This window comes from Lepidochelys kempii, chromosome 3, assembly GCF_965140285.1.
Source record: "Lepidochelys kempii isolate rLepKem1 chromosome 3, rLepKem1.hap1, whole genome shotgun sequence".
Taxonomy (NCBI): domain Eukaryota; kingdom Metazoa; phylum Chordata; order Testudines; family Cheloniidae; genus Lepidochelys; species Lepidochelys kempii.
The window spans coordinates 173197556-173687586 of record NC_136382.1 but is presented as its reverse complement, the minus strand read 5'-3'; the positions used below and the strand labels follow the sequence as shown (position 1 = coordinate 173687586).

At 42.0% G+C, this 490031-nt stretch overlaps 2 protein-coding genes across 9 annotated transcripts; both read left to right on the top strand.

Annotated features, from left to right (window-relative positions):
• Nucleotides 1-3465: 3465 nt before the first annotated feature.
• Nucleotides 3466-292148, top strand: THADA (THADA armadillo repeat containing). Of its 8 annotated transcripts, none has more exons than XM_073339064.2 (38): nt 3466-3680; nt 10977-11074; nt 13653-13747; nt 14228-14358; nt 20293-20441; nt 20603-20635; nt 21795-21843; nt 23392-23582; nt 26616-26710; nt 26834-27054; nt 28261-28952; nt 29683-29834; nt 29996-30151; nt 32382-32504; nt 32974-33097; nt 34731-34879; nt 36286-36499; nt 39281-39416; nt 39953-40089; nt 41338-41496; nt 43043-43200; nt 48745-48854; nt 63761-63893; nt 68296-68409; nt 73901-74023; nt 75185-75276; nt 110628-110717; nt 117200-117331; nt 142380-142548; nt 188822-188937; nt 226135-226220; nt 239956-240368; nt 240934-241055; nt 247304-247376; nt 248923-249067; nt 255167-255298; nt 288909-289075; nt 290613-292148. In XM_073339064.2, exons 2-38 carry the CDS (start codon nt 10999-11001, stop codon nt 290955-290957), a joined length of 5802 nt encoding a protein of 1933 aa, XP_073195165.2. In that variant the 5' UTR covers nt 3466-3680; nt 10977-10998; the 3' UTR covers nt 290958-292148. The 8 variants fall into 8 exon arrangements, with proteins under 8 accessions (XP_073195165.2, XP_073195164.2, XP_073195167.2 ...); XM_073339063.2 differs by having other exon boundaries at nt 10974-11074; XM_073339066.2 differs by lacking the exon at nt 20603-20635 and having other exon boundaries at nt 10974-11074.
• A 3023-nt stretch (nt 292149-295171) lies between these two features.
• On the top strand, nt 295172-300959 carry ZFP36L2 (ZFP36 like 2 zinc finger CCCH-type). Its single transcript, XM_073339073.2, has 2 exons — nt 295172-296928; nt 297619-300959. The coding sequence occupies exons 1-2, from the start codon at nt 296878-296880 to the stop codon at nt 298981-298983; spliced, it is 1416 nt and encodes a 471-aa protein (XP_073195174.2). The 5' UTR covers nt 295172-296877; the 3' UTR covers nt 298984-300959.
• The last annotated feature ends 189072 nt before the right edge of the window (nt 300960-490031 follow it).

Here is a 490031-nt window from a genome sequence, read left to right as displayed (position 1 = left end):
CGAAGTGTCCATGGGACTCTTGGTGGCGGAGATGGGATTACCACTGAGGATAGTGTCCAACTCCTTATAGAATCGGCAGGCCTTCATTGCAGCACCGGGGCGATGGTTTGCCTCCCTTGCCTTCTGGTACACTTTCCTCAGCTCCTTTATCTTTGCTCTGCACTGCAGTGTGTCCCAGTTGTGCCCATTTTCACACAAACCACAAGAAATCTGCCCATAGGTATCAAAATTTCTACAGCTGGAGCACAGCTGGGACTGGACAGCCTCCTCTCCCCAAATACTAAGCAGATCCAACAGCTCTGCATTGGTCCAAGTGGGAGACCGCTTCCCATGGTCAGCTGGGAAGATGTGATGTAAGCTCTCCACTCCGAGCAAACAGAAAATGGAATTTCAAAAATTCACAGTGCTTTAAAGTGGGATGGGGAGGTGTTGTTTACTGGACTGCAGGGCAGCGGAGTTTGAACTGGTGACGATAGTGATCAGGATGGGTATTGTGGGACATCTCCTGGAGGCCATTTACAGTGTCAGAACTAAGCACAGTGTTTACACTGGCACTTCGTTGATAAAACATTGCCGCAAAAAAACCATATCTCTTGTAGAGATGGTTTTATTTTGTTGCCAAAACTTAAGAGTTTTGTTGCCGAAAGTGCCATTGCAGTATGTATACCTCCACCGTTTTGCTGCCAAAAGCTGCCTTTTGCTGACAAAACTCTGTAGTGTACAAAAGGTCTTAGAAGCAGGAGACAGAAGAGTCTTGTGTTGGAAGAGGGGAAACTGAAACACAGAGCATAAGGTACCAAGGTGATTGTGTCAATCTCCCAGATATGAATGTATAGATAAATTACAATTGGAGAAAAATATTATTTTTTCCTTCAGGCCATTCTGTTAGAGATCAGAAGACTCTATAGAAATTAAACTTCAATTTTAGAGCTTAATCCAAAGTTTGTTGAAGTCTAAGGGAAAGGGATTTCACTGGACTTTGAATTAGGCCCCTAGAGAAAATTACTGCCTTGTGATAAATACAGGTGAACCAATGTCTCTGACACAGAGTTCAAATATAATTAGTTTTCCTCACTGGGATGTTATTTTCATGAGGTTTCCAGAAAACAGGAATTATATTATATTACTCCATAGTCCTTCATGTTGACAGTGTCCAATGTCAAATGTCAATGATGCAGTTTTCAATGAGAATTTCACCTGTGTAAGGACTGCCACAAACATAAGGCTGCTTATCTCTATTTGGAGAAAGGACCCTCATCCACTGTAAATCACTGATTGGAAAGAGGAAAGATCATCCTAATTTGATGTTCTGTTTTTTGAAAATTATTTATTTGATACTTATAAAGGTGTTATAGGGTCACAGTTACTGTGTGGGTGTGGGAAATGGTGCAAGACACACTGTACAGGAGTTGCAATCTAACAAAATCCATCCCATTTGACACCTGAATGGGAAATGTTTGCACAGCAAAGTAACTTCTACTTAGCTAGCTAAAGCAGAATCAACTTTAGTTTTGTTTTATTATTTTTACAGTTTTATAAAGAGGTGTACAGGTGACAAGATGACAAGCAGAGTGCTATTAGTTTGGTGGTGAACACCTCAAATTTTGTGGGTCAGGAGACATAAAATAAACTTCTGTAATTGGAGGGCAGTTTTCAGACAAAGTGTTACTGTATTTTTATATGGCACTTCACAATGTACAAAACAGACTGAAAGTCCAATATGAGGAACTTTCAGTCTAAGGATCTATATGGCAAAAGTGCCAAGCACTGATTTTCTTCTGATGGAGATCACTTCATCATAGGGAAATGCAATCACCTCTGAGGCAAAACCTAAGTCACTGTTACATACAGCAATGCTACATGACAGCCTAAGGTTGGAAGTTATGAATGCCATATCCAATTGAAATTCAGGAGGGTGGTTCAATTACAGTAGGCTTCAGAACTACCCACAATGGAATTTGGCCTGGAGAAAGAGGTAACATTCTAACTTATATGATTTCTATTTAAGTACCAATCCACTGTTGTGCGTAATCTAACAATAGTTAAAAGCATCAGTCTAAAACATAGAAGTTTAGTCATCATGCATAGTGAAGACCCTTCAGAGAAAACATATTCTTAGTGGCCCTTCCAGTCTAAAGAGGGTGCTCTAACTCAGTGGTTCCCAACCAAGGGTTCACGTACCCCTGGGGATATGCAGAGGTCTTCCAGGGGGTACATTAACTCATCCAGATATTTGCCTAGTTTTACAACAGGCTACATAAAAAACACTAGTGAAGACAGTACAAACTAAAATTTCATACAGACAATGACTTGTTTATACTGCTCTATATACTATACATTGAAATGTAAGTACAATATTTATATTCCAAATGTTTTATTTTATAATTATATGGTAAAATGAGAAAGTAAGCAATGTTTCAATAATAGTGTACTGTGGCACTTTTTTATGTCTGATTTTGTAAGCAAGTAATTTTTAAGTGAGGTGAAATTTGGGGGTATGCAAAACAAATCAGACTCCAGAAAGGGGTACAATAGTCTGGAAAGATGGAGAGCCATTGCTCTAACTTGTGTCAGTGCTGATTGCAACTGCAGTGATATTTCAGTAGGGTCAAATATTCAAAACTGGCTGCCTAAATTGCACTAATTGAATTTACACTCACACTGCAATTGGAAAACCTCAACTTGTATGGAAAAACAATACAGGTAATTCTAATGGAAATGTCACATGGAGGATTTTCAAATGAAACCTAGGTTTTGGAACAAACCAACATCTACCGCTGCCTAGCGGATCTTGGGAAGACAGAGACCAGGAGGTGAATTCTAATAGATGTGTTCAAAGTCGGGGTCCACATGTCTGATGCAGGGATTCTGTGAATGAAATTCAGAGCCAATTTTGACTACTGCAGCAATCAGGAATGGATTTTTATATCAAACTCTAAAAATGACACCATCTGCCTGTAGCACAGTGCCCAGTACCACCACTGCAAGGCACTCCACACCATTGACCCCACTAAGCAGTGGGCCATACTAGAAAAGCTATGTAACTATTGGGGGTGATTTTTGTTTTTTTGTTAACGAACAGTCACAAGCTATGTGCTGCTGCAGGCACTTACACTTCTATATAGGTCCTAGCTTTCATCCACTGATTTTGAGACTGAGGAACTTTCAGTCTAAGGATCTATCAGTAAAAGATGTAAAGGGCAACTGCCCTCCAAGGACATACAGTTCTCAGATACCATGGTGATAAGTGCAGCATAAGTTTCCTGCGTAGACAAGCCCTCAGCACGCTTGATTGCCAGTTCTCCCATCCACGTACTGACCCTTAGCAGCACTGCTTAGCTTCGGAGCTCATCCTGCTAAGGGAAGGACTCTAAGCCCCGCCTCGCCTGGAGGCCAAAGGGCAGTGTCTGTGTCGTAATTGGCGGGCGAGATCTGTCAGTCAGTCACCGTTCCGAAAGCCAGAAGGCCCGCGTGCGCCACTCGCAGCTGCCGCAGTTTGGTTCCACGTCTCGGCTCCTCCCTCTCCCGCTCCGGCCCGGGAGCTCCCGCCCCTTCCTCAGCGGGGACGACACGTGGCCCGGCCGGAACCTGACCGAGCCCCGCCTGGGGACGGAGGCAGTGTGGGTGGGTGGCCAGGAGGCGGCAGCAGAGACTGGGTGCAGGGCCAGCGTCCCCATCGGGTAAGGGGGGGCGCGTCTTAGTGAAACCCCATATGCTGGGGGGCGCAGCTGATGGGGGGGGGTAAATGCGCCAGAGAGGTGGGGGGCGCAGGTGCAGCCCCTTTCCCTGGTGATGGGGGGTAAATGCCCCAGGGGTGTGGAGTCACAGGTCCTGCCTCTGTCCCTGGTGATGGGGAGAAAGTGGGAGTGGGGGCACGGGTCCTGCTCAGTTTCTTCTGGTGATGGGGAGAAGGAGAGTGTTAATTCCTTGGTGCTCTCGCATTTCATTTCCTTGCCTGCAGGGTGACTGGAAGGTGTATGTTGTAGGTGAAGAGCAAAGGACTGCAATGCTAGATTGCTGGGTGTTCCCTATTCCATGATGTTGTCATTTATTTATCTTGGCCTGTTTGTTTAGGGCCAGATCTTTATCTATGTGGTCTCTGAGGCATTTGGCTACATAAGAAGTAATCTCACTTTTGGTCACAACTGAGTGGGTATGCATGTCAGAGTACATTTTGAGGCCAGGTGGAAATTTAGCTTTTCGCTGTGTGTTTCAGTTTCCCTATCTCTAGAATTGGTATTGCAGAGAACTTCAAGATGCTTAAATGAAAGGTGCTGTGGAAGTATAGTACCTCTCATAACTCAAGCCTGACCCCAGATGTACAGTACCCTCTTTCTTAACTTGTGTAAAATTGATTTTAAACTTTAACTTTAATAATTTTTTAAAATATTACAGTAGTTTTGGGCTCTCATAGACTTTAAGGTCAGAAGGGACCATTCATGATCAACGAGTCTGATCTCTTGCACTTTCCAGGCCACAGAACCTCACCCATCCACTCCTGTAATAGACCTGTACCCTCTGGCTGAGTTACTGAAGCCTTCAGTCATGATCTTTTTCTCTTTCACATTCATAGATTTGCACTAATATTATGCATTTAATATAAATAAAATCAATCTCTTCTCTGGGAGCATACTCTTCCTGTCCCAAATCATGGTTTCTTTCTCCACAAATTATTCACCTCAAAAATTGCTAGGGTAGACTTGGCATAGGAGGTTGCATCTGGCTTATTAGTCCCTGCTGTCAGTGATTATGATGTGATAAGTAGGATACTATAGTTTTCCGCTGGTAGCATCAGTAGTATAGGCTGTGGACACCAGGCACTTTTGCCACTGTGTCTTCTAACCATTGTGATCACCTGAAATTGCACTGGTGGCAAATGATGGAGATTAAATTGCCTGCTGTAGATAAGGCATGAAAGTGGCTGCTGATCTGGAGAATAGAAACTGGTACAACCTGGGACTTGCATCTGGCCAGCTAGCAGCTGAAAAGTAAACGGGATACAAGAAACCTAACTTTGAAAGGAAAGAGTTTAATTTTTTTTTTTAATAATACTGAGCCCTTATGGCATTTTTCATCAGTAGCTCTCAAAGTGTTTTACAAACAGTAAGTCTTATTAACCCAGTTTTACTGATAACCTTTCTCTCAGCTCAGATTGCCAAAGGGTGCAATCCGCAAAACAACTTAGGTGCTTAAACTCCAGAGTTAGGCACCTAAGTCCCTGTGTATGGCACCAGTGCAGTCCATGAAGCTCCTAAATGGCTGCTGCATAACCCTGTAGGTGCCAAAACTCACTGTGAACCTAACTTTACACTGTAAAAATTCCAGAGACACCTAAGTTTTAGAGCCTGGGTCATGCCCTCTGCTGCCTCACTGCAGGCATCTGGATGTCTGTTTCCCATCTAAGCCCAGAGTGATTTTAGAAAATGGGAAGATAGACTTTCAGCCACCTAAGTTGTGTGTAGGGCCTGAGCCAGTAGGTGGCCTTCAGTGCCTACTGAATCAGGTCCCATCCTAAATCTTGCTGGAGGTGGTGGTGGTGCTGCCCACCTTCTAACATTTAGTCTTGTGGATAGAGCACTTGCCTAGGTTGTAGAAGACCCAGGTTCAATTCCCCTCTCTGCCAGAAGGGGAAAAAGGATTTGAACAGGGGTCTTCCATCCCTCAGGAGAGTGCTCTAACCATTGAGCTATGAGATATTTTTATATGGGGCTCTCTTGGTCTCTCCTTTTGAAGCTGTTCCACTGTGGATAAATAATGAGTGATTGGAGCAAGAGGTTTGAAGCGGGTCCCCTACCTCCCATGTGGGTGCCCTAACCACTAGATTATAGCCTTATTCCCATTCTCTTTTTTTATTCCCATTCTCGTTATTCCTATTCTCTCTTGTCCCATCACCACCTCCTCCTCTGGCCATTTTTTGTGTAATGAGGCAGGTACCTAACTCATTCCCACAAGAAGTGGTGTAGGTGCCTAAACTGACTGACTCCAGGTGACAGGTTCCAGTTCTCAAGCAAAGATAGGCAACTTCCTGCAGCCTGCACTCAGGCCAATCTCTGTGAGAGGGATGGCATTTAGCACACACCTCTCTCATCGGCATTTCCCATGGGCTAGCTTAGGCAGCTCCACACCCTGCATGCTGGCTTTTGTGGATCACATGCTAAGGTGCTTAGTTCTCCCTATTCATTGCATAGGGAGCCTAGGTGCCTTACTCAGCTTTGCTGGTGGCAATGTGGATCCTGTGACTTTTCTAGGCACCTTTAAAGTTAGGCGCTCTGACACTCAGTGTTTCAATGCCTGAGTCTCTTTGTGGAGCTCATCCCAAGTGATTTGGATAGTAAAGCCAAGAATGAGACTTAGTTGTCCTGTCCTCCCCTGTGCTGTGCCCTATCCATTGCCTCCCTTAACAGTAAATTCAAGTTTGTTTTGAAATGAAGAGATCAGTCAGATTATCCCTCAGTGTATGGAAGTGTTGTTTAAATTCTTGGGATTTCCAACGACAAGATTGGTTCATTCTTTTTCTATAGGCTCAAATGAGACAATTTGACCCTTCCTCTACACCTTCAATGACCAAGCCAGCTGAAAGATGGCATAACTATGTTTAAATTATTGGGTTCTTCTCAGACAGTCTCACTGGAAAAAATCACTGTAATCTACAAAAAGGAACACTCCTGTGTCATTGTTTTGTGAAAGTATTGCTGTTCACAGATACACACAATAGCATAGGTCAGGGATGGGCAGACTTTTTGGCCTGAGGGCCACATCTGGGTGGGGAAATTGAGGTGGAGGAGGGGTGTGGCATATATGAGGGGGCTCAGGGCAGGGGGTTGGAGTGCAGGAGAGGGTTCAGAGCAGGTGTGCAGGGTGCATAAAGAAGTATGGGCTGGATGAATGCACTATAAGGTGGGTAGAAAGTTGGCTAGATTGTCAGGCTCAACAGGTAGTGATCAATGGCTCCATGTCTAGTTGGCAGCCAGTATCAAGCGGAGTGCCCCAAGGGTCGGTCCTGGGGCTGGTTTTGTTCAATATCTTCATAAATGATCTGGAGGATGGTGTGGATTGCACCCTCAGCAAGTTTGCAGATGACACTAAACTGGGAGGAGTAGTAGGTACGCTGGAGGGTAGGGATAGGATACAGAGGGCCCTAGACAAATTGGAGGATTGGGCCAAAAGAAATCTGATGAGGTTCAACAAGGACAAGTGCAGAGTCCTGCACTTAGGACGGAAGAATCCAATGCACTGCTACAGACTAGGGACCGAATGGCTAGGCAGCAGTTCTGCAGAAAAGGACCTAGGGGTTACAGTGGACGAGAAGCTGGATATGAGTCAACAGTGTGCCCTTGTTGCCAAGAAGGCCAATGGCATTTTGGGATGTATAAGTAGGGGCATTGCCAGCAGATTGAGGGACGTGATTCGACATTGGTGAGGCCTCATCTGGAGTACTGTGTCCAGTTTTGGGCCCCACACTACAAGAAGGATGTGGAAAAATTGGAGAGAGTCCAGCGGAGGGCAACAAAAATGATTAGGGGACTGGAACACATGACTTATGAGGAGAGACTGAGGAAACTGGGATTGTTTAGTCTACAGAAGAGGAGAATGAGGGGGATTTGATAGCTGCTTTCAACTACCTGAAAGGTGGTTCCAAAGAGGATGGATCTAGACTATTCTCAGTGGTAGCGGATGACAGGACAAGGAGTAATGGTCCCAAGTTGCAGTGGGGGAGATTTAGGTTGGATATTAGGAAAAACTTTTTCACTAGGAGGGTGGTGAAGGACTGGAATGCGTTGCCTAGGGAGGTGGTGGAATCTCCTTCCTTAGAAGTTTTTACGGTCAGGCTTGACAAAGCCCTGGCTGGGATGATTTAGTTGGGGATTGGTCCTGCTTTGAGCAGGGGCTTGGACTAGATGACCTCCTGAGGTCCCTTCCAACCCTCATATTCTATGATTCTGTGACGGATGTGGAGTGTGGGAGGGGGTTCAGGGCAGGGGCTTGGGGCTCAGGGAAGGGGGTTGGGGTGCAGAAGGGGTGTGGCAAAGGTCTCCGGACAGGGGATTGGGGGCTCAGGGCAGGGGGCTCAGGGCAGGGGTTTGGGGTGCGGCAGGGGTTTGGGGTGCAGGAGGGGTTTGGGGTGCAGGAGGGGGCTCAGGGCAGTGGGGTTGGGGTGCAGGTAGGGCGTGGGGTGCGACAGGGGGCTCAGGGGGTTGTGGTGCAGGAGGGATTTGGCGTGCAGGCTCCCAGCCCAGCGCCACTTACCTTGAGCGGCTCCAGGGAGGCAGTGGGGCGCAGCTAGATTGAGAGAGACTCCCTGTCTTCCCTGGCCCTGCGCTGCTCCCAGAAGTGGCTGGCACCACGTCCCTGCGGCCCCTGGGGAAGCGGGGGACAGAGGTCTCCGTGGGCTACCCTCCCCTGCGGGTACCTCCCCTGAAGATCCCATTGGCTGCGGTTCCCCATTCCAGGCCAATGGGAGCTGTGGGGGGCAGTGCTTGCAGGTGAGGGCAGCGCACGGAGCCCTCTGCGCCCTCCCCTCCCCCAGGGGACGCAGGGACGTGGTGCCGGCTGCTTCCAGGAGTGGTGCTAGGCCCGCGGCGCCATGGGGGTGGCAATCCCGCAGGCTGGATCCAAAGCCCTGATGGGCCGGATCCGGCCTGCGGGCCGTAGTTTGCCCACCCCTGTCATAGGCAGTAGCAATACAATCTTCCCCACACTGCCTTGATAATCTGCCTCAATACTGATATGGAGGAACCAGAGTCCGGATCCACAAAGGGACTTAGATATTCTGATGCTGAGCATAGTAACATTTAACTTTTAGGTGCATTGAAAATCACTGGAATCCACAAAACCTGAGTTACTTGCCTAGCCTTCCTATGCAATGCGTGGGGAGAGGTAGGTACTAGAGAATGGGATCTGCAAAAGCCAGTAAGTTATATGGGGAGCTGCCTAGGCTAGCCAATAGAAAATGCTGATGTAAAGGGTATGTCCTAAGCCTTGCCCCTCTCACAGAATTAAGTGTGACATCTGGGCTGTGGGGAAATGCTCAGGTTGCGATCCACAGCTGGAAACCTCTCTGCGGCTAAGCCATTTCTTGTTAGCCAGGTGGCATTCTCACTCAATGCAGAACAGCTGGGTGGGGGAAGAAGAAGCCTACTTTATAAATCTTAGTCTGGTGGTTAGGGTACTCAACTGGGGTGTGCTAATTATCTAGCTAATGAGAGGGAAAAATTTGAACAGGGGTTTCCCGCTTTACAGGTGAATGCTCTAATCACTGGAATGTAGAGTGATTCTCACTCTCTGTGCCCCAATTAATATTTAAGGATTTAATTAAAATAGAATGAGGCACCCACATCAGAATATCCCTTAGTCCAGTGGTTGAAACAATCATCTAAGAGTTTGAAGATCCCTGTTCAACCCCCTTCTCATTGGGCAGAAGGGGAATTGAACTGGGGTCTCTCCTGCCAGGGTGGGTACCCTAACCAATGGGCTAAAGATTAGACAGAGGAGGAGGCAGCACTGCCTCCCTTTATATCTTATCCAGAGTTGAGGATCATGCTGGGGCTTAGGCATGTGATAGGCATCCAGATGGCTGCCTGAAGCAGCTGTAGAATGCCCAAAGGTAGCTACTTAGGCACATAGAGGATTTTTACGGTGAAAACATAGGTGTTGAGTGACTTTGTGCACCTACAGGATTAGGCAGCAACCAAGTGAGGGTTTTGTGAGGGATCACAGTGGTTCTTAAATCTGAGATTTAGGCACCTAAGTCCGTTTGTGGATCTGGTGGCAACACTATTGGTGAGAGAATAGTTTACTTTACTCACCAATTTTGTTTGCTTACATGTTATAATAGTTTTGGGGGTTAAAGTCTGGTAGTTGTTGTGAAGTGGGTGACTGTTCACCTTGAGCGAGGCTGAAACTACCATCTCATTTCACAGAAACTATAAAGCTGCCATTGGATGGTTCTGATTTCTGGTCATTACCAACCTAAACTAAACTTTGAATTGTTAACCTCGAACTGAGAGGCTCTGTGCCCCATTTACAATCACATGTACCTTCCAATTCTTAAAGTTTTGCATCAAATAACATGTAATTGGGCTTTAAAACATCTTTTTAGTGCCGGTGAAAAGTCACTTGTTTGCTACTTAACACTCTTTATTAGAAACCCAGACATCTCTACACTGGTAGATCTCTAAAAGACCTTGCCTGGTGGATTTCATATCCCATTTATACATGTCCAGCTGACCTTAAAAATTAGTGAGATAGGACCTTGGCCAGTTGAAATTTAGTTCTTTAATTCTTATTCTCCCAACAAAATCATTGTTTTCTGCCACTATTACATTGCCCAACTGCCCTCCAAGGGCTTACAGTTCTCAGGTACCAGGGTGATGAGTGCAGTATAAATTGCTATATAGTTGCCATCTTTCATCCACTCGTGTTGACTGTGGCTATATCTACACTAGAGACCTTACAGTGTCACAGCTGTACTGATGCGTCTGCGCCATTGTAAGATCTCTCACGTAGCTGCTCTATGCCATCGGGAGAGAGCTCTCCTGTCGAAATAATTAAACCACTTGTAAAGAGTGATGGTAGTTATGTCGGCGGGAGGAGCTCAGTATCACTTATCTCGGCAAAGTTTATTGTTGCTCGGGGGTGGGAGGGGGTTTCACATCCCTGAGCAACATAAGTTTTGCTGACATAAGTGGTAGTACAGACGGCCTGTGCTGTGTTTTATGTCTTCTATTTTGTGTCATGAATCCTCCCTGAATTTGGTTGAAAATCTTGAAGTGCTTAAAAGTGACAAAATGAAACAGCAGTGAATTTACCACATGTCCTGTAAAAATGATTGTGGAGATTACAATGGATCGGGACAAACTATTTTAGGGAAAATATGAAGATCAATGTTAATAGCTAAAAAGGAAACTGTGAATTAATTATACTTTGAAACCGTATTTTTAGCAGGTCCTAAAGTTTAAACTTTTTTTTTAAAGTAGGTTACATTTTAATCAAACAAAAATGGTTTTGAAGAAGAAGAAAGAAATTCAAGTTGATGCATTTGTTCTTGAGTGCCAAGAGCTTGAAACACTTCAGTGTAAGTATTATTTTTTCCCTAAATTAATTTGTGCAATTTGTCTGTTTGTAAAATTACCTGAATACCTACTAAAATTTATTTTTTTGTTTTTATTTTTTTAAATTATTTGTTCCTGAGAATAACTTTTTTTTTTTAAAAGGCTTTTTAGCTTGACAGGCTTCAAAGGAGTCCTAGTCCATCCTCCTTCTGAAGAATCTTGGCTATTACTCAAGGGTGTGAATGGATGATTTAAAGTATGAATGGACCTTTTAGGACTATGATAAAGATGCAGAGGGTTCCTAAAAAGAAAAACATACAGGAGACTTTAAATAACTGCAAAATAAGGCATTCATGTATTTCTTATGATTCTTGGATTTTCCAGGGCCAATTTGATTTGAAGAGGTAGTTCAGATACTTTTGAAATGTTGTACATTTGGTGATCAAATGTGATAGAAGTTTTCAGCAGTCTTTGTAAAAGGCATTAGTAATAAAGACAAATATGTTTATATTATTGAGTATTTTGACTTTGTAGCTTACAATTAGGAACACAGGAATTAACACATGGATCTGAGGTCCATGTAGTCTAATATCTTGGCAGTAGTGGCCAAAAGCAGATGCTTCTAAGGAAGGTTAAAAACAGCACAGTAATCAAATATGGGATGATCTGCTTCTGACATTAGATTCCACCCTGATCGTAGGGTATGTCTGTACTGTAGTTCAACATCTGCAGCTGACCTGTGTCAGCTGACTTGGGCTTGCAGGGCTCAGGCTGCGAGGCTGTAAAATTGCAGTGTAGATCTCCAGCTGGAGTCCAAATGACTACATTGTTAGAATGGCTTGAGCCCTGAAGCATGTGGTTTAATATCACTTCCAAAAATTTTATCTTATTACAATAACTCTGGATAGTCTTGTTGTCCATGTACATGTCCAGTCCCTTTTTGAATCTTGCCGAGTTTTTGGTCTTAATGACAGTTCTGTTTTTGGATCAATTAAAGTAGAGTGAGAGAAACTTGAACACCTCCCTCCTGCTGCTATATCACTCTTGTGTTCTGGAAAGGAAATCTGCTGCTAGCAGGTCCTTTAGTCCTTAGGTCTGGGCTGCTGCTTCTTGTCGTCTCCCCAAAACTCTTGTGTAAAACATGACACACTGTTGGCCTTAGGGACACGGGGAACAGGCAGCCCACCAAAATGAGTCCAAGATGAATGTTTTCTCCTGAATTTGGCACTGTGTCCCTGACCAGCACACAGAAGTGGCTAGGTGCTGTGGTCTACCTATGCAGTTCTCTTTATAGGATTGCTGCCTACATACTCTAATCTTAGAAGCTCTACAGTTGGCCCTTTTCTGAGTCACTCCAAGTGACTTTTTAAAAATGAGGTCTGAACTGGCTTTTCTGTTTCCTTTTGCTTTTTTTTTTGCATTAGGTTTTGTCTGGTTGAACTTCCCATTTAGCTTTTTCAGCATGGTTTTTAATTTTCTTACAAAAATTACATGAATATTGTGCGTAAGTGTGTGTTTTCAGGATCACTTCCTTATATTCTGTAAAAGTATGTGTAGGAGTACATTCTTATATCCCAGGGGTGGGCAAACATTTTGGCTCGAGGGCTACATCGGGGTTGCAAAACTGTGTGGAGGGCTGGGAATGGAAGGCTGTGCCTTCCCCAAACAGCCTGGCCTGTGCCCCCTCCCACTTCCCACCCCCTGACTGCCCCTCTCAGAACCTCCAAACCATCTAAACCCCCCCACTCCTTGTCCCCTGACTCCCCCCTCCCGGGACCCCTCTCCCATAACTGCCGCCGGGGACTCCACCCCATATCCAACCCCCCCTGTCCCCTGACAGCCCCGACCCCTATCCACACCCCCGGCAGGCCCCCTGGGACTCGCCCCCCTGACCAACCCCCCCCAACCTCTGCCCAATCCAACCACCCTCTGACCACTATCCCCACCCCCATCCAATCCCCCTGTCCCCTGACTACCCCCGGGACCGCCTGCCCCTTATCCAACCCCCCTGCTCCCTGCCCCTTTGCCATGCCGCTCAGAGTGGCAGGAGCTCTCAGCCATGCTGCCCGCGCCGCCTGGCAGGAGCGGCAGGCTAGAGCGCTGGTGGGCCAGAGCGCTGGTGGTGCGGCACACTGAGGCTGTGGGGGAGGGGCGACAGCAGGGGAGGGGCCTGACCGGGAGCGTCCCCAGCCAGGAGCTCAGGGGCCAGCCAGGATGATCCCGTGGGCCATAGTTTGCCCACCTCTGTTATATCCACACAGATTCTTTTGCAGAATAATAATGGGTTGATTTTAGCTTTAATGTTTATCTACTGTTTTCATATAAGTGCTGTCATTTTTGCTCTGTAAAGAACTTGGCTAAGGGTTAAGGTCTATACAATGTATTGAACATGTAATGTAATCTTATAAGTGTAAAGTATTGGTATGATGATGAAAGGCTTGAGAAAGAGACGGATTAAGTGTAGAGGGAAAAGTATAAAACAATAGTGATATGTTACAAATATGATATAATTATGAATTGTTTACTGGTTCAGAAAATCAATTTACTATTTATTATGTGGTTCCTGATTAAAAAGAGCTTCTTTTCCCAAATAAAATGTAGCATTTGCAGATGCTGAAGACCAAAATCTGGCTTCTCTGCTGTTGCACTGTGTACAGCTGTCTGATGGTATCCATCAAATCTACTGTATCAAACAGGTAAGACTTCGCTAATGTTAACTAATGGTAAATTGTAACTGCTAATTTATCATGATACCTGAGATAATTTTCTAGGCACCTAGTAGCAACAGCTATTTTTAATGTACACTTGTCTTGTACGTTTTAAACATTATTAGGATCAGTTTAAAAGAGCAGTCCGTATTTCTCTAAATGTATTAAAAGTTTAGTCTGTTTTTTCAGAAATGCTCATAGACTTCAGTGGGAGCTGGAGGTGCTCAGCGCCTCTGAAATCAGATTATGCGAGGTGTCTGCCAACAGAAAAAAAACACAGAACAGGAAAAAAAATTGAACCTTTATTCTGACAGTTGAAATTTAGTGGCAGAAACAGAAACTTGTAAAGTAAATTCTTTTAAATTTGGCAAAATGAAATTTTAGATAAAGGGGAATTTCATTTCTTTTATGTATGAGTACATAAACAAAAGTTTAACCTCTGTATGGTTTTTAATTTGTTGATCACAGATTGTGACATTATTGAAGAAGATGGATAGAAACTCTGCGTGTAGCCCCATGATTAAATGCTGTTTGGATATTGTTGGAGTGATGTATTTTTCACTGGGTGCAAAGAATCCCTTGAAAAAGGTGTTGGCAAGGTAACAAATTGGATAGTAAATAAAAGCCCCTTTTTTGTTTTTCAAAAATAGTACAATTTTAGCTAAGTAGGAATGTCCGCTGCCGCAGAATATTTCACTTAATTTTCAAGTACTTTATTGTATTATAGTTCCATTACTGACATTCATTATTATTGTAATAAGGACATGCGTTGTCGTTCTTTCTGCCTTAAAATTAGCTGGCTTCTGTAGAAATGATAGATTTATGCTGGTTGATGAATGAGTTATTTATTAAGTAAATTATTTGATTTATGGTCTGGAGGTATTCTCCATGACTAAAAATGATAGAATGTGAAACATAAAGAAGTAACATACATGTGACTTTATATTATTAAAATATAACTTAAAATAGACATTTGGGTAGAAAATAAAACTTATTTCCACAGTCAAAGATGAATCTTAGTATCTGTGTTCCATCTAGGTACGAAGAATTTTATTATGATAGCTGCTATGGTGGCACATGCTCTTGCTTTGATATTGTGGAGATACTATGGTTTTCATTAATTTTACACCTTTAATACGTTTGTGGTTTGGGATCCTGTATTTAAGTGTCTTAATTTCATACACCCCAAAACATAAGCAGTAAGAGGTTCTGTGCTCTAGCATACAATATAAAGCTTCAGTTATGCAGTGTATTCTGTGCTGGTGCCCCTCCTGTAGCTGCACAAAACTCCATTGATTTGAAATCATTGGGAGTCTGTGTGGCATGGGAACTTATATGCACGCAGCTAGTTGCAGGATTACAGCCTGAGGCCTTGATTTTGTGATGTAATGTGTGCTGGTGGACCCAGGATCATGCAAGCACAGAAGTCCAACTCCACACCTCTTTGTGCAGCATCTGATCCTAATTCTGTAGCTGCATGGACCTGATCCTTCGGTCTTTATACAGGCTAGACTCCTACCGGCCTCATTGCAAGGGGGGGTCTCGTTATTGCCGGTGATCTGTAGATTAAGGTGTGATGCTTGAGATTTGGAATTGGTGCAGCAGTGACTTAGTGAAAAAACCGTGGGTGAAATCCTGCCAAAACACCTATTGACTTAATTGAGATCAGAATTTCATTTTTGCGTCTACCGAAGGGATAGAAGGGAACAAGAAGCCCAAGGAGTCATGGGGAGTAAGAGTCTGCTGGGGGGGTTGAAATCTCAAGGAGTTCTGGGGTAGGTGGTCTGGGAGGGTGGGGAAGAATTTATACAGGGGCACCTCACTGTTTTTTAGAGGCCTGTTAAATTTTGAGATATCCATATCCAGGCTCTACTTAGTTTTAATCCACCCCTGGATTTTATTCATACTATCCTAGGAGATTGAACAAATACTGCAGAGTCTTGGTTTGGAGTAATTTTAAAAACATTAAGGAAAGGCAACTAAATACTATTTAAAAAAGGAATCCAAAGTAAGCAATATGGGAATTTAAGCTGATACGTGCTCCACTTATTTCCTTTAATATAACGGCTGTATTCAAAAGCAGCAGTTCAGATTAAAGAATTTAAGACTAGTTTTACCCTTTGTCTATATGTAATTCATTAAATGTTTTCCAAATGTCATTTTAAAATGACATTTTTGGTTTGGATACAGCAACAAATAGATTTTAATTTAAAAAAAAAAACCACTTTGTTTTCTACAAAAGCAATATCACTGAAAGTCATTTGGTTCATGTTGCTTTAAAAACCACTCCTTTTCCATTGTGAGGAACTATGTGCCAGATTTAAGATAGGAAGGAATTTTTTTGGCTATTCTAAACCCCAATAAATAAGGGTTGATAGTGGAAAAGCTGACAACCATATATGCTATACTTCCAAAATTAAATTAGAATGTGTCATATTAAATAAAATATTTTAATAGGTTTAAATTAATAAAGTTAAATAGGTCATTGTCATAGAAACAAAATATTATGCTGTGTGTTTAATTTGAATTCTGAGTTAGAAAAGGGGCGAGGCGCTAAATCTAATAGCTCTATATTTTAATGGAACCTTGTGCGATTAAACAAAATTAATATAAAAAAGCAAATTACAGAACAATCAGCTATTGTCCAGTCAGATGTGAAGTAGTAAAGCTGGCAGATATTAAATACATTTGTGTTTAGTACAGTATTCTGGATTCCAGTGTGTGACGGGGTGGGACTCCACACTGCGGCGCATCTTACTGGATGTCCTGGGGATCAGCTCTCTTAACTAGTGCGCACTCTTCTGGTGCTGTCTCGCCACCTTCACTTCTGCTCCAGTGGTGTTTGCTAGCTTTTCTAGACCTTTGTTACCTGTTTTCATTTTTTTTCTATGTTGTGGTTTAAGAGGTTGCTTGTTTTGTTTTGTTTGTTTTTGTTTTGGACATAAAATGTAAAGCAAAGGTAGAGATTAATCTTGCTGTCTTCTCTGCTTTCCAATTTACTTGAGACATACTTTGATTCTCCAGATATTTCTAATTTTTTAAAATCTGTATTGGGAGCTGGACCCTCTTTACTTCTATTTTTTTTTATTTCCCCCCCCTTCCCGAGAACAATATTATAGCAAGGAAAAACCTCAAATCGGATGAATGACACTGAATAAATAAGTTATTGTAATGAGCAGTCCAAATGCATTCTGTGGGAACAAATAAAACGTTCGGTTGTTCCATCCCATGGGAAAAGGACAGGGGGGTCAGGAACCTCCAAGAGTTTGACCTGGTGGAGAATCCAAGTAGTTGTCTCCTCGGATGGGAAGCAGGAAAGAAGATTGAGCAGGAGGTGTAGCATCCCAACTTCTCAAATCCTAGGGGAGCTGTAGGGATAATCCCTAGTGATGTGGATGCAGAGATATCTGAGTGGAGGGCTGATTTCCTGGTGCTTCAGTAAATTAAATCCCCATGCAGCATTGCAGTAACAGTGGTAGAGGGGACCCAGTACAAATAAATGCTGTTTAAGCAGCATTTACTTCTAGTCAGATATTCACAGCATAAGTGAACAGTGGAAGACCCTTGGGTCTACCTCCCTGCTGTCTGTTCTCAAAATACAGAAGGAAAAGACCACGTGGAAGCCCCTTTGCTGGAGCACTTCATAGTTACAGATGTTTCAGAATAGCATAGTTAGGTGATGTGTATTCATTGCTCCTTCTCTTTTGTTTCCCCTTTTCCAAGAGAGAGGTGGTGGATCAAAGTTCCTTTCCCTTAGCCCGAGGTTAATAGCTCTTCTGTTTTGTGTTGAGATTTGTTTTATGACTCTGAAGACTAAATGTCAAAAGAAATGCCCAGTGCTCTTAAGGAGCTTATTTGATGATGTCAAATTATCAATCTGACACAATGTAGAACTCTGTTATAGGTAAAGAAATGGGTATATAGGGAGATATCTCTAGATTTTTCTCCAGCTGGAATGAGCAACGGGGAGTGGATCACTGGATGATTACCTGTTCTGTTCATTCCCTCTGGGGCATCTGGCATTGGCAGGACAGGATATTGGGTTAGATTGGACCTTTGGTCTGACCAAGTATGGCTGTTCTTATGTTCTATGAATTCCCTCATTATCAGTGTGTTATCACATTGGTCAGTCTTGCAGTTAAACTATGGAAATGTGATAATGGGGTGGGAGAAACACTAATTCAGTGAAATATGATAAAAGATCTGATACTGCAGCCTTTAATCAGGGGAAATTGATATTTATTCCAATCAGGATTTTTCCCTGAGTAATGACTACAGGATCAGACTCTAAATACACTTTTTTAATCTAATCTAATTTAATCTAATGTAAATACACTTTTAAGATTAATACTGTGGATACTATTGTTTCCTTGTTTGTTTCACAGTCTGAGAGGTAAATTTTCTTAGTGTTCAAGGTGTATACACTAAATTAAATGTTTGGGGGAGAAATCCTGACTAGTTTGATTTCCTATGAGTTATCCAAATAGTTTGCAACCAGAAATACTGTCCCATCTTCTATGGTTTCTCTCCTTATGTATGAAAAGTAACTTTTATAGCCTACTAATTTAGGGGACAACTGAATATTGAAATAATGTTAGTTATATTTAAGTGTGAGTGAGTGCTTGGCGTCCTATATATAAGTAGCTCCCTGCCCTGAGGATGGTAGTCAACTTTAAACACATGATACATTGGGTGACAAGGAATCTGAATCTTGCAGTGATAATCCCTGAAGGATTTAATGTAATAAATGTTTGTGTGAGGATTCTCTACTTTTTTGGGGGGGGGGGGAAGGGGAAGGGGGTTACGGTGTTAGAAGAGATGAGGAGAGGGAGGCTGCTGAAAGTCAAAGGGGCAGCATGGGAGAAAATGAAAAGATGAGTGGTGAAAAAGATGAAGGAGCAGTTACCACAGAGTACTTCTGGGGGGATTCTGTGTGGCAGTGCGCCTGCAGAAAGTGGCCTCCTCGCAGAATTCCTGTGCTTGCCTGCTGAAAACAGCAGCATTGAAAGTGGCTCATTGAAGCCGCGGCAGGAGGGAAGTGCGGGGGGACGACCGTGGGCGCAGTTTGTGGGGGAGATTTTCCCCCCCTCCAAATAGAGGTGAGGCATGGGGGGACATACAGGGTTACATGCCACTGCCCCCCGCCCCTTATTTCTGCAAGCGCAGAGCTGCCCAGCTGAAGGATGCTGCTTCTGGGCTCTGCTGACTCTGCAGCTGAACGCTGCCTCTTGGGTCTTAGTGCCAATCGTGCTCCCCTTCTGTGTGCTGGGAGCCTTTCTGTTTTCTGAGTAAGGGGGGAGGAATGAGTGAAGGGGTTTAGGGGATGGGGGGAAAGAGGCAGTGGGGAAGTCATGGGGGTGGAACAGGGCAGGCGGAGGGGAATGTTGGAGTGAGGGGAGGGGGATGGAGAAGAAAAGGGGATAGGGCAATTGTGCGGGGGAACCGGGAGCCCGGCATGCGGTGTCCCCTCAACAGCAGCTGGGGCTCCCCTGTTAAGCAGGCCTATCGAACCCTTACCCTGACCAGCCCTACCGCTGTATACCTGGACCCCTCCGATGAGCCTCTCACACCCAGACCCCCCCACTGATCCCCAAGGAGCTACTCTTGGACCCCAACCCCATCAAGCCCCACTTCTCCAGCACGCGGAGCCCACTGAGCCCCTCACACCCAACTTTCCTCCCCCCGCCAAGCCCCATCTCCCCACACCTAGACACACACACACACACACACACCCCGCTGAGCCCCAACCACCTTCACCTGGATCCCCTGCGGAGTCCCATTGCCTCTGCACCTGGAACCCCCAACGAGCCCCTGTGCATCGAGGTCTCCCACTGAGCTGCCCGCATCCAGATTGCCCCACACAGAAACCTCTCACTCCACACCTGGATCCCTCCACACTTGGATCTTGCTCGGCTGAGCCTGACCTCACATACCTGGTGCAGGAGGGCAGGGCCCCGGGGTACTTTTGGGGCAGGCCCAGCCCTAGCACTGTTTCAGGGTCAGGTGGAGCCTCACTGCCTAGTCCCTGTACTGGGGAAGGTGGGGGCTTCAGGGTGATCTCCCGTCTCCATGCCGCCAGGGGCCTGTGTTCCCCACTGCCATGCTGGAGACGCATTTATTTATTGACAAATAAAATTTGCAGAATTTTTAATTTTTTGGCACAGAATTCCCTCAGGAGTAACGGAGGCTTGGGAGAAGCTAATTTTTTAAAAACAAACTTTGTACCTCTGGATGTAATTAAAAATGCCTCGTGTCTTAGAGTAATGTAACTGAGGCTTGTTTCTGCTGAATATCTTTATACTTGCATTCATTTGTGTTTATTTTTTTCAATGTTGTAAAATGCCTTAAACTCCGGTCCTGTAATCAGATCTGCATGGGTACAGCCTTGCACCTGCACAAAACCCCATTCAAGTCATGGGTACTCAGTACAGGCCTGCATGGACCCAGTGGCAGGACTCAGACCTAAGTTTTTCACCAATTTGGCAACTTTGATATTGTGGCTGCTTTTTAATATTGATCTCATTCTATTGTAGTTCACTAAATGGGCTTCCTGAACACATTACGACTGAAGCAGTGCACAGTTTTGTTCGTTGTCTTAAAGAAGAACTAAAAACTACAGACTTATCCTTGTACAGAAAAGTAATGGACAATCTTGCTTCCTGTATGGAAAATTTCAGCCTAGGTATGATGACATGCAATATTATCTTTCATATTTTTAACTTATTCAATTGTGATTTGGAACTGGGTATTGTTTATAATGGTCTTGGCCTCACCCTTATTGAGATAAAGTAAATGATTGCTTCCAACACATACTTATTGAAATATATATTTCCCCCCCCACAGGTAAAGCAAGTATTAACAATTTATTCAAAGAAGGTAAGGTTATGCTATTTCTGTAGCAGATACAATAAATGTAACTTTTTTGATTGCTTATGTTTTCTTGAGAATAGCTTAAGACAGGCATAACATTTTAAATATGCAAAAGCCCCACTCTTACTCCTTTATGAAAACTCACATTCAACAAAAACTAAATGTGAAGAAAATATAAACAATTTTTGAACAGCTCTTCTTAGTGGGCTTACCAGAAATGAAAAGATTGCATGAAGATCTTTTTCCCCATTACAGTTGGAACTTGGTAGATTCGTCTGTTTTCCATGGTTTTTTATCTTCCATCTTCAACTCCCTTAGTTGCATTTATTGCTGTTCTGAATGAACAGATCTCAGTGGAACTTTTTCAGAGCAGGAATTGCTATTAAGTGACATGAGCCATTCTTTCTCCCACTTCCCCACCCTGAGGTTGAATGTGATATCTGTGAACCGTTACCAGCCTCTGCTGACCAAAGAAAGAGAACCAAGAACTGGCAGTGATGAATAATTTGATCTACCAATAGCACAGTTAATTACTGTATCATTTATTAGAGTCCATTTCTAGACCATAGGGTAAGGGCAACTTGATATATTGGAAAACTAGGTCTTTGTCCAGATAAAATTAATGGCCTCCTGTGGAATTGCAGCCTTATCCTGTGGGGTGCTCCAGAGCCTTCAGCTATCTTTAACTTCAGTTCAGCATCTCAGTGGGAGCTGAGGGTACTCAGTATCTTGCAGGATTAGGCCTTCTCAGCAAGAGAAAATTCAGCCCAGTAGTCAAGGCCGCACGGATTTGAAGACCCCAGGCTGTTGCAAAGTTGCATGAGCAAAGCTTGTGTGAGTGAGTTCCTTTCCTCCAGCAAGCTGCCAATCCTTATTTTGGAACCGTCTCTATCGACTTTCTCAGCATAACTTAAGGTTGCACAGCCCAGGGGAATTGTACAATTTTTATTATGGATTTTTTCCACTTCCTTTGAAAACTACTCCTATGAGACTATACTGAAGTTCAAACTTGATTGATATGTAATGTTGTAATGTTGCTTCCATTTGGCAAATAATTTTTCTGTCCATGCACGAACCTGCACACACACATGTGGGACCAATTTATATTTGCAGTTCAGTCTGTTTTTAAACAAAATAATTTCTTACTATAATTTATTTTTAATAGTTCTTCAGTTTCTGCAGAAGTCTCTCGTTGAAATACAGGAGGAAAACAGGCAAGTGAAATTAAATGTGAAATGAATTTAGCTATTTTAAGTCCACTCTGTGCGGAAGATACAGTTGACTCTGAATATTCTTTCTGGTGACCATAAATCCATTAATGATGTAAATGCCATAGTGATAAAGTTGATATGTTCAGAACTATGCCATGTAAAACAAGAAGGGTAAGGAGTTTCTTATCCCATCCTGGTGCATGCTGGAATGTAGAGGAAGGCGGGAGACAGAAAACCAGGATGTGGCAGTATAAGAGGCATAGAGTGGGCTGTATTGTAGCTGCCAATCTTAAGGGAGACCTGTAAGTTGTGCATACTTTCTTCATTACAAAATTGGATTTGAACTGTGTAGTTCATGAATACCATTGAACCAAACTGTACAGAGAAATATGTATAATGTAGTCTTCCATTTCCCATGTGAGTTTTTTGTTTTAATTTAGTGTTTGTTATCAGATTAGTGAAGTGGTTGTCATTGGAATTTACCCAGGAACCTAAAAAGGACATAATAGAATTTGTCCGTTTTAAACACAGACTACCATTGAAACTGCTGGTTTCTCTGTAACCATGCATCTGGTAGATGCAACCCAATAAGTTGTTTGATAGTTGTACTTCGGGTTGGGGGATCATGCTTTCCTAGGGGCAGTGAAAGGGATTAAACACTGTGTCAACTCCCCTCTCTGTCACACCCATACTGAAATTGGAGTTCAGCTGACTAAGTTGGGCCTTATATGTGCTTTGTGCATCTACAGTTGAGTTGTGCATGTCATGGTGTATGTCTCTTATAACCAGTAGCACTGTGGAATTGAGAATACCCTAGACTCCATTGCATGCTATTGTGTACACAGCTCAATGGGAAGGTTGGTAGAAGGCCCACCTCACAGACATCTGAATGCTGTATTTTCATAATTAATAGTAGAAGAGGAAAAGATATTGGAAGAGTAGAGAGGAGTTTGTCCAGTTAACTTATCATGTAATACTGAAAAGGTGAAACCCAAGTTCCATCATAATGAATTGGGATTCTTTGGAAAGTTGGGACAGTACATCGCTCTTGTATGTTCCTTATGCACGCTTGCTAAACACTTATTGGTCCATTCTTTTCTTGATATTAATGAGAATGGAACCTTAGTTTACATAGCAAGGGCTGAATAAAATCTTTTCCATGTTGAGTTTTTAGTATTCCACTTGACTTTCCCTGTTCCGGGTTTGTTAAAAAATAATTACAGCACGAGTTATCTTGACTTAGATAAAATATCAAAAGAAATTGAAATGTCTGTGGCTGTTTTGTGATTAATCTTATTGATTGTAACAATATGAAGACTGATGAGATTTGTTCACAAAGTTTATGCGTCTGTTGAATCAGCATGCAAGGAGTTGTTTTTTAAAAGAAAAAAAAGAAAATGCCTTGGACTTAGCTTCCTGTTTTATTTTTATAATATTCTCAGTGGATAGAAAAAAGTAAGTAACTTTCTTTTCTGTAACTTTGGCAAAATATTTGCCTGGGGGAAATACAAATTTTAGTTAACTTTATTTGTATTTTTTTTCCCTTTTCAGAAAGCTTAGTGGAAATAGTATTGCTGAAACTCGACTGATGCATGATTTATTGATGGCCATTAAAGTTTCAATGATGCTACTACAGAAAGTACAAGAAAATTTTCAGGGAAGTCTTTGGAAGAAACCCAGTTCTCTTGTTTGGCAAAGTATGTGTGGTTTAGTGAAGAGCTTCACAAACTTTTTAATGGATGGTAAGTATCAGCAGTTTTTAAATACTATAAAGTTTGTTCTTAGTAAGAAACTGAAATAGTTCTTTGTTGCAAAACTTGTCTTTTGGACTTGTCCTCCTTCAGTTTAAGTCACTGAGTGTTGTATTGATTTTGGTAGCTTACTAAAATCCCAACCTTACTCCTATCATCAATCAGAATGAGCGGAATTTACAGAGGGAGAAATGAGACTTATCAATTATAGATATTTTTGATGAGTGAATGGCATTTCTGTTATCTTTCAAACTTTAAAAAATAGCTTCAGTGAGCATTGCCAGACCTTTTTATGTGTGCAAAAAATTTGTACCAAATAAATACAGGATTGTGCTATCAGAAGCACATATGGCAATGTTGCAGAAATACTAACTGTGGTATGTAATCTATCATTTAGTTCAGCTTCTATGCCAGATGACTGGAGGGTACCTAATGTGACATCAATTTTTTAAAAAGGCTCCCTAGGTGATCCTGGCAATTACAGGCCAGTAAGCCTAATTTCAGTATCAGGCAAATTGGCGGAAACTATAGTAAAGAATAGAATTATTGAACACATAGATGGACACGATTTGTTGGGGAAGAGTCAACATTGTTTTTGTAAAGGGAAATCATGCCTCCCCAATATATTAGAATTCTTTGAGAGAATTCATTGATTCTTTCTTTCAACAAACATGAGAACAAGGGTGATCCAGTGGATGTAGTGTACTTGAATTTTCAGGAAGGCTTTGAGAAAGTCCCTCACCAAAGGCTCTTAAGCAAAGTAAGCAATCATGGGGTAGGAGGGAAGGTTCTCTCATGGATCTGTAACTGATTAAAAGATCAGAAACAAAGGGTAGGAATAAATGGTCCATTCTGAAAATGGAGAGAGGTAAATAGTGGTGTCCCCCAGGAATCTGTAGTGGGACCAGTGCTGTTCAACATATTCATAAACGTTATGGAAAAAGGGTAAGTAGTGAGGTGGCAAAATTTTGCAGACGATACAAAACTATATAAGATAGTTATATCCAAAGCAGATTGAGAACAGTTACAAAGGGATCTCACAAAACTGAGTGATTGAATTTCATCTGCCATTTTGTTGCCCAGTGTTGATAAATGCGAAGTAGTGCACGTTGGAAAACATAATAGCAATTATGCATATAAAATGATGGGATCTAAATGAGCTGTTACCACTGAACTCCAAGATCTCTTTCTTATCATGGATAGGTCTCTGAAAACCTCTGCTCAATGTGCAGTGGCAGTCAAAAAAGCTAACACAATGTTAGAAACCATTAGGAAAAGGAGAGCTAATAAGACAGAAAATACCATAATTTCACCGTATTTAAATCCTAAATTAATTCACCCAAACCGTGAATACTGTGTGTAGTTCTGGTTACCCCATCTCAAAAATGATATATTGGAGTTGGAAAAGGTATAGTGAATGGCCACAAAAATTATGAAGGGTATGGAACAGCTTCCATATGAGGAGAGATTAAAAAGACTAGGACTTTTCAGTCTCAAAAAGAGTCGACTAAGAGGGGATATGGTAGACGTTTATAAAATTGTGAATGGTGTGAAATAAGAAAGTATTATTTACTCCTTCATATAACACAAGAAGCAGGAATTAATAGGCCTGAGGTTTAAAACAACTAAAAGATAGTACTTCTTTGCACAACACGTAGTCAACCTGTGGAACTCCTTGCCAGGGAATGTTGTGAAGGTCAAAAGTATAACTGGGTTCAAAAAAGAATTAAATAACTTATTGGAGGATAGGTCCATCAATGGTTATTAGCCAAGATGGTCAGAAATGCAACCTCATGCTCTGAGTGTCCCTAGTGTCTGATTGCCAGAAGCTGGGAGTGGATGACAGGGGATGGGTCACTCAATGATTGCCTGTTTTGTTCATTCCCTCTGGAGCACCTGGGATTGGCCACTGTCGGGAGACAGGATACTGGGCTAGATGGACCATTTGTCTGTGTAGTAAGAGGAGGCCCTGAAACATAAATTCTTGTATCAGAGGCCCAGTCTGAGGCCTGAAGCCTGAAACAAAGTAAAGCCTGAACCAAAGTACTTCCAGGCAGTGATAAGCAAAGCTGGGCTGTGAGCCAGAGGCAGGTCCCACTCACAGAAGTTGGCAAGAAAAGGTTGTTCGAAGTACGTGCATACACACACATAAGTGCTAATGAGAGGAACTTGTGCCAGGACAGCTGCAGAACACTCCACAGACATAACAAGGAACAGGCAGGTGCATCTTAAAGACAGAGTCAAAAGGACAACATGATGGATCGATTTGTTTGAACTATGATGAGTAATCTGTCTGGCAACGGTATAAAAATAGGTCCCGGAGCGCATATCTTTGTCCAGCCTAGGAGGCAGTGGAGTGTCCCGTCACTGATTGAGCTGTGTCCATTGCCAGGGAGCACAAATTCGTAGTATGCCCTGTAGAGTCTATAGGGAACTATTACTGTGCTTTGTTTGACAATAAACCTGGTTCGGCTTCCTTCGTACCTTACTAGAGTCTGTGGTCTTTGGGGGTTCTCTCGGGGTCTGCTGTGTTAGCTATCTGCGCAGAGCTGGGGCAGCACACAGAGGGAACACGCACGCAGCCAGCTGTTAGCATCATCGAAGAAGAGCAGAGTACCACACTGGTAGCAACCGACAGCACTCTGATCCAGTTTGGCCGTTTTTATGTTCTTTCTTATGTTCTTATAAATAATCATCTCTATTTCCTTTAGAAATTTTGCTTACATTATATTTTATTGTAAATGTATAATATGAGCATAGCAGACACTGCCAGAGACTTCCTTTGTGAATTTGGGCAAGTCACTTAATATCTGTTTTCCCCCATCTGTACTATGGGGATAATATTTTCCTACTTCATTTGAGTATTTTAAGTTTTTAATTTTTTTAATACTCACCAGGAGCTCAGATACAATTGTAAATTGTCCAGAAAAATTAAAATAGCATATTTACAGTTCTAATAGTTTCTATCAAATAGAGCAAGCACTGTACAATAAAGAATGTTTTCTTTTTTCTATCTATCACAAGGAGGTCTCTTACCAACTGTTCAGACTACCTCAGGATTGGCTGTCATTCTCTTTACTAAGACTATGTTTGAGCCTGTTGAAAAGTTACCTTGTTTGGTAAGTATGTTTCTTCTCTTAAAATAAAGCTATATATATTTACTGCTACCATTTATTAAGTACTTTAATGTTCTATTTTTAATTAATCAGTAACACTGGCATTAATTGCTTTTGCTTTTGCAGGTCAGTGACTTGCTCCTCCACTCAGTGAAATGTGCTAGTGTACCAGAGTGGTTTGTGAGCAGCTGTGGGAACCTCTGTACTGAAGAGCTCTCTGATTCAGTCCTCCTCTTCCTTTGTCATGGAGCGCTGGCCATGTTAGAGTGGAAGAATGGCAGTATGGGTGAAAATGGAGAGAAATTACTCTTAGATATTGCGTTGGTTTTGTTATCTTTGGCTTCACAGTAGGTCTATATTTTTTTTAATGCTGTTTTATTAACTTTTTTCTGACCTCTTACAAATTCATTTCTGTCATTGAAACCATACCACTAACAATGTCCTGCAGTCCATATCCTTTTCTAAAGTTGGAAATTTAAATTACTCTTGTCCAAGTTTTGCCACCTTTAATACCTTATTCTGAGTAATCCTAATGATATCAATTATAAAATAAATAAAATATTTGCATATTTCATTGACTAAACGTGTTCACAGTTTTCCACTGTTTCCTGAAATGCGGAAATATGTAATTTTTCTTTTGATTTCAGTAGGACTAGCGTTGGAGTAAGGGATTACTCCATATGAGAAAGTGTGGCAGACTCAGTGCTTACATCATAATGTAAATCTTATTTGCTAGATTTCATCTTTTCTGCCAAAGATTCTTATTCTCTTACAGAATAAAAGGAGTGGAACTCTTAAAATGTGATGAATTATGTGGATACAAGCTTTGAGTACTTGATGACCCTTAAAACTGTCATCCCTATTAAAATATATCCCATATCCAGCTCCATCCTCCCTACCTAAGGGGCCAAGGAGGTGGTTACTGTTTTTTACATTGCGTCATTACTAAACTTTGTTCAATTTTTAATTTTTTCTTGTAACAAAGAAAACATTTATCCTTTTATTTGTAAAGTAATTATATGAAAAATAGTAAAGCTGTTCAGATATCAACAAATACTCAATTTCTTATGGGCTTAGTCCAAATAGCCAGTCAATGCTATTTTTAAATTAAGACTATTTGTCAGGGAATTCTAGCAGTGATAATAATCCATGGTAAAGAAGAGAGGGTGGTTTATTGCAGTGTTTCTCAACAACTGATGCGGGGACCTGCACCGGTCCCTGAGATCTCCCTGACGCTATTTAGGAAGGCAGCAAACTGGTCCCTGGTATCAAAAAGGTTGAGAAACGCTGGTTAGTGGACTGAGCATGGAATTTGAGTTCTGATCCTGCTGCTGACTCAGTGTGACTTGTCACTTATCTTCTCAGTCTCAGTTTTCCCACCTACAGTGGGTGGTCACTGTTTCCTTACTTGCCTAAGGGGAAGGCAGAGGAGGGATATTATGAATTAATGTTTTTTAGTGCTTAAAAAATGTAAAACAATATTTAATAAGTAATACTGAGTGGATAATGACAAATGGGAACACTGCAGATTTTTTTTCTTTCTTCTTTTAAAGATTAAAAGAATCCAATATGGCAGTATCTTTATCTAGAATCTTAGCTATTTGGACTAATTCAGCATTGGATGTCCTTGAATCAAGCTCCCAAAATCTGAAGTGCAGTCTTAATGGAAACTCCAACACAACTGGGAAACTGCTGGAATATGTGTACACGCATTGGGAACATCCTTTGGATGCTGTTAGACACCAGGCCAAGTTGATATTCAAGAATATCCTGCGGATACACCAAGCCACTCTTAAAGGATCTGTTGTAAAATCAGACCCTTTCTTGTCAATGTTGACAGAGAGCTTGCTAAGTTTAGAATGGCATGTTAAAGGGAAATATGCTTCACTTGGCTGTCTTGTGGAGTGTGTGGGTGTCGAAAATATTTTAACAGTGGACAGAACAATCCCAGCGCAAATCTTGGATGTAATGAGTGATCAGACTCTTGCACCTTATGCAAGTGATCTTTTGGAAACCATGTTTATAAATCACAAGAGTCATCTAATATCTGCATTTCAAAAAACCATCTGGATTAATCACTGGCATGACACATGGGTATCTCCTCTTCTTTTAATATTGTGTGAAGGAAATCCTGACCAAACTACTTACGTAATAGATTACTATTTACCAAAACTACTGAAATGTAGCCCTGGCAGTCTGAGCTACATGATTAAAATTCTTCAGGCTTCAGCTGATGCTAATATTGGTAAGAAAATAAACTTAATATTTATAGTTCAGATGTTTAGATAAGCTGCAGCAATTGTAGAGATATGATTTCTGATTTGTTTTTTTTTCTTGGAATTAATAAGTGGGAGAGGCAGGGTGAGAAATTCCAGGCTTTCCTTAAATTGCTCTCAGCATAGCTGAGAGGAATTTACAGTGATGGCTGAGTGCATATATAAGAGCTTCTCCACTTTAAGTTATGTTTTTCACATCCTTACCATAAAACAAAATGTCACTCCAGCTTTACTTGTATTTTTTTAAATTAAGCCTGCCTAATAGTTTCCTTATTTATTAGTTTTTAGTAATAAAATGCATATAAATTTCTACAGTATTTATGTATATTTTGTTCATATTTCTTATAAACACTTGCACACAACAAGTGTAGAGGAAACAAATCAGTAAGCTTTGTAGTTCACTTTTCATAAAATATTTTTATTACAATGGGCAGTGATTAAAAGGTTTGTGGTGCTGTTGTAGCTACATGGCTTGGTGGTGGTTCTCAGAGTGGTTTAGTGAACTGCTGCTGTTGGTTCTCTGAGCCGTTTCTGACGGTACTTGGAATAAGGAATGGGGGACCTGATTGGATCCAGGAGAAGATCCTTCTCTTAGGATGTCACCCACAGACTAGAAAGGTGGGGGATCCCTGAAGTAGAGTATTGACATTCCAACCCGTAATGTGTCAATACAACAGAAATTATTTATTTTTTCTTTAGGCTCTTGCAATACCAGAGGTGCTCTTGGAGCCTTGATGGCATGCCTGAGAACAGCTAGAGCTCATGGACATTTACAATTTAGAGATATCATGAGGGATGGTCTCCTATCAACTGGATATGTAAAGCACGGTTTAGTTCATCAGCATAATCAGGTAGATGAAGAAAGTTATTTTTGTGCTTTAAAGTTTGAAGACTTGGTTAGCCTTACAATGTTTTGTTTTATTTCAGTATCATTGTACAAACTTTCTGTTTCAAGTATTTATTCTAGGTAAAAACAAAAAAAGTCTATACTTCACTTTGGGATGTTTTGTAGGTTCGCATTGATGCTTTAGGTTTGCTTTGTGAAACTCATCGGAGCACAGAAATCTTGACCATGGAAGAGATGCAGCTAATTCAGTTTTTTATTACCTACAATTTGAACAGCCAGTCTCCTGCAGTGAGGCAGCAGATTTGTTCCCTACTAAAAAAGGTAATCTTCAAGAATAAACAATGTAGTAAAGCCCATGTATTTATCATTTTTACACTGTTTAAAACCAAGTCTCTTAGCAAGTTATAAAATGGAGACTGTTCTTTCAACTGAAATATGTACTATTTGTGATCCGGTAATACTTAAAAGGTCTAGTTGTGGATCAGGCCCCATTGTATTAGGTACTGTACAAACCCAGAACAAAAAGATGACCCCTGCCCCATAGAGCTTGCAATCTAAATACAAGGTAACAGAGAGTTGGGAGAGTACAAGAAAACATTGAGACAAAATTCGTCAACATTTTAGTCAGTGGTATCAGTGCGTTATCGGTCTTCCTTTTGTACCATGATGCCTACAAAAAACTTGATGAAGAGTTTTGAGGAGGATAATGCGGTATATTTGAAGATGTTTATGGAGAGCTCCTCTCAAGCATGAGGGGCAGCATGGGAGAAACCAGCAAAGGTGCTTGTTTGAAAATTTAACAAGTGGATGATGGAGGCTGATATCCTTGTCCAATTGGAGACAGAAGTTGACATTTCGATTAGTGAATTGAGAAGTAGGTAGAGTGGCGATAGGCCGTGAAGGAACTGAAGAAAAGCAGCTTTTCCTCATGGTAAGGATAGGGGCACCAGTGGAAGGATTCAAAGAAGGGTGACGTGGTCAAAGCAATGGGCTAGAAGAATGATCTTTGTAGCAGTATTCTGAATGGATATGAGCAGGGGAAGACTGCATTTGTCCAGGGATGTTGTTGTAATCGAGACATGAGGTGAAGGAGAGTTTTATCTGAATGGTGGGTAGAAAAAGCCAAAACAGAGGGATTATGCAGAAATAATCTGCAAGATGTAGATATAATCGGCATGTGAAGAGCTAGAGAAAGAACTGAATTGAAGAGGACACCCAGGTTACAGCTGAACAGCCAGCATATTGGTAGTGGTGTGCACAATGGCTGACAAAATTGGGCATGAAGGAGAATGTAGGCTTCAGGACAAAGATTAAGAGCACTGTTTTTTGTCGTGTTCAGTTTGAGCTGATGGCTAGACATGCATGGGGAGATGTCAGAGACAGGCTGACATTTTAGTTTGGACAGAGAAGACGGATCTCGAATAGAAAAGTTTAATCTGCGAGTTGCCAGCATAGGGAAGAGAGTTTAATTTGTGCTTCTGGGTAGTCTTATCAGCAGATAAGCTGTTGTGGGAGAAGAGACGGGGAGCAAGGACAAAGCCCTGTGGAACCCACTGAGAAAGTTGGAGAGGGGATGAAGGAGCATCCTCTGAAAGGTGTGCTGGAGGAGTAATCAGAGAAGTAAGAGGAGAAACAGGAAAGGACAGAGTCATGAAATTCAAGAAAAGACCAGATTTTAAGAAGAGCATCGTTGACCGTGTTAAAGGTGGCTGACAGGTCAAGCCACTGTGTTGGGCGGCATGAGGATGAGGACAGAGTGCTGGTTCTGAGCTTTGCTAGGAAGAGGATAGTAGAGAATTTTGCAAGGGCAGTGTCAGAGGAGTGCAAGGGGCAGAAGCTTAATTGGAGTGGGTCTAGCATGGGATTGGAGGAGAGGAACTCCAGGTGATGATTGTAGATCACATGTTTAGTGAGTTTAACGTTGAAAGGGAGATGGAGTGGTAGTTGGAGAGGCAAGTGGGATTAAAGGTGGGAGAGACTAAAACATGCTAGTATTGTCATGGAAAGAGAGAACCAGAGGAGGGTGAGAGGTAAAGGAGAAGAGTAAGGTAGGGGATAAGAGTGGACTGGAGAGCAATCAGGAAATGGGATGAGGTCACTGGGGCAAGTGGAAAGGTTAGAGGAGGACAGGAAATATGAAACTTCTGCGTATATGATGTGGGAGAAAGAAGAGAGAGTTGTAAGGATTAAGGAGCTGAAGGGAATAAGATATAAAGAAGTGGCTGTGAACTTTTTAGAGTGGGCATTCCAGAGACAGCAAGAGAAGGGGAGGAGGGGAATGGGTGTGAGGTTAGGAGTGGGGGTAGGGATGGAGGAGGTGCATGTGGTATCTAAATTTGTGCTAGCAGGAGAAGGGGGCAGATCAGAGTGGAAAAGGGAGAATCAAGGAATGATGTCAGTAGTATGATTATTACATGGTGCATGAACTTGTACACTTTTTGAAACTATAAGCAACTAAACCTGAAAACTTTGCCCAAATGTTTGTTTAAATCTGCTGTTAATCATACTTCTGTGTGTGTGTGATCAACTACATTTTGCTTGTGTTTAAAAGTTGTTCTGCAGAATACAAGAAAGTTCCCAGGTACTTTATAAACTGGAGCAAAGTAAAACCAAACAAGAATTAATTAAAGAATCAGCTAAATGGGATCATTTTGCAACCTTACAGCAGTATAAAGTAAGTATAGGAGCTGTTACAAGAAGTCTAATAATAATAATAATACTTATCATTTTTATAGCACTTGAAAAGCATTAACTACTAATTCTCATAACACAGTCAGGAAAATCAAAATGAAGGATATCCAGCTGCCTGCCTGGAAGGCTCTTCTCAATTTCACTTTTTAAGCTGGGCAGCTGAGAAACCAAAAATTCCATTTTGGTTTTCCCACAATGGAATTTTTTATGAAATCTTTTCCTGGTTTGGGGCAAAAACACTTTTTGAAAGTGCTTCTGTTGCTGCTTTATTTTTGTTTTATTTTATTTTTGTAGAAAGAGTTTTCCATTTTCTGGCCAGCTCTGATTTTTTGCCCACTGTGTTGGGCGTCATAACTGTGTGGGTGTCATCTTGTCTCTGATTTCTCAATAAATTTTAATTAATGTGCATAGCATGCAAACTGTACTCAGCACATGCCTTTTGTAATCTTCAGGATTTCATTTCATCTATATGTGACAAACTTTTTGAAGCCCTGTTTCCTGGCTCATCCCATCCAACCAGATTTTCTTCATTAACTATTTTGGGATCAATAGCAGAAATATTTTCTGCTCCAGAAGGTGAGGTGTTTGACTTTCATGGTGGGGCATCGGTAGGGTTAAAAAATGGGCTTGCTTACAACAGTGCACTGATTAATTGGGTACTCAATTTTTGTGTCCGTTTTGCAAAAGTTACACTTCAGGTGCAGTTTGCTATATTATTTCTTCTTTAAATAAAATGAAGGTGTCAACAGAATAAGAAAATTCTGGTTTAGGAATGAGTGTAAATTAAGGGATGATAAATGCAGTTTTCAGAAACTATGGGAAATCGAACATACTGCAGTTAAAATACCAAGACCATAAAAACTGTTACATCTGAAAAGACTTAAATGATAGTGGGTTCTCAGAGTACTGCACACTAAAATGGGGAATGTTTTTAAATTAGGTGATTGCTCATGTTCTGTGCTGGTAACGGTTAAAGTGTTGAGACAATTGTTTCTTTCAGTGTCAGGATTATTCGAACATTCTAAAGTATTCATAATAGGAGCCTGTTTGAAGTGTTTATAATTAGTAAATTCTGTGTTTAGATTGTATGAACAACTTAAAAATAAATGGTTTGTAAAAATTATCTAGAAAAAGCTAAGTATTATTTGAGCAAGAGAGCAGAATGACTCATTAAATTCTTGCTACATTTTCCTCTTCCCCAAAACATCTGTATGAATGAATTAATCTTATTTTCCTAAAACACTCTTGTGAACATCAAGTCGTAGTGGGAGGTATTAGAGGCTTTCAGAAATCATAGAGACCAGACTGAAGATATACTAATGAATTCAGGAACTAGACAATATTTTTAGAGGGGACTATATTAAAAATTTAGCTAATCTTATGATCTTATATGTAGGAGTAAAAGTGTGCTTTTCAAAATAGTGTTCACTTTAGAGTCTGTTGCTTCATTCCTGTTAATCCCAAGTAGTCAGTCATGGATAGTCAGCCCCAAATATCATCTTGTTTTTTTTAAGAAAAAATATTTGTAATTTTTTTTAATTTAATTTTATTTTTTAGCTTTTATGGTTTTGAGCTTTTAGAGTTCAATGTGGTCACATTTTCAATCTTTTTTTCAAAGTCATAACAGCTAGAGGTTTTCATTTAAAAAAGAAATTTGATTTTCTCACCTAATTACATGGCTAGAGCTTTAAGGAAAGCTAACTTGGCGAGAGTTGGCAAGTCTGAGCTTTGAGAATATTAGAATTTGTTTTTAATGTGGTAAGTACCTTTTGTACTCTCTAGGGCTTACTTTCTAGATTACAAATATATTTTTTTAAACAACACAAATTGATTTGTAGGCAGTGATAGGAAAACTCTGCATGTTGAAATAATGCATTAGTCTGTTTAGCTCTAACACAGTCTTAGAACTTGTCTTCATTGTGGGATGGTGCACATTAATGTGTTGAGCATTAATCGATCCATGTAGATCCTGCTGGCTCATATTAAATGTTTAACTAGGGAACATTGAATGCCCACCAGCAGGGTCTACATAGCCCAATTAATGCTCAACAAATTCGTGTGCGTTAGAAATCAAACTCCCATAGCGTGCATTATCCGACTATGTAGACAAGCCCTTAGAGTTTGCAGTAGTTCCATTAAATAAAAGTGGAATACAAATTCTTGTTGTGTGATAACAAAGCATAATGGCAACATCGGTTTCTTTGAACAGGTCAGACGCAAGCAGTCTTTCAGTTGGCTCAAGAAATTGATTCTACCCGTGTTCAAACTCTAATCCAGTGTTTTGCCAGCACTTTTGAGGAAGTAAAAGTTTTAGCATTTGAACTTCTTATGAAACTACATGATATGTTAGATTTACAGGTATGACACAATTTTAGTTTAAAGATACGGATTCCCTAAAAATCATACTTCCCATTTTAATTGTTTTATCAAGAACACAGACCGCATATCAAATGGAGAAGATCAAAATGCGATGGTCATTTTCACAGTAGCATGTGGTTTTGGTCTGATATCCTTTTTTTGCTTCATTGGTTGGGAGAGTAGGAGTAAAATGTAGTTGGGAAGGGAAAGGAACCTTAAGGAAATGACTTGCGGCCGCATGACCTTGTACTGTGATTGTATCATATCTCATAAATTAAGAAGGGGTCAGTCCAAGTCACTACTTTTGAAAGTATTAGAGATATGCGTGGTTCAATAGGTGCCAGTTTTCAATCTCCAGCATGTTTGAGACACTGTGTTGTTGAAGGGGCTGTTTTCTTGAAGAGGCATAAAATCCGAGGACCAAACCAGGTCATTGAAGATCCTGTGGCGCGCGCTGATTAGAATGGGGTTAGTGACCCAGGTGTTTGGGCAAAGTTCCAAGTTGTGTGGTTATATGCTGTGTATCTAAATTCCCCCATTAATATCAGTTGAATAAAGGTACTTTCTGCGTTTAAATATTGTGTTGCTATGTGTTGTTAAGCTGCTTCTGCCTTGACCCCTGGGGTGTTTCAGTTTAGTGGTGAATGACGTGAACACAGTATGTGCTTTGCACTAAAGAGTGAAAAGTATTGCCTGTCCGTGCCTTCTATTCTCCTCTGCTGTGCCTGCCTTTTGAAGGATATTGTTGAGGCATTTGACTTGCTACTGTTGTACCTTAGAACATTCAGTTCTTGGTCTCTCTTCCTTACACTGGTTCTTTGTGGCTGGTTTTAAATTTATTTTTCAAGCTGCTGCCTTTATTGTCTGCAAATTGTCCCCTTAATTAATCAGATTCTGGTTTATTTAATTCTTGCCATTTGTTACCCTGAAAAAGCTTGATTTGGAATGTATAAGCAAATCAGTGGGCAGCTGCTCTTTGTTTTTTATTGTTTTTGTGTGTGTGCTGCACAGTATATGTTGTGCTCTTTTATAATAATCTGCATAGGGCTTTTTCTGTATAAAGTCTGTTACCAGTTAAAATGCAGAAGAACATGTTTTGTTTTCATAATGTTTTGAAGTGTCTGAGCACTACTTTATATATGAAGAGTCTTATTTTCAATAGATCTGTAGGTATGCATTTGCTAAATGTTAGCAAATGTGCTTGTGCAAATCCCTGTCTTGACATACTTAGTTATAAGGTAGTTGGTATACAAAACAGATAGCTGAGAGAAAATGCACTCCAGTGAAGTCACTGAAAATCAAACCCCAAAGGGTTTGAATTAAAATAATTAGCACCGTTGATATGCAAACTCAAGAAAAATGTATATTGAAAATTACTGAACCTGTATTTTTTTTTTTTATTTCAGGATTCTGAAAATCTACATCTCTTATTTCAAGCAGCCATGGATCTTAGCATAAGTACTAAACCCTATGACTGTGTTACTGCCTCCTATTTGCTGAACTTTTTAATACATCATAAAGGGCTACTGAATGTCTGCTTAAAATATCAACAGGTTGCACATACATTTCAGATAAATGAGGATATGTCTGCAAGCACCATGGAAAAGAACACTTTAGCTGGTTAGTTCTGAGGAATAGAAACTTTTTGGATTTGTTTGTTTAGAAGCCTCCATCTTATTTTCTTGCTGGCTATTGTTATGGGCATTCCGGAAAGAAGAAATGTACCTAAACTTTCTATGAAATTAGGTTAGATTTAAGCAGTATACTTAGTATAAATAGAACAGTTTGAGAGCTGATAGCCCTTGCAGATCAACTCAGGGATGGCAACCTGCCCTAACCCCTACCCCAGCCATGTACTGTAGGACAGAAAACTGGCCCCGCCCTCCTGCACTAGATGTAGCCCTATAATGCTCCACTGCCTATGCCTTATTCATACTGAAAGCTTGGGCTTTCTTGTTGACAAACTGCTCTCAGCCCCTCATAGTCTTTTTAAGTACTAAGATTGGGAAGTCATAAATGCTGTAGAACCTCCTAATGTCTCAGGCCAAATTTTTAAACCTGGTATCTCAAAAGCCCCTTAAGTAATGGTTTGACTCCTAAAGTAAGTGCCCTGATTTTTTTTCAGTGGTGCCAAGCACCAGAAGCTCCTGTTGAAGTCCTGCTGAATTCCTAATGGCCTGTGGTTGGCCCTGTAACTATAAAAGACAGGTACAAAACAAGGGCCTGATCTTTTTTTTGCTCTGTGCCTCACAATTTTTCTTACCCATCTTTTTAACTTGGAGCAGGGGTGTTAGACTCATTCTCTGGAGAGGGCTCAATTCCATTTGCATATGGGCTTGGGTTAAAATTTCAGAAGATGTTGACCCCACACCGTATTCCACACTGATACCAATGAGCAGTTTGCACAGAGGTCAATGGTAGAGTATATCCTTTATGCAGTAAATAAGCTTTTATTTATTTACTCGGTACTTTATCATTGCTTTCTGCATTGCTCAGTGTGAAAATATGTGTACTTTTTGGCCTCACTGCTATTTCTGCTGTTTTTTTTTCTCTTTCTTTTCATGGTCTCTTCTGCTGTTTTTCCTTTGTTTTCTTTCCTGCAGCAACTCTTAATTGCCTCCCCATGATCTGTGTCAGCTTAAATCTCAACCTCTTCAGCACTCCACTGCTAAAATAAGCAACAAAACAATATTTACATTTAAAATGCCTTTAGGCTTTAGAGTTAACACTCCCCCCCCCCCGCCCCCCAAGTAATTAGGCAGGGGAGTTTACTCCTCGGAATCATTGTTTCAAGTGATCTGCAACCTCAGACACACAGCACTGTGTTGGGTACATTCTATTCACATTTGGAAGGTTTTAATTGCAGCTATTAGGACTAGAAATTTTTTTAAACAAAAGCTTAGATTTTGCACGGTGAGCCTACATATGTTGTGTGGGCCCCACAAATGCATTCTGTAGGCTGGATCCAGCCAGAAACCCTATCCATCTGTCTGTCGTAGATTCTGAAGTATCTGTGTACCTCAGTCTTTTAAAGTATTTTTGACACCTGTGATTTAGGGCTTGTCTACACTACCAAGTTTTGTGGACAAAACTTATGTTGACACCCAAAAGTCGACAAAACAAAAATCGCCAAAGGGTGTTCACGCTTGCTCCCTCTGTCGACAGGTCATGTCCACACTGGGGACACCGTCATTGACAGAGTGAGCAATGCACCGTGGGTACGTATCCCCCAGCGCAGTGCTGCGGGAAGGAAGAGCCGATCGCTGCGCATCTTGGGATTCTCTCCCAGTTCTCCCACAGCCCCCTCAGCTGCCGAGAGCAGCAGCATGAGGAGCTCTGTGAGCTCTCCGTGCTGAGGAATGGCAAAGCAGCACAGCAGTCTGCCCCTCTCCCCCTGTAGCAGCAATCTGCCAGCTGCTGTGTTCCTGGTGCCGGGCAGAACAGGAGCATTGCAATGATTTGCTCTTTGTCCGTTCCCCACACGGAGCAGCACACCGATACTTCCCGGAGCTTTGAAAGGGGAGGGGCGCATGCCTGCAGGGCAGTGGAGATCAAAACTCTGAGCAGAGCAATCAGGGCAGGCATTGTGGGATTCTGGCGGAAGCCAGTTCTGTTGACAAAACAATCAGCAGTGTCTACACTGGCTCTTTGTCGACAATAAAGGGAGGGGAAAAGACAAAAGTCTCTCAGGGGGTGGAAGTTTTTTGTCTCCAAAACTGGGCATTTTTCGCTACAAAAGTCCCATTGTAGTGTGTACACTCTTGCTGTTTTGTCTCCAAAAGGAAGTTTTTGGCAACAAAACTTGGTAGTGTAGACAAAGCCTCTATGTAGATACCTTTGTCCTAAAGTATGGAGAGGGGTGATGATGCTCTCCAGTACAGTGTTTTGGGCCAACCTGGTGGTTGTCTTTCAGCGCCACCCCAATATAAATGTTGTAGTAAGGATGGGAAAGGGGCTGAGTAGAACTGAAAATCACTTGTCTTACGTGCCGGAATAAGGATTTATGTGGTTGATTGGAGGCATCCAAGTTTGAACGTTCTGCCAAAGAGGTTGTTATTTAACTAACCCTTCTTTAAGGGCAAATTCTGCCTTCTAATATGTGTATGTTCCTTCCATTGACTTCAATGTGAGCTGTGTGATTGTGTCTGAAGATAGTGTTTGATCATTAGTCTTTACAGACAATAGTCAACTCAGGCTAAGCTTGCAAATTGACAGCTTATTGTTGGACACTGAGTGAATGAAAAATGTGGATATTGTGTGGGGAGAAAAACTTGAAGGACAGTGACAAGTTTAAAGAGAACAATTACTGTGCATTTTACATTAATTGTCTTGCTGGCAAACTTAATCTGTATATGTATTTAAAACCATTTTCCTTTTCTGTGTAATGCTTTTTTATTCCAGTAATCAAATATTTGTTAGCAAACCTCGAGCGAGAAATATTCCAAGCTGAGAAGTCTCTGCTGCAAGCAGCAGCTTCATTCCCAATGTACGGGAGAGTACATTGTATAACTGGAGCTTTGCAGCAGTTACCTTTAAAGTAAGTAAAACATACTGCTGTGTGTAGTGATAAATCAGTACTGAAGTCAATTCAGCCATTCACAAGAACATGAAAGAATACCATCTAATTCACAATAAGATCAGCAGTGTATAATCCTAATGCAGTGGTTCTCAAACTTTTGTACCCCTTTCACATAGCAAGCTTCTTGGTGTGACCCCTCCCCCCGCACTTATAAATTAAAAACACTTTTTTATATATTTAACACCATTATAAATGCTGGAGGCAAAGCGGGGTCTGGGGTGGGGGCTGACAGCTCGTGACCCCCCATGTAATAACCTTGCGACCCCCTAGGGGGTCCTGACCCCCAGTTTGAGAACCCCTGCCCTAATGCCTGGATTCTTTACTGTTTAGGTTTTTTTTTTTTAATAGGAGCGGACTTCATAATTTTGATTTATGGAACGTCTTATTTAAAATTAATTGTATAATAAAGTGCAGATGTTAATTTTTATTTCAATTATTTCTTGACGTTTTGAATATATAATTACTTTAAATTCCTTGTTTGTATTTTCTTAAAGTAACTTGACCTTGATGACTGAATGGAGGCAGATGGTTGCAAAGCTTATTTTAATGTCATACAGACTTTCGTCTGTAGTATCTCCCATTGTCCAGAGTTCATCACCAGAGGGCCTTATTCCAATGGATACTGATTCGGGTAAATGAAATCCATTTTAGCAATAATTGAGGTTGCTAGAGTTTTATTTAACATAATTTGAATGCTTGTAAGTCCAAAGTTATGAATGGTTACAAACAGTTTTTAATCAAATGTCTGCAATATATTTGTAATTGACAAAAAGTACTTGAAAAAAATTGTACATTAGCATTTAAAATCCTCCTAGGAAGACACAGTATGTATTGGGACTGGTCCTACTAGACTACTCTGTCAGACTCTCTCAGCACGTACCTGCAGTCTACCCATTTGGAGCTCCCCTTATCCTTACCCCTAACCCTAGTGACCAGCATCCTGATTCAACTTTCCCACTAGCTACCATCCTTCTGAGTCCCACAGAGACAAGTGAAGGCAGTAAGTTTGTTACCACTTTAAGGGAGGCTGAGTTAGGACATAAATCCATTCCCCAGATGCCAGCAGTCGCATACCCCTGCCAGATATACAGAGCTATCGGTGGAAGCTTTGAGTTAGCATCTGCCTTTGCACATGGCCCCACAAAACTAATACTGGTCCTGGTAGGGAACTCTAAGCAATATAGACTGTAAAGTCTGGGCCAAATGTTGCTGAATTTATGTATGTGAAATACTCCTGTTGTCATCAGCCAGGTTACTTTTTTGCAGTGCTTAATTTGTGCCAGGGCTGAGTCCTGATACTTCTAGGAATGACAATTCATAGCCCCGGCAACTCTGGGCTTGCTGTACTAGTTATGAATGAACTTATTACTTGAGCCCCCGCATCTCTTTCATTACAAATTGTGCACTGCTTTGAGTAAGGTGAGCAGCACTACCTGCGTTCAATTTTTGTTCAAGTTGAGTTTAGTTATACATGTTTGATATTGTAAGATAACAGTAAACAGTAACTTCTTTTGTTTTAAAAGTTCTTAGATATGTACTAGACTTTTTCTTTTGAGTTGTTTTATTTTAAAATATCAGAATCTTAAACCATTAGCTAACTTGGATAAAGGACTTATTTTCTCACACTCTAGTGAGAAAGCATTAGTTTGAAGCATAAATATGACAAAGTGAGTAGAAGGAAGACTGTTTTCTTAACAAAGACAGAACTGATGATTAGGGAGGTATTAGCTTTTTATTACTAACCAGCTGTTTTCTAGTAATGTACCTAAAAAGGGTGTGTGTTTGTGTGGGGGCGGAGGGGAGGAGGGGTGGGGTTGTGAATGACAAATGTCAAAATGATGAATTATTAGCTTAAATATTCTCCTATTTTAAAACTTAGAAACTGCAGGTCGTTTGCAGATGATCCTGCATGAAATACAGCCACGAGATACAAATGATTATTTCACTGAAGCAAAAATATTGAAAGAACACCACAGAGTAGACTTTGAAAAACTGACTGACAACAAACCAGTTGAAAATGTTTGCCCAGAAATTAGAGGTAATTCAGAAGCTGCTTTTTAAAATTAAATCAGGATATTTTCCACAGAACAAGCAATTTTCTGTGGATGATCCAAGTTAGAAGTTATTTGGTATGTATAACATTTCACTTTTAACAATAAATATGTCAGAAGCTAGTTTATTTGTGGGCATGCTTTTAAAGGTTAATTCACTGTATTTCTAGAAGATTGTGGTTAATTATCTCTCTCTGGCTACAAGTGAAGATGAGTCGTTTGCTGTTGGCCTAGTATCTATTGCCCTGTCTACACTGGCCAGATAATCTTTAACACTTTTATATCAAGATAGGTTTTAAACACAGTTTTTGCTTTGGTCCTAGTGTAGTTTCCCTGCCCAGCATACATGAGGCCGGTAGGGAATTTATTAATGTAATAAAGCCCTTCTCATGAACTGACACAATAAAGATCCTCTGCTTTGAAGATTCCATTATTAAAATAATAGGGGATGTTGTGTAATTACAATAGACCCAGCCCCAGTGGGTTAAACTTTTGTTTTTCATACTTTTTTAAGTCTTTGTTCGAGGTGATACATAATAATCCCTAAAATATAAAAAAGTTATATTTTACAAAATTTTTAAAGTTAAAAACCTAAAAGGTCCAACTGTCTTGACTCATTTATTTTCATTAGTTTAAAATAATTATGGATGAACTGTGCTTTTTTATTTCATGGAAACAGTACTGTAAATATAGTGACAGGTTTCAGAGTATCAGCCATGTTAGTCTGTATTCGCAAAAAGAAAAGGAGTACTTGTGGCACCTTAGAGACTAACAAATTTATTTGAGCATAAGTTTTCGTGAGCTACAGCTCGGATGCTCCGATGAAGTGAGCTGTAGCTCACGAAAGCTTATGCTCAAATACATTTGTTAGTCTCTAAAATGCCACAAGTACTCCTTTTCTTTTTGTAAATATAGTGTTTTGGACTCCCTTTTTATTGTAGTTCATATGATGGACACTAGATGGGGCTGTTGAGTTATAAACATTTATGCTTATGAAAGATTTCAGAAAACTTTGAATCTAGCTTAAAAACAAATAAGATGTGGTGAATGATAAATTTCTGACTGGTATTGAAGCTTAATTCCAAAACAGAGTAAAACCTACATTTACTTTTCATCCTGAAGTTGTAGTTATATGTGTTTCAAAGTAGCAGCTGTATTAGTCTGTATCCGCAAAAAGAAAAGGAGGACTTGTGGCACCTTAGAGACTAACAAATTTATTTTGTTAGCCTCTAAGGTGCCACAAGTCCTCCTTTTCTTTTTAGTTATATGTGTGGTTTTATTGTCAATAGAATGGCTTCATTGACCAAAACAAAGGACTTGTACCCTTTAAAATATCACACTGATTTTTTGGTCAAATTGTATGCCAAGTGCAAGAGTGTAGTATAGGAATCTCAAGAGTGGAAAATTTTGTTCATATTAAAATGATTTTTGTAAGAAGGTTAAACTTAGGAGCACTAATGATGAAACAAATTTATATTAAAATGTATTTAACTGAGCTATGTGATATTGCACATATTTTATTTCATTTTTAAGGTAAAGAAAGGCAAATATGTGATGTAACAGCTCAAATGGTACTGGTATGTTGCTGGAGAAGTATGAAGGAGATATCCTTGCTTTTAGGGATGCTGTGTAAACTTCTGCCTTTACGGACTGTATCTGAATCTTCTGATGGGTTAATAACAGTAGAACAGGTATGAAAAGTACTTTCTACTATAAAATCTTGCATTTCTGGACGAGGTTTCTAACATTTCTGGAGAGGGAAAAAAAAGGATATATGGAAAAGTTACATTCACTATCTTGTTCTTTATTTTACATTGTTTATTTTTCAATAAATTGGCATGCAAAAGTAATCTAAACTGTAGTTGTAACATACGAGAAAAAATAGAGTAACAAGTTATTAAATTGTACACAATTGCTGGAATTAATATTCTGCAAACAAACTCATGAGATGTTTGTTCTTGTTCAGTCGTTTTAGGGCCTTTACCAGGTATAGGCTGCAGCCATTGACATTCTGTCCAGTGGCGGGGTGGGGTTGCACGCTAATTTGGAAATATGTCTTTCACTGTATTTTAATGAATTAAGGCTCAATGGAATGTCTTTGCTTCCATTTTGAAACATGGAAGTCCAGACTTAAGTTGAAAATGTTCTTTTCTTGGACTTCATACTCGGTAATTTTGGGGGGAGAATTATGTTGATTGTTTCTGAATATCATGTTCTCCATAATATGGTTGATTAAAATTATGGGCATTTTGTGGGTTGGTCCCTCTTTCAACCCTCCCCCCCACCATTTTTAAATTGAAAGACCACAAAAACTAGCACACTGCCTGGGAATGTTCAAGAGGCTTGAGTTCAGTGTTTACTAGAAATTAGGTTACCACAAGTATTTTATTTGGGAATATTTTGAATTTATTAGATTTCTGTTTTTAATTGATGATCTTTTTCCTTTCCATATGGTTTCAACAAAACCAGTTGCCAACATGGGAAACTGAAATATGCAGCACATACTTGATGTTTAATCTTTTTCAACTGAAAATAAATATTTAGTTTTTCCTAAGGTGTTAGCACATTCTAGAACAAAATAAATAACGGTATAGTATGCTGATGATCTGATTTCTTATGCTGTCTTGTGTGCAGTGCCTTGGAAATAATGCGAGTATTTTTTTATTCACACATTGTCTGTAGCTCATATGTTTGCATCTGGTTAGCAGCTGTACTTGTCCTGTTGCAAAGCTCTGGAGTTTAGATGAGAGAACAGCAATATGTCTCCACTGTTATGTTTCTTAATCTGTTCCAAGTCAAACAGGAATTGGTGTCTTGGAGTTCGTCAGCTCTGGAGTTGGCACCCCGATCTTCACTTGGAAATTCAGCTACAATTAGTGCTTGCTTCATTAGTATCTGTCAGGGTATTTAGACACATAACTCTGGTTTTCATAGGTGACTCTGCTTTCATGCCATATATAAACCAACATGTCTACATTTTTTTTTAAAAGAGTAATAAACTGACTTTTCAGTCAAATAGTTGAATAGTGGAATCTTCATTTCCCTAGGATTAGCAGGAAAATACATGTAGACTGATTGACTATATGCAGTATATAAAATTGTGTCTTTTAGCTAGAAAAATGAAACTGCTTTTTTAGTCTAAAAAAAATAAAGTTGTATAGTGCCATAGTAGTATTTGGGAATTTTAACTTCAGAACTAGTATTATCCTAATTAATAGGATTTTCTTCATGAAAATATCAAACTGCTGAAATCCTTTAGTGGATATTCTGTTTGTGTGCATTTTTAGTGCAATAATGTTTGACTTAATTACGTAATCTGTATAAACAACAGAAGAAAACATAACTCGAAGCTCTTTTTTGTGTAGCAGCACCAGATTGTGGCTTTAAACCACTGCCATCACTGATCCAAAGTAAATGAAAATATTCCTGCTGACTTTTATAGGTTTTGGAGGTTTTATAGGTTTTGCTGCAGTAGACACCCCAATGAGGAAATCTCACTCAGCATTCTCCCTGGTGCACTGGGGCAATGGGTGCTGTAGTAGCAGCTCCATTGTGCTTGGCATACACTTCTCCCCACATTGGGCCCAAAGCTGCTGGTTCATGCGGAGCAGGGATGATTAATGCTCCTGCAGCCACATGAACCTGGAGCAATGATACCTGCTCTTCCCTGTCTGGTTGTGGCTTGCTCTGCACTGTGGTACAAAGGGAAGGGGAAGTTTCCTTGCTCTGTCTGCCCCCATATTGAACTTCCGCTGCTTCTTAAACTGTATTTATTTCCTACATGTTAGTTGAAGAATTAAAAAGCTCTCTTCATATTAAAGAAAATATGTGTCTTTCAACAATATAAAATACAAATTAGCTTTTTCACTTGTTTTCATGGAAGATGCTGTGTGTGTTAATTTGTAAATGGATCTTAATATCCATTTCTAGTAAGTTTTTTATATTACTTGATACCAAGTTCACTCCGTCTTTTACCTGGTACATGGAAGTCCATTTAAAGACTCATGAAAGAGAATTTAATAGCATTGCTCTAAGCCGGGTGTGTAGGACATGCAGCTGATGGACAAACGACCTTGTACAGCACTACCAATCCTTTTCAGTTCTGATCTGTAATATTCCTTTTTTTCCAGTCCTGGGCCTTTCTTGAGTTTAGACTGCTAATTGTGTTGGATTGTACCAAATGATGTGGGTGGTTTTGTGATGTGGAGAAATAGCAGTGGCAAACTATGATGAGATCAGATTCCTCTCTTACGCAGGTCAGGACTTGAACTTGGAAAGTGGTGCTTGATGTAAGTACTAAAAGTACTCAGCACTTCAGTTGCTTAGCTTTTCAGTTTCTGTATGAAGAGGATTGGACTTTCACAGCCAGACCATAGGTCAGGGGAGGCCAACCTGTGGCTCTGGAGCCACATGCGGCTCTTCAGAAGTTAATATGTGGCTCGTTGTATAGGCACCGACTCCGGGGCTGGAGCTACAGGTGCCAAACTTTCCGATGTGCCGGGGGGTGCTCACTGGCTCTGCCACAGGCCCTACCCCCACTCACCCTTTCCCACCCCCTCCTCTGAGTCTGCCATGCCCTCGCTCCTCTCTCCCCTCCTCCCGAGCTTCCTGCACACCACGAAACAGGTGATCGGGAGGTGTGGGGAGGGAGGGGGAAGCACTGATTGGCGGGGCTGCCAGTGCGAGGGAGGTGCGGGGAGTGGCTGGGGGGCTGCTGACGTATTACTATGGCTCTTTGGCAATGTACCTTGGTAAATTCTGGCACCTTCTCAGGCTCAGGTTGGCCACCCCTGCCATAGGTCATGTGGGAGTCACATCCTTGGGTGAGCAACGGTCATTGGCAACCAGTTGTGGCTCTCCTGTGTAAGAGCATCTGCCACTGGCTAATTCCCTGAGCTTTTTTCAGGAGTTCTTTTTCAAGAGCTCGCTGACTGAGTGTCTGTCTATAAAGGGACAGTGTCAGGGAGAGGGAGCTCTTGACTGATCCATTCTCTGCAGCTGGCAGTTAGGGATAATGCTCTCTTTCTTCTATTCATTATTAACCCAGCTTCATTAGAGTAAGAAGTTAGATTCACATGGCATTCATGCAAGGCCCAGTGGCTGCTGCATACTGTGGCTGTCCTTGTCGCTATGGCTTTGGTCAGGGCTGGGAATGAAATGATCCTTGAAAGTTTAGGAAGTGTTAGGGTGCTCTGGATTGGAGAATCAAAAAGTGAGGAGGCTGACAGCCTGGAGTGGCTGTGGTCTTAATCCTCCTTTCCTCTGCTGCCAGAACAGGTTGCTTTTGGGACATATCTTCAGGGTCCATAAAATTGTCATCACTTGGCCAAAAAAAGGTAATTTTTGTCTTTGTGCTCCTTGGTGTTTACCATTCACCAAATTAAATTGAAATACTAAGGCTTTAATTTTGCATTTTTTTACTACTGGACTAGTGACTTCAATAGAATTCTGCTAGTAAGTACTGGTGGATTTTTTATTATATATATGTATATATATATATATATATATATATATATATATATTTATTTTAAAAAGTCAGTATCTGTATCTAGATAGCAGTGTTGCCAACTCTTTCAGTCTTTTCATGAGTCTCTGAATGTTTGGTATTAAAATCCTAGAACATGCAGTCAAGTTTCTAGTCCTCATGGCTGTAGAGAAAATCTTGAAAATGTGAACCCTACAGGTTGAAAAGCTAGAAAGCAAAGAAAAAGCACTCCAAGTGTATTTTTAAAATATCTTGATTTTTTTGGGGGGCTTGATTTATGACTTTTCAACACTTGGGATTTCCACTGCTGTGTGTGTGTAAAACATTTGAGAAGGGGAGAGATTTACACTTGCCTCTGCTTGTAAAGCTAAAATCTTACGTGTGCACTAAGATGATATTTGGATTAAAATCCGCTCCAGGAGATAATTTAGCTCAAATATCTGCAAGTATTGATGCTCTTTTCTTCCTGTATCTTGATATATGGATTTCATAATACATGATGAAAAAAATTTAGATTTCCTTTGACTGTAAAAGGGGAAATGTCTTTTTCCTGTTCGGTGCCAATTTTTGCTTCACCAGCATTTGGATAACATGCATTACGAAGCAGTAGGGTGGAAAAATATATGCACCTGGCTTAGGTCTTGTGATAGTATCCTCTACAGTTTATAAACTGTGTTACTTTTAGTTGTCTCTCAAAATGAGTGGGCATAATTTTGTCCCTGAGTTTTATTTGAGCCACTTGTCAGGTTGAACTTTTGTGAATCTGCACTAAAAATGTATAATCTTAGATTTGTTACATGATTCAGTTATCCATTTTTTGTGTGTCTTCAGTATATCGTCATCATGGAAACTTACGGAGAATAATAGGTAGTATTTGTTTTTTTGCAGAATTAAATCCTGGCATTTCTAAAGATGTACTGATGCTTACCCACTTGATTTATTAATAGAATTGTCGGACATGATGTCAGTGGCATTTATTCTCTTAAGACAACATTTTCGTATATTTCACATTTTAACTGTAGTTCTTGTTATACTAAGCAATTAAATGGACAGTGGAGACTCTTTTACAATCTGTGGTCAGTAGAACCCTTTTAGAAGCTTGAAAAATAAAGCATATTTTCTTACTAAATACAAAACTTGCTATTTGGCAAGCTGTTTTTCTTGTTCTGTGAACAAAGCTACCTAATTTAAGAAGTAATGTGTTTGGAAAGATATGAGATGTAAGGGGCCAGCTGCTTAAAATATTATAGGAATCCTTTCCCCTTGACAAATACCCTTCCAAATATTTATTTCCATTCATGTTCTTCAGTGGACATTTTGCCTCTGCCCTTTGCTAACATCCTGAGTAAAACAGCAGAAGAGAATCTTGTTTGTAGCTCAGGAAATCAGTGTCTCACATAGGTCACTACAGTCTTCTATAATTTGTCCTATAGGACAGTTAATGACACTGCACTGTTGAGTACAAGAATTGAGTCTAGCATGTTTTGTGCTAGTTTTCTTATGTTTAAAGTAAAATGCCTTTTACCTCTTGCGTTTTAGTTTGTATTTTCCTTTTATTTGTTGGTCACTATCTGTGACCATTTTAACCTGAGGAAATATTGTTGTGTCTCAAATGAGAGATGTAGAGGAATAAGGTGGTATGGACATTGTTGGGGAACACTTGTTTGAAATTTCAGTATTTTGTGTAAATAAATGTACTAGTTGTATCAACTCAAATCATGACTTGCATTTTTTGTTTAAAATTTTCTAGGTTAAAGATATAGGAGACTACTTTAAACACCATCTTTTGCAGTCCAGGCATAGAGGGGCATTTGAATTAGCTTACACTGGCTTTGTGATGCTCACTGAAATACTTTCCAGGTAAAACCCACATCTTCCTTATGTAAAAAAAAATATGTAACAGTTTTACAAACTATGGGCCTTGATTCTGCAACTGACTGTGCAAACAGCTCCTTGCACCTTGGTAGAGCTCCATTGAGTCCAATGAGGATTTATATGGCCACAGGTGTCCACTGTTTGGAATTAGTTGCATGATATATGACTGTATGGACTGTTTTATTTTAGTTGTATCTAGGCACTCGAATTGGAATGGTAAGAGTTAAATGGCTAGTTCTTAAAAGAAAAACAAAACAAACAACTCTCACCCTTTTCTTAATTTCTGTAGTGCTACCTACTGAAAAATTAATAGGAGCACATGGGAAAATTGGAGTTCAACCCATGGATCCTGCAGTTTTTTAAATCTGAGAATGAGTGGTAAACTTGCTATATTCAACAAGCGGCTTTATATTTTCGTGGAAATTCTCATTACTTTTCATTGGATAAACTGCGTATTCTGACATTTGGAAAATTACCCGAAAATGATTTTTCTTTGTAATTTTATTTTTATACTTTCCTATGAGAACTAAAATTATTAAACTGAACTGCCTTTGTGTCTAGGTAAGGATGGACTTTCCATTAAGTGCTTAGAGAATAATTTCACAAAATGGGTACTGAAGTGCTTGCAATACTGCTTTGAGACGTAGGGAAGGGGGTAAATAGGGACAGTATTAAGTTTTTAATGAGACAAACCAAAATGCAAAATCTCCCTTAATGGCTGTGCTTTTCTGAGCTGCTGATCTGGCAAAAGCCTAAAAAATTTGTTTATACTTACTGTATTAAATCCTGTCCCTCTTGAAGTGAAAGGGAGTTTTGCCATTGACTTCACTGGAGTCAGGAGTTCTTCCCTTGATTTCAGCAAAGGATCTAATTATGATGCTGATTCACAAGAGGAGCTGCTATTTACTTTCTTATATAACCGTTTGTATTAGATCTGTACCAATTTTAGCTGTGGCGGGGAGTGGTGGGGGATTTTTTCAGAAAGGAGACTAGTGTAGGCTCAGCCATTGGATGCTGAGGTAGCAGTTCATGGGACCTGCTAAGATGGCTGAAACTCAGGTTTTTCAACAGCATGAAGAGTGTCAACCTACTTGTAGTAATGTGGTTAGTTTTTTCTGCTTATAAGAGAATTGGCACCATTATGCCACCTTTGAGATACAAACCAGGTGATTTAAAGGTAACCAAATTTGATATATAGAGAAAACAATATGTTCAAATAGTTTAGTCTGTGAACGAACTAAATCCAGATTCAGCGTAGATACCTGTAAAACAAGATAAGAGACTAATCACTGTGGGACACTGAGGCCTCTGGGGCACTTTGGTGTCTCAGCAGGAGACCAATCTTTTATGGAATTCTCTTTTTGAAGATTATTATGGGCTAAGGTACAGGCAGGCCTCTGACACATCAGACAAATCTCCATGGTCTGTCTAAAGGTGTCCCTGTGATATAGCCAGCCTTAAACTTTGAATACTAATCCTCATGCAACCTTCCAGCTACATTCTTAGTTCAGAAAATATAAAGCCACCTTTTATTTTTGTTCTTCTGTGTTAAACAACATCTCATCTATATTATTCCATCAGCTAAGTAAATCCCATCTGGATGGTAATAGGCCTGCATGTTCGTACTTGATGTTTCTTATGATGTGCCAGGTTGGGATACAAAGAATTTTCTGCTTTCTGTTGGGTAACAGCTGCTACTTATTAAACCTATGGGAATAGATACTATCAATATTTACTATTACATCCAAGTTGTTATAAGTCTTCAGAATGAAATATGGGGCCTGGAACAACCTTTCTTTTTTAACTGAAATTAATTAATTACTTCTGATATCCTCTTTTGCAAGTCTATGGAGTAATCAAATGCCTTCTCTTTCCTAGCTAAATTTGTAACTTTAATTGTTCTTCAAACGAAGCTAACAGTAAAATCAAATTACTGTCCTTATCTTGAACTACAGGTATGCTAAAGAGGAAACGTTCTAAACGATTGCTGAACAAATAACTGAAATGCTAAATGCCATGTAGTTGTAGCCATGTCGGTCCCAGGATATTAGAGAGGAAAAGGTGGGTGAGGTAATATCTTTTTATTGGACCAACTTCTGTTGGTGAGAGAGATAAGCTTTCAGGCAGACCTGAAGAAGAGCTCTGTGTGGCTTTAAAGCTTGTCTCTCTCGCCAATGGAAGTTGGTCCAATAAAAGATATGACCTCGCCCACATTGTCTCTCTGAAATGTTAAACAGAGTCAGCATTTGTCTGAATTTTAATGATAAATTATTTGAAATTTCTTCAGATATAAAGGGAGTTCAGTATTAAACAGTTATACAATGAAACAAATACAAATAGTAGATCTGTATTGAGAAGATATCTTGTGTGTTGAATATAAGGGGAGATTTGCATAATTTGATTGATGAGTTCACAGCCATCACCATCACACCTTTCTTTTTTAAGGGCCTTTCCTGCTCCTGTGAAATTCAAGGGGGATTTGCCATGTGCTATTATTTTTATAATGCCAGGACTTTGTTAGGTGAATTTGAAAGGTAAAAAGACACAGACTATGCTCCAGAATATATATGGTAATAATAAACTTTAATAGTAATTCAGGAGTGGGCAAACTACGGCCCGGGAGCCACATCCGGCCCTCCAGCCTGTTTAATCTGGCCCTCGAGCTCCCACTGGGGAGCAGGGTGTGGGGCTTGCCCTACTCCCTCACTCCAGCTGGGGAGCAGGGTTGGAGGCTGCTCTAAACGCTCATGCCGAGGCTCCTGGAAGCAGCAGCATGTCCTCCCTCCGGCTCCTATGTTTAGGGGTAGCCAGGGGGCTCCGTGCGCTGCTTCTGCCCCAAGCTCCACCCCCACAGCTCCCATAGACTGGGAACTGTGGCTAATGGGAGCTGCAGGGGTGGTGCCTGTGGTCAGAGCAGTGTGCAGAGCTGCCTGGCTGCACCTCCGCGTAGGAGCCGGAGGGAGACATGCCGCTGCTTCCAAGAGCTGCTTGAGATAAGCGCCGCCCGGAGCCTGCACCCCTGACTCCCTCCCATGCCCCAATCTCCTGCCCCAGCCTGGAGCCCCCTCCCGCACCCTGAACTCCTCATTTCTGGCCCAACCCCAGAGCCCTCATCCCTCCTGCACCCCAACCCCAATTTCGTAAGCATTCATGGCCCATCATACAATTTCCATACCCAGATGTGGCCGGCAGGCCAAAAAGTTGGGCAAATTGTAGGGGATGGGATGAAACAAAAGGCGATTAATGAGGGATGTGTAGTGTGCATCTTTTTAGTTCCACTTTTTTCCTAATGCCTTATGTACTGTTAAACTGGGAGGTACTAATGACTGGATGAATCACAGATCTTTTTATGGCTGTGAACTCATTCTTCAGTTAACATCTAAAGATAAGGTAATTGCATGCCCTCTCCTAAAACAAAAGGAGTTTTGAACTGAGTGACTGAAGGTTGCTACAATTTGTAAGGCATGGATAGCAATTTCATTTTTTTTTTGAGGGGTGGGGGCAATAATCAAAGTATCTTTGGGGGAAAAATAGATGTGTGACTGTCGAGTGGGAGTTTAGGGAGAAGGGTTTGGACTGTAGCAAAGCGAGGCTGGTTAGGAGGAGGGGCATAAATTGGATTGGATGATAGCACCCAACCTCTCTTGGCTCCCTTCAGGTGAGGGAGGCATGGCATTCAACAAAACAGCTCTGCCAATGTACCCCAGCCTTCCTGCATCCCCACTACTCTGCACCCCACAGCTCTGCGAGTGAAGTTCAAACACCCTGGGTCCGACAGCTCTGCCAGTGCACCCCGATCAGCCTGCAGCCCCAGAGCTACCAATGCACCCCAACCTTTCTGCACCCTACCGTTTTGCCAATGCACTCCAACCATACCACAGCTATTGTGTTCCACAGCTCTGCCAGTGTACCCCAACGCTGCATGAAAACTATTAATGAATGCTGGAAGACCATTAACTGGGGAAATTGGGAAGGGTCACTGCTGATTGAAAAATTCATGCCTTATGGAACAGAAACATTACAAACTCTGACACCACAGTGTTTCTTGGAGATGGGGTCCATCTATTGGCCTGGGGTCAAAAGATCTTTCTCTCATACATAAAACTGTCAATATTTTAGAACAGGAATCCTGTCTGTAATTTTGTTTCTGCCCTCTTTCAGCAGTGCCCCAATGTGCCCTATTAACTCTCACCTTTACTCTGCCAACCCTGACGTTGATGAAATGTACAAGCTCTTCACATCCTTTTACAATCCAGGCATTAGTGGATTTTCTCCAAGCTACGGCTCCTTCAAAATTGGTGCTCCCTATTAAAAAGGCTATACTGGAGTCCGCTGAAGAATTTGGCACACACCTGCCACTTGTGCCCTGACTCCTGTTAATCTGAATTTTCTGCTTTCTCAGTCTACTTGTCAGTCAGTCTCTGTAAATCCTCCTTGGTCAATGCTGTGAAGTCAGTATGGTCTGCTAATCTAAGGTTATGCACAGTCCCACCATATAATGTGACTCCTCCCATTTCATCTCTCAAGGCTACAGTTATTACTGATTCCAGTACCAAGTTGAACAAATCTGGTGATAGCGTGCCTCCTTGTCTCACTCCTACAGTCATTCTGAACCATTCAGTCAGCTTTATATCAACTGTCACTGCATTCATCAACTTGCTGTGGATGCTTTCTATCCGCTTGATCAATTTTTTGGGGATGCCATACATTTTCATAACTTTTCATAATTCTTTCTGCTCAAAGCCATCAAAAACTTATTTGAAGTCTATAAAGTTGTAATAGGTTTGGTTGCGTTCTGTATACTTTTCCAATACCTGTCTTATCACAAATAACTGATCTATTGTACTTCGTCCCGATCAAAATTAGGGCTGTCAAGAAATTAATCACGATTAATTGCATTGTTAATAATAGAATACCATTTATTTAAATATTTTGGGTGTTTTCAATTATTTTGATTTCAGTTACCACACAGAATACAAAGTGTACAGTGCTCACTTTATATTTATTTTTATTACAAATATTTGCACTGTACAAAACAAAAGAAGTATTTTTCAATTCAGCTAATACAAGTACTGTAGTGCAATATCTTTATCATGAAAGTTAAACTTATAAATGTAGAATTATGTAGAAAAAATTGTGTTTTTTTTAATGCAATGGAAAACTTTAGAGGCTACAAGTCCACTCAGTCCTACTTCTTGTTCAGCCAATTGCTCAGACAAACAAGTTTGTTTACATTTGCAGGAGATAATGCTGCCCTTTACCCCTTCTTGTTTACCATGTCACCTGAAAGTGAGAACAGGCGTTCGCATGGCACTGTTGTAGCTGTCATCTCAAGATATTTATGTGCCAGATGCACTAAAGCTTCATATGCCCCTTCAAGTTTCAACCACCATTCCAGAGGATATGTGTCCTTGCTGATGATGGGTACTGCTCGATAATGATCCAAAGCAGTGTAGACTGATGCATGCTCATTTTCATCATCTGAGTCAAATGCCACCAACAGAAGGTTGATTTTCTTTTTTGATGATTCAGGTTCTGTAGTTTCCATATCAGAGCGTTGCTCTTTTAAGACTTCTGAAAGCATGCTCCACACTCCATCCCTCTCAGATTTGAAAGGTACCTCAGATTTTTAAACTTTGGGTCAAGTGCTGTGGCTATCTTCAGAAATTTCACATTGGTACCTTCTTTGCGTTTTGTCAAATCTGCAGTGAAAGTGTTCTTAAAACGAACAACATATGCTGGGTCGTCATCCAAGACTGCTATAACATGAAATATATGGCAGAATTCGGTTAAAAGCACAGAGCAGGAGACCTACAATTTTCCTCCTCAGAGTTCAGTTGCAAATTTAATTAATGCATTAATTTGTTAACAAGCGTCATCAGCATGGAAGCATGTCCTCTGGAATGGTGGACGAAACGTGAAGGGGCATATGAATGTTCAGCTTATCTGGCATGTAAATACCTTGCTGTGCCGGCTACCAAAGTGCCCTTGGAATGCCTGTTATCACTTTCAGGTGACATTGTAAATAAGAACAGGAGTACTTGTGGCACCTTAGAGGCTAACAAATTTATTAGAGCTTAAGCTTTTGTGGGCTACAGCCCACTTCATCGGATGCATAGAATGGAACATATAGTAAGAACACACACACACACACACACACACACTTGCCAAACAAACAATCATCTTAATTAACTAGCCTCTTACAGTTTGTATGGCATGGCAACTTCCACCTTCTCTGTGTGTGTGTGTGTGTATATATAGATTTCTTCTATTCTATGCATCCGATGAAGTGCGCTGTAGCCTACAAAAGCTTATGCTCTAATAAATTTGTTAGTCTCTAAGGTGCCACAAGTACTCCTTTTCTTTTTGCAGATACACACTAACACGGCTGCTACTCTGAAACCTGCCATTGTAAATAAGAAGCAGGCAGCACTATCTCCCGTAAATGTAAACAAACTTCTTTGTCTTAGCAATTGGCTGAAGAAGTAGGCCTGAGTGGACTTGTAGGCTCTGAAGTTTTACATTTTGTTTCTGAGTGCAGTTTTGTCACAAGAAGAAATCTAGCTTTGTGAGTTGCAGTTTAATGATAAAGAGATTGCACTACAGTACTTGTATGAGGTGAATTGAAAATACCATTTCTTTTGTTTATCATTTTACAGTCCAAATATTTGTAATAAAAATAATATAAAGAGCGCACAGTACACATTGCATGCTGTGTTGTAATTTGAAATCCATATATTTGAAATCAATACATTCGAAAATGTAGAAAAACAACCAAAATATTTAATACATTTCAGTTGGTATTTTATTGTTTAACAGTGTGATTAAAACTGCGATTAATCACAATTGATTTTTTTAAATCGCGATTAATTTTTTTGAGTTAATCGCGTGAGTTGACTGCAATTAATTGACAGCCCTTGTCAAAATCCAGCCTGTTTCTCTGCAAGTGCTGCTCCCGCATACCTCTTCATTCTCCTCTGAAATGTCTTGGTGAAATTTTTTCCTGGTACGCTCAATAAGCTGATTAATCTGTAGTTCTTGCACTTGCTCTTACTGCCTTTTTATATGGATTGGTACTATTACAACTCTTCCCCCATTTGCATGGCAGTTGCTATGATTTGTAAATCTCGTTGAGGAGCTGGTCTATTATCTTTGCTGTGTGTCTTCGCCTGCCTGCAGCAGCTCTGCAGTTATGTTGTCACTTCCTGGTGTCTTTCTTTTTCAAACTTCTGTCAAGATCTTTATTATTTCTTCTAAGAATTCTGGCCTCTGTTCTCCCTTGTTTGTGCTCTGAAGTTTGTCCAGAACTGTTCCATCTACTGTATTCTGCACATTGCACAATTCTTCAAAATATTATTTCCATTGTTTGTTCTTTACTTGTTTGCCCCCAATTATTTGTCCGTGTTTGCTTTTCACTGCGGACCTCTTCAGCTTGTGTATCTATCCCATTCATTTCTCTGACTTTGTGATACAACCCATATCACATTTCTCTTCGCATATTCTCCTTTATGTTGTTTGCTTGTCTGGTTGTTTGCTTTTTGTTTTATCTGTCTGGTCTGTCTGTTGCACTCCGCTCTTAGACTTTCGTCCTCCTTCTTGTTCTCTTTTGGCTTCCTACGCTTGTCACTCAGCGGCAGCTCTTTATCTGTTATCCACCTTGGTTTCTTCATTTTGGCCTTGTAGCCCAACATTTGTTCAACTGCTCCTGTAATCTCCCCTCCTTTTTTTTTTACAGTGTTCTGTATCTTTTCAGTGTTCATTTCCTCTTTCACTAGAGATATGAAGTTTCTTCTGCACGACTTATTTATGTTCATTCTGGATATCTGGCTCTTTCCATTTGTCCACTTCATAGATCTTTATTCCTGGCACTTTGTCGATTGCTCTCAGCCTTTAGCTCATTGATGCCAGCGCTAATTTATGATCTGATCCGAATGTGGCCACATATGATCTGCACTACCACCCACTTGATTTCCGTCTCTGATTCACGAGTATGTGTATCATGTTCTTTTTATGCCCATCAGGTATCCATGTCCATTTCCTCTATGGCTTTCTTTGTTGAAATAGCATGTTCCTTATCACCAGGTTGTTGCTTGGGCTACTGAATTTCTGCCTTTCTCCTCTCACTTTCTTCACTCAGTCCAAATCTGCCTGTTGTATGTTATACTACTGTTCAATGTACTGGGAGCTCTGTAACCCTCTCTGTTTCATAAATGCGATCGTTAATGTTTCAGAACATAATGGAATGTCCTTGCACAGTTAAATTTATAGGGCTTCATTCATTTGGGAGGAACAGGGTGGATTGATTTAAATCTGTGGTTTTCAAACGTCTTAGGCTGCATATCCCTTTCCAAATAATGTAGTCTACTGCCTGTCCCATCTCAGAGAAGATCATAATATATCCATGATCAGATTGCCAAATATTACTAAATAAAATGCATTGTCCGCCACTGCAGGCTTTTTCTTGCGTATCCCCTGACGAGAGCTCAGGTACCCCTACAGGTATGAGTACCCCAGCTTGAAAATCACTGACTTAAATCAGTGATTTAAATCACTGATTTTAATCTTGTTTTGCATTTGTATTTTTTAGTTCACTTTCTTTAAGTAAAGGTGATTCTCATTGGTTGGTAACCAATAAAACATATTGATTTTAAACTAAATATAGTTTTTACACTAAATTTGGTATTATTTTTTGCTAAGCAGGAAGATACAAGATACCTATACATGTTTTTTAGCAGTTATGCAGCTTACTGTACATTTATTCAGAGTCTTAATTTTTACATTTTTTTAACATGTTAGAAAGTGGTTAGTGATGCGTTTACAAAATGATCGATTTTTTTTTTCTTGTGATGTGTCAAGCCGTGTTTGGATGGAAACTGGCATTCAATGACAAAAGTGCAACATTAAGCAGCATTTACATTTTTTATTAGTTAAATAAAACTGCGTTTAAATGTGCTGGATACATAAGAAAAATGTTCATCTAAACATGTTTTTCATTTAAAATTGAGTTATACTGTCTTTCTTTAATAAGTAGTTAGTGAATTGAACTGATTGTTTCAGGTGACCACATTCAAGATTTTAGAACTAGTAGAGCTCATCCTCACTCCTAGTTTTTATTCATAGATTGGAAGAGGAAAACAAGCTTTCTTGCACTTTCGTCTCCCAATTGGTTTCACAACTTTGAATGAATTAGTCATTGAACAGAAATAGTTGAATAAACTGAAATGAAGAGAATATTTTCCTTGTATGAGCAGAAAAAGTGAAACTGATTCCATGTTGTTACCAATGACTTCTGCCAGTAGAGTGGTTTGACTTTCTTTAAAGCTTTGGTGGCAAGCATGCACTGTTTAATATTTTTTTATTTAATAGATTATGGTAAGTTAGGCCTTCACATAGGATGTCAGAATTTCAAATTTAATGTTTAATGTTTGTTTAAAAATGTATTGTAATTTAAATAAAATCTGATTTTAAATAAAAGCAAGTACAAAAAATCAATTTTATCCCCCCTGGGGAAGAATGGAGCAGAGAACTATGGTATAAAATATTTAGGGCTTAGTAGAATTCTTTTATTTAAGAAAAACGTATTTGGAAAGTGGTTAGTGATGCGTTTACAAAATGATCGATTTTTTTTCTTGTGATGTGTCAAGCAGTGTTGAGGAAATGAGGGAATAATTTTATACATTCTATATTGAATTCAGTTAATATCACACATTGCCACCAGGAAGCTATGGCATTTGGTCTCAAATAAAAATACTTAAAGAAGTCATTTTGGAGTCAGCTGGACTAATACATTTCGTCCAAACTCCTTGGAAATTATCCATCTATCATTCTAGTGGATTGCTGAACACCTGCAAGTGCAGTATATGAAGCTATATGGAGATTTCCAGTTGGGGACTGGGAGTAGACAGTCCTGTCTGCTGTTGACTGCTGTGACCCTTGAGAAGTCATATAACTTCCCTGTATCTTCCTGGTACAAAAAGAAAACTACATCAGGACTACTGGAGAGCAAAGTGATGAAATGAGTTTCCCCAGGATGAGCAGGATTACACTGATTTAAACTTTCAATTTAGATATACTCACATAGACAACACTTTTAATTGTATGAAGTTTAAGCTACAAGCCGCATAAATTCAGGAAATCCAAGGTTAACCCTTCAAGGTCCAAGGTTGACCCTTCATCCTTAATATACAATTTTTTATGGGGAGGAGAGTACAACCTTATGAGTTATGGGGAGAGGCTCAAGCTAAACTTTGTATTTCCTGGGTTTTGGCAGTTTGTGTCTCAGGTTTATTGGATTCAGTAAAACTGATCAGAATAGCTGTTATGGCCATGCATGAAATTGTTTTAACTAGAAGAAAGAAAAAAAAATCAGAAAAACAACTCACTGAACTGCAGTTGAAGTTATTTACATATCAAGTTACTGTGTGGTGTTTTAATTATAGACTTTAATTACTTGGTCTGGCAAAAATAATTAATACTTCAGTCTAATATGGATTAGGGTTCTTAACCTGAAAATAACACATTTGTGAACACAAATTTTACCTTGTAAAGTGTCTTTATTCTTAAATTTCAAGGCCACCTGCTCGTTATGACAATAATATGCCTGCCAGGCCATGAGAGATGCTGCTGCCAAGCATAAGGGACTGGTCTCCTCCATTTCAAAGTAAATAGTATCTAATGTTTTTTACTTTAGAGAAGTAACACTTTGCTTTCACAAAAAACTTGGGTTTGGGTGAGTGACTGAACAGGATAGAATTACTTGTGGCAACTTCAGCGTTCAAAATGTCTTAGATTGCATTTCAGTATATTTTTCTCTTTCTGCTAGCTCTTAAGGCAAAAAAATCTATTTAAAAATAAAATATGCAATATAATAATAATATAATACAAAAATGTGCAATATGCTTTTAGATATTCCCTAATGTTTTGCCTTGTTCTCTTTTGTACCACAATAAATGTTAGCGTAGGATGTTTGTTTTAATGCTGAGGTAACATACTGAAGTCTTAAGCACTATTCTTTGAACAGCTAAAATAAGAAATTTAAACCATGTTTGAATTAAGGAGATAAGACCAGTAGTGCTAGCATTTACAATTAAAACAGTAATATCTGTAGTAGTGTACTCTAGTTGAAATGGGATCACAAAGTCTGAGGTAACCACGAGAATTACTGGTTGATCAAAACCCTGGAAAGTTGTCACATTCATGTGTACAAAAGGATAGAAAGCCAACCCATGTCTTAAATCATCTGAGGAAGGCCAACAGTAGGCTATGTAAAACAAAGCTAGGACAGAGGTGACCATTATGTTGTAAAAGGGCCAGAGGAAGATGTCGCAACTGGTTGCCTTGCCTGTGGATCCTGTAATGTTGTGTGACCCACTCTCTTTGAAGCTATGTTTCTCTGACACTTTTGAGGTGGCTGTCAGGATGGTAGTTTAGAGGTGCACTGACTGCTTGAAACAGAGCTGTGAAAAGGGGAGAAGGAGGAGAAGCAATGTAGGGAATCCAGTGTGGTGCCCAGTCCTAGGGCAGGATTGGGTATCCAGGAGTCCTTCCTTTAACTGGCCCTTACAAAAGGTAGAGGACCTACTGTGACTGTTGCCTTTCGTTTTCTTTCTGTCTTTCTTTCCCTATTGTTGGTTTTCTATCTTTTTGCTGGGTAGGGAGGGAATAAGACAAAAAGATTGTGTTTTTAAATATTTAGGTGGTGGTCAGATACTGCAGTGATGGGGTCGATAAGAACCTGGCTAGTTGGAAATGGAGTGGGGGGTAGCAGTAGAAATTTGATGTATTTTTAACACTTAAACAGAGGAAATATGATGTGGGGGATGGGGAAGAAATAGGAGAAAAGTGGAAGCCTTTCTTCAGCCTTCACTTTCTTCTTCCTTCTTGCCCCTGCCCCCCCCCCCCATTTCCTGTCTTCTCTCTTAACTTTAGACTTCTTATTTCAACCACCCAGGTAGTCAAATGAGGCTAACAGGAGGCCACCCAGCTACTAAAATGGGAGAGTAATTAGGACTTGTGTTTTGGCAACAGCAAATCCTACAGGGTTAATATAATTGCAGTTGTATTAACCATAACTGATAATCATTTGTTACAGGCTGTGTCAAGGCAAATGTTTTAGTGCTTTTAATAATGATATAAAATGGCATTAATGGAAAAACTAATTTTAACTGTGAAAGCTACATTTGGAAAGGCTGTATAATGGTTAAGGAGTAGGTTTTATCCTGGCTGACCAAATTATATTTTGTTGAACTTTGTTTGGGCAGCACCTGGGACTGAAGTAGGCTTGAGGTTCTGCTTCTGCCCGAAAGTCCTTTGCTTAAGGCCGTTCCTGTAATTTTGACAAAGTATTTATTTTTAGGGCTGTTTGCCCTGTGAGAGCGTTTTATAGGGAATGCCAGATTGTATAACTGCAGAGGAAAAATACTTCATGGCAAGAGTGCAGTTTAGACACTTGACAAATAAGTCAAAGTACTGGTAATGAATTGTACCCTTGTTTTTTTGCTGTCTTCACTAGCTGCATATTTTTTTGTGTATTTTACGTTTAAAATTATTTGAATGTATTTTATCTTAAACTGTTTAAAGAGACCTAGCATTATAAAAGTTTTGCAATACTGCTGCTCAGGTTTGCAGAAGCATTTTATTTAATTCATTTGTACTGAATATACACTCATTGCATAAACTTTCAGGTGCATTGTGTATGACTAAACCACAGTTAAAATCAGCATTAGCCAGATAGTGCCACCTACAGTCTACATCCAATCCCCAAGATAATTTCATATTGCACAAAGGCACTATAATGAGGATAAACCAGCTACTTACCTAACCAATTCCTTTAAACGTTAGACTCCTCCATTAATGGCCTGCATCAGGCAGAGGCACAAGTAAACACATGGGCCTTATGCAATATTCTGAAGATCAGTAAAATCAGTCTGTGATGAATAGATTAGCGAAGTAAAGTTCCAGATGGCAGTATCCTCCATTAAGAACACTCTGACTAGGGCACCATTTCTCAAATGCGGCCACACTCTGAGGCCACCAAAAAATTTGTTGTGAGAACCCCTGGACTAGGGGCTGCCTAAAGTTCAAATCTAGGGACTGTTAGCAGAAGCATTTTGGCTGATCCCAGCTATTAGGAGAGAGCTGGTCTCTTAAGTAGCCAGGAACCAGCTCACCTAGTGTTTTCTAGATTAAACTTTCTTGTGTCCAGTTTTTGAGATATGGAAAAATCCATGGGCAGTATCCATGGGTAAGTGAAACAAACATGAACCCACATACTCCCCTGCCCCTTCTCTCCCCCCCTCTTCCCATGTTGGCTAGTGTCCACCACTGAGACCTAATAATTAAAAATACATTGGGTATGCAAGGGTTGCTGCATGCCATGTATGAGTATTAATGTTTCAAAGAAAAATATCCCCAACAAATGTATGTGTCCATGACAGTTCCACACTCCTATTCATGCAATCCAACAGGACCTTCACTGTGGCCTATTGGAGCATCATTGGTATGAGGAGTAATTGCTGCTGGTTGACAGTGATTACACTGGACACACTGAATTGCCTTTCCTCATTTCCAGCTGTACAATTACAATTAAAGACTGTAGCAAATGTAATGAGCTCTGTTTCCTAGTTTAAGCAAACACACCAAAAGAAGGATATACCAAAATGCCAGCTTTCCTATGGAGTCAATGTTAAGGTTGTGTTGTGTGTGAACCAGCTGTCTCACCCCCCGACACCAAAAGAAGGATATACCAAAATGCCAGCTTTCCTATGGAGTCAATGTTAAGGTTGTGTTGTGTGTGAACCAGCTGTCTCACCCCCCGCCCCCTTTTTTTTTTTTTTTTTTTTTTTGGTAAGCTTGAGGGTTTTTTTCTCTTGAAACACCAACATTTATTTCAGGCCAATGTGGGGAAATCTTAACTGAACATTTCCTAGATTTCTAGTGTTTGAATTTGGTGCTTTGAAGTCCCCCATACCAGAAGGTGTAGGAGAGTGGAAGGCACCATTCAGAGGGCAGCAATTTTAACGCCACCTTAGCAAAGTGTTGTGGTGGCTTTTGTGAGTGAATTAATATAAACATTGGTAGAAACTATTATCAAATGGCAGAGTCTGAAAAAAGGCTATTTGCCTAATTATGGCTGGCCCCACACATCTGTACAAGTTACAGGGTGAAGGCATGGGGAAACTTCATTCCCTTCCTCATGGATTTGCACAAGGGTTGGATACATTCCTGATAGGGGAGTGTATAGGACCTACTAGGTAGGGATGCTAGTAGAGTTAGCCACCTCAAAGTGGGAGAGGGCATGGCCATGGATTTGAGCCAGAGCAGATGACTGCATACTGCATCCTTTGAAATGCTGTGGGGAGCTCCTGATCCAGTCTTTGCTCCCCATAGGAAACTTGCTGAGTCAAACAAAATCCCTCTGGTGGCTACTACTTCTGTACAGCACCTCTGTTTCTGCTCTGCAAAAAAGTGTCCTGTGTCTTAAAATGATAATCTCTTCAAGATTTTAAAATATTGTAGTTATTTAATACAATATACCAGGCATTTAATACCAGACCTGTTTCAGTGTCTCTAATTTTGTTTTGATTAGTCTGGATACAACTCCCATGTTTCTCTCATCACATGTTCCCGCATATGTTAGTACCCCCAAATATGTAAGGCATATGTGTATTCCCATTTTTCAAAATGGGTTATATATTTGGCCCAACTGTGGTCAAGTCAAATCAATCCTACACATTAAGTGCATATCAATCCTACATTAAGAAAAAATGGTCTTAGTTAATAAAGGTAAATAGCACTCTGCAAAAGCAATAGGGCACAGTTTATTATCTTTTAATTTTGTTTTGAACTTGTTTATCCTAAATACTTATGTATGCTTATTTGTGTCTCTTTAGATGTACTAGTGAGAGTCTACGTACATTGCCACAGCAATGGTTGTACAATGTTTTAGAAGAAATTAAAACTTGTGATCCTTCTTCTAAACTATGTGCAACTAGACGCAGTGCTGGAATTCCATTCTACATACAGGTACCTACTAATGTTGCACCTGTAACTTCATATGACTGCATTTATGTTATTGCCAGATCATTGTGGGGTATATAAATCCCTGAGAAGTATCAGTGAGTACATTGTGAGATGGTTGCGTGTTTTACTGATTTCACCCATTTTTGGTCAAATTATGCCCCTTCTGGATACTTTGTGAACATAGATGCAGGCTGGAGTCCACATTTTGTCCCAGTTTACATTCATGCAATTGGGATTACAAAATGGGAGTATAATTCGCCCTGAGATGTGGATCTATTGACTGGCATTTCTGGAGGATGAGAGCTCATGAGATTTGTGGTTTCAGTGTGGTATCTGTCAAATGTGTAATAGTTCAGAGATTGTAAATATAGCTGCTTGTTTTATTTGATAAATAAAAATATGGATATTGCATTGTGAAGAATATGCCTGTTTTCATTTGAGTGCTCCATTATGCAGCTGAACTCTATTATAGTGACTGTAAGACTGTAGCAAACGGAAATTCTTCAGTATTTCATAGATTATATTTGTAATTGGGACATATGAGTCAAGAACCTTTGTTCTTATGTTTGTAATTTACACTGTACATTTCATTATGACTGGATTTTTTTGTTTCAAATAAAATATGATTAGTTGAGCAAAATGTCGAAATTTTGGCTTTCAGAAGAGGTGTAGAAGTTCTGAGACAGGAGAGGAAATGTTTTCTTTTCCTTTTTCTTTCTTTGTGTAAAATATTACAGATTGTGCAGTGATGGTAACTGATTTATGAATGAGAAATTGCTTTACTATTAATGCAGATTTTTTTGTGTAAAAAGAATATTTGAGGGAGACTGGATGGTGTTGGGAATTGTTTGTAAGCTCTTTTTCAAGTTTTTGTTTCAAATCCAGCTCCGATCGATAAAGATAAAAATTATTACCCTCTGATATTTGCAAGTGGTCTACATGAAATTAATTTGGTGGCTTCAGCCCTATTGTTGGGGACAAGTGTTCCCATCCATATCACAAAACTTCTATATGAGGTTGTTCCCTGTAAAAAAAAAAAAAAATGAGTTAGACATTGATTCTTCCTCCTCTGAATGTAATCTAGTATTGCTGTGTTTTGTTTTGTTTTTTTGATTATATGGTCTCTCTCTCTCTCTCTCTCTCTCCTGCCCCCTTCCTTAATATTGCATCACTTCTGAGCACCTGCATCGATAAGCATCTTGACTATTTTGTTGTTCTTGTAATAAAAATATAGTTTAAACTAAAATTTAACCAGTTCAGTGACCTTTGGACAGATGGTCCTCTTCCAAAATCAAGGTGCACATGTTGTCATAGTAATTATTAGGTCTGCCAAGCGATTTAAAAAATATTAATCGTGATAAAAAAATTAATCTCGATTAATTGTGCGATTAATCCCGACGTTAAACTATAATAGAATACCATTTACATAAATATTTTTGGATGTTTTCCACATTTTCAAATATATTGACTTAAATTACCACACAGAATACAAAATGTACAGTGCTCACTTTGTATTTGTTTTTATTATAAATATTTGCACTGTAAAAATAAAAGAAATATGATTTTTCAATTCACTTAATACAAGTACTGTAGTGCAATCTCTTTATCATGAAAGTTGAACTTACAAATATAGAGTTATGTACAAAAAATAACTGCATTCAAAAACAAAGCAATCTAAAACTTCAGAGCCTACAAGTCCACTCAGTCCTACTTCTTCAGCTAATTGCTCAAACAAGTTTGTCTACATTTGCAGGAGCTAATGCTGCTCGCTTCTTATTTACAATGTCACTTGAAAGTGAGAACAGGCATTCACATGGCACTGTTGTAGCCAGCATCTCAAGATATTTACATGCCAGATGTGCTAAAGGTTCATATGTCTCTTCATGCTTCAACCAGCATTCCAGAGGACATGCATCCATGCTGATGATGGGTTCTGCTTGATGGTGATCCAAAGCAGTGTAGACCGATGCATCTTCATTTTCATCATCTGAGTCAGATATCACCAGCAGAAGGTTGATTTTCTTTTTTGATGGTTTAGTTTCCGCATCAGAGTGTTGGTCTTTTAAGTGTTCTGAAAGCATGCTCCACACCCTGTCCCTCTCAGATTTTGGATGGCACTTCAGATTCTTAAATCTTGGTTCTAGTTCTGTAACTATCTTTAGATATCTCACATTGGTACCTTCTTTGTGTTTTGTCAAATCTGCAGTGGAAGTGTTCTTAAAACAAACAACATGTGCTGGGTCATCAGCTGAGACTGCTATAACATGAAATATATGGCAGAATGCGGTAAAACACAGAGGAGGAGACATACAATTCTCCCCCAAGGAATTCAGTCACAAATTTAATTAACACTTTTTTTTTTTAACGAGCGTTATCAGCATGGAAGCATGTCCCCTGGAATGGTGGCCAAAGGATAAAGGGGCATACAAAGGTTTAGCATATCTGGCATGTAAATACCTTGCAATGCTTGCTACAAAAGTGTCATGTGAATGTCTATTCTCACTTCCAGGTGACATTGTAAATAAGAAGGAGGCAGCATTATCTCCCGTAAATTTAAACAAATTTGTTTGTCTTAGCAATTGGCCGAAGAAGAAGTAGGACTGAATGGACTTGTAGGCTCTGAAGTTTTAGATTTTGTTTTTGAGTGCAGATATATAACCAAAAATGTATATTTGTAAGTTTAACTTTCATGGTAAAGATATTGCACTACAGTACTTGTATTAGCTGAATTGAAAAATACTTATTTCTTTTGTACAGTGCAAATATTTGTAATAAAAATAAATATAAAGTGAGCACTGCACACTTAGTATTCTGTGTTGTAATTGAAATCAATATATTTGAAAATGTAGAAAAACATCTAAAATGTTTAATAAATTTCAATTGGTATTCTATTCTTTAACAGTGCGATTAAAACTGCGATTAATGGCGATTAATTTTTTAATCGCTATTACTTTTTTTGAGTTAATCGCATGAGTTAACTGCGATTAATTGACAGCCCTAGTAATTATACTAACCTAGTATTTCCTCCTTTCATCTACGTATGAAATAACTGCATTCTTCTTAGTCTTCATCATTATTTTGAATAGATAAAATACACCAGGTGAACATCCAAAGTGAGAGTAGTGGATGCATATACAACTGTTAACAATGTCTTATGGATAAAAGTTACACTGTTGAAATGCAACAGTTAAGATAATATAAGATAATTCATCTACATTACACATGCTGTGTTTTACAATGTGAATTTTATGGTAAAAAGAGAAATATATTAAGCATATCTAAAAAGAAAAAAGTAATGACTCAACTTTAATATAGTCATAATTTATTTCTTGCATGAAACTTACAAGTTGGGGCAGAGCGTTTGTGTGCGTGTGTCTAGCTGGAGCTTACAAGCTACATATACTTCATGCAACTGTCTGGCTTGTTGAATTCACATTCTCTTACAGTCTTGCAGTGGTTTTAAGCACTTTGAATCAACAAAACTAATGGCATGCACACATTTGCTTAAATGCACCTCAGTACAATTGAAGAAATATTCTTTAGTACACACTCAAATGGTTGTATCTAGAGCTGGTTGAAAAATTTTCAACCAAACTTTTTTCTGTTGAAAAATGTCATTTTGACAGAAAATTCCTTGGGGGAGGTTTCCAGGACCCAGGAAATTGGGACGTGGAGGATGGAGCTGGGAAGTGGGGGGAGACTAAGACTGAGAGATTTGACCAACCAGGACACCCCCACCAAAGAATTGCTAGTAGCTTGGTGGATAGGGCAGTCATGTAGGATGGTGGGGATCACAGGTTCAAGTCTCTGCTCTGCCTTATTCAGAGCAGTGAGTTGAACGTGGGTCTCCTACATCCTATGCAAGTCTCTGGCCAATGAATACTTAATTATTTATACAAAGTGGAACAGCTCCAGCAGAAGATACCGACAGAGAGACTGACTGTATGGCCTGGTGTTTAATGTTGCTATTATAATCTTAACCGATGAATTTTCTGCCTTTTTTGGTTCTGTGTGTGTGTGTGTGTTTGTTTGTTTGTTTGTTTGTTTTGTGAGGCTGAGTGTTTGAAAACGAGACCTTTTGAAAAATGTTTCATGATAATTTTCAAAAAGGTCTCATTTTCATTTCACATTAGAATGAAACAGTTTTCAAAAAAGTAAATGTTTTTGCAGGATGGTATTGTTTTCCAACCAGCCCATGTCGTATCAAAACTATATATTTTCTTCAAACAAAACAAAAAAACAGGATAAAATCGAAACTATTGTGCAAGTTTCCCTGTGGTGCTGAAGAGTGATCAGACACTCTGCTGTAATATCTTATATATGTATGAGAGAGAGAGATGGTAACTGGGCAGTACTGTTAGTAGATAGAATAACTAATTACTTACGACTTTTTACCCTCCCTTAGGCTTTGTTGTCTTCGGAACCGAAGAAGAGTAAAACAAGCTTACTGAAAATGACAATGAATGAGTTAATATCTTTGGCTGTACCTGTGAATGAATCACCCAACATAATCCCTCAGGTGAGAAGTAAAACACATAATGATGTTAGGAAATAAAGTTCCCAAAACAGTCCTTTGTCAACCAGTTAAAACAAGTTATGTGTTTTTTAAAAGTAGATGTAATTCATTTTTTTTGATCCACAGACATGCTAAAGTTTAGTTTCTTGAAGCATCCAGAGGTTGTGGAGTTATTGGACTCTTCATGAAAATGAAAGAGACATGTTCTGAACAAAAATACTAAACATTCTATATTGACCCCTTCATGTGGTGAAAGTATACTAATTCCATTTTATTAGAATTTGCATAATCAGGTTATTGCCCTGTAATATTTCTGAACAAATGATGAGTAAATTTTAGTATTAAGCAAACTCCCATTTGGAGAAAATAAACAGTAGTTTGTGTTCAATACATAGTATGGAACAGTAATGAGAACACACACTGAAAAATGACTATTCATACGTAAATATATGATCATTAACTTATATTTGTAAATCTTAAAAGTAATTGGTCCAATTTAACGTCAAACATCTTTATGTTTCAACATTAAAGTAGCAGTACTTTAAAAACTTGATAGCTGAGCATGGTTTGTAGTTAGCTAACTTCAGTGTCTGTAGTATTTAGTTACTATGCCAGCTCGTCCGCTAGTGCAAATTTATGTAGCTCCATCAAAGTCCAACTTCAGTGATTACCATCAGCTGAAGATCTAGCCCAGTATGTGTAGGGAAGTACAAGAAAATACTATGTATGTTGAGAGAGCCCAAGTATTAATCTTAGCTTAAAATTGGCACTCTTTCGTAAACACCTGTTCCAGGTGGGGTTTTGTGTGTGTGTGTTTTATCTAATTTTTGAGGCCACATCTACACTATACATTTTATGTTGACTCATGGTACTTGGCATACAGCTGCCGTGGTTAGTACATTGCTTGTATGCATGCATACTTGGCTCCTTGTGTTGGTGGTGTACTTACTCATCAGGAGTGCTTGTATCAATGCAGAGAATGGTGCACCAAGGTAGGTATCCGACCATGCAACTCGCCATCATTCAGCACGTTGGCTTTTGAGACCTTTTGACATTGCATGATGGGGCCAAAATGAATCGTGCAGAGATGACTGGGTGCATGGGGTGAATTTCCCAGTATGCAACTGTCTCTCTCCCATAATGTTATCTATATCCCATAATTTTCTCACTTTTTTTCAAAATCCCACAAACTCATGTGGCCTTCCTCATTGTCTAACATCTCTGAGAGACACACGGTGGCTGCATACCTCTGTACTATTGTCATGAGTGTTGCAAGCACAGGGTGCACAATCCTGGGGTATTTGCAGAGCCGTAAGGGCCATGAAGAAAAGGAGTACTTGTGGCACCTTAGAGACTAACCAATTTATTTGAGCATAAGCTTTCGTGAGCTACAGCTCACTTCATCGGATGCATACCGTGGTAAGGGGCATGGTCATTCCTTGGAGGACTGATTGTTGTGGAACATAGAACCAATTCAAGGATTTTGGTGGCGTTCATGGAACAGCTGCAGATGATGGAGCACTGCTTCTGGGTCTGAGAAACAGTCACTGACTGGTGGGATCGCATCGTTATGCGAGTATGGGATCATAAGAAGTAACGGCAGAACTTTTGGATGCGCAAGGTCACATTCCTGGACCTGTGCGCTGAGTGTGCCCCAGCCCTCTAGCACAGTGATGCCAAAATGAGAGCTGAACTGACAGTGAAGAAGTGAGTAGTGATCGCACCGTGGAAACTTGCAATGCCAGATTGCTACTGGTCAGCTGGGAATCAATTTGACGTCCTCCACTGGGGATGTTGCGATGCAAGTGTGCAGGGCCATTAATCACCTCTTGCTGTGCAGAACTGTGACGCTCAGCAATGTGCAGGACATAGTGGATGGATTTGCAGCAGTGGGGTTTCTGAACTGTGGGTTTCTGAACCCAGCCTACTGCTTGCTCCCCTGGTTCATGAAGCTGCACACCAGCCATCTCAACAGCACCAAGGAACAGTTCAACTACCTGCTCAGCAGGTGCAGAGTAACGGTTGAATGTGCTTTTGGTCATTTGAAGGGATTCTGGCATTGTTTACTCATGAGGTTGGACCTTAATAAGAAAAATATCCCAATTGTTGTAGCTGCCTGCTGTGTCCTGCATAACGTCTGTGAAGCAAAGGGCGCAAAGTTTCCACAAGGGTGGAGGATGGAGCTGGAGAGGCTTTCTGCTGAGTTTGAACAGACAGATGCAAGGGCTATTGGAAGCGTGCAATGCAGAGTTATATGGTTCAGGGAGGCTTTGAAAGACCATTTTCACAGTGAGCCGGAGTAGTATGTGGTAGCGTTGTAGTGTGGTCTGTCTGGCCCTGATCTTTGTGGTCTGGTAGGAAATGTGTGGTCAATGCTGTACATGTAGGAATATAACATTGTCAATGCACCTATTAATGTTGTTTGTGAATGATTCTATGAGTTGCATAATGCATCCGATGAAGTGAGCTGTAGCTCACGAAAGCTTATGCTCAAATAAATTTTAGTCTAAGGTGCCACAAGTCCTCCTTTTCTTTCGATGAGTTGTGTGACACTTTGTAATTAGTTGCTTTCAGAGCTGCAGAGTGCTCGGCAGCATGTTCTGTGAGCTAATAAATATAAATTACTTTCCAAATAATAGACTTTTTTATTCTGTAACAATCAGTGAAAAACCCAATGCAGTTTTACAACAAATACTTTTAAAAACATAATAAATAAATTAAGAGAACAGAACTTATGAAGGGGAAGGATCATTCATGTCCATTTAAACTATACATACTCCAACTGTGGCTTTCACAGGTCAGTGTATGTGAAGATGTGACTGTTTTTAATGTCCCCCAGGATGGAGTAGTAGGGGTAGTGTAGCAATCTCTGATGCCAGGTGGAATGTTGTGAGGAGGGTGAGGGTTTAGGGACCTCCCAATGTTGAGTTCTCAGTGGGCTTCAAAGGAATGTGAGCCTGGGAGCTGCTTCAGAGTCTGCCTGAGAAGCCCCATTATGTCCTGGTGGATCTCCTTCTCCTTTTGGGACTCGTGCGCCTTTCTTCTCTCCATTCTTTCCTTCTCCATGGTATCTGTAACGTTCATCCTCCAGGCCCCCATGTTCATGGTCTGATACAGCACTGGCTTACAGATCTTATTGAACGTATCATCCCGAGTGCTCTTTCTCCACATCTGGCTCAGGCATTCTGTGAGTGTGGAGTGGTAGACCCTGAAACCTGCAATGGCAGCAGCTGAAGATAAAATGCACAGAGGTAACATTGTCAGTGCATTCACTACGGAAAGCAAAACTTGAGGTGCTGAACTCACTCCCCTTGCTCCTCTAAAGTTTTCAGTACAGCATTCTCACTTCTTCTTGGGAGCATGGCCTGCTGGGGGTTGGTGTTGCATGATTCTAGTAGTATAGGGCAATGGCAGTGAATACTGGCACCGTTTTCCACAGGCGCTGGTGACTTCAGCTTTTATCTCACTGCTGAGGATAACAAAGGCAGAGAGAGAGCACAGCTGCTTTGGGTGTCCTTAAATTGCCTGGGGCCATATGCTGCTAGCTTATGTACTGCAATGGTGCCTGCCAAGGTTATCGCTGAGTGGAGTGGGAAAGCATTCTACCACGGAGGAAGAAATAGGGCAGCCCTTCCTGGAAATCTTCGGCAGAGGATTGCAGAGTACCGCCATGAACGTTTCATTGAGATCTCTCAAGAGGATTCCAGGGACATCGCTGTGTACATTTAAAAAAACAAACAAACAACAACTCCTTATTGCTCCCCCTGCTTGACTCTGTAGGCGAATGAAAAGCAGATAGCAACTCTACTACCCTTGGTTGTACCACTACCTCTTCTAGCATGAGTAAACTAAATTATTGAAAAACCAAAAGATGTGTCTTGCTACTCTGGGAGCGCCATCTCTGTAAGTGAAAATGTATCTGCACACTTACCCAAGGTTCCTTCCCCTGCATTGGGCTCGCCTGTGCTTGACTGGTGGGACTGGGTGGACTGCAGTGGAGTCAAAAACAGGCTCAGTGTGCAGCTCGATCCCTTTGGCACCTATCCCCTATACTTCTCCTTGCTATTCATGGCAGGGGTCTGTGACTCAACCTCCTCAGAGATGTACACAATGCTGTGGACAGTGGTGGTGGTGTCTTTGCTGAGTATGGCATGTGGCTTTTTGTAAAAGTGGCAGGTCTGCGGCTTGGCCCTGGATTGATTGTTGGCTTCCCTGCACCCTTCTGGTATGCCTGCCACAGCTCCTTGGCTTTCATGCAGCATTGGTGCTGGTCCCTGTCAAATCCCTTCTCCTGCGTCCCATGAGCAATCTGAAGATGTTGATGTTTCTCTGGCTGCTTTGGAGCTGAGCTCTTCTTCCCACAGGCCAGGAGATCCAATATCTCCTGTCTGCACCAGGCAGGAGTGTGTCTGGAGCATGTAGCTGACATGGTCAGCTGGGCAGTTATACACAACAATGGAGAGCTGCTATGTGTGCTTGCCAAGCCAGGCAATCAGGAAAAGGAATTTCAAAAATTCTTGAGGCTTTGAAGGGGTGTGGGGGTGGAGGCTTCCGCTCTTTGTGACCTCTTGGCAGTAGTTCAGAATGCCTGACCAGAGTGGTCAGTCTGGGGCATTGTGGGACAGACAGCTGCTGGAGGACGGTTAGGGTTAACATAAGTACCTCTACCTCAGCATCTGCATTTGCATAGCATTAACCTAAGTACATCAACTGTGACTCTACATTGCTTGGGGAGATGGTGTTACTATGTTGGCATAACGAGGCGCTTACATCTGTGGAAGACAAATTTGAGTGTAGACACATGCACAATTAAGTCGACATAAGGTGCCTAACTTTGTAGTGTAGACCAGGCCTGAATCAAAGAGTATCTTTTTTTTTTTTTTTTCCTTCTTGGTTGACAAATTTCACCATCATGTACCTGAAGCTCAAAAAAGGATGATCAAATTGACTTTACTGACAAGGTTTGGTGCTTCAGATAATCCTGAGAAATTTTGAAAATCCTCTCCTCATGGAGAGGAAAAAGTGCAACTTTTATGGCTTGATTTTACTTGTAATACAGAAGGTTCAGCATTATTTGTCCAGGATAGATTGCTAAGCATTACAACTTTACTAGCTGTATTAAAGAATTTGACACTCATTTCGTCATATGTTTGCTGCTGTTAAAAATATAAATACATTTATATTGTTTAGTTTCTTTCATTCAAGAATCTCAGTGTTTCATAAATGTGGTGGTAGCTAGAAAAGTGAATCATTTCTTCATTATTTTTTTTTTTAACTATGACTGCTTTTCAAAGCACTTTGCATAGTGCCATTGTATTGCTTTGATTGTTAATAGTGATATGCTGAATGGAATTTAAAGTGGAAATTAAGTGGCATAAATGAGTAAATGCATGGATTTGTTCATCTCCATGGCTATGGTTAAAGTATGTAATTTGAGGACTTTTCCAATAAAGTAGCATATATTACAAAACAAATAATTATTTTTTTCCCCCAGGTTCATTCTCTAAATATCCTGAGGGCCTTGTTTAGGGATACCCGCTTTGGTGAAAACATCATACCTTACATAGCAGATGGAATACAAGCAGCAATTCTAGGTTTTACATCCCCTGTCTGGGCAGTAAGTTAATCCTTAATATGTTGTATTAGGTTGGAGAAGCATGTGGTGATGGTGCTTATCAAAGCATTTGTATGTTTGTCAATAATTATGCCACAGCTGATGGAATTTTTATGAACTGAATGTTCATACGTATTACAGAATGTGATATATCATGGCACAATACTGGAGACAAATCACAGGAAAGCTGCAGTTTGGGTCTCAGTATTGTTATATCAATGTATTTTTTGTGTTGGTTTGATGTAATGCAGAGTGTACTTCTGTCTAATTTCAAGAGTGACAAAAGTAAATTATCTTACCAATTAAAAAAAAATCTGATTGGCTGATAGTGAGTCAGTGGTCATGTTAGTGAGACTCAACTAACTTTTTTTCTGGTCATTGGATTGGGTCTCAGTGCAAGATGGTTATTAGTATGTTATTTTTAAGGTCCAATAGCTCATGACCTGCCATGGCTAAAAATAAATGCTTTAGGCTACTGGAAACCTGGGCTTACGGTTGTTCCTTGTCCTTGATATAGCCCAAGGATATGTCTGAACTTTGCAGTAGTTCCCAGACTGATTATTCCGGAAAGCCTCACTTTCTTAATAGTACTTGCATCTGATTGATTGATTGAATGAATTTGTGATGATCTTTGCGGGTAAGGGAGATGAGCTCTGGACTGAGGTCTCAGTGTTTTGTGATTTATGAAAGCTGTGATTCTCATTGAACTGGTCCCTGGGCTAAAGGAGTTGGAGCCACTAGTAGATGTTCTTTTCCTTGTTTTAAAGATAGGGAAATGGGGCAGAGGTTAGTGATTTACGCAAGGTTACACGGGAAGTTTGTGGCAGAGTCAGGGATGGATGCCAGATTGCTTGCTTTCCAACCTTGATCTTTTAACCATTAAGCCACACAATCTTCTCCATTAAACCATTTTAGGGCACTGGAGTTCATTAAACTATTTGTCTGCTCTACTTACATGTTAAGTATTGTATAACAAAGTACTTTCACCTTCCTGTGCCTTTAAGAAGGATGCTAGATTAAGGTCCGTTTGTCTGGTCTGGCATGTAAAATGTTCTGTTGCTGTTTTAAAAAATTCTAAATTAAATTACAACTAAATTTAAAATCCAGTTTACAGTGCGATTTGAAAGCTGCTTAATACCTATTCCACGTTTCTTTATACATTAGGTGAGAAATTCCTCCACTCTTCTGTTTAGTACCCTGATTACAAGAATTTTTGGAGTTAAAAGAGGGAAGGATGAAAATTCCAAAAAAAATAGGTAAGCTCCATCTGATGCTAACTTTACTTTTGCAAAGCATTGCCTCAGCCAAGAATAATTTGAAAATGTTGCATGCTTTTATGGATTTATGTGAAGAATAATGTTATGAAAACATCTCGAATCGTTTAAACTGTGTTGCCAAGATTAAGCTCTTGAGTCAAAAATATCTCCTGTAACACTGAACATTAATTTAAATTTAAAGTGTAATTTTACAGAAGGGGCCTGATCCTGAAAGATGCTGAGCATCTACCGCTCCCAAAAACTTCAATGGGAATTACAGTGGTCAGCACATCTTAGGATCAGACTCCAAAATGATCCTCCAGAAGTTGAGTAACTGGTCCATCATTTTCAGAGCATCAGGACTCCCAGGGAATTGCAATGTATTCATTTTTGAAATGTCTGCTATTTTTACTATACAGCGACTCATCTTGCTGGTCTTAGGAAACAATTTTATTTTTGTGTATAATTAACTGTGGATGTTCTGGCTCTAGTGGTGGCTCATAGGGAGTTCTGAAATATTTACTGATCGCAGACAGATGTATTGCTGTTGTTGACACTTCTTACTGCTCTGTAATTGCAGGAATTCCATGACAAATAGATGAAACATCATAATTACTACCCAAAAATTAGAGCAGTACCATACCCCCCAAATTAGTTACTATGATTGTATTAATGTTGGATGGTGAAAGGGGAGGCAACTTCCAAATACAGCTGGGAAAAAGGAGATCATGTGTTCAAATCTCACCTCTGCCGATTGTGACTTAATTGGTATCACAGAGACTTTATGGGGTAGGTCTCATGATTGGAATTTAGGTATGAGGGATATAGTTTGTTCAGGAAGGACAGGCAGGATAAAAGACGAGGAGGTGTATATATGGGTATAAACTATATATGTGCTTGTTTGGATGTCTGAAAAGAGGAGAGATGCAGACCAGTTGAAAGTCTCTGGGAAAATATAAAAGGGGTTAAAAAGGGAGGGGTGATTTCATTGTTGGAGGTCTATCGACCACCAAATCAGGAACAGGAGGTGGATGAGGCATTTCTAGAACAAATAACAGCAATATCCAAGACACAAAACCTGGTAGTAATGGAGGACTTTAAATACCCAGACAGCTGTTGCAAAAGTAATACAGCCGAACCCAGAATTTTCCATAAGTTCTTGGAGTGTATAGGGGACAACTTTTTGTTTCAGAAAATGGAAACATGGTTATTGGCCCAATGGTTTGGGGAGGGAAGCAGTAGGTGTGAGAGATCTTGATTTTAGTTAGGCTTTTGATGCAGTCCCACAGGATATTCTCATAAACAAGCTAGGGAAATACTGTCTAAGTGAAATTACTATAAAGTGGGTGCACATCTGGGTGAAAGACTGTTCTCACAGTAGTTATCAGTGGTGTGCTATCAAACTGGGAGGATGCATCTAGTGGGATCCTGTAGGGTCAATCCTGGCTCTGGTACTATTCAATACTTTTCATTAATGACTTGGATAGTAGAGTGGACAATATGCTTATAAAATTTGCAGGTGACATGAAGCTGGGAGATGTTGCAAGCACTTTGGAGGACAGGATTAGAATTCAAAGGACCTTGAAAAATTGGAGAATTTGTCTGAATTCAACAAGATGAAATTCAATAAAGACAAGTGCAAATTTTCACCTAGGAAGGAAAAATGAAATGGACTATTATAAAATAGGGAATAACTGATTACGTAGTAGTACTACTGAAAAGAATTTGGGAGTTATAGTGCATCACAAATTGATATGAGTCAACAATGTGATGCAGTTGCAAAAAAGGCTAATGTTATTCTGACTTGTGTGTAAGACATGGGAGGCAATTGTCCTGTTCTGCTCTGCACTAGTGAAGCCTAAGCTGGAATACTCATTCTGGGCACCACACTTTGGGAAAGAGGTGGACAAATTTTCTTTATAAAAACAAGTGGTTTGTTTAATTCACACGAAGAGAACATCCTGCCACACACACTTATTTCGTATTTGTAAATTATAGGGCACACCAAAGTATGGGTGTTTCATATTCAGTTACTTTGTCATTTTCTCCTTCTCCCCTGCCTAACAATGTGTACCTGTCCAGTGAGGTACAAACCCTGTATAAAAGACTAGGAAATAAATATAAAAAACTTTATTTAGTGACAGCTAAGACTACATCAGTATAGACCCTATCTATGCAAAACCTGAAAAGCATGGAAGTAACAAGTTAAGGGAAAAGTCTCCTGCATTTCTAGCCTTTTTCACATTGCCTACAATGCTATAGATAACGCTCTAATGCTCCATAAGGTTTTCACTTCCTCATCTGACTGATACCAAAAGGCAATATGTACCTCAGCTTCTTCATACTCGTATTCTAATGCAAAACCTTAACTGAGACCTCAGCAGTATTAAGGCAGCCTAGCTCCCCAGATGTATGGAGTCAATATGTGATAGACGTTCTGATCTGTTGTTACAAGAGTGTCTGAGGTCTGTTCAGGTTTTGCAACAGAGTGCAGCTTTCATGAAGTTGCATGTCTATATCTGTTGGAGGTAGTTTGCACAGGCAACCTTAATTCTGTCATTTCCCTACTTTTGAGTGCTTGACACTGCAACCTCAGTGTTCTTTTAATATAGGGTTTTTTAAATATATATGTTAAATGGATGTTGTCAACTTAAATTTTACTTCTCTCTGAAACTTCTTTGTTCACTGTTAAAGTAACACCCAGTGATTACTATAACTGAAAGATTAGAATAGAAAATATTTTTTCTGTCTTTTCGGATTGTTTACTTTTGTGCATTAGACAGGACTTCGGGTGTAGTCAGTTTTATTGTTTCTTCTTCGAGTGCGTATTCATGTCAATTCCAATTTTGTGTGCGTGCGGATGTGCACAGTAGCTGGAAGATTTTTCCCTTAGCAGCAGCCGTAGGGTCAGCCTGGGCTCTCCCTGGAGTCACACCTTCCTGACTCCCAATATAGTGCCCTGCCGACCCGCCACCCCCTCTGTTCCTTCTTACCTCCAGTGGCAGTAGCTGGAACTTCCCTGGCTCTTGCTCCGGTAAGTGGCTTAGCAGCTTGACTCTCATTGTATACTTCTTGTTTAGTCAGTTAGTATAGTTTGTTACCTAGTTAATTATTCGTAAGTTCTGTTGCGGGGTTTTCCCCCGTCCCCTGTCCTTGCTGCCCCCAGGGCATGCTGTGATCCCCAGGTTTCAAGACCTGCAAGGACTGCGTGAAGCGCATTCCAAAGAGTGATCCCCCACACCTCTTGTTTGTGGTGTCTGGGCGAAGGTTACCAAAAAGACCGCTGTAAAATATGTTGGGAATTCCAACCAAGAACCCTGAAAGAGAGAGAGCAGCGGCTTAAAATCCTCCTCATGGAGGCAGCTCTTTGACCACAGTAGGATCCCAGTGCCAGGGACCCTACCACCAGCACGTTGTCTTCGATGCGGAGCGTGTCGGTGCCCTCTTGGAGGGACCGGGTGCCAAAGAAAGACTCTCCCAAGGAGCCTTTGCACTGTCATGGAGCGTCTCAAGGACACTCCAGCCTTCGGCACTGGTCCCAGTCGTCGGTGTAGAAGAAGAAGAGGGTCAAAAGGGGTCAATCCCCAATACCTAGACCCAGAGACCAGCCATCAGTGGCACCACATTCGGATCACAGCTTTGAGACGCAAGGGGTGGCCACGTCGACTCCTGCCCAGGGGAGGCAGTCAAGTCCAGGCCAGTCGCATTCGCTGAACCCCTCTGAGAACCTGCTGCTTCCATCCACTCCTAAAGCATTTGGGGCAGCACAGGACCTGCTCAGACTCATGTCTTCATTCTCGCCCCCCAGGCACCGCAGGCTCCATCCCGTCTTGTGCAGTCTAAGGGAAAGCTGGCTATGGTGTTGTGCCGCTCCCTGTCACCTCGGCAACCACAGGCTCTGGCACCTCCGTCCAGAGAGCGAAGTTGGTCCCTGGACTCCTGACGCTCCACATCAAGAGGTGCAGCACCGCCTTGGTCCTCGTATTCCGAGGCTTCCGAATCAGAATCAGATTCGTACCGCTCCGACTATAGGAGGAGCAGAAGGTCATCCTCCAGGCACCATAGGAGGTCCTCACTGAGGCAGTCGGCCCCTCAGTGGCAGAACCTAGCTCAGTGGCCCTTCTGGACTCCATCAGCTTTCGACCAAGCCCAGGGTCCAAGCCAAGGCTCTCACTTGGATGCCACTTCAGTCATGTCCGCTACCTTTGTCCCAGCACGTCCAGCGGCCGAGCAGCTACCTGCGGCATCGATGTTGGCGTCTGCGTCAACATTGCTGACGTCGACACCAATGGTGGTGCGCCTTTTGGCAGTGCCTTCAGCACCAGAGCGGCCAGTGGCTCAGGTCACGATGCTGACAGTGCCCTCGGCACCGGCTCCTGCGACGGCACCGGCACTGATGGCATCCTCGACATTGCCTGCACTGATGTCGATGACCACCTGGGCGCAGACACACCGCATAACAGCGCCTCTGGCACCGACGTGGGGGGCGACGTTGACACCTGTGCTGGCACTCCTCTTGGCACCGAGGCCGGACCAGCCCATCCCTGTCCCCACTGGCTCACGTGATCCTTCTGGCGGAGATGGAAGTGAACAGCCACCTCCCTTAGACGCCTCCTCCTTATCTTCCCCAGATGAGGCGCTTGCAGGCGCTACCATTGCCCCAGCCCTGGAAGACTCCAAGGTGTTGCAGTAGTTGCTGTACCGGGTCGCACAGGGTCTGGGCGTTAACACAGAAGAAGTTACGGATGATGCAGACCCTATGGTAGACATCCTGGCCCCTTCGGGCCCTTCCCGTATGGCCTTACCACTAATTAAAACCATCCTGGATATGACCAGGACCCTGTGGCAGACCTCAGCCTCCCTTCTGCCTATTGCCAAGTGCAATAAACGGTGGTACTTTGTGCCCTCCAAGGGCTATGAACATTTATACACCCACCCACAGCCTGACTCTCTGGTGGTGGACGCTGCAAATCAGAGAGAGAGAGGCAGGGTTTCCAAGGACCTTCCCCCAAGACTAGGGACGCGAAAAAGCTTGACCCTGTTCGGGTGGAAGATCTATTCCGTGGGGGAACTACAACTCGGAATCTCCAACCAACAGGCCATCGTCAGCAGATACGCCTACAATACCTGCTCGGCGATGGCTAAGTTTACAGAGTTGCTCCCCTCAGACTGCCAGGCCGAGTTCTCGGCTTTGGTCGAGCAGGGGAGGTTGATCTCCAGGGCATCTCTGCAAGCAGCACTTGACTCAGCAGACGGTGCTACTAGAGTCATGACCACGGGTGTAGTCATGAGAAGGGGCTCATGGCTCCAGGGATCGGGTCTCCCCTTTGATACAGGACCTGCCTTTTGAGGATGAGACTCTATTTTCTGAGAAAACAAACAAAAGGCTAAATAGCCTGAAGGACTCCAGAGCCACCCTCAGGTCCCTGGGCCTCTATACATCCTCCAATCAGCGGAGACACTTCTGCCTGCAGCCTACCCAGAGGTTCGGTCAGCAGAACTGCTAAGATGGCTTCAGAAGACCGTAACAGAAGTTGCAGGGGAAGGCTGTGTCAACCTTCCGGTTAGAGCTTGGGACAACCAAAGCAGTCTTCCGGCCCCAAGCCTGCCTTTTTGAAGGTACAGTTGAGGACTGTGTACCACACCTGGCAATGGATCCTTACCTTCTCGTCCTGATTATCCCCTTTCTACTGTGCATGGTCCTGTATCACCTCGGACCGATGGGTGCGCCGCACGGTAGACGGGATACGCCATCCAATTCTGTGCCCTCCTACCCTTCCACCCCCTTCCTTGTCCCTCTTCAGGATCCTTCTCACGAGCAACTCCTTATTGAGAAAGTGCAATTGCTCCTATCTTTAGTGGCAGTGGAGGAGGTTTCTTGGGAGCACAGGAGCAAGGATTTTTATTCCCAGTATTTCCCAATACCGAAAGCCAAAGGCGGCCTCAGGCCCATCCTGGACCTGCGGAAGTTTATAAAGAACTCAGGTTCCTCGTGATCTCTCTGACCTCCATCATTCCCTCTTTGGATCCAACAGACTGGTATGCTGCCCTTGACTTGAAGGACGCATACTTTCATATCGTGATCACTCAGCCGCACAGGAAGTACCTCAGGTTCGTGACACCCACTAACAATTTGCAGTCCACCCATTCGGCCTGTCAGCAGCACCTTGGGTTTTCACCAAGTGCATGGCAGTTGTCTCTGCGTTTCTGCGCGGGCAACAGGTTCAGGTGTTTCCTTACCTCGATGACTGTCCGATCAAGGGCCGCTCCAAGACCCAAGTGGAGGTTCAGGTCAAGTTTATCAGAGCCACCTTTGTCAACCTGGGTCTCTTTTTAAACGAAGCAAAGTCCACTCTGTCCCCCGTCCAGAGGGTAGAGTTTATAAGGGCAGTATTGGACTCAATCCAGGCCAGGGCATACCTACCGCAAGCGAGGTTTCAGGCCCCGACTGATACCTTTTGAGGCCTCAGACAGTTTCCCACCGCCACAGCAAGAAACTACCTGAAGCTTCTGGAACATATGGCGGCTTGTACCTATGTGGTGCAGCATGCCAGGCGCAGGCTACAACCTCTTCAGTCGTGGCTGGTGTCAGTGTATTGCCTGGCCAGAGACCACCTGGACAGGATAGTGACCCTACCTCACCCAGTTCTGGACTGCCTCCTGTGGTGGCTCGACTCTCAGGAGATATACTCAGGAGTCCCCTTCACCAGTCCATGGCTGTCCATGTCTCTAGTGACAGATGCATCAGACGTGGGCTGGGGAGCACATCTAGGAGACTGCAGGACTCAAGGTCTTTGGTCTCAGGCGGATCTGGCTCTCCACATCAATGTCAGAGAGCTGAGAGCTGTGCACCTGACGTGCCAGGCTTCCAGGCATACTTAAAAGACAACGTGCATCAGTCATTATGGACAACACCACTGCAATGTTCTATATCAACAAACGGGGGTGCATGCTCCTCTCCCCTGTGCCAGGAAGCCCTCATACTGTGGGACTTCTGTGTAGAACATTCAATACACCTACAAGGGTCGTACCTCCCCAGGGTACAGAATGAGCTAGCGGACCACCTCAGCAGGTCGTTTCATGGCCACGAGTGGTCCCTTTGCCCAGACGTCATGATTTCAATCTTTCAGGGGTGGGGCTTTCACCATGCAACACAGCAGGAAGTGCCAGCAGTTCTGCTCCTTCCAGAATCTCAGCCTGGGCTCCAGAGCAAATGCATTCCTCCTCCACTGTGGAGGTCGTCTCCTATATGCCTTTCCGCCCATACCGCTCATTCACAAGGTGCTCCTCAAGATCTGGAGGGAACGAGCTCAGGTTATATTGATAGCTCCAACATGGCCCTGACAGCCCTGGTACACATCTCTCCTAGACATGTCTGTGGAAGCCCCAGTCATGCTGCCACTCTTCCTGGACCTTCTGACGCAAGATCATGGTTGTCTTCAACACCGAACCTCGTGTCGCTTCACCTCACGGCATGGAACCTCCATGGTTGAAACCGATGGAGCTTTCCTGTTCAGAACAGGTTAGACAAGTCCTCCTTGGCAGTAGAAAACTCTCCATGAGAGCTACCTACCTTGCCAAGTGGAAGAGATTTTCAATCTGGTCGGCGCAGTACCATTCATCCCCAACTCTGGCCCCAGTGCCACCTTTTCTGGACTACCTCCTCCATCTGAAGCAGCAGGGGCTTTCGTTGTCATCGATAAGGGTGCACGTAGCCACCATCTCCACCTTTCACTGGGGCAAGGAGGGCTGCTTGGTGTTTGCTACCCCTATGGTCAGCTGGTTTTTAAAAGGGCTCGACAGTCTATATCCTCACGTCCAACAGCCTGCCACAGCCTGGGACCTCAACCCAGCCCTTTGTAAACTAATGGGACCGCCCTTTGAGCCTTGGGCAACGTGCTCCCTCCTCTCTCTCTGTCTCTTACAAGGTGGCATTTCTGGTGGCGATAACCTCGGCCAGGAGGGTGTCTGAACTCAGGACCTTAACCTCAGAGCCCCCTTATACTGTGTTCTGTAAGGACAAGGTGCAGCCTAGACCTCACCCTGTTTTCCTTCCAAAGGTTGTATCACAGTTTCACATTAACCAGGACGTCTTTCTCCCGGTATTCTACCCTAAGCCGCATTCCAGTGGCAGGGAGCAGAGACTCCACACTCTTGATGTCCTCAGAGCACTAGCTTTTTACATTGAGAGAATGAAGCTGTTCAGAAAATTGGTCCAGATGTTCGTGGCAGTGGTGGACAGAACGAAAGGTCTGCCTGTGTCGTCACAATACATTTTGTCATGGATCACATCCTGCATCCGCGAGTGCTCCAACCTGACAGGGGTTCCTGCACCCCCGATTACTGTGTACTCCACCAGGGCGCAGGCTTAGTCAACAGCATTCCTGGTACAGGTCCCCACTTGGGAAATCTGCAGAGCAAGGATTTGGTCCTCTATCCGCACTTTCACCACTCACCATGCAATTACTCAGAAGGCCAGAGACGATGCGGCCTTTTGATGAGCAGTGCTCCAGTCAGTGGATGACTCTGACACCAACTCCTGAACTTGGGCTTGCGAGTTACCTGATTGGAATTGACATAAATAAGCATGTGAAGAAGAAAGAATGGTTAATCACCTTCTTGTAACTGTTGTTCTTCGAGATGTGTTGTTCATGTCCATTCCAATACCCACCCTCCTTCCCCTCTGTCGGAGTAGCCGGCAAGAAGAAACTGAGGGGGTGTAGGATCGACAGGGCACAGTACTGGGCACCATGAAGGCGTGACTCCAGGGGGTGCCCAGGCTGACCCTACGTCTGCTGCTCAGGGAAAAATCTTCCAGCTACTATGCACGTCTGCGCGTGCACACACCTGATTGGAATGGTCATGCACAACACATCTTGAAGAACAAGAGTTACAAGAAGGTGAGTAACCGTTCTTTCCCTTGTATAATCAGTGAGCTAATCTCGCACAAACGGGGCGAGACAGAAAAAAGCTTTTTAATAGAAGGGGAAAATGAGTGTAGAACTATGAAAATTGACAGGTCCTCAAGAAGGTGCGTGACCCGAAACTGCTTTCAGCTTTTTTTTTCTCCTTAAGTTGACTTGTTTTCAACTTCATGGCAATTAGTTTATAGGAAAATGGTTTATTTTGCTAGCTTAGTTATAATGTTTGTCATATACAGTAATGCATGAAGCTAAATTCACTTAATGTTTAAAACGATTTTTCTTCAGCAATTGCATCACTTTTGTAATTATAAGTGCCACTAGGTGTCGCTATTGTTGCATATCTTTTCATACAATATTCACTGTATAACTGCAATTACACAATAACATTAGGTTGACACAGAAAATTCTCCTGTCCTTCCATATATTTGTCCAGTATGTTTGCTGTTTTACTGGAACAAAATCCTTATATTAAAGCCTAATAATGTTTAGTTTAAATTTTTGGCAGTTTGTCATTTAAAACTTTAAAATTTCAATGTCATAAGTTAGGCACTAAATTAAAATTAGCCTGGTTTTCAGTGGTACTGAGCACCTGAAGTCCCATGACTTAATTGGGAACTGTGTGTGTTTAGTACTTCTGAAAATCAGGTGACTTCTTTAGGTGCCTAAATATGGATTTAGTGGCCTATATTGAGGTGCCTATGTATTACATTTGTGATCACAGTGCACACAGTGGTAAAACAAGATAACTGTATAGTTAGCAGGAAATGCTCTTCATTTTTTGGTAACTCCAATGGAACCAGTAGTGGTAACACAATGATGCTGCATTGTTGCTGGATAACTATGCCAATTTAATAAACTAAAAAACCCCACTGACAAAATAATCTTGTATTGTGTATATTGCAGTATGCACACTAAAATACATCAGAAATGCATTTTCAGAAATAATATTTGTGTTGAATCTTTAGAAATTTAACCTGGAACAAGAATGTCAGGTTATTTAGGTAACATTGAAATATTAGCTTATTTTCACTTTGCTTCTGTTACAAGGTTAGTATAGGAGCACTGTGTGTAGTCAAAATTACCTGACCTTCTCACTGTCGAATCTGAGACGGGGCCTTGCGTACTGCAGCTTTATTGCAGTATTGTTACTTATTCTGCTATCTGTACCAGGAAGACCAGGGACTTGAATCTGGGTTTACCCCCTCCCAGGGAGTACCCTAACCTTTGAGCTATTGACCGTTCTGGGTTGGTTGGTCTCTCTCTCTTGACCAAAAATTCCATCTGTGAAAAAAGTTTCTGTTTAGACAAATAGGCATTTTACAAACACACGAACAGCCAGCCTGAGTTGAAAAATTCCCGACTAGCTCTCCTCTACATCTGCCCCCTTCTCCACTTCTGTCTCCCTTACCCCCTTCCGTACAGTGCCCCTTCTCCCTTTATTTTCTTTCCATTTAGCTTATGCCCACCTAACTAAACTCACCTCTCCTCCTTCCCTCCCCCGAGGAAAAAATTGAGGAACGAATGTAACATTTGATGCCATCCTATTGTTCGCTCTGCTTGTGTTCTATCCCTGCCCCTACCCTTTGTCTGTCTTCTCTGTTTAGCTTGTAAGCTCTTCAGGGCAGGGAGAATTCTACTCTGTGTTTATACAGTGCCCAGTAAAACGGGCCCTGTTCGTGGTTGGTCCTTAGGCAGTAATCTAATAAACATGATGAATGATAATATGTGTATTGGACAGCATGCACACAGGGTTTATTTGTATTAGCATAAGTAAATAAAGGAAATTGATGACCTGAAAAATTAATGGTTGAAAAAGTAGAATATGACTGGTTCAGGAGACTTGGATCATGCTTGCTAATAAATGTTTACGATGGTGTATGAAGGGGGGGGTTGTACAGCTTGAAGTTGTAGTTTCTCCTTCCAGAGTTGTGATGAAAGGAAATCTTCTCTAGCTGCTTCTTATGTTAAGAAAAAAATGAATATCAAAATTCAAACACTCCTGATGTGCTTTACGGAGAGTAGTTTTGGGGATCTGGAATAACGATGGTTTGAATTCTAAATAATTTAACTTGAGCTATAATATTAAGAGTAAAATCACATAAAAATTCTGTTAACTAAAATGACGCCTTAAGTAAATGTTTTCATATACTTGAATTGGGAATATATGTCTGTAAACATTAGCATATTGGGGAAGAAGTAGATTTGGGAGAAAATTTGAGCGACATATTTGGGGCAAAATTTGGTCAACATGAGAATGAAGTGCTGTAATGGTGGAGGATGGCAGAAGAGTTTCTGAAGCAGAGTGGATAGTTGGTAAGTTACTCAGGTTGTGTACGGCAGGGTACTGTGCAGTGTGGGAAGGCTGGCTGTGCACTAAGGACAGCTGACCACTCCCTGTTGGAGCCCTGCTGGGTGTGTTAGTTTGACTGCCCACGCAGTCTCAAAGGACTGCTAGGCAGCATCCTCCCTCTCATGCGGGAGAGACTCCCTGCATTCAACCCTTACACCATGGACCCACACAAGAGAAGCAAGAGGTTTGCTGTTCACAATTAATTAAATGACCGAGGTTTTCCCTTATGCAATCAAAATACAGTTCAAATGTGCTGATTCCACAAATTTTCAAGCACTCTGGCGGAACGTGCATTTTTGTTATTAATTTCTGCATAAGTATGAATTCCTTTTTTTCCTTTTAGTATTGCTACAGATCACAATTTACATTAAGCAAATGTTTGCTCTTGTGGTGTTTAGGATTAAGATTTCATTATGTGAAAGGAGAAGATGGCTTGAAGTGAAGAGATTCTAAAAATATAGTGCAATATACATTGTGAAACTGAATGCAGATCTTTGCATAAAAGTCAGAATAACTTAATTACTGCAGTCAGTGGAGCAAAATAAAATTAACAATGAAATTTGAATTAAAGTCCTATCGTGTAAGCGGTTCTTCTTCCTGCTCAAATGAGAAACAATATAAAGGATAAGACCTAAATATATATAAATCCAATATAAAGGATTTTCACATACATTCTAGCATATATCTATTTCAAAGACCTGGGAAACTTCCATTCTTTGGCTCATGTCCAGTGCCCATGGACATCACTGGGAAGACTGCCACTTACTTCAGAGTGTGCTGGGTTAGGTCCTTTTTCTCATTAAACACACACTTGTTTTTAAAAAGTGTAAATTCGTGGCCCCTGCTTTAGGTCTGGTCTGGACCTAAAATTCAGGTTGACCTAGCTACGTCATTCAGGGCTGTGAAAAATTTCACCCTGTGCAATGTCGTTAGGTCAACCTAACCCCCAAAGTAGATGCAGCTACATTGACAGAAGAATTCTTCCATTTACCTAGCTATCACCTTTTGAGGGGGTATATTTGTTACAGAGATGGAAAAACCCCTTCTATCACACTGCAGTGGTATAGCTGTGCTGATATAGTGCTTGTAATATAGACATTCCCTTTTTTTCCCCAGGTTGGAACAATCTGAAACTTTCTTTGAAGCAGTGCCCTTAGGCCTGGGATGAGGATTTGTGCGAGTAAAGAGTGATCGTTCTCTCAGATTGGCAATTGAGGTATTAATGGGCTCTAAAGAGAGTTCTGCCAGAGTCTCTGAAGGAAGAATGATGTCCTCAAGGGTGCAGACTCGGGGAGAGTAAGGGCTAGTCTACACTGGCAAAGCTAAAGTGCTGACACGGCAGCGCTTTAACGTGCCTTGTGTGGTCACGGCGCAGCACTTGGAGAGAGCTCTCCCTGCGCTCTAAAAAAACCACCTCAACGAGGGCTGCAGCTCCCAGCACTGGGGCACTGTTTACACTGGCACTTTACAGCGCTGCAACTGGCTGCACTTGAGGGTATTTTTTCACACCTCTGAGCAAGAAAGTTGCAGTGCTGTTAATTGCCAGTGTAGACAAGCCCTAAGGAAATCTCCCTGAACTTCCCACAGAGATGAAGAGGAGGATATTTCCATGAAGAAAAGCAGGGTCAGCCCACAACATTTTAGCACCTGAGGCGGGGAGCTCAAATGACGCCCCGATGCCCCCTCGCTTGGACCAAAACTTTGTAAGGTCTCCATTATGCCTTCTTTCTGTTCTTCTGCTCTCGTGGTACTTCTCTGCTACCTACCTCAATAAAGGAGAACTAACAACTTAAAATGCCTTGTTCAAAATTTTTAAGTAACACTTAACTTTCAAACGCCTGAACAGCAAATGTAACTTTTCTTGTTTGCATAATAAACACTGGCATTTTTATGTTTGAATAATCAAAGTGGTGCTTTCCGTGCCTTCTTGGTTGCAAAGATTTGAACTGCTTCCTAAAGGTCCACAGTCTGGGCCAGCTCCTCCTCTATTGAGATGGTTGCAAGGCCGACCAACCTCCATTATGGAGTGTAGATGTGTTTTTATTAACTTCAGCTTGGAGAAGCTGTGTTCTCCACTGGCAACTGTTACAGGAAGTGTTAGAAGTATGCGCAGAGCAACAAAAGCATTTGGAAAGAGGGTGATCACCTTATTTGTGCACATATATTCCAGAACAGCCTTTGCAGTTGATCCTGCTGACATTTATCTTGAAAGTTCATCACCTAAATCACTCGCATCAATATTGCGCATGTCATCATGTGTCAACACTGTCTCTAGTGCCATGCATTGCTGGTGTAGGTCTTCTTCAGGTATAGTGAGGAGTTTTGGATATCATACAACATCCCAAATATACTGCTGTGTTCCTTGAGCTGCATGAAACATTCTTCAACTGACTGTATTGCACCATCTAGCACCTGGTTAAAGAATTCAACTTTGAATTGTTGTTTAGGGTCTCTTATGGGATTATCCCATGCCTTGTAATCAAAATGTCGTCTTCTTCAGTGACTCTTTTATTCTTGAATGTGTGGGAAAATAGCTTCAGTGTGAAGTTCCTCTGCCAACTTCTGTGCACGCTTCAGAACGTTTTGAAATGCCTCATCTGACCGGTAAGACTGTAGGTATGACTTTGCTTTGTCCAATTGTTCCATTGCTCCAGATATATCAAGGTCAACACCTTGGAGTCTCTTGCTTACAACATTTATTTCAAACAGTATGTCATGCCACAACACTAAGCCACACAGAAATTTGAAGTTACGTATGTTTCTGGTGATTCTGTTTCCCTCTGCCACTGTTCTCCCACGAACAGTTCCTGTCATAGCATTATCCTCCATAATGGCAACTGTGGCATCATCTGTCTTCCCAATTTGGTGTTTGATAGGCTTTATCGCCTCCACTCGACTTTCCCATTGTGTGACACTCAGTGGTTTCAGTGTCAGAGAGGATGTTCCCAGATGTGCTTCAAAATTTGCCATTGATGAGTTGATGCAGAGAAAAATACATAGATGCTTTGAATTACATTAAAAAAATCAGCAGCCTCACTAGAAGCTGATGCTGCATCACTGACCACCAAGTTCAATGAATGAGAACCACACGGGACAAAAAAGCTCGAGGGTTTAACTCTCAGATCCGTGTCTGCACTCCTCTGTTCTTTCCTCTCATGTTGGCACCATTATCATAGCCCTGACCTCTCATGCCAGCTATTGCAATTCCCGTATCTTCCAGCTTTTTAAGAAGCACATTTGACATACCAGCTCCTGTAGTATCATCAATGTCAATAGATTCTATAAAATGCTCTCTGACAGTCACCATTGCAGGGACATTTTCACTCGGTTCTGTTGTTGTTACAAAACGCACCATTAAAGTCATTTGTTCCGTATGGCTGATGTCAGGTGTGCAGTCCAGAATAACAGAGTAACATCTTGCGGACTTCAGATCTGCCACAATCTTCTGTTTGACTTTTGTTGCCAGTAACTGTATGATTTCATTTTGAATGGTTTTTCCAAGGTAGTGGTGTGTGTACATTTCTTGGGTGGTGACTCTTCTTAGATGCTCCTGGAGTACAGCATCAAACTCAGCCATCAGCTCCACAATTTTAAGGAAGTTTCCATTGTTTGGCACATACAGCTGATCTGAAGTGCCACGCAGTGCTAGGTTTTGGGTAGCAAGCAGTCTCACAATGGCAATGAGCATTTTCAGAACCTTTTGCCAGTAAAGAGAGACTGATGCAGTCTTCTCTTGATGCTGATCATCTATCGTGGCTTTTAACCTTAGTCTCATCTCAAGCTCTTTCCACCTATGGAATGCTCTCTGGTGATTTTCTGCCTCCTCATGGCAGATTTCTAGCCAGATTTTTCCAGTCCTTTGTTCCTCTAGAACCCAATGTGGCTGGAACACTAGACTGGAAGAGTTTGCAACAAAAACAGTATGCAGCATTGTGGGTTTTTGAGTACATAAGCCATGGCCTCTCCACTTTGTCACCATTAGGGATTTCATGCCAGTGATGTGTTGGATGGAAACTTCTATTTCATTGTCTTTGGGGAACATGAAGTTTTTCACTTGCTGTGGCCCATGCAGTACTAGGAAGTCCCTCAGGCTACTGCTCAAGTGGGTCCACAGTCCTGGATCATCTAGATTTAAGGAACTAAACTCAGCAGCAGCTGTTTCTTGCACCTCCACCACACTCTTCTCTGATCTGCACTTTTCTTCAGGAATATTCATGGTTACATCCATTTGAGATGGAGATATGGATGCTGCAGTAGCTGCCAGGTCACCTGCACTCTAACTGGAAGATCAGGCATCTCCTCACCACTCATATCCTCACTGGGGCCGGAAGGCTCACCGTGAACATTTGTATCTATGTATCTCAGGAGAGCTCCTTTCTGCTTAGGTAGAAAAGCTTCCTTTGCTTGCTTTCTTTTTCTGAATGCTGCCCCAGAGGGGCGTTTTCTTCTTTCACTCATGACTGCTGTTCTGTGCCAGCTATAGTAGCTCTCAACACTCAGTTGAGGGGGACAAATAAGCAGACTGGTAGCAGGGCCTTACTGAGGGAAGATATCAGCATGTTAAGGGCCTAACTGGCTCGTACTACTTCAGTGGACTGCCTGTTCTCCTCAAGTGAGTTCAGGGAAGCAGCAGGAAACAGGAAGCTCCCTGAGAAGCTGATGTTAATCAGTCCGGGCTCCTGGAGTTGCTAGAGAGGTACATAACAGGCTCCTCCTCCTCTCTCTCTCTGCAGCTCCTGCTGCTTTCTGTTATTCCCTCTCACCTTTTCTCCTGCCTGCCTGTTATGTCTCTTGTGCCCTCCTTCCTCCAGCACAGCACTCCACCCTCTCTGTGCATCTCAAGCAGAGAGAATACATATGCACCAGCAGCAGACACAATTTTCTACACTCTGGGTCCTAGTGACGCCCCTCCACAATCTGGCACCTGAGGCAGCTGCCTCAGTTCGCCTCGTGGTAAGGCCAGCCCTGAAGAAAAGTCTTGTTTTCTGAGTAAAAGGGTAAACAAGTTCTAAGTGATACTGTGCAACTCGTAACTTTTTATGCTAGAACATCTAGTATATTATTTCACAAAACAGAAGGAAAAGTACTTTTGGAAGGAAAAGTAATTCCTGTGCACTTAGAGCCCACTTAAGGAAAGCATCTGTATTCAAGAAAGCACTTAAGCATGTGTTTAAAATTTAAGTATGTGCTTAATTTTCCTGAATTGGGGTCTTGACCATAACATTACCATGTGAAATGGCTTTTAATTTCACACAAATACATGTTATATCGAACAAATATTTAGATAATTAGAACTGTTAGGAGAACATGACTATAAACACTGCTATGTACCCAAGAACTGTGTAGGTATCCTATATTTTGATCAACAAGGAAGGCAAGAAGTATGCCTTATGTCACTATTTAGAACACACACAAATCAGGGCTAATTTGCTGATTTAAATGTTTTTTCCTTTTAAACTGTATTTTAACTAGGACCTTTAGGTTGATGCTGACTCTTGTCAAGATAATTTTAAGTAGGCACTCAGAAAAGAAACAATTCAGGACATTCAAAATCCCATGAAGTTAGACCAATACCACTTAAACATAAGGTGAGATTTTTCAAAGGCACAAATAGCATTAGTTGCCTAATACCCATTAATTTTTGATAGTCATTAGGTAAGTAACTGCCTTTGAAAATTTTCCATGTAAACTTTAGAGTTGTTCTCTTTAAATGTAGGCACATCAAGGAGGAGCATAATTTTATGCTGCCCCTCAACAATTTAGGTTATGTTCTTTACATTATTTACTCCTCACCCTTCACCTTTACATTCAAAGAATAGCCACACTTGATCATTACATGCTAACAGGCAAATATTACAAAGTATGGAAGACCCTCAATCTACTTTGGTTCTGTTGTGATTATCAGTTTTCAGGAAGTGCCCTCTCCCCTTCATCCCACTCTGCCACCACAAATGAGCCAATAAGGAAAATCAAATTCACTTTTTAAAATACGGACATTTCAAAATAAGTGTTTTATAAGCCTTGGGATTTTGCACAAGTGCATAGGTTTTAAAAAGATTTTAAGTGGTCATGTAAGATACTCAGTGGGGCTCAGAGAAAAATATCACAAATCAAATACAGGATTTTTATTGTGTTAACCGACATGGCCATCTTTGAACACATTTATCTTAATGAGAGTATTATAAATACATTTCTTCATGAAAACGCTGTCGGTGAGAAAAAACGTGTATCAGATGTTGAAAGAAAGCAAGATTTTTTTTAAAATTTTTTTTTGACCAAATACGTTATAGACAACATTCAAGAATATTTCATTCGCGTAAATAGTCCCGCTGCAGTGATGTCAAAATCGGTGTTGTCATGTGCCATCTGCTGCTTATTGTAAATTTCAGTCACATTAGTTATAGTTGTTTGGACATACTTTAATCCAACCCCTTGGCTATTTCATAACATTTTTCCTCAAATTAAACTAATATCCTTTTGAAACTACAATAAGTAAAATATCTTTCATAAATACAGAGAGTACATGATAGCTGCCAGGTTTATACTTTTAGCACACTATTTTAAACAGTGGTTAAGATATGTAGTTTTATCCCCTGCAAAAGCCCACATTTTATCAGGGATGTTTGATCAGACTTGACATTCATCTTTCTTAGACATTTGCATCAAGTCAAAAGCAGTGATGGTAGGAAGAGGGACCTGCCATCAGAGATTCTTCTATAACATCCCCTGGTATCGGGACATCTGTCCTCAGATTAAGTTGGTCCAGAGCTCTGGTACACTTCATTGCTATTAAATGCCCAAATAGCAGTGGAGGCAAACACCTATTTCCAATTTTCATCTGTGACTGGCGAGAATATAGTGCTCCACCCTGTCATATTCAGGGCTGTTAGGCTTTTTTGTAGCCACATGAGCTAAAAAAACTCCAACTTCTGTGAAATCTAGCAGCACATCTACTTAGTAAAATGAGGTGTTTTGAACACACCACCTCATCCTCAACTCTCTAAACTGTCTCTCGATTAATACAAGAATCCAATTTATGATCTCTGTCCAGATATTCAAAGTCCTCCATGGGATTGGCCCTAACTGCTAGAGAAGTTACCCATTCCTCTGTGATCGTGACCACCTAGAACGTCTATTTTCTGTTGGGAAAATGTCAGCCAGTAGGGGGGGAAATTGTGAGGGCAAAGACGGAACTTTCACAGGTCTTGGGCATAAACTGTGGAATTCTCTGCTGCAAAAGCTAAGAATGAACCCTAACATTCTGCATTCAAAACTTAAGTGTAAAATGTATTTCTGTGACATAGCATTTCCTCCTGCATATGTCAAACCAGAGGATCATAATGGTCCCTTCTGCGCGTAAAATCTATGCTCGCTCACACTCTCACATAAACCAGGCAAATTAAAAACAACAAAAACCTTATGAACTGCTCAAGCTCTTTCTCCTGAAGCAAAAGAAAGGTATAGGAGAGATTTGTTGTTTCTATTTTTAAACACTGGAGGTGTCCAGATACTATGGTGATGGAGGCCAAATATGTAACTAGATAGGTAGATACTACCAATGGCCCCTGTACATATCCATGTCAGTTCTAGCACCATAATATTTTTTTTTTGTCTGTCAAGTAACTAACATAGAGAAACATGCATGAGAAGCAAGGAAAATAACCCAGTTTCTGTGGCTATTAGTAACTGGTTGGAGTGGATTGACAGTTCTCTCGTCACTGTGTCAGTTCATGTAAATGTTCATTTTTAGTATTCATGCTGAGTGAAAGATGTAATGACTTCAGCACAGATGCACTATGTTATAAACAATTTTAAAAATATTACAAATCAAAACCCAAAATATTTTATAGAGTTTTCTCCCAAACTCTATTAAAACTGCCTTTGCTTAAACTCCCCTCCCCTCTCCCTAAGCCCATTAGATATCTTTCAGTGTGAAATCTGTACAACGATCCAGCTCGGGTTGGCATCTTCATACAGGTATGCTTCATTAGCCTTCTGAAGTGCTCAAGTGGCTGTGCCATGGAAACTTGTGACCGTTTTGAAACGCTGGGCAAATCTCCCTTTCCGTCATCTGGAAGGGAAACTTAAAGATCAAAAGTGCTGTGGACTTCAGGTTACAGCAAATGTCATGAAGAGTCAGATCATGAGTACTTAGCCTATAACAAAGGGGCTCCCTTGCTCCATTGGAGAGGGGGCAGTTTTTCTGGAAACCAGCTGTTCATTGCAAGGCTTTTCTCTAGTAGCTTTTTATAACTCAGTTTTCCCCTTACTGCTAGGAGTTCAGTTGCCACCAATATAATTCTTTCCCCATTGTTACTTTCTGGCAGTGCTGTTACTATCCTTGCTGTGTATCCTTCTCAATGAGAGAAACCCTTTTTTTCTGTATTCTTTGTTCCTCTTTCCAGTTCTGTCTCCCCCAGCTATATAGACAGGGTGAGGATGGTTCAGTGGTTAATGAACTAGCCTGGAATTCAGGTGATGTGGGTTCAGTTCCCTGCCACAGTTCAGTTCAGTGCCACAGACTTCCTGTGTGACCTTGGGCAAGTCACTTTGTGTTTGCACAGCAGCTGGCAGGTATGATTCCCAGCATGGAGCTAGTGTGCTAAAAATAGCAGTTTGGCTGAGGTGGTACAGGCAGCAGCTCTGGCTGGCTGCCTGAGTACAATCTTACCCAGGCAGTTGGGCTTACCCAAGCCACTATGGTGGCACTGCTATTCTAGGCAGGAGAACTAGTGCATGTATGTCTGCCCAGGCTGGGAATCACACCTGTCAGCTGCTTTGTAGACATACCCTTAGACTCCCTATGTGAGACTTCCTATAATAGTTCCTTCTTCATAGGACCATTGTGAGCGTAAGCTCATTAAGAGAGTGAGATGCTCAGATGCTGTGGTAATGAGGGTCAGATAAATACCTAAGATAGATAGCTATTGAAGCCAAAAGGTCTTGTTGCTCACTGAATAACGTGTACTGTTACACAGTGACATCATATATTGTATATTACATAGAAAAAGTTTAGAGGCTTTTTTTGGTAAAGACTTTAAATGGGTTGATAGAAACTGATAGTAAAATAGGTGGATGAACTTTTTAAAATCATGTGGGAAAATGGAGTCTTTTAGAGATATGTTAAGTATGCATTTTAAATAGACTAATTGAGCATGTTTAAAACATTCTTCTCATGAATGGTACCTTAGAACATATACAACATGAATTAGAAAAATGAACATGGGATGTAGATCTAGCCTTGCTGGTTAAAAATTAATTACATCTCTGTTAGGTTTCAAAGATCATTTGTAAATTTTTCATCCATTAACAATTATTTAAACCCATAGATTTCTAAAAACCACAGGAATGGTAGTAAGAATATCTAAGAGTGGAGTGTGTGGTCAGAGGTATCTTGCCAAGTAATCTTTCTAAGATTTGATGAAGTAAACACTGTCAAGCTGTGTTTTATTTTGTTTTCTTTTAAAATAAAGTAGCCCATATTAATTTTGATTAACTATTAGTCCATGCTCTGTCTTTTAGTATATTGACTGCTTTAACAGACTTGCGGGTCTTCGTGAGACAATTCTGAGCTTAAGTGTTCAAAGCAAAGTTTGCAGCAGACACACTGTTGTTACGGTTTATATTGATTATCAGTCCAAAAATACTTGTTTAACAATATAAGAAAATACAGGCTACACAGCAATGAAACAGCCCCTCAGCCCGAGCCCCACGAGCCTGAGTTAGCTGGCATGGGCCATCTGCAGGTGTCCAGTTGCTATGTGAACATATCCTTAGTTTTTGTTCTTATTTCTAGTTATGGAACATTTTAATTTCTCCCAATTCTGACATAATTGTTTGATTTTGTATTATATATGAATATTGATATCAGGTCTGTCTGTTAACTCAGATTTAAGTGACCCTCCTCTCCTTTATTCTGGCACATCATATTTTAAGATCTCTTGCCATCATACCAACAAAGTTGCCTTGAGAAAGGTTCTTTAACAAGTTATTTTTGGTAAGCTGCTTGTTACATAATACTTTATTCCTCTCAGTTGCCGTTTTCCTGAAGTGTTTGTTGTGCACAGCTACTCTTCCCATACCTAATTACACAAAGGTATCATAAATAGCAAACCAACAGGTATAAAGAGACTTGTACATAAAACAGATCAAAGCAAACAGACCATGTAGTCCTTTGGAAATCTTGGCTACCCACTTTTGTAAATAAAAGTGCTTCTAAAGCAGAAAGTATTCAACTACTGTATTTATATAGCCCTTGATTGACAGTTCAGTTATTAACCTCATAAAACACAGGCAATGTAAACTGGTAAGAATGTTTATTCTAGCACTTCTATCTGAAGGAAAATGAAAACTAAGATATAATGGCTTGGTCTCTATTTCTTTTAAGTATTTATTTTAGAACTATGCAGTATAAAAGAATGTTTTCTCAAGTCAGTGAACTTAAGCTATTTTGCTTACTGTTCTGGAATTTAAGTATGTTGTTATAATTCCTTAGAAAACAAACCTAACATTTACTAAAGCTATAAATTCCACTGATGCATAGTGATTCTTCCATCCCTCTTCAAAAATTCCCCCTTCTGCCAATGTAGTAAATAAATCTAAGTTGTTCTTGCTAACTACATGATGATGTAATACAAAGGCTGGCACCCATTGCTCTAACTGAAGAGGTGTCCTAGAATTAAATTACTTACTGTAATAAATCTGTGAATGACAAAGATGAGATAATCCTTTTACATCCTTGTATAGTTACACAGGGCTTTTTATTAGCTAGTACATTATAACATTTATTTTAATTAATGACAAGGATATGCACAACATTGTTGATTACTTTTTCCTTTTTTCCCCCCTAAAAAGGTCAGTTATGTGGTCAGGATGTCTTCTTGTGAGTACTAACATTCTCTTTAGGCAGGTAGCAGTTTTCAACCTTGAAAGCGAATACAGTGAGCTCTCTAGAGACAGTGTTAAAGTAACTGAAATGGCATTCTCTGGCTGGGTCTAACAGACGAGTGTACTGATTGTCGTAGAGCAAGATTATCTAGAGAAGAACTCATAAAAATATTACTTCCTATCCATTGCTAACTGGATCTTTCCGGCAGGACTGTCCAATGTCCATTGCTATCTACTTAAATTTCTCACCCTTAGAATGCTACCTGGTCTGGTCAGTCTTTCTCTCTCACAAGTGCATCCTCTTGCCTGCATTAGCTGTAATACTTTCAAATGGTAAATTTTGTTTGACATCTGATGGACATTTTAAAGAGGAACATAAATTCATGCCAAGAAGATTGCTTCATACTGAAATAAAGACTACATTGCTTGTTTTTAGGAAAAGTTAGTAAATTCCAACTCGATCATCTTTCTTAGCTGGAGCCTATTGATTACTGAAGCTCTAATATATGATAGAGGCCTACAGATACAGTAGGAAATAACAAGAGTTCTTTTTGAAAATGGATGTTTTCAGTACTGTCATTTTAAGCTGTAGCATTTATTTTGACTGAACTCCGCTTTTTTTTAGCTTCCTGGGACCAGATTTTTCTTGAATCCTTAGCAGCTCCCAGCCTGAGGTGATTAAAGAAATAGCAACATTTATTGTGTTGGTGTGGAATACAGCTAAGAAAACCCTACACAAACCATCCGTCTTCTAACCTACCCTTAAAAGAAACATTTTAATGTATTAATAAACAATGTATTTAATTGTTTGATAACTAACTACCTTACAAAAAGTAATGTACTGATTCAGCGAGTAATTTCTAAAGGAAGAGAACTGTAAAAGTGGTTTAGCCATTATATTCAATGTAAATCTCATAAGCAATATAAGCAGTGATTTTATTTTTTTTTAAACTGTAGTGGAACCATTTGCAGAGTCAACTTGAGAAATGGGTGGCAGAATCTGTCACACAAATATGTCTGATTCAGATGCCTCTGAGAGTCATAGAACTTCCCATGATTAATTTTATGACATATCCTTAACTCTACCCTGTAGTCCGAAGAAAAATATAAAAAAAAGTGTATATGAAATAGTTCCTTCTAATCAGGGACCACAAACACTGTCATGCCTTAATCAAAATCATGTGGTTTTTGCAGTATGTCACTTTGGGGCAGAGTTCAGGTTGTAAGGTTGCCCTAACTGCATTTCCATACTTCTTCATGTCTTTGAATTTCTTTTAAGGTTAATCTTAACTCTGAATTTCATGGGTTTATGCTATTTGGTTTTGTAGGGCTGTCAATTTATCGCCGTTAACTCAAGTGGTTAACTCAAAACAAATTCACTCGATTAAAAAATTGATCATGATTAATTGCAGTTTTAATCACACTGTAAAACAATAATAGAATACCAACTGAAATGTCTTATAAATATTTTGGTGTTTTTCTACATTTTCAAGTATATTGATTTCAATTACAACACAGCATACAAACTGAACAGTGCCCATTTTATATTATTTTTGATTACAAATATTTGCATTATAAAAAAGATAAACAAAAGAAATAGTGTTTTTCAATTCACCTTTCATACAAGTACTGTAGCACAATCTCTTTATCGTGAAAGTACAATTTACAAATGTATATTTTTTTGTACGTAACTGCACTCAAAAACGAAACAATGTAAAACTTTGGAGCCTACAAGTTCACTCAGTCCTACTTCTTGTTCAGCCAATTGCTAAGACAAACAAGTTTGTTTACATTTATGGGCCATAATGTTGCCTGCTTCTTGTTCACAATGTCACCTGAAAGTGAGAACAGGCACTCGCATGGCACTGTTGTAGCTGACGGCGCAAGGTATTTACATGCCAGATATGCTAAACATTTGTATGCCCCTTTATGCTTTGGCCACCATTCCAGAGAACATGCTTCCATGCTGATGATGCTCGTTAAAAAATAATGTATTAATTAAATTTGTGACTAAATTCCTTGGAGGAGAATTGTATGTCTTCTGCTCTGTGGTTTTACCTGCATTCTGTCATCTATTTCATGTTATGGCAGTCTCAGATGATAACCCAGCACATGTTGTTCGATTTAACAACACTTCCACTGCAGATTTGACAAAACGCAAAGAAGGTACCAATGTGAGATTTCTAAAGATAGCTATAGCACTTGACCTAATGTTTAAGAATCTGAAGTGCCTTCCAAAATCTGAGAGGGGCAAGGCATGGAACATGCTGTCAGAAGTCTTAAAAGAGCAACACTCCCATGCAGAAACTGCAGAACCCAAACCACTAAAAAAGAAAATCAACTTAGACGATGAAAATGAATGTGCGTCAGTGTGCACTGCTTTGGATTGTTATCGAGCAGAACTCGTCAGCAGCATGGACGCATGTCGCCTGGAATGGTGGGACACTAAGGAGAGAGAACTGTTAAGAAAACCTAATGAGTAGGTAGGTCATGTGATTGCAGCACTCTACAGCATTTGAACACTAAGGAGGTCCTTATCTGGGAAACTATACAAAAAAGAAACATTAGACTAAGCTAATCTGTAGAGGCAGAAGCATGAGTTGTTATTTCAGATCATTTTGGTATCGATAATAGCTGTGGTCTGGAAATGTTTTGTAAGCCAGAGAATGATGGCCTTATCGCAGATGGTGATGCGGTGGAGAAAAAAATGAAAGCTGAGTCAGAACGCACACTCATATCCTTGACCATATCTGCTATATTATTGAGGTTTGGCTTGGTCAGTCACTTTGCTCTATTGTGATTCTTGCTGACATGTCACAAGCATTATTAACTGAGTTTCAACAGGTATTTATGCCTTTGAGCATCATGTACCTGATAAACTGATCCATTGTTTACAGTAGGGTTAGCATTGGGTTTTGCACTAGATCACTCAGCTGCGCACATTTTAACTGCAAATGTAGACCAGGACAAACTATGCTCTGTATTAGTTCAGAAAGCTGTGGTTAATACTTGCTCCAGGCATGAATTAACAGTGGTTTCTGAAATGTTGCTGAACACAGTTTGTCCTAATGCACTCTTGCAGTTAAACCATGTGTGCTTGAACTGGTGCTGAACTCATTGCTAACCCTTGTTATCACAGATCCATCAGCCCTCTGATCTCTGATGTGCTGTGGGTCACAAAGAGCTTATCAGAGCTGGGCTTTGCAGACATAGGGGTGCACATGCCCTCCATGAGGATCACTGAAACCTACCCAGCCCCCTGCACAGTGGAACATTATTGGTACTGCTGCAAGAGGGGTCTTAATTACCTAGAGCAAGAGATTGGATTTGTTCCAAATAGAAGTGTGAACTAATTTCAGTGGCTGTTAATTCTTTGAAGCCCCTTTGTTGTTCTGTGTCTTAATTTTATCTTGCAAAACTATAGTGGCTGCCCTTAAAACCTTTCCAATTTTACCTTTGCAATTCGGTAACATTATGGTGACAGTACTTAAGCTTCCCATTAATTAGTTTAGGAAACACTGCACAGACTGATGGCTCATGTTATTTAGTTGTCTCAGGCAACAGAAAAGTTTTTAAGGGTGACTACTATGTCTGGAACTTCTGGGAGGTTTCATCCACTCCAAACCTTGTGTGCATTCCAGACTGGTTACAAGTAGGATACTTTTGGCTAGTGACCTAGTGGATGATATGAATATTGAGGTTTGCACTTGATCTGTGGCCTGGTATGTAGTATAGAAATTATATGTTGCTGACAAGCGTGTCAACAACAGGTTCAGCCCCAGTAGAGGAGCACAAGATTTAAATGCAAATACAGATCAGGACATACCATGTTCAGCATCATTTCACAAATACATGGTTAAGGCTTGTTTCTGTGTTGGGATGGAGATGGATGATCTACTCCGTCTGTTTTAGTGATGTCTGTGATTCTGTATAGCGTAGAAAAAGTCGTGTATTTGGGGGTTGGGAGGACCTATCTGGTGAGAGATTTGGGAGAGAACGAAGAACAAAAAGTAAACAAGTCAACAAAAAAAATATTCTGAATAGTGGAATATTCTGTCCACTAAGCATGTGTGTGTTTTGTATGCTTGCTTTCATAATTTGCTAAAAGCAAAAGAGGCAAGTATATCAAGCTAGATTTGAAAACTTGTGTCCCTTCCATATGGCTATTTATATTTTCAGGTCCAAATTCAGCCTTGGCTTAAAATGCTTTCTGCAATAATTGTGTCTGCTGAGGCGAGGGCTGAATTTGGTTTCCAGTCTGTCTGTTTTATCTTTCCTCTGTGATATGCTAGATAATTCTTCAGGGTCCATTAATTTCAGTACAGTCATTGCCACAATAAGAGTAGATATTATTCTTGGCAGGAAAATATTAAAAAGAGGCCTCCACGAACTCATGAAAACTATGCCCTTTAATAAAAGCCTCTGTAAATGTCTCTTGGTTTTTGCTTTTTCCCTGTATATATTCTTTTATTCTCGTCTCTTCTTTTTTTCCTACTTTTGTTATATCCTTTATCTCCATCCCAATTTTGGTATTTGTGAGTGCCTATCAGCTGTCCAGGATTTTTCTTGTTGATATTTATGATTTAGAATGAGTATTAGAGCAGCCTTAAACCTCTTTTGCTGTGTTTTTTTTTTACTTTAGACTCACAATATGAGCAGATGATTCACAAATGTACTTTATAGTGTCAGTTATTAAAGCAGGATAGAAGGCTATGGAGCCTTTAATTTTTCTGAAAAATATGAAATCAGAGATATTATAGAAGGAGATAATCTGTGACACATGTCACGGTAAAATGCGGTATACACACAATGTATACACACATTGCTGTACTTACGAATTAAACTGATCCTCCACAGTATGTTCCAAGAATATACTGCAGCAGCATTTAGCAAAGAGTACCACAGCATCCAAGCTCTTTAGTTTATTTTTTATAAACAAATCTGTTAAACAATTTTAAATCCACAGATAGCATACAAACACAGTAATACAACAAAGACAACTACATGTACAAATACAGGTCTTGACCTACACATGAGATCACAGCACTTAATCAGAATTGATAAATACATGAAAGGAATAACTCTTGAGATATCATGTTGGCCTAGGAGGCACTCATGAGAGAAGTAGAATGAAAAAGATGGTGGAGGGGAACCAGCTGACCTGTGGTCATGCTATTGTCTAGTAGAAAACTGGAATCTATCTATAGATAGAATTTTAAGTCTGTTACATTATAAAATATTTTATCTATTTTGATTGAGAAAGTACAGTAATATTGAACAATCTTATCAGAGGAGTGGAAAGGAGATTAATAAGAATGAGGCCATTCCCTTGCTGTGAAGATTCTATTAGCAAACAAATAAAGCCATACAATCAAGTACAAATACATAGAGAAGTTACTGACCATCAAAAGTACAATAAAAGCTCCTTATGTTAGCTTTGTGTGGGAGAGGCAAACTACTTTTCCCATTCCTCCTTTTTTAAAAGAAACTTTAGTCATCCACATAGCAAATTGCTCTTTAGCTGCAGCTAAAATAGACTTTTCTAGAAGTTTATGTTGCTGGGTTTTATAGATCTACATCTGCCTTCAATTATGAATTTTAGCTGTAATAGTACAATGAAGGAAGGAAGTTATAACACTACATGTACATCTCCACTCTTTGCCTTCAAAGTAACTTCCGTTTCATAAGAACTCACTACATTTTACTAGAACAATTTTCTAGCTAGCATCATAAACCTTGTCCTTCAGTTTAATGAACTGTAGCGCAGATTCACACAGACAGAAAAGATTGGAAAGAGTAAATTTAGATGAACGGGACAGATGAAATGATTATGAGTGGCAGGTGCAATATGACCTAAAGTTAGAATGAAGGGCAGAATACTTCAGTTAAGAGTTGTAGTGGTGGTGTGTTTTGTTAGTACTTTTCTTTAGGGGGAAACATAAGTAGAAGGGTTCAGAGTGACAGCCGTGTTAGTCTGTATTCGCAAAAAGAAAAGGAGGACTTGTGGCACCTTAGAGACTAACCAATTTATTAGAGCATAAGCTTTCGTGAGCTACAGCTCACTTCCTCAGATGCATATCATATGCATCTGAGGAAGTGAGCTGTAGCTCACGAAAGCTTATGCTCTAATAAATTGGTTAGTCTCTAAGGTGCCACAAGTCCTCCTTTTCTTTTTATAAGTAGAAGGGGAAACTGTCCCTGATTTACTTCCACAACTCAAAAAAATTAGTACTCTTTTTCCTCCCATAACATCTCTGGATCCTGGTAAATCTTTCTTCTGAGGAGTGCTGAAATGAATTGTTCCCAGACTCTATTAACACTTCAGTGTAAATTAGCCTGAATGAGGTGCCTCCATTCACTGCAAGAATTCTAGAGAAAAAGGATTGTGCTCTAGACCACCAACTGTCAGATATAGAGAATTGGTGAACTGTGTTTAGTTTTTGTCACTGTTAAACTGTAAGATCTGTAGGGCAGAGACCCGCTCTTCTGTTTTATTTATTTACTTATACATCCTGAACATTTAATGGTATTATATAAATGAAGCAATTACAGGGGAAGAAATTTTTCAGAGTAGCAGCCGTGTTAGTCTGTATCTGCAAAAAGAAAAGGAGGACTTGTGGCACCTTAGAGACTAACAAATTTATTAGAGCATAAGCTTTTGTGAGCTACAGCTCACTTCATCGGAGGCATGCAGTGGAAAATACAGTAGGACAATTTTATATACAGAGAGAACATGAAACAATGGGTGTTATCATACACACTATAAGGAGAGTGATCAGTTAAGGTGAGCTATTACCAGCGGGGGGGGGGGGGGGTTTCCTCGATGCAGAAGCTTATCCCCTGCAGGGACCTCAACCTTGTCATCTACTTCCTCACTAGGGCGTCCTTTGAACCCCTGGAAACCTGCTCTCTTGCTCACTTCTCTGTGAAGGTGATTTTCTTTATCAGAGAACTGGTGGAAATGATGGTGGAACTGCCCTTTACGATCTTCCACCACGACCAGGTCTCCCTACGCCTTCACCCCAAATTTCTTCCCAAAGTGGTCTCCCTGTTCCACCTCAACCAGTGCATACACTTACCCACCTTCTAACCTAACGGTTCTCAAACTTTGGGTCGGGACCCCAAAGTGGGTCACGACCCCTTTTGAATGAGGTTGCCAGGGCTAGCTTAGACTTGCTGGGGCCTGGGGCTGAAGCCTGAGCCCCAAAGCCCAAGGGCTTCAGCCCTGGGTGGCCAGGCTCAGGTTGCAGGCCCCCTGCCTGGGGATGAAGCCCTGGAGCTTCAGCTTTGCCCCCCTGCTTAGAGCGGTGGGGCTCAGGCTTTGGTCCCCCCACCCAGGGCAATGAGGTATAGGTGGGTTCAGGCTTTGATCCCCCTCCTGGGGTTGTGAAGTAATTTTTGTTGTCAGAAGGAGGTCACGGTACAATGAAGTTAGAGAACCCCTGCCCTAAACTGCACGCCTTCTCCAGGGAGCGCATGCTACACTCCCTCAATGTCTGCCAAGTGCTAGCCTTTTACCTCCAGCGCACACGTGACTTTCACATCTCCCCACATCTCTTCCTCGCCATCACTGACTGCTTTGAGGATGTGCTTTCACCTCGCAATGTCTCTTCCACTGGATTTCCCACTGGATTGAGGACTGTTACCCTCTCTCTGGTGTTCCCCTCCCCCCCCACGGGCTCATGCCACCAGATCAGCTTTCCTTGCAGACATTCCATGGCAAGATATTTTCCGGGCAGCCACTTGGTCCTTCATCCATACCTTTCCTACTCACTATGCCCCTGCTGCGGCGGTGGATGCAGCTCTCGGCCACACCATCCTTTAGACTGTGACTCCTGGAGAGCCCTTGCACCTGCCACCACACTTGAGTTCTGCTTGCTACTCTCCCTCATTTGGAATCCACATAGGGACCATCGCTCAAAGAAGAAGAGAAGGTTACTTACTGTAACTGGATGTTCTTCAAGATGTGTGGTCCCTATCTGGATTCCAATCTTACCCTGCATCACCACCTCTGCTCGGGGCTCTGCAACTGCCTGATAAGAGGGAACTAGAGTGGCATCAACCCACATGGTGTCTTAAAGCCTCGGATGCACCAAACAGTCAATGCACAGCGCATGTGTGGGTCAGCGGACACTACTATGATCAGTTCTGGCTCCAGTGCATGGCGTGCATGTGCACCCACATTTGGAATCCAGATAGGAACCACACATCTTGAAGAACCTCCAGTTCCAGGTAAAAAGAAAAGGAGTACTTGTGGCACCTTAGAAACTAACCAGTTTATTTGAGCATCAAGTGAGCTGTAGCTCACGAAAGCTCATGCTCAAATAAATTGGTTAGTCTCTAAGGTGCCACAAGTCCTCCTTTTCTTTTTGCGAATACAGACTAACACGGCTGTTACTCTGAAACCTGCAGTTATGGTAAGTAACTCTCTCTTCTACTTGCACAGCCTCATCTTTGTACAATTCCCTTTTGTTCACAACATCTCCACTAGTGTGGTGTACTATGTTGTTTCCTCTATGCACTGGAACGGGAGGCAGCCAAAGTTGTTGCTTAGCAACTAGTCCTCTTAGGGTGTGTCTACATTGGAGCTGGAGGTGTAATTTCCACTTAGAGCAGATATGGCTACCTATCTCTCAAGCTACTTTGCTAAAAAGAGAAGTGTTGCCTTGACATGAGCAGCAGGAGGATTTAGTCACCAGAGTTCAATGCTGTCTGAAACGCTAGGCACATGCTCAGGCAGCTAGCTCCTCCTGCTGCTGCAGCTACGTTTCTAAGTCCAAATTAGCTCGGGTATATCTACCAGAGGTAGAAATTACAACTCCAGCTGTAGTGAAAATATACTTCCTCTCACTGTTTTTAGACATGTTTTCTGCAAATACCTGACAAGTAGGAAGTAGGTTTTGAGTAGATTCCTTTCCTCCCCTCATACAAGATCCGGGCAGCAAACTGAGAGACAGGTTATGTGACTTGCCCAATTCAGTGGCAATTATCTTTTGATTTTTTTTTTATCCTCTGAATATCAAGAAACTGCATAAAATTTACATACACTGTATACTGAGCACTTTAAGTTTAATGTTCTAGGAACTTTCACTCTTAGTGCTTAATTTTGAGTTCATATTTGGTCAATGAATTATTTTGTATGTTAAAATGGGCCTATAGTGACATGAACAAACTCTTGACTTAACTAGCTGCTTGTAAATTTTTTCTTTTGAAGGTGCTCAGCACCCAAAATGCCCCTTGAGGTCAATGAGAGCTGCAGGTAAAATCAAGACACTTCTTGCGGGTACCTAAAACAGATGCAGTTACCGTGATAATGCCAGTCACTATTGGGTGATGCTACATGTTTAGAGCCCCAGGGCTCCTACTTTTTTTTTTTAAAAAAAAGAATTACAAGTGTTCTTAAAAACAAGAACAAACAAAAAAACCCAGCAAAACTTTGAATATTTATGCCCCTTATTCATAAAAAATTATCTGTTTCACTTAAGTATTTTCAAGACTTCTGTCCTCTGCAGACACATTTGCAAACTATATTTTTATAGGGTTATAAATCCTTCTGGATATGAAGAAGGCACAGAGTTAAGAACTCTTATAAATTGCTGTCAGTTTAGTATTTCATCCTAGTTCAAGAACATTTACATCATTCTTTTTATGCAGTCGTCAGAAATCTAGAGAAGACATTTAATAGTTTTAATAGAATGTAGATACTGCATTTGAAGGTGTTTCCCATTAGATGTTTCAGGGGTTAACCCTTGATAACAGTAACCATACTACCCTCTCTTAGTAAAAAATTCCACTTTTTCTCAGAGAAAAATTATTTTTTATTTTTGAGAATAAATAGAATTTTTCACACACTAGAAGCATGGCCGTCCTGGTAACATCTGCTTGGGAATTCTGTCTATTATTCCTTGGTGCCTGAATTTTGGTATATTATAATGAAAATGCAACACGTTGTAAAAACTCTTACAGTACCACTATAATGTAAACAAGCCTCCAGGAACTGGTTACAGTGGTTTCAGTTTGTATTTGCTTGGTTTTCTAGCCATACCTCCAGTTTCTGATCATTCCAGATAATGTAATGCATGGCTGAAATAATACTTCAGAATCATCTTCTGTTTCCAAGAAGTCAGTTTTCAGAGAGAGATTTTTATTTGAGGGGGCAAAGGGAGGAAAATAAGAGTAGATTTGATGTTAAGACCTCTCTTGTTGACATTTTTGTTTCAAAATGTCAAACTTGCTATAAATATTCTCAAATGGATTCTATAATATGTTTATCTCCTCTGCAAGGAATTCAAAGTCCCTGAATTTGTACTGATGTACATCTACAGTGTGATAGGTTAGATCAGGGGTTCCTAAACTGGGTGTCATGACACCTCACGGGGTCGCATGGTTATTACATGGGGGGTCGCGAGCTGTCAGCCTCCACACCCAACCCCGCTTCGCTTCCAGCATTTATAATAGTGCTAAATATATTTTAAAAGTATTTTTAATTTATAAGGGGGGTCTCACTCAGAGGCTCACCAATATAAAAGTTTGAGAACCTCTGGTTTAAATGCTATTAAAATGGGGCGGCGGGGGGGTTTCTCTATAGATTTTAATTTATGTGGGCTGACTGGAGTTTAATCCAATTTATCTATTCTTTAATCCCAGACTGTTTTTTCCTACTGTTCCTTTTTTTTTTTAGTTTGTGTTTATAGGTATTAACATTTCTTTGGTTTTAGGGATTGCGTGCTTGTTATGAATCCATAAGAAGAGGGTATTAGTTCATTAGTTACTCCAAATCACCTTTTAAACCTATGCCCAAGGACTATATATGCCACAGCAAATTTGACCCAAATACTGCAGTTAGAGCAGCTAGATTCTGGGCATATCACTGTAGTAGTTTGGTATCGGGGGTAACCGTGTTAATCTGTATCCACAAAAAGAACAGGGAGTCCGGTGGCACCTTAAAGACTAACAGATTTATTTGGGCATAAACTTTCGTGGGTAAAAATCCCACTTCTTCAGATGCAAACTTTCACTCCATGCATCAAAAGAAGTGGGTTTTTTACCCACTCCATGCATCTGAAGAAGTGGGTTTTTTACCCATGAAAGCTTATGCCCAAATAAACCTGTTAGTGTTTAAGGTGCCATCGGACTCCTTGTTGTTTTTGTAGTAGTTTGGAGATTCTACATGGTATCTTCATAGTGGATTAAATTTTATTGATTTAAGAAAGGAAAAAGAATGATGTAATATGTCCCTTGCGTGTTTAATTTTATGTTAAATATTATGTGTTTTGCACGGCCCCTGTGTTTTAAAATGCCACTGTCTTGCACAGTTTGTCTAGAAAATATGTAACCGTGCTATTGAAATTGGAAGTTTTGGCAGCTTGGTAACGGGACATTTGGCGCTTTTGGCAACTGGGAAGCAGTTTGGGATTGTAGGATAAGCAATTAGTTGTATGTTTCTGCTAAAATAATTAGCAAAATAGTTAATGTTGACATTTGAATTATCATTCTTTCAGTTTACACTTGGTTCACATGTAGAAGATTTTCTTCACAACCATAAAGGCTAGAAGCTCAATTTTTAAAAAATGAAATCTTTGGAGCAAAATTCTGTGGCAAATCCCCTGCATATGCCTATAGTTATAAATAGTTCAGGATTTTGGTATAGTTTTTATGTGCCTACTGAAATTTTCCTGAACCTTTGCGTTTGAAAGTTTGTTTCCATCATTTTTACTGTGTTTACTCTGTGGCCTGTGACTAAGGCATGTTTTGTTAGCTGGGCACTGGATGAAGCTTTGCTGATGTTTGCCATGTGGTGATTTTACTCTTGTATGGTGTTTTTTTGCTTATTTTCACTAACATTCGTTTTTGCAATTCCTCCCTGTGATTTTGTAGATGCTAGCATGAATCTTTACAGTGAAGCTTTGCTAATGTGTGTTGACTTTTTTTTTCAGTAGATCATGTGGTAAACATGCTTTACAATTCTGCTGGTTAATTGTTTAAAAGAATTCAGAACTCCTTTTACCTGTCTAATGTATATTCTAATTAGGCTCTTTCCTACTATGAGATTTGAAATACAGTTTTTGCTACAGAGGTGCTAACACAGTTTCCTGGCCAGGGTAGACAGTGTCTGTGTTTATAACATGGTTTAAAAAGCTGTGTCAAAGCTTATGTTTAGTTTGATTTTATTTACTGCCATAACTTGAACTTTGCTGCTTTATTAAATCTGGTCAGTGGGTGAGCTTTGCTGATCATTGGTATAAACTGTATTTTATTTAATTTGTTGTGTGCTGGAAATCTGTTTTGAATCCCGTTGTTATGCAGGCTTATAAGGGTGCATCTACACTGGCAAAAATGGGACCTGGAATTTACCACCAGTGTCCAATGGTGCAGCTTTCAGTTTTATTGGTAATAGCTAAGGCTGCGATTTAGTCACTAAGGTCACGGAAGTCACGGATTCAGTGACTTCCAAAGATCTCTATGACTTGAGTCAGCTCCCTCAGGGAGCAGCTGGGTCCCCCTCTGCCTGTGGAGGCAGGGAGCTGTGGGGTACCCCCACAACCCCAGGTGAAGGGAGCCAGCAGTGGCAGGTTGACCCCCTGCAGCTCCCGGCCACCGCGGATGGCAGCAGAGACCCCTGCCACTCCCAGCTGCCCTGCGTGGCAGGGGGGACCCCCACTGCTCATGTCCACCGCAAGCTGCAGGGGTAACCCTGTCTCTGCGGGCGGCAGGGGGGACTCCTGGAGCTCCTGGCCACCGTGGACAGCGGGGGGGACCCCTGCAGCTCGGAACTGCCAGCAGAGGGGGACCCTGGAGGTTTGAGCCCCCACAGGTGGTGGGTGCTCCTGAAGCTCCCAGCTTCCCTGCAGCTGCCCAGTTTCCTCATTTTGTCAAGGATATTTTTAGTAAAAGTCAGGGACAGGTCATGGACTTCCGTGAATTTTTCATTGTTGCCCGTGACCTATCTAAAATATCTGTGACAAAATCTTAGCCTTAGTAATAGCATATGGTAGAAACTGTATTTTAGACAGGGTTGAAGTGGGCTTGGGCATTTTACGACCATGTCTTATAACCATGTTGTGAGCTACTACTTTGGGTTACACTCAGGTATTAATAAAAAAATGAACGCTTGTTGGCTAATTAAACATTTTGAGAAGAACAGGTTGTTATAGAACACTAACTCTCATTCTTTTTTGCCCCTTTTGCAGAATGACAGGGAGGGAGTTTTTCTCTCGGTTTCCAGCCCTTTATCCTTTCCTTCTCCAACAACTGGAAGTTGCAGCCAGGACTATGGACAGGTAAGAAGATAAGCATGTGGAATTCTACTGAATATAGTGCAGTTTAAGGGTGATCACTTTAGATAAGCTATTACCAGTAGGAGAATGGGGTGGGGGGAGAGAAAACCTTTTGTAGTTTTAAACACCCATTTTTTCATGCTTTGTGTGTATAAAAAGATCTTCTATACTTTCCACAGTGTGCATCCGATGAAGTGAGCTGTAGCTCACGAAAGCTTATGCTCAAATAAATTGGTTAGTCTCTAAGGTGCCACAAGTACTCCTTTTCTTTTTGAAATAAAAACGTTTACCAACCTGAAGATTCTGCATGTTCAGATGTGTTCCTTTTATCATCTTCAAGCAGCTTCTTCCTGAGAAGGAACACTTCTCATGATGTTTCATTCGGGCAACCAGGCCTTGCATTTCTTTGTTGCACTGTTTGCATTTTGCGCTCATGCCTGTCTTAACCACAGGTAGAGGAACTTCATTAAAATATTCACGAACTAGGTCTCTTTTACAGCCTGCTGCCATTATAGGTTTTCAGTTCTAGTGAGAGAATGGTATGGTAGATCTCAGATCAATGAAGGCTACACTCAGAAAGACCTCAAGACTTCTGGAATGTGCTGCTCAAACAGTTTCACTTTTGTTTCTACTGCCTGTCCCTCCCTTCTCACATTTATCTTCAGACTTCTTCTCCTTTTCCAGATCTATTTTGCCCCCAACAATCTTCTATTAATCGAACGTTTTGAAACTTTGCACTTTTTGAGAGAGGTAAGGGATTGACTCTGTGTACACAAATTTGCAGAGGGACAATAGGGTTGAGGTCTGTTATTTCTCACCTCTGTATACTATTTATTTATTTTAAAACATTTTTGTTGTTAACAAGCATGTTATCTCTTGAGACACAAAAATCCCCAGTTTGAGAACTGCAAAACTAAGCATCTCTGATGGTATCTTCTGGACTGAGCACTGCGTCCCATTGGATAGATAGAAAGATTAACCTAAATAATCTATACAGAAGCCTGTGGAACCCCATAAGATTGGGTCCCTAATCCATGAACTATTGGAACTCATTTACAAAACTTTTCTTAAACATTACATGAATATATTGTCTCATACTATAGAATTAGAATTTATAATCCCTATTTCATGATGAGATATCTTTGAGCTATAATGTATCTTAATTAAAACTATCTTTAGATCAGATTTTTTTTTTTATGAAAATGCTTTTTGAGGAAACAATTTATCTAAAAAAAATCCAATTTTTTTTTTTTTTAAATCATTGATTTTTATCCACCCTGGATGAGGGGAATTGAGTTAGAGGTACTGTTCTTTAGATGTATTGTTAGTAAGACTTGGTCCCTTTCTCTCCCTCAGTGGCTGTTCAAGGGGCACTGTTGTAAAAGAATCGTGTGTTAGAAGGGGAAAAGTTTAGAGGGATAATCAGGCAGGGCAAGAAGCAGATGGGGCCAGTTCAGGAGAAGGTCATTGCGTTATTCCTGACTGCAAGAATGAGGGATGGTATTTATATCCCATGCATGCCTGTAGATGCCCTCTTTACTAGGATTGGCTGGCTGCACTTACACGTCCACTTATGAACCTGGCAAAAGGACTGAGGGAACGAAGCTGTTTTCCAAAACGACAGATGGGTCTCACCACATGTTAAAGGATTCTTGGGCAACCCTTCATTCCCTAGGGATATACAGCCTACAAGAGAAATTACAGCCCTCAGCCGCTGTTTAATTCCCTGTCATCGCAGTACATGCTTCAGTACTTGTCACAGAGATCTTAAGGGCCACAGAGAAAGAAATCAAGGTTCCCCAAGCAAAAGCAATTGGAACCACAACCGACTTTGTCTCAGCCTTCAACCTTGAAGTGGTAGTTTTGATTGGTTGGTTGAGGCGCCTGTAGAACACTCTCTTTGCCACCTTGTGCTGGGAAACCCCATTCCTCCTTTCGGAGACGGTCTTACCCCATTATGCAGCACCTGGGAACCTATAACCTCTGACAAGTGGGTGTTGGAAATCATCCAGAACGGATATGCCATCCATTTCTCCTCTCTTCCCCCTCCCAAACACCCATCCCCATCCCTCTTCAGGGACCCTTCTCACAAGAGTCTGCTATGTCAAGAGGCAAACCATCTCCTCAGTGTAGGAGCTATAGAAAATGTGCTCGTACATCTCAGAGGCAAAGGATTCTACTCTCATTACTTCCAGATATAAAAGAAAAAGGAAGGTTGTAGACCCATACTGGATCTCAGAGCACTCAACAGATATGTCAAAGCGTAGAAATTCAAGATGGTCACCCTATCAGTTATCATCCCAGCATTGGAAGAAGGAGATTGGTTCTCGGCCCTCAACCTTCAAGACTCATACTTCCACATTTCTATCATAGTCAGTCACAGGTGTGCACTCAAAGTTATGCTGGGCCAAGACCAGTACAGATTACTCCCTTTGGGCCTCTCATCGGCCCTGGGGGTGTTTGGCCAAGGTTCTCTCAGTAGTAGCTGCCCACTTACGTTCTCAGAGCATAATGTTTTATCCCTACCTGGATGATTGCCTTCTCAGTGCATGGTCCTGCACAGAGGCCCAATGAGTCACTCAGACCACGTGGGACCTGTTTCTGAATATGGGCCTACAGATTAAAGAACAAAAATTGACCTTAACACCGGTTCAAAGGCTAGAATTCATAGGAGTCTACCTCAACTCCATTCAGGCAAGGGCACTCCTTTCACATCATAGATTTCCCAGTCTCTCCTTGTTGATAGAGACAGTACAATCCAGCCCCCAAATCTTGGCCAGATATTGCCTTCAGCTTCTGGGGCACATGGCCGCGGGCACATCAGTAATTGCTCAGGCTACTACACATGAGATGCCTCCAAGCATGATTTGGTTCAGTTTACAGGATGAACAGAGACAACACAGGCAAGCTTCTATCGACGCCCACCAGGGTCAAGCAATCCTTAGACTGGTGGAAGGACGCAGTAAACGTCTGTACAGGAATCCCGTTTGCTTAGTCTTCCTCATCCCATCTCCTGACCACCAATGCATCACTCATAGGCTGGGGAGTGCATCTCAATGGTGGCACAATACAGGACAAATGATCTCTAGCAGCGCTGTGCCTTCACATCAACCTGTTTGAGCGCAGAGTGGTCAGAAATGCATGAGCTCACTTCCTCCCGCTGATCAAGGACACGCAAAGAAAGGTCATGACTAAGGCTGCGATTTGGACCTCTGTTACTTCAGCCAGCGCCTGCTGGGAGCTACAGGGTCCCCTGCTGCCTGTGGAGGCCGGGAGCTGTGGGGTACCCCTGTGGCCCCAGGAGGCAGGAACAGCAGGCGGACTCCCCGCAGCTTCCAGCCACCGCGGGCTGCATGGGGGACCGCCACCGCTGTGAGTGGCACGTGGATCCCCACAGTTCTCATCCACTGTGGGCGGCGGGGGGACCCCCAGAGCTCCCGGCCGGTGCAGCTCGGAGCTGCCAATGGAAGGGGACCCTGGAGCTTTGAGCCCCCATGGGTGGTGGGAGCCCCCAGCTGCAGCTGCCCAGGCTCCTTATTTGGTCATGAATATTTTTGGTAAAAGTCAGGGACAGGTCACAGGCTTCTGTGAATTTTTCATTATTGCCTGTGACCTGTCCATGATTTTTATTTAAAAATATCCCTGACAAAATCTTAGCCTTAGTCATGATGTACAGGCTAGCTAACCAACAGGGAGGTGCCAGAGAAGGAGCTGAGGAAGAAATGCCACGCACGCTGGCTAGCCTGATAGCAGGTGGGGAGCTGCGTGTCCATGGGTGGAACGAACTGCTATTGAAATTCTCTGATCAGCAGCACAGGGGAGCACGCACACTTACAATGAAGCACCAATAGGGTGCATCTAAAAGAACCATCATTACTGCACCCGGTGAGTAAGTCTTCCTATCAAAGCACAGCTCCAGTGAACTTCAGTTGCAGCCATGAGTTCAGCAATTCTGCAGATGTGGCTACGGGTGTCTCATGTTGGGCACCCAAAAATGAGGAAAACACAGTTTGTGTCCAACTGTGAATATTTTGGTTTAGGTGGTTTGCCCAACATCACTTGGGAACTTTGGCACACATAGGGATAGAATCCAGTTATCCAGGGCAGCATTTAGCTGTCTTGATTATGAGAACATACCTTGTCTTGTTCACTACACACCTTCCAGCCTCTTCAACAGATGGGGCAGGGTTCTGACAGACAACAGTGCTCTTCATTACATGACCCTCATTCATCCCCTAGAGCAGGTTCCAGCCTGTGCAGAGAGAGGCATTGGTCCTCAGGAAAAAATAGAATGTGATCATGTAATTAAAGACTGTAATATTAGGCTTAGAAGGATTATTTTTACTGGTAAATGTCGGTAAACGTCAGTTTCACCGTAAACACACAAAGTGATGAAAAAAATTTCCATTGATAGTGATCAAAATGTACAGTCAGAACAGTTCTGCTTGAGAACTTACTAGATTTTGATTTGAGGATATTTAGTTTGTATATTTTGACAAACGATGTTGATGATATGTGTTTTAGTGAGGAGAAAGGTTTAACTTTTTGAATCTCAATGTCTATTGTCATGACACACAACTGAAAATTTAAATAGATAAAAAGAGGAACAAAATGCTTTAAAAAAAACAAAACAAAACACTTGAATTCTTCCAAGCCTAATCCTAGTGCATATGCAGACAAATTAAGTTTGCATGTACAACTTTAGTTCTGGCATTTCCTAACTTTTAATTATTTGAATTTGGAACATTTAATAATGCTTTTTAATGTGTTTTTGCATATAATTTTCTAATTAAAAAAACCTGAAGAAACAGAATTTCTGTTATGTGGAACAATATTGACCTCAGCTTGGATCATGAGCTAGATTTGGACCTTTAGATCTGTACCACAGACCTCGACCATTTGAACTAACAGAGTAACTTGTAGTATTTGTAGGCTGTTATCATTTATGAAGACCAGCCACTAGAAGTAAGTCTGACACATACTTTGCCAGTGGGTTTAACAGCTATTTGCTGACAGCAGAAAAATGTAGAGACTCGGTACTCCTAGGTTCAGTTCCATGTTCTGGAGGGGAATGTGTTCCACTCTGGTGGCCTTGGTCTTGCTCTCCACCCCCTGGAGCCTATTGCCTCAGCTCCTGCTTTCCTCCCCCTCTGCTCTTAGATACACACCTTCCTCCGTCTGCCATGCTTCCAACGCCCACAAATCTGGTTTTTAAATTTGTAAATCCTTAAATGTATTGAAATAAACTATGCCAATACGAGCACATTACATCATTATAACGGAATCTGTACTAGTTGATTGCACCAATTTAGTTGTATCAGTTTCTACATCAGTATGATTAAATTGGTATAAAAACTGATTACACCTGCCTTAAAGCCTTTCCACTAAACAATCTAACTGGTCTTTTGCATGTAATAGCTTGGTATGTTAGTTGTTTTGCCTGTCAGATTTAATATCAAAATATGCTTTATAGTTGTCTTTAGTTTTTAACTTGGGCTATATAGACACCAGCATGGGTAACTTAATCCATCCAAAGTAAAATCTGCATGACAGCACATGCTAGTTTTCCTGCCTATCTGAAGATAGGTTTATTTTGTTCTCATGCTTTCATATTGTATTGATCGAACTTTCTCAATTTCCCAGTTCATTGGGAACTGTTACCTGTTCAGTTTCTTAAGTCATGTTAGACCAGGGGTGGCCAACCAGAGCCTGAGAAGGAGCCAGAATTTACCAGTGTACATTGCCAAAGAGCCACAGTAATATGTCGGCAGCCCCCATCAGCTCCCCTGCCACCCCCAGCACCTCCTGCCCGCCGGCAGCCCTGCCAATCAGCAGCACCTCCTCCTCCCTCCCCATGCCTCCTGCCAGCTGTTTCGCAGTTTACAGGAGGCTCTGGGATGAGGGGGGTGGAGCAAGTGTGCAGCAGGCTTTGAGAAGGGGGCAGGAAGGGGTGGAGGCCTTTGGGTAAGGGGTGGAGTGGAGGCGGGGCCTGGGGTTGAGCAGTGGAAAGTTGGCACCTGTAGCTCCAGCCCCGGAGTCAGCACCTATGCAAGGAGCTGCATATTAACTTCTGAAGAGCCGCATGCGGCTCCGGAGCCACAGGTTGGCCACCCCTGTGTTAGACAATAAGTATGTAATGTAATGCACCAGCTCTTTTGCCAACCTCTTCTGTTTCTTTCTTGGACTTCATCTTATTTTCCTAGAGTTGGTATATATAGAAAGGGATTTGATTGATTCACTGAGTTATCTGGGTGTCTCATGCATGCATTTGAAATGAAATAACTCCTATCATGTCTAGGGCCCTATATTTAAAGATTGAAAGTTTTTGTTTGTTTGTTTTTAAGAGGAATAGTAGAAGGATGTGTAATTTACTTAAATTTCTACTTTGCAACATTTACTGATATACCAGGGGCAATTATTGGTGTTAGCAGACATGTTTAAAGATAATGTCTTTAACCAGATACCTCTTTTCATTTTTCATTTAGTGAAACTGGTGAGTTGAAGCTCCATCCAAGTTTGTTTCTTTTGCTTTTGATCCTGGGCAAGCTGTATCCTTCTCCAATGGATGGCACTTATTCAGCTCTCAGCATGGCACCTTTTGTTCCTTTTATTATGAGGTGAGGTACATATTTCAAAAGAATTTTATATGCTTACTAGAAAACATTCTCTGATGATTTTTTTTCATGTGAAAAGAATCATGGGTTTTTTATAGACTTTTCAGCATAATTCAAAATGCTTTGTAAATTGTGTGAGTTACCAGTTAGTTGAAATAACTCATGAAAAATACTGTTACTTTAATAGTTTGCAGTGTTGTTATAGTCATGTTTTGTCCCAGGATATTAGAGAGACAAGGTGTATGAGGCAATATCTTTTATTGGACTAACTTCTGTTGGTGAAAGAGACAAGCTTGTGAGCTACACAGCTGAAGAAGAGCTCTGTGTAGCTCACAAGCTTGTCTTTCACCAACAGAAGTTGGTCCAATAAAAGCTATTCTCTCACACACCTGATCTTTGTTACTCTAATACTATATTAGATCAAAGTTGTTGATTACATATTAATACCTATTTTATTTTCATTGGGTTAAGAAAAATATTAGGGTAAACAAATCTCATGCCAGTCACTGCAGGGATCAGAAACACTTTTCCCTCATGTACAGCATTGACAATTAATTGGTGAGCTGCATTGTGGGGTTTTTTAACTTTCATCTGAAGCATGATGTATGGTATGGTCACTACCAGAAACTGTACGCTAGAATTGATGGATGAACTTGATTGACTATGTTGTGATCGGGAGGGTAAATCTTATGCTGCTGAACTTTAAGAAGAATGTTTTCAACTCTTGCGGAATGGATTTAGATGTTCATTTCCCATAAAAAATGATGGGAGTTGTATATTTAATCCACTGTGCATGGTGTGGGAAACGTAATGCTAAAAAAATTAATTGCTTCCATGTGGAGAGAGAATTATGGTTTTCAAATAATTTTTTTGCTCTTGGGTAATATGGTGAAAGAAAACAGGACTGGAGGTTGGGAAAGAAATGGGAATAGTTCTTAAGTGCAGAGGAGGGCTTAAATGCCCTGCCAGCTGTGGTAAGATAGATTTTACAGTCCAAAATATTACTCCTTAAGATTGCAAAGTTCATTATTAAATCTATTCGAGCAGTAAAAGAAGCTAAACATGTTTCTGCCCCCAAGTCTTGTGATCATTATTTAAGCTGCTATTTATAGTGGAAAACAATAGTAGCTCTACCTGTTTGTCTCTCAGCAGATATGACATTAAAGCATAGTGTCTTGTATCCCACAGCGTTGCTCAGTGCTTGTAGGAATAAATTCAATTTACCATATACTGTTTCCAAAAACAAGAACTGAAATAACAGAAGTTTATCTAAAATATTTCTACCATTCCTGAATCTCAAACATTTATCTTTTGATCCATCTAGAGGTGCATTTATTAGTTAGGTCATTTAAGCTATATTCTGCCTTCATACTAAGGTGACCAGATGTCCCGTTTTTAAAGGGACAGTCCAGTTTTTTAGGACTTTTTCTTATATAGGTGTCTATTATCCCCCCACCCCCGTCCTTTTCTTTTCACAGTTGCTATCTGGTCACCCTACTTCATACCATATGCTACTTCACTGGAGTTTTATATGTTGTCTAGAGTAGAAAACAGAGCCTGTCAAACATTCATTTATGCTATTTTTTTCAGCTTACTTATTCTGTTTTTCATGTTCAGTCTGCATTCTGATTGGTTACTCTTAGCAAGAAACACATGTAAGCAACATAAAGCTTCAGCATTGCTGTCCTCCTTAACAACTGCTGTGAACATTTTTTTGGACCTGTCAGCATTATGACTTTTCACAGGGATGTTATGGAACAAATAAAATATATTTGAAGAGAAAACTCAAGACATTAAGAGATCTGTATCACCAGGGACTTGCCTTCCTTAACTCCTATTGACTGCAAGGATGTCCGTAATACCAGTAGTGAAGAGGGCAAAGATATTTGGTTTTAAGATTTTCTTTCTGTTGAACATGGGCAATAAATTAGTTACACTTTTAACAAATTGGTCTAAGGCTAGAGAAAACTTGTTGCATCTTTCAGAAAGCAAGTTTCATCAGACTTTGAGAGGTAAATTTCCTGTCTGATACTTAGCAAAGTGCTGACTTTTTACAGCCGTCTGGAGCTATACTGAAAACACTGCAGCCTTTTTTAACAATCACTTTGTGTTCAACCTTAAATTCTTGATTGCGTATCATTATATAATTTGTTGTTTTTTTAAAATGTTCATAAACACTTCTGTGGATAATTAGTTCCTTTCAACCTCTGTGTGCATTATCTGTGATTTACAGAGGTGAATCCCCATGGGAAGGATACTTTAATTTCTCCTTTACATTTTCCCCTTGCACAAGGGCAAATGAGCCAAAGTAAAAGTACCTCTTTCCTGAACATTTCTGATTCCTATTAAGATTGCAGGTGCCAGTGCAGATTGTTGTGAAGTAATTCTAAGTGAGGATCAAAGAGAAAGTATAGTATCAAAGGATGTTTATCAACAGTATACTAAACCAGCATACGTTAGTCATCCTTTGAATCTCCCAGTGTAGATATAGTCATCTATATATATGAATGTGTGTGTATATAATTACTTTGCAATCCAATATAATTATAAAATATAATTGCTATATTTTACACATCATATAGTTTTATATGATTTCAAGTCCTATAGAGCTCTCACATCATATTTTATAGAGGATAGATACTATATATGCAACAAGAGAAAGAGGGAATGAATGAACAGTATAACGTAGCTGACCTTTATCCCTACACACAATAAAGTGGCATTCATTTATTGATCTAAGAGAATGAACTGAGTACTTGGTGTGTTTGCAAGCAAACAGGCAGCTCCCTTAGCAATACTGTACTTGGAAGATTTCTAATTAGGCTTTTGAACAGTTTCAGTTAGCTAAAGTGGAATTTTCCATCTAGTGGGAGTAGAGTTAAGGTCGCTCTGACCGTGCTGAAGTGAATTGCGTAATAGGAATAGGATTAAATGCTGCAAGGACAAATCTCGGTCTCCCTTTAATACATATACTTTCCACGCCCTGCTAACCTAGGACATTTGATTGCCTATCTACAGTTCTATTAAAAGTACTTTTTTTTTTCTCCAGATGTTTTATTTGGAAGAGAACACATTGATTCACAACTTATCATCTCACTTTTTAAGATTTTTGAAAGAAGTTGTTTTAGAGCTAGATATGTCTAACATACTGATTACTTTTTAGCATGATGGAATGTACAGAATGTTTTTGATTAACGAGGGAGGTAATCTGGAGGTGACATTTTAACTATAAAATGAAAACACTTCAAAAAAAAAAATTCTTAGCTGTTAAAGTGATCCAAATTTGAATGATGCTTGTATCCATGCCCTCCTCAATGGAACGTTATTCATGAAGTGCTTAGTGCCGAATATTCTTGGCTGAATTCTCGATGGGTATAAATCAGTGTTCCTCCATTGACTTTGGAGTGGTGGTGAGAATCTAGCCCTCTACTCTTAAGGGCAGGTTTCAAAGCAGAGTCATGAGTAATAAAAATCATTAAAGTAAATGCATTCTGTGGAGAAAGTTTAATTAATAATACAGAAATCTTGCTAAGAATTTAATATTTTTAAAATGTTGGCATTATTACATCATGTGAAATCTGGTGATTGGATCTTTCTATCAAAGTGCATATTCTAACAGCTTGAAGGGTTGGAAAACCCCATAAAAGAAAATCACATGTGCCATTTTATTTTTGAAAGTGTGGTTTAATTCAGAGAACAGCTAGTCCTTGTTTCTGCTTTACCTTTGTCCAAGTATTGCTCTACTACATTTTGATTTTGAACATAAGGTATAGTAAGCTTGGAGAGAGTGTAGAGGAACAGGGTGCCTGACTCAAGTACAGAGGAGAGGAATGCTGCTCTGGGGATGGGGAGAAGTAGTGGTTTGCAACAAAGAGTCGGGGTGTGTGGGAGGGAGATGCAAGTGAGACTGGAGTCATGCGGCGGTGGAGGGGCGTAGGAGAGAGAGAAAAACAGGGACTGACAGTTATTGGACTGGTGGGGCAAGGAGACAGGGACTGGGAACCAGGGTGGGAAGCTGCAAGCCAGAGCGGGAGGAGGAAGGCTGAGTCCAAAAAGTGCTAGGTAGGGCATAAGAACCTAAACAGAGAGGTACTTGTAGGTGGGCCTGGGAAAATAGCTCCAAGATCTGTACATATGTGAATCCAAACCTTTACTAAGAGGGTGCTCAGGGTCTTCAGGATTAGTGACGGCACAGAGCCTACTTTGCAGGTTTGCAGCCTGCCTGGAGGACGGGGGTGGAGCCCTTCCACTATAGCTTGATTAATTGCGTTTTATGAAGTGTGTGTGAGAGATGGGCTATTTCACATTAAGGGTATGTCTGCTAAAGGTTGCTCTTTTCAACTTGAGATAACTAATTTCCAGTTGACACAGATTAACTATCAGGCTTGCATGCTGTTAGCTTGGATGCTCCACAAACATTTGTTGCAGGTTTGCGGCCTCAGTTAACTCAGGTTTTTAAAAAACTCAGGCAAAACCCTGTAATATAGATGTATGCTATGTGGTTTGAGCTACAGCTGTAGTATACTTACATAATTTAATATTCCAGAAGTTAACTACTTTCTGAACTGTACTTATCCAAATAATGACTGTAAGCAGGAAATAGCTAGCTGTTTTGAAACTAAATTAGACTAGCACAGAGTATTTTGTAGGTATATTGAACATTAATAATTTAGGAGTGAACTACAAGCTTGATACAAGAGATATGGTTCTTTCCAGTTAACAGTCTAAAAGGAGTTTCACTCCTAAGAGTCCTATCAAAAGCTATTCAGAGATTAATTAGCCTGTTGTGTGTGTCTGAGCCAATATTTGATAAACTATTTTAAGCAACATGACGGTATTACTGAAATATTGTCTTGTGTATTGAAATACGTATTTGTTCTAGTTCTTGTAGAAATACTAGCATGAATAGTAATGTATTATAGTTAATACTTTAATGTAATTGTTTATGGCTAGGACAAGTCAAAGCTTACCTTGACTGATGTTTACTTGAAGTTTAAATAGAATCACCTTTGGTTGTGCCTTGTTGATGGTTTGTATATAGAATGAATTTCCTCTTAATGGGCTTTCTGATCAGTAAAATATTTTTTCTGATGTTGAAGAACTTCACCATAAATATATGTAATCAATTTGTTCCCCAAACACAGTTTTTAAAATATTATAGGTATATTAAATACGTATGCTGTAATTATTATCTTAGCGCCTAGGACCAGCTATCTTGTACTGAGTGATGTTCTAACTGTATTAATTGTGCTGACTTGCAGTGAACGGATTTGTCTCACTAGTTGTTTTTCACTTCACTAACTCACAGTTGCCCTTCCAAAATATCTACTTTGTCTCACTATATCACCTGTATTTCTCTATCCTTCTCCAGGCATTTTTCTTCAACTGTCCTCAGCCCCACCAGTCATCTTCCCAAATTCCCTGTATCTTCTCTCCTGTCTTCATTGCTCTGTTCACCCCAATTCCATACATGTAAGGGGAAAGATATCATCACGATGATTAACAGCTATCACTTCTGAACAACAAATTAAATTACTTTTAAAAACCATGGAGCCTCCAAGATGCCCTGACAAAGCAGATAATCTCATTGTAACCATTGTGTTACCATCCCTGTAAACCATTGTTGTAAACCACTTATTTTGTTACATCTAAGCTTGGTGAGTAAGGGTTTGCAGGATTGGACACTTGAATTTTAAGCTTGTTGGAGGAGGGACCCTGGCCCAGTTTTCAGAAGTGTTGAGTATCCATAATGTATTTATCTAAAAGAACCATCAGGTCTCGCTAAATACTAATTTTTGTTATTTTCATAAACACTCTTTATTATTTTTAAAAGGAAATTATTATGAATCTTCATTAACAAGTGGTTCATTTTTTTTTTTTGTATTTAGAGAAACTTAACTTCCATAGCCAGCTTGTATTGCTGAGGTAGCATTATCACTCACATGCAATAGCATCAGTAACTTATGGTAAATTGTTTGTCAATAAGTGCCTGATACTGCTCCTGTTGAAGTTAGTGGCAAAACTCTCATTCACTCCATAGGGACCAGGTCTGGGCCCAGAATGAGTAACAGAGCAACAAACTCAAAATGAAAAGTGTTTGTAAGGCTATAAAGTACAGTTAACATTTTCAAATTTAGGTGCCTAAAGTTAGACTCCTAAATTTGTCTTTAGGTACCGAAATAGAAGTGCCCTGATTTTCAGATATGCTAAGTACTCACAGTTTGCTTTTGAACTCAATAGCTACCATTAAAAGGGAGAAGCTACATAATCTCACAAAGAGAAAAGTAAACTACTGCAGATCTTGTCCTGTCCTGAGATATCTACAGGACGTTTTTTGAGATTCTGTAATTTTATTGAAAACTTTGTTAGTAACTGTATTTAGGAAAAATATTTCTGCAAACATTTTTGGTGTCTCAGCTATTGTAATTGCTTATTACAACAAATAATATTCCTTTATTTGTTTGTTTGTTTGTTTTTTAAAAAAAGTAGATTCTCTGATTTTTTTCTTATGTGCAGTTGCTTATGTTGACTTAACTATTTTGTCCTGTATCTGACTGGTACAGCATTTAACTGACTTTCTCACCTCCAAACCCTAGTACCCTTTTGAGAAGTGGCCAATGTAGATTGCTACAGAGCTGTGTAACCATGTGGCTGTCCCTACCTTACAGCCATTTTCTTTTTGCTGTTTTTTATCATGTTGTGGTACCAACAGGAAACTTGATGCCAAAAACCTGCCTGATTGCAATTGCCAATGCTATGAGATAGGGATTTTATCAACAACCAACAGAAATTTCTGTTGGGATAAATGTTCAGCATGATATGAAGGGAAATACACTTGTTAAAGCCAGTCTTACATTAATACAACTGTTGTGAGTTACTATTGTTAATTTAAAGTCTGTCCCTGAGTCTCTGTGTTAAAATGTATACATCTTCCATTTTTGTTTTTCTTATATTATCTGGTCCACATGATTGGTTTAAGTTGTAGTTGGCTGGAATTATTTTTTTATTTGGAATCAGAATATTGCAAAATATTAGAAATATTCAGTTCTTGCTAAGGAAGCTTGCAGGGCCCATTTGTTATTTTACTACAACAGCAACTATCATCTTGAGTGCAGTTTGGGCTTCCAAAACCTATAACCTGATGTAAGTACAGAGAAAATATATAGATGTAGATACATAATATAAAAATCATGTATATCCAGTTGTAAAATGTGGATTTTTTACATTTGTATTATGTTTTTCTATGCTAAATCCTTATTGTGAGAGCACGTTTGTATGTATTTTTGTTTGGTGCAAAACCTTCTTAGACAATAGTATAAATATTTCCTTTGATGGGCCAAGGATGAGGAGTTCATTTGAGATGGAACAAAGTGACAAATACACTAAGACTATCAAAACAAAGCTAGTAAAAATATGCTACTCTTAAGTGTTATCTTTTGAGTATAGTAGCCAGTGTTTGAACAAGTGATCAGATCTACACATAACTCTCAAATGCATCTGAAAACACAATTTTTGGAAGCTAGTGGCAGCCATTGGCATGCCCATTTCTGGGTATCATCTTTCTCTGAGCAGTCCTGTTTGCAAAGAGTTGGTAATGAGGGTGAATATATTTCCAGAAGATTTCAATTTATTCTTTGCCCTCACCAAGCCTTTCTTCTACTGCACTAACTGTTAGTATATATTTCTCATATTTGTCACGAGCAGCTTTTCCTTTATTAATGTTATCACTGACATCCAGGCTTATTTCTTTTAGAAATAGACTTATAGAAGAAATTTGAACAACTCTCCATACAACAAACATAAAAACTGAACTGTGCTTTTAAATTGATTTGCATAGCGGCTGTGGTTGAGCAGACAGTGAAATGTTTACTTTCTGTTGATTTGTATATGGGAGAGATGCTTGCACTGCTCATCTAAAGTGGGCATGATTTTCTGACTTCTAAGAGAAATATATACTAAATGTCAGTGCAATAGGAGAAAGGCTTATTGGAAATGATAGGATAAATTAAAATCTTCTGGAAATATTTGCTTTAATCTTTAATATAGGTTTTCCTCTTAGATGTTGTAACTTGCTGTATTTAGTTTACACAATTAAGTCACAGTCCAGCAAAGCACTCAAGGACAAGCTTAACTTTAAGCACAGGAGTAGTCCAGTGAAATTAGTAGTCTACTCCTGTGCTTAAAGTTAACATTTGAGTAAGTGCTTTGCTGGACCAGAAACATTTAGTCACATAATCTTCCTTCACAACAGTATACACAGGAAAGGGCAGAAAAATAGAAGGGAATAAAAGCATGCCATGCGAATGATTATAACAAAATAAAAGAGAGACAAGGTGGGTGAGGCTAATATCTTTTAGTGGATCAATTTCTGTTTGACAACTGGAGCTACAGAGATCTCTTCTTCAGGTGTGGGAAAAGTACTCAGGGTGGCACAGCTAAATACAAGGTGGAACAGATTGTTTAGCATAAGTAGTTAGCACATATTGTAACAAAATAATTCATTAATCACAAGACTAAAATCAATAGTGATATTTTAAAAGTTTCATTATTATAAAAAGCAAAAAAAAAATCTGAGCTTCTGAGAAAAATCTGTATCAGTGGAGCTGTTCGGTAGGCACTCTTGAACTATTGTAGAGGGTGGGCCACATATATGGAATGGGGAAAAGTTTTGGAAGAATCTAACACCTCTGGCTGCTGACCTACTTTGCCATGGTTCTAATGGTACGTTAAAGTAAGAAAATTAATCTTGGCATGTCCTCAGCTGCAATCAGTTCAAGCACGTAAACTCTCTTCAGAGGAATGAGATTTAAGTTATTGTTTAACCTATATAGTTATTTTAAAAATAAATAAAAGATTACAGACATTACTGCAGAAAATTGTGTTTTGTTGTGGGTTTTGCTAACTAATTGTTACAGTAATAAGTGTTGTATAGTTCTTCCCATGATTCTGCATTTGTGAAACATAATAGTAGTTTGTTTTTACAGGTTATCAAAATTAAAATGCAGTTTTGAATAACAAGTGTTCTTTTATTTTCTCCATGTTTCCTTTTACACAAACTCAAGTTGGCAGAATTTTTGTTTCTCTGGCAGGGTATCAGCCAAATACTAAGAAAAGGAATCTATAGTTAACCCCATGTGACTTCAACAACTTGCTAAATAAATCTACTTGAAGTTATGGTTGTCATGGAGACATTGCTGGGGATTTCTTGACAGCAAAAGCAAAAAAAAAAGATTGAACTGAAATAGAGAATCCCAGCAGATGATGTAATAAATCTGAATTTGAAGAGAAAATACTTCTATGGAATATGAAACTTATTTACTTTCTTCCTAGGGTCCCTTAAGTGTGAGGGGTGCAGGTGGGAGAGACGCGGGCTTTTAGTATAACTTGTTGACCTATTTCACAAATAGAAAAAGCCTGTGTAGTTCGCCTACATGCTTTCTGTGCTACTAATGTATACTACAGAATAACTGATTTTAAGTGCTTATGAGAAGAGTATTGCCTAATGTTTTTTATCTTATTCATCTGTGCTTTTCCAAGCTGTGCTGTATTGGAAGAGTAAACTATTTATTACAGATACAGAGACTAGAAACTTATGCAACTATTAAAAAACCCAAACCCAGTCCTTTAAAAATCTTTTAACATAAATTCAAGGATATATTCGTGCCTAAGAACTGCGGAAAAACATTTATATTCCACCTAATCTGTTTCTACCTTTGGCTTTGATGTTGGGCCCCTTTTTTATTTGACCAAATTGATGTATTGTTGTAAAGTATGTAAATTGTTACTACTGTTGAGTCATTGAGTCCCTGCTTTTCTTTATTCTTTGTCAAGAAAAAAAATTGACAAAAATGGAAAGTAAATACTGCATTTTCAATCAACTTATTTCAGATTAAAGTACAAATGCGCTCAGACCAATTATAATGCATATGAATCCCAGCAATGAGCAACTGAAGATTAAAAATTTGAGACTTGATTTGTCTCCCTTTGGATACATTAGTTCTTGGGTGATATAAAATTCTATATGGAGCCCTTTAAAGTACAATTAATATTGCTGTTTACTCTAGGATGATTTCACAGCTATGATCATTTATGAAGATATGTTTTTATTCATAAATTAAGTAAAAATTGAGTCTCTGAGAAGACAAGAGAGAAAAGAATTATTTGCGAAATCTATAGTTGCATAATACATTGATCACAGCAAAAATTATTTTGTGACCCTAGCATATTATTTGTGGATACAAGAAATGCAGGAAAAGTCTCTCTAATATAAAATCAAAGATGTTGCGTGCCAAGCAGGTTGTAGCCATTTTTGGGCAGGTAAAGGACACCACTGAAGGATTGAAATACATGCACATAGACAGTAAACTGAAAATGAATCTCATTACTCTACTCTTTTAATAGCCATACACAAATACCAAGGGCTCCCACAGTCATAATTCAAAATTGTGTATAGTTTGCTTCAGCCAGGTTCCAGAGAGGAAGTGGAAGGGCTCTTTGGTTCTCTTTTCAGCTTTAGTCCCCTCTCTCCTCAACACTATACCCAGATGTTTATGGGCCTGATCCAAATCCAATTGAAGTCAATGGAGAGATCTCCATTGACTGTGAAACTTTGGCTCAGACTCTGTATATCTTATGCCTCAAGAAACCAGCAACTTGCTTCCCCAATAAGGATTAGATTCTGTATAGAATCACTGACTTTCAAAAGTCATTTGACAGCCTTCATAGGTATACATTGTGGAATATTCTTCAGTCCTACAGAATCCCAGTGAAAGTCTTCACCATCAAGGCCACATACAGAGATGTGAAGTGCTCTGTAAGGGTAAACAACCAGATAGCAGAGTGGTTCAGTGTGGACACTGGCATGAAAGAAGGCGGCATTTTATTTCTACTGTTAAGAGCTGGAGATTTACTAAAATGTTGGACAGAAAACTAGATGCCTTCTAGTTATTTATCCTCTTAAGGAAAGATATTTTCTCATTGATTTTCTCTAATATCAATGAGGAATCTAAGAGGAATCCTTAATCGTGTGGATGTACCACAAAAATAAATGCCGATTAAAGATTCTGGGCATTGGAAAGCTTCTGTCACCCGTGAAGAAATCTAAGAAGTTACCAACCAGCAGCTCATGTCTACCCAAAGCAGAAGGAAGCGCTGGACATCTGTGGGGCATGTATTCTAGATGCCAAAACACGGACTGCCATGTCAACAAAAACTGTAAGAAGAATGCTTAGCAAGAAGGGCAGAATAGACCATTTCAACACCAAGGACAAATGGAAGTGGCAGCAAATGACAGAGAAATGGAAGAGGCTGGTTTTCGCCCTGTGTGCCAACATCGGCATGGGAAAGATGTAACACAGTGTAAATAGAATCACATATATTATCTTTCACTTGTTTTGAAATGCTAAAAATATTTTCTAAAGCTAGTAGAGGAAAATGGAGAGCAGCTTGTAAACTTACACTGGGGAAATTGTGGTGGAGATTCAGGCTGTACCAGGGACAGAGAAGAATCAGTTCCCAGACATTCCAAGGAGGAGGAAACAATATAGTGCCTTCTTTGGGCAAAGAATCCCCTCTTTCCCAGTAGGATTACATCCTGAGATAATGCTATTGTGAATAGTGTTGGCTGTGTGGGTATAGCATTTAGCAACTGCCCAGGTTGTACGTAATATTAAGAGAAATGGCAAAATGGTAATATACCATTTCTCTTAATTTCTATAAACGTATGCATTTGTAAAGAAAAAATGCAAATAATTATTTAGATTCCAGGGGTCATTGCTTTCATATTGGGTCAAATGACAAAGGCAGAGTAGGCCAAGTTGAAGACCTCAAAGGTTTGATAATATCCCCTTAAGGAAAAATATTCTTTCATTGATTTTCTTTAATATGGGAATCAGAGGAATATCTAATAGTGGGGATGCACCACAAAAATATTTGTATAGTCAACTTACTATTCTTTTTACACCTAACTGCATAACATAGCTGTAGCATTGCTACCTTCAAAATGTGATTCAAATATTATGTCCCACAAGGGGCAATTTAGCAACTTAAAAATGAATTATATTGAAGATGTATGAATAGAGTCATTTGAGTCAAAATCATTTGATCCGATTTGAAAAGGAAAGATAACTAGAAGCTTTTACTTCATTTTTGTGAATGTCATTTTTGCAGGCGCTCTTTCACTCAGAACAGACAGTGCAGTGTAATTGGGCTAGTAGCTGAATTTTAACATGACTAATTTTTTTCTAATAAGAACTTAATCCACTGCAAATTGAACAGTATATAAAAATAACTTTGGGTTCCTGAACAATTATTTAAAAACCAAGTGAACTCTTTGGTTAACTTTGGGTAAGGCTGGCAAGTAGTTGACCCAAAGACTAAAGTTCAATGTTTGTTCTAATTGGCAAAGTTGGCTATGCTCTACTGTTGTATTGGTTAGCAGTAGAAGTGCTGGGTTTGATATTTTATAAGGGAACTGTTCATCAGTTAATCTAAAGAACAAAGAGTACTCTAGGAGTGAAAGGGTGGGTCCAAGACAGAAGTGTATGGTGAGCATAAAAAAATGATGGAAATACTTGTCTGCTGTGGCATCATTTTGGCCGGGTAATTTGTATACTGCTGAGTGAGAGTGGGAGAATAAGTATATATTTTTGTTCTATATATATGAAAATGATGATTTATTCTTAACGTAAGGTACACCATTTTACAATTATTTCATTTCTCCAGATTACTAGCAAGTGGTAAGCCGGAAATACATGGTAGTTCCTATTATTGCATCAGGCATTGTTATGAAAGGATTGCATATGTGCATAGTGGCTAAAGTGGTTATTAAATGTGTTACTCTTATTTGGTAGTTACAGCTCTTCATCTGTAATGGTGTAATTTTACTTTATTCACAAAGAAATGAAGCTTGTGTGTGACCTGTTGTTCCTCGTTTAGGTTTAAATAGTGTTGTTTGCTCACCACTTATAATAATGAATGATGTACACAGGGCTCTGTTGTTGCCAAGGGTAGGAGAGGGGGAAAAGGAAATAATATAAGACTCCCATTTATGGGCTGCAGCATTCAACCTTCCCATGTGTCACCAGGCTCCATCTAAACTCCTTTGTTCCCACTCCTCCTCAACTTTCTCCTAGGAACATTTCAGATGCAACCTACATTGTTTCCTGAGCTGCATGCGGATAGGCATGAATTGGGTTGGACCCCTACATGTCTGTATAGGGTCAGGATATAACATTACTTCTGTTGTTGTTGTTATTATTATTATTATTTTATTATTTGTATTAGCTTTCAGAGTTCCCTTTTTCCTCTGGTCATGCAGTATTTGATATGACTTAATGACAAATCTAGCATCAACATTAAAAGGATACTATTCACTTTTTAATGATTTTTTAAATGTTTAAAACCTTTTTCTAATCAAAATAAATCGATTCTGATAGAGTATGCTTTAAATAGCATGTACAGAATTTTGTTCTGTGTTTTTAAAAAGCCTGTTTTATAAAAACATTTATTAGAGGGCTTTTTCCTGCTCCCGCTGGGGTAAAGAAGGGACTTGGGTTGAATTTGAGATCAACATAGTGGTGTCCCTCCTTGATCTGCTCAAGTGCATGTTTGTTGTTTATTTGGTTCCAAACACCCTTTTTCATGGTTTGGTGAAAGTAGTACGCTTAAGATTACTCCAGACTAGTATATGAGAATGTGATACCACTATTCTAGTTCATGAGACAGGAAGCACAACTAACTTACTACTAAGCAAACAGTGAAATTGATTATACATAAAGTACTGTCAGACACCGGAAACAAACTAAAAATAGAGGGGATTTTTCCTGCTAATTTTTCTTGGTCTGCAGTTTTTGGGATTGTAACGATAACTGGTACAAAATTTTCATGTGGAAACATGATTTTTCAAGTTAACTCTGTTCCTTTATATTTCTGTGACATAGCTAATGTGCAAATAGTGAGAAAAGTGTTTTAAAAATGTTCGTTTTGTGGCTAATTTAGTAATCTGAGAATTGGTGAAAGTAAGAACTGCAGAAAAGGAACAGTTATAAATAGAAGTGAAGGAAACCATGCAGATAGGGAACACCTTAAATTCTTTTATAAAAATATATTTGAAGTACTTTTACTTTTCTTCTCGACTAATGTCCTGTCATTTTTACCATTAGAGTAATTAACTGAATGCTTTGAAGTGTGCTGGGGAGTATAAAACCTTTTCATATGTAGCCCAAGCTGCTGATAAAATTTATGGATCAAATCTTGCCAGTTTTAGCTGGTTTGTTCAGGATCTGAATATTTTCTAAGGTTGGCCAGTGCAGTGGAAATATGTTGAATCCATAATTAAACTTGCTGGAGTCTGTTCAGATTTATTGACTTTTTGTTCTTGATCATGAACTGTTTGAGGTAAATGTGTTACATTCAATAGTTCTTTATGTATGTAGATGAACAGTACTGGTTTTCGCATGAAGTACTTATTTTGATAACTGTGTCTAGGACTAAAATTTACTTTCAATAGATGGATACAGAATTGAGATTCTCCATAGGTAGAAATGGAGCAGTGTATCATTTGAGGATTTTGCAAACTTTTCCAGTTGACTAGCATTTTGAGGTGTAATAAAATGAGGGTGGATATACCAGCATGTTTGTTAGCAGTTTTATAGTTGGACTGAGACATGATTTCACAATTTCCCTGTGACTCTTTGTAACATGTGTCCATAAAGAATATCAGATCCTCAAGATACAGATTAACTATTTTTCAAATCTAAAGAAAATACCCATACTTCTTCCAAAACACTCCACTGCTCACACTTCTGGCCCATGAAGAAGATGGAAGAACCAAGCAGCCTGTGATAGGTTTCGGTCCCTTCACTTAATGTATTACTGGAAGGCACTCAAACTGCAGTGATAAGCACAGTCTGAGAAACGATAAATAACAGAATAGAATTTCAAATCTTAAAAATACCACAATTCAGTAGTTGTGTCCTGTTCAGAATGGTTGGTGTCAGTTGGCAATGCACTGTTTTCATAAACGACTCTTGAAAAATGGTTCCTTAACATGGCCCAAATATTACTGAGGACTGGTTTTACTGATTTTAGGTTTTACAACACAACAGTGCATTGTTTTGCATTGTCAGGGCCTTTTCAGCAGTTAGAAGGGCCAAGATTAATTCTAAAAATCTCAAAAAAGTTTGTATTCAGAGATTTCAATGTATTCAGCAGAGTACCACACAACTAGTGACACAACTAGTTTACAACATGATGAATTCTCTCAGTCCTGAGCCACATCCTTGGAAGAAGCAAACAGATTCCCTCCCTCCCCCCCCCCCCCCTTTATCAGCCAAAGGACTACAAAGTCACAGCACCTAAACTATTTTTGATTTGTTGTTCATTTTGTCAGAATGACTGCTTGCAGTCTAACCTCGAATCCAGCACACAAACCATTCTGAAGAGTAGTCAGCTTTCTTCTCAGAGAAGATCACATGTATACAGAATGGTCTATATGGGACCCAGGATGAGGTAAGCAATCACAAAATAAACAGCCTAGACTGCTCCTTTATGGAGATTGGTCAATTTGCACAAGTAGTGATCTGTAATATGCTGAAGAATGTTTGAGTTACTACCTGTGATGTAGATTGTGTCCTTCCTGGCTGATGAAGGACAACGGAACACTCAAGCCACCTACCAACACAAATTGTCAACATTTCCTTCCACAAAGGCTCCTAATGTGCTTCTGTCCAAGTAATACTTAAGAAACAGCTGCCCACCATCCTCACAACCTAGTAATTGGTATATTCACAGGGACTCTAAACTAGCATAACCTAGAGACTTATGTCCACAGATAACCTACTAAAAAGCATGAAAGCACAGTGTCAAATTCTAATTGTTCAGGGGAAACAGTATTAGTTGTCCATTGTTTGTCTGTACAACAATGCTGTTGCATGTTTTACAGTATACTCTGTATGGAAAAGAAAGTATTCAAAATGAGAAAAAGGCATTTAGCCTTCCGTAGAATGCCTCTCATCGACCCCTGTATAGTTTCCTGTTCTAACCATTACTTTGTTTTATAATTCTGCAACCATCTACTGTTGATATTGGAAGTGTTCTTCAAAAAGTTTGAGTTCATTTTTGGCTCTGTTGAATCACTTTGAGCTGGTAGATGTTTTTTCCAAACCACCTAAGTAATTTAGGAGCGCATGTCCTATTGAGTTGTCCTCCTTAGTCATGTAGACGCTTTTGAAAATCTCACACACTATCTTTCATTTGTCCCTTGAACATTCTCAGGTTTAGTGCTGCCTCTGTGGAAATGAGTGAAGGACAGGGACAGACAGGAAAATATATATCCACCAGTGAGAAAAGTCTGTAGCACTTTCTTCACTGGTGTCTACAATTTTCTGGTTTACCTCCATTGTGTTGCCAGGGTTTCAGGGAAACCTTCAGTATCTGTACCATGGATTTTTTTTTTTTAAATAGTCAGGAGTGCCACAGTTTTTAGGCTTACCTTCCAATACAAAGGTTAAATACTTAGAGCACAACCAGTGAGGAAGCTTATTTGACTAATAAAGCTCATGGTAACAAGCCAAAAAGATTTTCCAGCTGCTACTTGTATATTTGTCTTTGTTTATACAATGTCAGGAAGAAAATCCCCCAGATGAATTGAGCAGAAAGATCAAACTGAGATTAAAATGAAATCCCATTTGTTGAATCCAACTTCATTGCTAATGAACTGTATATGTTCTTTATTTATTTTTAATCTTAAAGTACTAGGTTTCACTACAGATGCAAATAGAGTTAAAATAATTGCCACTGTCATTTTTATCTTTAGAGAATGTTCCTGATTTGACTGGTCAGATCATTTCCCATGTTCATTATAAATTGCCAGGAGGAAGAAGTATTTGTATAGACAGGTGCTCCAGAGTCAGATATTGAGGGTCTCCTTTATGACTGATATAACAAGGAAGCAAGACTTGCCTCTCAAAGCTGGAATTTTATGATTTGTTTACATTTGCCTGACTCTTGTGTTTGAGGTCACTCCTCCCATTTTCCGATAATAAAACTCTTTTGAGTTAAGTTACTGATAACAAGTGATGGCTGAGTGAGAGACAATAGCAGTCAAAATGTCACATTCCCTAAGTCTAAGGTAGCCCTATTGGTTAAGGAATAAACTGTGAGGGTATACATTATGAAGTTCATTTGTAAACCTCTCGTGTGGTTAAGGCATGAAGCCAAGTACCTTCAAAACACCTGAGTTGTATAGATCAGGTGCCTTCAGGCAGTCAAGTTCATCGGCAGGTTACTAGTTGTCACCCTGTTGTGATATATTATGGTGTTTAAAAATGAGAGAGAGAGAGAGAGCTTTTGGCGTATTACCAATAGTATATATTTTGAAAAAATAAATATTTTTCTATGCATTCTTATGCGAGAAAAAGTAGCTCTTAGGAAAGAGAACAAATATAAGAGAAGTTATTTACTATACAGATGAACCTTCTTAGTACTGATTTTGCTTCTTTGAAAAGCAAATAATTGTAACAGAACTCTGTGACCTTATTCTGTTTCTAAGTAAGAATTTAATGTAGTGCTCTGAGGAGGTTTCGTATTATTAAGATTTCAGTACTTTTGCAAATATGTATATTACCATATATTTACTAATATACTGTTAGATGTTATCATAGTTTACATATGTCAAGGTAAACAAAGTGCTTTTTATTATGCAGTTTTCAGAGTAACAGCCGTGTTAGTCTGTATTCGCAAAAAGAAAAGGAGTACTTGTGGCACCTTAGAGACTAACCAATTTATTAGAGCATAAGCTTTTGTGAGCTACAGCTCACTTCCTCAGATGCATATCGTGGAAACTGCAGCAGGCTGGTGTGTATGGGGGTGGGGGGGATGTGAGAACCTGGATTTATGCAGGAAATAGCCCAGCTTGATTGTCATGCACATTGTGTAAAGAGTTGTCACTTTGGATGGGCTATCACCAGCAGGAGAGTGAATTTGTGTGGGGGGGTGGAGGGTGAGAAAACCTGGATTTGTGCTGGAAATCACTTTAGATAAGCTATTACCAGCAGGACAGTGGGGTGGGAATAGGTATTGTTTCATATTCTCTGTGTATATATAAAGCCTGCTGCAGTTTCCACGATATGCATCTGAGGAAGTGAGCTGTAGCTCACGAAAGCTTATGCTCTAATAAATTGGTTAGTCTCTAAGGTGCCACAAGTACTCCTTTTCTTTTTTATTATGCAGTATCCTTCATTTTTAAAGTTTTTTGATTATTTAAGTCCAAAAATTGAGCCTTCCCCAAGTGGGTCTTCAAGTCATCAGCGCATGTTAGCAAGGCTCTGTTGTACAGTAGATCACATCAGCAGGTTTAAGGGAAACACTGAGTGCCAGATCTAGTAGCGGATTTCCATTCCAGACCACTATGCCTGACCTCCTGCACATTGCAGGCCTCAAAACCTCACCCACCCACTCCTGTAATAGACCTGTGACCTCTGCATGAGTTACTTAGCTCCTCAAATCATGATTTAAAGGCTTCAAGTGACAAAGAAGCTACCATTTATTCTCATTTAAACCAGCAAGTGACTTATGCTTCAGAGGAAAGCAAAAAAACTCCCAGGGTCTCTGCCAATCTGATGTGGGGGCAAATTCCTTCCTGACCCTAAATATGGTGAGCAGTTAGACCCCTGAGCAAGTCAGCAAGTCCCGCCTGCTAGACACCTGGGAAAGAATTCTCTGTAGTGACTCAGAGCCCTCCCCATCTAGTGTCCCATCTCTGGCTGTTGGAGATATTTGTTACTCGCAGTTGAAAATGGGCCTCATTCCATTATAGGCAACCTTGCCATACCATCCCCTCCATGAACTTACCAAGCTCAGTCTTGAAAGCAGTTAGGTGTTTTGCCCCAACTGCTCCCCTAGGACAGCTGTTCCAGCACTTCTCTCCTATAATGATTCGAAACCTTTGTCTAATTTCAAGCCTAAACTTGTTGATGGGCAGTTTATATCTATTTGTTCTTGTGCCAACATTGGCGCTTAACTTAAATAACTCCTCTCCTTTCCTGGTGTTTATCACTCTGAGGTATTTATAGAGAGCAATCTTATCTCCCTATAACCTTCGTTTGGTTAGGCTAAACAAACCAAGCTCCCCAAGTATCCTCCCATTTAATCAGTTCCTTGCCCATCTTTTGATTCTCGTATTAATCCCCATCTTCTCCAATTTAACTAATAATTTCCCATGTGGAACTTTATCAAATGTCTTACTGAAATTCGGGTAGATTAGATCTACCATTTCCTTTGTCTAAAAAATCAGTTATATTCTCAAAGAGATCAGGTTGGTCTGGCATGATCTACCTTTTGTTGTATTTTATCCGAATTACTGTTTACCTCTATGTCCTTAACGATTTCCCCTTTCAAATTTGTTCCAAGATCTTCTAATTTAAACTAATGGGCCTTTAGTTTCCAGGATCACTTTTTTTCCCCTTTTCTTAAAAATAGCTACTGTATTAGCAGTTCTCCAGTCATATGGTATGGCCCCAAGTTTATGGATTCATTAAAAATCCTTGCTATTGGGCTTGGAATTTCATGTGCCAGTTCCTTTAATATTCTTGGATGGAGATTATCTAGGTCTTCCTATTTGCGCTCATTAAACTGTGTGAGTTTGACTTCCACCTCGAATGTGGTACTTTCTACTTCCATATCCTCATTTCCATTAGCCACCCTGCCACTACCCCTAAACTCCTCATTACACTTACTAAAAACTGAAGCAAAATATTTGTTTTAGTGGTCACACTTCTTTCCTTGTTTTCTTTTTACTTATATGACTAAAGAACCCTTTACTATTGGTTTTATCTGAGACTTTGTGGTGTGTACTGCCCAGGACTCGGGGCAGATTGTAATGTTACAATTTAAACCTTTATGTACAATAATGTGCATTTAAAATCTTTGTTTTCATACTGATTTTCTTTTGTAGACAGCATAAGGGGAAAAATAAGTACTGAACTAAGAGCTATATTTAAAAAAATAAATCTGTGTAGGCAAACAAATGACGATGTAGAATTTCTGGGTTATGTTAAGTAAATATCTCCTTTTTCCAGAACCTGTTTTGTAGCAAAAACCTGTTTACAAATTATTAGTTAGCAGTTGTAGTTCATATTTTGCCTCAATAATAGTAGATGAATGGTTAGTTGTCACAAAATATGAGATTGACTTTACTATCAGCTTGTTGTTAATAAGGTAGGATTGCTGGATTTTGTTAATTTTCTTCCTTTCTGAATAATAGTATTTGCTCTTGGGAGTCCGATGGCATTTGTATGAGTGTACTGGGGCGCGCCTATGCTGGGTAAAATCCTGGCCCCATTGAAGTGAATGTAAGTTTTGCCATTTGCTTCAAGGAGGAAATAATTTCATTCATTGAGTAGCTCCACTGAAATAAATGGGGCTACCTATGGAGTAAGGTACTACTCCATGTGAGTTTGTGTGGCAGAATCCGGCCCTAAAAAATGACATGTTGGTACACTTAGGAGTTACTCACTGTCAAAGTATTCAGGCATTACTGCATATATTTTACTGGAACCATAGTTTGCATTTCTGCTCTCCCCTCAACTGCAGAGGTTCCCCACAACCACTGTGGAAGAATTTTGGAAACTATCTAGGGAGTGTTGACCTACATCTACAGCGTACTTTGTAGCCCAGCTCTGGAAAGTGAAACCCCCAACAGCAGTGTTTAGGAGATGAGATGGCAGGGGCAGAGGATCTGCTGTTTCACAGATCCTCCAATCAATGCCCTTCACAACAGGGGCATGGCATGGAGCTACTACAGCCTTAGCAATTGTGGAGCAGCTTCCACTCAGTGGGTTAGAGGGTAGTGAGGATCCATTTTCCTCCAGCCCATGTGGAACCCACTGGCATCTCAGGTTGCATACTGAAGCCAAGATTGTGACCTTTTAAAATAATTAATGTATTATATTGGTTGTTTAAAAATAGTTTTATAAGTTTTGAAAATGTGTAGAATAAATAGTGTATAAATAGATTTTCATAGCAGAAGCCCCAGCTTTTATCCAGCAAATATCTGATAAAAATATATTATAGATGTCTATTTTAAATAGCTTTTTGTCACCATTCTCTCCGTTCCATTAATAATGTTCATTTAAGTAAGTGGGGTTTTTTGTGTGTAGGACTGGGTTGGGAAGTAATGATTTTGCCAGCTCTCACTGTACCTCACAGGGAGAGGAGGATTGGGACCATAATGTTCTAATATCTGCTTGTGTTAATAGTAAATTTATAAATATATCCAACTAGAATAAGTATTTATAAATATATAATTCTTGTATGTGTAAAGTTTTATATTTTGTTCAGCAGGTAGTGAAATATTATTGAGAAAATGACAGAAAATACTTACCTATTAATTAATAATTATCTATTTTTATTTTCAACTAGTGAAAAATGGTTGTATAGGTTTTCTGCATCTGACATTTCAGAGAAAATAGGAGAGATGAGCTGTGTAAGTGCCTAATCCAATAGGGCTACTCTCAATAGTGTTACTTGTGTGCCTAATTGTTTGCAGTATTGGATAAAGGGTATAATTTTCCAAAGCACCTCTATTGACTTTCAATGGGACTTAAGCTCTGAAGTGCCTAAGTCATTTTTGAAAATGGAATTCAGGCTCCTGAATTTCGGCACTTGGGAAATGTTATCCTTAACATGAATTTTTTTTTGGCAATAATAACATGTACTGTGGTTACTACTTGCGTTACCTTAACAAATAAACAATCTGGCAATAATTGTCATAGGGAAAAATTGTACAATTTTTTGTAAGACTGCTTAATGCAAATTGTTTTAAACAGAAGCATAGGACACAGTTTAAAATGAGGTTACTTAAAAATTGCCTGGAAATCTAAACTTGATTATATTACTAGGAAAAAAATATATAGAATTCCATTCCATTTTATTTAATTGCATTACATTTGGGGAGGGAGAGAACCCCAAACCCTCTGAATCATATTGTTTTGGAAAATACCTTTGCACAGGGTATCTGGCTGCAGCAGACTCTGGCTCTTTCCCCATTTTCCATTCTTTCTCCTGAATAGAGGCCAGATTCCTTTGGGAAATCATCATTTGTGAAAAGGTCATGAACAGAATGAGGGGCATTCTTTAGTATACGGTTACTGCTAATTAGAAACTAAACATCTGTAGCCATGTCAAAGTTATTTGTAGCTGAAAAGAAACATTTATATACAAGATTCCCTCTGCTAACATAAAACATAGTATAGCACGAATATAGGAACAGTTGTAGACAAATCACTTTCCGCTGTGCTGAGGTTATTCTCTAGTAGAACTGAAGCATTCTCATTTAAAAAACAGAAGTTCTTATTAGCACTAAACCAAATATTTCCCTACACTTGCCAATGCAGGATTAAAGGTTTTACCACATGTGGCCAAAAATACAATATGCAGAAAGGGTTAGACTATGACTAGGACTGATCCACCGTCCTTTTCACATGTGTATAGGACATCTATTGTCACACTCCTTGCATTTTCCTGGAGCGCCAGGACTATCCTCTCTTAGCACCTCTGTCAAGCAAGTCTCCTAAAGGAAATGTGGAAGAGATGGAGATGTGGAGAGGGAGCATGGTGCACCATCCAGAAGTTGTAACTGAGCTCCAGAGGAGAGAGTTGCAGCTCCTATGGCAGTATGGCTGCTCTGCACTTCCCCCAGTGCACGCTTGTATCTTCAAGGTATAATGTGGTCTAAAACGGAAACCTTCTCAGATACATTATGCTGTTAACTACGGCAATGCCTACACTGCAATGTTAAGTCGACATAATGTAAATTGACATCGAGCCTCCAATTTAAGCAAGTCGACCTTGCGTGTTCACACTACACTCGTGTCAGCAGAATGCATCCTCACTAGCAGGGCTTACATTGACACACGGAGCACTGCACAGTGGGGAGCTATCCCACAGTACACCTAGCAGAGTGGAGTTTTGGGTTGGGCTTGCGATGCCTTATGGGACCGAAACATTGGCAAGGGTGGTTATGGGAACATGACGTTAGCCTCCCATGATGCACTTACCTCCCTCCCTGAAATCAATGCCAAACAAACCAAGCCTTTTTTGCACCCCCCCTTTTTTTGTAAGCCTGGGTTACCCACATGGACACCATAGCATGATAAGCATGGACCCTGCTCAGCTGTACACTGTTGTTGTGATCATTACAAACACTTCGCGCCTTATCCTGCAGTATTTACACAGCCGATACAGGAGCCACGGCACAAAACAATGCATCCAGCTGCCTTTCTTGAACCTCAACCAGATGCCTCAACGTGTCTGATTGCTCCTTCATAATCTGCAGCATCTCTTCTTGCGTGGCATGCTCTTGTTCCCTGCATGATCTCCTGTCCTCCCTGTCCATGTCCAGGGTCTCAGTGTAAACCTCCATGCTCTCAGCTCCATCTTGTCACTCTCGGAGGAGCACATTAACTCACTGAACATGTCTTCCCGAGTCGTTTTCTTCCACCTTCTAATCTGGGAACATCTCTGTCCTGGTGTGGAGGATGTGCCAATGGACAAGATTTTAGCTGCAAGGAATGCAAAGCATAAGGGTAATATTGACAATGCATACATTGTTTCTGGTGCAAGGCTAATTATTTTTTATTTAAAAAAAAAACCACCTCTCAATACACTTCACTGCAAGTCACAACATAATCAAAACCGCTGGCCATTGAAAGGGTCGGTTTTCTGCTCCACCCATGGTGAGTAAGGTCATGAGGCATGGGCAAGAGGTCTTGTGCTGCTGCTTTTGCGAAGACAGCCTTGGGATCACAGGTTGGAAGTTGAGAAAAGCCCCCTTTCCCCTAGCTACCTGGATGGTGCTTGAGGGCTGGGTTGCTGCAGAGGGTCCCCACACCGCTCCCCATGGTTGGGCAGCTGTGGGGAGTCTCCCCATCTTGGCTGGGCAGCTGCAGGGTCCGCCAGCCCCCTGCCGCAACTGGGTAGCTATGGGGTCCCCCCACCAAGATGAGGGTTGGGAGCTGTGTGGGCAGGGCTGGCTGGCAGCTCCACCCCCTGGGGAGAAAATATCAGAGGTCAATGGAAGTCACAGATTCTGTGACCTCTGTGACATAATCATAGCCTTAGCCATGATGAGCTGTGCTGGTGAGCTCTCCACACTGATTAAACAGGAAATGAAAATTCAAAAGTTCCTGGGGCTTGAACAGGGGAGTGGTTGTTTCATGTGTACCTGGCTAACTTGCAGTGGAGTTGAAAGTGCTCTCCAGAGCGGTCACAGCGAAACACTGTGGGACACCTCCTTGAGGCCAATTCATTCAAATTACACAACGCAGTGTCTACGCTATCTCCATGTCAACCCCTGGATGTCTAATCAAGCGCTATGCCTCCCACTGAGGTGGAGTACAGAAGTCGACTTTACAGGCTACTTAAGTCAGTGGAAGGGACTTGGTAATGTAGACACTACATTATTAAATCGACCTACACGGCTTATGTCGACCTAACTTTTCAGTGTAGACCAGGCCTAAGTGTGTCTGCTGTGTACTAAGCCAGGCCTTTTTATGCATTTGTTTTAGGAACATATGTTTTATTGAAAGTTTGCCCTATATCTATTTATCTTGTTCATATAAATTGTGTATTAGGCATATTGAGAATCATAAATTTTAGTAAAATTAATAAATGATCACATTCAAATTTGTGGTTACTGTTTGTCATTAGTAACGTCAATGGCCAACATACATTGCTGCTACTGAACATCCGGGTCTATGGTCCCATTATATTTTTGTCTTAAAGAAGACAAGGACATTTTTGAAGAATAGAATCTTGTGTGGATGTATTTAGATATAGGTGGCTGGAATTACACCCTATCAGTAGCTAGAGGAAATACTATAAAAGTATGTTTTGTAAGGAATATGTTTTGGTTTAGTTTTCACTGTGTTTAGTCATTTAGTTTGCATTTTTATTTTGGAATACTTTAAAATAATCATATTTGGAATAAATGTGTAACTGTTACTTGTTAAGTAATAGCAATGCATGACAAATGTGTTTCTCCATTTTCTAGATGTGGCCACTCGCCTGTGTATCGTTCACGTGAGATGGCAGGCCGAGCCCTTGTTCCATTTGTTATGATAAACCAGATACCACATACAGTACAGTCTCTGCTTGCTGGGCTTCCAGAGTGCACCAATCCATGTATACGACAGAATTCTGTGCATGGACTGCTTCTACAAGTAAGTTCTCCTTTTGCATAATGCGATGTAGTCATAGTTCATGGTGAGTAGAGAAGCACTTAAGCAATGTATGAAAACACTTTACAAATCAGTTATCTAAGATGATAAATATAGAAAGCCAAATTCATAGATGATTTAAATGTTGATATAAATCAGAGTTTGGTAAATTAGTGTAAGTTGATTTAATATCCATGCAAGAAGAGCAGAAGGACAGAGTTGTAAGAAACAGCAATCTACAAGAAGGGTGCAAGACTATATATGACAGCAATGCCACTAATATAGAGTTTTTCATCTTTGAATCTCAGAATGCTTTTAAGAAGTGGAAAAATATCATAATTTCCATTTTACAGATGTGAACATTTATGTGCAGAGAGGTTAAGTGACTTGCCCAAGGTCATACACCAACTCTGTGGCAGGTCACAGTCTCCCATTCCCATATCCTGTCTGTTAATCCTTCTTACTTATCTGACACATTTTCCATGATCCTTTTGGTTGTCACTCTTGCCACAACCTCACCTTGTTGTCCTCTTGGCATGTATGCTACACCCACTTCCTCTTACACACTGACTTATATAACTTACATTACCAATTAAGAAATGTCAGAATTTGGCCCCATATGTAGAAATGCATAAATAACCTATAAATAAATATTTAATTGACTCCATAATTGAAAAGCAAAACTGAAAATAATGAAAAAGTGTAGTTAAAGAATATGAGATACAGATACTTGAATTAAATTTATAAATTTGTGAAACAGTATTATTCCAAAAAATTCTCTGAGCCAAAAAACACAGAGCAAAAACCTCCCAGGCAGAAATAATGATGTCTAAGGGTTTGTTAACATCTCTATTTCCATTCTGTTTTTAGAAATGCGTTCTTGATCCTCTTTTTGTTTTTGATTTTCTTTCTTTAACTATTAGGACATTGGACTGTAAAGAGACATTATTAGCTTCAAATTAACTTACTTACAAAGTTTTGGTTTCTTATACAGCATCCTTTTAAATAGTATATCATGAAATTCTTTATGAAAATTCCCTTCAAAATTGTTAATAAGTTTTTTTGTTTGTGTTTTTGCTGTTCTGTAAACATTTAAAAGGGTCTTTTTAGCACAAGAAAAACTGACTACCTAACTTTACTGGGAAACAGTAGAACTGACTGTGCACAAAAGTGCTATTAAATGCACAAAGTAAAGAAACTTAAAAATTAGAGAAACATTTGTTCCTCTAATGTTTTGGTAATAATAATCTTAGTAATATAGTAATCCTGTAACTATAGTAGATAAAAAAAAAAACTTTTATGCAGATATGCTTTCAAGATGATCATGTCCCTTTTTAAAATATGCAACTGTGACAAAGAGAGAACTTTTTATCTATGTTATTGGAGAAACTTCTTGGGACATGCAGGTATCACTACTACATGCTCAGTGAGTTTCACGTGCTTTCTTGTCTTTGATGTAGTGATTGTCTCTGAAGGAATGAGCTATCAGTTCAAGATAGGTGTGGCAAAAAATGAAATAGCAAAGGACACCCTCAATGCATTCTTTTCAATGGTAATGCATTTCCTTTCACATTTTCACTCAGAATTGTGCTGTTTCTTGTAAAATGGTAATATCTACCCACTTTATAATTTTTTCCCAAATTGCATTTTTGCAGGATTTCCAGAAGGAAGTCCATCTGATGCAAACAGACACCTTTTTCACACTAAAGACCAAATGAATTTAAATTATTTCATCAACTTTGAATGGGAAATACTTAGTAATCTGCTGACATTTACACGTGAGGTTTATTCCCATCCTTTTAGCAATGACCTTCGTCAGATTTTGACATCTATGTCTGAGAAATCATTTGCATAGGGAGATATGAGTTGCCATATTGGATCATATCAGTGGTCCGTATGCTTCCATGTCCTGTCTCTGGCAATGAACAGTACCAGTTGCTTCTGAGGAAAGTGTGAAATTCCCATAATGGACAATTATCTAGTAATTTGCCTACAGGGGAAATTTCTTAATCAGATGATAGTAGGAGTTGCTTTATGTCCTGAACCTTGAGAGCTGACATCTCTTGTAAATTTTAATCATAGCATATGATATCCTCTAATTTCTTTTGACTGAAGGGTATATTGATAGGGTACAGAGTGGCAGGCCAATTCTGTTTGTATAGGAGTGTTAATGCAGACCTGTCATATTTGGGGATGGGTATTTTAAAGTGCTTTATAGTTTAAGACATTATGGACAGTAGCTTTGCTTGTTTCCTTGTATGTTCTCTAAATCTTTTTCTTGTTCCAAACATTTCTTATAGTTCACTTTTAAATGGAGCAATTAAATCTTTTCTATGTGCTTCTTAATTCTGAACCCAGCTGTGATAAGCTTCATATTCTGTAACTGAAGGTCAAATTCTAGGAAACAGCCCACGATCAATTTGGAATCGTAAATTAACTCACCTGCTGTTCCTTTAATTTAGGGTAATCAGTTGTGTTTTGTGCTTGCTTTTAAATTTGTCATACTAGTAATTTAGCTGCTTTGTTGCCTTTTTTTCATGAGAATTCATCTGACAATGCCTTACTGTGTGTGTTCACTTCTGTTAGCCTGCAACTGTCCATGGCTCTCAACGTATCTTGGCACCCCTTCTTATTGTGAGCTCTCTTATGTCTTTTCCAGAGTGTTCTTTTCTCTTAAATTTCCTGTGTGGTCAGCAATTTTAGGACAGGGGAAACGGAAGGGAGTCCCTATACAGCTATAATCGTCAGCTGTACCTGTGCCCCGTGATATACCAGATTTAGTTTCTGGTTTATCATTAATTTACATAAAGTTAGGGGTTTTTTTTTGCTAATACAGACTAACATGGTTACCACTCTGAAACCTGTCATAAAGTTAGTTGTAGGTCTCCAATAATTCCCTCACTATTTTTAGACCCTGGAATGAAAATCTGCTGGCAAATCTATCTTCCCTTCCTGCTTTGTTTTATTTTATAGAAGAGAGTTCAGTGCTTGTAAAAGGAGCCAGATGGTCGGAGCTAAAAATTGAAGTCTTTTGTTTAAATTCACTTGTAGGAGCAGGGCCACTGGGCTGCAGTGATTGGGTTGTATATGCTGCAGGAGAGGAATATTTACCTCAAAACAAAACTGCTTTTAAAAATTAAAAAATCTGTTTTATTGGACTTTGTAAAATTTCTCCTTCCCCTTTTAAAAATATGTTTACAAAATATAAACGTTTGTGAAACAATTTGACATTGTCCCTTTAAAGTGAGTATATGCTTTCCCCCTTTGAATAATGACATGAAACAAAAAAAGCCCAGAATACATGGCTTTATGCCCTCTAATGATACCACTATACATAACATAAATAAAGAAAAAAGACACATTCAATTATGGTTCCTCTAGTTATACGCTAAATAAAACCACCATTGTTGGTAATTGAAAACAATAAAGAGACTGGTTTCATTTTAATTGCTGAAATCCCGGTTTAGGTATTCTCAGATAGAAAATATTTAGCTCTTATCTATATATGTAGAGCCATAAAAAAAAGGAGGGTAGGTCACAATTTTAAATGAAAATTAGAGTTGCATTTTTGAAGAGCTCTTCTGACTAGTTTTGAAAATTGAGTATAACTTTCAAAAATATTCAGAACCAATATTCAGAATTCCTTTTGTAGGCATGGCAGGCATGAGGACAGCAGAAAACCAGTTGATATAGGCAAGATGTAATTGGAGGAGGCAGCTTTAAGTAAATGTTGCATCATTTTTCTTGCACTGTTTATGGAATACCTCTGTGTGAGATCTGCCATTTTGGCAGGAGATGGCTGGTTGGAAAGAGAGTAGGGCATGGAGAGAGTCATTGTGTGTCACTATTCCTTGCAGTCCCTCTTGAAGCATGTCTGGGATGATTGCTGGCAATCTCCACTTTTTTCTTCTCTTATGCTTTTGACCACTGCATCTTTATTGTGTCTGGGTTATGCCTCTCAAGACTCCCCCTCCACTTTTTACTCAAACATCCAATTCATCTGATCATATGCCCCAGCCCTATGTCATACTCAGTCCTGGAACTGCACTCAAGAACACATCATGCCATCTTGATACCTCCATCTAGCTCATTTGTGGCTCTTCTGGTTGAACTGTGTTATTAATAATTTCTCTTAACTGCTTGTGACAAGCTGGGAATTTCTTGGAACACTTCTCCGAAAACAACTAATAGACTTGTGTGCTGTCATGATTTTTCTGTCTTTCTCCCAGAGTTTCTTCAAAGGATATTTTCCTTCTAAAAGAGTTTTCCTATCCTGGAGCTCAAACATGGTAAAACGTAGACTTGTCTGCCTGTTGGCTCCCAGTTTATATCAGCTGTGCCTTCTGTTTACAGGCACAGAACACATTCCTCCAAGTCCAGTTCTTTGCTAACTGCCTATCGCTCCTCAGAAGGGTTTTCTTACTGCATTTTAATTTTTCTGAGTTTTACCTCTCCCACCTCTTACAAGTGCAATGCAGATTTCTTCTCATTTTCTTGAAGATTTGACATTGCCTGTTCATTCTTTAAATTCAGCCCATAGCAATGCAATCTCAGTTAACACATCACAAAACCAGCACCGCTAGTACTTATTGACATCCTTGTTGGCATTCTGAGCAGAAAGGCCTAAGACTGGATGCATATGGAGACTGAACTATACTCTCTCTCACCTAGGCGTGGGATCCCTCCAGGAAACAGTTGAGGCACATTACCACTGCCTATGCCCCATACTCATTGTGTGGACAAATAGGACATTCGGTCTACAGTGTGGCCAATCTGTCTCTGGTTGCAAGTAGTAAAAATGCTTATACGCAGGAGAGATTAAAGAAGTGAAATCCCTTTATTTATTTGAATTAAATTCTGTGGAATGTTTCCCTCCCCTTGTTTGTTCCCTACTCTCTTTTTGTTAAGGTGAGGATTTTGTACTAAAAATGATCCAGAAGGTATAGGATAAATTCTCTTAAAATTGGTTTCTGTTTGTTGAGGCTACTTATCCCTCTTAAAACTGGAGTGAGTGTGTGTGTGTGTAGGGGGGGTATATATACACATCATGTAGTGTAACTTTTGATATCTTGATGCCCAGTTTAACTGAGCACAATGTATGTATTTACCATACTACTTCTAATTTACAAGTTGAGTCCACTTATCCGTTATCACAGTAAATTCAGTTGTTACACATGAGATTTGTAACAAGCTAAGCAAATAGAAATAGAGATGCCCATGCCTTTTATCGTATAGCACTGATTATATTTTTTCTCTTTACAATATCAAATGAATGAAGATTATTAAAAGAGGCAGTGTGGTTTCAGTTAACTTCTCTGTGCCTCAGTTTGCCAATCTGTAAAGTGTGAATAATACTACTTATCTACCTCACAGAGCTTTTGCGAGGATTAATGAGAATCAGATAGCTGGGTACCATGGAAAGAGATGGGGAAAGTATAATGAGCCTTACTCCCACTTCATCTTCCTTGCACCCCCTACACAAGGGCCAGTCACAGCAGTACTCCTTTCACTCTGGAGGGAATGCTTGCAATCCCCTTAGTACCTCTGGGTTACAAGTTAGCCTAAAGAGAGAGAGGCTGAGGTAGGGCTCCTTGCTGCCCCACTGTCTACAGCTGACATGGTACACAAAGGAAAGCAAGTTCATTATCCAAATGAGTGGTGGTGTGTGCGCACTCCCTCTGTGCACTGGGGAGCTGCAGGATATTTTTTTGTATCACCTGAGAAACAATTCTTCCCGGAGTTCCCCTGAGGGGTGCAGCTTCATGAGCAGCTTTGAGATCGCTGGCTTAAACTTGCTATAGACGTGCTGAGTATTTAGTTTTATTTAATTTTTCTATTTTATTTAGGTGTTTATTCCATTCAATATTGAGTGACTTTGTCTTAAATTAAAACTGCATAGGGCTGAAAATTTAAATATCATTCTTGAATGTTACTTTCATTAAGCATTAGCAGAACAACCCATTACATTTAAGAAGTTGTATAATTTTTCTAGTTTTGCCCAAAAATTAATAAGATTTTTACATTCCTAAATGACCTTCCATTGAAATACAAAATCTGATAATAGTTGTAAGTATTTCATAGGAATAATTTGGTGAAGGAAAGCTTTTCTTCTTTCTTGTAATACATAGCCTTTTTTAGTTCAAACTAGTCCCTTTAGTGCATGTGTTATAAATGCTTTGAAGAGAATGTGATTGTTGCTATTGAAATCAGTAGCCCTTATGCTGCTTTCACAGCCAGTGGTGGATTAGCCACTGGGCCAATGGGACCCATACCTAGGGGCCTTGCAAAAATGGGCGCTCCCATGCCCTGACCCACTCTGCCCGCCCACCTGGGGCTCCTGCCTGGTAGTGGGGTTGTGGTGCAGGGCCTTGCCCTGCTCCACCCACCCAGTGCTCCTGCTGGGGAGCGGGGGAAGCCCCCACGCCCCAACTCCGCTCCCGAGCAGGGGGACTGCAGGTGAAATGGGGGAGAGGGACCCCCACTTGCTCTGGCCCAGAGCCCCACAAAACCGTAATCCGCCTCTGTTCACAGGTGTAAACGGCGTAGGTCCGATGAAGTCAATAGAGTTCCTGTTGTGTTAACTTAGTGCATGTGATATGAGAATTGGGCCCAAAGAGAGACAAGGGCACTCAAGGTTTGACACTGTGTTACTGAACTGGTTGGTAAACTCATTTTGACTTCAGTGGGTCAGGAGCTCAGAGCTCAGTGCCTTGCAGGAAATCCTCAGCATCTTGCAGGTTTAGGTCTCATGTTCATGAAAATACTCCATATAATTAGCATTATGGTTCATGAGACTTTAATATTTAGTTGGGTTGGCTTGATACAGTGGTATAAAAATGTTGTCGTTTGTGAATTACTTTGTTTGGCTTGGCAGTAGCATTTAAAGCATCGCAGTTCACAGTTAAACTTCTAAAACCTAATATAGTGAGTGCATGTTATTAGCTGGAGATCAAAGAAGAAAAACGACTATAATTAAATGTTTTCAGTTGAAACTTCCTTGCAGCTGCTCTTCTTAAGAGCTCAGTTTTTAGTGTGCAAGATAAGCTTTACTTTTAAGATCAGAACAAAGAGAAAAGAAATATTAGTGTCAAGTGAAAAAACATGCACCTAAACATAAGTAACAGTAACAAAACAGCTGTCTTATTTCTTCATGCTGTAAATTCTTATTCACTATCTATGTATTGTCATAGATGTATATAGTGCTTTATAAGTATGTGAGCAGACAAAGGCCATGCACCAAGTAACTTTTCATTGTTCAACACAAATATAGCTAAATTGGCAAAATGGAAGCATCTTGGGAGAAGAGATGAAAAGCGGTGGCAAATTTGCCAAAAAATTCTCTTTCCAGCTCCTAGCTTTTTTTATCAACTCACATGGTACCAACAGTTAGAGATTTCATATCTAGACCAGACAGTACTTTGAAGAAGCCCTTACTTTAATTAATCAATAGCTCTCCCAAACATTGACGCTCTGACTGACTTCCTGAGTCACATCACCAGTTCTCAGGATGAAACAAAATTATAGTCTGATTTTACAACTCTCTTGGATCATTTGATCTAGCCTCTTCTAGTTTCATCAGTTCCTTACTTAGCCTAAATAGGTGAGCAATTAACTGGGGATATGTAGAAGAGCTATCCTCTTAGGCTTTGTCTTCACCGCTTTAAAAAAAAAAAAGGGTGTTTTTTTTTTTACAACAGGCGTTAGTTATCCTGTTGTAAAATTCCAGTGGAGACAAAGCATTGTAGTTTTACTGTGAGGTAAATTTGGGGAGGTCAATTATCAGCAGGTGTAATACTGGTCTCGCCTAAGTACCTCACGGTAAATACTACAGGGAAATTGTCTCCATTAGGATTTTATAGTGAGAACTCTTTTGCATTTATCTCATTTTAAAAAAGCAACAAAAAACCACCTCTTTAAGCAGTGAAGACAGTCTTGATCTACCTGATAATTTTCAGAAAGAGCTTTCTGTTTCAGTATTGTACAAGAACATAAGAATGGCCATACTGGGTCAGACCAGAGGTCCATCTAGCCCAGTATCCTGTCTTCCGACAGTGGCCAATGCCAGGTGTCCCAGAGGGAATGAATAGAACAGGCAATCATCAAATGATCCATCCCATTGCCAACCACATATGTTCAGAAATCATGAGTCAGGCCACTAAAATCATGAGATTAAAAAAATAAAATAAAATAAATGTTGGGATCTTTTTGTTTGTCCGTTTTTGAGGCATATTTTAAGCTTTTCTCTGCAACCATGAAGGCTAAAGTCTTCAAATGAAAGCTAACATTCTCATGTAGCCACCTGTCTTCAGAAGCTGGGGCTTAAAAAAACCCAACAACCCCCCAAAAGCACCAAGTATTGTGAAACTTATGATAAAAATGGTGAGAGTTTGTAACACTGCTGTTTCCAGTGTGACTTAAATGGATTCATATAAACAATAGATTCATATTAACAAAAATTATTAAAGGTCTAGAAAACATGACCTGTGAAGGAAGATTGAAAAAATTGGGTTTATTTAGTCTGGAGAAGAGAAGACTGAGAGGGGACATAACAGTTTTCAAGTACATAAAAGGTTGTTACAAGGGAGGAGAGAGAAAAAATATTCTTCTTAACCTCTGAGGATAGGACAAGAAGCAGTGGGCTTAAATTGCAGCAAGGGCGGTTTAGGTTGAACATTAGGAAAAACTTCCTAACTGTCAGAGTGGTTAAGCACTGGAATAAATTGTGGAATCTCCATTATTGGAGATTTTTAAGAGCAGGTTGGACAAACACCTGTCAGGGATGGTCTAGATCAGTGATTCCCAAACTGGAGTTCGTGAAATGTTACGGGGGGTTCTTGGGAAAAAATTCCCTAATGGTGGACAGAGCTGTCTCTAGGGACCCTGGGCAGCACGGGGCCATCAGCCCAGTGCCCCTGGACTTACAAGAGCTAAGCGGATCAAAGCAAGCATATCTATCAGACTGAGGAGATTTAAACGTCAAGACTCCTTATAAGAAATGGAAAGGGAGGTGAATATTTTTTGCTGTTTTTAAAATTAAATAGGCAGCTAGCATTGTTTTTAAAATTATTGTGAAGAACAAGTTTAAGCTTTGTTGTAACGTGCTTTGTTTGCCTGGACTGCTCAAGAACTGAATGCTTGTGTAAGAAGAACTCTTTGAGTTGGCTTCTAAAATGCCTTCATGCTGTTTCACATCTGATACTCCTTGATGAAACATAGGAGCCTTGTCATATAACAGGCTTATTCAAAGTGATACAAGCTACGAAAGTCAGATCTTGGAAGAGTGTTGCCATTTTCATAATGTAATAAAAATACTGTAATGATTAATAATAATAAATAGTGTGTAATAAGCGTGTCATAAAAACAAATTTTATATTTCCAAGGGTATGTCTACACTACAGAATAAGGTTGAATTTATAGAAGTCAGTTTTTTAGAAATCGGTTTTATATATTCGAGTGTGTGTGTCCCCACAGAAAATGCTCTAAGTGCATTAAGTGCATTAACTCGGCGGAGTGCTTCCACAGTACCGAGGCTAGAGTCGACTTCCGGAGTGTTGCACTGTGGGTAGCTATCCCACAGTTCCCGCAGTCTCTGCTGTCCATTGGAATTCTGGGTTGAGATCCCAATGTCTGATGGGGCTAAAACATTGTCGCGGGTGGTTCTGGGTACATATCGTCAGGCCCCCGTTCCCTCCCTCCCTCCCTCCGTGAAAGCAAGGGCAGACAATCGTTTCGCGCCTTTTTTCCTGAGTTACCTGTGCAGACGCCATACCACGGCAAGCATGGAGCCCGCTCAGGTAACCGTCACCGTATGTCTCCTGGGTGCTGGCAGACGCAGTACGGCATTGCTACACAGTAGCAGCAACCCATTGCCTTCTGGCAGCAGACGGTGCAGTACGACTGGTAGCCGTTCTCGTCGTGTCCGAGGTGCTCCTGGCCACGTCGGCTGGGAGCGCCTGGGCAGACATGGGCGAAGGGACTAAATTTGGAGTGACTTGACCAGGTCATTCTCTTTAGTCCTGCATCAGTCCTATTGAACTGTCTTATGGTGAGCAGGCAGGCGATACGGATTGCTACCAGTCCTATTGCATCATCTTCTGCCGGGCAGGCAAGAGATGAGGATGGCTAGCAGTCCTACTGCACCATCTTCTGCTGAGCAGCCATGAGATGTGGATGGCATGCAGTCCTTCTGCACCGTCTGCTGCCAGCCAAAGATGTAAAAGATAGATGGAGTGGATCAAAACAAGAAATAGATCAGATTTGTTTTGTACTCATTTGCCTCCTCCCCTGTCTAGGGGACTCATTCCTCTAGGTCACACTGCAGTCACTCACAGAGAAGGTGCAGCGAGGTAAATCTAGCCATGTATCAATCAGAGCCCAGGCTAACCTCCTTGTTCCAATAAGAACAATAACTTAGGTGCACCATTTCTTATTGGAACCCTCTGTGAAGTCCTGCCTGAAATACTCCTTGATGTAAAGCCACCCCCTTTGTTGATTTTAGCTCCCTGAAGCCAACCCTGTAAGCAGTGTCGTCAGTTGCCCCTCTCTCCGTCAGAGCAACGGCAGACAATCGTTCCGCGCCTTTTTTCTGTGCGGACGCCATACCAAGGCAAGCATGGAGGCCGCTCAGCTCACTTTGGCAATTAGGAGCACATTAAACACCACAAGCATTATCCAGCAGTACATGCAGCACCAGAACATGGCAAAGCGATACCGGGCGAGGAGGCGACGTCAGCGCGGTCACGTGAGTGATCAGGACATGGACACAGATTTCTCTGAAAGCATGGGCCCTGCCAATGCATGCATCATGGTGCTAATGGGGCAGGTTCATGCTGTGGAACGCCGATTCTGGGCTCGGGAAACAAGCACAGACTGGTGGGACCACATAATGTTGCAGGTTTGGGACGATTCCCAGTGGCTGCAAAACTTTCACATGCGTAAGGGCACTTTCATGACTTTCACTTTGTGACTTGCTTTCCCCTGCCCTGAAGCGCATGAATACCAAGATGAGAGCAGCCCTCACAGTTGAGAAGCGAGTGGCGATAGCCCTGTGGAAGCTTGCAACGCCAGACAACTACCGGTCAGTTGGGAATCAATTTGGAGTGGGCAAATCTACTGTTGGGGCTGCTGTGATGCAAGTAGCCCACGCAATCAAAGATCTGCTGATATCAAGGGTAGTGACCCTGGGAAATGTGCAGGACATAGTGGATGGCTTTGCTGCAATGGGATTCCCTAACTATGGTGGGGCCATAGACGGAACCCATATCCCTATCTTGGCACCGGAGCACCAAGCCGCCGAGTACATAAACCGCAAGGGGTACTTTTCAATAGTGCTGCAAGCTCTGGTGGATCACAAGGGACGTTTCACCAACGTCAACGTGGGATGGCCGGAAAAGGTACATGACGCTCGCATCTTCAGGAACTCTGGTCTGTTTCAAAAGCTGCAGGAAGGGACATTATTCCCAGACCAGAAAATAACCGTTGGGGATGTTGAAATGCCTATATGTATCCTTGGGGACCCAGCCGACCCCTTAATGCCATGGCTCATGAAGCCGTACACAGGCAGCCTGGACAGTAGTCAGCAGCTGTTCAATTACAGGCTGAGCAAGTGCAGAATGGTGGTAGAATGTGCATTTGGATGTTTAAAGGCGCGCTGACGCAGTTTACTGACTTGCTTAGACCTCAGCGAAACCAATATTCCCACTGTTATTACTGCTTGCTGTGCGCTCCACAATATCTGTGAGAGTAATGGGGAGACGTTTATGGCGGGGTGGGAGGTTGAGGCAAATCGCCTGGCTGCTGGTTACGCGCAGCCAGACACCGGGGCGGTTAGAAGAGCACAGGAGGGCGCGGTACGCATCAGAGAAGCTTTGAAAACCAGTTTCATGACTGGCCAGGCTACAGTGTGAAAGTTCTGTTTGTTTCTCCTTGATGAAACCTCCCGCCCCTTGGTTCACTCTACTTCCCTGTAAGATGAGCACCCTCCCTTCCTCCCTTCGATCACCGCTTGCAGAGGCAATAAAGTCATTGTTGCTTCACATTCATGCATTCTTTATTCATTCATCACACAAATAGGGGGATGACTACCAAGGTAGCCCAGGAGGGGTGGTGGAGGAGGGAAAGAAAATGCCACACAGCACTTTAAAAGTTTACAACTTTAAAATTTGTTGAATGCCAGCCTTCTTTTTTTGGGGCAATCCTCTGTGGTGGAGTGGCTGGTTGGCCGGTGGCCCCCCCACCGCGTTCTTGGGCGTCTGGGTGTGGAGGCTATGGAACTTGGGGAGGAGGGCGGTTGGTTACACAGGGGCTGTAGTGGCATTCTGTGCTCCAGCTGCCTTTGCTGCAGCTCAACTATACACTGGAGCATACTGGTTTGGTCCTCCAGCAGCCTCAGCATTGAATCCTGCCTCCTCTCATCACGCTGCTGCCACATTTGAGCTTCAGCCCTGTCTTCAGCCCGCCTCCTCTCCTCCCGGTCATTTTGTGCTTTCCTGCACTCTGACATTATTTGCCTCCACGCATTCGTCTGTGCTCTGTCAGTGTGGGAGGACAGCATGAGCTTGGAGAACATTTCATCTCGAGTGTGTTTTTTTTTTCTTTCTAAGCTTCAATAGCCTCTGGGAAGGAGAAGATCCTGTGATCATTGAAACACATTCAGCTGGTGGAGAAAAAAGAAGGGACAGCGGTATTTAAAAAGACACATTTTATAAAACAGTGGCTACACTCTTTCAGGGTAAACCTTGCTGTTAACATTACATACATAGCACATGTTCTTTCGTTACAAGGTCTCATTTTGCCTCCCCCTACCACGTGGCTACCCCCTCAACCTTCCCCCCTCCCTGTGGCTAACAGCGGGGAACATCTCTGTTTAGCCACAGGCAAACAGCCCAGCAGGAACGGGCACCTCTGAGTGTCCCCTGAAGAAAAGCACTCTATTTCAACCAGGTGACCATGAATGATATCTCACTCTCCTGAGGATAACACAGAGAGATAAAGAACGGATGTTGTTTGAACGCCAGCAAACATACACTGCAATACTTTGTTGTACAATGATTCCTGAGTACATGTTACTGGTCTGGAGTGGTAAAGTGTCCTACCATGAAGGACGCAATAAGGCTGCCCTCCCCAGAAACCTTTTGCAAAGGCTTTGGGAGTACATCCAGGAGAGCCGCGAATGCCAGGGCAAAGTAATCCTTTCACATGCTTGCTTTTAAACCATGTATAGTATTTTAAAAGGTATACTCACCGGAGGTCCCTTCTCCGCCTGCTGGGTCCAGGAGGCAGCCTTGGGTGTGTTCGGGGGGTACTGGCTCCAGGTCCAGGGTGAGAAACAGTTCCTGGCTGTTGGGAAAACCGGTTTCTCCGCTTGCTTGCTGTGAGCTATCTACAACCTCATCATCATCTTCGTCGTCCCCAAAACCTGCTTCCGTATTGCCTCCATCTCCATTGAAGGAGTCAGACAACACGGCTGGGGTAGTGGTGGCTGAACCCCCTAAAATGGCATGCAGCTCATCATAGAAGTGGCATGTTTGGGGCTCTGACCCGGAGCGGCCGTTCGCCTCTCTGGTTTTCTGGTAGGCTTGCCTCAGCTCCTTCAGTTTCACGCGGCACTGCTTTGGGTCCCTGTTATGGCCTCTGTCCTTCATGCCCTGGGAGATTCTGACAAAGGTTTTGGCATTTCGAAAACTGGAACGGAGTTCTGAAAGCACGGATTCCTCTCCCCATACAGCGATCAGATCCCGTACCTCCCGTTCGGTCCATGCTGGAGCTCTTTTGCGATTCTGGGACTCCATCATGGTCACCTCTGCTGATGAGCTCTGCATGGTCACCTGCAGCTTGCCACACTGGCCAAACAGGAAATGAGATTCAAAAGTTCGCGGTTCTTTTCTTGTCTACCTGGCCAGTGCATCTGAGTTGAGAGTGCTGTCCAGAGTGGTCACAATGGAGTACTCTGGGATAGCTCCCGGAGGCCAATACCGTTGAATTGTGTCCACAGTACCCCAAATTCGAGCCGGCAAGGCCAATTTAAGCGCTAATCCACTTGTCGGGGTGGAGTAAGGAAATCGATTTTAAGAGCCCTTTAAGTCGAAATAAAGGGCTTCATCGTGTGGACGGGTGCAGGTTTACATCGATTTAATGCTACTAAATTCGACCTAAAGTCCTAGTGTAGACCAGGGCTAAGATCATTGCTTTTATAATTTATACTCAGGTAAAGGAGAAAATCCTTGGAAATATTCATTTTTAGGAGGGGTTTTGCGAGACTTGACATTTTAGTGAAAGGGGTTCACAGTTTAGGGAACCACTGGTCTAGATAATACTTAGTCCTGCCTTGAGTGCAGGGGACTGGACTAGATGACCTCTCGAGGTCCCTTCCAGTTCTATGATTCTATGAAAATGCCTTCATATTGATTTATACGCAAATATGGATATACATCACAATACGATATTTCTCCTAATAATATATTGACTAGGTGCATATACCAAACAGGAATTCAAATTGTTGTTCATTTTATGTATTTAATTTTTTTTAAAGAAATCTGAAGATATAGTCCATACACTTACACACAAGTTCTCTAATAATATAAAATAATATATAGAACTGGAGAAAATAGATGACAATTACAGAATTTTAAAATATCTTCAAAATGAGAACTCTTCAAAATTTTTCTACGAGTGCTAAAAATATGAAAGAACATTTTTAAACCTTGTACTTATAAAAATGGTTCTTTATTATATATTTACAAAATATTTTCATTGGCACAGTGTTCCAGAATATTTTTATAGAAAGACTTTTTATAGAATCAATTCTTCTCTACATTTATTACAGTAATTTAGGGCCTGATTCAGAGCCTACTGAAATTAATAAAAAACGATCACTGAGTTCAGTGACCTTAGCTACTGACATGGGGCCTGATTTAGTGTACTATATCAGGGTAGTCAACAGGCTGACTGCGAGCCAAATCAAGATCACCAGATGCTTTTGAACAGACCCTGAAATTGTTTTATTTACTTATTATTGTTTTATTATTATTTTTATTGTTTTCTCTGGAATATTTTCTTGACCCAGAAATTTGGACCTTTACAAAAAATAAGTGACTGCCCCTGAACTATATGCTTTCTTTTCAGTCAGCAGCACAGCTTTCTTGAGATGCATTTCAGACTGAGATCTGTCAGTTGAGATGAGACCGCTAATTACAAAACTAACTCAGCTGCAGACTTCGGTGACCTATATCTGTCAGTCAATTTTCCACTATATTGTTACACTTAGGGCTTGTCTATACTTACAGCTAAATCGATTCTGCTGCGATCGATGCGGTGGTGTTGATTTAGCGGGTTTGGTGAAGACAAGCTAAGTTGATGGCAGAGCGCTGTCCTGTCGGTGTCTGTAGTCCACCTCCCCGGCAAGCAGAAGGCGAGCTGACGGAAGAGCGTCTCCCGTTCACACAGTACAGTGCAGACACCGCTGTAAGTTGACCTAAGTTACATCGACTTCAGTTACATAACTGATGTAGCATAACTTAGGTCGACTTACAGCTTCAGTATAGAGCAGCCCTTAATCTGTAATAAGTTTTATATAACGGTTTACTGTGTACTTTTATATAAAACAGTTCTTTAAAAGTGGAACACAGAGTAGTACATTGTTTTACAAGATGTTACATAATTTGCTTAACTTTACTACTAGAAGTTGCCGCATTGAAGTGAAGCGGTGGCACAGTGAAGCATGTACATGTTTGTAAGATTGGGGCATTAGTGTAACTTCATGAGTACAAACAGGCAGCTGAGTAGCTTTATTCATGTGTCAACTCTGGTGGCACTTTATTTTTCTACATTGCAAGATGCACAATGAGCAAGAAAAATGATCCTATTGAGTTTTTTTCACAGTACAGTTTTTCTGTATGTATGTATTTAGTTATTTTACTGTGTGGATGTGTTATGGAACCCATTTTTGCTCTGAATGCTGTTAAGAATTGCTGAACACCTTAAATGTAGCAGTGCTGGTTGCTCCCTATATATTGTACTGCTTTATTTGAAACAGTCAGTGAATTTGCAGTTGGCAAAATATTCATTTTGTGATGGGTTTTATAATCCTCAGTACTTGTAAGCGAAACAGATGTAGCTGGTTTGCGTACATATTTGATATAATATGACATAATATATTTGTCCTCTTAATGGTCTAAAACCAAAACCTGTAGAAAGCAGTACATTGTTCAGCGCCTAAAAGAGAGTCTGTTTAACTTATATACCATAGTATGTAACAAACAATACTGTTGCCTTTTTGTAAATTATCTTTAAAGCAGGAGCTATTTTATATAGAAATAGGCCGTGTTTTTCAATGTCTAAAGTTTTATTGAAACTAATTAATGTGGCTAAATGTATTAATTATTTTTATTAACGCCATTGTTAGCACCATGGTAAACTCTTAGTAGCTTAATGAAAGGGAAATTATTATATTTGTAATATCTTAATGTGGATGTTAGAAGCAAACTCTGTTGTCACAAGGTACTTCTTTTTCCATTTAGATCTTTACAAACGTGAAACTATTTTGAGCATTAGCCAGTTAATTTGATTTAGTCCTGACTGATTTAGGTTCCCTGAAGAGCAGGTTGAACTTGAGTGAAATCTTAAATTTTTCTCTTATTTTTAAGAGTTCAGTTATGCATCAAAGGACATATTTCTTGCACCTGTTTTATATTATGAATCCTTAATAAGTGTCCTCCATGATTAGTCAGAAAAGCAGTACTATCATTCTGTCACAGACAAAGGATGTTTTTACATTTGGGAAGGAAAAAGTTGAAACTTGTAAAGTGTATTGAAGATTTCGCCTACTAGGTGGTATGGTGGATTTAATCTGGCAATCTACAGAGTTCATTTTTCATCTGTGAAAATGTGTTTTGCATCCCACCCGCATAGGTATTTTTCTTCCTTTTGATCTGAAAACGATATCTTTAAAAGGTTCATCGCCAAAAGAAAGATAATCCTGGATACACATCCTGGATACACGTCTTAAAATACCAATCCATGATGTGTTGTAAAATGTTACAGTCAGGAAAAATATTTATGAACAATGAGGGCTTTTTATTATGCCCAGTATCTTTTAAAATTCATACTACATTCAGAAAACAAAGAAGGGTGTCAATGTTTGGTCTCTGGGGACTTTCTCAACCTATCTGAAAAAACAGAACATAATTTTACTTGAGACAAGGAATTGGAGTACCAGCATCTAAAGTGATGGATGAGAGAAGAAAAGGATGAGGGGCAAATAGATACCAAAAAGTGGGTAATTAATTGGCAAAGGATCAGCTTACATACAGCAAAGGCCAAATTTAAGAATCCCAAATACTAGAATGAAGATTATAAGCAAGATCGGAAAAAAGGAACAGCAAGTAATAAAATGGAGCCAAGTCAACAAAACAGAATGAAATAAAAGGACAATTGACTCGGGAGGGAAAATCTTTTTAATAAGAAACCAGTAGAATTAATTTAATACCTCTTTTCTTCCCTGAATCTACAGCTTTGTTATCACCTTACTGCTAGTCTCACTGTCTTTTCATCTGATACAAGTCACAGTCCTTCCTCGTGCTAGCCTTTTGGCTGTCCCTGTCCTTTCTGTGTTTTATTGATTGTTTAATTATTTTATATATCTCCATTTCTAAAGTAGCAACAATTGTATAAGGATTTTCTGGGAGCAGGTGGGATGCAGCTGTTTGATTCTTGACTCTGAATAAAGTTTTTTTAACTTTTTTACTTCTAAAAATCTAAACAGGCTAGGTGGAGTGTGAGAGTGGGCTGAGAGCAACCCTTAACGCATGTTTGGTAGTTCTTTTGTTTTATTTTTCTCTCCCAAATGAGGTTGCGAGTTTTCCTAAATGGGGTGAGTGAGTTTCTCCCCCCTCCCAACTAGTCACATTTAAATCCCTGTGTGCACCCCTGCCATTGTACATTACTTTGCATTTATCAGCATTGAATTCCATCTGCCACTTTGTTACCTGTCTTTGTTGTAACTCTTCTCAGTCTGCTTTAGACTTAATTGTCTTGAGTAGTTTTGTATCATCTGCAAACTTTCCTACCCCACTGTTGGTGGGGAGCTAACTGAGAGGGTGACAGGGGATGGAGGTTAGGGATATCCCTAACATACCTCTTTCTTACTCCCATAGCTAGAGGGGGATCTGAAGGCATGATAGACATGTTTCCCAGGCCTTCCCCATTGTCTTTCCTTCTTTTCACAGTATCTACTGTTTGCCAAAGGTCCCCCATGAATTCTGCTGTCAGAGGTTTTCCCCTGTCTCCACACAGTGCAGAATGTCCTCAGTCCTCCCACTCTGTTGTGTTGTCCCTGTTTCCTTGATGTCACCTGCTATCCTAGAACATTGTTGTTTTCATTAGTGGGTTTCCTTTCTGTTTTCATAATGTTTCTGATGTTCCCTTGCATCTGAGACCAGATGTTGATGTAATAAAACCCAGGCATTGAGCACAACGCAGGGGTTACTAATTGAAATTTCAGGGCCAGAATTATGCAGGAGGGTGACAGATTAGATGATCATAATGATCCTTTGGCCTTAAGTTCTCCAGGAAATTTGGTGGGGCCAAATTATGGCAAAGAATTTAAATAGTCTTGTTAGTAATTTTTTCCTAAAAAAATGGTGTAAGCATATTTCTCCGTATATAGGTAGAAATATAGAAAAATTGATATCTGTATGTCTACTTTTGTTTCAGAAAGGGTTGAGTAAAAGGGTGAGACTCATCATCAGGAAATCTTACAAATGATTATATTTGCCCTTTAAAGTGCTTTCCTTTATTTCAAAATTGCCCAACCACTCAGTATTACAAGAATTCACATAAGAATTCAGCTTTCACTGTTTCCCGTTGACTTATGGCCTGATTTTCAAAGGTTTAGCACTGGTAGTCCCATTGACTTTGATTTAAATAGTATCTATGGTTTCTTCGCACGTTTAATTTTTTTTCCCTTCCCAGACTATAACTTCTAAACAGTCTCTAGTTATAGACTGTCTAGAGGTTAAGGGGTGTTTTGGTTAAAGTTTTACTAAAACAAAATTTCAGATATCCATTTGTTATTTACTTTTTCTGACTATATAAGAATGTTCTCCCTTCAAGTTAGTAAATAGTGCTTTAGGTATTGAAAAGGTTTTTTTTCATGGAGAAGTTTATTTGAGAGGGAAAAATAAATAATCTTTATGGTCCCTTTGCAGCTGTATATTTACAGAATATATCGACATAGGACTGAAGTTTAATTTAAACGTGATAGTTGCACTGTCTAAATGTATGTATTCATTACGTTTCATAATGTTAGAGATTTGACCTGATAATATTCAAAGAAAAAGTCTGTCAAGGTGGCAGAGTTATAATTTATAAGGCCTAAATTAAAAAAAAAACCTCCAAGAAACAGCTGTATAGCAAATTGAGTATGTTGTATCCTTATCACCCAGTTAAAAATATTCAGCAATTTTTTCCCTTTTTATCTGTTCTCTTTATTTGTGAAACAATGCAGTACATGTAACTAGATTAATAAATGTAAAGAGATCAATAATCACTTCACTAACTTCACTATATGCACCCCAGATGACTTCTGTCTTCTTGCTTCTTTGCATTTTAACATTTGAGCTACTGTGTGTGGTGTTAGTTGTGAATGTTTAGGGTAACCACTAGGGGACATAGAGCAAGGCAGTAAGAGTCAATGTAAACAGGAAATAAAGGCAGTCTTGCATTCACCCCAACCAAGGTACGCTAAACCTATGTAATCTCTACATTGTGTACCATAAAAAGATATCAGCTGGAGAGTTTGCTCTTCTCTTGAGTCAGATTGAATTTTGAACAACAAAATGAAGCTATGTATTTTATTTTTCATCTGGTGGTGATCAATATTGAAGACCAAAAGAGCTATTGTCAGACATGGAACAGCTCACGTTCAGTTGCCTAGATATTTGAGTAAATACAGCAGTTTAAAACACGTTAATTACAAAACAAGATTACCATATTTGCACTTTTGTCCCCTTACTAATACAACCCATATAATAAGAAAAGAGAAGATGCATACTGTATATGTGTATTGGTATAGTTACATCAAACAATATCTGTTTGAAACAATTCGCTTTCTCTCTCGAACAAGAAGAGACTTCATTGATGGTAATTCAGGTTGCCCAACCAGTCCCAATTCTGCCCATGCATCCTGCCTGTTTGTGAGATCTGAGTCCTTGTCCCTGCACACTGTCTTTCCTCCAACCCACTTGTTCCTAGTTGTTGCCTGCCCAGTCCCAGTCTCCCTTGTTGGCTCCATGTCGAATCTCAGTCATCCCCTGCCCAATGACTATCTCCTATTTCTTTCCCTTGCGCAGCTGGTCCAGTCTCCCCCCTCCACACTCAGTTACCAGTCTCCTCTGCCTCCAAACTCCCATTCCCAGTTTCCCTCATTTTCCCCTCACAAGCCTCCAGTCCCAGTTTCCCTCTCCCCCACTTAGGCTTCTTGTCCCACTCTTGTCGCCCCCGCCCCCCACCACCTCACCGGGGTCCAGCTCTTTTCCTCTCTAGTTTTGAACCAGGCAGCTTCATTCTCCATGCTGCCTAGGCCCAACAGGGAGTTCAATGAGAGTACAGGAGAGGCAGTATCCCTGATCTTAGTTCCACTGCCTGGACATGGCATGGCCTGCAGCAGCCAAGAGTTAGAATTTCATGGAAAGTCTTGTTCAGCTCCCTGCAAACCTGGGCCGGAGCATGGTATGTGAGGATAGAATCTTCTGATTTTTGAGCAGCAAAGGTTTAAAGAAGTCTTTCCTGATCATGTGTGAACTGTGATTTTTTTCAGTGGCTTGTAAGTTAGCTAAGTATTGGTGGATTTTCAGAGGAACAACAAAAGGCACATCCTTGACACAAAGGACATCCCCTCCCAAATTTCAAAGCCGGGTTCCAAAGTATGGGGGTTATTAGAGCTTCTCAAAAAAACGTTCACCAGCATTTTTTAACATGGGCAGAACAACATATTGTTTCACTGGAAACTTCTCTGTTTGATGATATCCTATGTGATGGCATAAAATCTCAATCAGTATGCTGGTTTCAGAGGGGTTATTCTGTATCAGCAGAAACATGCATCCGATGAAGTGGGTTATAGCCCACAAAAGTTTATGCCCAAAGAAATTTGTAGTCTCTAAGGTGCCACAAGGACTCCTCGTTGTTTTTAATCAGTACACTGTTTCTAATAGTATATTACTTATCATACCATGTTTTATACACACAGTTCTAAGAAGGGCTAAATCCAAGTTGTTTAACTGCGTAGCAATATGCGGCTGGTTTAGAAGCTGAGTTTATCTTGAGCCTTGTGTCATGAAAACAAGGGGTTCCCCATAAAAGAAAGCTTTTGAATTACCTTTGGAGGAGTCTGTAGCGGAATTGTTGAGCTGGCAGTACTTTAAGGTGTCTGTGATGACATGAGTTAAAGAGTTCATATATCAAATTAGTAAATCTAATAAAAGAATAATTAACGGTGAAATAAGTAGGGGATAGTTCATTTAAGACATTTTCTACCCTTGCGGCTGCATGGCGGGTATGTGTAGCTACGTGCTGCAGTGAAAGACAGGCTGTGTACGTACTCACTGTGGTGTGTAGCTACATACGTCAGTGAAAGGCTCTGGCAGTGGGGAGGCAGCAGGGAAAGGCTCTGGCAGCAGGGAGCTGCTGCAGTCTTTCTCTGCTGCCTCCCCCTTATCAGAACCTCTCCTCCCTGCCAGAGTCTTTCACTGCAGTGAAATTAGCAGGGCAGGCATGGGAGGCACTGCTTGGGCGTGTAGGGCATATACCCTCGGGTTCAAGGATGAAGCGCATTCTATTCTACTCTACTTGACTAATCAGTGCCTCGCCAGCTACACTGCTATTTGTACCTGTGCCAGGTTGGCGTGCAGTGTCCGTACTCTACATGCTGCCATAAGTGTACACGTACCCTTCAATATCTCCAGTATATTCGCTCTCTATTTTTACTTCATAATGAAAAACTGTTTCAGTAATTTGAAAAAAACCTGATAGATGATTAATTTTTTTTAAATTGAATTGGTTCAAAATACTTAATTAAAAACATTGCATTTCATAACATTAATCTAGAGTGAGCAGATATTGCAAAATTATGGTATAATACACTCAAGACTGTGGTTATTTTTGCCAGTGTTGTAAACCTCATTAGGCATGCAGAGGGTAGTGTTCTAGCAGCAGCATGCTCTTTCTGTTTTAAGAACTCTCTTTGGCAAGCATAGGCTAAACATGCACTTTGTATTGTCTTAGCTCTTAAAATTGTTAGAACACAAAATCTTGAAGTTGTTCAACTGATCTGTGCAAAATTAGGGAAATACTGCTCTCTCTGGTTTTCAGAGTTACTGTTGAGTATTTTAAAACATAATCCTGTTCTCCTCTCCAAACAAATATTTTACTGTTCATCAGCGGATGATGCATGGCATTAGGTGAAACATATTGATCCACAAGGTATCCTTAACGTGCACTGAAAAATGTTTCATGTCCCTCCTTTACCCTCTATCTCTTGAATATAAGAGTTTTAAAATTATGAAAGTAGAGACTATAATGCACTTTTGCAGGCCATCAAGTAGATTTAAGGTATGTGCTGTTTGGATACTCTTGGGGAAAAAACACATTTTTGTATGGATGTATCGAATGGTATTTGTGATACATTAATAAACATAGTAATTTCAATTTCTTCTTTAACCCATCTGACACAAGGAGCAGTACTTCTAATTATACCTCAAAATATTTTGAAATAGATGTTTTGGTACTGTGCTAACAAGTTGGGGCTGTTTCATGTTCATTTATCCCAACAAACTGTCTCCTCCTTGAGATTTATTAGCCCAGGATATTGCTATTAATAAGTTAGCAGGACACCGTCTCAAGTTGTTATACTGATGTGTACTTTCTATCATCTCACTTTGCACTGGCCTTTGCTACTATAAATCCCTTTAGCTAGCAATAACTACTTTCCCATATCTTTCCAATGTATATGCCTAAAGTAGGCATGATCACCTCAAATTCTCACCCATTCTCAAGTCAGCCATCCCACCTATCTTCACAGTATTTCCCGCCCACCTTCCCCCCAGTCCTCTTTGCTTGAGGAGGGGATAGCTTCTCTTTTAATTAAACTCTATTTATTATCAAGGGTTAGGTAAAATAACAGGGTGGAAGGAGGAGGAAGGGTTAGAAGTACACAATCATTTTTATTCTGTGTGTATGGTTTGGGAGTCTAAGGGCACTAGCCAGTCAGTTGATCACTATGGATGTTAAGAAACAACAATATAATGGAGAAAATCTTTATTTTCTTGGCTTGCTAATAAAATATCCATGAGCTAACCAAAATGCAAGAAATTGCATAGATGAGAAATATGTATGCATTTTTGGGTTAGTAACTGTGCATCCTCCTGCAAAATAGATGGGACCGTTCCATTTAAGCGTTATAAGTCATGAACAGGAAGCACATTCAAATGATCTAATTAAAATGAGCCGGTGACTTCTTAATAAAGCCCGTCTTTATGGGGGAAAAAATCAGGTTATTCTAATAGGTAAAATATTGAAAACTAGGAATACAATTATATAGTGGCTAAAACTGGTCTACTGGCCTATCTGCGTGTAGCTCATATACCTAAGAATTCTATAATAATTTTCTCTTATTCGTGCATGGTCTGTGTTGCATTGTAAACAAAGGAGGGAACTATTATTGCATAGTTTCTAGACATGCTGTAACACTGTTAACTATTGGGACTCTGTCTATCATCAGATCTTGAAGTGAAAGTCATAATGTGTCCAATTAGTGCTATGTTGAGAGGTTTGACCCTTAGCCTGTGTAACAAAGATTTAGATTGCTTTTTTCCTTAACTTCAGCTTGCTAGGAGATCCCTTATCATCTTAAAATAGAAACAGATGGAGGCTCTGTTTGCAGCTGGTTGATTCATGCTTAAAGGATTGCAGTGCTAACAAAACTGACAGTGCACCGAAGATAAGTTAACTAGATTTGGAAAAAGAACTCGGAACCTTTTCTGAGACCATGAAATTGCTATCGGTTAACTACTGTACATACAGTTTATCAAAAGCTGTGCAGCGCCTCCTGAGTTAAAGTTTGATGGACCAAAAACTTCTGAATCAACTTGTTGCTGTTACTTCCTCCTGAGAAGAAAGATACTGTCAATTCTCCCTTCTTGACTTAATGCTTCAGAGAAAAATGGTGGGCCTTTTTATTGTATTTCTGTTTCTCTTGTATATAGCAATGCATTCTTTCACCTTGTTTATATTTTTATCCCAAAAGGTAGCAAAGCCACCCTTACTTCTGCGCTGCCTTCAGAGCTGGGCAGCTGGAGAGCAGCAGCTGCTGGCCGGGTGCCTAGCTCTGAAGGCAGCGCTGCCATCAGCAGCAGCACAGAAGTAAGGGTAGCAATACCATCAATCCCCTATAATAGCCTTGCAACCCTCTTTTAGGTCAGGACCCCCAGTTTGAGAATGCTGCATACTTTTTTATACTTTTACCTTATAGGGTATTTTTATAGTATAGGGAAAAGTACACAGAGGACCAGATTTCACGGGGGAGACCAAAGTTCAGTCTTTGACGCATTTTTCACAGCCATGAATTTGGTAAGGCCCTATTCATGACATGCGTTTTTTACTTTAGTAAGTTTTATAGTTTCTAAAAAGCAGGTATTGTGCAGTAAGCCTTCTAAATTGAAAAAGTAGTTACCACCAGACTCCAACAACATGGCTCCAACCAAATAGTTACCACCAGGCTCCAACTAAGATTCAGGCCAGGATACAGCAGAGACAGCTCTTGCGGCCCTAACAAATTACCTCCTTAAGGCCACGGACACAGGCAAGATCTCCATGCACATACTGTTGTAGTTTGACATAGTAAGACATGAGGTATTGCTAACTCATCTACATGGCATAGTATGGAGGAATTAATTAAAACTTTAAAAATTAAAAGCAAAAACCTTATCCCAAACACAGGTTTAACCCCACAAAAAGGACACATTCCAAAGACTCCATGAAGTTCACTAGGGACTTCTCTACTGCTATTGAATTTACATGGAAGGAGCTCATCTACTATGGTGATGGCAGCTGTATAAAATCCTTAGGCGATAGACAAACAGAGTCATTTATGAAGTCATATTATTACAACTTAAAGTTCCAATGTAATTCAGAGTGTAGAAGGAATGCTTGACAGTTTTGAGTTTCAAACTAGTATGATCTGTGTAGGCTGATCCTTTGTCTGAAAAAAATGCATTAGATGATGAGATTTGTGGGGAGAATATGTTTTAGCTGCTTTGGACAGATGTGTTTAAATGGCTAGTTAAATTAAAGTGTGGGGACTGAAAAGCGGCATAATATATTGCAGTTGTACTTCTTGGTGTTCACTTCAAAGCATAAATGCCATATTCATTAAGCTTGGTCTTTGATTATGCAGTTAGCCCTCGCATTGCCCTTAAGTTTACCTTGGCTTGGGCACTTGCAGTTAAATGGCACTGTGAAAATTACTGGAAAACATTAACATTAACTTGTTATTGTAAGCTGACATCATGCTGAGCCTGATGGGAAGTAACATTTATAAATAGCCTTGTCTGTATGCGTAGGGTGAAAATCTGCTGAGTTTCAGCAATGGCTATTATAATATGGTTAATTTATTTGCTACAGTTTAAATTTCAGTAGGGGTTATCTCTGTTTCTATGGACATGTTTTTGTAATTTTGAAAGGTACACAGTACCAGGGGAAACAGCCAGGAAACTCTATTGTCTAAAACTTTTTCGTATGTTATTAATACTGAGGAAATACTGACTTGATGTTTTCACCAAGTGTTTCTTGTGGTGCATTTTATATTTTTATCCATTTTAGTAAAATAGATTTCCCCCCCCCCACCTTTTTCAGTAGTGAGCAAGATACTTAAAAATAAAATAGGCTTAAAACATAGTATGTTTTGCACTTAGATATGTATGTGGGTCAAGGCATTGAACTGGAACTTGAAAATTCTGAGTTCAGTTCCTCTGTGACCTTTGGCAAATCACTTAATCTCTCCATGCCTCAATTCCCCATCGGTAATACTTCCTTTCTGTCACCCTTTGTCTGTTTTTTTCTTTTTTAGATTATAAATTCGTAAAGGCAGGAGATTTTTCTGATTCTTTGTATAGCGTCTAGCATAAGGGTGGGGGTTCAGTTTTAGTTGGGGCCTCTAGGAGCTACTGAATGCATATATACATTTTTTTCACTATTTATCAACTAAAGAAACAAGGGTTTTTTGATATAGCTGATGTTATCCTTATATCTGTTTAAACTGCTTAAGATTTAAGGCCTTGTATGGGTTTACACTACAAAAATTTCCAGATAATATAATTTGGAGGGACAAGAATGTGGATGGAAGTGCGGTCGGTAATCAGGGGTTGTCAGGTGCTTATATTGCCTTAAGGTTTTGCAAGGCTATACATTCATATACTGTATTTGGTCGTGGTTGTTCTTTGGGATCCTGGTCCGTGATTGGGGCTTGTAGGTACTCCAGAAAAATAAATAATATATAGTGCAAATAATAAAAATAAATAATAATAATTGGCTCTTATAGTGCTTTTCACTGTACATGTCAAAATGCTTTACAAAGATGATCGTATCTCTATCCCATTTTACAAATGGGAAAACTGAAGCACAAGGGAGGTTAAAGTGGTTTATCCAAGGACAGACAGCAGGCCAGTGGCTTAGCTGGGACTAGAACCCAGGTTTCCCCTTGTTGCTCTATTCACTAGGCAAAACTGCCTCCCCATTGCAAAGCACACATACATTTCTACCATGAACTTGTACCTGCTAAGTCTGCTAGCTAAATTCAGAACTATCAGAAGCAGGTGAAGCTCCCTTGATCTGAGTGTGCAGTCTGATCGTGATATTGGTAAGCACACCTTGGCTTTGGCTTTGGGCGTTATATAATTATGAACCTTTCTATTTTTCTTTTCCCCCCTCCCTTTAAAAAGTCCTAGTAAGTTTTGTTAAAAAAATACATTAATACAGCCTTTACGTTTGCACCGTTAAGCATGCAAAGGTCAAGGAATGCAAAACGTTGAATGCAATGTTAACTCTACCCCTACACACTTGTGTTAGATACAGTCTTTAGCATCTAATAACTTCTCTTAAGGTTGTATTAAAAAGACTGTGGTTGAAAAACTGTGTGTGAGCACGTGATTAAAGGCAGGGCTTGATGCCGCACTACTTGCACAGGAAGAGCCTGTGAGGCCACTTTTCCCACAGAGTTATTCATCTCTGGGGAAGCATGTGGTGTTTGCACTGCCACCCTCCACTAGGGATATTTTAAACTTGTGATTCCATAGGAACCCCACCAGCAGAGACTTCATGGGAACAGGATGATAAGCTACAGCCTCTTCTCAGCCTGCAGTGCCCACTTTAGAGAGTTGTGGGTACTTTATGCCAGCACAACTCTTTCTAGCTTAAGAGGTCCCTTCCAACCCTAACCTTCTATGAATCTATGTTATACAATAAACCCTATGTCCAGGATTATGTCGGCTTCCAGGGCTGAATATAGTCATGTATTGTGATGCATATTTATAAGGGATCTAAGTGTAAGTTTTGGGAGGCAAAGGCCATCTTTTTTTGTTCTGAGATTGTACAGTGCCTAGTGTTGTTTCATTCCTAGGACACCTTCATGGTTCTTTCCAGTTTAAATAATTATGAATTAATATTGCAAGTTCAGTCTTAACTTTTTGCTTTGGTAGTCCTGAGTATACACTGACTTTGTAGCACTGACCTGCATAAAGTTAATGTTGCATTCATGCTTTTTGCATTTTTCTTTAAATTTCCTTACATGTTAAACAGATATGCTTGTAGTGTTTTTACTTTGTTGAAAAGGAGAATATTGTTGTTTTGAATCCATATATATATATATATATATATATATATATATATATATATATATATATATATATATATATATATTGCACATTCCTGTCTGAAGAGGCCAGTAATTTGACATAGTAAAATTCTTGTGGGTATTATCTGCAATAAGAAAATGCATTAATGGAACTGTAGAATGGTCAGTTTTTGGAACATTTTCCCTGGTATTATAAACAGTGTGGCAGAAGTGAAGAAAGATGCCATGGTTTTCAGCATGCCTAGAAGAGCTATTAATATAACCTAAAGGGGTTATTGGCTCAGAGGAAGACCCTTTGAGAATGTAATTACTACTAGCAACTACATGTATGAGAGTTTGTTTTTGTGAATGGACTGAAATGTAACTAAATGGGAAGTAGTCACTGAGCAGGGCTGTTTTCAGTGGGGGCCCGCATGAATCGGTTCTTGGCCCTACACTGTTTAACATTTATTATCAATGACCAGGAAGAAAACATAAAATCATCTCTGATAAAGTTGGCAGATGACACAAAAATTGGAGAAGTGGTAAATAATGAAGAGGACAGGTCACTGATTCAGAAAGATTGGCTCACTTGATAAACTAGGCACAAGCAAACAATATCCATTTGGATAGAGCTAAATGTAAATGCATGCCTCTAGGAACAAAGAATGTAGGCCATACTTACTGGATGGAGAACTCGATCCTGGATAACAGTGACCCTGAAAAAGATTTTGGGGTGGGGTGGATATTCAGCTGAACATTAGCTTCAAGTGTGACGTTGTGGCCAAAACAGCTAATGCAACCCTGGAATGCATAATCGGGGACTCCTGAGTAGCAGTAGAGAGGTTGTTTTACCTCTGTGTTTGGCAGTGGTGCAACAACTCCTGGAATACTGTGTCCAGTACTGGTGCCCACAGTTCAAGAATTCTGTTGATAAATTGAAAAAAAGTTCTGAGAAGAGCCACAAGAATGATTAAGGGATTAGAAAACATGCCTTACAGTATAGATTCAAGGAGCTCAGTCTGTTTGGCTTAAGCAAGAGAAAGCTAAGGGGTGACTTGATCTCAGTCGGTAAGTACCTACACAGGGAACAAATATTTAATAATAGGCTCTTCAGTCTAGCAGAGAGAGTTTAACATGATCTAATGGCTGGAAGTTGAAGCTAGTCAAAGTCAAACTAGAAATAAGACATACATTTTTAATGGTGAGGGTAATTAATTATTGGAACACTTTTCCAAGGATCATGGTGGATTTTCCATTGCTGGCAATTTTTAAATCAAGACTAGATGTTTTTCGAAAAGATCTGCTCCAGGAATTTATTTTGGGGAAGTTCTGTGGCCTCTGTGTTATACAGGAGGTCTGACTAAATGGTCCCTTCAGGTCTTAGAATCTTTGAATATGGAGAAACACGTATGGCAAATCATTGCAATGGAAAAATTGACAGATAGTCTTATACCAGGATCAAGCAGATTTTATAGTGTATGGGTACCAGTTTTGGAGTTAGAACAAAATAAATATGTAGATAACAACATGAGGTTGAACAAGTACAACTGTGTCCATTAAAGGTTGCAAATTCTAGGAAATAAGCACAAGTGTAACAGTGGAGGTGACTCCACTCAAGGGAGAATATGGCAGCTGGTTATGACCTATATGATTTATAGAGAGAAAAATGATAGAAGGGAAATATTTTAGATTTACATGGCCATAAGCACGAGATAACACCATGAGGAGATGGTGGAGTAACTATTTACATTTCAACAATGTGTGCTGCAGACTATTGACTAGACCTTTGAACAGATATTTGTGATGTTGCCATCTGTAGACCTTAGACACTCTTGTTGCTTTGCACCTTAAATAAAGTGAAATGAGTAGGTGAGGGACTGGAACTTATTTTATAGCTGTGGAGAAGATGTACTATATGTGTTTGGAACTGTCAATTTATTAGGTTTCCATTAATAAGGAAAAACATCTGTATAATTTAAATGATTAGTTCTTCTTAGTTCATGTATGCGCTGTAGGTTTTTTTTTTTTTTTTTCCTTCTTCAGTTGAATGACACTTTTTTTAAACCTGCTCATTTTCAGCTGAAATGTTACCTCTTTTGGCACTGGCCAGGTGGAAAAGACGTGAAATATTGGAGCATGGGCTTTTGCTCATTACGGCAGCTGCTATCACAATCCTTTTAGACTAAGTTAATGGACAAGTTGCTCTTTCCAAAACCAACAAAAATACTGGTTCATGAAGTAGTGGGTACTTGTGAGCTCTCTCCACCTTTGGAAATGCAGATTAGACAAAATACCCTTATGTACCTGACCTTGCTCATTGCCCTTCAACTCTCCTGTTTCAGTGGGATAGCTTATCTCTTCCATGAAACCTGCCTTTAACATCCATCCTCGTTCTAAACCTCCCAGTTTAGAACAAATCTGTGCACCCAGGAACCTATTTGGACATTGTTTCCTCTTAAAGGCCTTATGCCTGTGGACTCTGGAAAGTGGTTTTTACTTAAACATGACATAAAAAATGTGGGCACAAGCTGCATGAGGCTTCTAAGGGCATGTTTCTGCTCCTGTTGAAGTGAATGTCAGAATTCCTTTTAACTTGAGTGGAATTAGTATTGGGTCCTAAATGTACAACTTGTCATTATTAACCCAGAGACACAAAAGGGAACTTAGGATAGTGCCAGAAAACATATATGGGTACGACACTAGTTGGCAGCAAAAGAAATATGTATAACTCACTCATAGAAGAGCACTTTTGCATGTACCCTTTTACCAGATTGCCACTTCCCCACCGCTAATAATTGTTGATGTTTTGTGTAGTGGCTGGTTGTATTGTGAGAGGGTAGCTACGTAAATGACTCTGTGTAGAATGGTGGTTCTTTTTTAAGTGCTTTCTCATGTCGATTCCACGTTAGGTGTGCGCGCACCGTTGCCAGAGATTTTTTCCCTCAGTGGTATCCATTATGCTGTCTGTAGCGCCCTCTGCTGCCATGCACTCATATGCCGGTATAAGCAGCCTGGCCGGCCCCACAGTCTCTAAATACCTTCTTACCGCTTGTGACGGTCACAGGAACAACTTCTCTTGCTTCGGTAAGGTGTTTTACTCGTGGTTCTATTGTTCTTTAGTTTAGTTACCTTCTGTTTTATTTTCTAGTATTCGTGTTCATAGTGTATATAGTAGTGGGGTATATAGTTAGATCCCCTCTTTTAGCTTAGAGGGACTCTCTGCCCCTGGGGCTGAGCATGCCCCAGTCTGTGGGCTTATAACCCTGCGCCTCCTGTGGCAAGCCCATGCCGGTAAGCAACCCACACCCTAGCTCTCTGAAGTGTCTGGGGGAAGCCTACATGTGGAAGCCCAAATTTGCTGTGAATTCAAGCCTGATACAAAAAGGGTTAGGGAGGCCAGACTAAGGGCTATCCTGATGGAGTTTGCACTTAGACTGGCATTGAGGCCAAGCAGCCTTGGCACCGAGCAGCTTGGCTTCAATGTGGAGCACTCCTCTGGCAATATGGGTTTCTCGGCATCATTCCCCTTCTCCACTACCAAGAAAGAAACACAAGAAACAACAGTTGGAGAGGGAACGCTCCCCAGAACCGAGAAAGGACAAGCAAGGGGAGGGCAACAGAGTGTGACCTGCATCTAATCACTGCTCTACCCCTGCTTCACAAGCAGTACCATTGACTCCATCCTGTTTGCAGGTGTTGTTGAGTCTGGTGCGGGACCGTCCACCGACACTGGGGAGGGAGGACATCTTGGGGCCGCTGGATCATGGTGCCTTCCACCTTGGAGGCCTTTGTAGAAGCCAGGGATCTGATAACTGTCCTGGTACCGCCGACCCCAATGGGCCACCTACCGGCACCGAGGAGAGTGTCAAGCAGACGGAAACAAGTTACCCTGAGCTCCTATCCATCACCATGTCCCCTGGTACCGACCAGAGGGAAACCGGCCCTGCTGATGTGGCAAAGACTTTCCCACCCCTACACTGATCCCTGGACCCTCAGCACGAGCTGCAGAAGCGAGTGGTACTGCCCCCTCATGGTCTCCTTGAGATGACTCAGAGCCAGGCACGGAGCTCTGCATACAACCAAGGGCCCATCACCAGTACCTGATTTACATCCCACTAGATCTCGGTGGTGCCCCTTCTGGCACTTGTTCTGGAGGGCAGTGGCCTATGCATGTTCCATGTCCATTTTGGATATGGGGTTTTCCCCTGGTATAGAGACTGCTTTCTAGCCGTTCATGGTCGGTGGTGTTCAAGAGAGGGGCTTCTCTGCCATACCCATACTCTAGAACCGAGCCTGGTACCAACACTCAGGACTTAGGCCTGCATGATATGACTGGTGCAGAAGAAGAAGAGGAAGACCCCTCCCACCACCACCACCAGTACAGGCCTCTTTCTCCTCCTACTCAGATGAAGCTGTCTTAGGACTGAGCAACTTGGTGCCACAGGATGATTTTAGAACTCACCAGGAGCTCTATTTCAGCCCAGAGAATTTCATATTGGATCACCTTCTGCAGTTGTACGTGCTATGAGCAGGTGGGCATCTCACCTCCTGCTATCTTGACTGCCCAGTTGACAAGAGCCTAGGCTTCATCAGTGGCATTTCTGGCCAGGTTCTGATCCAAGACATCTGCAGAGTAGCGACCTGGTCATCGGTCCATACTTTCTCCTCACACTACACCATCACCCAGCAGGCTTGGGATGATGCCAAGTTTCATAGAGCAGTGTTGCAATCTGTATGTCCATGAACTCCGAGCCCACCTCCTCAGGTACTACTTGGCAGTCACCTAACATGGAATGGACATGAGCAAGCACTCAAAGAATCAAAAACAGTTACTAATCTTTCCGTAACTGTTCTTCAGGATGTTTTGCTCCTGTCCATTCCACGACCCTCCTTCCTGCCCCTCTGTCGGCGTTAGCTGGCAAGAAGGAATTGAGAGAGTGTGGGGCCATTCCCTACCGGCGCATGAGCATGCAGCACCAAAGGGCACTACAGCCAGACAGATGGATAACACTGCAGGAAAAATCTCCAGTGACAGGGCACACGGTGCGCACAAACCTAACATAGAATGGACATGAGCAACACATCTCAAAGAACAAGAGTTATGGAAAGGTAGGTAACCGGTTTTTTAAAAGGGTGGTGGCCTTGGGGGTTGCAGAGTTAAGACTGGTGCATAATCTCTGGTGTATATTGATTGTGGTGATGGTATTGGCCTGGGGGTAGAGTAGAGGAGGCTCAGCACCTCATTTCCTTGCGGTTGTGTGTGTAGCATCCTAACTGCTTCCAAAAGAAGCTTCTTACATAGTCACTTCTAGGGATTTTAAGTTCTCTTTTTCATGAGATTCTTTTGAGGGGTGGAGGCTGTAACAAGACAGGGAGGTAGATCTGTCGGGGGTACTAGTGTGGCTGTTGATAGAGAATATTTTTATCTGTCGGCAGCTCCACACGAACCTGTCTCTGCTGTCAATCTTTATCCTACAGCAAAGTGTAGCTTCTGACAAGGCTGTATGTGCCCAATTCGTTGATCAGGTTTCATGTGCACAGCCCCATTTATGTATCTGGCTTGTGTGCACCAGGCCCTATGCTCATCTATCAGTCAGGCTTTTATGCATCTGACCTTGCCTCTCTCATTGAATAGGTCTGGGTCATCTGTCCTTTTGTCCTCCTCCCCTCATGAATCAACCAATCAGGTTTGTGTGCACAACACATAAGCTTTCCATTGTAATGTGAATAATGGTTAAAAATGATCCTAAATCCCAACTTTTTTAAACACTAAAAAGCTATCCATTGGACCAGATCTAGTTGGAGTTCACCTCTCTGCCAAGTTTTGTATAGACAGATAAACCATGCATTTAAGAGATAAGTCAGCAATATCATGCAAACAAAAAGTCTATTGCACAGACCAAAAAAGAGTAAGTTGAATTAGGACAGTGCCAGAAAATGAATAAAGATGCTCCCCGGGTTACGCAAGACCTGACTTACGCAAATCTGCACTTACAGGAAAAGTTCTTTAAGCTAGAAATAGGAGGGGTTTTTTTTGTTTGTTTGGTGGGGTTTTTTTGGTTTTGGTTTTTTTGCATATTGGTCGGGTTTGGTGGGGGTTTTTTTGGTTTTGGTTTTTTTGCATATTGGTTGCAAAATTCGAATTATGCAAGGCGTTCCGGAACGGAACGATTGCGTAAGTTGGGGAGCATCTGCATAAGGTAGTGACACTAGCCGGAAGCAAAAGAAATATAACTTGCTCATGGGACAGCACTTCTGGACACACACATACTTTTACTAGACTATTCCTCCACCCCAACAGTAGTAGTAGCAGGGCCAAGGAAAAATTTCAGCCAGAGCCCAAATTAAAACTCTTCCTATTAAAAACATATGAAGAGAAACCAAACAAAAACTATATAAAAATTCAAGAGGCTTAAAACTAACCCCACATGAAATTTCGCACCAATTGGCCACCTCCTTTTAGAGAAAAGCAGGAATTTATGCTTCACTATAAGCTTATTTTGAGAACATACCAATTATGTAGTCACCACTATGTGCCTCCATAATTGAAGGAAAAAGCGTATGCATTATTTGAGATGGTTTCATTATTGTGTATGGCCGGTTCATCATTTTCAAACTAGGTGCTGTATTTTGCTCGCTCACTTAAAGAAGTTACTAGTTTTTATATTTTTATCTACTACTTGATTATAGGGTTCCATATTTTGTTATTTTACAGCTTTTTAGTTCAGTGAATGGGGCATATTTTCTTGTAATTTAATTGTCAAAGTTATGCCTTTTCTTTTTATCCAGCAAAATCTTATTTATTACAGTAGTGATATTTGAAAGAGACGACTAAAACTCCAGTGTTTCATGTATTAATAAACAATGTAAATTTGCATAATTAAGTTATAAAACACAGATTAAATCAAGTTGAAACTATGGACAAAATGTAAATAAATCTTCCCATTAGTCTTAAATAAAAAGAATGAAATAATTTTATCAAGATACTTTTTCAAGAGGAACGAAGTGTAGAATTTCCAATAGGAACACTTAAGTTATAACTTTGGAGACCTCCATTGATTCATTTGGGAACACAAAGAGAAATTTGAAAGAGGAAAATCTAAGCACAGTTTGCGCTATGAGGATGAAAAAATTGTGAATAAATATCTTATCAGTCATGAAGCCATCATTACAAAGTTATAGGCTTTGTTGAAAGGCACCTTTGTACTGTTTTTACAAACATGAATGATCCATTACCATAGTTTTTATAACTTTTCCTCAAATGTCCTTATTAATTGGCTGTGTGGTTTAAACTACATCTCTTTTGTGTGAAAGGCTTTACGCTCATGCCAAAAATGCTAATTTAATTTTTGTTGACATAAATCATCCTGTTGGTATTTATGCATGCTCCTCACATAGGAATATCTAATCATAAAATGTTACACTGCTGCTAATTACTTAATGGTCCAAATTCAGACCGAGTGTACGTGAGGGCAATTCCATTGGCTTTGGTGGCATTTGGCTGCTTAAACTAGGCATTAACTTGGTGCAGTGTATTCAGGAGGGATGTGCTCCTGATTTAACAAACAGACAAAATTATCAGTGTTTGGGGATATTAGATTGCATACAACCAGCGAAAATATATAACTTCATAAATTTGTTGAGTATTATGATCAGTGTGTCTGAAAAATAATAGTAACTTCTTAAAATGGATGGGCAGAGATGGTGTCCCTAGCCTCTGTTTGCCAGAAGCTGGGAATGGGTGACAGGAGATGGATCATTTGATGATTATCTGTTCTGTTCATTCCCTCTGGGGCACCTGGCATTGGCCACTGTCGGAAGACAGGATACTGGGCTAGATGGACCTTTGGTCTGGCCCAGTATGGCCATTCTTATGTTCTTAACCAGAAAAGGTGGTGAACCTAACATGGCAAAAGGAAGGATTTTCAAAGTATGGAGGGAGCTTGTTAGCTATGGAGGTTAAGATGTGTACTTCACCAATACTAGTTAAACTTCTGAGGGCATTAATATATATAGCTATGCACTATACAATATAATGATAAAGAGGATGAGGCCTTTTTGCTTGGTACCTTGAACGCTTGCCCCATCTCTTCTTCCCACCCAAGTTGTTCTTTTCTATTCTTTTGCCATACTTAAATATTTTAGTGTTCTTCATTTCTCCAATGTTTTGATATTTAAACAGGAACATGAATAAAAACATTTAATTTCCCCCTCCAAGAGAAAATACAAGAGAAATCAAGTCTTCAGTCATCTTTCAGCATGTAAATGGATCCCTGAGATATCCAAAAGTAAATTTCCACTTTCTTAATTATAACACTGTATAATTTTGCAAGTGCATTCCAGGTTTTTTTTCACCTTCATGGCAAGATCTATAATGACCATAAGTGAGAGGCAGGGTACAGATGAGTAGAACAATGGTTTGATTAAACAGTATATTTCTGTGAAATTATGGGCCCAATTCTCTATTCTCTTGCACGTTTTGTAGTCGTTTGTACTTGTCCACACTGATTGTAAAATGCTACCAATAATACATATGAATGGAAAATTCTGATTTGGTAGTGTTTTTACACCCTTTTTGGAAAAGAAGAAACAACTACACAAGGGACAGGACAGTGGAAAATCAGGCCCTATGAGAGCAGAAGATGACCAGATCGTAGTAAATTTTTAAAACACGTATACAGTAAAAGCTGTTTTATCCAGCACTTCACCAACTGGAAAGCTCTATAAACCGGCATTTCTGATCTTCACTGAAATTCCAAAAACAGCGAGGAGTCCTTGTGGCACCTTACAGACTAACCGATTTATTTTGATATAAGCTTTCATGGGCTAAACCCACTTCATCAGATTCATGGAGTGGAACATACAGTAGGGAGGTATAAATACACAGCATATTAAAAGATGGGAGTTGCCTTACCAAGTGGGGTGTCAGTGCTAACGAGCCAATTCAATTAAGGTGGAAGTGGGCTATTCTCAACAGTTGACAAGAAGGGGTGGAAATCACTTTTGTAGTGCTAATGAGGCCAAATTCCAGTTTATAGTCTGGTTGGCACAGGGCCAACAGGGGGTTGGGGCGTGGGAGGGGTTGTGGCATGCAGGCTCTGGGAGGGAGTTTGGGTGTGCGAGGGGGCTCGGGGTGCCAGGTATGAGGACCGCTCACTTCGGGTGGCTCCCTGCAAGTGGCGACCTGTCCCAGCTGCTCCTAGGCAGAGGTGTGGCAGGTGGCTCTGCGCACTACCGCCGCACCGCCACGAGCACTAGCACTAGCAATGCAGCTGCCATTGCCTAGGAACCACGGCCAATAGGAACTACGGGGGCGGTGTCTGCAGGTAGAGGCAGCACACACAGCCGCCTGCTGCGCTTCTGCTTAGGAGCAGCTGGGACACGTCACCGCTTGCGGAAAGCCGCCCCAGGTGAGCGGCCCCCAGATCCGACACACCCAAACTCACTCCCAGAGCCCACGCCTCAGACCCCTCCTTCACCCAAACTCTCTCCCTCTTAGTTAACTGTCATTTTTCACTTACCAGCACCCCCCATTCCTCCAACATGCCAGATAAAACAGCTTTTACTGTATATTATATCATTATTATATTTGTACATTTTCTAGTACAGTGTGTTTGAATTTTTCAGTGCTGCCACATTATGTATGTTAAATAATAATTGCTTCTGTTGCTTGCAGTAGCCTATTTGTAACACAAAATAGAAAGAAATTGTTCCTAAATTCCTTTTTAACTTTTTACACCATTATTCTTGTAATGGGTATATTTCTTTTGCTTCTAATTTCCATCTTATTGGAAAGGAGAATTTTCTTAAATCCAGTTTTTGTCTGGAGCAAAACAGATAATGTTCGTTTTCTTTGTAAACATGAATGTAGGCTTGTCTACATTACTTGCTGGATCGACGGGCAGTTATTGATCCAGCGGGGGTCGATTTATCCCATCTCGTCTAGACGCGATAAATCGACCGCTAAGCGCTCACCTGTCGACTCTGGTACTCCACCAGGGCGAGAGGCGCAGGCGGAGTCCACGGGAGAGCATCAGCCGTTGACTTACCGCAGTGAAGACACCGCGGTAAATAGATCTAAGTACATCGACTTCAGCTACGTTATCCCCTTCCTCCCCCTGCACCCCTCTTCCCCCCCCCCACACAGTGTAGACCAGGCCTAAGAAAAGGCACCTTTTGCTATTGTGCCATTTTGCCAATTTCCATTTCCCCATTCTGATAGAACTGTCAAAATAAGGCTTTTTTGAGAGAAACTTTATCACAGTGACATTTATTTCATGGTAAAATGTAGTATTTTACCAGATAAAAACCGAAATCTCTCTGTTTGAGTTGTCCATTCACAGAACTGAATGTGTTCTCTTATTTTCAGGCAACAGATTGAGACTGACCTGTTCCAACTCTGTCATCTTTGGCTAAGTGCAGTCTTTGTACTGCTGCCATTTTGCAAACACCTTTTTTTCCTCTTCTTGTTGCTTCAACCCCCACAGTTTAGTCAGCGCCACATTTTTCCGAGCTTGGTATTTATACAGTGTTTTATTTCAGCTGGTGAAACATCTGTTTTTTTTCACGGAGTTAAATAAATGATCTATGCCGAGAATGTACAGTATAGGGTGATGTCAGTTTGCTTTTTTTCAAGAGTCACTGAGCAGAACAGTCAGAGTATTGTTTCAGCCTTAGAGTCAGGAATGTGAATATTTATACTGTATACTTAATTCATACAAACACAGCTAAGGGTATGCAAGTAGAAGTTTTTATGGCTTTAGGTCAGCTTGAGGGGAGAAAAGTCTAACCTTGATATTTCACTGAAGAATGTGTAATTATATCACTTGCAAAAGTGTTGTTGAAAAATTATGCATTAAAAAGGGACTTTGTGTGTGGCTACATGTTAAAGATGGAGAATATCATCAATATCCTTTTTTTCTTTAAACAAAAACATGCTCTCTCAGCATTTGTGCCTGCTGTTAAACAACAAAATTTATTGTGAACATCCGAAAACCACAATTTCTTCTGTAAGATTAACACTGGCATTACAAAATGTCAATTTGTTTCTTTTTCAAAAAGAGAGAATGTGACACAATAGTTTAACTTTGCAGCTGCTAGAGAGTTTTGTTGCATTTGCAGTACTGTGTGTTGAGAATTGATTAGCCTACCCATGCAGCAACACAACAAATATATCTTGGGATCAAAAAGTGGCTAACATTTTATTAAACAAATCCATCAACACTCATCAGTTTTTTTGTCTGTTTTATACAGACCCGATCCACTTTTGTGATGCTTCAGTGCTATACTGATGTAACTCAACACAAGTATAATCCAGTGGTGAATCCATTCAACTTTTTAAAGATATGGGGGTTAGCATAATATCATAGTTCTTAAAGCTGATGTCTAAAGGTAAAGAATTTGGTTTGTGTCCTTTTTTTATTTTTCAATGATGTATAGATAAGGCTTAACTGAGGTTTATTCGTTTGGTTTTTTGAGCAAAGTCTAAAAAAATATCCAGTTCTGGTTTGTTGGATATATATTGGGAATGAAATCTTGCTTTCTCTGTTTTGTGTTGGAAGTCTCCTTGTGGAGTCAGAAAATGGGGGCAAGAGCTTTTCCTTTGGGTGTTGGTCACGTGCTTGAGTTAAACGGGCATCAACAGAAGCAAAACTTTAAATAGCCTGAATAAAAATTAATTCACTTCTTAAATTTCAGGTATCAGTGTCTTGGTACTTTCTCTGTCCTAGTCCAAAGAGTTCTTCTGCCTTCCAGGAAAAACAGCATAGACAAGACCTGGATTTCTACTGCAAAAAATCAAGCAGGAAAAAAAGGCCTTTAAAAAGCAAATGTCTCAGACCTTTGTACCTCTAATGAATCAAAGTACATGAATGTCTTTTTTGATTTCTGTTATATTCAATGTTTCATTATTGTGATGGTAGCTTAGTGGGGTCGAAGAAATGCAGGAAAAAATGACTTGGTCTATCGTTCTTTGAGACCACAAAAGATAGAACCTTGTGTTACTCAACAGTGACATCTGTCTGTAATTCAGTAGTAGCATAATGGATCTCTAAAGGAAGCAAAGGTCAGTATAGTCTTCCCATTCAAAGGATTAGGCTTGGTGATATGAAGCAATGTATACAGAAAAGTTATAAAGGAAGAAAATTCAGCATTTGTGAAGTGCATTGGACTTTCTGATTATCAGGTCTCAAATTCTGTGACCTAATCAGGTTTCCATTCTTCACTCCACAACACATGATGAAAGCCTGTGTGTGTGAATGGTATGAAAGTGGGAATTTATAATACAGTGGGAGGTGCCAGGTGGCTGCTATTTGTAGTTTGGGAAACCTGACAGTGTTAGAGGCAGCACAGAGAGAATTTAGGAATACAAATAACTGGATGTTTAATACTCAGTTGATATTTGTTTGGGAAAAATATTAAAAGAAGCAGTGAATGGCAAAATTTTCAGAACTATTCATGTAAAACACAAGTATTTGTACATGAAAATAGGTACTTACAGTCACTAGCAGATCAAAATACCCATTTTGCATACACAAGTGCACGTTTTCTGGACACACAGGGGTGCACGACTCTGTCCTGGAGCCTGCACTCCCCCTGCGCCCAAACCCCCTGCCTCTGCCCAGAGCCCCCTCCCACACTCTGAAACCCTCGGCTCCACCCCCCCAGCCTGGACCCCAAACTCCTCATCCCTGGCCGTACCCCAACCCCGACCCAGCCCAGAGCCCCTGCCCCCACACTCTGAACCTCTCATTTCTGGCCCCACCCGGGAGCCCACACCCCCTCCCACACACCAAGCCCCTGCCCAGCCTGGTGAAAATGAGCAGGTGAGTGAGGGTGGGCGAGAGCCAGCGACAGAAGGAAGGGGGATGGATTGAGTGGTTGCAGGCTTCAGTTTTGTGCGATTAGAAAGTTAGCAATCCTAACTGCTGTAAGTGCAGACATAGTCTAAGACCTTGACTACACTAGAACTTACTTACGTCACTCAGGGGTGTGAATAATCCAAACCTCTGAGCGATGTAAGTTATACCAACCTAAGGGCCGGTGTAGACAGCGCTGTGTCGGCAGGAGAGCTTCTCCCGCTGACATAGCTGTCGCCTCTCATCGAAGTGGAGTAATTAAGCCAATGGGAGAGCTCTCTGCTATTGGCTTAAAGTGTCTTCACCAGAAGCACTATAGCAGTGGACTGTAGTGCTTGGATATAGCCAGAGTGTCTGTGCGGATTCAGCTGATGAGCATTAATGGTTCCTCAGTGTGCTTTGATCGTCTCTGCTATGAAACAAGAGATCAAAGCACGCTGAGGAACTGTTAGTGCTCATTAGCAGTGTCCATACAGACTCGCTCCAGCTTGTAGGGAAATAAATATTCATGTGGACAAGCCCTTTGACTGGGACCCTGGTTTTGGGAGTATTTTTTTTAAAAGCACATTTTGTACCTGTTTTCTTCCATTATTTGTGAACTACCGTGAACTGAAGGAACTGTCAGCCAGCACAGTTGGTGAATTTGACAGAAAGCTGACACCTCAAGGATCATGTGTCCACAAGGGCTATTATAGGTTGCCACTTTGCCCACCCCTTTCCACCAAGCCAGTGAGCCCCTTCTGCAAAAGTCCTTACGCCAGGCCAACCACCCAAGTAGAATCTAATTTAGAGGGTGGCATGGAAAAAGGAAGGGGGAGAGGGAAGGACGGGCTTCATGTACTTCCTGCTGCTGCTGCCAAAACCACACTCCTGCACAAAACTCCCTAACCTCCCGTCTCCTGCAGGCTTATCCCCTGCACCATGTGTAATTTGGAAATCTGGTCACCCTAATGGTTGTAGGTTCATCCACCTACCAAGAAGATAGGGAATGGTAGGAATTTAATCACAGGGCTATTGACATAAAGTCTTTGGTCACAGGAGTTTGTAAAGGAAACACTCCTAATGCTGGTCCTATGGTTTTTTATAGTACACCTGAGCACTATGGGGCTGGACAGATCCCCCAAGCATGCAATTGGTTTCAGTTTCCAAACACATGCAGTCAATGCCCTCTATCATCTGCACTAAACTCCCACACCTACGGGCCAGTTGACCTTATCTCCTCTTCAATATTGCTCTTGGTAGTAACTTTTCTTACTCGCTGCTGTTTTGCAACCTTGCATTTAAGAAAAAAAGTATGTATATAAAATATATATTTAAATGGAGTTCCCACTTTGCATCATTGTTCAAATATGTCTATTTTTTGTTTGTTTTCGTATGAAATCCAAAATTTGGTATGACAGCATATGCCCAAAAGGCAGTGAAGCCCAGAATGAAAGAGATGACTTCTTTGGTTAGGAATATTTGAGGTGATAAACTTCTATAAAAACAACAAGGAGTCCTTGTGGCACCTTAGAAACTAACAAATTTATTTGGGCACAAGCTTTCGTGGGCTAAAACCCACTTCATCAGATGCATAGAGTGGAAAATACAGTAGCAGGTATATATACGCAATACATGAAATGATGGGAGTTGCCTTACCAAGTGTGGGGGTCAGTGCCAATGAGATAATTCAATTAACAGTAGAATACCAAGGGAGGAAACATTTCTTTTGTAGTGGTAATGAGGGTGGCCCATTTCAAACTGTTGACAAAAAGGTGTGAGTAACAGTAGGGGGAAATTAGTATGGGGAAATTTAGTTTTTGTAATGACCCATCCACTCCCAGTCTTTATTCAGGCCTACTTGGATGGTGTCCAGTTTGCAAATTAATTCCAGTTCTTCAGTGTTTTGTTGGAGTCTGTTTTTGAAGTTTTTTTGCTGAAGAATTGCCATTTTTAAGTCTGTTCTTGAGTGACCAGGGAGACTGAAGTGTTCTCCTACTGGTTTTTGAATGTTATAATTCCTGACGGGAGTCCGGTGGCACCTTAAAGACTAACAGATTTATTTGGGCATAAGTTTTCGTGGGTAAAGAAACTCACACGAGATCCATTTCCTGGACACTACAATGGAAATAAGTGATTGTCACATAAACAGCACCCTATACCGGAAACCTACTGACCACTATACTTACCTACATGCCTCCAGCTTCCATCCAGGACACATCACACGATCCATTGTCTACAGCCAAGCCCTAAGATACAACCGAATTTGTTCCAATCCCTCAGAGACAAACACCTACAAGATCTTTATCAAGCATTCTTAAAACTACAATACCCACCTGGGGAAGTAGGAAAACAGATTGGCAGAGTGGGATGGGTACCAAGAAGTCACCTACTACAGGACAGGCCCAACAAGGAAAATAACAGAACACCACTGGCCATCACATACAGCCCCCAGCTAAAAGCTCTCCAGCACATCATCAAGGATCTACAATCTATCCTGGAAAACGATCCCTCACTCTCACAGACCTTGGGAGGCAGGCCAGTCCTCGCTTACAGACAGCCCCGAACCTGAAGCAAATATTCACCAGCAACTACACACTACACCACAGAAACGCTAACCCAGGAACCAATCCCTTGTTACAAACCTCATTGCCTACTCTGTCCCCATATCTACTCTAGCGACATCATCAGAGGACCCAACCACATCAGTCACAACATCAGGGACTCATTCACCTGCACATCTACTAACGTTATATATGCCATCATGTGCCAGCAATGCCCATCTGCCATGTACATTGGCCAAACTAGACAGTCTCTACGTAAAAGAATAAATGGACACACATCGGACATCAGGAATGGTAACATACAAAAGCCAGTAGGAGAACACTTCAATCTTCTTGGAGATTGTATAACAGATTTAAAAGTAGCTATACTTGAACAAAAAAACTTCAGAAACAGACTTCAAAGAGAAAGTGCAGAACTAAAATTCATTTGCAAATTTAACACCATTAATTTGGGCTTGAATAGGGACCAGGAGTGGCTGGTTCACTGCAAAAGCAGCTTTGCCTCTCCTGGAATTGATACCTCCTCATCAATTATTGGGAGTGGACTACATCCACCCTAATTAAATTGGGCCTGTCAACACTGGTTCTCCGCTTGTGAGGTAACTCCCTTCTCTTCATATGTCAGTATAATAATGCCTGCTTCTGTAATTTTCACTCTATGCATCTGAAGAAGTGGGTTTTTTACCCATGAAAGCTTATGCCCAAATAAATATATTAGTCTTTAAGGTGCCACCGGACTCCCTGTTGTTTTTCTGGATACAAACTAACACAGCTGCCCCCTGATACTTGACATAGTTCCTGATGTCAGATTTGTGTCCATTTATTCTTTTGCATAGAAACTGTCCAGTTTGGCCAGTGTACATGGCAGAGGGGCATTGTTGGCACATGATGGCATATATCATATTGGTAGATGTGCAGGTGAATAAGCCCCTGATGGCGTGGCTGCTGTGGTTAGGTCCTATGATGGTGTCCCTTGAATAGCTATGCGGACAGAGATGGCACCAGGGTTTGGTTCCTGGGTTAGTGTTTTTGTTGTGTGGTGTGTAGTTGCTGGTGAGTATTTGCTTCAGGTTCGGGGCTGTCTGTAAGCGAGGACTAGCTTGTTTCCCAAGATCTGTGAGAGTGAGGGATCGTCCTTCAGGATAGGTTGTAGATCCTTCATGATGCGCTGGAGAGGTTTTAGTTGGGGGCTGTAAGTGTTCATTTATTATTTAGATGCATCCGATGAAGTGAGCTGTAGCTCACGAAAGCTTATGCTCAAATAAATTGGTTAGTCTCTAAGGTGCCACAAGTACTCCTTTTTTTTTTGTGAATACAGACTAACACGGCTGTTACTCTGAAACCTGTCATTATATAGTATGATTTTTGCATTTCATAAATCCTCTTCTGGTTGATAATTTCTCGTGTACATTCCATGACCAACATTTTATAGCTAAGACAATATCTTTTCTCACTACGAGATCATCTTGTACACTCGTCATCAAGTTGCCATTTGTGCTATGTTGATTTTTTTTAAATGAAGAACATTTAGAAGATTTGATGGTTGCAAAATAATTGTAAACTAAAGTTTACACAGTTTATAACTTAGGCCTTGTCTACACTACTGGGGTAAGTCAACCTAAGTCACGTAGCTTAGGTTGAGTTACTGCGGTGTCTACACCACGCTGCGTCAATGGCAGACACTCTCCCGTCGACTTACCTTACTTCTCTCGTTCCGGTGGAGTACCGGAGTTGACCAGAGAGTGCGCTGCGGTCGATCCCTAGTAAGTGTAGACATGGCCTTAGTGTGTGTTCCAAAACTGCATAACTTTTTACAATGGCTTTTAATCAATAAATAATAGTTAGTGGTGACAACCTGGAAAGCTCTTGTAGTTTGTTGGTATGTAACTCCCTAAAAGTGGTATTGGGGAAGACTGATTGCATTGCAGCTCTGCTTTCCTGTAAGTAGGAGAGCCCTGCAATAAATATAGGGAAGTAGAGCAGGTTTTTTTTTTTTTCACTTCAGCAGCTGTAGTCAGGGTCCAAGTTTTGAGGGCTTCAGGAAGGATAGTTTGGGACTATCACAGGTTTTGGTGAGGCTGATAATATACAACACTTTTTCCTCCTGTGATAACATTACTACAACAGCTGACATTCGAAGAAAAGAAATACAGTAAAAAGTATCATTTTAATACTGTGAACAAGTCTATTAATAGGCAGAACAATGTTGCAACATTGGGCCCAGAACTTGCAATTAGATATGCACAGGCATGGTGGCTCTAGGAATTCCTCTGTGCCCATTTCATGGCAGGACTGGGGCCTATATCTTTTTTCATAATCCAAGTAAAACAAACATGCAGTTGATAGTATACTAACCAGTTAATTAGAATAATTACTCCAAAAATGAAACTAATTTCTTACACAGTTTTTATGTATGACCTGTAGATTCAAATAAAAGCTAGAATGTTTAACACAAATGTCATTAGTACACATACTATTTCATTGAGGCTAAAGGGTTAAAACAATTTAAAAAGTGATTATACTTATTCTGATTAAGTTGATGAAACGATAGAAGTCTCATTAAGAGGGACTAGTTCTAAGTAATTTCCATTTGTAAAATAAGCATGCATGGATTTGCTGCCACCTCTAGATTGATAGGCTCATTTTGAGTGAATGCAAAACTGCTGGTGTCAAGAAATACGTTTAAATTGTTTTGCTCTTGAAATCAGTTATTAGGTTGTTTACTATATTTCATTAGTTATAAGGTTATTATTATGGGATAATTATCTTTTTATTTTGTATTGTGAAAAGTGCACGTAATAGAAAAGTAGATTGAAAATGTAACTTGCCATTATCCAAAGCTAACCCAGTTTTCTGCATGAACAGTAGAGGGTCATTTTGCTAGTGGCGGTTTTCTTCTATAGGGTTATTTTGAGGAAGGGTGAAAGCTAGGAGCTGAGGAGTCAAAAAATATTTTTACAGCAGTCTGCAACATTTTTTCTTTTTTCATTTAGGTTTTTCACTTGCTGGGGTCCTACTTGGAATCTAAACACCGGCTTAATTCAGACCGTCAGCAGGGGCTAGTTGACATCATCACTTGTATAAAAGCCAAAGTGTGGTTGGCCAAGAGGTATGTTCAAAGATCATATATGCAAGAAGTTATCAAAGACTACTAATAAATACACTGAAGGGTTGAAGGGGGCTGTTTTTGTGTGTTTGTTTTTGCAAGGCTATTGATATAAGTTCTGCAGAAATATTCAGAAATTTGAGTTATATTCATAAAATGTATTCATTCTTTTGGCCTTTTTTTTCCCCAAAAAATAAAGGAAAAAGTGTTAATGTGCTTTTCTCACACATATCACTGTTTTTTGCTTTATCAAGCTTCTTCTCTACATATGAAATAGTTGACTATCAGTTATATACCACAAAAGCTTCAGAAATCCATATGTGAACAGTCGTCTCAAATACTGGATGAGTTTGGCTGTTATGATAAAGTCACAGTAATATATACAGTATGGTCAGGAGCATGACCATACTTTTCCTATTTTCCCTGGTCACTCTCACCCAAGAATGTAGAAAATGTGTCACAGCATGCAAATGATGGATCTTTTGCAGGCTGTGTCCACCCAAACGTCAACAACGCAGGATAATTCTGGACATATTTCTCCAGGTTTGCTGCAGAAGAACGTTGAGGTGGCCAACATGCCACCATTAAGCAAAAAAGAAAATAGCGTGTTATTACAACGTTTCTCTGAGCACATGTGTAATATTAAAAAATTGTACACACATCCTGGTGACCAAAGTCAGTAGAAAGATACCTGCATAACATAAACTAAAAGCGTACCCCACCCTGACAGAAGAGTTGGGCCTTGCACATGTCTTAATTATATATGCATAATATTTTTAATCAGTTTACATGCTCCCATAGTCTCTTTTTAATGGGCCCATTTTGTAAATGAATAACATTAATAAATATGCTAATCTCCTGACTTTCAGGAGAAAATATATTTGTAGGTTTCTGACAGAGGAATTCTCTGAAGCATTTAGACTACGAAATCCAGCTGCCTAATCTGGATGTATGGCCAAACTGCAGTATTTCCTCTATTTCACTTGTACATAAAAAGCCATACTCACATAAAATGACCATATGCATTAATGTAAGCCTGCATCAATAGGTCGTTTTCCTTTGTGTATCTGCTCTACATTCCTTTCTTGATTCATACATTGTAAGTTACAGTGTTAACATAATCTGGATATAAAAGATTTTTCTTTTAAATTAATAGAGCTCTTATTATTTAGACTTGACAGAAGGAATAAGAGTGGGATAACTTTATATGTATTTTTTTAAACTAATAATGTTTTCTGTATATTTTGAATATAGAGCTCTAGAAAACTATGTTAAGTTATACAGTGTTGGTTTAAAACTTTTCAAAACAGGTTTTTATCCATAATTTATTTGCTCATTCTCACTTGATCTGTGTTATTTTATTTACTTAAGGGGCACCGTGAACAGGGTGAAATTTGTTTTTACCTAACTAAAATAATGAAAGTATCTGTGAAACATTTGATAACACAATTTACATGTATTAAACCTAAAAAGAAAAGGGAATGATTGCACTGAAATGGAGACTTTTCTTCTTCAAGTGGTTGTCTCCATGGGTATTCCACTGGAGGGGAGCATGCGGTCTGAGTGCTTGTGACTGAAAGATTTTACACTAGCAGTGCCTGTTGGTCCATGCCTGCGCCCGCTTGTGCTCAGAACTGAGGGCGTAAGAAGAGGCCTGGAATGACTACCTCTCCAGTTTCTCTCTACTGCTTGTGGTCTGAGGTGGAACCCTTGGTATCTGCAGCTTTGCTAACGTACCTGTTTCCAATCAGGTTTTTCTGTACATAGTTTTACCTTTTAGATTGTTTGTTAGTTTTAGTGGTTACATAGTTCTCTGGGAACCCGGGGGGTGTTTCTCCTTTCGTTACCTCTCCACCATTTGGAGTTCTTAGTATGGCTGGAACTAGATCTCCAGCTGCAAGTCTGGTGGAACTGCCCCTGTGTCTTCCCAGTGAGTGACACCCCCCCTCCACCCCCCCATGACTCATGTTTGTTACCTTGGAATAGGGTTACCAACAGTCCTGTATTACAAAGGATGTCCCTTATTTAAATAGAAAATTGCTTGTTCTGTACTAAATCAGTACGGGACACCTTTTATCCCATATTGAAACAGCAGGGGGCCAGTACTCATAGCTGCATCTTTCCATTCCCCTCCCAACCCTGGCCCTTCAGTGTTGTGCAGGAAAAACAGCGTCAGGAGGGGAGTGGAATATGTACCCATGAATACTGGCCCCCTGCTGGACAGGGCCCCCTGCTAACTCCAACCCTTGAGCACAGCCCCATCTACTTTCTCTGCACAGGCTCTCTCTGGCAGGGGAAGTGAATGGGGCTGTGTGCCCTGGAACTGCGCTGATCGTCCAGGATAAGAAAGGGGCTCTCTCTGGCAGGGGGTTCAGCACACCCAGGGTGTAGTCTCCCTGCTCTGAGAGTCTCTGCCAACATCCCCAGCAGGGTGGACAGCACAGCAACAGGCAAAGACCAGCAACTGCAGCTTCTACCTTGGCTCCTGGTGTCCGTGCAGAACCTGAACAGGAGTTGCAGCAGCTGCTGGCCCAGAACCTGAGGCCCTGGATTCTCTGCAGCATCCAGAGCTGACAAGAGAGAAACCCTAGAAAACATGGGGGTGAGGGGAAAGGGTCTTGTCCCCAGAGGTTCAAGTCTAGATTGGGGATATCGGAGGTTTGTCCCGTGTTTTTAAATACAATGTTGGCAAACCTACCTTGAAGAATCCCACTAGTACTAGTTGCTGTTATTTTCCATGTCAAACCCATAAATCCTGTGAATTCTGGGTCTGAAGACACCTGATGGAATGGTCGATAAGGCCTCAGTCAGACCCTGGTTTGTCTGATGCTGTACACTGGCTGAAGGTGCCTCTCCTGGCCAGACGCTGCTTATCTCCGGGCTGTTAGAGACCAGGTCTAAGGATTCTGGCAGGCAGCAGCAGGAGGGTAAGAACAAATGCCCTCATAAAAAGTGGAAGAAATCTCCTCCCAAGACCTCTAAGCGGAGGACTACCTCCCATACACTAGTGAGACTCTGTGCCCTGGTACAGGTGTGTCAGGAGGTTGTGGGGAGCATGGATCTGAATCCCTGGTATTGAGGTCCAAGAGCACCCCAATGGTACCAGCCATGAGAGATAAGGAAGCAATCTCCTGGTACACTGGCAGTACCACACCAGAGTGGGAAGAAGGACTCAGTAGCATCGACATGCACTGCTGGATCTAAGTCAGTATAGTTGGCTGCATGAAGAGCCAGACGCCGCTCCTGCTCCCCAAGTCTTAGACCTGGGTGTACTATTCTTGGGGACCTGGCTCTGTATTCTGACCTGGAATCACCAATACTCTCAGAACTGGAGTTACCTTAGGGAGATATCCACACTGTCAGTGCACCATTTGCCAGTCTTATCTGCCAGCAAAAGCATTACAAAGTGTACAGTACCAACAGTTCCACAGTGGAATCTAAAGATTTTTATTCCTCTGGTGAGCTAAAGGAGTGGTTCTCAACTTGGGGTATGCAGCGGTCTTCCATACAGCTTCCTTACATGAACTCATCTAGATATTTGCCTAGTTTTACCACAGTCGATAAAAAAGGCACTGGCGAAGTCAGTACAGACTAAAATTTAATACAGACAAAATGAGAAGGTAAGCAATTTGTCAGAAATAGTGTGCTGTGACGCTTTTGTATTTTCATTTCTGATTTTCTAAGCAAGTAGTTTTTAAGTGTGGTGAAACTTGTGATACGCAAGACAAAGCAGACTCCTGAAACGGGTACAGTAGTCTGGAAAGGCGGAGGCCTATTGAGCAGCTCCTTGGTCCACTCTGAGATGCGACATTAGCTCTGACAGAGGTTCCAGAGACTGGTAGGCACCCTTGCACTCCTGCAGGATGTTACTGGGTTTGGGAGCAGTGATATTCTCTCCTTGGGCACCATTTCCTGACCCCTACAATCTCACTAGGCGTATTGTGGTTCTTGGGATCCTTACATCTAACTTCTCAACTTCAAAGGATCTGAGCAGGAATTCAGACTGAGGTCACCTTGTACAGAATAGCCTCAACCCCCTTGGGAGTGTTCTGAGGAGGAAGATCAACCTGAACAGATGGGCCCACTCAGTCACCCTGTGGCACACTCATCCTCATCTCCGGACAAGGTGATAGCACAAACTTCACCATTGCCATCCAACAACTACAGACAATTTCACGACCTCCTGAGGAGAATTGCAGAGTCACTCCAGATTCTGCTGGAGGAAGTCCAGGACTCCACTCAAAAATTTCTGGACATCCTCCTGACTGCAGGCCCCTAGCAAGGGGCAGTCAACAAAGCTATACTAGAACCGGACAAGACAGTCTGGTATACCCCAGCCACCAGTGTCCCCACTGCTAAGAGAACAGATTAAAAACTACTTTGTACTGTCTAAGGGAGTGGAATACTTGTTTTCACACCCCACCTCAAACTTCCTGATGGTTCAGGCCATCACTGAATGTAACAGACCACCAATCTAGGTCTGCTCCTTCCAACAAGAATGCTAAAAAATTAGACTTCTTCAGAAGAAAGTTTTTCTCCTCTTCCAGCCTTCAGTTTCACATTGTGAATTATTCTGCATTGATGCCTAAATGTTACTTTATTAACTACAACAAATTGTCTGAGTTCACCAACAAACTTCCATAGGAACTAAGACCTCAATTTCAGGGCATTGTTGATGAGGGTAAATTGATAGCTAGCTCATCCCTCCAATCTTCAGTTAATGCTGCAGATATGGTTTCCTGCTCCCTGATGACTGTGGTTATCATGAGATGGGCTTCACTACTTCGCCCCTTTGGGTTTCCCAAGTAAGTTCAGGCTACTGTGGAGGACCCTCCCCATCAAGGTCAACAATCTGTTTAGTGAAAAACTGATGAATCTGTGTGCACCTTGTGATAAAGTCAGGCTGGACGGCAGGAAGAGGGTGCTAGAAGGCAGATATATATTAGCCCCAGAATGTTAAAGGCCCTCTTTTCTACTAGCTGAGAAGGGGTTACCTCAGGTCAATGAGGGACACCTGATTCCAATTAAGGTCTGCCTGAGGCCTTTAAAAAAACCCTCTTCTGGTGAGAGAAAGAGGGAAGAGAGAGAGGAGCTGCTGCCAGGCTAATGGCAGTAGGGAAATAAGCTTCTCCAGGGTGAGAGGCCACCAGTGAGGAGGCAGTGAAAAGTACCCGCCAGGGGATTTTTTGTTTGAGACTGTTTCCATTTTTGTTTGGTGGAAGAACACCCCTTAGGCCAACTCTTAGGCCTACCCTAAAAGTACGACCAAGGGAACACAGAAGGGGGAAGACAAACCTTACCCTGAGTGGGGTTGATTACCCCAGGCCTGCCATTGCCACAGGAGGAAGCACTAAATCTGGTGAGACAAGGAGGTGCCTTGCCACAACCCCTAAGGATTCCTGTGCAACCCTCCACTCTTGGTTATTTGGAGCATAGCACCTTGGGGGAAGAACTCCAAACTGCCTTCTTATAAACCACAGTCTGCTTCTCAGCCCTTTTACCATCACAGAGTTTGAGCCTCCCAGCACAGCAGACAAAACATCCTGCCATTGTCCTCTCCCCAGTCCTAGACTCCTGCCAAGAGATCATTTTGATAGGACCCTAGAGAGCTGCCAAGTAGTCTCCACTTCTATCAGTACCCCTTTTGGTGGCTATCTGGCCTGTTTCTTTCTGTCATGGTGTCATATCAGACAGATGGGTCCTAGAGATCATCTCCACTGGCTACATGATAGTTTCTTTCCATTGCTTCCACAAAACCCACTTCTTTGTCCCTATTCAGGGACCTCTCTCACAAGAGACTCCTCAGAAAGGGGATAGACTCCCTAATCTAGCTAGGGGCTATAGAACCTATGCCTCCTCAGGTTTTTATTCAGGATATTTCCATGTCTCGAAAAAGAAGGGGCGCTGGAGACCCATTCTGTATCTCAGACAACTGAATGTCTTTGTACGCCATTCAAGGTTGAGGATGACAATCCAAGTATCTATAATCCCCTCCCTAAACAAAGGTGATTGGTTTGCAGCTCTTGATTTGAAGGATGCCTGTTTCACATATAGACATTCATCCAGCCCGCAGAAGATTCCTGCACTTCATGGTGGGTCTAGAACATTATCAGTACAGAGTTCTATAGTCTCTTGACAGCCCCCATAGTTTTCACAAAGGTGCTATCTATGGTAGTAGCATACTTACATCACCAGGGCAGCCCAGTCACTCATAGTGGGAGGTACAGTCATCGGTCCTTTTCCCTTCTCAGCCTCCTTAGGACTTCAAGTAAACAGAAAAGTCCACTTTAGTTCCAGTGTCAATTACAGACTTTATCAGAACTCTGGACTAAATTTCAGTGACAACATACTTACCTGTGGACAGATTCCACATAAGGAGGGATTTCATCTCCTGGCTCTGGTGGAGTCCTCAGGCAATAGTTAGATCCCACCAGGATGTCCTAAGCCCCATGGCTGCCTGCACCTACATGACTCTTTAGCAAGGCTCTGCATCATGCACTTTCAGGCATCGTTATGGACAGTCTACACGCCAAGCGGGGAACCTGGACAAACAAGTCTGTTCCCCTCAGTGACCTGATCATTCACCTAGGGAATGGCAAAGAAGCTGTGTGCGTAGGCGTTCCCTTCATTCTTACCCTCCCACCTGCAAAGATGGCGACTTTGGTTGGCTCCTTACTGGAGAGGGGAGCACATCTGGATGATCATATGGCTCAAGGTTTGTGGTCCCAACAAGAATCCAAGATGCACATCATCTCAGACTGCAAGCAACAGACAAAGCCTGCAAAAGATTCCTTCCTTTCCTCTGGGCCCATAGGTGCTGACTCTGTGGGTGCTCCGGGCTGGAGCACCCACGAGGAAAAATTGGTGGGTGGGCAGCTCCCCTCCCTGCCCGCTGCCTCCGCCTCCTCCCCTGAGTGCGCTGCCTCCCCACTTCTACCCCTAGCTCTCAGCACTTCCCGCCGCGAAACAGCTGTTTCATGGTGGCAAGCGCTGGGGAGGAGGGGGAAGGTGGTGTGCTTGGGGAAGAGACAGGGCCGGGGCAGGGATTTGGGGAAGGAGTCCAATAGGGGCAGGGAGGGGGCGGAGTTGGGGCAGGGGCTTTGGGGAAGGGGTTGGAAAGGGGGTGGGGCAGGGATGGAGTCAGGGCAGGGCCAGAGGTTAGGGGGCGCGAGCACCCACCAGCGCTGGGAAAAGTTGGCGCCTATGTCTGGGCCCTGCACATTCAGATCATGTTAGGCAATAGAATCATAGTTTACTACATAATCAGGGAGGAGTGAGGTCCACCCCTTTCACACGGGGGTAGTCAAACTCTGGAAGTGGTACGTCTGATACCAGATAACTCTGTCAGCAGTGCACCTCCTGGGAATACTGAACACTTTGGCAGACAGACTCAGCAGGCACTTTCACAGGGAACACTAATGGGAACTGCGTTGACTCAGTAGCACAGAACATCTTCTGGGAGTGGGGATTCCCACTGTGGGTCATCTTCATCTCCCAAGAGAACATGAAATACACAGCCTACTGTTCTTAAATAGTTTAGTGTCCCATTTTCTGAAGGGGACACATCCCTAGTTCAGTGGTGAGAGCCGTTAATGTATGCCTTCCCACCCATATCTCTCTTACCTTCAGCCCTGAGGAAAATCAAGTAGAACAACCTATCAGTAATCCTAGTGGCACCCTGATGGCTGAAACAGTTTTGGTTGGTATCATGTCCTAAATCCAGCTGTTTCTGAATCTGCTGAATCAGGAAAAAGGCAAGACCAACCATCCCAACTCAGCATCCTTCCATCTAACAGCTTGGTATTTGAGTGGATGATGAGTTTAGAAAGGTCACGTTAATAATAATAGGAAAATCTCTGTGAGAAAACATTATGCAGCTAAGTAGAAGAGATTGTATGTCTGGTGCCAGCATCATCAGATACCTCCAGAGGACTGAGTTCCCTACCAATTTGGACTATGGCCTTTCCCCAGAGAAGTTGGGCCTATCTCTGAGCTCTCTGAATGTGGATTTAGGAGCAATCAACACCTTCCATTCTTTGGTGGAGAACTGTTCAGTCTTCACCGACACTATGACTTTAAGGATTCCGAAACCTTTATCAGAAGCTTTCGTCTGGTACTGAAACTGATGCAAACATCTTGGCTTCCTGCTACCTTCTTCATCCGTCTATAAAAGTGGTTTTCCTCACTGTGATTATCTCTGCCAGGAGGGTCGGTGAGTTTGGAGCTCTTATGGTGGACCCTCCCTTCACAGTCTTTCATAAAGATAAGGTTTCTTTGAGTGTGTCTACACTGCAGCGCAAGTCTGGGCTCAGATTCAGGATTGAGCCCCAACCCCACTTCCGTCTACACACTAATTTCTCAGGCTTGGACTCAGAGTCCTAGGACCTTGTGAGGGTAGAGGGTTTGAGTCCAAGTCAAGCTGAGGCCCACGTCTCAAGCTCTATCACTTTGCTGTGTAAATGAAGCCCCTCCCCAACCCTCCGACATCTGCCAGAAGTATCCCACAGTACTTCTGGGCCAAGTTCCTTTATCCTCTCTCTCCCAAGAATCACCAATTAACTCCAGGGAAATAGCAGCAACATTCCCCTGGTAGCGCAGCAGCTCTGCAAGTCAGCATTTAACTCTTCTACTTTGTTCTGACCACTGAGCTGCAAAAACACCTGAGGGGGAATCTTCTGCACTTGCAATGGACATCAAGCAAAAGAAGTCTTTTGCAAAGGGCCCTGCTTCATGGTCACGAGAGCACAGCCAGACTTTGGTTAATCTCTAGTATGAGACCAGGACAACAGATTTTAGTTTTGGATTTTAGCAAAAATATTAGGAATGACCACACATACCAGCAAATAGTGAAGAATCTGCCAGTGCTGGAAATTTACCAGACTGTCGACTAGTGCATGGAGTGGATTAAATGGTTCAAAACTGAGTACTGGGAAACCAGGGGCCAGTACCAATTGACACTGCTTGTATAAAATCTTCTAGTTGCAGGTGCACCAACAGTGGAATACCAATAGGGTTCAGACATCTCAAGTAACTTGTTACTGTAACCCCTTTCCCTCTCAGGGCATTTCCTGAGGCTTAGTCGTCTGCCCTAGCATTACCAGGCTGCGCAGCTCCCTCAGCTGTTCATTAGTCCCCAGGAAGTGTCCTGCACCAAAGTCATTGTTACTATTACAAGATGAAAATGGAAAAACAAATAGGCATATGGATTCTTGTTAGTGGTTGACTCGGTTTCAACTGGCATATACAGGGTAGTTCCAGAGAATAAATACTCCATACAGAATTGGCCGGATGGGGAAAATAAGTGTCGCTCCATTGCAGTAAATGAGTGAGGTTCTGGCTTTTTTTCTCTCTCTTAATCTATCTAATCCTTCTACTTTGTATGGTCCCTGTCACTATAGTACTCTAGCACCTCCCAAATATTTAAAAATAACAGTAACAGTCCCTTTGCAAATGTTTCCAGTAATATCATATGATTAGAGCTGGGCAAAATTTTTTGCTTTTTTGCCTGTAATGCAGTTTGGGTCAACTCGAAACTATTCGTAAATTTGACAGGTTTGCGGCTCTGGGCACTATTGCTTTGGCTCATTCCTTAAGTACTTTAAGGTGAATTTCATCAGGTTCTGCTGAACTAAATACATGTAACTTATCTAAATATTGTTTAAGCAGTTCTTTCCCTATTTTGCCCTGAGATCTTTCCCCCTTGTGTTTAATATTCCTTATGGTCACAATTAACCTTTTAGTGAAGAGTTAAGCAACAAAACTCATCTCAAAATATCGAAATCCTCTGTGAAACAGAATTATCTTTCACTGCATAGGTCTAGTCCCATATGTATGTCCTAGAAAGGGAGAGAAGCAGAGTACAGCAAAGAATTACCCGTTTTTGTCTTTTAATTCTAAGTATAAAAAAACTTGTAATATCTCAGATACCACAGTGTGGTGACTCTTGGCAAACATGATATTTTGTGGCAACCAGTACTTATTTGCAATGGGTAGAAAAGCTAAAAATCATGGGGAAATAACATTTAAACATTCTTTAGTCTTGTATTATCGCCAGTAGTTTCACATTCTGATGTGATTTAAAATTAATTTGTCCTTTCTGTACTCATTCCGCATGGTTTCTAGCAACTTGAGTTAAAATACACACTTCCACTGTGCTCTGGTGCCATTCTTCTTGAGAGCCTCAAGCACTTATGATTCTGGATGAAAAGAGTGGGTCTCAAAATTATGAGACCAAAGTGTGCTGTTACCTAGCAACAGCATTTAGATGCATGAGCTAATTCCTGCTCCAGATATACTTAGCTGTCAGAAGGACTGTCCTTTTTTTCTTTTGGGGGCTGCAGACAGCAGTATTATTTTCTAAACACTTAATTTATCAGCGTAAAAGAGACTGAAGCATTATTGCATAAATACTGTAGCACTGTAATTTTATTTTTTCAGGCAAAGGCATGTCTTTAGGGAACAAAATAAGGTTTTTTCCCTCTCATTGCCCCTAGTAAGCTGATTTTTTCCCAGTATGTCTTAGAAAACTTCAGGGTTTTCAGCTGGAATTTTCAGCCTATTATTAAAACAAACTTAATGGGAGTTTTTTCTTTGTGCTCTTTGCTGCTAAGGCATCAAGGGAGGAAGCGCACATATATTTCACCTCATTTAAGCTGTGGCTTCTAATCTTTCCCTCTATTTTCTTTCTTTCTTTCTTTCTTTCTTTCTTTCTTTCTTTCTTTCTTTCTTTCTTTCTTTCTTTCTTTCTTTCTTTCTTTCTTTCTTTCTTTCTTTCTTTCTTTCTTTCTTTAAAAAAAAAAGATACTTTTCAAACAGCTAAATCTTTATCACTACCCTTTTTGGACAAATATTAAAAGTAGGGGGGTTTATTTTTCAGGTTGAGTGAATTTGATGCTTATTTTCTATCCTTCCTATTTTCAACATTTTTGTGAAGGTGATCTTTTTTAAAGTTTTCCTCCATTTTGTTCTTATAGTTTACATTTCATTCATTGCAGCATTTTTTCTTTTTCTAAAAAAGATTATGTTATGCCTTTCCCTCAAGTGCCACAAACAGCAAAATAACATTCTTTTACTTTAACATTTGTTAAAATTATATATTTCCTAGTGTCGGAAACACAGAATATTTGAAGAGAACAAGAAATGTGAAAATCTTCTTGCTGAAGAGCTAAGGTTATGGAAAAATATTCTGGTGAAAAGCAGGCAGAAATAATCAATATTTCAAGCTGAACCTTTGAAAGAGTTGCTGAAGATCAAAGCTCTTTCATATGGGAGAAACCAGTAAAAATAGTTTTTGCTTAACTGCGTGCCAATGGGTTAAAAGACCAACAGTAGGTGCCTTCTACTTTATAAATATAGAAAGTTATAAGTACAATCTGGAGCTATTAATTTAAATAGAAGCCCATGGAAATATCTGTCTTGTTTCACTTGTGGCCTTTGGCAAGGCAGAATATTGCTGTTGGAAGATTTGTGAAATGTTCACTGCCCAAATTTGCTATGGGATGCAGTGTCTCCAAGTGTCTTTAGTTAATTTTCTTAGTTCTTCTTAAGGGAGGAGAATGAAGTGTCTTTTAGTTCTTGTAAACATCTACAGTATATGTTCAATCTTTCTTACACATCAGTACATTACATCGCACCACAAAGGTAGTGTATCAGTTCCTAGCTAAAATCTTCTTCCTTGCCCATTTTCTGACCAAGTAATCCCCCTCTTCAAAATCCTCTGTTGCCCCTCCCTCTTCCACTGCATCAAAATCATGCTCCTTATCATTTTTATAAGTCCTGTATGACTTTGCCCTCTCCCCACTTACTTGCCTTTGTCTCATTTCATTTTTCTGCTTCTGTAATAAAAGCTCTTCCCTTTTATGTCTGAGACACCTAGCACATATTAAAATATACATGTATAACTTTCTTGTCCAGGATATGTTTCATCCAATAGTGCAAAATTCACAGCAGGCACAAAATCTGTACAATAACTATGTTCTTAGGCATAGCTCCTCTCTTGTACCCAGCATATATAAGAATGTTATTTTGCAACATATCAAATTATGTGCCAAATTAATCTCTGATTTTAACTGTATAAAAATAAATGGATTTTCACCTGGGATGAATTTGACCTCATGAATTTTTATAAGTCACTAAGGGGAACTGCATATGTTTCTCCTGAAGGGAATGAAAAACATACAACAGAATTGTGGCCCTGACAGAGAACAAGGCCGTGACAACACACACCCACCCCACCATCTGGTCCAATTCATCAAAGACAACTCAAAACACTACATCTCCAATAAAAAAAAAAAAATTCTAATGGAAAAAAGAGAAAACTGAAAACTCAGAAAGCTCTCAATGGCGTCACAATAAAAAGAGTTTTTGCAGCTTTTCCTGAAGCAGTAGTAGGTTCCATGATGTTTCCAGAAAAGAAAGCACACAAAAAAAAGTGCATGATAGCAGCAGCAAAATACTGGTGATGGCACACAAACTGCAACCAACACATTGAAGAATTTTTACGTTGGGGAAACAACTTTCTCTGATGCACAGTTAACAGCTTTCACGTATGGGGAAAATCAAGCAAAGGGACCTTATAGAATCATAGAATATCAGGTTTGGAAGGGACCTCAGGAAGTCATCTAGTCCAACCCCCTGCTCAAAGCAGGACCAATCCCCAGCTAACTCATCCCAGCCAGGGCTTTATCAAGCCTGACCTTAAAAATATCTAAGGAAGGACATTCCACCACCTCCCTAGGTAATGCATGCCAGTGTTTCACCACCCTCCTAGTGAAAAAGTTTTTCCTAATATCCAACCTAAACCTCCCACACTGCAACTTGAGACCATTACTCTTTGTTCTGTCATCAGCTACCACTGAGAACAGTCTAGATCCATCCTCTTTGGAACCCCCTTTCAGGTAGTTGAAAGCACCTATCAAATCCCCCCTCATTCTTCTCTTCTGCAGACTAAACAATCCCAGTTCCCTCAGCCTCTCCTCATAAGTCATGTGTTCCAGTCCCCTAATCATTTTTGTTGCCCTCCGCTGGACTCTTTCCAATTTTTCCACATCCTTCTTGTAGTGTGGGGCCCAAAACTGGACACAGTACTCCAGATGAGGCCTCACCAATGTCAAATAGAGGGGAACGATCACGTCCCTTGATCTGCTGGCAATGCCCCTACTTATACATCCCAAAATGCCATTGGCCATTCGTTGACTTCCATGATTCGACGGTCTCTACCCAGGCCTTTTCCTTCCACGGGGAGGATGGACAAGAAGACCACTTGCACCTCAAACTCCTTTATCCTTCTTCCGAGAGCCACGTAGTCTGCAGTGATCCGCTCAAGGTCATTCTTGGCAGTATCATTGGTGCCTATGTGGAGAAGCAGGAAGGGGTAGCGATCCGAGGGCTTGATGAGTCTCGGCAGTCTCTCCGTCACATCGTAAATCCTAGCTCCTGGCAAGCAGCAGACTGCAAGCAGCAGTTGCTCCAAGAAGGTTCCACCATGGCAGTAAATGGCCACATCTGTACACTGTTACTTGATGTGTTGTATTTGTGTGCTGACATTCTTGAGTTTCCAGGCACCAAACAAAAATTCTTTGTGTTGGCTCCATATTTCATCTAGGCAGTGACACTTGATATTTCCGAATGCACTGCTGTTAACATGTCAGTCTGTTGACTGTAGTGTTTGCTGAATAGATGAACATCTTGTTACATGGTTAACAGCATGAGTGTTTAAGTTTAAAAATTTATAAATAACACCTCATTATTAACACCTCATCATGAGCACTGGAGGAGGTTTACCTCTCTTTTGCTACTTTTGTTTCAGTCTTTCATGTCTCCACAAGACAAACGCTTACAAATTGAAGGTTGTCTTTTTCAATCAGGAGGGCAAAAATTTCTTCAAGTTTTGGTCCCTATGTGTATTCTGCTGTGGGTATAAATGGGCTCCATGCACCTGAGAGCAGAGAATTTTTTTAAGTAGTGTCCGTTGATCCACACCTAGGTTCCCTGTAAGCTGTGTAGCAAGCTATCGAGGGCTGTGCAGGCGGGGAAAGGCGCCTTTCCCCCGGCCCAGCCCTGCCAGAGCTGCCGCAACCAGGGAAGAGGAGCCCCTTGCCCAGCCCTGCTGGAGCTGCAGAGGAGAGGAGAGAAGCCCCGCCGGAGCTGCCGGGGAGAGATGCCCTTCCCCAGCCCCACCGGAACTGCCTCTTAGCCAACCCCGAGCTGTTGCAGCGAGAGAGGGATGGGGGGAGTCCTCTCTCTGCCGCAGCTCCGGGACAGCCTGCACCCCAAGCCCCGCATCCCCACTCCACCCCAGAGCCCGCACCCCCAGCCAGAGCCCACCCCCCACACTCAAACCCTTTGCCCTAACCCTGCTCCCCCTCCCACACTCCAAACCCCTTGGCCCCGGCCCCATCACACATCACCTTCATATTGGTGCACATAGCAAAATTCATTCCTCACATGGACGTAAAAAATTAGAGGGAACACTGGTCCTATGTTGTTGTTCTCCTTGTGCTCCAGGATGAAAGTAAAAGGGGCACTGTGGACTGATGCTGCTCCAGTTCCTTCTTACCGCTGCATGGCCCGAATCAGAATCTCCATTGTCCGAAACTGCCTCTTCAACATAAATATTACAATGTTTTATATATAGTTAGTGTTGTTAGTAGTTTTACAAGTTTAGCTAGCAGTTGGAGGATTCCCTGGAATGGGGATTAAACTAATTTCCCCATCACAGGATTGAGATAATGCCCAGGCTTCAGGGCTTCAAAAACTGTCTCTCTTGCCCTCATTCCTTTGCATTCAGCAATGACCATCAGTGCTGCCTCTATTGCCTCAGAGAAGCTCATTCCTCTGCTAAGTGCAGTATCTGTCGCTCCTTCCCCAGACAAATGTGGCAGGTGCAAGGACCGCATTTTGGAAGCACCTGATGGAACGTGCCATGAGGCCTCAGTCAGATCCGAGCTAGGTAGCCACGCCACCCCACAGCGTACCATCAAGAATTGCACCTCCTAACTCGCTGTCTTGACTCAGGAGTCGGAATGGCTAGTATGAAGAACTATTTATTTGTCTGGGCCTTCTCACAAGAGTAAGAATAAAAGCAGATCCCTCCAAAGAGAAGGAGTCCCTCCCCAGCTCTGTCTAGGTTGAGCAAATCTTTGCACTCAGGACAGAAAGACTTAGATCAGAAGACACATAGAAGCAAGGCTCCTTCAGTATCATCCTCACATTGTGATCAACACAGGCCATGGTATACCAGCCTAGACAAAGCACCAGAAGACAAGGGACCATGAATCATCTGTAACCACGAGGACCATGCTGTTGGAAACTCATTCACAAGTGGTATTATCACAGCCCCATAAGAAACTACCGATTACCAAGAGTCTCTTTACACTAACTTCAGTGGTGCAAGGCAACGAGAAGCATCCTTCGAAGGCTCCGGTATCTTAAACCACTCCAGCGTATCCTCTGGATACTTCATCCTCCCGGATTCACAGTCTCTTAAGTTGCTGGGACTGATCCTCACCAGGGAGATTCCAATACCTGTAGACATCATGGACTCAGGGAGAAGCCCATCTTCCATCCCATCCGCTAGCCACAGCTTCTCGGTACCAGTACAACCTATGGAACCAGACCCGACCTCCTCCTCATCAGGGGAGTCGGATGTACTGGTGGAACTGTCTTGCCTTCCACCAAGAGTTCAGCCCAGACAGAGAATCAAGAGTCTCCTGATACAAGTCTCAGCTGTTCAAGTGAGGACCCCCTTGTGGGGACTGAGGGTACCCAATGCCTTGGATACTACCACAACCTAAGTTTGACCCCTCATGCTGACCTAACTGGGGGCAATGGGACTTGTATGCGCAGCGACTGGAGTCTGTGCTATCCAATAGGAAGTCTTACCATGCCTCCTGTCCAAGAGGCCAACAAGACTCTCCTGAGCCTATGGAAGAGGAGGACAATGAACAGGATCCGCTAATACCACTGATACTGACAGGTGTATCATGTTCCTTGCGTGATGAGGTGGTTACTCCAGCTTCACCATCTCCTCTGGATGATTACAGACGATTCAAAGAGCTGCTTCGGAGAGTAGCAGAAGAGTTTCAGATCCCCTTAGAGGAGGTCCAGGACTCACAACAGAAGCTTCTGGACAGCCTATGGGATCCAGCTGAGTAGCACTCCCAGTGAATGAGTCCCTACTGGAATCAGTAAGACCTTTATGGCATACGTTGGGTACCTGTGCCCAAACCCCCAAGAGAGAAGAAAAACAGTAGAATCATAGAATATCAGGGATGGAAGGACCTCAGGAGGTCATCTAGTGCAACCCCCTGCTCAAAGCAGGACCAATCCCCAGCTAAATCATCCCAGCCAGGGCTTTGTCAAGCCTGACCTTAAAAACTTCTAAGGAAGGAGATTCTACCACCTCCCTAGGTAATGCATTCCAGTGTTTCACCACCCTCCTAGTGAAAAAGTTTTTCCTAATATCCAACCTAAACCTCCCCCACTGCAACTTGAGACCATTACTCCTTGTCCTGTCCTCTTCTACCACTGAGAATAGTCTAGAACCATCCTCTCTGGAACCACCTCTCAGGTAGTTGAAAGCAGCTATCAAATCCCCCCTCATTCTTCTCTTCTGCAGACTAAACGATCCCAGTTCCCTCAGCCTCTCCTCATAAGTCATGTGTTCCAGACCCCTAATCATTTTTGTTGCCCTTCGCTGGACTCTCTCCAATTTATCCACATCCTTCTTGTAGTGTGGGGCCCAAAACTGGACACAGTACTCCAGATGAGGCCTCACCAATGTCGAATAGAGGGGGACGATCACGTCCCTCGATCTGCTTGCTATGCCTCTACTTATACATCCCAAAATGCCATTGGCCTTCTTGGCAACAAGGGCACACTGCTGACTCATATCCAGCTTCTCGTCCACTGTCACCCCTAGGTCCTTTTCCGCAGAACTGCTGCCTAGCCATTCGGTCCCTAGTCTGTAGCTGTGCATTGGGTTCTTCCGTCCTAAGTGCAGGACCCTGCACTTATCCTTATTGAACCTCATCAGATTTCTTTTCGCCCAATCCTCCAATTTGTTTAGGTCCCTCTGTATCCTATCCCTGCCCTCCAGCGTATCTACCACTCCTCCCAGTTTAGTATCATCCACAAATTTGCTGAGAGTGCAATCCACACCATCCTCCAGATCATTTATGAAGATATTGAACAAAACCGGTCCCAGGATCGACCCCTGGGGCACTCCACTTGACACCGGCTGCCAACTAGACATGGAGCCATTGATCACTACCCGTTGAGCCCGACAATCTAGCCAACTTTCTACCCACCTTATAGTGCATTCATCCAGCCCATACTTCTTTAACTTGCTGACAAGAATACTGTGGGAGACCGTGTCAAAAGCTTTGCTAAAGTCAAGAAAAAATACATCTGCTGCTTTCCCTTCATCCACAGAACCAGTAATCTCATCATAGAAGACGATTAGATTAGTCAGACATGGCCTTCCCTTGGTGAATCCATGCTGACTGCTACTGATCACTTTCCTCTCATGTAAGTGCTTCAGGATTGATTCTTTGAGGACCTGCTCCATGATTTTTCTGGGGACTGAGGTGAGGCTGACTGGCCTGTAGTTCCCAGGATCCTCCTTCTTCCCTTTTTTAAAGATTGGCACTACATTAGCCTTTTTCCAGTCATCCGGGACTTCCCCCATTCGCCACGAGTTTTCAAAGATAATGGCCAATGGCTCTGCAATCACAGCCGCCAATTCCTTTAGCACTCTCGGATGCAGCTCGTCCGGCCCCATGGACTTGTGCACGTCCAGCTTTTCTAAATAGTCCCTAACCACCTCTTTCTCCACAGAGGGCTGGCCATTTATTCTCCATGTTGTGATGCCCAGCGCAGCAGTCTGTGAGCTGACCTTGTTCGTGAAGACAGAGGGACAGTACTTCACTCCAGCTGAGGGAGTGGAGTTCTTATTCTCTCACTCTGCCCTGAACTCCTTTGTAATCCAAGCAGCCACAGAAAGGTCCAGACAACAGCACTGAAGGGTCACACCTGTAGATAGTCAAGCCAGGCATTTGGATCTTATGGGAAGAAAGGTGTTTAATTCCACTAACCTCCAATTTTCAATTTCTAACTACCAGGCTTTGTGGCCAAATACATTTTTTGAACTATTTTAAGTAAGTTCCTTGACTTTAAAGACAAGTTACACCAGGAAGATATGGCTCAGTTCCAAGCCCTTATTGATGAGGGCAGATTAGTGGCAACAACCTCATTACAAGCGGCTGTCGATTCTGCAGATACGGCATCGAGATCTATGGTAACTGTTACAGTGATGCATTGGAAATCTTGGCTACACTCTTAGTGCTCTCCAGGAAGGTGTGGAACACTGGACAAGACTTGCCTTTTGATGAAAGCAATCTGTGTACTGAGAAGACTATAACAGAGTTCAAAAAAGAACTAGGTAAATTCATGGAGGATAGATGACTATTAGCCAGGATATTCAGGGATGGTGTCCCTAGCCTGTTTTGCCAGAAGCTCGGAATGGGCAACGGGATGGATCACTTGAAGATTACCTGTTCTGTTCATTCCCCTGGGGCACCTGGCATTGGCCTCTGTTGGAAGACAGAATACTGGGCTAGATGGACCTCTAGTCTGACCCAGTATGGCCATTCTGATGAAGACAGATGAATCTTTGCATTCACTAAAAGACTCCAGCAAACCTTTGTTCCCCGAGTATATATACGTCATCCCCGAAGAGGAAATAATAGAAGCTGCCTTACACGCTGAGGCCTTTACCCAGCCTCTCGCCCCAGCCAAAAAAAATATTTTTGACAGGATGCTGTGGAGCTGCAGACCAATGTTGATGCCATCTCCACCTGATTCTGAGATCTGCTTTTGTGGATGCCTGGTACGATTTTTCCACTACTGAAGAACAACAACACTGGACAAGTGCATGCTGGATATCATCCATTCTGGCTATAGCACTGAATTTCTCTCCCCACCACAATCCCCTTCCCTGAAGCTTTTCAGGGATCATTCTCACGAGGAGATCCTCATTCAGGAGGTAAAATTCCTCCTCCAGTGGGGAGCAACAGAGCAGGTGGTACTTCAGCATCAAGGAAATGGGTTTTATTTCAAATACTTTCATGTGGATATTCACCCTTGCCATGGAAGATTCCTCAGATTTGTGGTTGGTCCTGACCACTGTCAATACAGGGTACTCGCATTTGGTCTAGCAGCTGCACCCAGGGTCTTCATAAAAGTGTTTTCTGTTGTAGCAGCACTATTCAGACGGGCAGTTCTTCCATCTTCCTGTATCTAGATGACTGTCTTCTTACAGGCAGGACTTGTCCAGAAGTCATTATGTTGGCCTTGTCACTGCTCTGTCTCCCAGCTTCCCTGGGAATCTCTGTGAACATGCAAAAGTCTATCCTGATACCAACCTAGACTGTAGATTTTATAGGAGCGACCTCAGACTCACAGCAAGGGCTTTTTTCCCTATGGACAGATTTTGGGTTATGCACAACCCTTGCACATCACTCTGTATTTGCCTTACTCTACTGGGTCATGTGGCTTCATGTACTTACATAGCACCATTCACCAGACTGCACCTCCGCTGCTTGCAGGCTTGGCTTTGAACAGTCCATATACTGAGCAAACACAGCATGTACACTGTAGTGAAAATCCCTATCAAGATAAGGGTTTCTCTGATTTGGTGGAAAGAGCCTTCACGTGTATGCATGGGCAGTCCTTTTCTATCCCTTGCACCTGACAGCACAATAATCAGAAGCCTCCTTATTAGGAGGGGGGGTCTCACATGACCAGTCATCCAGCATGGGGCACTTCAACACCTTGGGAAACCAGAATGCATGTAAATTTCCTGGCATTCAGAGGAGCAGATCAAGAATCTTGCAGGGCATTTTTACTCTTAATCCAAGCTCACCATGTTCTCATAATGTCAGACAATATGACAGCCATATTCTACATAAATAGGGAGGAGCGAGATCCATTCCTCTGTGTAAAGAAATGTCCAGTCTGTGAAACTGGTATATCAAAAACCCAATGCCCTACCAGCAGTGTACCTCCCAGGAATGCAAAATTCACTAGCGGACAGACTCAGCAGATACTTTGCCACCAATCACAAGTGAGAATACACAGGTCAGTGGTGAACAGCATCATCGCTAAGTATGGAACCTCCTGCCCCGGATCTGTTTCCTTCTCAGACAAACAGAAAATGCAGCATGTACTGTTTCAGGGGAGCTCAGGGCCAATTCTCCAGAGGTGATGCTCTCCTACTTCCTTAGAGAGACTGTTAGAATTATGCCTTTCTTCCTATCCTGATGCTTCCTCTAATATTGTGGAAGATGCTCTGTCCTGTTGAATGAGCCATTCTCATCATACCCAAATGGCCCAGCTAGTTCTGGTTCCCAGGTCTCCTGAATATGTCAGTCTGGCTGCTCATCAGAGTTCATCCTTATTCAGATTTCTTGGTTCGAGAATGGCAGAGTCAGACATCCCAACCCAGAAGCTCTTCTCTTTAGGGCTTGGTATTTGGATTGGTATTGGGTCTAAAATATTTCTGTCACAAAACTGTACGAACTATTCTTACTAAGAGCAGAAAGGACTTGAAAACATTACTTAGCCAAGCGGAAGCATTTCTGTATCTGGGCCCACCACCACCATATTTTTTCCGAGACAGCAGGTATTCCTGATATTTTGGATTACCTCCTCACCCTCAAGATGTCTGGTCTTTTCCTTAGCTCGACATGGGTTCAGCTGGTGGCAATCAGTGCATAGACTTACAGCTGGAAGGGACCTTGAGAAGTCATCAAATCCAGCCCCCTGTGGTGAGATCAGACCAAGTAAACCTTGACCATCCTGACAGATGTTTGTCCAACCTGTTCTTTAAAAGCTCCAATGATTGGGAATCTATAGCCTCCCTTTGGAAGCCTATGCCAGAGCTTAAGTAAACGTATAGTTAGAATAAACTTTCTGATATCAAATCTTAATCTCCCTTGCTGCAGATTAACCCCCTGTCTTGTTCTGCTTTCATTGATTGCTGTCCTCTTTAATAACAACCCTGAACATATTTGAAGACTGTTCTCGGGTCTCCTTTCAGTCTTCTTTTCTCAAGACTAAAGATGCTCAGGTTTTCTAAACCTTTTATAATTTGGACTCTCTGAAATTTATCCACATCTTTCCTAAAATGTAGCACCCAGAATTGGACATAGCACTCCATCAGAGGTCTCACCAGTGCCGAGTAGAGTGAGACCATTACCTTCCATTTCTTACATATGACACTTCTGTTAATACACCCCAGAATGATAGCTGTTTTCACAACTGCATCACATTGTTGATTCATATGCAGTTTATGATCCACTATAACCCCAAGATCCTTTTCAGCAGTACTGACATTTGCCCTGTTTTTCCCATTTTGTAGGTGTGTGTTTGATTTTTCCTTCCTAAGTGTAGGACTTTGCACTTGTCTTTATTGCAGTGGTCACCAACCAGTTGATTGCAATCTCTGGCGGCGCAGCGGGGCCAGCCCTTAGCTCCCTCCCAGAGTCAACACCCCAAACCAGCCCTGAGCCCCCTCCTGGAGCCAGCACCCCATACCCCCTCCTGCACCCCAACCCCAGCCCTGATCCCCCTCTCAGAGCCAGCACCCACACCCCCTCCTGCACCCCAACACTCTGCCCCAGCCCAGAGCCCCCTCCTGCACCCATACTCCCTCCCAGCATCCTGTACCCCCTCCTGCACCCCAACACTCTGCCCCTGGAATCTGGAGACCCCTCCTGCACCCAAACTCCCTCCCAGAGCTTGTACTCCTCTCTAAATATTCCTGGTCAATCACCGTCAGGGCTGATTCCCCACTCTGGCACTTCGAGTGCAGAAGGTGGGGGCCCGTAAGGATTCTAAGAATTAATACTGGCCACTCCAGGCTGGTATTAAACTCCCAAGGTTACAGCTTCTCTCTGACGTTGGATGGGTAGATGCTGCCACCACCCAAATGCAAAAAAACCCCTTTTTGACCCGGGAAGGTACACTTGGGAATTCCTCCCTGTGGGGTACCCTCAAGCCTTTTCACACACCCCCTCCGGGGAAGAGCTGAGAAAGAAAACAAAGGAAAACAGCTGTTGCCACCAGCTAATTAAACAACCTATGCACAAACCTTTTAGGACACAAAAACCCAATCCTGTTCTTAAAAAAAGGAAATTTTATTAAAAACAAAAAGAAAGAAAATACATCTGGAACTTAGGCTATTGCTAGATTTAAAAAGAGCAAATATAATAATTAAGCATCACGAATGATTTTCTTGAGGTCCAGCTTAATGGTTACAAACAAAACAAAAGCATTTGGGGGTTAGCACAGAGGAGTCCACAAGCCTTACAGAAATAAGAGATAAACCTAATTGTGTCTTTTTAGACATTTCCTGATCTACTTACATATCTGGGGTTTCAAATTGAGTAGTTTTTAGGTATGATCTGGTGATTTTCATACCTGGTTCACAGCTTTCTGCAGCTTAGCTTCAGCCCTGTTTTCGCTCTGTCCCCTTTCTCTGAAGAATAACAGACAGATAGACAAAGGGAAAGTTTTTTCCTAATTCTAAAAAGTTTTAGCCCTCCCATTGGCTCTTTCGGTCAGGTGCCCACTCCCTTCCTTTTACTTATGGGCTTTTTTTAACCCTTTACAGGTAAAACAAGTAGAGAACAGCTACTAACCGGGATTTTATAGCTAACTGTCTGGGAGGGTGTCCATTAAAGGGAGCTACCCCCGCCCTTCATTTATCTCAATCACCCACAGTGGAATACACATAGGGACCAGCACTCAAAGAAGAGAGAAAAGTTACCCTTCGTAACTGAAGTTCTTTAAGGTGTGTGGTCTCTATCTGTATTCAACCACCCGTCCCTCTGCTTTGGATCATCTCTGATTTGTGGTAAGAGGGGGAACTGGAGACACGTCGGTCCGCACGCCACCCCTTATACCGTTGGCCTAGAACATTAGAAGATTAAAGGTGCAGGTGCAAACCAACAGATACTGCTTACAAAATTCTTCAGTCTCAAGTGCATGGAGTGTATGCACCCCCACAGTGGAATACAGACAGGGACCACACATCTCCAAGAATTCCAGTTACAAAGGGTAAGCAACTTCCCTTTCTAATTAATTTTTAGTATACAGCAAATTTGACACGCCTCTGTTTTTCTAAATTATGCAAATCTCCATTGTCTTTGACGGTCATGCTGAACATTTTGGAAAGATCCACACCATGCTTAACCAATGTGAGTTTCACTTTTAAGTCCTGTCTTTACTATTTATAAAGCTACCTTGTTGGTGGACATTGTAGTGCCTAGCACAGTTAGAGTACCGTTCTAATTTGCCAGTGTAAATATACCAAGTGGCAGTCCCTGCTTATTTGCTATTTATGTACCAACTACTGTCTAAATTAAGTACAACTTTGTGACACTCCCCTTTTCTGCATCTCAGTTTAACTCTTGCTGAAGCAGAAGTCAGAGTTCTCTCTTTGCAGAAAGCGTTAAACCTTCAGGGCTATTGTATTCAAAACACTGTATGTAATATTGATAACATCTCCCAGTCAGTTGCAGGGGGAGAGTACCACTCAATTTTGTTAAACAAATATTTAATATACAAAAAAATTGTGAACAGTGTCTGGAATGCTTATGAATAACTTTTAAACAAAGCTATTAGATAGTAAATCTACTGGTATTCCTTATATACAGTTAGCAGTTAGCTAATAGCCAAATGTAAATGGCTTAGCCTCTAGGAGTGGCAAATGCTCCTCTCCCAGCTCTCCCTGTAGGTTCATAAAATACATTGCAACAAATAATACATTTGTCTGAGGACTTCTCTAGTAAGTACAACTGGAGTAACACTCACCTGTATCCAAGGTGGGACTCAGCCCTCACAGCAGACCCATCTCTTGGCCTGCATCAATCAGAAGCTGAGTCCACAGGGCTGTCTTTAAGCCTCCCCGTCCAACATTCTGATTGGCTCAACTGTTAGATAGTGAATATGTTTGGGGCCTGCAAGAGTGCTTGCCTTTAATGGAAACTTTCTGTACAGTTGCTATAACTACTGCTGAGCATTTCTAGTAACTGCCATACACCCTACTTGTGAATGTTTCTGGACAGGATGATAGGAACAGAGCAACACAAGAATGGCTCTGGCCAACTCTGTTAGAGTGTGCAGATTCATCAACTTAAGCTCCTTATGCTTTGACAGCTGTAAAAGGATCAGCAGGAATATTTTATTGTCAACTAATGATATCAATGCAATTTCTTTCCCATATCCAAGCTCATGAACAGATTGACTGTATCAAGGAAATTCCTGTGCCATAGCTTATGCTTTACTCGAACAAGTTACTGGAGTAACTCAGTAGAGTAGTAACTGGATGAAATTCTGTGGTATATAGGAAGTCAGGCAAAGTGATTTAATGGCCCCTTCTGGCCTTAAAATCTAAGAATTTATTAAAATATTTTCAACATTTGAGGGTAAAAAGCTTGCCAGAATTTGCCAGAAATATTTGCAAATTTTTACTCGCTCTGTTCTTAAAAATTAAAAGCCAACTGACAAATGAAGCCAAAACCAATTATATAGTATGTGGATTGTCTGCTGTAGTGGTTACAGGGACCCTCTGTCACGTTTCTGGACTCTCTGAGTGTGCTACCTCAAGTGTCAGGCTTTGTGCCTATACCTCTTCTGGATGGAATTCTGTTGTTCTCCCACTTTTAGACTCAGCCCTGTGCTACAGTACCCTGTGTATGCTCCATTCTTACCCTGTATGTCTGACCAAGTTTGGGCACCTGCAGTTGTTTGCTTTGAAAGTTTGTGACCAGTGGTAAGTACAGTGACCGGACAGCCTTCTTAAACCAAAGTATTGTTTATTTTAGCAGTAGGAACAAAGCATTAGAGAAAAAAGGATTTAAAAACAACTACTAGTCTATATGCATCTCTGTCTTGCCTAAAGGCTTATCTTCCCCTGATGATAACCTAGGTAGGCCTAACTTCTTCAGATGCTCTCAGCAGGTCCATGTGTCTCACTCTAGCTCCCCAAAAAACTATGCCCTAGAGAGAGGATCCCTTTTAATCCTCCCAGAGAACATAAGTACAGCTATACTGGGTCAGACCAAAGGTCTGTGTAGCCCAGTATCCTGTATTTCCACAGTGGCCAATGCCAGGTGTTTCAGAGGGAATGAACAGAACAGGTAATCATCAAATGATCCATCCCCTGTTGCCCATTCCAAGTTTCTGGCAAACAGTTCTTCTGTTCTTCTGTATTCATGGGTCTTTCCTGTCCTGGTCCAAAATACTTTTGCTGGTTGGCTGCAGGGGAGGCAAAATCATGAAAGCTAATAGTTCTGGCATTGTCTCTTAACAGTTCTCAAGTGTTTGCTGAGAGGTGGTTTATCATGAGCTATTCTTTTCTTTCCTGCCTGTTTTTCCGGACAGACACCTGTTGAGTTAAATCAACATAGTCACACAGAAAACACCCCAGTAACCATGCCAACAAAAGCTGTTCATAAATTACAGAGCAGCTGCCAATCTGCCACATCCCCTTAGTCTTCAATTTCACAATGATAAAGTTCCCTGAAATTTCTCCCTTTTTTTTAAACCATTTTCTGCTTTTCCTGCATAAAATGTATCTTTTTTGTTAGCGATCTAATGCCATTTTACAGGGAGAAAAAATATCCAATATACTATAGGCAGGAGCTGGAGTATCTCTTAAAATGCATAGAATAACAAAAGCAACTCTTTTAAGATCCAAATCCTGCCTTGCTTGCACAGAACAGATTTGTCACTTACCTGTGGCAGTGCAGCTATACGAGGAACTAGGTCACAACTTAGTCCACAGGCAAAACTCTGGTTGGTTCAGCAGGGTTGTCTAAGTTAAGTAATGCGGTATTTTTTACAAAGGCGTTACCAGTAGCATCCAATATGTTAGCCAGACTGTTAGAACAACCACCATTTTGTTTATCATTTCAATTACGGGAGGAGAAAATAGGTTAAAAATCAAAAAAGGACTGGGAATTAAATGAAATTACAGCAGACCAATTTATCTTCTACAACCTGACTGAATTTAAAGTGGAGCTTTAAATATAAATATATAGTTGTTGCTGAGCACTGTCTTTCACACACTTTTTTCTGTTGTGCAAAATGTGTGTGTAGTTTTTCTAAGAGGCTATCTTAAAGTTTAAGCAGGTAGGAAATGTTTGTGCCAGGAATTTTGGACATCTCTCCAAACTCCTGAAAATATTTAAAATTCCAGTGACAGTTACTTCTTCATGAAAGGTTGGGGGGAGGACTAGGTAGTTCAGTGAATCAACAGGTGACCTGTGGATGGTGAAATGAAAATCTGACTTGGGTCAAATGAGACATAAGATTAATTGTTATTCTAATTCTCCACTAGGCGTTTATGTATTGCCCCTCTGAGAAAGGCCTATGTGAGACTAGCTAGACCTGGTTTCCCTTACTCTAGCCACTCAAGTGTATCTTGGACTAATTTGACAAAGTACCGGGGGGAGGAAAGGGAAAAGGATTCTATGTAGGCTGCAAAATTTTGGCCACCGTTTTATATTCACTTCATTCAGAAGCCAATCCCTTAGTCAATTTTTAAAGCTGTAAGTAGGGGAATAAAGCAGGAACAATGAATTAAACCCTATACCTCTGTCTGAATGAATTATATTGGGCACAAATCTGTGTTTACAGCCTGTGTAGGTAGTTAGTTACTTTAGAGTGCACAGACTTGTGTTGTGCATTTCGCATATGAATAGGAATAGACCATGTGAATTTATCATAAGCATGTGTTCTCATAATAGAATAAAACTCTGGTCAGAGAGTGATTGTTGGGGTTAACCATGCTGACTAATGCAGTAAGAGCAGCTGCCAGATAGAGTTTGCCTATATAAGCCTGGACAGTGTCATAGTTCTCCGACCAGCAACTTCCAGAGTTCAAACGTATTGTAAACAGTTAACATAGAAAACAGTTAACCTCCCCCAATTAACGTGAGTGGGAATAAACCCAGAGCAGAGGATTTTCCTCTTATGAGCAGACCTTTGTGGTTAATTCAGATTGTGTTCTCACACACAGACTTTTGGGAAGTAGCAGCTACCCACCTGAGTTTGCATTGGGGTGGGGTAGGAAAGAGAAGGGAGGGAGAAGATAAGGTAATGGAAAATGGCATTTTGAAGAACCCAGAAATCAAATGCAGCCTCTGAAGAAGCCACACCTACTTTGCAGTGTCTAGTTAAAGAACGTGAGGCTTGCCAGGTGGCCACTCTGCACATCTCCCCATCCTCATAAGATTATTTAGTTTTTTTCCTGCGAGATAGAAACAAATGTTGTAGAACACACTCTAAGATTTGAGGAACAGACTTTCCAGCCTTCTTTTAAGCTTTGATTGTTGATCTGACCTATTGAGAGGTGGTTGTCTAAAATGTTTCAAGGCCTTTGTCCTTGCCAGCATTGAAGAAAGTCTAATCAACTATCAGTTTGTTCACACTGGAACAGAGAGAAATGAATATAAGATGACCAGGCCTCTAGGAGTCCCTGTGGCCAGCCTAACTGATCCTATTATCAATAACATTTACCAGGGACTCAGTAAAAGGAAAATACCTTTGCCTTAAACATTATTCCTCAAGGGGAAATTGGATGCCTGATTGCTCTTAAAGAGGAGAAAGAAGCTTTTTTAGAGGAATTTATATGTTTTTTGAAGGCTTCTTATTTCTGGGAGGGAAGCATGAGCAGGACAGGGACAAATCACAAGAGGTAACAAGTGAAAGTAACAAACCATGAAGAAACAGAAAGGAGTTCAGAGTTTACAATAATAAGATTAGATTGCTATTCAGAATGTTTTGTGCCCCTCTTGGCATCAGTGGTTCCAGTTTTTAAGTTAATATGTAATTTGACCCATAAGAATCAAGCCTCCAAAGCCCTATAAAGCAATTTGAAAGCTTTTATCCCAGTTTTTAAAATATCACTGAGATCTACAAGTAAACTTACGGTCTCATGAAAGCTGAGTTTAAATTTTATACACACAGCTGTTTTATTTATAGATATTGGCCACCTACTCGTATATGAAATTGCTAAAATATCTGTGCTCTGCGTTTGATTAGAAAAAATACTTTTACTCCAGTTTAACTAAATTAGATATTTAGAAAATATGAGAATTAATGTAGTTATAGTTCCTGTTCTGCTCATTATTATTGGAACAGTTACTTCGCAGTGAGCAAAAATAGCAAGTGCAAAGCAAATTACTGATTTTGAAAATATCTAATTTCAGTGGGAGGAAAAAAGTTCAAAATTAACGTATTATAAATTAATACAAATCATTTTCAACATTATATGCAGGAACCCTTGTGTGCATTATTTAAATATGAAATGAAAACATTTGTTAATATAAGGTCAGTTTATGCTTTTCTATAGGGAATCCTATGACCAGGAAACTGCATGAATATCCTCTTGTAGAGTTTCCTTTGAATTGTTTCATTGGAGGTCAGGAGTGGAGACCACAAAAGATCGTACTAATAGTGACGCTATGTAAATAGTTTCTGCATTAATAGCTTGAGAAGGGAAAGCCCTATGGTTTGGATGGTGATGAATACTACATAGGGTCACATTTCCCAAATGAATATAGATTGGATTTAAGGGTTTCTTCTGCTGAGTTTTGTGCAGAGGAGATTATAGGTGGAGAAGGGATTATGCACAGTACTGCATTGGTTCAAATCCCTCCTCCTTGCTCTGACAGAAATGAGGCCAAAGGATTGAGTTTTTCATTTCTTTACTCTCTTCCAAAGGAATCCACAAAGAGGATAGCCTGGCTTTCAACTCATTCATATCTTCTTTAAAAAAAGAAATAAATCAGTAATACAACAGATGTCTAGTTTCAGCAGTTAAGCCAGGTACAGTTGATACAATTATACACCTGGTCCAGTGAGCATGGAATGTGCTTGGCTAAATACTGCTAGTTTCTTCCAATAAATGCCTATTCATTTGGTGTTGGCTTTTGCAGGCCAGAATAAGCCAGCCAATGACTGCCTCATTTTGAACATGTCTTTACTATAAAAGGTGAAGCAAACTTTGTTTAAAAAAATATTTACAGAGCTCCAAACTGAGAGAGACTAAGATTAATTTCATCTTATATAAACCTAGTCCACAATCACTACTGCTTAGGGGAGGTAAAGGTAGAACAAAAATCAAAGGGGTTCCAACATTATTATGCATTCCAAAGCCAGCTGGATCAAAATGCACTATTGCACATTAAGATTCTGAACCTGGCAATTCAGATTTACATTCGCAGAGGGGGGCATATCTTGTGAAGGATACATTTCCTGATTCACATACCAATCAGTTTCTTGCTTTAAACAAATCACTTATTGTTATCCCAATGATATATTACTATATAACTGCTGACTTTAGACCTGTTCATAGAAATCTGAATGTGAGCACATAAAGATAAAGGGAATATTTAGTTTTATTAACGTTTTCTCTTAAAATTTTCCCCAGATTCTAGGAACTCAGGAAAGATTTCTTTTTTGCCAGTGACTTCAACTCTTCCTAATATTATATTCACGTACCAGAATTAAAACTACAACCAAGTCTCAGGTTACTGTTTCCCCAGTGATTTGTTCAACCTTAATGATATAAAATTGGCCAGTCAGTTACGTCTTATTGGTAAGGTCTAACTCAGAGTTAGTGAATGTTTGTGTTTGTTAGGGAGGGTGATGTCTGTGATTTTCTTTCAAGTCTCTGATCCAGAATTCAACTCCAGATACAAAGATGAAATTTCATTTGTCAGGAAACGCTTTCCCAGCCAGAAAACAATGTCAAACTTGAGCTTGCTAGTGCTTTCAAAACGAAATAATGCAGCTGAGGGCCTAATATAAACCTCACTATTTCTTCACACTTCCTGTTTCGTTCCTTTCAGTCATCCTAAGCCCCAAAACCTATGAAATTCCATGGTGAGCTAGGGGAACTTTTATGGGACTGTCTCATCTTCCTCATCAAATTAAAAGAATATTCTTACAAGGCCTTAAGTGATTATCTGTTGATCCCTACACTTAAGTAGTTTCTAGAGGCCTCCAGACACCTCTATTCTCCCGCCTTCTTCCTTCAGAAATCCCCATAATATCTCTTGGCTTGTAGCAGGCATCCTGTGTAGGTGTTTACTGGCATGGGGGGGAGAAGGGTGAATCCAATTCTCAAGATATCACTTGGGCTAACTTCAAACTGGCTTGTTGAAATACTAAACTACATTGGCTCATGGTGAAATCAGTGTCACTGACAGCCTATGAGTTGCATGTATCTCCCACATGGGCAGCTAACAGACCAACAGGGCATCACACAAAGCTACGCATTTTGGAATTAGTTTCCAGCTACCATATCACATACAGAAGTTGTATCTGACTAGTCCCAGAAATTCTGGAACCCTAGGAGAAGCAGGAAGTGACACAAAGGCACCACATGGAACTGTTAGGAAACCACATTTTCCCTCCCTCAGATATAAAAATCCCATCAAGCCGAAGTCCTGTGTATTTTTTTTATGAACAGCCTACTTCCTTTTCCATAGTTTGATCTGATTCATCATCCGGACTGGATGCATAATGTATTTTTTTTTTCATAAATTTTCAGATGGAGAGGAAGGTGACCTAAATTTTGGCCATTTGTCTGTGGACAAAAATGAGGAGTGCTGTTTTGAATGCTTATAACTCACATCCTTGCTACTGCTATGATTTCTGGCTAGAGACAAGTTTTCTGCTCGGCTTATTTACCAGGGCACCTTTAGATAACTACCTTTGTCATGGAAAGGGTGTGAAACGTTTTTATATGAATAGTAAAATAAAATGTAAGAGCACAGTTTCTATAGGAATCTGTGTGAGACATGATTTTAAATTATACCAGATGCGCATAACTGAAATATTTCAGGATCGGCCGTCCAGCTATTGGGTGCTGTGACATAAAGTCAGTTTCAGCATTGAGTTCAACGCTGAGAGTTTTTGTAACAGCTGGAGCAATAGTGGAATTATTCACTTTTGGAAAACTGGATTTTCTGCTGTGTCCAACTTGCATATTTTGCTAGGAATTTCACTCACATGTCCAAAGCACTGAAACAAGCCAACACCAAACATTTGGCTAACCCTAAGCTAAGAAAGCACCATTTCTAAATCAGAAGACATACACACAAGCTTATATGATGCTGTGGTGCTGCTGTTACTTTTTCCGTAAAGGTTATGTCAGCCAGTCTTTCAGAGAGATGGAATAGAAAGTGAACATTTTCTTTGGGTCAAAACGTTGTATAAAAAGTGGGAGTCTGGGGGCAGTTTTAGCTCCCATAAGGTTCTCTGTGGTCCAGTCGGACCTCTGTATGCCCACCATCCACACTGTTTTAATTCAGCTGTCTCCCAGCCATTGTCCTCTTCTCTCCAGATAACTGGATGGGACTATTTTGAGCCCAACATTTTGCTTCTTAATGTGTTCTGCAGGCTCACTGTTGAGTCATTCTCTTTCCCCATGCATTGAGCATGCTGTCTCTGAAAAGCTCCTAGTTTCTGCCAAACTAGTGTGTGAAAATTGAGAACACTGACGCAATGCCAAGAACTGAAACTTGGCTGTGTAAATATTTGGACTTTTCTTAGTCCATGTGTGTAGCAGCTATTTTTTTTACATCTTTTTAAAATAGGCATAGTCATATTGAAACAATAATGGCTTCCTCTGGGCATTGTTCTTAATGATATGCATCTTTGCTGGATGCAGATCTTTGCACTTTAACACTGCAGTGTGCTTTGGTTTCTCTGCACTATTTCACTTTTCTGGCTCACATAAAATATCCATGTTGCAAAAGATGTATAATTATTCATGAGTTTCTATACATGGACTGTACTTGTATTACAAATTGTAAAACCTACTCATAAATATATAGCTAGGAAAATCATACTGGCTTTATACTGCTGACATGTTCTAAAGCATTGTATTGACTTGCCAGTTAATGTCTCCATAGAACAACACAGCGTTTACTGTGTTTGGATCACTTATGATCTGACAAAGTGTAACACGTTCGGGACTCTCTTTAGGTGTAGTGAGAGCCAACACCTTTGGACACAACTCAAAAGTACCATGGCCTAAGTTAAAACTTAGTGACTAAAAGCGTTTGGGGTTTGTGTGGCCATTTCCAATCTGTCTTTCCATTCTGTGGGTTTATTTTCTTAAAGAAAACTAATTGTAATAAAATATCATTATGCCTCTAACAAAAAGGGATGCTGTCAGTGCCTCCCAGTAATCAGAGCACTCACCTGGGCTGTGGAAGACCCAGGTTCAATTCCTCCTCTGCCTGATGTGAGAGAAGGGATTTGAACTTGGGTGTCAGTCATCGCAGGAGAGTCTTTGGGCCAGAGAGTGAGACTAACTTTATAGCCTGGTGGTTTGGGTACTCACCTTGGAGATGGGAGACCCTCATTCAAATCCCCTTATTTAATTATTTATACACAGCTGAATAACTTCAACGGGAGAGAGAGAGAGACATGCTGTAGAGTATCCTAGAGTCCAGTGGCAAGGGCACTCTTCTGTACTGTATGAGACTCAAGTTCAAATCCCATTTCCATGTCAGGTAGAATTGAACTCAGGTCTTCCTCATTCCAGACAGGTGCCCTAACCACTGGGCTAAAAGTTAGAAGGGAGGTCACCACTGCCACTGCTTTTCTTACTCCACCACTTTTTTTTTTTTGGCTGAAATTATTTGTCAACTTCGTGTTAAATTTGTGAATACTTTTGGGTCAACAAAACCTCAATTTTTCAGTGAATAAATTATTTGTCTGAAAAATTTTGCCCGGTCCTTATATATTTCAAGTTACTAAAGAGAAATACATGATATTCTTACCACAGGCAGGAAATGGATCTTGATTTTCAAAGCTGCAGTTCTTGAGCTATGACAGTCCAAAGTTGGGAGTGATCTTTACGTTTAAATATCAGGCTTTTCAGAGCTGACCCAGATTTTGAAACATGTTGAGACTCCAGTCCTTCAACTGGTAGAGGCTTGGGCTTATTGTAATAGTGATGATACAAGTGGAATACAGAACAGAGGGTGACAACCACATACTTCTTGTTGCATCTCTTGCTAGTCATTTAGAAGAGGCTTTATATCTCTTTTTTATTTGAATGGGAAGATTAATTTAAGGGGAAAATAACCCCTGAATATTCGCATTGGCTCTACAAGAAAGAAGAGGACTAGGAATTTTTCCTTCTTTCATTCAGCCAGCAATTTTGAAAAATGTATAATACCTTATATCTCTGCATAGGAATAATATATGTAGCATGGAAAAGTTACAGGCCAGAAAGGTAAATGTATGTTAGGTTATATATGTTTATAACCAAGTTTTCCTCTCCAGGGGTGTGTTACAACAGCTGGGTTTTCGATTGCCATGACGGACTGTCTCTTCTATAGTCCAATACAGCTGCAAAACTTTTATCCAAAGACCTAAAGCAAACTTTTCATTTTCATGTCATGGTTGTGTATATTTTCTGTAAACTTGCAAAAATGTTCCAGTGTTTTTTTCCAGAATTTTAAAGGAGTTGTAAAGTTGAGATTGTTTCTTGAAATATACTGTAATTAAATTCTTGAGTGAATTTCAAGCTTAAAAATAAGCATGCAAAACAAACTTCAGAAACTAAAATTAAAATGACAGGTTTCAGAGGGACAGCCGTGTTAGTCTGTATTCGCAAAAAGAAAAGGAGTACTTGTGGCACCTTAGAGACTAACCAATTTATTTGAGCATGAGCTTTCGTGAGCTACAGCTCACTTCATCAGATGTTTAAAATGAAAATATTGAACATTGAGTATTAGTCGGACCCTACCAAATTCACAGTCCATTTGATCAATTTCACAGCCAGTGGATTTTAAAATTAGTCAGTTTCACATTTTCAGATGTTTACATCTGAATTTTCAGTGTTGTAACCATGGGGGTCCCGACCCAAAGGGCTGTCAGAGTGTAGGGGTCACAAGGCTATTGTAGGGGGGTTGTAGGATTGTCACCCTTACTTCTGCCCTGCGGCCTTTAGAGCTGGGCAGGCAGAGAGGCAGTATGCTGGCCAGGCGCCCAGCTCTAAAGCCAGCGCCGCTGCCAGCAGTAGCGCAGAAGTGAGGGTCACAGTGTATGGTGGGGTGGGTTACCATATGTCTGGTTTTCCTGGCAGTCTCCCACCTGAGTAGAAGAATGACAGCTGGAGCCACAGCCTCCTCGTGCAGGGGATGACAGCTGGAGCCGCAGCTTGCCTGCAAGGGAAGTGGGGGTGTGACAGCTAGAGCCATTGCAGCTTCCTGAGATTCTCGGAAATGGGTCTGACCCACCCTGGAGTGGCCCCTGTAGGGAAGAGGAAGTCTCATCCCTGGCCAGGACTAACAGCTAGAGCCTTGCGCAGGGTAGGAGCCCCTGGCTGGGGGCCAGATTTCATAGGGGAGATCAGATTTAATGGCCCATGATGCATTTTTCACGGCCATGAATTGTGTAGTGCCATAAGTATTAGTCACAGCTAAAACTTGCACTTGTTTGTCTCTCCTACAGTTTTTTTAAAATGTAAGTCCCACTCACCATATCCATTTATGTTTGTCTTGTACTGGGTTTCTTTCATTCGGTAAGTTATGCCCTAGCGAAGGGTATTCTGGATGAAACATACAGTGATAGCGATACAGAGAAAAATTAAGAAATATGCCTGAATTAACTTCCATATTGTCCAGGTGATTTTAATTACTTGTGGTTTGATCAAATGTAGCAGAAAGTGGTTTACAGTTGACTGATGCTACACAACTGAAACCCCCCAAATTAAATTTTGGGTGCATAAAACAGACTCTGAATTCAGAACTCATGCTAACTCATTCTAAACCAAAGCAGAAATGTAGCTGTGCCTAACAAAAGATATAGCAGTTAATTTGTGATGGGGGCTGCCCTTGATGTACTCAAAGGGAAAAGATTTGGGGGAGGGAACGGGGGGGGGGAAGGAATTCTAGACTCTTGTTTTTGTTTTTAGTTAATTAAATACATAAACAATAACAAAATAAGCAGATTTGTCAATTGACATGGTGATGAGACACTTATGTGAACTGACTCTCCCAAATAAGCTACTTCAAAATAATATAGAAATGTGTATTAAGACATTTATTGCTGATGGGAACATAATGGAAGGAGACATTTTTCATTCCATTAGAAGGGCTGTCACTCAGTCAGAATGTAGGTCTCTGGGTCATTGGCCTATTCTTTTGCATATGAGGTCTAGTACAATCAATAGATCTGTACTAATTAGACACAATAAATTGAATATATTCCAGTTTCTAATTCAGCTAGTTTCTTTATGTTTACAGTAATACAGTGACAACTGCAAACTATCCTGATGCAAAGGAAAGACAGGAAGAATAGTAAGATACAAATATGGCTCCGTCAGGAGCTCTTTAATGACCTGAAAATCAAAAAGGAATCCTACGAAAAAAGGATACATGGACAATTTGCTAAGGAGGACTTCAAAAGAAGTAGCAACAGCATGTAGGGACAAAATTAGAAAGGCTGAGGCACAAAATGAGTTACACCTAGCAAAGGACATAAAAGTCAGTAAGAGAAGGTTCTTTAAATACATGAGAAGCAAGAGAAAGATGAAGGGAAGTGTAGGTCCTTTACTTACCAGAGAAGGAGAATTAATAACTAATGACATCCAGAAGGCTGAAACAAAACACCTCAGTCTTCACTTAGGGTATTTAAGAAATTAGCTGAAGCAATTTCAGAACCTTTAGCAATTATCTTTGAGAACATCTGGAGGACAGGTGAGGTCACAGAAGACTGGAGAAGGGCAAACATAGTACCTGTATTTATAAAGGGGAACAAAGAGGACCTGGGAAATTATAGACCAGTCAGCCTAATTTTGATACCTGGGAAGATACTGGAACAAATTATTCAACAATCAGTTTGTAAGCACTTGAAGGATAATAGGGTTCTAAGTAATAGCCATAATGGATTTGTCAAGAACAAATCATGTCAGATCAACTTAGTTTCCTTCTTTGACAGGGTTACTGGCCTAGTGGATGGGGGGGAAGCAGTAGATGTGATATAATCTTGCTTTTAGTTAGACTTTTGAGACATTCCCACAAGCAAACTAGGGAAATATAGTCTAGATGAAATTACTACATAGGTGGGTGCACAACTGGTTGAAAGACCATGCTCAAAGAGTAGTTATCAGTAGTTTGCTGTCAAACTAGTAGGGCATATCTAATAAGGTCTTGCAGGGGTCAGTCAATATTTTCAGTAATGACTTTGATAATGGAGTGGAGAGTTTGCTTATAACATTTGCAGACAACATGAAGGTGGGAGGGTTTGCAAGCACTTCGGAGGACAGGATTAGAATTCAAAAGGACCTTGACAAATTGGAGAATTGGTCTGAATTCAACAAGGTGAAATTCAGTAAGGACAAGTGCAAAGTACTTCACTTAGGAATGAAAAATCAGATACACACCTACAAAATGGGTAATAACAGGGTAAGTGGCAGTACTGCTGAAAAGGATCTGGGAGTTGTAGTGCATCACAAATTGAATGCGAGTCAAAAATGTGATGCAGCTGTGAAAAAGCTATCGTTCTGGGGTGTATTACTAGGAGCATACAATTCTGCACACTACATTTTAGGAAAGATGTGGACAAATTGCAGAGTCCAGAGGAGATCAACAAAAATTATGAAAGGTGTGGAAAACCTGATCTATGAGGAAAGGTTAAAAAAAATTGGGCATGTTTAGCCTTGATAAAAGAAGATTATAGGGGGGCCCTGCTAATAGTCTTCAAATATGTTAAGGGCTGTTATGAAGGGGACTGTGATCAATTGTTCTGCATGTCCACTGAATGTAGGACAAGAAGAAATGGGCTTAACCTGTGGCAAGGGAAATTTATGTTAGCTATTAGAAAAAACTTTCCAATTATAAGGATGGTTAAGCTTTGGAATAAGCTTCCAAGAGAGATTGTGGAATCTCCATCATTGGAAGATTTTTAAACAGGTTGGACAGACACCTGTCAGGGATGATCTAGGTTAACTTAGTCCTGCCACAACACAGGGAGCTGGGCTTTATGACTTCTCAAGGGTCCCTTCTGGCTCTATGATTCTAGGTTACAATTTCAGTGTCTGTCTGAGCAGAGCGGGAATTTTATGAGGAATTTACTTTCTGTCAACAATTTGTTTTTTAGGCAAAATCCTTGTTTGGTGACCAGAGCTGCATATCTTGATGTCCTTGTTGTGCTGAGTGATTACCTCGGGAAATCTAGAAGAAAAGGCAAGTCGACTGTAATATACAACTTCTAAATCAGCTGTGGGAAATTTCAGTGCTGTATTAAACCTGGGTGAGGGTTGGGGCAATAAATGCATTAGTTAGACCAGTGTAAACTGCTGGGTGCTGAGCACTTTTGAAAATCTGGACACTTCGTGTAGGGGTCTAGATGAGGAGAAAGTCATGACCTGTTGGTATCTGTAAGAACCAGTCCTGGCAGGGGGTGCTGAAGAGAAGGAGGGTTCCTTCCCGCCAGGGGTTAAAGGTGCTGCCTTTGCAGCATTCCTAGTTCCTGCTAGTCAGAAGCTTAAAAGTCAAACTCTGATCCTTTGCGTAGGTCAAGCTTTCTAAGTAGTTCTGTTTTATTGATGCAAAATTTCAAAGATGGAAAAATGTCTGCAATCCACCTTGGAAACAATGGGTAAGTTCCATGGAAGTATGGAAAACTTCATAGGGATCGTTTCTGCAGTAGGGTGAGAAGTTTTACAAAAAGTCACACTGCCAAAGATTCAGCAATTTGATTGTTTATGTCATGGATGGGAAGTTCTTGGAGGAAGGACCAATCAAAACTTTGATGGCATTAAGCTGTTGCTTAGCATGTTATTTATGGTCATACACAGCACAATAAACGATGAAGTAAAGTGAAAGCACGATTAGAAGGCCAGCCCTCTGGAGTGTGACTGATTCAGTGCAGCTATAATTAGCTTACTGTGTCCATGTATTACACAGTTCTTCAGCATGGTGCTTTATTATTATCCTGTCCTTAGCCACTGGCAGAGCAAGGTGAGTTAAGGACAGTTTTGTTGGTTTAATTCAAACCCGTAATGTAAGTGTTTTTGTGGTTTAATTTTAATGCTGCATTTAACTGATTGAGACAAATCCTTTATTTAAAAGAGGGTCTCTTCTGGAGGGAGACACTCTCAGATTTAAAACAAATACATTTCACTTGTTAAATGTTTCACACATTTTCTTGCTGGGGGGGTTCTGCAAGGCAAGAATAGATTTAACTTACATAGGAGTGCTGCCAGTCAGACTACTTGGCTAGCACCACTCCAGTTGTGGGGCAAAACTGGCAAGCTCAAGCCCCCAGGCAGAGCAAGAGCTGCAATTATCCGGTACTGCTTCATATCCCCCTCCCCCCAATGAGCTTTCCACCACCAGGGACCCACAGCTCTGGACATTAAATCCAGCATAGCCTGATGCTGAATCCAACTGTATGCTTTAACTGAAGGATCAAGCAAAAAGAGAAGCTGTGGGGAATGTGGTCTTAACCAAGCCGAAATATCTGAAGTAATAGCCGTGGGGATGTAGAAATAGCCCCCAAGGGGGCATACATGCCGAAGACCTGTTAGGCAAGGGAACAGGTGGATTCTACTTCATGGGAGGAGGATAGGAGGCAGAGGCCAATGCAAAGGGTTCATATATCCTGTGCAACGAGGAGGTAGCTCCTGCACCATGCCATGGAGGTGCAGATTTAGTGGCTCCATGATTACGTAGATCCTATACAGGAACATTGAAATTGCCATCTTGGATCAGACCAGTGCTGCATCTAATCTGGTATCCTGTCACAAGCAGTGGCCAGTATCTGATGCATCAGAGGAAGGTACAAGAAATGTTGCAGAAAGTAGTTTTAGTATAACCTGCCCCCAGGGAAAATTTCCTCCTGTCTGCAATAATTAGAGTTTGACTTGTGCCCTGAAACATGAGGGTTTATATCTCTTCTAAAAGTTTCATTTTTAAAAAATACATGTAAAAATATATTTATTATTATAACTCCAGATATTCTTGTTGTTTGTCTAAATGTCCCGTCCTTCTTGGAATACTGATACTCTCTGGTCTCCAATACCTTTTACTCAATGATTTCCCAGGGTGAACTATGTTGTGTGAAAAAGCATATCCCTTAATTAGTTCTGAATTTGCTACCCTTCAATTTCAGTTAATATCCCTTAATTCTTGGGAGAACAGACATTCAAAACCTGCCTTCTCAAGACCATTCATTTTTTATATATATTTTTATCATGTTTCCTCCTATTTATGTCCATTCTAAGGTGAACAATCCCAGTATTTTCTATCTCTCTTCATATGAGAATTTTTCCAAGCCCCTAATCATTCTTGTTGCCTGCTTCTGAGCCCCTTGTAATTCTGCACTATCCTTTTTAAAACTGAGTGATCAGAATTAAATACAGTATTCCAGGTGAGGGCATCTCATTGTTTTATATAGTGGCATTATCATATTTTTTATCAATTTCCATCTCATCCCTTATGCATCCTAATGTCTTGTCTGCTTTTTGACAACTGCTGCACGTAGATCAGAGGTCTTTGTTGAGCTGTCCACATCTGTCAATTCATCTCTTCCCTTCCAACCCTCATCTTTTGAGGAGCAGATTCATTACAGAGGCTCTTGCATTGCTGTGGCTGTACTAATGGCTGTGTCTCTACTCCATGTCTGGGGGTAAGAGGATTTCATTCCCTCTTCACAGCTCCTGCAACTTGGGCTTTGTGCTGTGGGAAAGTATTTGATCCTAAACAAACCGATATTGTATATACATATTTATCTTTGTTCATATGTACTCCACTAGGAAAGTCATTAAAATTTGTGTTCACATGTGATAATTTCAAAATACTACATTACTTTGGTACATTTTCTATGAAAATGTATTCAAATAAAGTAGCCTTTATTGACTGAAAGAGCACTCTGTTATGTTATATACAACTAGAAGTGTCCTAATGGTATATTAAAGAGAAACTGTAGCCTAAGCAGTGTTGTCTCAAGTCTTATACTGAAATACTGTAAGCAATAATTGCAATTTGAAGTTTTACACTCTTCATAGTTTAAACATCTTTCTCCATTGAGTGTGTTTCTGGTTATGGGCAACAATTGTTCTGTTTTATTCTTGATTTGTAAAGTTGTTTCAGTAGAATAAAAGGGGGATGGACAAGTCCAAATAAAACTGTTTCTTAATGTGTTTATATAAGAGGCCCCAGGAAGTGCTGTATGAGTTCCAGGCCACAGGCTGAAACTGATTTTCATCAACACAAACTGGAATGCAGTGTAATGAGCCTGCAACTGGTTAAAATCAGACCACTTCTAATTGATTGTGCCTGTCAAAGGGGTTACAATTACAAAGACATTTTCAGAGTACAACCATGCCTAGTCTTTTCCTATTTTACATTTACTTTCTGTCAATGATTTGTTGTCTTCAATAAATAAAACCTGTCTGTTAAAGTCCAGTTTAGACCATGTGGAATTTGCTACACAAATTCAAAGCAATTTAAGATGCAGGAAAGGGAGGAGAGGCAGCAGAGGTGGAGACTAAAACTATCTTGCCCAACTAAAAATTCGTTATAACCAAAAAATATGTGTTGAGATAAGGTCTAGAAATATTTATCTGTCTTAAAAAGGCTAGATATTCTGCCTTACTGCTTTGGTCATGAGTGTTGCAGAATGCACTTCCTCAGAAACCTTTATTAAAATTAAAGACTTGTATCATAAGTTTGCAGTTTAATCTCTTCTCTTTGTACACACAAAAAACTTATTTGGAATGTGTAACAACAAATATAGAGTAGTCAGTTTCTTAAAGCACATCTGGCCACTGTTCATTTGTGTCCAAGTATGAAAGCTCCTCAAGCAGTATGTGAAGTTTTGATGCTTAGAGCTAGCTTCTGGTGTGCTTTTGGATCTCAGTGTGAAGACTCCTGATATTCCACATGACCAAAGATAACGCAAATTTGCAAGAAATGTTTTACCTTTCGCTTTTCTTATAGGTTTTAACTACAGTTGAAACAAGGTGGAAACTGATTCAAATCCAAACTTTTAATATCATTCAGATATATAGCACTTTCTCTGTACTTCAAAAAGACCTCTTCTGCCTTTGTTGAAATCCATTTTAAGGTTTCATCTGGTTTAGCTTCTTCGCTGAGCTGGTTCCTGTCTTCAGTGGTAATAATAATACCTAACACATTTATAGCACTGAATACCTTTAAACCATTATGTCTATGTTAACCATCCAATGGACTGTGTTGGCCACAGTCTTCAAATCTGGCATGTTCCAGGGTTTTTCCAATTTAATGAGGGAGGACTGTGCATTCTTGAGCTCCTCTGACTTGGGGAAGCCTGGGAACTTTAAAATTTGTAACTTGTAACAAGTGTATCCTGCTGGAGAATAGTCAAGTACTCTCCCTCCAAATAGAACAGCCCTACAGTGGACAACACAGGAGATTAGGGAAATGGGGAGTCAGGGAATTATTGGTGATAGGAAATTCAGAGAGGTAATTTAGTAAAAAGAAAGTAAAGAGGAAACTGATTTGAGTTGAAGGAGGGAGGCAGAAAAGAGAGTGGTCATTTCACTATGCAAATTTATAAGACGTTAGTGTGATACATGCAATCTTGACATTGCTTGGTTTTGTTCATTGCCACTGAGACTGATTAGCTGTAGTGGTAAAATATACTGGCTGACCTTCCTAATAGAAGTTTCCCAAACATAATAAGCCATCTTGGCAAAAGGACTTTCTTGTTGGTGTAACTGCATCTACACTGGCTTTCGCTGGCATAGGTTTGTTGATTAGGGAATGATTTTTTCACAGTCCTAACTGACATAGCTATGCTGGCAAACTTTTAAGTGAGGACCTGGCCTCAGTCAGCATTTCCTGAATTTTGAATGCTTGATTGTCAACTTTAATGTTGCATTAACTGTATTTGTTTTGAATGGTATTGTTTGTATTTTCAATAATATCCAAAAGCATAGAACTAATACGGTAATGGGAGAGTGGACTTCCAAGTGCTAAAAGGAATAAAATGTAGTAGAGACTTGTGTCCCTGAGGCAAGCAAGTGTGAGTCTGAATGCAGGCAGTGAGAAGGTCTGTTGAATAGGTCCAGTTTTGCAACTACAATGTTCAGAGTAGATCTATATTTTATGGCTTAATAGAAGAATTGACTGACAAATAAGAGTGATTGGGAAAAAATACTATTTATCTGAAGCTGCTCCAGAATTTCCATGGGAATGCAACAGAACCCAGGGACCTTGCCACAAAATTTAGGTCCAGTTTGCGACAGGATATACTTCAGGCCATGTGTGTATTTATAGTTATTTTTGAGAATTCTAAAAAACATCAGCTGGAGTCAGGAAGAACTCCTGCTCATGTTGTAGTATTGCACAATTAGGTTTTGAGATTATACACCCTTCTCTGAAGCATTCAGCATCGGCCTTTGCCAGAAACAGTATACAAGACTGGATGGACTATCCATCTGTTTGGGTGCAATATTTTTTATTACTGGATTTCTCTAAAGAGCACACTTATCTGGATTCTGAGCTGCTGCTCTCCAATTCCTTTGTGGCAGGTAGCTCCATCTGGTTGGTAGGCTTTTGGCACCCAGCAGAGCCCTTCCTTCTTATTTATACCCAGTTGTCTGAAACTTCACACTGGGACAAGAGCTCCTGCTGTAATGACGACAGCAGGATCACAGTAGTGCACAGGGTGCTGCGACGACTGCAGAGAGGGCTCAGACCTAGGCTGTTCATCCTCCTGTTAGACAGACGAGGTGGGTGAGATAGTATCTTTTATTGGACCAACAGAAGTGGGTCCAATAAAGTATTTTACCTCACCCATCTTGTGTGTCTAACATACTGGGAATGACAAGGCTACGACACAGCTACAACACGGCATACGTCCTCCCTGTAACAGGTGCGAAACCCTCCAGGACACAACCTTCCCGCCCCAGGCAGATGTCCCTTTATTTGTGTCATTCGGAGATTTGCCCTTGCTACAGTCCAATAGCTCTTGTCAATTCATAAAAAAGCAAAAATATATATAATATTACAATATGATCTCTAATAGTAAATGGCAGAGTTTGCACAGAGTAGCGTGCAAAAGCAGATATTTGTTCATTTAACATACTGTTCTGCCCATAAATCAAATAAGAATATATAAATAAAGAAGAAAAGGAAACCAGGCAAAGCTACCAGAGAAAAGATGAAAGAAAAGTCTATGTATAAGTCCGTAATAGACACTTTTTTTTTCTAATATGCATGTACTGCCAGCCTCCTTGGGCCCCATTCTGTCCTTCGATATGCATAGGCAACTCCTTTTGACTTCAGGAATACTGTAGCATTATATACCTTTTTCAAAAATACTGTTGCTTCAGTAGGAGAGAGAAAACCATGAGTATGATCTCAAAGGTGTGAACCTAGCAGAATAAAGCCTTTCGAATTTCATGTCCATATTTTGATTTTTTCCAGTTTAAGAGTGGGATTTTCAGAAGTTCTCAGCATTTGCCTAACTCTGCTTTTATTAGCATCTATGAGAGTAAAGTTAAACTAATGCTGAGTGTTTTGACAATTGTACCCTATGTCAACAGCTCCTTTTGATGCCAAAACGTAGCAAGTCAGTAATCTGGGTAAAGTCATTTTATTGAAATTGAAAAAATAGATTCTGACTTGCATGCTACCTTCTAGCATTTTATTCCTTATATCAAGTGTTGTAGGTTTCACAAGCATTGTGCAGATTGGTACCCAATTAGCATTCTCAGTCCCATGATGCACTGTAGTAAATAAACTAACAAACTGGACAGATCTGTCTTATTTTTAGGTATCTTTAAGGGCTCATATTTATCAATAGGTACAACTACAAGAATATAGTGCATCTGAAATGTGTGAGACACAAAAACCAGGCAATCAGTAAAGTTGTCTGGCATTTTATTTTTGTTTTACACCACATGGTCATGCTATCCTTAGAACAAATATTTTACAATGCTGTTATCTTTGTCAAATATATTTGTGGTTGTCTTTGCTAATTAGAATGCATAGTACTTGTCCTGAGTTTCTGCCAAATGTAATAAACTTTTTTTTAGCTTCCATATATTATCAAAACTCCAAATGTTTTACTGTTACGAGTTTGTGAAAATGAAGCTGGAATTTCTAAAACAGTTTGTCTCAATGATAAGCTGGTAGATATTATATACAATTTGAAGGCTGAGAATATGGGGGTTTTCATTTTAGACAACTTGCTCTTAAAAGGAAGCTAAATGCTAATTGAAGTAACCTTTCCCATAGGCTAACTTAGAAATCGATAATGGTAAAATCCAGGAAAAATAGTTAAAAGTACTTTATACTCCTTACAACTTGAATAATTAATGTGACAGGAATAAATATAAGATCAGTTATTTTAATTAGATTTTAATTTTCTTTGCCTAAATCTCTAAGAAATGTGGCCAAACAATTTTAGCGGGGGGACCAAAAACATTGGCAGCTTACAAATGCCTGCTTTGATTATTTGGTCTAATTAGGTTAAATTTAACAAATTCCATCTGAACAAATTGAAAGCAATTTCTATCTGTTCGTTATGTCATAAATTATGTAAACTGTGGGTGCAGATGCGTTTAATGTGGTACATGGTCAATGCCATTCTTTTGACTAAAGACATATTAAAACATATTTTTAGAATGTGCAGACTTCTAGATAGTCTATTCCCACTGACTTTCAATTAGGCAAATCAACTTGAAATTTGGTTGGATAACCCAATATTCTGGTTTAATAAAATTAGCTCCTTGTCTTGGAAAAGATTGGTATTATGGGCTAAAGTTTTTTAGCACAAAAGATGGTTTTTCCCTGCATAACTATTCATAGAATTCTATACATAGAATTTGAAAAATCTGTCTCACCTGGCTACTTGCCTAATTGGGTATTTATGGGCCTCATCGTCATTTATCATTGCACTTCACAAACATTACTGAACAGCCCAATGAGGAAAGGAAATACTTAGTCCCATTTTACACATAGAGAACTGAGGGACAAAGCATCAGAAAGGGGGGCACCATTGATGCCAGCTCTTGCAGTTTTATCACAAGTCTCTCAATATTCAGATTTTTAAAAAGATTCTTGTGATTGCTGATTTATGCCTTCAATCTTATGAAGTTTTTCCCTCATCCAAAGTGGCCAGGATCCCTCATTATTGTCAATATGACTGAAGCCACATGTTGCCTTCCAACAAGATGGTCACCATGTCTCTCTCACCTTTGCAAATGAAAGCAAGGCTGCTCCCAGCAAAAATGAATGCCACCTCCCACTGCTTCAAATAGGGCTGTCACCAGCTGCCATCAGGGAAGATGGTGGCATCTTAGTCACCATGTGAGTGTCAGGGGACAGGAGAATGCTAGTCAGGCTAGTGTTAGGGAATTGGACAGGGAACTGTGAGGAATCGGGAATGTGTTGGAAGCAAGAGGCAGAACAAGGGAAGAGTACAAGGAAATATGTGTGGGGACAGGAGGTAGACTGAGGAGGGTGCAATGGAAAGGGGGGGGTAGGAAGCAGACTGAGTGGGCTCAGAGGAGTGGAGGTAGGAGACAGACTCAGGGCAGTTGCAGGGAATTGTGGGGGGGGGCAACAAGAAGACTTCAGGGGGCTGCAGAGGAATGTGGCATGACAGGAAGAATGTGATGGATAGAGGACTCTGAAGGGATATGTGGGAGACAAGTTAATGTTGGAGAAGGTGGAAGAGAATGGGGGGAACATGGAGAGAAAATGTAAGAGTACAGGTGCCTAGTTAGGAGGTAGGGTGGAGAAGGGTAGAAAGCAGCTCTCCACACCCAAGGGGATAGGTGAGAATAAGTGAACACAATTCTGGTTGTTGAACAGAGAAGTCACATTCAGGGCCAATCAGACAGGGGGCCAGGAGGGTCATTTGGCTTGGGCCTCAAGCTCAAAGGGGGCCTCAAATTTAGACACTTGTTAATTTTATGGCATTTGATAAGTTTCACAACTTGTTTTTATGCGTATCCCTATCAAACCAAAATGTGACACACTTTCTCAGCTTAGCGCTGCAAATTTAAGCAAATAAGAGATGTGATTTGATAAAAGACATAATTTTTTTGCAAACTGATATAGATTTTGTCATATTAAAGAGTTAATAATGTTCATGATATTAATAAAAATATATCCGTTCTGATGGCACAAGATTAGATCACGTGTCGTCATTTTTTTTTATTATGGCTAGGGGCCTCAAAAGCTGGAAGTGGTCCGTGCCTCTCTGGACCTCTGAGAGGGCCTGGTCACATTTTGTGTGTGTGAACTTTGAACATGAAATTATCATATGAGATTATTATTTGGGAGTAGACAGCTTCCTCCAAAAGTTGAAAAAAATCAGACAGGAGACTATATAGAGCAACAGAAGTATCTGTATTAAAGTATAATATGCTAAGTTTCAAACATTAATTTCAGCGTGCCTAGGGCTTGTCTTCACTGCAGAGTTAATGTGAGTTATAACTTGAGTCTTGCCTCTAACTTGAGTCCCATTGATACATACACATTCTGAACTCAAGTGTGGTGGTGCAGGGGGTACAGGTTACAGCTCAAGTTAGCACAATTTATCAGCTGCTGTACCTCTGGAGTGATATTTTTACAGTGTGGCTGCTCTCATTAGAGCTAGGCTAACTCAAGAGGCATTAATTCAAGAATATAAAACTTGAGTTAACTATACAGTGAAGACATGGCCGTAGGTTTTTAGATACGACAAGTAGAACTAAAATTTTCTATTTTTTTCGTTATAAACAGAGTTTGAATTAATTAAAAAAAGGTACTCCTAAACTCTACTCACAAGCCAAGCTCCACCTAACAGTAGACAGTGCTGATGTTCAAAATATCATCACGCAAGCTCTGCTGGGTTTCACCGGAGTCCTCAGGTTTGGATGCACCCATAGGCAGGGCTGGACTTAAGGCATAGGCAGAAGAGCAGTGTGACGAGGGCCCCAGCTTCCCGAGTCATGTGATGTCAGGATCTAAGCTTTCATTTAAAACAAATTATGTTTGTTGTCCTTATGGTTGTAAAGAAAAGCTTGAAACTGTGACCCACGCATACCCAATACCATGAGGGCTGCCTGAGCCTGTAGCTGGCCTTCAGTAGAGAGAAGAGAAGCCACCAGGTCTTGCATCCACATTCAGAGTAGACCAGGTACCTGGCCCCACTCTTGCCACTTTTGGGTGCAACTACCCAAGCCACTCTTTGCTGCTGTTGTGGCTGTGGGAACCCTCCATGTGATCGTGCTTCAGAACTGAGTAAGGAGAGCATGGAGTTTGGACCTGGTAAAACTCTGAGGGCAGTCCCACATTCCTCTTTCCTTCTACTCCCAGCAGTGGTGGTGGAGGAAAGGCATAGTTGACCAAGAGTGAGATAGGGCATCCATTCCCAGCTATGACATAGACTGGAATATCTGTGACCACTAAGTTGTTAAATGGTTGACTAATTAGCCAGTCTGCCATCTCAGAGATCCTTTACTGTGTTCCACCTGGAGGGAGGCTAGGGGACACTCTCCCCAGGAAAGTGTCTGAGTTGTTTCTACATTTAGACTTGTTTGTTTCCCATCCTTGATGGATGATGTATGCAAATAGCATAATTTGTCCCAATTAGATTATGTCATCATTTTACAGATAGGCATCTATCTCTTCCAAGAGATTTATGCTGCTTAGATTTTTGGTCCTTGAACATCTTCCCTGAGTTTGCTCCTCCACCTAGAATACTTGCATCTATTGTCAAGACTCTGGGGCTTGGTGTAGCTAGGGGACTTGCGATTTTTCTAATGGTCCATCACAGCAGACAATGGATCATCCATGGAGATATTCAATCCTGAGACTGATTCCAAAGAGCAAGAATAAATATCTGGAGTTCTAGCCTTGTCCAGGGTGCAATGTCTGTGCAGGAGACCCAGAGCCTCAGTAACTGGAGGTACAGATAGACAATGATGTTACTGTTCTCTGAGCTCCTGTTCCCCTCTATCTTTTGTGTAGAGAATAAAACCACTAAGAACACACAAGTCTGTAGCATACTCATAGTCCACTGCATCTTTCAATGAGCCACCCAACCAGTGATGCTCAAATCAAGATGACATTTCAGAATGGGTACAGAGAAGTTCCTAGAGACTTTAACTACTATTACTATTAACACCTGCAGGAGTTCCCTAAGAGCTGATAACTGGTGGACCTGAAGGAAGTCTTACAACGAGATTTTTTTTTGTGTGGTGTAATAGCATATTTCCTCCTATAGTGTTAATAAATACATATCACAATGATATAAATCACCAGTGTGGTGTTAGCTTTCAGAAAAGACTCACTTGAAACATCCTTATACTTAGGGCCCCACCAAATTCATGATTCATTTTGGTCAGTTTCATGTTTTCAAATGTTTACATCTGAAATTTCATGGTGTTGTAACTGTGGGGGGTCCTGAAGTGGGACCAGGGTGGAGGGGACCCATCCAGGGTGGGAGGGTCACAAGGCTACTGTAAGAGGGTCGTGGGATTGCCACCCTCACTTCTGCCCTGTTGCTGGCAGGGACGCTGCCTTCAGAGCTGGGCAGCCAGAGAGGAAGGATGCTGGCCAGGCACCCAGCTCTAAAGCCAGAGCCACTGCCAGCAGCAGCCCAGAAGTGAGGGTCGCAGGGTATGGGGGATTTGTTACCATATGTCCGGTTTTCCCAGCAGTCTCCCACCCCAGTGGGGGGCTGACAGCTGGAGCTATTTTACAAGTTCTTGTATTTCACCCATTTGAAATGATGGGCTCAATATCCACTGAAGTCCATTTCATAGTGGCTCCTGATTCTGATATAACCACATAATATATCGTTCCTCCCTTCCTAAAGAGTTGCCTTTTCCTCCTTTAAAAGCATTCAAATGCTGTTATTAACGGTATTTAGGTATTTCTGCAGTTTTGGAAGGACTCATAGGGTAGGGTGGAGTAAAAGTGTGCTATTTTTGAGCTCTCAGTATTCAAACTGTAATAATTCTTTCTGTCTTTATTGCCGCACCACCTTGAGCTTTAATCCTGAGCTTTAAATCTGTGTGATCTTTCAAATAAAGCAGGAAGTGTCTTGAAAACGACTTGAATGGGCGCTATCTAAGGAACACCTGGATGCTTCAGTGATTCAGCAGGTGCTATTCTTCCCTCCAAATTAGCACTGATGCAATGATGGGAGAGGACAGTGTGCTGCTGTAGCTGATGTGTTTCAGTTGAGTTGTAAATCCAGGGTTCGAACCAGTTCTAATCATGTTGACTAGCTCTGGTAATTCCATTCTGCCATCCTTATTTCCCTCTGCAGTTTCAAATGAATAAGAGATTCTTCACTTCCTGACTTGCTAGATGTGAGTAGATCACAAGTGAGAGGAAAACACCTACCAGCATTGCTGTGGGAGATGCTAGTATGTCCATGACTTCATGGAGCCTTCCCAAGATATTTAATGGAATTTGTGTTTTTCATTTAGAAATCGGATGTCCTTGGGTGAAGTAGTATCTATTGTCCCATATATAATAAATACATTGAAAGATTCTGAGGCATTCAGATATTACAATGACGGGCACCATGTTAATATCCTGTGGGAGAGGGGCAGTTCCTTCTCATCCTAGTCAAGTACTGAGGGTCACCTCATTTGTGCCTTGTTTGTACTTCCTCCTTCATTCTTGAGGCTCCTTGTTGCATCTGTCACCATCCGGGTTAAGGAGGACTCAACAAAACTCCCTTTGCTGCTTGCAAACATCACTGCTTAGTCAGCCAAAGGTGGTTCCTGTTCCCTCTTGCAGCAGCTGATCACCTGGACTATGTAGAATGTTTTTGTTTGTTTGGTATTTTAATAACAGAGACAGACATTTACTGTGGTAATTCATGTGTTTATCGGTTTAGTCAAAAGTTTTGAGTTTGGCCAAAGAAAAGAGTTAAGCAGAAAAATAAATATTTCCATGAAAGCCTGGAAAAATTTCTTCATGCCGAGGTATAAAAACAAGAATATTTTCACTATATTGAGATAAGAGGTATTTATTTTTGTGGAGAAGAATGTTGGAGAGAATATGGAGCATTGTTGGTATCCTTATGCAAAGATATTACCAGGTGGGCCTGCAGTTCCTGTTTTAAGGTTTCCAATACTAACAGGACATTATTTGAAACATGAAGAATTAGGTCCAAATTATCCGATCTTCCACCATACACAGGGAAGCCGGAAATCATCCAAATACACAAAAAGTGTCTGGTGTGTGTAGAAAAAGGAGAGAGATACCAGAATGGCATTATTCCCCTGCAACATGCAGTGTAAGCCCGATAGATGTTTGCCCTGCATTTTTGAGGGGTCGGAATAATTCCCCTCAAAATCTATGGGCATTTACTCCATAAGCTTAGCTGTCCCTACAGCCTTGCAAAGTTGTAATGAAAACTTACTGACTAGGTGTAAAATCTGCTCACCCTGTTGTACCATGACAAACGCTATGTCCCTGAAAAAAATTATTACGTGTTTGAGCAAGTGGGCAAGTGGAATTTTGCATGTCTAAAATACCATTGAGGACAGCTCTGAAGCAGTGTGGGGACACAGACTCTCTAAATAGGAAGCCTTTTTCAGTTTTGGAACCAAAATGCTTGAACTTGAAACTTTTTCTCGTGTATATGATTGGTTTCTACTGTACAGCTGAGAGAGTTTAGTACTATATTATGACAGTTTATAAAAATGTTTCTGTATTTTATTTTTTGAGTGCTTAGTCTTTAAACATAAATACATATGACAAGGCTCCGTGACAGTAATTTTATAAATCAGATCACTTCAAAGCAAAGAGGGAAAATAACTTTGTTTTCACTTTAATAGCTGCATGAATGTTGTGGCCATTTTTTCAAACCTCAGGGTTTTTAATTACATAGAATCATTTAGTTAGCAAGAATCCATGTATAATATCCATTTGTATTTTATTTATTTATTTATTTTTCTACATTCTATTTCAGGAATAGAGTTATTCGGCTTTTGGGAGGAAATAGGTAGCGTTATCTCAGATTCTGAGCTGATGACAGGTATCCACTACTTCTCTGCAGTACCAGGATTCACACAGTATCTTCAGAGTATCACCAAACTTGTGATCTCTGTACTCTCAGTGGCTGCAGATCCTGAATTCTCAAACAGTAGTTCACCTGTTGCAGAGCAAATAATGAATCCTTCTTCAATGGTAGTTCACTTGCTTCAATCTGACTTCCACGAAGTGCGTCTCCTGATGTTGGAAGCAGTGCTGCTGTGGTGGAAGCAGGTAAATTCTAAGCAGGCTACAGTGGAAAAGAGAGGTCCATTGTCCTTACTTTCTGATTTGGAGGTGACTCTTCTTAGGATGGCTATGAAGGAAAAGCATCCGGAATGTTTTTGCAAGGTAGGAGCCATTCAGTTTTCTCAAGATTTGAAGGGTTTTCAGTAAATGTGTTGAATTCTTTTAAAAAAATGCTCCTGCTGTATTTCTGAGCATGACTTTTTTGTATTATATTCAGTATAACATGTGCCTCTTTCTCTTAATATTACCCAGGAATTTTACTTTGATTTTGTAATAGTCAGAGAGTTAGAAGTCCATTTTCTTGTTTAAAAGTAAAACTTCCCCTGCCTGATATTTATATCCTCATCACTTTTCTAGTCCTGCTGGGAAACCTGCATTTTTTCACCATGGTTTGCTGCCTGTACATTCAGTAAACAATTTGTTAAAAGTGAATCTGTGTATTTGAGAATTAAATACAAAATATGTGGACTTGTATTTATTTTACAGAAACTACACTATCATTTTTAAGCCCATTTCCCAGTTACTAGACATAGATAGGTATATAGATCAATACATCTAAAATATAAGTGTGATAAATTCCTTGCTGATAAAACAGAAAAAAAAAAAATACAGCTGGCGTCACTGTTTCTTTACTTACCAGTATTTTGTTTGTGGATTATACATGCAGGTGCTAGAAAGTCTTCATTGTATGGATCTCAGAAATGTTCTTCCAAGGACAGAAGATTCTATAAAAATGACTCCAAAAGAGTTCTTAAACTGGGTTATGAATATCATAAATGCCTCTGACAGGTATAGTCTCCATCTTTGCATTTTACCAGTCTATTAAAATATACATTGTTTGCAGTTTTAAATAAATCTCTTCAGACTTGAAGGAATCTTTAGTGTGGAAAGAAATAATTCATTACTCCAGTAAACCCCAAACCTAAAAATAAAATACAAAAAAGGTTTTCTTTCTGTTTACAAAATTGGTGTTTCACAGAAGTGAGTGGTTATTACAGAGAGATAGGGAGCACATGTGCTGTATTTTTGAAGAAGTGTATCTGGAGTTGAATTATCTAAAGCGGTCCAAGACCAGGAAGCAAACATTCTATAAATGAGTGAATAATAATCAATTGGGAATTAGCAAGATGCTGCAGCTGTCAGATGGTGGGGCCAGTGTATATCATATGACACTTCCCAAACAGTAATCAGTGAACACCATGTCATGTACAATCACTTCTCCCAAACTCACTCTGATTCACACTGGGTCTCTCACTCATTTGTGTAGATTAAAAAAGTTATATTCTACATCTGTGGATCTGCTATAGACTCTCAAATTCTGTAGTTCACAACAGAAACTATTCTGTTTGTAAGAAACTATACTGGTGATTTACGATTTTTACTGGAATTGCAAGAATTGACAGGATTGCTCATGACTTTATTATCTAAAATAGGCCATCAAGAGATTTTAAACGAGGAAAGGATTAACCCAAAGGCTACTGGCATTCAGTTTTATTGCTGTGTTTTCACATTGGTCCCCTGGTTTTTTATATATATCTGTATAATTATAATGGTAAATTCTGACCATCAAGCAGATACTACTTTCAGATATTTTCTGAATGAACTTGAATCCCTTATACTTAAATACACACCTTCAGTTGAGTAGGTACAAGGCATATAAGTAGGTACAAACTGTGGTGCTCTCTTCCTTTCATTAGCTTCTGAGAACATGTAAGATGCTTGCATGAAGCACTGTATGGTCTAGATATGTGGGGTTCAGCTGAGCTGCACTGTCTTTGGCACATTACCCAATTTGGGTGGACGGGCAAAAGTGCCTCAAAGCCAAGAGCCTTTAGGACTCTTAGAGGCAGTGTTTCAGAAAGGACTTGAGAGAGGAATAGTCATGTTAACCGGTAACTCAGATACCACTGTGTAATAATTACAGGAATAGTCTAACTTTTTAATGGCAAACACTGTAATTATTTGCAGAAAGAAAAGGAGTACTTGCGGCACCTTAGAGACTAACAAATTTATTTGAGCATAAGCTTTCGTGAGCTACAGCTCACTTCATCGGATGCGTTCAGTGGAAAATACAGTGGGGAGATTTATATACATAGAGAACATGAAACAATGGGTGTTACCATACACACTGTAACGAGAACACCCATTGTTTCATCTTCTCCATGTATATAAATCTCCCCACTGTATTTTCCACTGAACGCATCCGATGAAGTGAGCTGTAGCTCACGAAAGCTTATGCTCAAATAAATTTGTTAGTCTCTAAGGTGCCGCAAGTACTCCTTTTCTTTTTGAGAATGCAGACTAACACGGCTGCTACTCTGACAACTGTAATTATTTGTTTCTCTCTGTCACTTCATAATATCTTCTTAGAATTGTAATTTTTTTCACAACAGTTTATATATTTTCATTACACTGATCCTATTAGCTTGCTACAGGACATGCAGATTGCTTAAGTTGTCAAAGTTTAAATGGATACATTGAAGCAGAAAGTTCTTAAATGAAATACATGTCTTGAAACCTGACTATGGTTCTTCTTCGAGTGCAGGTCCATATGTGTATTCCATGGGTGCCATGCACCTGAGTCCAGAAATTCTAGCAAGCAGTATCCATTAGCCTGCACATGCACCCTAGATCTCCTTGTCACGACAGACAGTTGACTCTTGGAAATTATCCATCAACAATACTCCATCAAGTTCCTCTCCCTGTGCTCTCACAAAACCCTTTCTTGGTCCCCCTTCGGGAACCACACTCTCTAGGTGACTCTTTATCAAGAGGTGAACTCCCTCCTACAATGAGGGGCAATAGAACATGTCTCACCTCAATATAAGGGAGAGAGTTCTATTCCCCGTATTTCCTAGTGCCCCAAAAAGACAGAGGATGGAGACCCATTCTGGATCTTCAGCAACTAAACGTGTTTATTTGAAAGCTGAAATTCAGGATGATTATGTTAGCATCAATAATCCCCCTCCTTACAACAGAGGATGTTGTTTGCGGCTCTCGACATGAAGGATCCATGCTTTCATTTAGGCATTTATCTCTCCCACAGAAGGTTCCTTCAGTTTATGGTGGGCCAAGAACATGTCTTATTCAGAGTCCTTGTATTTGGCTAGCAACAGCAGCCAATGTATTTACAAAAGTTTTCTCTTTGGTGGGAGCCTGTTATGAGACGTCAAGAATTACAGTTTTCCCATGTCTGGATGATTGGCTCTTGGTAAATCGACAGAGTTTCTGCTCCATCTTCTAGCAGCTCTGGGCATTTGTGTAAACAAAAAAAAGCCCGTTTTATCACCCGCACAGATGATAAACTTCATTGGAGTGACACTGGGCTGTTTGTTTCTGACAGCACGGATTATTCGCAGACCAAGGACTACAGTCAGAGTGTGGGCCTCGCTTTTTGCTCTTTGTCCTCATGCACTTATGTAATGTCATTCACCAGGCTTCATCTACGATGTCTGCATGCCTAGCTCCGGTCGATCTACACACCAGACAAAGATCACATCAACTCTAGAGTGACTGTTCCTGCCAGAGTCATCACCTCCTTCACATGGTGGCTGAATCTGGAGAAAGTGAGAATGGGCATTCCCTTCAACACTGCCATCATCATAACAGATGCTTCCCTTCTGGGTTGAGGTGCTTACCTGAACAGTCACACTGCACAAGGTGCAGGGACCCACGGGAGGCCAGACTGCACATCAGCATAGTAGAACTGAGGGCAGTCTGCCTGGCTTGCAGAGCCTTTCTCCCACTTATATGTTCACTTCATATCCAAGTGATGATAGACAATATCACCACAGTCTTTTGCATAAACTAATGAACAAGATCTCTTCCCCTTTGCCTGGAAGCAGTTAGGCTTTGGAACTGGTGAATCAGAAATGGCATCACTATCCTAGCCAAATTCTTCCCAGGTGCTCAGTACTCTTCAGCAGACAATATGAACAGCCACTTTTCTACAGATCACGAGTAGGAGATTCATGACTCTGTCCTGAGTGAAATATTCAGTGGGGTACACCTCAATGAGATTTCTTTGCGTCCCAAATGAACAGAAAGCTTCCCTTGTACTGCTCCTGAGGAGCTATGGACCACAACAATGGATGCTCTCCTTTTGTCATGGACAAACAATCTCAGCTATGCCTTTCCTCCCTTTCTCCTGCTACCAGAGGTCCTGAGAAAGATCTGTTATGACAGGGCTAGAGTCATCTGCCTAGTCCCCAGTTGGCCCAATTAGCTTTGGTGCCCAGAACTCTTGAAAATATCAGCCTCCCCTCCCCCAAGCAGGATCTGCCCCTACCTGGACCTCCTAACTCAGAAGTGGGGGCAGAATCAGACACCCCAGTTTGGATTCCCTGCATCTCATAGCCTGTTGTGTGGATGGGCGTCAGAAATAGAACACTCCTGTTCGGCACCTATTCAGGCTATCCTTACACAAAGTAGGAAATATTCAACTAGGACCTGCTACCTAGCTAAATGGAGATGTTTCTCTTCCTGGGTGCAGCATAATCAACCTTCTCCAGGTGCTGCACATACTCCGGTTGTTTTAGGTTATCTGCTGTCTCAAAAAACTCAGGCCTTTCCATCAGTGAACTGCAAGTCCATCTTGCAGCAATTAGTGCCAGAAGACATTCTGTTTTCACCACCCAGGTACAGTAAGATTCATGAGGGGCCTTATCAGGACCATTCCACCAGTGGTCAAACCTACATTTCAATGGGACCTTAATCTTTTCCTGTCAGAACTCATCAGACTACTGTTTGAACCCTGGGTGACATGTTTCATGTCTCACCTGGCCATGAAAATTGTATTTTTAGTTGCTAGAGAGACAAGGTGAGTGAGGTAATATCTTTTATTAGACCAACTTCTGTTGGTGAGAGGGACAAGCTTTGGAGCCATACAGAGCTCTTCTTCAGGTCTGGGAAAGGTACTCCCAGCATCACAGCAAAATGTAAGGTGGGGCAGATTGTTTAGCAGAAGTATTAGCACATATTGTAAGGGAACATTCAAGGCAGAGTGGCCCATTAACACCTCTGTGGCCCTTGGACAAAAAGAGGGGGTTAGTGGGTTAAAGATTGTTGTAATAAGCCATACATCCAATGTCTCTGTTCAATTAATGATTTTAGTGTCTAGCAGAGTAATGAATGTAAGTTCCCAAGTTTGTCTTTTGAAAGTGTTGTGCAAGTTTTCTTTGAGGATGAGTACTAATAGGTCAGATGCTGGGAGTACCTTTCCCAGACCTGAAAAAGAGCTCTGTGTGGCTTAATGCTTGTCTCTCTCTCACCAACAGAAGTTGGTCCAGTAAAAGATATTACCTCACCTCACCTTGTCTCTCTAGTATGCTGGGACTGACAGGTCCACAACACACTGCATAATACAACAATTTTTAGTTGCTGTCACTTCAGCCAGGAGGGATGAGTGAATTGGGAGCTCTCGTGGCAGACCTTTTCCCTGAGACAAACCATCTAAAAAGAGTATCCCTTCATCTCCATCCTAAATTCCTCCCCAAGGTTATTTCTGAATTCCATGTCAACCAGAATATCCACTTATCTGTCCCTTATCGAAAACCTCACACTTTTGCTAAAGAGAAAAAACTTCTTTTCCTCGGTCTCAGATGTGCCCCGGCATTCTATCTGCAAAGGACTAAACCTATCAGAAAATCACCAAGACTTTTTCTTGCCATAGCAGAAAGATCATGAGGTCAAGCAATATCCATGGCAGAGGCCTGAACTAGCCTGTAATGTCTAGGGAACGTGTGGATGGTGCTCCAGGCTGCAGCAGTGGGAACTGCAGTACTGCAAGCATCTTTGCTGCCAGCTTCTTCCCACTCTCACTCCAGTCTGAGCACTGTTTGTCAATCACCCACATGTGGAATACACATAGGGACCGCACTTGAAGAAGAAATGGAGATTACTTACTTGTAACCGGAAGTTCTTTGAGATGCGTGGTCCCTATTAGTATTCTGCTATCTGCCCTCCATCCCTTCTGCTTTGGATCCTGTTGGATTCTTGGTCAGAAGAGGAATTGGAGAGGCATCGGCCCACACTGCGTCTTATGCCCTCAGTCTGGACAAGGATATCTACTGTGCATGTGTGGGCCAACGGACACTGCTTATTAGAACTTCCGGACTTGGGCGCATGGCGCGCATGTGAACCCATATGTGGAATACAGATAGGGACGACACATCTCACAGAACTCCTAGTTACAGGTAAGTAAACTCCATTTATGCCTACACATACTTGTTTTACCTTAAATTTCCATCATTCTGCTCTCACTGTTGCAACTCTACCAGTGCAATCAACAGTGAAAGCAATTGTCAAGACTCACTGCCAGCATTTCATCTATGGTGCCATCTGACTGTATTAGAGGACTTTGTGGTTAAAATTCAGGCAGTTGACCTACATCAGCACTTCCACCATTTCTAGCACTGGTGGAAGAACAGTGATACGTTCAAGAAAACTGCTGGTGTAGACAAAACTTTAAAAGGTCTGTGCTTCATTTATCACTTGAAAGAGCATGAAAGAATACTACTGTCTTTGTATATTGACTTGGGATCTGCATATGTATGTGTTATGTATACTCTAAAGGAAGTGGCCAGATAGGAAGAAAATCAGTACTCGGGAAGTTGAAAGAACAGTTTATATCCATTTGCATACTAACTTTAAACGCAACAAAAATTGAGAACTGTGTAAAGACCATTGTGTGCTCAGTTTGTAATCTAACCTTTTAAAAAATCTGTTTGAACATGATGAATACTTGATGTATCGTGATACAGGCAAGTTTATATTCATGAAACACAAATCCTCATGACTAAACCGAAAAAACAAATGTTATTTCTCATCTGGATGTGTGTTCAGGTGCTGAACATTCATAACAGATTAGACTGGGTTGGGTTTCAAGCTGGCTGCAGCTAACAGCGTCTAATGGATTCAGCAAGTGAAAAGGTATTTTAATATTTGCTGCCAGTGATGATTACCAAGTGTTCTTAGATGTGAGGCTATGGCAAAATGCACTGTATTTTTATGATGTGTTCTTTACCTTATTTTTACAGCATTAAAATTCAAAGCGTAGCTCTCAAATTAGCCTCAAAGTTGGTCACCCATCTTGTGCAGAGTTGCCAAGAGGTAAGGAGATTTGTTTCTCAGTCCCAAGCATATTGCTTTTTAATGTCTTGTTTGTTTGTTTTATTGTGATAGAAGGGATGAATGGTTTTCCTTCGACAGAAATCCCTTTAATGCCCTTTTAGTTTAACTGCCTGTTGCTCTTTCTTACGTTACTGTGTCTCTCCCTCTGTACACTTCCACATTATGAACTGGAAGCCATATCAGCATCATTTTAATATTTCAGTCTCTCAGTAAGCTAAATTTGAGTACATAAAACACATCTTTTAAGAGCATCTGACTTCTGATTTCTCCTTTTATGCTCAATTTTATTGTCTTCATTAATAGTCGCTGTGCCTTGGAGAGAAAAAAATAATTAACCTGCATATTGAATCCAGTAATCACCCACGTAGCTCGAAGTGTGTTGTATTTCTGCGAAATGAATATTGAGACTCAAAGTTAGGAAAAAAAGGAAATGCAAAGCTTTGACTGTTGCCCTTCCCATCCCCAGCATATGCAATATCACCTGCTCTATGCCCTGAGACCTTGAGTCACATTGTAGGAACAGCAGGTGAAGCTATGTACAGAGATGCAGACTTAATTGCCTTTTAATATTAGTGTTTAAAATACTAAAGAGAGGTAATAAGTCCTCATAATGTTATCTGCCCTTATAAATATTATAAATTTGTAAGCTGTAGACTATATAAATACAGATTATTAGCCCAGAAGATTTACTTCCATTTTGAATTGGTAATTTGCAAATCCATTAACATACCCATTAATATATACAGAACAATGTTACTGGAGATATTAATGTCTGTCAGATGTCCATGCGTGTGCATATATATGTGCAGATAAATAGATAGATATAGATTTTGGGTTATTTTTAAAACGTATTGAAATACCACCATTTTTTCATTGTAAAAATGTTCCATGTACAGGAATTGCTTTTCTGAATGGAAATTTTTTAAAAAATATACCAGAATACCCAGCAGTAGAAGTTGAGACTATGTGCTAATGGCCTGCAGTGTCTCACTTTAAAAAAAAAAAAAAAGTAGAAGAATTGAAACAATTACTTCTTATTTTTTGCATCCTCTTAGCTTAAAAAATGACAGAATGTACATTTTTCAGATTTTGAAGTATAAAATAATTGTGTAAACCTCATTTCACAGGAGATAAGTTGTTTGCCAAGTTTAAATCTGGAATATCTTGTTACAATGAAATTCATGATGAACCTTGAAAAAAGAAGTTTATAGTGGAACTGTTGGCACAACCCAACCTATAGCAATGCTAACAAGAGTTGCTATGATAATCAGTGTAAATCATGGAGTCTTAAGACGGTTACCTATATATGGAGTATTTTATGTTCATTACTAAAGCATGACGCGTGATTTCCACCTATTTAAGTATTTCTTTTTATTTGATTTGCATTCTGTGGCTCATTATTGGCAGGGAGGACTTCTGCCCCTGCTTTAGAAAAGAGTTAATTTAATAGTTTGTAGTTTAGTGTGATTCAGAATCCGCTCTAAATTGTACTATAGAATACTCAGATGCATTTCTGTGCTTTCAGTTTATGGAATCCGAAATGAGACAGTGGGTTCAGTTAGTAACTTCTTGTTGTGGAGATGAGCAACAAACAGATATACGATTGGCAGCTGCAGAAGTCCTCAGAAATATTACACCACTTTTCCTGACCAATCAGAAACTTATCCTTGGTGAGTAAATTTCTAAGATTAAGCACCAATATTCTCATGGAACACTTCAGAGACTGGAATAAGTGAAACTCAAAAGCACATGATATTTTATATATTGAATATGTTTTAATCATAAAAGTCAGTTATTATGAAAGACTTAAAACTTTAAATTGACCCTTTCAATATTGGAACAGCTGATTGCATGTTTCGGTTTACTGAATTAATGTGGAACAATAATTTACTAGTGGGCTCCTTAGTGTAGCAGAAAAAGACATAACAAGATCCAATGGCTGAAAGTTGAAACTGTGAAAATTCAATTAACCATCGGCACACCTGACAAAGAGATGTGAATTTTCCATTACTTGAAATTTTGAAATCAAGATTGGATGTCTTTTTGAAAAATACGTTCTAGTTCAACCACAGGTTATTGTATTCAAAGCAGGAATTACTAGATGAAGTTCTATGGTCTGTGTTAATCAGGAAATTCCTTCTGACCTCAAAATCTATGGGTGGAATCCTAGCCCCACTAAAGTCAATGGTAAGATTTCCATTGACTTCATTGGATCGGGATTTCACTCTAGGAATCTGTGAGCATGGAGAAGCTTGCAAGTCAGACATTCCTTTGCTACTTTATTTATCTGGTTGTATTAACGAAACTGAAAAAGTTTTGAGCCCACAAATTCATGCATGAACATCTCTGAAAACATTTTTGCTTTTGTCCCATATTTGGTTCCCATAAATGGTTGGGAGGGAGTGAAGATAGTGCAAAAAAAAACAACAAAAAAACAGTGCCACACTGACAGTCCTGGAAATCAATATTCTTTAGTGATACACAAAACAGGCACAGCATAAATGGTGGCATTGCCAATTTTCTCTCACAAACAAGCCAAAGTGTCCCATATTTGGTTCCTCCTATAAAATACTGTTGTTACCATGTAGAAAGAGAGAAGAGAGTGAGAATGACTCTCTAGCAAGTTGATTAGGGTGTTTACCTGGGAGAGGGGACATCCAGGTTCCAGTCCCTGCTCCAGTACCTGAATATTTATCATGGAAAGTGGAACAGCTTCAATGGAAGAGATTGAGAGAGCTCTACCCCACAATAACCCATAGCTAAGGCTGTGAGTTTGTCACAGATTCCGTGACTTTCTGTGACCTTTGTGACTTCCACAGCGGCCGGTGCACCTGGCTCAGGGACAGCTCAGGCAGCCCCTGTGCCTGGTGCACTGGCCGCTGCTGGGGCAGTCTTGGACCCCCACCCCCCGACAGCAGAGTTTGTGTGTGGAAGGAGGCAGGGGGTTGGGGCACGGGACGGGGTGAGGCGGGCTCTCGGTGGTGCTTATCTGGGAGGCTCCCCGGAAGCAGCGACATCCCCCTCGCTCAGCTGCTAGGCGGAGGCATGGCCAGGGAGCTCTGCGTGCTGCTTCCGCCTGCAGGCACCACCCCCTCAGCTCCTGCTGGCTGTGGTTCCCGGCCAATGGGAACTGCAAAGCCAGCGCTCTGGGCAGAGGCAGTGCGCAGAGCTGCCTGGCCACACCTCCGCCTAGCAGCTGGATCTCGCACATCTCCAGTGAGTGCTAGAATCACAATGCTATAAGGCAGAGGCTGTTTTGTGAATGGCTCCGAAGTCCCCTCGTGAATATAGCCCCGCCTCCCCAAAAAAATGTGGGACAATAATATTTGGTGAATTTACAAATCGTTTTGGTTGACCCAAAACTGCGTATTTCTGTAAATAAACTATTCATCCAAATTTTTTTGCCCAGCTCTAGTGAAGGATATATAAAATAGATAATGTTTATCCATTGCACATTAGTCTGTCATCTAAAAGCTGTCGTCCCTGATCTTGTGTCTATGACAGGATGGCGGGGATATGCCGTGAAGATTGTATTGGTCTGGCTTGGCTTCAAAGTTCTTTAAATAAATAAATGGTTGGGAGGGAGTGAAGATAGTGCAAAAAAAAAAAAAAAAAACGGTGCCACACTGACAGTCCTGGAAATCAATATTCTTTAGTGATATACAAAACAGGCACAGCATAAATGGTGGCATTGCCAATTTTCTCTCACAAACAAGCCAAAGTGAGATGGGTGAGAGGTGAATCTGATCTCCATGCCCAGACTTTCTTTGGCCTTTCTACTTCGATTTCCAGCAGTGCTGCCAACTGTAGTGGCAGTGAGTTTTGTGTGCTATGAACACAGGTGTCCTTAGAACTGGACTAATACCATCAACTCCTTTTACTCAAGTCACAAAGCAGCCTTCAGATGGTAGCTATTTTCACTTGCTGCTGAAATGGATTTGAATAAGTGATTCTTAGTTGACACTCTATGTCCCATTGCCACTTCTGTGAGCCAGCCAGCGTCTTGACACCTGTTTTTTAACTCTTTGTCCCTCTAGCCCCTACTTTACTGTACAACTTCTTAAAGCCCTCTTTTAGTTGTTTTTCCTGGTACAGCTCCACCTTCCTGTCCCTCAGCATTTAAGTTACTTATACTACTATTTATCTCACTATTTAACTTACCTATACAGACATAGGCGTTACCATCCTGGTGCAGAACGCGGGTCCAGCTACTCTGGTATGCTGCCTCCATCTGTGACCAGTAGCTTGTGGTTCAGATGAAAGTGAGAAATTTCCATAATGTGTCCAGCCATCTGTGCAGTTACGTACATAGGAGGTGGGGGAAAGAAATTCCATCCTGACCTTCTCAAACAATCAGCTTGGACCCCCAACATGAAGCGTGTGGGCATCCTAGCTAGTTGTAGTATGTCCTCTCTTACCTTGGCCTAACTGGAAACTTTTAGACTCTGGCTGTTGAATTGTTTAACAGAATATACAACATAATAAAATGATGTGAGTGCTGGATGGTGGGGTTTGATCAGATAATAAACAAACTTACGCAACCCATTAAGAACATATGTAGAGTATATGTATTCCATATGCTTGATAACATATACAGAGCCTTTGAAAGCTGAGCTTTGATGTAATGCCAATTTAGCATTGACTCATAGACTTTCAAGGTAAATTAATTTTGAAAGAAAGTGGGAAGAGAAATTAGCATATTTTTGCTTAATATATAAAATGGACATATCTTGTCTTCTGAGATGTCAGAAGAGCTAAAAATGAGACAATAAACTGTTTGTTTGGAAACGAGTCGGTTAAATGGTATTGATACCATTTAGCTAGGCTAAATCTATGCTAATCCTTTGGTACCAGGTAGATGCAGCATTTATGTATTTTGCCTGAGATTATCACATTTGGAAATCTTGACTCCTAGAACCAAAGTTAGAGCCAGTAATAAGACGGATGTTATCATTAATATAAAATGAGGGAGACTGGGGTGTTTGAATGACTGGTATGGGAATATTGAAGTTTTCATCTCTGTCACTGGTATGAACTGGGCTACTGTTAGCAGTGATTAAAATTTTCCTACCGGGTGTCTGTTAAGTGGCAATGTGAAATGAGTCAGTAATTCTAGTCCTTTTCTGGCAGACATGTGTCCCACTTTGAAAACAAAATTGGCATTAATTGGCACCCTGGTTGATAGTCTTATCAACAAGGCCAAGGCCTGAAGAGTAGGCAGTCTGACCTAGCATTTCTTCCCAAGAAGAGGGCGCAAGCAGGCCTGAGTTAAGACAGGAAGAGGGACTGTTCATCCTGCATGTTTTCTAGAGAGCTGGCAGTCTGGCATCTTTCACAAACACTAAATGTATCACACAGAAAGATGATACCAAGTAAAGGGCCTGATTCTGCTGTCAGTTACACAGGTGTAAATCGGGAGCCACACTCTTGAAGATTAGGAGTACTTGTGGCACCTTAGAGACTAACAAATTTATTTGAGCATGAGCTTTTGTGAGCTACAGCTCCAATGAAGTGAGCTGCAGCTCACGGAAGCTTATGCTCAAATAAATTTGTTAGTCTCTAAGGTGCCACAAGTACTCCTTTTCTTTCTGCGGATACAGACTAACATGGCTACTACTCTGAAACCTGACTCTGGAAGATTGTGGAGCTGTGCTTGTGCTAAACCTGGGTAAGAGAGGTTGGCAATTTATACCTGATTCTACTATCAGTTTGTTCAATGGCTGATGTTTTAAGATAGCCTTTTTTTTTAAAAAAACTTCTAATACTAAACAGCTTCAGGCAATCAGAGAAATAAATACAAAAAGAAAATGTTTCTTAGAGGGAAAAGGATCGTATTACTCAGGGGAATGATCTGGACTCTCCTCTCTACCTTTGCTTAGTGTTGCCTGAGGAGTCAAGAAAAGAAGCCTTTCCAAAGAGACCATTTTTGGTTTTGCCATATTTCTTTTGGGGACACAGTAAGAACTTGTTTACACAGAGAAATTGGCTGGCATAGTTATAGCTGAATAATTATTCTGCTATAGCTGTTCTGGTGTAACCCCCCTTGTGTGGAAACTATTCCAGAATAAAAGTACCCTGATTCTAGAGTTTTTAAAGTGGAGTAGTTAATTCTGAAATAGTGTGTCCATGTGTGTGTATGCGAGGGAAGCTATACTGAAATAGCTATAGTCGAATAATTATTCTGCTACAGTATGATAGCCAGTTTCCCTGGGTACTAGGGTTGCCAACTGTCTAATGACACAAACCCAAACACCCTTGCCCTGCCCCACCCCTTCCCCCGAGGCCCTGCCCCTTCACTAAGGCCCAGTCTGCTCACTCCATTCCCCCCTCCCTCCATCGCTCATTCTCCCCCACCCTCACTCACTTTCATCAGACTGGGGCGGGGGGTGCGGGCTCTGGGCTGGAGCCGAGAGGTTCAGAGTGTGGGAGAGGGCAGGGGTTGGGGTGCAGGCTCCAGCCCGGTGGCACTTACCTTGGGCGGCTCCCAGTTGGCGGCGCAGTGGGGCTAAGGCAGATTCCCTGTCTGTCCTGGCGCTGAGCCACTCCTGTAAACAGCCAGCATGTTGCTGTGGCCCCTGTGGGAGGGACCAGGATGCTGTGTGGGCTGCCCCTGCCTTCAGGCACTGCCCCCGCAGCTCCCATTGGCCGCAGTTCCCGGCCAATGGAAGCTGCAGAGTCGGCGCTCAGGGCAGAGGCAGCGTATGGAGCTCCCCCGCTTTCCTCAGGGGCCGCAGGGACGTGCCGGCTACTTCCAGGAGCGGCGCGGGGCCAGGGCAGGCAGGGAGCCTGCCTTAACCCCGCTGCGCCACCTGACTTTTAGCAGCCTAAGATTTCCCCGTTTGGCTTCAGTAGCCTCCAGGAGATAGAACCCAATTCCAAGAGACTCCCAGCGAGACCCGGAGGGTTGGCAACCCTACTGGGTACACAAGACCGAAGAATCTCCCACTATGCGCAAGCAATAACATGGGTTTAACTTTCCACCTAAGCCTCCATCATACAAAACTCTGAGGGAGAACCTGACAGAAAAGTTCTTTCCCCTACATCAATGTGGCAGAAAATAAACCTAGGCAACCACTGCATTGCCCCCCAATCTCCACAGTGTAATCTGTGATATGGCGTGGTCAGCAGCTAGTCACTTTTTCAAGAGAAGTCCCAGTATATTCTCTTTATCAATTATATTCACAACCTGAGCAAAAAATTCAGCTGAGGTGCTCCAGAGAGCAGTACTATCAAGCAAGCTTTCTTAATACAGCCCCTTAGGGTCGCACCAACATATTGCTGTTCCCCAGACACCTCCAGACAGAGCCTCCAGCCAAAAGAAATTACTTCAAGGACCTGCTGGATCCTCACCCGCACATTAGCAGCACTCTACTAATGCCCAGCAAGAATTCCACACTCACAGGAACTGCAGAAATTTCAGAGCATTAGTTGTTACCCAACACTCTGAGTATCCCAGCACTGGTTTGATGCTCCCTCTCCCCAGCTACCTACTCCTGGGACCAGACAGGGCCAACTATCAAGGGGAGATAAAAGAGAAGAAAAGGTGGGAAAAATAGGTTGGCTGTTCAGACTTCAGCATTATAGAGCAAACAGCATTTTGACTACAATTGCCACAAGTCCTCCTCTTTTCTCCCCTTCTCCTCTCCTTTTTGTGTGTGTTTCACTAAATTTTGTCATTTTTAGATGTGAACATAAATATTTCTGTAACTGTTCTGATTTATCTGTAAGAAGCAAAATTCTAAACGCCTTGCCTCTTTGTAAATGTTCAGGTCTCTCCAGCACACTTGCCATGTGGAAATGCGTAGTTCTGCTCTTGCAGAGTGAAGAGCTGATAGTAAGGGATACAGCTGCTGATGTCATCAGGGTGGCCCAGTCCCAAAGCAACATCTCTAACAAAACAGGTACAGTTTGGTAACTTTTCTGTTGACTTGGACATTACTGGGTACTTGAGAGAAGAAAATATTTCTCTTTTCAGCACAAAGGGCAGTGTAAAGTGACTCTCACATCTCTTGTAACAGTGTGACATTGCATACTGTAGAAGAAAATGGTCAATTATGGAGGTTTAACCCCCACATTTTTTATTTTTTACGTTTCTTGGTATAATGTGAATATAGTTATGTGGTTATTTAGGAAGGACTGCTACAGTACTTAGAGATGGTTCTTCCTGTAATGAGTCAGACTGGCTCTGGTATAAGTAGTAATTTTGGAAATCCTGATCCATTTATATTAAATCATAACTGGAGATAAGGAATGGAAGAGGCTACTTAGACCCCAGGGCAGTACAGCAGAAATACTTTTAACATGAGGTGGCAGGGGACTGGGAAACAATGCTCTCCCAGCACTCTTGAAAAAAAAAACACCTCCACCCTGAGTGAGAAAGTTGCTGTGCCGTAAAGTGCCAGTGTAGACAAGCAGTTAGCTACTGATTGATTGGTGGGACCTTGGGAAGAGCCCCCTTGTGACCACTTCCCAGACTGCTGTGAAGGGAACCAGCTGCTGAACCCCTGGTGTTTTAAGCACACAGAGTCTGATTGGAGCCTAGCCATTGCTGCTGTGTTAGGGCCTCTCAACACATTTTTAGAGTGTGAATCTTTGGTCTGGCACCTTCTCCTGAAAGCTGTGACCATGCGGCCCCCTGCCCAGCCCCCAGACCAGTGCTGACTGCTCAGACTCCCCCGTAGCTTCAACATACCTTCTCCCAGAAGTTTCCTCACTAATCCAAAAGCATTTGTTGGGCTGGGGTCAGAGTCATATGGGGCCATCCATCCATCCCCTTCGTCTCTTCTGCCCCATGCTTCCTAGGTGTATGTCTGAGCCTTCTTTCTGTGATTCCTTTTAAAACTCCTCCTTTGTTGCCTCTGTCCCTTCATCTTGCTGCTCCTAACTTTCCACTCTCTTCGCTTCCCCTTCGCCTGCATACTAGTAGAAACTATCTTCTCTCAGGTCCAGCAAACCTTCTTAGCATGTCTATTGTCTGGTCACTAAAGCACAATCACTAAAGTTAAGTACTCGCCACTGTCCCTAGGGCTGGGTATGTGCTAGGTCTTACCTGACCATGGTAGATATACATATGGAGGCATTCCACAACACTACAATTACTTCATAATAGCAACCAGAATTCATATATTGTACATAGATTCCCCAAATCATCACAGATCCCTTATGTTCTCTCTGCCTCAGTTTGCTCATCTGTACTATGTTTATTAGTTTACAAAAAAAGCTCAAAGACTATTATTAGATTTAACTAAGCTTGAATTTTATTCCATAGGACTTGGGTGGTATCTCTTACACTATTTTGACTAATCCTGTTTCTTTGGCATCATATCTTACTATGGAAATGAAAGTAATTGACCATGGAAGTTTAATTTCTGTATAGATCAGAATGAGAAATGGGTGGCAAGCATTCTGTTTTCATACATTTTGTGATTTTAAGGTCCTACAATGAAAGCTTTTAAAGCTTATTGTTAAACCTTGTAATTTTTCTTCTTCTCCAAGAACACTGGTTAACGTGAGTGATTATAAAAGGAAAAGGAGTACTCGTGGCACCTTAGAGACTAACAAATTTATTTGAGCATAAGCTTTCGTGAGCTACAGCTCACTTCATCAGATGCATTCAGTGGAAAATCTTATATTTTTCTTCTTATATTAGGAGCCCTGGTCCTGTTTTCAAAAGTGATTTAGGCACTTAGGAGCCTAAAAATCCCATTGATTTTCAATGAGACTTAGGCTCCTACATACATATACTACTTTTGAAAAAGGGATTTAGGGTGCTAAATTACATAGGCCCATCTAAAAAATTTATCCCCCTTTACAGTTCTAACCCCCCAGTCTACAACAATTTAACTAAACCAATGTTAAACCAGTCTAGTTAATCTGGTTCTAGCTCCTAATATAGATACACTTAAATGGGTCTTAAGTTTATCAGTATTAGGGCTAACCCATTTAAGGGCATCTACGTTAGAGGTTTTCAAACATTTAACCAGAACTATTATAAAATGATTTATTTAAACAGGTGAAATGTTTCTAATCTCAACAAGCCCACAGCCTCACTCAAGACATTTCTTCCTTTGTAAACAACAAAGCTAAACTGAAAATGAAACAGTAATCGATGCAGCTTTCATTCCAGCATTGAATTACCTGAATATCTCAGGATATTCAGGAAAATGACCATGAATATAGGAAGGAAGGTCCCTGTTCCTTCATTTAAATCATCTTTCTCTTAAGGAGTAAACTCTGGGATAAGCAATAGGGCTGTGAATGGGTCTCGACAGTACACAGCCATGGGTCACCAACTTAATTAGGTTTAAAAGAAACTACTATACATTTACACTGAAAACAATACTACTTGTGCCCTCCCTCACACTAACAGCAATAAAACAATCCCACAGAAGTTTACACCTCAGTGCATGAGGAAGCAATAACAAAGTCAGTATACATCCAATAACTTTAGTCATTGACTGGGTTTGTAATGTGGAGGTCATTAGTAAGACTTAACTACCTGACAAGCTTCCATTCTAGGCAAACAAAACAATAATCAATCTTGCTCCTAATTAGACAGTTTGGTTTCCATGTGTCACGACTTTCTCAGAAAAATGGCAGCAGCCATCCGCATCTGAATCAATTTTTGCAACAAAATTAAATCCAGCTTTTCAAAATAAATTAAAATATATATAAAATGAACTTCAGTCTACTGACAGTATTGGAAAGTAACACTAGTGTATAAACAAGAAATGTGTTTTTTGGTTTAGCACCGTCTCTCTCAGAAAAGATGCTCTTCTGTGCACTTTTCCTTCCAATCTACAAGAGGGACAAAAGTTTTATTTACACACCATTGTCATGTTGGTAACTGCTTTATATTATTCTTATTAATTTGTCTCTATTTCTGCCACTGCCATCTAAAACTAACTCTGACATGCAGCTGCATGGATTAGCCAGCAGATGGAGCTGAGCACTGCAATTATCAAAAACCATGGAGTATCGCAGTGATTTTCAACCTGTGATCCACGAACCCATCAGGATCTGCAGACTATGTCTAAGGGATCTATGAAAGGTGACAATGAAAATAAAGTTTCAGATCCCAGAAAAGGCATTCTGTTTTTCTGATCAATCAAAAGTATGTGAATATCCCACCTACAGGTAAAACCCGGAAGTGTTGTCATTACCTTAGGTTTCAGAGTAACAGCCGTGTTAGTCTGTATTCGCAAAAAGAAAAGGAGGACTTGTGGCACCTTAGAGACTAACCAATTTATTAGAGCATAAGCTTTCGTGAGCTACAGCTCACTTCCTCATCTGAGGAAGTGAGCTGTAGCTCATGAAAGCTTATGCTCTAATAAATTGGTTAGTCTCTAAGGTGCCACAAGTCCTCCTTTTCTTTTTGTCATTACCTTAGAAGCCCACACCTAAGCACCCTTTTTCATGTTGAGTCAAATGCCATGCCAAGCACGTGGAACATTCATAGTTGAATTCTGTTTAGGCAGTTTTCAGTCTAAAACTTCTATGGTAGTGGTCCGCGGAGCATAGGCTGAATTTCCAAAGGGGTCCGTACCTCCATTTGAAATTTTTTAGAGGTCCGCAAATGAAAGAAAGTTGAAAAACACTAGTGTATAGTACTAAATTATAATGCATTTGTTCTTCAAGGAGGTCATGTAATATGTCAAAGAACCGTGTATGGTTGTAGTTGTTATTGGGCATAAAACCAGACTAAAATGTACAGAAGGATCATTTACTTCTGATCTCATTATTCTACAAACATACTGCACAACCCAAAAGAGATACATATGGTCTCACACCAGCTCACACTTGCCACATGTGTAACACAGACATCACTAATGTGGCAGAAAGTATAGGAAAGTGCACCAAACAACCAAACTCATAATTTGCTATTAATATGTAGACTCAAATTTCAAATATCTCATCTGGTAGAAGCAGAGTCAAAGTTAAGACTAGATCTATCTTGATACATACAACCTGGATGGAGCTACTATAAGGTGGTTGCATAACGGTTGGAAAGCTGTTCCCAGAGAATAGTTATCAGTGGTTCACCGTCAAGCTGGAAGGGCATATTGAGTGGGGTCCTGCAAGGATCAGTTGTGGGGCCAGTTCTGTTCAATATCTTCATCAGTGATTTGGATAATGACGGAGAGAGTACACGTATAAAGTTTGCGGACGATACCAAGCTGGGAGGGGTTGCAAGTGCTTTGTAGGAGAGGATTAAAAATCAAAATGATCTGGATAAACTGGAGAAATGGTCTAAAGTAAATAGGATGAAATTCAATAAGGACAAATGCAAAGTACTCCACTTAGGAAGGAACACATACAAAATGGGAAATGACTGTCTAGTAAGGAGTGCTGCAAAAAGGGATCTGGGGGGTCAGAGTGGATCACAAGCTAAATATGAGTCAACAATGTAACACTGTTGCAAAAAAAGCAAACATCATTCTGGGATGTATTAGCAGGAATGTTGTAAGCAAGACCCAAGGAGTAATTCTTCCACTCTACTCTGTGCTAATAAGGCCTCAACTGGAGTATTGTGTCCAGTTCTGGGTGCCACATTTCAGGAAAGATGTGAACAACTGGAGAAAGTCCAGAGAAGAGGAACAAAAATGATTAAAGGTCTAGAAAACAAGACCTATGAGGGAAGATTGAAAAATTTGAGTTTGTTTAGTCTGGGAAAGAGAAGATGGAGAGGGGATAATGTAAGAGTTTTCAAGTACATAAAAAGTTATTACAAGGAGGAGGGAGAAAAAATATTCTTCTTAATCTCTGAGGATAGGAGAAGAAGGTCTTAAATTGCAACACAGCTGGTTTAGGTTGGACATTAGGAAAAACTTCCTAACTGTCAGGGTGGTAAACAATGGAATAAATTGCCTAGGGAAGTTGTGGAATCTCTGTCACTGGAGATCTTTTAAGAGCAGGTTAGACAAACACCAGTCAGGGATGGTCTAGATAATACTTAGTCCTACCATGAATGCAGGGGACTGGACTAGTTGACCTCTTGAGGTCCCCTTAAATCCTACAATTCTGATTCTATACAGAGACACACACTCCCCACTACTGTACTCTTTGGTAGGGAAAACAGGACCAGTTTGAACCTTATATGAACCTTCAGGAACAGCTATCCTGCATGAACAGCCTCCTTGGATATATTACATTAATCAAATACTGAAAGACAGCTGAATTAGGACAATCCTAATCTGAATTTACATTCCAATTTTTTACCAATAAGAAAGTATCAACAAATAACATGAATGTGCCAGAAGTCCTTATTTGAACACAGGGCAATTCAAAGCTACCTCTCCTGATTTCAGTGCTGCCCCCTGCTATGTCTCTGTGTCATCTAGGAAAAGCGGTCACTCAGTGCAAATGACTAATATCCCAACCTTTGAAGTACAAACACAGACTCTTCAGCTATTGGGATGTTAGTTTCACTGTCACTACTAAAGTGCAGAGTATGGGAGACTATATGGTGAGAGAGACAATACAATGTTCTCTTACCATTTTACACACACACACGTATACAAAGTGTTGTTTTTGCTCTCTCTCATAGTGAGAACATAGAATAATAGACTCCCCAGGGGCTGAAGATTAACCACTGTGGCTAATGTTTGTGCTTCACTTTGACAATGTAATGTACTATGTAAGTGTTGCTTATCATTTCCAGGAGCCAGTATGTAAGAGTTGAGGGAAATCTGGGGGCACCTCTTATTAACAGAGGACTGGTGGCAGTAGTTGTTAAAGGCAGGGGATGAGCCAAGGAGGAATTCTCCACCCCATTCCCCCAAATTGTAAAGGAAGTTTTGTTTTAACTTAGAGGGCAGAGCTCTAAGACTTCATCTAAAGTTTGTATGAGGAAAGACACAGGATTCACAGTTCAGCGTGTGAATGAACGTCTTGTATGCATCACTGCATTCTTGCTGTCTCTTGCTTAAACCTGTCAAACCAATTGCAATACTGCAGCATTTGTAGTCTCAGTAACAATTAGGGTTGGGCTACATTGTTTTACTTTTCACCTAGGGCAAAATAATTATTTCAAATTAGTTAAATTTACTGACAGTGTTAGACTTTTTGTTGTTTTTTCATTGAATTCACATTGTATCAGGCTATTCTGAAGCTGTCAGTCCATCTCTATTTTTCCCCTCTCATGCCTTCATCAGAAAACTCACATTCAGAGAGAGTAAGAGGGAAATGAGACTGGTTGCTTCACTGTGGAGCTGGCCTGGAGGAATGAAGCACCCCCAGCCTTGCTGATTGAGTTCCACTGAAGGTCTACTCACTTGCCTGACAGTGTCCACTGAGGAACAGAAATCACCATACTAGAGAGCAGATTTGGATGCTGTTATCCCAGGATGTATCACTGAAGATCATTAGGGCGCTCAATACAGTATCAGTAATGTGACCAGTTTCAGAGTAGCAGCCGTGTTAGTCTGTATTCGCAAAAAGAAAAGGAGTACTTGTGGCACCTTAGAGACTAACAAATTTATTTGAGCCTAAGCTTTCGTGAGCTACAGCTCACTTCATCGGATGCATGCATACATCCGATGAAGTGAGCTGTAGCTCACGAAAGCTTAGGCTCAGATAAATTTGTTAGTCTCTAAGGTGCCACAAGTACTCCTTTTCTTCTTTTAGTACTATGACCATAATTTCCCAAAGGAAAAACAGGACACCACAGGGGCCAGCCCAAAGCCCTTCTCCCTCCTCCACATGTGGAGCCTACCCAAGCCCCCTGCTGCCCGCCTACACTGGGCCGCTGAAGGCCCCCTGCCGCCTGCCCACATGGGGCCAGCCTGGCCGAAGCCACTCTCCAGAGCCCTCCCTCCCGCACAGGGCTGGCGTTGCTGCTCCCCCCACCCAGCATATTCCTCCATGCCCCATTAGGGGTCACACCCCACTTTAGCTTGATGATCAGTTGGCAAGAGCAAATGGGAGAATGCCCAGTTTTGCCAAAGAAGTTGGGACAGCCAGGATGGGGCTTAAAAAAGGGACTGTTCTGGCCAAAACGGGATGTATGGTCACCCTAAATATCAGTAACACTATCAGCCTTGTTTTGTAATGTGATTAGTCCTGGCTTGTAATATCTCAGTCCTATTTTACTGCATCAGACTAAAAGTTTGCCTACAGGTTATCAGCCTTTGAGTAACCCTTACTTGGTATATAGTGATTAAAAATGTAAACTGAGGGGGGGATATAGTGTAAAAAAAAAGTGTGCTACTGAAAAAAAAATGAGTGAAAATAATTTTCAGCAGATTTACAGAAAATGTATGTGTGGGAAATCTCAATTTCTTGACAGAATCAAACTGTTTTTATGAAACCTTTCTACCTGTGAATCACCTTCCCTGTCTGCCCCCACTCTCCCCCGTCCCCCAAAAAAGTTCCACAATGTGCTGTTCTCTTAAAAATACAATGATTTTGTTTTTCATAGGTGATGAAGCTGGAATGGAAATTAAAAAATAAAACTATAGCTTGATCTAAAAGCAAGCAAGAAGAAAACGAGATTTTTTAGGGCCACTGCAGTATTGCTGATTTCATTGTTTGGATCATAGAATCGTAGGACTGGAAGGAACCTAAAGAGGTCATCCTTCACATGCCCTGAACTCATGGCAGGACTAAGTATAGACCATCCCTGACAGGTGTTTGTCTAACCTACTCTTAAAAATCTCTAGTGATGGAGATACCACAACCTCCCTGGGCTGTTTATTCCAGTGCTTAACCACCCTGACAGGAAGTTTTTCCTAATGTCCAACCTAAACTACCCTTGCGGCAATTTAAGCCCATTGCTTCTCCTATCCTCAGAATCATTTTTCTCCCTCCTCCTTGTAACTTTTTATGTACTTGAAAACTGTTATAATGTTCCCTCCCTGTCTTCTCTTTATCAGACTAAACAAACCCAAATTTTTCAATCTTCCCTCATAGGTCATGTTTTCTAGACCTTTAATCATTTTTGTTCCTCTTCTCTGGACTTTCTCCAGTTTGTTCACATCTTTCCTGAAATGTGGCACCCAGAACTGGACACAATACTCCAGTTGAGGCCTTATCAGCACAGAGTAGAGTGGAAGAATTACTTCTTGTGTCTTGCTTACAACACTCCTGCTAGTACATCCCAGAATGATGTTTGCTTTTTTTGCAACAGTGTTACACTATTGACTCATATTTAGCCTGTGATTCACTATGACCCCAGATCCCTTTCTGCGGTACTCCTTCCTAGTCATTTCCCATTTTGTATGTGCGCAACTGCTTGTTCCTTCTAAGTGGAGTACTTTGCATTTGTCCTTGTTGAATTTCATCTTATTTTCTTCAGACCATTTCTTCAGTTTGTTCAGATCATTTTGAATTTTAATCCTATCCTCCAAAGCACTTGCAACCATTCCCAGCTTGGTATTGTCTGCAAACTTTGTACGTGTACTCTCTCTGTCATTATCCATATCATGGATGAAGATATTAAAGAGAACTGGACCCAGAACTGATCCTGTGGGACCCTACTTAATATGCCCCTCCAGCTTGATTGTGCATCACTGATAACTACTCCCTGTGACCGGTTTTCCAACCAGTCATGCACCCACCTTTTAGTCACTCCTTCGAGGGTCTTGTCTACACTGCCACTTTACAGCACTGAAACCTGCATCGCTCAGGGATGTGAAAAAACATACCCCTGAGCGTTTCCACGGTATGCATCCGATGAAGTGAGCTGTAGCTCACGAAAGCTTATGCTCAAATAAATTGGTTAGTCTCTAAGGTGCCACAAGTCCTCCTTTTCTTTCATCCATGATATGGATAATGACAGAGAGAGTACACGTACAAAGTTTGCAGACAATACCAAGCTGGGAATGGTTGCAAGTGCTTTGGAGGATAGGATTAAAATTCAAAATGATCTGAACAAACTGAAGAAATGGTCTGAAGAAAATAAGATGAAATTCAACAAGGACAAAGTGCACCAGTGCTGGGAGCCGTGCTCCCAGTGCCGGTAGTTACTCACCTCATGGGGGTGGGTTTTTTACTGTGGTGGGAGGACTCTCTCCCAGCGCTGGTGCCACCGCAGTGCTTTAACGTTGGTAGTGAAGACATACCCTAAGTTGTATTTCCCTAGTTTGTTTATGACAAGGTCATGCAAGACAGTTTCAAAAGCCTAACAAAAGTCAAGATATACCACATCTACTGCTTCTCCCTATCCACTAGGCTTGTTACCCTATCAAAGACAGCTATTAGGTTATTTTGACACAATTTGTTCTTGACCAATCCATGCTTACTGTTATTTACCACCTTATTATCTTCTAGGTGTTTGCAAATTGACTGCTTAATTATTTGCTCCATTATCTTTCTGAGTGCAGAAGTTAAGCTGACTGGTCTGTAATTCTCTGGGTTGTCCTTATTTCCCTTTCGATAGATTGGCATTACTATATTTGCCCTTTTTCAGTCTTCTGGAATTTCTCCCGTCTTCCATGACTTTTTGAAGATAATTGCTAATGGCTCAGATATGTCCTCAGTCAGCTCCTTACGGATTCTAGGATGTATTTCATCAGGCCCTGGTGACTTAAACAGCACTCTGGCAATCCTTATGTCTTGAACATAGAAGAGGGGAAGTAACTTTCATCCGTATTACCAGTACACCCTGTTAAAGAGATGGTAGAAGAGATTGGAGTCAGGAAGGTGTAGCTGTGTGTGTTTGTGCTAGATCTTGTAGTGGAGGTAAGGAATGGGGGAAAGTGGAGAGAGAATCGGGATGAAACTATACTAACATAGAAAGAGAAGAGGAAAGAAAAAAACGTGCTGAAATGTACATGTGCACTCACCTTCCTGTGAAAACTTTCCCTTAACTAATGTAAATCTTTGCCAAAGTTTTTCACACTCACACACCCCTGAAGGGACCTAGTAAATCACTTCAAAGAGAGATAATAGATAACGGAGTCTGTGTGATGTTGATGTTACACAATGGACCTGGCATTCATCACCACCACCACAGGTGATGTCAGCAAATCAGGAGTAGCTGGTGTGATTGCAAAACTTCCAACCCAGCTGTCCTGTACTGCTGATCCATGAAGAATTTCAAGACAAGTGCCTGAAATCTAATCAGCTCTAGTTGTTAGTGAAGCAGACAAGACTTATTCCAGCTGAGCCTGCAACACAACTACCTTTTGGTCCACCACTGTTTCAAATACCATTTTTCCAGTGGTTCTGTCTCTGCCTTTTAAAATACTGTTACTCACATGCCAGTATGAATTATTTGTAGTTTCCCACCAGGATATATCTTCTACATTGCACTTAAATTCAGACTACTGTTGTTGTTGATAAACAATAATAATAATACATTACAGTAGCACCTAAAGACTGCAATCAAAATTGAGGATCCATTGTTCTAATATAACGTGTCCCTGCCTTCATGCCTTATATGAGGACACTGAGCCAGAGATTGTTATCTTAGAAGAGAAGCAGGAATAAGGGACATAATAGTCTGACTCTATAAATACCAGAAGATACCAAAAAGAGAGATCTCTTCCCTCCTAAGGGAAGTTATGGGGGCACCATCATTTTATGTAATTTGTTTTAAGATAAACTGGACCAAAAAACCCAGCCTAAATGAGGAAATAGAAAACAATATCTAGATTTTGTAGCTCTATGAATAAAATATCAATACTTTACCAGACGTCTGCATACAGAGCTAGATATTTCAAAGTGCTTCCCAATATTTTCATTACCACAGTTGCAAAGTAAATAAAGCATATATCCAAAGTTAACTCATCTTCACTACTATCCCTGTGGATGCCATAGTGACTAAGAAATATATGATCTCTTGCAACTCCCCCAGTGATGCAAATAACGTTGATGGGAAATGCTGGCCAAGTAGGAGCGAGTTACTCAACAGCAGAATTTGTTAGGCAATTCTTTCATGTTGGTGCAGGACTTGCATATTTAGAGACACACTGAGGTGTTAAAATCTCTCTTGGGTGCTTTAGATAACACAGGTTGAAGATAAGGGAAAGTAAGGGTCAAAGACCTGCATGGGTATTTTTAGTGATGCCTAAGAGTGTAGTAGAAAAGAGATTCCCTGCAGAGAAACAACAGCAGATTGAGGACTGGTCTACACTGAAAATGTACATTGTAGCTATGATGCCCTAACCCCAGGTGTAGTCAGGTTAGATTGACAGAAGAATTCTCCTGCTGACCTAGCTACTCCCTTTCAGGGAGGTGGATTACCTAGAGCAATGGGAGAATCCTTGTATCACAATAGCGAGCGTCTACACTAAAGTGCTACAACTGCAGACATAGTGCTACACTAAAGGGCTGTAGACATAGCCTGAGAGAATAGTGGGCCTGAAGTGAGAGCCTATTTTTCTACCTGAAGTGCCCACCACTGTTGAAACTGTAGTAGTAAAAGAAAAGACAAGACAAGAGGGCAAAAGAGGATTGAATATTGTTTTTGGGACTGTTGTTGAAAAGAATACTATATATATATAAAAAAAAACTCTTTGAAAAGAGATTTCCCTGATGAAGGAGAAGGGCATGCAGTAAGGAATTCTGGGAATATTTAGTGTGGAAGTAGGGAAGAACGCTCGCTAGTAACATCACAAAGGGTGAACTAATGTCACCTGTGCTTGTAGAAGAGTGAAAAGAATGGTGTTTGCAGTTAATGAGGATGATGTTCCGATTTTAAAAAAAGTTTAGACTGCTGTTTAGAGTGAATATCTTTAAAATACATAGAGATACTATTTGCAAGGTGTAAGAAGAGATGAAACTGAGGTGATGACTCATTTTCCTTTTCTGCTGGTAATGGTAAATGCTTTTGTTTATGTATTTGAGCAGACTAGGAATTTAAGGAGAAATTGCAGGACCAATGACAGATTTAACCCATCATGGATTCAAAGGAATACATTTGTAATAGATTTTGCTTACCTGATGATGATGTTGGTCCTACACTTAAGAAGTTTGTTTCAGACAGCAAAGTGACATATGGTAGCAATTATGAAGGATTGAACATGGCTGGAAGGCATCATTAGGTGGCATTTGGTCCAGTGTACTAGTGTCTAAGCAGGGACCAAGTACCAGAGAGATTTGTGAGGTGAAAGCTTAAGTGTTAAATATGTAAATGTACTGGGGAAATTCAGTGGTGGCATTTGGCCCGTTTCTTTCATTTGTATCATAGTTGGCCTTAATAGATATATTTTGTGTCTTTATCGTAATATTTTTGGTGATGCGCTGTTTTGGTTTGTAGCTGTTAATGTGCTATAGAAAATATTTTGTATTGTTTTTATCAAAGCCATTCTTCAGAGTATCCAGGATTACTTGTAAATAGTTGGCAAAGTCTTTTACCAATTATGGTTTCTGTGGTAATTTGGTAGTCTCGAAGGTACCACAAGGACTCCTCATTGTTTTTGTGGTAATATGATTGTTTCCATAGTCAAACAATGACTAAAACTCATTGCTGAGCAGCGTACAAATGTTTTCCATAAGTTAGGAGAGGATCGAACCAGATTAATATTTAATAACTACATATGTGCATCTTTTAAAGTTTTCAGCTCAGAAAACCTCTTTTATAATTAGATGTGCAGTTTGTGGCTCACGCTGTTTGTTTTTATTTTCAGTTGTTGCCAATACCTCACTTTTATTTACAAAGCCAGATTAAAGCAAGGCAGCTATAGCTGCAGGAAGTTGCCCAGGAAGTTCAGAATCGCTGTGCCTGGGTAAAATGTTAATGAATGACCACTTCCTGGAGGTCAAGACGAACATTCTTGTGCAATCTGTGAATGAGGGATTTCTGACCGCATGTACAGTGGATGCAGGGAGAGCCACCCTTACCCATACGCAAAATATGGAGCTGCATAGTGCACCAAGAAATGTTGGGCACCAAACTTCCTAGTGCCCTACGCAGCTGTGTGCTGCTCCGGCCCCTGCCCCGGCCCCTGCTCCACCCTACCTCGTCCTGCCCCTGCCCCACCCCCACTCCACTCCTTCCCCAAAGCTCCTGCTCCGCCCCAACCCCCACCCCCACTCCAGCCCTTCCCCTGAGGACTGCAGCAGGGGTCGGGCCTGCCCTGCACTCACCAGGTGGCAGGAAGTGGCACGACCCAGACCCAGCCCGCTCCGCTCCGCCGGCTCATGATGGGGGGCAGTTTCCCCATTGCCCCCCAAACGTGCTCCTGGCCCCCGCGGAGGCCTGTGGCCAGGCCCTCCCTTCCCCCCCACCCCCAGAGGCCTGGAGCCACACACCCCCGCCTCCCCCTCCCCCTTCCCCCCCCTCCCCCCCAGCAGGGAGGCTGCGTAGGACACCAAAATGGTTAGGGATGGCCCTGAGTAAATATCTTGTCATTTTGAAAGTAGAGTGTAAAAAAAAATCTTTGTCTTCATGATGACACCTTTCTGGCTTATTAATCAGTTGCACTTTGTGTTTGATAAAGAATTGAAATTGTATCTTAGTTCGTTACTCTTTCATGTTAATTTTTTCCCCTGATTGCTTAGAGGAGCAGCAAATGCCAGTGGTAATTGTCTTACTTTTATATAGATCTTATCATCCACATTGATCAAAGAACTCTTTGCAAACCATACCAGGTTACTATATAAACTCAGATTCTCCAGTGTATGTGCAATATGCATAAATGAAAAATTACAGAATAAAGGACTGTCCATAAACACAGCCACTTCAGCCCACTCCTTCCTCAGTACAGTTGCTACATTTCCCTCCTAAAGTGGCTGAAATGTGGCAGCTGTTTAGCAGTGCTTTGGCATACTACACAGCTGTTTAGAACACTACACAGCCGTTTAGAATAGGCAGTGAAGAACAGTGTATGTTCATGAAACTAGAGGGGAAATGTATGTACATCTCTTTTATCCTTTCCTGTAAGAAGCATTCTGGACGGTTAGCATTGTGGTGCCATCTACTGGGAAGCCAGGAAGCAAAAGAATCCAGTTCTTTTTTCCTCCTGTTCAGAAGTATGTAATCCTTGCCTCAGTCCGCCTGAGTGGATAGTTCTCTGAAAACATCTGCAATGACTACAATATATTTCTTGAGTGGTAACAGCTAATTTAGACCCCATCATTTTGAGTGTATAGTTGAGATTATGTTTTCCAATATGCATTATTTTGCATCTATAAACATATGAATTTCATGTGCCATTTTGTTGCCCAGTCACCCAGTTTTGTGAGATCCCTTTGTAACTCTTCGCAATCTGCTTTGGACTTAACTATATTAAGTCATTTTGTATCATCTGCAAACTTTTCCACCTCACTGTTTACCCCTTTTTCCAGAAGAGAGGAAAATTGCAAATAGGGATATTGTAGGGCACATAAAGCAGTTTACATAATGTAAAAACATAACATTTGACTTAGTTTATAGTGGGATCAACTCTCCATAGTGTCAGAGCAGAGCTTGGACCTAGCTGGTTATAAAACCCTAATCCTGTGCTACCCAGCCCTGACAGAAATTAGAGCAGAGCTCTATCTACTTTAACTTACATCCCTACCATAAGATTTCTAAAGGGTCAGAACCTGCCCACATTGCACTGCCGAAGTGTTTCAAAGTGGATGAAGCAGACTGGAGAATCTGGCCCAGTTGTCTTTCAGAATCAAGTTATCCTAAAATGTTACGCACTTAGATGTATAATAAGCCTTTATTTGCCAGTTTTGCACCAAATAATGTAAGATTGTAAGAGTACTAGTACACACACTCTGTGTGTGTGTCTCTCTCTAAATGTTCTATAAATGGTTAGGCTTGAATACTAAGTGAGAACAAATGACAGGCTGGGAAACCCACAAAACTTTACAAGTTTCTTGTTCATTATTTCTGCACCTTTGCTATCTCACAGCCATAGAAGAGATATACCTTTTCATGGATCTTGGTACTGTGATAGTTTCTAATTTGTAAATTTTTCATGCTTCGGTTAAATAAACATTTGATTTTAAAAACTCATGTCCTACTACACACTTGAGGAAACAAATGTAATAACTTCTCTTAAGAGCTGGATTTTTATTTTTTTTAATGTTGTGGGAAACAGGGAGTGGGTTAAATAATTTTTTTCATTGAACTTAATAGTCATGAAAAGTGCATAATTGACACTTGTGGAGCCTGAAGTTCTGTTTTTCTGCAACACACATGCTGCAGATATTATGTCAGTTTCCTCACTCTTTTCTCTCCGTGTTCACTTTAACCTTAAGGAACCACCTCAAGAAGGGTGAAATTCATCCCTGTGCAGAGGGCCAGCAAAAAATCTATGCACAACTTAAGTGATGCATAGGCCTAAGTGGTAGTAGTCCTCTCTCTGCACAGAGGTGGATTTCTTGAGGTGATTCCTTAAGATCCTTTCACCCGCAATGAGATGGTAGTAAAGTCTGCTGGTCCATTCAATCCTAGATCTCGCTAGTGTGACTGCAAGCAAGATGTCATTCCTGATGTTTGTGTATGTGTGAAAGGGAAGGATGTGGATACTTGTCCATTAAGAACTAGACTGAAACTACCAAACAGCCATCAACTGAGATAATATCACGTGGGCCAGAGTCGAAGCGGCGACCTAAAATAAAATGTTTTTTATTGGATTATTAATTTCCTGTACCATAGATTTCCCACCAAATTTTAGTTATTTTTCATTAGTTTTTTAAAAGCAGTCATGGGACACAGTGGGTTCTTATTTCCAACCCTGAAATGTGTTAAACTACTTTTTTCTGTAATCAGTTCCAAATGAGCTCTCACTGTAGGAAAAGTCCAGAACTGACTTTGTTGAGCAAATTGATTTCTCATGTATAAGGAAATCAAGTAAAAAATCTTTGGCAAGGAAAGACTAGAACCTTAACTTTAAAGATGTTTTTTGAGTTTTTGTAAAGTGTTTTTGATTGTTGTTATACTTAGAAGAGTAAGACTATGTTGAGACTGTTTTGAGGGCCAGAATTATTTATGGCAGTTGCTTACTCTACCACTGCAGTGGCACCTTTGCATGTTTTTAATTTTGTTCTCTTGGCATGATCTGTTCTGTGTTAATGATCACCTTGTCATGCTAGCAGTGGAAAAAATTTTTTATAAATAATTCCCAATGGTAAGATGAAAGTGTTAACAGAAATACTTTAGTGGAGGTCTAAATTAACTTAAACACTTGGCTAGATCACAGGAGAGGTTAGGCTTACAATATCTTATTACCAGCACCAATAAACCCCCATTCATTTTTTTCATTTAGTATGTTAATTACATTCTCATTCTCTCTCATGCGCAGACACACAACAGAGGCCTATTTCAGTTTTGCATTGAATACCACGATTATATTTTAGGCTTATATTTTTAGTGTTATAAATTCACACCCAGACAAATCAAATTAATCCAAACTTTCTCCCCTCCCTCATTCCAAAAACAGTCTCATTAGACTCTAATGCCGCAATTTAAAAAATAGATGTTTAAAGTTAGATTCTTAAATCCATAACAAAAGCACCTCAATAAGTGGCCTGACTTTCAAGTGCTGAGCACCCAGCAGTTCTTATTGACTGATTTCTAGTCCTGTGGCTTAATCACAGAATTACCCTTACTCTGTAACACAAGTAAGTAAACTTCCATAACAAACAGAAGTATAAACCCTGTGAACGGCATTAAAAATTAAAATATACATACGTAGTTAAACAAGGCATACGTAGCCTAAGCTCAACAAATCATGCAGCAGTTGCAAAGTTTCTGAGAAACTGCCTTCTGAATTGATACTAAGTTTACTAAACATGTTTTATTGCTACTCTGAGAAATGTAGAAAGCTCATTCTGGTAAACCTCATCAAAAAGCAGATGTTTTTGTATTTTTTGTTTATTTCTTCATGTTTCTTAGAAGTTGTTATCACTTCTGCGAATATTAAAAGATACAAAAATAGGTATAAAATGTCAAAATACAACTTCCCTGCTAATCTAATCCTCAATCACAAAATATAAATTGCTCAAATAAAACAGCCTACAACAAATAACCTCCCTTATCTAACCTTTCCCAATTCCTCAGCCCACTCACTCCAGAAATACCCAGGAAAATAGATGTTTGCTGCATTCTCTGAAGGTCACTGGCCCCCATGCTGACACTTCTCATGATAAGATCTTGTTCTCAGTTGCTTATCACTTTGCCAAACTTTAATCATTTGGACTGAAATTTTCCATGCTGGATGTCTGCCTCAGGCTGAATGTTTTTGGAAATTTCAGCCAAAATGGTTCCTATTTTTGAGAATGAGGCTAGGGAAAAATACATGGTTTTGCCAGTGTAAAAAAAAAAAAAATTCTTCAGACCTTTTCTTTAAAATGCTCTAGTGCCCCCATGCTTTGTGGCAGGGACTTGAAGTTTTTTGGAGGGGCGGAGGGGTTATGCCTGTTGCCATCCCTGTGAAAATCAGCCCAAATCTGGCCAAGTTATAAGCCTTTGAAAAATTGCAGTTCACACACTCAGAAGACACTTGCTAGAGATTGCAGTTTAAAACTCAGAAGATTCTGTCCCCATTGGGCATGTTGCAGCCTCTTAGAGCTCTGAGTGCTGACCAGATTATGCATGCATCATCCACACAATGATGAGCATGTTCCAGCCCAGGACTATGGGGGCTCAGGATGATTTTCCTTCTAATAGCTGTTCTCAGCTGCTCTAGTTCAGGATCAAGAACTGAGAGCAGGAAGCCCATCTCTCCTGTGCTCTCAATGACCCCCTGTTCCGGGGGAAGCTGCCTGATTCAAATGAAATGGGGAGGGAAATAAGCAAATTGGGACAAGAGGGTTAGTGAGACTGGGACTGAAGAGGGGGTGAGAAAAGGGGAGCTGTGGGAGGAAGACTGGGACTGGCTGGGCGGAGAGATGACGGGTTGGGACTGGTTGGGCAGGCAGGCTGAAACTGAGAACCGCGGGATGGGGATGCTGGGTCTGGGAGACTGGAAGGAAAGCAAGTATGGGCGGGACTGAGAGGCAGTTGACTGGGGTGAACACGAAGATTGGATGAGGAATTGTGGGTAGAGGAGAGAGGAACTGGCTGGATGAGGAGACTGGGTCTGAGAACTAGTGGGATGAGGGAATGGAGGCAGGGTGAGGTGGGGGTGAGAGAGAGCTGACAAGGAGCTGTGGTACAGCGGGAGAGCTGGGAGTGTTGGGAAAATAAAGTAGGACAAGGTGCCAAGGAGGACATGGGAGCAGACCAAGCTTGGATGAGGAACCCAGGGAGGCAGACTGGGACTGGGAGGCAGTGGTGGGTGTGGGGAGAGAGATTGGATGAGGAGCCAGGAGAAGAGATCTGGGACTGGGCTGGGCAAGGAGACTGGGTACAAGGAGTTGGGAGGGAGGGGGAGAGATTCAACTGGGCTGGTAAGGAGATCTGTACTGAGCTGTGAGGGAAATTGGGGCTTGGCCAGTGAGTCTGGAGGAGACACTAGGACTGGCTGGGCAAGTCGACTGGGACTGGGATGAGATGCTTGAGAAGTGGAGACTAGGACTGAGTAGGCAAGAAGAATGGGTCTAGGACAATGAATCTTGGGGGGGGGGGAGGATAGTATGTGAGAGTATAATTAAAGAATGCATCATAGTGCATGTACTCAGAGGGGCCAATTTCAGGTTCCATGGGCAATCGTAATTCTGGCATTTCCTAACTTTTGCATGCTTGACTTTGCAACCTTAATAATGTTTTTAACATAGTTTTGTGAGTGTATGCACATACATACAAAAGTATGGAACTAACATGTTGCTTTCCAACCATCCCTGTACTTGTATTTTACATCCCCCTCTCTCACCCTTTGTCTTGTCTGTGAATACTGGAAGTGTGTCAGGCTTTCACCATGTGTTTGCACAGTGAATAGCCTATAGGGACTACTGTACTATAAATAAATAATACTCTTTTACACCCCAATAACTATTTAGAAAAGAATTTTTTTTCCAGTTTTTGAGAACAGACCAGCATAGTACAGCAAAATATTTTTATTTTGAGGCAGGTGTGAAACTATTTGATTTAAATTTTTCTGCACTAGATTTACTTTATTTTCTAGGAGAACATCATCATCATAAGTTTATGTTAAATGTCTTCCTTTTTTTAAATGGGGAAAATAAAACCAGTGTAAAATGTGAAAGCAAATCACCTCTATTTAAAAAAATAGTCCCTAGCATTATTAAAATTATAAGACACCTCAAGAGACATCAAGACTGAGTCATAGATCCAAAATTCCTGTTCTACTTGGTACTCAAAGTGTCTGCATTCAGTTAGTCACAGACATTCAAGGCTCACATGTTGCATAGTAATTTAGCTAGTGTCTTCTCTAGTTGGACATGCTCAATTTAACTAAAGCTCACAATGAATCTGAAACTGCATTGTCCCATACTTTAGAAGTGAGCCAGTTGAAGAGGAAAGAGAAGCCATAACAATGTAAATTAATGTTCAGGGAAAAATACAGATCAAGATCAAAGCATGTTGAAACTTAAGAATTCTCGGGGTAGTTCAAATATCTCATTAATTACATATTGAAGATTTGCCAAAAAGCAAAATTACTCCATATTTCATAGTTCAACAATGAATAGTTTATAGTGTTAGCAGTTGTGACCAGGGGTGGTAAGTGCATGCCTAGAACAAAAATCAAGATAGCAAACAAACCCTGAAGTACTAATGTTGCACCAGTATTTATGTATAAAAATATGCAGCAATGATATGTATGTCTTACAAAAATACCAAACCACTGAGTTAATAAAGTTTAGTTACTATTTCAGAACATTTAGCAGAATAATTGAAAAGGATAATGTATTAGCAGACTGAAACCTGTGATTACCGTAACCAGCATTTACTTGGGGCGTGGAAGAGGTTATACTTATTTCAAATCAACAACTAAGTGCTTTTGTCTGAGAGCTTTATGTTGCTACTTCCTCCCGGTTGTATTCTTTTTCCAGTCCCTGAGGATTACATTCCATAAGAACACATGACTCACTGTGACCTTGTACTAATATTCCCACATTTCATTTTAACACTGTTTCATCATTACAAGTTGTTGTTAGAGTTATTGCACAACACTAGGTCCTTATCTGGACAAAGGAACTTATCCAGAATGCAATTCCATTCATTACCATGGAAGAGTGAACCAGTTGGAATTAATTAAAATCAGCTCATCCTTCAAAGACTGGCTGAAGACCTTTTGCTGATAATACTTCATTTAGTTACATCAGTTGCACTGCTGTTCTATTATTCAGTGGTTCTGATTTGTGATGTTCTTGAAAAATATGGGAGAATATTTAAAAGGCAACTGTACTTGCTCAGCCCTGGAATCTGAAAGTTCAAAATGTTGAGAAGTAGTTTGACATTAATAAACTATGATATGTAATTAAAAATCAACTGTAATTATAAATACCATTTCTGAGTTTAGTTATGGTAGTGGGCATCTTGCTGAAAGTTGGTGGTGTTTGACACTTACAGTATTACACTGTAGGAAAGCCTATATTCTGCTTTATTACTTTTAAAGATTTAAGGTTTTTTTCCTGATTACACTAGTATTGCAGCAGAAAGGAAACTTGTATAGTCTCTTGCATTGAGCTCCCACACTGCCCATGTTGCAAATGTTATTCAAATAATGAGGCTTCCATTTCTTTCTTCATAGACTATTCCAAGGTCTACGGTCCTGTTTGCACTAGAGAAGCTAGACCCCTAGCATGTATGCAACAGCCTCTCACCACACTCAAAAATGCTCCTCACCGTGCACCGGCTTTGCACTTACAGTTTTTAGATTAGTCTTGCTTAAGCAAGTCTCACCACATCAGTCTCCAGCATTGCAGTGGCGGTGTGGATGGTGACTGTTGGCATAATAAGTGGTACAAACAGTACTCTCACTACCGTGTGCACCAGTCACTGCTGTTTCACAGACAGGAAGATTTTCCTAATTTTTTTTTACAGCCTATGTGTTTCTTTTCTTAATTTTAGCCTCTCGTTCTATAGGGCTTAAAGCTGAACTTCGGAGGGAAAGGTCCAGAAGTAACCAAGGGAGAGTAGAGGAGAGTAGAGGTCAGAGACTAGGATGGTGGGTGCATGATGGATGTTTGGGCGCAATCAAGGAACAAAAGTGAAAAGACGGTGAGAAGTGAGAAGACAGCTGAGGGAAAGGAAAAGTAGCAAGAGGGCATAGAGAGTGGAGCATGAGTGATTTTCCCCCTCCAGCTCCCCCAATTTGCCCCTTGCTCTTCACCAAGTATATTTAATTGCAAGAAGATTTCCAAGTGCCTCTACCTTTGAAGGAAGGTAAGTACTTGAAGATGTTGCGGGGATGGCAAAGGGAGGAGTTATTTGCTTCCTTCACACTGAGGCAGGATGATGACTGGTCTTTGTATTGGGGATTTTTTTTGTTTTGGCGGCAATGGAGCTGGCCAGCATCAAGCGCTTAAGATTTTTTTTTTTTTAAGTCGCAGCTGCTAAATGCACACAAGAAGAAAAAACAGCAACATATATGACTGCTTCAGAGTTGTAGAATTCTGACGCTTTTTCTCTTTCACCATAGTTCATTCCCTTCTCCAGTTGGTTGGTATTGAACTTATTGAACTGGAAGATCCCAAAGAAAAAAAGTTTTTACATTGAGGGTAGGTCTAAACGTGCGGTGGCACGTAGAGTATGGACACTGTGTCACGAGATAGTAGTGTAGATGGTGAGGCATGGCTTAGGCAAAGAGAGTAGAGTGCCTTACAAGCCTGAACCCTAGAGCATATGCTCTACACAGGCTGTCTGCAAGTCCAGCTATTGCCTTCCATGTCTGTATACTAATAATGTAGTGCCCAGGCTACCTCCCCGCTGATGGCGCCTTTCCCAGCCATGAGGAAAGGCTCCGCAGCAGGCGACAGCAGGGAACGGTTCTGGCAAAGGGAAGGCAGTGGGGAAAGGCTCCAACAGCTCCCCGCTGCAAGAGACTTGTCCTGCTGCCTCCCCACTGCCAGAGCCCTTCACTGTCGTGTCCAGCAACTCACAGCAATGAGTGTAGACGCAGCCTTTTACTGCAATGCGCACAAACCTATGTGCCACGGCAAGCGTAGAAAAGGTCTTAGCTACTCCTCAGTTCCTTTACCCTCCTTTTTCTGCCATTGCAGTGGCATAGCCCCCACAAAATAAAGTTTCCTGGTAAAGTGACATTTAGTAAAAAGACGTTAGGTGTCATTAATATTTATTGAGAATTCATCTCTCCACTAGAACATCCTCTTTCATCCGCATTGTTTTAGTTTTAATTTTTCCTCAATTCACTGCTTGATACGTTTGTTGAGCTGATGTGGGTGAAGATATGGACTCCTATTTATTTACTGGTGATCTCCTTTAGGAGATTTTCCTTAACTGCCACGCTAAACAGACTTGGAAATACCTTTGGGTGCCAAATGTATTTCTTCAGAGACAAAGTCTACCAACAGACATTGCTCCTGACTCTGTTCTCCTCCGGTAAGCAATAGGGGTTTTGCCTGGGTCAAGAGCACAGAATCCAATCTTTCATGGAGTTAAACCCAGATCTACAAAAGTACTTAGGCATCTAAACCAAGACTTAGGCACCTAAGCCTAGGGCTGAGGTGCCAAAGTCCCAGGTTTTGTTCCAGGGTGATCCAGAAAACTCCTGCCAAACCCAGTAGGCACCTAAACTTGTTAGGTACCTATGTTTCAGCCTCTCAATTATGCATACTGCTACCTCCCTTTACGCGTCTGGACACCTATCTCCCACCTAAGTGGTCATTTCCTATTTGTGGATTTCTAACCAGAGATAGGGCCTGGTCGTGCATTGCTAAAAGGGGAAAAAGAGAGAGGCACCTCCATGCAGCCTGGGCTAGGCACCTATCTTGGAGAGAGTGGTTAGGGCTTAGCACACACCCACTCCTGTCAGCATCTCCCATTGGCTAGCTTAGATGGTTCCCCACCTAGCGTGCTGGCTTTTGTGCCTATCTCTCCCCATTCATGATATAGGAAGCCTAGGTGCCTAACTCAGCTTTCTGGCTCACTGTTGTTCCTGTGATTTTTCTATGTGCCTAAAAGTTAGGTGCCATGACACTCAGCATTGCAACACTTAGGTCCCTTTGTTGATCCCACCTCTAGTGATTATGTTAAAACTTGAGGCTTTAATAACCTCACGTAAATCATGTTGTCCTTCATCAGTTTATTCACGTGCACAGTTAGGCAATTTGAATATAAAGAGGTTTAGGTATCCTCTTCAGGTGCTGGGTAACTAATTTGATCTCTTTTCCATATTCTCATATATCAGACTTACTGATTTATTAAGCACCACCCCTTTACATGTGTAATTAAGAATATTAAACGCCTAGTTTGTTTTGTGCAGTTTGCAGTAAGTGAAATGCCAATTTATACAAATCTTTAACAAGAATTAATGTGGTTAATGTAAAATAAAATCAACTTGTCCTAAAACATATTTTATTGTATTTGCACTTATAATATAGGGTGCCGTATTAAAGGTTTTGATTCACATACTTTTCTTTTTAAAAGTACTTTTCTTTTAAAAAGTAGGTGAATCAAGGCCTTAAATGGAATAGCTATTGCTTAAGAAAAGTATTAAAGGATTAAAAACACTTATTGGAAGCCTGAAACTAAAGGGACACCTTCAACTTGAAATTTAGTCAATTAAAAAATAAGAGTAAAAGGTACTTTTCAGGTACTGCCCCGTCCCCAGGTTAAATTATCACTTCTCATATTTCTGCTAATAGTCACAATCTTTCTAAAAATATTACATCATTTGTGACTTTATGAAGCCCCTGACCCTGCAAAGACTTTGATAAATGCTTAACTTTACTCACTGTGAGTAATCCCATTGAGGCCAAGGGAACTACTCTCAGTGTATAAACTAAGCAGATGCTTAAATCTTTGCAGGATCGGGGCCACAGATTGTAATCCAGGTTTAAACTTTTTTTTTTTTTTTTTTGCAATATCACCCACAATGTTCTAGGAACTCGGTATACACATATACACGGGAAGACATGGTCCGTGGCCTAAAGAGCTTACACTCTAAGAAGTCAAGCAGTATTCATGGGAAAGACGGATATAATCAAGATGTAGAATTATATATTCCTTAATGTAAAGAAAAAAAAATAAATGCAAACACTTCAACTATAACTACCCCTCAAACTATGCTTTATTAGCTAACCAGTTTTTTGTAGGTGACATGGAAGAGTGACATGGAGAGGCCAAAAGGAAATTGCATTTGGCTCCCCAACTTTGGGGCCAATTCTAAACCAGTCCTGGTGTAACAAAGCCATGTTCGTGCTACAGGCTTCTGCCAATATATCTGTGTCAGTCCAGGTGTGTGATCCCAGACCAACATAGCTGGCCACCAAAAGCCACTAGTGTAGATGCAGCTACACTGGCAAAACTGGTATGGTTTATGTCAGTGTCGGGAGGGGTATATCGGTATAAGCTGGATGCGCATTAGGAGTGCTTTGCTGGCACAGTATACCGATATGCTTAAAACAGTAAAGCACTCCTACTGTAGATCTGGCTATAGAGTAGCTTAAGCCTAAGGGCTTCTTTCTGGATATGGTCCCCTCCGGATATGGTCCCCTCCGGATATGGTCCCTCCGGAACCGGCCAGAGATTGCCAGGGTGCATTGTGTTCCACCCATAGCCCTGACACTCCCATCCGTGCTCCAGCACATCCCCTATGCTGAGGGTTGCAGGTGTCACCAGAGCTGTCTGACTGAAACCTTGCTGGTGATTCCTTCCAGCTGGTGGGGAATGTCTCCTTTCCATTTCTTTAGCTCCATCTGAAGAGCACAAAGGGCCCAGAGCTGTGGGACAGAAACTGGTCACTAATGTTATAAACCAGCTTTCAAGTAGTAACTTGGTTTCCTATATTTGTTGTTGGGCCCATGTATGACTAATATAATAGTGTCCTTTTTAATGAAATGGTGTCTGTTAGCACAAGACTCAGAATTTTTTTTCATTAAAATTTTGAATTTAAATGCAATTCCCAGTTTGTGGTTTGGCAAGAAGGGTTTCCCACTCCCAGAATTTGGGAGTACACAAAGAGGAGCAGCTTTAAATGGAACAGCACAATAACCAAATTCTTAAGCATATTTTTAATTTTAATTGTATTTGTCTTTTAAACTGTGTTAATTTCCATGTTCATTTTGCTACTGTTTCTTTATTTTGGTAAGCAGACCGTATTAACCTGCGTCCTTATTCTGTTCTAAATTTAGAACAAACCGGTGAATAAAAAATGTTACTCGTTTTCAGAACCTGTGAGATTCTCCATATTTCTCTTTAATAAATACTTTTAGCAGCCAAATGGCACTCGGGAAGTATTGGTTTTCTGCTGACTACTGAGGTACAGTTTTCTTTGTGAATGGTGATAAAGGCAAGTGGTAAATGTCCTAAGTTTATCCCCTCTAGAATTTCTGCTGTCTGCAATTATTTCCGAACAAACCCTTTTTCAAAGCCAGTCTGGTATGTAGAGGGTAGACATTTTTAATACTTAGGACATCTATCTGCTGCTGTGAGAGCTAGAAGATTTTCTTTCTTCCGTGTTCGAAGAGTGAGCTTTAAACAGTTACTTGATAAATATATTTTTGTGTGTCTTATGGCTCAAGAAAGAATTTCAAGTAATTATTTGATTCATGAAGCATACTTACTGCACAGGACTGAATAAACTGAGTTGTGAACTTCTTTAATTATGGTAAGATGAGACCTTTAAAGCCAACACTGAGTATCACTATGCTTTGTAGACTGAGACTAGAAAAAATATGTGCAAGAACCTCCAACAAATTTTGAACACTTTGTTTTGAAATACTGTTATACTTCGACTTTTTTTTTTAACTTGATGCCAAGGAAAGGCCTCTCTTAAAGAGTTGTTATGAACACGTACAGCTACAAACCAGAGATGCAGGCAATGAAATGGAAACCAGATGATTTAGTTGTATGTAATATGGGGAAAGATATTGCTCTAGAGGACTAAAATGATCTAATCTCCTTTGATGGTATGAAACATTATAAAAGGGATCTGCTTACAGAATAGATTTTACATAAATGGTCATTTTTAAAAAAGGGAACTTCCTAACTTATAAATGAATTTGAAATGACAGAGTACAATAAACTTAGCACATTTTCAAACAACAATTCCAGTCCAACATTCTGGGTGTGTTGAGACAAAAGTTAGTCATTTTCTCTCTCTCTGTCTCTCTCTCCTTCCCTCTCTCCTCTGTCTTCTGTTGTTAACCTTTGATATGGCCAAAAGGACTGTCAGGCTAAAACAGTGACCTAGAGAATAGGTCAGGGCTAAGGACCTTCTTGGGTTTTTACCTGCTGCTTGTTCTATAATTTGGGTATTTGTCTGCTCCCATTTTACCAATGCACATATTTGCCATCTCTCTTCCTATATCCACATCTGGAAAAGCTGTCATAAAAATCATAGGGCTTCATGTAAGCAGGTACTGTGTATATATTGCATGGCTGTAGAATTGTGCTTCACCTTTCTGGACTCTCTTCCCTAGCCCACTAGGCCAATGGAATTTCTTTCCCTTAAAGGTGTTGCATATTTTGTGATGTGTACACGCACAAAATATTAGATAAAAGTCCATCTGCAGCAATACGACACCGGGTTGTGATTTCAAGTTCTATGGTGAGAATAGGGTTCGCTCCGTTCAGTACTTAGAGGAGAGCTACAAAGAAAATTTGGGATGCTGCAAAAAGTGTTGTTAGGTGGGTCAATAGCTGATGCTTTCCTTTGTGTGAATACTGAATCAATGCACCAGCATGGTATTAGGGACATTGTGCGGCTGAAGCTGCCATTTTGGGGATGAGATGTTAAACTGAAAACCTGACCTGTCATACATTAAAAAGAGAGGCATGTATCATGTTGTGCTTAAGATACTGAAGTGAGACTCAGGCTATCTGGCTGAGACTCAGGCGATTCAATCCCCAGATTTGCCATAGTTTCACTGTGTGAACTTCACTAATTCAATCTCTCGCTTCAGTGAAATGAGGATGATAATATTACCCTACTTCACAGGGTATTTGTGAAACTCTAAGTTACTAGGATGGCATAATAACCATGTGAGTACCTACCTGTCTAGATCCCATGGCACTTCTTATAAAAACTAAAATTGGCTAAATTCCAGCTTGATTTATTGTATCCCATCTACCTAAAATTCCTCCTTTAATTTCATTTAGAGAATTATTCTTCTTTCCTCCTCCTAAAACCTATTGTTGCTGTTGGATAGCACAATGTTTGTGAGCCCCTAACAGGACTTTTATACTGAGCTCTAAATATTGAACCAATTAGTTGTGTTTATATTTGCATTGAATGACAAATTTTCTTCTATAACTTGCACTATTCTACAAACTAAAGCTAAGTTATTGTTTGACAATTACTCACGTAAAACCAATTAGGAAACAGTTTATAGACACAGAACTCTAGGTTTTAATCTTTGTTCTCATAGTCTGTGTCCTGCCTTTTTTATTTTGTTGGTATTTTATCATTTTTGGTATGTATACTTTATTCCACTGTATTCAACGTTTTGTTGATTTTTTTACAATTCATAGTATAATACAAAAGTTTAAAAAGAGTATATTTTGAGGACACATCATAGGCTACCAGGAGAAATGTTCACATCTGGTGTGATCAAAGGTCTTGTGGTATATGAATGTGTATGTGGGAGGTCTAATTCTTCCATGGGTGGATTAACAAAGAAAACTCAAACCACTATAGTACTTACCCATCCCCCTTTATGAAAATTTACTTCCTGAACATAGAAAAACATCTAATACCTTATTTTTATCTTCTGTTTTTCATTTCAAGCAGTATTATTAATTCTTATGCTTTATCTTGTAACTATTAGTTTAAAGCACAGAGCATTCTGTGTATTTCAATCACTGAAGTGGCTTTATTTAACAAGATGATAATCTTGTTTATGACTGACATTTTTGCATGTTGTAACTTATACATGTCCTAGAGTTTTGAGAACTGATAAATGATCATTTCAACACTTCTACAGTGAATGAGCATATAGATCCTGCCCTTTACTTTGTTTGTTATGTTCATTAGTAGCCTCTTGCAGTCTGACTCTTCAGATTCACTTCCTGCTATTTTATTTTCTGTTAGTAGTAGTAAGTTGAATGACTATATAAGTAGACAATATCTAAATGATACAGACAACTGGTTCTGAACAACGTTGTTTACAATGTGAGAGGCTTATAATACTGGGTCATTGAATCACTTTTGTTAGGACTCTACTTTCACATTACTCTGAATTATTAACACAATATCAAATAATATAGTGTATAAGGCTAATTGAAATCAGTGATGTTTGTCTATTACCTATAAACATTAAATACATCAGTGAAAACTATGTAAATTATTTTTAAGTTACCTATAAAGAGAGTTGTATTCTTCTTCTTTATGCATGCATATGACATCAATTATTGTCCTTTTACTTAGCACTTATGAAGTACTATTCATCTTCAAAGCATTTTACACATATTTATTCACTGATCTACTCTATGCCTGATTTTCAAGATCTAATTTTCATAGGTATCAGAGTAAAGTTGCTATGTATACCTATGATCTCAATATGATAAATGATACAGATGAGTGATGGATAAAATAACAGCAAAAATACTTCAGTAATTAGTAGTAATTTAGTTCCTGTACATCAGTGTCTATAATTATTAATGTTAATAGTTCAGTTAATTAGTGTAATAGAACATATGCTATCTTGGGGTAGCGAGTAAAAAAAGGGTGGATTGATTGAATGTATGCAACTGGACATATAGTCAGTCCCAAAAAGAAAGTGATCAACATCAGTGCTTGGGGTATGCTACTGACCCCCAGGATCTGATTTGGATATGGATAGAGACTTCTTTGCTGGTTTTAATTAAATAAATACTACTGGGAATTGTGTGATTATGGGAGACTTTAACTTCCCAGGTATAGATTGGAGGACAAGAGCTACTAAAAATAGTAAGGGCTGTATTTCCCTGGATGTGATAGCTGACAGATTTCTTCACCAAATAGTTGTCGAGGGGATGCCATTTTAGATTTGGTATTGGTGAGTAGTGAGGACCTCACAGAAGAACTGGCTGTAGGGGACAACCTTGGTTCTTCTTCGAGTGCTTGCTCATGTCCATTCCATTGTAGGTGTGTGTGCTCGGCACATGCACTGGTGCCAGAAGTTTTTCCCTCAGTGGTATCCTTAGGGGACCAGCTCTGGTGCCCTCTGGAGTGGCATGCGTATGCACTGGTTTAAGGGGTGCCGCCAGCTCCCCCCACCCTTAGTTCCTTCTTACTGCCAGTGAAGGTGCTGGAACGTCTCCTTGCATCAGCAAGCTTACTCCTCTCAACTGTGTCTAGTTGTGAACTTTCTCTAAATAGTTGTTAGAAATTTGTTAGTTTTAGTGTAGATTTAGTGTTAGTTTGTTAGTCCCGAATGGGACTTACCCTAGGGATGGGGCATGCCCCAGTACCCAGGCTTCAAATCTTGTGACTGTTGCAGGAAATCCCATCCCAGTCAGTGATCCCCATAGAAGCTTAGGGGAAACCCATATGAGCAACAAATGTCGCATTTGCAAGAGTTTCAGCTCATGAACCAAAGAGGAACAGGACATTCGTCTCCGAGCACTCCTTATGGATTCGGCCCTTACTCTGGTCTTAGAGCTGACTAGATCAGATTCTGCTCTTAGCACCATGGCCTCGGTGCAGAGCACCCTGCCAGCACTGGCCTCAGACTGGCACCGCTTTCCATCCCCGGTACTGGCTAAAAAGCAAAGAAAGGCCAGGAGTGGGTGTTCTCCTATGTCCCGTAAAGGGAGGGAGAGGACTGGCTTCAAGACTGAAATTGATACGTTTATGAAGGGGATGGTATGATGAGACTGCCTACAATGGTATACAGCTGATCTGCAACTGCTAGTAGCAAATATCCCCAGCAGCCAGTGATGGGGCACGTGATGGGGAGGGCTGTGAGTTACTACAGAGAATTCTTTCCCAGCCAAAAACTCAAAAGGTAATAACAAAATGTTTTTTAAGTACATCGGAATCGGAAAGCCTGCTAAACAACCAGTGGGGCCACTGGACGATCAAGCTACAAAAAGAGTGCTTAAAGACGATAAAGTCATCTCAGAGAAACTAAATAAATTCTTTGCTTCAGTCTTCATGGCTGAGGATGTGAGGGAGATTCTCAAACCTGAGCTGTCTTTTGTAGGTGACAAATCTGAGGAACTGTCACAAATTGAAGTGTCACTAGAGGAGGTTTTGGAATTAATTGAGAAACTTAACAGTAACAAGTCACCGGGACCAGATGGCATTCACCCAAGAGTTCTGAAAGAACTCAAATGTGAAATTGCGGAACTATTAACTATAGTTTGTAACCTGTCCTTTAAATCAGCTACTGTACCCAATGAATGGAAGATAGCTAATGTAACGCCAATATTTAAGAAGGGCTCTAGAGGTGATCCTGGCAATTACAGATCGGTAAGTCTAACATCAGTACCAGGCAAATCAGTTGAAACAATAGTAAAGAATAAAATCGTCAGACACATAGAAGAACATAAATTGTTGCGCAAAAGTCAACATGGTTTCTGTAAAAGGAGATCATGTCTTACTAATCGATTAGAGTTCTTTGAGGGGATCAACAAACATGTGGACAAGGGGGATCCAGTGGACATAGTGTACTTAGATTTCCAGAAAGCCTTTGACAAGGTCCCTCACCAAAGACTCCTACGTAATTTAAGTTGTCATGGGATAAGAGGGAAGATCCTTTCATGGATTGAGAACTGGTTAAAAGACAGGGAACAAAGGGTAGGAATAAATGGTAAATTTTCAGAATGGAGAGCGGTAACTATTGGTGTTCCCGAAGGGTCAGTCCTAGGACCGATCCTATTCAACTTATTCATTAATGATCTGGAGAAAGGGGTAAACAGTGAGGTGGCAAAGTTTGCAGATGATACTAAACTGCTAAAGGTAATTAAGACCAAAGCAGACTGTGAAGAACTTCAAAAAGATCTCACAAAACTAAGTGATTGGGCAACAAAATGGCAAATGAAATTTAATGTGGATAAATATAAAGTAATGCACATTGGAAAAAATAACCCCAACTATACATACAATATGGTGGGGGCTAATTTAGCTACACCTAATCAGGAAAGAGATCTTGGAGTCATCGTGGGTAGTTCTCTGAAGACGTCCACACAGTGTGCAGCGGCAGTCAAAAAAGCAAACGGGATGTTAGGAATCATTAAAAAAGGGATAGAGAATAAGACGGAGAATATCTTATCGCCCTTATATAAATCCATGGTACGCCCACATCTTGAATACTGCATACAGATGTGGTCCCCTCATCTCAAAAAAGATATACTGGCATTAGAAAAGGTTCAGAAAAGGGCAACTAAAATGATTAGGGGCTTGGAATGAGTCCCATATGAGGAGAGATTAAAGAAACTAGGACTTTTCAGCTTGGAAAAGAGGAGACTAAGGGGGGATATGGTAGAGGTATATAAAATCGTGAGTGGTGTGGAGAAAGTGAATAAGGAAAAGTTATTTACTTGTTCCAATAATATAAGAACTAGGGGCTACCAAATGAAATTAATGGGTAGCAGGTTTAAAATAAATAAATGGAAGTTCTTCTTCACTCAGTGCACAGTCAAATTGCCTGAGGAGGTTGTGAAGACTAGGACTATAACAGAGTTTAAAAGAGAACTGAATAAATTCATGGAGGTTCAGTCCATTAATGGCTATTAGCCAGGATGGGTAAGGAATGGTGTCCCTAGCCTCTGTTTGTCAGAGGGTGGAGATGGATGACAGGAGAGAGGTCACTAGATCATTACCTGTTAGGTTCACTCCCTCTGGGGCATCTGGCATTGGCCACTGTCGGTAGACAGGATACTGGGCTGGATGGACCTTGGGTCTGACCCACTATGGCCATTCTTATGTTCTTTCTAGCTGTTGGGTCTTGACAAAATGCTTAGGGTCTAACTGATCTCCATTTTTGGGGTTGGGAAGGAATTTTCCCCTGGGTCAGATTGGCGGAGACCCTGGGGGATTTTCACTTTCCTCTGCAGCATGGGGCGCTGCTCATTTCCAAGTTTAAACTAGAGTAAATGGTGGAATCTCTGTATACTTGAAATCTTTAGTTTAAATTATGATTTCAGGACTTCAGTAACTCAACCAGAGGTTATAGGTTATTAAAGCAGTGAGTGAACAAGGTTCTGTGTGGCCTGCAATGTGTAGGGCAGTGGTGGGCAACCTGCGGCCCATCAGGGTAATCCACTGGCAGGCCGTGAGACTGTGTGTTTACATTGACTGTCCACAGGCACAGCTCCCAGTGGCTGCGGTTCGCCATTCCCAGCCAATGGGAGCTGCGGGAAGCAGAGGCTAGCACGTCCCTGCGCCATTTGCATATCTGAAAATCAGCTGTAAAGTAAGTGATTAATATGGGGGAGTTGCTTCCAATGTTTTAGTCTTATTCTGCCTGCATTTTTGTTCATTTTTAATCTCAACAGTCCTTTTCCTTCATCAGACTAAATGAATCCTCAGAAAGAGGAAGTCAGTGCTAGCTTCCAAGTGTGACTGATTTTCTAGGTAGCTGTGATTACATCATTCCACCTTCCTTTGTCCTGGTAAAAAGGTGTCTTGGAGAATAGCATTACTTTAAAAATAAGCCCTTTTCATGAATAGCTTTTCTCTGGTGAATATAAATGAACCTTGCTAAAATTTGTTTTACATCATGCTCTAGTCAGGGAATTTGTCTGCACTAGGATTTTCCCTCTATATTTTCCCACTGTTGCTACCACTAGTGCAGCTCTACTGCTGATAGCAACAATGGGAACCCTAGTGTAGACAGGGCTCTAGAAGGTTGCTGGCATTTTTACCACTGTCATCGAGAGCAAGCAAACACAGTGATTAAAACATCATTTGCAGCAGCTGGAAATCTAGGGAAGAAACGCAGTGTAGATAAGAGTGTATGGGTACAGTTTATAGCATGGTGGTTCATCCATTTCTCCACTGTCCAGGGAAACTATATTAGCATCCTGCTAGCAAGACCTGTGTTTAAACCCAATTCTGGCTAAAGATGCCTGGAACTCTTACGTAAACAGGGCCTGAATTTTTCTTGATTTTATGGGTTTATTTGAACCTTTATTGTTTTGTCTATATTTATAATTTAATTTATTCTATGGAGGTTTGGTTGAAAAGCATGCCATTAGCATGCTGTGAATATTGAGATCCATGGTGTCAGACGTAATTTAAAACATAGCTGCATTTTGTGTATTACTTTTAACATACAGTCACAGCCTACAAGGTGATGACCTTGTCTGAAAGCAAGGGACATACATGTTCGTATACTTGGATACATAATACTGAACATTACTATGTGCACAATAGTAATTTTTAAACTTAATTGTCTTCGGTGTTTCATGTATTATTTTGAAATAAGAAAAGAGCCCAACCCCCACAGCTGGCTAATCATGTATTTCTAACTACTTGTGACTGTAAATTAGCATTCTACATTTGCTTTTGTAATTTCAGCCTTGATATTCATACGTGAGCTCACTTATATGCTACTGTTAATGTAAAATGATGTTTGGTCTCAACTTACATTATTCTTCCTATTTTCTCTCCGCAGAGTTTGCCTTTCGTGTAGTAAATGCATCCATGGCCTTGGATTTAGCATTTGGCATACTGTGTGAGCTGCTTCAGCAGTGGAATCAAACCAGTGCTGGTGTCCTAGTGTTACTGGAATGGCTGCTGGGAGAGGATGAGCTAAAAAAAGATATGGAGACTACAACACTGGTAATTCTAATTACTTAATTTCTGGAGCTGGAACAGACTTAAACTTGAAAGTAAAACATTCACAGTGACAATAGTCTGTTTAAAATAAATAAATAAATAAATTGGGCCTGATCCTGCAATTCTCATATAAGTAGTCCCATTGATGTCCACACTAAGCCATACTTTTTTTAAAAAAAGTTTAATGACCATCCTGGGTTATTTTAACATATCAGTTGTCACCCAACATTTCACAGATGCAGGGCCTGATTTTCAGAGGCGCTGATCACCTAAAGATCTGATTGAAGTTAATAGTTGTTGTAGATGATCAGCGTGTCTGAAGTCCAAGCTCATTACTCCTACTACTATTGGTTTGCTTCCTGCTATTGTTCTAGTTTTTCCAGAGCTTTCAAATTTTGTTATATTCTGTGGGCTCAGTACTACAAAGCCTTATACACATGAATCATCCTCGCTCATTGAAACTATTGACGTCAGTAGGTAGGATTTGCATAAACAAGACTTAGCAGGATTGGGCCCATAGAACTTAATATCGTATGTTAGGTGCTAACTTGCCTTTGAAAGGCCAAGAAATATGAATATAATACTATAAAGTAAACTGGTAGTAGTGGCAACAGCTACATCTTTGAAACAAGAAGAAAAGGAGTACTTGTGGCACCTTAGAGACTAACCAATTTATTTGAGCATGCATGGAGATACACATGTGCACACCAACCTGCACTCTTACAATGAGGGATTTTCACACCTAAATCAGGCACATTTAAAGTGAGCATGTACTTGTTCTGAAAATTTGGAACAAGACTTCAATCTGAGACTCTCTTATACTGTACATAATTTCTTGGTAGATATTTTTATCTGAATGCATCCGATGAAGTGAGCTGTTGCTCATGAAAGCTTATACTCAAATAAATTGGTTAGTCTCTAAGGTGCCACAAGTACTCCTTTTCTTTTTGCAAATACAGACTAACACGGCTGCTACTCTGAAACCTATCTTTGAAACATTGGCTGACAACTGATATGATAAAATGACCATTCAAATGTCTTATGAAACTTTTCTTAAGCATTTGGTTTAGGTATGTCTTTTTGATGTTCTACTACTGTTTCCTTGACTGATGTAATTTTCCTTTATTAATTAATCTACTCCACAAGCTCCATGATATACCCAATTACCATACTGATTACTGAGGTCTCTGTATAATATAAGACAGTGACACAGTGGAAGGAAAGCTAATTCTGCACTCCCCACCATGCACAAATATTTAGGCTGTTTTTACTTCCACTATTTCCAAAATAAAAGTTACATCATAAGCGCTTGATTTCTGGAGATATGTCATTGGCACACTGGGAAACTTTGTTTTGGGCTTTCCAAATCTTTGAATAAATTGAAGAGATATATATGAACCCTTACCCTCACATAGAACAGCAAAGAAACTGTTTTAGTAATATTTTTATCAGCATTATTTCCCCTTAATGTTGTTTAATATTGGATTATTTGCCCTTTATCATCAAACCACTGATCTTTGTTGTTTTTCTTTTCATTGAGATGGAAGATGACAACCTGTTTAATAAAGGGGAAGTGAATTTTTGGGCAGAGACGCTGACTAACGTCAGACAGCTTAGTAAACATCTGTTCTTGCTCATACCAGCCACTCACTTAAATTCGCCAGATCAAGGAGAATTCCTTCGATTGGCAAGAAGAGCATCTGATCAAGCAAAGCTTGTTACACAGCTTCTTAAAGAGCTACCGCCAACTCCAGAATTTTCCAAAACTGTGGAATTCACAAGATTAGCAATTCAGAATGAAAGAATATCAACTTGTCTTAAGATATTAACCTTGCTTGAACTTGATGATGATACTTGCAAGAACAAAGAAAATCCTGAAAAGTGAAACACTGGCAGTTTGTCCTGTGCTGGTTGTATAAATTTTATTACATTGTGAACAAAGAGTTGAATTCTCTCTAGGTTTGGGACGGGATATATTTGTTTAATGACTATAGTAAACCTTTTTAATAGTACATGCTAAAAACACATTTTTCATGAGTCCATTGAATCTTTGTCAGACTTGCTGTAGGAGAAGATTTTTTTAAATGCATTTACTAATTTCATTCAGACCAGCATAGTTCATTGCAGCTACTGTAGGACGCAAAGCCGCTAACCTTAGTATTTTCCATTCATCCAGGTGCAGGCCACCTGCTGATCTGGTGTGCTTTATCCCTCAAGTTATTCCTCCTCTACTCCTATGCCATAATTCTTGACTTTGTTTTTCCTTTTGTCAGCATGTAGCAATTCTTAACACACTCAGAATATTAACCTGATACTGTTTTATTTTGATTTTTTGAAAAACTGTTCCTAAAAAAAAATATTGACTTCCTTTGCTTGCCCATGCCAAGCCTGAATCAGAGTTTTTAACTTCGTTCCATTTTTAACCAGGGGGAAGCATAGGAGCCTGATTTTTAAAAGTGGCCTCTTGTTTTGCAGGTGCAAATAGATGTGTAAGTGCTGCCAAGTGCCTGATTGCTCCTGCACAGAAAATAGGTATCAGAGTGCTAACATTTTTACCTTCAAACCAGAGGCTGGGTTTGAAGCCCTTTCCAGAATGAAGACCAGTGTTCAAAATAAAACATGCTTTTCATTTTAGAACCACATGAGGTCATGCTTGCTCACTTAGAGTATACTTTACTCTGTAAGTAAGGTATGAGTAAAGATAGCAGAATCAGGCCTTTACAAAATAGAGCAAATCTGATAGCAACCTTCTGATGGTGATCAGAATAATTTTATTTTGACATTACAGTCTGTTTTAGGAGATTTTGAATATAGCAATGTGTTGTCTCAAATCATCAAAAGAGATCTGGAGTTCTCGTATTTATGTGTGCTTTGTACATTTCTCTTTCTGAATTCTTGAATTTGGTTCCAAGATCACAACAAGTTCAAATAAATAATTAAAAAGACTCAGTGCATTATTTAATCAAGAGCTAAAACCTGTATAGCATGCATGCAGTAACCAAAACAAAGATATATAACTTGCTCTAGACTGATTTTTAAATTATCACTGCAAGAGTATGGGCTTATGATCAAACAGTGATTCTTTATTTGCACTTTCACCCTTCATGTCTTTTAGTAAATGTTAATTGGAAATCTTACTGAAAAGTAATTAATAGTTCAATACAAGAGTTTCCGAAGCTTAGTACTTCAGATGCTTTAAGTTATATTCTTAATATCCCAGTAGGTGGCACTATAATACAACATTATCTAAGAACTAGTGACAGTGCGAGGTTTCATATTATTTATACAGTAGCTTAATCTTCAATGTAAACCTGAAGCCCAGTTCAATTAGTGTAAAATGAATTTCTCTAGCAAGCATTAGTTGTATCATTGTTAATTTTTAATAATACAGTTATAACTAGAATGGGGCTGCTAAACTGGGCTCTGAAAAATATTTTGAAAAAATGCATTAAACATTTTTATTTAAGAGTTAAAAGTAGAAGAGAGCAGTTTGACATATTTGCTTTCCACTGCATAAGCACTACGCTGAAATTAAAGCCTAAGTGGTTTATTTTGAAAACAGAATATTATCTTTTATTGCAGTGACTTTTTATCATAAATATTTTCTATAACGGCAGTGTCATGATTCAGCATTTCTCATGTAAATAACTTTCAATAATAAAGAAACATGAGATTTCAATGAGGCAAAGGAAAACTTAGTTTACAATGAAAGGACAGTTCACAGGTATTCATTTTATCCTATTTACTAATAAATAAATAAAAACAGAATCCAGATTAGTCATCATAAATATATTTTATGAAAAAGCTATTTTCTGATCATTAGATAAATAGCATAAATTTTTTCTCAGCTATCTGTAAGTACATTTGTTCAACACTAACAGTAACTGTCACTTTACACACCTTTTCAACTTTTTTTTAACATGTGGTATAGCTATTCACTTTTTATGGGATAATACCAATAGAAATTAATCCTGCTGAATTTCAAAAATCCTTCATTGCTGCTCTTCTTGTGTGGGGCTTGGTAGTTTGAATGGTATAAAAATGAGTAAAACAACTTTTAACAGCACAGTAGTATATCCACAAGATTTATAACAGAACATAAGTAGCTTTGTAAAGCCTCAAGAACATGGTTAATCAGTGAACAAAATTACTTTAAATCTTAATCTTCTTTATCAATGTTTTTTAAAGTGTAACTTTCAACTAAGTAATATCTCTTAGTTTATAGAGAGCAAATAATTTTACATCATCTTGCATACATTTCACCACATATTGTTGGTGATTTGGGTTACTGTATAACTACTAAATCAGAAACCTTTAAACCTTAAACAGCAGCTGCAGTACAGGATTAGCAGTGTCTAGTAGAGAGTACTTATCTGTGATGTATTTGATCTGAGTCAATGTATCAAAGTATTTGTTGTTCAAACGCTGATTATACACTGCTTTTTGCATGATTATCTTCATAAACTAAGTATTTACTTAGACTGGTAACTAAGGGGCAGGATCTCCCTCAACATGGTGTTTTCTAATCTTATTACAGGGTTTAGTTTTTGAATAGGGGAGCAGAGGGAAGTTTGAACTAATCACATTAGCATGAAACCAAATGAATGGAGGCGGCTAAGGAGAAAATATACATTATTGGAAATATATCAGGGTAATCTCAATTTAATTTTTTCCCCATTTTAGGACCTGAGTCTCATTACCTGGTAAATCACTAACAACGTAATGTTTTCACAGAACTGCAGGAACATATTAAAGGAAAACTTAAGTTTTGATCGGACACTGATGAAAATGGAATATTGTTGCCTCCTGTAACTGGAATGCCTTCGCAGGGTTGGGGCACTAGAGGGTGACATATAACCATAAAACCACTGCGAGACTAAATGTCAACACGTCACGTCCACCTCTAATTTAGCAACGCAGCTTCTCAGCCGCGAGTTAGAAAGTGCTGCCAAGAAGATTAGTTTACAAGGTGCATTTGGTGAGTTAGAGATTTGTCCCATGAAGGATTGTGGTACAGCAAGGAATGTGACTTGGTTTCCCCCACCCCCCACCCCCCCGCTGCAATTTCTTCTAGTATCTTTTATTTTTAAACGGAGAAGTAATGGCCCACGTTAGTTTCAATTTCTTTATGGTTTATTAACACAGTCAGCAATTGTGACCTTTTAACAGATTGAGCAATGGGGTGACATATCGCACCCTGTGCTGCCTTTTGCAGGAGGAGGGAGGGACTGTGCTGCTGCGCTGAGAGGCTGCTAAACTGCAGCCGCTCCCAGAAGTGCATTTCTCCGCGGGGCTGGACACAGTCACACTGAGGAGGAAGCCAAATGGAGGCGTGAGCTGCTTTGCGAAAACCTGGTGTGAAGACCTGGCGCAAAATGTCCCAATAAAACGCCAGTGAAGTTGCTTTTCCTTTGGTAAATTTCTTTGCAAAGTGCAGGTTTCCTGCTGACGTGGGCAGACTTGCACCCTCGGATTTTCAGGGCTTGACATCCCAGCTCAGAAAGAACCGAAAGAGGATCAAACGTCTCCACTGCTTTTGTAACCCAAATCCTGCAGGGAAACTTTTACACGCGCATCCATTTCCCCCCTTGCATGTGTTCCAACCGTTAGCAAACGCAAGTATTGGGACTGCACAAGCGTAGCGTCGAACGTGTTTATACAAGCCTGGATGTCGGAGCCGGGCCAGATTTATGAATGCCTGGGGGGGGGGAGGACAAGCGGGGTTACCTGCCGTGTACAGTGTGGTTAAAAACATCCGCTGTTTCTCGGGGAGAGGGGGGTTTAGCTCCCTTTCGAGCGCCCCCCTCCCGTCCCAGCTACTGTCCAGACGAGGGCTCTTTAGGAGGGAGGGGCATTACGCCTGAGGAGCTGCTGGGACAAGAGCTGGAGGGGAAGGGATAACTTGGCCGGGCAGTTGCACAGAAAGAGCAGTGGCCGGGAGGGGGTGCTGCAAAGAAAGAGCTCCCGCGGTTAACTCTTCCCCTCCCGGGCCGCGCGGACTCAGATACGCCAGGCTCGTTGCTTATTTGTCTTGAGGCGTGCGTATATTTTGCGTGGCTAAGGAACCCAGGCGGGCCGTGCGTGTGCCCCCCCCCCCCCTCCTCCCGCGGCCGAGGTGTGGCGCCCGATACGGTTCCGTCCCCTTCCACTCACCCCTACCGCGGGCTTCCTTCCTCCCTCCCTGCACAAGCTAGGCAGCGCGCGAGCCCGGGGCCGCCGTGCGGCTGCACTTCCCCGGGCGGCTGCACCCCGCCCTCGCGCACTCTGCCCGGGGAAGGGCACGGAGCGAGCGGCCGAGCCTGGCTCCTCTTTCCAGCCCCGCCGTGCTGCTGCCCAGGGACGGGCGTTGGGGCTCCAAGTCAAAGGACACGAAATTGGCTTTGCTGATCGTATCACAAGACCTTGACCGGCTGCCAAGTCCCTGTGATCTACTAGGCCTTATTGGAAAGCTCCGGGAGGCGGGCGCATGGTGCAGGCGGCGCGGGACGGGGGAGGCCCTTTGCTGTGCGGGAGCCGCCCGCCGGGAGGGGAAATAGTTCCTTCTTTCTTCCCTCCCCCCCCCAACCCGAGTCCTTTAGCCACCCGCGCTTTGTGGTGCAAAGTAACACACCCTGGCGACCGTCCGCTAGTTCCGCGGGCGCAGCAAACGAGGAGCCAGCGTTTGTTTCAAACCAATTACGTGGCAAAAGTTGATGTTCGGTGGGGAGGGAGGAAGAGGCGTCCCGTTTCACTCCGAGGTACTTAGGTGCATCTTCCTTTGTATTAAGCTTCGCAGTCTACTCGCCAGGAATATTAAGCCGAGAGGGAAGCCCTTTCCGACACGTGCTGGTTGAAACTTCCTCGTCAGGGAGATGGTAGCGTGAAAAGGGACACTGGTTTCCCCGAGGCATTTTAAAAGAAAATACAGGAGTTTACTATCAAATAATCAGAGCCTCCTAGACACGTCTGCAGTGTTTTCTGCGTCAATAACTCCTACATATTAGCGTGGTTTCTAGGTAGTGCCTTCTGTAACAAGTCTTGCTTTTGAGTGCTTTGTAACAAACCTATACGCACTGTGCATTCGGTAAGTGCCCCTCTGCATTTCCATAGCAAATCTCCATGTATAGGACCATGCTTTCTGTACACGTGTACGGTGCCGTCTGTAGCAAGCCTTGTCTATACTGCACGGTGTTTACAAATACAAGTGTATACACAGCGCACCCTGTGTGTAGTGGACTGCCTGCTACCCACAGTGCACTGTGGAGCAAGCCTGGCAGAATGCTTTCTATACACTTTCCACTCTATAACCCTGTGCATAGCAGAGTCACAAGACTAGTCAATGGCTCACTGCAACCCCGAGTGGGCATGACGCTAGCCGTAGAACCGACAGCTACCCCGCCCGCTGCTCTTTCTTTGCTGCTCAGCCCCACAGCACCTCCCTGCACTCCAGGCCCCTGAAAGAAATTGGCGGCGCCCAATCAGACGCAGCGGAGCTGCTGAGGAGGGGGCAGGGCCGGGTGGGAACGACTGGGCGGTGTTGCTGGGAGACCCCGGCGGGCCCGAGTGGGGCCCGCCCCTTGCGCTGTCCGGCGTTTATATATGTGCCGAGCACGGGGCTTGCAGAGTTCCAGCAGTCAGCTCGCTGCAGCAGTAGGCGCCGCCTTGGCCGGGCACCCACTAACCCACCCCTGCTGGGAAAGTGATTGGACCATTTCGGATCTCAAGTAATCAGCCCTTTCCTATCTAGTCGTGGCTTTTCCAAAGCCTCCGAGGAAAGCGGGATCTTTCGGTCCTTCCTGTATTTCCGATCACTACAGGATCTCGAAATGTCTACGACGCTTTTATCTGCCTTCTATGACATCGACTTCTTGTGCAAGGTAGGGGAAGAGTTTGCATTTTGTCTGTCAAGCACTTTGAACGTTTTAAAGGGCTTAGCAAATCTGAGCTCTTGAGTATTTTTTTTCTAAGTCTGACTACTTAAGAAGTGGAATAAACTCCTTTTTGTTGGTGGGGGAGGGGTGCTGCTTTCTATGTGGGGTGCATTTTACACGTAAGTTGCTCTGTGATCAAGTTAACATTTAAATTGTGACAGTTTGCCTGGTTGGTGTTTCATCCCTCCCGAACTGATCTACAGGTCTCTCGGCACAGGCTTCTAAGGAGATTTGTTGACTAGAAGTTTATCAAGAGTTGGAGTTGTTGTAGTGCATTGGGGAGCTTTAAGATCTCTAAAGCTTTTAGTTGTAAGTGTGCTGAAATCAGTACCAGATCTCCCCCGAGGCTTCAAACTCTTGCAATGGAAGTCCTTAGGCTAATGCTGTGAAGGTGAAGCTTTAGCTGGAGCTGTGTCACCTTTTAAAAGACACTGCCGAGAAGTAAGTTTTTAGTGCCTAACTCTCAAGCTGCAGGAGAGACATTAAAAGATGTCCCACGCTCTCCCTGCAGATGTGCTGCGAGGGGGGCGTTTTACTCCCGCGCAGTCTCAGGGGGCGCTGGCCGCTTGCAGACCTGCTTGCCCGTCCGAGTCACTTTGCAAACTCTTTCTCTTCCTTTCCCCCTCTTGCCTCCAGAGTGAGAAAACCCTGAGCAACCTGAGCAGCATGCTGGACAAGAAGGCGGTGGGGACCCCCGTGACCTCGCCCAGCTCCAGCTTCGCGCCGGGGTTTCTGCGAAGGCACTCCACCAGCAACCTGCAGGCTCTGGCCAACAGCTCCAAGTTCCCCAGCTCCTCGGGCTCCAGCTCGTCGTCCTCGTCCTCCTCTTCCTCGTTCGGCAGCCTGAAGGAGACGGGCACGGGCGGGGGGGGAGGCGGCGGGAGCAGCAGCCCCACCGCGCTGCTCAACAAGGAGAACAAGTTCCGGGACCGCTCGTTTAGCGAGAACGGCGAGCGCAGCCAGCACCTGATGCAGCAGCTGCAGCAGCAGGCGGGGAAGGGGGGCGGCGGCGGCGGCGGCGGGGCGCCCATCAACTCCACGCGCTACAAGACGGAGCTGTGCCGGCCCTTCGAGGAGAGCGGCGCCTGCAAGTACGGCGAGAAGTGCCAGTTCGCGCACGGCTTCCACGAGCTGCGCAGCCTCACGCGCCACCCCAAGTACAAGACCGAGCTGTGCCGCACCTTCCACACCATCGGCTTCTGCCCCTACGGCCCGCGCTGCCACTTCATCCACAACGCGGACGAGCGCCGCCCCGCGCCCGGAGGGGGCACGGCCGCGCCCGCCGCCCCGCACCACCACCCCCACCCGCCGCCGCCTCACCCCGCCGGCAGCACCGGCGACCTGCGCGCCTTCGCCCCCCGGGACCCGCCGCTGGGCGGCGGCGGCGGGTTCGGGCCCCAGCGCGGCGCTGGCGAGCGGCCCAAGCTGCACCACAGCCTGAGCTTCTCCGGCTTCTCCGCCCACCACCAGCACGGCGGCGGGCAGCAGCAGCCCGGCGGGCGGCTGGAGGCGGCGCTGCTCGAGAGCCCCGGCGGGTCCCGCACCCCGCCGCCGCCCGCCTCCGCCTCCTACTGCGACGAGCTGCTCTCGCCGCCCTGCGCCAACAACGCCTTCGCCTTCTCGGGCCAGGAGCTGGGCAGCCTCATCGCGCCGCTCGCCCTCCACAGCCCCAGCTTCGCCGCCAGCCCCGCCGCCGCCGCCGCCGCGGTAGCGGCCGCCGCCTTCTACCGCTGCCAGCAGCAGCAGCAGCCGCCGCCGCCGCCAGGGGGGAGCTGCCCGGCGCCGCCCGCCTCGCCTCCCTTCAGCTTCCAGCCCCTGCGCCGCCTCTCCGAGTCCCCCGTCTTCGACGCGCCGCCCAGCCCCCCGGACTCGCTCTCCGACCGGGAGAGCTACCTGAGCGGCTCCCTCAGCTCCGGCAGCCTGAGCGGCTCCGAGTCCCCGAGCCTGGACTCCGGCAGGCGCCTGCCCATCTTCAGCCGTCTCTCCATCTCCGACGACTAGGGGGAGCTGGGCCGGAGAGAGGGGAGCGGAGAAGAGGGGTGTGCACCCCGCTGAAGGGGGGAGGATAAACCCCCGGGAGCAGAGACCGCAGCCTTGAGAACTAGCCAAGCTCGCACAGTCCTTCGATGATCCTCTTGGGTTTGGTTTTGTTTAATTGCTGAGCAAGTAAATTAAAAAGCGAGGAGAGAGGAAAAAACTTTTTATATCGAGAGATGAACAAAAAATTAATTTGCAAAAGGGCAAATGGCGACATGAACAGAACAAACCTATTTTTATAGAGAGACTTTGGAAGAAGGGGATTTTTGTTTTTTATTTGGAGACTAGTTATAATATGCACCAGCAGCAGCAGCCATTCCATCTGTGTGTGTGGTTTTTTTGTTTTTTGTTTTTAAGCATTAGTGGGGGGGGGGACAAGACAAACCCACACCCACCAGAAAGCAAGCAACAAACAATCCAGAGGGGCATGAACTCTGTATTTCAAGCCTCTCCACATTTTTATATACAAAAAAGAGAATTTAATAAGTAGTTTGTCTTTCAAGCCAATTTCAAATAAAAACCCACACCAGTACTAAACCTATAAGCTTTTAAAAGAAAAATCCAACATCCTGCCAGGAATATGCCTTGATAACAACCCTCTAGTTTTTTTTATATAATCTATCTTATATATATTATAACAAATGCTAAAACTTCCATTCCAAAGTTTAATGTTGGTTCCATTGCCACCACTTAGTGGATGTTTGGCTTAGAACAATTTTTTGTTGCTTTATTTGGAAGCACTCAACTGAATCTAGTTTGTAATTGTTGGAGAATAACTGCTGATTTTTTTTTTTTTAAATTTTTTTAGCTGTTTGAGTTGATTGCATGAGTCACTGCACACAACTCAGTATGAAACTATTTAACTTATTTATTATCTTGTGAAAAGTATACATTGGTAATTTGTTCATACTGTATTTATCGGGTATGATGAAAAGCAATAGATATATATTCTTTTATTATGTTTAAATTATGATTGCCATTATTAATCGGCGAAATGTGGAGTGTGTTCTTTTCACAGTAATATATGCCTTTTGTAACTTCACTTGGTTATTTTATTGTAAATGAGTAAAAATCTTAATTTAAGAGATTGTATGTAATATTTATTTCATTAATTTCTTTCCTTGTTTACGTAAATTTAAAAGATTGCATGGTTTCTTTATAGAAATCGGTCTCTATGCTGTGGAAGTAGTATGAGGAATTTCTGTGGGTTTTTTAGAATGTAAAATGGTTGTAGCCCGTCCGCGTAAAAAAACAAAACACACAAACCCAACAAAACTACTTTGCAATCAGAGTTCAAAGTGGCAAACCTAATTCAAATGTGTTTAAATTAACCAAAAAGTATTTTTGTTGCCTAACTCCACCAATCACACTGTGATATAGTCTCAAAGTATGTAGCAATAATTGGGGGTCCCAGTGTTATGTCTCACAGTGCCTTCTCAAGGGTCCATGCTTGCCTTAAATCTTCCTCAACCAAATAAGTATTTTTCTTAATGCTTGAGATAATTTGAATGTAGGGATGGGTTTTAACTACATGAAAAGTTTCACCACTTTTTTTTTTTTTATAAGCAAGGAGGCCACCTTTGGATCTGAAACTTTATGCAGTACATGAACATAAATTGTTTAATTAAATTCCAAAACTTGTAATTTTTTTCCTTGTGTAGAAAGTCAGGAGTTTTCCAAAACTGTCCTGGACGGTGGATGAATGAGCAGTAGCTTTTAGTTTTGTTTGTACATAGGTACAGATCAAGCACTATGTACTCTATTTGGACTACTTTAACAGAAGTATGTTTTGAATGTAACTAAAGGATAAGTCAACTTGAGTTGTAATATATTTTCGGGAGTCAGTTCACTACAAATTGAGTGTGAGACTGTAAACTTTGTACTGTAAATGTTTTGTAGTTCTCCCAATAAAATTTTTGGAAAAAAATCAAGCTATTAAAGCCATGTCTGCAAGGTGGTTTTTTATTAACTTCTCCCTATCAGAAATGTGTCTAGCTACAGATTAACCAGGTTCGAACAGCAAAATGGCTCCATTCCTGTAGAAATCATTGGTAGTTTGCCAAAACTAATAAACAATGTTCCAGAAGGTTCCAAAGTACCTAGTGCAAATTATATTCTATATCAGGTTTAGGAGGACGGTGGGGAACAAACCTTTGCTTTTTGTACCTTAATAGCTGAAATGGAAAATCCAGTTATTAAATGCTTGTGAAATTGTTTTTTATATCAGTAACTCTTTGTTTATGGAGGTTATTAATATGCCATTAGTCTTTAAAGTTTGTATGGGACAAGAAGGAAATGGTAATCTGGGTAATAACTTTAATTGAGCTTTTAAAAAAAAAAAGGTCTTTGTTCCAAATGCTCTTCCTCATGTAAAGGAATAGACTTTATAGCCTCTCATTCCAGCACTGAAGATGTACTGGTATTAATGCTAATCTGACTCAACTTACTCTGTCACCCAAAACTCAGAGGCTAAAGACTATCTAGCATTGCTGTGGGTAAATCTTTATAATATACAGAGGCTTCTAAATAACACATTTCAATGTAGAAGGTGTTTTATTAAACTTTATAAAGTTTATTTTAATGGAACCTGTTGGAGTATGTGCTACATCATGATTCTTTTGTCAGTCTAATAAATGTTAACATAATGGCATCTCTGGACTGGCACAGTACTTTTTATAAACACAAGGTAGAATGTAATACTGTTGCCATATGTTTGTATAATCAACCTAGTATACTGACTTGTAGTTTTAAAATAAAACAAATATATAACCATGCAAAGTAATCTCTAGATGGGATGATGCCTACTATTTCTGTAGGTTATGCTCTGGTCTGTGTTTGCTCAAAATTATTTCCTATATATATATATATATATATATATATATATATATATATATATATATATATATATATATATATATATAATGGGGTGCATCCCCCCCCCCAAAGAAACTATAACATCTGCAAGGAACAGGAGCCTTGATCAAATGTTCCCAAATATTGAAAGTAGGCTTCTAATTCTTAGTTTACTAATGTCTACTTGAGCTAATGCAATCTTGTTTTGTTTTTTAAACTAACATTCAAATTAAAACTGCATAGTTATATACTTTTCACTTCTGTTGTTCCCAAACTAAATAACTCTTATTTATTTTATTTATTGATAAATCTCTCAGCTGGAGCTGCTGTATTCTATCAGCCCATACTTTTATCTCCTATACAGTCTTTTATTCATTAAGTAGGACATTATTGTAAGTCACAGAAGTACAGTTTGGTATGGCCTGGTTGGGATATGAATTCTGAAAGTTTGCAGCAGCTGTTCCACATTAAACACAATTGCACTCCTGTTAATTCAAGCATTTTCGTGTGTAGAAAATGCCAAAAAAGCATGCATAACAGTTTATAAAATTTGTGCGAAAGGGTTGTGTATCGCTGTGTCTGTTGGTATTTGGGGGGAAAGCAGGGCCTCAGCAGCTTTGCATCCCTTTCACTGTAAGTGATACTCTGAGGTGAACAGTTACTAGTTTGCTGTATCTCTGCAAAAGTGCATGTCAAAATACTCTAGGTTCCACTCTTGTTTCTTTATTCCAGATCCCCAGCAATCCTTTAACAGGAACATTAGGGTCTGTCTCATATATGCTCCACAACTGCTTGTTAGCATTTAAATTGATTCTTACATTAACTTTAAAAGTTATGTAGCTTATTTCAGAACTGGATGGAAACAGCTGCCCAGACCATTCAGAAATTTCCTGTTGTCCTGCAGTAAATTGTGGCAAACCAGTGCAATCTGTGTGACAGTACATTGTTTTTTCTGTAGGTACTTTTTGAATTAACAGGAAACAGGCCTCCTCTTGGCAATTCATTTGTTGCTGGGTCTTGGTGATCTGACAAATGGGTGTGCTATATTATCATTACTTGTGCTTAATGGAGTTTTAGAACTGAGCCTTGCATGCTTTTATCCTTTAGTTGCTAGTCTTTGAAACGGTAATGAACTTAAAACTGAAAATGAGCTTTTAAAAAAATGCCCGTTGCTGTATTGGATATGGGATTCCCCAATGTATCAAACTGTTTCTCTTCTCTATACTTAAATGTAATCTCTTTAAAATAGGGCAGTGGCTCTCAACCTTTCCAGACTACTTTCCAGGCGTCTGGGATATGGAAGACCAATCAGAGTTTCACCTCGCTTGCTTACAAGATCAGACATAAAGATACAAACATGTCATGGCACACTACTACTGACCAATTGCTGACTCTCATTTTTACCATATAATAAAATTAATCAATTGGAATATAAGTATTGTACTTACATTTTAGTTTATAATATATAGAGCAGTGTAAGCAAGTCATTGTATGTGCTTTTTATGTAGCCTGTTGTAAAACTAGGCAAATATCTAGATGAGTTAATGTACTCCCTAGAGGCCTCTGCATACCCCCAGGGCTATGTGTACCCAGGATTCCCCATAGTTGATTTAGGTTATGGATCTGTGCTACTTGTGGTTTAATGAGAAGACTAAAAAACTGACTCCAGATGCGTGTCTGAATGGATTGTGCAATGCAGAACAATGTATTCCAGTAGCATGCAACAAACAGAGCCATTGCCCTTTATTAACATACCATGACTCAAGCTTAAACAGTGAGGCAGCTTCTTTCTGACGACATTCCCAGTTCAGTGGAACGCTGAAATGCTGTAACTTAGGCAAAGTGCTTGTAGTTTCCACTTTGAAAACTTGACACCACATATCAGACTTCAGCATGTTCCAAAATGTAGGTGACCGCATGCAAATGGGTAAGTTTAGGTTGGTTGTTCATGTTGTACATTTCTAATATCCCATTTTATTTGTCCACATTAATGGTCTTGAAAAAATAACTCCTTTTACCCCCCACAATAAATCACCACTCTCTTTAACAATTGCTGAGGTGGGGGATATAAATAATTTTGTGGCTCTGACAGCCTCGTGTTGAACCAAAGTTAAAGATTTCAGTTCAGTTTGCAAGCTAGGCCTGTTTAGGCATAGTTTATCCCACATCTGAACATACCTACTAAAGCTAAATGATTGGCAGTGTGTACTGCAAATTGTATGGGTTCCCTTTTCATTCTAGCTTCCAATGACTTTTGAGTGAATTTTCATTTCTTGAGATTGTAGTATGTGGCTGCAGTGTAAACAGCACAGAGTTCCCTACTCACCCTACAGGGCTTAACAGTCCTGCTTTGACTGACCAAAGAATCATACTGACAAGTTTCAGTGGGAGTAGCTATATTCACAATAAGGCTGGATTCTAATGCAAGACCCTGAAGGTTCTATGGGGATCCAGGAAGAAGAAATAAGGGAAGCACTGAATGGATCACATAGGCTTATCCATTTCTCTCCACCCTCCTTTTTATTTATTTAAAATTCTTGGCAGACAGGTTTTCCCAACCTCACCCAACACTAGTTTTTGCTAAAGTTGTGAAGTGGCCTTGAAGTCACTGGTATAATTATATACAGTCTACTGGGTAAGCAGTTAGAATGAACTCTTAATCTTTATGTTTAAAAGTACAAATATTAAATGGTGGGAGATAGAAAAACTATAAGCCCTTACTTCCTCCTCTGTTCTGGAGTGGTAATGCTAAAGAAGACAATTCGCTATAACTCCCTTATTGTTCTTTTCTGATGTTGTGTTGGAACTCCTGTTTTTGACTTTTCAATACTAAATTACACAAGAAAGTGACTTTTTCTGGTGGGGAGAGGAAGATGGTTTTGTTCTGATGTTGTTAGGAAAATTCCTGTAACTCCCTTTTAAAGCTCTATTTCCATATTAGCAACAAATCGGTCACCCTAAGCTTGAGCATTTTTTCTAAAGTGCTTTTATTTTAAAAGAGAGCGGTGACTAAAATAAGGCCCAAATCAAACTGAAAGAATGTGACTGTCAAAACTCTTTTTTATAAAACAGCTTTGCAAAAATATGAAATTCACAAACAAAGCCACAGAAGGTATTTTCCAACTAGTGTATTACTGGCCCCAAACAAATAAAATTGTGGAAGATTGTTCTAAAAGTAAACCACACCTGATAATTTTAGTGCAATATGGATAGTCCCTGCTCCAAAGAGTTTACAACTAAAAGGTAAAGGAACAATACACAACATGAAAACAATGGTCAAATATTAGTATATTCCTAAACTGTCCCTCTCTAGTTTGCCTACAATAAATTAGCCAGATAACAGTTCTGTTCCGGAAAGATATTTTCAGAGGATGAAATACAGAGTGAAGAGGGAGGTAGAGATGTATTCTGATAGGTAACACAGTAAACGGTAGATTGTTCAACTGGAGTTGTGTAATTTTTCTAAAAATCCAGATAATGTACTGAGAAACATTAATTTCTTTATTAGAAAAAGAAATTGTTATGTAAACTCAATCTCTGGCCTGTATTGATTTCTATGAATGTTTGAAAGGTTACTCAGTTGAAATGGCAAAACATGAAACAGTTGAAAAAATGCTCTAGTCAGGAAGAAGTTTATTCTTGAGACTGAAGTATGCAAATACAAGTAATTTCAGCTTTTGTCTCAAACTAGATCATAATAAATGTGGTAATGGAAGCCTTTTTGCGCAGAGAAAGCAAAGATTAGCCATAGACAGTTGTGTGGAAAGCAGGCAAAATTACTTACCTGATAAATCGTTTATCTATTGCTGATGGATAGATGACATTTGTTGAGTAATTTCTAAGTCCTACAGCACTTGAGAAGGAACTACAGAATAATTTAAACCCTCAGTTTTTCCTCCTTGGCTCATAATATAAATAGAGAGGTCGTTCTAGAAGCACTGAAATTTAAACACAGAAGTCCTGTACCACTGGATTATTACCTGGGTCTTTTCTGAATTGTGTTCACTTGAATACCCAAAATTCTGAGAGCTGTTCAAGATAAAGAATTAAAGGGAGATTCTGTAGCAGTAAGAGGTCTGGTAACTGGTATTGTGATTGGCCTTCAACAGTGCATAAAATCTAGTATCCGATCCATTGCAGTTTACTCACCAGATCACTGGTGTAGAAACCATTTTCCTATGGGGCAGGAAAGCGCTAGGAATTGGCTTTTATGATTGCTAAGGTTTTTCTATATATGTGTGCAAAAAAGTGTCCTTTATTTCATCTCACTTCTAACTTTTCCATGAATAAAAGTCTGTAGCTTAATTTTTAGTTACCTGGATATTCTGTCTCCCCTGGATAAAAGATGATGAGTAGAACTGGCTCCTGGATGCTCCAGAAACCCTTGTGGATTGATAATAGGGTGAGATATGTGGATCTTTGAGTTTTGCTGTGTTATCAAATCTTAAATGGGATTCTTGTTTTATAAGTATATATATCCTATACTTGTTCCTCAACTAAATGAATAGGGAGAGGGGGCTGTGAAAAAATGGGAACTGTATCCAGACATTTGTCGTTTTACCAATCTTCTGATTTTTGTTCTTGTTGGAGGAGGGAGGGTATTTCCATAGTCAACCCCCTAATTTCACCAGAACTCTTAGTTTACCTTTAGATTTCAGTGTATACATCTCTCTGCACTGAAATTGTCTGTGTTCATCTCTTGGAATACAGCTGTGTTGCCTCTTGTTGAACTGGTCAGTTGCACATAAATGGGAGCTGGCCCAGTAGACGGCTGGGTCAAGAGACACTGAACACAGATTTCATAATGCACCGAGGTTAACTCCCAGATTAAATGAAGATTTCTGCTGTCCCAGTTCCTAATGCTATTCTCTTAACTTGTTTCCCTGGAGTATCCTAAAACTTGTCAGCGGCTTTCCCAGAATGTCTATCTTGATTCCCAAATGAAGAGTATAATGTGAAATGAAAGTCTGGGTTTTTAAATGTTTTTTTAACCTACGTTTAGTTTAACCTTACACTTTGCTGTAGAATCTTCTTTTGTACTATGAAAGAGCTGGGTCCTTGGGTTTTCATGCATTCTCTGGTCATTTCTCAGCTTCTGAAATTTTTGTTAAGCCTTTTAACTCAGAGAATCTCCACTTCTGTTCATCTTATATCACAGGTCCTCCAAGGTGCATATACAGGCTTCCCTTCTGTTCACCCAACTGGAATGTCTACCTAAGAGACTGGATGATCAGCCACACAATTCTAGTACTAATATGAAATATTTAGCACTTCTGTTGTTCTGCAAACACTAATCCTCACAACATTCCTGGAAGGTAACATAACTTTTCTGTAAATTGGGAATAAGTGACATGCCAAAGATCCCCCATGCAGCATCAGAGCTGGGATTGTAATGCAGGAGCTTCTAGCTCCTAGTCTACTGCATAGGCTCTGTCCAAGCAAACCTTTGTCACTGCAAAGCAAATGTAGGTCACATTCTCAAAGTGTATTTTTACTGAAAACATACAGAAAGTTAATATTTAATTGCACTTTAGTAATGTCTCATGATAGCAACTTAAATGGCTATATCAGAGGTGGGCAAACTACAGTCCACGGGCCACATTCGGCCTGAGGGACCGTCCTGCCTGGCCCCTGAGCTCCCGGCCGGGGAGGCTAGCCCCTGGCCCCTTCCCCACTGTCTGCCGTCCCACACAGGCTCACCTCACTATGCCGCCAGCGCTCTGGCCTGCCTCTCCTGCCAGGCAGCGCGGCTGGCTCTGGCCCGGCAGTGCGGCTGTGAGCTCCTGCCATTCTGACTGGCATGGTAAGGGGGCAGGGAGCGAGGGGGTTGGATAAGGGGCAGGAGGTCCCAGGGGACAGGGAGCAGTGGGGGGTTGGATGGGGTGGTTAGGGAATAGGCGTGGGAGTCCGGGGGGGGGGGTGTCAGGGTGTGGGTGTGGATAGGGGTTGGGGCAGTCAGGGGACAGGGAGCAGGGGGAGTTGGATAGGTGTGGGAGTTCCCGGGGGGCCTGTCAGGGGGTGGGGGGTATGGATAGGGTTCTGGGCAGTCAGGGGACAGGAAGCAGGGGGGGTTGGATAGGAGGTGGGGTCCTGGGAGGGGGTGGTCAGGGACAAGGAGCAGAGGGGGTTGGATGGGTCAGGAGTTCTGAGGGGGGCAGTCAGGGGGCAGGAAGTGGGAGGGGTCAGATAGGGGGCTGGGGCCAGGCTGTTTGGAGAGACACAGCCTTCCCTACCCAGCCCTCCATACAGTTTTGCAATTGCAATGTGCCCTCGGGCCAAAAAGTTTGCCCACCCCTGGGCTATATGCTCAGCCTGAAGATGTGAAGATCCTCAGTGTGGGAATGTATAGGATCCCATTTGTTATGATTACAAACAGTTGTAAAATCAAAGATGTTTATTACACTTCTTCTCCAATGAAGCCAATTTGGCTTCCTTTGTTCAGAAACTACAAATATCTGTCACTGTAAGAGGCATGCTCTGGCACTAGTGTGTTGTGTTCCGATTGTTTATGCACGCACACAAATGCAATTCCCTGGTGTATGAAATAGTGTTGGGTGGAGGGGAAATGAGAGCCTCGTGGAACAAGCTATATTCACGTCTGCTGAACTGAACCTGAATGTTTTGCGTTCAGTTTGGCTGTACTCCATTCTGGGTAAGGCACCTGGAAAGGTTGGAGAAGGGATGGCTACTTGGAAAAGCCTGTGCCCCTGGACCCCATTGCTGGTACAAGGTGGCCACGTCCCAGTCCCTGAAGGGACATCAGTGCTGAACTCCAGCGGGGTAGACTTTCTGTGCTAGAGTTACAACAGAAACCTCAAGTCGTGGTATGGGTAAACTACAGAGTTTAATCTCACTTTTTGCGTACCTCTCAGACTTCTTTTGGCTTTGCCTACCCCTTTAAATATCACTAAATCTAGCTGTATAAGAAGAGAACACTCTAGGCATCTACCTGGCAAATTGTTTAGTAGCAAAGTGGTTAAAGAGAGAGCAAATTGGTGCTTTTTCCTTTTGTGAGTGAGCTTTTTTAATAGTATCTTAATAGAATCTGATGTGGAATTTAGAAGTCATAGCACACAGGCTAATAATATTCAAACAGTTGTGTATTTGCAAGCACATTATAAAAATGAATACTGCAAAGAGGTATCTCATTTTGTGTGATATATTTCCACTGGCAAAAATATATATTGGAATACATATCTGAAGGCTAATCATCTTATAGCCTTTACACTACTATGGATATTATTGTCAGTATATGCAATTGAGGGCAGTAAATGGGTGCACTAATAAAAATAAAATGTCTCCTGCACATATGAACAACCACATAAAGATGTTAGGGGAGAGGGAGGATACATAGGAGATCTTTAGCCCCATTGAGGAGGACATCAACAGCTCAGTACACAGTCCCCATCAGTTTCCTCATGCAAATGAAGGCCAAAAGGAGGGCGAGAAAGATAGTCTAAAAACTAAGTTTCCCACCCAGGACACATTGGCAGGGCTATTGGGCTTTATATGTCCGCATCTTTTGTGGAGCACTGAGAAGGATAATCTGCTAGGATGAGTAGAAAGTATCCCAGAGGATTAATTTCTGATGGGGTTAGTGGATGTCAGCCCTTACAATTTGCTGTACTTGTAAATAAATTTTAGAAAAATAACTGACTAGTGAATACAATTCACTGTTACACACCTTATTGTAATAATGAGATATTTTAGTGAGGAAGCTTTTAAACCACTTGTAAATATCACAGCTTGCAAAAGTGAGATGGAATACCACAGCATCGAAGCAAAATGTACTGAGGCAATACAAAGCTTCTGCACCTTTGAGCTGAGATGACTTGATGCCCCAGTGTGAGTTTGGGGGAGAGTGGCAGTTTCCAGGCCAACAGAACTAAGTAATGTGCAGTAACAAATCTTTGAAAACTGATTCATTGTTAATAAAAGTGTTATGTGGGATGAGGTTTGTTACAGATTATCTGTAAATTCACATAGTTGTAAATAAGTGCATAGTATTTAAAGTGTCCCTACACATCCAAGTATCCGTGTATGTTTTACACCCTGAAAGGTGTTAGCAGGATCTAGTGCATGGTGCCATCAAAGAGCATCAGCCACAGCAGAGGTATATCTTTCCCCAAGAGGGACCAGGACTCTTGGAGAAGAAATGCTGTGTGAAATGGGGAAGGGAGATGGGTCCCTGCCCACAACTTTTCTTGATTGTCTCAGGTTGCAAGAGCATGGTTCTGCCTTGATGTACTTTGTAACATACTCTTTAAGATAGCCAAGAGGGTCCTGCTCAGTTCTGTGCTGGATACTTAAAATGTTTTTCTAGCCATTGGAGACAAGGGGGAATATAACAGACAGCACTTCCTCTGCCACCAGTTTGCAACCGAGAGAGCCACTAAAAGGAGTTGAGGAGAACTTCAGTCTGGCGGCTGGCCAGTCAGCACCATAGGACCTGAGGTTGGGTGACAAGAAGGATCATGAGAACAACCCCTAGAAGAGCCTCAGGTAAAACAGGTTAAGAACAGTTTTTCTCTCAAAAGCCTTTGGCACAGCGCATCTACTTTGCTTATGGTTTTATGCTGATTTTAACTCTTATCCTTGTAGGTTATTTATGTTCCCAGGATTGTGCCCTGCGATGTCGATCAGTTATTTAATCTGTTTTATTGTAAATTGCCTAGGACTCCATGGTAGGTGCAGTATAGATTATTATTAAATTGAACATAGTTCTCACCAGCATACAAAGTGTGAGGGCCCCAAATTAGCTCGATCCAGTCCTGAGCAGCTGATGCTCGCAGAAGTGTAGATTCATCTTCTGTCTTTCCCTTAGCCATAAGAGAAGGAATGTGTGTCCCAGATGTGGTGAGCCAGTCGTGTCAAACCTTTTCCTGTGTTGCAAGTGTGCTCTTAAACAGGGGTGTCCCCACTGGCGAATGAGCCAAAGAAGTGATATATGAAATTCTAGTTTCTCACATGCAGCCACTATTGGAGCTGTGAGTGGTTGGGTTTTATTTATTTATTTGTAAATGGTTTTATAGAGTCAGTGTTTTATAACCTGGAATGCTGTTGTTGCATGTTGTTTTGCTAACTTACAGCACCGAAAACTAATTGGAAAGAACAAATGTTTAAATATTGTGGAATTCAAGGGGATCAAACTGATGATTGGACACACACAAATCCAGACTGTAAGCAAGGAGAGCAATAAGTGTCCTAATAATAGGTACCCTAAAACAAAGCATGTTGGAAATATGTGTTCTTTAACCACAGAACTACTAGAAGGAGAGCAGAATGTCTGCCAATTTGAATGTTACAAAAACAAAAACATGACAGTTCACAAGATTTCTTGATTGTGTCAGTGTGCCTTGTGCAACAAAGGGAGAGCATCTTGCAAGCTGGAAACCACAGCATGTAACTCGCACTATTGGTTTGGCCACAAGAAGGGAAAAAGCAGTGGAGAATGTAAACACCATTATATACAGCTTCCCCTTCCAAGCCACGGTACCATAAAGAGTGTCCAATATCAAAAATGATCCACTTCAGAGTTTTACAAAGTAACTACAAGAAAAGGTTAAGTTTTTTGCTGCTTGTATGTCAGAAAAGAAATGGAAGATATTAATGATATTAATAATTCTCTTTCAAGTTAGAATGTTAAGGGGCACTAAACTACTCATTTGGGGTCTAATCCTATGAAATGTTTAGTGTAGCTTTAATTCTCAGTGAGTGATCAGCATATCTCAGGAGTGGGCCCTGGAATATAGTAATGATGTGTGTGTGTAGAATCTGCTGCAGTGTTTTGAGCCTTTAATGACAAGGTTTTCTTCTCGCTACTCAACTGTCAATCTTTCATAATACCAGCAGTACACTTGGGCTGGTGCGTTTGTGTTTGAATCCTGGTGGTGCAGAGAGAGGGGGAAGTGAATCCTACATTGTTATTGCAGCTGTGCATGTCACTATTAGAGCTGGCAAACAGAGTGAAATTCACTTCATGCAGAGGGCCTGCACAAGGCCTGTATATTGCTAAAATCCAGTTTCAACCTGAAGCCCACTGTTACGTTGTGCAGAGGCTTATGTGGTTCGCCCATAGTGAGCAAAAATAATTTTTGTGTAATGGGGAATTATTCACCCAGTTTATGGAGTGAGGTGAGGGAAGGCAGCATTGTAATATTTATAAATATGAAATATTCTTTCTAATTCAACCACTTTATTCAATACTGAGGGCGAGTGGTCTCATGAAATGAGAGATGACTGCAGACTTTCAGACTAACTTCTTTGGTGAAACTGGAGGAAGTCTGGATAGCTCTTTCCAAAAGGATGCTTTAGTTCGCTGGGTGCCTACATGGCTGGGTTCTTTCTGGACACCGCAGCAGTATTTCTGATCTTGCTGGATTAAGGGGGCCTTGGAAATCTGGTGAGAGTCTGCTCTTGTAAGATTTCCAGAGCAGCTTTGCAGGTGGGGAAGGCCTGGGTAAGAATCTGAATTTTAGTACACTCCTCTGTAGTGAACCTATGACTCTTTTCGGGTTCAGCTGTTCCGAGATGTTTAAGGTCTTAGCTCCTAGTGTAATGGCCCTTCATACCTGTGCCACTCATACATGCACAGGACATATTCAATCCTTTTTGGCTGTTAACTGTACTTTTATGGATACACATTGATGTAATTCCAAAGTGTATCCTTGGTATCTTTGAACTCCTTAGGTAGCATCTGCCTGAGAAGGAGTCTCATGTAGGGGTGACTTTTAATTAAAAGCAGTACATCAGCATGAAAATTGGCCTTAATTAATATTTTAAAGCTAATTCCCTGAGTCTGTCATCCTTTCCTTTCAGAACTTTCAGTAGTTTCCTAAGAATCTTTGCCTGTGCTTAGAGGTTGTCACTCTTTGAAAGATGTGCTTCAGGGTTGACAAGTCTTTGTCTCACTGTGCCCTGTTAGCACTTTGTCAAGAAGCTGAGGACCAGACCTTGGGCCACAGTGTCCCCTGATTTGCATGGGAGGGAATCCTCTATCTTTCCCTGTAGAATGGGGACTTGGCCGCTGATGTCTTTTGCACTGTTTCCTTCCCGTTCTCCCCACCCCAATTCTGCCGTGGTGCTCTGTGGAATAATGAGACAGGAACTGGGAAGACCATAGTGGTGAGCTGTATGAGGGAAATGCACATCATCCTCTTTCCAACCTGCAGATCTTACCCAGAAAAGATAATATAACCTCAGACTGTATTAGTTTTTCCTTGTATCCCCCTTGGGGTCAATGAAGGTGTGGATGCCATACTATCCGATGAGCCCAAATGTGGACCTGAGTGGATGTGCATGCAATGATCCTGGCCTGTGGATTCTCTGGGATCAACCATATTTGGTGAGCTAGGGAAAAAACCTTACTCCCACCAGAGGAAAAATCTGAGGAAACCCTTACACTAAATTCCTTCCTGTGGCTTTGAATGTACAAGGAGATTATTTGGGCCCTAACCCACATAAGCTCTAGCGAGATGGAGCATTGAATGTTATGTCCTTTGCATGTGGTCTCTTGGGGCTGCAGCTCTGGATTAAAGATGGGAGGTTGCGCTTTGGACACCCAAATATATCCTGATTCTTAGCAGAGTAGGTCAGTGGATAGGCAGCCAAGAGACCAGGGTTCCAGTCACAGCGGTGCTGCGGATTCACTGGTTGACACTGTGCAGCCTTTGCCTCTCTTCTGTGTCTCATTTTCCCTCTCTGTTAAATGAGGGCCCCCACCTTTGTAAAGTACTTTGATGGTATGTCTACAATGCTGTTAAAAACCTGCAGCTGGCCCATGTCAGGTGACTCAGGTTTGGGGGGTTCAGTGTCGGGGCAGGCGGTTTAATTGCAATGTAAATGTTTAGGCTTGGGCTGGAGCCTGGGCTCTAGGACCCTGCAAGGGGGCAGGATCCCTGCGTTCGGACTCCAGCCTGAGCTTGAATGTCTACACAGCAATTTTTAGCTGTGAGTCAGCTGACCTGGGCTTTTATCCGCGTATAGATGTACCCTGAGAGCTACAGATTAAAAGCACATTATATAGTTAACATTGGTATTGTTGAAGTGGATATGCCCATAAAGCAACATTTTTAGGGGGACACTCCCCCACAGGCATTTTACCTTTAGATGAGTGGCAGACTCCACCAATTTGGTCGATTTAATATACCTTCTCTACACACGTACATCAGACATCATTTGAAAGCTTCTTATGTCTGCTTTAAGATGTGGAGCTGTCGAGTGGTGCTCTTACCACAGAAATGGGGATAAATAATGACCCTATCAACACATTAAAATGATCACTTTGAAATATAGTCATTCATTTCTGTTAGTTTAATGACTCTCTGTATTATTTCAAGAAAGAAATGTGGATTTCTTTGTGACCTTAGAGCATAAAACAAAATCTAATAAATGTGTACATGTATCATTGAAATGTAATAGCAACAGTACATTTCTAGTCAACATCATCTTGTTCATCATTATGATCTCTGTCAAGAGAGCGCATGGGTTACCACAGTCTTCATTGCCTTGCTGTGTACACAGTTCTGTGCAGGGAAGATTGTTCTTAGTACAGACACAGTTAATTGTGCAGCAACATCTACTGGTACAGGCACAAATAAGATCTTGATGCTCAGGTGCCATTGGGCCCTAGAAGAATACAGGAATTAGTTCTTCTTCGAGTGATTGCTCATGTCCATTCAACTTAGGGGTGTGTGTGTGCGCTCCACATGCACCGGTGCTGGAAGTTTTTCCCTCAGCAGTATCCGTAGGGGACCGGCTCCGTTGCCCCCTGGAGTGGCACGCACATGCCGGAGTATATAGGGCACCGCCGGTTCCCCCCTACCCTCAGTTCCTTCTTGCTGCCAGTCATGGTGTTAAACTGTGGCTGCTTCAGTTAGTGCTGTAGCCACTCGTTTGTACGAACTAGTTATCTCCTTTATTATACTGTATACAGTTTTCTATTAGTGTTTATAAATCCCTTATTTTTGCCAACCACCTTTCTCCTTTCCTCCCTGCGGGGGCATCTATAACATCGGACCGATGGGTCCTCAGTACGGTGGCACAGGGTTACACCCTTCGTTTGCTTTCTATCCCTCCTTCCCACCCTTCCTCCCCCTCCCTCTTCAGGGAGCCTTCTCAAGAGAGTGTCCTCATGCAGGAGGTTACTGCATCTAGGTACCATGGAGATGGTTTTTCCAGAGTTCAGGAACAAAGGGTTCTATTCCTGTTACTTTTTAATCCCATAAGCCAAGGGTGGTCTGCGACCTATCCTGGACCTGCGAGACCTGAACTGCTTCCTAGAAAAGCTGAAGTTCCGCATGGTCTCCCTGGCCTCCATCATCCCCTCCCTGGATCCAGGAGACTGGTACACTGACCTCGATCTGAAAGATGCATACTTTCACATCGCCATCTTCATGGAACACAGATGCTTCCTCTGGTTTATGGTAAGTTCCAACCACTATCAGTTTGTGGTCCTCCCATTTGGCCTAGCGACAGCACCACAGGTATTTACTAAGTGCATGTTGGTGGTGGCTGCCTACCTCAGACGTTGGGGTGTCCAGATCTACCTGTACCTGAACGACTGGCACTGACAGACCTCATCGCCGAAGTCTCTGCATTTCCCCTGACCATGGCCAGGGTTTGCATGTGCCTTCTAGGTCCCACACACCTAAGCTGAATGGACATGAGCAACACATCTCGAAGAACACCAGTTATGGAAAAGGTAACTGTCTTTTCATCATTTACGCTTTTCCTTCCATGTTGCGATGGTTTATGTATGTGTGAAGACATCCAAATCTTTGTTTGCCTAGAAGATATTTTGACATGTTCTTCAAAACTGTCCTTATGTGGTAGGAGTTTGACCAATAACTTGTCCTTTTTGAGGGCTAGAGTGAGGCGCAAGCAATTCAATTCTCCGTGAGTCTCCTTTTCTTTCTCGCTGTAGTCATACTGCACTGATACCAGTTTCCTTGCTGCAGAAATTGTGGCTTGTTCATCACTCTCCCAATTTGGCAAGCTCCCTAAAGCAGTAAGCTCCCTTTGTTTTGACAACATTAAACACAGATTTTTCCACAGAGGCACGTTTATGTTAATGTGTGTACAGCAGGCAGTATGTTGCAGAAGTCAGGAGTGAGTGCATCACAAATTGCACGTACAGGTATGAAGCAATACTTGTCAGTTGTGCTGTTAATGGTGCATTTCAATCTACATGTTGTCTGTGTGTTCCATTTTTGGAAAGTAGCAAACAGCAAGGACCAAAACATCTGTATTGGATGACCTAATTACTATGGTTTCTTTGACACCAAGAGACCCAAAACCACAGACAGCATGCAGAACAAGCATCCCTTGTGTCTGCTTCCTCCTGAGTACTGTACAAGTCTTGGGCTTCTTCAGCACCTCTGCTGGTGATGGACTTTGTTACTTCACCATTGGAAAAACCTCCAGCAAGAAGGAGTGTTTGTTTGGCTTGGGTGTGCTCCTACATTCTCAGGTGCATTTTGAACCATATATTCACAAAGGAATTTTACCAGTGGCAAGGTCTTCTTCACCATATCAGTAAAAGTTTTGATGCCAGATTTCTTGACTGGTCTGAAGAAGCTGTGTCCCATCAGAATCAAATGCACCTCTCACAAATCTCTCCATTTGTTCTTCATCAGCATCTGCTATTTTCAGTAAAGCCTCTTGTACATCTGATGTTCCATGCAGTACAGTAGATATGTTGATAAGCACCTCTGGATGTGATTCAGGGTCAAATGGGTTTTCATATTTTTGATGACAGGGTTGGTAAGAACTGTAATAAGGTCTGCATCCTCTTCCAATGCAGAGACAAAGAATTGTTTTTGGACTTTGTCTTCACCACTTCTTGTTTGGCCACTTCTTTCTCTCATAGCTTTTGCATATTCACAATATGAAGCTGTATGTTGTCATCTCTAACACTAATACTGACCTGTGCATAAGTGTCACTGAATTGAAAAGCTAGTTTCTAAAATACTTCAAAGGCTAGTACTGAATGCATTGGCAATTACTAATTAAAACCTTCTCCAGGCCAGATGCTACATTGCATGTACAAAAACTTACAAATGGAGAAACATTACAGTGGGAATTCACCTACATTTAAATCTATCCACTATGCAGTACAAACTATTGGCATGCATTCAGCTGCTTCCGGTGCACAACCTTCAGTATGAGACTGATCTAGTCAGCAAATTTCAATGGAAAATATAGAGAACTATTATCACTTGTGATATACTTTGACAATTAAGAATATGTGATATAAAAACATTTCATGTTAGTATATTGCAAAATGTAGATATTTGCCATTTTTGTCACATGCTAAATAGCTTCATTTCTAAAAGAAAAAAAAACTTGCTCATGCAAAACTAATAACGATCTTTTAATACATGTTGTTTGGTAGCTTTGACCAATAACCACCACATTAAGGTGTTGAAATTAACTTAAAAAGTAAAAACCATAGTCATAGTCATGTTGCAGTATTATTAGAACATTGCAAAATATGACATTTTTTCATTTGGGGTACCAGTGTTTCACCTAACCTGCAGGCTTATGGCTAAACTTGACAGTTCCACATCATACTTCACCTAAATGTACATAAAATAAGCTTTCAAATGATATATTATGTAGGTGTGTGTATGTTGGTTGGGTACATTAAATGACAAAAATATGGCCCTTTTTGGAGAATTGCCACATGTCTAGAAGAGTACTTCCATATTTCTGGCTTCCTCCAATAAGAGTCACACCCAGGAGATTGGTTACAGGCTGTGGCATAGACCAGACCCTGTGATTCCATGACAAGGGGTAAAGCCAGTACCGCAGTGGCTGCCTACTGATGGTTGAAATTGGGGGAAATCCACAATGTAAACAAGACCTAAATCAAAATTAATTTAGATGGGTTCCCTCCCTATCGATGATGTATAAACTATGCTGAGAGAGAACTCTAGGGCACAGCTGCACCAGAGCTATGTAGCAGAAGTAGTAGAAAGCTGTGATGAGTGGATTCTGCATGCTGAACTGCTCACCCACTCCATAGGGGAAAAAGCCTCACTCTTCCTCTTGCAATGATAGAGTGATGAATAGGAGGGTCCCCAAGTGCAGGTTTTCTGTCCTTTTGCCGGAATAACCTGAAAAGGCAATTTTGTGGCCTCCAAGGAATATTTTATAACTCATTTATTTCGTTAGCAGATATATTTAAATAGACGGTGCCCACATTAATGTAGATAGTTAACTGGCAGTGAAATTCTACTTGATACATAATGAATGCCAATGTTCACAATTATCCCTTTGTATGTTTCCTCTAAGTCTTTCAAAAATCTGTGATATTTTTTATTTTTCAAGATGCAAAAAGAGTGACACTAATGTCGGAGTCCCCCTCTCCTCTCCTGCCTTCTCCCACACTCCAACAGAATGAGTAGTCATTTTCTAAACCAAGAGGACCAAATTCTATCCTGACTTAGTGGCATTAAAGCCAGTGACAGTCAATACCGTATAGCTTCAAACAAGGGGGACTGCAACTAGACCATTCCCAAGGAGAAAAACTGCTGCTGAAGTTTCCTGCACGACGTCAGACTTGGAGTCTGAAAGGAATTTTTCAGCTGTTTTTCACCACAGCTTCTCCCATGGCTTCCAAGGCTGTTGCTAAGGTCGCACTTTCAAGTTATTGCAAAAATTCTTTTGTGCTCTGGGGTTTTCTAGGATGTTTAAATCTGATTAGCAAACAAGAAACAAACCCATATGGGGGGAAATATTCTAACCTATACGTGTACTTCTGCTGCTCCTAACAGTGGCATGGACACTTTCCGCAGCAACAAATTGCCCTTTTACTCTTATATTTTCAGAAAAGAATAGACTCCCATAGCCACATACACAATTTTAGGGGAAAAATCAACCTCTTATTTTTTTTCCCTAGTAGTTAACTATGTGACTGTACTTGTTTTACTTGCTATCCTTTATATATCCAAAAGGTTTTGTTTAGGGAAGGAGTGTAGGATTTCTTGTCATTATTTTTTCTCTCTCTACATGTTTTGTGAAATGCTGGTGGAAGCTCATTTTAATATTAATTGAATCATATTTGATGTAAGGCTTTAAATGGGCAGCAAAAATTATGTAAATTAACCTCTAAAACCCAAGCTTTGATTCAAAGGTATTTAAAATTCCAGGGCATGTTCAAATATGGATGAAACACCCCAAGCATGTGTGTGATAATGCGCTGAGGATTTACACGTAAACTTTGCATTATTGTTTACATGTGCACGTTGATTTGAAGCAGAGTGAGAAGACTACAGCAGCCATGTTATCGCATTCAGAGCGGCTGAAGGGATGAGCTATGCTATACTGGGAGGAGTTTGTTAGACCACTACCCAAAAGACTGATACATCCGTTGTCTGGCATAGGCAGGAAAAATCTTTAAGGGGTGAAAATGGCAGGTCCACATCACTGCCTTTAATATTTCCTTGTACTGTGTTTGGACATTCCTGCATAGCAGCCTTTGATGTTTCCTTGGACTGTGTTTGATGTTGAATTAAAGTCCATGTCCCACGTGAAAGTTTACTTGGTTCACTCAGTGACTTAGACCAGTTAAGTATTTAAGTGTCAGACTTACACAAGGTACACAATGATGAGTCCCTACCCTGAAAAGCTTAAATTCTAAAAGTCAAAGAGTAGGCAGGCTGCCTTGGAAAGCCAAAGGAGGGAATAACTAGGATTTTGAAACTGCTGTTATTAAATATTTACTTGTCATCTCATTGGCATCACAGGAGAAATGAGTCTTTTGGAGGAGAGGGTAGTGGCTTTGGGGTGCTGTAACTGGGAGGCCTCTCTTTGCATAGAGGGCACGTGAGGCAAAAAGTATAAAAAGACTGTTATGGGAAAAGCAAATGAGCCGGGCATTGTTGCTGGCATTAGTGATGGAGCACTGTGGGGCACTGAGATAAGAGATCAGGTCCAAGACACAGGCTTGGGTGGCAAAGCCCATAATCCTATAAACATTACACAAAATAGCTGGGAGTGTAAGGGCAAGTGCTGGATTCATTCCCTGTTTAAAGATGCATTCACTGAATTATCTCATGAACCATGAGGAGCTTGGTATTCTTTGGAAGTTTCTCATATATTGGCAGGTTTGACTTGATCATTATTATTTATTTTGTTTATTAGTATTATCGTAACACATAGGGTATGTCAATGCTGCAATTAAACACCCACAGCAGGCCTGTGCCAGGTAACTTGGGCTTGCAGGGTCAGGTTAAGGGTGTGGACACATGGGCTCAGATTGGAGCCTGAGCTCCAGGACCCCATGAGAGGGAAGGGTCCCAGAGCTTGGGCTCCAGGGAGACCCCAATGTCTACACCACAATTAAACAATCCCTGAGCCCCAGTCAGCTGGCACAGGGCAGCTACAGGTTTTTAATATATGTCATACTAGCCATACAGGCCCCAGTCAGGGATTAAGGTCCATTGTGCTTCTTTTGGGAGACTAAGCTCTGAGACTGACAAATGTGCCTGGGCATTTAAAGGTCAATGTGTGGTATTGTGCTGGTCCAATCATTCTAGGAAACATCTTGCAGGCTGCTTGATTCCTGGAATGGCTTTTGTGACTAATACTGAAGACAGCCAGAAGCCTTCTGATCCAGCTGGCAAGAGGAACCTCTCCACAGAGCCTGGATGTCAGAAATGGAGTTTCAAGTGGCAACTTCACTACCGTGACTGGCTGTCATTGGGATAAAGAGCAACTTTCTCACTGAAATCGGAGTTGTTGTAGACATGTGGTCTGACTAACAGAGGAAGTGGTGGTAGTGGGAACCAGAGTCCAATACCGAATGGGTACATACAACAGGAGCAGTCTTCTGGGTTTTGTAGCTAGTTCTGGAAATAAAATAAGGGAGAACACAACAGGGTAAGATAGGGTTATATTTGATATGCAGTGCCTGGAAACAAGAGGCAAGTCCCAATTAGTGTCCAGCTGCTTAAGGATTACCACCCAACATGGTATTATCATTCTACCCTCAGGGAGCTCATCTTATGAAAAGAGTTATTGATGGCTGATCTCAACATTTTTCAGGCCTGAGCTCATAGTTGAGGATCTACCCAAAGCTTTTCTGATTTCAAAGTAAAATATTTTTCATTTTTGCTTTTTGTCCCCTATGACAGGCACAGAAGTAACTCATCAGCCAGTACCCCCTTGTGGGTAGGTGTGGGGTGTTGAGCCTTCTGTATTTTCTGGGGCCTAGCCCTCCAGCCAGCTGCCTTAAAAGTGCAGTCCGCTTCTGGGGTATCCCAAGTCCAGCTGTAACTGGTCAGGCCCCAGCTGGCTTCCCCTAGCTGGCCTCTTCAAAGTCCCTTCGCCTAGCTGCCCCTGGGCTAGCAGCAAAGTCCTCCTAAACAGAGACTCACACTCTTTTTCTGTAGAGCTGCAGATCCCAGGGCTTCTCCCTGATCCCTCAGTAGAACTCCAAAACTCCAAGAAAACTAAACTCTACCAAAACATCTTTCACCTCTCTCTGGGCTTGAGCCTCTCATCCTCTTGGGCTCACTCAACTCCCATCGCAGTTCAGAAGACTCTCCCAGTCTCCCTTCCTGGAGTTGGGCTTGTGCTTCAGATGGTTTTTCCTTAAACAGGAGCCCCCCAGCTCTCATTCTTAGAGCTTGGTTGTTAGGTAGCCAGCTGCCCACTCAGCTGGCCCCCTTTCCCAATTAATCCTAAAAGAGGAAGCATCCTTCCAGCTGACCAGCCTCCTCCTGCTACTGTATACTCCGTTATGAGGAAAGAGGCAGCATTATACTGGTCCCCTTGTCCCCCAGTTGGTTGAGTAAGAGGGGACCCTTGCCCCATCCTCTCTGTAAGACTCTTGGTCTCGGGCCTTTAAAGATACAGTTACAGGATTTTCTTCCAAGCTCCACTTAATCCTGGGAGCGCTTCTCTCTGTCAGTAACTCTTAGGATTCTATATATGTATACTGCACCTTTCAAACTTTAAGGGGCAAGCCATGTGACAGGGTGGGCTCACCACTAGGCACCACTGCCCTTAAAGGAAGACTATCCTGTCACATTCCCTTTTGCTCAGAATCTAAATTCTGACATAAATCACCTTTTTATAGCTTTCTGTGCAGAGAACTGAATATCTATGGACAACTATTTTTAATACAAGTGATTTTATTGAATTTGTAAGAAGTTATCATTCCAATTACATAAGGTGATTCAACCTGTTTTTTCATGCCCAGCTGGGTCAATCATTCAAGTCCAATTAATTAACTGAATGTCATATTCCATCCTACTGAGCAAGGTCATTTAGTCATCCACTCAGCTCAGAGCATCAGAGCTGGTTATCGGTCATTTGAAGAGTAATTCTGCATCTTTTGTGGAGACAAAGGTTTTCAGATTGTCACATGCGTTCATACCCAAGGTAAAACAGATCATTTGCCATTCTCAGGAAATCATCTAACTTTCTTTTTGGCCTAAACTGAAAACACCTTATGGAAATTTTATGGCACAAATCCAACATACAGAGGAGTGCTTTTCAAACTTTTTTTCTGGGGACCCAGTTGAAGAAAATTGTTGATGCCCGCAACCCAACAGAGCTGGGGATAACAGGTTTGGGGGGTGGGAGGGGGCTCTGGGCTGGGGCAGGGTGGGGGGTGCGGGAAGGAGTCAGGGCTCTGGGCTGGGTGTGCAGCCTCTGGGGTGGGGCTGGGAATGAGGGGTTTGGGGTGCAGAAGGGGGCTCCGGGTTTGGAGGGGACTCAGGGCTGAGGCAGGGGGTTGGGGCACAGGCTTACCTTGGGCGGCTCCTGGTCAGTGGTGCAGTGGGGGTGCTAAGGCAGGCTTCCTGCCCGTCCTGGCACTGCAGATCACGCTATGCCCCGGAAGCAGCCAGTAGCAGGTCCCACTCCTAGGCCAAGGCACACAAGTGGCTCTGCGCGGCTCTCGCCCACAGGCACTGCCCCCCCCAGCACCCATTGGATTGAAACTGACCAATGGGAGTGCGGAGCCAGTGCTCAGGGAGGGGGCAGCATGCGGAGCCCCCTGCTGGCCGCTTCTGGGGTGCAGCGAGGTGTCAGAACAGGTAGGGACTTGCCTGCCTTAGCCAGGCAGCACCACCAACAGGACTTTTACTGGGGGCCATTGCGACCCAGTGCCTTAACGTTCCATGACTCAGTACTGGATCGTGACCTGCAGTTTGAAACCACTGACATAGAGGGCCCTAAGGACTTATCTTTAAAGAAGAAAGTCATCTAGAAATCATTTGCTCTTTTTGTCTCTTATTCCTCAAGCTACAGAGCAAAAATATGTCCAAATCCATGATAACTGGATGGATAAGATCCTGTGGAATGAAACAAGAAGATAGTTGTCCCATTCCACAGTGGCCTGAGGGTATGCATGGGTATTCTATACAAAGAGGGTAAGGGAAGCCTGCTGAGGAAGCCTGCGGGACCGACACTTCCATACACCTTTCAGAACACTATAAACTTGACCTTTGGTCCTCCGTGGGTGTAATGTTTGTTATAAGTGTTGGCATCTGGTCATTTCTAGCCTACTCAAGTTAATACCACTCTTCTTTGCTATCTCCAGGCTGGAGAGGTTCCAGAAGCAAACACTGGCAGACATGTCCTTCACCAAGAAAGACATTTTTATCCTATCTGTGACTTTCTGTTCCTGAAACTAGACATGTCAGCTCGTTCAGTCCTCCTCTGTTCCCAGGAACAGTGGAAACTATGATGGGTTTCTTTTCTCCCTATTGTCTGGGGAGATATCATTTGATCTTGATTTTGTTGTGAAGTATTTGCCTTGACCACTCAGTTAGAAAACAAAACACGACATTACAAGATAAATGCTTGGGACTTACATCACTGTTAATCACCTGTAGTTATTTAACCATTACTGCCTGACATAACCAATGCTAGGGTTTTCTGGTGTGGGCACTCACTGCTATTGTTATCTGGTACAGCTATATAAAACTTTCCTCACTGTGCTCCAGAAGAGAGGGAACGAGGAAGAAGGGTTGCTGGGCATGTTTGTTTTCAAGAACAAAAATTAAGATAAGATTAATTTTTCTTCTGAATTAATTAGTTGGCTAAAAATATGCCACGGTGCTGGTGGCTAGGAGGGAAGAGGGTGTCTTAACTTTCTGAATATAAGCTTGTATCATTGGGCAACTTAGGTGGAGTAAATTGGAACAGACCAAAAGTGGCAGAAGGACTTGGGGGGAGGGATAGCTCAGTGGTTTGAGCATTGGCCTGCTAAACCCAGGGTTGTGAGTTCAATCCTTGAGGGGGCCACTTAGAGATCTGGGGCAAAAATTGGAGATTGGTCCTGCTTTGAGCAGGGGGTTGGACTAGATGACCTCCTGAGGTCCCTCCAACCCTGATACTCTATGATTCTCTATGATTCTATGACACATCAAATCCATTATCCCCAGAGGGGAAGGATGGGCTTGTGGCTCAGGCACTGGACTGGGACTTAGGATATCTGAGTTTAGCTACTAGGGCTGCCACTGCTGGACCTTGGGCACGTTATATAGGTTTTGTCTACACTAAGGATTTAGGGGTGAAATCCTGGCTCTGTTGGAATCAATAAGAGTTTTGCCCTGAGTTCAAGAGAGACAGGATTTCATCGCAGGGGAAGGCATTGGTCTTCCAAATGGAGACAAACCCTTAATCTCTCTGTGCCTCAGCTCCACATCTGTAAAATGAGGATGCTTGCTTCCATGCTGTGTCTACCTTGTCTGTTTAGATTGCAAGTTCATCAGGGCAGGCACTATCTCTTATTTTGTGTTTTGTGCCTAGCATAAAGGAGTCCTGATTTTGGTTATGGTCTCTAGATGCTAGTGTAATACAAACAAGAATGGACAAAAATACTGGAAAACACGGATATTGTCAGCATACGCTATAATTTAAGAGAAATGCAACTGTATATTGTCTATGTAACATTCATTTCTTCACAAATCTAGTGTGTGTGTGTGTGTGTGTGTGCACTGTACCGGTGTAAACAATGTGGGCCAAGAGTGCCAAATGTCATTCACAGACTATGGTTCTGTGCTGGTGTTTAAAGCTTCTGGAAAGAAATTTGCTTGAATTCCAAAGTTTGTCTCTTAGGAACAAAGTTCACAAAAATAATAAAACTATTTGGAAATATATAACTCTTCTATTATTCCTTGTAAAGAAAGTGTATATTAAAAATCACTGGCCCACAGAGATGACATTTCTGTGGAATAATTTAATAAAAGGCTGTCTTCCATAGGAATAAGTTACCTACCACTTCTCCCAAGGAAAAGAGATGTCTGAGGTCAAGTGGATTTAGGTGCTGGAATTTTTCAAGAAGCAGAAAATAAATTATTTTATTCCTTTTCCTATAGCAGCTGATTTTGAACTGAGATATTGAGTGTACTTTTAAATATGCTACAGATTTATATGTGTAAATGTTATTTCATGATAGATCTATGCAGTGTTGTTGTAGTCAGGTTGGTCCCAGAATATTAGAGAGACAAGTTGGGTGAGACAATATATCTTATTGGACCAACTTCTGTTGCTGAGAGAGACAAGCTTCTGAGCTACACAGACCTCTTCTTCAGGTCTGGGAAAGGTACTGAGTGTCACAGAAAAAGTAGTTAGCATATATTCTAAACTAGGGCTTTCTGAATTAATATGTGCTAACTGCTTACGCTAAGATAGCTGTCTGATCTTGTATTTAGTTCTGACACTCTTACTGTCTTTCCCACACCTGAGGAGGAGCTCTGTGAGGCTTGAAAGCTTTTCTCTCTCTCCAATAGAAGTTGGTCCAGTGAGATATATTGTCTCACCCAACTTGTTTATAATTTCATGATAGCTATTTGTGTAACCTTCTTTTGCCATTGATTGCATAAATAAAACCATAGATATAAAAAATACAAAATAAAACTTGGTGTTGGACTTGCATGGATGGCATTCAAAAGGACTTGTGCTCCTTTGTTAAGAAGGATTGAAACACTCTAGTCTATGAGAACTTGTTTGTCTCCAGGTGTATGTGTAGCAGCATTAAATCAGAGCGTTAGACTGGGCCTTGGGCACAGCTCAGGGTAAGGGATGATGGAGAGCTGCACCGTCTCCAGTGTTGATTAATTCTGTAGTCAATTGCTTGACCACGCTTTAGTTTGTTATGAAATACACACAAGAGACCAAATAGGCACTGTCAGTCAGGTTTATTAATACGGTACAGGACAAAGGTACTGTATGATAGCAGTCTCCGATGAGCAGTTCCATGCAGTGACATTACCTTCACCTTATGCAGAATGTGTGCTCCCCAGGTTACACATTTCAGCTGGTATTATTTAAGATGATTTCACAAGTTACACCTCTTTACCCATCACTAAAATCCAACCCATCAGTTTCTTGCAGTTCCCTAATTTGTTGTTTTGTTCCTTCCTTATCTTTGTTTTGGATACTAGCATTCCAGGTGCTGGTCTGTGAAGGTCCCTCCTTAGCTTGTACTAAGATGTGGAATGAACGTATCTTGATTTTGACATGTTTCCTATCTGCTGATGCCCAATGCTTACTTCAGCAAATGCAAGGAGTTATACTTAGCATAAGCAAACAGGATTATGGTATAGGCCAGTTTTGGCTGTATCACTGCTACAATATTTGTGCTTAATGTTATTGGTGCCTAATGCATACTAATAAATAATACATATGTATACACACACACACACATATATATGGGGAGGATAATGCATGTTATTAGTATGATATATATTTATATGCTAGCCAGCATATAATACTCAACACAAGGGAGCCCTATTCTCCCTGAACTCTCTGGCAACTCAAAGGGAGCATCTTACAGGTGGGGTACAGCTGCTATCCCCTGCATGCCCTAACTCAATTTGGGGGCTGGAGGAAGGTGGGGCCTCTGTGGGCTCTCAGGAAAGTAGAGAGGAAGCCATCTTTATACTCCCCTGAGCATAGGGACTGCCTGTGAAAGGGCTGGGCAGAATCTGGACCATAGAAACGAGGAGCCCAATGCTGCAATCCTCTCTCAGGCAAAACTCCTTGAACTCAATGGGAGTTTTGCCTGTGGAAGAACTACAGGAATGGGTCTCAATGGTGGAAAAGGCCTATTAGGAAGAAGGACTAGATCAATGCAGGATTGTTCCCTACATGCACACATTAGTTTTAATTCAAACATGAAGCTTCCAGACCACTTGTCTCCATGTACCATATGAATAATTAGAGCTATTGCTTTATCAGCCTGCCCTAAAGTGTCTATTATTCAGAATGGGGGCAGTGGCTATCCTATCTCATCTGCAGGAATGGTGATGAGAGAATAATTGTAATAATAGCAAACAAAGGTACTTATTATTGCAGAGATGACCAGACATGCTGAGAATGAATTGAGCTCTGCTCATTCCTTCCCCACCTGGGCTCCCAGGCTGACTTGAGTTTTAATTTATTTTTGTTGGTTTGCATTTGTAATAAAGATCTGGATTAATTTCATGTGGATGGGGATCATTAAAGGACAGCTGCTCTTTTCCACTTCCCTTTAGCAGATAAATGTGTCTTTGTTATTATTTTTTTAAAATTCATTCCTTTCCCCCCTTTGTTTTATATTTGTCAGTTTTTCTAATTAAAAAAATCAAGTGAATAGATTTTATTTTTGAAAAGAAAAAAAACCCCTCATGCCCGATACCCTCAGTCACTGTCGTTTTACTGTCGAGATGGTTTGCTTTTAAGAAAACCTGGCATTTGAGCTTCTCCTTGGCTTTTGAGATGAGCCAAATGCATAATTCGCTCGCAGTCTCTGTGCACTACTTTTGAATTCTGCTGCTGCTCCATTTGCAAGAGAATAGAGGGGAGGATGTACAGTGTCTATTTCTTTATTTCATTTGTGAAACAGAATGAAGGGGTGTTGGTTTGATTAACTATAGGCCACTGAAAGGACAGAGAAAAAAAGGAGAAATATAAATGAACCCCTTCCCAAATAGTTTTTGCTACTGACAGTAGTGTATAATGGACCATGACTCTGAAAACACAAAATCTGCTGAAAATTGTTATAACTTAAAGCTAAATTTTCAACAGTGGACTCTGAAAATGTGCCCATTTGGATGGGCAGATCTCACATTTACCTGTGCCAATGGGCAGCTGTGCACACAAATTAGGTACAGTTTTTTAGACAGGCGATGTCTGACACACAGAGTTGCACTAGTTCACTTGTTAAATGGCGAGGTACATGCATGCAAAGGAGCATGTGCTCAATTTTGCAGACACACTTTTGAAAGCTGAGATGCTGAGACTTATCCTAGCCATATATCGCTAAGGTTAAAATCTCCTTCCTTTACTTACTTAACCGCAAGCCCCTGCAGCTGTGAGGCCCTGGTATAAATAGCTGGCCCAGCAGTTTATTAGAAGCACAATCCATTACTTCCTGAAGGGTTTGAGTTAGGAAAGATCTCGAGAATGATCCCCCCAGGATTAAAAGCAGGGATGTGGAGCACAGCAAGGACAGCGGGCTCAACCTCTGGAATGGGGAAGAAGCATCACACCTCACTCTTCTGTAACCCATGGCTGGCAGGATGGTCACCATAAAACAAGGCTTTTGTGATGGAGAGTAATGAAGAAGGGAAAATGGGTGAAATCCTCAGGGTTCTAGGAGGGACATTCAGGATCCCAAGAAAAGAAAATTAAACAACTTGGTTTAAACTGTCCCAATCGAGGAAATCAAGAGTTAACTATTGTTGAGGTCTTTGAATAGTAGGTGGTTTTCAGATGTCATATACAGTTCCCTGAAATGCAGACAGAGCAGGTGAGTTTCAGCTTGAACTCGGGGTTTCTTAGATGATGTTGGCTTAACTCTCTCAGGAGTAAATGTTCAAAGCTGGTCACAAATCTTTCACTGAATTCAGTGGGAGCCATGCAGCATCTACCTGCAGGTGGAGAAATTATTCTTCCCTTTCCCCTCCACAAAGTCAATAGCATTTTCAGTGTCCTTTGTTAAAACGGAGAGCCTGACGCTGCTTCCATTGAAGTCAACAGCAAAAATCCTATTGACTTCTCTGGGTGTAGCTCAAACCTTGACTAACTGTTATATAGTACTAACAACAATGTAGTGAAATATCATGGAGTCTGCAGAATGGATGCTAAAATCCACCTCAGACTTCAGAGAGGGCTGCCTTTCATTGTTGGGTGAATGTAAAGCATTTTAGAAGCTTTAGGGATGACGGGTAAGGATATATTACTGTCAATAATAACAATCCTAATAAACGTGGCTCCTTTTATATGCGAATCTCAAAGCACCTTACACCCCAGTTTTACAGATCTGGAACTGGACAGCTGGGGCCTGATTTCTACAGGTGCTGCCCATCACAGCTCTAATGGAAATCATTGGCCCGTAAAGCTCTAGAGATGGGCACCCCAGAAAAGAAACCCTCAAATTAGAGGCCACTTTTGAACAGGTTATCTCCAGATTTACACAGGAAGAAGAGGACAGAGTGGAGACTAATACCCAGGTCTTCTGGCTGTCACCTCTGTGCAGAAAGCCCATATGAGGCCTATCTGAGGCAGAGGTGGTGCACAGAGGCCTGTGAGAACCCTTAAAGTTTATGAAGTACCAATTTTTCATCTGGTCAGCCTAAGCTCATGAACGCAGTGGGGATGTGGTGAATATTCTATGTGTACGTGAGGCACACACAAACAGTACTATTTATCTATCGGGTGTTTGTGTGAGCAATTCAAAGAAACACAGAATCCCCAATAGCTAAAATGAACAGATCCTAGTTGCTAAGATTTGCAGCGGTCATGCATTTTAGCATTAAGGTCCTACTGAAGCAACACTAAAATAAACGTTTCATAGAGTTTAAGGCCATTATTAAATGTAACTGGCTAAAGCCATGGTCCTGCAATGACTCCTGTACTTGTGTGAAGCCTATAGATACACTAGTGCTCATTGCAGGATCAGGTTTTGCGTTTCTAAAATTATTATTCACATTCTTATTTATGATTCAATTCACACTGGTAGCCATCATTTAATATTAGGCTAAACAGCAACAATAACCATTAATGTTTCTATTAAAGACCTGTATAAATTAATTCTGTCCAAAGCCAATTTTAAAAAATATTAGTTACATTTAAAAAAAAACAAAAAAACACCCTTCTGTCTCTAAGTTACAGACTGGACCAAATGGGTACAGACCCTTAAAGAATACAGGGTAGTGGCTTACAGTGGAAATGGAGGCTTTACGTTTGCTTTAGTGGTACCATCAGGAGCTTGAGGAATATTTTATATATATATATATATATAAATCCTGGTTTGCTAGTGGCTTTCTTCCAGTTATTACCCAATCACTGCAGCCAAACTGGGGCAGTGGCTCTCTTATTTCACACTTTTTTTTAAAAAAAAAAAAGGGCTGTGAACCTAGAATGTGTTAGATCAATGCAGACACCATGAAAAATAACCAGGACATGCCTTTGTGGCTTCTGATGTAGCTATGGCTCTCTCTGAAACTAACAGATGCAAAAGCTAACTGCCAGATATCTAGCATGTGTGCCAACACTAACAAACCTGCCAGATGCCTGGCAGCTGGTCTTGCCCCAACTCCAGTGGCTCTCTTGTATATAAAATGACTTGGGAACAAAAATGTGTTTCTTTGAGCTATCTCATGAAAAATTCTTCCCATAAATAGATAAATAAATCATTTAGTAAGGTGAATAACCTATTGATTTCAGGGGAGGAGGAAGGAGGAAGACTCCTGAAACTTTGCTGATATTGATATATTTGTCAAACATTAAAGATTCATTTTGTGGGGGCATTATTATCAGCGACAGGAATTAGTTTAATGTTCACAATGTAAAAGGTCATTCTGTCCCCACACAGCAAGAATTGTTTATCAGTAAGCCAGGATTTACAGCTGAGCAGATTGGGGCTTTTTTTGCCTATTTGGATATTTTATAAACAAAACTTTTGCTGTTGCAGTCTGAAATGCTGAAAGGAAATCAATGTTTTTCCACCTAATGTGGTTTTATCTGAGCAGTATAAACAGTTCAGACAGGATATTGGTGCTAAATTTATTAATGTCTTCTGCAGTTTTGACATTCTGGGAAAAGTTAACTGATACAGCCTGGAAAAGGCTCCAAAATGTTGCTCCATTTTTCCCTTTACTTCCTGTTTAGGCTTCAGTTAGACATTTGATAGCTTTAACAGCTGAATTGGAATGAAACACACTATCCAATTATAACCAACTGTGGCAAACGTAAACCTAAGGAATCCTGATGTCTGGAGATTAGAGTAAAAATGTACCCTGTAGCAAAGTATATAAGATCATCCTGGAAGAAAGGGAAAAAACCTACCAGCCTGTCAGCATGATGATGACACAGTAACAGCTTCATGTGCAACTTCTTGTGAACACTTTTGAGGAAATATTATTTGTTCTCTGTCTTCAAAGAGTAATGAAAGTGGACTGGTTGCTTCATTTCGTCAATGCACTAGTTTCATCTCAAGGTACTTTAAGGTCAAACTTGGCTTAGTTTATGAGTGTAACGATTTGGTGGTCTCAAACCTATGTCCCAAGCGGGCATCTCTGCACATCCCAAAACCACCATGTAGTATCGGTCAGCGTTTGACTTGTTTAGCATACTATGCCCAGGAGAGGCTCAGAACGGGTAAATAGCGGAGTTTTGAAGCTCATGCCAGAGGTGTATTGGGGAAGATAGCACAGAACCTGCCCACACTCTGTCCTGAAGCCCATGATATCAGTCACTTCCTTTCATGAACTCTAACATTGTCTCTGTCTGTCTGTCTCTCTCTCTTTGACCAGAATTGTCAGCCTGTTATGCAACATGAAATGTATTGCAATCTAAATGTGTTCTTTATTTACAAAAATCACTGCAAGTATGTACAGAATAGATACAGATGGTGTTTTCCAAATCTAGGACCCAATCCTACAACATCCCTGAACAGAGCCACAGGCACTCTGTGAGGATGCAAGGCTCTGCTCACAAAGATCCAAGTGCAGGATTGGGGTCTTACATTGGAAGTTAAAGAAAGTTCTAAAGTCAGGGATGCAAATGATCACAGCCAGTATATTATTCCTTATAGTTCTGGGTAGGTTCTGTGTAAATTGGGAGTAACTCCACAAACTTCAGAACAATTACAGTGGTGTGACACCAGCATCAGAGGAAAATGAAACACAGTTTTGACTTCTTATCACTTGCAGCTTTAGGCTGGCACTATTCCATGTATTCTACTGCAAACTTTTCAAAGCCTCTTGGCTTCTTGCCATTTTTGCATTTAGCCAGACTGAAAATTGCAAACTATACCAGATCATCTTGCACTTGTGATGACTCCTCTGCTTACTTTAGGGAGCATTAATGGGGATGTTTCAAATTAGAGTGAAAACTCTCAACGAATCTAGCAGTATTATTTAAGTTAGGGTAACTAGCATATTTTTTTCTCTCCGACACTATTGGAATCGGCATAAATAGGAGACTCTAGCTGCTCTGTGCAGGGGATATTCTACCTATTAAAACCAAGTTTTCATAACTCAGTGCATGTGCTTTAACCTAAATTACCAAATACACTAAAAATGAAAGAGACCATTCAGGGCTGTGTCCCTGCAAAGTTATGGCAATGTATGTTTCCCAGGACCTTGTTTACTGGTGAATTCCATCTTCCCAGACTTGTGTGAGTTTCAAGGACATGACATTCTGAAAAGGGATGAAAAGAATCACTTGTTTGCCCAACCTGTTAAGAACTGTTTAGTGGGATCAGTTTGAGGGTTTTTTGCATGTTGAGTGAAGCCTCTGTACTGCTCGTTGCTTAACCCTAAAGTTCAACATTTGGGGCTTAACTCAAAAATACTTTGCGTAAATGCTGCCCTGATTAATGACTGCACCTCATTAACTTCAGTGAGGTTAGCACAGGGTGCAAATTAGGACAGGATTTGGCCTTTATCAAGCAGAACTCCCTGTGCTTGCAACCATTTTATTATATTAATTATTTTAACATGGAAACCAGCATTCTGTTCACGTACTTCTGCAGTGCTCTTCCCCATTTCACTGCCTTTTCTGAGTACCTGCAGGAAGTCTTAAAATTACAGGGACCTGCTTAGATAAAATACAAACCAACCCCAAATTCACCCAGAGTTCTTAATTTAACCTTTTTTTTTTTAAGGTTCAGAAGAGTTTGCTCAACTTTTCTCTCTCATTATTGTTAATTGTCTATAGCCACTGTCCTTCCCGGGTCTGGCCAGCAGTGGATATATGATGAGAAAGGCAGGTGACCTGGTATTTCTGGCTGGCTTGGAAGCAGGAAGCATTAGAAATCTCACAAGAGAGCCTGTTCTTTGTAGTCTTGAAGACTACGTGTCTGATTTCTTTTCTGTCCCAAGCACTCCCGCCCCCAGCCATTTGTTTGTCACTGCTTTAAAAAGTTAGTCCTTTGGAATGATGATCTCATTCTTAGCAAATATGATTGTTTTGGATACCACCAGAACTCTTATTACTTATTTAGGGCTTGATCCTGCTTGATAAAGGTAAATGGCAAATTTCCCATTGATTTCAATGAGTCAGGCTCAGGCCCTTATAGACTCAGATAGATTCATAGATATTAAGGTCAAAATGGACCATTATGATCATCTAGTCTGACCTCCTGCACAATGCAGGCCACAGAATCTCACCCACCCACTCCTGCAATAAACCTCTCACCTATGTCTGAGCTATTGAAGTCCTCAAATCATGGTTTAAAGACTTAAAGGGGCAGAGAATCCTCCAGCAAGTGAGCCGTGCTCCATGCTACAGTGGAAGGCGAAACCCTCCCCCAGGGCCTTTTCCAATCTGCCCTGGAGGAAAATTCCTTCCCAACCCCAAATATGGCGATCAGCTGAACCCTGAGCATGTGGGCAAGATTCACCAGCCAGACACCCAGGAAAGAATTCTCTGTCGTAACTCAGATCCCACCCCATCTAACATGCCATCACAGGCCATTGAGCCTATTTACCATGAATAGTTAAAGATCAATTAATTGCCAAAATCATGTTATCCCATCATACCATCTCCTCCATAAACTTACTGAGTTTAATCTTGAAGCCAGATAGGTCTTTTGCCCCCACTGCTTCCCTTGGAAGGCTATTCCAGAACTTCACTCCTCTGATGGTTAGAAACCTTTGTCTAATTTCAAGTCTAAACTTCCCGATGGCCAGTTTATATCCATTTGTTCTTATGTCCACATTGGTACTGAGCTTAAATAATTCTTCTCCCTCTCCAGTATTTATCCCTCTGATATATTTATAGAGAGCAATCATATCTCCCCTCAGCCTTCTTTTGGTTAGGCTAAACGAGCCAAGCTCCTTGAGTCTCCTTTCATAAGACAGGTTTTCCATTCCTCGGATCATCCTAGTAGCTCTTCTCTGTACCTGTTCCAGTTTGAATTCATCCTCCTTAAACATGGGAGACCAGAACTGCACACAGTATTCCAGGTGAGGTCTCACCAGTGCCTTGTATAACGGTACTAACACCTCCTTATCTCTCCTGGAAATACCTCGCCTGATGCATCCCAAGACCACATTAGCTTTTTTCACGGCCATATCACATTGGCGGCTCATAGTCATCCTGTGGTCAACCAATACTCCAAGGTCCTTCTCCTCCTCTGTTACTTCTAATTGATGTGTCCCCAGCTTATTTGCCAATGGTAATTTATTACCCGTAACGGCCAGGGTGCAGAGGCCCTTACACTGAACTGTGCAGATGGAGTTAATAGCAAGTCAGGCTAGTCACACAGGTGCTCCAAGGAGGGGCCATTAAAACAGCTGCTCCAGGAAGAGTAAGGCAGAGACTACCTGGGAGAACACTGTTCTCTGAACCCAGGGCTGGGTAGGAAAGCCTGACTTGAGGATGTTTGTGTGTTATACTGAGATGATCGTTAGCTGTTTTCCTGTGATCAAGAGATGAAGCTGTCCCTGGAAAAGAAGGTCTGATTGGCTGACCCTGTGTGTTGCATACTAAAATGCTTCACCAGTGCCCACCACCTAGACCAGCTAGGGATATCTTTGGGATTTTATCACACCCTGTGCAAAATGGAGGCAAAAATCAGACAGCTTTCTACAATGTGTACCTCTAGGGGTCTTGGGAGATTGGATGGGAGGAAGTTGGTGTGAGGGGACTAGAACATGGGAAAGGGTTTTATTTTTGAGAGAAGCCCCTACCAGAACCTATTTCTGAAGGATCCCAAATCTTGTTGAAGTTCAGATCTGCTTCCAAACTTTTCAGGTGACCAATGTCTTTATAATAGGTCCAATGACGGCCCTGGATCTGAGCATCCCTGAGCTTTGGAGGTGCTTGGATCTCAAATTAATTTTGCAGTATGGCCTCATCTCTAGTTTTGTGGGATGTATTTGGGTCTGGTTTGCCAGGCTCTCTTTTCCCTCTGTGCTGAGAAGGTCTAAGAGTGTATAGTCCTGTACGGGTCTATAGTCCATCAATACAGAGTGCCTGCTCTAACAGTCTCTATAGCTCAGAGAATAAGAAAGGCAACCCCATTCTGACCCTGAAATCACTGATCACCAGTATATTTATCCTGTGCAGCTTCTGAACAGTAATATTCCAGACTGGCTTTTTTTTTAATTTAAGAAAATAAATCAAAGGCTTTTCCTGCAGTGTGTCATTTCTTGGTTAGCACCTAAATGTATATGGAGCTTATTGTTCATCTGACCTGCTGTATGCAAATCCTTTGGAGCTACAAACTAGGCTGGAGTTAAGCTTTCTGGCTCCTTTTTCTGGCTGAGGGAGCTGTTCTGTGGCAGACACACTTGAAGCTGGGAAATGACAATGGAAAAGGGAGATCGGCTCAGAGAGGGTTCAGTTCAAGTTTGGGGCAAAGGGCTTCTTTTTGAGGTATGGAAGGTTCCTCAGTTATCTGGACTGATTCGTTCATGCTTAGTTTTATGAAAGAGTCCTGCAGAAGCTAATAGGGATTAAACCAATTGGGTTCTGTAGACATTGTTCTAACTTACCTAGAGATGTTGATAGAGAGTGATATCCTTCTACAGGCTTTTTTAATCATAAAAGTCCCACATCTGCACACTCCTCCCTGCAATTATTGTAGGCCTGTGGATTGTAGCACTTGCCCACAATGCCCAGCATAGCTTCCTGTACTTGCTAGGCTGGAACAGGTGCCTATTCTTTATGGTACATAATGTCGTTGGACCCTGTTCATGTTTTGGGAGTGCTCTATCCTGCATGAGGATCCATACATGCATCATAAGGGGCAGAAGGCATACCCTGGTGTGCTCTCACACTTGCAGATAGGGTTTTTAAGGGACTGTCCCTTATTTCATTAATTTGTCCCACCCTTCCCTTATTTTAAGATGTATTAAAACTGATAATAAATACCGTTTTAAACAAAATTGAAGCTTATGATACTTGCATTGTATACTTGAGGGCAGTAGAAACATAAACCTGAGAGAAAAATTCATGATATGCTAAGGGAGATGGTGTTTCCCATAAATGTCCATTAAAATAAAGCATTGTCCCTTATTTTTCACGTGGTTTCTCCCTTATTTCCACCCAACAAAGGCGGTCGTTCTACTTGCAGGTGCCATCGCAGAGGGTCAGAAACTCCCTGCCAAACTGAGGCTGACTGTGAAGGTGCTGGGGGTAGTCTGATGGGCACTGCCTTGAGGTGGGAGAGGGTGCTCCGCATCATAAGGAGTTTGGATTTATTCTCTTCATGACTTATTCTCTCACTTTGTTACTCTTCTCTTCTCACTCTTTTGTAAACACACTAACATTTTTTCCTCTGTACTGTTTTTTCCTCTGGGATCTGAAGATTAGACTGATCCAGGACTGGAGAGGCAAAAGGCCTCGTGGGATCTCCATGGGACCCAGTCTGTTCCCCTGTCCTCTTGCCTCCACCGAATGCCCTCTTAGCAGGAGAAAAGCCTGAGCGCTACGTGTATGGCCCCATGCAGGAACAGAAGTCAGTAGCTGCTCAGTGGGCCTTTATCCTGCATCATCCCAAATCCAGCAGGATAGAACGCCTCTTAGTGCACTCCCTCCTCCTGGTGGGAGGAACTGCTGCTGGATCGGGGCTGCTGCTCTGTGCGGACTGGAAAACTAAATCGGATGGAATGTGGAAGAGTGAATATCAGGGTCACTTAGCAGTGCAAACCCCTTAAGACACTTGGAAAGGGAAGAAAACCCTTTCTGGGTCCAGTACTTCCCTGACGCATTCTGATTCAAGTGACATATCCTGCCCCCTCCTCTGCTGGTGTGGAAACCCCCATGAGTAGGGCTCCGTGTTTGTCACGGAGGTCACAGATTCCATGACTTCCTGTGACCGCTGTGACTTCTGCAGCGGCCAGTGTGCCTGACCCCGGGGCCAGCTGCTCAGGTGGCCCTGGGGCTAGCCACACCGGCTGCTGTTGGAGCAGCTCTGCAGCCAGCCACTCAGGTGGCCCCACAGCCAACCACACTAGCTGCTGCTGGAGTGGCCCCAGCTCTGGCAGCTGCTCTGGTGGCCCCAGGCAGCTGGCTTCAGGGACCACCTTCCAATGTGGCTGGCCCCGGGGACCGCCTGAGCAGGGGTCCTGGGGCAGCCAGAGCAGCGGCTGGCCCTGGGGCTCCCCCACAGCAATGGCCAGAGCAGCTGCTGGCCCCCCAGACTCCCCCCTCCAGCCACTGGTACTGTGGTCTCCCTCCCAGCAGTGCCCCCCTCCCCCAAGATTCAGTCAGAAGTATTTATGGTATAAGTCATGGACAGGTCACGGGCCGTGTTTTTTGGTTTCTTGCCCATGACCTGTCCATGGCTTTTACTAAAAATACCCTCATGCAAGAGAAGAGTGGGAGAAGCAGGGGGGTGGGGAGCTAGCATCTGTCTCTCTGTGCCTCCTCCAGTCTTGTGGGTGGTATTAGATGCTTTCCTGCCACTGAACTGTGGAGCAACTGCACTACCTGAGGGGTGGGAGATTCCTCCCCACACCCTGCTCAAAGTCCCCCAGTCACCTGGGGGGCTGTGCCTTAGGGGGAGGATTTTAGCCTAAGCAAATAAGGCCCAGGCCAGCACTGCGGAGAGAACCATGGAAGGGATCATGTTACAGGAGGTGCAGTCCCTTCCCCGCTCCCTGATGTGCACCCATGCTTCCCCATCATTTCAGCTGGTGCAGCCTTCTTCCCCTGAGCTGCTTGTTCCACGCTGTAGGCCAGTGCAGAGATGCTGGGGAGTGAGGATGTCCTTACCTCCTCCCAGCATCTGCTGAGGCCACTTTCACCCACAAGGGCTCTAAGAGGGAGCAGTCTGTGTGCTTCCCTGGCCCTTGCCCAAGGCATACATTGCTTCTGCCTCTCACTCCCCCACAGAAGGGCCAAGGACAGTTTAATCCGTCGCATGGGGGACGTTCTTCCCTGACATACACAGAGGAAGTTGTGTCCATGTGGTGGAGGACAGAATCTGGCCAAAAAGTGTCTCTTGTTTTCCTTTGTACTTCTCTTTCTTAAGAAGCCCCCGCTCACATTCACAGAGCAATGGGGGGGCAGGCGGGGGGGGGGGGAGAAGGGAAGCCTGACTGACTCACAGTTCTCTTTATACACGTCCATTCATCCCCAATGACCTCAATATGAGCCTTCAAAGGGCTTAAATGTTGAGCTTTATTGTAGCATTTCAATCTGCAAGGGAACAAAAGGCCAGTTCCCTCTCCAGGGCCAGTGAGTGGAGAGGATTTCTGTTTGTGAATAGGCTTTGGGAGAGGATGGGTTCTGCTGTATGCATGTGTGGGAGGGGGAAGCCCCTTATGGTGATCCGGTCTTCCCTGGGGAAGCACAGCTCTTGCCCAGATTGTCTGTCTCTCTCAACACAATGCAAAATTTCCTCCACCATCAAGGATCTGTCCCCATGAGGAAGCTATTTAACAGCAAATTGGCCTGGTAATTTTTAGTGATGACCTTGTGTTAATTACAAGTTGCCATATTAGTAAATCCCCTCTGAAGGCCAGCTGTTGTGTTGGCATTAACTCCTTGATGCAAAATCAACTGTTTGTTTACTAAATCCCAAGGCAATTTAAAAAAAAAATGTTTTCCTTTTTTGTTTTTATTTCAGTCCAGTGAAGCCAGGTGAGACGCACACCCCCTGTTGCATATTGTTGCCTACCCACTGGGCAGAGACTGCATTTAACAGAGGCTGGCTTCTCCTGGTTAAAAACTGGATACTTTTTATTTATTTATTATTGGATAGCACCTTGGAGCCCCAGTCTTGAACCAGGACCCCAGTATACAAGGTACTGTACAAACTCTGCCCCAAAGAGCTTACATAATTAATATTTGATAGTCACCCAGAGAGTCTTCCAAAAAGGAGGAATTATTGCAGAACAAAGTCACTTTTACTCTGGAATAGAATGTCTCAGCCTATCACCCAGAGGAGTTATACCAGACTAGCTACAGTGCAATAGTTATTTCATTGTAAGCTGTCCCAGCCAATTTCCCCATGTAGACAAGCCCTAAGGGAGAGGCTGACAGGATCTGATCCTTAATGAGGAGGGTGGGTCAGGAATCAATTTGTATTAAGCCCCTTCACCCACCGATTGTATAAATAGTCATTGAAGAGAGATTTCTGTGTTATTAATCCTGAGCTGCTTTGGGTGCAGTGGGGATGGTGAAGGTTTTGAAACATACTCAGTACAAGCCAACAGACAAATATCAATCTCTGGCAGGTGAGGAGGCTTTCTTGAAAGTGCACTTTGATGGGAAAAGGAGGCTGAAGCTAAAAGACTCTAACAGCACGGGTGTTACTTCCTAACTAACAGATCATATTGCATTTAACATAGGGTGCTCCATCCATAGGTCTCAAAGTGCCTTAGAAAGGAGGGTATCATTGTCTCCAGTTTATAGGTGAGGAAACTGAGTCTCAGAGAGGCCTAAATTTTACTCAGTGAGTGGATGGCTTATCCCTGAAGACTCCTCCTATTTGGTGTCCCATTCAGTGCCTACCTCACATCTCCTCTCCCCATCACAAAGCAGCTTGTGTCAAGGATTGCAGCAAGTCCAAAGGAGAAAAGAGTTTTATCCAGATACTAATTATTTTTTTCAGTGCTTTGCCTTCCCCTTCTTCCCCCCTGCCGCTGCCAGAATCCTTAGGTAGAGCCACTACAGGCCTTCTATTTTACCAACCTGTGTGTCTCTCCCTCAGTTCTCAAGGAAGTTGCAGGGCAAGTATATTTTTATGTGGTTCCTCCCTCCTTCCACACCCCTTTTTTAAAAAAAAAAAAAAGTGATAGGGACTTTGAGCAGGATTGTGGGGTTAAGACCCCTGTTCTTGTGAAAGTATTGTCTAATCTTTCATGACTACAAGTGCTAAGGACTACGTCATTGTTGTTTGTTTGTATTACCAAAGCACCTAGAAGCCCTTTCTGCTAGGTGCTGTACAAATACAGAACAAAAAGACAGTCCCTGCCCCAAAGAGCTTCAATTCTCCTCCCCAGCACAGTGCTCCCAGCCACCCTGCTGAGACGCTGGTTCCACAATGACCTAGAAAGAAAAGGCATACAGTCACAGATTAAGGGCAGTAGGAGCTGCCTGCTCATCCAATCTGACCTGTATATCACAGGCCACCGCCACCACCCAAGGCCAAAATTAGCCCAAAGTAGTATAGCCTATGCAGGTCTAGACTGTTACGTGCTACAGGCAGAAAAGAGGTGGGACTAAGGTACACTAGTGCCTGAGGCCCCTGGAGTGGCAGGGAAATGATTTATGGAGATATAGCCAGATATTCTTGGGAAGTGACCTGCAACCCATGCTGCAGAGGAAGGCAAACAACCACAAGCTCACTGCCAATCTGACTGGGGGGAAATTCCTTCCTGACCCCACACATGGTGATCAGTCAGATCCTAGCATGTGAGCAAGAAACAGCCAGCCAAGCACCTGAGAGAGACAGAGAATGCTGGGTGCCACCTCAGAGCCTGAGCCCTGCCCATCCAATGTCCCTGGCCCTGCCCAGTCGCCATTCCTGCTGAGGAAGGATATGCCATGTAGTGATTCACCACAGCCTCATCTCGCAGCGGGGTGGATTCTTCTACTAGATCTCTCATCCAAATACTGACCTGGCCTGACACTGCTCAGCTTTGGATATGTGACTAGCTTGCTACTTGCAGTGGGATGGCTGCAAGCCATCCTTGTAGTGCATCCATATAGGATGCCTGCACGTGCAGGCCTCATTTACTGTAGCGCTTTTCCCATGTTGGTCTAGCATCGGTGCAGTTCTACCTATGGAAGCACTAGTGTAGGCAGGGCACAGGGAGGTCAAGTGATATGGAAACCAGCGTGACACACACACTGGGTCAAATGCCAGTCTCCTCAACACCCCTATGACCCAGGTGAAAGCAGTGGGGTTGGATGGGTGGGATCTTGCTCTCAGTGGCTTGTATGTCTACTTTGGAGAATCAGTTCACACAATCAAAGATCACAATGTTCCTCACACAACAACTCTTCACGCACTGTTGGCAGAGTGACTGCAGCATATGGGGACCTCTTGTGCACCTGTATAGAGAACTTGTAGCTCATCCCCACTGTAAATGCTACAGGCTAGGATGGAGCAAACATGGGGGATGAACCCACACTTCTCAGGCTCAATGTTCAAAGTTTTAAGTTGGGTTTAAGGCCTTGTGTGAGCCCTCTGAACTAGGACAAAATTCTCCCTATATTAAAGGGTTAGGACATTAAAGTAACATAGGCATCAAGAAAAGTAGGAGAATGACATCAAAAGGGTGTGTGTATGTATGTACTTCAATGACATGTAGTTTCCTCTTTATGGGGTGATTAAGTAGTCACATTCCACTGGCCTAGGGGTAGGTCTCACTTCCTGTTGCCATTATTTTATGCAGCAAAAACATCTTCTTCTCACTACAGACCAGTGCAAAAAATCTCATGCTATTTCACAGCATGAGATTATTAATCACATTTATTAGAGTAGTGCTTAAGGGTCAACTGAGACTGGGGCCCTACTGTGTCAGGTACCATACAAACACAGAATGGGGATGGGCCTTGCCCTGATGCACTTACAATCAGCTTGCAGCAGTCGGGGAAGAGGTAGAACACACAAGCAGAGTGACCAATGTGATGGCAGCAAATGTCATATTAGTGCCACAACTGGGGCGGGGGAAGGGGGGGAGGTTACTTAGGTTTATTGAGGTGTGTACCCCTCACAGGCAGAGAAAGGGTTAACAGGAGCCTGAACCCAATTAGGCCAGTGGATGGCACCTGCAGGGGTGTTTGTTCACTATGACTGGTGATCCAATCCAGCTGGAGAGGCGCTGGGTGTTCATAAAGGTTGGAATGCAGGGCAGTGGGAAAAGAAGGCGAGGGAGGGATGGAGAAGATACAGATGAGAGGTAGTGGGGAGTTTTCTCGGATAGGCTAAAAGCTGAAAGAAGCCTGGGGCTGGCAATGGGTCCCTCTGAGCTAGAGTCAGTGAAGCCTGGGGCGAGAGGGTGGTTGTCCTGAGTCAGGAGCAAGCTGGAGGCAGTGAAGTCCAAGAGCTAGTGATAGTAAAGGCATAGGTGTGTTTGGACTGGAATTTGAGGGGCTGCAGGGAGAGAGGGGAGGCCTCTGCTATCTTCCTCTTGGCACTAGAAAGTGGAGATAGTTCAATTTTGTGCCTTCCAGGTATGCTCCTGTGGCTGACCCTCACAAAAGGGGAGGAACTGTACCTCTGGGGCAAAGCTGTGGGAGGTGTTGCACATTGTGGCTACAGGAAGGAGTTGGGGAAAGGGCCTGAGGAAAGACTAGTGGTAAGGAATACAGGGAGGATCCAGGTCCTGACACAGGGCCTTGGAATTATTTGTTGGATTTTTGTTTCTCTAGACTGGGAGAGACTTTGAAATGACCTGATCGGAGGGTTAAATCCTGAGGTGTGGCAGGCCACCATGAGAGTGGAGCGACTGTCAGCACAGGCTGCTAAAGAGAAAAGAGTTGTTATGCCACACCAAGCCCTGAGGTGCCCACCAGTGGTGAGTCAATCCTGCTACAGAGGCACTAAGCAAAATGGGAAGGGATGGGGTTATAAAGGACAGGGAAGGAAGACTCAGATCTGTGGCCCCATCTCTCTCACAATCTCTTTCCCCGAGCCCTTTGACTCCCACACCTACTCATTGCTTAGCCAGTCTGTTTTCTTCTACCTTCCTGCCACCAGTTTCCACTCTGTTTCCCCTCCCTCACTTCTCCTCTTCTCCTGGCTCGCTGTCCCAAACCATTCCCTCCGCTTCCCTGCAAGCATTGCTCTTGTCCCCTCTGCATTTGAATCAGGCAGCTTCCTCCTCCATGCTGCCTGGGCCTAGCAAGGAGTCGCTGAGAGTACACAAGAGAGACTCTCTGTGATCTCAGTTCAGATACCTGGTCCTGGCCCATACCTCAGTAGTCCAATGAAGTAATTGCAGGGAAAGTCCAGCTCAGCTGTGGGCTGGAGCATGCCCAGTATGGATAGACTCTTCAAAGATTTTAGCTGCTAAAACCGAAGTCTCTCCTGAGTATGTGCAAAGTACAATTTTTAACGGTTTATAACTTTGCTATATTTGGGTAAACTCTAGCACAGTGGTGGGCAACCTCTAGAGCTTTGATTAGCTCTAGCAACTGTAGGCTTTGGAGCAAGGACTTTTAATTTGGCAGAGGGGTGGCTGCTGTGTCAGGGATGTGCCTTTTGCTGTTCCTGCTAAAGCAGTGGTGGGCAACCTACCGCCCATCAGGGTAATCCGCTGGCGGGCCATGAGACCGTGTTTACGTTGACCGTCTGCAGGCGTGGCCACCCGCAGCTCCCAGTGGCCGCGGTTTGCCGTTCCTGGCCAATGGGAGCTTCTGGAAGTGGTGGCCAGCACATCCCTGCTAGTCAAAGGAAAGGTGAACAGAAACTTCTAATACAGTCAAAACCTTTTTCCTTAGCCTCGTTCTCTGAAAGAGCTGAACATTTTGGTTGAAACTTTCCAAAACATTTCACCCTGAAGTAGCCACCTAGTATGGGAAACTTCAGTTCAAATGGTTAAAGTTTCTAAGCAATGGAAAACCAGGCCTTACAATGTGATAATAACCCTAATAATCAAAGGTGCTGCCACCTCTTACTAATGACATATGTGAGATAGTGAATATAACAGGTGATATTTGAATATGCGTGTCTACCTATACACACAGCTATGGCCTGCTCCTGCTAAGGGATTAATCTTCACACCCACTTGAAGTTCCATTGTCTTCACTGGTTTCAGAGTAACAGCCGTGTTAGTCTGTATTCGCAAAAAGAAAAGGAGGACTTGTGGCACCTTAGAGACTAACCAATTTATTTAGCTCACGAAAGCTCATGCTCACAGCTCACTTCATCGGATGCATACTGTGGAAACTGCAGAAGACATTATATACACACAGAGACCATGAAACAATACCTCCTCCCCTGAGACTCTGCACAGGCATCAGGGCCCTTTGCAGTAATGGAGTCTCAATTATGATCGATCAAATGCTCTCAAAATGCAAATGTGTATGAGCCAGAAAATGGAAAAAAGTTACTCTTCTAATAGTAATAACTCCCTCACATTGCACGTGTAACTGGAGGAATTCTTCCCCAGCACAGCCCATGTACAGTAGTGCAGTAGTGTAGAGGCCAGAAACGCCTCAGGCAGCTAGGAGAGAATTTCCTCTGTGTGAGCACTGCACAGGGCTGCTGCAGTCAGGTCTACACAGGCTCCTTTGTAAGCCCTGTCATAAGGGCAGGGAGGAGCGTTCTCCTAGTACGTTCTGCTACAGGATTGGGGGCAGTTCTAGCTTGTGGTGCAACCCCTTGTTGCCCAGGCATGGCTGCTGTAACTTAGAGCCACCCTTGAGGCTGCTCTAAATCGTGTGGGGGCTGTACCAGCACCCAACAAAGGGTTCAAAGGTGTCTTAAGGACACCATTGCCCCACCTACCCATGGGCAGTCTGTGCTGCACCTCCAGGGACACAGCACATAACTTGCCAAGAACATTTATATTTACTAGTGTGACTATTAAATGTCAACCTTCAAAAATAGTTACTGAGGAAAAACTACTTATTGTCTGACCTTTGTGTAAATTAGTTGCATTTGTGCATATTGCATTCAGTTACCTTTTTTGTTGACTTGGATATTTAAAAGAGGGGAAAATGAAACAGATTTAAAGTGAAATTTGTGCAGGTTAGGTTAAAAAGTTTGTACTGTAGGCCTGGATATGCCTCTTATTGTTAACCTGGCTGCATATTATGTACTTTAGCCTCACCCACACAGGGAAGGCTAACCTATGTGATGCCTGACTGTATTTCAGTCTTGCTAGCTCCTACGATTTCTTTGAGTCACAGGAGTTTGGCTGGGGCTAGAGCTAGTCTTGCAATGAAGTTAGAAGCTCCAGCCTGCTAGTGAATTGCCTAACAGAGGGGGTTTCTTCTCCAGGCTACTTTCACCACTTCCCTGCCTCTAGAGGAAGAGCTGTCAATCATGGTTGCTGCAGGAAGCAGGCTGAGCTCTTCCCCTTCTGAGAGAGGAGTGTCAGCTGCAGGAGGAAGGAGAAGAGGGGAGGAGATTGTAGAAAGACTCCAGCAGCTCTGCTCCCGCTTTAGCTCCTTCCTCCCTGCAATACCCAGCCTAGGAAGGGAGAGAAGAGGATGCTGTGGCAACACTCCCAGACTTGGGAGGGTGCATGTGTGTGGTGAAGAAAGGCAGATGAGGGAGCTGAATTTACGTGGGGGTCTAGGGAACAGGTGTGGAGGGGACAGCACAGAATTAATTAATTTGAATGTTGAGGTTTGGGGCGAAGCTGCAAGCTCTGCACCATCAGGCAGTCAGCAAGAGCTCCTGCAAGAGTGAGGCCAAAAATTACCAAACTCGGATTTGGGAGAGCTGATAACATTAATTGACATTCACTGGGCAGGGGCTGTTCAAAAACCAAAACACACCAAACTATCACAATATATATATCTTTCTTAAAAATGCCTTTTTTGTGTTTTGGTCTGGCTCATGACTTTGGGGCTTGGCAATATTATATCAACCCTGGTTTATGGTGTAGATTGGGTAACACAGTTCTCAGCCCATTTTAGCACTTGGTATTGCCAGTACCGGGTTTATCATGGCGCTGGGCCCAGAGTCTGAAGGGGCCCTGGCCAGCCCGATCCCCTAGCTGGCTGAGCTGGCCACGAAAACTGCCCCTGCCACTACTCCACCCCTGCCTGGCCTCTTCCTACCCCAGCCCTGCCCCCACTCCACCCCTTCCCCTGACCAATGTCCTGGGGAACTGCAGCAGGGGTCGGGCCTGCACGCACTGGGCAGTGGGAAGCAGAGCAACCCAGCTCACTCTGCACTGCCGGTGAGTGATGGGGGGCGTTCCCCGCCCCCCCCCCTCCATCCCAAGGCGGAGAGCAGAGTGGAGTGGGCTGGGGCCGAGTCGCTCCACTTCCTGTCGCCCCGTGAGTGTGGGGTCGAGCCCACCCTGCAATGACCGGGCGGGGGGAAGTGGAGCGAACTGGCCCCAGCCTGCTCCACTCCAGCTGGCTCGTGCTGGGGGGCGGTTTTCCCTCCTGTCCCCCAAGCCTGGGGAGGAGAAGGAGCGGTGGGGAAGGGGCCCAGGATGGGGACGAGAAGGGGATTGGGGAACTGGGAGCAGGGGGAAAAAGGCAGTGGGGATGATGGGGGAAGAGAAGGGGATGTGGGAAGCCAGGCCTAGCATGTGGATCCCCTTGGCAGCAGCTGGGACTCCCCTGTTAAGGAGGCCCATCAAACCCTCACCCTTACAAGCCCCACCTCCCCTGCATCTGTACCACCATGATGAGCTTCCCAGTGAGCCCCACCCACCTGGACCCCTACCCAAATGAACCCCACCTCTCCTGCACCCAGACTTCCCCCTCCCCCTGCTGAGCTCCAACCACTTTCACTTGGTCGTCCCTGCAGCCTCCCATTGTCCCTGCACCTGGAACCTCCCTCTGCATCCAGCTCCCCTACTAAGCTGCCTGCACCCAGACTGCCCCACACAGAACCCTCTTACCCCCATCAGGATCCCCACGCACTAAGTCCCTCTGTTCTTGGATCCTGCTGCCAGGCTGAGCCTCCCTGCCCACATCTGGTGTGCTTGGTGCAAAAGGGGGCCAGACCCCAGGGTGTTTCTGTAGCAGTGATGGCCCTTGTGCTGTGTCAGGGTCAGGTTCAGCCTCACTGCCAAGTCCCTGTCCTGGGAGGCTACAGTGTAGTCTCCCACCTCCATGCAGCCAGGGGCCTGTGCTCCCCACTGCTATGGTGGAGCTTCCACATTTATTTATTGTAAAAGAAAAAAATTGCAGAATTTTAAAATATTATGCACTGAATTTGATGCAGAATTCCCTCAGGAATATGGGGCGCTGTACAGCTGTGATGGTGGGACTGTGAAGGGGGTGCTGGACAGTAGGGGATCTGTGGGTGGAGGAGCTGGACAGGGGGGTATGGTGTGCAGGGTGCTGTGCAGTTGTGGTGGGAGGTCAGTGGGAGGGGTCTCTGGGCATGGGGTGCTGGGCATAGTGGGTCCAGGGACATTGGGCATAGGGATCTGTGGGGGAAATATTTGGGTGAGGGGGTGCTGGGCATAAGGGCAGGGCACTGGGCAGGGGGGCTGTGTGGAAGGGGCACACTGGCAGCGCAGGGCTGGGCGGGCCAGTGTGTGTCTAGCAGTTGTGGGTTTGTAAACAGTGCCCTTGTGCTGGGCTGAGAGGGGCCACTCCCGTTGTGCTGCGCCTCATTGCCCCCAACTGGCCCCTCGCTCTGCAGACCGTCCCACATCACATGCCCTATTTCCCCAGTGGGGGCCCACAAATATGTTTGGCGCTGGGCCTATAAAAAGTTAATCCAGCCCTGGGTATTGCCAATTCCAAGTGCTGAAACATCATGAGATAATCTCATGATTTCAGACAATTTTTTAAAATTTGGGTTCTTTGTCTACTGGCTTTTGAGTCTTTAGGGTTTGAGTCTTCTAGCTCTTCTTCTGCAATCATGAAGACCAGAAATGTGTGGGTTTTTTTTTTATAGCTGATAGTCTCAAATAACACAACTCCAGGAACTGGAGCTTTAATAAAAACACCAAATCTATGCCACATGATAAAACTGAGAGTTGGCAACACTATCAGACAGGATTTCAGTGCAACTGCCTTTTGAAAAAGGTCTCTGGAAAAAGCCCCTCAAAAGCTGAGTAGCTGTCAAGCCAATTTCTATATAAATGGATAATTGAGGTTTTCAATTTCCATGGAAAATGGAAAAAGCTGCTTTGTTGGTTTGAAGATTGTATTAAGTCATTTAAACACTGACACATGCTTCCTAGCCTAATAAAGCAGCACTGCCTAGAATTCCTTTAAGTGTAAACGTCACATCTGTTGAACACGTCAAAAATCCATTTGTGGAAGTGACTTTATTTTGTTTCATTTAAGCAGAGTGACTTCAACCTGAGCCACCTGTAACCATTCTGTCTACAACCCTGTTAAACAATGTATCGTCTTTAAACTTAAGGCTGGCTTCCTCATTTGCCACTAAATAACAGGCTCAGCAGAGAAATCTATGACAATAGGAGAGGATACCCAACTATGTTCTCACCCTGAGAGTTGGCTGCTTGGGATACATGAGTGACACAATGGGAGTAAACTGTCACTGCCTCCACCCAGGTTATGAAGGTTGTGTGGATAAATGGAGCACTTCATATTTAATACACCCAGAGAATGATTCATTTAAAGTACCAGACTAAACTCCATTTAAAAAGCTCTTGGGAAACTGCATTGGCCCTGCAGCTTGCACAATCCAAGCCAAAGGGTAAGAGCGGTTAGGAGACTTATTTCTTACGAGCACAGTTGATGCAGAACGTCAGCTGATTCATGGAACTATGGTCTGGGACCATGCTTGAGGCCTGATTCTGTCACCTATACTCACTTTCAATTGTTGTATCATCCACAAGGAACCCTACTGAAATAAATTGAGTCAATTCTCTGTTTCACTAAAGCCCGGTTATATTGTGCTAGTGACATAAAGGGGATGGGAACGGACCCTGTGAAATACCCCTTGATGAAGGGGGCTCCTCCACTGGTGTGGAGGTGTGGGACAGGCCCCATGTCAGCTCTGTTCCCGGCCCTGTCAGGGGTTGGGTGGGAGGGGGCTGGTGTGTTGGGGAAGAATGGAGGGGTAGAAAGAGTGCACTGTGTCACAGCATTTTCTGCTTCCTAGAACCCACAGGGGATCATGGGAAGCGGAGCATAAGCTGAAACAGCCCTGAGATTGCTCTAATATATGCTGGAGGGAGGACAGGAAGGTCTCCTGCTGCTTCAGAAAATGGTGACTGTGATAATGGTTTAAAGCCATGTTTGTCCTGTGTTCCTGCAATCAGCACTGGAACAGAGGAACTCTGGGTTGGAACTAATATGACTACTTGTGGAGTAAGATACTACTTACCATGAGTAAAGATGGCAGAACTGGCAACCTGGAGAGGTGCTTCCAAGCATCAGATTGTGTCTCTGAGATTAAAATGTGGCCTGGCCCCTGAGAGTTAGGGCAGGGGGAAAGAATTGTTGTCTCTATAGCCAAAATGCAGACTTTCATGACAACCAGGGAACAGACCACATGTTGTCCAGGAAAGAGACCATCAAAACATTTTTGACAGCTTTGTTTCAATGTAGATTTGTATTGGTACTGACAAAAGCAAAATCAGGACATTAGCATAGTTCCTCGAAGAGTTCAGGCAATCATTGATGCTAAATGGCGTGACAAAGCATAAGTGACAATTAGGCCTTGCATCAAAAGTGCTTGCTGTTTGGTAGGTCAAATGACTGCCACTTTTCCTAAAGCTATGTAAAATATAACAGTGGTGTATCTGTAATATGGAGACCTTTGGCAAGGTCAGTGTTGATGCCTGAATTGTTTTTTTCCCTCTGCTTCTCAGACTATTTGGAATGAGGAACCAGAGATATACAAATGTCTTTATTTTACAGATAATTCTCCCTTGATGTTCATCAAAGCTTTTAGTGTGAATGCAGTGAAAGAAACAGGCCATTTTTTGGTACATGTAAAAAAACCCCCTTGACTTGGGGTTTTATGTGCTCCATCGGTTGTCGTCATAGTCAAAACTAGATCATATATCTAGTATTCAACTTGAAACCTAGTCAATTTCAAAGTCTAACTTAAAAGCACTTTATGGGCCTACCCTTCCCTATTTTAATTTCTGCCTACCAATTTTTGTGGTTTTACAAACATGTTCTCTGATTTTCCGCCCCCCAAGTTCCTCTCCATAACTAATGCTGGTGGCACAGACAGTGTAGTCGAATCTCCCAGAACTGCTGGTGTTTTGTCACTGTGCTTGGATGAAGGCTAGATATCAGAGTGGCTAAAAAGCCCATCACTGCTTATGCTCCATGCTCCCACCAATCCCTAATACCAATGAGACTGCCCCAGCGCTATAGGAAGAGTGGGAGAATTTCAGACAATCCTAAGCATACAGTAGGCCACAGAGGATTTAAAATACTTTGAATTTACACAGCACCTTCTGCCCAAATCTCTCAAAGCATTTCACTAATATTTATTAAGTTTCACAACATCCTTAGGAACAGCTAAGGATCATCTCCCTGTTGTACAGATGGGAAACTGAGGCAGCGAGGTTAAGTCCAAATATTCAAAAGAAGCCACAGATTTAGGTGCTTTCCTTTTTTTTAAAAAAAACCAAACACCAAGGAGCCTGATTCTAATCTCACACAGGTGTAAATGAAAAGGTAGTGGAGTGAATCTGGTGTTTGAGAGATCAGAATTGAGTCCAAGAGAAATACAAAAAAACTGAGACACACAACATCAGAACCCACTTTTGAAAAGCTGCTGGTGACTTGCCCAGTGTCAATTTCAAAACTGGGATTAGGACCCGAATCTCTTCACTCCTAATCTAGGGTTTTAACCAGTAGGGCATGCACATATCAAGGATCCATTCATTTCAGGTTGATCTGTTGCCACTCAGTTTCACTTTGAATGTTGGGTGTCACAGATCTCTAAAATTAACAGCAAATTGCAGCTGCTTGAATTCTGTATAGTTTTGACCAAAAGCCACTTGCAGAGAGTCTCCTCAAATCCCTCTTACTTTTTGGTGTGCTTGGGTGGGGAATCCAGTGGCCTGCAACCCCCAGGCCTCTGATGGTTTGCAGGAGCCAGTGGGCAGCTAGTTGACTTTAACCCTCCCAATGTCTTTGAGGGACGGGGTCACATATGTCCAACTCCTACAGTCCTGAGTGAGGCCAGCCAAGTCATCTTGTTCCCCCAGTCCAAATACATCATCTGCTGGAGTCGGGGGCTGCACATTCCAACACCAACTCTTAATTCAGTAGAAGTGGGGTTCGGCCCAAAGGCTGGCTTCCACTATGGGACAGGTTTCAGAGTAACAGCCGTGTTAGTCTGTATTCGCAAAAAGAAAAGGAGTACTTGTGGCACCTCAGAGACTAACCAATTTATTTGAGCATGAGCTTTCGTGAGCTACAGCTCACTTCATCAGATGCATACCGTGGAAACTGCAGCAGACTTTATATACACACAGAGAATATGAAACAATACCTCCTCCCACCCCACTGTCCTGCTGGTAATAGCTTATCTAAAGTGATCATCAGGTTGGGCCATTTCCAGCACAAATCCAGGTTTTCTCACCCTCCACCCCCCCCCCACAAAATCACTCTCCTGATGGTGATAGCCCATCCAAAGTGACAACTCTTTACACAATGTGCATGATAATCAAGTTGGGCCATTTCCTGCACAAATCCAGGTTCTCTCACCCCCTCACCCCCCTCCCAAAAACCACACACAAACTCACTCTCCTGCTGGTAATAGCTCATCCAAACTGACCACTCTCCAAGTTTAAATCCAAGTTAAACCAGAACATCTGGGGGGGGGGGGGTAAGAAAAAACAAGGGGAAATAGGCTACCTTGCATAATGACTTAGCCACTCCCAGTCTCTATTTAAGCCTAAATTGATAGTATCCAATTTGCAAATGAATTCCAATTCAGCAGTTTCTCGCTGGAGTCTGGATTTGAATTTTTTTTGTTTTAAGATAGCGACCTTCATGTCTGTGATTGCGTGACCAGAGAGATTGAAGTGTTCTCCGTCTGGTTTATGAAGGTTATAATTCTTGACATCTGATTTGTGTCCATTTATTCTTTTACGTAGAGACTGTCCAGTTTGACCAATGTAAATGGCAGAGGGGCATTGCTGGCACATGATGGCATATATCACATTGGTGGATGTGCAGGTGAACGAGCCTCTGATAGTGTGGCTGATGTTATTAGGCCCTGTGATGGTGTCCCCTGAATAGATATGTGGGCACAATTGGCAACGGGCTTTGTTGCAAGGATAAGTTCCTGGGTTAGTGGTTCTGTTGTGTGGTATGTGGTTGTTGGTGAGTATTTGCTTCAGGTTGCGGGGCTGTCTGTAGGCAAGGACTGGCCTGTCTCCCAAGATTTGTGAGAGTGTTGGGTCATCCTTTAGGATAGGTTGTAGATCCTTAATAATGCGTTGGAGGGGTTTTAGTTGGGGGCTGAAGGTGACGGCTAGTGGTGTTCTGTTATTTTCTTTGTTAGGCCTGTCCTGTAGTAGGTAACTTCTGGGAACTCTTCTGGCTCTATCAATCTGTTTCTTTACTTCCGCAGGTGGGTATTGTAGTTGTAAGAAAGCTTGACAGAGATCTTGTAGGTGTTTGTCTCTGTCTGAGGGGTTGGAGCAAATGCGGTTGTATCGCAGAGCTTGGCTGTAGACGATGGATCGTGTGGTGTGGTCAGGGTGAAAGCTGGAGGCATGCAGGTAGGAATAGCGGTCAGTAGGTTTCCGGTATAGGGTGGTGTTTATGTGACCATTGTTTATTAGCACTGTAGTGTCCAGGAAGTGGATCTCTTGTGTGGACTGGACCAGGCTGAGGTTGGTGGTGGGATGGAAATTGTTGAAATCATGGTGGAATTCCTCAAGGGCTTCTTTTCCATGGGTCCAGATGATGAAGATGTCATCAATATAGCGCAAGTAGAGTAGGGGCTTTAGGGGACGAGAGCTGAGGAAGCGTTGTTCTAAATCAGCCATAAAAATGTTGGCATACTGTGGGGCCATGCGGGTACCCATAGCAGTGCCGCTGATCTGAAGGTATACATTGTCCCCAAATGTGAAATAGTTATGGGTAAGGACAAAGTCACAAAGTTCAGCCACGAGGTTAGCCGTGACATTATCGGGGATAATAGTCCTCTTCTCCTGCGTGTCTCAGGAGGTTTTATGTCATCCTAAGTGTCTGTCCCCTCAGTGCCACAAGGTTCAGTGCTACAAAAGCTAAAATCTTCAAAAGCATTTTAGAGCTTAAGTCCCACTTTCTAAAGTGAATTAGGCACCATTGAAAGCTGAGATTGAGGCTCTTAAATCTCTTAGATGCACAGAAAGTATTACCTACAGTCCCAGCAGTAGCCACTCTGTGGGCCAGTGCTGCAGCGGCTGATTCCTCCTTTGCCTCTGTTACATATTTTAAATTCCGATTCCTCTTTAATACAACTGCTGGCTGGTATCTGTAGGTCAGACTCTTTTGTTAGGAGATGGATTGTGAGGAAGATAGTGAGTTGCGTCGCTGATCCCTGAGCTGAACACCAGTCTATTGAAAACGTTGCCACTTACTGAGGTTTTTTTCTTTCAGATGTTTTTGGTACTGGCCTTGCCCCATAATCTCTGAGTGCCCTATGCATTGGGGATTTGTGGATGAGGGGTTGCCTTGCTATTCCGGGCCCTCTTTATTATTGGTGCAGTTGTTATAGATCAGATGATATAAATAGTAGCCACCCCGTACATGCTGCTGAACAAAATAACCAGGCCTCTGCTACTATTGTATGTTCATGTGTCTCCTAATGGTGAGGGATCTCTGGCTTTTAAAATAAACCATGATGATAAACAAATAATTCCCATTGCCCAGAGAGATGGAATATTATTTGTATTAGGGTAGTGGCCAAAGGCCCCAATCAGGATCAAGGCTCCACTGCAGGATGCTGCGTAAACATACAGGAAGAGATGGTTACAGCTAATACTCGTGGAATTTTTGCCAAAGGCCACATCCATCCTCTATAAAAGCCTCTCCCTCAATTCCGCTACTACTCTGCCAGCCTCACTCATAACTTACACATATAGCCAGACTGTGCCCGCTGGGCCCAGGCCCTGCTTGGGGGCTACGAGGAGAGGCACCATGACAGAAGGAGCTAGTGTGCTTCCTTGGAAGGGTGCTACATGTCAGCAAGATCTGCTGAAAGATGAGTGTCAGGTCCTGCCTCCCCTGGGCTTGTCTGTGTTGGTTACTACACGGGGGCATAAAGGGAGAAAGCTCCTTGCACAGCCGTGATTCAGATTCAGCCCATAATGATTAAGGGCCAGATTGACTGCTGGCATTCGTGCGTGAAACTCCCATCCACTTCAGTGGAGCAGCACTCACACTGGTGGTGATTGTGGCCCCAAGCGCATAGAGAGTTACAAAACGTTCTGTGTTGTGTGTGTCTGTAAGCAGAATTCTGGGTTGCCAACTCTCACAATTGTGTCACAAGTCTTGTGATGTTTGGTGTTTTTCTTAAAGCCCAGCTCCTGGAATCACGTTATAACCTGAGAATTTCAGCTTTCAGTTGAAAATAAATGTAAGTTTCTAGACCTCCTGGTTGTAGAGCAAAATAGGAAAATGTGACCCCTAAATGCTCCAGCACCAGGTGACAAATCAAAATAACCCAACATTTATTATTTTAAACATTTCACAATATTTAAGACGCTCTCAGGTTTGTTTTTTTTTGTTTGTTTTTTTGGTAGCTCATGCTATTTGAACGCTGGGGGTTGGCAAAACTGTGATCAGCTAAACACAGCCCTTCTGTGTGGAGACCAAACCACAAATAGCAGGATGGCTAGCCGCATGGCATCACGTGAGGTAGGCTCATCCAATCAAGGACCCAGAAGATCTGCCATGTAATAAACATCATGTGACTTTTCACAACAAACTTCGATCGAACCCAAAATGAACCAGCAACACTTGGGCTTCAATAGAGTCACACCTACCTAGAGAGGGTTTTGGTTCTGGCTTTGTTGAAGGGTTTGCAGGCCTGGAAAAAAAAAAAAGTCTGAAGGAAACCCAGCTAGTTCAGTTTTTGAGTGTAAATCTGAAATCAGGTAGAGGTTTGGTTTCACAATGAAGGTTTTACACTGCCCTTGTTCCTATAGTCAAAGCTGAGATATTTCCAGTCTAAATAATTCCTTCTAAAAGAAGGATTTGATTAATGAGCCAATTATCCTTTGGATGGCTGGGCATTTCAGTTATGCCATACTGTTTTTGCATCACCCTGTCTACTGAAGCGGGGTGGGTAGGTACCTAAGTGGTGCCAAAGAGCAAAAATAGCTATGCCGCTCACACACTGACTTTCTGTTAATGGACCATCCTGTAAACAGAAGCATTAGGATTTCATACAAACCTGCCACTTCCACCACATCAGCAGCCAAGCTCTGCTGCACTGAAGAAGGAATTTTTTTTTAAATGCAGTTGCACTCCATTGAAGCTACAATCATATTTTCCACTAACCACAGATCTGAAACTGCTGACATGTCTGTTTTAAATAAAACTGGGAGGAGAACTGATGTAATCCTCTCTGGGTTATGTGTGCATGTAGGGGTTTGGGGTTTTTTGTCTTCTGCATTTTTAAACCCTCAATTTCCCCCCGACTCCTGCAGACTCACTTTTTGTTTGTTTAAATTCTTTCCTGATCACAAATCACTGGGGAAACTGAATAGCTATTGCAGCAAACAAGAGCCTATAATGTCAAGTGGAATAGACAATGGATTTCTTTAAAGTCCTTAAAGGAACAGAATGCTATAGTGGTCTGGCCTGGCCTACTTTTAATGTTTTCTTTTTCAGCCATTTATTTCTTTCTTCTTAGGAATTTTGGTTAGTTTAAAATGATGGTAGCACAGATCAAATGTAGTTAATGTGTATGTTGCTTTGGTTGCGTGTTTGACTGGAACATCTCTTATTTTGTCAGCAAGATCATGAAAGGTTTTTGAAAGACGTATTTAAGTTGTATTTTAATAAACTGCAGCACGTCTAGTTCTGGAAGGATAAGTGAAATCTGTTCTACTTTTTCTACTGTTGCCTGTGATGATTAGAATCGTTCAGTTTTTTGCTTATATAATGGCCTGTTTGGGAATGCTTACATTGGATTTCTGTCTATTTAACATGGGGTGGCCCACATTCTTTTTTTAAAATGACAGACAAATATTATCAGAGGCCTTCTGTACTAATTAGGGCTCCAATCAAGAAATGAGTGCTGCAAGAGTGTCAGGGCCTGCTGGCATAGAACTCATTGTGAGAGCAGGCCCGACCACGTATAGTTAATGATGTTTATATAGCACCTTCCGTGTATCTCAAAGTCCTTTACAAACACTAGGGGCCGGCAGAACTCCACCCTGGCCCACTGGCCCGAGTACTGGCCCGCTGCCCAGGGCTGCTGGCTTCAGGGGACAGGGGGAGTGAGGGCGGGGCCAAAGCCTGGGTTAGGGCAGGCTTAGCCTCCCCTGGCCTCCGATACCTGCCCCCCATGCAACCTGGCATGCAGAGTTGCAGCACCACTCAGGTTTGGCCTGGCCACCCTACACACTGTGTTGCAACTCCCAGAGTGGGCTCAGTCCTGTGGGACAGGTGCTGCTGCTGTGGGGTGAGTGTGGGAAGGGCTTGCTCTTCAACACTGCCACCCCCCTGGCCTCCTCTCAGTGGTAATATTTTTGGACGGATTGAGGGGGCCTCAGTTGCAAATTTTACCCTGGGCCCCCAAAAACTTCTGTGTGGTCCTGTGGGCTTCTATTTAACTTAGGCTGAAAATGGGACTTAGGTTCCTAAGCCCTGTTCTACACTGGGTGGGGGGGGGGATCGATCTAAGTTATGCAACTTCAGCGACGTGAATAATGTAGCTGAAGTCGACGTACTTCGATCGACTTACTATGGTGTCTTCACTGCAGTGAGTCAACTGCTGCTGCTCCCCTGTTGACTCCGCCTGCGCCTCTCACAGTGGTGGAGTACAGGAGTCGACGGGAGAGTGCTTGAGGATCGATTTATCGCGTCTGGATTAATCGACCCCCCGCTGGATCGATCGCTGCCTGCTGATCCAGCGGGCAGTGTAGACATACCCTAAGTCATGTAGGTGCTTCTGAAAATTTTACCCTAAGTCCCACAACACCCATATAAGACTGTAAGGATAAGATAATTATTATTCCCATTTTGAAAATGGGGAACCTGAGGCACAGAGTTTACTTTCCCAGTTAGCATGAGGAAGTGACAGAGCTGGGAACGGAAGCCAGAATCACTAATTCCCAGTGTGATGTTTTCACCAGTAGGCAAAACTCTTTGTCCTGACCACCCATGAAAACAATTCAGCAATAGCTTTGTGATCTTTCTGCTGCAGTTGAGGTTGATGTATCCATGGAAAGGAAGAGGTCACCAGAAGAGGGAAACATTTTGGACTGTATAGGTCAAACTCACAAGATTTAGGTATAACACTTTGTGTTGCAAATACTCAGTTCCCCTCCCTACTGCAAAGCTCTCTTGTTTGTGGTTTTAGCAGAAACATACAACTAGCTAGGTCTTTCTGTACATTTTATATCACTGACTGAGAATTAATATTGGCAGATACATATAGGAAAAATTGAAACACTAAGCTTCGTTTCCTTGTTTCCTGCTTAGGATTGCTCTCCATTACAAGAGAGACTGTGCTAAGAACCCATTTTAAAACAAACCATGTTTAATTGTTTCATCTAGGATAGTTTGCCTTCTCCACACTAGGTGAAAATCCAGACTGGTAGAAACCATTTTTTAAACTTAAAAAAAAAATAAACCTAACAAAACTGCAAAAGCTTTCCTAGCGTAGTCATTTATTTTTGTCTAATTTTTTGATGGGAAGTCGTATAAATATTGGAAGTTATTCATAAAAAATAGAGAGGGAAAAGGTCTTTATGTGGCAGATCTAGCCTTGCGACTGTTTTTAATGTCCTGCCTCTTCTAAGATAAATATGGGGCCCATTCCCTGTGAGTTAGTCCTAACCGGCAGCTGCTGGTAGGTAAGTAGCATACACTGTGTTTTCTCTCCCTCTCTCATGGAGACTTTGTATTTGTTCCTTCTTTCTTCTTTTTTTAATCTAAAAATACATTCTTTTCATTCTGAGTAAATTTTGTTACTTTTATTGGAGGGCAGAGGAAACTAATGCTATTAGGTCATCTTTTTCCCACTCCTCGCTGAGCTAATGCAGGATTGTTCGCTATAGGGTGTCCTGTCAACTTCTTGATAACACACCAATATTTCTGGGGCCAATAAAAAATCAACCTGTGTGTGTGCCTCTGCAATCAGAGGAAGAGAACATTTTGGCTTTACCTTTTGACTTGGTTGACAGACTCACAGACCAGCCTGCTTGCCATCAGATGAATTTCTTGTCATTGTGTTTTAACCACCTTACATTTTTACCTTTTTTACTTTAAGATCAAATGTTGGGGATGTGTGTGGGGAGGGCTGAGGAAGCTGCCAAGCTATGTTTTAGTTTTTAGCCCTTAACTCACTCTCTTACTATTAAGGGAGGCAAATGGATCCAGCCCACAGGAACTGTGAGTGAGAGGCTGGCAAACAAAAGTGAGTCTATCTTCATACATTTCATAGCACTTAAGCTTTATTGTTTGTCAAAGTAAACAAGGATTAACACTGCCATGGTTGGTTACAGATGTGGAGTGAAGGTCTGGGAGAGAATTCCCCTGCTTTCTGGGGAAGGTGGAACAGGCTTGTCCCAGACTCACCCAAGGTGCTTCAAAAAGCTCTGTGTTAGACCAAGAGAGCTTGTTTTCATAAAGCATGTTAAACTGTCCCAAGCTTCCAATAGCAGCAGAACAAGCTGCCATGTAGGCAATTCAAAACTGGGACCACAAGTGTATGGAACAGCTCCAAACGCTGCAGTGTCGTTACTGTTCAAAACTCCATCGTGTGCAATTTATACTAACGTTTTTCACTTCTCCGGGTGCTTTTCAAGTCTTAGACCTCACATCATCCCCCCACCAGTTAGTGAAGTACTGTGTAATTTAGGCAGAGTGAACGCTAAGTTATCAATTATTCCCATTTTATAGCTGGGGAACAGAAAGAAGCAAAGTGACTTGTCCAGGATTACACAGCTAGTCAGTGACACCTGGGAGTAAAAGCCAGGAGCCCTGAGTGCAATTCCGTGACTCTATCCACTAGACGACAGTTCATCTCTAGAATACTGTAGTACCTTTTTACAAGGGCAGGTCCTGGAGGGGCAGGAATGGGAGCTGTAAAGATATATAACTTGGGCAGAGGGGGAAGAGAGAGCACCATATCCATCTGCAATGACCCCTTTGACTCAGGAAGCAATATTGACAGATTTGGGCAATGAAGAGACATTGAGGGTTGGGAGGAATAAATGCACAAAATCAGGGGCTGCCTTTCTTATGTGACTGGTAAAGGCTAGCAGGAAGAGTTGCTTTCTTCTAACACTGAACAAGGATTTTTGTTAGAATAAGGGAAACAGTATTATCCCTAAAGCTGCTCTGCTTCAGGGCAGAGATCCTGTCTGATTTCTGCTACATTTTTAGAGAGAGAGAGTACATGTTCTGACAGCCTTTTGAGCCTCTGAGAGGGGTATGGGTGAACCTCTGGTGTATTCTCCCCAGGGGAAACTAAATTAAACTGTTCATTTGAACAGTGCAAGGTTCTAGTTGTACTACACAAGCACTGATAGTGAGGTCATGGGATGGTATTCAAAACACACAAGCTTCAGGCATAGCATGCCTCTTTTAAATAAGCCAAAATAAATCAGCATGAATAAATAAACACAAGTAGAAGGATATTGAGCTATGATCCATGTAACGAATAATAGCAAAGGCAATGTGTCTTCTTATACAGTGGAGTCCACTTAGAGCAGATATCTTGGTAAGGGACCACAAAGGACACTTGCACGTTTTCTATAACGAAGCAGATCCCATTTGGTAAATATTTTCCTTATACTAATGTTCAGAAACCAGTTATTCAGCAGATACTTTCTGGTATTTTATAAGCACTACTTGTGCTCAGGGGAGGAGAGGGTCTTGATGAGATGAAGGAGCTTCTGAGCTCAAATTTCCTGCAAAATAATTCTCTACAACCTCTGTAAACTTTGTTTAGTTAAACAAATACCGTGAAAGACAAAGAGATCGCATTTTCTTTGCAATCCTCCCAATAAGAACTGGCTGGGTTCTGAGTGTCTAGGCCCTATTTACAGCCATGCCAGCAGATTTATGCTTTCCCAGTGGCCCTCAGCAGTGAATTTTCCTTAAAAGGGTGCGAGTCCCACTGCAAACTGAATTTAAACCAAAAAAAAAAGTGACTGGTAGGATTTTGAATTCTTGTTCATCTGTAAAATAGACTGAGCATCTGATTCTGTTCTGACACCACTAAATCAGGAGTAATGCTAATTAAATCAATGGATATTAACTGGTGTGGGATCAGAATTGGGCGGTCAGTTACCAATAAGATCATGATGATTCATAAAATCTGACATTAATATAACATCTTCTATAAGCTCTTTGAAAAAGCAATTCTCCTACCGTAACTGTACACAATCTGAGTTAGGTGTTTATATCTAGACCCATTAGGTAGAAGTCAATGAGCGATTTACATCTATAAGGTTGCAGGACTGGACCCATATATAAAAGCTACCTGTACCTTTATTCCTATGCTGCAGGATCAGGCCATACGGTAATTGTACTTCAGTTCATCTACCATTTAAATGCAGCTGTCTCTGGAGTGGAATATTGAATCTCTTCAGCAGCACACAGCAATTCTATACAAGTAGTGGGTACAAGGGCCTTAGTGTAAATGAAAATTGAGTCTGACATGCTCTAGGTGTCCTAGATAGTACATATAAATTACTACCTGTCTACTAGTAACCCTCACAAGCTCTTTTTCTTCATGGAGTCCCTCCAGACTTACATTTTTCTCAGCTAACCCAGTGAATCCCAAAGGCTGTAAATTGGAGACATCTCAGGCAGGATTGGAGAATACAGAAAACATAAATATCAATCTTTAATCGTGGACAACAGCAAAGAGGAGGACAACAGCAAAGAGGCAGCAAAGAGGAGAGAGGTTCTTGAACCCAAGTCTGTGTTCCATGGATTTACCATGAATGGGCTTAAATTGCAAAATTTGAATTGGGTGCAGATTTCAAGCACCCCAAAGTTCAGAGTGGTATGTATTTGAATTTTGCTTGTGGGCTATCTCCAATTTAAGCTCCAGGAGCGCATCTGCTAGCAGTGTGCTAACTAAGGACCTGCCAGCATTCAGAACTCCTTTGCCGAAATTAATTCTGGACCATAACACTAGCAAACAATCAGCCCAAAGCACATTTTTACCTACACATTTTAAAGAAGAGACTCCACTTGCCTGTTTGAATGTAATTTTTTTTTTACACAAGTCACTTTATTGGATGTAAGGTGTTACAAACACAAAGAAACAAAGGTGTGATTTTTGGTACAGAATGACATTATCCAACAGCAGGCAAGGGGGGTGGGGAGCAAGGCACTAAATGAATACAGCTTTCCCAGCTTCTGGTGCTTTTCTGGGCTCCTGCAACTTAAAGGGAAACTGAAAATCACATTCTTGTGTGCACTCAGTCTTTGTTTATAATGACCCCTTGGAAACTTTAAGTTAAATCAAGTCCCTTTGTTCACTGAATTTTGCAGGTTATTTCACAATTATGAGGGCTAGGCTTCAGGCATTTTTCTTTAAAATAACAAAACCAAAACTGCAAATTGTTGAGATTTAAAATGTAGCTGTGTTATGCCTGTGCAGTGACTCTGCTTAAGGGCCCGATTCTCCACTGTCCTGCACTTTATGTAGTCATTTACACCAGAGCAAAAGTGGCTGTAAAATGCTAGTAAATCAGAATAGTAGCATTTTACACCTGGCTTGTACTGGTGTAAATGACACAGAAATGAGCTATGGATCCCGTTTGGCATTGTGGAGTTGTACACCCTATTGCACATTGTCAAAGGAGGCACATTTAATGTCCTTGATAAATACACATGTGTCTTGTTCCTGAAATGTCCATCGGCTTTTCAAATTGAAGCCTGCAAAGTGCAGTGAGCCTAATTTTGCTGGACAATGTGCTAGATCTGGACATGTCTATGCAAGCTGCACTGTCCTTCTGTTTTACCCACAGAGCAGGGAGGGTATTTAAAGAGAACAAGATTCTTGCCAATTTCAGTATGTTACTCACTCCCAGGGAGGAGGAGGGAGAGTGCAACACACTTGTCTGCCAACCAAAGCAAAGTGAGTAGGTCTAATATTAGGACTATCAACCTTGACAGTGTTCCTGATCTATTGTACTTCAGTACTGCAAGCAGTTCCATGTATGTAATGTCATATACTGCGGCATGTGCCTGCTGCAATACCAGCCTCTGTGTCACAGAAGATGGCTTAATGACAGACTCTGAGACTTTGCTGCAAATGTTATAGGGTTTTGTTTCATTTATTTGTCAGGCCCTCCAAGTAATTTGAGCATCCTTGTGCATTTTTCTTGTGGAGTTCTATCCAAAGACACAGGAAACAGTTAATTAGCCTTTTTTGCAGTATCTGATTTAATTTATTTTCAGTTGCAAGGTGAATTACTTTGCATCATTCTATGCTCCTCTGCTGCTGAGTAAAATAGCTTCAAACATGGCAGTTAAAATGGACTGTGCCTGATTTATGGGAGCTGTGCTTTCAACTGCCAGCTTCCGCGGTAGAACCACCGCTCTGCCATCTAGCTGCAGTCCCTGCTTTGGACTCTTCCTGTAGCTTTGATGGTAGAGTTCCCTGGGAGCAAATTAGTTGTTGGCAGTCTCTGTTTTAGAGCTGGATTCACTGCTTGGGTATTGGATTCCCAAGAAGTGGAAATCTACCCGCAGTGGGTGCTGCAAACCATGCTCAGAGAGGGGGACTGCACCCGGTTGGTGAAGCCCAGAAAGTGGATGGGGCCACTCAGGGACAGGTTTGGGCCCTGGGACCTCTGGGTGATTTGCTGAATCAGTACATCTCTCAGGGGCCTCTGGGTGCTACTGCAATATAAATAATAATGCAGGAGCTACCAGCTACTCGGATGCTCCCTCTGCTGGCTCACAGTCCATTTAAAAACATTCCCATAGCGGGGCTCATTTTCACATGGATGCATAAAGAAGAAAGGAAACAAGAGGGGTCATGTTAACTTGAAGTGTCAGCAATAAACAAAAGGAGGGAAAGTACCACTCTGATTTCTAATGGAAAAAGGCCAATATCTATAAGGAAAAGATTATTGCAAGTGATGTGGGAAAAGTAAAATCAAACTCTCTCTATACTATATATACATACACACACACATACATTTATTCTGAGCTTCACATTTTTCACTGGAAGCTTCTTGGACTGATTTTGGAAATGTTACATGAAGAGAAAAAACTACCAGTCATTCACGATTCATCTAGAAAAATAAGAGCTTACTGGCTTATTTGCCTCACAAAGTGAACTGAGCACTTACGGACCTTTCTGTAGTTGGTGGGGGGAAGAAAAGCAGGAAATCTTCCTTTTCGTTCGCGAAATGGAACAGTGGAAGAAGAAAAAAATCCTCTTTGTTCTCCGTTATTTTTTCTTCTTTTTCTCAAATCGGAAGAACGCAAGACTCACCCGATGCGCGAAGACAAAATATTGTAATTGCAACAAAAAGCACAGCAAAAAAATCCCCACGGGAAAGAGTAAACAAAAGCTGACAAATTTAGGGAAGAGTGGATGTCGCTATGCAAATCTGGATGACTGTGTGCCATGTGAATTTCAGATACCGTTGTCCTCAGGCAATGCTGCAAAGTGGAAAAAGAAGGCAGCTGCTGAAGCACTGGTTGGGCTCACTATCAAGGTCCCTGAGTCAGCAAAGCACTGAAGCACATACTTTAAGTTCAGCATGTGCTTAAACATGTTGCTGAAGTGGGACGTTGCTTTCTTACCTGCAAACCTAGTTTGAGGCTACTATGGATCTTACTGTTCAGAGTTCATTACTGATATGAACAGTAGAATGGTAGCATTTATTTCCCAGAACTGTTTGGGAAATAAGATTTCTCACTGTGAGTCAAGTATTGTTTCCTTCAGTAACTAGAGGGATAACATGCCTGTTGTGGGGGAGAAGGCGGGTTATGTTTATGAGCTGACTAGAGTGAACCAAATGGTAATGCTAATTTTTCAATGTTATGAAACAGGAAATAGTGTAATAAAAGCTGATGGGGGGGAGGGGACAGGGAAGCCAAAGAGCCCATTAGAGCAGGGTCTGCCAAAGTGCATCCTATGGGTTATCTGGGGCTCATAGAATTTCTGCAATGTAGTGGTCAGTAGTTGCTCTCATTCCCAATAACGTCCTTTTGTAGATGGAAGATGCTATGTACATGCAAATTACTATTATTGGTGTTACTAAAAACAATGCGGTGTAGCACAGGGAAGCTACAGGGTCCAGCATGCACCACTCCAGCCCAATTCAGGCAGCTCATTTTCATGCTAATCCCCTGTGATGAGGACTGTCTCAATGAAATAATCTTTCTGGAAGATAGTACCATTTGCTATGCTCTGCCCAGATTGTCCCTGTCTGCTGTAAAAGTCATGCTCAGGGATTTTGTACTTGGGAAACTCTATAAGGGCCCCCCCTTCACTCCCTACCCATGCTTTTAAACCTGACAGGCTCCTCAGAAGCAACAGCTATCTGTGCAGATGCCCCATAATCCAGCAGCAGCGCTGGGCTCTAAGCATCCAGATCTTGCCTGCTGGGACTATCTCTGTCTAGAGTGGCTGCTGTGGAGTGGCAGGAGTGGGATACAGCTTGTGGATGGCTGTGTAATGTTGCCAACCTTCATGATTTTGTCATGAGTCTCATGATAATTATTGTTTTCCTCAAAGCCCCAGCTCCTGGAGTCAAGTGGATGTGATGATTTCAGCCTTCATTCTTAAAGAAAAAGTAAGCTTCTAGCCCTCCAGGCTGTTAAGAAAGCCTCAAAATGTGATCCTAGTGCACCCTAAAGGCTCAAAAAGCAGAAGGCAAATAAACAAACCACAAATGTATTGTTTTTACAAAAGCTCATGATTTTTGGTGTGCCTGACTCATGGTTTTTGAATATTTGGGATTGGCAATGTTGATGTATAAATTTTGCTGAATATCTTGTGTGGGACTGGAGGGGAATGATGTGCATCCCAGTGCCAGCCTAGGTTTGACCCCTCTCTCCTCAGCCTGCCCTGACTCTCCTCCCTTTCCACATACACACTGAGAAATCTGACAGAAGTATGGCTTTGATGCAATCCTGTTTATTTACAAAGAATGTACATAAAATCCTGTTTCCCCAAACACAGAAGGAATCAGACAGGTGGAGGCAATTTCTTTGCTTTTAGTTCCAAACTTCTTTTTAGGCAGCACTCTATCCAAAAGCTCTCTCTTAACTTTCTTCTCAGGCTCATGCCACACATGCTTCTCCAGCTGTCTCTGGGGTTTCTTTGTTGCCTTCTCTGTCCACTTATCTGGTGTCTTCTACTGTTTGTTCTCTCCTCCCCGTCCACCTACCCCTTCCCCATCAAACAATACTGAGGGCTTGGCTACACTTACATGTTATAGCTCTCTAACTTGCTGGCTCAGGGGTGAGAAAATCACTCCCCTCCTCCCCCCCACCAAGCGCAGCAAGTCAGAGTGCTTTAAAAAAGCTAGTGTAAACAGGATCCGAGTGCTGGGAGCTGGGCTCCCCAGTGCTAGGCGCTAATCCCCTCGTGGAGGTGGACTAGCATTTCAAAGCGCTGCCACGGGAGCGCTTTGAAATTTTCAGCGTAGCCATGCCCTCAGTCTCCTGCATTTGCATTCAGACCCTGAGGAAAAGCCCTCAGACTGCATGGCTCAACCCCTACACTAGTTTCACATAAAGAAAAGGCGGACTTGTGGCACCTTAGAGACTAACAAATTTATTTGAGCATAAGCTTTCCTGAGCTACAGCTCACTTCATCAGATAGTTTTGCATGTGGCCTATGTTTTGGGCCTCAGTTCCTATTGTTCCCGCTATCTTACTCCAAAAGGAGCTTAACTGCTTCTTACTTTCTTCCTGAATGAAGGGCGGCTGGTATGCTCTCCAGGGTCTGTGAGGTTTCACCCAACCCCCAACGTAACAACAATATTCAGTTCTTATACGTGAAATTACATGTAATTGAAATACCTTGTGACTATTCTGCAGCAATATTCACAGTGTTTAATATTATGTCTCTAGGCCTCTTTTCCAGTAAACTTTTTGTGCACGTTGGATTTAAGCACCTATAGCTGTTATACCTGGAGATAGACAGATAAATAAATTAAATGTAAAGTGCTGTGGGGAAATGAAGACAGCTGTAATCTGTTCCATTTTATGCAACTGTTGCTGTAGCCATATGGGTCCCAGGATATTAGAGAGACAAGGTGGAGGTGATATCTTTTACTGGACCAACTTTTCTGTTGGTGAAAGAGACAGGCTTTCGAGCTTACACGGAGCTCTCCTCTGAAGAAGAAGCTCTGTAGTTTGTCTCTTTCACCAGCATTAAAAAGAGTAAATTATGTTGCCAATTTTGGTTGGACCTATTTCTGACGTAATCTTTAATTCCTGGAGACTCCAGGGCAGTCCTGAAGGGTTGGCAACCTTTGGAGTACATGGACAGTGTACTTAAGGGTGACTTGGTTGTCATAGCAAAAATATAAAAATAATTTTAATTTGAAAGGAAAAAATGGAAAAATCATGGCTTGAATATTTTAACTGGTCTAAGAGGTGTATGTCATCATGAAAAAAATCACTTCTCCTATATTTTATATAAAAATTGTTTAAAGTAATTTTAAAAAAACCCAATACTTTCATGACCTGGACATATTTAGAGCCAGATTTGCTCAGAAGTGAGCTAACCAGTTGACAAGATTGTGACTAGATTCTCAGCTTGCATGAATCAGCATAGCTTCATAGACTTCAGTGGAACTACACTGATGTACACTAGCGGAAAATCTGGCCCTATGTATTTTTATGACACCCCCCCCACACACACACACACAGACAGAGTCTCTGAAAGTCATATTTTTGTGACAGGGAAGACATTGCCTTAATAGTATTGTTTAACCAATGTAAAAGTTTCCTAATTGCTATTCTGATATAGGAAATCTGGCATATGTAATGTACTAGACAATGTGGTTTCCGCTGCCATGTGGTGGAAGTTATTCAGTATTGTGTGTTAGTTATGGCAATGTGACTAGATCTATATGAATTCAAACAAAGATGCAGCAAATTTAGGGCCAATTTTCCTCACTGTTGTATTCTTATTCAGTATAAAAGTTGCTAACAATAGCAAGTAGTGTTAGGGATAAGAAAAGCAACAGTCAGTTTCATTACACATGTGAATCATCCCACAACACTGGGCTGTTAACTCTCTGATATGTTTCACACCTTGCTGCTGTCATAAAGAACAGAGGAGCACAGCAATTTGCAAAGCCAGACTACCCACGTTCTAGCCAAACCCTTCATAGGCAGCCAAACTTCCTTCCCAAATGTTTGATTTAGGTCGTGTTGCTGGTGTGACAAACAGAGCCTTGAGAAAAACTCCTCACCGCTGGCACAAAGGAGCAACATTTGTTCATTTAACTTTCAGTTCACTTTTCCCTGGGAAAATGAAAAGCAGGTTCCCCAAAACAAAACAACCCAGGACTTTTTGGTCTCAGCCATAAATACTCTGCTCCCCATTTCTGCCACCACAAAAAGTTGAGTTGGATGACAAAGTGAAAAAGGAAATAAGATACAACTTGCAAAATCTTTTCAAAGTGATGATAACAATCCAGAGACAGTGTCTGATAGATGATAGTTCTGAGGAATTGGTTGGGGTGGGACAAAAGACTTTACTGAGGATGAGAAGTGGTTAAAGCACTGTCTGCTATGTATTGTTGTACAATTTTAAAAAAAACATCACGGAGACTGCCAGCTACATGATACTTCCAAAATTTAGGCTATTTTTTTGGTGATAGTCCTGTAGATTAACTGGTATTTAGTGAAATTTCTGCTGAATGAAATATTCCTGAGGCTTTGGGGTTGAAACCTACTCATTCCAGCCAGCTCTGGTTAAGCAAAGTGAATGTTTCTGGTCATTAGTGAGTGTTTCTGGGTTGGTCATTAGCTGGGGCATAAGGACCAAAAGGTTTTGTGGGTTCCATCCCAAGGAGAATTACAAAGGCAGTAGATGCTAGAAGGGAGTGTGTGTTAGTGAGAGAGATGAACTGTTCTGTGGATTTGCAAGAGTTGCCTTGAGTTAGTCCACAAAGCAGAGCAGCTAGTGAACACACTGGGGGCAGATCCTCTGCTGAGTAGCCAGGCTGGGCGTTACGTGTCTGACATTGCCTACATCTCTTGCTGGCAATTTAAAGTTCATACAGTCAGTCAAAACTAAACTCACCCCTGAGGCAGTAGGGGCAGCTGTGCCCGCAAGTGGTGTTTGCACTTACTCAGGACTTCTGCTAAGGGAAGGCAGCTTTTAAGTATGGCATGGCAGCCCTTCTGGCAAAGGCAACTTGGATTCAGCACATCCTCTGGGCTTCCTGGCCAGTGTGCCCCATCGCACCACCACAAACATCCTCTCTGGGCAAACTCAGCCCCTCCCTGGGCCCTGCTGGCAAAACCCAGTCTTCAATCTGGCCCTTTATTTTTTTACAGGCTTTCTTTAATGCCCTATAAAATCAGAAACAAAAATCCTAATCCATACCTACAATACAGGGACTATCTGAACGCTTGGCTGGTCACTGTTGTAGCTCCAGATCATCCCGAATGCTGCAGGCTATTGCGACAAGAGCACTCTCCTGACCCAGTCCTTGCAAAGTGGGAAAATAAAAGGGTAAGGCCTTCTATCTCTTGGCCTCACAGCGCTGATGGTGAAAAGACCTCATGGCACTCAGGAACAGCTCTATTCCAAAGATCAGCCGCATAGAGGTTTCAGAAACCCATTTTTAATGTGTTAATTTGACCTCCAGTTAGGGTGTGGGCTGACTGGATTCATACAGAAAAAGCCTGCACAGCCTATTCTGTAGGCAGAAAACAGCTTATCTTTAGCCTTCTGTGAAAAGACTTAGATGAAACAGAAGAAGGGGGCTTGTTTCACTCAACAGTAATCACAGTAGTACAATATGTATTTGCTTTTCTCAATTACAGGCCATTTGGAAGACTGAAATGGAGCTTTTGGAGAAAATTTTTTTTTTTTTCCTCTAACGCTGACAGTCTTATCATTTTAATACAGCCTCTTCTGCATACATGTGAAGGGGGAGGAGGGAAGGTGGCAAATAGCATTGAGAACGAGGCTTAAAGGAACAAAAGCTGAGGAGATTCAGAAGCAAGGTTGGAAATCCTGGCTCACCAAGAAGAGATGAATACTATAGGTAATGATGCAGGACTCGTGAAAAACTGAAAGCTCATAGACATGTTTTGTAGTAAAACCAAATCATCGAAGTGCAGTTTTTGTTCTGTTTTTGTGGATACTTCTGACCAGTTGGGTACTTCTCACTGAGGGACAAATCTAGCTCCCATTGAAGTTAGTGGAAAAAATCTCATTGGCTTCAGTGGGAATTGGACCAGGCCTTTAATCCTCTTTGTAGGCCCAAAATATTTCTGGCAAATGTCTTTAAGGTTTATGGGCTAGTTTGTGACCTAATCCCTTTCTTTTCATATTTTCTCTAGAGCTGGTCAAAATTGTTCAAATAACTTTTTTTATTTTTGTTTAAAAAAAGACATGAAAATTTTGATATTTTTTCTGCAACAAAAAAAAATTTGAGTTGGGTTGTTGTTGTTTTTTGACATAACTGAAAGCTAATACATTTTGTTTTTGGCTTTCCTTTTGTGCTCTGGGTTTTGATTGATCATTATTCTTTCCCTCCCCTTTCTCTGCTTCTCCTTCCAACTGCTTTTCAGTGCCAAAGAAGGAAAAAGGGGAGAAAGGGAGATGGTAAAAGGAAAAATGGAAATATTTCTCTCACATTTTAAAAATGAACAATTTTATTGAAAAATGTTCAGGAAAAAACGGATAAAGCAAAAGCGTTTCTTTTTGAAACTTGCGGAATGAAATTGACTTCGAAAAAATTCAATGATTTCTCCCTCCACCCATGTTTTGACCAGCTCTAATCAGTCTATATAGATGTGGAGGTCTCGTGCTCTGTGGTTCTGCTTGGATCACCTACTGCAAATCTACCACTCCCTTTGAGTCCTTAGTCCCATGCTCTATTAAAAATACTCAGAGTGTATGATCTACAATCAATTAATTTATCCTCATAAACACCCCGCTGAAGTGGGTAAGTAATTATTATACTCATTTTACACTTGGCGAAGCAGAGTTTGTGTGTTGCTTGGAATTTGGAGTATATGATAATACACCAGTTCTCAAACTGTGGTATGATGGTTACAATCAAACAATGTTCAGGTTGGTTTAAAATATAGTATCAGAATTGGAATCTCATTATAATTACACTGATGTAAATTTATGAAGGTGGCACACCAAATACTTCCGAGTTTTAGATGTGGTAAGCTAGCTCTTAAAGTCTGAGAACTGCTATTGTAAAGAGCGTGTGTGTCTCCCTTCCTCTAAAATCAGAAATACCGAAGTATGTGTCATAGGCAATGTACTATTAACACCTAAAAAGATTCTCCCGTAGCTCAGTGGAACGGTGTATATGCCTTTACAGCAGGAAGATATGTGTTCTATCCCTGCTATTGCTGGGAAAATTCCATGTGGCTGGCATGTGCACCATTAAGAAGCCCACGGTTATCGATATACTTTTTTAAACAGTATTTAGCTCCAGAGTGTGCTTCGTTGCAGAAGCAAAGAATGCTCCCAGTGTGATACCTCATAAGGCTAGTATTAGGTGAGAATCCTCCCTTCATTGCACAAATACAGCTCATCCAGTGTTCATGGGAACAATTATCCAAGGGGAGATTAATAGAGTTTTCAGATAGGTGCAAACGTCTATATGGTGAATTTGAAACTCTTGAAAATAGGGGTTTCCAATGTAAGTGTGTCTGTTTCTTAAATTTATGGGGGTGTTGTTAATAGACTAAATCTAACTTGGCAGTTCATTGGGAAATGTACAATTCTGAGTTAAAATGTACTGTTTTGGGAGGAACTGACATATCAGGGAAAGCATACAAAGGTGCTAAAGAAGGCCACAAGTTGTTACTGAGGTCTTATTCACTCCTGAAATCACCAGCCTGTCTCATATATTTAAAGCTTCCGGTTTTCTGTTTAAAACCAATATTTATATATAAAACTAAAATATCCATACTATAAAACTTTTAGTACATAAAACGCACCAACCTTCCAAATATTCAGGCAGCTGTTTTGACACATGCGTTGACAAAGACAATATGTGGAAACAGTGGATTGAGTGTTTTTAGTGTGGTGGTAGGTTTTAACTATTTAAATGAATCGGTAACAGGCAGTCTGTTGGGATTAAAGAAAAGTCTTTAATAATAAATATTTGCTTTATACTGATTTTTTTCTTGTTTCCTGATTTCTGCAGCCCGGCCATCAGTTTCATGTTGATCTTTCAGTTTCTCAAATGAACGCTGGCACTGGACTGAAAGCAGACCAAAAAAAAGTCCGGTCTTTGGACTTTGCAGCATGGTATTTTGTTTATACTCTCTCTTATTTCTATAACAGTGGTTCTCAGCCTGCGGCCCAATCAGCACAGAGCTGCAGCCCACGTGAGATCCTCAGGGCCATGCAGGTAGTATTGGATGGGGCCCGTGTAACATATTGAGGGCCGCATACATGGCCCACAATGGTAAATAGTTTGAGAACCACTGTTCTATAAAGATCCTTTAATTGAAAAGCATCCCCAAGCTATGTGTAGGCTTTACATAGAGACGATGGAATGATTTCACACTGCTAAAATGCAGCTACCTATGGGGAGGAAGGTACCATTTTACAGATCAGGACAGGAGGTGGACCCATGAAGTTGGAATTTAGGGAGGCAGAATGTAATGACTCATATTGGGATTTTGCCAAGATTCTGGAATTAGCAGAGGATCTTCAATAACATGTGGTTGGGAAGTCAGTTTTACTTTTCATCTGAGAGAAGGTAACTCCTCCAGCAGCATCTTGGACTCTGCTTCCATGCTGGAGTATGAATTTGGTGGAAAGAGTGCCACTATTGAATCGTCAGCACCACTTCCCATATTGCCCTAGTGTTTTTCCCTTGGATGTCTCCCATGTACTGACCAGACTGAAAAATATCTGTAGAAAACTGGACTCCTTTAGCCTGATTTTCAGAGGTGCTGGGCGCACACATGGGAAAGGGACTGAGGGGGTAGTGTAGACCACATGCCTGTAAAAATATTCCCAAGCCTCAATTACATTTCAGTGGAAAGCTTTCTTTGTACATGATTAGGTAATGAAGTCCATCCCTACTAGGCTTTTCCAAGCATTCCCATAGAATTTCTCCCTGAAGCTATGGCAAAATATTTGTTCTTCCTCTGATATAAACATCTGTAAAAGAGGCTATGTGTTTAAGAGAAGGCACCTATAAAAACCCCGTATCACAGCAATCATTTGAAAAATACGGTGCATTTTGTTATCTTCCTGAAGTTTATTTAAAACATTCAGTAAGCCTATTAATTTATGTTATTGTCTTGGTCAAATCTACACAAAGCAAGACCCAATAAAAGGCAGAAGAGACAATTGAATCATAGAATATGAGGGTTGGAAGGGACCTCAGGAGGTCATCTAGTCCAACCCCTTGCTCAAAGCAGGACCAATCCCCAACTAAATCATCCCAGCCAGGGCTTTGTCAGGCCTGACCTTAAAAACTTCTAAGGAAGGAGATTCCACCACCTCCCTCGGTAACACATACCAGTGTTTCATCACCCTCCTAGTGAAAAAGTTTTTCCTAATATCCAACCTAAACCTCCCCCACTGCAACTTGAGACCATTACTCCTCGTTCTGTCATCTGCTACCACTGAGAACAGTCTAGATCCATCCTCTTTGGAACCCCCTTTTAGGTAGTTGAAAGCAGCTATCAAATCCTCCCTCATTCTTCTCTTCCACAGACTAAACAATCCTAGTTCCCTCAGCCTCTCCTCATAAGTCATGTGTTCCAGTCCCCTAATCATTTTTGTTGCCCTCCGTGGGACATTTTCCAATTTTTCCACATCCTTCTTGTAGTGTGGGGCCCAAAACTGGACACAGTACTCCAGATGAGGCCTCACCAGTGTCGAGTAGAGGGGAAAGATCACACCTCTCGATCTGCTGGCAATGCCCCTACTTATACATCGAAAATGCCATTGGCCTTCTTGGCAACAAGGGCACACTGTTGACTCATATCCAGCTTCTTGTCCACTGTAACCCCTAGGTCCTTTTCTGCAGAACTGCTGATAGCCATTCGGACCCTAGTCTGTAGCGGTGCATGGGATTCTTCCATCCTAAGTGCAGGACTCTGCACTTGTCCTTGTTGAACCTCATCAGATATCTTTTCGCCCAATCCTCTAATTTGTCTAGGGACCTCTGTAGCCTATCCCTACCCTCCAGCGTATCTACCTCTCCTCCCAGTTTAGTGTCATCTGCAAACTTGCTGAGGGTGCAATCCACACCATCCTCCAGATCATTAATGTATATTGAATATTCTGGCCTGATCCTCAGCTGGTGTATAAATCAGCAAAGCTCCACTGAAGTTAATAAAGTTATGCTGATTTATGCTACCTGAGGATCTGGCTCTCTGAACATTAAATATGAAGCAGAGCATTCTGTGGGATTGTCTAGATAAAAGAAACTCTTCTTATTTCAGTGTCCTTTAGCTTGCTTGTGTTTGCACTGGCAGAGAAGAATATCTCTTCAAAACAACTAGCTTCTCCCTCTTTGAGAAACACTGCTGTAAACGATTTATGCCCATTTGCTTCTTACGGATAGATGGCTCCATACAGCTCATCCACCCACACCATCATACTTGGCTTTGCCATCTGTAAACTCAGTATCACTACCTGATCCCCATTTTATTTAGCTTAGTGCTTTTAGCTGTAATTATGTCTGCTCAGCATTGTCATGCTGATCATACCAAGGTAAAAAGGGACAGTTGAGCACATGCATATCCTAAAATGGAAAATTGCATTTACAAGATTGTTACACTGTCTCACTTCTGGGGCGTACATGAGAGAGCTGGCTCAGCTTCCTATGAGTCTACCAGTTCACTTGTCATTGGTTTCATAAAAGCTCTTTGATAGGCTTGCTGAACACATTAGTGAGAAAAGTCCTGTGGCCAATGATTGTAGTAGGGCACTGTTTTATTTCCCACTTAGTAGAAATAGGAAGTAAAAGAGGGAGCACAGATGAAGATCATTTCTCCTTGACCTGTGGAGTTTGACAGATCTCATGAGCCTAAGCAGGTATGATTTGGTCATTGCTTGGATGAGAGCCTTTCCCCAGCCCCCTAGAGTGATGCAGGAAGCAGTACTGAATAATCAGTAGGTGACAATCTTCTGTCTAAATCAGCACTAAGTCAGTGCACAGGGAGTTGGGGGGGGGGCACTCTGCTTTTGGAGATGCTGTTTTTTGATAGACACCTAAAAGTAAGGTAGTGACCACTTGTGGACACTAAAGAGCTTGTCACAATTTTCATAAAATTAGGAATGGCAGCCTGGTATCTTAATCAATTTCCAGCTTGGACTTTATCTTATGTATCATAAATTTTAAGGCTGGAAGAACATAAGAATGGCCATATTGGGTCAGAACAAACGTCCATCTAGCCCAGTATCCTGTCTTCTGCCAGGTTCCCCAGAGGGAATGAACAGAACAGGTAATCATCAAGTGATCTATCCACTGTCGCCCATTTCCAGCTTCTGGCAATCGAAGGCTAGGGACACCATCACTGCTCATCCTGGCTAATAGCCACCAATGGATCTATCCTCCATGAACTTATCTAGCTCTTTTTTGAACCCTGTTATAGACGTGGCCTTCACAACATCCTCTGGCAAGGCGTTCCACAGGTTGACTGTACATTGTGTGAAAAAATACTTCCTTTTGTTTGTTTTAAACCTACTGCCTATTCGTTTAATTTGGTGGCCCCTAGTTCTTTTGTTATGAGAAGAAGTAAATAACACTTCCTTATTTACTTTCTCCATACCAGTCATGATTTTATAGACCTCTATCATATCCCACCTTTAGTCGTCTCTTTTCCAAGCTGAAAAGGCCCAGTCTTATTAATCGCTCCTCATACAGAAGCAGTTCCATATCCCTAATCATTTTTGTTGCTGTTTTCTGACCTGTTCCAATTTCAGTATAAAGAAGGAACCGTTATGATCACCTCCTCAGACTGCCTGCATAACACAGGGCATAGAACCTAATTCAGTAATTTCTGCATCAAACCCATAATTTCTTTTTAGAAAACTATCCAGTCTTGACCTAAAGACTTTAAGTAATGGAGAATCCACCACATTCCAAGGTAAGGTGTTCCAATGGTCAATTACCTTCACTTGTCCAAAAACCTGTACCCTATTTGTAGTCTGAATCTCTTTAGCTATGGCTCCCACCCATTGCCCTTTTCTCTAGATTAAGGAGCTGTCTACTATCAGAAATCTCTTCCCCAAATAGGTACTTGTAGTTTATGATCAAGTCACTGCTTTCCTTCTTTTGGATAAACTACATAGATCAAGCTTCTCAAGTCTCACCATAAGTCCTGTTTTCCAGGCGTTACATCAATTTTATAGGTCTTTTGTGAACACTTCCAATTTTTCCACATCATTTTTAAAGCACAGACACCAGAACTGGACCCACTATTTTAACAGTGGTCTTACTTATGCTGTGTACAGAACAGTAATACCACCTCCTACTCGATGCTCCCCTGCTTATGTATCCAAGGATTGCATTCACTTTCTTAGCTACTGCATTGCACAGGAAGCTCATATTCTGCTACCATGACCACTAAGATCTTTTCCGGGTATGTCTACACAGTAGCTGGGAGCATATTTCCCACCCTGGGTAGGCAGATGCGTTCGCTCTGCTTGAGCTAACCTGGTAAAAATAGCAGCATGCCTGTGGCAGTACAGGTGGTGGCTCAGATTAGCCACCTGGGCACGTACCCAGGAGTTGGAGGGGTTTGTACACCGGTGGTTAGCCTAAGCCGCTGGCTGTGCTGCCATGGCCACATGGCTTTCTTGCGCCCACTGGCTTGAACAGAGGTAGTGCGTATCTGTCTCCCCGCACTGGGAAGCTGTCTCCCATCTTGTGTGACCTGGATTCTTGATGTATGTTGCGTTTGGGTGCATATAAAGCATGTGTTGTTCAAATGATTTTTTTCCAGTGTTTTGTTTCACCGGAAATTTCAATGATTTTTTTTTTTGTTCAATTTCAAAATGGAAAAAAATGGAAATTTTGGATTTTCCCCTGAAACAGAAACACCCAGCTCTACACACCAGTTAAAAGAAGGAGAGAGAAGAGAGCAATTTGAAGAAAAAAATGAATGGTGGGGGAGGAAAGCTCTGCACAACTTACCTACAGAAATACCTGACTAATGACGAAGAGGCAGCCAGCTAGTCAGATCTCCAGGGAAACCAATATAGGTCATATGTAACCAGATAATCAAGACATTATCGTGGAGGTCAGATTTGTATGGCAACCCTAAACTGTCAGTCATTGGTGCCACAGCAGGAAACTAAACTGGCGTCAGCCTGGTGAATTTGGAAAGCAATGGGCCCTTTTGCTAAGTATGTGGTGGGGAGAAAACACTGAACAACTGCATGGTTGGCTCTTCCGTGTCTAGGGTTTGGGGTCTCTCTTCGGTGCCTGTATTGTGGAAAATATAAACAGGTTGCTGGACTAACTCAGTGCATGGGGAGTGTTTAATGATAGTGATGAGATGTTATTTGGGGGAGTGGATGGTTGAAGGGTTCGGCGATGGCATACGTCAATGGAGATATGCTGATTTATAACAGCTGAAGAGCTGGCCCTGAATCTGTAGCAAGAAAAACTTGAGCTTATATTTTCTGATGCAGGGACACATTTTCCTGTTTCCTGTTCTAGAGTAGAGCCCAGCTCAGCTTTGAGGACCCAGTTTGGATACTTAGAAAAGCAAGAACTTAGTGTTCTGTCCATAATCCCTAATGCTCTTAGCTGAAATCGTTCTGATCCAGGGAGTTCTCCAGGTTCATCCATAGAGGAAGTATTTCGCATCACAGTGTTGGCAACTCGCATGATTTTATTATGAGTCTTGCAATATTTGGTGTTTCTCTTAAAGCTCCAGCTGCTGGAGTCTTGCAATTATGTGAGAATCTCAACTTTAATTCAAAAAATGGAAATTTCTAGCTCCCCCGGTTGTGGTGAAGAGCTTGAAGAAATGAATCCCAGAGACTCACAAATAGGCGGCAAATAAAAAAGACATTCAACTTTATTATTATTTTTTTAATTTCATGATTTTGTGGGGCCTGATCATGATTTTTGACCACTTAGGACTGATAATACCAGAGCAGTAGCTCCAGGTTTATTTTAAAAAAATGCAGGTCTAGATAATTGAGGATGCAAAATAAACACGTTTCTTTTCAGCCAGGATAAGGTGAGTTGTTAGACTCTCTGGCTCTAGATAAGGAAGCATTATGAAGGGAGACATATATATTAGGATATGACAGTTATACACATGCGCATACACAGTGTCATCCTACTTTCATTGGACACACTCCATTATCCCCTTCAAAAGTAAAGTGCCAAGGAGAAGTTTCAGAGTAGTAGCTGTGTTAGTCTGTATCCGCAAAAAGAAAAGGAGGACTTGTGGAACCTTAGAAACTAACAAATTTATTTGAGCATAAGCTTTCGTGAGCTACAGCTCACTTCATTGGATGTATGCAGTGGAAAATACAGTAGGGGGATTTAATATACACAGAGAACATGAAACAATGGGTGTTACCATACACACTGTAATGAGAGTGATCAGGTAAGGTGAGCTATTACCAGCAGGAGAGAAAAAAAACAAACAAACAAACAAAAACACCTTTTGTAGTGATAATCAAGGTGGGCCATTTCCAGCAGTTGACAAGAACGAACAGTAGGGGGGAAAAATAAACATGGGGAAATGGTTTTACTTTGTGTAATGACACATCCACTCCCAGTCTTTATTCAAGCCTAATTTAATGGTGTCCAGTTTGCAAATTAATTCCAATTCAGCAGTCTCTCATTGGAGTCTGTTTTTGAAGTTTTTTTCTTGAAGAATTGCGACTTTTAGGTCTGTAATTGAGTGACCAGAGAGATTGAAGTGTTCTCTGATTGGTTTTTGAATGTTATAATTCTTGACATCTGATTTGTGTCCATTTATTCTTTTACGTAGAGACTGTCCGGTTTGGCCAATGTACATGGCAGAGTGGCATTGCTGGCACATGATGGTATATATCACATTGATAGATGTGCAGGTGAACGAGCCTCTGATAGTGTGGCTGATGTGATGAGGCCCTATGATGGTGTCCCCTGAATAGATATGTGGAGACAGTTGGCAATGGGCTTTGTTGCAAGGATAGGTTCCTGGGTTAGTGTTTTTGGTGTGTGGCTGCTGGTGAGTGTTTCCATCAGGTTGGGGAGGCTGTCTGTAAGCAAGGACTGGCCTGTCTCCCAAGATCTGTGAGAGTGATGGGTCATCTTTCAGGAGAGGTTGTAGATCCTTGATGATGCGCTGGAGAGGTTTTAGTTTCCATCCCACCATCAACCTCAGCCTGGACCAGTCCACACAAGAGATCCACTTCCTGGACACTACAGTGCTAATAAGGTGTGTATGGTAACACCCATTGTTTCATGTTCTCTGTGTATATAAAATCCCCCTACTGTATTTTCTACTGCATGCATCCGATGAAGTGAGCTGTAGCTCACGAAAGCTTATGCTCAAATAAATTTGTTCGTCTCTAAGGTGCCACAAGTCCTCCTTTTCTTTTTGCCAAGGAGAAGTTAGTATTACTTCATTTTAGCTTTAACATGAAAAATACAGTTAGACTCCTGCTGCAATTTAGGTGATCTGGTTCAAGAGACTCATCTTCTGTCCTGGGGCCTGGATCAAAAGATTATAAGGTAGGGGTGGCCAAACCGCGGCTCGTGAGCAACATGCGGATCTTTTATAGTTAAAGTGCAACTTGTGGAGCCCCCCACACCTGAGCCCGCCTTTCTCTACCTACCAGACTGTGGGGGATGGAGGGGAAGCTCGGGGCTTCTGCCCTGCAGCAGGGTGGTGGGGCAAAAGGCTACTGCCAGAGACAACTGGTGCCGGCTGAGAGTGGGGGGCACAATTTAAAGGTTCAGGCCCCCCCCAACAGCTTGCATCACACACCGCCAGGCACATGCCTCCTCTTACCCGCAGTGGCCCCTCCCTGCGGCTCCCAGGTGTCAGGTCCACGGAGAGAAGCAGTAGCAAAAGCAGCAGCTCTCTCTGCAGCTCCCAGCTGTTTGCCACTGCCTCTGCCCACAACCAGCTCCAGCAGCTGCCATGCAAGGAGGGAGCCCGGTTTCACCATCTGACCGAGTGGAGCCAGCAAACCCTGGCTGAAACCCCAAGCCTGGGCAGGCGCGCCCCGGCTCTCAAATTTCTGAAGATGGTTGTATGCAGCTCAGAGGGTCGGTAAGTTTGGCCACCCCGGTATATGGTGTTTTGCAGATGTGACATTCATATTTTCCATGACAGGAGTTTTGAGGAACCTTGTGTTTTAGCACCCTCTTGTAATTGCTGTTCTGGAGGAAACTGTGAACACTCAATCCGGGGGATAGTCTACACTTACACTGCTGTAGTGCTTAGTGAAGATGTAACGTAAGCCAGCGGGAAAGCTTCTCCCCTTGGCACAGGTACTGCACCTGCCTGAGAGGCAGTAGCTATGTCGATGAGAGAAGCCCTCCCTTCAACATAGCGCTGTTTACACTGGGAGTTAGGCTGGTATAACTGCATCACTCAGCGGGGTGTATTTTCTAAACTCTTGAGCGACATAGCATAAGTTTACCGGCATAAGTTTATAGTATAGACCCGGGCTAAGAGACAGAGGTTTCAGAGGTCCCTTGAAACCCAAGCATGTGCCTTTGCTGCTCTAAGAATGCAGGATGAAAATATGAGCATGGTGGGGCAAAGGAAGGGAATGACCTCTTTTTGAATGAGCACTTCCTGCTGGCCAGTCCACATACTAACATTAACATCAACCTCAGAAGCCCCTTGGTTTTGGTGAATTAGCATTAAAGATGCACTTAGGGCATGAGTCTGGAAAGAGGCACAAGTGATAGTCCCATCTGGACTGCCCTTTGGTTAGTGGTGACTGAGGTGTGGTGAAGAACTCCTGATTGACCCCAAAAAAGTAGTAAAGCAAAATAATGACTGGTTAGGTCAAAGCAGAGCACTGACTGCAGAGGCAGGTGTTTTCTTTACCTCCCAGCAAATAGGTTGGTGACACTGAATGAAAGGTACGAAGGAACAGGGAAGAGTTAGTCAGGAGACGTAGGATATGTCTCCGTTAACAGCTGCTACAACCGCACAGCTACAGTGCTGCAGCTTGCCACTGTAGTGCCATAGCGTAGATGCTTTCCACAGTGATGAAAAGGTTTTTTCCCCTTGATGTAGTTAATCCATCTCTCCAAGAGGTGGTCACTAGGTTGGCAGATTTCAGAGTAGCAGCTGTGTTAGTCTGTATCCGCAAAAAGAAAAGGAGGGCTTGTGGCACCTTAGAGAGTAACACATTTATTTGAGCATAAGCTTTCGTGAGCTACAGCTCACTTCATCGGATGCATATGCTCAAAGAAATTTGTTAGTCTCTAAGGTGCCACAAGTCCTCCTTTTCTTTTCAGGTTGACAGAAGAAGTCTTCCGTTGACCTAGCCACTTCTACTCAGAAAGTTAAGTTGACCTGACTACATTGCACAGGGTGAGAAATTTTTCACAGCCCCGAGAGACGTAGCCAGATTGATCCAGTTTTTAAATATAGACCTGGCCTATTTCTGATCTGGCTGCAATCCCATGTACGAAAAGCTGGCAGAAAAAGGTGGGCGGGTAGTAGAAATGTAGGGGAGAAATAAAGGCTTGCTAAATTGTCTTTATATTTGTCATATAGTTGCAAGAGATCCAGTAAAAATCAAGTGTATAGGGGCATCCGCACTATAATATTATCCATGTTGGAAGACATGCTTACTGCACAGTTGTTCTCTGAAACACCTGAAACACACTTCTCTCTTGTTGTACTGACACAATCTCAACCATGTTTTAACTGTCTCCAAGAATCAGTTTGAAGACCTGCTCTGTCTAGTCTAGTAAAAGAGGTCATGTTTCTAAGTGTGTTAGGTAATGTTTTAACAAATAGGGTTTCACCTATTTAAAACAGAATTAGTGTTTAGAAATGAGTTCAAAATGTTTAAACTAACCTATTTTAAACATGACTTGCCCTGTCTATATTAAGTGCAAAGCTCTGTTAGAACTGCTATTTAAAACATAGCATGTTGTGTTTAAAAATGTTAGCTATTTTCCTAGTCTAGACATGGCCTAAAGTTGTAACATGGTTCAGGGACATAGTTAACCCAGGGAAATCTCTGCTATTTTTATAATGTTCGGGGGCCCTGGTTATTCCCTCAATACAGTTAAAATATGGTTTAGTCTTGTTCTGTAGATGGGACCTAACTGTATTAACCATAGTACATTGTCACATAGAGCAAGTCTGTAGCATTTATGGCAATCTATAGGTGGTTTTAACATGGGCAGTCCCATAGAGATGGATCAGAAGGAAGTGAATCATCCTTAATATACATCCATGAGTGCTGGAGATAACTGCTTAGAGCATGGGAATCTCTGGCAGAACAGTGGACATGCGTGAACAGGAGGCAGCAAACACACCCAGCTGCAAGGCCTGTGAACTCAACACAGTGGAGTCACTTGTAATCTGTGTACAGAACACTATGTGCAGCTCAGTCAACTCCATGCTCCAATATGCTTTAGGTTCGGATACCATATGCTATAACTTGGATGGCCGTGCCCATGCCTTCCTTCTGGCTGCCACTTGTGACAGATGTTGCTACTTATATTTGTCTAATTAGGACTTTTTTTCAAATTTATGTAAACACTTTTTTAAAACAGGTAAAGCCAAATACTGTGAAAACCTCAGGAAAAAATAACAGGGGAAGGAAAAATGATTAACTGTCAGCAATGCTGCTTGTTTTGCTGCTTGGGAGGTAACAGCAAGCAAAATATTTTTGTTTTCTGACAGGCAGCTTGGAGAGTGTTAGCTGATATCTCTTAATACCCAGAACTTTGGGGGTGGGGGGAGGGAGAGAGGGAAGTGCAATAAATCTTTAGTTTCTTGTCTAGCTTAGATATTTACAAATATTTGTTTGCTGTGATAGGGCAGAAAAAAGAATATTTAAGCTCAATTGATCCCACGAGCAGAGGTGTATGTTTGCATGTTCAATTCCACAAGGCTGGGAGGATCTTCAGATGAGAACATAAGAAGCAGCCACACCAGGTTAGAGCAGTCGTCCATGTAGCCCAGTATCCTGTCTTCAACAGTTGCCAGTATCAGATCTTCAGAAGGAGTGTACAGAAGAGGGCAGTAGGAGTGACGTATCCCCTATCTTCTACTGCTGCTTCTGGCTGTCAGAGGTTTAGGGTCACTCCAGGTATGGGGTTGCATCCCTGACCATCTTGGCTAATAGCTTTTGCTGGACCTATCCTCCATATATTTATTTAATTCTTTTTTGAACACATTTATACTTTTGGCCATCACAACATCCCACGGCAATGAGTTCCATAGGTTAGTCATGCATTGTGTGGGGAAAGTACTACTGCTTATTTGTATTAAACCAACTGTCTATTCATTTTATTGGGTGACTCCTGGTTTTTGTATTGTGGGAACGGTAAATTACACTTCTCTATTCACTTTTTTCACTCCCTTCATGATTTTATAGACCTCTGTCATATGCCCCCAGTTATCTCTTTTCCAAGCTGAACAGCCTTACTCTTTATAGTCTTTCCTCATAGAGAAGGTGTTCCATTCCTTTGATTATCTTTGTTGTCCTTCTCTGAATCTTTTCTAGTTCTACTATATCCTTTTTGAGGTGGGGAGACCAGAACTGGACATAGTATTGGAGGTGTGGTATTATGGTATTTTCTGTGTTATTTTCTATCCCTTTCCTAATAGTTCCAATATTCTCTTAGCCTGTTTGACCACTGCTTTACTTTGAGCTGATATTTTCAGAAAACTATCTATAGTGATTCCAAGATCTTGAGTGGTGACAGCTAATTTAGACCCCATCATTATATATGTGAAGTTGGGATTATTTTTTCCGGTGTGCATTATTTTGCACTTATCAATGTTGAATTTTATATGCCGTTGTGTTGCCCAGTCATCCAGTTTTGTGAGATTCCCCTGTAACTCTCTGCAGTCAGCTTTGGACTTAACTATCTTGTACCATCTGCAAACTTTGCCACTTTAACTGTTTGCTCCCTTTTCCAGATCATTAATGAATATGTTGATCAGCACAGATCCCAGTACAGATCCTTGGGGGACCTGTCTGTTTACCTCTCTCTCCACTATAACTCACCTTCTATTTTTACTCCTTGTTTCTTATCTTTTAACCAGTTACTGAACCATGAGAGGAACTTTCCTTTTATCCCATGCCTGCTTACTTTGTTTAAGAGCCTTTGGTGAGGGACTTTGTCAACAGCTTTCTGAAAATCTAAGTACACTATAGTGACTGGATCACCCTTATCCACATGCTTACTAACGCCCTCAAAGAATTCTGATAGATTGCTGAGGCATGACTTCCCCTTACAAAACCTGTATTAACTCTTCCCCAACAAATCATGTTTATCTATGTGTCTGATAATTATGTTCTCTTTACTATAGTTTCTACCAGTTTGCCTGGTACTGAAGTTAGGCTTACTGGCGCCTGTAAAAGGATTGCCTCTGGAGTCCTGGTTTAAAATTGGCATTACATTAGCTATCCTCTTGTCATCTGGTATAGAGGCTTGTTTTAGCGATAGGCTACATACTACAGTTAGTGGTTCTGCAATTTCATGTTTGAATTCCTTCAGAACTCTTGGATGAATGCCATCTGGTCCTGGTGACTTATTGCTGTTTCATTTATCAATTTGTTCTAAAATCCCTTCTACAGACACGTCAACGTAGCCTACATGGGACAGTCCTTCAGATTTGTCATCCAAAGAGTAAAGAGTAGCTCTGATGTGGGTCTCTCCCCTGTACCTTCTGCAGTGAAGACTGATGCAAAGAATTCATGTATCTTCTGTGCAATGGCCTTGTCTTCCCTGTGTTCTCCTTTAACAACTTGGCTGTTGCGGGTATGTCTACACTGTAATTAAGAACCTGTAGCTGGCCCCTGCCACCTGACTTGGGCTTGTGGGTCTTAGGCTAAGGTGGTGCTGAATTTCAGTGTAGACATTTGGGCTTGGGCTGGAGCCCTGGCTCTAGGACCCTGCAAGGTGGGAGGGTCCCAGAACTTGGGCTGCAGCCTGAGCCCAATCATCTACATTGCAGTTAAAAAGCCCCTTAGCCTGAGCCCCATGAGCCCAAGTCAGCTGCAAGGGCCAGTCGCAGATGTTTAATTGCAGTGTAGACATATCTGCAGCGTCCACGCTGCCTGTGTAGTGGCTTTCTGCTTTTGATGTACTTAAAAACCTTTCCTCTGCCTCCCCTCTGCAGTCAATCTTTTTTCACCCAGACTGATATTTTTCACTAAACTTGTTTGCGCTTGAAAGTTAACATGGATTAAGGTAGTGTACAAATTTAAAGTGCAATTGCTGTTCTTGAATAACTCTAGGTGTGGACACTTTTCATTCCAGAATAAGAGTGCTTTCAAAGTGGGATATACTAACAAGAACAAAGTGCGCTTATTCCAGACATGGTGTTATTCCTGGATATCTGTTCCTGACCAACTCTATGAGTAAATAAGTCCTAACATGATCCCTTCATGTCCTCTGATGCTGGATCAATAGCAGACCTTTAGAGCTATTAACCTTGCTTTGGAAAGGGCTGACAGCCTCCAGGCTGACATTGTCCTCTCTGCAGGTAACAGGCTGGGTGACTGAAGAATGATGTATTTTACATCCTTGTCCTTTCCCCCATCCCAGCAGACAGTGATCATCACATCTACAATGCTCACAGGTCATGCCAACCTAGTATGATTGTTCTTGTTATCTGTTTACTGCTCAGGTCTGAACAAGACACAATGGGAACCTGAAAAGCCCTGAGATTTTTCCTCCCTGCTGAGTGACTACTTCATCTCCTCTCTCCTCATTTCTCTGACTTTTATAAAAGGAAACTGACATCACATAATGTATAGCTGACTTAGGAAAATAATATAGCCTTTAAGTAAAATGGGCAAGGATGGGACTTGAGCTGTCTTCTCTGTATCCTGCTCAGTTGGGCTACATTTCTTTGGACCTCCTGTAGTCCATCACTATTACTTCAGTGTCTGTGGCCATAGCGTCACTGGCAGCCATTGCTGCTAGGCCTGTACACTGTGCCAAAGCCTGAGGTTAAGTAAGTGTGACCCAGACACTGCTGCTTTAAGGAGGCGAGACCAGCTGGTCACTGAACCCAAGCCACCACTGAAGTTGCATAGATGGACCAAATGCACACTGCTTGGATACTAATGGTGGCACTGAGCTCTTTAGAGGTTGTCCCTCTTTCTGCAGAAACAGCATCTTTATACAAAATGGGCTTTGTGGGGTATCATTTTGAGAATGAATAACTCACTGGTCAATGATATCGTGGTGAAATGTATGTAGCATCCTGAAGGGAAAGTTATGAATTCTCACTGTAAGTTGTTATCGGCACATGATCAAAACTAGACAGCCCTGCCTGGGAAAAAGTTGTTAGAGGTCTGTCCTAAACAAAGGAATTTTACCTCAATTCACATATAAATAGTAAACAGGATCATCAAGACAGCAGGGGGAGGGGATGGCAGGAAACAGAACAATTTGCATGTCAGAGAACAGAAGTGGGGGAAGAAGCATGGAGCTTCCTTCATCCCCAGACTCCATGGCACCTTCCTCACAGCTTGAATAGACTACTTTGAGGGAGGGGTAACATTCAGAAGAATCCACTTCAAAGAGTCAATGGACTATAAATTAAAGGGACAGAAAACCCCAAGTTATCTCTTTTACGTAAGAAGACAAAGGCACCAGCACCTTTGGGCCTCTGGAAGAGATCCTGATCAACGAGAGGGTCAGTCACCATCTTGCTGGAGGATGGTGGGTGAGACAAGCCATCTTGAACAAAGCCTTGAACCAAAACTTGCTAGACTTTTAGATGCATGTTTTCACTTTTCTTTGCTTGTAACCATTTCTATTATACTTGAACTCATTTAAAATCCTATCTTTTGTTAATAAACTTGTTTTATTCCAATCAAATCTAAACCAACAGTGCTGTATTTGCACTACAGTGAATGTCAACTCCAGTTAATGTGGCAAACTGGAGTGTTTTGTCTCCTTAAAGTAGGAAGCAAACCATATTATTTCTCTGAACTGTCCAGGAGAGGGCTTGTCATTACAGACAACATAGTTTGGGGAAAATTCAGGACTGGGAGTGCATTGTGCTCATCCCTCAGTAGTAATGAAGGCTGGTGGAAGCCAGAGTGGGGAGGAAGACAGACAGCTGGGGTCAGAGCTGCTGAAAGAGGATTATCTAGTGCACACTCACACAGGATGTGACCTGCATGGTTGTAGGCTGGTTGTGGGCAGCTTGGGTTGGGAGCTACAACATCAAAGCATTGTGAGGCACCCATAGTTACAGGGCAGGCAGGTGACACAACCTCACACTGATCTGGACTGCACCACGAAAGTGACACCATGACAAAGAAATCACAGCTGTTCCCTGTGTACTCCTATGTTGTAAGTGAGCAGACATTCCACATAACACACTGGGCCCACAGGGAAAGGGGAGGAAAAAATATCCACTATCCAGTGGAAACAACTGATGAGTCCTCCAGGAGAGTCTCACTGCAGTACTCTCTTAAACTGGGACTGAGAGTCAGGGGATTGTTCTTCCTTCAGTATATCTCAAAAGGACTTTGTAGACCAGGATATGATCAGTTCCATCTGAAATGGGAAGTCATTACCTTGTTTGGTATTTGGTTCTCTATTTCCAGTGGCATTTTGCATTCTGCACATGCTGACAGTATGCACTTTAAAAGAAACACCTCTCTACTTTCCCACTATAAACTGTTAGCCTGTCATTGACCTTTTCAAGAGTGGGCTGGGAGATCTAAGGACAAACTCAGCAGAAAGCTGTTGCTAATAGAAATATGACGTATGTGGCCAAAGATGGGTGATATATAAAATTTATTTGACAAACGTATCCTTTCTGTTCACAAATTATCTGCAAACAATCTTTCATTTTTACAAACTTTTTCATTATTGGATATTACTCAATGTATAGTTGATTGGAACACATTTCAGTCTGTGGATTACATGTAACTGTTTGCTCTAGCTCTCTGTTTGCAATTGGTCACTTACGTAATTCAGTATAGTACATATAATCTGTTTTTGTTCCCTGACTGGTGGAGCTTTTGAGATAGCTGCACAAACACTTCCAGTGCAAATCTTTGCACAAGTCTTCAGTGTGAACACACATTCACACGAGAATCTGCGATAGTTCCCTGTCTGTGAACCTTCCTGCAAACAAATCTTTACCACCATGAATGTTTGTTGAAAACTAATGAAAGGGATCTTAAAGACTGTTAAGTGAATTTGCAGGCTTTACTTGAACGCATGTCTGCAGATACTTTTATTTGCTCAGATCTGTATGTGGCTGTGAATTTTAGAACAATGCCTTTTTTTCCTTTACAAGGTAAAAAGCAAAGTTTCTAACAACCTCTTATTGCAAAGATTACTTTTTGGGGATTATATATAAAAGAATGCTTTAAACTCAGTCTATGAAGTGGAGGAAAACCTGGGACTTGCTTGGGCTTCCCACATGCTGTGAGACAACTGCGTTCTGTCTGTTCTGTAACACACTGGAAATAGATCCTCTGCTTGCCAGTTAAACAGAAATAGCATCTGGAACATGATCACCTTGTTGAAACAAAGAGCAGTGTCATTATTAGAAATCTGAGGCCTCTTGCATTGTTTCATTAAAGATCAAGACTGTCAGAGCCATTTGGTAGGGGCGCGAAGGCAGTGGTGCAAGAGTAACTGTACTTCGACCAGCCATTTAACGGTTCAGTGTTCAAGCGTAAAAAGAGGGGGAGCCAAGAGAGTGCAACAGTCAGAGTTTTTTCAGAGGAGCAGCCGTGTCAGTCTGTATTCGCAAAAAGAAAAGGAGTACTTGTGGCACCTTAGAGACTAACCAATTTATTTGAGCATAAGCTTTCGTGAGCTACAGCTCACTTCATCGGATTGTTCCTTCTTCCACACAGACTGTTCTCTCTCATCAAGCATGTCCTGAAAGCAGAAGTTTCTATGCATTACTCTCTGTTCCAATACATTACCCTACATGTACTATCATACTATAGCACCCACTATTGGGAAGCTACCTACCATCTTGTCCCTTTTGCTGCATCTGAGGTAGCAAATTCAAACATAAATAGAGTATTGCCAGCTCTAGTAATTTCTTTGTTTGTCACAGGATTTTGTCCGGGTTACAGACAGTTCAGCGATGAGGTGGAAAACTCCAGCCCCGTCACAAATGTCAGCTCCACCTGGGGGAAAACCCCCTCTGATTGGCTGTCTTCCAAACTGCCTTGCCTGCTGTCAGACAGGAGCTCACACTGTTCTCACAGGAAGGGAGTGGGGAGCAGAAACAGCCCAGCACCTCAGGGCAGCTCTGTTCCCTCCTGCTCCCTCCCCTCCTGTGAGCAATGAGGTGGCTCCTCTGCTTCTCCCTTTTCCCTCCTTGTAACATGCAGTCTAAGGAAGGGCAGAGGGGGGTGAATAATGTTGGAATGTGTGTGCGAGTCTGCCTTGTGATGGCAGGAGACTGCCTTGCATTTGGTTCATCTGGTGGCATGGTGCTCTGAGAGCCAGTTCTAATATCTATGGGTCATTCTTTGGTCTGTGTTCCTTCTGTGTCCTACCGATCGAGTATCAGCAGAATGCATATTGCACTGTCCTCCTTATTTGTGTTTGTGTCTTGTTTGTAGAGGGTGAATATGTTTGTGGTTTCAGTGAAATATACACCCATCCACTTCTGTGCTATATGAATAATGATTTTTCTGTTCAATACAAGTAGCTTTTTTCCCAAATGTATGATTTTTTCCAATGAAATAGTTTAATCCTGATAGAGTCTCCTGGTTGTGGTTCTGGAAGGTCTTTAGCTTGCTGGTCCTAGTAGACTTTGGCCTTTGCATTTCTTTCTTTCTTCGTCGTCGTCTTCTTCTTCTTTTTTTTTTGGTCTGTTACTCCTTCCTCTGGCTGTTGTAATGCTGGGGCTATGGGCACCAAGGTTTGCATGCATCTTGTCATCAAGCATTGGACCAGGCAGCTATTCATAGAATCATAGAAATGTAGGACTGCAAAGGACCTCAATAGGTCAACTAGTCCAGGCCCTGACACTGAAGCAGGACCAAGTATGACCCTAGACCATCCCTGACAGGTGTTTGTCTAATCTGTTCTTAAAAACCTCCAGTGATGGAGAGTCCACACCCTCACTAGGTAATTTTGTTCTAGTGCTTAACTACCCTTACAGTTAGGAATTTTTTCTAATGTCTAGCCTAAATCTCCCTTGCTGCTATTTGAGCCCATTACTTCTTGTCCTGTCCTCCATGAATGAGGAGAACAATTTATTACCCTCCTCTTTATAAAGACCTTTTACGTACTTGAAGACTATTATCAAGTCCTCTTCTCTTCTCCAGATGAAACAATCCCAGTTTCTTCAATCTTTCTCCCTAGGTCCGTTTTTCTAGACCACCAGGCCTTCTGTGGGAGAGCGTCTCCATTTAAGACTGTCTTGCTGTATAGTCTCTGCTTTTTGCAGCTCTCTTTAATAGAGTCTTTAGCAATTTTAACTGCCAATTCGGTTTTGCTGTTTCCCTGGCTGTGGCATGGTGATGATGGGCTATCAATGAATTCTTATTCCCAGGTAAATTGCACAAACTCACTGAAAGTAAATTGGGGTCTGTTGTCTGAAACTACACAGCTTGAGATACTTAGCCTGCTGAAATCCTTCATTGCTTTGTCCGTAATGGTCACTACGGTAGTTTCTGATGGTTCATCTAGTATCCAGAAGTCTGAATAGGAGTCTGCATTAATGAGGTAGTGTGAAGAAATCTACTGTCCCTTGAAGGGACAGGCTAAAGCCCTCAGCTGGGACAGCTTAGGGTTGGGCTATTTAGACAGGAACAGGAAGCTGGGCAAGAGAGAGGGGAGTAGAAGCCATACAGGCTACAGTGGGTAGTGGTGGTGGTGGTTTTCTCTCAGGGTATGCAAAATCACCCCTACAGCAGCAAGTCTCAGAGCATGGGTCTACAGACTCCAGCTTGTGGGGCTTGTGCTATGGTGCTAAAAATAGTCATGTAGAAGTTCCACCTTGGGCTGGATTTGGGGGCTCTGAATGGAGGGATTCCCATTCCTTTAGGATTTGGGGGCAAGCTTCAGAGCCTGAGTGCCAGCCCGAGCCGAAATGTCCACACAGCTATTTTTAGTGCCATAGCATAAGCCTTGTGAGCCTGAGTCTGTAGACCCAGGCTCTGGGACTCATTGCTCTGTTTTTTTGTTTTTGTTTTGCCATGTAGATGTACCCTAAGGCTCTAGGAGACTAACCTAACCAGAAGCTTTTTTCTGTGGCCTTTAATTTCAGGAGCTGAATCAGGGTCCTGAAGTCCTGTAATTACTCTTGACCTGAAGCCATGCTATTTTGTTAGTGCGTGGTCTCTCCTTGCCCTTGATTGTTAAAGTGAATCTACTTTCATCCCAATTAGGGGAAGTTAAGTTGGGGCACAGTTGCAGAACCACTCCAGGCTGCAAAGGGGCTCACAGGAACTGCTTGTACCTTTACAGGTAGTTTGCTGTGAAAAGGTTCATTTCTGCTTTGCGCCAAGGTCTGTTGGGGATGCTAAGTATTTTCATTGTGTGTTTTGCTGCTTGGCCTGCGTTTCCCCAAATGTCCCACAATTCTGTATCAGGTCTCAAGTATTCTGGGTGATTTTGAACACTGTGCGGCATCTCTGGCTTTCCTGGTACAGGCTTCTATGCCAGAATGGCTCCAGTGTATTTTTGAGAGCATTTCTCTTCTCAGTGATCTTGCTATTATGATTCAACTGCCTGGATATATGATGCTATCTTGAACACTCATCTCACCTTGATAGTTGCAGTGTTTTTGAGAGGCAGGTGGGGCATCTACCAGGGTGCCTGGCCATCTTGACAGAATGATGCATGTGATCACTAGTAAATCTTGGTCTTGTATAGTTTGTTCTTGGATTCTTTCCAGACCCTGGCTTCAAACTGGTACTTAACTGGTTTGGTTTATGGTTTTTATGTCTTTCGGTGTTCTCTTTATTTCTATCAGGTTGAGGATCTCATTCCTGTTCAGCTGCCATATTTTCATCCTGCAAGTCTGCTCTGGATAAGAAGTCAGCTATGTATAGCTCAGTCCCTGTCTTGTAGCATACATCTAAGTTGTAGCATTGCAGTGTCAGTAGCAGGTGCTGAAGGTTTTGGGGGACTTCTAGCAGTGACTTTTAAAAATGCTTTTTAGTGGCTTATGGTCACTTTCTATGCTAATGGTTTCCCACCCTTGAAGATACTGGTCAAACTTTTCACGTGCAAACAGTATTGCAAGAAATTCCTTTAAAATTTGGACATATCTTCGTCTGTTAGTGATAATGTCCTTGAGGCAAAAACTACCAGCTGGCCCTTTTGTAGGAGGGATTCCTCAAGTCCTGACTCACTGGGCATCACCCTGTATGGTTGTCAGTTCAGTCACATCATATTTCAGGGTGGGATAGCTGGTCACCACCTTCTTTATAACAAGGGTGACCAGACAGCAAATGTGAAAAATTGGGATGGGGGTGGGGGGTAATAGGAGCCTATATAAGAAAAAGACCCAAAAATCTGGACTGTCCCTATAAAATCGGGACATCTGGTCACCCTATTTATAACTGTAATGGCTGCATCCTGTTGAGGCAACATTGTTTGTTTTGGAGCAATTTGGCAAGGGGGATGCCTTTGCATCCGGGATGTACCTTTTGTTGATCATGTGAAAATCCACCCATATTTGGCCAAGTTATATACCTTTGACAAATTGCTGTTCACGCACGCCCAATAGAGGCTTCTTAGCAAAGAGGTAAAATCTCCAAAGATTGTCTGCACTGGCCATGCTCTAACCCCTCAAAGCTCCTAGGGCTCACCACATGGCACATGCATCATCCCCCAGAGTAACCAAACATGCTGTATCCCCTCACACCACGTATGGGGAGTGACAGGCCTGTGCCTGTGCCATCCCTGCAGTGTGATTGGGCATGCTGCCACTCCGGGCTGCAGCTACAGGCTACTGTATTCCAGGGTGAGGTCAGGGATCAAAATTGAGAGCAGGGGTCTGTCTCCTGTGCTGACAACCTGACATGGCCCAACCTGATGATCACTTTAGATAAGCTATTACCAGCAGGACAGTGGGGTGGGAGGAGGTATTGTTTCATGATCTCTGTGTGTATATAATGTCTGCTGCAGTTTCCACGGTATGCATCCGATGAAGTGAGCTGTAGCTCACGAAAGCTCATGCTCAAATAAATTGGTTAGTCTCTGAGGTGCCATAAGTACTCCTTTTCTTTTTACTATCTGTAATGTGCTTTGAAAATGAAAAGCACTAAATAGGTAAGCATTATAAAGTGGTGAGCATAAAGAGCTATATGAAGAATTTGAGACCAAACATTCATCTTAACAAGAGTTTTATTTTAGGTGTTCAGTACAGCGTGTGACCTAAAAACCTTTGAAGCATATTTGTAGCATATTTGTAGCAGTGCAGTTTGGTAAAATAGAGTGTGTTCTCCAGTCGTAAGTCTGCAGTGAGAACACAAAGAGAAGGAAAGAGAATAAGGGATTACTGTAAAACAGAAAAGTGTACATGCTGCAGGCTAATATAACAAATCAGTTTGTTACCATAAAACCCTTCTCAGACAGCTGTAAGGATTCTCATGTACTGTAGCTGGAACAGGAAAAAAGGAATAGACCTCCGGTAAATCTATTGCTATAATAATCCTCTGTTTTCCCTTCCAGGCAAACCAGGGGGGTAGACCTTGCTTGTTGTGGTGTTTAGTCACCTTTGCACTTTATTTTACCTGCAAATCTCTGGCTGGGAATCAAATTGCAGTTCTCATCAGCAGGTTGAGCTACTGTGATCTATCTTGTATTGTTAACAAGACATTGCTAAATACAGTGAAAGGGGAAAATGTACCTATCCTCAGAAAAAAAGAGGGGAGACAGTGCTATCTTTCCTTCTCATGGAACCCAAAAGCAATGAAGTGACAGAACATTCTGTTGGGTTGTTTTTTTTTTTTGGTTTTTTTTTTTTGAGTTCTGGAAATAAAGCTTGATTTCTCACTTTCACAGCAATATTCTTAGCCTGTCTGATATACAGACTGAAACCATTACAACATGTGTGCATTCCAGCAGGTTAATATTTAATTCCCTCTTAAACATTAACTTTGGCTAGAGCTGATTTTGGTCCTGGAGAAGGGGACTGCTGTGCTAACAGCTCTAATCATTTTTCTTTGCAAAGCATGTGAACAACGTGGAGTACTGTACGTGGCTGAAAAGTAAGCTGCGTTATAATGACACATATATATTACAGTTTTGCAACATACACACAATTTTTCTTTCTGTTTCCTCTACCCTTTGCCCACTGTTCCTGCCCTGCTTGTAATCAAATAATTTTCCAGGTGTAACCACCCAGTGTCTGGATTTCACCTTCTGGATTTCACTCTGCTATAGGCATGCCAATGGTTTTGTTGTTAAGCAGAGTACTAGATAGGGCTGCGTTTCAGTGAATCAGAGCGCAGTGATGAGTGGCCTTTATTCTTGCAAGTTCTTGTGGTATGAACTCTACTGACAGTCAAATATAAATATATATAACTGTAACCACACGGAAATTAATGTAACTTTTTTTCAATGCAAGATCTGATAGAGGGTGGTTTCTATAAAACAAAGCTTTGATACAGACCGCATTCACTACAAACAATTCCCAACCAAATTCATTGTGAAATGAATCTTGTTCTATATATTCAGCCATCAGGTGAGGCCAAGCACCCAAATATAGTAGGCCTGTTTCCATATATGGAATATCATTTTAGAGTCTAGAAAAAGTCCTTTTCTCTTTGTCCACCACTCTAGGGAGAATAAGTGCTCAGTCAAAACAATATTTTCCTCAAAGTTTAGCTATCCCGAGCCAGTGTCTGTCATGTCATTTATTTAGTTGGGGATTGGTCCTGCTTTGAGCAGGGGGTTGGACTAGATGACCTCCTGAGGTCCCTTCCAACCCTGATATTCTATGATTCTATGGCTATTTTACTGTTGTTTGTCACTCTTCTCCTAGGTACTTTACAGACAGTAAAAGGATGAGCTCTCCACTCCAGAAAGCTTATACTCTAAATATTACTACATATTAATCTCAGCAGGAACACAGGGTCACATCCTTAACTGGTGTCAATTGGTATAGCTCCACTGAAGTCAGTGGAACTAAGCCACTGTACTCCAGCTAAGGATCTGGTCCACACTGGCCAGGGCACCATCAATGATATAGAGAGCAATTGTGGCCTCACAGGATAAAGACTAGGCAGCGGGTTCTTCTGGGGAACCTGTGGAAAGGAGGGGGGTGGTCCTTGCACAGGCTGCCATCCGTGCAATTAGTTCAGGTTTGGACTTCCCACCCCATACAATCATCTCAGGGTGGTTCTCTGCAAGGCTCCAGTATGGATGCTGCTGCTCCTCAGTCCTAAGCTGTGGGAACAGGAGAGACTTCTGAAGTCCACCTGCCCAGGAGCAGACTGTTATTTCCTAGAAGCAGGCTGGGCCACTTTATATTTCACAGAAGAGGAGAAGGGGCTAGTCTCCCAACTTGTGGAGAACGCTGCAGCTTTACGGCTGCTTTGCTCCTTCCTCCCACCCAGTGAAAATGTAGAAGCCCAGCTTTCTCCCTGTCTCCCTGGAAAACAATAGTATGTTCTTGGACAGCTGAGCTTCTTTGCTCAGAGATCTCTCTCTGCCTTGAGGATGGGCAGAGATAAAGGCCTCAGCCTTGCCAGAGAAGAAGGGGAGAGATCTCCTGCACCCAACCCCAGCAGCTGTTCCCTTTCCCCTAGAATGCCACCTGCATTTGCAGTGGAGCTGAGCAGGGAGGCAGAATTAGAGGCAAGCAGAATGTATCACATAATATTCATCTGGAGAGCTCCGGCAGCGGTGGATTTCTGGCACCTTATTCTCCACCTCAGTGCATTTTCTGCCTTCACCATGCTGAGGCAAACATAAAAGCTTTGGCTCCGCAGGGTCTGTCTGCTAGAGGTTTGGCTGGACGGGATAGAGCAAGGAGTCCATTGGGAGGATAAGCATTTGGGGGAGGGTGTTGGGGGAGCTGGTCCCCAGCATGGTTATCACCCTACCCTGCTCTGGAAATTAACACATGATGGGATTGTTATGGGTTCATCCCTAATTACTGAAGCCCTTCCATAGCTCACTCCATGGCACCTTGCCACTCCTAGATTATATGATCAACAATGACAGCAGCAGATGAAGCAGAGTGAGCCCATAATTCAGAATGTTTCTGTTTTTTCATGACATTATTTGATGAGATTACAAATTTAGTTGATAAAGATAACTGTGTAGCAATAATATACTTAGACTTTGTGATGCATTTTGCTTGGAACCACATTACATTCGGATTAAAAAACTAGCAGTACACAATAATAACAAAGCATGTTAAATGGAAACTTACAGGTCTCAAAAATTAGTTGGCAATGAGGAATCATTGTTGAATAGCAGTGCTTCTAGATGGGTTCTGCAGGGCCAGTGCTGTCCAACATTTTATCAATGATCTGGAAGTAAATGTAAAATCACTGGTGATAAAATTTGTGGATAACACAAAGATTCATGGAATGGTAAATAATGATAAGCACAGGGCAGTTATTAGGTGTGATCTGGATTGCTTGGTCAGCTGGGTCCATTCAAGCAAAATGCTTTTTACTACAGCCACATTCTTTTAATCTAGTAACAAGGAATTCAGACCATACCTACAGAATGCGAGACTATATCCAGGAAAGCAGCAACTCTCAAAAGGATTTCAGGGTCCTAGCGGACAAACAACCCAGGCCACGTGTACACGACAAAGTTAAGTTGACTTCGTGTAAGTCGACATCGAGCCTCCGATTTAAGCAAGTCAGTCTTGCATGTCCACACTATACTCATTGTGTCGGCAGAGTGCATCCTCATTAGCAGGGCTTGCATCGACACACAAAGCCCTGCACTGTCAGTAGCTATCCCACAGTGGGCACATGGGCACATGGTGTTAGCCTCCCATTATGTACTTACCTCCCTCTCTCTCTGAAATCAACAGCAAACAAACCAAGCCTTTTTTGCACCTTTTTTTGCAAACCTGCGTTACCGGCACGGACACCATAGCATGATAAGTGTGGACCCTGCTAAGTGGTACACTATTGTTGTGAGCACTACAAACACCTCATGCCTTAGCCTACAGTATTTATACAACCGATGCAGCAGCTGCCACACGGAACAACGTGATGCTATGCAAGCAGCCTTGCTGGAAGACCTAGAGTGGAGCAATTTGCAGTTGCTGGTGAGAGTCACGCATTACCTTAACTCAGTTGAGCACCGTTGCTGGGCCCGGGAAACAAACACTGACTAGAGGGACTGCATTGTTATGCAGCTATGGGATGACGCACAGTGGCTGCAAAACTTTTGAATGCATAAGGCCACTTTCCAGGAACTGTGTGAAGAGCTTTGCTGAGCCCTGAAGCGCAGCAATACTAAAATAAGAGCTGCTCTGACAGTGGAGAAGCAAGTGGCGATAGCTCTGTGGAAGCTTGCAATGCTAGACTGCTTCCGGTTGGTGGGGCATTAATTTGGAGTGGGTAAAAATACCATGGGATCTGTTGTGATCCAAGTTGCCAGGACAATCAATAGAGTTCTTCTAAGAAGGGTAGTGACTCTAGGCAACGTGCAGGACATAGTGCATGGTTTTGCCACGATGGGGTTCCCTAGCTGTGGTGGGACTATTGACAGAACACATATCTCTATTTTGGCACCAGACAACCTTGCCAAAGAGTACATAAACCGAAAGGAGGACGTCTCAATGGTGTTGCAAGCGCTGGTGCATCACAGGGGCTGTTTCACTGACATCAACGTGGGATGGTCGAGAAAGGTGCATGACACGCGCATCTTTATGAACTCCAGTCTGTTCAGAGAGCTGCGAGCAGAGACTTTCTTTTCAGACTGCAGAATAACCATTGGTGATGTTGAAATGCCAGTTGTGATCCTGGGAGACCGAGTTTACCCCTTGCTCCCATGGCTCATGAAGCCGTACACCAGCAGCCTGAACAGCAGTAAGGACCAGTTCAACTATAGGTTAAGCAAGTGCGGAATGGTCGTGGAATGTGCCTTTGGACATTTGAAAGGTCGCAGGTGCTGTTTGCCTACTAGGTTAGACCTCAGTGAAAACAATATCCCCATTGTTATTGGTGCCTGCTGTGTGCTCCATAATATCTGTGAAACAAATGGAGAAAAGTTTCCCCTGGGGTGGGGGAGGGGGTTGGGGGAAGTTGAGGCAGATTGTCTAGCAGCCGATTTTGAGAAGCCAGACACCAGGGCAATAAGAAGAGCACAATGAGGGGCTCTGCGTCTCCATGAGACTTTGAAAACCAGTTTCAGCAATGAGCCAGAGTAATGTGACACCTCTCTGTGTTGTTCCTTACCAAACTGTCCCCTCCATTGCATTTTCTCCCCTGTAAACTCCTCCCCCACCATCCACCCTGTGTTGAATGAATAAAGAGCCTTTTCTCCTCAGTCCATTCAGTTCCATTATGCACACAAACACACAGAAATAGCAAAGAAAAATAAGATAACCTGGGGCAAAAGGGCTGATAACACTGTGGTGGGAGAAACAAGGAAAGCTTGCTTACAGAGGCACTGCAATAACAATCAAAGGTGTGGGAATGGGCTCCTTCTGGTCCTTGTACCCTCCCCTGGTGTTAAGTGCAAGGGATACCGAACTCCCCCACACTTCATAGGATGGTTGGGAGAGGAGAATGTAGAACTGGGCGACAATGGCAGCAGGTTCAGCATAGGCTGCAGAGGGACTCTCTAGCATCCAGGTGCCTTTCTTGAACCTCAACCAGATGCCTCAACATGTCTGATTGCTCCTTCATAATCTGCAGCATCTCTTCCTGCATGGCATGCTTTTGTTCCCTGCATGCTCTCCTGTCCTCCCTGTCTCTGTCCAGGTTCTCAGACAGTGTAATCCTCCATGCTCTGAGCTCCGTCTTGTCACTCTCGGAGGTGCGCATTAACTCATTGAACATGTCCTCTCGAGTCGTCTTTTTCCGCCTTCTAATCTGAGAAAGTCTCTGTCCCAGTGTGGAGGATGCGCCGATGGACAAGGTTTCAGCTGCAAGGAATGCAAAGCACAAGGGTAGCATTGACAGTACATGCATTGTTTCTAGTGCAAGGTTAATTTTTTTTTTTATTAAAAAAACACCCCTCAATATACTTCACTGCAAGTCACAATGTAATCAAAACCGCCGGCTATTGCAGTAGTTGGTTTGCTGCTCCAGCCATGGTGAGCAAGGCCATGAGGTATGGGTGAGAGGTCTTGTGCTGCTGCTTTTGTGAAGACAGCCTTGGGATCACAAGTTGGAAGTTGAGAAAAACCCCCTTTCCCCTAGCAACCTGGATGGTGCTTAAGGACAGGCACAAACGTAAAGTCCTTCACATAGTTTGTTTGTTACAAAAGTGGCACTGGGTTGGGGGTGGGCAGGGAAGGGAAACACACAGGAAGCCGCCACCCCTGTTTTTTTTCCAGTGTTGCTTGCAATACAGTGATCCCTTTCAACCACAGCGTGTTTGGGAAAGTATGGTTGTGTGACCCAGATTTCACCAAACGGGGGCGGATTACTTGCTGAATTGTTTGCGGTTTAAGGGCTAGCAATGCAAAATTCCCCCATTTCCTCTAGGTAACCCTATGCAATATCACTCTCCCGAGGGTAACAGAGGCGGCAAGGGAGCAGATGCTGCAAGCATCTGGGTACAGACCTGGTCTTCATGCTGCAATGCTGTGTGCTGCAATGATGCCAGCAGAGTTAATACTGGAGTGGTGCGGGAAAGTGTCCTATTGTGGTGGACGAAATAAGGCAGCCCTTCCCAGAAAACTCCTGCAAAGGATTGGGAATACCTCCATGGAAGCTTCCTAGAGATCTCCATGGAGGATTCCCAGGCCATCCCTATGCATGCGTAAACAGTCTTTTTCGCAGAGCACCCTCTGCATAGCTGAAGTGGCCTCTGATACCAACTACACCTACTTTTTTGTTCAGATTAAACATTAAAAATAATAGCATGCAACCCCTACAATTGGATTGGAAATGTGTACCCATCAGAGGTGCCTTCCCCGACATCACACTCCACTGCCAACTGGTTCTGTGAAGGGATGGGCTCCAGGGTTAAAAACAGTTCTTGGCTGTCGGGGAGAGTGGATCCTCCACTTGCCTGCGTCACGTTCTCCTCCTCCTTCTCTTCCTTGTCAACAATGTCCTCTTTGTTGTTGCTCGAGGTCACCTGGGGCTCCTGGGAGTTATCCACGGTGCATTTTGGTGTAGTGGTGGGGTTGCAGCCGAGAATCACATGCAGCTCCTCAGAAAAGCGGCATGCCTGTGGGGCAGAACCAGAGCGATTGTTTGCCTCCCTTGTCTTCTGGTACACTTGCTGAAGTGCCTTTATTTTCATGGGGCACTGCTGCATGTCCCTGGCGTAGCCCTTCTCCCCCATGTCCCAAGCGATCTTGGCATACATGTCAGCGTTTCTTCTGCTGGATCGGAGCTCTGTCTGCACAGACTCTTCTCCCCACACAGCAATAAGATCCGTCACCTCCTGTGTACTTCATGCTGGAGCGCGTTTGCGGCCTTGAGTCTCCATGATCAGCTGTGCTGGTGAGCTCGCCATGCTGATCAAACAGGAAAAGAAAATTCAAATGTTCCCAGGGCTTTAATAGGGGAGCGGCTGTTTCCTGTGTATCTGTCTGATGTGCAGTAGAGTTGAAAGTGTTCTCCAGAGAGGTCACAGTGAAGCACTGTGGGATGCCTTCTGGAGGCCAAGTCATTCGAATTACACATTACAATGTCTACACTATCACCATGTTGACCCGTGGATGTAGAATCAAGTGCTACACCTCTCGCGGAGGTGGAGTACAGAAGTCGACTTTACAGGCCACTTAGGTCGGCAGAAGGGACTCGGTAGTGTAGCCACATACATTATTAGATTGATTTAACGCAGCTTATGTCAACCCAGGTTTGTAGTGTAGACCAGGCCTCAGCGTTATCTCTTTTTTGCCAGTGCAAAGCTATGGTAAAAAGGGTTAATGAAGTCTCTGGATGTATCAACAGGGGAGTAGTAAGTAGGAGCAGGGAGCTGATATTACCTGTATATATGGCATTGGTGAGACCGATATTGGAATACTGTCCATATTTTTAAAAAAAGATGTTGAAGGTACAGAAAAAGGTCACAAAAATGACTGGAGGGCTGGAAAAAATGCCTTAGAGTGAGATATATAGAGATCAATCTGTTTAGTTTATCAACAAGATTAAGAGGTGACTTAATTAAAATGTATAAATATCTTCATGGAGCGAAAATATCCGGTATTCAAGGGCTTTTTAACTTAGCAGAGAAAGTCATAAAAAGAGCCAGTGGCTGAAGTTAAAGCCAGAGAAATTCACATTAGAAATAAGGCACCAATCTTTGACCGTGAGGATGTTTAACCTTGGAACAAACTACCAAGAGAAGTGGTGGAGTCACCATCTCTTAAAGTCATCATATCAAGCCTGAATGTCTTTCTAGAAGATATGCTTTAGAAAAACATAAGTTATTGGGCTCAGTACACAGGGATACCTGAGTGAAATTTTTTGGCCTGTGTTATACAAGAAGTCAGACTAGATGATCTAATGCAGGGGTCGGCAACCTTTCAGAAGTGGTGTGCCGAGCCTTCATTTATTCACTCTAATTTAAGTTTTCGCGTGCCAGTAATACATGTTAACGTTTTTAGAAGGTCTCTTTCTATAAGTCTATAACATATAACTAAACTATTGTTGTATGCAAAGTAAATAAGGCTTTTAAAATGTTTAAGAAGCTTCATCTAAAATTAAATTAAAATGCAGAGCCCCCCGGACCGGTGGCCAGGACCCAGGCAGTGTGAGTGCCACTGAAAATCCGCTCATGTGCCGCCTTTGGCACACATGCCATAGGTTGCCTACCCCTGATCTAATGGCTCCTTCTGGCTTAAAATCTATGAATGTATGTCTCTTTAGACATAGACTTCCCTCCTCTCGTTCCCAGAACACTGCTCTCATGTGGGAGAGAATTTGTGTTGGTGGAGAGAGAGGCATAAGTAAGAGGGCTCTGAGAATTCAGTATGTTACTTATCTAAATTGCGTGTAGGAGTGCTATAAATGTGCTTAAATATTTACTAAAGCATGTGAAATGGCAAAGTCCCTGCCCCAACAGGCTTACACTTGATTCAGACAATATGATACACAAGACAACAACAGAGGTGCAAGAAGATGCAGAGATATTGTTGATGAGGCAATTAGTGTCAGAATGCTTCACAAAAGGAGTGTTTGTATTAGAAGGAGACTGGGGTGAAAGTGCAGAGCTAAGAGGAGAAGGAAAATAAGGGACTAATAAAGAGGAGTGAAAATGGAAGAAATGAGGATAGAAGTGTAGGTAGGTACAAAATTGTACTGGGCCTCAAAGGTGAGGTGTGTACCCTTAAGTTTATTAGGTAAAAGACATGAAGTCAGTAAAGGAAATCACGGAGGAGGATGATATGGTCAGAGTGACAGGAGAAGAGAAAGATTTGGACAGATAAAATAGTGCGGTTTCAGTACCGACTGATATATCTTTTATGTCTAAATTTGTTAGTCTCTAAGGTGCCACAAGTACTCCTGTTCTTTTTGTGAATACAGACTAACACGGCTGCTACTCTGAAACCTGATATGTCATTGGTGTTCATGATTCTGATCCATGCAATGATGAAGCATAAACATCTTGCTTTCTCTACCTCGTCTGTATAATTTACAGGGATATCCAACACAAGGCACTGCATTTCAAATGACTCTGTTTAGTCTCTGTGGTATGATTTAATCTAATGTGACAATAAATTTATAAACACAAATTTGATTCATCATGTGCACGTTGCATTCATGATTTGAAACAGAATGAATGCACCCTATATTTTGCCTTCTTAAAAAAAAAATCATCCAGTGCTGGTTTGATCTTTTGCTAATCTACTGCGATCAAATTTTATGACCTGAGGTCATGCTAATCCCCTGTGGTCATGTAGTTACTATAGTTTCATTGATAGAACAAGGTTTAAGCAGTGAGAAGTGATGAAGTGAAGCTGATCCTACAAATGTAGTGCCTGCCTATAGCAGGGGTAATTATGGACATCTGCATGGCTTCCCCCCACACCCCTTCCTTTTGTGAATTGATTAAGCTGCTCTCTCAATCAGGCAACACCCCTTTTCAGTGCACTCAACCTCATTCTTCTTACTCTTCCAGGGGTTTGTTGAAGTTCTGGACTTTGTACATTTTAGGAGTTTGAATTTATATGGAAAGAAATGGTATTTGCACAAATTCCTCCCCGTGCCATATAGAAAATAGTGTGTTATAGACATGCATAAGGACTCTGAGAGACACTCTCCTGAGGGCAAAGATTACAGTAGAATTGCAAGAGTTCAGCTGGAAAATTTGTACTGGATTTAGTAGTTGGAGCATGGGACCAGGAATCAATAGTTCTGCATTTTGTTTGCAGCTCTGCTACTCTATCACTGTGACCTTGAGCAAATAACTTAACCTTTGTGCCTCAGTTTCCCCATCTATAAAATGGGAATGATTTTTACCCTTCTTTTATAATGCATTTTGAGATCCTTGGATTAAAGGAGCAATGTAAATGGTAAATATTATTTATTATATTATATTATATTATATTATATTATATTATATTATATTATATTATATTATATTTATATTTATATTTATATTTATTTATTTGTCTGAGGCCAGGGAAGGAATCTGTGTCCAAACTGGGATTAGGACGTGAGAATTCCTCTCTGCCAGTCCTGTCTTCAAAGCACTGAGCTACGCTTTATGTTCATGTTTAGAAAACGAATACTTCATCAATAAATATGGTATTACTTAGACAGATTATCTCTTACACTTTCTGGGACAAGGTCAGTCATTTACTATATATTTGTACAGTGCCTAGGCATTACCTCAGTATAAATAATAATAATAATCAGTTACCCCATTATCAATGGGATGAGACCAGCTGCCTTTTGAGTTTGAGGTGCGGAAGCCATACTGCCAAACGAGCTCTAGTTTGGAAGTATCAAACACAGTTCTCCGATTTCAGAGTAGCAGCTGTGTTAGACTGTATCCGCAAAAAGAAAAGGAGGACTTGTGGCACCTTAGAGACTAACAAATTTATTTGAGCATAATCTTTCGTGAGCTACAGCACAGTACTGAATCTCCAGCAGACTGTCTCCTCTTTATTATACCTTATCCTGTAAAACCTTCCTGTCTTGGAGGCAAAGCCTGAAATGTCTGGGATGTTACAAACTAAGCAGCTGCTTCTTCTTAAAACACCTGTGAGGTGATTCCCAGTGGACATAAAGGCAAAGGTGAAGATAACCTGAAATGCTCACAGGGACAGGCTTCATCCATCACCCTGTGGCTCCGTGCTACTCTGTGATAACCACCCCACTTTTTCCCAGCTGTTTTATGAAACACCTGATAGTTATTAGAAACATGAAGGACAGCATGTCTACTGGTTAGAACTGGAGACTAGACACCAGGAACTCTTGAATTTTAATCTTGGCTCTGCCACTGGCTGTCTTTGTTTGTCAGGGGTTTTTTATGAAACTTAATTTGATTGGTGTGTGTACAGCTCTTTGAAGATGTAAAGCATTATATCAGTGCCAGCTATTATGAAAGCAGCAACTGGTAATTTGGTTGGCAGTGCACATAGGGTGTCTGACAATCCAAAGATGGGTACACGTGTATTCCAACCTCCAGTGGTTTCAACAATAAGAACAGAAAATATAAAAGACAGATAATAGGTTCATATTGCTGAATACCTTGGGAAAATTGCTCATGGTAGCTAATTTTTGAAGATCCATCACAATGTAGGCTATGGTCTCAGATCACAAACAGGCCTTAAATATCTGACCGAATTTAGTTTAATGTAGTCCATTTCGTACTCCAGGTAAATCAAAGCAATGTGCTGGATAGTGGATAATAAATGATTGCAGGTGATAGTTATGTGCTCAGCATGAGCTCATACACAGCCTTGTATGAGAACCTGTATTTACTGAGGAACATAATGCTATTAACCCTTAATGCTTTTTTTTGTATCTTGTAGCTAGACAAGGGTGGAAGTAACATCGGCTAACCAGCAGCAAGTGCTGATCCCCTGACCACAGAGCAGTGCCTTTCCAATCACGATGGAACTCTGCATGCTCCTTTCTGTAGTATCTACAGGTCACAGCTCCATGTTAAGGATGAGAGGTGAGCTACAATTTGTTTCGTTTTGGTGTGGCTCTGAGGATCCTGATGTGGTGTTAATGTGGCCCTTAGATGGACAAAGTTTTGAGTATCCCTGTTCTACCAATAGAAAATTCCCTCAGGCTGGAGCTCACTTGCCCATGTTTCTCTTTTCCTGTGCTCCAGGATTGCCAATCCCAGACATTCAAAAATCATGTCAGCTCCATAAAAATCATGAGATTCACATATAACAATGACATTTTGACAAAAAATAAATGTTGGGATTTTTTGTTTGCCTTCTTGTATTTGAACTTGTAGGGTGCACTTGGGTCATGTTCTCAGGCTTTTCTCTATAACCATGAGGGCCAGAAACATACTCTTTTTAAAAATGAGAGCTGAGATTCTCACACGAATGCTTGACCCCACCCCAAATATCATGAGAGTTGGTAACACCGGTTTGCAAAATTGTACCACATCCTCTGGTTCCTGACTGAATACTGCATGTTTCTTCAGTATTCAGGTCCCAATATAGACAAAGTGAGGAATAGCTATTGTGGTTGGTTTTGAAACTCCTGAAAATAAAATTAAAAATTATAAAATGTTCTTGCACAAAATAGGAAAAAAGTGGGACTATTTTTCCAAATTCCATACATGTCACATTCTTACTGTCCGACAGCAAGTGATAGCTGAAGGAGGAGCTTTATGGGTAGTTTAAATGCCTCCACTTCATGGTCCTGTATTAAATACTAATTTGTATGTTAAGGTCCACTTATAATTTCCAATGCTTCAGTATTGCACTCTGCACAATATGGTCAAACTGTGTAATCTCATTATAAGACTATTTATTGCTTATTTCAAAGGAGATCTAATTTTTCCAAACATTTATTTATAGAGTAAGATGTACTGCACAGAATTATTGTGTGTAAAAAGAGAGAGAAAATAAATGCTGTAAGTAAGTAGAAGAACAAAATTAGACTTGCTCAACTATTATGAATCTGTATTAAGAATAAAGCAAAAAGATACATTTAATCTTTTTTAATGGTTTGTGTGTTTGGGGGTTTTGTGCAGGAAATTAATTATTCAAATTAAATTAAATTAAATGACAGATGGATTTGAGCTTTGCACCCCCACAATGTTTGTCTTATAGCTACACGTCTTTATCTTCAACACCACTGGCTGAAGTGTGTTGCAATGGGTGAAATATTATATAAATGCAGCCAAGATTGAGCTCTTTATTCTCCATGCATGTATGGGTAAGGGACCGCTCTACTTTGTAATATGGAACTAGTCTGTTCCATAACCAAATGCTGTAACTTGTGAAAGAAATAACACTGGGAAAGATTCAGATGACCAGTGTATTGTGCTGAGGCAAATTCCAAAGCAGACTCGTTCATTTAACACCTGTCATTCAGATGTATTGTTATTTGATGAGGGAGCACAATGGGATGGAGTCAGCCGAAAACACAAACTAGCCATACCCAACTACACAGAGTAAAGTATGTCACTTGTTGTTAAGGATTTGGGAAAATTATGAGCAAAACAGTGAAACATAAGAACTCTTGAAGCCCAGCTCTGAAAGGTGCATTGAATGCTCTCCAGTCCCATTGTCTGAGGATCAAGTCCTTCGGTAACATCTGTTTTCAACTTTCCGTGCTCAGTGAGATTGCCAGCCTGAAAATTGCATCGCATCTTTCACAAATTGCCAGCTACATTGATTTAATGGAAGATCTTAACACCCACAAACAATATCTTTAGCTAAACATAGTCCTCGTCCATACTGGAATTTCAGCCACCAGTGTAGCTGCATTGGTGCACAACCCTAGTGTATATATGATTTACTCTGTTGTGCAGGGTTGCCAACTGTCTTATCACACAAACCCAAACACCCTTGCCCCACCCCTGCCCCGACCCTTCTCTGAGGCTCCACCCCTTCTCCAAAATCCCGCCCGGCTCACTCCATCCTCCTCCCTCCGTTGCTCGCTCTCCCCCATCCTCCCTCACTTTCACTGGGCTGGGGCAGGGAGTTGGGGTACAGAAGGGAGTTTGGGTTCTGGGCTGCGGGGTGGGGCCAAGGGGTTCAGAGTGTGTGAGGGAGCTCCAGGCTGAGCCTGGGGCAGGGGGTTGGGGTGCAGGCACGGGTACGGGGTGTGGGCTCTGGGAGGGAGTTTGGGTGCTGGAGGAGGCTCAGGGCTGGGGCAGGGGATTGGGGTGCAGGCAGGGGTGCAGGCTAGGGTTGCCAACTTTCTAATTGCACAAAACTGAACATCCTTGCCCTGCCCCCTTCCCTGCCCCTTCCCGAGGCCCTATCCGTGCCCCACCCCTTCTCTGAGGCCCTGTCCCACACTCACTCCAGCTCCTCTCTCCCTGTCACAGCCCCAGGGCAGCCTGCACCCTAAACCCTTCATCACCAGCCCCACCCCAGAGCCTACACCCCCAGCTGGAGCCCTCCCCCTCCCCATCCTGCATCCCAACCCTCTTCCCCAGCCCTGAGCCCCCTCTCACACTCTGAACCCCTGTTGACCCCACCCCCACCACACATCACCTCCATATTGGTGCACATAACAAAATTAATTCCAAACAAGGGTGGGAAAAATTAGAGGGAACACTGGTGCTGAGAGGGAGTTAGGGTGTGGGAGGGGGTTCTGACCTGGGGCAGGAGGTTTGGGGTGCGGGAGTGGGTGCGGGCTATGGGAGGGAGCTCAGGGATGGGGTAGAGGGTTCAGGGTGCGGGGTCTGGGAGGGAGTTAGGGTGTGGGCTTCAGCCGGGCAGTGCTTGCCTCAGGCAGCTCCCGGTCGGCAGTGCAGTGGGGCTAGGGCAGGTTCCCTCCTAGCTTGGCTCCACACTGCTCCTGGAAGTGGCCAGCATGTCCAGTCCCTAGGCGGAGGCGCGGCCAGGCAGCAATCCACGATCTGCGCTGCCTGCACCTGGAAGTGCCTCCCCCGCAGCTCCCATTGGCCGCAGTTTCCAGCCAATGGGAGCTGCAGAGCCGGCGCTGGCTCCTAGGGGCTGCAGGGACATACTGGCCGCTTCCGGGGAACTGCACAGAGTCAGGGCAGGCAGGAAGCCTGCCTTAGCCCTGCCGCCCTGTCAACCAGAGTTTTAATGGCCTGGTCAGCAGTGCTGACTGGAGCCGCCAGGGTCCCTTTTCGACTGGGCGTTCCGGTAGAAAAAAAGGGACACCTGGCAACCCTAGTGCAGGCTCCGGCCGGGAGGTGCTTACCTTGGGTGGCTCCCAGTCGGTGGCCCAGCACTAAAGCAGGCTGCCTGCCTGCCCTGGCCCCATGCTGCTCCCAGAAGCAGCTGGCACGTCCCTGCAGCCCCGGGGCGCGGGTGTTAGGTGGCTCTGCGCGCTGCCTCTGCTCACAAGTGCCACCCCCGCAGTTCCCATTGGCTGAAGTTCCCGGCCAATGGGAGCTGCGGTGTCAGCGCTGGGGGTGGGGGCAGCGTGTGGAGCTGCCTGTGTGGCCCCCCTCACCCCCCCAGGGGCTGCAGGGACATGCCAGCTGCCTTAGCCCCGCTGTTCCGCTGCACTTTCAGCACCTGAAGTCCCAGTTTGGCTTCAGTAGCCTCTGGGAGATAGAGCCTGATTCCGGGAGAGTCCTGGCGAAACCGGGAGGGTTGGGAACCCTTCTGTTGTGGTATGATTTACCCCAGTTTAGTCCGCTAGCTGAAATCTCAGTGTTGACTTGACAAGGCTGTAGTCTCTTTCTACTTGGAATGATGAGTTCTCATTGCAAAACATTTTCTATTTAGTTTTTTCCATGGTGTGTACAGACGGAAAGAGAACTAAACTGTCCTAGATATTCCTTTGATTTAAAAGTGTATTTGCAGATAATAGTGAGGCTGCTGAATTTTCAGAAGCAGTGTTAAATAGTGCTGCTGTTAGCAGTTTCAGAGCAAGCAAGCAAAGTATTAAATAGCATTGTCCATTCTTTTTCTCCAATTTCTTACCACTTTGACATCAATTTATTTTTAATGAAATACTTTTCCTGGCACTTCCTTTAGAAAAAATAAAAGAGAGAGAGAGAGAGAGGAGATGAGTTGTGTGCGGGAGGGTGGAAGAAGTGCTGTGGAATGCTGTAATGGGGAAGCAGATTATATCTTTGCATGGTGTCAGAATATTAAAAGCATTCTGACATTGCACATGTTTTGCCCCTTAAGCAAATTGAGTCTGATCCTCAGCATTTCCCTCTATCCCACCCCCTTCCATTAGTTAATATGTCAGCAGCACATCTCTCAGAATGAGTTATGGCATGATCCACAGAAGGAAAGGAAGGGTACTTTGAACAAAATTATGAAATAAAAGTCAACTGCAGCATAAAAAGCACTGAAAGTGGGAGAAAGGAAAAGAACTAACTTCTCTGACACAGCACTGGAGATATGGGTTGTTTACTGAGTTGTGCAACATTGTATATTATTTTGCAGTAACTCATAGGGGATTATTAATTGGCTAAAATGAGATAAATATATAAAATTAAATAATTTACCACTTCCCAGAATGCTTTTCATTAGCTTCGATCCCAGAGTGCTTTATAAATTAATAAACTGATTTACAAACTAAGTATATATTTTATCCTCCATGTTGTTCAGTGATTAGCTGCATATAAATTCTAGCATTCTTTTGAGAATTTGTTTATACAGAGGCTGCCTCACCAGAAAAATACCCTAAATCATTATAGTGTTTTATATGGTGTCTCCATCATATCCTCCCCCAAACACCTCTACAACATATACAATGATATTTTTCAAAGGAGGATAATATTTAGTAAATTAAAAATTTCTCATGTGTCATGGGCATGTTTGACTTTAAATTCATTGTGTAATATCCTAGCTCTATTGAAGTTAATGGCAAAACTCCCATTGACTTCAGTGGGGCCAAGATTTCTCCTATTAGCTGCAGAGATTCTTCTGAAGAATTATATTCATGGAGAAGAATGGAGGGAGAAAGGCCAGGGGGCCCCTGGCTTGTAAAACAAAACAAAAACCCCAAACCCTCAATATACTCCATTCCCCTTTCCCCCTGCTCCACGATCCCTATCTCCAGCAATCTCCGCTCATTTCCTGTAGAAACACCAGTTGTGTCCTTTCTTGTAAACAGCTGAGTCCGGCCTGTTTCAGTTTATTGTTTCATGCTAGTTAAAGTAAGTGACAGGCGAGAGCAGCATAATAAGGAAACAGTGAAAACTGGGAGAAAATAAGGGAACTCACTTCTAAAACCATGTCCCAGGGATAGTCTGTGAGACCTGGAAGGTATATTCCATGTGGAAATTAAAGTTATCTTGGAGTGTATCTGAACTGAAATTTGCCTTTTCTTCTTTCTCAATAGGGCAAGCAGTTGCCATGCAAATAAGTATGTGCCTATCTTTTCAAGCCTAGCTAGACACTTTCTTGGCTACAGGTGGCATGGAATATATGCTTCTCTCTGTGATTCTGCCTTAGCTGTTACAGCATTAGAGCCAACAACTGGGTCCACACATGACCTATAGTGTGCTTGTAAAGCTCACGAAAGCTTATGCTCAAATAAATTTGTTAGTCTCTAAGGTGCCACAAATCCTCCTTTTCTTTTTGTAAAGTTGTTGTAGCCGCATTGGTCCCAGGATACATTCATTTCCCAGGCCTGAAGAAGAGCTTTGTGTAAACTCGAAAACTTCTCTCTCTCACCAACAGAAGTTGGTCCAATAAAAGTTATTGCCTCACCCACCTTGTCTATGTAGCGTGTTTGGCAGTTGTGAGACCTCGACACAAAACACTTCATCTGCAGTCTGTTTGTGCTGCAGCATTTCAGTCTACGTAGTGCTTTTTGCCTACACTCTTGGCTCGATCGTCATGCCTTATGTTTGCTGCAAAATTTTTTAAGGAGCTTTTGTGAGATTAGATTTAGTGGGCTTTCTCACAGTCCCACTGTTATGTGCTCAGGAACAAATTCCAATCCTGCTGCAGTCCAGAGTCTTTATCAATGAAGAGAGTATGATAGATCCAAACCATGATGCAGGACTCTCTTGTCCAATGAAGTTCGACTTTCTGAGATACCAATAGGAGCATTAATCTGTGAGCAGTTTATCCTGTGAAAAACACATTTCATAATATAATGCCAATCTGGAGCCCTTTTTTTTTAAATAAGTGTTGTGCTGTTAGGTAGGCAAGATGCAGACCTGAGCTCTGATCTCTCATATGCTTTGCCAAACATTTTATGTTAAACCACAGTATATTTAATGAACTCAAAATAGTGGTTAGCTGACTACCAGTTCAGAAGTCTTACTGACTAAAGCCTTATCTTCACTGGAAAGTTTTTTTTGTATAAGCAAATGTGTGAATTTAAGAGTTCCTTTTTTCTTTTCTTTTCTTTTAGTTTAATTTATCACTGGGAAAGGAGTTTAAGATAAACTGAAAAAAGCCTCTCTTGTACTAGACTAAGAGGGGTTATACTGGAATTATTGCCAAGTGGTTCAATGAAAGAAACGTGCCAATTGTAAAGTAGAACAATGGAACAGAGAATGTGTGATAAGAGTTTTTGGTACAGCTGCATGGAGAACAGGGGCTGTGATAGCTGAAGGCAAAGGAACTTGTGACAGCTGGATAGATACAGAAATTGCTGTGAAGTAAACGGAAGAAAGAAAATAGTTTCCCTGATGCAGTAATAGGTAGTTGAACTTTGGATACAATCATTATTGATTATTATTGTCTGTATTAATGTGGCACCTAGGAGTCCCAGGCACAGATTAGCACCCCATCATGCGAGGCACTATACAGACACAGAACAAAAACATACTCCCTGCCCCAAAAGAGCTTACCATTTAAGTATAAGACAAGACACAACAGATGGAAACAGTCTGACAAAGGTGTACAAGGAAACAATGAGACAATGTTGGTCCACATGATAAGCAGCAGCCTCAGCGCACCAGCAGTCTAACTGTTGTCGAGGTTTTGTAGCATCTAGAACATTACCACAAAAGCTGCATCTCTTGTTCATCCTGTAAGGATGATGATAAAGTTAGTGTTAATTAGCTAGTGTCGGACCAGAGGGTATAGTGAATGCTTATAAGTCAGTGCTAATAGGCACCCTGGAATATCAACACATGGGCTCTTGTGGTGTCTATGATGTTGTGAAAGTGTTGACATTCTTCTGAGAATGTGGTGTCTCCCGTAGTCACAGGGCTTGTCTCTATGTTGTGCAGTCATAATAGCCAATGCAAAGTGGGCGTCAAATGTTATTGTATCAGAGTGGTAACATTTTGCACAGGTGTAAATGACTTAGCACTTTTGGCCCCAAAGTTTAGTTAATATTCAGGTTGAGAAACTGATGATGGAGTCAGGTGTTTTATTTTTTTAATGAAATCCAGTTTATTTATATAGAAAGCACACAAAGTCCTGTTTCCCTGAACACAAGAGGACTCAAACAGCAGGAGACAGTTCCTTTGCTCTCAGTTTCAAGCCTCTTTCCACCTAGCACTCTATCAAAAACACTCTCTCAGCTTTTTCTCGGAGTCATAGTATAAGGGCTTCTCTGGCTGTCTCTGTTGGCTTCTACAGTGTTTCTGCTGCTTCTCTCTCTTCACACACATTCACACAGCTCCATCCGACAGTACCCACATTTCAACTCTGGTGGCGGCCAGCACGTCCTTCAGCCTGCGCCACTTCCAGCAGCTCCCATTGGCCTGGAGCAGCGAACCGCGGCCACTGGGAGCCGCGATCGGCCGAACCTGCAGATGCGGCAGGTAAACAAACCGGCCCGGCCCGCCAGGGGCTTTCCCTGCACAAGCAGTGGAACAAGTTTGGGAACCACTGGTGTAGCACATCCAGACAACAGCACCTTTTATTGACCCACCCATTTTGGTGACTCCATGGATGCAGCACATGTTGCAATCATTTATTTCACCAAAGTATGCTGGGGCTGCTGCAGCGCTTATCCCATAGTGCCCTGCACTGTTGCTGGAAGCAAGGGGCAGTTGGGTAATTTTGAAATGTTATTCACTGTGTTCTGGGATAGACGTAGGAGAACCAGTGCAGTCACAGCATTCATGGCTTCCACGCACGGGAGAAACCATTGTAGACTGCACTAGTTCAGCTGCACTCATTTGGGCAACACTTTGTACTGCTGTTGTATGCAGATACATGGGATTATGCAAAGGTCACAAGCTCAAAGCATTCCAAGTGTGGACGCTCATGCTACAGTTCTATGCTGTGTCTTGCTATGCATTTTACAACAGTACATATAAACTTGTTAGAAGACAAAAAGGAAATGAAGTTTGGAGCAAAAAACATTCCCCGTGTTCTTTAATTTTTAAACGTTCTCTCTCAGAAAGAGTTGAAATGATATAATGTTGTCAAGTTTCAGTGTGACTCAGCTCATTGTTTTCATTCTCTCCCCTTGACAGTTATTCAGCCTTCAAGAATCCCAGTTATTGCTCCTCTAACCACATGGAAAACATCTTTTTATAAACATTTTCCCACATTCAGTATATGGATAGTTTTAAAGCAGCGGTGGTACTACACACACAGCGTTCACATGCAACTAGTGCTGGTTGCTGGGCAACTAGTTGGAGGCATGTTCAGGATGAGGAGACAGGCCAGCAAGAATGATTTAAAAAGCTTCTGTGTTGTAGAGCGATGTTGAGGAGAAAGTCCAAAATCAGCCAGTTAGTTCAATAAAATGGTGTCCAAGTCCAATTCTTTCTAATGAATGCTGCACTTTCAAAAATGTGGTCATTTACCTCACCATGTAAGGCTGGGTTTCTTACTCTTGAGAAAATACCCTTTCATTATCAATAGAAATGCCAACATATAGCTGACTGAGTGGCTCGCTATGGTTTGTTTCGTTCGCTTGTTTGGGATATTTTTTAAAAAATTAATTAATTTATTTATTTTGCAGTGCATAAGATGATGAAAACTGCAATGAGCTAACAGATGAAAAGGGGTTTTCTGGCCGTAGATGGTTCAGTACTGAGAGTGCAGAGAAAAATCCGCCCAGTTATGTGACTATCTTGGTAAAAGTGAGAACTCTTACTGAAAAATATTTGTTTGAAGATTAGTTAGGCAGATGGCAAGCCATGACTAATGCTCATTGTACCAAGATATGCTTGTTTTAGTGTTAACTTGTCCTCCATGTCTCCCTCCTACCCCATGCTTGGTTTGTGTATCTGATGTAGCCTGTTGAAATCTACACTGTAACCTCACAGGACAGGGTCTTTTTAAGATGTGTTAGTACAGTGCCTAGCACAACCGATGAAATAGTGTTGAGGAATGAAATGATACAATAACTGATAGTCAATAAGAACTCTCTTGGTCTACTGAAATTTTGACTGTGCACCTTAGTCACAACCCTCCAGGAACTTCACTGAACAAATTTCAGGCAAGATGAGCTGCAAGCACCAGTAGCTGCAAAAATTTCAGGGTAACTATAAAAGGAAAATGAAATATCTCTTCCCAGACCTAGTGAAACTCTCCTCTTGACTACATAAAAAAAAAAAAAAAAAAATCCACTCAAAGCTGCAGGAAACATGCTGGCAACAATGACTCTAGTTCTAGTTGTTTGTTTCTCTGTGTTGTAAGGTTACAGCTCAGGAATTATACTACTTGAAAAGGAGATATAAGGAAACTAGCACCCCGAAGGGGCAGGGGCTCGTGGTGGTGGTCATTTTATGCTGCTTTCCAGGGCACTCTTGTAAAAGAGGTGTTATACCTCAATGAGTTTGTGTGCCTTTGTGAAATAAATTAAAATAAACAAAGTAGCATTAAATAAACACTGGTGTTCAGGACTGTATTGCATGAGAGCACATGGTGTGTGGGACTCTGAAAACCACAACTGTCCACTGGAAACAAGAATTACTAACCACCCTGGCATGGCCCTTTGATCATGCTGCTGATGATATTAATTTCCTGCAGGTCATGACCACTTGTGGTTAGTAAAAAGCCATGACACTTTTTGCTCCACCGGGGTGTTTAGACCAAGTTCCAAGCTACACTGAGTTCCCACCCGTATTATAGGACCCTTTTTAGAAGCAATTTGGGGAAATGGTTTCAGTGAAGAGTCCTGCTAGGTGATGTGCATGAGGCTTATATTTTTTTTAATTGATGGTTGGCACTTTCTGTCTCATCCTGGGTCTCCCTAACACCATGTCAAAGGCCTTGGCTACACTTGCGAGTTACAGTGCAATAAAGGAGCACCGGGCGCACGAGCTCACTACCCGTCCACACTGGCAAGGTATGTAGAGCGCTCTGACTCCGCGGCTACAGCACTGCTGGTATTCCACCTTGGCGAATGGAATAATATTTGCTGCGCCCCCACTGGAGATCCGTGGCGCAAGTGTGGACACCCTGGTCCTCTAGTGTACTCTGATTGGCCTCCAGAAGTGTCCCACAATGCCAGTGCTAGCCACTCTGGTCATCTCTACTCTACTGCCCTGCCCTCAGGTGACCAACCGTCAGACCCACCCTTTAAATTCTCTGGGAATTTTGAAAAATCCCTTCCTGTTTGCTCAGCCAGGCGTGGAGTGCTCTCAGTGAATCTTTCCAGGAGACCATGCCTCCACGCGCCAGGCGAGCCCCAGTATGGAGCAATGGCAAGTTGCTGGACCTCATCAGTGTTTGGGGGGAGGAAGCTGACCGGTCCCAGCTGCGCTCCAGCCGTAGGAATTACGATACCTTCGGGCGGATATCGAGGGACATGATGGAGAGGTGTCATGACCAGGATGCACTGCAGTGCAGGATTAAAGTGAAGGAGCTGTGGAATGCCTACCTCAAAGACCATGAGGCAAACAGCCGCTCCGGTGCTGCCCCCATGACCTGCCATTTCTACAAAGAGCTGGATGCGATACTTGGGGTGACCCCACCTCCACTCCGGGGACCACCATGGACACTTCAGAGCCCAGTGCAACAAGTCAGGAGGAGGAGGAGGACGAGGAGCAGAGTGGGAGCGAGGGTGCTGAGGTGGAGGAAGACACCCCGGAATCCCTAGATGCATGCAGCCAGGAGCTGCTCTCAAGCCAGGAGGAAGGTAGCCAGTCACGGCAGCCAGTGCTTGGGGAAGGACAAACACCAGAGGAGGTTCCTGGTAAGCGGCTTTTATTTTAGGAAGGAAGTTATTTGGTGTGGGCTCTTGGGGCGAGGAGGGTTAGGGCTGCATGCATGCCTAGATGTCGAATAGGGTATTGATGTGCTCTCTCACATTGTGGTTATCAGCCTCAGTGATCTCTTCAAAGGTCTCATCCAAAACTTGGGCAATGCGCTTACACAGGTTTCTCGGGAGAGCCACTGTGGTCCTTGTCCCAGTCAGGCTAACTTTTCCACGCCACTGTGCCGTGAGGGGCAGGGGGACAATTGCTGCACACAGGCAAGCTGCATATGGGCCAGGGCAGAAGCCACGTTGCAGTAGAAGACCCTCCCTTGCTTCCCAGGTCATCCTCAGTAGCGAGATATCTTCCAGGATGAACTTCTGTGCAAAATGTGGGGACAGTGTTCAGTATAGGGGCCCCCTGTCACTGTTGGCTCTCCCCAAGGCACAAAATCCAGAGGACAGTACAGCCGTGAAACAATCAGTCACAGTTGACCCTGTGCTTACTCACCATTTTGGGGCTCCCATGGGTTATGTGTGCTCGCTTTGGGATGGGAAAATTATGCTATTGTGTAGACTGTGCTTGCCCTTAAGTGCAGGGGAATCATTGCGCAGTCTGGTGTGAACAATGCTGCCTCTGTTAAGTGTTGCATTTTGCCTTTACAGATGCAACCTTGAGATCTCATCCATTTGTGTTATCATCGGCCAAAAAGACTCCAAAGAATCAGAAAGAGGCCATGTAGAAGCAAGGAAGATGTTGCATGAAATAATGCAACATTCAAGTAATGAAAATCAAAAAGTGCAGGAGTGGTGGGAGAGTGAAAGGAGGGTCCACCAGCAGAATGAGGATTGCCGGCACCAAAGCACAGAGCGGCTGCTAAGCATCATGGAGTGCCAAGCAGACTTGATACAGGCGCCCGTAGCAATACAGGTGGAGCACTACTGTGGCCGCCCCGCCCCTGCAGCCCTTGTCCCAAAACTCTTTCCCTTGTGCCCCCATGTCACCTCTAACCCACTTTCCCCAACATCCGGGTTCTTACCGCCACCAGCTGCCTCCAACACCTGGAGCTTCACCACCCAGCCCTGAAAACTACGACTCTTACTCACTGCACTCAACCCCCATCACCATGCAGTATAGCCATCCTGAAGTGAAGCACTCATTGCACAGCACTCCAGACAGGACAGACACAAATCTGTGATTGTACTGTTCACCACCCTTGCCCTTTCTGATTCCCAAGCAGTTGTGTCTCTTTTCATAAATGAATTTTCTTTTCAATAAATGGATTTTTTGGCTTTGAAAACATTCTTTATTATTGCATAAAGTAAAAGATACCTTAGCCCAGGAAAGAAACAGGCACTGCAAGTCAGCATAGCAAACACAGATTCCTACTAACATTAGAACCACTGCACTTCACTCCCGTGCAGGGCACCAGACATTACTGGTGGCTTTCTGCCTCAGATTGCTCCCTCAAGGCAATCCTTGCAGCCCCAAGCTGGGCCCCTCTAATAGCCCTGCTCTCTGGCCATTCAAATTCAGCTTCCAGGTGTTGAACCTCCAAGTTCCATGCCTGAATGAATCTTTCACCCTTCCCTTCACACGTCGCACAGCACGCAGATATAACCGCGGGGATGCTGTCATTGGACAGGTCCAGCTTCCCATACAGAGAACGCCAGTGGCCCTTTAAATGGCCAAAAGCACACTCCACAGTCATTCTGCACTGGCTCAACCTGTTGTTGAACTGCTCCTTGCTGCTGTCAAGGCTCCCTGCATAGGGTTTCATGAGCCACAGCATTAAAGGGTAAGTGGGGTCTCCAAGGATAACAATGGGCATTCAACTTCCCCTATGGTGATCTTCTGGTCTGGGAAAAAAGTCCCCGCTTGCAGCTTCCTGAACAGGCCAGTGTTCCGAAAGATGAGTGTGTCATGCACCTTTCCGGGCCAGCCTGCGTTAATGTCAATGAAATGCCCACGGTGATCCAGAAGCTCCTGGAGAACCATAGATAAATAGCCCTTCCGATTAACATACTCAGAGGCTAGGTGGGCTGGTGCCAGAATTGGAATATGTGTGCCATCTATCGCCGCTCCACAGTTAGGGAAACCCATTTGTGCAAAGCCAGCCACAATGTCATGCACATTATCCAGAGTCACGGTTCTTCTGAGCAGGATGCGATTAAGGGCCCTGCAAACTTGCATCAACATGATTCCAATGGTTGACTTCCCCACTCCAAACTGGTTAGTGACTGATTGGTAGCTGTCTGGAGTTGCCAGCTTCCAGATTGCAATAGCCACCTGCTTCTCCACCATCAGGGCAGCTCTCAATCTCGTGTTCTTGAGCCTCAGGGTGGGGGCGAGCTCCTCACACAGTCCCATAAAAGTGGCTTTTCTCAGCCGAAAGTTCTGCAGTCACTGCTCGTCATCCCAGACTTGCATGACGATGTGATCCCACCACTCAGTGCTTGTTTCCCGAGCCCAAAAGCGGTGTACCACAGTGGTGAGCATGTCCATGAATGCCACAAGCAAACTTGTGTCATATGCGTTGCTCGAGTCGATATCATCATCGGAGCCCTCACTGTCATGTTTGGATCATAAGGAATAACTTGACTGCCAAACGTGACGTGCTGGTGAGACTTGTCAGCATACTCCTCAGCAGTTCGGGCTCCATTTCCACTGACCGAAAGGGAAGACAGAGCTTGCAGTACAAAAAACATTGAAAGATGGCGCCAAATGTGAATGGAAGCAAAGGGAATGCTGGGATGCGAACCGATGCATCACAGGGCATTGGGACAGGACCCAGAATGCCCCGCACTTCCTGCCCCCTTCCCACAAGCCACAGCGCCAGAGTGGGAAGAGGTGCTCTGTGGGATAGCTGCCCATAATGCACTGCTTCCAATGCCACTGCAAGTGCCTCAAATGGGGCCACGCCAGTGCGCTTGCAGCTGTCAGTGTGGACAGACTGCAGCTCTTTCCCTACTGTGCTCTACAAAGGCGGGTTTAACTCACAGCGCTCTACATCTGCAAGTGTAGCCACGCCCAAAGACTCATGGATTACTGTGTGTTGTTCAGGTATTATTTCATTTGTGACACAGAAATGGGAGAGCTTCTAAACTGATTCACCGGTGCAGCTTTTCTATAGCAGCTGGCTTTTCCTTAGATGTTTGTCATCCAAGTATTACCCAGGTGTGATAACTGTCTCTTCATGAGTTCATAGTACAAAGCTGCATGGTGATAAGACAGTAGCCTCAGCCAAATGAAGGGTTCTTTCCAGGATCAAGACTTGGTAGTTTACCTTATTTAAAAAAACTCCTTCAAGCCTTTTGGTCTACTGTGAGATGATAAAGAGAAATGCAAACATAGTATGAGAGGAATATGTTGTAAATATGCTAATGTGCTATAGTTAGGTAGTGGTTAGGTTCACTGTTTATGGCACTGGTTAGCATGTCTGTAGCTGTGCAACTTATAGCAAGTTCATAAGTGATATCAAAGATTTATCTTACCAGGGAAGAACTGAGTGCATTGTGTTCCATTCATCCAGAAGCGGAGCCACCATAGGGTAAGGGTGGGTGGACACATGAGTGAAGGGCTGAGCAGTGCTAACCAGAGAAAAATGTTTAAAGGAAGGAGTGGAACTTAAGGGTCCGAGAGGCATGTGAAGAACCCACTCATCTCGCAAAATGGGGTTGAGGTTTGATCCTTTCACACTGCCCTTTTTGCTGTGCTCACCTCCGAATGAGAAGCTCTGATCAGAAAATGGATAAACTGACAGCAGAAAGAGTTGGGGGCCTTGGTGTTTCATGCAAATGTTAATCATATATGCATCCATAGACAGTGAGCAGTAAGTGTATAGGATGACAAGAAGGGAAACATTGTAAAACTTTTTTAGCTGAATCAGTTGGTTGTTTTTTTTTAATTTAAGTTTTGACAACAAAGTGGGTAGATGGAGTCAAGAGGTAGGTCGGAACCCCAGTTCTAGTTCTTCGATTATGTCTCCCTACATTCCTTGCTGGTTTCAATTGGAAAGGTATTTTTTGCTTTCTGCCTTGAACCACCACATACTCTTGTTATGTGTTGTTCAAACGCTGCTGTCTTCTACCCTAGAATTGGCTGAGTGAAGTAATCTCTCTGGGTTGGATTGTGCCTTCTCATGGAATACAATATGCACCTGTGCTGTCTGGGCCTCTGCCAGGCACTGTGGTCCCTGCAAACCCAGAAACACACATCCAGGGGACATTCCCCAGCCAAGATGCCCTGCTCCTGGCTCTCAAGCCCAGTGAAGGGTTCTCCGTCAGATCTTGGAGGAACATGCACACCACTCTGTGTATGTGGGGGAATGGGGCCACTGAGTCAGAAGATACCCAACTGCACTTCTGCAAGGGTTAGGAGACAATATACAGTAGTTGTCATACAGTTAAGCCCAACCCTATAGCCTTTACTCACCCAAGTAGTTGGATGAGTTAGGATGACTCAACATGAGTTAGCACTTTCCGAATTAGCTGTAGTATGAACATCAGTAGTAGTTGCTGTTATTAGTATACTACATTCATTGCTTCTGAACTGGATTGTCCTGTTAATGCAGTGATCTCAGTATTCTGCCTAATGCTCTTGCTCTTCATTACGGACTGTAAAAAGAAAAGGAGGACTTGTGGCACCTGAGAGATTAACAAATTTATTTGAGCATAAGCTTTTGTGAGCTACAGCTCACTTCATCGGATTCATTCAGTGGAAAATACAGTGGGGAGATTTATATACATAGAGAACATGAAACAATGGGTGTTACCATACACACTGTAACGAGAGTGATCAGGTAAGGTGAGCTGTTACCAGCAGGAGAGCATGGGTGGGAGGGGGAACTTTTGTAGTGATAATCAAGGTGGGCCATTTCCAGCAGTTGACCGGGTGGGGAGGGGGGAATAAACATGGGGAAATAGTTTTACTTGTGTAATGACCCATCCACTCCCAGTCTTTATTCAAGCCTAAGTTAATTCTATCCAGTTTGCAGATTAATTCCAATTCAGCAGTCTCTCGTTGGAGTCTGTTTTTGAAGTTTTTTTGTTGAAGAATTGCCACTTTTAGGTCTGTAATCGAGTGACCAAAGAGATTGAAGTGTTCTCCGACTGGTTTTTGAATGTTATAATTCTTGACATCTGATTTGTGTCCATTTATTCTTTTACGTAGAGACTGTCCAGTTTGGCTAATGTACATGGCAGAGGGGCATTGCTGGCACATGATGGCATATATCATATTGGTAGATGTGTAGGTGAATGAGCCTCTGATAGTGTGGCTGATGTGATTAAGCCCTATGATGGTGTCCCCTGAATAGATATGTGGAGACAGTTGGCAGCAGGCTTTGTTGCAAGGATAGGCTCCTGGGTTAGTGGTTCTGTTGTGTGGTGTGTGGTTGCTGGTGAGTATTTGCTTCAGGTTGGGGGGCTGTCTGTAAGCAAGGACTGGCCTGTCTCCCAGTGTGAGAGTCTCTCCCCAGCCCTGCCTTCGGGCCTTGGCCACCTTCAAATCAGCGGCACTGCTATGGGTACCCACATGGCCCCACAGTATGCCAACATTTTTATGGCTGACTTAGAACAATGCTTCCTCAGCTCTCGTCCCCTAATGCCCCTACTCTATTTGTGCTACATTGATGACATTTTCATCATCTGGATCCATGGAAAAGAAGCCCTTGAGGAATTCCACAATTTCCATCCCACCATCAACCTCAGCCTGGACCAGTCCACACAAGAGATCCACTTCCTGGACACTACGGTGCTAATAAGCGATAGTCACATAAACACCACCCTGTACCGGAAACCTACTGACCGCTATGCCTGCCTACATGCCTCCAGCTTTCATCCAGACCACACCACACAATCCGTTGTCTACAGCCAAGCTCTACAATACAACCGCATTTGCTCCAACCCCTCAGACAGAGACAAACACCTACAAGGTCTCTATCGAGCGTTCTTACAACTACAATACCCACCTGCTGAAGTGAAGAAACAGATTGACAGAGCCAGACGAGTACCCAGAAGTTGCCAACTACAGGACAGGCCCAACAAAGAAAATAACAGAACGCCACTAGCCATCACCTTCAGCTCCCAACTAAAACCTCTCCAACGCATCATCAACACCCCCTCCCCCCTGCTCTCCTGCTGGTAATAGCTCACCTTACCTGATCACTCTTGTTACAGTGTGTATGGTAACACCCATTGTTTCATGTTCTCTGTGTATATATATCTCCCCACTGTATTTTCTACTGAATGCATCCGATGAAGTGAGCTATAGCTCACAAAAGCTTAGCTCAAATAAATTGGTTAGTCTCTAAGGTGCCACAAGTCCTCCTTTTCTTTTTGCGGATACAGACTAACACGGCTGCTACTCTGAAACCTGTCATTACGGACTGTGTAGGTCTTCCCATTTACTTCCCATGCTAGCAAGCCAACTGAGTAACTTTTCAGGAAACTCTTCAAGTCAGTTCTGAAGTATGCCTCACAAAGTGACAACCTTTATTGCCAGGATGAATGCATTTCTTAGCTATTCATATAAAATAAACAACAGTAATCCTCACAGGGTGTTGGCAGATTGGAAATGGGAACAGGCAGTGATAAAAGATAGAACACAATCCCAAGAGTTACTTTTAATTTACTAAATCATGATAGGTGTGGTCAAACTGGGTCACAGTAGAATATGACAACTGCTAGGCACAAAGCTAACCGGGGATCCAAAGTTCACTCATCACACAGACTGGATAAATATTATGTAAGCATGTTAATCACAGTGAATAAAAATAGCCTGTGATTTACATAGTTCTTCCATGTTTATCTAGTTATTTTTAAATGTAAAATGAAACATATATTGTGACAGGTTCAGACCAGAAGAATATAAGAGAGTGGTGAAGGCAGGTATATCAGCCTTCAGAATGAGCAGGTCCCTGTTCCCTGGATAGCTAAACAAAGGCTACTCCAGGCCAATTAAGACACCTTACGCCAATTAACCAGTTCAGGCCGTTAGGCTACTGGAGACAGCTGGAACCAATCAAGGTCCCACTTATACTGTTTAAAAGCTCTCCTTCCAGTTCTCTCAATGAAGCCCAGGTGAATAGAGCTGAATAAAGGAAGTGTTGCTGAAGCCTGAGGTAAGGGTGAAGCTAGAAAAGGGGACCACGGGGAAGTGACCCAGGGAATCAGAGCAGCTCCAGTGGTGAAGGGGAAGCCGCCAATGGCTGCTATCATTAGGGTCCCCGGGCTGGAGCCTGGAGTAGAGGGTGGTCCTGGGTTCACCTTCCCACTCTACAGAGACTCCCTTGAGACGGGAAGCAGGCCTTGGTCCAGGCGGGAGGCTGAACTGTGCCTATTAAGCTCAATGGAGCAACAGAGACTGTGGGGTATTCCCCTTTCCATACTGGCCTGTGATGAAAGTAGCTTGGTAGGCTGTGACCCTTGCCACTAAACTGAGAAAGGGAGGTCACATTGAGGGCCTTAGCGAGTTTCTGAGGCCATCGAATCCGCCTGGAAGCATGGGCCCACCAACACAGGCTTGGAACTTTGTCACAATATACATGTACAGTGTGTCTTATAGGGGAGGGTATGGTGACCCCTATATTAAGGTTGCCAAGCACTTTTATAAAAACTTTGGTTTTTAATTTATTATAACAGTGCACTGATTGTGGCAGGGTTCTTGTAGGAAAAAATAGTAGGTGATCGTGTAATTAAAGACCGTATTATAATACATACACACAAGGTGGTCAAATAAAGGCTGCACAGGTAACCTTAATTCTTGCATTTTCTAACTTTTGAGTGCTTGACTTTGCAACCTTAATGACATTCGTGTAAGATAGGGTTGTTTTTTATTGTAATTTTATATATATATATATATATATATACTGTTATTGTGTGTATATAAATATGTGATTGTGTGATCTAAAGCTGTATCTGCGGAGATTGGGATAGCTGCATTGCTTTTGAGTGGCAAAGCTATGAGTGACAGATGTGGACCGTCTCAAATGCCAGCAAAAACTTCATCCTACTTTACATTATCATATATTCTGTGTATAACACACACTTACTTAAATTCACCCCATGCACATAAAGCCTAAGTATTTGGGCTCTGTGCAGGGAAGCTGAAAAAGTGAAATTCACCCAGCTAGTCTGGAGACAAGGTACAGATTAGGGTTGCCAACTTTCTAATTGCTGAAAACCAAACACCCTTCCCCGCCCTCTGCCCTGCCTTTTTCCCCAAGCCCCTGCCCCCCGCTCACTCCACTCCCCCCTCCGCCTGTTGCTCACTCTCCACCTGCCCCCCTCACTCACTCCCCCCTCTCCCAGGATTCACCTGCTGCCTGCAGAGCCAGGCTGGGAGGAGCTGACACAGAGCCTGCCCGGAGCAAGGTGGAGGGGAGGGGTCAGTCCCCATAGTGAGGGACTAGGGTCAGGGCAATTGAGGCACAGAGGGGGCTGGTTCCCGGAGCAAGGGCTGGGGTTGGGAGGGGTCAGTCTCTGTAGCGAGGGGCTGGGGCTGGGGCAATCGGGGTATGGGGGCGGGGCGGACAGGATCCCCCTCTGGGTGGCGGCACCTACTTCTTGGAGCCTGGTCCGAAAACCACTGCTCTCTGTCAGCTGAGCAGAGAGCAGCTCCTCCATGTGGTTCCCCTGCCGCTCTTCCATGCAATATGGGTACTCCAAAGCCCTGCACTATTTATTCTTCGAGTGCTTGCTCATGTCAATTCCAGTTAGGTGCGCGCGCGTTGCGTGCACAGTCGTTGGAAGGCTTTTCCCCTAGCAACACCTGTTGGGTCAGCTATGGAGCCCCCTGGAGTAGCGCCTTCATGGCTGTAAATATAGGTCCCTGCCAACCCGCTGCCTCCTCAGTTCCTTCTTACCACCCATGGTGGTCATTGGGATGGCAGTTGCTTGCTCTTGCAAGTGCTTCCCCTAGTTTTGCAGTCTCGTAGCTTAGTTTTGTAAATAGTTGAAGTTGTTAGTGTTTAGTTGTTAGTTTTAATAGGAGAGGGGGCTTTCTCCCACCCCAGATTCCCTCTCCCCCTTTGGGGTTCAGGACATGCCTCAATCCCAGGGGTTTAAATCCTGTAGAGCCTGCCCTTAGCCCATGCAAATGGGCGACCCCCACAACTCTTGTCTCAAGTATTTGGGGGAGGTGCACCAGACAGAACGGTGCAAGATTTGCAAAGGGTTACACCCAAGACAGAAGAAAGAGCAGGACATCAGGTTCAAGCAGATCCTGATGGAAGCAGCTCTTTGTCCACACCCGCCCCAGGGCCCGTAGGATCTGGCACTGAGCACTTCCATGTGGAATGCTCTGGCCTCCGTGCATGAGGTGGTGCTGAGGAAAGATTCTGGCCATAGAGACCCTGGGCACCAGCGCTCCCCAGCACCAAAGCCAGTGGAGGCAGCGTGGCACTGCTCACAGTCCCCGATGCCACATAAACGGCACAGGAAAACAGAGGGGGTGCTTGCCCATGCCAAGAGCTGCCGGATTGGACAGTGCTGCCAGAGTGCATCCTGCACAGGAGCCCCTGGTCCCGACAACACAGGAGCCGGCAGTGTTGACTGTGGCCCCACAAGGGGGACCAAGGAGTCTGGTGCCGGTGGACTCTCCTGAGCATGAGTGCCAGGTGGATGAGCTAGAACTCCCTTCCATCCCGGACACTTTCAAGGCCGCAAGGAATTTGATTGCCATGATGGCTTCAGAGTCCCCTGCCAGTCGGGATAGACCACTGGTGCTGCAATGTGGGGCACCGTCTAGAGGCAAGCCTACAATGATAAGGTCACCATCCTCCAGGCATAGTTCTCCACGGCACCGCTCCCCACGGCACCGGTCACCGACACTGTCCCCACAGCATTGATCCCACAGCATTGATCCCTGGCACCGCCCCGCTCGGCGCCACTGTGGTCTTCAAGCTCCAGATCCACATCATCAGACTCGGAGGTGGAGTCCTGTTGTTCAAGGCATAGCCGGTGCCAGTCAGACTGCCGCAGAAGGCAGGACATGGGAGCGGTGCCACAGCAAGCACAATGGCAGAGGCCCATGCAACGGCCCTTTTGGACGCTGTTGGCCTACCACCAGGCCCAGGTCACTTACTCCAGAGGTTCGCACTCAGTGGTGTCTGAACCATGAGTGCCCCCACCAGCCACAAGTCCTCCCACCTCTCAAGGCTCTGCGACGGCATCGGTACAGGCTACACAGCGTGTCTGGATCCTGAGCCTGCCACGGCTGCCGAGCCCGCAGTTGGCACTGAGGAGCATGGTACTGAGCAGGACTTACCCAGGGAGCCAGAGGGCCAGGAATTCCCAGTGCCTCTTCTGGCCTTATTGTCATCATCCCTGGATGAAGCAGTGGCAGGGACCTCCTCCTCTGGGCTGCCCCCTATTGATAGCCTAGCACACCAGGACCTGCTGCACAGGGTGCCTCACAATATGGGGCTGCAGGCTGAGGAGGTAGTCAAATCGGAAGACCTGGTGGTTGACATCTTGGCCCCAGAGGGTCCATCGAGCGTGACTTTGCCCCTCATCAAAACTATACAAGCCAATACTAAAACTCTGTGGCAAACCCCTGTCTCCATTCCCCCGACAGCAAAGGGGGTAGCGAGAAAGTACTTCATCCCCTCTAAGGGGTACGAGTACTTGTTTACTCACCCACAGCCCTGCTCGTTGGTGATGGCTACAGTGAATGAGAGAGAGAAAGAGAGGCAGGGGCACCAGGGACCGACCCTGAGGTCCAAAGACTCCAAAAAGCTGGACATCTTTGGGTGGAAGGTCTATGCAACCAGGGGGGCTCCGATCAGGATTGCCAACCAACAGGGAATCCTGAGTAGGTACAATTTCAACTCATGGGACTCCATGTTGAAATTCAAAGAGCTGGTTCCTACTGAATTCAGGGCAGAGTTTGGGGTCATAGTGGACAAGGGCAAATCAGTGTTATGGACCTCCTTATAGGCCTCACTGGATGCCGTGGATGTTCCAGTGTCACTGCCCCTGGTCCTAGACCTGATCACCCAAAATCACGGCCGCCTCCTTCATCCCGACTTCGAGTCTCTTCACCTCACATCTTGGAAGCTTCATGGCTAAACCCAATGGAGCTCATGTGTTCCAAGCAGGTTAGGGAGGTCCTACTTGGTAGCAGGAAACCCCCCACCGGGGTAATTTACCTGGCCAAGTGGAAGAGGTTTGTAATCTGGTGTTCTCAGGGTCGTGCTCCTCTGTTGCAGGAGCGCAGACCACTTATCCTGGACTACCTACTGCACTTAAAACAGCAAGGCCTCTCAGTATTGTCTCTCAAGATACACCTGGCAACCATCTCTGTCTTCCACCTGGGAGTGGCTGGCTGCTATGTCTTTGCCAACCCGATGGTCAGTCGTTTCCTGAAAGGCCTGTGCAGGCTATACCTGCAGGTTAAGCAACCAATCCTGGCTTGGGATCTCAACCTGATCCTTTCCAGACTAATGGGGCCCCCATTTGAACTCCTGGCAACTTGTTCGCTGCTCTACTTATCATGGAAGGTGGCCTTCCTAGTCACCATCACCTCAGCAAGGAAAGTGTCAGCGTTTAAAGCCCTAACCTCTGGCCCTCTGTACACCGCTTTCTATAAGGACCAGGTGCAACTTAGGCCTCACCCAGCCTTTCTCCCAAAGGTTGTGTCCCAATAGGACATTTTTCTACTGGTCTTTTACCCTAAGCCTCATGCAGATGGTCGAGAACAAAGGCTCCACTCCCTGGATGTTTGATTAGCGCTAGTCTTTTACATTAAATGCACAAAGTTGTTCCATAAGTGGAATCAGCTGTTCGTGGCAGTCACAGACCAGATGAAAGACTTCCCGGTCTTGCTGGAGAGGATTTTGTCGTGGATCACGTCCTGTATCCAGGCATGCTATGATTTGACAAAAGTACTGGCTCCTGAACTAACGACACATTCCACACGAGCGCAGGCCTCCTTGGCGGCGTTCCTGGCCCAGGTCCCGATCCAGAAGATCTGCAAGTCAGTGGCGTGGTCCACGGTTCATACTTTTACCTCTCATTAAGTGATTACCCAGCACTCCAGAGATGATACAGCATTTGGCAGAGCAATTCCTTGAACTCCTACCCCACCTCCTGGTTAGGGCTCGGGAGTCACCTACTTGGAACTGACATGAGTGATCACTTGGAGAAGAAAAGACGGTTACTCACCTCTCGTAACTGTTCTTCAAGATGTGATGCTCATGTCCATTCCAAACCCACCCGCCTTCCCCTTGTTGGAGTAGCCGGCAAGAAGGAACTGAGGAGGCAGCGGGTCGGCTATGAAGGCACCACTCCAAGGAGCTCCACAGCCGATCCAGCGGCTGCTGCTAGGGCAAAAACTTTCCAACAACTGCATGCAGCTCGCGCACACCTTATTGGAATCGACATGCGCAACGCATCTCGAAGAACAACAGTTACGAGGTGAGTAACCGGTTTTTGCCCCCCCATCAAGACAGACCTTGCAATGTTCATTAACTCCTTACAAACACCCCGGAACATAGAACCCCAAAAGCCCCAAAGGACTTTTCATCCGAAAGCCCTGCAATTTCCAGACAGCCCCCCAATTTTTATTTCCCTCCCAAAATAATCACACCCCAATATCCTTCAATAGTGACTGCCCTTCAGTGTACAGCTTGCATTGCCCAGCCCCTGAAAGCCCTGCAGCGAATCCCTGCCACAAGCCCTATGTTACCCACCCCCAAAGTGCACCCCCACACACACCCTGTGGCATGTAGTACCGTGCCCTGCAACCCCTCCCCATTTGCATGGGACGGGGAGCTGCCACTGGCCACATGGGCCCAAGCCCTGCTCCTATCCTGAGGCATCTTGCTCCTACCCTCTGCGAGGACAGCTTTTACCTTCTCTCTACCCCAGGAGCCCAGCCCCAGCAGCAGCTGCCAGCTTCCCCTCCTGGGCAGCCAGGGGGAAACTTACTAGGGCTGCAGTGAGGGTTGCATCCGTTTTCCCCCCTGCAGTGAGGATGCGGGCTGCAATGCCAATGTAACATGAGAGGTGTCCCTGAGGCTCTGGCTCCAGGTGGCCGTTAGCCCACAGCCAATGTGATGGCAACGCAGATCTGCACAGCAGCAGTGGTCACCAGCAGCTCCCTGCTCCAGGAAGCCTTTCAGCAGCTGCAGCAGCCCTACTGCAGCCATCCGCACTTTTAGCGTCCAGTCAGCTGTGCTGACTGGATGATGCCACATCCGGTCAAACACCGGACCCCCTGGCAACCCTAGGTACAACGTTACTCCAGTTTACACACTGGAATATATGCCACAGCCCCTCCACACTGACAGTGTTGATGGATCACACAGCTCGTGCAATCTCCTTGTCACACCTTTAGACCACTCACCTCGACCACCCTCAAATTAGCTTTCTGCATAAGCTTATGGGTCTGGTGGGGAGACCATTTTCTGTGATGGGCAGAGTGGGTGTAGACCTCAGACTACACCCTGAGTCTGGGTAGGTGGGTAGGCTGGGTGCAGGTGAACCCCCTCCCCACTTTCATGCAACCTCTAACTGGGGATTAAGTGGTGCAAAGGGCCCTCAGCTAGCTTGCTGCCCAAAGGAAAAATTTTATCCACAGTTTACTGGAGCTGGGCATGGTCAGCCTAGGAGTGAGATAAGAGGATCCATAGTGGTTCAGAATTTGTGTCTATAATGAGAAAACTAAAGGTCCAAATCTGAAAATCTTTGAACTTTTGGGGGGGAAAGGGATTTGAAATCCTTACCCACACCCCGATTCCTAATGAGTGTTGGGTGTACTCTGGTGCCTATCTACACAGACAGAGAATGTTTTCCACTTCACCCTATTTATTCCTAACCTTTGCCCTCTTATGAGTCTTTTGTGCCAGTTCCTGGCCCTTTGTTGCCAGACCTCAGCTTGATGAGGCTTATGAATTGCTTGTCTAGGTTTTATCTTCTCTAAAAGATCAATCCCATAGTGCTAAAGAAGGATGAGTCTTGTTTAAAGAGGTGCATTTTTTGGCACCATGCAACTCTGCAGTCTGGGGAGGCCTCCTCATTGGCTGGCAGACCCAACGTTGTTTGTTGTGAGTAATGCAAGCCTTACATAAGACATTCAGCACAATTTAGATATATTAATGGAGATAAAAGGGTGGTACTAGGAATTAACTACAAAAACACTGTTCTCAGAACATTACCTCAACAAATAAGTCAGCACTAAGTAGGCAAAACCAGCAGCCTGCTTAGTTCAGCAGCAGAGAAGCTCTTATTGCAGCATCTCTCCAAGGTACTGCCCCGCCCAGGTGAAATAAGCACTCATCTTTCATGAAAGGAGCATTGGCTCACATTGCTTCAGAGACATCTGCTTAGACTCTGGAAATGCTTCTGCTTTCCTTTACCTGGAGAGGGCGCAACTGTTTGGGAGACAAAGTTTCCAGTTCAAATCCCAGCTCCTCCCTGGGTTGGCCTGCTTACTCAAAATGATTTGGCTTGGGTTCGGGTCTGAAGACATTTACACACACCAATGGCAAACGGGTTCTACTTGACTGAGGACTTTGCAATGAGGTGGCTAGAAGTAAGTTGCAAAGCAACAGCAAATAAAAGATGTGAAAAATGACGCTGTCCATCTCTGTTTAAAAAGTATTAAGTATCCAGCCTTTTGTTTCCTTTATTGGGGCTTTGAAGGGAAGCTGGCTATAGAGGAAAATGATAGATACATTCCTGCTGGTGGATGCATATCTCAGTCCAGTCTGGCTTATGCAGAGCTTCCCCTCATTTGTTTCACTTTAGCACTTCTCAAGGCTAAATTAGTTTAACCTTGGAGCTGTCAACCCTCTGAAAAAGAGAGTTCCCATAAAGATGACTGGATTGTTCTCCAAATATTCTAAAGTTAAATACCACTTCTTGGTCATCCCTCTTCTCCTCTCAGATATAATTTCAAACATTTATTTTAATATAGTGCTATGACATTTTTTTCTTCAAGGAAAATGTGGAGCAGTAATTACATCAATTTTTATTGTATATGAAATAACAATTTTCTTCTGTGGACATCATTTGAGTCAATATTCCCATATTGTTTTGGTGTTAGGGCAGAAAGCCTCCTAAAATATTTAATCCCAACAATCTTTTGAAGAAATCTTTACAAAAGTCCAGATGGAAATAGTTCTAATATGAAGGGGGAGCAAATCCACAAGGTTAAGGAAGAGACTCACATAAAAAGTCTAGCTCTAACTCTGAGGTCTCCAACTCCGTGTTTTGTGTTAGCCCTGTCAAATATGTCATTTTAAGACATGTATCCTCTTTGGGGTTCTGTTGTTGGCCCAATGGAACCAGTATGTGAAAATAACTCACGTGATGGTAGAAAATATGAGTGAATCTGTGGAAGCTGATTATCACAGAGCTGAAAAAATGTGGTAGCACTTTGAAGACCCATGAACTGTTGAGTTGGGCCAAATCCTCAAAGGTAGTCCCAGTGAAGTCATTGGGAGTCAGGCGCCTGAACACCATTGAAGATCTGGCCCTTAGATGATCAGATCTTGCAGTCAGATCTATCCTGGGAGAGCCCGTCTCCTTTACGGAGCCTCACTGACTTCAGTGGAACTCTGAGCTGGATGATGCCCAGATCTGTGCAAATCAAATTGTGGTGTTGGGGTTTATAGTGTACATGTTGTGTTCAGGAAAAGGCGGATTGGAAATGTTTCTTAAAACTGGATATGAGATAAAGTGAACAGTCCATGTTCGTAAAAAGTAATCTGAATCTGAAATATAAAGGTGTTAGAGCACGCTGTGCACACAGTCAAACTATTCAATGTTACCCTGTAAAAAAAATCTCTCAGCTCCTTTGAGAGTACAGACAACTGGAGCTGGATGAATACTGGGGGGGGGGGGGGGGGGGAGAGAAAAAAAAAAAGGAACACACCTGAAGCAAATTCATTTAAAGACATATTTGTGGATTTCTAATGCTTTTGTGTTTGCCTTCTAGAGACTTTTGTGAGATTAAGTTTTACTAGTACGAGTACTCCTGGGAACTAATATTTGCAGAAAATGAATTTTAAATTTGCTTTCTACAGGTTTTTATTTCTGTCTAGAAGAGTTATGCTCATCCAATCAGGGAGCAAAAGCAGTATCATCTGACTTACATGACCAATTACTTCTCAGCAACATAAGTCATAGAGCAGATAACATCTCTGAAAAGTTTTAGATTCGAAGAGACCATTATGATCTTCTAGTCTGATTTCCTGTCTGACACAAGTCCTAGAATCTCCCTCAGTAATTTCTGCATCAAGCTTATAACTTCTATATGAGATATGCACATCTTTCAGAAAGACATTTAGTTTTGTCTTAAACTGCAAATGAACATGAATCCATCACACCCTAGGCTTAATTACTTATCTGTTAATTACTCTCACTGTGACTTATTTCTAGCCTGTATTAGTCTAGCTTCAACTTCCAACCATTGTTGTGGTTTGTCCAAGACAATATTAATTGGTTGTGGAGCTGGGAATAGAAACCAGGGGACCTTGCTGACAGTACCTCTGGACACTTAGGCTGTATAGAAATCTATTCCTTAATATTAATTTGCCTAGCAATCTGGAGAAAACACATGATTTTAGGATTAACATTTTTTTTTAAAAGAATGGTACATAAGCCTTGTCTCTTGAAAACATGTATAAAATATATAATGGTGTAAATTTCTGAAGGCTTTAGAGGAATGAGTTTGGCTGAACATGTAATTGATGAGTGACATGCAGTGACATCCAAATAAGTGCCAGTAAAAGCTTTAGACCGCAACTTTATCATCATGTGCTCTTCTTTATGCATAATTTTATGGAAAAGTTCATTTTAGAAAGAGTTTAAAGTATTTGGTACTATTTTTCATGTCTTTCTGCCTGCCAGGTTAGGTTGCTTTAATACAAAGAGTCCAACTGCAAAAGTGGAGAGGCAGGTAAAATTAATAGCGGTTAACCACGGGGCCCAAATCAAACATTGTCTCCAAATACCTTTAACCTACGAAATCCTGTAGCCTTCAAGGGAAGGCAGAAAGTATTTCTAGCCAAGTTGGATTTTTAGTGCAGTGTTGCCTACTCACCATTTTTGATTTTTGTTGCTTTACTTAAAGCTCCAGCTGCTGGAGCCAAGGGATTGCACAAGAACCTCAGTTTTAAATTTTTTTTTTTAAACTAAGTTTCTCGCCTTCGTGGTTGCGGAGAGAAGCTTGAAAACATGGAGTGAGTGTCCCCTTAGAGGCTCAGAAACCAGATGGCAAATAAAAATAACTCAAAGTTTATTATTATAACACACCTTTATGATGTTTTGGGGGCTGTTTTATGGATTTTGAATGCTTTACATTGGCCATACATTGGCTGCAGATACCAGCCTGAGATTGCAGAGCTGACAGTTAATAAACCATGCTTTTACACTACTATCCAAAAGTGGACACACTAAACATAGAACCCCCACAGTGCCATTTTGTTACAAATTCATTTTTCAGAATAGAGCTGCACTTTAAAACTGTCCCTACTCCCAGAACCAAGTATACTATAGCTAGGCTTGGCTTTTGGACTGATGCAGTTTAATTCTCACTCCCTGTTTTTCCCCCCCCCCTTTCCCTCACACCTTCCCATCTCCATTTTGGGAGAAAGAAGAAAATAGTCTATGGCATGATCTTTTTATATGAAAATGGCAGCTGTCTGAAAGTAGATTTCTGTTCAAAGTAGGTTTCAGCAGAGATAGATTAATGGCCAAAGTTCAAATGAGGAAATCAGAAGTGTCATTGGATACTTATAGAATCATTTGAAGGCCCTGTTCCTCTCTTGTACCTTTGCTTCCTTCTGTCGTGCTTCTGCTACCACATGTTGTCTTCACAGGGGCACGTTTACTTGTCATGCACCTACCATGCACCAGTAATGTCCGTAGTGCTGCTGTTCTGTCCCCATGGAGACAGATGCCGCTTTAAAATGTTCTACTTGTGTATGGCTGATTGATTGGGAAATGCATGACTTGAAAACTGTGGTGGCAGAACTAATATAAGGATGGTTTTACTTTCTCTCTCAAAAAAAAACCAAACTAAACCCAAGAAAGGATCATTTGAAGTGGCTGGACCTACTTCTATAAAGCATTACTGATCTTCAAAACCAAGTGGTATAAGCTTTCCTGTTGTTTTGCTAACACTGTTGTATCTGGCACTACTGACGGACAAACCCAAGTGGGTTTATACAATTTTCCTATTATTATGCTAGCAGGGTTGAACCAAGAACATTTCAGAGTTAACAGAAAATCCAGCAACACAACTGATACTTTGCCTAAAGAAATGCATGCTCTCTTTCTAGACAAAACATTTTTTTTCAATATTATTAAAGACCAAGTACAACCCCTGCTATGCCAAGGATTTTAATGGATTAGGATTACTATGCCATCTCAATGGACACCCTTGTTTATGTTTCTGGAAGAGGTCCTTCGCTGGAAAGGAAAGCAATCCCTCCCCTATATTTTTTGCTGTAATCGCTGCTAACAAGAAGACTCTAGTGAAGTTTTGTTTTTAAAAGGCTTGGCAAAAGACATTTTGGACTTGTGGATTAGTTTGCGCTCCTCTCTCCCCACTCTCCCCACTTGATCCTTAAGGATTTGCCTCAGTCATGGATTTCTATTAGGCTTGTTAATTCTGTTTTTTAAAAAGCCGTTAGAATAAAGAAATCTTTTAGTGAGAGCCACTCATCGGGGATTAGCCATGAATGGACTGAACAACTCACTGACTCCCTTTAGGGGATAACCTTTGACTCCTGGGTCAGATGGTGATTCATCTTTAGCCTCAGACCCAAAGCAAGCTGAAGGCTCCAAACAAGTGTTTTCTCTGTTTTGCAGATTTACTGAGCCCAGTGACAAGCAAAGTAAAAGATGGGCTCTGATGACATTTTATTATCACAGCTGTTATTCCACAAAATTAGGGGAAAATAATAAAGTAGATAGAATATCAAAGGCTGTAGTAACTGTTATTAGAAAGAAACTGTAGAATCTAAAGAGACCTGTCTGCTTTCCTCCTTTACAATTTCAGAGCTGGTTTTTCAGCAGGGATTTTCCTGGCATAATAGTGGTGCTTCAATTTGATTCAGAGTTGAAGGGTGGAGAGAGTGGCTTTTGGAAGAGTTTCTGTTGTAAATGGTAACTTTATCCAGTCCTGATGGTATTGAAAATTTGAGTTGTTGTTAAAAGTTTAAAGAGATGCCTGTATGGTGCTGTAGATAGTGTATTAAAGTACAGCATCAAACCTATTTGCTTTGGCTAGCACATCTGAACAGTGCTTTTAGGATGCAAAATGAAGTAAAGAGAGAAACCAAAAATCTGACTGAAATCTTAAATGCAATGAATCTAGGATTTTATGGGTGAGACCACAATGCAAATAAGTATCATTGCGCACATGATTATTATGCAAGATTAGTGTGTTTTTATCTAATGCTTTATGCAATGATCGTTTGAAATCCTGGTTGTTTTGAAAAACAGTCAACTGCATCTATCGGATTATCAATGGCATAGGTCAACTCTTGATGAATAAAAATCAAAACTAGTTCATTCAAACGGCCTTTCAGTCAGCTGTTGTAGTGCATCAGTAGGTTTTCAGATAAGCAAACATGGACAAGGAACACTTTCCTCATTAGCTGTCGTTACGGGAAGAGTAACAAACAGCTTTAACAATTATGTGAATATTGTGAAAGAATATGGGTTCGTAGGGAGTCAGGGTTTCAGTAATGTTTTATTAATATTTTATTTAGTATGTGCATGCTCAGGATCAAACCTCCAGTATGTTAGGCATTGTGCTAACACAGAGGTAGCCCTGAGGAGCTTAAGTTGGGATTTGCAATGTAGCCTAAGGAATTAAGCACCCAGCTACCATTGAATTTAGGCACCTAACTCCTGTGTGGGAGAAGAAGGGAAGAATGATATACATATATTTTTGATCTCTCTCATATTGAAAGACCCTATCCTGGGTCCTCTTTTTGAGAGTGTTGGGGGACCTGGTGACAACCATAGCTAAATGCTGTAGTGTAGACAGGGGCTTCACTACAAATACTAACATCTGAGTGGACCCACATACAATAATACACTTAGCCCCGACATGGTCTTTTTTTGTCAGCACTTTACATGTCTTCAGATCTCGCTAACGTTTTAGATTGTCTAAGGCGTTGGCGTGGTTTGGGCACATGTTTAAGTCCCGTCTAGACTAAAAAATGGAAATGTGCTTTAACCATGTTGCGGCACTACACTCTTGTAGCCACCCGTACCACCATGATTTTCAGAGGCATGATTTTAACATTTGCAGTATGATCTGTTCTTTCCCTAGAGACAAATCCAATAATCTTTGTTTGTGGGAGAAACACTTTGCATAAATAAAACACTTTACTTCAGATTTTTTTCTTTTTAATAAAAATAGCCTTTGAAATCTGAAAATGCGTTAGTAGCTGGTAATTGAAATCAGCGGTATAAGACTCATGCTTTTGCATGCTCAGAAAGCTCTGTGAGTTCATAATGCATCATCCGGATTTTTATTTCCCAGGCAAAAAACTTACATTTATGTGGGGACAGCAATACTGATGTCCCTTTTCCCTATCTACACTAATCACCTGGAATAAAGTTGTTTATATAATTGGCAGGTTTACTAGATGCAGTATGATTCACATTTAGCAGCTAGACGGAGCTGTCTGGTGTGCATTCTGTGGTCAATCTTTATTGCAAATATTATAGGGTGAGGTTGATATGAAGCGCACTTACATCCTTGCAAGGTGTCTTATAAGAGAATAGTGATTGACATAGCTGGAAATGGATGGGCTCATCCTGCAAGGTGCAGATCTAAACTTTCCTAAAGTAGGTGAATGTGTGGAATCCAGGAGTTGGTTAAGCCTGTTAGTTTGAAGCTTGATCCAGACTTTGGGGTTGTGGGAATTTGGTCCAGGCCTATCTCGACAAGGATCATTCCCGCTATAAAATGCATTGTAGTTTGAGACCAATGCATAATATAGTCATTAATATAGATCTCCTTTTCTTTTTCTCTTCTTTGTTGTTGGGGTAGTGACCAGGGAATTGTCAGAAGACATTTTCAATGCTGAATCATCATTTCAGGGGCGTCAATAGTCCCCCCTGAAGTTTTTCACAGCTTTATTGGGGTGGGTTTTATGGGTTTATAAGGAGGATGCTGGGTTGAGGATTTATGTATCGCTTAAGAGTTTTCTTAGATTTGTTTGCATACTTTAAAAACTTTCCCATTCTCACTTCCCATCCATGGTGGGTGAGGAAATATGTTTTACTGGACCAACTTCTGTTGGTGAGAGAGGCAAGCTTTCGAGGGTTTAGGACAAGAGTCTTGCAAATCCCTATGGGGCTAAGGTCCCTCTAAACTGCACAGGCTTAGGGCTGTGGCAGGGAGAGATGCCCTTACCCCAGCATGGACCTGCCACGGCAGGGGGAGGCACCCTGCCTCCCGCTGGCCCCAGCACAGACCTGCCCCGGACTTGCCGCAGCCGGGGGAGAGGAGCCCATCTCTTGAGCAGGCCCTCCGGCGCTGCCACAGCTGAGGAGAGGTGCCTCTCCCCCGGCCTTGAGCTGCTGCGGTGAGAGAGGGCTGGGGGGAGTCCTCTCTTCCCACCGCAGCCCCGGGACAGCTTGCACCCCAAACCCCTCATCTCCAGCTCCACCCCAGAGCCTGCACCCCTCCGCATCCAACCCTCTGCCTCAGCCCTGAGCCCCCTCCCACACTCCAAACCCCTCCTCCCTGGCTTCACCCCAAAGTTCACACCCCCAGCCAGAGCCCTCATCCCTCCACACCCCAACCCTCTGCCTCAGCCCTTAGCCCCCTCCTGCACCCCAAACCGCTCCTCTCAGGCCCCACCTGAGAGCCTGCACTCCCAGCCAGAGCCCTCACCCGCACCGCACCCCAGCCTTCTGCTCCAGCCCTAGCTCCCTCCCACACTCTGAATCCCTTGGTCCCACCCCCACCACATGAATTTTTGTTATGTACACCAATATGGAGGTGATGTGTGACATGTTACCTCCATATTGGTGCACATAACAAAATTCATTCTGCACATGGACGTAAAAAGTTAAAGGGAACGCTGCTTTAGGGTGAGAATTTCTGAGCTTCCTGTGAGAGAACGACAGAGTGTTCTATCTCATGGGGCCCTAACCGTAAATTTTCAAAACTGTGTGTGGGTTTTAGCTTTGCATGCAACTTTTATTAAAGCCTATGGGTAAAATCCCCACATTCTCCTACGTCTCTGGCGTGCTTTCTGTAACAGCGTTGAAATATGTCTCCAATTACACTTCCAATCTAACCATTTTCAACAACATTGTGGAGGTGGGGGTCTTGCAAGCCATTGTTAGTAACTACTGCTGTCAATGGGTCATTTTTATGACGATGTAGATGAACCACTGTGCTGTGTGTGTATATTTAGCTTTTTCTGAGAAACTCCCACTACTGTTGGAACACCAGTGCTGCTGAATGTGACAGGGCTCACGGGAGAAATGCTGGCTATATTGACTTCAATGGGGCCAGGATTTCACCTGAGGCATTTTTTATCACTGTGTGTGTAACCCTGATCTGAGCAGGCTCAGAGCAATATCATGTCCTCCTGGGGGGATTCTGCACCAAATATTAAATATTCCACCAAACAAATAAAAAATCTGTGCACAATATTTTAAAATTCTGCATATTTTATTTCTCAAAATAAAGCAATATAATCATACTTGTTTCAATTTTGGTAATTTATTTAAACTACAATACAATGGATGGAGAATGGGAGTGGGGAGCATTGGAGGAAATCCTCAAACCTCCTTTGTCTAATAGTAATAAAATAGTTTATTTCTAGTTGTTGTTCAACGAATATATGCAGCCATATGCTCAGTGTTACATCGTAGGCAACTGAAGAGCAAGTGAGGGCTATTAATTATCTCCAGAAAGGTAACAAACAGTTCATGGAACACATTTTGATAGAAAGTTTTTTCAGTCCAAAAATTTGGACCAGTTCTAATCACTAATGCACCATAAGCATTTATAAGACCATACTGTCATTTACCTCCCCCTGGCAATGTAAAGTAACCTTTTTACACCTTTCAGAGTAACAGCCGTGTTAGTCTGTATTCGCAAAAAGAAAAGGAGTACTTGTGGCACCTTAGAGACTAACCAATTTATTTGAGCATGAGCTTTCGTGAGCTACAGCTCACTTCATCGGATGCATACCGTGGAAACTGCAGCAGATATTATATACACTCTGTGTGTATATAATATCTGCTGCAGTTTCCACGGTATGCATCCGATGAAGTGAGCTGTAGCTCACGAAAGCTCATGCTCAAATAAATTGGTTAGTGTGTATATAATATCTACTGCAGTTTCCACGGTACGGTATGCATCCGATGAAGTGAGCTGTAGCTCACGAAAGCTCATGCTCAAATAAATTGGTTAGTCTCTAAGGTGCCACAAGTACTCCTTTTCTTTTTACACCTGTTTTATACTCCTGGGGAATTCACAAAGACAATGGGAACAATTCACTAAGTAGGCAGGCTGCTACTTTCTGCTTTGCCTGAGGGAACAGAACCTGGCCCACACCTACCTCCTCAGAAACATCCCAAAGCCATGCCCCTCCATGCCAAATGTGCGGTAATAGCGAGCAAGAGGGACAGAGTATCTCTCTCACTCTTTCACGCACATGACTGCCCAGCCCCTCCCTGCAGTGATTTATGTTTCTACCAGCTGCTTTGGGCACCTGAACCGACTTGATTGAGCTGCTGGGGAGGAGCGCATGACCGCTCTTGTGGCTTCCCTTTGCTTCCCCATCAGAAGTCATTTTTCTGCAGGAAAGCAAAGAAATCTGGGGGGGACATGAATTCTGTATACCCCTAAAGTCCAGAAGGTATTTTGATCTGTGGTTTTGGAATTGTCTAGTGTAGAAGTTGGGGTCTGGCTACAAAGTTTGGATCTGGACTGAGGGCTGAACTTCCCAAGTATTTGGATCTAAGGTTTTGGTTTAGGTCCATCTTTAGTTTTCCACGCAGAAAAGTCAAATTTAACATTGTTTAGGGGGGACTGCAGATCACACACCATACTTTGTGTCCCAGGACACAGAACAAGCTCACCTAGCACTTGATCCAAAGCTCCCTGAGATCATTCAGAGTTTGTCCATTGTCTCCAATCAGCTTTGTATAAGACTCCTACTTAAATAAAACTGATGTAAAGCGGTTTAAATAGAAAGCTTGGTTAGAAGTGTGGTTCCTGAAATGGATTGGAGTTAATGCTTAGCTGTCAAATCACCTGCAGCATCAAATTACCTGAAGCAATGTGCCAAGTCTTTTGCCTTGCCTTGACATGATGTGTTAGCTCATTCTTCTTTAGCATTGTATTGATCTGGATATATTTTGGTCAGGTTTTCTAATCTCTTGCACTGTTCCTTAGGCCAACTCATTTTAGAGGAAGAATTTCTAACTCCACAGCCTTGTACATGCACTACATTATTTTTTAAACAACTCCAAACACTGTTGTTACCACGGATGTACCCACCCTTGCAGCTTGTCACTGCTGTTCGCGGTTGACAGTCATCTCCAGTTCCCCTGCAGAGGTGTAATTTCAAAGCCAAATGGACTTTTTGCACATCTGAGAGAGAAATATCATGGTTCATGTCTATGCAAAGGGAAAACCTTGGTGCAGTAAAGCCTAGAGGCCCTAGTCAGGATCGGGGCACCTTGTACTGGGCACTGTACATGTAGAGCGGAAAAACGGGCCTTGCCTACAATCTAATTAGACATGTCAGACAAACAAATATAGATTGACCTCATACAAACATTGGACCTGAGTTTGGTCTCAGTTAAAGCAGTGTAAATCAGGAGTAATAAATACTTTCAAGTCAGGGCTGAGCAAGCCCTTTGTAACCTAGAGCAGCTTGCAGAGAAAGGCCACTGCTATGCTGAACAGCTTGCTTGCAAACTACTGGCCTCACTTTCAGAAGTGCTGAACATCTGCTGTTCCCATTACTTAGCTCAGTGTGAGCTGAGGATGCTCAGCACTACTGAAAATCAAGCCACCATTTGCAGTATGTATTGCAGGCCGCTCTGGGCTATGTGCAGGGAGTAGCCCACTATATATTAATGCAGAGTGAGGCCTTTTGAGTTGACTTATTGTTGAGCCATTTTAAAGCAAATATGGACATGCCATAAGCTTCAAAGAGGTTTAGCTTTTGCCCTCTTCTTGAAAAGCACATTCATCTCCTAGAGTGCTAGCTGGTCAGGGTTTACACTGTTTTAGGTGCTTCAGTTCTCCTGATGCTACTTTTCTCAGTGCAATGAGAACCCAAATATTTTAAAAAAACAAACTCCGAAACCTTTTAGAAATGGCCACAGTTGAGAGGACTTTTTGCACTGTGATAAACTACAGATCAGCAAACACTCTTCTGAAACAGTTTCTAGATTTACACTGTGAATGAAATCAAAAATAAATGCAATGTGTCACCAGTGCAGGCACAGTTAATAATAATAATAAAAAAAGTTAGCAGTTTTTGCAAAAAGAAAATGTTCTTTTTATTGTTTAAAACTTTCATTTTCTTTCCTCGCTTCATATTAACTCTGATACTCAGAAAGGCAAGAGGCTGCTCAAGTTACATAGTAAGAGTATGTCTACACTATGAAATTAGGTCAATTTTATAGAAGTGGATTTTTAGAAATCGCTTTTATACAGTCAATTGTGTATGTCCCCACTAAGCGCATTAGGTAGGTGGAGTGTGTTCTCAATACTGTGGCTAGCATCGACTTACAGAGTGGTGCACTGTGGGTAGCTATCCCACAGTTCCTGCAGTCTCTGCTGCCCATTGGAATTCTGGATTAAGCTCCCAATGCCCAATGGGGCAAAAACATTGTCGAGGGTGGTTTTGGGTACGTGTCGTCAGTCACCCGGCCCTCCCTCCCTCCGTGAAAGCAATGGCAGACAATCGTTTTGCACCTTTTTTCCTGGGTTACCAGTGCAGACGCCATACCATGGCAAGCATGGAGCCTGCTCAGCTCACCACTGCTGTTGTGAGAATTGGTAAACACCTTGCACATTATCCTGGAGTATGTGCAGAACCGGGCTAAGAGACGCCAGCACGAGGACGATTGTGACGAGGACATGGACACAGACGTTCCTGAAAGCACAGGCTGTGGCAGTTGGGACATCATGGAGGAAGTGGGGCTGGTTGACACAGTGGAATGCCAATTCTCGGTCCGGCAAACTAGCACAGAGTGGTGGGACCGCATAGTGTTGCAGGTATGGGATGATTCACAGTGGCTGCGAAACTTTCGCATGCGTAAGGCCGCTTTCCTTGAACTTTGTGAGTTGCTTTCCCCTGCCCTGAAGCACAGGAATACCAAGATGAGAGCTGCCCTGACAGTTGAGAAGTGAGTGGCGATAGCCCTGTGGAAGCTTGGAACACCTGACTGCTACCGGTCAGTTGGGAATCAATTTGGAGTGGGCAAGTCTACTTTGGGGACTGCTGTGATCCAAGTAGCCAGTGCAATCACTGATGTTCTGCTATCAAGGGTAGTGATTCTGGGAAATGTGCAGGTCATACTGGATGGCTTTGCTGCAATGGGGTTCCCTAACTGTGGTGGGGCAATAGATGGAACGCATATCCCTATCTTGGCACCGGACCACCTTGCCAACCAGTATATAAACTGCAAGGGGTACTTCTCAAGGGGTACTGCAAGCACTGGTGGATCACAAGGGACATTTCACCGACATCAGCGTGGGATGGCCGGGAAAGGTGCATGACGCTCGCATCTTTAGGAACTCAGGGCTGTTCGAGCAGTTGCAAGAAGGGACTTACTTCCCAGATCAGAAAATTACCTTTGGGGATGTTGAAGTGCCAATAGTTACCCTTGGAGATCCAGCCTACCCCTTGCTCCCATTGCTCATGAGGCAACGCAGGCAGCCTGGACAGTAGTAAGGAGCAGTTCAACTACAGGCTGAGCGAGTGCAGAATGGTGATAGAATGTGCCTTTGGACGTTTAAAAGCTTGCTGGCGCTGTTCGCTGACTAGGTCAGACCTCAGCGCAACCAACATTCCCATTGTTATTGCTGCTTGCTGTGTGCTCCATAATATCTGTGAGGGTAAGGGGGAGATGTTTATGGCGGGGTGGGAGGTTGAGGCAAATCACCTGGCGGCCGATTTTTGAGGAGCCAGACACCAGGGCCATTAGAAGAGCACAGCTAGGCACGCTGCACATCAGAGAGGCTTTGAAAACCAGTTTCATGACTGGCCAGGCTATGGCGTGACAGTTGTGTGTGTTTCTCCTTGTTGCAAACCCGCCCCCTTTGCTGATTTTAATTCACTGTAAGCCAACCACTCTCCCCCTTTGATCACAGCTGGAAAAGGAAATAAGGTAACTATTGTTTTGAAACCATGCATTTTTCTTTATTAATTAAAAAAAAAAAAGTGAGAACTGACAAGGAAGCCCGGTGGGGTGGGGTGTGGGAGGAGGGAAGGACAAGGGCACATTGCTTATCGTAGCCACACTACAAATCAAAACTGTTTGAACGATAGCCTTCTGTTGCTTGTGCCATCCTCTGGAATGGAGTAGCTGCGTGCCCGGAGTCTCCCCACCCCACGTTCTTGGGCATCTGGGTGAGGAGGCTATGGAACTTGGGGAGGAGGGCAGGCGGTTATATAATGGATGTAGCGGGGGTCTGTGCTCTTGTTGGCTTTTCTGAAGCTCCAACAGACGCTTTATCATGTCTGTTTGTTCCCCCATTCTCCTGAGCATCACCTCCTGCCTCTGCTCTTCACGCTCACTTAATGCATTCCTGGCCTCTGCCACTGAATGCCTGCATGCATTAAGCTGTGCCCTATCAGTGCGGGAGGACTGCATGAGCTCGGAAAACATGTCATCACGAGTGAGGTTTTTTTCGCCTTCTAATCTGCGATAGCCTCAGGAATGGAGATGATGGGGGAGCACAGAAACATTTGCACCTGGGGGGAGATAAAAAGGGAGAGTAAAATTTAAGATAATACATTTCTGAGAACAAAAGGCAGACTCTTTCACAGTGAATCAAGCAATTCACAGCAGACAGCAGATGTGCTTTAGGTACAAGGTCACATTTTACCTTTTACATTGAGTGCCTACTGGTATGGTAACACATCACAGACGGCTGGGCAACAGGATTCGATTTCCAGGAAGCCATGGTAAGCCTTCTGGTATGTGGGGTTGGCTTCTTTCGCCTTCATAACATGTGGGAATGGTTTCAAACTGCAGCACCATCCTTTCCCATAGCAAGCAATGCTGGTTGGGTTTCACATTTAAAAGGAGGGGCTGCGGTTTTCGGGTGGATGTGCAGCACACACCTCCCCCCACCCCACCGCATGGCTATTTTCTGGGATGATCCCTTCACTTCTCCCCCTGCCATGTGTCTATTCTCCAGGATGATCCCTTTTAGCCAAGCGCAAACAATCCAGCACGAACGGGGTCCTTTTACTGTTCCCTTACAAAAATTCCCCCTATTTCAACCAGGTGACCATGAATGATATCATTCTCCTGAGGCTAACACAGAAAGATAAAGACCGAATGTTACTTGAATGCAACCAAAACCCAGGACCATTCGCTCCCATGCTTTGTGCTGCAATGATTCCAGACTACTTGCTACTGGCTTGGCGTGGTAAAGTGTCCTACCATGGAGGATGAAATAAGGCAGCCCTCCCCAGAAACCTTCTGCAAAGGCTTTCAGAGTACCTCCAGGAGAGCTTCATGGAGATGTCACTGGAGAATTCCCATTCCATCCCCAGACACGTTAACAGACTTTTCCAGTAGCTGTATTGGCTGCAAATGCATCCCAATTCTTCAGGGCAAATCAAACATTAAACACTGTTGCCTTTAAACCCTGTACTGTAGTTACAAATGTGCACTCACTAGACCTGCCTTATCTGGCTTCAGGGTCAGGGATCCTGCCTTGGGAGGGTATTGGCTCCAGGGTGATGAAAAGGTCCTGACTGCCAGGGAGAATGGATTCACTGCTTGCCTGCTGCGCATTCTCCTCCTCCTCCTCTTCCTCATCCACAAAATCCTCCTCCCTGTTGCATGAGACTCCTCCCTTGCACGTGTCCACGGACAGTGGTGGGGTAGTGGTCGGGTCCCTCCCTAGAATGCCATGCAGCTGATCACAGAAGCAGCATGTATGGGGCTCTGACCCGGAGCGACTGTTTGCCTCCTTTGTCTTTGGTAGGCTTGCCTGAGCTCCTTGACTTTCACGTGGCATTTCTGTGTGTCCCTATTGTAGCCTCTCTGCACCATGCCCTGTGCGATTTTGGCATATATATTAGCATTTCTTCTTTTTGAGCGGAGTTCAGCCTGCACAGATTCTTCTCCCCATACAGCAATCAGATCCAGTGTCCCCCTTTTGGTCCATGCTGGAGCTCGTTTGCGATTCTGGGGGGACTGCATGTTCACCTGTGCTGCTGAGCTCGCCATGCTGACCAAACAGGAAATGAAATTCAAAATTTCCCGGGGCTTTTACTATGTATTTGGCTAGTGCATTGGAGTTCAAAGTGCCATCCAGTGCGGTCACACTGGAGCACTCTGGGATAGCTCCCAGAGGCCAATATTGTTGAATTGCGTCCGCACTACCCCAAATTCGACCTAGCAAGGTCAATTTTAGCCTACTCCCCTCGCCAGGGAGGAGTACAGAAGTCGATTTTAAGAGCCCTTTAGGTCAACAGAATGGGGTTGGTTGTATAGATGCATTCATTTTTAAATCGACCTAACGTGGCTAAATTCGACCAACCCTGTAGTATAGACCAGGGCTAAGTGCAATAGAGATCTAAATAGCTGCAAATGAGCCAAACTCTGCTCTTGGTCAACCTCGCCATGCTAGTGAAGCCAACGGGCTTGCAAGAGTGCACATGACGGCAGGGCCTCTCTAATGTAACAACTGTTTATAACTCCAGTGATCACCACGTAAAACAGCATTTACAAACAGTGGCCACATCATGGTGTTGTGAAGCACCACAGTGTTGCCCCATATTTACAAAAACCAAACACCTATGTTCTATGGTCTCTCTCTTTCTCTCTCTCTCTGTCTCTCAGATTGTGAGGCATAGGCGCCGACTTTCTTCTGGCGCCAGTGGGTGCTCAAGCCCCCTCTGCCCCCTGCCCTGCCCTGACTCCACCCTTGCCCTGCCCCCTCCCACCTCCATTCCAACTTCTTCCCCAAAGTCCACACCCCAACTCTGCCCCCTCCCTGCCCCTATTCGACTCCTTCCTCAAATCCCCACCCTGGTCCCTCCTCTTCCCTATCTCCTTCTCTGAGTGCGCCACATTCCCGCTTCTCCCCACTCCCTCCCAGAGCTTGCTACAGGGGAGGAGCGGAGACGCGTTGCACTGGGAGGAGGCAGAGGAGGGGGGGGATGGGGCAGAGAGCTTGGCTGCTGGTGGGTGCAGAGCACCCACTAATTTTTCCCTGTGAGTGCTCCAGCCCCAGAGCACCCACAGAGTCAGTGCCAATGTTGTGAGGTGGTAATTGCTGGTAGATGTTGACATTTTAAGTGGTGACAACTTTTTTTATATGAATAATATCTATATACAAATTAAAAGTCCTTTACGTCTTCAAAGGACTTTCACAAATTTTAGCGAATGGGGGTGAAGCTTCTGTAGCATGCAGCATGGGTGCCTCACTGATCTAAACTGTGGATTCACTGTAGCTTGAAATCTTTACATCAAGATTTGCAGACATCAGAAACTCAGCCAGAGGTTACTGGTGTCTGACAGGAGCAGGTGGGTGAAGTTCTGTGGGCTGTCATATGCAGGAGGTCAGGCTAGATGATCACAATGGTCTCTTAAAGTCTATAATCATTTAGTCTGATTTCCTGCATAATTCAGGCTCTAGAACTTCACCAGGTGATGCCTGCATAAGAACATAAGGTCTGGAAGGGATCTCCTGGGTCATTGATTCCAGTCCCTTGGCAATTCTGTCATATAATCCTGTTAATAGATTTACCAATTTCCATCTTAAAACCAGTTGGGATTCTTTCCTGTACTACTCCTACTGGGAGGCTGTTCCAGAACCTCACTCCTCTGGTGGTTAGAAACCTTCCTCCTAATTTCTAAACTAAATGTACTCATTCTCCATTTACTCATGCATCTAGTCCGGTAACTGGTGGTTGAGGACATGAGAGAGCTCACACCACAGTGGTCCCAATTCCTGTAGGCTCAAGGACTGAGCTGGCACTAGTCTGATGGATTATCCTCAAGATGTGAAAAGAAAAGGAGGACTTGTGGCACCTTAGAGACTAACCAATTTATTAGAGCATAAGCTTTCGTGAGCTACAGCTCACTTCCTCAGATGCATATCGTGGAAACTGCAGCAGGCTTTATATATACACAGAGAATATGAAACAATACCTATTCCCACCCCACTGTCCTGCTGGTAATAGCTTATCTAAAGTGATTTCCAGCACAAATCCAGGTTTTCTCACCCTCCACCCCCCCACACAAATTCACTCTCCTGCTGGTGATAGCCCATCCAAAGTGACAACTCTTTACACAATGTGCATGACAATCAAGCTGGGCTATTTCCTGCATAAATCCAGGTTCTCACATCCCCCCCACCCCCATACACACACAAACTCACTCTCCTGCTGGTAATAGCTCATCCAAACTGACCACTCTTCAAGTTAAAATCCAAGTTAAACCAGAACATCTGGGGGGGGGGTAGGAAAAAACAAGAGGAAACAGGCTACCTTGCATAATGACTTAGCCACTATCTATTTAAGCCTAAATTAATAGTATCCAATTTGCAAATGAATTCCAATTCAGCAGTTTCTCGCTGGAGTCTGGATTTGAAGTTTTTTTGTTTTAAGATAGCGACCTTCATGTCTGTGATCGCGTGACCAGAGAGATTGAAGTGTTCTCCGACTGGTTTATGAATGTTATAATTCTTGACATCTGATTTGTGTCCATTTATTCTTTTACGTAGAGACTGTCCAGTTTGACCAATGTACATGGCAGAGGGGCATTGCTGGCACATGATGGCATATATCACATTGGTGGATGTGCAGGTGAACGAGCCTCTGATAGTGTGGCTGATGTTATTAGGCCCTGTGATGGTGTCCCCTGAATAGATATGTGGGCACAATTGGCAACGGGCTTTGTTGCAAGGATAAGTTCCTGGGTTAGTGGTTCTGTTGTGTGGTATGTGGTTGTTGGTGAGTATTTGCTTCAGGTTGCGGGGCTGTCTGTAGGCAAGGACTGGCCTGTCTCCCAAGATTTGTGAGAGTGTTGGGTCATCCTTTAGGATAGGTTGTAGATCCTTAATAATGCGTTGGAGGGGTTTTAGTTGGGGGCTGAAGGTGACGGCTAGTGGCGTTCTGTTATTTTCTTTGTTAGGCCTGTCCTGTAGTAGGTAACTTCTGGGAACTCTTCTGGCTCTATCAATCTGTTTCTTTACTTCTGCAGGTGGGTATTGTAGTTGTAAGAAAGCTTGACAGAGATCTTGTAGGTGTTTGTCTCTGTCTGTGGTTTTTAAAATGATGGCACCCTAGGGAGATTTTGCAAGCACTTGAAAAACTGTTGCGTGTCTGCGTACTGTTAGATCACAAGCTGTTTTGATTGAATCTGCTCTGAAGACAGTCTCCCCCGCACCTACCCCTGCAAGAATTTTGTCCTGTAGAATGAGCCTTAAAAACTGTTACAGATCTCGCATCCTCTCAGCCCATTGGGATTCATATGTAAAACTTTAAGTACTGTGGATGTCAGCCAATTGAGAAAGATAATTGCGAATGGCTGTTCACTTACAGCATTTTCCAGTTTAAAGCATTTTCTGAGGACATGCAGGGATAACAGTCTGGGGTGTGGATGCTTCCATCTTAAATTACTAAGAAGTACCATTCTCTTACATGTAAATTAGAAAATTGGTGATGTAGGAAGACCACACAAAAGATTTTATTGGTGTGAATAACTTGCAAACTGGCATCAACTGCTACTGTAACAACCAAATCTTCCAGCAGTTACTAGTTTGAAGAGATCTTCCCCATATTAGATGCAAATTCACCTCTATTTCTGCCTCACAAACTTAGGATAGCCCCACCATATTTATGACTGTAAAATATTTAAAGTACTTGATATATGGTACCAACTGACATACCCCATTCCTGCCTACAACTCTGTTAGAAAGACAGGGTGGGTGAGCTAATATCTTTAATTGGACCAAATTCTGTTGGTGAGAGAAACAAAGTTTTGGGCTACACAGAGCTGAAGAATAGCTCTGTCTGACTTGAAAGCTTGTCTCTCTCACCAACAGAAGTTGGTCCAGTAAAAGATATTACCTCACCCACCTTTTCTCTCTCATATCCTCGGACCAACATGGCTACCACAACTCTGCACACAACTCTGTTCTCATTTCCTCCCACCCATTCTCTTCTTACTGCTTTCTTTTTTTTTCTCCTTCTCAGGATTGACTTCAGCTACGCTATTCACGATCCAGTGGGTAGTGTAGATGTACCCATACAGAGCTATAGGAGGAGGGAGGACTGGCTTTACCAGTTTGGTAGGCACAGTAAAATAACAGTGTGATTTAAGCTGATACAGGAATGGAACCATGTGCCAGACAAGGTAGACAGCAGGGTAGTGCATGGCTAAATCCCCCTGTTATTAGCGGTATCTTATTCCATGTGTAAGGATGGTGGAATCTGGCACTAACTGATCATTAATTGGTTTCATCATTAACTGTGCTTTGTGGGTAAAAACTGTGACTTCACCCAGTCGTGCCCCTTACAGGCTAGAGGCACATTAAGAAGCTGCTATGTAGCCAGAGCTTCAATTCCTTCTTTCATGCCTCCAAGATGATGTTTAATAGTCTTTCTTAGGCACTTATATGATCTCACAACCTTTAATGTGTTTATCCTCACAACACCCCCTAGTCCTCAGGAAATGCTAGTCTCCTATTTTAGGGGGAGGGACTGAGGTACAGAACCATGGAGTGATTTCCTTGAGGTGACACAGAAAGTCTGTGGCAGAGCAGGGACTAGAACCTGGGTCTCCTGTAACTTATGTGAGCAGCCTAACCACTGGCCCAGCCACTCACTTACCTCACTGCTTTTAAAGCGCTTCTGCAAAGCCGGCCAGTGAGCATGTCTAGGCTGTGTTCTTCCTGCTGGCCCTGTGCGTGTGCCTTAGACATAGACTGTAAGTTCTTTGGGACATGAAGAAAACTCTGTTTTAAGGAACTCAGGGATTCTGTTATTCTAAAGCCCAGTTAGAGCCCGAAGTGAATAATATTTAATGTTAAAGCTATGCTTTTTTTCATGGAAAATGGTAGTACATTTCATGGTAGATGTGTGGGGAAACATGATGTGTCAAGGAAGAGGGAGCACGGGGGCTCATAGGTAGGGTGACCAGATGTCCCAATATTTGGGGCTTTTTCTTATATAGGCTCCTATTACCCCCCCACCCTCTGTCCCGATTTTTCACACTTGCTGTCTGGTCACCCTACTCATAGGGGAGGGGAGCTGGAGAGTGAGCCCAACCCCGCTTGGGGAAAGGGGAGACTTGGGCAGGTGGGCTGGAGTGTGAGCCTGCCCTGCACTCACCCCGCAGTGCTGGCTCCTGTCCCGTGGGACTGGAGCTGGCTCTTTGCTCTGGGAGTTGCCGTCTAACCCACATCGTCCCAGTGCCACTTAGATTTGATACCTCTGCCCCTCTGTAGATGGAGACAGAAGGGTGAAGGGCCAAATCTGATTGGCTTTGTGACCTAGTGCACGGGGTTATAATGCCACTCAGTTGTGGCGTGTCCCCAAACCCCCACTAGATGAAGACTGAGGGGCAGATGCACCAAACCTGAGGGGTGTTGTGACCACATGGGCCAGGTCATAATGCCCTGAGGGGAAAGGAGCCGCCACTGCAGGGGTAACAGACTTTATCGGATGAAGTGAGCTGTAGCTCACGAAAGCTTATGCTCAAATAAATTTGTTAGTCTCTAAGGTGCCACAAGTACTCGTTTTCTTTTTAGACTTTATTCAAGTTCACAATTACCAAGAACACCGTGACTTCTGCACCGAACTCATAGCCTTAATAATAATAATAATAATAATAATTAATAATACAGTTACCCCCAGACTCTCTGTGGAGCTGAGCAATGTACTGTGATAGCATAGCTAAATAATAGCAGAGAGGGACATAAAGACATAATGGCAAATTCTAGGTGCTTTTGGGGTCTCAAGGTGAAAATCAGTGCAGGGGGTGAGCACAGAATAAAAGAGAAAACCCTTTGTTTCTACCAAATGCTGGCTCATGGATCAGGGGGGCTAAAAACAAAGTTGTTAATGGAAAATCAAATTAATCCCAAATAACTCTTAAGACCAGGATTGGTCACGTTCAGGAAGGGGATCCTTCTTTTGAACAGCAGTGTGGAGATTTTCTGCTGGGTGAGGTGTGGGTGGCTTTAGAGAGTCACTTAAGTGATGCTTTTTCATTCATTCTGAATCTGCCTATGAATCAGAGAAGGCTACCAGGAGATAATTCAGATGTCAAAAGGGAGTGGATAGCAGAAGGGGGTGGGGGGAAGATGGGACACTTATGGTCTCTCCTTCCTTTCACTGCAGGATTTACTGCTGACACTGTATGCAGATTTCTGTTTGCTTTACTGCTGGTAGTTAGAACTGGTGATCAAAGGCTAGTGCAGCAATATGTATGAAGGGAAGTGATGGGTTGGACTCTCTGAGTTCTTTGTAACAATACTCAGTTTTGTTGTTTTAGGCAGTGTTCCACAAAGTGTCAGATACATTGTGTGATCACTAGGGAAGTCAATCAAACATATTTTCCTTCTCAATTCCTTTTATACAGGAAACCAGTGCAACTTGGAGCATTGGGGGTGGAAGCTTTAAACCTGTAGAGTGCCTGTTGCACTTCCTGAGCCTCTTGTCAGGGACACATATCCCTCATTGAAACCATTCTGCTGACAGATATATTTTTATTGCCTATTATTCTCTCCTTGCATTCTTTGTTACATTTGAAAATAACATAACCTTTATTTTTAAGTGCTCATCTGCTCTGTCCTGCTGCTTACTTCCTCACCCAAAATGTATAATCCTCTGGTGTTTTTTTGACATCACAGTTGGTTGCTGTGAAACACATGGTCTGCTGTCCCTGTTTAGAAGAGACATTACTTATTTCTTGAATAAAATATTTTCCATTTTCCTCTCTATCCCTTCCCCCACAAGAAGCTCTCCTATTCCATGGTATTTCATTTGAGTTAAAAGGTTATGTCCCTATATATAGCTTTAACCTTTTGGTAGAGGAATAAGCTGAAGTGGGAGATGAATGTAAAGACCTTGTTTTTCTGCTAATATGCAAAATACAGAAAATGTGTCTTATACAACTGTTTCCAGGGTCCTTTCCGTAACCAAACTCTTGTTGAATTCAGTGGTGCAGGATTGTGTCCCTAATGGACTTGGATATGCTGAAATTCAATTTATAGTGTAATAGGGACATCCAGAACGACTTCATTGCTTTGCAGTGTCCAAATTGCAATTTCAGTTATTGTGGGCCTATGCTATATTTTGTGCCCACCTAAAAAAACCCAAAACTCTACTTTACATACAAAACCTATAATTTTAGTCAGAATGACTTTTAGTTTAGATTAACAACCATGAAAGAGCAAAAATGAAGTCTCTAGGAAAGAGTCTACAGTGTGCATCTTGTCTGTAGCAGTCTGCAGTGAATGGAGTACAAAATGGTGGCTGCTGTCAAGCGAACAGTAAACGTCACCACTAGAAGTTTAATGGTACAAAAGATAGAAAACAATATTATAAGTTGCATAGCTACAGACGGCACATCAGTAGGAGGATCCAACTCTATAAGCAATTCCTAAAGAGATTTTACAAAATTCTGTGGGGCTCTCCTTTTATGTGAAAGAGAGTATGCCTGGCACTTGCAGCATTCATATAAACTCCTCCAGTTTACGAGTGCTCTCTATAAGTCACTTCCCTCTGAGCCAGACCAATACCACAACCCCACTTACTTACTGGACAAATGATTATTTCCTTTGCATTCTATTGACTGCTCCAGACAAAGGACCTGATTCTGCTAGCTATTCTCTGATTTCAGGGAGAGTAGAAGGTGCTTGGTATTGAAGGTGCTCAGTATCTCTCAAGAGGAATTTAGGAAGATTGGGGCCCAGTATTTTTGTCTTCAATTTTCCCATGCTGATGGTCTTATGTGTTGTGAGCTGCCTCTTTTTCATGGGGCTCTGCCAGAGAAATCCGCTCCCTCTGTTTTCAGTAATTTCAAGCAGTACTGATAATAAGCAACTGTGAGTAGAAAGCAGCAATCTGGACTGTCTGAGGAGAGACGTTTTATATTCAAGCAACTTTTGAGCCCCAGACCATGTGTATGTTAGCATTTTAGAGCAGCGAATTCCACCAGTTTCCTGAAAGAGAGAGACTAGAAACTTATGGAACCGCATAGCGATGAAACCATGTAATGTAATTTGCATCTCACTCTCATTTCATACACTGCAAAGGGTTATAGGCTCCTTGCTGCATTCCCAAGCCCCCTCTCTCATTAGGCAGCTTTTACTTTCTCGCTAGATGAAACATAAGCACACAAGCCCCCACAGGAAAAGTCTGCAAGGCTGTCTAAATTATAGCTATGCTTTCAGAGAGAGACCTACAAACAAAAATGTGTTATAAATCTTCTCCAAACTGCCCCCTCCCTCCACACAATGTATTATTCTTGTAACCAATCAGTCTTTTAAGATTCCTGTAAGAAGATATACTGGTTAGTCAGTGCTTTATATACATTTTATATATGTTTACATTATAGATGGGCTTGAATCAAGCTCAGCCACAAAATTTGTGTGAGTTTGGATCTAAATCTGAATGTTACTGCTTGAGGCCATCTCTTGTAGGCAAAGCCCTGTCAATACTAAAAGTACAACTGTGTTTTTCCGAGTTGTGTTGTGTTCGTCACATCTGGTTACAACACATATGGATGTGTCCTCTCAGCACCTTTTATCTATCACCACAACAGCATGTCAGCTGTGTTTGTAAGTTTCTGGGAAAATCTGGACAGCTTTCCTGAACTACTCAGCTGCTCTCCCAGCACACTGGATTTTGGGTCTCTTCCTCTCCTGCTGTAGGATCAGACCCTTGTTAGATGGGAAGGATAGTTTTGTGGTTAAAACACAGCTTTAGTATTCAGGAAATGTGTGTACTGTTCCCAGGTCTGCCCCTAATTTGCTGTGATACCTTGGGAAATTAAGATAACCTCTTTTTGCGTCAGTATAGTGTAGAAGAATGATAATGAACTGGGCTTCTCACTGTGGTGGTGGTAGGCTAAATTAATGTTTATAACAGGCATTGAGATTTTTGCAGGGAGGAACTATAGAAAGTGCAACGCCTTGTTACTACTATTTTGTATAGAAGTCTGGCAGAACTTTCCACCACTCAAACCCAAGTCTCTCGCTCTTTAAATTTTCTACACCTCAAGTTAAAACCATTCATAATACTGCTGCTGGCATCTAGGGCTTTCCGTCTGTTGTTATACCCCAGATATTTGTGTTTTTAATGAGGTGAAAAGGACAATGAAAGAAAAATAAAGGTTGAAGATTTCTGTCATCAATCAGAGCTGAAACTGACCAGGTATTGGTCTCCTCCCTTAAGCCTGATAAACTTTTACAGTTCCTTAGTCTGGTTGCCTTCATGCTACCATATTTATCATGATATGGTGGGTTTTTATTGCTGATAATGGCCTAGTGAGGCCTAAGGAACTTTATTTGCTTAACCTTAACTCTCTGGAAGACAAGTTAGCCACTTTGAACCTTTTAGCCTTCTGCTCTTAAAAGTGTTGAAAGAAGCAACTTTAAATCAGGGCTTTTATTGCAATTCTAAACATACAAATAGATGCTCTGGTTCTCACAGAGTCAACATCAAAAGGCGAGAGAGTCTGGAGTGTGTCAACTATATATTGGCCATTCACTGTTAATCAGCGTATAAATTGCTTCATATTAACTGAGATCTTTTACTCCTCATAGTGTGTTCCTTCAGCACACTATATGATGAATATAGAATCAATGCAAATTCTGAGTGACATCAATGAAAACTATGGCTATGTAACTAAAAGCAGAATTTGGCCCCTTTTCTTTCTTTGGTACAATTATACTGTGTTTTCTATGTATATATGTGTGTATATTTATATGTTAACTCATTATCCTTCATTATCCACTATCTGGATTTTTCTATTTTGTGCCTCTAATGAAGTCTACTAATATTGATGTTCTGGAGCAGATAAGCCAAGTAAGCTATTGGCATTAGCAATATACATAATAAACCAATAAACATCAAAGCAATATGTAAAATGGCCAAAAATGTTAATTTGAAAGAGCAACTCTCCATATGGTTTCCAGTGATGTTCCAGCCTTAGTGTGTTTTGTTTTTGACTTACTTTTTTGTGCTGTCCTGCATGTGCCTCGATCATTGCTTAGCCCTAATGTCTTGTTTGTCAGGTTCTTGTGTCAGAGTAGCAGCCGTGTTGGTCTGTATTCGCAAAAAGAAAAGGAGTACTTGTGGCACCTTAGAAACTAACAAATTTATTTGAGCATAAGCTTTCGTGAGCTACAGCCCACTTCATCGGATGCATTCTTGTGTGTGTTGGAGTCTTTCGAGTTACAATATTGCTTTTTCTTTAATTCTCTGGTTCCATAAATTGACTAATTCTCTAGAGGGCCAGTACAGAACCTAAGCTATGTTACCTTTATAGGTAGAGTATTCCCGTTAATTCAAGTACACATTATTTACTTAATAGCAGTTGTGTACTCTGGATTGCATGTCTTTCGTGTGTTAGGTAAAAATTGTCAAGAAGATGTACGTGTGTGTGTGTGTGTGTGTGTGTGTAATACATATAGCATACAAAGGTGTGCATGGGGAGGGGAAGATAACTCTAGAGCATTACTTAACCCACTGGAGTTTTATACAGTTTTATATAGAATGTAATTAAATCCAGTTTTGTTTATATAAACTCTTCCATGCCTATATAACTCACAACATTTCCCCCTTACACGTTGTTTGTATCTTCATGAACATAGTCCTGTGCAGGACTGGGACTAGGTGTGGAAAATGCTTTGATTTATCTAAATACATTTGTCACACGTGGGCTGGAAATAGTTTAAATCCTCCACCCTCCCCTCCCCAAAAAAACCAACCCCATATTCCTTCTCCTTTTATAAAATGCATATGGATGTTTACAGTATCCTCAGCTACTGCTCGTTGACAAGCTTTGGACTGAGCTGTCATTTGTATTTTATTGAACAAACTATTTTTGACTGGTGATAAAACACAAGTGTCATCAGCTTTGAATGACAGCAGTGCAGAGTAAGAAGTAAACCTGCCTAACTTTGAATCTGAAAAAGTATTAAAATAAAGACCAAAGTCCAGATCCACAAAGGTACTTAGGCTGGGACATATGGGACATAGGCTTGTATGTCCCAGTATGATCCACAAAACTCCTGCTTGGCTGCCACCTAACCCTGTAAGTTCCTAAATTCATTCTCCACCCAACTCATAGGCGCCAACTCCGTGCTTACCGTCAGCACCCACCATCAGCCAGCCCCTCCAGCCCCCCGAGCCTCTCTCCCCTCTCCCAGCACCTCTGGCTTGCCGCGATTAGCTGTTTTGTGGCATAGAGGAGGCACTGGGGGATGAGGGGAGGAGTGGGGATGGGGCAGGGGTAGGAAGAGGTGGGCAGGGGTGGGGGCTTGGGGAAAGGAGTGGGGCAGGGGCAGGGCCTGGGGTGGGGAGGGGGTAGAGCCTGGGGTGAAGTGGAGCGGGGACAGGAAGGGGCAGGGTGGGGGCCTGAGGGAAGGGGGCAGGAGGGGTGGGATGGAGGCGGAGTGGAGGGTTGAGCACCCCTGGGGCCCTGAGGAAGCCAGCGCCTGGGAACCAAGTTTTTGCAGTAAAAGTTCCCAAGGTCCCTATTTTTCTGCTTCTGGGCAGATCTCCTTCTAATCTGGCTAATGTAGTGCCAATCTTTAAAAAAGGGAAGAAGGAGGATCCTGGGAACTACAGGCCAGTCAGCCTCACCTCAGTCCCCGGAAAAATCATGGAGCAGGTCCTCAAGGAATCAATCCTGAAGCACTTACATGAGAGGAAAGTGATCAGGAACAGTCAGCATGGATTCACCAAGGGAAGGTCATGCCTGACTAATCTAATCGCCTTCTATGATGAGATTACTGGTTCTGTGGATGAAGGGAAAGCAGTGGATGTATTGTTTCTTGACTTTAGCAAAGCTTTTGACACGGTCTCCCACAGTATTCTTGTCAGCAAGTTAAAGAAGTACGGGCTGGATGAATGCACTATAAGGTGGGTAGAAAGTTGGCTAGATTGTCGGGCTCAACGGGTAGTGATCAATGGCTCCATGTCTAGTTGGCAGCCGGTGTCAAGTGGAGTGCCCCAGGGGTCGGTCCTGGGGCCGGTTTTGTTCAATATCTTCATAAATGATCTGGAGGATGGTGTGGATTGCACTCTCAGCAAATTTGCGGATGATACTAAACTGGCAGGAGTGGTAGATACGCTGGAGGGCAGGGATAGGATACAGAGGGACCTAGACAAATTGGAGGATTGGGCCAAAAGAAATCTGATGAGGTTCAATAAGGATAAGTGCAGGGTCCTGCACTTAGGACGGAAGAACCCAATGCACAGCTACAGACTAGGGACCGAATGGCTAGGCAGCAGTTCTGCGGAAAAGGACCTAGGGGTGACAGTGGACGAGAAGCTGGATATGAGTCAGCAGTGTGCCCTTGTTGCCAAGAAGGCCAATGGCATTTTGGGATGTATAAGTAGGGGCATAGCGAGCAGATCGAGGGACGTAATCGTTCCCCTCTATTCGACACTGGTGAGGCCTCATCTGGAGTACTGTGTCCAGGTTTGGGCCCCACACTTCAAGAAGGATGTGGATAAATTGGAGAGAGTCCAGCGAAGGGCAACAAAAATGATTAGGGGTCTGGAACACATGACTTATGAGGAGAGGCTGAGGGAACTGGGACTGTTTAGTCTGCAGAAGAGAAGAATGAGGGGGGATTTGATAGCTGCTTTCAACTACCTGAGAGGTGGTTCCAGAGAGGATGGTTCTAGATTATTCTCAGTGGTAGAAGAGGACAGGACAAGGAGTAATGGTCTCAAGTTGCAGTGGGGGAGGTTTAGGTTGGATATTAGGAAAAACTTCTTCACTAGGAGGGTGGTGAAACACTGGAATGCATTACCTAGGGAGGTAGAATCTCCTTCCTTAGAAGTTTTTAAGGTCAGGCTTGACAAAGCCCTGGCTGGGATGGTTTAGTTGGGGATTGGTCCTGCTTTGAGCAGGGGGTTGGACTAGATGACCTCCTGAGGTCCCTTCCAACCCTGATATTCTATGATTCTATGATTCCTGAGTTCTAGTCCAGTACTTTAACTACAAGGGCATCCTTCCTCCACTTCCTCCCCCATTCATCCTCCCCCATAGGGTCGTTCCCAGTCCCAGCTGTTATGGTGATCGTCCCCTTGGTAATGCACATAATAAATGAGTACATGACAGTTTTTGAACTAGATCATGTGGGACAAATTTGACCCGTTCTATTTTACTTCCCCAGCAGCCTGTGTGTTAGTGGTTAGGGGAAGGAGATTAGAGTGAAGTAAGAGGATTTTGTAGAGACCTGCCACCTCTGGCAAAGCATCAGATACCCTTGTCGACGCTGGGCCCAGATCTCAAAGATGCACTGTTTACATCTGCCCCAGAACACACCCATGCACCATTAAGATAAGTTGTTTCCTGGAGAAGACTGACACTGTGCAACTGTTCCGTAGTTTTGTGGTCATGTGTCTAGATAGAGATCAGTAGGTTTTTCCCCCGAAAAGTTCCCTTATGTTAAGTGATTGTTTCTTTCTTTTGAAGAGCCTGTCGTTAGACAATGTTGTTACGCACATGGAAGGCATCCATTGTTTTTGCTGCTGTTACTTGGCTTGACACTGTATTCAAGGAGTAACTGTGGGAAACCAGTGTTCCTTTTTCTAAACATAAATTAGGTTAAACTGCAGTCTTCCTGCCTGCTATTGTTAATGAGACCATTAGCAAAATGGTAGGTACCAAATAAGCCAGAGAAAAAAATAGTAGGGCAATTTCTATCTTTTCAAAGTTCCATGTAATATCTACCATAACCAGTGAATGGGGCCATTTACACTAGGAATTCTATAAAATAACCTATAAGAAAGGAATAGTTTGGGTCAACTTAATAAAATCATGCAAGGGAATAAGACAGAGAGCATTAGACTCTGGGCTGCTTCAGCAGTAACATTCCTCTTCAGGCCTATGGATGCCTAGGAAGGGAACAGTTACATATTTGCACAGCAAGCAAAGTAAGAAGAACTTGGTAAATATTGTCAAACCTTTATGGTCTCTTTAGCTAAGAATGTCATTGAAATAATTTGCCTCTAACCCTCTTGCTGGTTGCCACCGTAGGAGTAAGCTACACGTAGTCAAACTTAAAACCAGATAAGAATTCCTTTTGTGATGGTGGCTTTTATGGTTCTGATTATAAGATTGCCAGTTGAAGGACTGAATGAGAGAATTAAAGGCAAAATTTTCACAGCAGATATCTTATCTGTAGTGAAGAATAAGTGCAGAAGATACACCAAAGAACTATACTACAGTCAGTGGATAAGATTCATCTTTGTGGCCTGGAAAGGAGAATTTTGCCCTAAAATATGTTCCGTTCAGTTCAGATTAGTTTTACAGAAAAGTTGCTGTTTCTATGTAAGAAAGAGATGAAGTTATTTCTGCTGCCATATTGTCCTTTTTTGTGCATACTGTGGGGTTCTTATTCCCAGTATATATTTCAATCACATGTTCTGTGTGAGGAATTCCTGTGGATGTCAGGCAAAGTGCCATATTCAGAACAAGTGTGGGATATATAATGGTGCTCTTTAGTGTGGATACAAGCGAAGAATTTAATCCTGCATCTGGAGCTAGCTCCAATTATTTTTGTTTTTTTTTTAAAAAGATACTTCAAAGATAATTCATGAATGCTGTTTTTGAAGAAACACACACCATGTTACATATTGATCCGAAGACTTTATGTTTTAAACCACATACCATGTGACAGATGGAATATTTCAAAATCTCTGATAAGGCTAATTGCATATAATAAAAACTTGGGTCTCTGTGTGACAGGATGAGAACACTGGCCATTTGATCACCTGTGACGTTTTTAGAGGCTGTAGGGTTGAGACATGTATCTTGTGCAAATGACCCAGTTTAGTCATTCAGATGAACATTTCACCATTTTGGTAAGGTATGAAGCCATACTTTTAAACTGGATAAAAAGACAGGCGATGATAATCAAGTCAGAAAGGCGGTCTTAATTTAATAACGTGTGGCTAACCTCAGGCCACTGTCAGCAAAGGGACACAAGGGATAATAGCCGCTCGCTGCTGCTGAGTTGTTTTTACATGTATGTCAGAAATACCCAATACAACCATTTAAAAATAACCTTTTAATAGGCTTCTTGTGCAGGTAATCTTTGGCTCAGCTGAGCATTGCACTCAGAACATTTCACTTTTCTTGCCTATGGGCTCCCAGGTGCAGAGCCAGGTTTAAGAGAGCAGCCTTTTGCGGGAGGTTCTTAGAGTGGGAAGAATCATGGGCAAAGAAAATTGCATGATAATTTGGGAGCAAGTGTGCCAAGCAGCAGGTCTTGAAATAGCAGGGTTACATGTGACAGCTGCCATGTTGGCCAATACACCAGGGATTGAACCAGGGATCTGCAGAGCTAAAAGCATGAGCTGCTACATCTTGAGCTAAACAGATGGAATTCTGTAACTAGGGCTGTAACAGACTCCTATCCTCTAGAACAAGTGAGGCCCTGTAACATACACTCACCAATGGGTTACACCTCCATGGCCTCCACATACATTGTTCAAAGAAAGTTATTGTGTTAGGTTAATGAAGGAAAAAATAAAATTGAAAGTACTTATAGTGCCAAGACAAAGGATGACTGTGTTAGATATGCTGAAAATAATGCCTCATTCACACAGGACTCTTTAAACTCAGTTTAAAAGTGGTTGCAGCAAAAACCTTTGCTAGGATGCTTTGGTTGGCCATTGTGGGTCAGGCCAGCCTATGGACCTGATTATGTAGGCATCTTGACCATCTTTGGGGATCATGTTTTCAAGGAATAACTTGAAATCAATTGGATTCTAGGCTAGAAAAGGGATCTAACACATTTGGTCCCATCCAAACTGGATGAGCAAACAGCAGTACAAACTGCTTTAGCAGCAACAGGACTCAAACACAACACTGTAACCCGGTTTGAAGGCAAATGCAGTACTTCCTTGCAGGGCCAAACTAAGACCAATTTTACAACTAAAGTAAATGACACACAGAATTACCTGTTTCAGAGTAGCAGCCGTGTTAGTCTGTATTCGCAAAAAGAAAAGGAGGACTTGTGGCACCTTAGAGACTAACCAATTTATTTGAGCATAAGCTTTCGTGAGCTACAGCTCACTTCATCAGATGCAGACTGTGGAAACTGCAGAAGACATTATATACACAGAGACCATGAAACAATACCTCCTCCCACCCCACTCTAATCCTCCAGACTTTGACACGTTTTAGGCCAGATTTGCATAAGAGCACAGTTTTATATATATTGCCTGTTGTTTTAAAGCTAACTTAATGACTAATCAATTGCTTGACTGAAGAGCCCTTTTTTAAATGTGAAACAAGCAGCGCCATCTGATCTGGCCACATTTCTGAGAAATGTGTGCTCGGTAGTCACAATAGCTCATTAGACATCCTCACTCAATAAAAAACAAGAGGGATGAATTCAGAAGGTACCATGAGAGACAGAACCAAGCATAGGCTTCTGTGCCCCAAAGCCCAAGACTTAGTATCTCTGTTCTGCTCCCACACTGCTCATCTAGCTTCTTCTGCAGGTTGGGTGCAATTCCATGGAGGCCTTCTGTTGTTAGCATTGAAAGTAACAGAAATGGCAGTATCTGGTAGGATAAACTTGATTTCTTGGAACACACACTCATTCTTACTCACTGTATCTCAGTGTGCACTCCGATTTGCATGAAGTTCTGATATGCCATTATCATTCAAGATCTGTTTACTTTATGGTTAGAGCTGCCTTAAAATGTGTCTTTTTGTTGTATGGAAAATAGATTTTTTTCCTTTTAATAGTTAAACAGTATTGACAGGAATTATTTGATCAAGGATAGCATGGAGAACAATGGAAACCCAAACATTTGAATACAGAGGTTCTCGAATGTGCAGTAACCCATGCATAAAATTAGTTATTTGAATACAGCCAAATATTGGTTTAGTAAAGGAAGAGGTGAGAAAAAGAAGTTAGCCTATACATTTGTGATTATTTCAATACATAAGATTTTTAAAAAGCTGGTCTGAGATTATAAAGGCCATGTTTTCAGAAGGGTGGCCTCCCTTTAGCAGGTACAATTAATCCCCATACAAATTTGCACCCACACTTGATTTGTGGTCTTAAATCTGATTATCAGTGCCTGTAACAGTGGGCAGAAATCAGGTAGTAATCTGATTTGTGCCCAAAATTGATTCATTTTGTGGGCATGCTGTTATGGACACAAATTTCTCCTATTTATTTGAAAAGAAAAGCTGGGTCTAGTCTGACCTGAAAACTTAAGGCCTTAAATGTGTCACTGAAACACACTACATTTTTTTCATCAGGAATTCTGTACTTTGCAAACTACCTGAAAATGAGTCCAAAACATGGGAGGCCTCTCACTAGATGACAGAGACTTGGCAGGGCTGGAGACACTTGGCATGAACATCAATGTTAGTATTCAATTGATGTCCTCATTCAGTTTTTCTTTCTTACCACGACTGGCAAGGGACAAGAGCTATTGTGGCTGAAACTTTGAAAGTAATATTTAATTAAGTAAAGTGATGTGCTCATTAGGAAACTACAAGTCATTTTTTATGTGGACTTTTTTCTTTTAGTTTTTAAGCGCACTCAAAGGGGGAAGTTTCAGCTCAGCAAATTCATATCTTTACAATAAATGATTTTGATGCTTCAATTCATAATTTGCTTGGTGGTGTTTTGCTATTAAACTGTACATTCCCCACCTACACCTTCAGGAATAAATGCAAAATTAACTGTTTGACTTATGTTAATGGTACAAACCACCCTTTTCATTAAGTTGTGAAATGTTGTTCAGTTCTGCCTCAGGGTCTGAATCATGAAAAAACAACATTTCAGTGGGTTTCTTCCTCTCCTTACCCCTTCCAAAAACGTTTTTACGTACAAACTACTTTTGGAAACTAGAGCGAGAAAAATGTTAAACATCTTGGAGGGGGAACAACTAACAACTGTGTGGGGAGCTTTAGGTAATCATCATTTTACAAGAGACGCAGAGGGAGAGACTAAGACTTGCTCACCAAAGGGTTAACCATAACACTGGAAGCAATTTGTCTATTGTCTCTCTATTAATATCAGTCACCAACTTACCACTCATCACCTTCTTCAAGCAGTCTCCCTATAGCAACAAATGGCGCCATAGACAAACCAGATGCAATCTGGTCTGTTTTCTTTTCATAAGCATTTGAAAATTTGTTAAAAATAAAAGTGGGGAAAAGGGGTGGGGGGTGGGAGTGTTTATTTTGTAAAATCTAAACTAAGGAGTGTTTTGAAACAGGGAGGAACTGTATTTTTGCTGTATCCCTTTTTGACTGGCTAACAAGCCTTGACATATATGCAGTATGAGTTCCTTAAAGGATCTGTTCTGTGTCACTGAGGTAACAACAGATTCTGTTCCAAGCAATCTGGATGGCCCCTAACTTCTATTTTGAAGATTAAAGGGGTACTGTCAGACTTGTTGGTCCAATATTTGACTTACTTTCCCCCCATCTTATATTTGTTTGCAAATTCTTTTAATCTGTGTTTTGTTTTAATTCTGTAATTATATGCTTCACTATTTTTTCCTCAAATGTTTTAAATCAAGCACACACAAATTACACAGTCTTACATTTCCACATTAAATAAATCCATTTCTTTACTTTAAAAAAATTCATTACTTTTCTCCATTTTGTCTTCAGTTGCCTCATACATTTTCTGTTTCAGATGGTAGGTGATTTTAAGTGTCTTCATCCATATCTAATTTCTGCCATCCATAAATTAAAAAAAAAAGTTTGGTTATTATTAATAGGGGAGAGAGGTCCCAACCAAATCCCTGGATTTGAACACAACTGAATGCTGGTGAAAGTCTGCTCTGGACCATGACTTTACAGCTGAGATTCATCTGAAGTTAAGTAGAAACCAAGGTGGCAAATTTTGATTGTCAGTGACAAAACTCTAATTGACTATAATGGGGCCAGGATTTAATCCCAAATGCAGTTCTTTTCAGCTTTATGTTTTATGCCCTCCAGATATATGCCTTGGAGAGTTCTGAGTTGGTGCTCTGTCACATTGCCAGACATTACTCCTCAGTTTACATATTTCCATTCAGAAGATGCATGCTTTATGGGACAGGCTAGAAGTATCTATTCGGGAGACACCCTGTTGTCTACTGTGGACACACATGGTTTTTTTAAAAATATCTGTAATTAAAAAAACAAAACACAGCTATGGAGACTTAACCTTCCTAACAGGCCAGAGAACTGTTTAAACAAACAAATGAAACCACCCCCCACTAAACCAAAAAAACCCTGGGGAGATAAAATAAGAAGATTGTCATATATACCAGAAACAATGTTGAAGAAGTGTGTCAGTCATGCTTAGTCTCCCTCTTCCATTTGAGGCAAAGTGGAATAGTGCAGTTCCTACAAACATGATGTATTATTGCCATGATGTCCTAGTGTCTAGATGGCTGGCTGTGACACTCTACCTGACATGGTAGACAGAAAACTAGAAATGGTAAATACTGTAAAGACAGATGTGTTAAGGAAAATAAAGAGAAGAAAATGTTACGTTTTTCTATAAGTATGGAGCAAACATACTTTATCAGAATGAGTTTTGTTTTAGGCTGAAGGAAAAGGAACCAAAGAAAACAAAGAGGAGAAAACTAGTCTCCACAAGAGAGGACAGGGTATATCTCCTCTGAAGGGGCTGCATCTGAAATGAACACAAAATGCCAGCTGCCTCTAGCAGAACACCAGACTCCTTGGTATTCATGGGGCATTGCACAGAAAAGAACCATCATAGTTACATATATCACAGAAAGCAAGTGGATGTTGATATTTCTTTTGATGCATCTAGCCTTCCTTTTCCCCAGTTATAAAAATATATACACTATTGTTGCTAATCACATTTGTTACAATAGGGCCTAAGGTCAGCCAAGAATGGGGCCCCATTGTGCTTGGCACTGTACAAACACAGAGTAGCAGACAGTCCCTGCCCCGAAGATCTCACAATCTAAGGCGTAGTCTACTCTTAAAACTTAGGTCTATCTAGCTACGGTGCTCAGGGGTGCGAAAAATCCATACCCCTGAGTGCTGTGGCTATGCCAACTAACCCACAATGTAGACATAGCTAGGTAGATGGAAGAATGCTTCTGTTGACCTAGCGACTGTCAATGGGAGAGGTGAAATTCCTACAGCAACAGAAAACCCCTTCTTTCGCTAAATTTTCTGTCGCTGTAGTTGCATCCATACAACAGGGGTATGGTGGCTTAGCTACAGCACCATAGTTATGCTGCTGTAGGGCTTGCAATGTAGATCTGGCCTGAATAGACAAGATAGACACAGGGTGGGGGAAGGGGTAGAACACACAAACAGAGTGAACAACATGATAGCAGCAAATGTCATGTGTTGCCACATTTTGGGGTAGGAGTAGGTTCAGTTAGGAGGAGATCAGCAAAATGGGAAGAAAAGGGAAGAGGGTGAGCGACCCAGAGAAGGAGAGAAGAGGATAAAAGGGACAAGCGTGGAGGGGAGCTGAGATGAAGACTGTATGAGGGGGGAAGAGGGGGAAGGAAAGAACCTGCCAGCATGGGCAGAGAAAGCCCAGTCAAAACTCTAAAAAGTTCTCTGAATGTCTGAAGGTCCTGGCTTTGGACTGGTGGCTGGCTACTCTCTGAAGTTTTATACCAAGGCAATGTAGCGGGGCCGGGGGGGGGGCACCTTGATCCTAGTGTCCCCAGAGTCTCCCCTGCACAGTTCTGGGTCCAGTTCTGGGGGTGCTGTTTAGAGGGGTAGCCCTATCTGTAAGGGGGCTGGGATAAAGTGGGGCCCAGTGTAGCAATCATCCTTGCTTTAGCTGCTTCTGCTCCTACCGGATGGAATCTCAGATAAAGCCTTTGAATTTTATGTGAACTGTAAAGAAGATGGCTCAAACTGTGTTTTAAGGAGCACTTGGCAGTGAGCTGTAGAGAATTGACTGCTCCTCCTTATAACCGGCTGCTAAACTGCACCAACAGACAGCCACGGCATATTAAATCCTTTACTCTTCCACCTCAACAATTGCTGTAATTGTCACAGGGATGGTATATGACCACGAATGGAAGGGATGAGGGTCCTTGAAAATGCAGGATGATGTGGTCTCTACTATTGTGAACCTTTACCTTGTGTGAACAGCAGAAAGTATAATGAATACTAGTGCATTGCTTTACTAAGCATGAGTAAGGAAATATTTTAAATTAGAGTCACAATCTGCTGCAAAGCATGAGAAAACTTGTCATTTCACAAATCAACATCTGTTCCTTACTATAAACTGTACCGAAGAAAGATTTGAATGTAAATCATCTCACTCGATGATCTGAATGTATGTGGTCTCCTATGGTACTAATTTAAATAGTAGTGGTAGCAGGGCCTGGAAAGCTTATAAGATGACATGTTAAGATCTTGGGAGGAAATGCTGGCTGTATAGAAGTCAATGGGAGTTTTGACATTTTGTGTTTCAGCATTTTTTGTATTTTGCTGTTTCACTCTGATTCTGCAAAAAGAACAGGAGTACTTGTAAAAAGAACAGGAGTACTTGTGGCACCTTAGATACAAACAAATTTATTAGAGCATAAGCTTTCGTGGGCTGCAGCCCACTTCATTGGATGTGTAGATGGGACATATATACATATACACACATACAGATAAGTTGGAAGTTACCATACAAACTGTGAGAGGCTAATTAGTTAAGATGAGCTACTATCAGCAGGAGAAAAAAAACTTTTGTTGTGATGAAAGCTTATGCTCTAATAAATTGGTTAGTCTCTAAGGTGCCACAAGTACTCCTGTTCTTTCTGCAGATACAGACTAACACGGCTGCTACTCTGAAAGGAGTACTTGTGGCACTCAGGGCTGGATTACCCAATAGGCAGACTAAGCACATGCTTAGGGCACAAGCAAAGCAGGGGGCACCAAGAGATTTTTTTAGCAGGCTATATCTCAAAATATGGGAATGCTGGCAAAGGTAACCCATCACACTTATCCAAGACAATATGTGATGAACTCATTGGTCTAAGTTACAAAGTTAGTTCAGCTATTGTGGATGAAATAAGTACTGCTGGGTACTTCAGTTTATCTGTTGACTCTACACCTGATCTTTCACATATTGATCAATTGAGTATTGTACTAAGACATGTGTCTCCCACATATGGAAAACCAGCTGAACAATCTATAACATTCCTCAATTTGAAAAGCCACACTGGGGAAGAAATGGCAAATCAAGTACTGCGTTATCTGTGCCAAGTTTTCAAAATAGATTTCTCAAAGTGCAGAGGTCAATCTTATGACAACGCTGCCAACATGTCAGGGCGTTATCAAGGAATGCAGAAGAAGCTTATAGAACAGAACAAATATGTCATATTCATGCCATGTGCTGCACACTCTTAACCTTGTTGGCTGCACTGCTGTTGATTGTTTTCCGGTGGCAGTAAGTTTTTTTTCCTCCACCGTCCAGTTACTTTATACATTTTTCTCTGCCTCAACATTTGGGCAATGATCGTGTGTCGAAATCTCTTTCTAATACTTGCTGGGAGGCACACGCAGTGGCAACAAGTACAATTCTGGAGTCCTACTCAAAGATTGTGGATGCATTAGAAAGTATAGCTAAAGACCAAACACAAAAGGGAGAAACTACACGAGAGGCAGAAAACATTGCAAACAAGATGCAAGAACTAGAGTTTGTATTCATGGTGACCATGTGGAATGAAATTTTACAACACTTTTACCACACAAGTCAGGGCCACCTCTACCGTTTTTGCCTCCCCAAGCAGGACGTTTGAAGACAGACGCTGCCACTGAATTGCCGTGGCCACACAGCCTGCAGAGCAGAGCTGCCGTCGATTTGTCACCGCGGTGCGGCCTGTAGGGTAGAGCTGCCGCCGAATTGCCACTGCCGCGGAAAGACGAGGGCCGCCCTGATGGCACACGGACTGCCGCCCCTTTCACAGCGCTGCCCCAAGCACCTGCTTGGAACGCTGGTGCCGGGAGCCGGCCCTGATACAAGTCAAGCTCTCCAAGAAAAAGCACTGGATTTGAAAACATGTGCAGACCTCTGTCAATCATTAGCAGACCACTTACACACTTTGAGGAATGATTTCGAAAGATTTGAAGACATATCAAAAGATATCTTGCCTGATACTAACTACAAAGAAGCCCAGTCCCGTAAGCGAATCAGGAAAAAACAAGCAAATGATAGCAGTGCAGCAGAAACAGCATTGAGTCCTAGAGACAAAATTCGCGTTTCTACTTACTACGCTATAATTGATACACTTGAAGCTCATATGAAGAGGAGAGGTGAAGTGTACAAAGAAATATCAAGTAGATTTTCTTTTCTGAACGATATGGACTTATCTGACTAACAATATTCACAAAGTTCCCAAAAGCTAGTTGACTCATACCCTGTTGACTTGAACATGAATCTCTGTGGAGAAGTACAGCAGTCCCACTGTTATATGCACGCAAAGTTTAATGAAACAGGAAAAATGAAATTCAGTCACATTGATCTTCATTACACAATATTGAAAAACAGAATACAATATGTATTTCCAAATGTAGAGATCTCACTATGTATTTTTCTAACATTGATGATTATGAACTGCTCCGCAGAACGCTCTTTTTCTCAGCTGAAAAGAATAAAAAACCCTCAGAGAACAACAATATGTCAGGACAGACTTGATTTACTTTCCCTATTGTGTATGGAAGCGGACATACTTCATCGAATCAGCTTCAATGAACTTTATCCAGAATTTTGCAATCAGAAAATCTAGAAAGAAGCTATTTTAATTTCAGCACACATGTAACTTTTGTGTCATTTCGAAAAATAATATTTTATTTTACAGTATAGTATTGTTTTTATTTTGAATTACATATGGGGGGCACCATAATCTTTTCAGTGCTTAGGGCCTCTAAAGGTCTTAATCCGGTCCTGGTGGCACCTGAAGTATTCCTGTTCTTTTTGCAGATACAGACTAACACGGCTGCTACTCTGAACTCTGATTCTGCTCACTTAGGGTAAAATCCTGCCCTGATTTTACTATGTGGTCTTCTATGCCTTCTGTAAAACAAGAGTTTCCTGCTATTGAACATATGGAGCCTTTCTAAATATTTCTTTTTCACGCAAATCTAATGAAGATTAGATTGTCCGATTTTCTGGAGGAAGTCCAGATTGGCTGCAACAATTTCAGTTTTGATATCACTCTATAGGTACTAGTACAAATCCTTCCTACATGCCCCACACTCATTTTCTAAAGGTTATTTGTTTTCTGACTCTTGAAAAGCATCCTGTCGCCTTATCTATCACATACTGTGCTATAAACACTTCTTAACTACTTCCAGTGCTTTCTTCTACAGGCCTACATTTGGCCACTCTATCTGATTACAACAGGAACAGAGGAAAACAGTTTATGTGGGCGCTTTGTTGACTGTGTTTACGGAATGCCATGGTAAACGCTGCCCAGATGCTCTATCTCTGGGAAACCTAGAAACCACATGGCACTGACCTGTGGTATTTTCAGAATTCAACAGCTTTATCCTAGGTCTAGTCTGTTTATGTGGGCCTAGGCCTCTCTCACAGAAAGGGTATGCTGTCAGTTAACCCTGACAAGAGATAGCATTGCTACAGATGTTTGAAGTTCTTGTTGTTTGGGCCACTTATGGCTTTTCAGCTAACATTTTGGAGCAAAGTTGATGTTGGCAGCTGTTGTGCCTCGGTGTATGTTTTAAAAGTAAAAATAAAATATGAATATTGTTTTGCTATATATTTCCATTTAATAGATTTACTAATGTCACAAAGAGATATTTTAAATTTCAATACAACTTTTGTCTGAAATTAATATAATTAGTATTTTATTGTATTTTACCTCTCACCTTATGTGGTAATTTTGCGTTTCAAAGTTTTTTCTATTTTCTTTTTCACACAGATTCTGCTGACTGAGTAAAATTAGCCATGGGGCACATTTCAAGAATACCATTTATTGCAATAAAAGCTTATATGGCCTCTTTTAGAGTAGCTTGATCCTAAGTTGCACCCAAAACCAGTATATCTCACTGGAGTAGATTCCACAGTATGTTCAGCTGTGTCTGATCATTCAAATGACATTCAAGTAACAGAGGAAATAAAAAGGTAAAGCAATTTTGTGGGATCACAGCCAGCCATTCAAAAGAAAATCTATAGTCAAGCTAAGTAAAGTCATTTTTTTTATTGTAAAGTATTCAGATGTTTCAGAAATTGCATAAATGTGTAAAAGACAACTTTTGAACACTAATAGCTTGCAGCATGTACATTCATTTCGTACAAACTGTGTGAAAGGCAGAAAGTCATGTGGTCCAAACAGATGATAGGTTGCCTCCAAATTAAACATCAGCTCATGTTTTTTCAAGATGCATTTAAAATTAGTTCAGCAGTGGCAGGAAGTTTTTTTTCTTTTTAACTGAGATCTGTAGCATTGTTTTGATTTTAAATGGAGCGTTTCTTTTTTTCCAGGGGTGCATCAATATGTATTTTGGTTCCTGTATATCTGAAGTACTTATACAAAGTACTTTTGTATACAAATGCATAATGACCCCATTATCTGAGACATTGATGTGCTTTTAAAATCTGAATAGACATTCCTTTATTTATGGGTGAGATGTAAACTCCTTTTAACTACTTCACCTCCGCATTCCAAAACCAATAATTTACAAACCTAAGTCTCAATTGCAATTGACAATGAACTCATTTTCAGCTAAAACTGACCACTGTCTGTCCCTCCCCCTCGCACTTTCTGTTGCTGGGCCACTTGTGATAAGGACTAAAGCTGTTATTTGGCTGAAAAGCCTAAGGAGTTGTTTATCAAAAAGAAGCTATTCTAGGAAAAGATGCCCTTTAAACATAACAATGGGGATCTTGAAGATAACCAGGGGTGTTAGGGCTGTTTTAAATTGTCTCTGGGCTTGTGGGGGTGGGGGAGGGGGAAACGGGGTATCTGGGTTTGAATCCAGAGCTATGTGTGAAATGGTTCAGTCTAAACTACCTGCTATTACTTGTTCATTGTGCTCTGTATCATGCATAAATGTAGAGCATGAGCTCCTCTTGCTCAATGTGTATGTAGAACTTGGAGAAAAAAATGTTATTAGAAGATCCAATTTTATTTTATGATCCAGTTGTATTTTATGGTCCTCTCTGATTCTCCCTTTTGTACTGGCCATCCTGAATTTCAGTTCCTAAAAGCTGACACAAGACTTACAAGTCCGTCTGTCAGGGATAGGATAACACTGTAATGCTTATACAGTGCTGTACATATCCAAACCACAATACAGACGTTAACTCATTGTTCCCCAGTCCTCCAGGGAGTATCATTATCTACACTTTACAGATGGGGGGAAAAGCACATTGGGTGAAAATTATCACTGCATAGAAGGCCAGCACAAAGTGGCATATACATCTTGTGCTGGCCCTTGCAGAAGTTGTGTAGGTATTTTTTACACCTCTCCACAGGGTGAATTTCACCCACTAAGAACAAAGGGAAACTGCAAAGAAAAATAAAAAATGCCAGTTTAAGTCTTTTTTTTTTTCCCCCTTCTGCTTTGACAAGTTGCTTTATTATTTTAAATCTTCCTTAAAGGAAACTTTCCACCAAAAGTTTGTCAGACACGGGCATAAAATAGGAGTTAAAAACCAAATATCCTTCACTTCCTTCATTCTTTACTGGCTGAAAATCCCTCCTGACTGGATTGCTTGGGTGCAGTCTCTTGTGCTGTTGTAATGCCACTTAGTTCTCCAATCCTCCATGAACTCCTCCTATAAAAACAAAGAAGCAAAAAGCCCTTTCAGAATAACAGCCATTGCCCCCACCAATTTCAATCTGCCTTTCTACATCATACAGAAGCAAAAAGGGCACAAACATTTCCCCTTACCCCCATTTACTGGTCACATGTAAGTGGCTTAAGGCCACATAGTGAGTCATTTGCAAAATTGGGAGGATCCTGGCTCCCACCCCCATGCTTAATCCACTAGGCCCTGCTACCTCTGTGCTTTGTCCTTATACTACACTTTTATTTGGGGATCTCAAAGTGCTTTATGAAGTTGGTAAATATTGTCACCTCTATTTTAGAGATGAGATGATGATGCAGGGAGGTGGAGGGACATCACCTCAGCGCAAGGGGGTGACACTCATGAAGAGAAGCTGTCTCCTGACCCCTGTGGACCTGTTCCAGATCACACCCCCTTCCATTCCAGTTGTTGAGAATCTTCTCAGAGAGACTCAGGACTTGGGCAGAATGGGAGCCACATCTATTAAGTTTTGAATAACATCATTCCACTGCTTATTCTTTCCCTTCTGCTGCCTGGCTATTTGCTTCAATCCCTTTGTTCCCCTTGCCATCTCTTCACTTGCATTTCACTCCAGCTGCCTTCAAACAGCTCCATCCTCTTTCCATTCTTCCCACCACCTCCACCTTTGGTTTTCCTTTTATTTTACCTTTTCTGACTTCACTTCTCTCCCACCTTGCCATAGAATACATTTTATGCATATAATAACATGTACCATATACAGAAACCTGCCCAAAATGTGTATACAAAAGCCCAAAACTACCAAGTTTTTTTAAAAAATGGTGGCACTACCATGCCATTTGCAACCCATCACTCTGTTCACCTGTTCATGTTATATTCCTTTCCCCAGCCCTGTGTCTGTCATGTCCAGTTTGATTGTAAGAGCTTTTGGGCAGGCACTGTTTCTTGTTGGTACAGTGCACAGCACATTGGGGCTCTGGTCTCAGTTGAGGCCTCTAGCTGTTCTGGTAATACAAATAATAAATAACTATTTGTTTTGCTGCTATGTCATTGTCTGACTAAGATCACTGATGGGCTGCAAGGCATCTGGTTAAAGGTCAGCCTGAATAAGAGAGTATTAAAGGTTGAATGAGGGAACAGCTGGCGAATGCCACTTGTTCTATAATAACCATTTTGATCGATGGAGTCTGCCATGTCGACCGGTGTAGGTAGGTCCAGAACTCAGGGGTAACTTTCTTTTAAACCATAAGTGGAACCATGAGACATTTTGGAGGCTCTTTTCCTTCTCCATATATTTGGAGGTTGGCCTCTTCTGAGCATGGACATCGCCACAATGACCTGTGCCGTCACAATGACCTGTGTCTCCACCATTGGTGTGGCACCTTTATTTGAAGCCACAGAGGCCTTGCCTAGACTGTACTTACTTTCCTAATATTTCCCATGAGCAGAGCTCCACCAAGTGTTTGTCGTGCTGGCGATACTAATGTTGACCAGGTATCAATGTTTTGACCACCATTTTAACCACCGTGGGTGAGGTTGTGGTGAGTAACATGGTAGTGACCATTGTTACTTGTGGCCTCCACGGTGGGTAATTTTAAGAAAATAATTCTACTGTAGATTGTGGTGTAAAGAGTGAATGAGCACAGGGAATGACAGTTAATAATATACAGAGGGGAGGGATTACTTGGTCCTGAAATGATGACTCTTCCATACAGGAAGAAAGGAAGAGTCACAAGTCTGGTTACTCAGGCACAATTAGAGATTCAATTATGCAGCAAAAAAATAAGTGATTCAGTCTGATTATTAGAAGTGGGTTTGTCAGATAGACCACTGGCAAGGATGGCAATGTAGCCTTTACACTTACTGACTTGCTGAGCAATACTGTTGCAAACCTCACAACAGAACCAGTTAAGAAACATATAAGTTCCACTGAAGTCAGTGGAGTTATGCTGGTCTACACAAGGTGATGGTCTGGTTCTCCAGTATTTAGGAGTTATTTTACAAGGCAGAATGTACCGGAGTTAGAATTTGGCCAAAAAACTCCACCTATTGCTTAAAAAGGTTTTTTAATAGCCATAAGTATTAATTGTGGCCAACATTTCTGAAGCTTGTAGGCCTAAGGCCAGGTCTACCCTCAAAAGTTAAGTTGATCCAGCCTGCATCACTCAAGGGTGTGAAAAATCCACACCCCTGAGTGACAGAGCTAAGCTGATCTAACTGCTGGTGTGTAGACGGTGCAAGGTTGATAGAAGAATTCTTGGGGAGGTGGATTAACTACAGTGATGGGAGAACTCCTCCCGTCACTCTAATGAGTGTCTACGCTGAAGTGCTGCGTTTCAAGTGTAGACAAGCCCTAAATATGGAAACAGTTTTCTAATGTTTGGCATCACATTTGAAAATTTTGACTTAGGTTTTTGTGTCTCCTCCAAGTTAAGGATCCATTTTTCAACATGGCTCTGTGTTAATAACTTTCTAACATCAGTTGATCAGCCAATGTAGATTGGCCTGAATTGTGCTAGAACCATGTTTAAAAATCATGATAGCCATATTGGCCAAATGGTGTTAGAAACTGGTTTAGCTGGAAACATGTTTCAGCTAATTTAAATGCTTCTTCCATACTATGTCAAAAGCCAGAGTAAACAACGCCTAAATCTTGAATCTCATCAGGCAAACAGGTTTTGGGTGTTTTCATTCTACTGGCAATGCAAAATGTTGTCAACTGCTATAAACAATGATGTCTCCTAGCCCCCCTAGACTCTAGCGCGGGTTAACTTTTCTGGGACTTAGGAGCAACAGTGGCAAGGCAAGGGGCAGAGCTTCCCTCCGGCTCTCTGACCTACACAGGTCTGGATGCAATAGACTGGCTGGGCTGGCTGAACTTCTACTACCTGAATGTTGGACATGTTTTTCTCTAATCTGATTGGCTGTTTGCTCTAACCTCCTCCCACCCTGGTGAATGGAGGGTTTGGGCTATCACAATGTGAATAAGCCATATGTCTTAGCCTCCACGCCTTTATAAAAAAAACCTGTCAAGCTTACCATTTGCATGCCTTTTAAGATACAAAGGATTCAGGAAGGAACTGCTTTAATGCAGGGCTACGCAAATTCACTCCACATTGGTACAACAAAAGTGGAAACAGTTCTACTCGTTAGAAGCTGTTAGATTAGGTTGGTATTGATTGATTTATTAAGTTATGTTTATTTCACTGTTAAACATAAGGGTTTATTTATAGCTTGTCAAACAGACTTACTCAGGCTTGGAAGCAGTAAACAATTTTGTTTTTGTGTGGCCCAGGGGCAAAATTACAATGATACTTTCCTTTGTTTTGGAAACAAAAACTGTTGTAAAACAGGAAAGGGAAGGTGTCACTAAAATAGAACAGCTCAAGGTGGAGAGAAGCAAGCAGTGGGGTTGCTGCGGGGATCACTCCTAGGCCAGTTTTTCATTCACCTTTTAAACAAACGACAATAAATACAATGCCTATATATAATGCCATTTTTTCTGGTTTGTTTTTCTTTACTACTCAGAATATAATTTCAAACGTAGCTAAATATGCTGTAAACACAAATCTGTGCATAGGAGTGACTGCAAATATAAAGAGCAATTGAGTTCAAACTAGATTAGGGTTAAATTTGTGGGGCCACTAGGTTGTATCATACAGAGTTCACTGCCAGTCATCTGTTTGAAAGTGAAATATGAGGCATTTCCAAAGCATGGCCTGATATTGAGGAAAGGGCTATTACTCCAGTGAGACATAAAGAATCTCTTGATGTGACAGACTAAATTCACCCCTCATTTACACTGCATTTGCTTGTGTAAACTAGGGTACAAGTCTCCTGGTTGCAGAAAACATAGCCTGATGTTGCTCTTCAGAGATTTTATCGACAGTAAGAGGGCTGCAGTCCAGATGTTGGGGCTGCATGGTACGACTCTCCCTGCACTCTCCTGGCTGTGCCCTGGTGGGGGACTGCACACAAGGAAGGAAACACTGGGACATGATGAGCCCCGAACTCCACAGAGCAGGGAGAGATCTGGTAGATCCTCATTGCTTCAACAGCTGCCCTGGATGGTTAAGGCACTAGTCTGTGAGTCAGGAGCCCTGGGTTTGATATGTAGCACTGGCATAGACTTCCTTTGGAACATTAGGAGACATATCTTCTAAAGAACTTGGTTCTTCACTCATCATAAATCTTCTAGCAAGTCTGAGAGCGTCCTTATGCGGTGCTTGAACAGTCAGAGAGCATTTGGTCTTCTCAAAAAGAGCTTCAGGAGTCTCTGCATCAGAGTGGGGGCAATATGCCCCCAAAATGTTTAACAAGCTGTTCCTGACGTTCTTGTTAACTCCTGGAAATGTGCTGGAAATGGCCCACCTTGATTATCACTTCAAAAGGTTTTCTCTCCCCCCACCCCACTCTCCTGCTGATAATAGCTCATCTTAAGGGATCACTCTCCTTACAATGTGTATGATAAACACCCATTTTTTTATGGTCTGTGTGTATATAAATCTCCTCACTGTATTTTCCACTTTATGCATCCGATGAAGTGAGCTGTAGCTCACGAAAGCTTATGCTCAAATAAATTGGTGAGTCTCTAAGGTGCCACAAGTACTCCTTTTCTTTTTATCGACAGTAACGTTTCCCCTAACATTTTCTACTGTTGGTCCTGCCAGTGCAGCTCCAATGTGGGGGCACTAGTGTAGACATGGTCACGGTGTTGTGCAGGCCTGGGCCAGATGATATAGTGGTTACATTGCCACCCGGAGCCTGCAGTCCTGACTGTACTAATGCTCCTACTGTTGAAGTTGCAGCACCGGCGTAAACAACAGTGGAAATCTTTTAGAAAAAGAGGCTAGCACAACAGCCAGAGTGCAAAGAGCCAGTAACTCTTGTCATCAGTCAGTGCCCTTTACCATGGTGGCTGTTCTGGACTATACACTCCTCATTCCATTCCCCAGCACTTCTTCCTCCAGCCCTTCCTCTGCTTCAGCAGGATGGTTTGTTATTTTCTTCCTTCTCAGGACTGAAAAGATACATGATTCCATTTTTCCTTCTCCCTCAAACCAAGCGCAAACCAGCACTTCCTCCATTTCACTACTACCTTGTAATGACATTAAAGCCATCACCAACCTCATTCTCTTCATTGTATCACCTTCTAATCTCCATTTTCCTTCTGGCCTGATTATCTGCCAGCCACCATTCCTTTACCAGTACCTATCACAGATAAATAGATAGCAGACCTTTCCCTTCCTCACTTAAAACCACCTTCTTCCAACAGCATAACGTCTCCCCTGTCTCCTCTGATGACATTGGTTTTAACCTCAACTTTTTGTTTCCGAGGCCAGAAATATTAGAATAAACTTTTGATAACAAAAATACACCCTTTTTGTTTGTTAGGGTGCCCATTGCAACATCCGGAACTTTGATTCTGCCCGTGATGAAAACTGTTGGTCATCTCAGAACATTTTCCATCTCAGCTACTGCAATTCCATCTTGTGTGTCCTTCTGACCAGCTGCTCATTTCCTCCCAACCCATCACAATGCTCCAGGAGCCCCTTCTCCCCATTCCCCACTGCAATTGCATCTGGAGCACCTTCCCCACCCACTAGAGCACAAGATTCCTCTCTTTGCTTCTCCCTAACTTTATTTAATACATTTAAATTCTAAATGTAACATTTTAAATTTCCAAATATAGGTAAAGCAGTACAAAAACTGTGTAGACTAGTCCTAACTGACTTAAGCTAAACTGCAGTAAACCTGGTTTAAACTGAAATAAGTGTCCACACAGCCTTTTGTACCACCTAAATCAGTTTATCTGGTGTAAGTTGTAGACAAAGGCTGATATTTGAGGAATGTCTTTCCTTTTCTTTTCCCCTGGAGGATTTCTTGGGTTAAATATGCTTTAGTTAAACACAAGTTATGGGACTCAGTACAATCGTAATGGGGTGAAATTCTGTGTTCTGTGGTATGCAGTAGATAAGACTAGATGATCTAATGGTCTTGTCTAGCCTTCAGATCTATGAATCTCTGACTCAGAAATGACAGGTTTCAGAGTAACAGCCGTGTTAGTCTGTATTCGCAAAAAGAAAAGGAGTACTTGTGGCACCTTAGAGACTAACCAATTTATTAGAGCATAAGCTTTCGTGAGCTACAGCTCACTTCCTCAGATGCATATCGTGGAAACTGCAGCAGACTTTATATATACACAGAGAATATGAAACAATACCTCCTCCCACCCCACTGTCCTGCTGGTAATAGCTTATCTAAAGTGATCATCAGGTGGGCCATTTCCAGCACAAATCCAGGTTTTCTCACCCTCCACCCCCCCCCCCCCCACAAATTCACTCTCCTGCTGGTGATAGCCAATCCAAAGTGACAACTCTTTACACAATGTGCATGACAATCAAGTTGGGCCATTTCCTGCACAAATCCAGGTTTTCTCACATCCCCCCCCACCCCCATACACACACACACAAACTCACTCTCCTGCTGGTAATAGCTCATCCAAACTGACCACTCTTCAAGTTTAAATCCAAGTTAAACCAGAACATCTGGGGGGGGGGGGGGAGGAAAAAACAAGAGGAAACAGGCTACCTTGCATAATGACTTAGCCACTCCCAGTCTCTATTTAAGCCTAAATTAATAGTATCCAATTTGCAAATGAATTCCAATTCAGCAGTTTCTCGCTGGAGTCTGGATTTGAAGTTTTTTTGTTTTAAGATAGCGACCTTCATGTCTGTGATTGCGTGACCAGAGAGATTGAAGTGTTCTCCGACTGGTTTATGAATGTTATAATTCTTGACATCTGATTTGTGTCCATTTATTCTTTTACGTAGAGACTGTCCAGTTTGACCAATGTACATGGCAGAGGGGCATTGCTGGCACATGATGGCGTATATCACATTGGTGGATGTGCAGGTGAACGAGCCTCTGATAGTGTGGCTGATGTTATTAGGCCCTGTGATGGTGTCCCCTGAATAGATATGTGGGCACAATTGGCAACGGGCTTTGTTGCAAGGATAAGTTCCTGGGTTAGTGGTTCTGTTGTGTGGTATGTGGTTGTTGGTGAGTATTTGCTTCAGGTTGCGGGGCTGTCTGTAGGCAAGGACTGGCCTGTCTCCCAAGATTTGTGAGAGTGTTGGGTCATCCTTTAGGATAGGTTGTAGATCCTTAATAATGCGTTGGAGGGGTTTTAGTTGGGGGCTGAAGGTGACGGCTAGTGGCGTTCTGTTATTTTCTTTGTTAGGCCTGTCCTGTAGTAGGTAACTTCTGGGAACTCTTCTGGCTCTATCAATCTGTTTCTTTACTTCTGCAGGTGGGTATTGTAGTTGTAAGAAAGCTTGACAGAGATCTTGTAGGTGTTTGTCTCTGTCTGAGGGGTTGAAGCAAATGCGGTTGTATCGCAGAGGTTGGCTGTAGACGATGGATCGTGTGGTGTGGTCAGGGTGAAAGCTGGAGGCATGCAGGTAGGAATAGCGGTCAGTAGGTTTCCGGTATAGGGTGGTGTTTATGTGACCATTGTTTATTAGCACTGTAGTGTCCAGGAAGTGGATCTCTTGTGTGGACTGGACCAGGCTGAGGTTGGTGGTGGGATGGAAATTGTTGAAATCATGGTGGAATTCCTCAAGGGCTTCTTTTCCATGGGTCCAGATGATGAAGATGTCATCAATATAGCGCAAGTAGAGTAGGGGCTTTAGGGGACGAGAGCTGAGGAAGCGTTGTTCTAAATCAGCCATAATAATGTTGGCATACTGTGGGGCCATGCGGGTACCCATAGCAGTGCCGCTGATCTGAAGGTATACATTGTCCCCAAATGTGAAGTAGTTATGGGTAAGGACAAAGTCACAAAGTTCAGCTACCAGGTTAGCCGTGACATTATCGGGGATAGTGTTCTTGACGGCTTGTAGTCCATCTTTGTGTGGAATGTTGGTGTAGAGGGCTTCTACATCCATAGTGGCCAGGATGGTGTTATCAGGAAGATCACCGATGGATTGAAGTTTCCTCAGGAAGTCAGTGGTGTCTCGAAGGTAGCTGGGAGTGCTGGTAGCGTAGGGCCTGAGGAGGGAGTCTACATAGCCAGACAATCCTGCTGTCAGGGTGCCAATGCCTGAGATGATGGGGCACCCAGGATTTCCAGGTTTATGGATCTTGGGTAGTAGATAGAATATCCCAGGTCGGGGTTCCAGGGGTGTGTCTGTGCAGATTTGATCTTGTGCTTTTTCAGGAAGTTTCTTGAGCAAATGCTGTAGTTGCTTTTGGTAACTCTCAGTGGGATCAGAGGGTAATGGCTTGTAGAAACTCGTGTTGGAGAGCTGCCGAGCAGCCTCTTGTTCATATTCCGACCTATTCATGATGACAACAGCACCTCTGTCAGCCTTTTTGATTATGATGTCAGAGTTGTTTCTGAGGCTGTGGATGGCATTGCGTTCCACTTTGGATGGGCTATCACCAGCAGGAGAGTGAATTTGTGTGTGGGGGGTGGAGGGTGAGAAAACCTGGATTTGTGCTGGAAATGGCCCACCTGATGATCACTTTAGATAAGCTATTACCAGCAGGACAGTGGGGTGGGAGGAGGTATTGTTTCATATTCTCTGTGTATATATAAAGTCTGCTGCAGTTTCCACGATATGCATCTGAGGAAGTGAGCTGTAGCTCACGAAAGCTTATGCTCTAATAAATTGGTTAGTCTCTAAGGTGCCACAAGTACTCCTTTTCTTTTTTTGACTCAGAAATGTATATTTGGATCTTTTTCAAACATTAATTGAGAGGAATTCTGAACAGAAAGCTTTTCTTCCACTTGTTTAGCTAAATAGTTGTTATCAGCAACCAAAGCATTTTAAACAATCTGAATAAAAATTCATTTTCTTAACAACTTTCACTTCCATTGTACTCGTGATGTCATCATTGTACTGGCCCTCTGGTCAGCCGTCAAGTATTTCAGAGCAGAACATTTGAGAAGAGCCCTCTTCTGTTGGCACTTTTTTTTTTTAAAGGGGTTGAAGGAAGCTTTCAAGTTTTCATTATGCATCATAAAAATAAAAAGCTGATGAAAGGAAAAAATGACGTGAGAGCACCATATTCTTTCTTTGCAGGTCACCTTTAAATATATAACTCTGCACTTGATAAACAGGAATGTTTAATTATTCTTTAGCTGCATATTTTTGAAAGGTTGAGACACCCATTGGCACTCAGTGAGACGTGTGCTTAAATAGCTTCCTGATTTGGGGTCCTAAGCCTGATCCAATGCCTGTTGAAATCAATGGAAAGAGTCCAAATGCCTGCAGTGGGCTTTGGTTCAAACCATTAGAGTGATTCAAATCTGGGAAACAGGTCACACAAGGGAAATTCATTTGGTGCCATCTCATTTTAGTCCCCACTCATCCTTATCATGAGCCTCCTCTATACACATGGGTACAATTCTGCAGGAGTGGCACTCTCTGTTCTGGAGAGGCCCGGGACTGGAATAGCCGGGACTGGTGTAGTTCAGGAGTGAGATTTAGTGGCTGAAATACATTTAGGAAGTTGGCTGGCACAGTGCCTGCCCTTGCCAAGCATAGCTGAAGCCAGTGTTATCAGTCTCTCTCTCTCTCTCCCCGCCCCGACACCCTCGCCCCCCTTCTGGGATACTAAAAAGAAAGTTTCCTTAAAATGTAAAATGGTTGTCATCTTTCCTCCTCGTCTACTTCTCCCTCTGTTTGAAAAACAATACTCTGGACCAGCTGAACAAAATATATCTCAATCAAGAAGTAGTCCATCTGTGATATTATGTGGGATCCATGAGGTGAGCTCATGTGCCAGGTTCTGTTCTTGGTTACACTGATGTAAATCTAGAGTAATTCTATTATCTGCAGGGAACTGAATTCCTGCAGATTTATGCAGAGCAAAAGCTGACCTTAAGCAGGAAACAAAAAAAATCAATCGTAGTTCTAAAATTAATCCTGGGATAATTACACAGGTTCCCCACTGCATCTACCCTTTGTGCATGTCATGTTTTTATTAACTTCCCAAAAGCATGCTATTACCATTTTTCTGCTCTTCCTTTGACTTAGTTGTTTAGAGTGGTCCCTTTATATCGGAACCTGCCCAGTGATCTGCTAATTTGGTTTTAACCCTTTGCTCCCCTCTACTTTCCTTGAACAATCTTTCCCACCTCAGTGCTGCTGTATTTCATTTTTATCAATACAAGAAACAGTAGTGAATGTGCTAACATGATGTAGCTGTGGCAGAGCAAAACCGTAGTGCAGATTTGCTGTACTTAGTGCAAAAAGTGACTTTGCTGGTGCAATTTGTAAAGGGGTAAAAGACATACTGGCACAAGTCACTTTTTAAGTTAATGCAGTGTGTGTACACTAGGATTTTGCACTGGTGAAGCTCCTACATTGGTGTAGCTACACCAGTGCAAAACAAAAGCACTAGCATTGATGTGCCCCAAGTCATACCCCTTATTGGAAACTCTACACTGGCTTTCCTCTGACCTCAAGTTTGTCATCCTCACATTCCAAGCCATGCATAATCCATCCCTGCCCTCATTTCCTCCTCCTCCTCCCCGTTCCCACTGCATATGCTTCTCCCACCATGACTGCTGGAGTGCTCCTTTTGTTTCATTCTCCCACTTTGTGAGTTCGTCCCTGTATCTCTATGTCTTTGGAACTCCTTTCTCCTCAGGTACCAAAGGCTCTTCCTCCTCTATATTCCCCCTCAAAACGTGCATATTCCATGCTGGCTCTTTATGTAAATCAACCAGTGTAAGAAGTTGTGTTATGGGCAGCTTTAAGCAGAAACTTAGCTGCCACCATAATTATGAAGTGTCTGCATCCACTCCACAAAGACAGGTACTTTCATTTAAAAATGCACATTTATGTCTACACTGCTTTCAGCAATGCAAAGCTGTGGATTCACCAGCCATTGGCTGTCTTTTGTGTTCATAACGCCCTCTCAAGCCCAATCTAGAGTTTAAGCTCATTGGCGTGGGGCCATATCTTCATAATTTATTAATAATTCAGCTACTGGTAGCATACACTGTGGTAGCTGCTTCACACAAGTCCATGCATTCCCAAGTACGACTGATCTGATTCCCAGTTATGGAAATAGTTTAACTGTACAGAGTTAGAAAATATTATTTTGAGTATACACAAGGCATCAGAGTAGCTTTTTCACTTCTCTGGTTGTCATTTGAGCCATTTGCAGATGGGGTTCTGCTAGTGACCTTTCTGCATTAAACAACAATGCAGAAGGAATCACCTCATGTTAATCCAAGGCAAGCCAGAACATCACTATTATAAATCTCTCAATTGTTCTGTTCCTTAGTACAGCTATTTGTTTAACCTAAGGACCTGTAGAATATTTTTCCATGTGCTTTTTCCAATAACATGCGTAAAATAAAAACTCAAGTTAAGACTGAGCATGACACTTGAGAACTCAGTTCCAATGGTCTTTCCTTTCAATTTGCTTTTGTAAACGAGAACCCAAGAAGAAAAGCAAACAAAAGCAGAGTGCAGCATAAAACCTCTCAGCTTTTGTAGAACTGTGAAGCAGAAACCGCCAAATGCATGGAGCCCTCCTGTCCCTAAGAACGGGATAGCATCATGAATGTGTAAAGTGCTTTTTACAGTTCAGGGCGTGAGTGATTCGCTGATTAATTCAGTCTTTTTGTTTCTTCCCAAACATAAATGGACACTTCTCAGCTTTCCTGGCTCCAATACTTAAAAATAAGCAGTGAAATAAATTCTGTGGCTTATTTATTGGCAAGCCCTACTATTAAAATAGGAACATTTGGAGAAGAGAAAGTTACCAATGACAGTTTCACCAAGGGGCTTTTTTGCAGGGTGGATGTATCACTGAAAGGGTAGGTAGCTATCTGTTTGCAACCACCGCTCAGTAGCTCACATTTATGGTGGTGCGCAATCTTGAGCGGTGCCGAGTGCCCACAGCTCTCAGTGAAGTTAGTGGGAATGGAGGGTGTTCAGCAACTGACAGGATCGGGCCCTACAGTGAATCATGGCACTGTGGTTTTCTCAGTAGAAGCCGAGGTCAGTCAGCACCTTGCAGGATCGTGCCTTTCTGCTGATAGTGATATCATCATTCTATTGGCCATGTGTAGGTTCCCAGTCATTCTGTTTGGGTCCAATTTTCACTGCCAGCTCTCTTTCTGTGTTGTTTATACTGAAGAGCAATTGCTTCTTATATTTAGCAGCCTGTCCCTTCTGGTTTTGTTCCCAAACTGATCCCTTGTAATGGCATGCCTGTGCCACTCCCCTGTGTATAATTCAGCCTTTAACAGGAGCTAACAGCTGCAAGCTTTAACCTTTATGGACTGTTTTAAGGAAAATGGGTGTATTGTGGGATGGGATGTTCACCCCCACACCAGCTCTGAAGGGTTAAGGTGGCTCAGAAGTGGCTAATTCACCTTATAGGTCACACCTAAGGGAGAGTCAGGCTTGAGGGAGCTGCTGTGGCCAAAGGGAGGCGCCTCTTCCCCGGCCCCAGGCTGTTGCAGCGAGAGAGGGCTGGGGGGAGTCCTCTTTCCCTACCGCAGCCACGGGGCAGCCTGCAACCCAAACCCTGCCTCCCTGGCCCCACCCCAGAGCCCGCACCCACAGCCCAAACCCCCCCAACGTTCTGCCCTAGTCCTGAGCCCCGTGGGTTCTCCTCCCACACTCCGAACCCCTTGGCCCCACCCCTTCCACACATCACCTCCACATTGGTGCACATAACAAAATTCATTCCGCACGTGGATGTAAAATATTAGTGGGAACATTGTGTGTACAGGAGGCAATTTGGGTCAATAGAAGGAAAAGTGAGGCAAGAGAGCTTTTCTATTAACAAGTAAAAGACCCTCAGAGCATCACAGAGAAATCCCCATGTATGTCACTAAAATCTGAAGAAGGAAAACAAGCACTTCTAGACCTTGCCTAAGCTAGTCTACTTTTCCTTAAAATTTCCTACTGCTGCAACCACAGGTGGGAGCTGTGGCATAGATAAAGCATGGTATCCTCCAAGATATTTGCTGCTGTGTCACCTAGATCTCTGATGGCCTGGTGACAAAATGGCTGCTGCCCTGTCTATACTAGCACTTTAGTTGTTGCTACTGCCAGTGGATCTTTACTAGTGGTAGAAATTTTTCTTGGGGCGGAGAGTGGGGGGCAGTTTAGACCCAGCTGTAGGGAATATGGCTATTCTGCCTGGAAGATGGACCAGATGACCTAAGTGTTCTTTTCCACCTTAAAAATATCTATGATCCACTAATTTTTTTTTCTCCAATGCCTATTGTTTTTAACCTCATTCTGGAGATCTCCCTAAGTAGAAAAGTAATCTTTTCCAGGCCAAAAGCAGTATCTTCTAATGTGATTAAAAGCTGAATCCTGTTATCATTGATGTCAATGGCAAAACTTTCATTGACATCAGTGAGAACAGGAAAGGTACCTACTGATACAAACAAGGTCTCTTAAACCCAGTCCTGTCTGTACCTCTCTGTACTGTATACATGCCCACATACTCCAAAATACTTTAAAACTTGCCATTCAGCTGCACAAATTTCATTTTTAGTGAATATGGCTGATAATGGGCACTGAAGCTAACCATTTGCTTATCTATCTTAAAAATTTTTTTTCCTTGAGAAGGGTCTCATATCAAGTACACACTATCTATAGCACTGCATCATTAGAGAAGTTTTCATATTTTCAGGTAAGCAGGCTGCTGCTGGGGAAAGAGGATAGCCCATTAACACCTTGGATCAAAACAGGCTAACTTCCTTCCAACACAGAATATATTTTTCACGTAGGCCCTTGGTGCCTCTGCTGGATTCAGAGTTGCTGTGTTTCAAACACTGTACTATAGATCGCTCTTTGTGAATGGGCTTGTAGGCTGTGCTGATGAAGTCACAAGTCTTGGATTTAAAATTCACTTTGCTCGCTCTCTCATCCACTGCCTTGTGCATTCTGCGGATGTAGGGGCACCGGGACCCCACATTTCAGGTCTAATGAAAGCAGGGCTTTTTTAGTTTCTAAAGCACCACGTGTGTGTAACTTACAACTCTGAGAGCCTTTGGCAACACTTTATAAATGCTGTTAATTCACAGCTGGCATCTCATCCGTATGGGAAAGATTTTTTTTTTTTTAAAAACAAACATCTAATAGAGCCATTGAGAGCATCCCAGCAGTGGAAAATAGGGGGAAAAAATTATGCAAAAAGCCGTATTTGCCTCTGCAGAAGACTTGCCTGGAAGAATATTGAAAGCCCTTCTTTCTGCCACAGCACAGGGCTTCTCAAGAGTTTCAGGTGCGCAGCAACCACAGTTTGACTGGTGCAGCTACAGCAATGATAAATGCAGTGAGGTAGCAGCTGTGAGCATGGTTAGTACAGTAAAAATGATTGTGCTAGAGGTGACAGGCCACAACTGCTGCACCACTAGAACCAAGCCCAGGCCTTTGGAGGGACTTTCTGCAACTAGATTTGTGGGGGTGCAACAACACAAGGCATCTATGTCCTCTGCTGCAGTGGGGAGCTCAGTCAACTGGTATAGGCAGGGTTGACTCTGGGGGTGCCGAGTCAAGCTAAACTAGGGGGTAGGGGGAGGGACCCAGCAGCCTCGTCTGCATGATTACATGTTTAACATGCTAGTGACCACCAGTGTCTCAACTACACTAGGGCTCCCCTCATTGCTGTGACCATATCCTATGTGCCTGTACAGCCCCTAAAATGATTTATCATTGAGAAGTGTGGGAACACCTAGGAGCCCCAACCAAGGCTGGGGCTGATTGTAACGGGCACTGTGCAGTCACATTGTGAAGGTCAGTCCCTTTCTTGAAGAGCTTACTTTCTGTTGCTGAGGTTCTAATTTGGCTTAGGGCTTCTGGAAGCTATTGTAGTAGAAATAATAAATGAATAATAGTAACCTAACTCCCTTGTGGGCTAGCTGCATGCTCCGGTGGGCTTTGTAATAGATGTGGTATCACAGCAAAGCTAGTGCCGGCTGGCGGGACCTCAGAGGGCTTGTCTGTGTTCTTAAAGAAAATGTAATCTCCATTGTGTACTGAATGCCATCTGCAAGAGGCTGTGGGGAGGAGAGGATGGTCTTGTGGGTGAAGCACTGGGCTGAGATCAGGAGTTCTGGCTTCTCTTAGTAGCTTTGCCACTAACTTACTACGTGACCATAGGCAAGTCTTTTAACCTCTCTGCCTTAGTTTCATCATTTGTAAGCTGAGCTGATTTTATAATACCTCAGACAGTGTAAACGCCAGAGAAGGAATATCCATAGCATGGCCTCAGTGTGGGCCCAGTGTTAGAGCTATGGTATTCTTGGGCTGGACTTGTCTGACTTTTGATGCTCATGGAGGAGCACTGGCATCTCTCGTTGGAAAAATAAACCTGACGCATATTTGGCAAGGCTATGAACCATGGTGCTGGTGTCAGTTCTCATCAGGGACTCTTTTGTTGGCAGGCTGAGATGGGTTGTACAACAGAAGTGAGAGCTGTCTCGTAATGGAAGGTAAGTGTAAACTGAAATTGGCCCCTTCCAAGTTTTGGATGCAGATTTGCAACACTGTTAATATCTTGTGTATCATGCATTATTATCAGTTGTACTACAGCAGTGCCTGGAGGCTCCAACCAAGGTCAAGGCCACATTGTTCTAGGCTCTGTACAGACACATCGGGACAGTTTCTGTTCTGAAGAGCTTATGCTCTAAATAGATAAGATTGACAAGTGTGCTAATGGACAAGAGTGCTAGTGGAAACAGGTGAAATGATTTGTCAAGGACGTACAGCAGATGAGTGGACATGTTAGGAATAGGACCTAAATCTCCTGATTCCTAAACCAGTGCCCTGTCACTATTCCACACTGCCTCCCATACAGCTTGAGTGAAACCCACAAAAGATTCTAGATGAATTTGGAGCAAGACTGTTGCATAGCAAAACTCAGTACTGACTTTATTCAAGCAAACCCCATGGACTGGAACACAGAAATGCCATACTGGATTAAACCAGTAGTTCAAGTTATCCTCTGTCTGGCAGCAGCCAGTATCAGATGCTACAAAAGCAAGTGCAATAAACCCTGTAGTGGACTCTTATGGAATGACCTCTCCCTAGGTGAAGTTTCTTCTTAATTCTGTTTTATGTCCTGAAGCATGAAGCTTTATATTCCTTCTAAAATGTCTTTGTTTTAACTTAACTAACATAACTCTGGATGTTTTTATTTCCCTATAAACATCAAATCCTTTCTGAATCCTACAACTCTCTTGGCCTCAATGATATCTTGTGGCAGTGAGTTCCACAAGTTGGTTATACATTTTATTAAAAAGGAGTTCCTTTTGTCAGTTTTAAATTAGTTCCCTTTCAATATCCTTTTATTCTTACCTTAAGAGAAAGTGCAAAAATACGTGTACAATTTTACAATTTGCCTTCTCAATGCCATTCATTATTTGGTGTGCCTTTATCATGTCCCGTTTTATTTGTTTTTTCCTCTAAACTATCTCATTCCAATCTTTCCTTGCCTCTAATCATCTTCCCTGAACCCCCACTGTAGTTCTGCTACAACCTATAAAGCACATCACCACCACCAGAGGATTTTTGTATTGATTCCATTCCCTGTGAAGGCCGTTTGGGAAAACCAGAATGCCTACTAATATCAGGACAGAACAGCCTTAAGGGAGAGTCTATGGCCTTGTCAACATTAATTAACTGAACCATTGCTGATCGCTGACCAGTATTCAGCAGTGGTTCAGCTTCAGCTGTTGTTGGTACTGGTTCAGTTTTGTAGTGCAGGTGACAAACTCACAAAAAATAGGCATGCTATCCTTGCTGGTCATGGAATCAATGCAATGGCTGCTGAACCCTGAGTTAGAGAAAATAGTCGAGCAGAAAGAAAATTCGAAGACGTTTTATAGTGTGTTGCCACTTGGACTATTTTATTGCAGAATCTTGTGATACTTGTTATATTTTCATGAAGTCACAGCTCTGGGAGTCATGTGAATATATCAGCATCTCATATTTCATTAAAAAAAAAAGAAAGTAAGTTTCTAGCCCTTTGCATAATGACAGGTTTCAGAGTAGCAGCCGTGTTAGTCTGTATTCGCAAAAAGAAAAGGAGTACTTGTAGCACCTTAGAGACTAACCAATTTATTAATAAATTTTAATATTAATTAAAATTAAATTTAACATTAATATTTATTAATAATTTTGTTAGTCTCTAAGGTGCCACAAGTACTCCTTTTCTTTTTTCTAGCCCTTGTGGTTGCAAAGAGAAGCTGGAAACAGAGCTCTAAAGGTTCAAACCAGAAGGCAAATAAAAGGACCTTCAAAGTTGTTGTTTTTTAAAATCTCATGATTTGTAAGCATATCTCATGATTTTGGGGGCTTGACTCATGATTACTGAAACCGTGGTTTTGGCAACACATGTTTATCCACCAAAAACACTCCCAAACAAACAAACTGAACCACATGTCCAAAGGAGTGATGTTAACAAAAAGCCATACATAATAAGGAGACCGCAGCAACTCTTAGGGCATGGCTACACTGGAAATTTAAAAACACTACCGCAGGGTGCCCCCGTGTCAGTGCCTTGAAGTGTGAGTATGGTTGCTCTCCCAGTGCTCCTGGTAATCCACCTCCATGAGGGGATTAGCTCCAAGTGCTGGGAACCTGTCTACACTAGGGCTTTAAAGCGCTCAGAATTGCTGCGCTCGGGGGGGGGTGATTTTTCACACCCTTGAGCCAGGAAGTTAGAGTGCTATAAAATGTAAGTGTAGCCAAGGCCTTAGGGTATGTCTTCATCACAGAGAGAGTGCAGATAATCAGCATCCAGGCCTGAGCACCTGCGTTTGCGTATCCAGGTGTGACCAGCTACTCTGCAAAGCCTCACTGGAGTTAAAGTGTCCTCACTGACCCTTTGTGACTCACCTCTGTATGTTGGAATATCTGGGAGCATATTCCATGGTTATCTGTGTGTAGTAAACTGATCCACTCCATGATTGTTTCTAAGTTGACTGTGGGAGCACTTGTCTGTGTGTGCATGTGGAGGAATTGTGGGAAGGCATGGACAGACTATCAATATTCAAGTGACTTAACCTGCATCCTCACTGCCAGTGGGTGGGATACCAGCCTGAGTGAAAGTGTCACTTGGCTTTTAGCGTGTAACGCCAGAAGAGCTGGCTAGCCTGGATTGAAGACTCGATGAAACTTGGGTGAGAGACTTTTGCGTCTGGACAGGAAGGGGCTTTTGGCAAGATCCTGGGCTAACTCTGCCGTGAAGTCATACCCATAATCA

Bases quoted from the DNA above. Each gene is read 5' to 3' on its own strand.
- THADA (XM_073339064.2), top strand. From the start codon at position 10,999: ATGGTTTTGAAGAAGAAGAAAGAAATTCAAGTTGATGCATTTGTTCTT. The intron at 14,359-20,292 runs GTAACAAATTGG...ATTCTATTGTAG, and splicing joins TTGAAAAAGGTGTTGGCAAG to TTCACTAAATGGGCTTCCTG. The intron at 20,442-20,602 runs GTATGATGACAT...CCCCCCCCACAG, and splicing joins TATGGAAAATTTCAGCCTAG to GTAAAGCAAGTATTAACAAT.
- ZFP36L2 (XM_073339073.2), top strand. From the start codon at position 296,878: ATGTCTACGACGCTTTTATCTGCCTTCTATGACATCGACTTCTTGTGC. The intron at 296,929-297,618 runs GTAGGGGAAGAG...TCTTGCCTCCAG, and splicing joins ACATCGACTTCTTGTGCAAG to AGTGAGAAAACCCTGAGCAA.